Below are 477,897 nucleotides of genomic sequence, written 5' to 3'. Positions count from 1 at the left end.
GTCCCTCCTTTTCTCCCCCCTCCCGCTGGCTCCGTTAAAAAAAAAAAAAAAATTTAAACGTTCAAAAAGGACATACATTTGCAGCTGCTCACTGGAACAAGTTGTCGCTGCTCGGAGCAAGAAGCAAGTAATTTTTACCTTTTACTAGCGAGCAGGGGGTTCCCCGAACAGTCTCCACTTGGCTATGGCTGCAGACGGCAAGGGCGCGAAAAGACGCTCCCCGGAACGCGGTCGCGCGGGGAACTGGGGGGATCGAAGGTAGAGTCGCCCATTTTCCCGCCTTAGGCGCCCACTCCCCGCTGGCCGTCCTCCTGGCCGTGACCGGCCACGCGGCTCGGTCGGCTCCTTCTTGGGCCGCCCTCGAGATGGGAAACGTTAACAGCTTGGTCGCCCTTGAATCGGGCGACAGAAGTCGGCGAAATTAAAACGTCCTTCGTCCCTCGCGGCTCCTCAGTTTCGCGCCAGACGCCATTTGGACACAACACGCCTCTCCCCCGCTACTGGGAGCGCAGATGGAGGGCGCCTCTAGGGCCGCGGCACAGGCTGCAGAAATGCACAGACTGGGGGGGGTTTCTCCCCTGAGTTCATTTTGCTGCTGCATCAGGCCTTTCTTATGCAGAACACTGCCCCTGCCCACCTCTCTGATCAGGGTGATGAGGCCTCTATGCTTAAGCGCCCTCGGATGAATCTTCCACCCTCGGGGGACTCGGTCTCCTCTGATGTGGATGACGGCAGCGTGTCTGAGTTCTCCCAGAGATCCTTAGCGGAATCGATGGAAGAGACTGATCCCCGCTCGGATGGAGCGGACGACCCCTCTGCAGCGCGGCTTTTTCGCTCAGAGGATTTGCCCAACCTGCTTGTGCAGGCCATGAGCATTTTGAAGATTGCCTTTCCGGAGGAAGGCTCTCTCTCAGCTTCTACTGGCTCCGCCATTATGCTGGGAACGAAGCGCCCGCCTAGAACCTTCCACGTGCATGAAGCCATGCAGATCTTAATTTCATCGCAATGCGATGCCCCTGAGGCGAGCCTGAAAGTAGCCAGGGCTATGTCCCGCCTGTACCCCTTTCCTGAGGGGGAGCGGGAAGCCTTTGTCTGGCCCACGGTAGAGTCCTTAATCACTGCCGTGACTAAGAAAACGGCGCTGCCGGTGGAAGGTGGCACTGCCCTGAAGGACGCCCAAGACAGGAGAATGGAGGTGGCCTTAAAGTCGTCCTTTGAGGCGGCCGCTCTGAGTTTGCAAGCCTCGGTTTGCGGCTCCTACGTGGCTAGGGTGTGCCTGACTGTTTTGCAGCGGGCTTCCCCCTCAGACCTTTCCTGGAGGGCGGAATGGCCGACCCTGGAGTCGGGTCTGGCCTACTTGGCAGACTTGCTGTATGATGTTTTGAGAGCCTTGGCCAAGGGCAAGGCTCAGACAGTCTCTGCGCGGCGGTGGCTCTGGCTGAAGCACTGGTCTGCTGACCATGCCTCTAAATCTCGCCTAGCCAAGTTGCCTTTTAAAGGCAAGCTGCTCTTTGGGGACGAGCTGGACAAGATTGGGACGGAGCTCGGCACGTCCAAGGGCAAGAGGTTGCCGGAGGTCAGGACTCGGACCGGTAGTGCCCGTCCTGGTCCCTCTAAGGGCCGATTCCAGGAAGCCCGTCTGTATCGCCCGGGCAAGTCGGCCTCCTCTGCCTCCGCTTCCTTTAAACGGAACTTCTCCCCCAAGCAGCATTCCTTTCGTAGGGACTGCCGTCCCTGAGGTTCGTCCTCTGGCGCGCCCCCAGGGTCGCGTACCCAATGACGGGGATCTGGTCCATGGCCCAGTGCAGATAGGAAGAAGGTTGTCCTCGTTTCTGGGCGAGTGGACCAGGGTAACTTCAGACGCTTGGGTTCTGGAAGTCATCAGAGACGACTACAAGCTAGAGTTCTACTGACCCCTAAGAGACGGGTTTGTAAACTCTCCTTGCAAGTCTCAGGTCAAAGCAGCTGCCGTGCAGCAGACTTTGAGCAACCTGATACGCCTGGGAGCGGTGGTCCCGGTGCCAGTAGATCAGCTTGGCAAGGGGCGCTACTCCATTTACTTTGTGGTACCAAATAAAGAAGGGTCTGCTCGGCCTATTCTCAACCTCAAGGGAGTCAATCAGGCCTTCAGTTCGGCACTTCTGGATGGAGACCCTCCGCTCCGTAATAGCTGCGGTGAAAAAGGGAGAATTTCTGGCCTCCCTGGACATCAAGGAAGCTTACCTACATATTCCCATCTGGCCGCCTCATCAGCGCTTTCTGCGCTTTGCAGTGCTGGGCCGACACTTCCAGTTCAGAGCCCTCCCGTTCGGGTTGGCTACGGCTCCGCGGACCTTCTCCAAAGTAATGGTGTGCAAGTCCATCCCTATCTGGATGACTGGCTGATCCGAGCCCCTTCCTATGCGGAGTGTGGGAGACCTACAGACAGGGTCATTGCTCTTCTGGGCTCCCTGGGATGGATCATCAACTGGGAGAAAAGCCAGCTGCGCCCGACTCAGTCCCTGGAGTACCTGGGAGTTCAATTCGACACCCAAGTGGGCAGAGTGTTCCTGCTGGACAACCGGAGCGTCAAGCTTCGGACCCAGGTGGGCCAGTTCCTAGTCTCTACTCTTCGAGCTTGGGACTATGTGCAGCTGTTGGGCTCCATGACGGCCACGATGGAGGTAGTGCCCTGGGCCAGGGCTCATATGAGACCACTGCAGCACTCTCTTCTGCGGCGGTGGACTGTAGTCTCGAAGGATTACGCCGTACACCTTCCTTTGGATCCAGCGGTGTGAAAGACACTGAGCTGGTGGCTGAGGCCAGGCAAGCTGTCCACAGGAATGCCTCTTACGACCCCGGAGTGGGTTGTCGTCACGACGGACGCCTGCTTGACGGGCTGGGGAGCCCACTGCCTGGGACGAACAGCGCAGAGGCTCTGGTCTCCTGCAGAGACGAAATGGTCCATCAACCTCCTGGAGCTCCGAGCCATTCGGTTGGCGCTTCTAGAGTTCCTCCCGGTACTGGTGCTGAGGCCTGTATGGGTCCTGTCGGACAATGCCACGGCTGTGGCCTATGTCAATCGCCAGGGAGGCACCAGGAGCGCTCCTCTAGCCAAGGAGGCCATGAAGCTATGCCTGTGGGCGGAAGCGAATCTGGAACAGCTGTCGGCGGCCCACATTGCGGGAGTCATGAATGTCAAGGCGGACTTTCTCAGTCGCCATACCTTGGATCCCGGAGAGTGGCAACTGTCTGCTCGGGCGTTCTTGGACATCACGAATCACTGGGGCCGGCCGAGCCTAGATCTGATGGCGTCCTCGGCCAAGTGCCGCGCTTTTTCAGCAGAGGACGGGACCCTCGATCTCTGGGAGTTGATGCCCTTCTCCAGCAGTGGCCGGCACAGGAGATTCTCTACGTGTTCCCACCCTGGCCCATGATGGGCAGGGTGCTAGGCCGGGTGGCAAAGCATCCGGGCCAGGTGATCCCGGTGAGTCCGGATTGGCCCAGACGTCCCTGGTATGCGGACTTAGACTCTCGGTGGACGGCCCTCTGCGGCTGCCAGCGGGGTCCCGTGGTGATGGAGGATCCCTCCCCCTTTGGTCTTACGGCCTGGCTCTTGAGCGGAAGCGGCTGAGGAAGAAGGGCTTCTCAGACAAGGTCATAGCCACTATGCTGAGAGCGAGGAAGCGCTCTACTTCCACCACTTACGCCAGGGTTTGGCGTACCTTTGTATCGTGGTGCGAGGCAGGCTCTGTATCACCCTTCACTGCTCCAACATCTTCAGTGTTGGCGTTCCTGCAAGAGGGGCTGGAGAAAGGCCTGTCGCTCAGTTCGCTGAAAGTCCAGGTGGCGGCTCTAGCTTGCTTCAGGGGTCATCTGAACGGGGCTTTCCTGGCTTCACAGCCGGATGTGGTACGCTTTCTCAAAGGAGTTAATCACCTGCGCCCCCCTCTGCACTCGATAGTGCCTACCCTTCAAGCCCTTGCCAAGGGCATCGCTGAAGGACCTGACGTTGAAAGCAGTCTTCCTGGTGGCTATCACATCAGCCAGAAGAGTTTCCGAGCTCCAGGCGCTCTCGTGTAGAGAACCATTCCTGCGATTCACTGAAGCAGGAGTATCGATTTGCCCAGTGCCTTCCTTCCTGCCCAAGATTGTTTCTCGATTCCATGTGAATCAGCAGCTTTACCTACCCTCCTTTCGTAGGGAGGACTACCCAGAGGAGTACCCTGCGCTCAAATACCTGGATGTTAGACGGGTCATCATCAGATACTGGGAAGTGACCAATGATTTCCGGAAGTCGGATCATCTGTTCGTGCTGTTTGCAGGCCTTCGTAAGGGGCTGCAGGCATCTAAGCCTACGGTGGCACGTTAGGTCAAGAAGACGATCGCGGCAGCTTATATGGCGGCAGGGAAGATTCCGCCTATTCAGCTGAAGGCACACTCTACTAGAGCACAAGCAGCCTCGATGGTGGAATCCAGATCTGTCTCCTTGGAAGAGATTTGCAGAGCGGCTACTTGGTCGACGGCTCATACCTTCTCACGACATTACCGCTTGGATGTGGCTGCTTGGACCGAGGCCCAGTTTGGGGCTTCAGTGTTGCGTTCAGGGATTTCCATGTCCCGCCCTGGGTGAGTACTGCTTCGGTACATCCCACCAGTCTATGGACTGATCGGCTTGATGATAGGGAAGGTAAAATTATGTAACATACCTGATAATTTTCTTTCCCTTAATCATAGCCGATCAATCCATAGCCCCTCCCAGATAGCTGTATTGTTTGTGTTCTGGTTATATTTCAGGTTCAAGTTCAGTCTTAATTTCCTGTTCACGAGGACTTCATGTTCAAGTTCTTCCAATTGAAGTCTCTTCGAGTTGAGACGATTTTGTGTTACAGTGAGCTGCTGCTTCCTCTTCCCCCCCCCCCCCCCCCCCCCCCCCCCGTTTCGGCGGTGGCTGGATTGATAATCAAATTATGCCGGTGCTCCCTCCCACTTCGGCGGTGTTAGGGTAAGCCAGCTCCTCCCGCAGTTGTGGTAGCAGGATAAGCCAGTTTCCCCCCGCGTCGGCGGGTGTGGTTTCCCGCCCACCGCCCCGGCAGTGGTGGGCTGGAATATTTTCCCTCCCCCGCTTCGGCGGTGGTGAGCTGGGCAGAGTGTCCCTTTGTGGGTGTAATTCTCTAAGTGCTGAGTCCTGCGGATGGAGCTTTGATATCGACATACTGAGGAATTTCTGGTAGCACATGACCACATATAGGGAGGCAAAAGATTGCTCTCTATCTCCACCTGCTGGTAGATGGACACAACCCACCAGTCTATGGATTGATCGGCTATGATTAAGGGAAAGAAAATTATCAGGTGTGATACATAATTTTACCTTCGGTATTCCACCACATCAGGGCAGTGGAAGTTTTCTGTCAATACAGACTCCTGATGCAGGCATAGTGGCCAAAACACAACGTTCATGTCAAGTCATTTTTCCAATAAACATTTTTTATTTCCAAGTACATTGTTCCAGTCTTTGGTATCTGTGGTCAACCTCCCAACCTTTTTCTTCATATCTTTGTGGGTTTTTGTGGGATGTTCAAGTTCTCTGTTTTGGTGGATTCTCCAGTATTAATTCCTAACCAAGAAATTATTTATTATCTCATTTGTACCCCGCATTTCCCTAACATCGTCAGGCTCAAAGTGGCTTACAGCGCACCACAACGGCAGACGCCAATGCAGTAAGATTAAGCTAATACAACAGAAAACCTACATAAGTAATAATGGGAAGGGATAGAAGGAGCAGGAAAACCAGGAGAGAGGAGGAAAGGGAGGATGTGTCCAAAATTGTCACTAGATTGATGTGTATCTGCATAAATATCCAAATCTTTTGATTTTGAAAGGAGGCATCCATAATTCAGACATTTTATAAGTTGACATTTGAACCCCCAAATATTTAAATTATGAATCAAGATTGAAACCCAATATATGTAGAGTTTGGAGCAGATGATTAGCAGCATCATTACATATTTATCAATGATTTTGAAAAACTTACAGTATATCGTGACATTGAACCAAACTCTTCAATCAACCACATTATGGAGGGAAGAGATTTACTAAAATATGTAAGAAAAACTTAAAAGTATCATCTGCATTTGGAAACTGTTCATTTTTTATCACAGTATCCCGTGAGTAAACACTGCCTTACTGCAATAGCAGTTGTGAAGAGGAGAGGTGACAATGGGCACCCTTGTCTCATGCCACGATACAAGCAAATTTGCGGAGTGCCATCCATTTACCCTAACTAGAGCGTTAGGAGATGTGTGTGTTTATATAGCCCTAATCCATTGCAAAAAAAAAAAAAAATCCCCAAGGCCACTAATAAAAAAACAAAAACATTGAAGACCTTTTCAGCATGTAAAGATATCACCACCACAGGAGTATCTAATTTGTACATAATGCATTGTCAATCTTATGACATTGTCAGCGCCATATCTACATCTTATGAAACTAGTTTGATCAGGATGTATAAGAAGGGGAATATAATTTTCTATATGCAGACACAAGACTTTTGTAAATATTTTATCACATCAATAGATCTCTAGCACATAAAAGAGAATTGCTTCCCTCTTTTGATATGTTATAGCTGTTTCATAAAAATATTGAGGCAGAAGCCATTTTACTAAAATATTGTTACTCTCATACTAATATGGGAACGATTTGAGAAGACATTCCTGATATAAAACTGCTGGAAGAGGGTCTGGGTCAGTGGCCTTATTTCACTTTAGAATTTTGTATTTCTAGAAGAGCAAAGTGTCAATTCTTTTCCTGACACAGAGCGATTGCAGCTTTAAAAAAGAGCTCCGTCAGGAGAGGTAGAAGTGCTGAAACCCTTTCATTTTGAATTTCCGAGGGGAAAAACAGAGCCATAACGAAGTGGCACGATGCCCCTGAAGAAGGGGCTCGGAAAAATATAAGTTTTCGGTGTCCTCCAGCGGGAAGATGGCGGTGATCTCGGCGGGGCTCCAACAAAATGGCAGCTGTGCTGTCGGGAGCACAGTGAGACGAACTCTCGGGAGAGGCGGCTTTGGAGATGAGCCTAGCCAGGATCGAGGAAGCCCCTGAGGTGGCACTAGGTGGACAAGTGGAGGAGCAAGGTCCAGGATGCTGTGCAGGCAAGTCCATTTCGCCCCCAACTTGGAGGGGAGCGTCGGGTGGTTCAGAGGGCCAGTGGAAAGGAGAAGTCAGCGGGGCAGCCTAGAGAACATGGGGACCTGGAATGCAGTGAGAGACATACACACTGAGCTAAGGGACTTGGGGTCTCGAATTGGTTAGGTAGAAGAGGAGATAGAGACCCTCAAGAAAGAAGTGGGCTTGGTGCAACAAGCGCTTACGGAGAGACAGGAGGATCTCCAATGTATTAAGGCGCAGTTGGAAGACCTGGAAAATAGGTCCAGAAGAAATAATTTGTGTTTTAAGGGAATCCCAGAGTCTGATCTGTTTGTCAATTGTTCGGCAGTGATTCAGGATTTATGTGAGTTTATTCTATATCCTGAAGGAAGGAGGGACAGGTCTGTGTTGCAAATCCAGAGATCTCATAGGATGCCAGGGCCACAGCGGGACTTTCCTCCGAGGGATATTGTGGTGTGTTTTGCAGATTTCCCTATAAAGGAGAAGATTTTGGCTAAGGCGAGGCAACAAGGAGAAATCTAATGGAAGAACTGCAGAATTGGGGTGTATCAGGACTTGGCCTGGAGTAAGTTGCAGAAGCGCAAATCATTTAGAGAAGTGACTACTTTTATGAGGGCTAAGGGGATACGATATAGGTGGTTGTTTCCCTTTGCCATTTGGCTAACAGTGGAGGGCAAATCCCGCAAGATCAAGACCCCGCAGGAGACGTGGTCCGCTTTACAGGCTTTGGGGTGCAAGGGACTTCCAAATCATCTGGAGATGACTGTGAGGGTTAAAGACTCTGGTCCGGTTAAAGATTTGGCAGTCGGAGGTGGCGCGAGGGAAGACAACTGTGAAGCCCACTGCTTGAAGAGTGGAGAGGCATTTCCTAAGATTGGCAATCAGCAAAGTGGACTGGGGTAGTGTAAAAGGAATGGTGGGTGGGTTATGGGGGAGGGATTTGAAGGGAGGATAGAGCTGAAGGAATAGCCTGAGGGGGTGGGGGTGGAGGAGAGGGGGAGCGGGGGAATAGTTAGGACTTGGGTTATTAATTGGGGAGTTTTAGGCCCTGGCTCTGTGTGTCATTTCCTTGTTGATGGCTGGTCTGCAGGTTGGCAGGTTAGGCAATGGTGGGGGGCGGGAGGGTGGCGATGGGAGGGGGAAGGGGTGGTGGGGGTTGGGGGAGGTAAGGGGAAGATAGCAGCTTTGGTGGTAGGTACATGGAATGTGAATGGATTAAATAATCCTGGGAAGCGTAGTAGAGTGTTTATAGAACTGGGGAGATTGAACTAGGAGATTACATTTTTGCAAGAAATCCATCTGAGGCCACGGGATGCCCAATGTGGGCTTACCTTACACCAATTTGGAGCTACCACCAGCCCATCATGGACGCCGGCAGTAGTTCCAGCGTGCGCCATTTCCCGCTCTGGAGAAAATAGGGCTCAATTTTTTTCTTGCAGTGGTTACCCAGCAGTAATCGGGCAGCAGTGCGTGCTACCCAGTTATCACCAGGTTAGCATGGGAGCCCATGCTGCCCCCCCCCCCCCACCCCCCGCATGGTCACATGGTAAGAGCAGTCTTATCACATGGCTGTGTAATTTTTGCAGCCTTTTTACCTGCTACAGCAAAAAGGGCTTCAGTGTGAGGCAAAAACAGCTGCTACCACAGGGCCATTTTTACCACAGTTTGGTAAAAGGGCCCTTCAAAGAGTTGGCAAATTAAGGCAATCTAATCAATGAGAAATTACATCAATTGGTACATCAACTTTAGATGACTATAATGAATAGAAACTGGCAAATTGTTCAGCCATTTGTTTAGAATTATACGAGAAGTCTCCATTATTGTCAAATTGACAACTCTTCATTTCATCCTGGTTTTATTCAGCTGCCACATTGTTTAGTGGGTTTATTCTCAGAGCATACTGGCGCCTTATTTGGGCAAAAATGTGTCTTAATTTTCACTTCCCTGTGTCTACAGCGATCTCTTATGAGGTTGTGATTCTGCGAGCCTCTTGTCCTAATATCTCTCTTCTAGAGTCAGATAAGAAGTTGTTCAATATACTGTTGGCAGTTGCTTTGCACTTAATTGTTTCAAATTGGAAAAATAATGTGCATCTAAATTATAATGAATGGTGGAGTTACGTTTGTGTGATAAGAAAATATGAAACAATTCTGGCCCATAGACTTCGTAGAGTTAAGTCTGTCTTAAGGACTTGGGCTCGTTTAGACCTCTTTTGTCAGGAACCGCATAGCACTACTTGACCTTGTGTATCCAGGATATTTGTCTAAAGGTATTGTCATGGAACGATGATAATGTTGTTCTAATCTTTATTTACCATGGAGTGTTGTTTTTGTTTGCTTTTGTGTTTACTTTTCTGTCTTACGTTTTGAAAAACCTTTAATAAAAATATGGGGGGGAAAAAGAAGTTTATCTTGTGTACATTTATGGAATTCTTAATTTTTTTAAGTTGTGCCACATGTTCTAATTTCTCTTCCCTGTTCTTTTTAAATATTATTGAAGACTAGTAAAAAAGCCCCATTTCTGATGCAAATGAAACGGGGGCTAGCAAGGTTTTCTTCTGTGTGCATGTGGGAGTGTGTATGTCCCTGCCCTCTGCCCTCTCTCCCTTCCCCTGTGCTGTCTGTCCTCTCTGTCCCCTCCCCCCTCGGAGTCGAGTCCTTCAGTGTTAAGTTTCCTGCTGTGCTGTGTTTGTGTTACAGAGATAGTGAGGGCTTCTGCCTCTCTCTCCCCTCCCCCCTCTGAGTCCTTCACTGTTACAGAGAGAGCGATTTGATTTCGTGCTTTGCTGTGTTTTCCTTCACTGTTTGTGTTAGAGAGAGCGAGGGCGGGGCAGACACTCATGGGGAAACCGGATATCTCTCCCCCTTCACACTTCCGGCTGGAGGCTTCATTTAGAACGTTGGTGGTGCCTTTTATATATAGAGATAAGGTAATCTGGCCCCTGAGAACCACTTTAGCTGCCTCCCACAAAGTAAATTTCCATATCAGGATTACAGTTGAATCTCAAATACTCCTCCCATACCAATGTAAGTTTTCTACAAAGTTTGGGTCAGTAAAAAGTTGTCTACTCAGACCACTTTTTGGGAAATTTAAAATTTATTGAGCATGAACTGAAATAAAAATGGGTCCCACTTTAGATATAGTTTCCTTACAAGTCAGCAGAAACAGTCAATTCTTGAATAGGTGCCATATATTGAGAAAATAGGTATAGCCACATATATCCCTTGAGTTTTAAGAACATAAGAATAGCCATACTGGGTCAGACCGTCCATCTAACCCAGTATCTTGCTTCCAGCAGTGGCCAATCCAGGTCACATACCTGGCAGAAACCCAATTAGCAACATTCCTTGCTACCAATCCAGGCAAGCAGTGGCTTCCCCATGTCCATCTCAGTAACAGACTATGGACTCCAGGAACTTGTCCAAACCTTTTTTTTTAGTAATATTTCTTATTAGGGTTCAACTTGTTCTAACTGGTATGGCTTATAAAATTGCATTCGCTAATTCATACCAGTTGGTGAATACTTAAACCATTACTATGAACAATATTTAATAACTTTCAAATGCTTAATTTAATTTTTTTTTTTTTAGTTCTTAGTGTGTATTGAAATGCACAAACCAACCATTTATAACGGTTCCAGCTTATAGCACAATTGTTATATCATCATTGCACTGAAACCTACCTGTCCTTCCTACCAAAGCAACTGGATGCAACTTCAAATTATTGCCATTCTCTGTTTGTTATCTTGTAGTAGGTCCATATGTAGGGTCCAGTGTCCTGGCTCTTGGTACTTGCTGGCATACAATATATCCACCTGTGACGTGTGTGTTCAAAATAACTTCTCTAAATCCTCGTTCTCTCTCATAAAAGCATTGATGATTTCAATGTGAGATCATGTTTCACCTTGACAGTGTCTTCAGGAGAATGTATGAAAGCCTATTCGGTCATCTCGGGCTAGAAATTTCTCTCCCGTCCCAGTCCCATCCAATCTCAACTAATATATTTAGGAATCTTCAGGCTATTGACCCTTCTACTCTATCCTCCAGTGTTTCAAATCTCTTCTCAAACAATATGTTATCCAAGTCTGTCAATGAGGCTGTCTCTTCTTATAATACTACTTTCTCCTCTGCTCTGAATACTCTCGCTCCTCCCATTCCCCAGCCTTGATTGACCTCTAGAATCCGTTACCTTCGTTCCTGTGCTGACTTTATACATTTCAAATTCTTGCTACCTCCTTTCAGTCTGCTCTTTTACTTGCCAAACAGGACTACTACATCCAGTTGACAAATTCTCTTGGCTAAAACCCTCATCTCTTTGTAACACTGAACTCTCTTACCTCCAACTCCACCTTCACTTTCTCCCCAGACTCTGGCTGAGTACTTTCATGATAAGGTTCACAAGATTAAACTTGAATTCTCAACCAAATCACCTCCACATCTCAGTCCCTTAGTCCATTTTCTCAGCTCTCCTTCAACCCCTGCCTCCTTTTCTGAAATCATTGAAGACTAAACTGCACATTTTCTTTCCTCCTTGAAACTAACTACCTGTTCCTCTGGTCCTATTCCCACCCATCTACTTAGCACTATCTTTTCTACTGTCATCCCTTTTATCTATCATATCCTCAATCTTTCACTTTCTACTGCGACTGCTCCTGATGCTTTCAAACATGCCATAGTCACACCACTCCTTAAAAAACCTTCATTGTACCCTACCTGTCCTTCCAACTATCGCTCCATCTCCCTCCTCCCTTTTCTAGCCAAGATACTTGAATGTGCTGTTCACCGCCGTTGTCTTGACTTTCTTTCATCTCAAGCTATTCTTGATCCACTTCAATCTGGCTTTTGCCCTCTTCATTCAACTGAAACAGTGCTTGCTAAAGTCTCCAATGACCTGTTCCTGGCCAGATCCAAAGGTCTCTATTCTATCATCCTTCTCGATCTACCTGCTGCTTTTGACACTGTTGATCACCGCCTACTCCTTGATACGCTGTCATCTGTTCTTTCCTGGTTTTCTTCTTATCTCTTCCATTGTACTTTTAGTGTATACTCTGGTGGATCCTCCTCCACTTCTATTCCACTATCAGTTGGTGTACCTCAGGGATCTGTCCTGGGACCTCTTCTTTTCTCCATCTATATTTCTTCCCTTGGTACTCTAATCTCATCCCATGGTTTTCAGTATCGCCTGTAGCTGATGACTCCCAGATCTACCTCTCCACACCAGAAAACTCAGCAGGAATTCAGGCCAAGATAGCAAACTGCCTGTCTGACATTGCTGCCTGGACCTGGATGTCTCACCGCCATCTGAAACTAAACATGACCAAGACTGAGCTTCTTATCTTTCCCTCTAAACCAACCTCTCCTCTTCACCCATTCTCTGTCTCTGTGGATAACACACTCATCCTCCATCTCATCAGCTCATAACCTTGGGGTCATCTTCGACTCCTTTCTCTCCTCTGCACAAATTCAACAGACTGCTAAAACCTGTCTTTTTTTTCTCTATATCACCAAAATTTGCTGTTTCCTTTCTGAGCACACTACCAGAACCCTTATCCATACTCTTAACACCTCTCGCTTAAACTATTGCAACTTGCTTCTCACAGGTCTCCCACTTAACCATCTCTCTCCTCTTCAATCTGTTCAAAATTCTGCTGCACAACTTATATTCTGCCAGTGTTGCTATGCTCATATTGGCCCTCTCCTCAAGCCAGTTCATTGGCTCCCTATCTGATTCCACATACAGTTCAAACTCTTATTGACTTACAAGTGCATTCACACTTCAGCTCCTCAGTACCTCTCCACTCTCATCTCTCCCAACACTCCTCCCCAGGAACTCCATTCACTGGGTACATAAGTATTGCCACACTGGGACAGAACAAAGGTCCATCAAGCCCAGCAATCTGTTTCCAACAGTGGCCAATACAGGTCACGAATACCTGGCAAGATCCCCAAAAAGCTCCATACATTTTATGCTGTGTATCCCAGAAATAAGCAGTGGATTTTCCCCAAGTCCATTTTAATAATGGTCTATGGACTTTTCCTTTAGGAAACCATCCAAATGTTTTCTAACCCCCCGCTAAGCTAACTGCCTTTACCACATTCTCTGGCAACAACTTCCAGTGTTTAATTATACATTGAGTGAAGAAACATTTTCTCCAATTCATTTTAAATTTACTACTTTGTAGCTTCATTGCATACCCCCTAGTCCTAGTATTTTTGGAATGAGTAAACAAACGATTCACGTCTACCAGTTCCACTCCACTCATTATTTTATAGACCTCTATCATATCTCCCCCTCAGCCATCTTTCCTCCAAGCTGAAGAGCCCTAGCCGCTTCAGCCTTTCCTCATAGGGAAGTTGTCCCATCCCCTTTATCATTTTCATCACCCTTCTCTGTACCTATTCTAATTGCACTATATCTTTTTTGAGATGCGGCGACCAGAATTGAACACAATATTTGAGGTGCGGTTGCACCATGGAGCGATACAAAGGCATTATAGCATCCTCATTTTTGTTTTCCATTCCTTTTCTAACACCACCTAACATTCTATTTGCTTTCTTAGCCACCGCAGTACTCTGAACAGAGGGTTTCAACCTAACATCTAGATCCCTTTGTGACTCCTAATGTGGAACCTTGCATTACGTAGCTATAATTCGGGTTCCTCTTTCCCACATACATCACTTTGCACTTGCTCACTTTATAAATTATATTTTTATTAAAGGTTTTGTCATACAGAGAATGCAAAAGTAAACACAAAATCAACCAACCCCCCCCCCCCCCCTAAAAAAAATCAAAGTTCCATGGCAATACCCGGAGACAAATTGCAGGGTTACACAAGTTCAAGGAGTGCTATGTGGCTCCTGACAAAAAAGGTCTAAACGAGCCCAGGTCCTCAAAACAGACCTAGTGCTCACTTTAAACGTCATCTGCCATTTAGACACCCATTCTCCCAGTCTCATAAGGTCCTCTTGTAATTTCTCACAAACCTCTTGCGATTTAACAACTTTGAATAACTTTGTTTTGTCAGCAGATTTAATTACCTCACTAGTTACTCCCAGCTCTAGGTCATTTATAAATATCTTTAAAAAGCAGTGGTCCCAGCACAGACCCCTTGGGGAACCCCACTGTCTACCCTTCTCCATTGAGAAAACTAACCATTTAACCCTACTTGCTGTTTTCTATATTTTAACCAGTTTTTAATCCACAATAGGACACTACCTCCTATCCTGTCAATTTCCTCTGAAGTCTTTCATGAGGTACTTTGTCAAACGCCTTTTTGAAAATCCAGATACACAATATCAACCAGTTCACCTTTATCCACATTTGTTCACCCCTTCAATGAAATGTAATAGATTGGTGATGCAAGATCTCCTTTCACTAAACCCTTTTTTGTTAAATCTTCCTTATCTGCCCCCTTCTCCTCCATCACTAACTCCAGACTCCGTTCCTTTTATTTTGCTGCACCATATGCTAGAATAGACTTCCTAAGCCAGTATGTCAAGTTCCATCTCTGGCCGTCTTCCAATCTAGGCTAAAAAGCCTACCTTTTTGATGCTGATTTTAACTCCTAACCCTTACTCGCTTATTCATTACCCATGTTTTATCATTCCCACCTTAGTAATTCCCCTATCTCTTGTTTGTCCTAATTAGATTGTAAGCTCTATCGAGTAGGGACTGTTTCTTTATATCTAGTGTACAACGCTGCGTATGTCTAGTAGCTCTATAGCAATGATAAGCAATAGTAGTAGTAGTATGATTAGAAGGAGAAGTTTGCCTTTTTGCAGATGTCATGAAGATAGCTTATAGAGTGGATACCCTGGAGGGAGTAGAAACCATGAGAAGGGATATCTAAGCATTAGAAAAATGATCAAGGGTCTGGCAGTTAAAATTTAATTAGCTAACCTAATTCCTGGGCTACCTATTCCTTCTGGTTTCTTCTGTACTGTTATACTTATTCTAACAGAAAGTGTTTTTTTCTTTGCTGTGAAATTCACTCTTATGTGATTAAACATATCACATTTAAATATAATTTTTTAAAATATAATAACAGTGCTCAGTACTTGCATATTACTCTAGATGAAATTGCTCTTAGTAACATGTCTTTCCCAACATCACTGCACTGTAGCCCTCCCTACCTACCATCTCATTGGCGCCTATACACTTTTTCAGTTCTTAAATCCACTCTTCTTACTTTTGTTATATATGCCATTATGTGAAGTAATGTACTTATCTTAGGGTGAAGAGTTATGCTAGCCCTTGCTCTCAGTAATACAGGCCAATGGCTCATAATAAGAGCTAGGCTTCTTAAAATCAGAATCATCTCTGATACAAAAGAGAGCTAGCTTTTAAAAATCAGAGACCACCTTTGACACAGTTACATTTCACTGTGGCAAGTACTGAGATGAGGTAATTGAGAGCTGGCAAGGGTGGGGGCAATCTACTCTATAAAGAGTCCTGAGACTGGCACCTGCAAGACGTCATAAGCAAGAGTTGCTATGGTTATGTAGAGATAGTACTGGGTCAGCTGCACCCCGGGTGAGAACATCCAAAGGGGGGGCTAGGGAAAGTTTGGGGAAAATGCAAAGTCATCTAATAAGATGCGCTCTGAGCATATCTTGTTTATACTTAGAGCTTGATAGTATGTGAAGTCATTCTGATCAACTGATAAGAACCAAGAGCCCTGTTGAGAAAGACTGGGGTCCATTGAAATTAATAGGGCCAAAATTGTATATAAGCAGCAGTTTGAGGAGTATTAGAGGAGACAAGAGGAGAAGAAGACCAGAAGGCTAGAGAGAGGACGTGCCATGTAATGCTGTTCCACCATGTGACTGTCTGAATTGCTTGTACTACCATTGGTAAGATTGTAATAAACTATCTTATTATATCTACTACATACTGGGTTCCTTTCTAATTACAAGGGTCCATACTGCCTGACGGTGTAAGCCTGTCATGAGCAGATTTAAGGTTGGGGTAATTAAGTATCTAGAGGGGATTTGCAGTTCTCTCTAGGATAGTACAGAGAAACCATGGCTTCCGCTGCGCGAATGGGTGAGGCAGATCCTAATTATATACAAGGGTGGGGCTTCTTCCTTGTTGGTTGTGATGTGGTTTCCTTCCAGAGTAACAATGATATTAGTATGTTTATGACTCCTCTAAATCTTCACATTCATTCTTCATTTTTCAATCATCCTCTCTTAGTTCTCAACACTAGCTGTGTTTTGCAGTTTTCTCTTGTACTCAGGAGAACTATTTCATCTGGTGTGGAGTCATACTCCTACTCAAGTGCTTCAGCCAAATCTTTAATGCCAAGAAGTGCAGAGTGATGCAGTTGGGGTGAAGAAACCCACAAGAGATACCAAATAAGAGAGGAGAGATTGGTAAGCTCAAGTCAGGAGCGGTGATGATGGCCGAAGATCTGAAGGTGAAGAAACAATTTGACAAGGCGGTGGCTGTAGCCAGAAGGATGCTAGGCTGCATACAGAGGGGTATAACCAGCAGAAGAAAGAAGGTGTTGATACCCCTCTACAAGTTGTGAGTGAGGCCCCACTTGGAGTATTGTATTCAGTTTTGGAGTCTGTATCTTGCAAAATATAAGAAAACCATTGAGCCGAAAAAAGCTCTTGGATGGAGTCATGCAAAGGAATGGCTCGAGCAGGCTTTTTGGTACAAGCCATCCTAGGATTCACAGAGGAGGCTGTGCCACTGGCAGGGTCCTCAATAGAGAGCCTGCCGGGCATCAGAAATAAGCGCTGGCAGCTCATCACGGTGGAAATCCTCACCGCGGAGGGATCGTCCAGATCCTGAGTCACTTCTGCACCAGACTCTGGCTCCTCAGACCATGGTGGCCTGCCACTGTCCTCCGAATCCTCACAGCCAGACCACGGGGGGGGGGGGGGGGGAAGGAGGTGCAGCACTCTCTGAAAGGGAATGAGCCCTTCTGCGCTTCATATTCTGCCAATTATCAGGGAATAACGCCTCAGAGGGCATACCCAGGCTAGAATCCACCGGGGGGGGGGGGGGGGGGGCATTAGAAGAGGCCCATGACTTATGGTCACATTTTCAATGTTGTAACACTAGGGCCCAGCTCGCGGGCGGGGCACCCTCAGGAGCAGACGGACCTGATTCTGAAGCTTGCACCGCCTTTGCTCGGGTAGGTACATATGCCCCGAGGCTGTGTTGAACCTGGCCCCCAAATATTCTAGAGACTGCGAGGGGGTCAGGTGACTTTTGGGCCAAATTGACGACCCAGCCCAGAGATTGAAGTACTGAGACCACTCTGGCTGTTACATGCTGACTCTCTGCAGCAGAGTTTGCTCGAATAAGCCAGTCGTCCAGATACGGGTGAACCCGAATACCCTCTCGCCTTAGAAAGGCAGCTACTACCACCATAACCTTCGAAAAGGTGTGGGGAGCTGTGGCGAGGCCGAAAGGCAAGGCCCGGAACTGGAAATGCTTTCCCATTACCGCAAACCTCAGAAACTTCTGGTGCGGGGGCCAAATTGGAATGTGCAAGTAAGCTTCTTTCAGGTCCAGAGACGTGAGAAACTCTCCTGGCTATACCGCCGCAATGACGGAGCGCAGGGTTTCCATGAAAATGCCGCACTCTCAGGAAATTGTTTAATTCTTTTAAGTCCAGAAGAGGGCGAAAAGACCCTCCTTTTCGCGGCACCACAAAGTAGATGGAGTAGCAGCCGCAGCAGTGTTCAGCAGGAGGTACTGGGGACACGGCCCCTATCTGAATCAGACCTTGTAAAGTCTCCTCTACCGCCACCCGTTTGGCGGCAGAACCGCATCGGGACGCCACAAACACGTCTCTTACAGGGGCGTTGAATTCTATTCTGTAACCGTCTCTGATCAGGTCCAAGACCCACTGATCTGAGGAAATGTTGGCCCACTCCTCGGCAAAGATGGAAAGACGTCCTTCGATGACAGGAGAGGGTCGCCCCTGAACTCCAGGCCTTCAGCCAGTGGCTGTGGAACGTTTGTCCGAGCGAAAGGAGTTCCTCTGCTGAAAACGGGCACGAGAAGTGAACCCAGCAGAACGCCCCGGGCGGTACCTTCGAGCTTCACGGAAGCGAGGTCTGTAAGAGGAGTGGACCGCCGCACCCTTAGAGGAAGGCCGAGGCCTATCTTCGGGCACATTTTCAATGTTGTAACACTAGGGCCCAGCTAGGAACAGGTTATTTTGCGTTAGTCTTCATTGGACCAAACTTGCTTTCATTGTGCCATCACCATCCAGCTGGATAAGCAGTGTCTTAAAAGATGGAAGATATTGGATTTTTTTTTACATTTATATCCCACATTATCCCAAGCAAATTTGCATTCAATGTGGCTTACATTTGAAAATATAGTGAGACAGAATAATAGAATTCAGTTATATCATGGGAGCAAATAGACGGATATGTTTGAAACATTTAACAAAGTTGAGATTAGCATATCTACCCAACTGGGCATTTAAAAGTCTATCTTTTAAGGCTGCCACATGTTCAGAAATCATAGCCATAAGTATAGACATTTATTCAAATATATCATATGCTTACAGCAGAACAGGCATCCATACACACATTGCAAAAGTAAGCAACAACTTATACAACAGAGTATATCCAAAATTTAATTTTTATTTTCTCATTTCCATCTTCCACAATTCCAGATAGAAGATGTAATCAGCAGGACCCAAAGCAGTCCAAAACAAACAACACAGTTTATACCAATCGTTCAACCACTCTTAGAATTCACCTTTGGGTTTAAAAAGTAAAACTATGTGCATGTAAGGCTGAATAAACAAATTAAAACAAACTTTACAGCAAATGCCCTTAATATGTAATACTTGGTATCAATAATGAAATAGCAATGGAATATTCATGTAGCAAGCTGCCTGAGCCAACAGATTTATTTTCCATTGAACATAATAAACTTTGTATGAACTTGGTGGCAAATAGTACGCTGAACTGAACACTGTTGGCACATTTAGACTGCCTCTGGACAGAACATCTGCATGAAGGAAGCCCCTACCTCATTATTTCAATACATGTAAGTGAAATAGTAGTAAAAGAACAAAAAAAAGCAAATGCATTTTTATAATATACCACTGCATTCCACAAAACAAAAAGGAGCAAGTTCCCACATGCTATCTTTTTCTTTTGATGTAGGCACAGGAAAAAAAGATGTTAAATGCTCCCAATTTCAACCTAATTATTTTTATTAATTGTACTTATAGTAAGTCTGATTGTTAACTACCTGATTCTCATACCATGATGTCTGTTGTGGTGGACCTTTACTAGGTGAAAACATCTCTTCACAAATACAGGGAGTGCCAACAGCCAGCTAGTCCCCCACCACCACCACCACCAAATGACATCATTTAAAATGTAGAACAATTTAAACCAATAACTTCCTCTGTGTACACTTGTATGCTGCACACTCCAGCATGTTTGAAAATACAAGTTAAATAAAAATGCTACTAACAAATAACGACAATGAGGATGCAGTAGCTCATAGGTTTGCTTGCTTTGTTTTGAGTGTATTAGATGATGGCTGTGCACAGAAGAGGAAACAAAGGATCTCCTAAGTGGCTTCAACCTCTTTGGTAGCTGCCATCTTGGGGAAAGGGATGTGGCTATGGCATCACTTCCTGTCATATCACCAAAATGGGCAGGGCTTGGGATGGGGTTATGCCAACATGGGGGCAGGGCTTAGGGTGGGACTATACAAGTAAGGTGTGGTTAGGGGTGGAGTTATGTAAAAGAGGTATGGTTTGGGTAGGGCTACAAAGTCACACCCAGTGAGGTCATCAAGGGGCATGGGTGTGTTCAATTCTGATTGGCTGCTGGGACTAGAAGTGAGCATGACCACCTGTCAAAATATGCAAATTAGTTTTGGCAAAAGAAGGTGAGGTACACTACTACCCTGAATTCAGAAGTTATCCTACATAGGAAGTCTATTATATGCAGTATGCATTTTCTTCTCTAAATATTTTTGATGCTCAATTGTAAACATTCTGGACTATTCTTAAAAGGTGGCTGTAAGTTTGGGGGTTTTTTTTTTTCTTTAAATAAAGAAATTAATGTGATAGTATGTGAGCTGTATTCATGGAGGGTGTGTGTTTTGTATTTGGTTTAGGTCATTTAAAAAGCATATACAGTACATACAACAAAATAAAACCTCATAATAGCCATGATTGCTTGCTCAAGTTTAATTGCAACATTTAAAAAAATACTTTCCTGACAATTTTTGATTTCATTACTGAATCATGCTGAAGGTTAATTGCAAAATTTTAAAAATACTTTCCTGGAAATTTCTGATTTCATTACTAAATCATGCTGTCTAAAAGTCTTTAGATTACAGAATTTTGTTTTCAAAGTGCCTGCCTTAAAACCTCTATTACTTCCTTACAAAATCCACTGCAGGCTATTTTTATTCTCTAACCTCCAGCTAAAGCAAGAGAAATAGCACTGTCAGAAGATAGGTAGCCAAAGAAGAACCAGAAAATTAAATGTATTTGTTCAGCCACATAATCATGTCCCTTCTTGCTTCCTCAATATAAGGTTTATCCTCAGGATTAACATCTTCTCTCTTGCGATGAACAAATCCATGAGTTTGTCCAGGATAAACTTTAACTTCAAATTTGGTCTTGCAGTGCGCCTTCAGTTTCTGTTCCAGTTCAGTGACCTGAAACACAAAGCATCCTGTTACTCTCATTCAGGTTCAGCTACAGCTTTTGCTTAGAGTGCATCTCATTTAAAAGACAACACAGAAAGCTTGAGTTGAAGCTGTACGCCAATGGAGTAAATGAATTATTGTATTTTTACACATATAACACGCCCAAGTATATAATGTGCACACCTGTAACATGGGCATATTGCAAGTCTATGCAAAAATAAACTGATATAATGCATCCACGAATATAGGGTTAAGATTCTATATAGTGCCTGAAAATTCTGCATGGGAAAAAAAATACCTTGAAGCGTATTCTCTAAAATACACCTATATATTATAAAATAGGCTTAAATTTCCATGCAGTACATAGCACCTCTCCACTTGACCGAATTTAGTCGCAGCCATTAACGTCATGTTTTACTTGGTGTAAATCAGGATGCCTAAATTAGGCACAGAGTAGATGTATTCTATAGTAATGCACATAGATTTTAGAAATGCCCATGCACCGCCCATGGTCACACTCCCTTTTCAACTATGCTTAGCAAGTTGTGTGTGTAAATCTTAATAAATGCCAATTATAGCTAATAAATGCTTAACATCCAATTAAGTTACACACATTATTATAGAATATGCTTCAATTTCCATATGGAAATTAAGGCGCAATATATAGAATCCCAGGGATAACGAACACTATACCAATTTATTTTTCTAAGACGTGCTAATTGCCAAACTAATACATTTGTTTTTAAGGGCTTTTCTTTTTAAGTGCTTGCAGGCATTATTACTGAACAAAACCCGCAAAAACCTAAAAAGAAAAGGAAAAGGCCTTAAAAACAAATGTGTTTGGCAATTCGCGTGTCTTAGTAAAAATATACTGTTATAGCACACTCATGCATATAGCGTGCAGAGATGTGTACTGTTTGTACAACATGCATGTTATATGTATGAAAATATAGTATATGCTAATAGAATCTGTGCTAAACTTGTGCAAAGATGTGTGTTCTCACTGATTAGCATTCTATTCTGTGCATAAAATTTTTGCAATGCTATTTATACACAGATTAGCACTCTGACGAGAAAGAGCCATTTTGGATCTGGTCCTTGGTGATATGCAGGGCACAATACAAGAGGTTGCAGTGTTGGGTCCCCTGGGAAACAGCAATCATAACATGATCAAGTTTGAGCTACTATCTGGGATGAACCCGCAAAGGAAATCTACTATAACTGCATTTAATTATCATAGGGCGAGTATAATAAAATGAGGAAAATGGTTAAAAAGAAAATAAAAGGTTCAGCTGCTAAGGTTAGGACACTAAATCAGGTGTGGATGTTATTAGAACATAATGAGTAGCCATACTGGGTCAGACCAATGGGCCATCTAGCCCAGTATCCTGTTTTCTAAACAGTAGCCAAGCCATGTCACAAGTACCTGGCAGAAACCCAAATCGTGGCAAAACTCCATACTACAAATCCCAGGGCAAGCAGCTGCTTCTCATGTCTGTCTCAACAGTAGGCTATGGACTTTTCCTCCAGGAATTTGTCCAAACCTTTTTTTAAACCCAGATACGCTAACCACTGTTACCATAGCCTTTGGCAAAGAGTTCCAGAGCTTAACTATTCGTTGAGTGAAAAAATACTTCCTCCTATTTGTTTCCACTATTTTGCCCAGCACCAATGTCAGGCTTACCGGTCTCTAATTTCACGGATCACATTGGAACCCTTTTTAAAAATCAGCATCACATTGGCCACCCTCCAATCTTCAGGTACTATGAACAATTTTAATGACAGGTTACAGCATATTACTAACAGCAAATCAGCAATTTCCTGCTCGAGTTCTTCGAGTACCCTTGGATATACGCCATCCAGTCCAGGTGATTTACTACTCTTTAATTTGTCGATTTAGCTCAGCACCCATCTTCCAGGTTCACAGAGATTTCTTTTAGTTCCTCCGCATCATCACCCTTGTAAACCTTTCTTCTGTAAAGACCAAAGCAAAGAATTCATTGAGTTTCTCCACTACGACCTTGTTCTCCGAGTGCCCCTTTTGCTCCTTGGTGATCTAACAGTCCCACGGATTCCCTCAAAGGCTTTCTGCTCCTGGTGTACTTTAAATAGTTGTTACTGTGAATTTTAGCCTTTGCGGCAAGTTTCTCTTCATATTCTCTTTTAGCCTTCTTTACTAATACTTTGCATCTGACTTGCCAGTGCTTATGTTGCTTCTTATTTTCTTCATTTGGGTCCATTCTTTGAAAGACATTCTTTTGGCTGTAATAGCCTCTTTCACTTCACCTTTTAATCATGCTGGCTGTCATTTTCTCTTCTTTCCACCTTTGCAAATATGTGGAACACATCTGGTCTGGTCTTCCAAGATGGTATTTTTGAATAATGTCCACGCTGGATTTAGTGTCCTAACCTTTGCAGCCGATCCTTTTAGCTTCTTTTTAAGCTTTTTCCTCATTTTATTATAGTCACCCTTCAAAAATTAAATGCAGCTACTGTAGAATTCGTCTGTGGGGTCATCCCAGATAGTAGCTCAAACTTTATCATGTTATGATCACTGTTTCCCAGGGGACCCAACACCGCCACCTCTCACACTATAAAAGGGATGGTGTGAAGCCCCACCCAGCACATCCCAGGATGCATGGGGCAGGGAGGGACACTGCCATTTTCCAGGCACTGCCGATGGGAGAGGAAGGAGGCCACCTCCCTCCTCCAACTGAAGATAAGGGGGGTGGGGAAGGGCCGCTAGACCACCAGGTTGGGGAGGGGAGTTGACTGGGCCACCAGGGACATTGGCTGATGCTGGACCTCCAGCCCCGTCACTGCCGTCACTGGGGGGCGGGTTAAGTCAGGGTTCCTGCAGGGGGCTGCTGCATTGGGGGGATTGGGGGCCCTGCTAGCATGCAAATGCATGCTGAACAAGGCTCACATTCCTACCAAATGGTCTGCAAACCCTAACACCAGTAGCGTAGGGTTTGCTGCAGCCAGCGAGCCAATCTTTGGCATTCTGGTTGCTGATCATTGGAAATGAATAGGTTTAACCCTGTTTTGCATGCATTTGCATGCTAGTTGCATTCAGAGCCCACGAGCGTGTTGTTTCACACACTCTGGAGCTCTGATCATGGGGCAGTAGCAAATGCAGGCACTAGTATGGCGCTAATAGCCTTTAGCGCCTGCTTCTGCTTATTCTTGCTAAGAAACTAGTTTCTGCTTTACTGCTAATTTTGTAAGAATAAACAGTTGCTAACATGATAAGATTGTTTTGTTTGTAATCTTTTTGTGGATGCCCAGGCTGGTGTCCAAGAATATTACAGTTGAGGGTATTTGGTTTGGGTAGGGGCTTGGGTTCTGGTTCTGTGATCCAGCCAGCCCCGAAGACCCAAACACAGCACAACCCCCCCCCCCCCCCCCCCCCCCAAAAAAAAAAAAATTTTGATCCTATCATCTTAATATAATAAAACGCACCGTGAACGTTCTGAAGACAACGTTCTGAAGCCACTCAAACACTCCCTGTAGGGTTCGTGGATTCGTGGTGTGAAGCCAGCCAGCCGTCTCTGCCCCGCCCTCGCGTAAAACGTCATGACGTCGAGGGCAGAAAAAAAACCAAACAATTCCGGCAGCGCAGCGTCAGGGAAGGAGGCGGCGCTCCCGACGTCTCTAGCCTTCCCTTCGATGTGTTCCGCCTTCTTCTGATGTCAAGGATGACGTCAGAAGAAGGCGGAACACAGCGAAGGGAAGGCTAGACATCGGGAGCGCCGCCTCCTTCCCTGACGCTGCGCTGCCGGAACCGCCACGGAGGTAAATTTAAAAAGAAAAAAGAAAAAAAGGGATGTTGGGGGGAGAGAAGAGGGTGGGCAGTAAAGTTGAACAATGGGAGCGGGAGGGCAGGGGAGAAATGACAGCATGGATGCGAAGGGGGAGGGGGGGGCAGAAGAGGGCGGGCCAGGCTGGGACATGGGAGAGAGAGGAGCATGGATGCGAGGGGGGGTCATGGAAGGGAGAGAGGGGAATTGCTGGAAAGGGATGAATGGAGGGGGCAGGGGACAGAGGAGCATGGATGGGCATGGATTGGGAGGGCAGGGCTCAGGGAGAGAGGGGAATTGCTGGAAAGGGATGAATGGAGGGGGCAGGGGACAGAGGAGCATGGATGGGCATGGATTGGGAGGGCAGGGCTCAGGGAGAGGGGAATTGCTGGATAGGGATGAATGGAGGGGACAGCTGGGCATGGTTGGATATGGATTGCAGGGCAGGGCTCAGGGAGAGAGGGGAATTGCTGGATAGGGATGAATGGAGGGGGCAGGTGACAGAGGAGCATGGATGGGCATGGATTGGGAGGGCAGGGCTCAGGGAGAGAGGGGTATTGCTGGAAAAGGATGAATGGAGGGGGCAGGGGACAGATGGGCATGGATTGGGAGGGCAGGGCTCACACTCTCTCTCTCATATACAATGTCTTTCTGACTCTCACTCTCACACACTCTGTCTCACACTGTATCACATTCACTCTCTATGTGCCACACAGTCACTCACACACTCGCTTGGTCTCATACACTCACTCTCACAGAGAATCTGTGTCTCACACACACTCTCTCTCTCGCCCACACACACACACTCTCTCTCACACTGTGTCTCACATACACACTTGCACACACTCTCATTCTCACACACACACTCTCTCACAAACACATTCACACCCAGACTCACTCTCTCTCTCACACACACACACACTCACACTTTCACTCTGACTCTCAAACAGTCACTCTCACATACACTCTCCCAAACATACACACTCCGAGGAAAACCTTGCTAGCGCCCGTTTCATTTGTGTCAGAAACGGGCCTTTTTTACTAGTAATGATATAATTAGTACCCTGTTAACACAGTGTCTCATTGATAATCAAAAATGCCCCTGCACCTCATACAGCCCATCAAATAACAGATATTTATAGTTCGCTGCACTCTTTTTGTAGAAATTAGTCACTTGAAAACTGCAACTTACTTGTTCCAGAGGAATGACAGGATCTTTTTCACCAAAAATAAAGAACGTGGGGTTGAGCAAATTGTATCGGTCTTCAGTTTCTTTGATTATTCCTGAAAAAAGGTGTACCATTTTATTTATTTAAAAGTTTTATATGCCACTTTCCCAGCCTTAGAAAGATTGTCCAATGCAATTTGCACCATCTAAAACAAGCCTGCCATGAGTGGGAAAGTGCAGGTACAAATGTAACAAAAAAAAAAAAAAAAAACAACCACAATCAAAGAAATAAAATTGTTACATTAAATTAACACAATCTCATTCCCAGCCTTCCTCCTATCCACCCTGTCCAAAAAAAAAAAACAGACATACAACCAGAAAACTTCCAATAAACACAAGAATTGGCCTCAAAACCAATCACCCTTTTTTTCTGCATGTGTACCAAATGATATTGTGACATGGTGAAATAATAAGAGGAAGGATATCAGCAACCCAGTAGATTAGGTTCTCTACTAGTTCAGCTAGAGCAGGGGTAGGCAACTCTGGTCCTCGAGAGCCGCAGGCAGGTCAGGTTTTCATCCACAATGAATATGCAGGAGATAGATTTGCAAGCACTGCCTCCATGGTATGCAAACCTATCTCCTGCATATTCATTGTGGATATCCTGAAAACCTGACCTGCCTGCAGCTCTCGAGGACTGGAGTTGCCTACCCCTGAGCTAGAGCAATGTTCCTTTAGCTCCACAGTAAAAACCCTTGTTTGAAGCCAGAAGGCTGAAAACACAAATTCTGAGATCCTCGACTGAAAAAAAAACAAAACTAGGTCATGGTCATGCAGAGCAAACAGTAAGTGTGGAACCTGCGTAAATATCGATAAAGTGCAGATATATTTGAGTAGGTGGATCTACAGCTTACCATACACTGATACTCCAGCCTTTATCTCTGGGTACTTCAGCATCAGGTGATGGGTAACAACTCCACCCCAACAAAAGCCAACCATCCCAAACTTCTTTGCATTGCACTGTTCCTTCAGGTACTTCAAGGTAACTTCAGCCTCCCTAAACCATACAAACAAACAAAAAAAAAAAGATTAAAAGAAGTTTTGAGTGGTAAGGTACTAAGAATGAAAAGTGTCCCTCCTCTACAATTACAAAAAAAAGCCATCATTTTGATCTCAAAAGTGTGAGGCCTCATCACAGAGTCTAAATGTTACATTTTCTTCCACATTCAACTAGTTGAACCTGGGGCACTCTCTCAGTTCGCAAACACTTCCAGAAGCTCTCCCTTGCATCTTGGTCTTTGCTGGAAGGAGCTCCCATTCTGACAGAGGATGATACTCTTGGGAAATGGATAGAATAAATCTAAAAGCTAAGGGCCTCTTTTACCAAACCGCGCTAGCGATTCCCACGCAGCATTGCCGATGAAACCCATTCAAAGTGAATGGGCTTTGTCGCCATTACCACACACTGAATCGCTAGCGCGGTTTCGTAAAAAAGGCCCCAGGTATTTCACAGATCCCACCATCCAAAATCCTACCAGCTCTCAAATCTTTTCTTCAAGTTCTGTCTTTCTACAGAAAGTGGCATCATCTGTAGATGAGACTTCAGAAATTATGTTAAATTGTTTCTGCTTTTTTTCTCTCTCTCTCTCTGCTACATGGTTTCTTCAGTTTCTTTAAATTTATTGTTGTGTATTGTTTCTCTTAAGCTATTAACAGTTTTTGCCTGAGCACCAATTCTGTCATCCCTGTAGGTAAGCGATTAAGATAATGTGCCAAGTTTGCAAGAGAGCTTAACACACCAGGCCCCTGAAAATATTTAGGAATTAGTGAGGCTAATTCCAAGCAGCCCATCAAAGCCAGAGAGGGGTTTTGGTTGCTTTTTAAACTTCTCAGGTTATCAGCTCAGCTAGCAGATTTTTGTACTGCTGATTTACATCTATACCAAATTACTTTGCTGCTTGAAGGCTCTTTCCCAGGGGGTGGCAATGACAGCCTTCTAAAGCTTAATCCAGTGGGAGCTCCATACAACAACTAGCTGTGTTTTATGCTGGTCCCTGAAACAGCGACGGACTAGTCTGTACGAACACAATATCAGCTGCTTCAGAAGAGACTACTGGACATTTCATTGTTCAGTTTAAGAGAACTTAAGAACGAAGCTATGCTGTTTAAGATTTTTTTATGGGGAAAAAAATCCCCTTTATTCTGGTACTAACAATCAATTTGTTTTTTTATTCATTTATTTTAATACTGATTATATAAAAGCTGATCTATGCGGTTCACATGAATAAGGTAAAAACAAATACTGCTTTGATTGTAATTTCAAATACATTGAGCTAGGGTTGTTGACTTATGAAATTTTAACCATTGGTTGAGTTTAACATCAACTATTTCCCACTTTCGGGTCTTTTAATGCAAAATATCACATTTATAAATAAGTATAAACATTTCTGTACACAAAATCCAGCACAGCAATGTTCCCAATAGGTTAATGTGCTCCATACTGTGTGCTGGTGCAGCCCGTCATCTTCTTCTCCAGCCTTTAAGTGCTCCCCCCACCCCACCCCCCAAAAAAAGCTATTACATTATCATTCATAATTATGACCACTTGATTCATGGCTGTCGTAGTCGCACAGTTGGTTGCATTGTATGCCTGTGTTATCTTATGGCAACAGAAATGTAGGCCAGTGGTCATCAGGGACTACCTGGCTAGTCAGGTTTTCAGGATACCCACAATGAATAGGCATGAAAGACATCTGCATGCAATGTAGGTGTGCATGCTAATACATCGCATGCATATTTATTGTGGATATCCTGAAAACCCAACTGGCCAGATGGTCCCTGAAGACTGGGTTGAAAACTACCAAGCTGCCTGCTATTGTCTAACCCAGTAGTTCCCAAACCTGGTCCTAGAGGCACCCCAGCCAATCAGGTTATCCACAATGAATATTCACAAGAGAGATTTGCATGCACTGCCTCCACTGCATGCAAATCTCTCTCATGAATATTCATTGTGGATATCCTGAAAACCTGACTAGCTGGGGTGCCTCCAGGACCAGGTTTGGGAACCACTGGTCTAATTAAAGGTATTTGCCTATTGAAAGGCATAAGATAACCTATAGCATGGAGGGGAAACTAAGCTAGTCTTAACATGTATCTTCCCATAGCTGATGCTATAGACAATATATTTATATAGAGATGTGTCGTTAATAAAAGACAAACTCTGAAAGAAAAGTGGGCTGGCCAGTCGGTATAGATTTAGTAAATATTACCCAGCTGAATTGCATCTTTAGATAAAATGTTAATTCTCTTTTCAAATAAAATCTTTGGTAGTAGATGATGTAAGAAAACTGTTTTCGTCATTATCAGTTGATGTCCCTCTCATCAGTTCAAGACATCAATTAACATGGGGAAAACGCCTCCTATCATTCCTGCAACTTTTTGTGAAAAATGGTTTTAATAAGATCACATGCCACAGTGTACATGAAATGCAGTAAATGTACAGATTACTTGTCTGTTTTTCTTGCTGGTCGGGTTTTCAGCCATTCCTGAAAGGTGGCCCAATCAGCACTTGGGCTCCAAGCTTCTTTCCCAACAAAAAGGTCTGGGCAGATGGCTCTGTATGAGAAAAACAAAATTTTAAAGAAAAACCTCCTAAACACATTCTAATGTATATTTATTGCTAGTTCATTCTAAAATGGCCATTTAAAAAAATACTGCCATCTATTTTGGGATTTGATAATAGAATGCCAATGCGTGAAGTACAAAAAAAAAAAAGACATGTTTTAAAAAGAAAGGCAACCTAGGTGCCTACATGCCTTTATAAATACAGGCTTCCAGATTCAGCCCTAATAGAGCACAAATGTTAATGCATAAACTTACACCCACTCTGAATAAGCTGTTAATGTGTGTGTATTTTATGCAGATGTATCCTTACAAATTGGAATATAATCTGTCAGTAGGTACATCTTAGAAGGATTTGTACATCGTTCAATGATTTCTAACGAGAAGCCTGAATTTCGATGACATGATTTGAAGAGAGGGGGCATCTGGGTAAAGCTTTAAGACAAGCATATTTAAGAGCATGCTTTGCTCAGAATGTTATTACAATATAAAATACAAGTGGAACAAGATCACTTAATATGTGTTCTGCCCTTTTCTTCTCATGTATACCTAATTATTCAATCTTTAAGAGCACATTGGCATTTATTACAACTATATTCTGGTTTTGACGAATTCCCAATTACTGCCTACAAACGAGGGAAGACTATTGGAGAATTGTCGACACCACAAAGATATTTCCAGTATTCTAATCGTGAAGTCTCAGGGTCCCATGAGGCATGTGGGCATTTCCAAAGTAAGCACCCTCACATATACTGGATCAGTGTGGATAGCTCCTAACACTGGGCACAAGCTAGAATCTAGTCAAAACACTATTTGTAATAACAATAATGTAGTTTACATCACTGAATGTTCGTGCAAGTTGGTCTATGTTGGCAGAAGCACTCGTCTGATTAAACAGATTTAATGAACAGAAATCCAGGATCATTACAGAGACATTACAAGTCCTGCTGCTTGCTCATTGGCAGCAACTGAATCACCATTGGGAAGATCGGGAATAATAGATTCAGTCATGATGGGTTGAGAGAGTGGCCATTTGGAAAAATTATTAAGTTTTTGAGAGCAATTTTGGATTTATACCTTACGAACTGTCAGCCCTATGGGCCTGAATGCTGAATTAGAATGGCCCACCCTAATTTTGGTCCAAGCTCCTGATAGGTGGAATTCAGGATCAGCTGTTCTTTAAAATTTCAATTCAAATGCGTAGCCGCTATCTTGATGACACTAGAGCTTTGTTGTCAGCATTTATGGCAGGCATCTAAACTTGGTGAGAAATAATCTTATAAGTTACCTTTACTCTAAATGATTTGTAAACTCTAATACAGTGTATTCATTTTCATCTAGGCAGGTCATCCTTGAAACAGCCGCCAGTTGGCGAAACATGTTACATGTCGAATAGAAGAACCCTTCATAGCCAACTTCATTCATTAAAAGCTAAGTGGCTTACCCACAGCATAAGATAGTATCTATTGTTTAAACACATAAGATTTGAGATGATAGTTTATTTTCACTATTGAGCATTACTAACAAGAATATAAGAATATTAAGACCAAATATTTAGAGACCGGTGGTGAATCTGGGGTGGTCAAACGAGGCACTGAAGTTTGTTAACCGCTTGATCCCCACACTGAGGTCCATTAAACTTTCATAAAACATTTGAAGTGTTTATATGCAAGCTTGGATTGTCCATTATCAGTGATATACAGAATTCAGCTTATGAAGTATATTTTCATTCCACTTCATATTGTGACTAATATTTTATAAAATATGTATATACAACCCTGCCTTCATACTACATCCCTGAGAATACCTATGCAGAGTTTTCATTAAACTAGGCACCCTTTGTCTATGCTTTTCTGTGCAAAGAATAAAAGCACCAAGAGCCTTCACAAATGGAACAAGTCTTTAATTCACAACATAGATCAGTCTTATCAATTGACCCAACATGGGCTGTGTTTCAGCTCACAGCGCCTGTGTCAGTGATCTATATAAAATATGACAATAAAAGAAAAAAAATACATTAATAGAAAAATTACAAAAATATAACAATAAAAGAAGAAAAAATTAATTATAAAAAATTGAAAACATAAAATATAGCAAAATACGGGGGGCCCTTTTACAAAGTGTCGGTAAGCCCAACACTGGCTGACCGCACACTAACCCAGAACTACCGCTGGCCAACGCGGCCACCAGCGGTGGTTCCGCCTCGAGTGCACGCCATTTCCAGTGTGCCGGAAAACATTTTTTATTTTATAGTGCGGCACTAACCCAGAGGTAATCAGGCAACACTGCACACTGCATGGTTACCACCAGGTTATTGTGGGAGCCCTTACCGCCACTTCAATGGGTGGTGGTAAGTGCTCCCTCCCACATGGCCACACGGTAAGAGTAATCTTATTGCATGGCCATTTTTTTTAGAGGCTTTTTACCTTCTGCGGTAAAAAGGGCCCTGACGCACAGGAAAAACAGCCTCTGCAGCTACCGCAGGGTCATTTTTCCTGCAGCTTAGTAAAAGGACCCCACAATACCTCAAGTAATGAATCCAGGAGATGGATACTATAACATAAAAGCATATACCAATATAAAAACAGGAACCAATAAAGACAGATATACATAAAAAATAGTGTAATCTAGAGTATGATTTTCTGTGGTTATGCAATTATACAAAAGCCTTTTTCTGTGTTAAAAAAGGCTTTATGGTTTTTTTTCTATAAAGGGGAAGGTGCAAAAATTACAATATTCTAGCAATTTGTGCAATAACCCCCTCATTCTATAAAGTCACCAAAATTACTAGCATTTACATGTGATATGAAAAAGGGGGTGCAGAAATGGGAGGGTCATGGATATAACGGGACTACCACGGCCCAACAAGGCCCTTGGCGGTAGTCTCACCCCGAGCACGTGCCATTTCCGGGGAAAAGGAAAACCCCCAGAAATGGCTTGCGCGGCAATAACCCAGCAGTAATCGGGCATCGCCGCGTGCTGCCTGGTTACCGCTGCGTTAACGCAGGAGCCCTTATCGTCACCTCAAAGGGCTCCACATCACATGGGCATGTAGTAAGAGTTCTCTTACCACATGACCATGTGTGCCTGGGGTCTTTTTACCTGCTGCGGTAAAAAGGGCCCTGGCATGCGGGAAAAATGGCCCCTGCCACCAGCGCAGGGCCCTTTTTCCCACAGCTTGGTAAAAGGGCCCCTCAGACGTGTATGTCTGCACCGTGTTTCAGTTGGTGCAAATGGCATATTCCCAGGCATAAGTGAAGGTGTCAGCTGTGCTGGATGTCTGTACATTTTGTTTTTGAACAAAGTACCCTGGGTAGTTTTATCTATTCACATCTGTTTGAACATCATTGTGACCCCTGAGGCAGGTGTTTTATCACGCCGAAACATGACCGTGTTGGGTCCTGCTGTACAAGCATAGAATAAAGTATCTATTAGGTGCTGGATTCCTGTTTTGGAGAGTCCATTGTCCATCCTGTACTCCTTTTTTATTGGACTTTCTATGTGAGGTTTCTCCTGTTTGCTCGTGGCTCCATATAAGAGAGTGCACCAAGGCAGTTTTGTGAAAGGGCCCCAAATGGCATGCTCACCTCTAATAAACACGGTGTTGCAGACTGTTCCTCTGCATGGAATTTGAAAACAGCAAAAAAAATAATAATAATAATCTGAAAATACTCCTTTCCTTTCTCAGTTATATTTTAAAACAAAATGAGGGGGGAAAAAAAGACCAAAAAAGTAATGTAGGAGAAATAGGAGCTATAGTCCTTCATGGGGGCATAGGCCTGGGGAATGTGGGGTAGATCAGCCACTCTACAAAATCTCACTAATAGCAAATGTCAGAGGATATTCAGGTCAACTGAGCAGACAACTAGAGTGCAGTCAGGGGAAGTCACTCTAAGTTGCCAAATAGCAGAATCGAGAACAGACATACTAAGGAAATTAAAAAAAAAAAAATCCTTTGTGTGCACTGACCACTTTTTTAATGTATCAAATAAGATTTCTGTGAGTGTCACTTACATGTATCCGTTAGCTGCGAGCATATCAACCATGTATCTCGTGTTTGGAAGGTCCCAGCCAAATATATCTTGTACTACAATGACTGCTTTATCAGAGCTGTACTGTGGTTTGCAAAGATAAGCCTTGATATGCTCAACTTGCACCTCTTCGCCAAGCCCCCCATATTCAAACTTGTCACCAATGTCACATGGGCAAGGACATGCTTCATTCGCCATTATGAAAACATCTACAGGAAAGCTGCAAGAAGAGAAGACAGAAATTAATCACCTTCCAGCAAGTGAAATACAAAAGGGAGTATAAAAGTTTTAAAAATATAAAGAAATATAGCTCAAGACTGCAACTTGTCATTTCTAGCATAACTGGAAATTATATATATTTGTAAACATATGCTTTAATCCTCCTGCTTTGGAAAATGATTATAATAAAGTCATGCCTTCAGTGAAGGAGGGATGAAGTGATCAGGTTAGGTTGCAGCGGGGCAGGATAGTTCCCAACTGAGATGGAGGGAGGTACACAATGGCAGCCTGACCACATGCACCATGTGAGCCACTCCTTCCCCAAAATGCCCTTTTCCTCCCCCTCCCCCCTCATTTTTATTATGACCTGTGGACAAAGGGGAAGAGGAAGAAGTGACTCAGAAGCCCTCCTTCCGAGGCTCCTGCGCTTTTGAGAGGGTCGATGGGTTTTTGTTCGGTGTCAATGCATTGTCTTGGAGGAGCTAGAGATGTCTGTGGAGGAAGTGAGTTTAGGAGGAACTGCAGATTAAGCCACCACTCTCTACCCCCACGTGGTGGGGGTACATCCATCTTTCCTACAGGACCCTTGGAAGATCTTGTCACTTCCCAAGTTGTATGGCCTATGATGCCAGACAGGAGAAGGAGCTCTTTTGTGATAACTATACATGAAACATTCACACGGATACCTAAGGTTGCTGGAGTGTCAACTGGATCAGTACTAGCTGGCAGTTCCAGAGTGAGCCTAGAACTGGGTCTGAGTTTAAGCTGTTCAGTGTCTACAGGGGAGTCTTGGAGTACAGTTATCCTGAGACAGAAATATAATCCAGATAGTTCTCCAAACCTCACCAAGGCAGTTCTGCATGGACACTAATATTTTGAAAGCATTAGAAGATTGTATTCAACAGCTCATGAAAATAAGTGGGTCAATTCTCAAGAGCATTTATCCAGAAAACAACACTTGCTATCTAGATAAATTATGCTGACCAGGATGATCCTCACTCTTTCCTGCATGCTGCCACTGATCCATCTCACTTCCGCCTCTTATTTAAAATGGCTGCTGAGACTACAAATGGTGGCCTCGCAAGATTCCCGCTGTCCCCACTCCCGTGTAGTTCTCCACACCCAAGTCTCCTATCAGGAGCATAACAACTTACCCTCTCACTATACAAACATATGGGACTCAACTTGATAATAGAAGAGGGCCTTGACAAAATCCTGAGAGGCCTCTGACCAACCACCTGCTCCCTTGACCCCCTGAAGTATACAAGAAGGAGCCTCGTAGGAGGCCTCAAAAATCATGAACTCCTCTCTTTCTATTGGGCACCTACGGCATTAAAAAAAGGAAGTGCTGTGTCCTCTGCTAAAAAAAAAAAAAAACCTTGACCAGGATAAACATAATAATTACCAGCCAGTATCCAACATTCCATTTCTAGGAGAACTTAATGTCAAACAGTCTGAACTCAGTTCAATGATTGGCTAGAAGAGAGAAAGTGACTAGATCTGTGCCTATCTGGACTCAGTCCTGGTTGTGGAACAAGTCCTTGTATCCATACTAGATCTTCACAGAAAGTCAGGAGATTTCCCTCATTGTTAGTACTGCTGGATTTCTCACTAGACCACAATATCATGGTAGCACAACTGGCAGAAACAGGTGTCAGTGACAGTACTTATCCGATAGCAAGGATTTGAAACAAGCAACAGTACATCATACTGCTCAGCAGCACCTCATTGCCATCATGGGTGCTGACCTTTTTGTCGACTATTTTGTTGAATATTCACCTCAAGCTTCTAGCCGAGCAAATTTGGTCGATGGATATTTAGTTCTACAGTAATGCAGATGATGCACAGCTACTCATACCCATTGAGCCAGACTTAACTACAGTCCTGAATAAACTGACTGTTCAACAGCAATTCAAGAATGGGCTAAAAACAACAAACTTTGCCTGCTGAACGCAAGTAAAACTGAGCTCTTGCTTGTCCCGAACACAAACTGTTACATACCTGAAAGAAAATCTCTTTTAGGAATTATGAACTCCCCCTTAAATCAGATGTCAGAAATCTTGGGGTACACTTAGACTCAACACTAGTCCCCCAAATCCAAACAACCTCCATACACTGAGAAAGGGAAGTCTGATCATAGTGGTTCATGCCATGATAACATCAAGGCTAGATTACTGTAATGCTCTCTATATTGTTATGACTATGTTCTGCTCCGACAGTCTTGTACTGTTTTTATATTATAGCTCTAAAATTAGTTTTCACTTCTTAGGATTTTTAATGCTGCAGTTACTTCCTGTCGTAGTATGTGAGCAATGCATTGTATGTAATGTGGTCCCATATGTACTGCGGCCACACAATTTTTTTTGTGTGTGTTTCATTCTCTGAATGAGCGTCATATGGTTGCATGGACTTAGGTAGTTAGCTCTTTCTTATCCATAAATTGGTGTTTCTTTTCCTTTTTTTTTTTTTTTTTTACTAGATTTTTATTGTAAACTACTTTAATTTGAATGCAACATAGGCGGTATAACAATTTAAGAAGCAACAAACGATAGTGGAAATGGAGCTGAAGGAAAAGAATTGCTGTAGATAAAGGATGATTGATGTCCCTTATTACTGCGCTATGTGAAGCTGAAATTGGCTATGCGAGGGCTAGAAACACAAGGGAAAGGCAACATAATTAAATAAAAAGGAAAAATGTAATTTGGACTCAGGGTTAGCTCAAGGGATAGTGGTGCCCTCCTCCCAATTGCATCACTTGCAGCACCCCCACCCCCACCAGGGTTCAGCATTTCTACCTCCTTTGGACTGGTATCTCTCCCCCCCCCCCCCCGGGTCCAGTCTCTTTCTCCCTCTCCACAGGTCAGCCACTATTTCCTCACCTCTCTCACTCCCCCGCAGTCCTGTCAAGTTTACGTTGGTCGCCAGCGGCAGCATAACAGGCTCCGTTCGACCAGCCCCCTCTGCCTCAGCCTACCCAAAGGAAACTGCATCAAAGGAAGCAAGATGCAGTACAGGGCTGGCCAAAGGAAGCCTGTCATGATGCTGCCGCCACCACTGGCGACCAACGTAAACTTTACAGGATAGCAGGCAAGTGAAAGGTGAAGAAGCCGAACTCGTTGGTTGGGGGGGGGGAGAAAAGGCTTAACTTGTAGACCAGGTGAGGTCAGAGGCTGGGTATTTTGATGCTCTTAATAGCTGGTGCTCTGGGCTAAAGACTCACCTAGTCCAACGGTTAAGCTGACCCTGTTTGCTCTTCTGCTACAGCTCAGTAGAAGATCAATGTTATATTGAAGGCATTTTTATCAAATGTTCCATAACTCTTGGCATTTGTACTTTAAACGGTCCTACAATCTTCTCCCACGTTTACTAAGATAGACCTAGAACCCTACCCCATGACAAAACATCATTATCTGATATGTTGTAATAGAGGTGTACAAAATAAACAAAAACACAGAACACCGGACCTCTGCTGTACCATGTAGAAAAAAGGCGGAAACAGCCTAAAGGAGATACGGATGTCACAGGAGCCACACTATTGGAACCAGTTTATAGATATGACCCCACAGCAGTGGCATAGCCATGGGGGCCTGGGCCCCCCCCCCCCAATTTGAATTTAGGGACCCTGGTTTGGCTGGCAGGGATTCCTAAGCCTTCCTCCAGCACTGTTCTCCACCGCACTGCATGCTCTGCTTCCCCTCACATCGTGCATGCTCAGTTTTAGTGAAACTAAGCATGTGTAACACTTTGCATTAGGCGGGAGGGGGGTCCAGAGCCCAAAGTGGGGGGGGCACATTTTAGGCCGCCTCCACCAGCCGCCACCCCTCCCTCGCCGCTTCCAAGGTACCTTTGCTGGTGGGGGTCCCCAACCCCGCCAGCTGAAGCGTTTATCTGTCCCACACTGGTCTCGCACTTGCTTCCTCTCCTGTTTTCAGTGCGCCATGAACTGCACGCTCATTTTACGCTCAGTTCCATTAAAATGAGAGCATGCACAGCGCAACTGGAAACAGGAGAGGAGGCGAGACCAGCATGGGACAGGTAAACGCTTCAGCTGGCGGGGGTTGGGGACCCCTGCCAGCCAAACCGGGGGCCCTTGCCTCCGTGGCCCCCCATAGCTATGCCACTGCTTTGCATATGCTCAATTTCATTAAAACAGAGCACATGCAATGTGAGGGGAAGCAGGGCAGGCAACGGGAGCGAACAGTGCTGGAGGAAGGCTTCTGTTGGTGAGGCTTGGTGTCCCCTGCCAGCCAAGGTATGTGGGGTTGCAGCGGGGAGGCGGGGCAAAATGTGCCCACCCACACACTTTGGGCTCCAGCCCCCCCCCCCCCCCCCATCTTGAATGATGTTATAGCTATTCTTGGGACCACATTATCTCTACTTCTCTTTGAACAGCATTGGCTCTTGGTTAGTTCTAGGATTTGGTACAAGATACTACTTTTGACATGAATCGCTTGTTTACCCTTTCCAAAAATACCAGGACTAGGGGGCACGCAAAGAAGCTACTAAGTAGTACATTTTAAAATGAACTGGATTTAAAACAAATCGGAGAAAATAGTTCACTCAATGAGTAATTAAATTCTGAAATTCACTGCCAGAGATCGTGGTAAAAGCAGTTAGCTAAGCGGGGTTTAAAAAAAAGATTTGGTAATTTTATTTATTTATTTAGGTACATTTATACCCCACATTATCCCACAAGAGCGGGCTCTATGTGGCTTACAAAATAACAGATGGTTACAATTCAGGGAGAGTACAGATTCAATAAAGTCAAAGGGAGGGGTCAAAGTATATGTGGGTAAGAGAGGGGATAAGGAAGACTAGGTTTTAGAATTGTCAGAGGGATAAGCAATCTTGAATAAAAATTTCTTTAAGGATGTCTTGAAGAGCTGGTGGTCAACAGTCTCTTTCAGCTGCCGTGGTAGAACATTCCAATATTTCGGGCTGACGTATGAGAAGGTTGATGCAAAAAGCTATTTATATTTAACATGCTTGCAACTTGGGTAGTGTAAATTGAAGTAGGATCGAGCAGCCACAGAAGCATTTCTAGAAGGTAGATGTATCAAATCAAGCATGTAGGCAGGGGCTTCCCCATAAATAATCTTGTGGGACAACAAACAGTTTTTGAAAGTAATACAGTCTTTAATGGGAAGCCAGTGTAGAATAAAACGAAGAGGGGAAGCATGGGCGAAGCGTGACTTGCCCAATATTAGCCTTGCAGCAGTGTTTAGAACTGTCTGGAGTTTCTTGAGGATGAAATCACGGCAACCTGCATAGATTCCACTACAATAATCAATATGTGATAGGACCAACCAAATGAATAAGGGTTCGAAAGAGCTCTTTTGTGAGGAACTGCCTGATACGCTTCAACCTCCACATTGAGTGGAACATTCTTTTTGTGATGAGTTTGGCTTGGTTGTCCAGTAACAAGTGATTATCCAACAAGACGCCAAGGACTTTCAGACAGAGAGATTTGTAGTGTGTGATCCTTAGTCCATAAGAAAAGAAAAGTCCATAAGACATTATTAAGATAGACTTGGGGGAAATCCACTGCATATTAGCATAAAAATCGGTTTTACTGTTTTAGGATCTTGCCAAGTACTTGTGACCTTTATTGGCCACTGTCTGAAACAAGATACTGGGCTTGATGGATAGCATTGTCCTTTGTGTCCTTTAGTTAAGGATTAACACAGGAAATATAGGAGAATGATCCCCTCCCACATTCCTGTCTTCCAGGCTGCTTCTATGCTTTTTGATTTGTTTGTTTGATTTTTTTGCTGGGTCATGATTGAAAGGTGGAGGGAAAAGCTCTTTCACAACCAACACCAATTAGTCCTATCACAGTAGTTCTTATCAGTTAACCATTATTTAAATTTTGCAGGCAATGAGTGAAAACTGGCTTCAGACTGTATTTTTTCACAGCAAAACAAACTCCCTTCCTTCTTCACAGAATGAAGTCAAACCCCCTTTTTTTTTGTAGGTTTCATTTGCTATATAATTTACTGACAATAAAGATATTTAAAAATATATATATATCTGAAAGCAAGGCAGGATTTACTATAAAGTAGACAAGCTACAGCTTAGCGCATGGCTTCCTGTTTCTCTAGCATGGAAAACTATTCACAATTTACTTCCTACTTACATCAAGGGGGGCTCTGAAAAGTTGCAGCTTAGGGGGTCACAATATGCATAAATCCAGCCCTATCTAAAAGGCCCATACACTGTACATTTGTATATGACTAATAAAAGCCTGGGGCTACTGAACAAATGTGTTAAAAGTGTTTTGTGGTAGTTTGCCTGTTACTGCGTATTAAAACGAGTACGATTGATTGTAAGAATTTTTCCCTGAGAGGGCATGGGCCAGCTAGGGGGTCTTTTACTAAAGATTAGCTTAAGTTATCTACAGCAGGGCCCATAGGAATAAAATGGGCCCTGCTGCAGATAACTCGAGCTAATTTTTAGTAAAAGACCTCCCTCCCTAATGCATTATAATTATCACACGCTAACTGGCTAATGCAGGGTTAATGCAGGAGCATTTACTACCTCTCACATAGGAGGTAGTAAGTGCTCCTATATTAAATACTCAGAAGGTAACATGCACTAATGGGAACATTAGCACATGGCCTGTGAAAAGAATGGGAAAGCCCTCATCAATCAAGTACCACATAAAATTTGGGCAGCCAGCTTTGGAATGCTCTACCAAGACCTATACGATTAATTAACGACTACTTGCCCTTTAGAAAAATGTTGAAAGCTCACCTCTTTAAGCAAGCCTACTCTAATGTCCCAACCTAATCTTACCAACCTCCATTCCCAATTCTGTTCTGACTTAGATACCGACCTCATCATTGGTTTTACTTACCCCTCCTCCCCATTCCCCCTCTACGCATCCCATCCTTCTCTTCTCCATCTCCCCTTTATTATAACCTTCCTTACCCCTTTCCCCCCAACTTATACTATCCTGTCTACCCTATTTTATCCTAATCATACATTATCAAACATTATTCAAGCTCAACTTCATAATGTTTCACTACCGTTTTGAAATTTCTGTTATAAGACTTTGTATTTCGAATTACTATGTAAGCCGCATTGAGCCTGCATTGTGTGGGAAAGCGCGGGGTACAAATGTAATAAATAAATGAATAAGTTATCACAGATAAACTCCCACATTAAAATGCATGAACTGCAAAGTTTAGCACACTATAGTTACAAAGCCATTTAGTCAATCAAACATATAAATGGCAAGAGGCTTGCTCACTCGCAAATGCGCAGTAGAGACCCTCTCTGTCTCGCCCCCGCATCAATACGTGATGACGGGGGCGTGACAGAGAGGGAACCTGCGCACCTGCGAGTGAGGGAACCGCCGTTGCCACCGCTCCCCCCCCCCCCAGGGTTGCCGCTATCACTCCCCCACCCACCCGGAGTCGCCGCTGCCACCCACCCTCCACCCGGGCCGGGTACCTGGCTTCACTATTCAAACCGCCGGAACGCAGCACACAGCTCATCTGAGCTGCCGTTGGCCTTCCTTACCTGCCTGTGTCCCGCCCTCGCTGACGTTACGTCACACGAGGGTGGAACACACGCAGAGAAGAAGGAAGGCCGACGGCAGCTCAGATGAGCTGTGTGCTGCGTTCCAGCGGTTTGAATAGTGAAGCCAGGTACCCGGCCCGGGTGGAGGGGAGGCAGAGGGGACTCCAGGGGGAGGGGCAGCGGCGGCAACCTATCAGGGGGGGGCCTTTCAAACCCCCCCTTCCTTTACTAGCCCGTTTTTACGGGCTCATCGGCTAGTCAGGGCTAGATTCTATATACGGCACTGGTTAACAAAAAAAAAAAAAGAACACACATCTAGGTGTATTTTATAATGCCTAACTTAGGCGCAGTTTATAGAATACGCCTAGGCCCGTCCACGAGACTAAATCTAGTCGCGTGAATTTACGCAAAGTAAATATTGGTGTAAATGCCGGTGACTAAATTAGGCGCAGAGCAGCTGTATTCTATAACAGAGCGCATAATTTTTAGTAACACCCACAATCCACCCAATCCATGCCCCCTTTTTGGCAGTGCAAATTAGAACTTACATGCATCACTTTATAGAATATGCTTAGCAAGTTGTGTGTGTAAATTTTAATTAAAGTCAATTAGTGTTAAGATAATTAAGTTGCATGCACAATACAGAATACGACCTAAATTGCATGTGCAGTTCAAGTTGAACTATATAGAATCTGGGGGTTAGGAGCCCTTTTCTAACTTTAGATTTATTAGAATTTCACATTATAATCACAAGCAAAAAAAAAAAAATCACACTTGCTACAGTAAAGAGCTTAGGGGGAAAAAAATACGCATAAATAAATAAATAAAGAGATAAATAAAGAGAATGAAGAATGAGGAAAAAACTCCTACATCTTCACTGGACCACAAAAAAATGGGGAAAACTAAGTCATAAAACAAAAGCAATAAGTAGTGAAGAAACTGACATGAGATCTAAATAAGTAGCAGATCCAGTAACTGCATTTGAACATTCCACCTAAATGACTAGCCAGTTGCAGCTGGAGCGACCACTACTTTAGAAGTAAAGGCAGTTAGCTGTTGCTGTTCATAAAAAAACATAGCATGCGCCCTTACATTTAACTAAGCATTTATGCAAAAAAAAAAAAAAGAGCTCCCAACTTCAACACAGAAGGTTTCAATAACAAAAACTGTTGCCCCCTTTCTGCATGTCCTTCCACACATCAGGAAAGAGCCGGACTTTCGCATTCATAGAAGTTGTATCTTTATTTATAAGGATTTATTAACCGCCTTTATGAAGAGATTCACCCAGGCGGTATACAGCAGGTACCGTTTAACATAAAACTTAATATTTGTAAACAGTATAATAGTGAAAATGACCAAATATAAACAAATACAATGGATGAGATAAGCTTAAGGACAACAAATATATATATAAATTTTTTGTAACAGCGCTGAAATTCAAATAACAGATATAATACAATGTCAGCATAATACTAAATGAGGCATCTAATAACACAAATTAGAACATTTAAATAACAATGTTTGGGGGGTTTTTTTTGGTACGGAAGAACATCTGGAGTAGCCAGTCTCTATCAAGGCTTAAAACACAAGCCACTAATAATGTAGCAACTACAGGGTCAGAGTCAGATCTCTGCAAAAAAATCAGTTAGGTCCAAACTGTCCATCTCTAAAGAAAGGACTCAACTCTCCCTCCTTCCTCTTCGCCTGCGGTAAATAATAGGCTCTAAAAACAGATGGAACAGAGTCCACAGGAACTTTCAAAACACTTATAACAAACTTTTTGTACATCTCTAAAGCTGATATTGCAGGTACACGTGGAAAGTTTATAAGTATCGGATTTTTTTCTCCTATTTGCATTATCTAATGCATCCAACATGCGATGCATCCATGCCAGATATGTCTTTAATAACAGAAACTTCTGAAAGAGAATTCTGTTAAAGTTCTGTATAGATGATACCTTAGTCCTGTACATCTTCATCATATGTTTCCAGTTGTCTCCCCCTCTGAGTTGGAGGGATTGTAGGAAGCCTGGTACCATGGTCCATCTTTGGTGGTCTTGTGTGAAGGCTCGGGCCTACTGGAAAGCTACTCAGCATGGCTCAGCCAAGTCAGTGGTCTCTAGTTTTAGTTTTATTTTCTTGGAAGCCTCCCGGCCTTGCTAAGTCTCAGGCTCTATTGGTGCACCATGCTATGTGTGCAGCATGTGCGACCTTGGAAGCCTATTGGAAACATCCTACTGTTTACTCCTGCTGGAATTCTGCACAACTGCAGACCGCAGAATTTGCTCAAAATTCAGCAGCCATGCAGAGTTCCACATTTCTGCACAGAATCTGCACTTCTGGCCTCCCAGCCCGCGGTAAAGATTTGCTGGCAGTGCCAACGCCGCCATCCGCCCAAGCCTTGGTCCTGGCACTGCACCCCCCCCCCCACAAGCCTTGATCCTACTGCCCACTCCCTGACCCCCTTGGCCTGAGTAAACCCTGGTGGTCTAAATGCCTTGTCAGGGGCAGGAAAGAACCCCACTTTTTCCTGCTCACTACCACTCCTCTGGACTGGTGCTGCTGATTTTCAAAATGGCCACAGAGACTTCAAGTGGTAATATTGTGGGACTGCCACAGGAAGTCTCAGCGGCCATTTGGAAAAAGCAGTGGCACCAGCCTAGCGCAGCAGCAGTGGGCAAGAAAGAGTAGGGTTCCTTCCTGCCCCAAAGAAGTACTCGCATGCTGCTCCTGCCTCATGAGTGAGTGCAGAGTCGGCTGAAAAAAATATGGATGTGGGTGCAGGGAGGGAGAGAGGCAGAGAGCAGTAAACTAAATTAACAAATTTTAAAAAAGGGAATGCTATATGTGTGGTGGGGGCTGTAAAAAAAACAAAAAAGGGGGATGCTATGTGTGGGTGGGTAGGAGGGGCAGTAAAAGGATCTCCACTCTCCCCGACCCTCTTCAACCTAATGATGACACCACTTGCCAAGTTATTATCCAATCAAGGCCTCAACTCATATATATATGCAGATGATGTGACGATCTACATTCCGTTCAAAGACAACCTAATGGAAATCATGGACGATATCAACCAAAGCTTCCAAATTATGTATTCTAATTAAAACTTTATGCTGAAACAACACAATGCCTTGTACTTACTTCACAACATAATACAAGCAAATTCACCTCCATAACCACACCAAACTTTTCCCTTCCTGTCTCAGACACCTTGAAGATCCTTGGAGTCACAATAGATAAAAATCTTACACTTGAAAATCATGTGAGGAATACAACCAAGAAAATGTTTCAGTCTATGTGGAAACTTAGAAGATTAAAACCTTTCTTCCCAAGAGACATTTTTCGCAACATGGTACAATCTATGGTGCTGAGTCATCTGGACTATTGCAATGCGTTGTATGCCAGCTGTAAAGAGTATATCATCAAGAAACTTCAGACAGCCCAGAACACTGCAGCTAGACTCATATTTGGCAAGACCAAATATGAAAGTGCAAAACCCCTTAGAGAAAAGCTTAATTGGCTTCCAGTTAAGGAATGCACTATGTTCAAAATTTGCACTCTGATTCATAAAGTCATCCATGGAAATGCTCCGGCCTATATATCAGACCTCATTGATTTGCCACCCAGGAACGCTAAAAGATCAGCTCACACACTCCTGGGACTTCATTTCCCTAGTTGTAAAGGTCTAAAATATAAACTAGTACACGTGTCCTGCTTTTCCTACATTGGCACTCAGTTGTGGAATGCATTACCACTTGATCTGAAAACTATTTATGACTTAACCAACTTTCAAAAAACACTAAAAACTTGTCTTTAATAAGGCTTACCATAATTAATCAATTATAAGAACTGTAAAACTTTACTACTTGCTTGATAGTTTGACTGTTTTCTGATTAGATTATATCCTTCTATGTTACATTTATTTCTTTATATGTAATTCATTTGTTTACTTACACTTGATTGACGCCTGTCATGTTGTAATATTGTGAGCCACATTGAGACTGCAAATAGGTGGGGAAATGTAGGTAATTTGGAAGGACCCATTTTTTCCAGTATTGCTCTTGGACTTGTCTGGATCACTCTGTTTACTTGAGGAGGGTGGGTGTCAGGTGGGTTGGTTTTGAGGATGGGGGCATCCTAAGTTTGAAAATATAAAATTGTCAGAAGTTTTAGTTTTCTTTTCTTTTGTTTTTTTGCTGGGACCACAGTATAGCTTTTATTGGTTTCTGGGTTTTGTTTTGTTTTTTGCATTTGCTGTTTATACTGTGTCCTTTTGTGAATGAATATAGTTTGTTTGCACTGTTGGTGTGGCTTAAAGTATTCAATAAAGTTCTCAAAATAAAAAAAAAAAAGTAATAGAAACTTCTGTTTGGTGGACCTATGGAGGCTATTCTCATATCAGAGACATTGTTTTAAACCACTTATATCTGCCTGAACAGTGCTCTGTTGCAAAACAAGTATCAAGGGCCCTTTTTATTAAACCTTAGCACATTCTAACAGATATGAACATGTACTAAGTACCACATGGCTTACAGGAATAAAATAGGCCATGCATTCATCCTTCAGGGTTATCTGAATTGAATAGCAAATACCTTCATTACCTTATGCATATCCAGGGCCACACAAGGACTCACAGTACAACTGAACGTTGTACTTTGTTTTGCAGGTACATGAAGAGACTGATGGTTCTTCGTGTGGCTATCTGGAGAGTTAAAGTCGTGCTCAAAACGCATTTTTAAGCTAAAGCCCAATTAAATTGTGGGCAAAGTTTAAGGCAGTTTATTACACCAGCTCACCTCCCCTCCTTTCCATGTTTTCATAACCATGGTTAAAAAAAAACCTATATTAAAATTTGCCAAGAAGCATTGACAGATTTGTTGTATTACTGCCAGCAAACAGTTTCTTTAGCAGACAAAAGTTCCTTTCTTCAAAACCAAAAGCCTCAGTCTGGTAATATCCATGAATGTGCGGGTTAACGCCCACAACGGAAATTTTATGAATGCATGACAATTTTGCAGATTTTATTTTGTGGTGGTTGTTACACATCGACTTCCATCAAAGAAAGGGCAGTGCAGTTTATGAACCTCTCGTATACTGAGCTGCTTATAGGGCCTGGTATGTCACGAATTCATGCGTGTAGCGTTTCCACAAACAGAAATAAGCACACATCCAGTATTTCTATTACACCACACAAACATTACTTGCCAGTGCAGTGTTTAAACCCCTTTCTCGTACCTAGAAGGTAAAAATCATGTCAGCTCTGATGAGAAAAGAAACAAACAAACATTAAAAAAAAAACACGGCAGTGTGTTAAAATAAGATGAAGAAACTGATCTGACAGCACAAACGTCAATGGAATCTTTCGATCGCCGTAAAACGTGTAACTCCAGCATTTACCTTCTCTCTTCCAGGTCCGGATTAGTTGGGTCAGATTCTTGCGAATAAATAATCTCTGCTGCTTTAAAACGCTAGAGAGCGTAACTTCCGGATATTATTGACGTTCACTTGTCCTAGAGAACGTGTTTATGCAGACTTCCAGCTCTGAGTCTGCAATCTCACGGTCAGGCACTTTTAGGTACAAAGTAGACTAGCTCATTCTATGACCTGGTCAGATTTTTGTTAATGATTTCGTATAGTGAGCTCTGCCTGGTCATATTGTGTAACCGTTTGCCAGAGCATTTCAGAAAAGTAAACCACAGAAGAGAATATTTAAACAAAAAAAAAATCTGTTTTATCATTCTGTTCAGTCCTCTCTGAAAAGAACTGCTTGTGCATAGCTTGGGGCCCATGCACTAAGCCATGCATTATAACTGTTCTAAACTTGAGGGCACAGTGTTCCAACCCATCTGCAGAAAAAGCAATGTTGCTCAGCTATAAAAAGTGTTTTCTGTGGCTAGCAGGACTGATAAATTGCACAAGAGCTTGGATCTACGCACACCCTTTCCCATGTGCAGGATGGCTTCAGCAACTCAAGTCGCTTCCAAAGCTCAACACATCTAAAAACAGAGGGAGCTGAAAGGAATTATGTGCTACACCTGTTACTGGTGGACATTTTTTTTTTGTTTTGTCTAGCGGCAGGATTGAGGACCCAATGCACAAAAATCACGTTAAACACTGTGCACATTTCTAGCCGCCGGTTAATTTATAATAGAGCATGAGAAACTTTGGGTGGGAAGTTACTTTCATGCTCCTGCAGTCCGGAAAAAAAGCAGGGGTAATTGTTCTTATTCATAGTAGCACACAGGTGGGTTACACATAAGGTTCATTCAGACCCAGCAGTCTGATATGTGGTGGCAGTGGTGTTGTAACGGGTCCGAAAATCAGGAGGCGAAAGACAAATTGGTTCCAAAACAAAACAACTTTTTATTGCTAGCAATTCACACAGCACCGAGTACAATCTCAGAATACTGTGTGTCGAGCGTCATCTGACACTCGTTCTTATACAGATTACTAGTCATGCGCATAAAACGCATCATACGTCACACACACACATGCGCAGTACAGGCACATGCGCAATACATTAGTAGTTCTGTAGTTCTCACAGAGAAAAGATACGTCAGTTTCATAGCTTTCATAGAAATTGTTACTTTGCAAGAAATGTAACTTATTGCAGTGTTCCAGCACATTTACACAATACAGCCTCTATGCATGGATCACGAGACTGGGCTGGCAGAGCCAGCTGCCTTCTATTACAACCCTAACTGCTGACTACTACAATTTGTTATCTAGCTGCTGGTTAGCAAATACATACTACTAGTAAAAGTCTAAACTGCACAGGTTTTGGTCTTAGTCTAGGCTCATTATATGTAAAGCACAAAAGGTCCAGTGCATTAATAAAGTATGGCTAAAAGGCCAAAAGCAGAGGTAGAGTTCATAAGTATAAGTCCATCAGTAGGCACAAAACATGAGGTTGTTCTGGTGGTCAGTAGTATTCATAGTATTCAAGTAGTATCCGGCGTTCCACCCCTTCATTCCCCCCTTTTGATACTTGAACATCCATCTGGGTGGAGAGTATCATCTCCAGAAGCCCTGAAAGGGAAGAGAGAGAGACAAGAAGCATTAGCAGGGAGGCAAAAAGCGAGCCCTAAGCCCTTGCGCAGCCGTTGGTTGCTTCGCCGGGGTTGAGACGGAGGGCCCCTAGTGGAATCCCCCCCCCCTTTGTATCCGGTCTTTGCTGACACAAGGGTACTGGCCCATTAAGTGACTCAGGAGGTGAAAGGTGCACGTCAGCCACAAGGTGCTTCATCGTCAGCTTCATTAGACTGGGGAATGGGGGAGTACATCTGGAGAGCCATAAGTTGGGCAGCAGCACGGCGGTCAGCGATGCTTTCCATGGTGGAGCGGAGACACCTGAAAACTAAAGGGAGAGACAAAGGTATTAATAGGCAGGACAGCAAAAACAGGCCCCCCATGACGAGGAGACCCTTTAGGCTCCCGGAGGTCGGCAACCAGCTAGTTAGGGAGGAGGTCCAATCCCAAGCACTGTTCCAGGTTTGGACGGGGACGTGGGCCAATTTGACCATCCGGTTAGTTATCTCGCTGATGACTTGGCTTTGGTCATCTATCTGTAGGCAGCAATTACTGAGGTTAAACTTGCCACACACCCCACCTTCCTGGGCCAGGAGGTAGTCAAGAGCCAAGCGATTTTGGTAAACTGCGGTAATAAGCTTAGTGTTCTGTCGGGCTAAAATGTTGAGGGCAAAGGCCGAATCATTGGTAAGGATCTCAAGCACCGCCTGCAAGCGGATGATGCGATTCAGCATGTAGATAGGAGTACGGTACCCATATGTACCATCTTCAGCCCATGTGGCCGGTCCATAGTAATGAATGATACGTTCTGGCGGCCACTCGTTGTCCTTCCAATCTCCTATCTGGACTTTGGGTTTGGTACTTGGGAGGGACCGTTTACGTCTGCCAATGTTTTCAGGCCCTGTTTCCATGTAAAGGGGGATACCCAATGTCTCGCCGACTCGCAGGGGCAGAAGGAAGAAACTAGGTCGGACGGTGCCCAAGAGACAGGTACCGTACCAGCGGGCCGGGAGCTGTTCATAAGCCCTGCGCCCGCAAATATAGTAGTAGCCCTCCGGGGCTACCCACTTAAGGGAGGCATTTCCCCCGTGTGTCCATGTTGCGTTCAAGGTGGGTTCAGTCCAGATGGGTTCCGGGACAGGCAGGCGGTCCGTCTGCCACCAGGTATGTCGACTGCCGTTAAACTGAAGGACCCCCGTGCAAGCGGAATCTCCCACGGGTACAGAATAACGCTGCGATGGCGCTCGACTAGCGCAGAGGGTACCTATGATATTGGTTCTCAGGGCCCACTCGTACGGCTTCGGGTGCTGGGGAAAGGTAATGTTTGTGGTGTTGAGCGCATCCCATGTCTGTTGTCGGATCTCCCTCGCTTCCCAAGGCCATTGCTCACCCATATCGGTGCCTCCACAGACGAAACAGTTGGTAATCCCCAGGGAGAAGGCAATGTTTTCGGCCAGGTTAAGGAACATATTCCGCGCTTCTGGGGAGATGGGGAACTTAGTCGCTGCTTCTTCAGCGCGAACGATTTCATCGAATACCTCTTGGTACCCAACGACAGTAGTCTGGTAGTGCGTGGGAGGCTTTGTTTCGAGGCTTTGATATATGGTAATATACGTCAGCGGATCCATTCCTCCTCCGTCAATGCCAAGGCCCCACGTTCCTCTCCATGGCATGTCGTGGCCTCGGATGGGCCAGTCTAGGGACACATAGTTACCAGAACCTCGACGAAATTCGCCCAGGCCGGGGCATCCGGTATATCCTCCTCCCGTGTAAGCGCATACTCGTTCCCAGCCCGAGGCTCGAGTGTCGCCGGCACACGGGAGCCAAACCCAAGGGGAGCAGCATCTCATGTCTGGACTGAAAGGGCAGACATACTTGTGGTCGTTCACATATGCCTCACGCCAACTTTGGCTTCCACACTTACGGGACCAAGGGTGTTTGTCCATGGCGGCGCAAACGTCGAAGGTGAGTGTAGCCACAGTTTGGGTACCGCCAGCAAGGATGCGAGTGGAATTAACGTAATACAGAATGCCATCCCCTTCAACCCCCGGGGACCCAGCCACATACGCAGGGAGTCCTACACTGAGGGTGACATTGTAGTATCTTGGCTGGGTGGGGCTATGGCAGACGGTGAGGTTGCCTTGGAGGCACCTGTGGAACTGTTGGAGGCCAGCCGTGGTGATGATGGCGCAAGTCGGAAGGAGCCGACAACCGCTGTCCGGGGGCTGCGACTGGTGGATGAGGGTGGTGACTAGGTGGTACCCCCCTTCTATACGATGGCGCACCAGGCGCAAACATTCAGTACAGTTCTGGCTCAGGGGGTGATAGCTCGGGACTGAGCAAAGGAGGAGGAGTAGACTCAGCATCATCACATATATGGTGGGAGGTATCCGAGCCTTTGCAGCAAAAAGATGATAAGGCCCACGATTATGGCTACAATAAACGCAGAGCCAAAGACACAGTGGGTCCAAAGCTGGGGTCCTGTTGCTGGGCAGGCATGAATCTACCGGTTCACGTCTTTCTGAGGGTCAGCCGTAGTGGAGCGTTAGGATGTTGATGCGCCGTCCAATGTTTCGGGGTGCTGCTAGTAGGAGCGGCAGGCTTCAGTCGGGTCCAATGTATCCACACTGGGCTTCCTGCAATTTTAACAGCGGTTGGAGTCGTTAGGAGAACAAGGGAGGGCCCTTTCCACTTGGGTTTCAGACAGTCCGATTCATCCCACTCCTTTACCCAAACCTCATCCCCCACCCTAAACTGGTGTGTAGGACTGGTGAGGACTAAGGGACCTACACTCTCAGTGTATTGTTGGATGTCCTGCACTACCTCGCGTAAGGCTTTCATCTGTCTCACTAAGGAATTCTCGCCCTGTATCTGCAAGGAGTCGGGAAAAGAGGGTAGTGGTGGTGGTCTAGCATACATCATCTCATAAGGAGTAAGGCCTGTGGCCTTGGGGGTGCACCTCATATGTAGCAAGGCCAGTGGGAGCAGGTCGGGCCATTTGGCCTTTGCCTCTTGGCACAGCTTGGCTAGCTGATTCTTCAGGGAACGGTTAGCTCTCTCCACTATACCGCTGCTCTGGGGCCTCCAGGCACAATGCAACTTCCAGTCGAGGCCCAGTCTCGTACTGAGCTGTTGTGTAACTTCGCTGGCGAATGCAGGGCCGTTGTCGGAGTTTATTTGCTTGGGGAGGCCGTATCTCGGCAGAATGTGCTGGATCAATAAGGAGGTGACTTCCTTCGCCATTTCCGTTCTGGTGGGCTGAGCTTCAATCCATCCAGTGTAGGTACACACAGCGACGAGGATGGCTTTATATCCCCGTGCTGGGGGCATATGCGTGAAATCAATCTGACAAACGTGGAATGGGCTAGTGCCCCGGAGAACATGGCTTGGCGTCGGCCCGGGTCCCGTCCTTGGATTGTTCCGAGCACAGGTTAAGCATTGACTGGAAGCATTTTTGGTCCACAGAGATAATTTGTTAATGTAATAGGTCTTCTCGAGCAGGCGTCCCAGAGCGTTCTTGCCTAGGTGGGTTCGTTCGTGGGCCTCCTTGGCCACGGTCCACGCCAGGGCTTCAGGTATCCATATGCGTCCGTCTTGTAGCATCCACCAGCCATTGCGTGCCTCCAGGCCCTCTTGCCGGGCCCATTCCGTTTCTTGCGGGGCATAGATAGGGATCTCGGTGGGGAGGTGAACAACGAGTACAGGGTCAGAGGAACAAGAGAGGTAAGGGAGTTGACTTGCTCTTTTTGCAGCGTCGTCTGCCCGCTGATTTCCCCGGGCGATAGGGTCCGTTCTCCCGGTGTGGGCCCTGCAGTGCATCACAGCCACCTTCTTCGGTTTCCATACTGACTCGAGTAACTGGCAGATCTCAGCGGCATTTGCAAGTCCTTTCCCCTCAGCTGTCAGAAATCCCCTCTCCTTGTACAAGGCTCCGTGCACCTGGAGGGTGAGGAAAGCGTATTTGGAGTCGGTGTAAATGTTAACAACTTTTCCTTCAGCCCACTGGAGGGCTTTGGTGAGGGCGATCAGCTCCGCTTTCTGTGCTGACGTTCCGGGCGGCAGGGCCATAGCCTCGATCACATGGTCCTCAGACACGACAGCATAGCCTGCTCTTCGAGTTCCTTCTATCACCTGGCTGCTTCCATCAGTAAAAAGGGTGATGCCCCCTTGCCAGGGTTGGTCCTTCAGGTCAGGTCTGCTCGAGTGCACAGTGGCCATTACCTCTTCACAGTCGTGGAGTGGTGGTTCAGGGGCCGGAAGGAGAGTAGCGGGATTAAGGTTAGTTGTGTCCAGGATCCGTACCTCCGGATTTTCGCACAGGAGGGCTTGGTATTTGACCAATCGGGAGTTGGTCATCCATCTGGGTCCGTGGCTCTCGAGTAGGCCGCGGATGGTGTGGGGCGTAGTTACAAAGAGCGTCTGGCCGAAGGTGAGCTTATTGGCCTCGTGTATCAGCAGACAGGCCGCCGCAATGCTTCGGAGGCAGCCCGGCCATCCTCGTGCCACGTTGTCCATGCCCTTGGAGAGGTATGCTACAGGGCGTTGCCAGGTGCCGACCAGTTGGGTGAGGACTCCAAGTGCCAATCCCTTCTTTTCGTCGATGAACAAGTGGAACGGCTTAGTCACATCTGGCAGTCCGAGCGCTGGTGGGGCCACAAGGGCATCCTTAAGGTCCTGAAGGGCTTTCAGTTCGCTTTTCTCCCACCAGAGATTTTGGCCCTCGAGTTCAGGTCCTTTCAGTTTGGCGTACAAACTGTGGGTCAGGATGGCAAAGTTGATGATCCAAATGCGGCAATATCCAGCAGCTCCGAGGAGTGCCCGTAGTTCCTTCTTATTTGCAGGAGTGGGTTGGTTGCGGATAGCTTGGGTTCGGGGGGTACCGAGCCTTCGGGTTCCTTCTCGGAGGCGGAAACCCAGGTATTCGACTTCGATCTCGCATATCTGGGCCTTTTTGCGACTGGCCCGGTACCCCTGGGCTTCCAGGGTTTTCAAGAGGTAAAGGGTAGCTTCTGCACAGTCCGTGTACGTTTCACGGGCCACCAACAAGTCGTCCACGTATTGGACGACCGGCCCATACTCGTCCTGATACGTCTTCAGGTCCTGAGCGAGTTGGTCGCCGAAGAGGGTGGGGGAGTTCTTGAATCCCTGGGGGAGTCGTGTCCAGGTAAACTGCTGCTTATTACCAGTCTGTAAGTCTTCCCACGTGAAGGCAAACAATTTCTGGCTGTCGGCGGCAAGGGGGATGGAGAAGAAGGCGTCCTTCAGATCAATGACACTATACCACTTGCTCTGGGCTGGCACTTGGGCTAAAATGGAGTAAGGGTTCGGTACGAGAGCAACTATGTCGGCTACCTGGTTGTTGACCTTTCTCAAGTCTTGGACGGGCCTATACTCCGACGTTCCTGGCTTCTTCACGGGCAATAATGGGGTGTTCCAATCAGATCTGACAGGTCTCAGGACCCCGTGCTGAAGGAGTTTCTGCAGGTGTGTTTGCATGCTATGCCGGGCTGCATAAGGGATGTGATATTGTCCTTGGTTGACAACTTGGGCATTTGGTTTGAGTTCGATCCAAAGGGGGATGGCGTTGACGGCTAGTCCACCAGGGTTCACCTCCGCCCATACGTTGGGCACCTCTTCCATTAGGTCCCTTCTCTGTTTTTTTATTTTTTATTTTTTTATTTACGTCAATTTATATACCGTATCTTATTGCTACTGCAAGGCAGAACGGTTTACAATTTAAAAAAAAAAAAAAAAAAAAAGCAATACAATAAGTACAAATTAGACAAACATTTGAACTCCAATCATTACAGGAAAGCACAGCAAACCCAGAAACTAGCTACATAAGATGAAAACAATATAACTCATGAATAATACACAGGAGAACACTGTAAATACAAAATTAAATACATAATATAATCTACACAGACTTAGTATATATTACAGATGCCCATATCTAACCCTTCTTCCATTATTCTAAATTCTGATCGACATACTCGATAAAGTAGAAGGTTTTCAAAAGTTTCCGAAAATGAAAGTAAGATTTCTCAAGTCTGATCTCTTTTGGAAGGCCATTCCAAAGAGAGGGAGACAAATAGAAAAAAGCCGAATTCCGTGTAGATTCCCATCTAGCCCTAGCAAGAGGAGGAATCACTAACCTGTTATCTGTCAGGGATCTAAGGGTTCGTGTGGCAGTGTAAGGAATAGTTAGATTTGACAGATAGTCAGGATTTAGTGTATAAAAAGCCTTATGGGTCAAAACTAAGGCTTTAAACTTAACTCTTGCTTCAACCGGAAGCCAATGCAGTTGATGTAGCAAAGGTGTTACTCTGTCATCCCTCCGGGCCCTACAAATCATACGTGCTGCAGTATTCTGTATTCTTTGTAGTCGCTTCAAGCTAGCTTGAGTGATCCCTGAATATATGATGTTACAATAGTCTAAACGTGAGGTAATATAAGCAGATGTCAACGTTTTAAGGGAGTCCTTACTAATTGAATTCCTAACTGACCGAAGTCTCCTAAGATGGAAAAAAGATTTCTTCACTACGTCAGATATTTGTTCCTCGAAAGTTAGAGCAGAATCAATTATAACCCCAAGGTATCTAAAAGATTTAACTGTAGGGATGTTCTTGCCAAATAGCATAGGTACCACTGCTGGACATATGCCCTGTCCTACTATCCAGGATGTTATAGTCTTATCTGGATTTAATACTAATTGATATGTTGTGAGCCAATCTGCCACTTTATCCAAACAGATTTGTAGCGGTGTAAGATCCATATTAGATGGTTTAACATAATGAATAAGAAGAAAATCGTCCGCATAAGAATAAAAACTAATACCCATTGTTTGAATGAGAAGTGCCAAGGGACTGACATATAGATTAAACAGTAATGGGGACAGGACCGATCCCTGTGGAACCCCACATGGTAGATTGTATTCTGTAGAGGACGATTGCTGTTGAACTACTTTAAATGAACGTTCGGTAAGAAAAGATATAAACCATTTCATAATTGTCCCTGACAGACCAATCTCACCTAATCTATCAAGAAGTAGTTTATGGTTAATTAAATCAAAAGCTGCAGATAGATCCAGTGAAACGACCAAGGCAATATAGCCTTGTTCTAGTTTTGCATGAATCTCACTTAACATTGAAGTCAGGATAGTCTCTGTGCTATGGCCTTTCCTAAAGCCCGATTGTCTAGGATGTAGCAAATTTTTAGAATCTACATAAGTTTGCAATTGTCTAAACACTATTGTCTCTATCACTTTGGATAGGAACGGAAGATTAGAAACTGGTCTGTAGTTATTGGGTGTTATAGGATCTAATGAGGGCTTCTTCAGAATAGGCTTTACTAGCGCCTTTTTTAGTGTAGCAGGAACTATCCCTTCAGAAAGACTCCGTACGATAATTAAATACATAAACTGTTGAATTTCTAGCGTGTGGTTTTTCAACCATGCTGATGGTATGGGATCCAAGGAACTATAAGTGGGTGAAAGACCTGCAACTAAAGTGTGCAGTGATTCCACAGATGGGAGTTCAAAGTTTTGCCAGGGTACAGTTAGTTGTGAATTTAAGGAATTGTCAATATGACTGTTCCCTGGTGTCCTTGAGAATTGGGCTCTTAGATTCTCAATTTTAGTGCTGAAAAATTTTGCCAAAGTTTCGGAATCAAGAGCAGGAGATTCTCTATTTTCACTAGTCATAGTTGTCAAGCGTTTCATAATGTGGAATAACTTTTTCTGTGAACTAACAGCTTCCTTTATTTCTTTGGAAAAATAGATAGTTTTAGCAGCTTTTAGTTGAGTTAAATAATATTTTTGGCACTGCTTACATTTCTGTTTAAATTCTATAGTTCTATGCTTCCGCCATTGGCGTTCAGCTCTACGTATCTGTTGCTTACATAGTTTTAATCCTGAATGGTACCATGGTTGAAACCGTTTTGTACCTTTAGTAATTATTCTTTCTGGTGCAATATCTTCAAGAGCTACAGATAGAACTTGATTCCATGTTCCAATTTGATCCTCTATAGGAAGTGTATCAAAGTTCGAAGGGAACTTATCCGCTAGGGAAGGTAAAGATGACGTGTCAATTTTTTGTAGACTCCTTGTTTTAATATAGGTAGAATCGGTATTGTATAACAGCTGTGGTACAGATAAATAAAACTGAAGAAGGTAGTGGTCAGACCATGATACCGGAGTTAATACAATTTTTGAACATCTAATTTCATCCAGTTTATGTGTTATTATCAAATCTAATGTATGTCCAGCAGTATGGGTTGAACCATCCACATGTTGTATAAGATTGATATCTCGTAAAAAATTTAAGAATTTTACTGAACGTGGATTAGATTGATCATCTATATGCACATTAAAATCGCCTAGAATTATAAGATTTGAAAACCTAATCGTGGCATCTGCAAGAGATTGATATATATGGTCCCACCCCGATGCTGTAGTGGAAGGAGCACAGTAGTACAAGAGTACATGAAAAGTGTAACTAGCTGTACAAAATTTTAGCAGTAGAAGTTCAGGGTGTGAGAGTCTATGGTCATTGATTTCCAGAACCTTAAAATCAGACTTAAATATTATAGCCAGTCCACCACCCTTTCTCCCTGTACGAGACGAGTAGCTAACAGAATACCCTGGTGGTAGACATTGAAAAAGATAAGATTCTTCCCCTGATAAAAGCCATGTCTCAGTAATGGCAAATAAATCAAGCTGATGCAATTTACAGAGATCTAAAATATAGGAGAACTTACTCTTGAGAGATCTACAATTAATTAAAGCTGTAGACAGCGAGGAAAAAGGAAGGGTGATATCAGGGACTCTGTTATTAGATAGTGCAACAGATGTTAAATAGCGTGGGCTATTAAATCTACTAGAATAAGCAGGTCTCTGATTAGTATGCCAACTCCAGTGTACTGGAATATATGCTAAGTCCTGCATGCCTTTAGATGTTATCAGAGAAGGCGAGTTGGAGTTCCAGAGAATCAACAGAATAAAAATAAAGAACATCATTCGTTCATTATGAACCAAGGCCTTGGCCTCTAAATACCTTAACTTTCCTAATTTACCTAATTTAACTCCTGGAGCTCAGAAAGAATGAATATTATTCCACAAAACAGCTATATATCCCAGCGTCGCACACCCCAAGGAGCACGTGCGAAAGGGGTGTCCTGGTAATAGCGGCCGTCGTCAGGGCCTGCAATAAGGGGGGCATATAGTCTCCATTCCTCCCGCACCGGGCAGAGGAGTGTCACTGGTTGGTCTTCGAAATGGGCTTCCACTTCGCCCGTTGGTTTGAACTTCAGGGTGGCTTGGAGGTTGCACAGTAGGTCGCGGCCAATCAGGGGGACGGGGCACTCGGGGATATGGATGAACTGGTGAGACACCATCGTCCCACCGATCTGGACTTGGCGTTCCCTGAGGAGGGGGGCTGTGAGCGATTTTCCAGAAGCCCCGATAATTGGTATGGTTTCTTTTGTGGCCGGGGCGATGGCTGTGGTGATGACGGAACGTTGGGCCCCCGTATCTAGGAGGGCCTTCATCAATTGCGTCCCCACGCGGATCTCCACCAGAGGGTCAGTGGGGACTCTGCCCTCCCGGTCCCTTCATGCCGTATGGTCCCGGGTGGCGTCCAGAGCCATCTGCCATTCCTGCTGTTCGGCCCGTTCCCGGCCGCGGCCCCGTCCTCGTTGTCCTTGTCTGGGGGCCTTTGGGCGGTCGGTGTCTTCCCCCCCTCTCTTCTGGTCACGCGGTTTCTCCGGACAGTCCGCCCACCAGTGCCCTTCCTCCCGACAGTTTGCGCATTGGTTGCGTCCTAAGGGGGACCGTGTTCCTCTTCCCCCTCGGCCTCTACCTCTGCCCCGTGGTCTGGACCCTAAGCGTTCTTCCAGCACTGTGACTAACACATCCGCATTCTCGCGCATCCGCCTGGTGGACTCCTTCCGGGCTTCGGCCTTCTCTTCTTGGTCGCGGTATCCGAACACGCGATCAGCTATGGCCTTCAGTTGGCTGATGCCCATCCCTTCAAATCCTTCGGTTCTCTGGAGTTTCCTCCGTATGTCGGGTGCTGACTGGCTAACAAAACTCATGACCACTGTGGAGACGTTTTTAGGGTCCTCGGGGTTTATTGGACTATGTCTCCTGAATGCATCCATAAGGCGCTCGAGGAAGTCCCCCGGACTTTCATTCTTCTGTTGAACTATATTGTGAATTTTTCCCATATTTGTAATTTTCTGTTTTCCCTTCTTAAGGGCCGCCAGGTATGCCTGTTGGTACCGGCGAATGACGGCCTGTCCTTCCTCGGTCCGGTAGTCCCATGCAGGGACCGCGGTAGGGGCTTCTGTATCTAGGATGGCCTGTACGTTAGCATTTCCCGGGTTGGCGTCTCGGATCGCTTGTTCCATATTTTGCTGTAGGAGGCGGCGTTCTTCAGTGGTCAGGATGTGGGCGCTCAACTGCCTGAGGTCGGCCCATGTGGGATTATAACTGTAAATAATGCCTTCTACCAGTTCTATCAGTTGTTCGGGTTTCTGATCATAAGATGGTCCGTGCAACTTCCAGTTATATAGGTCAGCGCTGGAGAAGGGGACGTGGCTGTAGACGGTCGACTGAATGGGCTGGGCATCGGCCACTGGGTTAGGGGTGTAGGTCGTAGACAGCCGGACCGGGTATAGGTTAGTCACTTCTGTCCTCCGGGAAGCCGGAAGTGTACTCCTCGGACTCGACTGGGGGTATCGGGTAACGGCTTTCACTACTCTGTGACTCTTCCTGTTAGTGGTGGGGTCCGGGATTATAGCGTCTCCAGTGTCCGACTCGGACTCGGAGGCCTCAGCGTCATCCGGGCCATCCGACAAGTCCGCGAGGTCGGGGTATAGGGGAACGTATGGAGGAGGCGCCACATCATCTTCGTAGGCTTCCATGGTAACAAGAACTGGGGCCTTAGGGGGCACCTTTTCGGGCGGGCCCTGAGCTTTCCCTTGGCCTTTCATGGGTGGTCTAGGTTTGGGAAGCGCACTGGTAGCACGGGGCGTGGCCTTATTGTTCTTGGCGGTAGTACGGGGTGTGGCCTCTGGGGCTCTGACGGAAGGGGCGGTGGGCGTTATAGGGGCGGTTCCCCTGGCCTTCGGACCGGCAGCGACTGCCGGAGTTTGGAGAGCGAAGGCCGGGGTTCGTTTAGCTCCCCGTCCCTTCCTCTGTTTTATCACCATAAGGGCGGCCTTCTCTACCTTATGTTGGGCCCAGTCGGGCGGGTCTCGGACAACGCTTAACCACGCCTCAATGTAGGGGATGTCCTCTGGGCACCCGGGGTTTCCCCCAACTATAACAATATTCATGACCGCCGCCACCTTTTCGTACTCAAATGACCCTTCCGGGGGCCATTCGGCAATTCCTAACCCGGGCCACATAAATTGACATCACTGTATCATCCCGGCCCTACTGCATTTATCTTGGTCGAACACTTCACTAAAGTGTTCCGTCATTAAGTCTAGCGGTGTGGAACCACCCCCGCCCATCCTAACCTGAGTGCCAAAGGATAGGAGACAGACGAAGGGGAGAGGGATGGTGGAGGAGTAAGGGGTCTCGTTCCACCGGACACAGAAGGGTCAACACTCGGCCTGACCAGGACGTGGTCGCCCAGCCTGGAACTGCAGGCCCAATCACACAACTTTCGCACACAACAAGAAACCCTCCCGTACGGTTTCTTCGCCCAAGCCTAGTGAGGTTCCGGGACCTAGTCCGTATTAGTCACTGGCTAAGAGAGTGATCAATCCTCTTCTTCGGCCCTTTACCGAGCCGGTCACTACGTTGAGTATACTCGCCTGTCCGTCGTCCCAGCAGGCCGCGCCGTCGTACGCGTCTCTCCGGAGAGGAAAAAGAAAAATGAGAAAGCTGTTTTGTCGGAGCCACACAGTCCCACTTTCAGCCGGCCGGAATTGATCGGCCCTCCCGCCGTGAAGTGGACGCTGAAGTCAGCGGTGGCCACTAACCACTTTCCCGGCCGGGGGAGTCGGTGAACCGATCCGCCTGCAGTGGGAAGGGGAAAGAATATAATCCGATTTCCCTTTCTACTCCTGTCCCATCTGGGTCGCCAATGTAACGGGTCCGAAAATCAGGAGGCGAAAGACAAATTGGTTCCAAAACAAAACAACTTTTTATTGCTAGCAATTCACACAGCACCGAGTACAATCTCAGAATACTGTGTGTCGAGCGTCATCTGACACTCGTTCTTATACAGATTACTAGTCATGCGCATAAAACGCATCATACGTCACACACACACATGCGCAGTACAGGCACATGCGCAATACATTAGTAGTTCTGTAGTTCTCACAGAGAAAAGATACGTCAGTTTCATAGCTTTCATAGAAATTGTTACTTTGCAAGAAATGTAACTTATTGCAGTGTTCCAGCACATTTACACAATACAGCCTCTATGCATGGATCACGAGACTGGGCTGGCAGAGCCAGCTGCCTTCTATTACAACCCTAACTGCTGACTACTACAATTTGTTATCTAGCTGCTGGTTAGCAAATACATACTACTAGTAAAAGTCTAAACTGCACAGGTTTTGGTCTTAGTCTAGGCTCATTATATGTAAAGCACAAAAGGTCCAGTGCATTAATAAAGTATGGCTAAAAGGCCAAAAGCAGAGGTAGAGTTCATAAGTATAAGTCCATCAGTAGGCACAAAACATGAGGTTGTTCTGGTGGTCAGTAGTATTCATAGTATTCAAGTAGTATCCGGCGTTCCACCCCTTCAGTGTCATTGGACCAGGTGAAACATGGTTTATGTAATGTCTATGCACCTAGCATTTATGACAAGTCCTTTTATACTTCTTTAATGAAACTATTGCACAATTGTGCTGATTTACCGGTTATTGTGGGTGGTGATTTCAATGAGGCCCAAGATCCTTTTGTGGATCGATCTCATATGGCCAAGGCCTCAACACGTTTGGCCCCAGGGATATTTCAAGGCTTTGTGAAGCTCTGAAGCTGGTGGATGTGTGGAGAATCTTGCATCCATTGGAACATGATTACACTCACATATCAAGGGCACACTCCACCATGTCCAGACTTGATTATATATTTCTCTCTAGGTCTCAGCATCGGGCCCATTGAGATTTCAGATCATGCTTGGGTGAGTCTGTCGCTCACTTAGTGGACCTGACACGGATACCCCATTGGCAATTTACCCTTAAACTGTAGAGGGATGCCCAGTTTTGGGATTATCTCCAGATAAATGGCGCCTTGATAAGCAAAGTAATCAAGCTCATTTAACTGAGCCAATTATATACTGGGAAGCAGCGAAAGTGGTTTTACAGCCGGACATTCTCACTTATTCAAGCTATCCAAAGAAAGTCAGGGACCGTGAGTTATTGCAATTAGAGAGAAGAGTCATCCAATTACATAAGCTGTACGTGCACCATCGCTCCATAAAGTATAAACAATTGCTATTGGAGGTGCAACAGGTGTTAAATTCCTTATTACATCAATCAGCCCAACAAACCTTTCAATACTGTAAGTACCATTTGTATAAACATGCAAATAAAAATAGTCGTCTTAGTAAGGGCTCCTGTCCAGGACAGTAGGAGGCCACCAAGTCAATAGAGGATGTGAAAGCAGGTAGGCCTGGACCAAGATGGGGGTTCGGAAAGCCATCCGAAGCCCAGAGAATCCTGCTGACAACAGCCATGGACGGCTAACCTGCCTAATCCATAACTGGAAGGCAAGGGGGAGGGGGTAAAAAGGGAGGGAGGGGGAAGGGGGAGAGGGGGTGGGGAGAAAACATGAAAAACTTGTTGATGGTAGTTTTTACTCAGTCTACACCAATGTTTGTTGAAAGCATTGAAACATTGTATTTGAAGTTTTATGGGTGTAAACACCTGGTTGATCCTTCAATAAATTCATTAATTCACCTCACCAACCCACTCAGTTATGAAGATCCACCTACATAACTCCCGATCACTCGCTCCCTTCTTCTCTCTCCCCTACTCAATCTCTGCACAATACTAACTGTATATGATATCTTGTAATGACATTGTTAACAACATTATGTAAGCCACATTGAGCCTGCAAATAGGTGGGAAAATGTGGGATACAAATGCAATAAATAAATAAAAAATGTTGAAACATAAAATGGTCGTCTTTTGACTCAGTTGGTGAAATGTTCCAGGGGTCCTATTAAAATAATACCATTGCAAAATAGCCATGGGGGGGGGTTTGCTTCATACGGATCAGGGCATTAACAACCTTTTTCAATCTTGTTTACAAAACTATATTCAGCAGAATTGATGCATTTGGACAGCGAGGTCTATTTGTCTAGATTGGATCTACCGCAGGTTACGGCTGCTGATTTGGAAATCCTTAACGCCCGGATTCAACCAGAGGAGGTGGAATGGGTTATCCGTCAGAGTACCCTGAATAAGACGCCAGGCCCAGATGGATTTGAGGAGGAGTTTTACAAACTGCTTAAGGATGCCATAGTGCCTGTTCTTATTTCTGTATTCAATGCTATTCTTGATGCAAATTCCTTGCCTGATTCTCTACTTATGGCTCACATTATAGTTTTATTAAAACCGGGGAGGGATCCTGAATGACCTGAATCTTATTGTCCCATTCTGCTTCTAAATTTTGAGGCAAAATTGTTTGCAAAAATTTTGACCAATAGGCTAGCCAGAGTGTTGCCCTCACTGGTGGATGAATTGCAGGTGGGCTTTATTAGTGAGAGACGGGTATCCAAAAATATTAGGAAAATCATAGCAGCTTTGGAAAGGGTGAAGAATGATGGGACCGCCTCATTATTTGATAGTTTCAACGCCAAAAAAGCATTTGATAGGGTGGTGTGGGGGTTTCTTCATTGGACACTGGCAGCCTATGAGAGTCAAGGTCTTTTCGCAGAAGCTTTTTTGACATTATATAATCTGCCCCAGCCTCAAGTCTGGGTAAATGATCTTCTTTTCAGGACTTTTAAGGTTCAGTAGGGTACTAGACAGGGTTGCCCTTTGTCCCCTCTACTGTTTGTTTTAACTCTTGACCCATTGATCAGAGAGATTAAGATTAACCAGGAGATTGTGGGTTCATAATTGGGGGCTGTGAGTTTTAAAATAGCAGCTTTTAGCATCTTCTCAATGAGGAAGGTGATTTCTATTCTTTTTTTAAGATTTACAGCAGAGACTCTCCTTAATTCACAAAGATTACTTTGCTTGTAGGCAGCTATACCATTGTTATACTAGCTTAGATCAAGAACTACTACTACTACTTAACATTTCTATAGCGCTACAAGGCATAGACAGCGCTGTACACCATACAGCTGTGCATACAAGGCTGGGTCAGTAGAGGAGTGTGGTAGCCGTGTTAGTCCACTCTTAAGGTTATCAATAGACTTACCCAGAGTCACAAGGAGCTGCCTGTGCTTGAAGGGGGAATTGAACTCAGTTTCTCAGGACCAAAGTCCACCACCCTAACCAGTAGGCCACTCCATTTGGGATTGTTATGTGCAAAATATATCACATAAAGCAAGAAGTGCTGTATTGAATAGGTTCCAGAGTGTATCATAAGTTGGTTATTGTTACATAAGGGGCTGTCCTAGGATTCTCTGCCTGGGTGGGGGAGGGGTGATTCGGACTAATTGACATTTCAAAGATGACCTGGGGTCATAAGAGTCTAGACAATGGGTCATCACAGTTGTAGTTTCAAGGTAATGGGTTAGGGGTATGTGGAAAAAGGAGGGGGGCGGTTCATAAATTTGGGATCATAAGTTTTTTGGTTCCATTTTGTAAGGCATGTTAATCACTATTTTTTCCTTTTTTTTTTTCTGCTTATTATTATGTCACAGATTGCTGTAATTTGCCTGGACTTGTTGTTCAGTTGTTTGATATATAGTTATTTTGATCCTGAATAAAAGCCATTAAACCTTAAAATAGTGACTTTTGCCGATGATCTCCTGGTTTACTTGCAGGAACCCCAGAGATAATTAGCAATTTTGTTAGAGAGTTTTCGCGAATATGGGATCTTTGCAGGTTTGCATTTAAATTTGGAAAAATCAGAAGCCTTAGCTGGGAAGGAGAAATTGCGAAAGGAGTAGGGGGATTCTTTCCCACTTAATTGGGTGCAGGGCTCTTTTCGATACTTGGGAACCTGCATGGCTATGGCCCCTGTGCAGTATTATCGACTGAATGTAGATAAGCTTCTTTCAGATACTAAATGGCATTTGAATCTTTGGGCTCATTTGCCTCTTTCGTTGATGGTGAGGATACAGTTATATCGAATGATTTTATTCCCTCGATGGTTGTATGTTATGCAAACCTTGCTACTGCATTTACTCCAACGTGATATCAAGGCTTTACAGCAGTTGCTCAGTGTGTTTTTTTTTTATCAGGGAGCAAGCCGAAGCTGAAGTGGCACTATATGATTGGCAATTGGAGCCAGGGAGGCCTAGGGATCCCTGATCTCAGTCTTTACAATCAAGTGTGTTTGCTTCGTCATTTGTGAAACTGGATTTTGGAATAATCTCGGTATACGGATCTTTCTTATGAACTAGCTTATTTTTTATCCCTGGCAGCTTATTGCTCTCCTACATTCTTGCTCGACTGATATTCCATCTGGACTGTGAAATAGTCTACTTCTGCGGCCCATTTGGCACTTGTGGAGAGAGATACACTCTAACCTGGAATCTGGATCCCCCTAGTAGTGTGTTACTGCCTTTGATGGGTAATGGTGCATTCCAACCTAGCTTGGATAGTGCGTCATTTTGTCGATGGAGGTCTCAGGGTATCATCTTTCTGGAGCATTTAATGCATGCTGATGGTTCAATCTTGTCTCATGAAGAGTTCCAGCAGAGGTTCTCTATTACACCATCAGACCAGTTTGCATGTACACAGTTTGCTCATTTTTTTCATAGTTTACCATCTGTCACGTTGGTGAGGAAAAGTGAGCCCTTGGGCCACTGCCGAGGAGCAGCAGCGGCAGGCAAATCACCCAAACAGGAGGCAATGCAGACCACAGACAGACAGGCGCAGGCCGGACTGGAGCAGCTGGACTGGAACAGAAGCACTAAGCAGCAGCAGGAGAATAGTCCATGAATCAAGCAGAGTCTTACCGGCAGGCAGCAAAGCAGCAGGGAAACCAGGAACCACACAGTCTGTAGGCTGGCAGCAATCAAAAGTAAACCAGGGATCAAGCAGAGTCTTGGGCCGGCAGCAGACAGTAGAACAAACCAGGAAACAATCAGAGTCTTGGGCAGGCAGCAGACAGAAGAATAAACCAGGAAACCAGCAGAGTCTTGGGCAGGCAGCAGACAGTAGAATAAACCAGGAAACCAGCGGAGTCAAAGGCAGGCAGCAATCAGTAGAATAATCCAGGAACACAAGCAGGGTCAAAAACAGGCAAAGCAAGCATTCAGGGCAGGAACCGCAACAGCCCAACAAGGACAAGAACACAACTGAAGACCTCTGTTGCCAAGGCAAAGTCTGAAAGTTCCCAGGTGCTTAATAAAGGCAACATACAAGGGAGTTCACCAGGTAAGGGTGCTGCTAAGTTCCAAAAATCCGAAGACAGTCTGGAAGGCTGGAAGATCCCTAGGTCAGGGTCTAGGAAGTTTACAGTCAATGCTGAGATTTGCTATTATATTTAAAATCACCCCCAACAATCAAGCGTTAGTCTGGGTATCTGACTAATTGGGCAATCAAGGAGGAGAAAAATGTATGATTATATACATTCGGTGCATAAACATTACATAGCATCAACCATACTCCCCATACTTCTCCCATTACTATAATAAACCTACCCTCTTTATCTTGTATTTGTTTATGTTCATGAAATGGAAGTTGCTTATGCATCAAGATCGCCACTCCCCTCTGGCGCTCTTGAAATACAGAGAAATAGACTTTTCTCATCCAGTCCCTCTTAAGTTTTGCAGATTCAGCACCAGGTAAGTGGGTCTCCAGCAGGAATGCTATGTCTGCCTTTAATTTTTTCAGACTTTGGAGCACTCTAGTTTGCTTAACAGGAGAATTAATACCATCAGCATTTAGTGTAACTACTGTGAGGTCAGCCTTAGTCCCAAGAAAACTTATGATAGTCAGCTAAAAGGTCCTGAAATAAGTACCACCCCCAAGCCTCCCAGCTAGGCTCAGTGGTACACAACTGGCACTTCCAATACTTTTGAAGACTCTGAGATCCTGAAAAGGATCTCCCCTGATTCCCTAACCATAACTCCCATTCACAAGCATTCTCAATCACACAACCCACTATCGCAACGAATCCCCCACCATATATTCCCCTTCCCTCCCAAAACCTCCCAATCCTCTACCAAACACATTAGTACCCCCACCTCTGGTGCTCATCCCTATGCAGCTCCCTCCACCCCATCCCAGAAGCCCCATAGGAACCCTCATGCCATATGATTTAAACTTAATCCCCTGCTATCTTTTCTGATGCCTCAGAGCAAACACAGAAACAATCCTCAACCCCCCTCCCCCCATGGCTCTGGCCTCACTAACATATAAGAGCTAATAACTCACTAACTCATCTCCCCTCTATCGCTCTAGAAAAAAGGGTGATGAACGCCACATCATTCTCTCAGTTTGCAATTGTCCATTTGAAGGTGTCCAGGATAGTCATGAGAACTCATCACTATTCTTGCTATAGGTTGTTGGCCCACACATGACAAAATTACCCAGCACCCAATTGCTCCCTCATAGCAACTGAGAGATTCCCTGTGGTTAGCATCCATCCATGGCCAGATAGATCATTCATAACGGATCTATTGTCATGTCCCCTACCTCAATGCAAACAGTGTCCTCGGGCTGTGTGGGGTCCTGTTGACACACACACTTGACTGGCAGTGCCCTGAGCCATGTGTGTGTAGTTCTTCTATGGGTTTGTTCAGAGAGCGGTGGTTGCAGGCTCCTTAATTGCTTTGCCTCCATGCACCTGTTTCTGCTCTCTCTCTGCCTGGCTTCCAGGCTCTTTGATTGCTTTGCTTCCATCCACCTGGGACTGCTCTCCTTCTGCCTGGCTTCCCTTGCTTCTCTCCTATTGGTGTTCCGCTTCCTCCTTTCCCTGCTCTTGTCCTATGGCTGTGCTCCTTCTCCGTGCTGGTTCCTGCTGATGTCAGATGCTAGCACTTTATCAGCTGAGCTCTTCCTGGACTCCATGCTTCGGCTTTTACTTTGGTAGGTGTTACTTGTTCAGTAGTTTGCTTCTTATCTACTTGTCCCTTGTTGCTGACTTTGCCTGTACCTGGGTCACGCTCTTGCCTGCTGCCTGCCTATTGACTTTGCCTGCCTTTACCTAGATTACTCTCTTGCCTGCTGCCTGCCTATTGACTTTACCTGTGCCTGGATTACTCTCTTGCCTGCTGCCTGCCTACTGACCTTGCCTGTACCTGGATTACTCTCTTCACCTGCTGCCTGCCTACTGACTTTGCCTATACCTGGATTACTCTCTTGACCTGCTGCCTGCCTACTGACTTTGCCTGTACCTGGATTACCCTCTTGACCAGCTGGCTACCTGCCTACTGACTTTACTTGTGCCTGGATTACTCTCTTGCCTATTGCCATTGCCTGTACCTGGATTATGCCCCTGCCTGCTGCTTGCCTGTTGACATTGCCTGTTCCTGGATTACTCCCCTGCCTGCTGCCTGCCTATTGACTTTGCTTGTACCTGGATCACTCTCTTGCCTGCTGCCTGCCTGGCCGATATGTTCACCACCCCGCTTCCAGCTCCGTCTCGTAAGTCCTGCAGGCCGCCCGCACCTAGGGGCTCAACCTCTGGGAAACGGCAGTCAGCGCAGGTGAAACCCGGGGTTGTCCGGCCACCAAGCAGAACCTGGTCCGAGTACCGGGCTCAGCAACATTCTACTTGGTACAAGAACTCACTAGTCTGACATCTATGCCCCATCTCAAAATAATTGCAACAGTCCATTCAAAAAGAATAAAGAAACAAATCCTGTAGCAGATTAAAGCCATATCCAAAAGCAAGGTTTTTCTGTCTGGAGATCGAATTACCCACTCTGTTACTCCGAGTCTGGTCTGGTTTTCCAAGATGGTGTTTTTGAATAACATCTATGCCTGATTTAGTGTCCTAACTGTAGCAGCCGATCCTTTTAGCTTCTTTTTAACCATTTTCCTCATTTTATTATAATCATGCTTTCAAAAATTAAATGCAGCTACAGTAGATTTTATTTGCGGGTTCATCCCAGATAGTAGCTCAAACTTGGTCATGTTATGATCACTGTTTCCCAGGGGATGCAACACCACCACCTCTCGCACTATGCCCTGCACGCCACAAATGACCAGATCCAAAATGGCTTCCCCACTCGTCACTTCCTGGACAACCAGCTTAACCCTCGTTTTCTCATCTTCAGCCCAATGTATTCTGCAGGACAAAAATCACCAAGCCGCACTGGTGACTCATCTTGTTAATGAAAGCAGCATAAACATAGAAAAGAAGTATAAATAGACATGATGCCATCTGGTGCAGTTGGCAATACTGATACAGACATATTGTACAGTATCAATTTTGGAAATAACTATCAAATCACTTTTGTGGGACAGACTTTCATATAGATGATATGTACTTTGTCACAAAATGTGGTGGATGCACTGTACAAGGCAAAAAAACAGTAGAGGAAACAAAAACAAACAACCTCTCGCAGATGGTGTCCAAATTCTCTTTATTTAAATAAACTTCAAAGTGGTTCTATAACAAGGGAGACCTGACACAACTCATGTTTCGGCCCCACTGGCCTGCATCAGGGGTCTAAAAACTTGTCACTGGCTCCTGCCTGAAAGATACACACAGATAAGAATTGCTCTGCCTTAATTCTGGCTTAATTCTGCATTTATATCTTAATTCTGGCTTAATTCTGCATTTATATCTTTATATCTTTCCTGTTTTGTTACATACTCTGCTAAAATAGTGATTTGCATGTCCCAATCCTTAGAGCTGTACACCTGCAAATTTCTTCTGGTGAATTTAAGTGCAGCTCTTCAGATAGGTTACAGAGGAGACATTCCTACATTACTCCATTACAGCACTGTGATGTTCTTGAAAACAGAACGGAAGCCAAAGAAAAAATAATAAAAGTGGAACAAAAAGATATGAAGGTACCCAAAGAGAAAAGAAACCCCCAAATCACTAATGTTGAAATGCATACCAGGAAATGTAAATGGAAAGCGATGACCACAAATGCTCGCAGTCTAAGCAATAAAGTTCATGACCTTCAGGCCCTGATGTTGGAGGCAGACTTGGATGTTGTTGCAATCACAGAGACGTGGCTAAATGGTTCCCATGAATGGGATGCAAACATACCAGGCTATAATCTATTTAGGAAGGATAGAGAGGGTCGTAAAGGTGGTTGGAGTAGCTCTGTATGTGAGGAATGATATCACTGCAACTGAAATGACAGGGACCTGGGGAATGGAAGAAGCGATATGGATCACCTTAAAAAGAGATGATAGAACCTCTGTCCATGTGGGTGTTGTCTACAGACCTCCGACACAATTGGAGGAATTAGATAAAGACCTGATCGCAGATATTCAAAAGTTGGGAAGCAAGAGAGAGGTGCTGTTGCTGGGAGATTTCAATCTGCCGGATGTAGATTGGAAGGTTCCGTCTGTGGAATCGGAAAGAAGTAGAGGGATCGTGGATGCTTTCCAAAGTGTTTTGCTCAGACAAATGGTGATGGAACCCACGAGGGAGGTCGCGACACTGGATCTGGTGCTCACAAATGGGGATAGCGTGTCAAATATCCGAGTGGGTGCCCACCTGGGCAGCAGTGACCATCAAACGGTTTGGTTTGATATAACAGCTAAAGTGGAGAGCGGCCACTCAAAACTCAAAGTCCTGGATTTCAAGCGTGCTGACTTTAGTAAAATGGGGGACTACCTGAGGAAGGAGATGATGGGCTGGGAGGAAATACGAGAAGTGGAAGGACAGTGGTCCAGGCTGAAAGAAGCTATAAATAGGGCCACGAACCTTTATGTAAGGAAAGTAAATAAAAGCAAGAGAAAAAGGAAACCGATATGGTTCTCCAAGCAAGTGGTTGAGAAAATAAAGGCTAAAGAGTTGGCGTTCCAGAAATACAGAAAAACTCAAGAAAAGGAACACATGGAGGATTACCGGATGAAAATGAAAGAAGCCAAGAGAGAGATACGACTGGCAAAAGCGCAAGCGGAAGAACAAATGGCTAGAAATGTAAGGAGGGGTGACAAAAATTTCTTCAGGTATATTAGTGAAAGGAGAATGACTAAAAAGGGAATTGTGAGACTAAAAGATACTGTGAACCGCTATGTGGAAAATGATGAAGAAAAAGCAAATTTGCTAAATAGATACTTTTGTTCTGTTTTCACAGAGGAAAATCCTGGAGAAGGACCGCGATGGACTGGAAATAATACAATTGAGAATGAAGTGGATAGAGCACCGTTCACGGAAGAAAGTATGTATCAACAACTTGAAAAGCTAAAGGTGGACAAAGCCATGGGACCAGACGGGATCCACCCCAGGATATTGAGGGAGCTCAAAGAGGTTTTGGCGGGTCCTCTTAAAGATTTGTTTAATAGATCCTTGCAGACGGGAAAGGTTCCGAGGGATTGGAGAACGGCGGAGGTGGTCCCTCTTCACAAAAGTGGTGATAGGGAAGAAACTGGAAACTACAGGCCGGTAAGCCTCACTTCGGTTATTGGAAAAGTAATGGAAGCGTTGCTGAAGGAAAGGATAGTGAATTTTCTGGAAGCCAATAAGTTGCAAGATCCGAGACAACATGGTTTTACCAAAGGGAAATCATGCCAAACGAATCTCATTGAGTTCTTTGATTGGGTGACAGGAGAACTGAATCAGGGACGAGCTATGGACGTAATCTACTTAGATTTCAGCAAAGCTTTTGACACGGTTCCCCAAAGGAGGCTTTTAAATAAACTGGAGGGGCTGAAGATAGGACCTGAAGTGGTGAACTGGATTAGGAACTGGTTGACGGACAGACGCCAGAGGGTGGTGGTGAATGGAATTCGCTCGGAGGAAGGAAAGGTGAGTAGTGGAGTGCCTCAGGGATCGGTGCTGGGGCCGATTCTGTTCAATATATTTGTGAGTGACATTGCCGAAGGGTTAGAAGGTAAAGTTTGCCTATTTGCGGATGATACTAAGATCTGTAACAGAGTGGACCCCCGGGAGGGAGTGGAAAACATGAAAAAGGATCTGAGGAAGCTAGAAGAATGGTCTAAGGTTTGGCAATTAAAATTCAATGCGAAGAAATGCAAAGTGATGCACTTAGGGAATAGAAATCCACGGGAGACGTATGTGCTAGGCGGGGAGAGTCTGATAGGTACGGGCGGAGAGAGGGATCTTGGGGTGATAGTATCTGAGGATTTGAAGGCGACAAAACAGTGTGACAAGGCGGTGGCCGTAGCTAGAAGGTTGTTAGGCTGTATAGAGAGAGGTGTGACCAGCAGAAGAAAGGGGGTGTTGATGCCCCTGTACAAGTCGTTGGTGAGGCCCCACCTGGAGTATTGTGTTCAGTTTTGGAGGCCGTATCTTGTTAAGGATGTAAAAAGAATTGAAGTGGTGCAAAGAAAAGCTACGAGAATGGTATGGGATTTGCGTTACAAGACGTATGAGGAGAGACTTGCTGAACTAAACATGTATACTCTGGAGGAAAGGAGAAACAGGGGTGATATGATACAGATGTTCAAATATTTGAAAGGTATTAATCCGCAAACGAACCTTTTCCGGAGATGGGAAGGTGGTAGAACGAGAGGACATGAAATGCATTTTTTTGAGGGGGTAAGCAAACATGTGGACAATGGGGAGCCGGTTGATATTGTATATCTGGATTTTCAGAAGGCGTTTGACAAAGTGCCGCACGAAAGACTCCTGAAGAAATTGCAGAGTCATGGAATCGGAGGTAGGGTACTATTATGGATTAAGAACTGGTTGAAAGATAGGAAGCAGAGAGTAGGATTGCGTGGCCAGTATTCTCAGTGGAGGAGGGTAGTTAGTGGGGTCCCGCAGGGGTCTGTGCTGGGTCCGTTGCTTTTTAATGTATTTATAAATGACCTAGAGATGGGAATAACTAGTGAGGTAATTAAATTCGCCGATGACACAAAATTATTCAGGGTCGTCAAGTCGCAGGAGGAATGTGAACGATTACAGGAGGACCTTGCGAGACTGGGAGAATGGGCGTGCAAGTGGCAGATGAAGTTCAATGTTGACAAGTGCAAAGTGATGCATGTGGGTAAGAGGAACCCGAATTATAGCTACGTCTTACAAGGTTCCACGTTAGGAGTTACGGATCAAGAAAGGGATCTGGGTGTCGTCGTCGATGATACGCTGAAACCTTCTGCTCAGTGTGCTGCTGCGGCTAGGAAAGCGAATAGAATGTTGGGTGTTATTAGGAAGGGTATGGAGTCCAGGTGTGCGGATGTTATAATGCCGTTGTATCGCTCCATGGTGCGACCGCACCTGGAGTATTGTGTTCAGTACTGGTCTCCGTATCTCAAAAAAGATATAGTAGAATTGGAAAAGGTACAGCGAAGGGCGACGAAAATGATAGTGGGGATGGGACGACTTTCCTATGAAGAGAGGCTGAGAAGGCTAGGGCTTTTCAGCTTGGAGAAGAGACGGCTGAGGGGAGATATGATAGAAGTGTATAAAATAATGAGTGGAATGGATCGGGTGGATGTGAAGCGACTGTTCACGCTATCCAAAAATACTAGGACTAGAGGGCATGAGTTGAAGCTACAGTGTGGTAAATTTAAAACGAATCGGAGAAAATTTTTCTTCACCCAACGTGTAATTAGACTCTGGAATTCGTTGCCGGAGAACGTGGTACGGGCGGTTAGCTTGACGGAGTTTAAAAAGGGGTTAGATAGATTCCTAAAGGACAAGTCCATAGACCGCTATTAAATGGACTTGGAAAAATTCCGCATTTTTAGGTATAACTTGTCTGGAATGTTTTTACGTTTAGGGAGTGTGCCAGGTGCCCTTGACCTGGATTGGCCACTGTCGGTGACAGGATGCTGGGCTAGATGGACCTTTGGTCTTTCCCAGTATGGCACTACTTATGTACTTATGTACTTATGTACTTATGTAAGGGGGGCAGACTCAAGAAAAATGTCAGGAAGTATTTTTTCACGGAGAGAGTAGTGGATGCTTGGAATGCCCTCCCGCGGGAGGTGATGGAAATGAAAACGGTAACGGAATTCAAACATGCGTGGGATAAGCATAAAGGAATCCTGTGCCGAAGGAATGGATCCTCAGGAGCTTAGTCAAGATCGGGAGGTGGGGCTGGTGGTTGGGATGTGGGGATAGTGCTGGGCAGACTTGTACGGTCTGTGCCAGAGCCGGTGGTTGGGAGGCAGGGCTGGTGGTTGGGAGGTGAGGATAGGGCTGGGCAGACTTATATGGTCTGTGCCAGAGCCGGTGGTTGGGAGGAGGGGCTGGTGGTTGGGAGGCGGGGATAGTGCTGGGCAGACTTATACGGTCTGTGCCCTGAAGAGCACAGGTACAGATCAAAGTAGGGTATACACAAAAAGTAGCACATATGAGTTATCTTGTTGGGCAGACTGGATGGACCATGACGTCATCTACTATGTTACTATGTTACTATTCATATTCCCAGATAAATCCACAAAACAGTCAATCAGTTGGTAGCTTCTATCCAAAGAAAGACACTTTGCTGACAAATTGCTGGCTAAACGCCACTCTATGTAAACAAAGAAAAGCACAGTACTCATAGACCCAAAAGAACCACATATTGAAATTTGCCCATGTAGTTTTATTTTACTATAAATGAATGTTTTACTTTGCTGTTCCCAACCATACTTCAATTAAACAGTCCGCCAGCACTCCTGAATAGAGGAGGGCTGTGATAATGCAGCCTGACTACATGGTGTTTCCTTTGAATTCCCATTCAACTGAATTGTTTTATTCCAATCCTAGTGAAGATTCTGAAAAATTTGCCAGTAGGATGAGCCCTGAACTATTAATGCTGTGCATTTTTTAAAATATAAAAACGTATGATTTTTGAGGGTCCTTTACTTGGCTCTAATTACAAAGCAGCCTTAACAGAACAGTTGAGAATAAGCCAAAAAGGCAGCTTATATAACCTGCTCTGTTAAGAGCCTTTATTTTATATTATGACTTTGACAAGCGTAATAACTTCAGCCCAGTAAAAAAAAAAATGAACACAAAAATATAACGTTTCAAGGTGGAGAGCAGCTGGGGAATAAAACTATTGAAAATAAAGCTTCCTCCTGCACCCTATATATAGGGGTGGGGGCGGAAGAAAACCAAGTAAAAGACAAAAAGAAAGTAGGAGAAGAAAAAAAAAAATCCAAGGCACCGCTGGGATTCGAACCCAGGATCTCCTGTTTACTAGACAGGCGCTTTAACCAACTAAGCCACGGCGCCGCACTGCACAGAGCCTGCCTGTAGAACTTCTCACAATCTCTCACCGCCCCGTGTTCTTGCATCGTATTAAAAAATAAGTCAAAAGTTTAGGAAAATGGCAATCGCTGTTTCGCACCGCATAGAAAGAATATCTGTGCTTAACCAGCCTCGTGTCAGCTAATAAACAAAACTTTATTTGCTAACACGATGTAAGTAGATCTGGATTTTTAACTTTTGCTCCTACTGTAGTTACAGCTTTTGAGCACTTGAGGACAGGATCTTTTACATATCACACGCTTTTATGTGGCCGTAAGTAAAAGACAAATAAAATACTGAAAATCTTGAACTTTCCATTAAAAAAACAAATGCAAACCCTATCCTTTGCCGTGTAACTTGCTAATTCGCTAATAAAAATGATTTGAAATACGTAGAAAGAATGGAATAATTTTGAATGGAGCTAGACGAAATGGAAGGAAAGCAAAGTCAAAGGTTGCTCAGGACGCTTACTGCACAAGCAGGGTAAGAAGCGTTATAGTACTCTGAGGACTCTCCGGGAAATGTGTTAGCTTCTAGTGGAATCAGCCTCACTGCTGTGAGTACAGGTTAAATCAGCTTTACTCCACCAGATTCTTATTGGTTTCAGATATTCCAAGCCGAAGTTTATAATGTCAAGGAGTAAGGCAAAGACATTATTAAAAGCACTCAACTCACTGCTGTGGTGGTGGTGGATGGGTAAGATCAAGAGGGAGGGGTTGGGGACGTACTTAGATCCCGAGGATCCCGCAGATCTGGCTTTTACACCGTCCCGGAGGGGTTGTTACGATATGTTGTTTACCTGTTGAGTATTTATTGTTTGATTCACGCTGTCGATTGCAGTCTGGAATCCTTTTCTCCGCTTAAACTCTCATGGGCGAAGGAAGTGTTTGGGTCTAGTTGATGGTGTATTAAGTTTTGATAAATTATGAAGTTCCATGGGCACACTCGTATTATGCTGCACTGGGTTTCTTGTGTAGGTGATTTTGCTTGTTGTAAATTAACCCGTTTGCTGAATTAAAAATATCGAAACATAAAAGCACTCCATTGTGGAAAATAACATTTTGGGAGATAATGAGAAATGAACCTAGAATGTTATTTAAGTGAGAGACCTACTAATGCTGTTGTTTTGCCTATTTGCACATGTGCATTTCTTGTGCAGACACAGACAGGCATCCACAGCAATAATCTTACATGTGGCAGCAAGGCAATGCAAAATAATAAATTCAAATACGGAGGAGATATATGAAAAACAACATCAGCTTAATTTTCTGACCAAAAAATACAATAGATTGATTAAGGGAGATGTTGCCTCAAGAAGCCCCCGGCTCTATTATATATGGAGCTCATGAAGGCTGGACTGCTTCATCATCGGCAACACCCACACATATATAAAGCAGTCTATACCCAACATATGTTTTTATTCTTTTTTTCTTATTAAATTTTTAGCTTATGATGGGCATTCGTAAAGTTAATACGTAACAGCTACTTAGCTTTTACAAGGTCCAATCCTTCTTTTAGTTAGTTAATTAGTTACATGCTGGACGCGACCAAGACCAACAATGGCCAGCGTTTCGTCGCCTGCGTCAGGGTCAGATGGTCTGCGTCTAACTAAAAAAGAAAAACACAGATGTTAAAGTATTGGAACCTCCATACAGCGCTGCGTTACTTATTTCTCTCAATATTCTTTACTCAACCACCTCCGCTGAAGGATCTAACATTTCCAACGGACCAACTCAGAGTAAAGATGGCTTCGCTCAAGATCTCAAGATGGGGCAGCCTAGATGTGGCTGAAAGCAACTATTAGGCATGTTGTCTAGGCATTTGCCAAGAGCAGCAGTTTCTTAGGGGGAGGCAAAAGAGCAGCTGCAGTCAAACCAAAACAACAGATCCTGACAGTCATACAAACTCGAAGAATCATCAGCACATACTGTAACCTGGCTTTTGTTGAGTTTGTCAAAATCTTGGGGAGCTGCAGGCTAGGAGCCTGATAGCTATAGGCAGAGACCCATGGATAAGCAGCCAGTGTCCAGAGTGGCCTGGAGTTCTCTACCAACAGTGTTGACCTGGCTGGTAACATGTTAGCAGATGTGACTAAATAAAGCTGTGAGCAGATGATAAAAGGGGAAAGAGATGGGAAGAGAATGGGTAGGAGGGGAAAACAGGAGGAAAGTTTAGCTGGTGTACCTAGGGTTACCATATGTCCAGATTCCCCCGGACATGTCCTCCTCTTCAGGGGACTGTCAGAGGTCCAGGTGGCTTTTACCAGCCTGCCCGTTTGGGTTTCTGGGATGGCTGGCCTTATCTGTCCCCTCCCCCACCCCCATTCCACCCCACCCCACCCCACCCCACAAACCCACCCGCCCTGGTGGTCTAGTGATCTCTTTGGAGCAGGAAAGAATCCCACTCTTTCCTGCCTGCTGCCGAGACTTCATGCACTGGCCTCACAAGACTGTGCAGCAGGGTACAGTAGGGCCATGGCGGCATCTTATTTTTTTTGTGTCTTTTTTTGTCTCCACAAATATGGTAACCCTAGGTGTAGCCCACTCAACACAAGCACACTCCCACCCAAACACACATCCCCACACACACACTCCTACCTTCTTCACTCACACTCCATGCCCCCATACACCTTTCAGACACACATACACAGACACCTTCTTCATACCCATCGAGCACCCTACCCCCAGACCCACTTGTGCACCCATGCTGTCACCCCACAAGTACCATCATAACCTTCCCTGTACCCCTAGCACACACACAACACCTCCTCAAACCCCTATTCATATATCTTCACACCCCTCTACTCTCTCACACTCTCCTCAGTCATAGCCGTGGGTGGGCCCAGCCCACTCACTTTGGGCTCGAGCCATTCAGCCGAGGTGCATCCTTGCTGCAGTGGGCAGGGATCCCCAAGCCTTACCAGCTGAAGACCTCCTCAAAGACGCTGTGAACTCCCCCAGCACAGCTTGTCAGTCAGCAGCATCTTTAGTGAACAGCCCAATGCTATTACCTTATGCATACTCAGTTTGCACACATGAACCTGAACATGTACCAGGTGGCCTACCTGGCTGTTGCAGTTCACACATATATGGTGGAAGCAGGGGCGTAGCCAGACCTCATCGGGAGAGGGGTCCAGAGCCCAAGGTGAGGGAGCACATTTTAGCCACCCCCCCACACTTTTGACCCCCCCCCCCCTCCCACCGCCGCCAGGTACCCTAGCTGGCGGGGTCCCCAACCCCCGCCAGCCATAGTCCTCTTCAGCGCCAGTCTCCGGCGCGTTCGCTGATCTGTTTCTGTGCAGGACGTCAAGACTCACAGAAACAGATCAGCGGATGCGCCGGAAACCGGGGCTGAAGAGGACCTTGGCTGGCGGGGGTTGGGGACCCCCGCCAGCAAAGGTACCTGGCAGTGGCGGCAGGAGGGGGGGTCAAAAGTGGCAGAGGAGGGTCGGCGGCGGGGGGTCGAAAGTAGAGGGGGCCAGGGCTAAATCTGTGGGTGCCCATGCCCCCGTGGCCCCTCCTACCTATGCCCCTGGGTGGAAGTATGTGCGGTCAGACATTACTGCTTCCCTCTGGGCCTCCTTAACTTAGCTGTGCCCTGAACTTTTATACTTCCTGGGCCATGCCCTTCTGGCTCTGGACCTTCCATGTCTCTTCCCTCCTGGGCAGGACTGTGAGTTTTAAGGTGGTTCTACCACTATGAGGGAGTGCCATGAAGTAAGAGTGGTAGTGTCCTATAGACTCCCTCACAGTCATTTTCTGATAGAATAGTGCCAGTATCAAATGACTGTTATGGTCTAGAGATACAGTTTCTTTGTTTTGCTGTTAAACAGATGCTTTCGGATTACATTTGCTTTAGCTAACAGCTTGTAACACTAGGGGGCGCTGTGCTTATGACAACACAAAAGCCACCAGACACAATATGCGGTATATCGCTTTTATTGGTGATACATATGTGAACACATACACGAAGATACTTACAGCACCCGCAATTCAGTCAGCATTTGGGAAGACCACCAGGGAAGCACTGGCTCTCCTCAGAGATTGCAGGGAAATACCCTTCACTGAACAAGGTGTCCCTATGTCCAGGCAAGCTTCTAAAGAAAGTCCCGTGCTCCCCCCTCTTTTATAGTGTGAAACAAACAACAGTGCGTGTGAAGATGAGCTAGCTCATAACTCCCCCAGACCTGCATAGGCTGAAGGTGCCTTTCCCAGACTTGCACAAGCTGGCATCCCTTAAATAACCAGCCTGTTTCCCATAACAGAGAATAACTCCCCCAGACCTGCATAGGCTGAAGGTGCCTTTCCCATACGTGCTGGCATCCCTTAAACAACTAGCCTGTTTCCCATAATAGAGAATATCAACACATAATTACAGCCAAAACATTCCACTCATTCCATCCCCAGCTGATCCTCAATCCCATGTATTACATTCCACCCCTTGATATTCTCTGCTTATGAGGAGACAGAAGTATATATAGTATTATGGACCACCGTAGGTCGTTTCCAAATTTTACAAGTCAAAATACAATTCCAAATCACTAGCAGGATGCTAACTAATAGTACTACAAGTAAAGGATGAGTGATCCATTTTAGGAAAGCATCTGCACTAGGAGAATGTCCCAATAATGGATCCCACCAATTATGATGTAATTTACTTCGAATATTTTCTGCCACTATACGAACAGTGTGATTGTCAAATTGAGCATCTACTTGCATGACTCTTAAGGTGTGATTCACACCTTGAATATACTCATTAATAAGAGAGGATATATGCAACATGTGGGTCAACTTACTATAATTTACAGCTAAAATTGGCTCCGTAAGAAGGTATAATTGTACTGTATGAAAGCAGAATTAAATAAATCCGGATATAATACATACTTTTGTCCTTTCCACCAAAATACTGATATGCTAAGTAAAACAGGAACTGACTCCTGACAGATCGGTCAGGAAGGTGTTATTTGACAAAGTTGTGAAATTAGCAGTGGAAATACATAATGTCCGCGGACTAATTTCTACAAAGAACTCATAGTTGGCAGGGAAAACAGTAAATGTGCATTCCCTAAAACGTGGGGATAAGCAAGGTTCAAATTGTGGTGGCTGGAAAGGACAAATCATGCGATTTCCCTGCTCATTACACCTATCCAATTTATATGTCTCATTATATACAATTATATACTCCCCATTCATATGCGGGGCCCAAAAGGTTACGATACCAGAAACATTCACTAATACTGGAGATATATAATACTTACATACTATATGAGTATGGAAAATCTTATATGAAGATAAAACCCCTGTACAGAATCGATCAGTACAGACCAGGGGCGTATCTGGAATCCGGCGGTAGGGGGGGCCACAGCCAGAGAGGGGGGGCACATTTTTGCCTCCCTCCCCCCCCCCCCGCCGCCGCCGCCGCCGCCGCCGCCTCTCTCCACCCCCTCCCCGCCGTCAACCCTCCCCCGCTGCTTACTTTTGCTGGCGCCGAGGTCCGACCCGCAATCTCCGTTTTTCGTCTTCCTCCGTGGCCATGCTTCCAGGAAGTAATGCTGCAGTGCTGATTCGTTGAATCCAGTTCGGCGTCTGACGTCAGACGTCGAACTGGATTCAACGAATCAGCACTGCAGCATTACTTCCTGGAAGCATGGCCACGGAGGAAGACGAAAAACGGAGATTGCGGGTCGGACCTCGGCGCCAGCAAAAGTAAGCAGCGGGGGAGGGTTGACGGCGGGGAGGGGGGCCAGGGCGAAATCTGCGGGGGCCCAGGCCCCTGTGGCCCCACGCAGATACGCCCCTGGTACAGACTGTACTCTCTGAATGTGGGAACAACCACTCATCAACCGGAGTATATCCAGCGAAAAGGGTCTACAACTGGGTATGCATCCCCAATTGTAGAGCCATCTGGACTCTGTCCCGCTGATGCAAAGCGTACAACGTCTGTAATGAACACCAAGTATAATTCAATGCTTTTGTCAAAGTAGTGTCAGTATAATTTTAAAACTTAAAAGTTTGGGCTAATAAATGATTAATGTCTGCTATCGCAGGCACCATTAATTGGCCTGTTCCTGGAATGGCAGGTAACCAATTGGCTAAAATATTCAGTTCAGTATGCAAGTCCTTACCTAGACAGTGTAGTTTACTAAACAGAGTATCTGTATCTACAGTATTCAGAATTCCCAGTCCAGTTCCCGCACCCCCCAAAATAGTATCATACCATGCTCGCCGTACCCTAGTACAGCGAGGCAAGTGTGGAAATGTAACATTGTAAGTTAATACAGTCTTTCTATACTGCATAGACATGTTTTTGCATGTAGTGGGAATTCGTGACAGTGGAGCAGGATTAGTCATATTACTAACAGCAAGCAACATATGCAAGAAGTCCATCCAGGGTGCAAAACGGTTTGCAATTGGTGTAGCATTAGTGAAAATCCATTCAGCAGTTCGATTCAAAGTAATATTTACTATAGAGCTGTTACAAGTTTGGAGGAACTGCATTTTGCGTGTCCGATTCCATAGTCTTCATATCTGGTCCTGGAATCCCATAGGCTGGATGCACATAACCCAGGACGTAGCATTATGGATAGTCACATTCACAAAACTGGATGAAACAACTACAAAGCGCTGTTCAGTTTTATGAAACACAGCTTGGGAAGCAGTTACGTTCAATACCGGACATGCAGTATGACATGTATAATTATCTTGCTGTAAGGTCGAGTTATTTTTGTTGCTCCACCAATAGTGGACACGTGAGGTCACTCCCAGCACCCGCTCGCCGGGAGTACGGGCATCGAGTTCCCAACCCAAACAGAGAAACAGTATGCCCTGAAACAAAAGAAATAGAGAAACACATATAAATCCTATTCCCTTAAATAACAATGATCAGCAGGAACATTCGTCCAACTCTGTTGTCCTGGCTGAACTACTGTAATAGTATTGTCCTCCCCTCAGGCTATAATTTCAGCAGGTTGAGAAGGACCTGGGTGTGCAGGGTCCTGATGCCATACCCGACCACCCACACCCCTCCCAGTAGACCCAAACCCCTGTGTACCTCGCTCAGTGACTCCCACAAAATCAGAAATTTGAGTAAAAGAGGAGGAATTGACAGGAATTATCAACAATTGTGCTATCCTATCCCCAGCCTGCACCATTACATCCTCCTCAGTGTGATTAATCAGAAGGACTATGACCTCCCCCCAGTGGTGTCACGAGGGCAGCTGACACCCGGGGCGGGTCGCCGCTGCGCACCCCCCCCCCCCCCGGGTGCAGCGCGACGCACCCTCCCCCCTCCGTAGCGCAACACCCCCCCCCCGCCCACCGCCCACGAGAACATACCTGGAAGGCGGTAGAGGGGTGGGCGGGCGGGCCAATCCGCCGACAGCACGCCGCTGGGAGGGTGTCGGCGCCTCGCTGGTTCCTTGCTCTCTCTGCCCGGAACAGGAAGTAACCTGTTCTGGGGCACAGAGAGCAAGGAACCAGCGAGGCGCCGACACCCTCCCAGCGGCGTGCACCCGGGGCAGACCGCCCCACCGCCCCCCCCCCCTTCGTACGCCACTGCCTCCCCCTGATAATCTCTGTCAATTACACCTCCCACAGGAAGTAAGCCACGAAGAGCCCAACTGGAACGGGCCGCAATCTGAGCATAATGGCCAGCTGGGAGAGATAAAGCAAACCCGGCTGGAAATTTTGTCACCACTCGGGACGCACAAAGAGTGTCAAAGAGGGCTACAAGATCAAAACCAGCAGCGTCAACCGTATGACAGAGCGGTATAACAGCTTTCGGATGTAAGAGCTTAACTCCCAGGGTGACATGTGTACTGGGCAAGACTTGAAGATGGGGAGTCAACATACGCATCAATGGTGTTTCACTCTCCCCTATTGGACGATTATTGAGGATAGTAACTGCTGGGTACAAATATTTGCGCCATTGCGCAAGAGTGTGAGTAGGAGTTAATTTCCGGATCTGTGTTTTCAACAGACCATTCATACGTTCCACAAGACCAGCAGCTTGTGGATAATAGGGAATATGGAAAACCCATTCAATGTTAAATTGGGCGCAAAAGGCAGTAACAGGATGATTTTTGAAATGAGAGCCATTATCACTTTGAATTTGCAGTGGAACGCCATAATGTCTACATATGGATTCCAAAAGAACTATAGTCTGCTGAGCTGTAGCTCTACGACAAGGGTGGACTAGCAAAAATCCGGAATAAGTATCCACGGCAACACAGACATATTGACATCCCTGCGAAATTGGTAAAGGGCCAATATAATCTAGTTGCCAAATTTGGCCAGGTAACTTACCTCGAGCAAGTGTACCTTTGACTGGGTGTGGTATAGGGCGTTTAGTCAAATGTTGACAAACAGGACAGTGAGCAATAACATTTTTAATGGTAGAAAGAGACAATGCTAACCCACGCTGCCGCGCCCAGTGATAGGTGGCTTGCTCTCTGTGATGTCCACATTTTTGATGTGCCCAGCTTGCAATACCGGTCTCTTCTTCACCCCGATGAATAGTAGAATCATCTGTTCCAGTGATGACATTCGTGTGAATAGTAGCTAAGGAATCTGCTGTCTGATTAAAAATATGATCAGAGGTTATAGGGGAAACATGTGCATCAACATGATAGACATAGGCAGAAGTAGATTGCAAAAATTCACTAATTTCTTGCCATAACTGTGATCCCCAAACCAGTTTAGTATGAATATACCAATCATTCTGTTTCCATGTAGGTAACCAGGTTGTTAATCCATTTGCCACAGCCCATGAATCAGTATATATGTATGCCTCTGGCGCATTTTGTTTAAGTACCAGATAGACTTCAGTGCAGCCTCTGTAGCTCCATTTTGTATCCATATGAACACATGGATACAAGCTTTCTGTATGTTCCCTGCATTGCAGATAGTTGATGTGGATTGCTACAACAGGTAGGTGTTTACAGTCCGTGCTTCCTTTTCAGCCAGACAACTCAGTAGTGTTGTAAGGACTGGGCATAGTTTTCTGATGTAACTAAGTATGACAGTACTGTAGTTTTGTGAGCATCTCTTAAATGGCTTTAGGACTGGTCTGGTGTGATCAGTACTGTATAGAAATGTCCTGCAGACAGCATTGCCACAGGCTTCCTAAAAACTACTATGTAGATATCAGAGATGGCCTCACTGTTAGCTGAGACATCATGGATCATGTTTTGGGGTAGTCTAAAAATAAATTTGGAACATATCAAGTGACATAAAATTCGAACATATCATCACCATGGAAAGCAGACTGTGGAGTACCTCAAGGATCACCACTATCACCACTCCTTTTCAACCTAATGATGACCCCACTAGCAAAGTCCTTATCCAGTCAAGGCCTCAACCCTTTCATATATGCAGATGATGTCACAATATACATCCCATGCAAACATGACCTTAGAGCAGGGGCGTATCTGCGTGGGGCCTCAGGGGCCTGGGCCCCCGCAGATTTTGCCCTGGACCCCCCTACCGCCATCAACCCTCCCCCGCTGCCGTTCTTACTTTTGCTGGCGGGGGACCCCAACCCCCGCCAGCCGAGGTCTGCTTCCACCTGCCGCTGCCGTAAAAACTTCTTCTTCAGCCGGCGGGGGACCCCAAACCCCCGCCAGCCGCCCCGCGGTGTTTAAAATTCATCTTCGGCCTCCGTGGCCGTGCTGCTGTGATAGGCGCTGTTGAAATCCACTTCGGAGTCTGACGTCACAGCACGTACAACGTACAACGACGTCAGACTCCGAAGTGGATTTCAACACTGCCTATCACAGCAGCACGGCCACGGAGGCCGAAGATGAATTTTAAACACCGCGGGGCGGCTGGCGGGGGTTTGGGGTCCCCCGCCGGCTGAAGAAGAAGTTTTTACGGCAGCGGCAGGTGGAAGCAGACCTCGGCTGGCGGGGGTTGGGGTCCCCCGCCAGCAAAAGTAAGAACGGCAGCGGGGGAGGGTTGGCGGCGGGAGGGGGGTGGAGAGAGTCATTGGTGGCGGTGGGGGCTCGGCGGTGGGGGCTCGGCGGTGGGGGCTCGGCGGCGGCGGCGGGGGCGGGGGGGGCTAAAATGTGCCCCCTCCCTCTGGCTCTGGCCCCCCCTACCGCCGGAGTCCAGATACGCCCCTGCCTTAGAGAAATCACCAAAGAAATCAAACTCAGCCTGAACATCATGAACTCATGGGCAAATGCATTTCAACTAAAACGTAACACAGAAAAAAACACACAGTCTCATCCTCTCATCCCAATATAACACGAACAAACCCACCAACATAACCACCTCAGACTACATCCTCCCTATCTCAGACAGCCTGAAAATTCTCGGAGTCACAATCGACCGAAACCTCACACTAGAGAGCCAAGTGAAAACTACAACAAAGAAAATGTTCCACTCAATGTGGAAGCTCAAACGAGTGAAATCTTTTTTCTAATTGTTTATTTATTAATTTCAATTTAAATATCAAGCAACACTTGTACAGAAAAGTAGTTAAATACAATATTACTTCTATAAAGAAGAATAACGAAGAAAATGAAAAAATCACACTATTAAAGATCTTATACATATTCAACATACTCAAGTCCACAATTAAGATTCAACCATTTGAATAGTGGAAACAAGGTGTAACTTAAACAAAATTGAAATAAACCTGTGTAGTTAGGAAAGAATATACTATTTCAGGGTTTTTAGTTCTCACTTTCAACTCTCTTGGTTACCAGAAATTCAGTGAGCTGTGTAGGTTCAAAGAAAACATATTTTGTTGAATGAAATCTAACTATGCATTTACACGGGTAATGAAGAAAGAAAGAAGCTCCCATCTACAATACTCCAGGTCTACTTAGAAGAAATAGACGTCTACGCTTTTGGGTCTCTTTTGTCACATCTGGAAAGAGTCTTATTTTTAGTCCAAGAAATTCTTTATTCCTGTTTTTAAAGAAAAGTCTCATCATCCATGCCTTATCCGGTGCTAAAACGACGGTCACCATTAATGTAGAGGAAATAACCATTTCTGTATCCGAGGAGTCCAGAATAGTAGATACATCTAAAAGAGAGTCTGAAGTCTCTTGGCTTCTTGTCGGTTTAACTGGTAAATAATATATCTGCGAAAAAGGAGGTATTGATTCTTCAAGAATCTGAAGCACCTCTTTTATATACCTTTTTAACATTTCTTTAGGTGATATTGTTTTAACTTTAGGAAAATTAATAAAACTTAAGTTATTATTTCTCTGATTATTTTCCAAGGCTTCAATTTTCCTGCGCATATTCGTTAAGTCTTTAATCATTACAACTTGTGTTCCTTGCATTTTTTGTTCTTTTTGATCTTGATTTTGTATTTTTTTCATTCAGTTTTAAAACATCATCAGTAACCTTCACCAGGTTCTCTGATAATGTTTGAGTTTGTAATTCCAATTGTTGACTCTGTGGACATAAGACCTTACCAAGATTGGCAATTAAGGCCCATAAAGAGTCTAATGTAACTTCAGATGTTTTTTCTAAGAAGGAAAAAGTTTGCATAGATTGATTTTTTTGAGAGGAGTTACTTATCTCACTGCCCGTATTCAAGAGATCTCCTGCAGGCTAAGTTGTTTGTCTCACAGCACCGTCAGTATCCAAAATCTTGGAACTCCTCAAATCATCTCCTAGTTGTTTCTGTGCCTCGTATCCACCCAATTCCGCTATGGGTGAAACTGCCAATGGAGTGCTCGCTTTCTGTGGTTGTGGGGGGGGGGGGGGGAGGGGAACCCTTTGGTCTGGGCTCAAAGTAACTTCCAGCACTGGTGTCAGCCCTGGGCCTCCACTCGCTCCGGCGGACGCAAGCGTGCCGCTCACAGACCCACTTCTTTCCTGTGAGTTCTGCACAAACATGTCCATGGATCCGATCACCGGGACGGCAGGTCGACCCGAGGCCACTACGGAGGTCGATTTGCCCCTTCGCTTTGGCATTGCGAGGCCTAGAACACAAAAGCAGAAACCTCAGCTACCTCAGGTTTAGTCCAATCTGCCATCTTGAATCCCATTTGGAAATCGTGAAACCTTTTTTCCCGAGGGAAATATTTTGCAACTTGGTACAATCTATGGTACTAAGCCATCTAGACTACTGCAACAAAATCTATGCGGGATGCAAAGAATAAATCATAAAGAAACTCCAAACTGCTCAAAACACAGCAGCCAGACTTATATTTGGAAAAATTAAATTCGAAAGCGCCAAACCCCTACGAGAAAAACTGTACTGGCTCCCAATCAAGGAACATATCGCGTTCAAAATCTGCACCCGGGTTCACAAAATCATCTACGGAAAAGTCCCGGGATACATGACAGACCTCATAGACCTACCAACCAGAAACACATCAAGATCAACACGAACATACCTAAATCTCCATCACCCAAGCTGCAAAGGACTCAAATACAAATCAACCTATGCATCCAGCTTCTCCTATATAAGCACACAACAATGGAACGCAATACCAAAAGCCGTGAAAACAACATACGACCACCTGAACTTCCGGAAATAACAAAAAACTAACTTGTTCAAAAAGGCATACCCTAACGATCCAACTTAAATGCCTTAACCCAGCAACACAACAAAACCAAAGCTCATACTGGACATAACTTAACTCTTCTTTCTTACGATTCCCCAATGTGTCTGTCACATATGAACTTTACCACAACCTCACTTTGTATTTGTTAAAACTGGTATTGGCGATCGCCTCTACGGTACTATGTAAGCCACACTGAGCCTGCAAATAGGTGGGAAAATGTGGGATACAAATGTAACAAATAATAATAATAATAATACTGGGTTCAATTCCCTCTGCATCCCCTTGTCACTCAGGCCGAATCACCTTATCCCACATAACTACATGTTTATAGTAGCTATTTTTATTTTGGATTAGGAAAGAGGGTAGAGAAATTGTGCAGCCTCTGACTGTTCCCAGGTGTGCAGCCCTCTCTTCTGTTAAGAGGTTTGTGGACCTTACTTATTTGGCCCAATACACTCTAATCTTGTTTTATGTGTCTTCCAATATCCTTAATGGATAGTGTTCTGTCTCTAGTGCTCATGCTATAATGAGAATCACATGAATCCCAAAAGACTGTGGGCAGCTGGTCAGTAGAGAGAGTATGTGTATCTAAACCCCTCCCCCTGGTGTTTGGACATAGGAGTGTATTGAGTTCTGTCTGGCTCAGGGATGTTTGATGGGATTTCCATCCTCATGCAGAGATGCCCAGTTCACTAATCCCAGGCTGGAGAGGTTGGGCCATTCCAGAACTTCTAACTACCTCATCCTGGAGCATTATGGAACTTTCTGCACTGATTTCAAAGGCCAGGATCAGCCATTACAAATCCTACACTGCTTTAGAATGTAAGTTCCAAATGAGGACAGGACCCAATCAGTGCTGCAAGATCCATTATGCACCAGGATAGGGCAGTTAGAAACTAAGGAGTGGCCCCAAATGGGTAGCCTGGAACTGGCTAACTTGGCATCTTTCTGTAGTGCTTATCTGGGAAAGAACAGAGACTGGCCTGGATCATTGAACCAGGGTATGAACTGTGCACCCTGAACATCAAAGATGTATGTTATGGAGTTTAAAACAAGGAGGTTTAACTACAGGACATGGCGTCATACCCCCAGTGGCACATGGGGCATACACACTTTGAACAAAGAGCTTTCACATTTCCATCAATGCAGCCACTGCTATGAGTGAATTAGAGAGCTGCACAGGAACTGGGCTAGCAAGATTCCTGCGGATACCATGGGAATCCCACGGGATCCCTTCCAGGACTGTGGGGATCCCATGGGGATGGGCCAAGGTCCACAGGGATCCCACGGGGATGGACCTGGGTCCTGCGGGGTTCCCGCAGAACTGAACGGAGTGAAGGGGAAACAGATACTACCCTGTCTTCAACTCCCTCCTTCCCATTCACCTCTCAAGCCCTGGATGGCCTCCCTACACATACCTCGCATCACCCTGGTGGTCTAGTGGCTTGCTTCAAGGCAGGAAAGGTCCCCACGCTTTCCTGCCTGCTACCGCTGATCCTTTTGCTGGTGCCGCCGCTTGTTTAAGATGGCTGCTGAGATTTCAAGCGGCAGTCTTGTGAGGCTGCCATTTGAACTCTCAGTGGCCATTTTAAACAAGCGGCCGCAGCGAGAGGATCAGCGGCAGCGGGCAGATAATGTTGGTAGCATTTTTATTTAATCACACATATTTTCAAACATACTGACTTGTGTAGCATACGGATGTACACAGAGGAAGTATAATAACGGAATAATTTTTCATAGGTACAATAGTAATTTGTTTATAAATTATGATCAGTGTGTAATTTGGAGTTGTTTAAAGAGACACCCTAACACTGTTACATTCATGCAGTGATTTTTTTCTCTCTTGGCAATGGAGAGATATCATGTTATGAGAACCAGGTGCTCAATATTCAGACTATCTATTTATTTATTATGTTTATATCCCATATTAAACATGAATTAGGTTGAAACCAGGGAGCATTTACATTTTTTTTCCTGTGTCTACATTAAAAGAAAAAGATAGCATGTGGGAATTTGCTCCTTTTGTTTTGTGGATTGCAGTGGTATATTATACTATGGTAAATCTTATATGCTGAGCGTTTGCCTAAAGAATAAAAATTCTAACAACACAATTGCAAACTTCTGTGCCTCATACAGCTTGTAGAATTAAGAGGTAAGAGACTTCAGATTCCCGGTGCTATTTCCCTTGACTTGGAAAAGCACTGCTCTGCTGCGCCAAGGGAAATAGCACCGGGAATCTGAAGTCTCTTACCTCTTAATTCTACAAGCTACATGAGGCACAGAAGTTTGCAATTGTGTTGTTAGAAGTAGTATATTATAAAAATGTGCTTGCCTTTTTTATTACTACTATTTCACAGAGAGGTATTGAATGAGGGAAGGGTTTCCTTCATGTAGATGTTCTGTCCAACGTCAGTCTAAATGTGCCAACATTGTCCAGTTCATCACTTTATTAGCTGCCAAGATTATACAAAGTTAATTATGTTCAGTGGAAAATAAATCTGTTGCCTCAGGCTGCTTGCTTTGTGAATATTCTATCACGGTTTCATTATTTATTTATTTTATTTGTTTGTTACATTTGTACCCCACATTTTCCCACCTATTTGCAGGCTCAGTGTGGCTTACATAGTACCGTAAAGGCGTTTGCCAATTCGGTTGATAACAAATTCAAGGTTATATTGTGGTCAAATGAGGTAGATGTGAATCAGGCGTCATGAGGGTCGAAGGGAATGAAGATTGTAAATTACCCAGTACGATCACTGGTTATGCTGTGTTGCTGGGTGTGAGGATTTACGTTGGATCGGTGGGATAGGCCTTTTTGAAGAGGTGGGTTTTTAGTGATTTCCTGAAGTTTAGGTGGTCATGGATTGTTTTCACAGCTTTTGGGAGTCCATTCCATAGTTGTGCACTTATGTAGGAGAAGCTGGATGCGTAAGTTGTTTTGTATTGAAGTCCTTTGCAATTTGGGTAATGTAGGTTTAGGTATGATCGTGATGATCCGATTCCATTTCTGGTTGGTAGATCTATGAGGTCTGTCGTGTATCCTGGGACTACGCAGTAGATAATTTTGTGGACCAAAGTGCAGATTTTGAAGATGATCCGTTCTTTGATTGGGAGCCAGTGCAGCTTTTCTTGAAAGGGTTTAGCACTTTTGAATTGTGTTTTACCATATATCATTCTGGCTGCTGTGTTTTTGGCGGGCTGGGTTTTTTTGTGAGTTGTTCTTTACATCCCGCATAAATTCCGTTGCAGTAATCTGCATGGCTTAGGACCATTGATTGTACAAAAAGAAAATGTGGTGCTTTGTGAAGCTTTGTTTGACAGGAACACCCTTGCTAAGGTAAAGTTTCCTCCAGCTCTTTGTGGGAAGAACTGTAGAGGCAGCTGCTTAACAAAAAAAAAAAATCCAGGCTTTTTGTCCGCGATTTACAGCACTGCTGTTTTTGGTTGGATTTAGGCAAGCAGGGCAGCTTCTCTAGTGTTTGTTTTTAAAGGTCGTTTTTACTTTCGCTTTGGCATTTGTTTTGCTCATCAGCTGTTCCGATGTCAGAGAAGCTTCAGCTGTGCTCCGTGTGTCAACGTCGGGCCCTTGGGATGAGCGGGGTCTGTAAATTCTGCACCGCGGCAGAAATTTTTGAGGAGCAGGGTGCAGGACTGGCTAAGTCGTTGGCATCGGTGGTGCCGGAGGCGGGGGGGGGGGGGCCGATTCGGGTGTCTGTAATGCGGTCATGTCTCCCACTCCCTCGATGCTGGTTTTGGCGGGAACTTCCGCCATTTTAGATGTTTCCTTGTCAGACGCCCCCCGGGCCTCTCTGCCTTCTCTGTCTGCGGCTCCAGCTCCTGTTTTGCCTCAGGGGGAAGCTGGTTTCCCTCCTGAGTTTGTGGTACAGATGAACCAAGCCTTCTTGTTACACAAAACGTCTCCTGCTGAACCTCCAGCAAAGAGATCTCTGGAGTGTTCTTCTGTGCCTTTAAAGAGGGTCAGGCAATCTGTGGAGGCAGAGCAGGATGATTCCTTTGGTCCTGAGCAGGAGCTGCCTTCTTTGGCAGAGGAGGTATGGTTTCCTGAAGAGGTTTTTCCTGAGGATTTTGATCAGGCAGTAGATAGAGAAGAATCTCTTCCTGTGGGGGAGGATCCTTCAGTGGTAAGAAGTTTTCATAAAGATGACCTTCAGGAGCTTATTTCTCAAGTTTCGTCTACTCTCCATTTTGACAACCAGGATAGCCCTGTGGCCGAGCCTAGAAAGGTGGATTTGCTGGTCAAGGGTATTCGCAGGGCTGGTAGGTCTTTTCCCATGCATCAGGATATTAGAGATATTATTCAGGCTCAGTGGAAGCGTCCGGATTCTGTTTTTCGGCTTGCTAGGGCCATGGGCAGGCTTTATCCAGTTCCTGATTTAGATAAAGATCTCTTACGCTCTCCTGTAGTGGATGCGGTGGTTTCCACGGTTACTAAGCATAATACGGTTCCGGTAGATGGTGGCACGGCTCTGCGGGACCCCCAGGATCGCCAGATTGAATCCTTGTTGAAGAATGTTTTTGATGTTTCAGCCCTGGCAGTGCAGGCTGCCATTTGTGGTTCCTTGGTCGCGAGAGCTTGTTTCTGTTGGTCTGAGAAGGTGTTAGACCGTTCTTCAGATGATCTTTCGGCTATTGATAATGAAGTGGCCAAGCTGGAAATGGGTTCAGCTTTTTTGGCAGATGCTCTTTATGATTTACTTTAGCCTTCTTCCAAGTCTATGGCTTTTTCTGTTGCGGCTCGGTATAAGCTTTGGCTGCGTGGGTGGTCAGCGGACGCGGCCTCTAAGTCTAAACTTAGTAGATTTCCCTTTAAGGGTTCTTTTTTTGTTTGGTGAAGAATTGGACAAGCTCGTGCATAGCCTGGGTGAAGCTAAGGTTCCGAGGTTGCTGGAGGATCGTCCTAGAGGTTCTGGTTGTGGTCATTTTTCAGCTCGTGGCAGAGGCCGTGATTTTCGTCGTTTTCGGCCAACCAGAGTTTTTCAGGGGCAACGCTCCAGATTCTTCCAAAGGACTCAGACCTTTCGAGGAGGTCGTAGGGGAGGTCCAGAGGCAGGGGGTTCCCTTTCCTCCTCTTCCCACTCTCAACAATGAAGGTGTGCGGGCCCAGCCTCTAATCCAAGTGGGCGCTCAGTTGGCGCAATTTCAAGAGAGGTGGGCCCAGATTACTTCAGATCAGTGGGTAATAGAGGTTATTCGAGATGGGTATGCATTAGTTTGCTCACCCTTTGTCAGATGCTTTCCTTCAATCCCCTTGTCGTTCTCACATCAAGGCCAGAGCTGTCTGAGTTACTCTCCGCAGGCCTCTGGATCTTTGAGCGATTTGTCCAGTGCCTTTGGCGGAGAGGGGTCAAGGCCGTTACTCCATTTACTTTCTGGTGCCCAAGAAAGAGGGTTCTTTTCGTCTGATTTTAGATCTCAAAGTGGTCAATCGAGCCCTCAAAGTGCCCTCCTTCTGGATGGAGACTCTACGGTCCGTCATTGTGCAGTCCCGGGAGTTTCTGACTTCTCTTGATCTTACAGAAGCCTATTTCCACATTCCTATTCATCCTGCACATCAACGTTTTCTTCGTTTTGCAGTGCTAGGCCACCATTTTGAGTTTCGGGCTTGCGACTGCTCCCCGTACGTTTACCAAGGTCATGGTAGTTGTAGGTGCGGCTGTCAGTACAGAAGGCATTTTAGTCCATCCTTACTTAGACGATTGGTTGATTTGGGCAAAGTCTTTCCACAAGAGTGTTCAGGTGACGGCTCGGGTGGTTGAATTCTTGCAGTCCCTAGGTTGGGTAGTCAATGTCCAGAAGAGCCGTCTTCAGCCTTCTCAGTCCTTAGAGTATCTGGGAGTCCTCTTTGAACACAGCTGGGTCGTGTATTTCTTCCGCCGGCTCGGGTCCTCAAGCTGCAGACTCAGATTTGACTCTTCTTGCAGACTTCCAGTCCTTCGGCAAGAGACTATCTTCAGGTTCTGGGTTCAATGGCAGCAGCAACCGAGATGGTGCCCTGGGCCAGAGCTCACATGAGGCCTTTGCAGAGGTCGCTTCTGTCGAGATGGTCGTCCCAGACCGGTTCGCTTCATCACAGATTGCCACTTTCATTGCAGGTGAGGACCAGTCTGCGATGGTGGCTTCGAGAGGCCAGTCTGACCAAGGGTATGCCTCTAGATCAGCCCATTTGGACTGTGGTGACGACAGATGTCAGTCTCCTCGGCTGGGGTGCGCACTGTCAGGGGCAGGTTGCTCAGGGTCTCTGGTCTCATCAGGAGACGCTGTGTTCAATCAACCTGTTGGAGACAGGGCCATCCGTCTGGCGCTTCAGAGGTTTCTTCATCTTTTGAGAGGCTGAGCAGTGCGAGTAATGTCAGACAATGCCACAGCGGTCGCATATATCAATCGGCAAGGAGGGATGAGGAGCCTGCCGTTTAAGCGAGAGGCGTCGCTGCTTCTGCAATGGGCGGAAGTCAACCTGGTGGCTCTGTCTGCGTCTCACAGAGCAGGGGTCCTAAACATTCAGGCAGATTTTCTCAGTTGTCACATGCTCGATCCCGGAGAGTGGTCGCTAAGTGAAGTGGCGTTTCGTCTGTTGGTCGATCGTTGGGGTTCTCCCAAGATGGATGTTTGCGTCCACAAGCAATGCAAAGCTTTCTCTTGTTTTTCAGTCATCACAAGGATCCCAAAGCGCAGGGAGTGGACGCTCTTCTTCAATCCTGGCCGGACGGGCTAATGTATGCTTTTCCTCCTTGGCCTCTGATAGGGCGTCTTCTTCAGAAGGTAGAAAATTACAAGGGTCATCTGATTTTGGTGGCACCAGTCTGGCCTCGAAGGCCGTGGTATGTTGACCTTCGACGTCTTCTGGGGAATCTTCCTTTCAGGCTTCCAGTCACGCAAGATATCATTGCAGGGTCCGGTTGTTCATCCGGATCCAGATCAATTCTGTCTTACAGCCTGGCTCTTGAGAGGGCAGTTGACTAAAAAAGGTTACTTTGCTCCAGTGGCGTACCAAGGGGGGGGCGGTGGGGGCGGTTCGCCCCGGGTGCCAGTGGGTGGGGGGTGCTCCGCTCCCGCCGCCTCCCGTGGCCGTTCCCACGGCGCCGCACATTTAAAAAACCGGCGAAGCAGCGTCGCAGGCAGCGCCTCGTGCCCTGCTTGTAAAAAAAAAAATCAAATCTCCTTCCCCTCCTTCTCCTCCTCGTCTTGACGTCTTGACGTCGACTCGGGCCTTCCAATCAAATTGATTGGAAGGCCCGAGTCCACGTCAAGATGAGGAGAAGGAGGGGAAGGAGATTTGATTTTTTTTTTTACAAGCAGGGCACGAGGCGCTGCCTGCGACGCTGCTTCGCCGGTTTTAACGGGACTGAGGTGGGGAAGGAGAGGGGCGAAAGGGACTCGGGTGGGGGTGTTCAGAGGGGAGAAGGGGACTGGGGTGGGGGTCTCAGACAGAGGAGGGGAGAAGGGGACTGGTGTGGGGATCTCAGAGGGGAGAAGGGGAGGGGAGAAGGGGACTGGGGTGGGGGTGTTCAGAGGGGAGAAGGGGACTGGGGTGGGGGTCTCAGAGGGGAGAAGGGGGTGGGGTGGGGATCTCAGAGGGGAGAAGGGAAGGGGAGGGGAGAAGGGGACTGGGATGGGGTGTTCAGAGGAGAGAAGGGGACTGGGGTGGGGGTCTCAGACGGGAGGGGAAAAGGGGACTGGGGTGGGGGTGTTCAGAGGGGAGAAGGGGGCTGGAACTGGGGGCTGAAAAAAGGGGCAGAGAGAGAGAGGGGACAGATCCTAGATGGAAGGGGGAGCGAGAGGGAGGGCAGACCCTGGATGGATGGGAGAGGGAGGGCAAATGGTGGATTGAAGGGGCAGAGAGAAAGGGCAGGCAGTGGATGGAAGGGACGGCAGAGAGGGCAGACACTGGATGGCAGAGAGAGAGAGAGAGTGAAGACAGATGCTGGATGGAAGGAAGATGAGGAAAGCAGAAACCAGAGACAACAAACTGTAAATAAAATATATTTTTTTTATTTTTTTTTTGCTTTAGGATAAAGTATTGTAGATGTGTTAAATGTTTATAATAGAACATGTAAACAAGGTAATCTTTTTATTGGACTAATTTTAATACATTTTGACTAACTTTCGGAGAACAAAACCCCCTTCCTCAGGTCAGGATAGGATACTGTAACAGCACTATACTGTACTGACCCGAGGACGGAGGTTTTGGCCTCTGAACGCTAAATGTATTAGTCCAATAAAATGGTATTATTTTACTTTCTATATTTGTTTTATTTCTATTTGTTAATTTGTAAAGTGGTGATTGGTACTTGTTAGGTTTTTTTTTCAAATTTACATCTGCTGTCTTTATATTTTGCACAGTACTAGGGGACAGTTTCTGTTTCTGTGGTGTTGCATTGTATGCAGAGTCTGGTATTGGGGGTTCAGTTTAATTTTTGTCTAAATAGAAAGTTTATGATTACTTATTCTATAGTGGATTAGGTGTATCTGTGTTTGTGAAAAAGACATGGCTTTCAGTTGGCATTGACTGTGCAGGATCTACGATCTGTACTATTCTGTCTGGTTTCGTTTTACAATAGGTGAATTGATGTTCTAGTGCTCACTGTAGTGTTTAAGATGCTTTCCTTAAAAGACATGGACACGAGCGCAGGAGAAGAATTGCAACTGGTGTGGTCACCTTTTTGGAACACCATGACTCCCGCAGCCAGAAGTCACTTATTGAACCTATAAAATCACCCGAACTGATGGACTACAAGGACATTGAGGGAGGGGATTAAGGGAGAAGGGGGGGGGGGGGGAAGAGTAGAGGGAAGGGGGGAGGGTCGAGGGAGGGCAACGGGAAGGGAAAGGTGACCTGTTGATGGAACAATTAGCAGTTGACAAATGTTAAGTTGTAGTATGTGTTTATTATTACAATTGAAGCATGTAGATGCCTGTCTTACAGCAATGCTCATTAATAAATAATTTGAACCATAAGGAAAGGAGGGTGGGGGGGGGGGGGTACTATTCGGGAGAAAAGAGAAAAGAATTTAGACAATCTGACAAAGAATTGACAATAATTTGTTGTATTGGTTGAAGTGCTATGAATGTACATTTTGCATTAATAAAGAGATTTAAACATAAGATGCTTTCCTTTTCCTTGTGTGACTCGTAGAAATGACTGCTTATGGTATGGTAGAATTGCTCTATAGGTCCTGAGTGTTTTGTATTCTCGGCATGCCTAGTACTGGATTTGGGGGGGGGGGGGGGGGAGTGTTAAAAAATGACCGGCCCCGGGTGTCAACTACCCTAGGTACGCCACTGCTCTGCTCATGTCATTGCTACTATGCTGTGTTCTGGTCGGCGTTCTACTTCTTTGAATTATGTGCGCGCTTGGAGGATATTTGAGGATTGGTGTAGGTAATTTAGTCTATCTCCTTTTAGGGCTTCAGTTCTGCAAATTTTGGATTTTTTGCAGCGGGGTTTTGACAAAGGTTTGGCTTTGTCTTATCTTAAGGTACAGGTTGCGGCTTTGATGTGTTTTCGTGGTCGTATCCAAGGGAAGTCGCTGGCTAGTCATCCGGATGTAGTGCGTTTCCTCAGAAGGGTTAATCTTCTTCATCCTCCCTCTCAATGTTCGTTTCCTCGATGGGATCTGAATTTGGTGCTTTCGGTTCTTACTATGCCTCCCTTTGAGTCTTTGTCCTCCTGTACTTTAAAGGATTTAACTCTGAAGACAGTGTTTTTGGTGGCCGTTGCTTTGGCTAGGTGAGTTTCGGAGTTCCACGCGTTGTCGTGTAGATCACCTTTTTTGGAGTTCTGTTCCGATCGCGTAGTTTTGCGGCCAGTTCCGTCTTTTCTTCCCAAAGTGGTATCTCGGTTTCATGTTTCTCAGCTGGTTGTATTGCCTGTGTTAGGTTCTTTCTCAGGCTCGGAGGAGCAGCAGAATTTGAAGTGCTTGGATGTCAAACGAGTGTTGAAGCACTATATTAAGTCTACGGATGACATTCGGCAATCTGATTGTTTCTTCTGACTGGAGGTGCGTGTAAGGGGTTCATGGCCTCTAAGCCCACTATTTCATGATGGCTTAAAGAAATGATTGCTTCAGCCTATCTTCTTTCTGGGAAAACTGTTCCAGAGCATGTTAAGGCTCACTCTACGAGAGCTCAGGCAGCTTCTTGGGTGGAGCGTTGTCTGGCTCCTCCAGAAGACATTTGTAGGGCGGTGACCTGGTCGTCTTTGCAATCTTTTTCTAAGGACTACAGTTTAGACGTCCTCAGTCGTCGACAGGTTGCTTTTGGGGCGCAAGTTTTGTCGGCGGGGCTGCTAGGGTCCCTCCCATAATTTCACTGCTTTGTTACTTCCCATCAGTCACATTCTGGGCCGGTCCGGAGGGACGCTAAGGAAGGGTAAATTAGGCCTTACCTGCTAATTTTCTTTACTTTAGTCCCTCCGGACCGGCCCAGATCCCTCCCTTCAGATATCTGTGTTTTCAGAGGTTCAAAATTATTTATTGGAGCTGTGTTGCTAGTTTATTTCTCTATTTAAAAAAAAAAAAAAAAAAAACAAGGAAAATGTTTTCTGGCTGTCTAATGTACTGTTTATAGGACCTTGATATGTTTGGAGGCACTCACCCTTTGTTGGCAATGTGCCGGTGGCTGCTCAGGTTTTTTGGATGCACAGGTTATGTATTTCTTTTCTGGCTTTTCTTCTGCTTTGGTACTTTATTACTGGATCTTTCTCTGGCTGGCAAGGGCTCTTATTGGCTCGCTAGAGACAGTTTTTTTCTCAGTCTCCACCTGCTGGAAGGTGTGCATAACCCATCAGTCACATTCTGGGCCAATCCGGAGGGACTATAGGAAAGAAAATTAGCAGGTAAGGCCTAATTTACCCTTTCTTCTCCTCATGAGCTAGAAAAGCAGGACTGTGGGAAACCCGTCACTACTAATTTCAAACAGTACTTATGTGGACTAGGATGCCCCACTTGCCATAATGCGAGTGAAAGATGACCACTCACCTTATTAGGTGTGAGACTCTCCCTTCTCACCTGCTTTTCCTCAATGTTAATCATTTACACCACCCCCCACTTGCAAAAACCTCAGGTTCAGGAGTGGCACACAGCTTAATGCTCACATAATGCCATTATGGCCTAAGGCCATGTGGTTACCCTTTAGCACTGTACTGATAAAGGTGTTGCAGAAACTTTTAATGCTGAGGCATCGATCCAATGTAGGGGTATTTCCATTTAGCAGTAAAGTGGTTTAGTGGTGTGTGTTTTAATCAAATGTCTCACCTATGTCCATTTGATCAAGTCACTCACTTTCCTTCAAGTCAGATCTATATCTGACTTGAAGGAAAGTGAGTGGCTTGATGAAGAATTACTAGCATCTGGATGAACATAGAAAAGATGTACTACAGGTCCTTGCCTGCCCCCTGCAGCACTTGTTAAGTAATTGGCAATGTTACTGTTAATTGGACCCCTCTCCCCACCACCTGTTCAGTCATTGCCAATGGAACTGTTAATTGGAGTGCTTAGCATCTGTTAAGAGTTGTCATGTGTTGGTGATGTCTTCCACTCTTTACTTTGGTTCCTAGCAGAGGTGTGGAATAAAGGTTAAATTGAACTGTGTATAACATGCATGATTTGCTTTCTGGACCAAGGCCCTTTTTCACCCCATCTGAGAAATCCTCACTTTGTGCTTTAAAGCACCATTGAATGATATATCTGAGAACACCAGTGACACAAGCCTAGTCTAGTGGGATGAGCTAATGATTACAGAAGCTGCCTACTAGTGTATTATGTCAGGAACTTACATTTAAGTTAATGTTAGTGTGGTGTAAGTACTAGCAGGTCCATCCTAGAGACTTGCATGGGAACGGGGTTCCTGCAGGGACAGAAGCAGTTCTGCAGTGTTCCTGTGGGGATGGAAACAATTCCGGCAGGACTTGTGTCAGCCTCTCACTTACCGAGTACCAAGTTCTTTGAGTGCTGTCATCTCCTCCTCCCTGCTTTAACAGCACAGATGCAGAAAGTCTCCATTAAGGAGGTGGTAGAGACACAAATGGTGACGGAATTAAAAAAGGCATGGGATGAACAGAGAGGATCTCTAATTAGAAAATGGAAGTTATAGAAAACCTAAACTTAAATGACTGCATGTGTGTGGATGTGTTGAATGACTCTTAGATGGTGACTCCAGCTGTGATGAACTAGGGTAGACTTGTAGGATTTTTGTCTCATATATGGCAATCTGATTTAGGATGGGCTGTAAAGGGTTAGACAGCAACTTTAGTGGCTGGAACATGAGGACAGTGATGGACAGACTTTTATGGTCCGTTTCACGCAAATGAAAAGACAAATAGGCTGGAGTGGGCTTAGACGACAACTCCAGCAATTGGAACATGATAAGGCCGGGCAGACTTCTATGGTCTATGTCACTGAAACATCAAAGAAAGACCATAATCAAGTATATAATATCAAGTTCATTGCTGATTTAATTATGAATTGATAATGAGCATGACTATTGGGCAGACTGGACCATTCAAGGTTTTTATCTGCTGTCACTTACTATGTTACTATTAATCCTCTCTGCTCCCGGGATGATGCGCAGACCTCAGCTCTGACACAGGTACAAGATTCAGATGTCACCTGACCTACTGGCACATAAATGTGGCAACCTCTCAGCACACAGTAAGAGGAAAACAAAGACTGGCAAAATAATGAGCTAAATGGTATAACATACTACCTTAGTGTCCATCTTTCCAGGGAGAACATGAGTGTTCACTACACGTAGGGGAACATACTTAAAGGCCCCTTTTAACCCAATAACAGAGGAGGGCCTTGACAAAATCCTAAGAGACCTCTGACCAACTCCATGCTCCCTCAACCCCTGCTCATCAAAGATAGTGAAGCTGGGGCCTCACAGAAGGCACCACAAAAATCATGAACTCCTGCCATTTTAATGGGCACCTATCAAAAGCATTAAAAAAGGCAGTGGTGCGACCTTTGCTAAAGAAGAACAACCTTAGTTACCGGCCAGTATCTAACATCCTATTTCTAGGAAAACTTATAGAACAGTCTGTGATCAACTCAATGATTGGCTAGAAGAGATAAACTGTTTAGATCCATGTCAATCTGGATTCAGACCTGGTTATGGAACAGAAACAGTCCTTGTATCCCTACTAGATGATCTTCACAGAAACTGAGATGGGAGCCTTGGTTTTAGTACTGCTAGAACATAAGTGTTGCAATCTTGCGACTGAAGGCCCATCAAGCCCAGTATCCTGTTTCCAACAGTGGCCAATTGAGTTTATAAGTACCTGACAGGATCCAAAACAGTACAATATATTTGATGATGCTTACCCTAGAAATAAGCAATGAATTTTCCCCAAGTCCATTTTAAAAATGGCTTATGGACTTTTCTTTTAGGAAGTTATCCAATTTTTTTTTAAACCCCACTAACTGCTTTTACCACATTCTCTGGCAACAAATTCCAGAGTTTAATTTCATGTTGAACGAAGAAATATTTTCTCCAAGCTGAAGATCCCTAGCCGCTTCAGCCTTTCCTCATAGGGAAGTCATCCAATCCACTTTATCATTTTCATCGCCCTTCTCTGTGCCTTTTTTCTAAATTCCACTATATCTTTTTGAGACGTGGTGACCAGAATTGCACACACTATTCAAGGTGCAGTCACATCATGCAACGATACAAAGACATTATAACATCCTCATTTTTGTTTTCCATTCCTTTACTAATAATACATAACACTCTATTTGCGTTCCTTGCTGCCGCTGCAAACTGAATAGAGGGTTTCAAAGTATCATGAATGATGACACCTAGATTCTCTTCCTGGTTGGCGACTCCTACTGTGGAGCCTTGCATCACGTAGCTATAGTTCGGGTTCCTCTTTCCCAAATGCATCACTTTGCACTTGTTCACATTAAACGTCATCTGCCATTTGGATGCCCAGCCTCCCAATCTCATAAGGTAAGGTCCTTTTGCAATTTTTCACAATCTTCTTGTGATTTAACAACTTTGAATAACTTTGTCATCAGCAAATTTAATTACCTCACTAGTTATTCCCATATCTAGATAATTTATAAATATGTTAAAAAGCAGCAGTCCCAGCACAGACCCTTGCAGAACTCCACTATCTACCCTTCTCCATCGAGAATACTTACCACAACCCTACTTTACGTTTTCTAACTTTTAACCAGTTTTTAACCCACAATAGAACACTACCTCCTATCCCATGACTCCAATTTCCTCTGGAGTCTTTCATGAGGTAGATTTCTCAGCAGTTTTTGACACTGTGGATCACAATATCATGCTTGCACATCTGGCATAGAAACAGGTATCAGTGGAATAGTACTTGCCTGGTTCAGATCCTATCTATCAGACAGGCAACAGTCCCAACTGTTCAGAAGCACCTCATTACCATCATGGGTACTGATTTGTGGGGTATCACAAGGATCAATACTGTCACCTATTCTGTTCAATATCTACCTCAAACTACTAGTCAAGCTGATTCAGTTGATGGCCACTCAGTTCTACATCTATGCGGTTGATGTGCAGCTACTCATACCCACTGAACCAGACTTACCCACAGCCCTGAATAAACTGACTACCTAATATCAATTTAAGAATGAGCTAAAAACAGCAAACTTTGCCTGAACCCAAGTAAAACTGAGCTTTTATGGGTCCCTAACATAAGTGGGCACATACCTGACATCAAAATCTCTTTTGGGAAATATGAACTCCCCCTCAAATCACAAGTTGGAATACAGCTAGATTCAACACTTATTCTGTGATCTCCCAAATCCAAGTAACCTTCAAGAGCAGTTTCTATCACTTGCGACAACTACACTGCCCATTTCCTTACATTGAGAAGGCAAGTCTTGTCTCAGTTCTGCATGCCATGAGAACACCCAGACTGGATTACTGTATTGCACTCTACACTGGTCTGACTATAAAGGGTCTGCACCATCTCCAATTCATTCAGAATGCCGCAGCAAAACTAACAGGTTATAAGCGACATGACCACATCACACCATTTTTACAAAAACTCCACTGGCTACCAGTACAACACAGGGCCAGATTTAAAACGTTGTTTAATCTTCAAGGCCCTTAAAGGAAATGGCCCAGAGTATTTGAAGAACAGGATCTCCCTCTACACACATCCAAGGTCACTAAGGTCCTCCCAAGGAGTATCCCAAAACACAGCCTCACCAAAGGACATAACACGATGTGATACCTGCAAGCGAGTCTTCTCTGGAGTAGCCCCCTCACTCTGGAATGCACTCTCTGAAAGGCTTCATGTAACACAAGACTATCTCTACTTCAGGAAACAGGTGAAAGCTTGGCACAAAAAGGAATGACACCGGCTGCATATACTACAGCAGGATATATTTATCCACTTCTATGCTAAGATAATATTCAAACATCTTTTCAACCTCATTTGCAACTTTCTTTAAATTGGTAAATTCTGGGTGAGTGGTAAGATGGCAACCTGAAGTTCGTATGCCCAACGGCCCAGCTGCCCTCTGAAGTTTCATCTTCTTTACGTAAATTTCCTCTCTGCAATTGCAGTTACCTTAACTGAGAGGAAGGGGACAACCGGCGGTCAGCCGCCGATGGCCAGCGTTTTGTCCCATGAGCAGCAAGTGCAGGACCGCTGCACAAACTGCCCACAGATGAAAGGGTTGGCGAGTCCTTTGATTAGCGCTGGCGAAGGAGCGTCAATGCTCTTGGACCTGGAAAAAACAACTCCATCGCTCCCGAATTATTCGACCACCATGTCCAAAGGACTGGAGGAGTGAGTTAGAGGCATATGCTGAAACGGAGGATGTTTATAGCAGAACCCGAATAGGTGGAACCACTCCTAAACACCTAAGAGAAAAATCAACTTGGCATTTTTGGCTCCTGTGGAGGTTACATTGAATACCATCTGGAAGGTGCTTTGGGACCTAATGGTGGCAGTAAATAATTTTGTTTCAGAACGATCTATGAATTGACCAATTTACATAAACTATTGAAAACCTATCTCTTCGACAAAATATATCACAAAGATCAACACGTGTAACTGTATAATCTCTAAAATATCCAGAAATGTCTTATAATGTCTTTGCTTTAACACTATCATGTATTTCACCACCATGTAACACAAAACCCTCTGTAAACCAAATGTATATTCTCTTCTATTTCCAGTATCCATGATAAATTGTAAGCCACATTGAGCCTGCAAAGAGGTGGGATAATGTGGGATACAAATGCAATAAATAAATAAATATAATTTTATTAGAAAGTTACATGGACAATTTAACTGAACCCTTTGAGTGTGAAAAATTGATATAACAAATGATTCTACATGAGCAAGAAGTGGTTATGATTTTGAAAATGATAATAGACCAGAAACTTTGAATAATAAAATGAATATTATTATAGATGGCTAATATCAAGATTACTGTTTTTCCCAGAGTTCCGGTATGACTGCTAAAGTTTCCTCAGAAATATTTCAATTATTACTTTAAAAGGAGTGAAGCCTGTGAAAACTGGGATTACTTTAATCAGTGGGGTTTGAATTGGAGACTTAAGTATATGTATTGTTAAATGGCTTCTGGTTTTTGAAAGAGAAAGAATGTAATCAGATGTATTATTTCTAACTAATATTGGACAATAAGTATGTTTTCAATGAAATGATTTGACTTTACACATTATTGGCCTTGAAGAAGCCAACCAGATGATCAATGTGGAATAATGAATTAGACGAGTAATATCTGGGGATAATCAGGTTAATACCACGTTTTTTTTTTTCTGTTTATTGTTTAATTGATCTCCTTATCTTGTTTCACTCGGCGCCTAACCGCTTGAGAAATATAGAATGCCCCAATCTATCCACCCTATTAGATTAACTGTTCACTTGTCCTCTAGATTGTACACTTGTCTTTTAGATTGTAAGCTCTTTGAGCAGGGACTGTCCTTCTATGTTTAAATTGTACAGCGCTGCGTAACCCTAGTAGCGCTTTAGAAATGTTAGTAGTAGTAGTAGAATTACCTGACTGAAATAATTCCTATATATTACTTTCTCTGTATTTCCAACAAGTTGTTTTATCGCTTGTAAAAATTTAAATGGCTATAAATAAAAAATTTAAATTGGTAACTTTTTTTAAAATTCCTGTTACTCTGTCTTATCTATATGTTCCATCTTTGCTTACACTCTATGCTATTAAAATGTTTTATTGCATACTAGTAAAAGAGGCCTGTTTCAGAGCAAATGAAACGGGCGCTAGCAAGGTTTTCGTCGCCAACACCACCCTCCCTCCCTCCCTGGCCAACCCCTTCGTTGTTCTGCCATTGCTCCGCCCCCAACGTCATGACGTTTGACGCGAGGGCGGGGCCCGGAGCGATTTCCCCCCGCCTCCCTGCCTGCCAACCCCTTCGTTGTTCTGCCATTGCTCCGCCCTCGAGGGCGGGGCCCGGAGCGATTTTAGCGGCTTCACCACCACGAACCTTCGAACCTTTTTGAAGGAAGTCAGGGCTTGGCTTCACTGACGTCAGTGTCCTCAGAACGTTGAGGGTGAGTTTTATTATAGTAGATTGTGTTGACATTGTAATGTAGCATACTATGCCATACTTTGTACTCAGGGAACTGAAGCCAGTCTGATTTTCAAAATATAGACAATGAATATGGATGAGAAATTTGCCTGGTATACAAATCTCTCTCATACATATTTATTGTGATAGCCTGAAAATCTGACCAGCAGTGTGGTGGTGGTGAAGCTCAATTATATGACCTTTCCATGGCATTCGATACAATTGACCATGTTCTTCTTATTGATTGATTACATGCCATAGGTCTTCGGGACACTGCTGTACGCTGGTTTGTCTTTCCTGACAGATCTAACAAGATCTATCAACTTAACTAATGTTCTCATCCCTATGTCTCCCCCTAAGGAGTACCACAGGGCTTGGTGCAGCCTCACTACTTTTTAATACATTCCTGGTCCCTCTTGATTTTTGTAGAATCATTAGGCCTGCATGTTTTTGCCTATGCAGATGATATCCAGGTACTTGCCTGTACTGAACCTACTGATACCCTTGCCATCCAATCTCTAAATGTCAAGTTTGACCAAACTGCACTTTGGCAATACTCACATAAGCTTACACTTAACTATGGGAAGAGTACTGGGCTCCTATTTTCACGCTCCAATCAGTCTCCTGTAGCACATCCCATCACCATAGCCTGCAATCTGCTGGCCATGGTTTTGACGGTTTTTAGGTGTTATCCTTTTGCCCTTATATCTCCAAGACTGCCAGTCTCATACTGGATCTCTTACAAGTTACTTTTCTTGGTTCATAAAATTCACCATTCTGGCCAGCCATCCTATTTATCAAATTTCTCACACCTTATTGTACCACCTGTTCCTCTGATCCCATTCCCACCCACCTTCTTAATGCCATCTCTCCTACTCTTATTCCTTTTATCTGTCACATTCTCAACCTCTCACTTTCCACTGCAACTGTCCCTGCTGCCTTTAAACATGCTGTGGTCACACCTCTCCTTAAGAAGCCTTCACTTGACCCTACTTGTCCCTCTAATTACCGACCCATCTCCCTCCTTCCTTTTCTCTCCAAATTACTTGAGCGTGCTGTTCACCGCCGCTGCCTTGATTTTCTCTCCTCACATGCTATTCTTGACCCATTACAATCTGGTTTTCGCCCTCTCCACTCAACCGAAACTGCGCTTACTAAAGTCTCCAATGACCTATTACTGGCTAAATCCAGAGGTCAATATTTCATCCTCATTCTTCTTGATCTTTCCGCTGCTTTTGACACTGTCGATCACAGCATACTTCTCGATACCCTGTCCTCACTTGGATTCCAGGGCTCTGTCCTTTCCTGGTTCTCTTCCTACCTCTCCCTCCGCACCTTTAGTGTTCACTCTGGTGGATCCTCTTCTACTTCTATCCCTCTGCCTGTCGGCGTACCTCAGGGTTCTGTTCTTGGTCCCCTCCTCTTTTCTATCTACACTTCTTCCCTTGGTTCATTAATCTCATCCCATGGCTTTTCCTACCATCTCTATGCTGATGACTCCCAAATCTACCTTTCTACCCCTGATATCTCACCTTGCATCCAAACCAAAGTTTCAGCGTGCTTGTCTGACATTGCTGTCTGGATGTCTCAACGCCACCTGAAATTAAATATGACCAAAACCGAGCTTCTCATTTTCCCCCCCAAACCCACTTCCCCGCTCCCCCCGTTTTCTATTTCTGTTGATGGCTCTCTCATTCTCCCTGTCTCCTCAGCTCGAAACCTTGGGGTCATCTTTGACTCTTCTCTCTCCTTCTCTGCTCATATCCAGCAGACCGCCAAGACCTGTCGTTTCTTTCTTTACAACATCCGTAAAATCCGCCCCTTTCTTTCCGAGCACTCTACCAAAACCCTCATCCACACCCTTGTCACCTCTCGTTTAGACTACTGCAATCTGCTTCTTGCTGGCCTCCCACTTAGTCACCTCTCCCCTCTCTAGTCGGTTCAAAACTCTGCTGCCCGTCTCATCTTCCGCCAGGGTCGCTTTACTCATACTACCCCTCTCCTCAAGACCCTTCACTGGCTCCCTATCCGTTTTCGCATCCTGTTCAAACTTCTTCTACTAACCTATAAATGTATTCACTCTGCTGCTCCCCAGTATCTCTCCACACTCGTCCTTCCCTACACCCCTTCCCGTGCACTCCGCTCCATGGATAAATCCTTCTTATCTGTTCCCTTCTCCACTACTGCCAACTCCAGACTTTGCGCCTTCTGTCTCGCTGCACCCTACGCCTGGAATAAGCTTCCTGAGCCCCTACGTCTTGCCCCATCCTTGGCCACCTTTAAATCTAGACTGAAAGCCCACCTCTTTAACATTGCTTTTGACTCGTAACCACTTGTAACCACTCGCCTCCACCTACCCTCCTCTCTTCCTTCCCGTTCACATTAATTGATTTGATTTGCTTACTTTATTTATTTTTTGTCTATTAGGTTGTAAGCTCCTTGAGCAGGGACTGTCTTTCTTCTATGTTTGTGCAGCGCTGCGTATGCCTTGTAGCGCTATAGAAATGCTAAATAGTAGTAGTAGTAGTAGTCCCCAGCCCTCACACTCTTGGTTCTTCTCGGGCCAGTTTGTGCTAGATCCCTTCCCTTTGCAGTGTTTGCCTCTCTTCCATACATAAAAACCTATTAATATCATGGATTCACAGCTCTGGAATACTGCCCACCTAGCCTTACCACAAGAGACTTCCTTGCCTATTTTTAAGGCACCATTTGTTTGTGGTCTTCGGTTCATGTTGCACGTCGCTGACCCCACTGCTACCACCAGATGATGTTGCTGTCTGTTATGCATGTCACTCTTGTTGATGATTTACTGGTATTTCACTTTTCCATGTTTTTCTTCTTAATCTATCCCTATGTCTTTCCTCTATTACATGGAGTTCTAGGCTTAAACCGCTCTGATGGTTTGTTCCCTGAGTGGTACATCAAGCGATTAATAAACTTGAAACTAAATTGCATATGATTACTGCGTTCAGATTCAGACTGTGAAAACAGTACTGGAACGATCATTTGTACACGTGATGCTAAATAAAAGTAGATATGGGAGGGGGGAAGGAAGGACATAAAACTGCGAAGCACAAAAAAAATGACAACAACAAACACAATTACAGCATTCTGATGAGTCTATCGCAACCCAATTAACAATTAGACGATCCAGTCCCGGTTTTCACTATGCGACCTCTTCACCACTCGAAGTTCCTCCCATAGATTGGAATTTGCAATGCTGTACGGCTCGGAGTTCCGCGAGTCATTAAACCTCCTCGGTCTAAGCTCTTCGTTTCTCGGGGAGCAAAAATGGACACCATCAAAAATCCTTGCAGCTGCAGCAGTTGGCCTTCTTACGTCAAGGCGCGCGGCCGCACAACAACGTCGCCGACACGCCTTTTTTCACACGCTTTGCTTGTGTATTCACTCCGAGGAGGTTTAAAACACCTTTCTTGATCCTCCACACACAGCGACGAAGTGTGGCGGAGGGAGGGTGAGTGAGCGAATCTAGCCGCTTGGCGCGCGTGCGCACTCCCTCCCTTTTCTCGCCGCCTTTCACTGTAGATGTCGCTGGCCGTGTCAGTGCTGCGTGCGTAAGGGAGGGGCGAGGGTGGGTGACGTAGATCGGCTGTTTGTGCTCGTGCTCGCCCGCGAGACAAGAGAGTGAGTTTACGGAGTAGACAGAGGGATTCAGGGAGAGAGAACCTGCTGAGAGTCTGCGTCACCGGAGCGAGGCAAGATGGAAACCGCCGAGGAAGGTAAGCAGCTCTGTCACCCGCAGCCCCGAGAGAACAGGGGCCGCAGAGACCCAGAGTGCGCCAGGGTTCTGCACGGTGGGTGATGTGGCCTTCTCCCCACACCCTTTTACTTCTTCGGTGTGGCTTGTGTTGTTGTGTTCAGGTTGTCGCAGCGCCAGTGTGCGGCGCGTAGCGGGGTCATTCTGAGGGCGGGGGGAGGGCTGTCAGGCCTTGCCCGGCTCTTAGCTGAATGTTTGCAGCGTTCTTATTTTTTTTTGCCCGAACTGCTGCTTCTGCTGAGAGTTTGTGCGCGGCCCGTCAGACCAGACGAGGCAGTCCGAAAGAGCACACAGGTTGATTTCTTAGTTTATGGAGGGATTGGGATCTGTGCTAAGAAGTTCGGGAAGCAGCGTATACGTTCCAAGGCTGACCATCTTGCTGAACGTAATGGGTATGTGTATGGAATACATCTGTATTATTGTTACATCCATGATTGGAGATATTTTAGATATACACAATGTAAAGAAGGCAGTGTGTTTTGTCGTCTTAAGCCCCTTCTCACCATATTTCTTTAAATGTGCAGCGAGATTCAGAGGCTCATTTTCAAAGCACTTAGCCTCCCAAAGTTCCATAGAAACCTATGGAACTTAGCCTCCCAAAGTGCTTTGAAAATATGCCTCTAAGGGGCACACTTTTACTTTTTTATTTTCTGTTCTTCCACATAACTACGTTCTTTGCTGTAAACGTGCCTGTAGACAGGTTAAGAGGGTGATTTAAAAGTGTAATTTATAGGTTTATACATGAGGGGTGACTTGATAGGTCTTATACGTGTTTTCTTGAAAGAAAAATGTAGTGTATATGGAGGGGAATCATTTTCATATATATTTTGAACTTCGAAGAGGTCTTTGTAGTACAGAAAACTTAATACTGGTATTATTTCTACTGCCCTACATTGATGCAGGACTGTACACAAACATAAGAGAGACAGTCTCCTGCATGGCAGAGTTTATAATCTAGACAAGACACACACAAAAGCTTTTCTTTAGGGAGTCACATTTATTATAGAAATGATTAAAACAACATGGATATTGAATATAAGAAAATAGTATTGAGTAACTTTTTATAAAATTGTTTTTAGTTCTCTTGTCTATAACATGCTGTACATGAATAGGGAAATACCCAGTGTACCTGAACATAACTCACTTCGAGTTACTACTGAAAAAGGTGTGAGCAAAATATAAAAACAATTTTTTGTAATCTTGCTCAACTTGACATTAGTTTTGTTGCTAACAAAAACAGTGCAGGTGGCCCCAAGAACTTGTGTGAAGGAACAGAATTTATTGGATGACCTGTCATCAAGATGCTTGAGGCTCAGCTTAGTAAATAGTTCTGATCTATTAAAGATCAGTGAATCCAACATTTGAACAGTGAGCGCTGCAGGCTTACCCCCTTTAGTTATAATCCAAAAAGCTAAAGTTGAGCATAACAGAGTTTGAATAAGAAGTTTATTTTAGAAAAGAAACATTTCCTTAGTGTTCCTCTGTACTAGCGCAGCTGAACTATTGGGTTGTGCACGCCTTCCAGCAGGTGAGAACTGAGAACAATGTATCTTGAGAGAGCCAATTAGAGCCCAACCCTCCCCTCTCAATTCCCAGTATTCTCAGTCTTCAGCAGGTGGAAGACGTGGTGAGCCCTTCAGCCTCACATTTTAACTTTTTCATGCTAAATATATAAATACACTGTGGCAATTTGGGTTTTAACAATTTGTATGAGCTACTAGCAATAGATAAAGTAACAGCAATTAATTTTTTTAAAACAACCCTTCACTTTAACACTACCTTTATATTTCATAGCAAATTGTTTTTTGCCAAGATTGTTTTCCTACTAATGATCCTATTATTTTTTTTGGTATAAACTTGTAAGTGTAATGGTATTTTGTGGATTGAAAACTTGTCAACAATCCACAGTTGATGTATAATATAGTTGTATTAGAAGCTCAAGTGTAACTTGCCCCAACCCAGCTCTTTCTGTATGAGGATCGGGCATATGAAATTTGGGCACCATAGGCCTTCGTGCCTGACTGCCAGGTAGTTAGGTCCCACTCTCTTAATTCCATAGCTCAGTCAGTACAGCAAACGTGCTTCGTAGGGGGCCCATGTACATTGGTTCCTTTTGGAACCAGGACTAGAAAAATATTAGAAAAGCCTAGGGATCAGTAGGATCTATGAAACATCCTTGATTGCTGCAAAGAAGTATAGTTTTCAACCCAGCCAAATTGTGCAAATAGTGAAGTGTATGTGTACACATTTGAAAACCAACCTTGTAAGCAGAACTTGGGGACTGCAGTTTGAACCAGGGATACACAGATTGACCTTTTTCTCTTCCCTCTGTGAGATTTTAAATCTCATTTCCATCCCTCAAAGGTGAGAAGGCCTGGAAGAAAACATTTTTCTGGTGCTAGAAATGAAAACATTTAAAAATCTTGAAAAATGTGAAGACATCCTTCCTCCCGTATTTCCCCTATGTTTTCCATGCATTCTTGTTTATCTTCATATATACCTTGTTTTACCTGCCTCTTCCCTTCCAGACTCGTCCTTTCTTACTATTGACTTCTTCTTTACAATAAAGTCTAAGAGAAGTACAAGATGCTAGCAGCAGGAGAGGTGATTTTAAGATGGTGTGGTCTTGAGTTTTGTGGAAGTGGAGGAAGGAGAAGCATTTATGGTATTCTACTGTGCTTTTATGCTGCCAGTTTAATTTTTGTAGTAGACTGGTTGGGTTAGGAAAGGGTTCCATTGCATTGGTAAAGCTTTTCTTTGGTGACTGACAAACATGAATTACTAGACACCACTTACTCCAAGTGTAGTAATCATTCTGGTGTCTGGAATATTTCTAGCCTGGTTTGGAACCTAGTGTGGCTACACCAAGGGTGTAACAACATAATAAATAATGGCAGATAAAGATGATACTATGACTAAAAAATAAGTACATTTGTTTCTTATAATTTGAGAAAACCCACTCTTTAGTTTTGATAGTTTTTGTTCCAACTGCTCATCCACCCGACCCCCCAACATGCAGCCCCCTGCAGATTTTCTTACCCTTTCCGACAAAGCCTATGTTAAAATTGGTTTCTAATATTGCTTCCAACAGCAATGCTGAGATACAAGCAAAGGCAGGAGCACTAGTTCTCTCTTGACTCTGCTTTCATCTCAACAGCAGCTGTGGCAAAAGTGAAAGCACAGATAGCAGGCTGAGGTGCTGATGATCAAAAGTAAACGTGGGTACTAGAGGCCATTAGTTCCATACTAGTGCCTGCGCCATACTAGTTCTCACGTTTACCAGTGCAGAATGATCAGAGGGGTCTAGTGCAGCAAACAACGAGCATCCAGGCCTTAGCGCAGATAGCATGCAAATGTAGTCAGACTCATTTAAATGAGGTAATTTTGTATTCATTCCCATTGATCAGAAAAGAGTGCCTGAAAAAAAGGTGCCTTACAGCTATAAAAAATAACTTCAGGGCCAATCAGGAGTTAGGGTGTTGGAAGAGAGGATTCCCATGATTCTCGTTCTTCTCTTGTGATTCCTTCTGCAATATTTATGGTTTTGTTTGCTTTTGGAAGCAGAAGGAAGCCCATGCAAGGCCCTTAAGTGCAGATTGTGAGAAACAGCAGACCTGAATGTGAAGCACACATTGATGTCCTTGTCCTGCATCTAAATTGAAAGCAACCATGCATTAAAACAAAACAAAAAAAAAAACCCCAGAGTACACATTGACATCTGTTACTTGCATCTAAATATAAGCATCCAGAAAAAAAAAGTTTCAAAAGCTTATATTTATGCTGCAGAAAAGACACTCTGTGCTTCACGTTTGGGTTTTACAAGGTGCATGCGCACAGGAGTTGAGCTTACCGCTGAACTCTTCTGCACGTGCGCCAAAGTACAATCCTCCTGCCGAACTCCCTAATGCAAATATAAGCACGCAGATAGATTTGAGCATTAGGGCGTTGTTCATCTGCGCTATTTTTATGGATCTATTCAGAATAGCACTGAAGTTTTGATCTGCCCCTGAGTTTGGCATATGGGCCATAGTTTGCCCTTCACATGATACATTTTGAGCACAAACAGTAGGCAGAGTTTTGAAAATTAATTGGTTTGTTTATATTGAATGAATTTTTGTAGCTGGTTGGTTATCTCAAAACTTGATTAGCACTGTGGTAGGAGTGGGAGAAGGTGGCATCTTGGCTAGATTGAAACTTGGAATGAAGCTTTGGGTGGTGGTGGTTGGGGGGGTTTATAAGAATAGAGGACAGAGGCTTCCAGTCTTGGCAGCCATTTTGAAAACACAGTGGCGCAGAAGAGCAAAGCTATTGAAAGGTCACGAGACGTAAGGGTTACCCGGAAGCAGTCATTAGGACGATGTTGCAGGCTCGAAAGCGTTCTACGTCCACCGCGTATGCCAGAGACTGGAGAACGTTTGTGTCATGGTGTTCCGGGGTGGGTCTTTCTCCCCAAGCCGCTTCTCTGAGGTCTTTTTTTTAACCTTTTTACAACAGGGTATGGATAAGTAGTTGTCGTTGAGCACGTTAAAAGTGGCGGTTTTGGCCTGTTTCAGAGGCCGGTTGGGGAAACAGTCCTTGGCCTCTCACCCAGATATTGTTCGTTTTCTCCATGGGGTAGGACATGTGAGACCTCCTCGGAATCCGGTGGTACCAGCTTGGAATTTGAATGTAGTGTTTAGTGTGAGTTTATATTTATACGTTCTATTTCATAGCAGCTCGGAGAATTCACCCAAGTTTTGCTGCTCTTGTAGAGGCAGGAGTCTAGTTTATGGTTTAATTTCCTACTGCTTTGGTATCGTATACTGAAGTTAGAATGGCTGCACATGCTCTGTTGAGGCAAACTTTCTAACCTGCTAGAGGAGGGGCATAACCTGAAAATAGAATAATCCATTTGTACCAAAGAGAAGAAACTTCATGTGCCCCAATGAAAGGCGAGTTTAATTTTACTTCCAACCTTTATAACACCAGATTTCCCAAGGCAGATTACAGCAACAGTTAAGATGAACCTATCAGGAAACAGGGTATCTTCACTGAAATTTGACCATGTATTACTGTATTGTATAGAACAGCGTAGAAAAAGGAGCACAAAACATAGCCTTTATTAGTTCTGTTTCCACCAGCTACAATAATCTTTTAAGCAGTTTTAGTGCTATTCAATTTTATTTCATGATATTTATATCTACATATGGGAAACTTTCAAATTTAAAAAGCTGTTGAGTAAAAAAAAACAAAAAAAAACCCCTTTTGTTTTTTCACCGTTTTAAGGTGGTGGGGTGATAGAAGGGGAGAGGGAGAAAAAAGAGAGGAGATGCTGGATTGAGGGGGGGGGGGGGGGTGCCAGAGGCACTGGCCCTGTACATAAGTGTTGCCATACTGGGACAGACTGAAGGTCCATCAAGTTCAGCATCCTGTTTCCAACAGTGGTCAATCCAGGTCACAAGTACCTGGTAAGTTCTTAACAATACATTTTATGCAGCTAATTCTAGAAATCAGCAGTGGATTTTCCCCAAGTCCATTTTAATAATGGTCTATGGACTTTTCTTTTAGGAAGCCATCTAAACCTTTTTTAAACCCCGCTAAGCTAACAGATTTTACTACATTCTCTGGCAACGAATTCCAGAATTTAATTACATGTTGAGTGAAGAAATACTTTCTTTGATTTGTTTTAAATTTACTACTTTCTAGCGTCATTGTGTGCCCCCTAGTCCTAGTATTTTTTTTGGAAAGAGTAAACAAATGATTCACATCTATCCATTGCACTCCATGCTTTATTTTATAGATCTCTATCATATCTCCCCCTCAGCCATCTTTTCTCCAAGGTGAAGGGCCTAGCTGCTTTAACTTTTCCTCATAGGGAAGTCGTCCCATCCCCTTTATCATTTTCAACACCCTTCTGTGTACCTTTTCTAATTCCACTATACCTTTTTTGAGATTGGTGACCAGAATTGCACACAGTATTTGAGGTGCAGTCGCACCATGGAGAGATACAAAGGCATTACAATGGCCTCATTTTTGTCTTCCATTCCTTTCCTAATAATACCTAACATTCTATTTGCTTTCTTAGCTGCTGCTGCTGCTGCACACTAAGCAGACGGTTTCAACCGAAGTACCATCAGTGATGACACCTAGATCCCTTTCCTGATCGGTGACTCCTAATGTTGAACCTTGCATACTTAACTGTCCAAGGATCTGAAGGTGAAGAAACAATGTGACAATGCCATGGCCAGAAGGATGCTAGGCTGCATGGAGAGGGGTATAACCAGCATAAGAAAGGAGGTGTTGATGCCCCTCCTACAAGTCGTTGGTGAGGCCCCACATGGAGTATTGTGTTCAGTTTTGGAGGCTGTAACTTGCTAAAGATGTAATAAGACTGGAAGCTGGCCAAAGAAAAGCTACAAAAATGGTATGGGATTTGCGTTGCAAACCGTACGAGGAGAGACTTGCCGACCTGAACATGTATACCTTGTAGGAAAGGAGAAACTGGTGGCATGATACAGATGTTCAAATATTTGAAAGATATTATTCCGCAAACGAACCTTTTCCAGAGACAGGAAGGCGGTAGAATTAGAGGACATGAATTGAGGTTGAAGGGGGGCAAACTCAGGATTAATGTCGGGAAGTATTTTTTCACGGAAAGGGTGGTAGATACGTGGAATGCCCTCCCGCGAGAGGTGGTGGAGATGAAAATGGTAACAGAATTCAAAACTGCGTGGGATAAAGACAAAGGAATCCTGTTTAGAAGGAATGGATCTACGGAATCTTAGTGGAGATTGGGTGGCAACGCTGGTAATTGGAGGAGAGTAAAACCGGTGCTGGGCGGACTTACGGTCTTTGCCCTGATTGTGGCTGAATAGATATGGGCTGGAGTGTAAATTTTAAAGGGGCTTCGATGTTAGCTTCAGAACGTTTAGTACAGGAATAGTTCTCGGCAGACACTTATGGTCTGTTCTCTGAGAGAGGCAGGGACAAATCAAATTTGGGTATACATATAAAGTATCGTATACCATGTAAATGAGTTTTATCTTGTTGGGCAGAGTTTATCTGCTGTCATTTACTATGTTACTATAGTTCGGGTTCCTCTTTGCCACATGCATCACTTGCACTTGCTCACATGAAACGTCATCTGCCATTTGGGTGCCCAGTCTCGTAAAGTCCTCTTGTAATTTTTCACAATCCTCTTATGATTTAACAACTTGGAATAGCTTTGTGTCATCAGCACACTAATTACTCTCATGTTTAGATCATTTTATAAATATGTCGAATTCTACCTCTGGACAGGCAGGACTTTCTAACAGTGTCTGTTCTACGTACACAATTGATGCACCTTTTCCCGCACCCAGATTTATCTGCTTTAACTGTGGTGCAGGGATTTACAACGGTCCTCTATTCCCCTCCCTCTTACCTTCTTAATTATGCGCATCCCAAGGATTACTGTCAATGTGGAGTATGTGGAATGTTGGGTTCTGTACAGGGCCTATATGACCAGAGCACAGCTCTTTAAAATGGGAAAAGGTAGACTCGCCTACTTGCTCAGAATGCGGATACAGGTGTTCTGGAAATCCATTGTCTCTTACTTGGTCTTCTTTTTTTCTCCGGTCCCTCTGTCTCCACTAGGGTTTCTTCTGGATTACTTTGCAGTCTTTGCACTGCAGGGCAAAGGTGGCTGCCATCTGCTATGTAAGGTGGGGATTGTTGGTGAAAAAATTATATTAGGAATCTGGACCAAGGCTGACACACCCTCTTATTGGGCATGGTGCAGCAAACTACACTCTGTTATTGGAAAAACATGTGGCTACAAGGTTCCCCCTCCCGATACAGGAAGGATTTCCTTTTAGCCTGGGAAACCTATCCCCTCGAGCTTACAGTGAATTATTGAATACTTTGAGTTATTGTTGGGATCTTAGTGTGTTCTCATCTCCCTTTTTTCTTGTTGTTTTTTTTTTTTTTTTAATATACTGTTTCACTATTTGGGGGTCATAAGAAGCAGGCCCTCGGATTGCTCGTTCTGTTTATTGTGGGGTGGGCTGGTTGGTTGTTTATTGTAAACGATGACCTTGTTGACAGTTTTGGTAACCTGTACTGCCTGTTCTTGTTTGTCATCAATAAAAATGATTTAAACAAGTATGTTAAAAAGCAGTAGTTCCAGCACAGACCCTTGAGGAACCCAATTATCTACCCTTCTCCATTGAGAATTATTGATTATTTAACCCTACTCTCTGTTTTCTATCTTTTAACCAGTTTGTAATCCACAGTACCCTTCACTACCTTTCTACCCTCATCTCCCCTTACATTCCCGCCCGTAACCTCCGTTCACAGGACAAATCCCTCCTCTCTGTACCCTTCTCCACCACCGCCAACTCCAGGCTCCACTCATTCTGCCTTGCCTCACCCTATGCTTGGAACAACCTTCCTGAGCCCTTACGCCAAGCCCCCTCCCTGCCCATCTTCGCTTAAAACCCACCTCTTCAATGCTGCATTCGGCACCTAACTCTTACCGTTCAGTAAATCCAGACTGCCCCAATTTGACCGCCCCTATCGGACTGACCGTTCACTTGTCTCTTAGATTGTAAGCTCTTTGAGCAGGGACTGTCCCTCTGTTAATTTGTACAGCGCTGCGTAACCCTAGTAGCGCTTTAGAAATGTTTAGTAGTAGTAGAGCATTACCTCCTATCCCCTGACTCTTCGATTTTTTCTGGAGTCTTTTCATGAGGTACTTTGTCAAATGCCTTTTGAAAATCCAGATACACAATATCAACCTGCTCACCTTTATCCACATGTTTGTTCATCTCTTCAAAGAAATGTAGTAGATTGGTGAGGCAAGATTTCCCTTCACTAAATCCATATTGGCTTTGTCTCTGTGAAAGGTGCAATATCCACTCCATTCCCAGATATACTTTTGGCAGCCGAGTGCGGTCTTCTCCATGATTTTCCTCTGTGAACACCAAAGAGAAGTATTTGTTTAGCACATTTGCTTTATCTTCATCACTCTCCACATAGCTGTTCTCGACATCTCACTTTTTTTTTTCTTTTTTTGGAGCATAGGTGTTTTTGTGTAGTGCAAGGGGATGATACATCATTTGAAGCCATTATTGATAGGTGTTCTGCAAGGATCATACTTATCCGCTGTTCTTTTCCAAATCTGATTCCTCTTTGTCCATTTACTAAATTGTTTTGATATACAATTCAGACTGTATGTAGATGACATAAAATTTTTGATAAGTTTGGAAGATGGAATACAAGAAACATTTGCAAAATTGAAATTGATTCTGTGGTCAATTATTTGTTGGATGTCTGCGAACAGTCTGAAATTAAATATTAATAAGACAGATTTTGCTATTGACAACTTATAGATCAGATGACACTACACAGTGTTTCAATTTGATAATGAGTCTATTCCTGTTCAAGATTTCAAAGCTTTAGGTATGATGCTTGATGAAAGTTTGAGTGAAAGTACATGTGTGTAAGATTAAGACATGGATAAAAAGCAGTACAAATAGTCCAAAATTAAGTGGCTAGGGTTTTGTCAGGGATCAGTTGCTTTGAACATATTACTCCTGTATTTTATTTAAAAATGTCTATTCTGCTCACAACTAGGCGGATTATAAATCAACATTGAAAATCTAACATGGGTTACCTATTGAGAATAGAATTCACTTTAAAATTCTCTGTTTAGGTTTCAGGGTATTAGCAAAACAGGTTTCAAAGACTTTGGCATCTAAGCTCCATATTTATCAGCCAAGTTATGATCAGGTACTCAACAATTACTTGCTGTTCCATCTCTTCATTTTGTTAGGTCTGAGAAATATAGAAATGAGATTTTATATTGCAGGACCAGCATCTTGAAACAAGCTCCCTCTTAGAATCAGGAACATTCAGGGTTTTAAAGAGTTTAAAAAAGAGCTCAAAATATTGTTGTTTATGCAAACTTTCAGCTCAGGTGAGGAGTGAAACTCCAGTAATAATTTTTGGATGGATTGAGCTTATTTGTATGTATAATTATTGTAAGCTTGGATTGTGTTAATATTTTGTGATCCGCTAAGAACTATGGATTAAGTGGAATAGACATTTTTTACATAAAAATTCCATTTCTTTTTTCCTCAATATATCTGAAAAAGGTTTTGTCACATCTCTCTACAGTATTCTTCCTCCTGTGCCTTTGCTAGCTGTATTTCCCTCTTTTTAGTTTAATCCAGTAATTTTTTCCGTGATTCTCTTGTTGCATTCTATATTTCTTGATTGCTGCCGCTTCTTTGGAGAATCATATTGGCTTCCTGTTTCTCTTGTTTTGTTTACTTTCCTTATATAAAATCTGTTGCCATATTTATAGCCAAGATAAACCCCAGCGCCCTGATTACTTTTGTCAAAATTCATAATGACTACGGAACCTTCAGCAGCAATTCCTTTCACGTAGGCAACCCACCTGTGTGTTGCTCAGTTTGTCATTGGTTCTGTAATATTAGCAGGTTGAATTTCTCTATATAGAAATTTTAATCTTATATGATTTTTTAATTTGATTTTACTTTTTTATAAAAGTCTCTATCTGGTATTCACATTATATAAATTTAAATGATTAAAAGCAGGAGATTATGAACAAACAGGCACAATTCAGGATCTAACCCTGAGGCAGAGTTCGAAACATTGCCTTCATTGGCAGTTGGTCCAGTTGAAAAACATAAGTGTGAGATTTAAATTTTTATAATGTGAATACCAGATATGGAGATTTTAATGAAAAAGTACAATTCAATTAAATATTTATCATGTAAGATTTATTAAGTTGTATATTAAAAATTCAAGCTGCTAATGTTACAGAACTGATGACAAACTGAGCAAGACATAGGTCGAATGCCTATTTGAAACAAGTCGCCAATAAAAGTTCTATAGCGGTTATGAGTTTTGACAAATTGTAATTAGGGTGCTGGGCGTTTTTTTGACTAATTATTTACCCCCCCCCCCCCCCACACACACACACAGAAGAAATAGGGCAAAATTAATTTGATTAATTGGCCATATTTATAGTAGCTTTCAGCTTGGGCCACTGCCCTTCCTCTTCTCCTATACCTACCCATGTCAGCTCCTTCAGATGTCCCCCCCCCCCCCTCATTTTACTGAAATCAGCATGTCTGAGCTGGTTAATGTGAAGGGGCATTTTCGATATGACATCTTAAGTCTGAGTTTGGACGTTTGCTCAAAATTATCCAGAATCGAAGTGTAGAATATAGTGATTTTCAAAACAGCAAAACATTTTATCTTTACATTCTTTTTAAATTTTTTTTTTTTTTTAAATGGCCACTTCCTTAGCGTCCCTCCGGACTGGCTCAGATTGAGACTGATGTGTTGTGCACGCCTTCCAGCAGGTGGAGACTGAGAACTGTGACTTTAGCGAGAGCCAGTAAGAGCCCCTGCCTAACATAGAATGCTGCTGCTACTACTTACTACTACTTATCATTTCTAAAGCGCTACTAGACATACGCAGAATGCTCCACTAATCTCAGTCTCCAGCAGGTTGGAACGTGGTGAGCCCTTTAGCCTCTCAGTATTTCTGGTATTTCTTTTTTCGCTGTTTTCTCCCTCTGTGCATCTGGTTGTATCCTAATTCTATGAGGACAAGCAGGCTGCTTGTTCTCAGTGATGGGTGACGTCCACGGCAGCCCCCAATGACCGGAAAATGTTCCTAGCAACAGACGTTTGCTAGAGCCTTCGAGCACACGCAGGTTTGCGGCCATCCGCTTCCCGCCCGTTGTGCGAGAGTCACGTTAATTTTTTCTCTTTCTGCAGTAGCGAGCGGTTGTTTTTCTCCGTCTCTCTCTGTGCCCCTGAGAAAGAGCCTTCGTTTTCTTCGTGCTTCTTCCTTCGTTTTCGTTCTTCTTTGCTCTGTTGAGCTCTTATTTAAAAAAAAAAAAAAGTTCCTTTAAGTTTATAGTTGGGCCCTCTTTGTTTCCTTTCGCTGCCGTTGCGGCCCCTTTTGGGCTGCGCGTTTGTGTTTCTCCCTTTTGTGCCCTTTTTCTTGGCACCATCGAGAATTTTGACCTCGCTGCCGCTATTTTTCAGTCCATGACATCGAGGATTCCCAGCGGCTTCAAGAAGCGCGATCAGTGCAGCCGGGCAATCTCAGGTACCGATTCCCATTCGTGGTGTATCCAGTGCCTTGGGCCCGACCATCGCCCAGACACATGTAAGTTGTGTCTCCGCCTTAAAAAGCGGACACAGGTGTCGAGGACAGCTCAGTGGGAACATCTGTTTAGAGCTTTGCCCGGCACTTCGACATCGGGAGAGCCACATGCTGGGAGCAGTGAGCCATCGAGTGGGTCTCCACCTGTCTCGAAGGCTCCTGCTGTGCAGGGCAATCGGGACCGAACACTTTCGGACCCGACCCCGAGGAGGCGTGTGGATTCCACGTCCTCGTCGGTACTGAGGAGTACCGATCCCGTGCATCGAGCGAAGGCTAAGAAGAATCGCCATTGATCTCTTTCCACACACGGTACCGGGAGCTCCGGGGCGTCGAGGGGTTCAGCACCTGAGAAGCGTCGACGCCGGGAGGACCGCTCACCCTCCATCCAAGAGGTGTCGGTCTTCGGACAGTCTGGTACCGCCTCCCTGCTCTGCACACCCCACAGCCTTTCCCGGCAGACACTCTGGACGAGCTCCGCCGAGCTATTCTTCCAGGTGTCCTGGAGGCGCTGCTGCGTCATTCTGTTCCGGTACCTCTAATCCAACCTCTCATTAGCTCGTAACCTTGGGGTCCTCTTCTTCTCCTTTCTCTCCTTCTCTGCACATATTCAGCAAACTGCTAAAACCTGTCGTTTCTTTCTCTCTAATTTCAGCAAAATTCACTTTCCTTTCTGAGCATACTGCCAGAACCCTTATCCACACTCTAATCACCTGTCGCCTAGACTATTGCAACTTGCTTCTCCCAGGTCTCCCACTTAGCAATCTCTCTCCTTTTCAGTCTGTTCAAAATTCTGCTGCACGACTTATATACCGCCAGTGTTGCTATGCTCATATTAGCCCTCTCCTCAAGTCACTTCACTGGCTCCCTGTCTGTTTCTGCATACAGTTCAAACTCCTCTTATTGACTTACAAGTGCATTTACTGCAGCTCCTCAGTACCTCTCCACTCTCATCTCTCTCTACACTCCTCCCCAGGAACTCCGTTCTCTGGGTAAATCTCTATTATCTGCACCCTTCTCCTCCACTGCGAACTCCAGACTCTGTTCCTTTTATCTTGCTGCACCATATGCCTGGAATAGACTTCCTGAACCGGTACGTCAAGCTCAATCTCTTACCGTCTTCAAATCTAGGCTAAAAGCCCACATTTTTAGTTGCTGCTTTTAACTCCTAACCCTTACTTGTTCAGTATCCATTCCCACCTTAGTAATTCCTTTATCTCTTATTTGTCCTGTTTGTCTGTCCATCCTAATTAGATTGTAAACTCTTTCAAGCAGGGACTGTCTCTTCATGTTCAAATGTACAGCGCTGCGTATATCTTGTAGCGCTATAGAAATGATAAATAGTAGTAGTAGTAGTAGTAGCAGCAGATGAATCCAGGATCCCGCCCTCTGTCAGCCGTGATTGTTTTGCTTGTCTGTTCTTGTCCTGGTCTTTAGTTTCCAAAAAAAAGAGAAAACAGAAACCACTGAAGAGGAGTCCATCGCATTTGTGGTTTCTCTTAGTCGGACTGACAAGTTTCAGTTGTGTATGGTTGGTGAGGAAGGCTTCCTGGTTTCTTGTCCGATTCTGCTTGGTGATGAGACATATACTGAAGTGAAGGAGGAGCTTTGTAATCTCTATCTCCACCTGCTGGTAGATGGACAATAACCTACCAGTTCCTGGATTCATTAACCTCTACTAAAGGAAAGAAAATTATCAGCAGGGTAAGGTATAATTGTACCATCTTACCTGATGATTGTCTTTCCTTTAGTCCTACCTGACCAATCCAGAAACCCTCCCTGATTGATTTTTATTTCACCCTATGGAGTGACTTTTCTATTTTTCTGTCTTATTGCAGATTTCATGTCTCTTGTTTTTCTTTTTTTTTTTTTTTTTTTAAATTATTTTATTTATCATTTTACTTAATTACATTCACATTTATCACATAAATTTAAGGAAATACAGAAATTAATATAAAAAGAAAAACATTTTCTCTCAACAATATATATTTACATAATTGTCCACAATTGGAAGATCCAAGATCAGGAAAACAATCTTAAAGAAAATAAGAAAAATTCAAAATGGTTAATCTTACACTTCACATTTTCTGAGGGAGGAAGGTTAATCGGTTATTGCAGCCGGTACAGTGGTAACTGAAGGAAGTTGCTGCAGAGGAGTCTTCATTTGTTTCCAGAAACTCTATAATTTCTTAGGTTCAAACAAATAAGTAATAAGGAAAATAAAACACTTAAAAGGGAATCATGCTAGGAAGGTCCCACCTGGGGCAATGATTCCTTCACACCTCCCAGTCTGCGATTCCCTTGATGTGTCAGGAAATATTCATCTTTGAACCCAAAAAACTATCAACCATATATCGGAAATACAATTTCAAAACGTTGTTCCTATCTAATCAAAGACGAAAGTCACTAATAATATAACTCTAACTTCTGAATTTTCCAAAATGTCAATTAAACACATCTCTTTTCTCTGAAAGAAGATTTTAAAGGAAATATAATTTTAGTCACCAAAAGGTGGCTATCAGAAGGTATTAGCAAAGTATCAGAGAAATATTTCTTCAAGAATTCAGTAGCTAATATATAGGATATTATAGGTAAATTTATCATTCTCAAGTTATTTTCCCTTAATTGGTTCTCAAGAAATTCCAATTTTTACAAGAAAAATAACTATTCTTCATTACCAAATTATCTAATTTTCATAGAGAAGCCATTTCCGTAATCAAAGTCTCTTTTATATCTTGGACTTCCACTTTGTTAGATAAGTATTAATATAAATTCTTTAACTCACATAGTGAAAAATTTTAAACATCTGAAGAAGACAGTTATTCATATTCTGCTGCAGTTCCTATAGTATGTCCTTTATGACATTATTGGCTTCACCAAGTCCAATTTCTCCACAGAAACCGCTCCAGATATCTTCGGGGGGAAGAGCTCACTCTCCAATCCCCCAGTTGGTTTATTATCCGGAGTCGATGCTGCGCCAGGACCTCCTCGGGTCACATGAAAATCCTAACCCACTTCGGGCATTTCCATTATTGACCTCCATAGCGAAGCATTACTATTTCCGGGTCTTGGAGGGGTCGTGCCAACAGGGGGACTCAAAGTCACGCCCTCCACTGAGATTCTGCAATAAAGCCTTGCTGTTTCCTGAAGCAGGAACCGATATCCCCGACGTTATGACCCCGAATCTCTCCAAAATAGACTGAGAAGTGGTAGGAACCCCAGCCATGTTCGAGGAGGACAACACCATGGCTTTGCCTTTTCTCTTCCCCATTCTCTGGGGAGCGCGCCTTCTTCAGGCATTCTGGTGTAAAACGGGAACTCAACTAGCGTACGTCCTCCCTCAACGCCATCTTGGATCCTCCAGGTTGGGACACTCTTTGTCTGGTTTCTCCTCAGAGGCCTGTCTGATATGGGTAACCCTACAGCATAGCCCTCTGAGTCATTGAAACAAGGAAGCCCCTCCACCACTTACAAGGTGGTGTCCCTTCGGAGGGGTCTCTTGTTTTTCAACATTCTTCAGTGTGCACAATTCTACATATCTCCTGACTCAGTGACGTATTTGTCAGAGTATATGTCTCAATATTTACTGTACATATGCATTATTGCCTGGTCCATTTTGACCTGCAGTTCATTGCTTGGCTATTCAAAATATTGAACATTCTATGGCTGCATGATATCCTTAAGCAGCGAGTCACAAATAATTGCTTTCTCTGGCTACTTCTGCTGGTTGATGGACACAATCCACTGGTTCTAGAATGATCTGGTAGGACTAAAGGAAAGAAAATTATCAGGTAAGACGTTTTCCTTTTTACTCACCTTCCCCCATGCTAGTCATAGTTGGGCCATTTTCGGTGGGGGAAGGGTGCATGAACAAGACTATTCCAGGTGCTTCCTGCTGTCCATAGGCAGGCTCTCTTAAATGGTGGGGGTGCCTAGGGCATCTTCCTTTCTTTGCAAAAGCTATGTTCATCAGTCCTGGTTCACGGAAACTCTGGCAGCTTTCTCTTGGATTGGTGATGCCTCTCAGGGGATTCCCTCTCATTCGTAATGCAGGCCAATACATCACCACAGGGTTCTGCTCGCAATGAAAGCCCTAAGTCTCTTTGCACTGGGGTCCCCATACTTAATGGCTCTCTTTTCAGGTAGTTCCCTCCAAAGGATCCTACAGATATTCCCAGGTCAGTATTCTGTAGCTCTTTTTGGCAGCTTCAAGTTGTCTCCACTTGGACTACCGGTGCTTGGTTAGTCAGGGGTTGTAAGTTCTGGGATTTAGCGGGTGTAGAACCCCTGCACTGAAGTATGCCTGGAACATAGGGAAGTTATTAGCTCCACAGTCTTTTATGGACTGGGAGTCTGGGACAGGGGTTTCAGACCTCATGCTTAGTGCCGAGCATACCTGTTTCCATAGCCTTCCAGTGATTGGCCTTGCTTCTAGGTTTTCAAGCAAGGTGCCTGTGGGTTGGATCTGGGACACAGCTCTTCATATCTGTCTCTTAGCTCAGACTCTAGCAAGAGTGGTCATAATTGGTCTGCTGTTTCTTGATTATCTTTCTTTCAAGGCTGCCCAAGAAAATGGCCTGCTGGTTGTCCATCAGGAAAGGGTTCTGCTTGGTCCACAGAGTTGGCCTGGACCCAGCTGTAAAGTGTACTTGAGGTCTGTGGGGCCTCCTTGGATTGGGAGGTCCACCTCTTGGTTATTTTGCACCATAAAGGTGAGCCAGGTAGGAGAGCAGTGTTTTTGGCACTGCTGAAGAGGTGGCAATATTTGTAGGGCAGATTCATCGGGTCCCAGTGTAGGCTGAGAGCCAGTGTTCAAAGTTGCCCTCACTACCTTTGGGAGGAGGAAGTGGGGCAGACAAGGTGCTTTTTTTTTCTTTTTTTGCTTCATAGTACCACAACCAAAGGAAGATCATTGACCTCAGATTCCCTGGTAAATGGTGGGGTGTGGGTTGGGGTGAGGTTTCCCAGTACCCATCCCTAGAATCATTGTCTATGGGGTCCTTTGAGCCGCCTCCTATTGGAAGACACTATTGGAGCTGGAACAAGTGATGGTGGCTCTCTAGGGGTCAGAAAGGACTCCTGTACAAGGGGGCTTCATCTTGGATGTTGCACAGCTTTGTGCATCGACGAGCCATGGGCGGGATTTATGGCAGTTGCATAGCTTGGTAGAACCAGATCAGACATGGAGGGGCATAATCAAAAGGGACACCCAAGTTTTGCTGAGGACATCCTCGCAAAACATCCTGGCAAAGGGGTGGGGAAACCCGTATTATCGAAACAAGATGGGCGTCTATTTTTCATTTCAATAATACGGTCGGGGGCGCCCAAATCTTGACATTTAGGGTCGTCCTTAGAGATGGGCGTCCGTAAACTTGGTTGTTTCTGATTTTCGGAGATAATGGAAACCAAGGACGCCGATCTCAGAAATGACCCAATCCAAGTCCTTTGGTCGTGGGAGGAGCCAACATTTGTAGTGCACTGGTCCCCCTCACATGCCAGGACACCAACCGGGCACCCTAGGGGGCACTGCAGTGGACTTCAGAAATTGCTTCCAGGTACATAGCTCCCTTACCTTGTGTGCTGCGCCCCCCAACCCCCCCCCCAAAGGAAACCCACTACCCACAACTGTACATGGGGGGCACCTAGATGTGGGTACAGTGGGTTTGTGGTGGGTTTTGGAGGGCTCAGATTTACCACCACAAGTGTAACAGGTAGGGTGGGGTGGGCCTGGGTCCACCTGCCTGAAGTGCACTACACCCACTAAAACTGCTCCAGGGACTTGCATACTGCTGCGATGGACCTGAGTATGACATTTGAGGCTGGCACAAAATATTTTTAAAGCTGTTTTTTGAGGGTGGGAGGGGGTTAGTGACCACTGGGGGGAGTAAGGGGAGGTCATACCCGATTCCCTCCGGTGGTCATCTGGTCAGTTCGGGCACCTTTTTGTGCCTTGGCCGTAAGAAAAACAGGACCAGGTAAAGTCATCCAAATGCTCATCAGGGACGCCCTTTTTTTTCCCATTATGGGTTGAGGACGCCCAAGTCCCGCCTTCGCTACGCCTCCAACATGCCCCCGTGAACTTTTGTTGTCCCCGCGACGGAAAGCAGTTGGGGATGCCCAAAATCGACTTTCGATTTTGCCGATTTGGGCGACTCTTTGAGAAGGATGCCCATCTTCCCGATTTGTGTCGAAAGATGGGCATCCTTCTCTTTCGAAAATAAGCCTGATAGTTTCCCATACAGATTCCTGCTGGGAGTTTGAGGGCTGATGCAGAAATCCTCCTGCGTGGTTACTGAGGGTTTTACTGTGAAGATAGCAACACAGAAAGGCTTTCAACATAGGTGTTAACTTGCGTGGAAACCTGACCACACATCACATTAAAATGAATGCAGATGTAGTTCATTTGCTATCCTGCTGCTTGACTACCACAAGAAAAATTATGCCAGGGTTGAGTGCATATGTCTACCAGTGCACACCCCCTCCATTTGACCACCCTGCCCTGAATATCTGCATTGGCCCCTATGGTGGTGTAGTGGACCCAACCCGATCCAACTCCCCCACAACCTGCAGATCTAGTGGTCCCCCCCCCCTCTTTCCCTCCCCTCCGACCTTATCCCCTTCTTCTTCAAGTTAAAAGTTAAATTAAATCCCTGGTGTAGCAGGCTTGTTACATAACACACTTAATCGAACTTTGCTGGAGTGTAAAACACTTTGATCTGTTTAATACATTGCACGTGGCCAGAAATATGACTGAGAGTGGTTTTCTTTGTTGATATTCTCTTAGTGAAACTTTGTTTAGTGGTGGCTATTGCTTGTTATCATTGGGTTTTGCTTTCAGACATATTTACTGTGTAAAAGGGAGGCAAGGGCTTGAGGTCTTGGAGCAGCTGCACATTATAATGCAGGAGTCACACTGTGTATGGTTACTTTATTTCTAGAGAAAGTGGGTGTATTGTGGCAAAAAGTTCATCCGATTTATTTTTTGACCCACAGACATATGCAGGGTGTGCCGGTCTGAAGGAACCCCAGAGAAGCCGCTCTATCATCCATGTGTGTGCACTGGCAGTATTAAATTTATTCATCAAGAGTGGTAAGTTAAGAACAAAACAGGCATAATGTAGCCTTGGTCTTAATGTATTGTAGTTATATATGTTGTGTGTGTATATAGTGCCTTGTAAGTCTTCACATCTTTCCACATTTTTCACATTCTGCTGTTTAATTTATTTTCTATTGTGTTGTTTAAAGTAGGAGTTTTTCACAGATTTATGCAACATACTCTTAAGATTTCATTATGAAAGAAAAATGATTCTTAAATGCTTTTTGAATATTTCTTTAAAAATCAGTCTTGTGTCTTCACACCCTGTGACTCTGTACTTGGTGAAAGCACCTTTTGAGTTGTTGAGGATAGGTGTCTACCATCTTTACATAGTAGGCTGGTGTGGTTTTTGCCCATTCTTGGCAGAATAGCTCAAGCTCTTAAGCTGGCAAGGGGATCATCTATGAACTGCAGTCCTCAAGTTTTGCCATGGCTTTTCTGTTGGATTCCAGTTTTAGCTTTTACTGGATCACTCAAGACGTTCACTTTTTTTCATTATCAGCCCTGCCATACCAATCCAAACAGTTGGATAGTGTCCCTTTCCTGCCAGCAGATGAAGGTAGAGATACTGAACTTTTCCAGTGACATCACAAGTATATGGGTTGGTGCCTCCTGGAATTCTCCAGTGTACTTCTGCCTCCAGCAGATGGTGAGTTTGTTTGGGCTGTTGCAGGGCTGAGGCCCAGCTAAGACCTACATTTTGAGGTTGAGCTTAATGGCCTTACTCTTGGGATTCCGTCCATAGACCTTATCCCAGTAGAGTGCAGTGTTGGACTTCATAGCCACAAGTCAGCACTTACAAGAGCTAACTTGATGTGACCCCCAAGGTCCCCCTGGGACTCCCTTTGGCCTGTTCGCCTATTTTAATTTTATTCCCCTGAGGAACTGCTATCAGGTTCCAGGGTTTTGGCATGGTTTAGGGACCTGCTCATCTGTTTTAGCAGTGCTGACTGGTTGCCCAGCAAACAGTTTTGGCTGAAGTAGCTTTGAGGACCATCACCCAAAATTTAAAAATAAATAAAACATTGTGTTGCCACAGTGCAGATGGTCTCTGTATCATGATCCTTTATGGACTGGGACTGCACCTTACTATCCCTATCCAGAGTGTCCTAGTGCCCGGGGGCCTGGCCTGGGAATTTGTGTCCCTATTGTCCACAGGTCCTGTGTCTCATTTTATGACTAGGTTATGGGAGAGAGCATAACCAAGTTTCTGTTTTTTTCCCCCAGAGTAGGAGGTCTGGACGGAGTTTTTCTTCACAGATTTGGCAGTTGGGTTCTGCCCTCGGAGCTTTTGGCCAACTTACGTCTCCTTGGCTCTCTTCTTGCCTTTTTGGTAGGTGTTTTTTCTGAGCTGACAGCCTGGGACCAGGCTGTATCCCTTGGGTCCCTGGATGGAAGGTAGTCAGTGGATAAGAATTAAGATGGGACTGGGAAACGTGAAGATCAGTTATAGTGAAATAAGGTGTGAACCAAGCGAAGACCGTACCAGAAATACCTAAAGAATGAAGCCTGGAGAGGAGTATATCATGATCTATGAAATCAAAGGCTACAGCAAGATCAAGTGGAACTAAGAGAACAATGTTACCAGAGTCGATGGATTTCTTATGGATACAGTGGAAGCTCGAGCTTTCCTGCCCCCTATTGAGAGCAGATGCCTTGATAGTACTTGCCTTGTAATTCTGAATGAGGAAGGAGGTCATAGCTCAGCGAATTTTGAGGTTGCTAGGCCACATGACTTCCACTGTGTCACTCCCATGGCTCGCCTCCATTTGAGAGATGTCCAATGGATAGCTTCCTAGAAGTCTCAGGTGGCTGGGAGCCCAGCGGATGCCATCCAGGTTCCTCCAGAAATGGTTCATTTCCTCCTCCAGTGGACAATTTGGCCAAACTTGACTGGTACTCCCATTTCAAATTCTACCTTCTGAGAAATTGTTGCCAACGGATGCATCCAACTTGAGTTGCGGAGCTCATGTACATGGACTTCACACTCAAGGTATGTGGTTTGCTCAGGAGACAGATCTCCTTATTAACTTCCTGGAGCTAAGTGCTATTTGGAATGCTCTAAAGGCTTTCAGAGATCGGCTACAGAACCATTTTTTTTTCATTAAAACCAACAGGGTGCGGTATACTATGTGAACAAGCAGAGGGGTATGCAGGTATGCAATCCTATCACTTGTCAGGAAGCTTTTTGGATGTGGCAATGGACCCTTCTTCACGGGATGGTACTGCAAGCCACATGCCTAGCTGGGAAGAACAGCCTGGCATACAGACTGTGCAAGATAATGCAACCACACAAGTTGTCTCTCAATATGGGCATAGTCTGCAAGATCTTTCAAGAGTGGGGCACCCCTTCGGTGGATCTTTTTGCCACGCATCTCAACCACAAAGTTACAAATTTCCTCTGTTCTGCTCCAGGCAGGCAGCAGACTAGCGTCAAATGCCTTTGTTTTCCATTGAGGGTGGGGTGGAAGAAGGTCTTCTCTATATCCAAGGGTATGCATATTGATGACTTTGCTGAAACTCAAGCAAGATCTGGGATGATGATCCAAATTGCTCCTTACATGACGAGACAGATCTGGTTCCCGCTTCTTCTGGAGTTGTCCTCGGAAGAACCATGGAGTTTGGAGTGTGTTCCGACCCTCATAATGCAGAACACGGGGTCCCTTCTGCATCCCAACCTGCAGTCCCAGGCTCTCATGGCTTGGATATCGAGAGAGTAGAGTTTCAATTCTCAAATGTGCCTGAGGGTGTCTCCAAAATCTTAATTGCTTCCAGTAAAGATTCCACTTAGAGGTGGTATTCTTTTAAATGGAGAAGTTTTGTTGTCTGGTGTGAGGGCTAGTCGCTAGATCCTCTTTCTTGCCCTACACAAAAACTGCTTGAAAACCTCCTGCACCTCTGTCTGGTTTTAAAACCAACTCTGTAAGGGTACATCTCAGTGCAATTGGTGCTTACCATCTCCTTGTGGGTGGTAATCCTATCTCTCTAGTTGATCATTTCATGAGAGGCTTGATGTTGAAAGAGGCACCCCTCCCATCCGGTCAAACCTCCCACTGTGTTATGGAATCTCAACATTGTCCTCACTCATCTCCTTCTGAGCCGCTTGACTCCTGTCACCTAGTATCTGACCTGGAAAGTTGTATTTTTGGTGGCGGTCAATTGTAGCTGTTCCATCTTTTATGAAATTTTATCACAACAGAGTAGTTCTTTGCACGCACCCTAAGTTCCTTCGTAAGGTAGTGTTGGAGTTATGTCTTAACCGGTGAATTGTTCTGTCAACATTTTTCCCCAAACCATATGCCTATCCTTGTGAAAGTGTGCTGCATACCTTAGACTGCAAGCGAGCCTTTGCCTTCTCTCTGGAGCAGCCCATAGACAGTCCTCAGTTTTTTTGGTTTTTTTTTTTTTTGACCCAAACAGGATGGGGATAGCTATTGGCAAATAAGCTATTTTCAGTTAACCTGCAGATTGCTTCTCTTTCACTTATGGCCAGGCTGACTCTAGAGGATAATGTGAAGGCTTGTAATGTCAGAGCTATGGCTGTCGGTAGCCCACTTGAGATCATCCTCCATCAAGGAGATTTGCAAGGCTGCGATGTGGTCTTCAGTCCACACATTCGCATCTCATTACAGCCTTGAACAGGATACCTGACGTGATAGCTGGCATCCTGCTCAACTTGTTTGATGTCTCAAATCCAGCTCCACCCTCCTTGGCCCAGGCTGCACCTTCAGAACTAGATGTATATAATTTAAGATTAATTAACTTTAAAGGCCTCCACGTTTCGAGTCCCTGTTGTCCTAGCATTGTTGTTTTCAGTGAGTCTGGTATCTAGGGATTACCAGATTTGAGAATACCAATGGTCTGCTTGTCCTTGGAGAAAGTATTCTCATGTACCTTCCCACCTCTCCTAGGGGTTATGTTCCTTCGCTATATTATCCTACTGAGAAACCTGTGCTCATGCTTTGGGCAGGATGGCACCCACACTTCTGGTGGGATGCTGCTAGGATTTTCTAATAACTGTATACGCTAGGCAGCATCCACACCGGACATTGTTGGATGACATCACATAGAAGTGAGAATACTTGGCCTACTGTCCTCTGAGAACACCTGGTAAAAATGAGTAACTGCTTTTCCCAATGCTGACTTGTTCTGCTTTTCTCTATTTTTCCTGTGCAACATGTCTCCTCTGTGTCACTTGACCTATCTTCCCATGCCAAGCATCTCTCGTCTATGCTCTGTCCCTATTGTCTTTTCCCTTCCTACCATACCCCTTACCCCAGTTTCAGTATCTCTCCCACACTCTCTGCTTTCCCGCCTCAAGGTCTGTCGTGTTTCTCTCTCTCTCTCTCTCTGTGCTTCTCTCTCTCTCTCTCTCTCTGTGCTTCTCTCTCTCTGTTTCTCTCTCTCTCTTTCTCTCTTTTTCTCTCTCTGTGTTTCTCTCTCTCTTTCTCTGTGTTTCTCTCTCTCTGTTTCTCTCTCTTTTTTTCTGTTTCTCTCTCTTTCTCTGTGTTTCTCTCTCCCTGTGTTTCTCTCTCTTTCTCTGTGTTTCTCTCTCTCTGTTTCTCTCTCTCTCTCTCTCTGTGTCGGCCCACTGTATATCCTCTGTTCCATTCCCTGATACAGCACATCTCCCTCTCTTCACCTCCTGAGTACAGTGTCTCTCTCTCGGTCCCTCCTTCCTCACCCCTCCCCTGAATGAGTCGTGCCCCATCTCCTCTGAGGTAACTTCCTGCTTCTGCAGAGGGAAGGTCCCAACGCTGGCTGGAACAGGCTTCCTTTGTCAGTGTTTGCCTCCAGAGTCCATTTCTCAGTCCCTCCTCCCTCATCAGAGATGGAGAAAGGAAGGAAGCGAGAGAGAATAATTTAATTTAGTGATTTTTTTTTTTGTGTGTGCATTTTTTTTTTAAACTTTTCTCCAAGGATTCCAACATTTTAGTGCAAGTTTCCAAGTCCTGCGTGCAATCTTGTGCTGCCAGAAATTGAGGCAAGATGTTCCAGATAGTTCTGTATTCCGTTGGTAATTTCCGATTGAGTATATGTGAGATCCTTTAAAGTTTGGATTTCTTTCATCATGGTATCATTGCATGTAGGGCTGTCCCGAGGGTTTTTTTTTTTTTTTGGGGGGGGGGGGGGGGGGGGGGGTGGTGTTTTTGAGCCATAGGTAAAGCAAATGGAGGATCATTCTTGTTAGATTTGTTATCTGATTAAGAAATGAAAATGAGCAAATAATTAGTTTTCCAAGCTTCAGGGTGAAAGGAAATCTGTATTGTAACTTCTTGATAGCAAAGAGAACTCACCCTATGTGATTGATCATTTTGAGAAATGGCTGCGCCTTCACAGAAAATAGCGTAAACTTTCTTCCTTTTTGGTTGTAAGCTATCTTGAGAGCTCTTGTAGAGGCAGTTGATAAATATAAATTAAAAAAATATGAAGTAGGTAGTTGGTAAAGGTGTAACCCCGTAAGGCATTGTGCCACTCTGAGCGCACTGTGAAAGTGACAGCAGAAAGTATCCTGATTATTGCTCAATGACAGTCAAATGAATGTTTTTAATTGTCTTGGCTATCACTATTTATCATTTTTGTAGCACTGATATAAGAGTTCCTGCTCCATGGAACTTACATTCTAATGGATAAACAAGACAAATCTTAAAGCAGATATTTGGGTTACTCAACAGGTCAAGCATTTCCTAAATATATTCTGTGTGACTGTATTACATGTATGGTAAGATGTGCTTTTCTTTTTTGCAGTTTAGTTCAGTGGCTTAAACACAGCAGAAAAGAATACTGTGAATTATGCAAGCACAGATTTGCTTTCACACCAAGTAAGTATATGTTACTGTGACCATTTTTAGTTGTGTGTTTTTTTTTGTTTTTTTTTTTTAATTATTGCACAAAAGTTTCATAAAGTATTTTGACCATGTATTGCATCTCCAGGCAGAGCTCTTTGTAGTTCATACATAATGGGTAAGGTTCTTTAAGTTCTATAACAAAATCTATCGCAAAAGAGACCGTGGTGATTTTATAAGCCTTTTCTGCATGCAAAATATTTACATGCAAAAAATTGCTCAGATACAAGTACATGCTGCCAATGCATGACATGTTTTGTGTAGTATGTACTACCATTCTGCCCAGCCCTGATGTCAGGCTTGCTAGTTTTATCAGGCCTTTCTGCACTTTTCTGCTGTAGAACACATTTCTTGCTATGTTGGGAGGTAGTCCTTTTCAAATTGAAACATCTATCTTTAACTATTGATTGTGACCTTTTCAGAGACATTTATCATGAAAGCCTGGAACAAGTGAAGAAGTTTAGGTAAAGCATTATAGGGCTTCTTATCTTGCCTAGCTTTAATAATTATCTTCTTTCTGTTGCTTCCCACTATTCCAGAACCTGTGGGATAGTTGTGTCCATCAACCAGCAGTGGAGATAAACTGAAAACTGAGCTGAGACATATCTCTCTCTTGGCATTCAATCCAGCTCCTCAGTATTTTCTATCTCCAGGTGGATGGACAAAGATTTCTGGTTCTGAGTGGTTTGCTCCTGGTCCAGTTGGTCAGCTGTCCCCAGTTGATTTTTGCAGGTAGCTTGAGTCTGCAGAGCCATATCTGGAGATCTTCAGATCCCTGTCTCTGGTGCCCTACAAATTTACTTCTTCCCTCCCTTCACCTGTAGAGCTCTCCTTTTCTAGCACAACCACCTATTAAAAAAAAAGGAAGGAAAGAGGTTTGCTGGAGAGCATGGGACAGAATATCAGTCATGAGCCTTTCTCATCATAAGACTTGTGGATACTGTGGCTGTAGGGGACCAGCCAGCAGTGGTAAGTGACTAACGTTTGATTCAGAACCACTTGGAGGGCTGTAAGTTCTACTTTATGCAGGGGAGGATCCTGACTCCATGGCTTGGGACACGTGCGCTTGGGACACTTGGGTTGAGTGGCGACTCCCGTTGAGGCAGTTAAGCAGTGGTTCCCACTGTGGGACCTGTTGGCCGGCGTTGGGGCATTGCAGTGTGTGTAAGCCGGGAATTCCTCAGGATGCAGAGGAAACTGTTGGCAGCACATCTTCAGATTTGTCACAGCATCCGTTTATACAAGGGTCTTCAGGCTCTCTGGCATGGAGGGAGATGATCTGAAAGTACTGAGGTGGTTACATAAAGTGGAACTCAGTACTCTTATTTGTGAGGCACTGGCAGTGCTTTCAGTTGAGGAGCCTTTTGTTTCTGCATTAGGAGTTCCATTTTCGTCAACTATGAAGGGGCTTGGAGGTCCTTCCAAGATCTTCCCGATGCATCTAAACATTCAGAATGGGTCTCACCGGATGTGGGGCTGAAAGTGGGAAGAGCCATGGCTTGCCTCTACCCGTTAGTTCTGGAGGAGAAAAAGAAATTTTAGCTTCTCAGGGTGAATTCCCTGGTTGTGGTGACTAAGAAGACCACCTTGCCAGTGAAAGGGGGCATTGCCATGAAAGACCTACAGGACAGGAAGCTAGAAGGCTTGCTCAAATAAACCTTTGAAGTGGTCTCTTTGGGTCTTCAAACAGCATTGTGCAAGCTCGTTCGTGGCAAGAGCATGCCTGAAGTGGCATCAACAGTTGGCAACACAAGATGGGCACCATAATGCCTAGCTGGAAGCAGGTTGGCCTATTTGGTGGATTTGGTTGTGACATGTTACGGGTATGGCCTAGAGTATGTCTTTGGCTGTATAGGCACGTTGGCAACTCTTTTGGGGCAGGTGGCTTTTGAAGAGGATGTCAGCAGCTTTGTGAAAAAACTGGGAGAAACTAAGCCACAGCAGTTACCGGAGGATAAGCTGTAAGCCTCTGGTCATCCATCTCAGGGGACTCTTGATCTCTATTTTGAGACAGCAGACGGTACTGGCCTGGTCATCATTATGGTCAGAAGTCCCACTTTCAGGCACACTAATTTTTCATGTGGACAGGAAGGCTTCCTCTGTCACTAGAGCTGCCCAATGCTTCCAAAGCTTTGTATTGCAAGTTTTGTCCACTCTCTTCTCTTCCTCCAGTGGGAGGACATCTTCAGGAGTTTTGGGAGGAGTGGGCCAAAATCACTTCAGAACAAATCTTTGGAAGCATTGGGCGCTCCAGGTGACTCAGATCAGTGGGTTCTGGATATTCTTACAGAAGGTTACAAGTTGGAGTTCTTTTGCCCAGCTGCTCCTCTCCTCTTGCAGTCTTCTTGTTGAAAAGGAAGCAAGGCGATCAAGGTTCAGGCCAGTGTAGATGCCTTGCTGGTGCTTTGGGCCATTGTTCCAGTTCCCTGGGCTGAACAGGGACAAGTTATTTTATTTTTTGTTACATTTGTACCCCGCGCTTTCCCACTCATGGCAGGCTCAATGCGGCTTACATGGGGCAATGGAGGGTTACGTGACTTGCCCAGAGTCACAAGGAGCTGCCTGTGCCTGAAGTGGGAATCGAACTCAGTTCCTCAGTTCCCCAGGACCAAAGTCCACCACCCTAACCACTAGGCCACTCCTGCACTCTGTCTACTTCATTGTCCCAAGGAAGGAAGGAAGGCAGGCACCTTTTGTCCAGTCTTAGATCTAGATCTCAAAATTCTAAACTGCTGCCTCCTAGTGTCCCACTTTCACACGGTAGCCTCGGTCAGGTGGGAGAATTTCTCTCTGCCCTCGATCTCAAGGAGGCATACTTGCATATACCCCCATATGACTGCCACATCAGAGATTTCAATGTTTTGCAGTGTTGGGCTGTCACTTCCAGTTCATATCTTTGTCCTTTGGTCTCGCCACAGTTCCAAGAACGTGTACCAAGGTTATGGTGGTGGTGGTGTTGGTGGGGGTATCCTTCTTCTTCGTTCCAAGGAATCAGAGTTCACCCATATCTTGACTGACTGACTTATTCTTATGACATCCTATTTGGATAGCATGTCAGTGATGGAAAAAGTTGGGTTGGGTGATCAATGTAGAGAAGAGCAGACGCTGGAGTGTCAGGGCATTCTATAAGGGACAACACTGGAGAGAATCTTCCTTGTGGATCGCAGGTGGTCGAAGCTGGTTCAATAGATTTGTCTTCTCAGTCAAGGTAGCCCCAGGGTCTGGGACTACATCCAGGTTCTGGGATAGTGACTGTGGCGATGGAAGTGGTGTCATTGGCAAGAGCTCATACGTAACCGATGTAGGATCTCTTCTCAGCTGCTGGTCTCCAGTGTCGCAGAAGCACGATCTTCATCTTCCTTGGATGCTGGTTGCCAGATGGTGTATGCAGTGGTGGTTGTCACCCAGGAATTTGACCATCGGAGCTCCCTTTCTAATAACACAATGGGAAGTGGTGACAACAGATACCACAGAAAAAATCCGGACAAAATTTCAGCAAATCTATACTGTATTGTCAAAAAATGAGCTGAACTCTATTGAACAGTCTATAGATGTTCATAACCTATAGGATGTGATATCTCTCTTTTATCTCTTTTTTTTATTAAATATTACAATCTTTCTTGCTTTTTTCTTCTTTATTTCTTTTTAATCAAAATGGAGAAAAAGACCTCATCAGTCCTTGCATGATGTTATTCTTATTCAATACATATAATCGTCTGCTTTCTTAGGACTCCATTATAATCCTTGGTCTTAAAAAAACTCCACTTTTTATATCTGTTATAATAAAAAATATCTTACTTGATTGTACTGTTTCAAACGTGATATTTTCCAAAGAACAGTTTTAACTTAATGCAAGAAAGATTGTAATATTTAATAAAAAAGATGAGAGATATCACATCCTATAGGTTATGAACATGTATAGATTGTTCAATAGAGTTCAGCTCATTTTTTGACAACAGATACCAGCCAGTCGGGTTGGACAGCTCATTACAAATTCATCTGGCACAGGGCACCTGGATGGTACTGGTGTCTCCGTGGTTCAAAAATCGCTTGGCGCTCAGGGCAGTGCAGAATGCCTTACATGGCTTTGCTCCTTTTCTGACAGGGGCCTCGGTCCATGTTTTCTCCAACAGTGCAATGGTAGTGACATATCAACAAGGAAGATGGGACTTTCAATCATCTGATGGTGGTGGAGGTGGCCTCCCTCATGAGTTGGGCAGAGAAAAATCTGTGCTTGTCAGCTCACATTGCGGGGTCCTTGAATGTGGAGACAAACTTTCTTAGCAGGCACTCCTTGAACCCAGGAGAATGGGAACTATCTAGCCATGGGTTTCAGCTGATAGTGGACCGATGGGGTTTTCTGCATCTGGACTTGATGGCAAAGAACAGGAATGCCAAAATGCCTTAAGTTCTTCAGCCATCAGAAAGAACTGGGCTTGATGGGGATCGATGCCCTACTGCAGCCCTGGCAGGAGATACATCTACTGTATGCCTTCTCTCCTTGGCCCATGGGAGGCTGTGTGTTGAAAGGATTGCATTTGCACTGGGGTCAAACAATACGCATAGCCCTGGATTGGCCACAGAAGCCATAGTACATGGACTTTATTCAACTGCTGGATAGGGGTCCTCTGTCTTCTCTAAGTATACGTTCTACTGAAACAAGGTCTGGTACTCATGGAGAATCTGTGCCCCATGGGTCTTATGGCTTGGGCATTGAAAGGGCTCAGTTAAGACCAAAAGGTTGTTCTGATTTGGTCTTTACAACCTTGCTTCAGGCTCGGAAACGCTCTACATCCATGGCATCTGCGAGGGCATGGAGGATGTTCGAGGGCTTGTGTTCTGAGCATAGACTATCTCCATGCTCTGCTCAGATCGCACACGTAACGTTTTTTTTCAAGCAGTTTTTCAGAAAAGATTGGCATTGGGTTCATTAAAACTTCAGATTGCAGCTTTGGACTGTTTCAGGGGCTGACTACAGAAGATGTCTCTTGCAGCTCCAGTGGGTATCATTCGATTCTTGCTTGGAGTTTGCTGCTTGCGGCCTCCCTTTTGTATGCTGTGTCCAGAGTGGAATCTTAACTTAGTCTTTCGGGCTGTTCAGAATAGAGAGTTGCATGGGGACAGAAATCCAACCTTTCCCTGCCCGTCCCCATTGGAATCTACTCCATCCCTGCCAGAATCTAAGCTGGCCCCGCCCGTTCCCATGAGTGATCTCCTCTATCCCTACCCGTCCCCATAAAAAAAAAAGAGAAGTATCTACTTCTGAAGGGTAATTTGTTTTTATTGAGTTGTAATGACAATACAAAATGCAAACATCCTCCAAGTAACAGGACAATAACCAGTTAGGAATATTGGGCAGTTATTTCTTTAGTCCGTTCAGAAACAGAAGTCCATCTACAGTATGTGTTCCTAGCTGTGATCGTCTATCCTCGAGAACATGCCCAGCCGATGAACATGACTGTTCTGATGATGTGCTGGCAGCAGGCACTCCAAGGACACGTCTGGCAACTCCAGAAAGATTTTTCCACTTAGTTGATTTTGACAAGATGTCATCAGTAACTTAGTCAGTGGTAGTCATGTATGCATCCACCTGAGAAAAAGCAGATGATATTGTTTTGAATGTGAATGAAGGAATATTTTGTAAGTAGCATTGTAATTACAAATAGATATAACATATTGTAATAGCAAAAGAAAATATATACGTACCTCAGATATGTTAAAAGATGAAGAGGAGGAGTAAAGAAAATTTTCTCTAGTTTCCTCTTATTGGGTTGCTGCAAGACAGATGAGTCATCCGGAATGTCTGCTGCTGGCAGTCTATCCACCATCTCTTTCAAGCTGGTCAGTGCCTGTGCTACCGTGGATCCAGCAAAGCGGTGGTACAATGGAACTGATGAATTGTGAAGTATTTATTCAACTTTCAACATGTTAAGTAGATGGTTTTTTTAGTTGTAAGGTGATACTACTGTCAGCCTTTTCAGTGAAGTGTTTTTGCAGCTTTATTTTGGTAGGTAATACCAGATGCAGTGAAGTGCTTTTGTCAGTAGAGAGGCATTTTGTGGCCACATCAACTGGTTCCAAAACTTGAATGACATCAGCCAACAAGTCTTCATTGATATGAGCCAACCGACGAAAAAATTTCTATTAAAACCCTGGCTCAGCACTTAGTGTATGGAGATCTGAAAAATATGTTGCAACTGATTTTAGTATTAACAGCACACTGTTCCATTGTGTTACTACACATTGTTTAAGTGTTGTTACCAGCTGATTGTTTAATTTTTGTTCTTTTTGACAATGTCATTAGTTCTTTTGAGGTGTCAATAAGTTGGGCTACCCCAGGAGGCAAACCAGTGCCACACAAAGTTGTCTTCTGAAGTCTGTGTGACCAAACAAGATGTAGATTATGACATGTGCAAAACCAAAGCCAAAGCTCGTTAAGGACATTACCTAACCCTTCCTCTCTTCGATCCCAATCGTGCCTGTAACACACGAACCTTACTCGACCACACTATCACATTGTACCTGCTTCTCAACCGGCCTTGGCGTATGCCACCGGTACCATGTAAGCCACATTGAGCCTGCAAATAGGTGGGAAAATGTGGGGTACAAATGCAATAAATAAAATCCACGTGTTTTTTTCGAAAAGCAGCCTTCATATTACTGGCATTGTCTATAGTGAACACATTGTCTTGACAATGTACACAAAACTTGTCCAGAATTGACTTCACTGTCAGTTTTATATTTTCTGAGGTATGATTTTCATTGAGTAGTCGAGTAGCCAAGATACACAATTCAGTTTGCCAGTTACCAATATACTGTACAGTCACAGTTATATAACTATGGCTGCTTTGTGTGTCCAGAGGTCAGTTGTCACTCTGAATTGTAGCACTAAAGACAGCTTGTCGATGAGTGCGATCTTCTTTCTCCAGAACACCATCAAGATGACGAGAGACAGTTGACCCACAGGGCATGACTTTGTCGAGGTCAACGTTCCCATATTTAGCACCAATGGAGATGAGCTTCAATGCTAAGTTCCTGAATCCATCCCCTTCAACAATAGAAAAAGGCCTCACATCTGTTGCATACATGGCAACCACAATGTCTACCACTTCAGATTTGATGTTTGCAGGTAATTTGTTGGTATTATTAAATAGAGAAAAGCTTGGTATAGCTGTTATCTTTGCTGGCATACGGTTTGCACAGTAGTCCTTGTGAACCTATAAGCCATTTGTCCCATCATGTGATCTCAAAGAGAGAATTGTTTTGCAGCTTGAGCAAAGCAGAAAAGGCACTTCTTTGGCATCGACCAATACCGATTTAAAGAAATTCCATACTTCACTCTTACCTTATTTTTCATATATGAAACATGGTTGCTATTTGAATCAATAAGTTTATGAATATCTGCTTTCTTTTCCATTGCCATAACAAAAATACACAGGACTGAAGTACCAAATCAGTCTCTGTAAAACAATATAACACAGGAGAAATAAAATGTATTTCCAAATTCCTACTGTACTGAGAAAAATTCCACTAAAATTAAAAACTATTTGAACTGTTTGATTTCTCTTTGGTTTACAATTCTTAGTGGTTTTAGGAAGTGTTTTTGGTGCAGCAAGGTCATGTCTGTCATTGACTCTCACAATTGTTGTTTGCCGTGCCTTGGACCAGACTCTTAATACCTCTAAAACTCAGTTTTACAGTGCAGAAAAGGCCACTAAAGAGTTGAGAAGTCACATGTAAGAGACTTTATGGTTCATCTAAGTTTGGTCCATTGACATTGGAGGCATTAACATAGTAACATAGTAAATGACGGCAGAAAAAGACCTGCACGGTCCATCCAGTCTGCCCTACAAGATAAACTCATATGTGCTACTTTTTGTGTATACCTTACCTTGATTTGTACATGTCCTTTTCAGGGCACAGACCGTGTAAGTCTGCCCAGCACTATCCCCGCCTCCCAACCACCGGCTCTGGCACAGACCGTACAAGTCTGCCCAGCACTATCCCCGCCTCCGGCTCTGCCACCCAATCTCAGCTAAGCTCCTTAGGATCCATTCCTTCTGAACAGGATTCCTTTGTTTATCCCACGCATGTTTGAATTCTGTTACCGTTTTCATTTCCACCACCTCCCACGGGAGGGCATTCGAAGCATCCACTACTCTCTCCGTGAAAAAATACTTCCTGACATTTTTCTTGAGTCTGCCCCCCTTCAATCTCATTTCATGTCCTCTCGTTCTAACGCCTTCGCACCTCCGGAAAAGGTTCGTTTGCGGATTAATGCTTTTCAAATATTTGAACGTCTGTATCATATCACCCCTGTTTCTCCTTTCTTCCAGAGTATACATGTTCAGGTCATCAAGTCTCTGCTCATACGTCTTGTAGCGCAAATCCCTTACCATTCTCGTAGCTTTTCTGTGCACCGCTTCAATTCTTTTTACATCCTTCGCGAGGTACGGCCTCCAAAACTGAACACAATACTCTAGGTGGGGCCTCACGAACGACTTATACAGGGGCATCAACACCTCCTTTCTTCTGCTGGTCACACCTCTCTCTATACAGCCTAACAACCTTCTAGCTACGGCCACCGCCTTGTCACACTGTTTGGTCGCCTTCAGATCCTCAGATACTTTCACCCCAAGATCCCTCTCCCCGTCCGTACCTATCAGATTCTCCCCACCTAACACATACGTCTCCCGAGGATTTCTATTCCCTAAGTGCATCACTTTGCATTTCTTCGCATTGAATTTTAATTGCCAAACATTTGACCATTCTTCTAGCTTCCTCAGATCCTTTTTCATGTTTTCCACTCCCTCCCGGGTGTCCACTCTGTTACAGATCTTAGTATCATCCGCAAATAGGCAAACATTACCTTCTAACCCTTTGGCAATGTCACTCACAAATATATTGAACAGAATCGGACCGAACACCGATCCTTGAGGCACTCCACTACTCACCTTTCCCTCCTCCGAGCGAATTCCATTCACCACCACCCTCTGGCTTCTGTCCGTCAATCAGTTCCTAATCCATTTCACCACTTTGGGTCCTATCTTCAGCCCATCTAGTTTATTTAAGAGCCTCCTGTGGGGAACTGTATCAAAAGCTTTGCTGAAATCTAAGTAGATTACATCTATAGCTCGTCCCTGATTCAATTCTCCTGTCACCCAATCAAAGAACTCAATGAGATTCGTTTAGTGCTTAGATGGTGCCTATCAATGGTCAGTATTAAATATTAAATAAACCTGGAAGCTTAGAATACTAGCACTTGTGTGTGAGTTTACATGTGCATGTAAGTGGTAGCTGAGTGCTCAGAGCTGCTCTATAATTTGTATAGAGCTGTGTGGTTTTTCAAATCAGTCAGCTTTGTATAACATTCCTTTTTCTTATTTAGTAGGGCAATTAGCTTGCTTGTGTCTTGGTTTTCTCACGGACTATAGACAGGCTTGCTTAACCCTCGTAATGGGCTATAAACTTTAAAAAGTGTCTGTGTCAAACAGGTTTATAATAAAGGGACATTTTCAGTGAAGGACCATAAAGAGTGATAGGTAGAGGGCAAAGGGCAAATGATGAATATTTGAGAAAAATACTAAAGAAACAGAATTATGTGAAGGTGACTTTAGAGGTCAGAGTTGAAGAATACCAGATAAGTAAGAGAGAAAATATAAGGCATTAAGTGATTGGACAGCTTCCGAAGGGAAAACAGAGAGAGAGAGTGATTTTATTTTCCTTATACTGAAATTTGGACTGATATAAATAAGAATTCAATTTTCTGTAATACTGGGATAAACATTTTTATTGTAACCAATTATTTACTCAAATTTTAGCATTATAAAAGACAAACTGAACTCGTGTTTTCCCTTTGCCAGAAAGGCTTGCATTTTTCTAGTCTTTTCTGTTCAGCTTCCTTTTAGAGGCAAGAAGGGAGAGATATATATATACAGTGCTTTTTTTGTAGAAAAAAAGGTGCCGGTACTCATTATGGGCGGGGTCACCACATATGGCTCCACCCCTATGATAGCCACACCCACATTAACCACACCCCCTATACCAGCCATGGCGCATATAAACAGACATCATTGAAAATATTATAGTACTATAGGAGAAAAAAATAACGTGATTTTTTTTCATTATAAATAATCTCTGTAAGCTCTTACAGCTCCAGTATACCCAGTGCAAAATAAGACAGCCAATGTAAATTCTCAAATTGGACATAATTACAAGCACTAAAATGAAAATAAAATGATTTTTTTCTACCTTTGTTGTCTGGTGACTGTTTTTCTTTCCATATTGGTCCCAGTTTGTGATTCTGCTTTCTTTTCTTTGCGCTTAACTCTTCTGTGCCATTTGTCATTTTTGTCTCCTTTTTCTTTGCTTTCTTCAATATTTTTCAGGCTCTCTCTCTGTCCAGATTTAATTCATTCTTACTATCCATTCTTTAATTTCCTTCATCTACCTGTGGCTTTTCATCTTTTCCTCACCCTTGTTCTCCCCATGCCCCTTCCTCTTATTCTCCAGTCTTTCTCTATTCCCCTTTTCCATCCAGCAGCTCTGCTTTCTCTCCCCATCCTTCCAGTGTCTCCCCTATTTCTTTCTGCATTCTTCCATCCAGCGTCTTCCCTCTTTCTCTCCCCATCCTTCCGTTTTCCCTCTCTCTCCCCATCCTTCTATCTGTTTTCCCCCCCCTCTCTCCCCATCCTTCCATCTGTTTTTCCCCCTCTCTCTCCCCATCCTTCCATCTGTTTTTCCCTCTCTCCCCAATCCTTCCATCTGTTTTTCCCTCTCTCCCCAATCCTTCCATCTGTGTTTCCCTCTCTCTCCCCATCCTTCCATCTGTTTTTCCCTCTCTCCCCAATCCTTCCATCTGTGTTTTCCCTCTCTCTCCCCATCCTTCCATCTGTTTTTTCCCCTCTCTCCCCATCCTTCCATGTTTTCCCCTCTCCCCAATCCTTCCATCTGTTTTTCCCCTCTCTCCCCAATCCTTCCATGTTTTTCCCTCTCTCTCCCCATCCTTCCCTCTGTTTCCCTCTCTCTCCAATCCTTCCCTCTGTTGGTTTCCCTCTCTCCCAATCCTTCCATGTTTTTCCCTCTCTCTCCCCAATCCTTCCCTCTGTTGGTTTCCCTCTCTCCCCAATCCTTCCCTCTGTTGGTTTCCCTCTTTCTCTCTCTCCCCAATCCTTCCCTCTGTTGATCTCCCTCTCTCTCTCCCCAATCCTTCCCTCTGTTGTTTTCCCTCTCTCTCCCCCCCCAATCCTTCCCTCTGTTGGATTCCCTCTTTCTCTCTCTCCCCAATCCTTCCCTCTGTTGGTTTCCCTCTTCCTCTCTCTCCCCAATCCTTCCCTCTCTCTCCCCAATCCTTCCCTCTGTTGGTTTCCCTCTTTCTCTCTCTCCCCAATCCTCCCTCTGTTGTTTTCCCTCTTTCTCTCTCTCCCCAATCCTTCCTCTGTTGGTTTCCCTCTTTCTCTCTCTCCCCAATCCTTCCCTCTGTTGGTTTCCCTCTTTCTCTCTCTCCCCAATCCTTCCCTCTGTTGGTTTCCCTCTTTCTCTCTCTCCCCAATCCTTCCCTCTGTTGGATTCCCTCTCCCTGCCAAGTTTGGCGCGAACGGCGCGAACACGCGACGCACGCGGCACCAGCCCCTATTTCCGGCCGCTGCTGCTTCTCCTGTTGAGCAGCAGTGGCCGCTACACAAAGAAAAAGAAGATTTTAAAAAGAAAATTGAAAACCTGGCTGAAACGCGACACCCCGGCACTGTAGACAGCCATTAGGCATTGGCTGTTGCCCCGCAGCCGCTCCTCCTCTTGCCTCTACGTCACTACCCCTGGAGGAAGACCCCGGAGGAGCGCAGTGACGTAGAGGCAAGAGGAGGAGCGGCTGCGGGGCAACAGCCAATGCCTAATGGCTGTCTACAGTGCCGGGGTGCCGCGTTTCAGCCAGGTTTGAAGTTTTTTAAAAATCTTTTTCTTTGTGTAGCGACAGGAGAAGCAGCAGCGGCTGGAAATGGGGGCTGGCACTGCGTGCGGGACATGGACTCACGGGGCGGGGGGAGCAAAAAAAAAAAGGTGCCGGTACGCCGTACCGTTGCGTACCGGCACAAAAAAAGCACTGTATATATATAAAATGATTTATAATTTTTATTGAATTTTTATATATTTATACAGATATTGTAATACTGCAAAGTGAAATACAGCTGTAAAGTAATAATACTTACAATAGGAAACTAAATACATATTCTCTTCCTCCTATAATAAACAAAACATGGCTTCATTAGACCTCAATATAAAAAGAAAAGGGGGGTTAGGAATTAGTGAAGTTAACACAACTTACTGATTATTGAACAGGAAAATATGGGTCCGTGGATCCCTACTACTTAAATCTGCCATTATTTACTGTCTAGGAAGGTCTGAAGTTGATCAGGCAAATAATAAACATATTTTATCTGATTTAACCTAATAACACATTTACAAGGATAAGCCAGGAGGAAGGAACCCCCTAATTCCAAAACTTTTGGCCTCAGAAATTTTTTCCGTTTTTCCTGAGTGAACTTAGTCACGTCCGGATAAAGCCAGATTTTCTGGCCAGCAAACATACGGTTAGTTGATTTAAAGTAAAGACGCATTATAGCGTTCAAATCCTGCTGAAAAACAAATGATACAATCAAGGTCCCTCTTTCAGGTGCTTCTTCAATTGTTTGTTCCAAAATGGCTGTGACATTTTGTAAATCTATTGAATTCTCTGTCCCTACTTTTTTCATTGTACTTGGTATGTAATAAATCTTGTTCAGCGGGGGAAACACTTCCTGAGGAAATTGCAAATTCTCTTTCAAATATCTACAGAACATGTCCATTGGGGATATCCCCATCAATCTAGGAAAATTCAGTATACGGAGATTTAATCTCCTGTTATAATTCTCCACTTGTTCTATCTTCCTTCTTATTTCCGTATTGTCCTTTATCACAGCCATTTTAAATTCACCAGTATGCTTAGATTCTCTCTGCAAGACTTCAATTTTCAAGGAAAGATCTTGTTTCACCATATCTAGTGAGTTCTTCACCTCCTGCACGTTTAAATTCAAAGTTTTTACCTCTTCAGAAGATTGTCTGTTTTCTCCATTTCTAAGAGCTTCAGCCAGATCTTACCCAGAGTCACCTCCGTCTCTCCTGCAGCCTTAGATGTCCTCGTGGGCTCGAACTCCCCTCTGGGCTCTTCGGAAAAACCCTTTCCGGGTTTGGTAGTAAACCCCGTTCGAGTCGCAAGTGTTGCAGGGCAAGGAGGCATCGCAAATATTGGCGGGGAGAGAGATGTTTCTATTTCCAGCGGGGGAACCGCTTCACCCGTTCCACCCGCTATGGACTCCGCTCCGCTTCTCTGGGAAATCGCGGGGAAGAAGCGCTCCAGTCCTACGGTTACCCCCCGGATCGTTCCCTTACGTTTTGTGTGAGGCATAATTCAAAGAATAGGTAAAGTAGTAAAATTCGGCATCGGGGGCAGGAGCTTGCTTCTAACACTACCGCTCACGGAGCCATCTTGACACCCCCCTTATATATATATATATATATATATATATATATATATATATATATATATATATATATATATATATATATATATATATATATATATATACACACACACACACACACAAGTCAGTGGGTAAATGTAAAGGAGACATACACATGGTTGGGGCATTCATGAGGGCTACTATGTATGTTCGTAACTTACAGAATACTGTTAAGTTGCATGTCAAAGCTCAGCTTTTAGGCATGCACACTTACACCTGCTTATTGACATGGCACAAGTGAGCTCGCCTAATTATAGGAACGTAGGTGCTGACTTATACTAGAATTCTATAACAGAATCTTGATATCCAGATGTCATAATGGAAATAGTGCTCAATTGCCTCTAGGTACCTTACTTCTGGTGCCTTGTTATAGAATAATTCCCAATACAAATTCTTATTGGCTGAGTAGAAAGGAAGAACAAAAATAGAGCAGATGGTGTTAAAGCTTTAATAAGGCTGCAGAAAGAAAAAAAAAAATCATACGTGAGCATGCAGCCTTCTGTGAGAGATCATGGACATTTTTTGCTACTTTTCTGTTTCTCATGTTTCAAGCATTTGCACAGAGCTTTTTATAATTTATATGTATATATTTTTTTTTCTCTTCAGTTTATTCTCCAGATATGCCGTCACGGCTCCCAATCCAAGATATTTGTGCTGGACTGGTTACGAGTATTGGGACAGCAATACGATACTGGTTTCACTATACACTTGTGGCCTTTGCCTGGTTAGGAGTTGTACCTCTAACAGCATGTGAGTATTTATTTCTTATGCTAATTGACTTTATTGTGCATAATAAACAGCATTCACAATATTCACAAGTTATTTAAGCATGGCATAAGAAATTAACAGCCATAAATATTATGTATTGCATGTACTTTTAATCTCTGACTCTGTGCCAGAATCAATGAATCTTTCAATTTAACATCTTTAAGGTTTTTGGCAATTGTTTCAGTAACTGGTTGGTTGCTGTACTGAATAAAACAGTGCACCAAATTTCCCATGAAAGACTCCAGAGGAAATTGGAGAGTCATGGGATAGGAGGTAGTGTTCTCTTGTGGATTAAAAACTTGTTAAAAGATAGAAAACAGAGAGTAGGGTTAAATGGGTCAGTATTCTCAATGGAGAAGGGTAGTAAGTGGGGTTCCCCAGGGGTCTGTGCTGGAACCACTGCTTTTTAACTTATTTATAAATGACCTAGAGATGGGAGTAACTAGTGAGGTAATTAAATTTGCTGATGACACAAAGTTATTCAGTCATTAAATCATGGGAGGATTGTGAAAAATTACAAGAGGACCTTACGAGACTGGGAGACTGGGCGTCTAAATGGAAGATGACGCTTAATGTGAGTAAGTGCAAAGTGATGCATGTGGGAAAGAGGAACCCGAATTATAGCTACTTAATGCAAGGGTCCACGTTAGGAGTCGCAGACTAAGAAAGGGATCTAGATGTCGTCGTTGATAACATTGAAACCTTCTGCTCAGTGTGCTGCTGCGGCTAAGAAAGCAAATAGAGTGTTAGGTATTATTAGGAAAGGAATGGAAAACAAAAATGAGGATGTTATAATGCCTTTGTATTGCTCCATGGTGCGACCGCACCTCAAATATTGTGTTCAATTCTGGTCGCCGCATCTCAAAAAAGATATAGTGGAATTAGAAAAGGTACAGAGAAGAAGGGCAACAAAAATGATAAAGGGGATGGGACGACTTCCCTATGAGGAAAGGCTAAAGCAGTTAGGGGTCTTCAACTTAGAGAAAAGGCGGCTGAGAGGAGATATGATAGAGGTCTATAAAATAAGGAGTGGAGTTGAACGAGTAGATGTAAAGTGTGTGTTCACGCTTTCCAAAAATACTAGGACTAGGAGGCCTGCGATGAAGCTACAAAGTAGTAAATTTATAATGAATTGGAGAAAAAGTTTTTTCACTCAACTTGTAATTAAACACTGGAATTCGTTGCCAGAGAATGTGGTAAAAACGGTTAGCTTAGCGGAGTTTAAAAAAGGTTTGGACTGCTTCCTAAAGGAAACCTCCATAGACCATTATTAAATTGACTTGGGGAAAATCCACTATTTCTGGGATAAGCAGTATAGAATGCTTAGTACTTTTTTGGGATCTTGCCAGGTATTTGTGACCTGGATTGGCCACTGTTGGAAACAGGATGCTGGGCTTGATGGACCTTTGGTCTTTCCCAGTATGGCAATACTTATATACTTATGTACAAATTAAGAGACAAATCGGCAATAAAAAAGCTAAACAAAATAGCCAACATTGTCGATGTGTACTACCAGGTATGGTTTAATCAGGTTGGGTTAATGTTCAATAGCAGATAATTATGATGCTTTCAGAGCAACTATAGTGAACAAAACAGATTTGACAGCTTTAATCCTCACTAAATGCATGATTTGGAAGACTGCTGCTCAGAAACATGCATATAAACTAATGGGGGCACTGCTGAACCACACCAAGTGATCACAATAAAGGGAGTGTGAGCTGGCTGAATTGTGGTGCAGAGCATAACCATTTCCTCTTTCCTAGCAAATTTTTCCTTTATATTCAAGAAACTGCAAGGAGAAACAAATAAAGAATGCATGCAGTGCATGGCTCTGAACTCTTTATTTTATTTATTTATTTATTTATTTAATATTTGCAATAGAATCAATGCAGTGAACTTCAAATTATTTCCCCTCTAGATCCCCCCCTCCCCTAACCACCCCCCTCTTCCTCAAGGTCATGGTAGAACAACACAATAAGGATGGAAAGAAACAATGAGCAACAAGTGCCGCAAACCGTTAGGGCACAAGTTTAAAAAAAAAAAAGCAGCTAATCAGGTGGTAAACTCTGCTAAGTCCTATAGTGCTGCCATACCCTCAGCAAAGAGCCCATGCTATTTTTCTTCAAGGCAGTCACTTACTTATCAAATAAATGCAGTCAGTTTCAGCTTGGAGCTTCTCTCTAGAGGGCAAGTCCAGGTACTTCCAATAAGACTCCAAGCTCACTTGCCACAGTGACTCTATGGCCACCAGCCTCTGAGAGATCTCATTCAACCCTGAAGGAGCTCCATTTATCAAAAAATATATCTAAAAAGGCAAAATGTGACATGTCACCCAGGAGCTGTGAAACAGTATACCAGTATGTGCCTTAATACATTCCCACCAAATATGAAAAGAGGTGCCATGTTGACCACATAGTCTCTAGCAGGTCCCTTCACCTGATCCGTACATCTGCTGATGTCGAGTTTGAGTGTAATACCATTGAAATAAAATCTTACAGTCATGCTATTTAATACATTTATTAATGATCTGGAAATGGGAACAACGACTGAGCTGATTAAATTTGAAAACAAAACTATTTAAAGCTGTTGAAATGCATGTGGATTGTGAAAATTTCTTAGGGAAGTTGGAAGACTGGGCATCCAAATGGCAGATGAGATTTAATGTGGACAAGTGCAAAGTGATGTACATTGGGAAGAATAATCCTTATCATAGTTATTTAATGCTAGGTTCCACCCTAGGAGTCAGCACCCAAGAAAAGGATCTAAGTGTCATTGTGGACAATAGGCTGAAATCTTCTGCCTAGTGTGTGGCAGTGTTCAAAAATATTAAACAAAGCTAGAAATTAATAGAAAATAAGACAAAGAATATTATAATGCCTCTATTGCTCCATGGTGAGACCACACCTTGAGTACTGTGTGCTGTTCTGGTTTGCTGTTTCTTAAAAGATGTAGCAGAATTAGAAAAGGTTCAAAGAAGAGTGACCAAAATGATAAAGGGAATGGAACTTCTCTCATATGAGGAAAGGCTACCAAGAGAAGAACTGATCTCATTCACAGTTCCAGCCTGAGAGAGAGAGCAGGGAAATGGAGTAGTGTTTTTGGCTCCTCCCCCTGCGGTGACATAAATATTGCCTGGAAACCATATAAAAGTGCAACAGTACTTTGAGGCATGTGCTGAAGGGGCTTGCCAAAGAGGTATGTACCCTTTGCCATATTTTCCTTTGTGGGTAATACATATTAATATTATGCTCTATGATTCTGGCTCTTCCAGGGTAGGCAGTTGAATTTATTACTGGCTTTAATTGTTCTTAACAGCAATTTTTAGGATTGACATAGCAATGTTCAATATGATTAGGATAATTTGGTCATGTTTTCTATAAATATGTGGTAGGCTTTTGCCCGGTTTACAAACTTACTGTCAGGGGTACATATTTTCAACTTTTCATATTAGTCACTCCCAAGGTCTAGGGACCAGGGATTTCCCAAATCCCTTAACTGGTAAAAAATAATATTTATCCTATTGAAGTTATAGTGAATAATAATTGTAGTAGATAGAATAAATGGTTTTATAAGGGAAGGTCTGGATCTAATACTAGGCTAAAGTCTAACCTTAAATCATTACAATATTCTAATGCTGGTACTCCTCATATTGTGTTATTCCATGTTACTATCTTATTACCTTCTTTGTATGTAACAAAACCTTCTTAATCAGAGATGTGATTATTGATAATCATACGGGTTGTTTCTTTTTTGGCGGAAACATGGCTTGTCTGAGTAAATCCACATATAAATGAATTTTGTGCAGCAGGTTACAAAGTGTTTTCCCTGTCACGAAATAGAAAGAAAGTTGCTGGTATCGTTTTGATATTACAATATATTCTTTAACGCTTCCTTAATAGAATCAACAATTACAGGGCTGCGTATGTCTAGTAGCACTATAGAAATAAGTAGTAGTAGACATTGAGATTCTTGCATGCCAACTTAGGGATCCACTTTAAGTGATTCCATAACTTGTATTCTTTGTTACTGTCAGTCTGGGAAATGGTCTAAGACTCGAACTATATGATTTTGTTCTTAGGAATTCTATTCTTATACTTGATTTTGGGAGAAATAAATGTACATTTGGAGGATGATACTAACTTAGGGACATGTGACCTTCTTTCTTTTGTTCTTTAAACTATTCCACCTCCTACTCCCACTCATGTTAAGGAACATCAACTAGACTTCATTTCCTTTTGTGGTACTACTGTTGATACTTCAAATATCAGCTTAGCTGGTTATAATTGGGAACAAACTCTTTGGTCAGATCTTTTTCGTTCTTCTTTCACATTGCAGTGGAAGCAAGCTAGGGACCCTATCATTCATCAACCTACTTGGTGTTCCACCAGAAGTAAAATTAATTCAGTTAATTTTTGGGATGCTTGTATCTTTCGGTGGTCAAACACTAAATGCAGCAGAGTTTGTTAATAACTGGCAGCGGCTAAGCTCCACTATCATTGATGAGATTGTTCCACTTCAATTGAAAGTTAAATATCCTAGACAAAGTACTTAATGCTGAATTTGAAGCAAATATGTAGGAAACTTGAGTGAAAGTGGACAGAGAACAAATCTGGTCAATCTAGATGTGAATCACCTTCCTCCAATTCAGACTTTAAAAAAGCTCTTAAGCTGACTATAAAAAGCTGTTTTTTTTAAACTAATAGGTGTTGACCAACCTAATACTAAATATTTGTTTGATTCTTAATTCTTCCTGATACTTCTTTGTCTCAGGATTTTCAATTCACTCCTACTGCAGATCAACTAGCAGATTTTCAGAGTAAAATAAGTAAGCTTAGAATCTTGTTTTCTGATTCAATATCTGAGCTTTTTACTACCTCTAATAAAGACGATATCCCAGTTGACTGAATTTGGTCAAATTTCTCTACTCCTCTTTGGAATGATTTTGTTTGCTTTTATAAAAAGTATAGTGTTTCCTATTGTGTGTTGCATTCATGCCCCCCCCCCCCCCCCCCCCCCAATGTCTCATGCAGTTGGCACCAGCAACTTTTTATGTTTATCGTTTACCATATTTTACTATACCATCAATTCTTGCCAAAGCAAATCAAAACTGATCCAATCTCAGCTTGTTGAGGAAATGTTTCCAGTAGATGGTGGAGAAATAATAATTACTCCGATAGTAAAGGACCCTAAACAATCTGTAACCTTATCTTCTAATTATAGACCAACATCTTCTATACCTTTTATTGTTAAGCTCACAGAAGATTTGGTTACCATACAAGTGGTACAATACTTTGTGAACCATGCAGAATATTATAATTACCAATCTGGTTTTTACACAATATATAGTACAGAAACGGTAATCAGTTCATTATTAGATCACTAGTGGAACCATGCCCGTTTCCTCAACAATGAAACGGGGCCTAGGAAGGCTGTCATGTAAGCTTCTTTTTTCTTTCTCTCCTGCCCTTCCCTCCATGTCCAGCGATTGTTCCCTCCCCTCCTTTCCATGTCCAGTGATTCTCCTGTTCCCTCCCCTCCTTTCCATGTCCAGCGATTCTCCTGTTCCCTGCCCTCCCTTCCGTGTCCAGCGATTCTCCTGTTCCCTGCCCTCCCATCCATGTCCATCAATTCTCCTCTGCCCTGCCCTTCCTTCCCTCCCCTCGATGTCCCACGATTCTCTCCTCCCCTCGATTTCTACCTGAACGTTCTCTGGCTGGCTGACGCTGGCTTCTGTTCCGTTTGTAACATCCCTCCTGACGTCAGCTCGCCTCCAGCGTTCCCTTCCCTCTCAGTGTTCCGCTGTCTGATGTCATTACGTTTTGACGCAAGAGCGGGACAGTGAGGGAAATGGAACGCTGGAGGCTGGCTGACGTCATGAGATGTTACGAACCCAGGCAGCCAGACATGGAACATTGGAGGTGCAAATGATTATATAGGGTATTAGAGTCCTATTAAGCGAAGGGAAATGTGCTTTGGTACTCCAGTTTATCTTTCAGCAGCATTTGACCGGGTTGATTATGCTATTCTATTACAAATTTTAGTAGATATTGGTATAACAGGAAATGTTTTATACTGGATTCAAAGTTTTGTAACCAAGAAGTCTTATAGGGTGAAAGTTAAAGATTCTTTTTCATCAACCTTGTTGAACCCTTGTGGTGTTCCCCAAGATTCTTCTCTCTCCTATTTTATTTAACATTTTCTTATGATTATTGGGGTTTTTGCTGGCAAACAGTGATTTCACAGTTTACAGCTATGTGGATGATATTTCTGTTATCCCATGTAATTCCATTTCTGAAATTTATTTATTTATTGCATTTGTATCCCACATTTTCCTACCTCTTTGCAGGTTCAATCATGAATAATGGAAATGTATAAGAAAATAGACATTTAGTATTGCATAAGGATCTTGGGTAGCATGATAATGATAAAGCATGATAGTGTAACAGGTAAATATCGTAAGGCAATTCTGGATATATGTGTAGGAGTTCACATTTGTTGATCTTTGTGGTATGCCTTGTTAAAGAGATGGGTCTTCAGTAGGTTGCGGAAGTTAGTTAGTTCATAGATCGCTTTCAGGTTGCGCGGCAGCGTGTTCCAGAATTGTGTGCTCAAGTAGGAAAAGGTTGATGCATGCATTAGTTTGTATTTTAGACCTTTACAGTTGGGGAAGTGAAGATTGGAATGTGCGGGATGATTTTTTAGCGTTCCTGGGTGGTAAGTCTATCAGGTCTGACATGTAGGCTGGGGCATCTCCGTGAATGATTGTGAACTAGGGTACATATTTTGAACGTGATGCGTTCTTTGAGTGGGAGCCAGTGTAGCTTTTCTCATAGGGGTTTAGCACTTTCATATTTTGTTTTACCGAATATGAGTCTAGCTGCAGTGTTCTGTGCTGTCTGAAGTTTCTTGATTATTTGCTCTTTGCAGCCAGCATAGAGTGCGTTGCAATAGTCTAGATGGCTGAGTACCATTGATTGTACCAAGTTACGGAAGAAGGTCCTTGGGAAGAAAGGTCTTACTCTTAATTTCCACATTGAGTGGAACATCTTCTTAGTTTTGTTTTTCGCGTGACTCTCAAGGTTAGGTGTCGATCAATGGTAACTTAAGAATTTTTAGGGTGTCCGAAATTGGAAGATTCAGTTTTGGAGTGTTAATGGTGGTGAATTTGTTCGTGTTATGTTGAGAAGTGAGTATTAGGCATTGGGTTTTTTCTGCGTTGTTTCAGCTGGAATGCATCCGCCCATGAATGCATGATATGTAGACTCTGGTTGATGTCATTGGAAATTTCCTTTAAATCTTATTTAAATGGGATGTAGATCGTTACATCGTCTGCGTATATGTATGGGTTGAGGTTTTGGTTTGATAGTAGTTTGGCCAAGGGTATCATCATTAAGTTGAATAAGGTCGGTGAGAGGGGGGATCCTTGTAGAACTCCGCATTCAGGTATCCATGTGGCTGATGTAGTCGAATTAGATGTCACTTGGTATGATCGTGTGGTTAGGACACTTTAAGAGTTCAACATTGCATGACTAGAGAATGACATGGGGACCAAGTATGTCCCCGCTCTGTCCCCGTGGGTTCTGTCTCCGCTCTGTCCTCATCTGCAGAAGCCTTGAACACTTATGAATTTATATTTAAATCTTGTTATTAAAATATAAAAAGGAACAATATGCTGTTCAACTGTTGTGTATAAATTACAATTATTATTATTACATTTGTACCCCACGCTTTCCCACACAATGCAGACTCAATGCGGCTTACGTAGTAATTTGAAATACAAAGTTAATAGAATTTTAATAAAACAGTAGTAAAACAATGTAAAGTTGGGCTTAGTAGTGTATGATAAGTTGAGCTAGATAATATATGACTAGGATAAAAGAGGGTAGACAGGATAGGATAGTGTAATTTGGGAGAAAGAGTAAGGAGGGATAAAATTAAGGAGAGATGGAAATAGAGAATAATAATAACAATGAGCGGCTATAATAACCCTCCTTCCCACCACCACCCTCTACCCTTCCAAACCCAACAATAGGTGATTTACACCCAGGTGGCTGGGTCCATCCCCCATCTGGCTCCTTTTGGGAGAATCATGTGCTTTGGCTCCAGTACTGTCCGCTGGAACCTTGAGTGCCTTTTTCTTGTCAGCTGCTGGCACCGGTTAAAAAAAAAAAAAAAGGTATTTGGATCCGAGTCTTTCCATGTTTCTGATCCTGACAGTGTTGGAGTGCAGTGGACTGGCTGGCTGTTCGGTCCTCCAAACTTTGAACTTTGTGAGGGAGCAGCTTCTCTTTAGGTTTTCAAGTTCTCGACTTGGTACAGGCATGAGTTCGGGGAAGCTCTGTTGGTGTAAGGCTTGTGGCCACAAGGAAGTTGAGGAGTCTGGAGCGAACTGTAACTTAGCAACAAGAGAGAGTTGGAAATGGATGATGGCTCTTCAAAGAACAGACCATGGAACGAGCAAACACTGGACAAACACTTATTTATTGGTAGTTGACAAAGACTCGACACTGCACCGTGTTTCGGCTAAACATGCCTGCTTCATGAGTCTGGGAAAAAATGCATACATACACAATTACATGTCATGAAATAGCAATATTAATATGACACAGTGAGTAAAATAGGATAGTCTTAAATGCAACTAAGATGTCTTCAAATTAAAATAATAAAGAAGTGGGGGTGGGGGGGGGGGGAGGGGGAAGGAGACCCCGAGCAGCTCAAGCTAAACACAGCCTGCCTTGGTCACAGCATGATGTGACATCCTTCAGTTGGTCTTTTTTTATAGAGGGCGGGGGAAGGGAGGAAGGGACCCAGACTTTCATGAAATCATTGTACTCTAGTAAGTAAATTAACTTTTCAAAGGGCATTTGTCCTACATTATCCAACCAGTCAGTAGAATGCTGTTGGTGCACTAACATTTCCATCTTTGAGCAATTGCAACCCTGGTCACTAGTAGCAGCTTACCAGAGGAATTTTCTGGGTGACCCTAGTATCCAGGTAGTATGACTAAATATATAATTGAACAGTCAACAGAGCAGGGTTTTATCTACATAACTTTTTATTTTGTAAGTGTATGACAGAGAATATTTATCTATTTGCATATGAATTTCTTTCCTATGTCTGGTCCAATAGACCATTCATGTTAAATCTCATCATCAGTGTTTTTCAACTTGTATACTGCAGCATATTGATATGCCACGGCTGCTCTCAGGTGTGCCGCAGGAGTTTTCTGTCACTCCTGTCCCAGCCAGTGACCTGGCATAAGATTTTTTCTGTAGCAGTGGGCAGCAATTCAGACAGCCTGTTTGTCCCATCTCCCAAATCTTCTCTCTGATGTGTCTTCCCACTTTTGCATAGGTGGGTAGCGTCAGCAACAGGGCTTGGGTTGGCACGAGCAGGCTTTTTGAATTGTTGCTGCTGACCATTACAGGAAAAAAGATGAAGGGAAAACAGAGAAGCTAAATTCCCCAGTGTACCCAGATACCATGGAACCTTCCTACTAAATCTATTTTAACTTGGCCATACATCACTGGCTCAGTTACAGTGAGTGCTTGGGTTTGGTGTGTGTTTTTGTGGCAGTTTGCTAGATCTCGTAACAAATTTTAACCACATTATTACATAGTGAAAATTATGCGACAATTCAGATTGTGTCCATTTGGTATGATCTCATTACTGTTTGTTATGGGGATAGTTCTATAAATGTGTGCCTGGTGGGAGTCTATTATAAAGGAATTTAGGCCTACAGATCTACAAATAGGATGCAGTGAAGGAATGTGATCACCACCAACACTGTGGTGTTGTGGGAATGGGGGTATTCACTTTAAAAATTGTTGCATGTTTGTGGCTAATCTCGTTTTATTTGAAATGTATTATTGCCCTTTTGCTAACTTGTCTTCGATAAAAAGTATTCAACTATAAAGAAAAGATAATACAAGAATTTAAAATTTAATTATTGAATTTTAAACACAATCTTAATACAGTAGGACACCAATTTATCTGAACTCCAATTATCCTGATGTCCAATTAACCGGATTGCTGCTTCTCCTTATCTTTTTCATTTTTTAATCATAATCTCTGTATCATAGTTATCACATGCCTGATATACAGTAAAAAAATATTATAACATCACAAATAGCTTGATATTTTTTCCCATTTATAACTGAAAGCAAAAAAAAAAATGCTTAATATGTAACGCTCCAAGTATATTCTCTTTACAAACAAGAATGTCCAATTATCCGGATTTGTGATTATCCGAACCACCCTCCGTAGAGGATAGTCCCACTGTACTTATTTTTTTACATGATAAAATATATATCCTTAAAAAAACTGATGGTGTTCCTTGACAATTTTTGTGCCTTGTCAATGTGCTGTGAGATGAAAAAGGTTGAAAATCATTTCTTTACATAGAGTGGAATACTGTTATACCAACCACTTAGTAAAGTTTTGTAATTGAGAGAGACAAGGCCCTTTTCTGAAAAGGTTTTTTAAAAAGTCTCTTCTAAAGGATAATAAGCTCTTAAGATATTTTCAATTAAAGTGTTTTCAAAGTAAGATTGAAATTAAGGTTTTTGGCTAATTGGGTAGTGTACCATTAAACAACTGGGTCAGCTTCACAATGCAACCATACTTACATTTATTGAAAAAGTATGTTCTAGAAAATTAACTGACAAAATCTAAGGATTCCTCAATAAGTTGGAGCTTTTTTTCGAAAACCCTAACTTCTGATTTAGGGCGTTCTCATAGGTTCATGTTGCTGACAGTCCAGTCCTGTTATGCTGTCATACTAACTAGAAAATTGTAGATTTCTTTGTAATATGTTTTTAAGTGCTGAGCACCGTTAGTAGTAATCTGTATTTTTCTTTAATTATGTTAACCATAATAATGATGTCCAATTTTTTTTTGTGTAGGTCGTATCTACAAGTGCTTGTTTACTGGCTCTGTGAGCTCACTACTGACACTGCCACTAGATATGCTATCAACGTAAGTGCTGACCTACTTGGTTACAATAATAATCCACATAAACATCAAAGAAACAATTTACCCATCAATCCAGTTTACCTTTGTGCACTGCAGCTCTTTTATTCCAGCTTATACCATGTTATTTGTTTCTCATAAGTTTTCTTCCAGCTATAGAAGAAGCCAACCATTTCGTGTCACAGCTGCTGCTAATGCTGTTGTACATGGATAGTGTTAGAGGCATTAAACAGATATTCATTTTGATGGGTGGTATATCAAATAAAGATAAACCTATAACAGTGTCTTTTCCTGTATTGGGACTATTTTCTCTTCTCAGAAATGTAGGTTCGTTCACATGTCCGTTAACTAGATTCTTTAGCTACTTCTGTCCTCTGTCCAGTAGAAATCAGGTCATTCGTAGAAGCTCATGGTAATTTTGGTTGAATTGAAAAGGAAAATAATTGGTGTAAAAATAAGTGACATTTATCAGGAATTATTCCAGAATTTGTGTTTCTGAGATCAAGCAAGCTGCCAACCAGAAAACACAACAAGATCAGCTCGAACAAACTTAATCTCCACTGCCCAAACAACAAAGGACTCAAATACAAATCAAAATATGCATCCAGATTCTCCTATTTAAGCGCACAACTATGGAATGCACTGCCAAAAGTAGTAAAAACGTGTGGCCACCTAAAATTCCGGAAAAAAAAAACAAGACTGTTCTAAAAGGCATACCCCACCGACCCAGCATAAGACTAGAGTACCTAGTACACAACAACACCAAGAACATAATGGACTCACCCCAACTCTCCCTCTTCCTACCTACCGTATTTTTCGGACTATAAGACGCACCGGACCATAAGACGCACCTAGGTTTTAGAGGAGGGAAATAGGAAAAATTTTTTTTTCCTTTTTCCCTCCTCTAAAACCTAGGTGCTCCGGTGCGTCTTGTCCGAGTTTTGGACCTCCGTCCCGTACTTACACGATTCCATGTTCCCTGGTGGTCTAGTGACGTCGGGGCAGGAAAGAGCCCCCTCTTTCCTGCCCATCGCGCTGCTCTCCGTGCTCCTCAATGCTTTCTGACGGTCTCGGCGAGATTCAAAATGGCCGCCGAGATTCTCGGCGGCCATTTTGAATATCACCGAGACCGTCAGAAAGCATTGAGGAGCACGGAGAGCAGCGCGATGGGCAGGAAAGAGGGGGCTCTTTCCTGCCCCGACGTCACTAGACCACCAGGGAACATGGAATCGTGTAAGTACGGGATGGAGGTCCAAAAACGCTACCTTCGGACTATAAGATGCACCCCCCATTTTCCTCCCAAATTTTGGGGGAAAAAAGTGCGTCTTATAGTCCGAAAAATATGGTAATGTTCTCCAATGTATCTATCATATATGGACCCTATTCTACCACAACCACACCACCTTGTATTTGTGCACACTTTGTATTTGTTCAGACCGTAACCGGCGAATGCCGCTACGGTACTATGTAAGCCACATTTGAGCCCGCAAATAGGTGGGAAAATGTGGGATACAAATGTAACAAAAAAAAAAAAAAAAAATCAAAGGTCTGTATGTCCTTAGCCAATTTCTGCCCTTAACCTCCAAAAAGCTAATTAGAACATTTTTAGAGCCCAGCATTTAAAAACTGTCAATTTTTATTTTTGAAAAAAATACTGTCTTGGAGTTTTGCTGTAAAGTCACACAGTTTTATATTGATTAGATGTAAACTGAAGAGATCGGCTGACAGGATTTTGTGTTTTTCTTCTGTTACAGGGAAAATCTGTTGGCAGACTGCTTGCAGGGTTGTTTTGTTGTGACTTGCACACTTTGTGCCTTCATTAGCCTTGTGTGGTTGCGTGAACAGATAGTCCATGGAGGAGCTCCACAGTGGTTGGAACAAAACCAACCACAACCACTCAATGGTGCAGTGCAACAGAATGAGGTAAAAAAAAAAAAGTTTTTTTTTTAAATGACAAATAGTATTAAAACTAAATTGATCTAGTAAATATGTTGCGGGTTTCTTTTATCTAATAAACTTCTTTATACATGGGTACTTTTCTAAATAACCCAAAATGTCCTACTGCAGCAGAAACTACTGCCTGAAATTTGAGACATTTTTCTGAGTACTTTATTTTTCAACAGGATGGAGCTCCATCACATTGAGTTCACAAAACAGTTCAGCTCTTAATGAAACCCCAGAATTCATTGAGCCAGCAGCTCAGTGGTGTCGGAGACACTTTGAGCACAAATTATGAATTAACTAAGAAAAACAAAACCATTATGCTAATGTATCTTCAAAGGTCATACTAAATGTTTAAACAATTGCAAAGTATTTGGGGTCCTGTTTTTTCCGTGTAGAATGCTGATTATCAGTTCTTTTGTGGTCTCTAATATATGTAAATGTATCATAAACTTATCCTGTAACAAACTCAAACTAAATGCTTGTACATTTAGTGTGTAAGTACAGGCCATTCTCACTATTTGCGGCGGTATGGTTCTTAGAAAAGTTTGCAAACTTCAAATTTGTAAATAATGAACATATGAGGAAATGGGGGTTAGGTTCCAGCTGTACCTATATTTCAGCGAAACCGTGGAACATAAACAATTCTATGAGAAATGCAGAGTTAGTTTCCTGAATGGGACAACACTCAAACACATGCACAATTAACTTGTTAATAACACCAAAAATGCAAAGTGAAAGGAAAAAAAGGCTGTTTTTTAAATTCGCATATTTGCGAATATGCAAACAGCAGCGCAAATGGTGAATTGAGTTGTATATTTGCACCTTTACGGATGTGTGAAACAGCGAATACCAAACATTTGAATAGCGAGAACACACTGTAGAAATGTTCTTGTCTAAGCTGGCACTGTGCTCCACATGTGGGTGTTATTCTCTGCTACCAGCAGATGGAAGTAGAGAAAAAGGTAGGCTTTTCCAGTGAACTCACCAGTATAAACTGCTAGTGCAATGAGAGTGTTCAGGTATTTTTCTTTACCTCTAGTAGATGGTAGATTGTTCCGGCTGGTGATCCTGGCCCCTGGCCTAGCAGCCCTGTTCTGCTGAATCAGACCTGGTTGAATACAGAGCCTTGTGGCCAGTGGAGGGGGCCCCAATCCAGGGGCCAGTTGTCATAGAGGGGACCCAGGTGGTGTCGGAGGTCCTGAGCACCCCTGCTGTTTTCCCAGAGACTCAGGTAGAGTTCTTGGGCACCCAGTCTCCCTCAGACTGTGACTTAAAGGAGGATCCTCCCCCCAAGGAGGAGGACTAGGAGTGTTCTCATGTGATTCGTCCCTTCAGGTGTGAGGATCTTTCCTGCTTTATTGACAAGATGGAGTGGAGGAGTGGGCCTAATGGTTAGTGTAGTGGGTTGGTGAACTGGGTTTGATTCCCACTGCTGCCTGATGGTTGGCAGTGGGTTGAGATCCTGGGGAACCAGGTTCAATTCTTTCTACAGCTCCATGTGACCCTGAGCAAGTCACTTGATCCTCCATTGCCCCAGTACAGCAGTAGTACAATGGACAAATTACTGTGAGACCACTAGGGACAGACCCGGTACCTGTAAAATGAAACTGTAAACTGCTTAGTTGAATATTTAAATGAATGAATGAAGGTTATTAAAGGTCTGGGGATGCTCAGGGTTCCCTCTGAGGGGGATCTTTGGAGGATCTTGCGGGACCCCTGAAGCGTTTTCCTCTTCACAATGCCCTTACCCACATGATCCTGATGGAATGGGACTCACCTGATGGGGCTCTCAAGGGGACCAGAGCCCATGAGTGTTTTTACACCTTTGCACCCAAGGAGATGGAGAGATACTGGGTGTAACCTAAGGTGGACCCGCTGGTTACAGCAGTCACCAAGAAGGCAGTGGCCCCATTCAGAGAGGCTTAGCTCTCTGCAAGCTGCATGAAAATCAAATGGAGCAGCAATGTTGTCTCACCTTTTCTTTTGGTACCTCGAAGGTTCTGACCACCATTTGTGGCAGTTACGTGGCTAGGGCCATTCTTCGTTGGTTACAGCAGTTGTTGGGGTCTCCTGAAATTTTTCATCTGGAGTCTGGGGTGGCCTTCCTGATAACATTCTTTATGGCTTGGTCCTCTTCTCCTCTTGGTCCATGGCTGCCTATGTGGTGGGGCTGAGCTGGCTGTGGCTCCATCATTGGGTTGTGGGTTTCTTTATTTAAACAGTCTTTCTATACCGCCTAATATAACAGGCAGACTGTTTGCCATTGCATGCAGCACTTTCGCATGGAGACCCTCCAGTTGGTGATTGCCTTGGTTCCTGGGAAGGTTTTGATGTTCCTGGAACTCCCGGAGGCCTATCTGCACATTCCCATTGTGGAGTATCACAAGCAGTATTTCTGCTTTTGCGTGCTTGGCAGCCATTTCTAGTTTTGGGCTTTGCCTTTTTGAGCTGGCCATCGCTCTCCACATCTTTGCTGAGGTGATGATGGTGGTAATGGCGTATTTGAGGCGCCAGGCTATCAGGGTACATCCCTACGTGAACGATTGATCTGGGCTGATTCAGAGGCGGCTTTCTTGGAGGCCACTTCTTAGGTTATTGCTCTCCTGGAGAAGCAGAGTTAGGTGGTAATACATCTGAAGGTACCTATGCCCAATCCAGGCCCTTGAATGTTTGAGAGTTTGGTTTGACAAGCTTGGGGGATGGTTTCCCTCCTCGAAGAGTGAGCTACGAAGCTTCAGGCTCAGAAATGTAGACTCTGTAAGCTTACGACTACTAAGGTTTGGGACCACCTGCAACTTTTGGGTTCTGTGGTGGCTGTCTTGGAGCACTCGGGCAGCCCTGTTATTCAGGTGGACTCCAATTTCACAAGACTTTGAGCACCCGTTGCCTTTCTCTGCCAGGGCATAGGCCATTCTGGTGGGTCTGTCCAGGGAACCTCATTTAAAGGGGTCCTCAGTGGGTGGTGGTTATCACATATATGAGTTTCCTCAGCTGGGGTTAGGAGTGCACTATCTGGTCTGGGTGGTTCACTAACTGCCTGGAGATGCAGGCAGTGTGGCTGGCCTTGTAGTGCCGCAGTAGTGGCTTTCATAAATAAACAAGGCAGCACTTGGAGCCAAGCGTTGGCGTTGGAAGCTGAGAGTCTCTGCTGTTGGGTAGAGGCACACCTATAGGCCTGTCATCAGTACATATAGCAGGCAAGGACAGTATCTGGGTAGACTTCCTCACACTCCCAGTTGGATCCAGGGGAAGTGGAAGCTGGAGCTTGGTGGCTTATTGGCTCAATCAGGATTGTTGGGGGCCACTGATGTTCAACTTGATGGCCACAAGCTTTATGCCAAGGGGGAGTGATTCTTCAGTCGCTGAAAGGAAGCATCCTCATAGGGGATAGATGCCCTGGTACAGCCATGGCTGGTAGAGGAGCCTCTGTAGGTCTTCTCTGCATGGCCTCTGATAGGCTAGCTTATGCACAGAATCGTGTGTCATCCTCATCTTGTTCTTCTGGTGGGTCCGGATTGGCCCCTCTGTCTTGATATGTGGACCTAATTCGCCTGCTGGTGGACAACCACTTCCTATGCCCAGGGGCTGCAGGCTCCTGTGGCAGGGACCAGTGGATATGGAGGATCTGGATCCCTTCTGGCTTGCAGTTGATAGTGATTTCCACCTTGCTTAAGTCCCAGAAATCTTTTACGTCTTTGGCTTATGTTCTGGTCTGGAAGGTTAGGGACCTGTTCATTTTATTTATTTTTTTCTCCAGAAGACTGTGTCAAACTATACGGTTCCTTTTCTGCCCAAGGTGGTCTCAGCATTTCATTTGAACCAGGTCTGTATGCCCTCCTGCCTAGGAGGGTCCGATACCCCTGCTAGGAATTTAAAACGAATTAGATGTTCAGAGTTCATTGCTTGGTGGAAACCCATATTTCCAGTACTCTGTTTATTTTCCAGAGTTGTATCTCCTGAGTTGAAAGCTCACTCTATGATGGCTCAGGTGACTTCTAGAGTGGAGGAGATTTGTTAGGCAGTGATATGGTTGTTGCTGTGTTCCTTTGTCAAGCATTACACGTTGGATATGCAAGCCAGAGCTTGTTCACAGTTTGGCAGACCTACCCTCAAGGGGGGGGGGGGGGGGGGGGAGCTTTGTCTTCCTTCCCCTGCCCAATAGTTCTGCTTGAATATATCATACATGTTCAGGATGATGCAGCCTTAGAGACCAAGGCAGGTGAAATTGTCTTACCTGATAATTTCCTTTCCTTTAGTTGGCTGCACTGTTATGAAGCCTGCTCTCAGGGTGCACTGCTCTTTTCCTTTCAGTTAAAAAAAACAAACATCAAAAACAAACAAACATGATGATGATTGGGAGTAGTGAGGAGGTAATCCTTGGAGATGTAGAGTAGCGAGTGCCACTCTGTGGGGTTGTTTGCTTGCATTATTTTTTGCAGCTGCTTTGGTTGATGGGGCATGGGTGTGCATTGCAAAGCGACCTTCTGCTTTGACAGAGGCATACTGTAACTCTGTCAGTGCACCAACAGGTTATACCAGTGAGTTCACTGAAAAAGCCTAGCTTTTTCTCTGCCTCCATCTGCTGGTAAGAGGGAATAACACCTCACATGTTCAGAACAGTGCAGTTGACTAAAGGAAAAGAAATAAGGTAAGACATAATTCATCTTTTTTTTTTTTCTTTTGTCCATGCTAGACCAGTCCAGACAAATGGATTATGGCTCCCTGCCGGCAGATGGGGAGAAAAGAGAACTCAGAGCTGACTTTACTCCCCTTATAGTGAGCTATTACTGCCTTCAGCTCCTCAATACATATCTCTCTTCAGCAGATTATGCAGACATGTGACTTGCTTCTAAGAAGGCTTTGTAGACCCAGATTCCTGGTAGAATATAGATTGAACCTGAGGGATGCTGCAGGCAATAGTACTTTTGGGGCTGATTTCCCTCTCTCCCTTGAATCTGTTCCAGTACCAGTGGGTCCAGTGTAAAATGATGCCCAGTGACTTATTTGGAGGAGTAGCCTAGTGGTTAGCGCATGGACTGATCCTAGGGAACTGGGTTCAATTCCCACTGCAGCTCCTTGTGATTCTGGGCAAGTCACTTAACCCTCCATTGCCCCAGGTACAAATAAGTACCTGTATATTCTATTTAAACCGCTTTGAATGTAGTTGCAAAAACCACAGAAAGACGGTACATCAAGTCCCCTTTCCCTTCCCTTATCACTCTTGGTTGGTCCAACAGCGGGAGCTACTGACAGTATACACTCCTTATATCCTTGGCGAGCAACAGGGAGGTAGTAAAAGTCCCCTCTTTTCCTTCCCCCCCCCCCCCCCTAAAAAAAAAAAAAGAATGGCTCTGCAGCCTTTTCTGAGATGCCTCTTTATCTTGGATTTTGTAGATTGCTTGCCCATCTGTTTTCTGGGACCTTCAGAGGAGGTAATGCCTCGGTGAAGAGGTTATTCAGAAGAGAGGATCTAGTGATCCTTATTTTGTAGGGGATGTCATCCTGGTACCTCCCTCTAACTGGCAGGTCATCTGGGATGGATACGTTTATGTTGGCTTGCTCCAGTCAAAAGCTCGCCCCCTGGTTAGACTGGGGAGCTGGCTGGGGCGTTTCAGCTTGTTGCTGCGGAGGACGGAGCATGGAGCCTAGGTCTGCTGAAGAGGGTGGGCCAAGGGGGGTAAACAGATGCCTTTGAGAGTAATAGGTACTCTATTTCCCACCCAAAAACCTCCAAGACGTGAAGTCCCAGAAGAAGAGGGCTGAGACAAGAACTTGATGGCATCAGTTCTCTTCTTTATGATATCCGCTATCTCTTCCACCTTGTCCCCAAAACGATAGTCTCCTTAGCAAGGGACATCTGTCAACTTTTTCTGAACTGCTGGCTCGAAGTCTGAGCCACAGCAATGAGAGTCTGCACATTCCAACACATATGGCAAAAAGCCTGGATGACACACTAAAAGCATCAAATGATGCCCAAGAAATGAGCTTCTTAAACTCCTGCTTATTTGCAAGATGGCGAAGATCTGCGACCTGCTCCAGTGGGAGACTGTCCACAAACTCGAGCACTCTGCGCACCAAGTTCTTCAAGTTGATGCTTGTGTAGAGCTGGTAGGACCGGATGCAGGCAATAAATATTGAGCCCTGAAACACCTTTCTCCCAAAAGGCTCCAGATTGCGAGCATACCTGACTGGGAAGCCAAGGCATGGATCCTCAAACTTCTGGCTCTTTTGAAAGCAGATTCAATCACGATGGAATGGTGCAGAAGATAAGACTTCTCGAATTTGGGAGCCTTCCGGACCCTATACATGGCATCCACCTTCCTTGGGACAACCTGCATAGAGATGGGTATCCCAATTCTTTACTTGTGCAGTCTTAAGGATGTTGTGAATGGGCACTGTCACAGCTTCCTTGGGAAAGGAGTCATACTCAGGGGTGTCCATCTCAGCCCTGGGCTCGTCCTTAATCGCCAACTTAAACGGAATGTCTTCTGCCATTTCCTTCAACAACTGGACAAAGGAGAGCTCCTCTGGAGGACACTTTCTCCTTTCTTATATTGTACCGTTCCCTCGGATTCTTGTGACCCTGCATTTTTTATAATTAAGTCTTAGTTGCTAGGTCCTTCCTCATATCATCCACACCCTGTTGCCGAGTTTGGTATCATCAGCAAAGAGACAAACATTATCAGACAGCCCTTCCGCAATATCGCTCACAAAAACGTTAAAAAGAGCCAGCTCAAGAACTGATCCCTGCAGTACTCCACTGACAACATCCCTTTCTTCAGAGCAAGCTCCATTTACCACTACCCTCTGTCTGTTTCCATTCAACCAATTTTTAACCCAATCAGTTACTCTAGGTCCCATAACAAGGGCACACTATTTATCAGTCACCTGTGCAGAACCGTGTCAGAGGCTAAGTTTTTTTCCAAGAAAGGTGTGTGCCCCCTTATAACATCAGATTGCAGGGTAATTGAAATAATCTGGAGGGGAAAGGATTACTCACTTCATTGATGAGAACTTCCTCACCAAGAGCTTCAAAATTCAGCTCTCAGTATCAGGAAGTGCTCGCAGAAGAACTCTTCCCTAGGCCCATGCAGTTGAACCCATTCTACCAGGGGAAGAAGGGAAAGGAGTCTATTCTAAGTACTTCCTCATGCCCAAAAAGGTAGGAGGATTTTGTCCTATCCTAGACCTAAGAGTCCTGACAAATGTCTGGTGAAAGCAAAGCTCATGATGTTCATGTGCACCATTCTTCCTGTGATTCAGGAAAAAATTTGGCTGTGCTCTCTGGACTTAAAGGATGTTTATATTCACATCCAGATATGTCCCAATCACAGGAGGTATCTCAGATTTTGAGTATGGAAACACCATTGCTGTGTTCTGTCATTTGGCCTTGTGTCCATTCCCAGGGTGTTTACAAAGTGTCCTTCAGTGGTCACAGCATTGCTACTAGACTGGGAGTGCACGTGTTTCCCTATCTGGACAATTGGCTGGTAAAGAGCACATCAAAGAGGTATTAAAGAATCAGTGTGGAGAACTATTGGGGTCCTGGGACTTTTGAGTAGTTGATTATGAACCCTAGTAGCTCTACCTGTTTCCAGTACAACAACTGGGAGTACATTGGAGCCCTGTTAGACATGGTTCAGAATCAAGTCTACCTTCCTCAAGTGAGAGCAGATGCATGCATTTGCATTTCTCATCAGGTCGCAGTATCCAACAGGTCTTAGCTTGGCAGATGTTGAGGTTATTAGGCCACAGTGCATGTCACACCTTAATGTGCAAGATGCCCAGTGGAATTTAGCTTCCCAATGGTGTCAGTCCACGGGGAACCTAAAGGATGCCACCTCAGAGCTGAGATCAGCCCTCCTCTGCTGGACAATTTGAACCAATTCAACTCGAGGACTTTTCATTCCTTCTCCCCAACAAGTTCTGAACACAAATGCATCCAACCTTGGGTGGGATGCTCATGTAGATGGGCTTCACACCCAGGATCACTGGTCCACTCAGGGGACTCAGGTTTACATCAATCTCCTAAAAGTTTGGGCAATATGGAATGCTCTAAAGGCTTTCAGAGATTGGCTGTCAAGCCACATTGTTCTAATCTAAACAATCAAGTTCTCATGTACTGAACTAAACAGACAAGTTTTCATGTACTATTTCACAAAGCAGGGCATGCAGGATCATACCGCTTGTTTCAGGAGGCAGTTGGGATGTGACAATGAACCATGGTGCTCAACTCAGAGCCACATATCTGGAGGAAAAAAACAAGAGTCTACCGGACAGACCGAGCAGGATGATGCAACCTTGTGAGTGGTGTCTCAGGAGGGCCATAGCCCACAAGATCATCTGAGAATGGGGCATCCCCTTACCCCCTTGGTGGATCTCTTTGTTAAAGTCCCTCAGTTACGCTCCAGATTCAGATCACATTGCTGAGATCTGCAGATGAGCATTGAATGCTTGCTGCCTTCATTGAGAGGGCCTTCTGTATATTCTCCAAACTCACTGATAGGGAAGAGACTATTGAAACTCAAGCAGGACTAGGGAACCATAATCCCCATCACACCTTATTGACCATGACAGACTTGGTTCCCTCTTCTTGTGGTGGTGTCCTCCAAAGAGCCTTGGAGATTGGAGTGTTTTCCGACCCTTATCACAAAAATGAGGGGTGTCTCCTGCATCCCAGTCCTTCGCCTTCACAACTTGGATGTTGAGAATGTGGAATTTGCATCCCTTCAATTGCCTGAGGTTCTCGCCAAGATCCAGCTGGCTTCCAAGTAAGATTCCACTAAGAGGTTTGCAGTGTGGCATGAGGGCAAAGTCCTAGGTCCTTTCACTTGCCCTACACAAAAACTGCTTGAGTACCTTCTAGTTTAATATCTTTTATTGGATTTCAACATAATACAATAGAAGCAAGAGCTCACCACAGTTCAACAAGCAACAGTTACAAACATGGCAAAACTGGAGCTCACATTTAAGAAACAACTATCCACAACTAGAATCACATTAAGAAAAAGGGGGAATAAAGAGGAGGTGGAGGAAAACAAAAAGGGGGGGGGATGCTGGAGGATACAAATCCAGACATGGAGCATGCATAGGCCACAAAATACATCAACCTCAGTGCTTATCTCTGTACCGAAGCAAAATAGGACACCAGTGGTAGTCATTTTTCCCTATAGGAAGCGAAGCGAGAAGATTTCTTCGCCAGATGTAATTCGAATTTGTACATTTGGAGCAATGAGTTCCACCATTCCTGATAAGTGGCCTGATGTAAGGACTTCCAGTGAGAGAAGATCACCTTCAATGCCAAAGAGACCATGGCACTAACAAGAGCCCCCTCACTAGGAGTTAACTGACCCCTGAAGGACTGTTCCCGAAGAATCACAAATTGATAAGAGATGGTGCCAGGAAGGGGAAAAATGGCTACCAGCTGGGACCAGACTTCTGACCAGTACTTGTGAAGGCACACACATTCAAATATAAGATGCCTGAGAGTACCCGTTTGGGAATGGCAAGACCAACAAGACAGCTGGACTAGACGGATTAATAACATGCAACTTATACGGCGTCCAGAGGGATCTATGCAGAAAGAAATACATAGACTGCGTGGTGGTAGAAGAGTTAGAGCACCTGAAAAGGGACTTCCACAGCTTGCCAGAAATAGGTTGCTGCAAGTCTTCCTCCCAGCACCTTCGCAAACCAGTACATTTAGTGCTGGATTTACAAAGAAGTAAAATCTGAATCTGAAGCGTAAAGGGCCTTGTAGAAGGTTTCAAAAGCCTTCAGAATTTGAGAAGAGGAGGTTAGTGGGAGCCCTGCAGGAGAATTAACCATTGCAATTCTCTGACTTGTCCTTCTGCCCTTCAAGTAAGTGGCAAGTAGTTTACCAGCTTTATTTGCGTCCGAGTAGTACACAGCGCTCTGTTTTAAAAATACCACGTTAGATATGTCGGCCAGCAGGGTGTTGTACCTTCTATACCTCTGAGTCAGGGTTGAAAACCATAAGGTTTCACCTCAGTGCAGTTAGCCCTTGCCATTATTGTGTAGAAGTTAAGCCCATCTTTGTAGAACCTGTAGTTGCTTGTTTTATGTGAAGTTTGCATTTGTTAGAGACCCTATAAAACCTGCAACAGTGTCATGGGACCTCAATATCATCTTCACAGTAGATGAAAGCTCCTTTTGAGCACTTGATTCCTGTCATTTAAAATACCTGATAGGGAAGGTCTTCTTTTTGGTGGTGGTTACTTCACCTTGCAGAATCGGTGAGCTGCAGGCCCTACTAGCTGATCCACCTTACACAAAGTTTCATTATAACAGAGTAGTTATTTACATGCATGCTTCTGTGTCTTGAGTTCCATCTTAACCAGTTGTCCTGCAAACATTTTTCCCAAACCCTCATGCCCATCCTGGTAAAAGTGCATTGCACATCTTGGACAGCAAGTAATCCTTAGCCTTCTATGTGGCATGGACTAAAGGTCATAGACGGTCCACCCAGCTTTTTATTTCTTTTGATCCAAATAGGATGAGGGCAGCCATCGGTAAACACACTTTAGCCAGTTGGCTATCATACTGCATCTTTTTTACTTATGCCCAGGCTGGGCTGACTGTTGAGGTCATGTCATACCCACGATGTCAGGGCCAAGGCTTCATCAGTAGCCCACTTGAGGTTGGTCTCCATTGAAGGGATTTGCAAAGCTGCAACATAGTCTTCTATCCACACATTCACATCTCGCTACTACCTTGAACAGAATACCCGACACGACAGCCAGTTTGGTCAGTCAGTTCTGTAAAAATTGTTTGGAGTCTAGATTTCAACCTGCTGGATGAGATTTGGAAAATTCCACCTGTGGAATCAAAGTAGTAAAGAGATTATGGATGCCTTTCAAAGTACTCTGCTCAATCAAATGGTGATGGAACCTATGAAGGAAGGAGCAATGCTGGATCTGTTGCTCACAAATGGGGGAAGTGTCGAATATCCAAGTGGGTGTCCACCTGGGCAGTAGCGATCATCAAGTGGTTTGGTTTGATACAACAGCTAAAGTGGAGGGAAGCTACTCAAAGTCCTGGATTTCAAACATGCTGACTTTCATAAAATGTGGGAGTACATGAAGAAAGAGCTGATGGGTTGGGAGGACATACAAGAAGTGGAAAGACAGGCTGAAAGGAGCTATAAATAAGGCTGCTTACCTTTATATGAGGAGAGTAAATAAAAGCAAGAGAAAAAGGAAACCTATATGGTTCTCCAAACAAGTGACTGAGGAAATAAAGACTAAAGAGTTGGCATTCATGAAATACAGAAAAACTCAAGAAGAGGAACACAGAGGAATACCGGATGAAACTGAAAGAAGCCAAGAGAGAGATACGTCTGGTGAGAGTGGAAAAATAAATGCCTAGGAATGTAAGGAGGAGAGACGAGAATTTTTTCACATATATTAGTGAAAGGAGTAAGGCTAAAAAAGGAATTGTGAAACTGAAAGATACTGTGAACCTCTATATAGAGAATGATGAGGAAAAAGCAAATGTGCTATGCAAATACTTCTGTGTTCACAGAAGAAAATCTATGGGAATGACCACAATTGGCTGGCAAAGGTACATATGAACATGGGTGGATATTGCACCATTCTCGGAAGAGGGTGTTTATGAACAACTTGAAAATTTGAAGGTGGACATTGCCATGGGACCAGACTGGATCCATCCCAGGATACTGAGGGAGCTCAGAGAGTTTCTGGCGGGTCCTTATGGGGAGGGTGATTGCCTAGAATACCCTCCTGAGGAAGGTGATGGAGAGAAAAACTGGAATGGAATTCAAAAAGGTGTAGGATGAACACAGAGACCCTCAATTGGAATCTGTAATTAGAAAATGAATGGTATAAAAAAAAAAACCCAAAACTTTAAATGGTTGCATGTGTGTGTGCATGTTGAGTGGCGCTTTAGTTGACTCTGGCTGTGAAGAACTAAGGCTGGTGCTGGGTCCCGTATATTGGCAAACGGGTTTAGGATGGGCTGGCTTCAACAAACTCCAGTAATTTGGAACTTGAGGACAGTCCTGGGTAGACTTCTACAGTCTGTATCCTGCAGTTGACAAGATGGATTTGGTTAGACTGAAGTGGGCTTTGATGGCAACATCAGTAGTTGGAAACTAAGGACAAGATCAGGTTGACTTCAACGGTCTGTGTCCCAGTAATGCCAAAGAAAGACAACGATCAAGTATTTTATATCACATTCATTCATTGGTTTAATCATGACTTGATATTAAGTGTGATTGTTGGGCAGATTGGATTGACTGTTCAGGGTATTGACTAGGTTTTTATCAGCCATCATTTGCTATGTTGCTATGCAACTCCATCCCCTAGGGCTATTCTTTTCTGTTCCAGGCTGCACCTTCACAACAGGACTATTTTTTTTTGTTATTTATTGGTTTTCATTGGCCTTCTTGTTACAAGCCCTTATTGACCATTGGTGGTTGTTTTTGGTGAGTGGTAACTAGGGATTCCCGCATATAAGAACTATAGTCCTGCTTTTCTTCAAGAAGGCAAAGTTACTCACCTGTAGCAGGTGCTCTCTGTGCAAACATAAGTTCTCACATACCCTTCTGTCTCCCCTGGGAGTTGTATTCTTTATGCTTTTTAATGCAGTTGAGGGTCTTACATGAGTTGGGTGTGATGGCACATGCGTGGTTGGGCCTGCCAGAGGCTTCCAGAAACTGAAGGAATGCTGGGCAGTGTCGTCCTGCTTGTGAGAACTTGTGTCCTATTGTCCTTGGAGAACATTTACTGCAGGTGAGTAACTTTGCTTTCTCTCTTCTCTCCAAGAATATGCTGTATGACTGGCCAATGCAGAAAAGCTATCATGAGTAGCAGCACACTTTTACCAGGAGGTGTATGTGGGTCTATGATGCAGGAATGGGTCTGGCATGTTAGCTAGCACATTTAAATCACGATATTAGCTATTCTGCTCTGATGCAGAGAAGTTTGAAGGGAGCAGAGTGTCAGCACAACAGGACAAAATTACCACCAGGCGACATAAATAAGGGTTGGCTCCACCTCAAATCAGGACAGAAAACTAATATCACTGACACCCCTGCCCTTGATTTATATCTTAAGAGCAGGAGTGATGCCCACTCTTGCCTGTAGTACCACCGTCTTGAAAAATATCAGTACCTGACTCTACGTGATACATCCTGGAATGTATTGGGTGGGGGTCTCTCTCCCAAATAAGGAATTTTACCTTTATTTGGTAGTCTCTGCTGAAACTTCATCCAGGATAGAAAGAAGCCACAAAAATTCACAAGACTTCTACATATAAATTGCAGTCCCTGTAGACCTGACCTGCAGATCTTGGCAGTGGCATTCCTAGGGGGGCTGACACCCGGGGTGGATTTCCGATGCACCCCCTCCCCCGGGTGCACGCCACGGGGGGGGGGGGGGGGGGGGGGGGTGCTGCGCGTGCCGGTCAGCTTCGTTTATTTCCATGCTCCCTCTGCCCCGGAACAGGAAGTAATCTGTTCCGGGGCAGAGGGAGCATGGAAACGACCGAAGTTGACCGGCGCGCGGCACTCCCCCAGTGGCGTGCACCCGGGCAGACCACCCCCCCCTTGGTACGCCACTGGATCTTGGCGAAGGAGTGCCTAACTACTGCTATCACATTGTGTTTATTAGGAACTCTACTCCTACCCTGGACAAAGCCCACATGATGAGTTATCAAAAGGGTAAATTAGTCTGTATTTGATTGATTGACATTTTTGCATAAGTTTTAATATCTGTGTTTAGTAAAAATGTTGATCTGTAAGATATTACTTGTGGATTCTACCTGGTGATGGAATAGTGATAATTAAGGTTTCATTAAGTCTATAGAGGAACTCTCTCTCCTATTCTGAGTTCATACACTGCTAGCAAAGTAGGTGTGATGGCCTAGAAATGTACAATATTCTATTTGTAAGCCGTCCACTTTCGGTGTTATCTGAGGAGCGAATGTTCTTATGGCCATCATATCCTTCTTTCCACTGAAAAGGCTCATTTAATCTAGGTGCTGCATCAGTTAAAGTTGGGAGTTTTGTTTGTATTTTAATAAGTAACTAATTTTTTTTTTCTGTTTAAATCATTAAGAGTTGGCCTAATGGAGAGCAGTTGTATTAGTTTTCAATGTGTTTTAAAAAGCTGTAAAATTAGGGGTACAGCATGCCTCAGAATTATATTTGTCAAAAGATCTTATTCAGGGACATTAGAATACCTTTTTGTTTGTAGGTGCCCAAGTTCCATCCCCAACCCTGTTCCCAGATCTGCCCCAAGCCCAAGGTAATACCACCAATTTTAATGTTCATTCTTCTAGTCAGGCCTCTTCATATGTGCTGTTTCAGGCCTCGACAAACCTTCACTGAATCTAGGAACCAGCCCCAAAATCTTAGAATTGGTGGCTTAAACTTTTCTTTCTCCTCCATCCCACCAGTGTTGAAGTTCAGTTTGAGGGGGGGTGGGGAGATGTCCTTTTTTGAGATTTGCACAGGTCTTTTAGAAACTGATTTACTTATGCCCGTAGACAATTAAAGTTTAGCAAATTGGCCCTTAAGGTACCACCGCACATCGCTTCCAGAAAGCAGCAATCTCCCATCCAGAAACATGGTATTAGCTGTATGACATCACCCACTTGATAGGTGAATTGCCTCTTTTGTTTCACATACCACCATAGCATTGGTGATCACCTTTCCCTACCCCCACCCTTCACCCAGTTTTTTTTTCTCTGAGCCTGCCACCCATCACCTGGCTGACTTCACCTGCAGAAGAAATGGCATGTTTTCGGCTTTGCTACTGCAGCTTGGCTCTCTATAAGACTTGAAACCATGAGATGACCACAAACTTTGTGCACTGCATGGCTCAAATTTATAGAAAACTGAATCACAGAGAAGTAGGAAGCATGCTATTTTCTGAAGCAATGCAACCAAAACACTACTTGAGGGCAAGAAATCCTGAGCACCTGAGGTTTGTCAAGCCCTTTAACACATAATGCCAAACACCAGGCTGTATCTAGAACACCAAAACAGGAGCCTCATACCTTTCCGCACTGACCTACTACATGTGCAAAATGAAGAACACACATTCAACAGAGGTTAAATTCACTCAAAAATGAAAATCTATTTGTATTGTGTATCAATTAAAAAACTAAAGAGAGAAGTTCCCATGATAACACATCTCCAGCCTATAACCCCCCCCCCACCCAACTGTTCTCTCTGCTGCCTGTAGACCTCCCCACCCTACCACCATATTCTCTTGTCTTCTCCAGCTTCCAGGCCTTGGCACCACCAACACACACTCTTCTGCCTTCTCCAGCCTTTCCCGCCTCCTGCAGTGTTCTATCCTGGCTTTTCTAGCCCCTCCTGCTCCTCCAGGTCTTCACTGATCTGTTGGCTGCATGCTGCATTGGAACCTGGATGGGGGGAGGGGGAGTCTTGGTAGGTGGTGATTCAGTGCTGTCAGGGCTCCAGCAGCAGCATTAAATTCAGTGGCAGCAGAGCGAGCAGACAGTCCACCTGTTAATCAGCAAGTGATCAAAGTTGTATGTTTTATAACTTCTGTCTGCTGATTGATGCTGGGTGAAAGAGGTGAAGCAATGACAGCAGTAAGAAATTTTTGGGGATGCCATTAACCTGTGACTCCCCCTGTTCCAATACCTGTGTTATTTGAAACATCTTTCTTCAAACAGCATCCGTGTCAAGCAGTGTGCAGTAAGAAGAAATTTAAAAGGAAATTTCCAGCGTTGAGTACTGTGCATTCCTTGAAAAGTATATGTGCCTACCAGATTTGTCTTCCCCCTATTCTCTACCATTTCCTTCTCCAAAAAAAGAAATTTCTATGGATCTGTAAGGGAAAATGCAAATTGATTTTTACTGTTAGGATGTTCTTCTATTTTTATCAGCTGTGATTATTCTGAAACTCATCCTTGTAGGCTCAGGGTGTGGTACATGGTGTAGCTGAAAATGTTGCTGTTGAGCAACCTGCCAACCGACCTGCAGAAAATGCAGTTGTGGGTGAAAACGCAGAGGTGGCAGAAGAGCCAGCTGATGAGGAGGAGGAAGACAATGAAGATGAGGAGGATGCAGTGGTTGAGGATGCAGCAGATGCAAATAATGGTGCTCAAGGTAATAACTTTATCACCCTTCAGTTTGACTTTTGTTTAAAATTTATAATCTGCAAATCAAAATCTTCTTGGCAGGTGAAAAAGCAACATTTGAAATCATAATAAAAAATGATAGGACCAACATATATACAATAAATCTGCAGTTCTCCCAAAAGCAATATCAAACACTTGAGCCTCCTAAATTGAAGAATGCCTGTTTCAAGTTGTAGTTCGAGAGAGGAAAAATTTTTATTGTAAGAAAACTTTGAACACCTAAGTGAATTTTTTGTAAAATATATCGGCGGCAATTCACTTTTTGTTTGTATAGTTGAAATAAGATGAAGGTATGAGATTGAAGTCTTACAGATTGAAGTGAAATTCAATGTTGATGAGTCGGAGAAACTGAAACAGAACTCTGTAAACCTGGAAGATGTAATGGGGCAATTTGACAAATTGAAGAGTAGCTAATCACCTGGACTGGATAGTATACATCGCAGAGTACTGATAGAATTGAAAATGAACTTGCAGAGCTATTGTTAGTAACAGAGGCCGACCAAAACTGTTTTTTTTTTTCCTTTTGTATTGGCGAAGCAGAAACTGTCTAACCACTTTCGGCTGAAACCGAAACTGCAGTTGACACTTACCTGGTTTCAACCGAAACCAAAAACTAAAGTTCAGTTGTGTGAATATGAACCAATGAGGCTCACTGGAGATTGTCAGCGCTTGTAGTTGGCAGCCCACTGCTAAACCTACAGGAGTTTATTACCCTCCCAGTCCCAGGAACTGCAAGCACAGACTGACAACTGGGAGAGCAATTTTAACAAGGACTTCTCAATAAGTCTGGTCCATTTAGTTTCCCAAATCAATGCAGATGTAGTTAAATGTTTTCTGAGTCAGAACCTTAGTGAGAAGGTTTTTTCAAAAATCTAGTAAACATGATTTTTTTTTTTTTTTACTTACATAAACAGTGCACAAGTAAAGTAGCATTGAGATGTTTCCCATTTGTGTATTAATTAAAGGATAAGCATGATATAGATTCTTAACTAAAATAGAGTAAAGGAGTCCAGACACAGTCTACAGTGCAGACATTTATCAGCCTGATGCACAATCCAGAATAAAAAAGCACACTGTTACTGAATGTGTGAGGACTGTATGCTCTGAAAAATTACAATCAAGAGTAATACACTTCTCAAATGATTTTCTAATATATAAACTTGAGTTCATTGTAATATCATTTCCCTACTACACTATAAGCTGACCAGTACATGTACTTCAAGATAATCATTGTAGGTTCTTTTCTCATAGAATCTAGTTTATGCATGCCATAATTTTGTTTAAAATGCTGCATCTTCATCATACCCAGCAGAACCTGGAAATCCTTTAGAATCACCCAAATCATATCCAAGCCAGAATATATATAATTTAAATAATGAAGGACCATATTTTACCTCAAAGCAAAATAACCTCCACACACATGGACCTCAGCTATGAAACCTGAAACTAAAAGCCACAGTTCTTTTACAGTGGCTGACTTTGTGTCACATTTGGAGTGACAGCTGATGTCATATCTCCACAGATAGACTAATTGCTAAGGAGCATGTCTTCCCAAATTTACAGACTTAAATTCCTGCTAAATTTTGGTATCACAAGCATTTATTTGGAGCACTCTATTTACCTTGTAAACTAGTGTACAAGATCATAACTGCATTACTTGAAATCACATTACAGAAAAAAAAAGACTGCAAAGATTAGCTCCCCCTCACCCCTCCCCCCCAGACTACCTTACAATCTCTTGTGGTCTAGTGGTGTAGTCAGGGCAGGAATGAGCCCCAGTCGCTCTTGTCCTTGTCGGGTCTACTCTCAGAATAGCTGCAGTGACCTATTGTGGCAGCCTTGTGAGATTGCCACTAGAGGTCATGGCAGCCATTATGAGACCAGAGCCAGCATGGACAGGAATGGCTGCTTATCACTCTTTTCCAAACTACACCCCTAGACTGTCGGGGATTGTAAGGTAGACCCAAGGGGAGCACCTACAGGAGTTGGGGGGGGGGGGGGGGGGGGGGGAAACTCCTGTTCGGAGGGGAGGGAGGGAGACAAACAGGTCAAAGCACAAATTTTTAGTTTTTTACCGAAACTGGGCAGAAAAAGAATTTTGGGACAGTTTTGGCACCATAACCAAAACTGAACTTTGATTGGTCTCTAGTTAGTAATATATAATTTATCTTTAAAATCAATCATGGAACTTGTTGACGAAGGATGTGGTAACAGTGTATCTGGATTTAAAAAAGATTTTGACAAATTCCTGGAGGAAAAGTTCATAGTCTGTCATTCAGATTGACCTGGGGGAAGCCGCTGCTTGCCTGGGATTGGTAGCATGGAATGTTGCTGCTATTCGGGTTTCTGCCAGGTATTTATGACCTGGATTGACCATTATTGGAAGCAGGATAGGTTAGATGGACCTTTGGTCTGACCCAGAATATTTGTTATTTTCTTATATAATAACAGCTTTTAACATGGATTCCAAAGGTGATCTGGGAAATTATAGAACTGTGAGCCTGATGTCGGCGCTGTGCAAAATGATAGAGACTATTGTAAAGAACAAAATTACAGAGCATATACATAAGCATGGCTAAATGAGACAAAGCCAATGTGGATTTAGTCAAGGGAAATGTTGCTTCACTAATCTACTACATTTCTTTGAAGGGGTGAATAAACGTGGGTAACAGTGAACAGGTAGATATTGTGTATCTGCATTTTCAAAAGGCATTTGACAAAGTACCTTCTGAAAGACTTCTGAGGAAATTAGAAAGTCGTGGGATAGGGGGTAATGTCCTATTGTGGATTAAAAACTGGTTAAAAGAGAGTAGGTTTAAATGGTCAATAGCCTCAATGGAGAATGGTAGCTAGTGGGGTTCTTCAGGGGTGTCTGCTGTGACCGCTGCTTTTTAATATATTTATAAATGATCTAGAGATGGGAATAACTAATGAGGTAAGTAAATTTGCTGATGGCACAAAGTTATTCAAAGTTGTTAAGTCGCAAGAGGATTGTGAAAAATTGCAAGACAACCTTATGAGACTGGGAGACTGTGCATCCAAATGGCAGATTACATTTAATGTTAGTAAGTGCAAAATGATGCTTCCTTGTCATCAAGCAGATGAAGCCATTACGTATGGGTTATGTCCATCAACCAGCAGGGGAGATAGAGAGCACTCAAACTTTCACAGTGCCCTCTTGGCCAGCTAGCTCCACTGCCTCTTCAGTATTCTCTATGTCCCCTAGCAGGGTGGCTGCAGCTTGTTCGAGCTCCAGAAAAATCTGCCGGGAGGTGGTTCCTGGCTTGCCAGTTGTTAACCGGGGTGTTGGAGGCTATAGCAGCCTCACTTTAAAGGCACATAGGTTAGCCCTTTCCCTGCCTTACCCATACCTCCTGTGGATGTGGACATATTGCCTTGCTTTCCCTGTCCTTACCCACCAACAGTGGATGCAGGCATATAGGTTCACCCTTTCTCTGCCTTTCCCACTCATCTGAGCCTCCAGAGTCTTCAATACCTCTGCTTTCCTCACAGCTTAAAAAAAAAAAAAAAAAAAGTTGCGTTGCGTTTTTAAACGCAGAGACACTGGAACAGAGGTTTTTGACCTGATTTTCAGCAGGATCGTAGTTGTACACTAGATCCTTTGAGGTAAGAGTGTTTTCCAACTCCTCAGGAGGCCGGTCCCCCAATGGAGGAGAGAGGCATCCGACGCCAGTCTGTCGTATGCCTGTAGTCTGGAACAGGACAGAGGCAGCTTGTGGTTGGTCTGAGAGGCGAAAAGGTCCACCGAGGGAGTGCCCCACTCTTGGAAGATCTTGCGTACCACTCTGGAATGGAGCGACCACTCGTGCGGTTGCATGACTCTGCTCAGTCTGTCGGCCAGACTGTTGTTTACGCCTGCCAGGTATGTGGCTTGGAGAAGCATGCCGAACTGGCAAGCCCAACGCCATATCCCGACGGCTTCCTGACACAGGGGGCGAGATCCGGTGCCCCCCTGCTTGTTGATGTAATACATTGCAACCTGATTGTCTGTCCGAATTTGGATGATTTGGTAGGATAGCCGATCTCTGAAGGCCTTCAGTGCGTTCCAGACCGCTCGGAGCTCCAGGAGGTTGATCTGAAGATCCTGTTCCTGGAGGGACCACAGACCCTAGGTGTGGAATCCATCGACATGAGCTCCCCACCCCAGGCGAGATGCATCCGTCGTCAGCACTTTCGTGGGCTGCGGAATTTGGAATGGACGTCCCAGGGTCAAATTGGTCCGAATGGTCCACCAGTGCAGCGAATTGCGGCAACTGATAGACAGACGGATGACATCCTCTAGATTCCCGGTAGCTTGACACCACTGGGAAGCTAGGGTCCATTGAGCAGGTCTCATGTGAAGGCGAGCCATGGGAGTCACATGAACCGTGGAGGCCATATGACCCAGGAGTCTCAACATCTGCAGAGCTGTGATCTGCTGAGACGCTCTGGCCTGAGAGGCAAGGGATAGAAGTAAATTGGTCAGGCAAGATTTCCCCACACAAAAGCCGTGCTGACCAGTATCAGTAATCCATGTCCTCTGATGTGCTCTGTATTTTTGTTTTTAATAATAGCCTCTACCATTTTCCCCAGCACTGACGTCAGACTCACCGGTCTATAATTTCCCGGATCTCCCCTGGAGCCTTTTTTAAAAATGGGCGTTACATTGGCCACCCTCCAATCTTCCGGTACCACGCTCGATTTTAAGGATAAGTTGCATATCACTAGCAGTAGCTCCGCAAGCTCATTTTTCAGTTCTATCAGTACTCTAGGATGAATACCATCTAGTCCAGGAGATTTGCTACTCTTCAGTTTGCTGAACTGCCCCATTACGTCCTCCAGGTTTACTGTGAAGTCAGTAAGTTTCTCCGACTCGTCCGCTTGAATTACCATTTCCGACACCGGTATCCCACCCAAATCTTCCTCGGTGAAGACCGAAGCAAAGAATTCATTGTCTCTCCGCTACGTCTTTGTCTTCCTTGATCGCCCCTTTTACCCCTCGGTCATCCAGCGGCCCAACCGATTCTTTTGCCTGCTTCCTGCTTTTAATATACCAAAAAATTTTTTTACTATGTTTTTTTGCCTCTAATGCTATCATTTTTTCGTAATCCCTCTTGTCCTTCTTTATCTGCGCCTTGCATTTGCTTTGACAACTCCTTATGCTGCTTCTTGTTATTTTCAGACGGTTCCTGCTTCCATTTTCTGAAGTCGTTTCTTTTAGCCCTAATAGCTTCCTTCACCTCACTTTTTAACCAGGCCGGCTGTCTTTTGGACTTCCGTCTTTCTTTTCTAATTTGTGGAATATGTATGGCCTGGGCCTCCAGGATGGTATATTTGAACAGTGTCCACGCCTGTTGTACAGTTTTTACTGTCTCAGCTGCCCAGTTTTTTTTTTTTAACCGTTCTTCTCATTTTATCATAGTCTCCTTTTTTAAAGTTAACGTATTTGACTTTCTGTGTACAGTTACTTCAAGGTCGATATCAAAACTGATAATATTATGATCACTGTTATCAAGCGGCCCCAGTACCATAACGTCCCTCACCAGATCATGCGCTCCACTAAGGACCAAGTCTAGAATTTTTCCTTCTCTCGTCGGCTCCTGCACCAGCTGCTCCATAAACCTGTCCTTGATTTCATCAAGGAACTGTACCTCTGTAGCGTGTCCCGATGTTACATTTACCCAGTCTATATTTGGATAATTGAAGTCACCCATTATTATCACATTGCCCATTTTGTTCGCGTCTCTGATTTCTTTTATCATTTCTGCGTCTACCTGCTCATCCTAGTACACACCTATCACCGTTTTTTCCCCTTTTATACATGGAATTTCAACCCACAATGATTCAAAGGTGTGATTTGTGTCCTGCTGAATTTGTAATCTATATACAATGCTACCCCTCCACCAGTCCGGTCCACCCTATCACTACGATATACTTTGTACCCCGGTATGACAGTGTCCCACTGGTTATCCTCCTTCCAACAGGTCTCAGTAATGCCTAATATATCCAATTTTTCATTTAGTGCAATATATTCCAACTCTCCCATCTTATTTCTTAGACTCCTAGCATTTGCATACAGACATTTCAGAGTATGTTTGTTGTTCCTATTTGCATGATGCTTAGTACCTGACACTATTGATTTGACATCTTTTGTCTGATCTTTAGTTGTATTTAAGGGCACCTGGCCTACCACGCTCTGTTGTGCACCTCACTATCCAGAAACCCTATCTTCCCTGTTTGTGAGGTATCTTTGCAAGATACCTTTTCCCGAACCATGTGCTTTTGAGCGACTGTCGGCCTTCCCCCCCATTTCTAGTTTAAAAGCTGCTCTATCTCCTTTTTAAATGCCGACGCCAGCAGCAAGATAGAATTAACCCTTATGTGTTTTGGATTCTGCTAATCTTTGGTCCTTTGTTTCTGAAATCTATTAAATTGAAGTCAGTTGAACCAAGACTTGACTGTACTTGTTTTTGTTTGTGAGTGGTTTTGGCATTAGCATACTGACAAGTTCCAGGCTACACTACTCTATACTGGTGATGTTGTAGATGAATTTCCACTTCTCTGCCTCTGTTTGCTGGTTAGGGGTACGTTGCTCATTTTGGACTGGTCTTAACAGGAATCAGAGGAATTTATCAGGTAAGACTAAACGTTAACATTTCTTAGATCACATTTATGTTAACATATCAAGAATATTCATAGTAGAGATCCTGAAGCCCAGACTTGTTTGAGTCCCTTGAAGACCAAACTGATACAAAACCAATTTGACAGTCTATTTTCAGTTCCAAGTTAATCGGCCACTGGTTCTCAAGATGGTCCTTGGGTTTTCGTACTGTGAGTATCTGTATAGCATGTAAATGTATCTTATGCATATTTATTGAGGATGTCTTGAAAACCCAACTGGCTACTAGGTACTTAAGGATTGACTTAAGGTACACTTTATAGCTCATGATTTAATGTTTAATCTCTCCCTAGATGATATGAATTGGAATGCCTTAGAATGGGACCGAGCTGCAGAAGAACTTACTTGGGAGAGAGTGAGTAAAATAACTTTTCCATGAATAGTATAGCTTTATAATTGTGTATGTTACAAAAGTAGATGTTTTTTTTGGGAGGGAGGGGGTTGGCCTTAGCCCTGGTGATGTCCTTGTTGGGCATGTGGCACCTTCTTTGCTCTTAAGCTCTCTTTTGTTGGCAATGGTTAGCATGGCATCTATATTGAGTCTATAGCAACAGAAGTGAAAGTGTGGGGCCTGTGAGCTGGCTTGTGCTCACAAGCCTTGCAGTATCCCTACTCTTATCCCTACTCTTCCTCTCACATGGGTTGTTAACCAAGGAAATTGTAAGAGATGACTGGTGCAAGACATATGAGGGTGCACCGAGTCACAAGCCTAGTAGTGTTGCTAATTTTTCTTGCTGCGTCTTGAAAGAATTGCATAGCGCTACATCCTTCAGTTTTGATTTTAGCATTCTTAGTTGTGCTGATGCCCTTTACTAGGCTGCACTTGCACATCCCATGGGCTAACCCTGAAGTGGATAATGAACTAAACAGTGTGAAGCTCTGTAGGGGTGTCACATTCATGTGGCCAAGTAGTTCACATTTACTTGGCAAAAACCAGAAAAAAAATCTAGTTTTATTGTAAAATATTAAGGCACTTCTGTATAGGATGTGGGATACAAGTGCGGCAAATAAATAAATACATAATTCTGCTCTAGCATAGGAGAGGGTGATGCATTTAAGACATGCTTTTAACTCTGCCCTACTGCCACTATAGAAATCACCAAGGTGAAAGTTTAATGGTGATAAAAAAGAATAGTAACAGTTGACATAATTCAATGCATCAATAAAATTGTATTAAAATATAAATTCTCAACACAATGGCACAACATATGACTAATAAGAAAACATAAAGATACACAGAAATAACCCAACCATGCCTGTTAAAGCGGTAAATAGTACTAGAGTTTTAAACTCTGCCACAACAACCTTCCTCCTAACCTCCCTCCCTTCCCTTTTGTGAAATCTTGTCTATCCTGGGAACACACTGTTCCTTCAAGGTTCGATCAAACCAGTCAGTTCTCCAGTCCCCCCCCCCCCCCCCCCCCCCAAAAAAAAAAAAAAAATACTGTTCAGATAGGTCCATTATGTTGACGATGTGGTAAAGTGAGAGGCACTTTTTATAATATTTGGTAGACTTGTGATAAGATACATAACTTTTGGGGAGAGGTGCTTTAGCACCCCCTCAAGATTTAAAAACATAGATAGGATTCCTTCCCTCCCGCCCCCAATTCATTTCAGTCAATGCTATAGTTGTACACAGGTTCCTAACTGCATATCTCTCGGCCTTAGAAATCACACCTGATAGTCTAGTACTAGGTCTGGTAGAGCTGGAGCCAATCTTGAGGTCACAACTTTAGTTAGTAACTTAATATCAAGGAGGTTGGCCTTGTCTTTAGGATTCTGGTTTAATAGGGTCTTTGCCACTTTTAAAATTCACTATAATAAAAACTCTGACTAGAATCATCATATCCCAACTCTTCTGTACCAAAGAACTTTCATACTTAGTTTAAAGGTTCCAGAATTTTCTTATGTAAAATCTGATAGAATTAATTCTCCGAGCTCATCTGAAGCAATGTCAACAAGTCTGGTCCATCAACTTTGGCATTGGAGACATTGGTCTTGGTTGCTCCGGGAACTGCATCGAACATTGTGGATGCATCAACATCAAGGTCTCTGCCTGCATTGGCTTTGAGCATCAGTAGTGCCTCCGTTCCCATCCTGAGATCAAAGAAATATTCATCTTGATCCTCGTTTACGCCAAGGGACACCGACGCTGTGTGTAGAATGGAGGCCAAGAAGCATCGGCATAAATCTCCTTTTAACGTACAGTGTCATGAGGACTTGAGGAGCACTGAAATCTTAATAGCCTCAAAGCGCCCCTGACGTGAGCACAGCTCACCCTCCCGAGAACTGAATGGGATATGACAGCTTTTCACCAAGCCAAGTCACCAGTTTGGCTTCAATGACTTCCCTAGTCATAACCGCACTGGTTGAGTCCCAGCCTTTACTGGTGGTGGCCTTCGAGGAGTAGATCTGGGCCATGAGTTTGTCCTGTCCTGTTTTGCTGCTCTGTGTACTGTTATTTCTCCCCGGACTAATTGTTGGGAGCCTCTTTGCGGTACCATCTGCTAGGTCGGGTCTGGGTTAGTTGCTAGCTCTGCCCCTTGAATGAGGTCACTTGCAGGCATGGAGTGAAGAGGCCCTTACCCATATTAGAGAGGAATTTGTCCTGTCTTGCTTTGCTTTGCTGCTGCTGTGTGCTGCTAGTTCTTCCTGGACTAACTTGTTGGGAGCCTCTTTGCGGTACCATCTGCTGGGTCGAGTCTGAACAGTGCTAGCTCCACCCCTTCAGTGAGGTCACTCGCTGGCTTGTCCAAACCCATGCTTGGAGGTGCAAGGCACAGGGCAGTGGGTGCCTCCATTATGCTGATAAAGGAGCGCAATTAAGGAGTTGGTTACTGTTTTTGGTGGAGTTTGGCTGAGTGTGGGTGGGAGAATGTGGGAGGGGTATTGCTGTGATGGCTGTGATACCAGTGGTTATGTTTAATGGGAGGTATGGCTCAGTGTCTGTCAGTTGTTGTAAGAAGAAGGTGCCTGGTGTAACCTCTTTTTTTTTTTTTTTTTTTGAGGCGGATAAAATTATTGTGTCAGCAAGAGATTTGAGAGTTACATAACGTATAAGAACATGGGCCAGACCAATAGTCCATCTAACCCAGTATCCTGTTTTCCAAACGGTGGCCAAGCCAGGTCATAATTACCTTGCAGAAACCCAAATCGTGGCAACACTCCATACTACAAATCCCAGGGCAAGCAGTTGCTTCCTATGTCTGTCTCAATAGAATACGATGGAGAGTTCCATAGCTTAACTATTCGTTGAGTGAAAACATATTTCCTCCTATTTGTTTTAAAAGTATTTCCATGTAACTTCCTCGCGTGTCCCCTAGTCTTTGTACTTTTGGAACGAGTAAAAAATCAATTTACTTCTACTCTTCTACACCACTCAGGATTTTGTAGACCTCAATTATATCTCCCCTCATCTGTCTCTTTTCCAAGCTGAAGAGCCCTATCCTCTTTAGCCTTTCCTCATACGAGAGGAGTTCCATTCCCTTTATCAATTTAGTAGCTCATCTTTGAACCTTTTCTAATTCTGCTATATATTTTTTGAGATATGGTGACCAGAACTGAATGCAGTATTCAAGGTGCGGACGCACCATGGAGCGATACAAGGGCATTATGGTATTTTCGGTATTATTAACCATCCCTTTCCTAATAATTCCTAGTGTCCTGTTTGCTTTTTTAGCCGGTGCTGCACACTAAGCAGAAGTTTTGGCATATTATCTACAACAACACCCTGATCTTTTTCTTCAGTGCTGACCCCCCCCCCCCCCCCCCCCCAAGGTGGGCACTAGTATCAGGTAACTATCATTCAGATTATTCTTTCTAGTGTGCATCACCTTGCATTTGTCCACATTAAATTTTATCTGCCATTTGCACTCCGTCTTCTAATTTCCTAAGGTCTTCCTGCAATATTTCACAGTCCACATGTATTTTAACAACCTTGAATAGTTTTGTATCATCTGCAAATTTGATCACCTCACTTGTTCTGATTTCCATGTTAAATAGTATTGGTCCCAGTATAAATTCCTGTGGCACTCCACTGTTCACTCTGCTCCATTGAGATAAAAGACCATTTAACCCTACCCTCTGTTTTCTGTCCAATAACCAATTCCTAAACCACACTAGAACCATGCCTCCTATTCCATGATTCTTTATTTTTCTCAGGAGTCTCTCATGAGGAACTTTTATCAAAAGCTTTCTGAAAATCTAGATACACTACATCAACTGGCTCACCTTTATCCACATGTTTATTTGAAGCAAGTTGATGAGGCAAGACTTCCTTCAGTTGAACCCATGCTGACTCAGTCCCATTAAACCATGTTTGTCTACGCGTTCTATAATTGTATTCTTTATAATTGTTTCCACTATTTTGCCTGGCACCGACATCAGATTTACCGGCCTATAATTTCCTCGATAACCCCTAGAACCCTTTTTAAAATCGGCGTCACGTTGGTCACCCTCCAATCTTCAGGTGCTAGGGACAATTTTATCGACAGGTTACATATTACTAACAGCAGATCAGCAATTTCATTCTTTTCTTTGAGTACCCTTGGATGTATGCCATCTGGTCCAGGTGATTTACTACTCTTTAAATTGTCAGTTTGGTTAGTGAGGGGGGACTTCGGATAAAGTTAAAACTGATGACTAGTAACCATATATGAGATGTAATGTGGTACTTGCTGGATAATATATGTCCTATGGTATGTTATGCCTTGTTATAGTACATGTGTCATCAATAAACATTATTTAAAAAAAAATTGTCAGTTGGCTCAGTACATCTTCCAGGTTCACCGATATTTCTTTCAGTTCCTCCACATCATCACTCTTGAAAACCATTTCCAGTACAGGCAGAGTTAAGATGAAATGTGCATATATTAATGCTCAATCAGTACGGAATTAGTTACCAGTTATTTATGATTTGTTGAATGTGGATCGCTGTGTTGTATGTTTCTGAATCCCGTTGCTTAAAATGAATGTAGTTGGAACTAGGCAGTGTTGCCCTGCTGGTTATAAGTGGGAATGGGCCTGTTGCTGTAGGGGGGGGTAGTGGGTTGGGTTTTTTATTATTTTTTTTTAAAGGATTTCTTTGCTATGTTAGCGTGTGGGATGTATTGTCAATGAGTTTGGTGAGTGGTGTTTCAGAATGCTCAGATAGTATTGTGTGTTGTGTACTTACCTCCAGATGTGACTGCTGAGCATGGTTTTCCATTTGTTGAGTTTTTGAATGGTTTGGGAATTGATTTTGGTAAAGTGTGTTTGGTGGGTGATTTTAATGTGCCTTTAGGGGCTGAGGATGTTCGTTTTCAAAAACAGGATCATCTTTTGTTTTATTCACTTTCTGCTTTTTCATTAGTACAGATTGTTGAGGTTGCCACTCATCAGGCAGGTCCTGTATTGGACTTGGATTTTTGTAGCACCAGGTCTAATACAGGCTGTGGGTAGTGTTGTGGAGGTCCGACCGGTTGAGTGGTCTGATCATTTCTTGATATAATTTTCTCTGGTATTTTTTTTTTTTGATAATGGCAGGACGGGAGTCAGGAAGCAGAATGAAAGTGCGTCCGCAGTTTGAGATTCGAGTGCTGTGTGATGCATGGGTGCTGCTGAGTTGTGCAATTCTCCCAGTTTGGCTCTTGATGCGGTGGCTCCTATGAAAGAGATTGAAATAAGGCAGAATTATAAACAGTGTCCTTAGATGACTGGACCAGTTTTGCAGGTGCGATGTGAATTGCTGTAGTCTGAGAGGAGTTGGAGATGATTGGGAGATAGTGAAGGTTATGAGAGTTTTCGTATTCATTGACTGAGTATTTGTCTTTGTGATGAGGAGTGGAATAAATATTTTAGGCAACGGGTAAGGAGAGCATTGAATAAACCATAGGAATTTACTGTGTGATACTTGCTGGAAGGATGTAAAGATCATAGTGGTAGTTGTGGGCCAGATGCTAGTTTGTATGCTGATTTCCTATTGCATAAAGAATATTGAGAGATGACATAGGGGAGATGGTGGGACGATGGGATCGATACAGTAGCTGGAAGTTGGGTATAGAATATGTTCAGTGAGGATTCGGAACATTAGATTGCTTTTGTCATTCAGGGAAAAACATCTATGTTCTCCTTGTGGGGACCCATGCACTTCTGGTGTTGTGAAGCAGTTAGTGCATGATCTGAAACCTGTGGTAACAAGAATAAGTTAATCAGTTATTACAAGAAGGGATTTTCCCACAGAACTGTAAACAAGCAACTGTTAAATCTCTGAAGAGGAAAGGGTTAGATCCAGTTAATTTGAGTCATCACCCAATTTCAGTGGTACCATTTTTGGGAAAGGTTTTTGAGAAGGTTGTGTTAAAGCAATTGGAACAGTTTGTGGAGAAAGTTGAGTGTGTCCATCCTTTTCAAGTTGGGTTTTGACATGCCCATGGGGTAGAGACATTGTTGGTCTCCACAGTTGAGGGAAATGGCTATTGGTAGGAGTTTTTATGTGATGTATCTAGTGCCTTTAACTCTGTTAATTTGTAGTTTTTGTTGTTGAGATTGAAACAGTTGGGAATGTGGATGTATACATCGATGGCTTTTGTCCTGTCTTCTGGGACGTACTTTATATGTGAAAAGTGGGGAGACAGTGTCTCGAGTAGTTCATGTGGATAGAGGGGGTGCCACAGGGTTCAGCCCTGTCTGTGCTCTTATTTAATATCTACATGGCTCCGTTAATGAAGGTGTCACATATAGAATGTGCCATATATGTATGCAGATAACGCTTAGTTTTTTTCCTCCTATTGATGCCTGGGGGGCTGCGTTGACTGCTTGGTTGAAATTGTGTACTGGTAGTGTACAACACCTGTGTTGAAGCGGCTGCATTGGCTCCAGTGTTTTTTCGTATTTGCTTTAAGACACTGGTTTTGATTCATCGAGCCTTGTATGCCGTTTCTCCACTTTATTTTACTCAAAACTGTTTATGCATATTGCCTGTGACGATCATTGCATTCTGAAAGCGCAATGCGCTTATCTTTGGACACAGTAGTAAAAGTTTATGTTGTTACGAACTTATCGGCCTTCTGTATTGCTGGAGTTCATTTATGGATGCCCTCCTTGGACAACTTCATTTATGTTTAAGAAATTAAAACAATGCAGTTGTTTGTTGAAACTTTTATGTAGGAGCAACGTGTTAATATTATTGATGAAGGGTAGTACGTGCAGTTTGATTGGTTTTATGATATGTGGTATGTTGTGATTTTTGTTTTGTTATTTTATTATGTATGTTTGATTTTTAAGCCATCTAGGTTATAGGCATTATATAAATTTTTAAAATAAATGAATGAATGATGCAGGAAGAGATGGGGGCATCTTCTGGCTTGGCACAATGCCATGACATTGAAGACATCAACATTGGCTCCTTGAGAGCTCCAGCCCATCCTTGAGTCTCATACCCTGCCTGTTGCATGCATTGGAGCCAGTATGCACAGAGGCCATTTTCGATCTCCAGTCCCTTGGGAAAAGAAACTTTGTCAGGGCATTGCAGGTCACTGGTTCCTCGCCACCTTTGCCCAGGGCCTGACTGGATTTTCAGTATAATGAAGCAGTTTCAGACTCGAACACCCTTGGAGGAGTATTTTTATGAGTTATTCAAACTACTCCTGAGTGTCTGAGGAGAGGTCCTCTTGGAGGAGGGGGGGGACCCTTGGTTTTCATTCAGTCCTCTCCTCTCCATGTGAAAAATTTCGTCCAGAGGAACTCTTCTTTTTTTTTTTTTTTATTTTGTCAAGGAAATGACTAAGTCTGTCCCAGATGAGTTGAAGACTGAAGATGAGCCCAGGTCCAAGTTGTTGGGCATCCTTCAGTTTGATGCCTCCCCCTTCCACCCATGGAGCTGTCAGTGCCCATGCACAGATGAAATAGTAGGAGACCCTCTCTGTTCATCCAGTTAATAAGGTCAACTCTATATATGAGTTCAGACAGCTCCAGTGTTTGAGAAGCTTCATCATCATTTCGGGGTGGTCGAATCTACTTTCAAAAGAGGAAGGCTTGGACATTGGAATCTTCAGGGAAGTTTTATCAAATAATTACGCTTTGGCTTTCAAGGGTGACAATGCAGAGGAACTGAAAGATTCTCAGTGAAACTGGAAGATGCACTGAGCCAGGTGAACAAATTAGAGTTGTAATTCACCTGGGTCAGATGGTATACAACCCAGGTTACTGAATTACTCACAAGTAAAATTACAGAGCTGTTACTGATCTCTAAACTGTTAAAATTATCTGTAGTACCTGAAGATAGGCATTACACTGGCACTCTCCAATTTTTAAAAAGGGATCAGGGGTGATCTGGGAAATTACAGACCAGTAAGCCTGAAGTCAGTGCTGAGCAAGAGTGGGAACTGTTATAAAGAATAAAATCATTGAACACATAGACAAACACGGTTTAATGGAACAGAGTCCAAATGGATTCACCCAAGGGAAGTCTTGCCTTACCAATTTGCTTCATTTCTTTGAATGCGTGAATAAATGTAGATATTCAGTCTGATTTTCAGGATAGTACGTCTGATTTTCATGTCTTCACGGTACTATAGGGCTTCTCCACTGCTACAGACACTGCATTGGCTCCCTGTAAAAGCCAGAATTATCTTCAAGATTATAACCCTTCACAATTCTTCAAGGCTTGTTTGAAAATATAAGTGAGATTAAATAGACATGCTACCAACAATAAAGAACAACAACGTGGATGCAGCAGCTCATGGGTTTGTTTGCTTTGGGGGAGAGGAAACAGAGACTAACCTAATTGGCTTTTTGATGTCATCCCATCTCCTGTTTTTATCCAACTTTCTTGATCATAATACTGAAAACCCTAGGCAGGCATTCCATGTTGCCACAAATTGGGAGGAGGACACATCCCAGTGTCTCATAAGGTCTTTCCACAACTTCCAAATAGGAATTAATAAAAGACTATCATGCAACCTAAGATAGATAATGCCATTGTGTAAATAGCTCCCATTCTACTTGCATGAGGATATACTCTTCTGTGTCCAAAATCCAATCTCCCAGATGGCAAACTAAACAAGCTAAGTTATATTTATATAAAGCTAGGACTTCTAAGCCCCCCCACATCTTCATATCAGTTGTATATGGATTTTTTTTTTTCCCAACAAAAATGGAAAGGATGTCTATGAAAAGTATGAATGTCCTTTTTCAAAAGTTTAAAGGGAAGCATTTGCAAAGTATGTAACCAGTTATTAAGCAAAGTGAAGATCCTCAGCAGCCTCAGAGAAAAAGTGGATCTTACCCCATATGGTGAAACGGGAGCTTAATGGGGTACAATAAGAAGGAGAGTACCTTTTTCAAGTGCAAAATTGTGTACGCCTGAACGAAAGCCTTCCAATGATTTTCCCACCACAGCAGAGAAATTCTGTACACAGAGTACTTTATTGTTAGCATAGGTTAATGAGCCCATCGAGCGTATAGCCCGGAGTATCTTCTCTTGATGAACATAATTCAAAACTTTCAAAATAACCGTGTGGGGATGCTTGTCCAGTGGTTTAACCATGCCTCGACAGTGTGCTCGTTCAATCCTTAAAGGGCCTGCCTCAGACATTTTGATCTCCTGTGGTAACCATGTCTGAAGAAATCCCTGTAATTCAGAGGCCTTAACAGATTCAGAGATTGCAATCAGCTGAAGATTACACCACTTGGGAGCAATTTTCTAAATCATCCACCTTTTCCTCCAGTTTGTCCAGTTTAGATTGCAAATTGTTATAAAGTTTCCTGCTGCTGAAGTCTGTCTTCAGCATTGGACAGTTGCTGTTGATATTGAGCAAAATCCATATGCAGGTGTCTGCCCATCGACAGAACTGAGCTTTGCGGAGATCTCCCGAAGCTGAGATTCAAGAGGAGAAGGCAGAACCGCCTTTATCTCTGCCGCTATTTTGACGACCCATGAGGATCTAATAGAAACAGGCCTCTTCCTGCACCATCTTGGCATTGCTGGTCCACGTTCGATCCCAGTCTTTATGTGGCATTTTGGGAGCCATCAACACTGGGAAAGCCACAGGATTACCCCCAGAGGACCAGGCACCTTCCCCAGGTGATGGAAATGCTTTGGGTGGATAAATGTCGATGGCGGTAGATGTTACCCATGGGGCCTAGGAGCAGGTCTCACAGACACCTGCTTTCTAGCTCAGCATCAAGTGACCTCCCTTAATAATGCTTTTATTTATTTATTTATTTATTTATTTATTTATTATATTTGTATCCCGCACTTTCCCACTAAAAGCAGGCTCAATGTGGCTTACATAGTAAGAGGTAACACAGAATTTTAAAGGGAAGAGGACGATCACCTAAGGGGAAAGGACATGTTTTGTATGAGAGCATGGTAAAAAGATACATATTTTGTTTCATTTAAGAAAAGAAGATTGACCTTAAGTCGTAAGGATACCTGAGATAGACAAGTGTTGAGTTGAGTGATTGAGGTGTAGCTGGAAATTCTGCAGACAACGTGAGTGTCATCTGCATAACAGAAAGGAGTGCTCCCATGATCTTGAATAATTGTTGTTGGTGAAAGAAAGATATTAAAAAGGGCCAGAGAAAGAATGGAACTTTGGGGAACACCAAAGGAGAGAGGGAATGAAGCTGTGGAAGTACGGTCGAAGGAAAGTTGGGAGGTACAATTGGAGAGAGAGCTATTAAACTATGTAAGATCGGTCCCAGAAATCTCTATTGAGGCAAGGTGATGAAGCAGAAGTGTTTGATCAAATTGAAAGTGTATGACAGGTCAAGAAGGTAGTATGATAACTGAGCAATGATGTTTTGAGAGGTACGGATGAAATCCTGTAGTGCTACTAACAAGATCTCGGTACTGGGGTGGTGACAGAAGCCAGATTGAAATGGATGCAAGATATTACTATTCTCAATGTGTTGCACTAATTGATGTGAACTAGGTTTCCTGTAACATTTGCCAGGAATGTAAGATTAGAGATCGGATGAAAGCTGGTAGGGGATGCAAGATATAAGTGAGGTTTCAAGAAGCGGACAGACCAATGTAGATTTCTAAACAGAAGGAACAGAACAGTAGCTAATGATGATGACATAAACTATTCCAACTGGTGCACAAACTACTTGACACTTCACCAGTTACCTCAAACTACACAGACACCCCATCAGCAGATAATCTGGCAATTTACTTCAACAAGAAAATTATAAAACTACGATCTACGTTACCACTTAACACCACCGACCATGAAAAATTCATTGACTGTATGGACCCAACCACCGATGAATATTCAGCTGACCGAACCTGGACAAACTTTGACCTACTGTCTGACGAAACCATCACCCAAGCGATCAACAGGTTTGCCAAGTCCCATTGCAAACTGGATATATGTCCCAACAACCTAATAAAATCCGCCCCTCAACGCGTCATAACAGATCTCAATTCTTACTTAAAACTTCATGCTACAACATGGACTCTTCCCTAAGGATAAAGGAACTATATTATTCACCCCAATACCCAAAGATCTAAAGAAAAAATAAAATGATATAACCAATTATCGCCCGGTGGCATCCATTCCTCTGGTAATAAAACTAATGGAAAGTATGGTAACCAAACAACTGACCGACTACTTAACCAAATTTTCAATACTACATGAATCACAATCAGGATTTCGATCCAACCACAGCACCGAAACAGTATTAATCACTCTCCTAACCAAATTTAAACAAACAATTGCAACTAGCAGCAGTGTTCTCCTTTCACAATTTGATATGTCCAGCGCGTTCGACATGGTTAGCCATAAAATATTATGGCTCAAGCCTAACAATATTTAATGTGAGTAGTTTATGACCTATACATATTTATTATAGACATATTCATACACTGGTGATAAAGATCTACTTCAGCTCAGCTGTATGTACATAAATATTAGGAGGCGGAACATCGTATGTGCAATGATGGTTCCATTGTGACACCACCACATATTCCTCTTGGGGATATAATGGGTGTAAACGGTATGGTCTGAGCACATTTAAAACACTTTATAATATTTATAGCATTTTAAAGTGCTTATATAAAAAAAGATAAATTATTTTGAACCCAAGTTTAGTGAGTTTATGGTTTAACTTGGTTTGTTCTTCCTGATTTTTTTGTAATTTATAAAATATTATTGACCATCCTAGAATACTTAGGGATTGGAGGAAACATATTGGGATGGATCAATGGCTTCCTAACCGCAAGAACATACCAACTGACATCAAATTCGAATGCATCACCATGGAAACCTGAATGTGGAGTACCCCAGGGATCGCCACTATCACCAACATTTTTCAACCTAATGATGACACCACTGGCCAAATCACTATCCAACCAAGGCCTCAATCCATACATCTATGCAGACGATGTCATGATCTACATCCCGTTCAAACATGACCTAAGAGAAATTACTAATGAAATCAAACACAGCTTCCAAATAATGAATTCATGGGCGGATGCATTCCAACTAAAGCTCAACGCAGAAAAAACAGTCTTATCCTCTCATCACAATATAACACAATGAAACAAACCACTATAAACACCCCAGACTATACCCTTCCTGTCTTGGACAGCCTGAAACCTTTGGGAGTTACAATTGACCGAAATCTCACACTAGAAAGCCACGTGAAAAATATAATAAAGAAAATGTTCCATGCAATGTGGAAACTCAAGAGTTAAACCTTTCTTCCCAAGGGAAATTTTCCGCAGTCTGGTACAATCAATGGTGTTAAGCCTCTTGGATTACTGTAATGCCATCTACGCTGGATGCAAAGAACAGATCATTAAGAAACTCTAAACTGCCCAAAACACTGCAGTCAGACTCATATTTGGAAAAGCAAAATACAAAAGCGCCAAACCCCTAAGAGAAAAACTTCACTTGCTCCCACTGAAAGAACAAATGAATTGCGTTCAAAATCTGTGCCTTGGTTCATAAAATCATTCATGGTGAGGCCCCAGTATATATGTCAGACCTCATAGACTTACCAACCAGGAACACAAAAAGATCAGCATGCACATTCTTGAACCTCCACTACCCCAGTTGCAAAGGACTTAAATATAAATCAATATATGCATCCAGCTTCTCCTACATCAGCACGCAACTGTGGCATGCATTACCAAAGGCCTTAAAAACAATGCACGATTTAACAGCCTTCCGGAAGTTACTAAAGACTAACCTGCTCAAGAAGACATACAATAATGAACCATCATAAATGACCTAATCATCAAAACTCTATCAGAACCAGATAAAACCGAATTCTCTACACCTGATGGCTTCAATCAATTTGTCACTAATGAACATTAACGCATTACCTTTTTATCTCTTATGCCTGAAATGAACTGTTTATCCAACTTACTTTATAATTTACTTTAACATTTATGATCTTTAATACTTATCCATTAACCCCATTAATATTATGTTTACCACAAATTGTATATTCTTCTTATGACTTGTAATTTTTTATATTGTTACTATGTAAGCCGCATTGAGCCTGCCATGTGTGGGAAAGCGCGGGCACAAATTTAATAAATAAATATAACACTACTTTGTATTTCTCATTCCAGAAATGGCGATCGCCATTATGGCATAATGTAAGCCACATTGAGCCTGCAAAAAGGTGGGAAAATGTGGGATACAAATGAAATAAATAAATGAGAAGGACATAAGGGGACTTGCTTGGGAAAGACGCTTCATCAACGAAGCCAGCCATGGATCCAGGGATGATGATGATGGACAAAGGGAAGCAAAAATTTTAGTAAGCAATATTGCTGTAGGTAAATTAAAAGAAGACCAAACTGGTTGAGCAGATCGGGGAAGGGATAGGAACTGGGGAGGGAGAAGTAACTAAGGTGGAGGAGATAGATAAAGGATTAAGAATTGTGCAAAGGGAGACTGTTCAAAGAAAAGAAAAATGCTGCCAGCTAGTTCTGTCTGTTCACCAAGTCTTGCCTGTTGCATGCCACTTTTTTTTCCTTTTTTGTTAAATTTCAGACAGCTTGGTAACCAAGAAATCCTATTAGAATAGAATATCTCCATCCTGCTTATTCTCACAACTGTTGCAGATGTACTCCAAGGACAGCAGTATGAATATTCTTACACCACTCCCACCTCCCTTTGGAGTTGTATTTTATCAACTGTTTTATTAGATTGGCCTGGTCCCACATGATGATGGTGGGCAGGAAGGATACGTGCATTGAGGCATTTCTAAAAGCTTCTAGAAAAGAACGCTGGGGAGTGTCTCCATACCAGGGCTCTATTGGTGACATCATACATTAGTAAGAATATTCATCCTGCTGTTCTTGGACAACATTTGCTACAGGTGAGTAACTTCACTTTCTCTCTGTAAAGATAAATAACCTTAAACCATTTGGTCTGCCATATGTTCCAGCTTATTAAAGAGAAGTTGTTGCAACAAATCTTAATTGCTTTGCTAGAATCTTGGAGTCTTGTGTGTTTAACAAATAGTCCCCCCTTCACTGTGTTTATAATCAGTAAAGTACCTTGTAGAGCTCTAAAAAACATAAAATATCTCATACCCCCTTTAGAAATGTTAAGGAAACATTTCCTCGAAATACTGAAAATTCCTACAGAAGCTCTGCCTCCAATTACAAAAGCTTACTATATCACTGGAGCTAAAACAAAATTTGTGGAGGCTCCAGAATTAAATATTACACAATTTCTTGAATCATCTTTAGAGAACATTACCGAACTTACAACTCTTCTTGCATCCTTTGCCTTCGAAACCGATAGAAATAACATTTTTAGACTATACTTCAGATGTATTGCTGCTCAGTTCTATGGATCAAAGATACAAGTCTTTCCAGACATTTCTAAATCAACGCAGAAAAAGAGGAGAGAATTTCTGGGACTAAGACCTCGGATTCTCTCACTGGGAGGCACCTTTAAACTGAAATTTGCATGTAGATGTCTTATTTCCTTAAGTGAAGCTCACTATGTATTTTTTGATCCAGAAAAATTGAGGCAATTTATTATTGCTAAAGAAACAGGTGGTGAAATAACTTTGAGAGCACCATAGGGGAGTAGAAACCGCTTGTAGGGTCTGGATCCTTATCCTCTCATTCTTTTAGAGAATATTTTTTCTCTTATTTTTCTTTTTACAAATACTTTGTATCTTGTTCATTACTTCTGGACTAAGTAACAATGACATTTCCATAAACCTTGATTTTCATGATTAAGGATTTTTTTTTTGTTAAATTTCTTGATTTCCCTATGTTTATATTTTATGTAAGTGGATATTTTGAAATTTGGAATAAAGAAATAATAAAAAAAATAAAAATAAAAAACATAAATATCTTTCCTGAGTTCACCAATCTTCCATCACTTGTTTTTCATTGTCATTAGGGGTTTACTGCTCTAAATCCCTGTTTGCTTATTTCCTAGACCAGTCCAGATGAGTGGCTAACCAGCAGATGGAGGCAGAGAGCAATGAACTTCGGTGGCATCAGTTTAAGGGGTTGTGCGACCCTAGAACTGGCCAGTATTTCTTTTCCTCCATCAGATGGTACAGATTGGACTGTGCAGCAAGTTTCTGTGTGTAGCCTGACTTCCCTGGGTGCAGGCTATAGCCTGTGATCCAGAGGTAGTCTCTTGGCTAGTCCACAGACTTCTTTCTCATTTGAGTTTGGAGGGGCTCCCCCCCCAATCCTGACTGAGCTTAGCCTATGGGCTTTTGCTTATTGTGGTTTGGATGACCTGGTACCAGGACTCTAACCTTCAGGTCAGACTCTTTCCTGTGTTCAGTTATGACAGGAAGGTCCCATGGGGCTTTTTGCTAGGGATGATAAGGTCCCTAGGGACCGGCTGCTTTTTTCTCCCCCTTGTTTCATTGTACTTCCCTCTCCTTCCTTGCCGGTAGAGTGGCCCCTTAGGGCCTTGGTTTGGGTTTGGGCACCGAGGGGGTGGTATGGGTTTTCGGAACCCTTTTTGTTCCACACCCCACTCCTATTGTCACTTATCCTTCCTGAAAGTTAGCTTGGTGCCTCAGGACAGGAACTTGGAACCTGGTTTTAAAAAGGGAGGGGGGAGTCTAACTTTGAAACAGTTAGTTGATAGCCAGGGTTCAAGCTCTCTTCATGCACTGCCTTGTTGGAGAGGGATAGAGAGAAGAGGCAGTGGGAGATGAGAGCATTGTTGTTGGGGGAGCCTGAGTGCTTGGGAGTCCTCTGTCAGCCCATAGGAGCAGATGGGATTTCCGGTGGTACTTTGGGGATATTTATTGGAGGGGGGAGATTGTATAGCTACGTCTTGGTTGGTCTGCACTTGGTTTTGGGAGGCCCTCGCATTCAATAGCTACATTGCTTTTAGTACACCTGTTGTGAGAGTGGGTGGGTTGAAGCAGCTCATCTGTGTTGAGAAATGATTGCTTGGCCGCATTTCCTATGGTGGTGGTGGGATCTTTATGCCAGCAGGATTGGCAGCCATATTTTGTCTGGTGTATGTTTGTTCTGCCAGGTAAGCTATCAGGAACTATTTTAGGAATGCTGATTTGGTGGTGAGGGATGAAGCTGACAGGAGTCTTGCCAAAAGGACCTCTCTTGTACTGTATAGTTAAGAGAAAAGAAAAGAAAAATCAAAAAGGGAAAAACCTGATCCTACCTTGGAGAGCCCTATGAGCTTGGGCTTTCTAATGCTTGTCCTAGGTACCCCCTTTTTTCTTGATGGTGATGGGTTAGAGCAATGGACTTGGAGCCGAGGAAACCTAGTTCAATTCCATTCTTACTACCCCCTTGTGACCCTTAATGGGGCACTTGACTGTTTTAATCCATCGCATACAAACTTAGAGAAAGCCCTCTGGGTAGTTTTGCTGATAGAAAGCTGATATGCATATATAATAGCAAGAACAAATTAGAAATATATTTTAAAGTGTTTTCATAATAGAGAAAATGGCGCCAGTAGGTCACCGATCTGTACAATTTTAATCATTGTATCAAATATATTTTTGAAAGAAGTGTCCAAAAGAATAGCCAAAAAATTACTTGAAAACAAAACCCCTCAAAAATCAAGAACAGATTTATAGTAAAGCAACTTGTATAAAGCACCTATCTTAATGGGCAATATCATTTAAAAAAAGAAAAAAAACAAACCTCCCCATTCCAGACATGAACCATGTTTCACAAAGCTGCTTCAGGAACACCATCAGCTGAAAACTGGAAAGTGCTGAACCTCTAAGCTTCTTCAGATGGGACAACTTCACACTGCTTCAGGCACTCAATTTCAAGTTTAAGCTAAAACTTCTCAGATCTGACTTTCCTGAAGAGGGGCCTAGTGATGAGATCATTGGACCTACATGATTCCTCCCTTTGATCTTTCTCATCTCTGTCCTATCCAAACAGTGGAATTCCATTGCATTCCCTTTCCTTTCCTTCTTGCTCTTTATTCTTATTGAAACATACTGTTTTAACATGTTGTAAACCACTCTGACAGATTCAGTCATGGGCAATATATTGAGCTTGTAATAAACTTGAAACTAAATGAATTGTTTGCATGATTTTTCACCTAAAGTTATTTGTTTGTTCTTTTGTTGAATGAATAAATCAAAGTTTATCCTTGTCTGGGGAGTTGATTTCAGTGCCGGTTTTATTTTTTCTCTTCTCTCTCATTAGGTATTGGGATCTAATCATGTTTTCAGTATAGATTGTGCTAAAATACAAACCATTTAAGGGTGGTTCACAAACTACTTTGCAGCACTGTATTTAATGTTCCATATTGCATTCTATGACTTTCATAAAATTAATTTTTATAATAGTTCTAATTTGCTAAGCTAATATATAGCACAGTAATGTTGAACATTTTCAGTTCTGATTTGTATTTTTATATTTTCTTTTGTTTTAGATGCTTGGTTTAGACGGATCATTGGTTTTCCTGGTGAGTGAAATCAAACTTTGTTTAAAAGTAACCTTCCCTTATTAGCGGATAATGCATTTGTTGCACACAGTACATATTAACTAAATACATCTGGGCTATGTAGAATTTTGCAGTTTTGTTTTGTGAATCTTTTAGTGGATATTTGGTTATGAATTTTGTTTTGACAAATTCACACTGCTGAGTCTGTTGTAGTGAGCTTTTGCTTCCAAATCTTTGATAGGTTTCTGGATCTGTTTATGAAAATAATCACTAAAACAAATGTGTAAAGTAATCAGAATATGGCTCATGGACTTTTCCAACACATCTTTAGCTTTCCTTATGAGATGCGTTCCATCCCCTTAATCATTTTGGTCGCCCTTCTTTGAACCTTTTGCTGATTCTGTTGTATCACTTTTTTGAGATACAGCGACCAGAATTGAACGCAATACTCTGTGAGGTTGCACCTTGGAGTGATACAAAGGCATTATAATATTCATCTTATTGTCCATCCTTTTCCTAATAATTTCTAGTATACTGTTTGCTTTTTTTGACTGCCACCACACAGTGGGCAGAAGATTTCAGTGTATTGTCCATGATGATACCTACCAGTAGATCTTTTTCTTTGGTACTGACTACTAAGGTGGATCCTAACATCAAGTAAATATGATTTGTATTATTCTTGCATTTGTCCCCACTAAATTTCATCTGCTATTTGGATGCACATTCTTCCCATTTTATATGGTCTTCCTGCAATTTTTCACAATCTGCTTGTGTTTTAACAACTTTGAATAATTTTGTCATCTGCAGATTTAATCACCTCACTTATTCTAATTTCCAGATTATTTATAAATATGTTAAATAGCACCAATCCCAGTGTGGATCCTGAACATTGCCTCCTATCCCATGGCTTTGTAATTTTCTCAGGAGTCTCTCATGAAGGACTTGTCAAAAGCTTTCTAAAAATCTAGATACACTACATCAACTAGCTCTCCTTTATCCCTATATTTATTCTGGCCTTTAAAGAAATGAAGCCAAATTTGTGAGGCAAGACTTCCCTTGTTTGAATCCATGCTAACTGTCCCACCATTAAACCATGTTTGTCTGTGTTCAGTAATTTTATTCGTTGTAACAGTTTCCACCATTTTTCCTGGCACTGAAATCAGACTTGCTGGTCTGTAATTTAATTTAATTTCCTGTATCACTCTTGAAAGCCTTTTTAAACATCAACGTTACATTGGCCACCTTCAGGTGCTATGGACAGTTTTAGAGACAGGTTACAGATCACTAACAGGAGATCAGTAATTTCAAATGTGAGTTGCTTCAGTACCTAGGGGTGCATACCATCTGGTCCAGGGGATTTACTACTATTTAATTTGTCAATTTGGGTCGGTACATCTTCCAGGTTCACTGAGATTTTTTCAGTTCCTCCGCATTGTCACCCTTGAAAACCATTTCTGGTACAGGTAGATTTCTTATATCATCTTCAGTAAAGACCAAAGCAAAGAATTCATTGTCTCTCCGCTATGGCCTTGTCTTCCCTGAGTGCCTCTTTTGCTCCTTCGTGATCTAATGATCCCACAGATTCCCTCAGTTTTTCTCCTGCTGATATACCTGAAAAAGTTATTACTATTTTATTTATTTGTAACACTTGTATCCCACATTTTCCCACCTATTTGCAGGCTCAGTGTGGCTTACATAGTACCGTTGAGGCGATCGCAAATATTGGTATGAACAAATACAAAGTGAGGTTGTGGTAGAGTAAAGTTTGTGCGTGACAGTCATATTTAAGAATCATAAGGAGGAAGAGGCAATTTATGTCCAAACAAGTTTTGGCTTTATTGTGTTGCAGAGTTGAGGCATTTAAGTTGGGTTGTTCGGATATGCCTTTTTGAACAGGTAAGTTTTTAGTAGTTTCCGGAAGTTTAAGTGGTCATATGTTGTTTTTACGGCGTTTGGTAGTGCGTTCCATAGTTGTGTGCTTATATAGGAGAAGCCGGATGCGTAGGTTGATTTGTATTTGAGTCCTTTGCAGCTTGGGTAGTGGAGATTTAGGTAAGTTCTTGTTGATCTTGATGCGTTTCTGATTGGGAGGTCTATGAGGTCTGACATGTATCCCAGGGCTTCAGCATTGATGATTTTGTGAATGAAGGTGCAGATTTTGAACTTAATACGTTCTTTGATTTGGAGCCAGTGTAGTTTTTCTTGTAGGGGTTTTGCGCTTTCGAATCTTTTCAATATATGAGTCTGGCATCTGTATTTTGGGCAGTTTGGAATTTCTTTATGATTTGTTTCCTTGCATCCCGCATAAATTCCATTGCAGTAGTCTTGGTGGCTTAATACCATTGATTGTACCAGTTTGCGAAATATTTCCCTCGGGAAGAATGGTTTCACTCGTTTTGAGTTTCCACATAGAGTGGAACATTTTCTTTGTTGTAGCTTTCGCTTGGCTTTCAAGTGTGAGATTTCGATCGGTTGTAACTCTGAGTATTTTCAGGCTATCTGAGATAGGGAGGGTGTAGTCTGGGGTGGTTATGTTGGAGGGTTTATTCGTGTTATATTGGATGAGAGGATTAGACAATGTGTTTTTTCGGTGATTTTAGTTGAATTGCATTTGCCCAAGAGTTCATGATGTTCAAGCTGAGTGTGATTTCTGTTAGGTTATGTCTGCAAGGGATGTATAATGTGACATCGTCTGCATATTTGAAAGGGTTAAGACCTTGATTGGATAAGGATTTGGCTAGTGGGATCATCTTTAGGTTGAAAAGGAGCAGAGAGAGTGGTGATCCTTGAGGTACTCCACAACCTGTTCTCCATGGTGATGATATATTCGAGTTTGATTTTACTTGATATGTTCTAGTTGTTAGGAAACCCTTGATCCAGCTAAGTACTCTTCCACCAATCCCGAAGTAGTCTAGGATGCTTAGTAATATATTGTGGTTTACCATGTCAAATGCACTAGACATGTCGAATTGTAGAAGTATGCTTTTGCCTGTTGCTATTTGTTGTTTGAATTTGGCTAGTAGAGTGATTAGTACTGTTTCGGTACTGTGGTTGGAGCAGAATCCTGATTGTGATTCGTGTAGTATTGTGAATTTGTTTGTGAGGTCAGTAAGTTGTTTGATTACTATGCTTTCCATTAGTTTGACTACTAGTGGAATTGATGCTACTGGTTGGTAGTTGGTGATATCGTCTGTTTATTTTTCTTTGTATCTTTTGGTATTGGGGTAAGTAGGATGTTGCCGTTTTCCTTTGGGAAGAGACCATGTTGAAGCCTGTAGTTTAAGTGGGATGTGAGGTCTACTATGAAGCGTTAGGGAGTGGATTTTAATAGGTAACTGGGGCAGGCATCCAGTTTACAGTGAGTCTTGGAGAACCTATTAATCACTTGATTGACTTTCAGTGGTGAGCGGAGCGAAGGTTGTCCAGAGTCTGTCTGCTGGGTATTCACTGGGGATTGGGTCCATACACTCGAAGAAGTTATCGATGTCGGTGGTGTTCTGAGGTAGCGTGTTGCGTAGATTTACAATTTTTTCGTTGAAATATTTGGCAAGTGCGTCTGCAGATGGGGTGTTTGTGTTAGTTGTGGTGACCACGGTGGTGTCTAGTAATTTGTTCACGAGTTGGTATAGTTTTTTCATGTCATTGTAGTCGGGCCCTATTTTGGTTTTGTAATATGACCTTTTGGCTTCTCTTGTTGCATATTTGTATTTTCTTTGAATTTGTTTTCATGTGTTGAGTGATTGTTCATCTTTTAATTTTTTCCATGCTCGTTCAAGCTTCCTGGATTGTGTTTTTAGTTTTTTTAGTTCTTCATTGTACCATGGTATTGAATTTTGCCTACGTGATGTTCTTATTTGTAAGGGTGCTATTTCGTCTAGTATGTTTTTGCATCTTTTGTCCCAATCTGAGAGGTAGTATGTAGAGTCCGTTTGTGCTGTCCATTCATTATTGTACATTTGGTGCCAGAATGTTTCCGGGTCTATTTGGCTTCTTGTGTTGTGTGTTCATGTATGTGGTGTGACCATGGTGTGTTTGTCCATTTGATATCTGATATAATTAGGTTTTGGTCTGTGGACAGTTTGTGTGAGATAAGGTCGAGTGTGTGCCCCTTGATATGGGTTGCTTGGATGTGTGGCAATTTAAGGTCCTATAGTTGGAGGAATTCCTTGCATTCGTGTGCATTGGTAGAGTTTAGGTCTTCTAGGTGCAGGTTGATGTCTCCCAGTATTAGTATGTTGGGATTAGATACACAGGTGTTAGATATGAAGTCCATAAAGTGCGATTGGCATTGGTTCCAGTTTCCTGGAGGTCTATAAAACAGGATGCAGTTTAGATGGTCAAGTAGGGTGGTGTGGTGTATTCTAATTGATGCTATTTCGAGTTGGGAAGTTATGGACTCGGCAACGGTGAAGTCGGTGAAGTGTGATTGATGGATGAATACTATGCCTCCGCCTCTCTTTTCCTTTCTGGTCCAGTGCTTGATTTTGTATCCTGGGGGGCAAAGGTCTAGGATTATCGGGTCTTTTTGTTCATGGATCCAAGTTTCATTGATGAAAAGCAGGTTGAGGTTTTCTGATGTGATCCAGTCTGTTGTTGTTGTAGCTTTATTTAGTACAGATCTGGCATTAATGTATGTTATGTGGATTTTTGTCAGTTGTCGTTTCTTTATTGGTATGGATTTGTTTTGACCTTTCATTCCCTTGTGTTGGGGTTGTCCGTATATTGGTGTTCTTCCTTTGTTTTGATGGTTGTCAGTTTGGTAAGGTGTGGTGCGTCTGAACAGGCTTTGATAGTTATAAAGTGTGGGTAAGGTGTTTTTATCAACGAGTGGGATGGTTAATGTTAGGTGGATCGAGGATAAGGAGTAGATTGTTAGGATCAGTTTGTCTGTGTACATTATAGGTTTGATTCGTTAGGGCTGCTAGTGGTTTGTGTCAGGTGGATACTCACAGTTAGATGTTCAGAAGGATTACCCTGGATTGCAGAGGCTCCCTAGTTGCGTCGTTGGTTTGGGGAAGGAATCTGGAGACCTTTCCAGGCACCGCGTGGGGATTAATTGGTCAAATATATTATTCTGGTGTTGTAGATCCGGTAGGTCCTGGGACAGTGGTATGGCCTGGTCGCATGGGTTATGAGGCCCTGGAGCTTTGTTGGTGGTTGGGTTGAGATCAGAGGGTAGGCGATCAGCTCAGTCTCCTCCGATGTCCGGGACTGGATCTCTCGGGGCCGTTCTCCTGCAGGCCAGTTGGCTGCAGTATGCAATTCGCGCTGCTCTTGCTGCCTCGTTCGCTTCCCGTAACGATTCGCCACCTGGATCGCCCCTGCATCTCCCTCACTTACTGTCTCTGTTGTTCCTGTGGCGACCCTCTTACACGTGGTCGGGGCTACCGAGCGGCTTGGTCCTCTGGGCTCCCATGCCTCTTGGGTGGTCTAGTCTGTCATGGGCTCTTTTTCTTTTCTTTTGATGTCGGCGGCTGACGGGTGGGGGTCCAAGTCAGGAGCTGCTGGGATGATCTAGGCGATCCCTGCCTGGCGGGCCCCTTGCAGTGTGGAGATTCCATCGGCTTCCCGAGCAAGGGCAGGTGTCAGACAGTCTGGTCGGCCGGGCTGGCGGTCCTAACCTATCTGGGTCCATGTGGTAGCCCCAACTGTGGCTCCACTGGCCTTTCCACGGTGGGCAGAGGGCTAGCGCTGAACAGGCCATGAGTTTTTGTTTCTGTGGCAAGCTTCTCTTTTAGCCTTCTTTATCAGTGCTTTGCATCTAACATGCCAGTGTTTATGTTGCTTCTTTTTTTTCTTCATTTGGATCCTTTTTACATTTTTTTAAAGATCTTTTGGCTATAATAACCTCTTTAACTTCACCTTTTAACCTGTCTTGTATGGGAATTCTGTGAGCCCTTGGGTCCTGCTGGAGGCGGAGGTAAAGGTAACCGCTGGCCTCCAAAGGACAGCCGAACAACCCCTAGACTTCACCCGCGGCGACCGCCGTTCACCAGGAGTTGAGCTCCCAGCTGCAGGCGGCCAACGGGACTTCTGGATCCGCAGGGTTGGCGGACTGGCCAGACGAGAGAGGCAGGAGCAAGTGAGGATAGTCAGGAACAAGCAGTGGTCAGGGCTGGCAGCAAGCAAGGATAGTCAGGAACAAGCAGTGGTCAGGGCTGGCAGCAAGCGAGGATTATCAGGAACAAGCAGTGGTCAAAATTAGGCGAAGGTCCAAAATCAGGAAACATACAAAAGGTCCAAGTGCTCTGCAACTACCCAGGAACGGAATAGAAGCCAAAGCACAGAAGGACTGACGGCAAGGCTTTAAATAGGGAGGCAATCAGTCAACCATTCTCAGCTGAATCCAACATGGCTGCCCCCACAGGAGATCTCTAAGGACCAAATATGGGCTTCCTTCCTGTCCTCATTACTCCAAGATGGCTGGACCCCCTGAGCTAACCAAGATGGCCGCTGCCATTGATCCAACCCAGATGACGGCTGCCAGAACTAGGAAACCGAAACAGACCTTCCTAAGCCTGATCCTTGTCCCTTTCCGATGGAACTGCAGAAGGACCTAGTCGGGAGGAGCGTCGAACAGGTGAGGGACGTGACAGTACCATGCAGGCTGTCATTCACTATTCTTAACATATGGTCTGGGTTTCCATATCCATGCCTGTTTTAAAATCCTAACCTTTGCGCCTGACCCTCTTCAAACATTTCCCTCATTTTATCATGGTTGCCCTTTTAGAAATTAAATGCTGGTACAGTAGATTTCCTTTATGACTTCACTCCAGTTAGTAGCTCAAATTTGACCATGTTCTGATCACTGTTTCCCAGCAGACCCCAACACTGTTACTCTCGTACTAGGCCCTGCATTCCACTAAGGACTAGATCTAAAACAGCTTCCCTTCTTTTCGGTTGCTGGACCACTTACTCTAAGAAGCAGTTATTTATTACATCTAGAAATTTTACCTCCCTAGCACTACCTGATCTAGTCAATATTGGGGTATTTGAAATCTCTCCTTTTTAAATGTTACCCACGTGTTATGGATCAATAGTCACTGAAGAGCAACACGGGTCAACACAACTGCCCAAACCCGCAAAAAGAATGGAAAAAAAGTGGAGAAAAATGACCTCAGTCAAAAAAAAACGCATGGCCTTCAAAACTCGAATTAGCCAGCTCTATATTCATTGTTAAAAAAAAAAAAACTCCACTTAAATATCTCCTTCATTTCAAAATGTCCCAAACAGTGACTACAGTTGCATATGTGTTTGCATGTCAAATGGTGCTTAGATGATGACTCTGGCTTTAAAAAGTAAGGCCGGTGCCGGGCGGGCTTGTATAGTCTGGGTCCCGCATATGGCAGTCCAGTTTAAGATGGGCTGGAGAGGGCTTCGATAGAAACTCCAGTAATTTGGAATGTGAGGACAGTGCCAGGTAGACTTTTACAGTCTGTGTCTTGCAAATGACAAGACAGATTTGGTTAGACTTGAGTGGGCTTTGACAGCAACTCCAGTAGTTGGCGCATAAGGACTGAGCCGGGCAGACTTCTACAGTGTATGTCCCAAAAACACCAAAGATAGACCATGGTCAAGTATATAATATCACATTCATTGTTGATTTTAATCATAAATTGATAATGATTATGAACGTTGGGCAGACTGGACGGACTGTTCAGGTTTTTATCTGCCGTCACTTATTGTGTTATACTATTATAATAAGTGCAGGTCTGTCTTTAGTGCTTTCTGAAAATTTAGGTGGTCAATCGTGGTTTTTACTGCTTTTGATACTGCGTTCCATAGTTGTGCACTTACGTAGGAAAAGCTGGATGCATAGGTGGATTTGTATTTGAGTCCTTTGCTGCTTGGGTAGAAACAGAGAAAAAATGTAGGCAGATAAAGGCCATGTGACCTATCCAGTCTGCCCATCTAATTTATTTATTTTATTTTGACATTTCTACCTTGCATTTTCCCAAGAAAGCTCAGGTTCAATGTGGCTTACATAACAAATTAAGAAGCATTACAAGACAATATTAATAAAAGAATACAACTATTAAAGTATTTTCATATTAGCTAAGTACAGATCTAAAGAAGTGGGCTTGAAGTAAACTTCTGAATGGCATATAATCAGCTGAGTGTCTGATATACTTGAGTAATGAGTTCCAGCATTTGGCACTTTGGTACAAAAAATTAGCATTATGGATAGTTTTGTAGGTTAAGTTTTTATAACTTGGGAAATGTAATATGAGATATTCTCTAGATGATGAGGTGGCATTTAATGGTGGTAACTTAATGAGATCTATCATAAGATGGTAAGATACCATAAAGAATCTGATGAAGAACACAGAGCTTAAATGAAATTATTTCATTAATAGGTAACTAATGTAGATCTTTAAGAAGAGGAGATGCGTTAACGTAACGTGGTGATCTGTATATAAGGCGAGCAACTGTGTTTTGTGCAGTTTGTAGTTTTCTTATGAGACTCCTCTTAATGCCTGCATAAATGGAATTGCAGTAGTCAAATTTAATTAAGAGTAACGCTAAGCAAAAGTGCAAAAGACATCTTGAAAAGATTAGTCTTAATTATTTATTATTATTACATTTGTATCCCAAATTTTCCCACCTTTTTGCAGGCTCAATGTGGCTTACATATCACCCACCGTTAACGGCGTTAGCCGATTCCGATCTGAACAAATACATAATATGAATGAATACAAAGTGATATTGTGGTAGAATGAGGTACATGTATGGTAGGTACAAATGGGGGGAAACTTAGGGAGGGAAAGGGGGAAGAAGGGTCAGGTAATGTCCGTTATGGTCTTTGGTTACATTGTGTCGCAAGTGTCCAGGTATTTTTATGTTGGGTCGGTGGGGTATGCTTTTCTGAACAGGTCTGTCTTTAGTGCTTTCCGAAAATGTAGGTGGTCAATCGTGGTTTTTACTGCTTTTGATAATGCGTTCCATAATTCTGCGCGCTTAGGTAGGAAAAACTGGATGCATAGGTGGATTTGTATTTGCTGCTTGGGTAGTGGAGTTTTAGGTATGATCGTGCAGATTTTGTGGTGTTTCTGCTTGGCAGGACGATACGGTCTGTCATGTATCCCGGTGCCTCGCCGAAGATAATTTTATGGACAGTTGTGCAGACTTTGAAAGTGATATGTTCTTTGATTGGTAGCCAATGCAGTTTTTCTCAGAAAATTCTTTCGTTTCCACCATGAATTAGACGTTCAAGAGTACTTTGGAAATTTGGCAATCAAAAGAAAGAAACTGATCAATTAAGATCCCCAAAACTTTAATTGTTGAATCCAAAGAATAAGTAACATTATCATTCTTAAAATTTGAGATGATTATTGGGTGGTAAGGGCTAGTTGCTATCATATATTTCATTTTATCAGTATTAAGTTTCAATTTGAAATTAAGAGCCCAGGTTTCTATTAAATCGATACGATACCTGCTTTGATTTTGTTTTGAAATCTCATGTAATTCTTTGATGAATGGTATATAAATTGTAATATCAGCATATATGAATGCTGAAAACCCGTTTGATTCTAGCAAATGACCTAAAGGGATCATCATGATGTTAAACAAAATAGGTGACAGAGGAGAGGGATCATCATGATGTTAAAATAGGTGACAGAGGAGAACTCTGTAGCACTCCACTACAAGAAACCCATGACGACGAGATAGTACCCTGTTGCTTAACTTGGTAAGACCTGGATTTTAAAAATTCAGAGAACCATTTTAAGACTGTTCCACAGATTCCATAATAGTCAAATATGTTTAAAAGGATGTCATGATGTACTGTATCAAATGCACTAGACATGTTGAATTGGAGAATTAAAACTTTGTTGCCTAATTCTCATCTAAGATTGGCTACTAATGTAGTAAGAACAGTTTCAGTACTATACAAGGGCCTGAAACCCAACTGATTTTTATGTAGAATTGAATGATGCTGAAGATATTCCATTACCTGATGAGTGATTAGCCCATTTAAAACTGTGACTAATAGAGGTATTGAGGCCACTGGTCTGTAGTTAAAAACAATGCTAATGCAAAGTTGACTATTTTTTGGGATCAGCGTTAAGATTCTCCAAGGACAAGCAGGCTTCTATCTTCACAAGTGGGTGATGCCGATCCATGTCGTCCTGTCCAGCATTTTACCAAAGCTAAAAAGAGAGCATTGTGGAGCACAAGCCACTGCGCATGCATAGGTACCTTCCCGTCTTTCATGCAAATGCAGTCTCAGTTCTCCTTTTTCCATGTGAGGAGAAGGTGCTGTTTTTTTGTCCTCTCTTCACTTGCCCGTTTTTTTGAGAGCTATTTGTGCCTTTCAGCTATTTTACATAGTAACATAGTAAATGACGTCAGAAAAAGACCTGCATGGTCCATCCAGTCTGCCCAACAAGATATACTCATATGTGTATACCTTACCTTGATTTCTACCTGCCTTTTTCTGGGCACAGACCGTACAAGTCTGCCCAGCAGTATTTCCCGCCTCCCAACCACCAGTCCCGCCTCCCATCACCGGCTCTGGCACAGACCTTATAAGTCTGCCCTCCACTATCCTCTCCTCCCAACCCCTCTTCCCCCACCTGCTCTCTTTGGCTCCTTTTATTTGACCTTTTTACCCTTCCTTTAATTTCTTTATATTAATTTTGCCCGGTTTTTAGTTTTATTTTTTTCTGTCATCAGGCCACTTTTTTATTCCCTGACTTTGGTTGGGTCTCTCCCTTTGGTTTTTCTCTATGCTTTGACCCTTTTTTGGGCACCGTTGAGCAGTTTAATTTAGCTGACTATGAGGCATATTTTCAAAGCACTTAGCCTTCCAAAGTTCCATAGGTTTCTATGGAACTTTGGAAGGCTAAGTGCTTTGAAAATATGCCTCAAAGTTTTTTCTGTCCATGTCCACGAAGATTTCCAGTGGCTACAAGAGCTGTACCTGGTGCAATTGGGATTTCTCGGGAAAAGACACCTATTCTTTTCTGTCTGCAGTGTCTTGGGCCTGACCATAGCCCTGCTAACAGTGTTCTGTCTGTGCATGAAGAAGAGAACCCAGGCTTCCTGAGAGGCTCAACGAGAGAGGATTTTTGTAGCCAAGTTTGGTTCCTTGGCGTTGGCATCGACATAGAGTATCGTATCAGTATCGGGAGTGTCAGTAAGCATGGCTGCTTCTAGATTAGACACTGGGAGCAGTGAGGCATCGAGTGGGTCTCCCCCTGTTTCGAGGCTTTCTGCTGTGCCGACCCCCCAGGACAGTCCATCATTGGACCTAACCCAAGGAGACATGAGGATTCAATGTCATCCTTGTTAGCACTGAGGAGCCTTAGTGACACACTTTGGGCGAAGGCCAAGAAGCGTCGTCATCGGTCACCTACTATGCATGGTGCCGGGAGCTCTGGAGCATTGAAGGATTCGGCACCCGAGAAGCATAGGCGCCAGCTGAGATTCGCTCCCATGTCGACCAGTGGTTCTGCAACCTGCGCTTCAGCTGGTACCCCAACTTCTCCTAGTGTCTGCCCTCAATGAGCGCTTCTGGGCCTTGGTTCCTGAGCTGCTGAATGGCCTTATGCAACGGTATGCATCAGTATCAGGGGTGTTTGCACTTACCTTACTTCCTGTTGCAGCACCACCTGGCCTTCAGCCTGCGGTGTGGCTTCTGGCGCTGATTGCGGCCTCGGTGTTGACTGTCACCAAAGCCAGCACACCCTCGATGTTGGTGGAGGAAGCTTCGTCGGACTTGAGACGGGAGTTGACAAAAGTTGGCCTCTTGTAACTTCCAACCAGTGGGTTCTTCAAATAGTCCATCTCTGATACACCCTCAATTGGCATCTCAATCCTCCAAATTGCCCACCGAGCGCTCATTCATTCAGCTCTCAGCACAGGCAGCTACATGCAGAGGAACTCTCCATTCTCCTTAAGGCCCATTTGGTTGAACCCATTCCACCAGGGGAAGAAGGGCAGGGATTCTATTCCAGGTACTTCCTTGTGCAGGGCAAGACAGGGGGGATGCGTCCCATCCTAGACTTAAGGGCCCTGAACAAATTTCTAGTCCGAGAAAAGTTCAGGATGGTTTCCCTGGCCACCCTTCTCCCAATGATTCAGAAAAATGATTGTCTATGCTCTCTGGAGTTAAAGGATGAATATACTCGCATCCGATAATTCCAGCCCACCGGAAGTATCTTCGATTTCAGTTGGGAGTGTATCGCTTGTTGCCTTTTGGCCTTGCATCAGCTCCCAGGGTCTTCACCGAGTGTCTAGCGGTAGGTGCAGCTTTGCTACACAAACTGGGAGTCCATGTGTTCCCATATCTCGACGATTGGTTGGTGAAGAGGAACTCAGAAGATGGTGCTCAGGAGTCCATGCAGATTATTCGGGTGCGTGAGCTACTAGGGTTTCTTTTAAACTACCCCACGTCCCATCACCCTGCTCGACAACAGAGGATTCGAGCCTACCTCCCTGAGACGACAGTTTGGTCTCTCTGGCATCCAAGGTCGCATCTCAGCAGGTCACAGCTCTGCAGATATTGAGATTGTTGGGGCACATGGCTTCCACAGTGTATGTTACACCCATGACATGTTTTCACATAACAGCTCAATGGACCCTGGCTTCTCAATGGTATCAAACCACAAAGAGTCCAGAAGGTGTCCCCAGAGCTTGTACACTCTCTTCAGTGATAGACAATTCAATTCAATTTGACTCAGACTTCATTCCAAATTCCTCAGCCACAATAGGTGCTGACAATGAATGCATCTCTCCTGGGATGGGGAGCTCATGTAGATGGGCTTCACACTCAAGGTGCTTGGTCCGCCCAGGAGTGTTGGGCGATCTGGAACATTCTAAAGGCTTTCAGAGGTTGGCTATCTCACCAAATTGTTTTCATCCAGACAATCAGATTTCAATGTATTACACCAATAAGCGGGAACACCAGATCACACCATCTGTGTCAGGAGGCTGTACGAATGTGGCATTGGGCTCACCAATACAGCATGTTCCTTCAAGTCACTTATCTGGTGTGCGCAGACAATACCCTGGCTGACAGGCTGAACTGGATAATGCAACTGCACGAGTGGTCTCTCAATATGTGCATAGCCCGCAAGATCTTCCAAGCGTGTGGCACCCCCTCAGTGGATTACTTTGCCACTCAGATCAACCATAAGTTTCCTTCGTCCTGTTCCAGGCTTCAGGCCCACGACAGACTAGCATTGGATGCCTTCCTTATCAACTGGGGGACAGGTCTTCTTTATATATATCCTCCAATACCTCTAGTGGGAAAATCTTTGTTGAAATTCAAGCAAGACAGCGGGACCATGATTCTGATCGTGCCATACTGGCTGCGGTAGATATGGTAGAACTGTGGAACTTGGAGTGTTTTCCGACCCTCATTACTCAGAACGAGGGGTCACTTCTATATCCCACTCTCCAGTCTCTGACTTTCACAGCTTGGATGTTGAGAGCCTAGAATTTGCTTCCTTAGGTCTCTCAGAGGGTGTCTCCCGTGTCTTGCTGGCTTCCAGGATAGATTTCACTAAGAGGTGTTACTCTTTTAAATGGAGGTGGTTGGCCGTCTGGTGTCAGACCAAGGTCTTAGATCCCCTTGCTTGCCCTACACACACACCTATAAGAGTGTGGTCTCAAGACCAACTCCGTAAGGGTTCACCTTAGTGCAATTAGTGCTTATCAATGTGTAGAAGGTAAGCCCATCTCTGAACAGCCTCTAGTTTGCTTCATGAGAGGTTTGCTTTTGTCAGAACCCCCTGTCAAACCTCCACCAGTGTCATGGGATCTCGTCGTTCTCACCCAGCTGATGAACCACTGAAATCCTGCCAACCGAAGTTCTTGACCTGGAAGGTTGTTTCTTGGTGGCTGTTACTTTAGCTCGTAGGGTTAGTGAGCTTCAGGCCTTAGTAGTGGATGCACCTTATACTAAGTTTCATCACATCAGTGTAGTCCTCCGCACGTACCCTAAGTTCCTGCCGAAGGTGGTGTCAGATTTCCATCTGAACCAGTCGATTGTCTTGCCAGCATTCTTTCCCTGACCTCATGCCCATCCTGGCAAAAGCAGCTTGCACACTTTGGATTGCAAGAGAGCATTGGCCTACTACATGGAGCGGACAGGGCCACAGAGACATTCCGCCCAAATTTTGTTTCTTTTGATCCGAATAGGATGGGGGTCGCTGTTGGGAAACGCACCATTTCAGTTTGGCTGGCAGATTACATTTCTTTCAGTTATGCTCAGGCTGGGCTGATCTTGGAGGGTCATGTCACGGCTCATAATGTCAGAGCCGTGACTGCGTCATAGCCTACTTGAGATCAGCCTCCATTTGCAAAGCTGCGATGTGGTCTTATTTATTTATTTATTGCATTTGTATCCCACATTTTCCCACCTATTTGCAGGCTCAGTGTGGCTTAAATTATTCCGTAATGGCGATCGCCATTTCCGGCATGAGGAAATACAAATTGGTATTGCATTAAATGTTCATAAGTGAACAAGTAGATTAGTAGTCAAGTATAGAGAATTCATTATCGGGATAAGAAATAGAGTAGTGTAGCATTAAAGTTCATTCGTGACAAGTTGATGAGGCAATCAGGTATAGAGAGTTTGGTTATGTCCAGTTCTGGTATAAGTTTCGTTGACTGGCATTTAGGATGGGTCGTTGTGCTATGCCCTGTTGAACAGGTTGGTTTTTAGTAATTTTCGGAAGTTTAAGTCAAGTCTCCCCTTCCCCTCATTCCCTTTCCTCCTTTCCTGAAGTTACTATTGAGGAAACGACACTTCTCCTTTCTTCCTCAAAATGTACCACCTGTTCCTCTGATCCCATTCCCACCCACCTTCTTAATGCCATCTCTCCTACTCTTATTCCTTTTATCTTTCACATTCTCAACCTCTCACTTTCCACTGCGACTGTCCCTGCTGCCTTTAAACATGCTGTGGTCACACCTCTCCTTAAGAAGCCTTCACTTGACCCTACTTGTCCCTCTAATTACCGACCCATCTCCCTCCTTCCTTTTCTCTCCAAATTACTTGAGCGTGCTGTTCACCGCCGCTGCCTTGATTTTCTCTCCTCACATGCTATTCTTGACCCACTACAATCTGGTTTTCGCCCTCTCCACTCAACTGAAACTGCGCTTACTAAAGTCTCCAATGACCTATTACTGGCTAAATCCAGAGGTCAATATTCCATCCTCATTCTTCTTGATCTTTCTGCTGCTTTTGACACTGTCGATCACAGCATACTTCTCGATACCCTGTCCTCACTTGGATTCCAGGGCTCTGTCCTTTCCTGGTTCTCTTCCTACCTCTCCCTCCACACCTTTAGTGTTCACTCTGGTGGATCCTCTTCTACTTCTATCCCTCTGCCTGTTGGCGTACCTCAGGGTTCTGTTCTTGGTCCCCTCCATCTACACTTCTTCCCTTGGTTCATTAATCTCATCCCATGGCTTTTCCTACCATCTCTATGCTGATGACTCCCAAATCTACCTTTCTACCCCTGATATCTCACCTTGCATCCAAACCAAAGTTTCAGCGTGCTTGTCTGACATTGCTGCCTGGATGTCTCAACGCCACCTGAAATTAAATATGACCAAAACCGAGCTTCTCATTTTCCCCCCCAAACCCAACTCCCCGCTCCCCCCGTTTTCTATTTCTGTTGATGGCTCTCTCATTCTCCCTGTCTCCTCAGCTTGAAACCTTGGGGTCATCTTTGACTCTTCTCTCTCCTTCTCTGCTCATATCCAGCAGACCGCCCCTTTCTTTCCGAGCACTCTACCAAAACCCTCATCCACACCCTTGTCACCTCTCGTTTAGACTACTGCAATCTGCTTCTTGCTGGCCTGTCACCTCTCTCCTCTCCAGTCGGTTCAAAACTCTGCTGCCCGTCTCATCTTCCGCCAGGGTCGCTTTACTCATACTACCCCTCTCCTCAAGACCTTTCACTGGCTCCCTATCCGTTTTCGCATCCTGTTCAAACTTCTTCTACTAACCTATAAATGTACTCACTCTGCTGCTCCCCAGTATCTCTCCACACTCGTCCTTCCCTACACCCCTTCCCGTGCACTCCGCTCCATGGATAAATCCTTCTTATCTGTTCCCTTCTCCACTACTGCCAACTCCAGACTTCGCGCCTTCTGTCTCGCTGCACCCTACGCCTGGAATAAACTTCCTGAGCCCCTACGTCTTGCCCCATCCTTGGCCACCTTTAAATCTAGACTGAAAGCCCACCTCTTTAACATTGCTTTTGACTCGTAACCACTTGTAACCACTCGCCTCCACCTAACCTCCTCTCTTCCTTCCCGTTCACATTAATTGATTTGATTTGCTTACTTTATTTTTTGTCGATTAGATTGTAAGCTCTTTGAGCAGGGACTGTCTTTTTTCTATGTTTGTGCAGCGCTGCGTATGCCTTGTAGCGCTATAGAAATGCTAAATAGTAGTAGTAGTAGTAATATGGTAGCGCATTCCATAGTTGCGTACTTAATGTAGGAGAAGCTGAACGCATATGTTGATTTATATTTTAGTTCATTGCAGTTGGGGTAATGGAGATTCAAGAATGTGAGTGACTTTTTGTATTCCTGGGTGGTAAGTCTATGAGGTCTGACATGTAGACCGGGGCCTCGCCGTGAATGATTTTATGAACTAGAGTATGGACCTTGAACGCAATACGTTCCCTGAGTGGGAGCCAGTGCAATTTCTCTGTTAGGGGCCTGGCACTTTCGAATTTCATTTTTCCAAATGAGTCTGGCTGCTGTGTTTTGGGCAGTCTGGAGTTTCTTGATGATTTGTTCTTTGCATCCGGCATAAATTGTGTTGCAGTAATTGTACCAAGTTGCGGAATACTTCCCTTGGGAAGAAAGGTTTTATTCTTTTGAGTTTCCGCATTGAATGGAACATTTTCTTTGTTGTATTTTTCACATGGCTTTCTACTGTAAGATTTCGGTCAATTGTTACTCCGAGAATTTTCAGGTTGTCTGAAACAGGAAGAGAGTTGTCTAAGGTGTTTATAGTGGTGGGTTTGTTCGTGTTATATTGTGATGAGAGGATGAGACATGGAGGGGCATAATCGAACTCGAACACCCATCTCCATGGGCATCTATGTCCGAGAACGGGTACATGAAGGGGCAGGACAGACCGTATTTTCGAAAAAAAAAAAAGGACGCCTGCCTTTTTTCTTCGATAATACGGTTTGTGCCGGGCAAATGCATCGGATGTGTGCAGATTTGAGCTGGGCGGTTTCGTTTTTCAGCGATAATGGAAACCGAAGACGCCCAGCTCAAAAACGAACAAATTCAAGGCATTTGGTCGTGGGAGGGGCCAGGATTCGTAGTGCACTGGTCCCCCTCACATGCCAGGACACCAACTGGGCACCCTAGGGGGCACTTGTAACAAAAACAAAAAAAAATACCTCCCTAGTCCATAGCTCCCTTCCTTTGGGTGCTGAACCCCTCAGATCCCCCCCAAAACCCACTACCAAAACCCATACACCATTACCATAGCCCTTATGGCTGAAGGGGGCACCTAGATGTGGGTACAGTGGGTTTTGGGGGCGGTTTGGAGGACTCCCATTAACCACCACAAGTGTAACAGGTGGGGGGGGGGGGGGGGGCCTGGGTCCACCTGGGTGAAGTCCACTGCACCCACTAACAACGGCTCCAGGGACCTGCATGCTGCTGTGATGGAGCTGGGTATGACATTTGAGGCTGGCATACAGGCTGGAAAAAAAAGTTATTAAAGTTATTTTTTTTTTTGGTAGGAGGGGGTTAGTGGCCACTGGGGGAGTCAGGGGAGGTCATCCCCGATTCCCTCCGGTGGTCATCTGGACAGTTGGGGCACTTTTTGGGGACTTGTTCGTGAGAAAAAAGTGTCCAGAAAAAGTGACCCAACTTCTCGCTAAAAACGCTTTTCTTTTTTCCATTATTGGCCGAGGGTGCCCATCTCTGCTCGGTCGATAAACACGCCCCAGTCCCACCTTCACCACACCTCCGACACGCCCCCGTCAACTTTGTTCGTTCCTGCGACAGATTGCAGTTGGAGGCGCCCAAAATCAGCTTTTGATTGTACCGATTTGGGCGCCCACCGGATTTGGGTCTCAATATGGGCGTTTTTCTCTTTCAAAAATAAGCTGGATTGTGTTTTTTTTCTGCGTTGTTTTAATTGAAATGCATCCGCCCATGAATTCATGATTTGGAAGCTGGGATTGATTTATTGTGATTTCTGTTAGATCATGTTTGATCGGGATGTAGATCATAACATCATCTGCATAGATGTAAGGATTGAGGCCTTGGTTGGATGGCGAACTGGCTAGAGGTGTCATCATTAGGTTGAAAAGGGTTGGTGAGAGTGGTGATCCTTGGGGTGCTCTGCATTCTGGTTTCCATGGTGATGTGTTCGAATTGGATATTACTTGGTATGGTCTTGCGGTCAGGAAGCCTTTGAACCAATTAAGTACGCTTCCTCCAATCCCGAAGTATTCTATGATGTTTAATAGTATTTTATGGTTTACCATGTCGAATGCGCTCGACATGTCGAATTGTAGGAGGAGTACACTGTTGCCAGTTGCAATTGCTTGTTTGAATTTGGTTAGGAGAGTGATTAGTACTGTTTCAGTACTGTGATTGGAACAGAATCCTGATTGTGATTCATGTAATATTGAGAATTTGTTTAAGTAGTCGGTGAGTTGCTTGGTTACCATACTTTCCATTAGTTTGGTTGCTAGGGGAATAGATGCTACCGGGCGGTAGTTGGTTATGTCATTTGCTTTTTTTCTTTGAATCTCTAGGTATTGGGGTGAGTAGTATGTTTCCTTTATCTTTAGGGAAGAGTCCGTGTTGTAACATATGGTTTAGGTGCAGCGTGAAGTCTGTTATGAAGCTTGGGGGGGCGGATTTTATTAGGGTGTTAGGGCATATGTCCAGTTTGCAGTGGGATTTGGTGGGTGATGGTTTCATCGGTGAGTAGATCGAAGTTTGTCCAGATTCGGTCTACTGGATATTCATCGGGGATTGGGTCCAAATGATCAATTAATTTTTCGTGGTTGGTGGTATTGTTTAATAGGGTGGTTAGCAGCTTTATAATTTTTTCGTTGAAATATTTAGCAAGGTTTTCTGCTGATGGGGTGTCTGTGTTGGTTGTGGTGACTGGTGTGGTATCAAGTAGTTTGTTCATGAGTTGGAAAAGTTTATGCGTGTCTTTGTAGTCTGGCCCTATTTTGGTTTTGTAGTATGATCAGTCCACACATTCACATCATACTACTGCCTTGAGCTGGATACCCGATGCGACAGTCGGTTTGGAAAGTCAGTCTTGCTGAATCTGTTTGGGGTCTAGAATCCAACTTCACCCTCATAGGCCCATTTTATTCTGTTCCAGGCTGCACTCTCATTCAGATTGTATATAGTTTCAGGTTAATCTGTAGTATGTCCTCGCCATTGCGAGGCCCAATTGACCATTGTTTGTTGTTTTTGTTGAGCCTGGATGCTAGGGATTCCCCACTTGTGAGAAGATAGAAGCCTGCTTGTCCTCAGAGAAAGCGAAGATACTTACCTGTCGTCAGGTGTTCTCTGAGGACAGCAGGTTTCATATTCTCACTATCCTTCCCACCTCCCCTTGGAGTTGTCTCCTTGGTTATTTTTATTTTATTTTTTGTTTTATTGTTAAACTGAGGACACAATGTTCATGCAATGGGCAGGAAGGCACTCATGCATGTGCAGTGGAGTGCGGCTCTCGTTCCACAAATCTCTCTTTAGCTTTGGCAAAATGCCGGACCGGGTGACGTGGATTGGCATCACCCACTTGTGAGAATATGAAGCCTGCTGTCTTTGGAGAATATCTACTACAGGTAAGTATCTTCACTTTATGCTTCTATTTAGATAACATTAAAGTTATACTTACATGTAGGTGATCAATTAACACCTTAGGTACTGTTTTCAAGAGATAATTAGGACAGGAGTCGAGTAAGCATTGTAAGTCAAGCATTGTGATTTGGTGTATTTGCGAAGGAAATGATTGATTTGGTTCGATATGATAGGGTGAAATGTCGACCTAGTTCTATTCATAGTTGAGTAAAAGAGTGATTTTATAAATTAAGGAATTGCTCTGAGATGAAGGTTTTTCAGTTCATTTATTTTAGTTATTTTCTGTTCAAAATAGGCCAATTGGTCTTCTGAAGGGACAGATTCATTTATGAAAGTTATGTGTGAGTATTCAGCAATGAATGAACTAAAGCATATAGTTTTCTAAGGTTAATTGTTTTGTCTATGAATTTAGAATAAGTAATTTTAGCTTTGGAAATCATATGTTTGTATTCTCTTAGGAGCTGTTTCCAATTTAACCAGTTATCATTAGTTTTAGTTTTGGACCAAATTCTTTCATTTCTTCTGCATTTTCTTTTAATTTCTATGAGATCTACATTGTACCAGGGAGATAATCTTGGATTAGGTCTGGATTTGGTTTTGATCGGTGCTATCTTGTCTAGAACTATGCTACAGGTGTCATTCCATTTTTGAATAAAGTTAATAGATGGAGGAGAGGGAAATAGTTGACTAAATTGTTCATTTTACTGTTTAGGGTCAATTTTACCTCTGGTTTGAAAGATGTGAGAATCGTTTCTTGTTTTAAGATTAAATGTAGCTTCCAGTACCTCATGAAAGACTCCAGAGGAAATTGGAGAGTCATGGGATTGGAGGTAGTGTTATACTGTGGATTAAAAACTGGTTAAAAGATAGAAAACAGAGAGTAGAGTAAAATGGTCAGTATTCTCAATGGAGAAGGGTAGATAATGGGGTTCCTCAGGGATCTGTGCTGAGATGGGAGTAACTAGTGAGGCAATTGAATAACTTTGTGTTGTCAGCAAATTTAAAGTTGTTAAATTGCAAGAAGACTGGGCATCTAAATGACAGATGACGTTTAATGTGAGCAAGTGCAAAGTGATGCACATGGGAAAGAGGAACCCAAACTATAGCTATATAATGCAAGGTTCCACATTAAGAGTCACCAACTGGCCCAAGAACCGAACCTTGTTGCACACCACTGGTAACGCCCTTTTCCTCATAATGAGCTCCATTTACTGCTACCCTTTGTTGCCTTCCATTCAGCTGGTTCCTAACCCAGTCACTTTAGGGCCCATACCGAGGGCACTCAGTTTATTAGTCATACATATGGAATTGTGTCAAAGGTTTTGCTAACATTTAAATACACCACATTTAGCGCTCTCCCTCGATCCAACTCTCTGGTCACCCAGTCAAAGACATTAATTAGGTTTGTCTGACAAGACCTGCTTCTAGTGAAACCATGTCGCCTTTGGTCCTGTAATCTATTGGATTCAAAAAACTTTTCTATTCTCTGTTCTAAGTGTTTCCATTAAGTTACTTACCACAGAAGTCAGACTTACTGTCCTGTAGTTCCCAGCCTCTTTCTTCTGCTTTTGTAGAGAGAGACCACATCTGCTCTTCAGTCCTCCGGGACCACTCCGACTCTAGAGAGTCATTGAAAAGGTCAGCCAGCGGAGCCGCTAGAACTTCCCTATGTTCTTTCAGTACCCCCGGATGTATGCCATCCAGCCCTATCGCTTTGCCCACCTTTAATTTAACAAGCTGTTCACGAACTCAGTCCTCTGAAAATCATTTAGTGACTATCACCTCTCCATTCCTATTTGTTTGTCTTCTCCAATCCTGCTCCCAGCCCTTCAGCTGTGAACACAGAACAGAAATATTTAAGTAATTCTGCCTTATGTTTATCAGCTTCAACATATTCCTCCCTTTCACCTTTGTGTCTCTCAATGCCACGTTTGGACTTCCTTCTATCTAACAGATCTAAAGAATATCTTGTCCTCCCCTTTACTGTATTATCTATTTTTTTTCTTCCATTTACATCTTTGCTTTCGTGACTAATTCTACCAGCTTCTCTTAGCTTTTCCAGATATTGTTGCCTGTCTTCCTCTTTCTGCAATCTCTTGTAGTTTATAAAAGCTAACCTCTTTTTCCTTACCTTTTCAGCTACTACAAGTAAATGTATTGCATTGTCATAGTGCTGTATGTCAACACAAGTAATTCTTGTTATAATCAAATTAACTGATGCGTATTTGTAATATATACATTTTAATACAGTAACTGTTGAATTTAGGTTTGTTAATGTTTGAGGGTAAGATTGCTAGGTCAAAACAACATAAGTTGAATGCTGATAGCAGAAGGCTAATCTGTCCTAAGAGAGCTGTAGATTTTGTCTTCATTATGTATTCATTTGTATTTTTTTTTCCTCCAGGAACATGTCTTCTGGGTTGTGTCGCTGAACACTCTTTTTATACTTGTCTTTGGTAGGTGCTGTTATTGAAGTTCATATTAACTTGCATTTCTGTAGATTAACTTTTAGAATAACATTTTTTGCTCAGATAAGTCTATGCACAGTGTTAAGCTCCAAGTCTTGAAAATACTAATGCTGCTTTTATTATACTGTCAAATTTACTTCTTATTTGACCACTGTCTATTTTAGTTGCTGTTCTCTGGACTGACTTGCCTGTTAATGTCTTTTTGAAGATGTGGTCCTCAGAACTGTACACAGCACTGTAAATGAAGTCTCTGTTTTGGCACCGATGTAGAGATAGAATGCTTCAAGTATTGGTACGGCTCAACTGGAACCATTCTGTGGTGCAGTATTCTGTCAGTTTGGTCACATCCTCATTCAGGGTCTGATCCAGAGAGTGAAAAGGTGAAACGAGCAGCACAGCAAATAGCATAAATGAGCTTGCCAGATTTCGTTGTTAGATCATTTGTATAGTGGACCAGGAGTTATAAGATCGGCACAGATGCTGATCACATAAGTCATGTTTTTTTTTTTTTTTAACTTGGACCCTAGATACCTGTTATAGATTTTGAGTTGGATATTCAGAGCTTTCCAGTTTATTCTGGTACAGATATGTTCTCCTTAAGACAGTTGTACTATGACTTAATTTTCCTTTCACTTTTCTATTTTAAATTATATATATATATAATATGGATCAACAGTGTTTTGTAAAAAGTTACGACTCGAGAGGTGAAAACAGTTAAGCGTAAGTTGTCGTTGTTAAACCACTGGTAAATCTGCTTAAAACCTTGCCTCACAGTTCTCTATTCCTGTCTTGCTATTCTCATTCAAAGTGTTAAAATATTGTGGTGTCCTTAGAGAAAAAGAATAAAAAAAAGTTACTGTATACACTCCTCAAAACAGCTTTCGTCAATTGTATCCATTTACCAGCAGCGTCTCGGCAATTCCTATAAACGGTTGGATATAAACCCCTTTCTTAGTTCAAAGGTCACTAAAAATTAGCTCACAACAGGTCTCAAGTGTTCCAAAAGTAATCTAAAATATACTTACTCAAGATCAAATTATGTTTTAAGCTGCACCAACCACAATTCTTAGTTTTATTTCTATCGGTAACGTTTATTCCAATCACCAAATTTTACAACGGGGAAAACGTCATAACATGATGCTGATGGTAGAAATTGACATAAAGAGACTGAGATGTATGCGTTTCATTTTTGCATTCCAAGTACTAATTGACATCATTGTGTTGTGCCACTCAGTAAAAATGATGTAGTCACATTAGAATATATGCATTCTACTGAACAAGACATATTATTTCTGCAGTGCATTACAACGTAATTAGTCTTAATCCTTAGTTTTTTAAAACCTCAGTCATATTAGTGTATGTACAAAAAAGGGAAACATCATAACATAATACCGCCTGTGAATAGAGATGTGGAATTACCAAGGCATATGTGATTTACTCAGTAAACCTTTTAACATATCGAGCTCAAGTGTCTGTATGAATGACGTGTTTCTGTTGTGTTGCTAATTAGCAATGACAAGTAAATAGCAAGGTGTGTTCATTCTCATTAAATGATCCTGTGCATATTAAAAAGTCATCAAAATGACTTAAAAAATGTCGAATCGGTGTCATTCATAAATTATTTTTAAAAAAAACATGAACAAAAATAATATAAAAAAAACCCACAAACAAATATATAAAAAAACTTTGCAACTGGATCTAAAATGAATGACATAGAAATGACTAGTTATAATCAAGCAAAGTGAGAATTATGATGCTGCATTTTATCAAAACATTTCATAAAAAAAGAATAATCACTTTCCTGATTTAAGGTTTTAAACTTTAAAAATATATCTCTATTCAGCCTTTAATAGTAATCTATTAACATCTCCCCCTCTCCAGTGTGACTAAATTTTCAATAATGCTATGAACCTTAACTCCTTGAAGTTATGTTTGAGTTCACACATGTGTTCCACTAACGGTTTATCCAATGCTTTCCTTTTTTATAGCACTTTTATGCTCTATAATACGTTTGAGTGCTAGTATTGTTTTGCCAATGTGTATAAGTCCACACAGACATAATATTGCATAAATTACTTGTGAAGTTTTACAATTTGAGTATTGTTTCAACACAAATTTCTCTCCTGTTTTTGGATGTTCAAAAGATTTTGCTTTCAAATTCACAGAACTGAACAATGTAAACATGGGTAGTGTCCCCATATTAGATTCTTCTTAATGAGTTTTGGAATTTCTGATGGTGCTAAAGAATCTTTCAGGTTCCTACTCCTTTTAAAGGCTATCAGTAATTTCCTATTCAAAAAATATGGTATGTTTTAAACAAATGGACAATATTTCATTAATATTGTAATAATAGATAAATGATCATAATACAGAATACAAATAACTATCATTTTTATCCTTACTATTCTGCAGAAGGTTTTTCCTTCGCTTTTGTTCAGCTCTTAATATGTCTTCTTTAATATAGTTTTACGATATAATATGGTTGAAAACTTTCCAAACTTAGTGAATCTTAATATCTTAATCCATTTAAAGAAAATATTTTAATATGGTGAAGATTCATTGATGACATATTAATAATATGGGTAGGTAATGAATCTTTGTTAATGAACTTTTATGCCTGGCTAAATTCAAAGAAAGTGAATCTAATATTCCAAATTAATTTTAGTAGAAAAGTTACCCTTTTTAGATATTAAGATTTACTTTAGGTTTGGAAAGTTCACAACCATATTATATCGTAACAAAATTTTACACTATAAAAGCAGTCACAGTCAAGTGCTTAAACATAATCTTCCTTTTAGTCAGATCCTTAGAGTTAAGAAGTTATGTTCAGGTGATCGTGACTATAAGGAACAGATAGAATAAATGTCCAAGAGATTCACACAGATGATATCCTACTGAATACTTGTTCTGCTTTTCTTTCACTTGTATCTGAGCAGATCAATTTGCGCCTCTTGTTCTTGTTTTAGGGCATTTCATCAAGGCACTCCTTTTTATCTATCATCATTAACTATTCTATACTCTTCCCCACGTGTGTTATGATCACTCAGTGACCATTGTATGGTTCCACATTTGTGGAACTCCATGCCGTTACAGTTATGGGGTGAATCTATTATCTGTAGGTTCAAGGCAGGGCTGAAAACATGGTTATTCCAACAGGTCTATGCTTATGTTGATGAATAGTAAGGCAGGGGGGATGTAGTACTTCCTGGGAGAGGATGTGAATGAGTCTGTGATTGAATGTCTATTCTATTATCTTTTTGGTTGACTGTATGTCTTTCCTATTTTATATTGTAGTTCCTTTCCTACTTTGATTACATTTTAGTTTAGTATTTGTTAACCGCTTTGTTCTGTTCATCAGTTAAGGCAGCATATTGGATCATAAATAAAATTGAGAACCTTTGTGCTGTACTAAAATAGTATTATTGCCTTTCATAGAGCGCACTGCATGCTGTGCCTCATTATGCAAAGTGCTGTCTGAGAGCTGGTGTATTTCAGTAAATTCTGTTCTGGTGCTGACATTTTATTCAGGGACTTGAAATGTTCTTGGTGCTCTAACTTCTGTTCCTTCCAGAATGGTATTTCTCAGTAGCCTGGATCCTTGTTCATCTGAGTTGTGGCTTCTTGGGGTTACCAGTTCTATTTTTGTTTTCATATTTCTATTTCTAATTTGCAACCTGTATTTGGTGAGGGTCTGAATTTAATTCCCACTGATCCTTTTTCTTTTTTTTTTTTAAGATTTCTTTTTTAAAAGATAAGAGGGTAGTGGATGGGTGGGGGGATTCACTTTAAAATTGTTTTTGAATTCATGTTATTTAGGACTATAATGATAAGTGTTTAAAATGTTAATTATTAGGGATTATGTGGTACGATGCTGGAGAGTAGACGCTGAAACATGAAGCTCCTGCACTCCGTACCATTAATCTAATCATTACAGTTGCAATATCTTACTGATTTGATCTTAGAAGGAGAGATCCTTCTGTTCTCGCTGAGCCTTCCTTGGAGTGGTATTCCATCCCATAGATCCTTTGGGATGGCAGCTAAATCTCACACAGGATGACAGAGCAGAGTAAAGTGCCTGAAGGAAAGATGGCGGATATTCAGGTCCCACTTAGTTCCTCAGTCAGTTCCACATGGACAGCTAAAATCACTGTGGAGGTATCATCAGCAGTGGAAGCCACTCTCAATAAAAAGTTGCAGGCTCTTTATGATAGAGCGGATTCTGCCCATGAAAGATTGGATAGCTTTCATTTTGATCTGAATCACCTGCAACAGTGTGTGAGTGATATGGAAGACAATATAGCAACGGGAGCGGGTCCGACAGAGACAATGTGTAAAAGGTTGGTGGAGCTGGAAGCTAAAGTTGATGATTTGGAGATCCGCTCCCGCTGGAATAATCTGCATCCTATTGCCAGATACTTTGATTTATAACTGGTAAGCTTCCTGGAACGTTGGATCCTGTAGTCGGTACAATTAGGCCAACATCTAGGGCCTTTGCAGGTGATTTGGCATGAGTAGGTCATTACCACCTGGATTTTTTACTGCTAGGTCAATGGCTTGCGGTAAGGTCTCAGACCCAAAATGGACACGCCGTAATTTTCATTTTGCTGCACATCCGTTTTCAGCAAAAAAAAAAAAAAGGCATTTTTTGTAGGTGCACTGAAAAATAATTCTGTGCGCGCCCAATACACGTGTCTACGATGGCCTAATAATAGATCTCATGTGCCATTCTAAATACTATTCGTTCCAGTCAATCATGGACCTATGAAGGAAAGACTGTATTGTGTTTCCAGGACTATTCAACACATGTATCCATGGCTAGGAAAGCCTTTGCTCCTATTTGTGTAAGTCTTTATAACAAGAAAATGAGGTTTTCCTTATTATATCCAGCCAAATTGTGTGTACATCATGAAGGGGGTGATAAGTTTTTTTTTTTTTTTTTTTGAAGATGTGAGTCTGGCTAAGGATTTTATTGCTTCATTAAATTTGGACTTTACAGGCTCAACTCCCTGGTTCTTGAACTGTCTCTGGAATCATTAGGGTTGCCTTGGCATCTATTTCATCCAGGTGAAAAAGATTATACTCATCATTCACGGGCCCATGATACGTAATCTCATATTAATTACTTGTTAGAGTCTACTGTACGTACTGAGTTGGCTTCTTGTATTCATCAGGCTATGATTGGGATATAACAAAAGAGAGGGAACGAAGTACAAACTAAAGTCCAAACAAAAAAAACAGCACCCCGGGCCTTTAAAAATGGAACACAGTTCTTTAATGAATGAGCCTTGACAAAAAGACCCGACACGGGCCGTGTTTTGGTGACTAGCACCTGCGACAGGGGTCACAGTGATGAAATGGAAAACTTGGGGAATAACTCAAATATATTCCTCTACAATATATTATTCCTTACCCCACGTCTCATATAGTAAAAGCTACAAAGCGCCAAGGCACTTTGACTTTCTGTATCCAAACGGAAAGTGAAAGTGCCTTGGTGCTTTGTAGCTTTTACTATATGAGACGTGGGGTAAGGAATAATATATTGTAGAGTAATATATTTGAGTTATTCCCCAAGTTTTCCACGTCATCACTATGACCTCTGATGCAGGTGCTAGTCACCGAAACACGGCCCGTTTCGGATCTTTTTGTCAAGGCTCATTCATTAAAGAACTGTGTTCCATTTTTAAAGGCCCGGGGTGCTGTTTTTTTTGTTCAGGCTATGATTGGGCCATTTCAAGTTTTATATCATGATTTAATCTGGATTGAGTTGGAGTGGAGCCCGAGGGGCTTGAGAGATTCTCGTTGGCGGTTCCCTAGAAATTTGTATTATGACACTAAATTCCATTATTTTTTACAGAGTAAATGGCGAGATTATGTGGATCATAATAAAGAATATTTTTCTTCTAAACCTGTTCTCTTTTGTGAGGCTGTGAAAGTAGTTTTACGTGGGGAAATCTCATACATGGCCCATAAGAAAAGAGTAGGTGAGGCTGATTTACTCCATTTGCAGACAAGAGTTCAACAATTGTTTGGTACCAACCCTCGTGTTTCCACTAAGGCTTGTTTTCTGGCATCCCAGACTGTGTTAAATCAGCTGATCCATTCTAGAACCCAGAGGGCTTTATCTTACTACCGTTATCAATTTTTGAAGCATGCTGTTAAGCAGGGGAGTCTGTTGGCTCATTTGGTGATAGACTGGAAGCCTGTGTTGGTGGTTCAGTTATTGGATGGGGCAAACCAATATGTTAGATCTGAGGAGGATACATGTACACTGTTTCAGGACTTTTACACGCGTCTTTCCTCCCCCCCAGAGAATGTGGGTTTAGAAGGATGTCTCTTAACTTGCTGGACAGTCTTTACCCCACCTGACAGACTCCCAATGTGCCTTACTCTGTGTACCTATCTTGGAGGATGAAGTGAATTTGGAGTTACAGGCTAGCCCTCTTCATAAAGCTCCTGGAATGGATGGCTTGCCCTCTGAACTTTTCAAAATCCTAACCCCAGCAGTGGTCCCTTGTTTGGCTACAGTTTTTAATTCTTATGTTAGTAGTGGCACTCTGCCTAACACTTTACAAGTAGCTCAAATTGTGGTACTTTTGAAATCTGGTAAAGATTCTCATTACATAGATTCATACTGCCCTATCTCCCTGTATCTTTTGAAGCTGTTATTTGCTTAGGTCTTGGCAAGTCATCTAGCCCAAGTTTAGCCACTTAGTGGCAGTCCCTCAGGTGGGCTTTCTGAAATCCCAATTGGTAGCAAAAAATATGCAACAGATTTTGACATCTTTGGAGATGGTGCATCTCCGCTCGTTGCATTATCTGCTTATCAGTTTTGAATCAAAAAAGGCCTTTGATAGGGTTCATTGATCTTTTCTGTTTGAGGTTTTATGGTTTTCGGGGTTATTTTTTAGCAGCGGTTCAGGCTCTTTATTAGAACTCTAGGGCAGAGATTAAGGCGAACGGGGTGTCATCTGCTTCCTTCCTCATAGCTTGTGGGATGCGGCAGGGGTGCCCACTTTCCTTGCTTCTTTTTTTTCTTCTTTTTCTAGACCCCTTAATTTGGGGCATCTTGGGGGCTAGAGATATTTGGGGGTGGGGTTGTATTGGCACTGCTACCTTTAAAATCTCTGCTTTTGCAGATGATCTTAGCGAACCCAAGTCCTCTTTGCCAGCCTTGTTGGACATTCTTGCAGAATTGGGAGTCGTCTCTGGGTTTTGTATCAGTTTTACAAAGTCTGAGGTTCTCATGATCAATATAAATGAAGCAGATTCAGCTGTGAGTGGACCCTCTGCAATTATGTACTATTTGTCCCAATTTTCTTTTACTAAACACACGTTGCAGCAGTGGTCTGGCCTACCTTTATCACTGAATGGGGCGCATTAGTCTCTTCACCATGGTCATTTTTTCCTAAATGGTTGTTGTCATGAAATGCCTAGCCACCCGCCTGGGGCTAACCCTGTGGCCATTTAGAGGGTCTATCCCTAGCACAGCTCAGGTCCACCTGCACCTGCCGCTTGTGCTCTGCACTCGCTCCCTCTTCCCACCGACTGAGTCACAACCGCCTCTGGGCAAGTGTCCCATTCTCAAATTATCCCCAGTGATTTCTAGGTTACTGGAGGCCACACTCCCAGTGGTCCCACAGTTCCCAGAAAACACTCACAGGCCCAACACACAAACAGCCAGGATGCTTTATCAGTCCAGACAAGCAGAGTCAACAAACTAATAGTGTTCATTGTTGCAAAACTTGGAAACAGAAAAAGTGCAATCAGCAGAACAATAACAGGTAACTGAAATATGGATCAATTATAACACTATCTAAACATTTGTATACTATCTAAATAGTAACAGGGAAGATCAGGACATAAAACTGTTCAGAGCCTCAGCAAAGTGATCCTACTCTCATTTCTTCCTGGCTAAGACTGGAGCAGAAGCCAGTAACTCCTGGTTAACTTCAAACTCCAGGCCAATCAGAGCTCAGAATAACAACATTTGAAAATAGCTGGCTATATCACTGCAGGCACTTCCTCTTTTTCTGTGTTAACTAAAACGGAAAGGTCTGTTCTCTGTAACAGCTTTAAGCATAAACATGCACCACCTGCTGGCCAAACTAGAGAAATACATTGCAGGAAAATATCAATATAATTATCACAGGCTTAAAACGCACTGTTCTGTCACAGTTGTATTATTTGCAAACCCTACCTTTGTTTCTGACCTCCAGGATTTGTAAACTTTGTCTAGTTTGGTTTCTCGCTGTTGCTGGGGGGAAGGGGGGAGAGACAAGAAACAGAAGATTAAATACCAATTTCTAGTGGGTAATTTGTATTGCGGGGGGGGGGGGGGGGGGGGGGGAGAGGTTAAACTTCCAGATGTTAAGTTACATATTATAACCTGCATGTTGCAGCATCTCATGGGGACGTCTATATGCCACTGGACATGGAATTTACCTTTTGTTTTCCCCTACATCATCATTGTGTTGCACGTTCAATCCTCTGTTTTACAGTTTCATTTGCATAAGAGTGTGTTAATTAAACTTGTTCGGGCGGTCTGGAGGGATATTGCTCAGTTATAGAAGTTTAACCCCCATTGTAGTTGTTTGTTTCCTTTATTGAGGGAACTTGGACTTCCCTCCAGGTGCAGGTAACCCTCGGTTATTGACTTGGGTTGAAGAGTGTCTTAGTCATTGTGTCATTTTCTTTCACCCACGAGGGAGGGAGAGACGCTGGATCTGGTGCTCACAAATGCGGATAGCGTGTCAAAGGTCCGAGTGGGTGCCCACCTGGGCGGCAGTGACCATCAAAAAGTTTGGTTTGATATGACGGCTGAAGAGGAGGGTGGCCACTCAAAACTCAAAGTCCTGGATTTCAAGCATGCTGACTTTAGTAAAATGGGGGAATACCTAAGGAAGGAGCTGATGGGCTGGGAGGACGTACGAGAAGTGGAAGGACAGTGGTCCAGGCTGAAAGAAGCTATAAATAGGGCCACAAACCTTTATGTAAGGAAAGTAAATAAAAGCAAGAGAAAAAGGAAACCGCTATGGTTCTCCAAGCAAGTGGCTGAGAAAATAAAGGCTAAAGAGTTCGCATTCCAGAAATAAAAAAAAAAACTCAAGACGAGGAACACGGGGAGGAATACCAGAGGAAACTGAAAGAAGCCAAGAGAGAGGTACGTCTGGCGAAAGCGCAAGCGGAAGAACAAATGGCTAGAAAAGTAAGGAGGGGTGACAAAAATTTCTTCAGGTATATTAGTGAAAGGAGAATGACTAAAAAGGGAATTGTGAGACTAAAAGATACTGCAATCCGCTATGTAGATAATGATGAAGAAAAGGCAAATTTGCTAAATAGATACTTTTGTTTTGTTTTTACTGAAGAAGATCCTGGAGAAGGACCACGATGGACTGGCAAAAGTTCATTTGAGAATGGAGTGGATATAGCACCATTCAAGGAAGAGAGTGTGTATCAACAACTAGAAAAACTAAAGGTAGACAAAGCCATGGGACCGGATGGGATCCACCCCAGGATATTGAGGGAGCTTAGAGAGGTTCTGGCGGGTCCTCTTAAAGATTTGTTTAATAAATCCTTAGAAATGGGAGAGGTTCCGAGGGATTGGAGAACGGCGGAGGTGGTCCCTCTTCACAAAAGTGGTGATAGGGAAGAAGCTGGAAACTACAGGCCGGTAAGCCTCACTTCGATTATTGGAAAAGTAATGGAAGCAATGCTGAAGGAAAGGATAGTGAATTTCCTGGAAGAAAATGAGTTGCAAGATCCGAGACAACATGGTTTTACCAAAGGGAAATCGTGCCAAACGAATCTCATTGAATTCTTTGATTGGGTGACCGGAGAATTGAACCGTGGACTTGCTATAGACGTAATCTACTTAGATTTCAGCAAAGCTTTTGACACGGTTCCCCACAGGAGGCTCTTAAATAAACTGGATGGGCTGAAGATAGGACCCAAAATGGTAAACTGGATGGGCTGAAGATAGGACCCAAAGTGGTGAACTGGATTAGGAACTGGTTGATGGACAGGCGCCAGAGGGTGGTGGTGAATGGAGTTCGCTTGGAGGAGGGAAAGGTGAGTAGTGGAGTGCCTCAGGGATCGGTGCTGGGGCCAATTCTGTTCAATATATTTGTGAGTGACATTGCCAAAGGGTTAGACGGTAAAGTTTGCCTCTTTGCGGATGATACTAAGATTTGTAACACAGTGGACACCCCGGAGGGAGTGGAAAACATGACAAAAGGATCTGAAAAAGCTAGAAGAATGGTCTAATGTTTGGCAATTAAAATTCAATGCAAAGAAATGCAAAGTGATGCACTTAGGGAGTAGAAATCCAAGAGAGGCGTACGTGTTAGGCGGTGAAAGTCTGCTAGGTACGGATGGGGAGAGGGATCTTGGGGTGATAGTATCTGAGGATCTGAAGGCGATGAAACAGTGTGACAAGGCGGTGGCCGCAGCTAGAAGGTTACTAGGCTGTATAGAGAGAGAGGTGTGACCAGCAGAAGAAAAGAGGTGTTGATGCCCCTGTACAAGTCGTTGCTGAGGCCCCACCTGGAGTATTGTGTTCAGTTTTGGAGGCCGTATCTTGCTAAGGATGTAAAAAGAATTGAAGCGGTGCAAAGAAAAGCTACAAGGATGGTATGGGATTTGCGTTACAAGACGTATGAGGAGAGACTTGCGGACCTGAACATGTATACCCTGGAGGAAAGAAGAAACGGGTGATATGATACAGACGTTCAAATATTTGAAAGGTATTAATCCGCAAACGAACCTTTTCCGGAGATACGAAGACGGTAGAACGAGAGGACATGAAATGAGATTGAAGGGGGGCAGACTCAAGAAAAATGTCAGGAAGTATTTTTTCACGGAGAGAGTGGTGGATGCGTGGAATGCCCTCCCGCGGGAGGTGGTGGAGATGAAAACGGTAACGGGATTCAAACATGCGTGGGATAAACATAAAGGAATCCTGTTCAGACAAAATGGATCCTCAGGAGCTTAGCCGAGATTGGATAACAGAGCCGCGGAGCTGGTGGTTGGGAGGCGGGGATAGTGCCGGGCAGACTTGTACGGTCTGTGCCCTGAAAAAGACAAGTACAAATCAAGGTAAGATATACACAAAAAAGTGGCACATTTCTTGGGCAGACTGGATGGACCGTGCAGGTCTTTTTCTGCTGTCATCTACTATGTTACTATGTAGATGGCTTCATGCGAATATCGATTGCTTTATTTTCAGATGGGTTGGATTTTGCTGCTCAATATGCATTTCAGTAACTTGCTCATTATATTTCCTCTTTAGATCCGCGGACCTCAGCATTGATCTGGATTCTAGACTGCAGGACTTTTTGATGTACTGTTGGGAGACCTTGTTTCTATTTGTTACATAAATGATTGCTTGTTATTTCCCCTCTGCAAGATCTTGGGGATTTAGCACATCATTGGTTGGAAGACTTGCATCTTCCAATTTGTTCCCAGGACCTCCTTCGTTATATCTGCCATATTCCATTGTGGGTATATAGTGCAGAACTTAAGAAATGCCAATATCGTATGATACTCAGGGCTTATGTTTCAGAATCTAGATTACATATCATGGGCTATATTGACACATCTGTTTGCCATAAATGTGGGGAGCTTCCTAATACTTTTTATCATGCTTTTTGGGAATGCAAATTAAGTCCTTTTGGAGGTCCTTGACATGTTATCTGGAGCGAATTTTACACCACACTCTTTCATTTCTTCAAGGAGATATCCTGTTGGGCCAGGTCTCCTCCATAGGTATCAGTGCTAAACATCAGGCAACTTGGGTAATGAAGGCTTGCATAGTGGGGAAGAAATGTATTTTGCAGAATTTGACTAAGCCTGAGGCTCCGCAGTATCAGCATTGGGGGAATAGACTTCATAGGCTGCTTTTGATGGAGCTTAGAGCCACACAGTTAACTTTTAAATCTCAACTTCAGTTTTATTCTGTTTGGTGGCTGTATGTGCAGTCTTTGGCTCCTCATGCCCATAGTCATATGTTAAATCAATTGAGTTCTCTTTCAGATGCCACAAGGTAGTATTCCCCCCCCCCTTTTTTTTCCCCCCTTCAGGGACAGTTGAGGGTGCTTCTTGTCTTCCTGATACTCTACATTTCTTCTAGTGGGGATTATAAGAATCCAGACCCTCCATGATGGGTGTTTTGGTTATATATGAGTATTATGGGACTATGTGGGATTGCAGTTTTTCTGGCATCTGGTTGGGTCTTGCTTTTGGGTATTTTTTTTTTTGTTCTATTCTAAGCTAGTCTTATAATAGCTGGTAGGATTTGGGGGAGGGTGGGGATTTTTCAAACTTAATGAAAAAGGATTAATGACGAGATGCTTTATGTTGCTGTTCTCAGATATGCGTAATTTTATGCATTTCTGCTTATTGCTGTTATTGTGTCAATGTCTTGTTATTCGCATTGCCATCAATAAAAATTGTTAAATGTTAAATTACTGAACTTTAAACACAATCAATACTTGTTTGTTAAATAACATATATATCTTTAAACTGATAGTGTGCCCTGACAATTTTTGTGCCTTGTAAATGTGTCACAAGATGAAAAAGTTGAAAATCACAGGTCTACAGTGCTGTTCCTATAAGAGCTACTAAGAGCATGTTTTCTTGATTATTCACAAGGTTCTGCTCTAAGAACAGAGCATTGCTATGTTCTTCCTCAGTGATTGTGATTGCTGTGTAGTCAGCATGCTGATCATTAGTCGGAGCAACATATAAAATACTGAGTTGTCCATTCAGCCCTATTAAACTAAATCAGTGTTTTTATGCAGTGCAGATGTATTTTACTATTATGAGAGGCATGTGAATGCCAAGTGGAAAGCTGACAAGATGTTTTGAAAGCCTGTAATTATTTTTAATAAAATTAAACTCAGCCTTGGGCAAGTCACTTAACTCTCCATTGCTCCAGATAAAAAAAACTTAGATTGTAAGCCCACTAAGGATAGAGAAAATAACTCCTGTACGTAAGTATTGCCATACTGGGACAGACTGAAGGACCATCAAGCCCAGCATCCTGTTTCCAACAGTGGCCAATCCAGGTCACAAGTACCTGACAAGATCCCAAGAAAGTACAATACATTATATGCTGCTTATCCTAGAAATAAGCAATGGATTTTCCCCGAGTCCTTTTTAATAATGGACTATAGACTTTTCCTTTAGGAAGACATCGAAACCTTTTTTTAAACCCCACTAAGCTAACTGCTTTTACTACATTCTCTGGCAATGAATTCCAGAGTTTAATTACACGTTGAGTGAAGAAAACTTTCTCCGATTCATTTTAAATTTACTACTTTGTTTCTTCATTGCGTGCCCCCTAGTCCTAGTATTTTTGGAAAGAGTAAACAAGCAATTCACTTCTACCTGTTCCACTCCTCACTATTTTATAGACCTCCATCATATCTCCCCTCAGACATCTTTTCTCCAAGCTGAAGAGCCCTAGCCGCTGTAGCTTTTCCTCATAGGGAAGTCATCCCATCCCCTTCATCATTTTCATCGTCCTTCTCTGTACCTTTTCTAATTCCACCGTATCTTTTCGCGGTCACACCATGGAATGATACAAAGATATTATAATGACCTCACTTTTGTTTTCCATTCCTTTCCTAATAATACCTAACATTCTATTTGCTTTTTTTAGCTGCTGCCGCACACTGAGCAGAAGGTTTCAATGTATCTCAATAACGACGCCTAGATCCCTTTCCTGGTCGGTGACTCCTAATGTGGAACCTTGCATTGCGTAGCTATAATTCGGGTTTCTCTTTCCCACTTGCATCACAACTTTGATGTTGTCAGCAAATTTAATTACCTCACTAGTTACTCCCATCTCCAGATCATTTATAAATATGTTAAAAAGCAACAGTCCCAGCACAGACCCCTGGGGAACCCTACCATCTACCCTTCTCCATTGAGAATACTGACCATTTAACCCTACTCTCTGTTTTCTGTCTATTAACCAGTTTTTAATCCACAGTACCTCTTATCCAATGACTCCCCAATTTCCTGTGGAGTCTTTCATGAGGTACTTTGTCCAAACAACTTTTGAAAATCTAGACACAATATTGACTGGCTCACCTTTATCCACTTTTGTTCACCCCTTCAAAGAAATGTGATTGATTGGTGAGGCAAGGTTTCCCTTCTTTAAATCCATGTTGTCTTTGTCTCATTAATCCTTGCTTTTGAATGTGCTCTGTAATTTTGTTCTTTATAATACTCTACCATTTTGCCCAGCACTGACCTCAGGCTAACCGGTCTATAATTTCCTGAATCTCCTCTGGAACCTTTTTTAAAAATCGGCGTTACATTGGCCACCCTCCAATCTTCTGATACCATGCTTGATTTTAAAGATAAACTATATATTACTAACAGTAGTTCTGCAAGTTCATTTTTCAATTCTATCAGTACGCTGGGATGAATACCATCCGGTCCAGGAGATTTGCTACTCTTAATTTGTGAAATTGCCTCATTACATCCTCCAGGTTTGTAGAGATTTCATTCAGTTTGTTCGACTCGTCAGCTTTGAATACCATTTCTGGCACCGGTATCTCTCCCAAATCATCTTCAGTGAAGACTGAAACAAAGAATTGATTTAATCTCTCCGCTATGGCTTTGTCTTCCCTGATTGCCCCTTTTACCCCTTGGTCATCTAGCAGTCCAACTGATTCTTTTGCCAGCTTATTGCTTTTAACAGTGGCGTACCTAGAGTAGTTGACACCCGGGGCCGGTCATTTTTTAACACCCCCCCCCCCCCCCCCCCCCCAAATCCAGTACTAGGCATGCCGAGAATACAAAACACTCAGGACCTATAGAGCAATTCTACCATACCATAAGCAGTCATTTCTACGAGTCACACAAGGAAAAGGAAAGCATCTTAAACACTACAGTGAGCACTAGAACATCAATTCACCTATTGTAAAACGAAACCAGACAGAATAGTACAGATCGTAGATCCTGCACAGTCAATGCCAACTGAAAGCCATGTCTTTTTCACAAACACAGATACACACTAATCCACTATAGAATAAGTAATCATAAACTTTCTATTTAGACAAAAATTAAACTGAACCCCCAATGCCAGACTCTGCATACAATGCAACACCACACCACAGAAACAGAAACTGTCCCCTAGTACTGTGCAAAATATAAAGACAGCAGATGTAAATTTGAAAAAAACTAACAAGTACCAATCACCACTTTACAAATTAACAAATAGAAATAAAACAAATATAGAAAGTAAAATAATACCATTTTATTGGACTAATACATTTAGCTTTCAGAGACCAAAACCTCCGTCCTCGGGTCAGTACAGTATAGTGCTGTTACAGTATCCTATCCTGACCTGAGGAAGGGGGTTTTGTTCTCCGAAAGTTAGTCAACATGTATTAAAATTAGTCCAATAAAAAGATTACCTTATTTACATGTTCTATTATAAACATTTAACACATCTACAATACTTTATCCTATAGCAAAAAAAAAAAAAAAATATATATATTTTATTTACAGTTGTCTCTGGTTTCTGCTTTCCTCATCTTCTTTTCACCGTCTTCCTTCCATCCAGCATCTGTCTTCACTCTCTCTCTCTGTCTGCCATCCAGTGTCTGCCCTCTCTTCCATCCACTGCCTGCCCTTTCTCTCTGCCCCTTCAATCCACCATTTGCCCTCCCTCTCCCATCCATCCAGGGTCTGCCCTCCCTCTCGCTCCCCCTTCCATCTAGGATCTGTCCCCTCTCTCTCTGCCTTTTTTCAGCCCCCAGTTCCAGCCCCCTTCTCCTCTCTGAACACCCCCACCCCAGTCCCCTTCTCCCCCCCCCTTCTCCCCCCCCCTTCTCCTGTCTGAGACCCCCACCACAGTCCCCTTCTCCCCTCCCCTGTCTGAGACCCCCACCCCAGTCCCCTTCTCTCCTCTGAACAACCCCACCCCAGTCCCCTTCTCCCTTCCCTTCTCCCCTCTGAGACCCCCACACCAGTCCCCTTCTCCCCTCTGAGATCCCCACCCCAGTCCCCTTCTCCCCGCTGAGATCCCCACCCCAGTCCCCTTCTCCCCTCTGAGATCCCCACCCCAGTCCCCTTCTCCCCTCCCCTGTCTGAGACCCCCACCCCAGTCCCCTTCTCCCCTCTGAACACCCCCACCCGAGTCCCTTTCGCCCCTCTCCTTCCCCACCTCAGTCCCGTTAAAACCGGCGAAGCAGCGTCGCAGGCAGCGCCTCGTGCACTGCTTGTAAAAAAAAAAAAAAAAATCAAATCTCCTTCCTTCTCCTCGTCTTGACGTCAACTCGGGCCTTCCAATCAAATTGATTGGAAGGCCCGAGTCGACGTCAAGACGAGGAGGAGAAGGAAGGAGATTTGATTTTTTTTTTTTTTTTTTTTTACAAGCAGGGCACGAGGCGCTGCCTGCGACGCTGCTTCGCCGTTTTTTTTAATGTGCGGCGCCGCGGGAACGGCCACGGGAGGCGGCGGGAGCGGAGCACCCCCCACCCACTGGCACCCGGGGCGGACCGCCCCCACCGCCCCCCCCCCCCTTGGTACGCCACTGGCTTTTAATATAACTAACAAAAATGTTTACTAGTGTTTTTGCCTCCAAAGCAGTCTTTATTTCAGAGTCCCTCTTTGCCTTCCTTATCAGTGCTTTGCATTTGACTTGACCTTCCTTATGCTCTTTCTTATTATTCTTAGTCTGTTCCTTCTTCCATTTTCTGAAGGATTTTCTTTTAGCTCTAATAGCTTCCTTCACCTCACTTTTTAACTACTCCTATACCTGTATATAATATGTAAACTGCTTTGGTGCTATCATAGAAAGGCAGTATATCAAGAATCTCGATAAAGAGAAACACAAGCAAAAACCTTAGACATCTCTATTTTCTATTTTTGTATGTATCGTTTTGTTTAACTGGTGAGGAGAGAAGTACTCTTGTAGTGGAGAAATAAAGGCCATATAATTTAAATTCATGTATATATAAGTACCTGCTACACAGTTAAGTGCCAGTGACTGAAGCCATCTGTTGATTTTCATTGGTACCACTGAAAACCATTAGACAATCCTGGCTCTATCCAGGTAGTGCTGGGGCAGTTCAGGGATACAGTAAAGGCAGAGCTGGAAGGTAACAGATTAGCAGCAATATTCAGTTTGCTACCTGGATGACTATCTGGATGAAGGTTGGACAGCAAGAAACTATAATCAACTTACGTATCCAGATAGGCTCAATATATCATTGCTCTCCAGAGTGGCAGTAGTCACTCAGAAGTTAAGCAGTGTTTTATGATGCGGAAGTGCAATGTATTTGATAGAAACTTTTAACAGCTTTTTTTCTACACTTATAGTGATTTGTGGATTTTTTTCCCCCCTCTTCAGCGTTTTGTCCGTATCACATTGGTCACATCACTGTTGTTGGACTTGGTTTTGAGAATTATGTAAGTATGATCCCTTTTCAACATTTATTTCAAAATTAAATTTTGTTCTTAAATTGCATTGTATTTAATGCTCAAACTATGACAGATAAAGAGCATCTTGACCTATCCAGTTGTCCTTTCTGGTAGCAAAGCTCCACGGTGCTGAGAAAAGGTTTGTGAGCTCTCTAGAATGGTCTGTTGCTTAGCACCTTTATACTCAAAACATGATTAAATCTAATCAGACCATGAGAGAGCTTAACTCCATTAGATATTCAAAGGATTTATTTCTTTATTTTAACATGAAGATTCAATAATTGGATAAGGGACTTACTTTCCTTCCCCCCCCCCCCCCCCCACCTTTCACCAAATGAAACATTTGTTGTGACTGTAAAATTAATTTTTTGACTCATTTGCCCAGAGAATGTTACTCCAGAAGTGTTTTTGGATCATTCACATGTTCTTTGGTGAACAGTATTATTTGGAGAGCAGTGGTTTCTTGTAAGCTCTCCAATCATGAATTCCGTTCCCATGCATATTTTTTTCCCCTTTTAAGTTGACCCTGTCCTGTCAGGAATAATGGTAGTGTTGCATCAGGACCTGGCGGGAATAATGTTTTGTTTAATAAGATGAATCAAAAAATTGAACTTTAGTCAGTAACAAAACAGTAGACTGCCTCCCAAAGTTAGATTTCATTCAATATTCAAGTCTGGTAGTAGTGTCATGATGTGGGGTTGCTTTTGTGGATCAGAACTTGGATGGTTTGCCTTCACTGATGGAACCTGAATTCTCTGAGGATAAGCAGGCCAGATGTATTCTCACATGTGGGTGATTATATGCAGTGGAACCCAATGCAAAAGTTTTAGCAACATCCCACCGTGCGGGTGCCTTCCCGCCTGACGCATGAGGTGAGACCATCAGTCTTTTTTCTGTAGAGCTAGGAGAACGCATCTTTGTGTTCTCCTCTCAACGTGTTTTTTCCTTGAATTTTCAAATACCTTCTCGTGCGGGTTTTACCCTTTTTTGTTTATTTTTTCACAATATTTTCTTTTTAGTACCTTTCCCTGTTAAATCTTAGTTATTTTCAGTTCTTCAAGTTTTCTTTCTTTTTCTCATTGCTCTTTAGGCCTGCTGAGGCTTGAGCACCATCCTCAATTTGAGTGTAGCCCCTTTTTCTCCGAGGACAAGCAGGCTGCTTGTTCTCACTGATGGGTGACGTCCACGGCAGCCCCTCCAATCGGAATCTTCACTAGCAAAGTCCTTTGCTAGCCTTCGCGCGCCCGCGCGGCCGTCTTCCCGCCCGAAACCGGCTCGAGCCGGCCAGTCTTCTTTTGTCCGCACTCGGTACGGTTGTGTTTTCGCCGTGTCGAGCCCCGGAAAGTCGACCTCGCGCGTCCTTTTTTCTTTGACGTGTTTTTTCTTCGGAAAATCTTTAGAAATTGGTTCGGGAAGTGCTCCGGAAGCCCCTCCGGTTTCGTTGCCCCTTCCCGTATTTTCAGACTTTGCCCCGGTAAGTTTTCTTTCGTCGTCGGGGTAGGCCTCTTTTCGGCCTCGGTCGAGATTTTTCTCCCTCAAAGTTTTGGTGCTCGTTTTCGTCATTTCGAATTTTGATTTCGCTGGCGTGATTTTTCCGCCCATGACATCGAAGCCTTCCAGCGGCTTCAAGAAGTGCACCCAGTGCGCCCGGGTAATCTCGCTCAATGACAGGCACGCGTCGTGTCTTCAGTGTCTGGGGGCCGAGCACCGCCCTCAGGCCTGTAGTCTGTGTTCCCTTTTGCAAAGGCGGACTCAGGTAGCGAGATTGGCCCAGTGGAACGTTTTGTTCTCGGGCTCTTCATCGGCACCGGGGGTATCGTGTGCATCGACGTCTTCAGTGTCCAGAGCTTCATCCTCGGCCGCCAGTGCATCGAGTGCATCGAGGCATCGGCCCTCTGCATCGGCGCCGAGACATCGGATAGCTGCATCGATGTCGGTGGTACCGGGACCTCGTCTGCTGATGTCGTCGGACGGTGGTGCATCGTCGGGAGTGCAGGTGAGGGCTGTCCATTCCCCTGCTGGTGGCGGTGAGCCTTCGGGTGGGTCTCCCCCTACCCTGAGGGCTCCTGCGGTACAGCCCCCCCCGAGACCGACCCCCTTCGGCCTCGGCCCCGAGGAAGCGACGGCTGGATTCTACGTCCTCCTCGTCGGTACCGGGAAGCTCCGGTGACATGCTTCGTTCCAAGAAGTCGAAGAAGCATCGTCACTGGTCCCCTTCCCGTGTCGGTACCGAGAGCTCTGGGTCGCCGAGGGAGTCGGCACCCAGCAGGCATCGGCACCGAGAGGACCGCTCACCCTCTGTTCAGGAGGTGTCGATGCGCTCCACTCTGGACAGCCCGGAACAGCCTCCTCGCCCGGAACAGGTTTTGACGTCGATGCCTGCATCGACTTCCATGCCTTTCTCTGCAGCCGCTCTGAACGAGAGCCTCAGGCCGTTCTCCCAGAGATTCTGGGAGAGCTGTTGCGCCCTACCCCTCCGGTACCGGCGGTGCTTGCGCCACCGGTACCGTCGAGCGTGGCGCCGGCTGGCCCATCGCCCGAGGTGAGGTCTCCGGCGTCGGTACCGCGTGCGGTGCCGGCTGCCGTCGCCTCCCAGGAAGGCTCCCCGACTACGTCGGCGGAGGGAGTTTCGCCGATGCGGGCGAGGGAGTCTACCTCTCGACGCCCCCATCGTGGACGTGGCTCCACGGAGTCGAGTCGGGCACGGTTGCAGACACAGGTCCGTGAACTTGTGTCTGACACCGAGGGTGAGGCCTCGTGGGAAGAGGAAGAAGACCCCAGATATTTCTCCGACGAGGAGTCTGAGGGTCTTCCTTCCGATCCCACTCCCTCTCCTGAAAGACAGCTGTCTCCTCCTGAGAGTCTGTCTTTCGCTTCCTTTGTCCGGGAGATGTCTACGGCCATCCCCTTCCCGGTGGTTGTGGAGGACGAGCCCAGGGCTGAAATGTTTGAGCTCCTGGACTATCTTTCTCCACCTAAGGAAGCGTCCACTGTTCCCTTGCACCATGTCCTAAAAAAGACATTGCTTGCGAACTGGACAAAACCCTTAACTAATCCCCACATCTCCAAGAAGATCGAGTCCCAGTACCGGATCCATGGGGACCCAGATCTGATGCGCACCCAGTTGCCTCATGATTCTGGAGTTGTGGATCTGGCCCTAAAGAAGGCTAAGAGTTCTAGGGAGCATGCTTCGGCGCCCCCGGGCAAGGACTCTAGAACCTTAGACTCCTTTGGGAGGAAGGCCTACCATTCTTCTATGCTCGTGGCCAAAATTCAGTCTTACCAGCTCTACACGAGCATACACATGCGGAACAATGTGCGGCAGTTGGCGGGCTTGGTTGATGCTCTCCCACCTGAGCAAGCCAAGCCTTTTCAGGAGGTGGTCAGGCAGCTGAAGGCGTGCAGAAAATTCCTGGCCAGAGGGGTGTATGACACCTTTGATGTTGCGTCCAGGGCCGCTGCTCAAGGTGTGGTGATGCGCAGGCTCTCATGGCTGCGTGCCTCCGACCTGGAGAATAGAATCCAGCAGTGGATTGCGGACTTGCCTTGCCGTGCGGATAATATTTTTGGAGAGAAAGTCGAACAGGTGGTAGAGCAGCTCCACCAGCGGGACACCGCATTCGACAAGTTCTCCCGCCGGCAGCCTTCAGCTTCTACCTCTACAGGTAGACGATTTTTCGGGGGAAGGAAGACTGTTCCCTACTCTTCTGGCAAGCGTAGGTACAATCCTCCTTCTCGACAGCCTGCGGCCCAGGCTAAGCCCCAGCGCGCTCGCTCTCATCAGCAGCGTGCGACTCAGCAAGGCCCCTCGGCTCCCCAGCAAAAGCAAGGGACGAGCTTTTGACTGGCTCCAGCAGAGCATAGCCGACATCCAAGTGTCAGTGCCGGGCGACCTGCCAGTCGGAGGGAGGTTGAAAGCTTTTCACCAAAGGTGGCCTCTCATAACCTCCGATCAGTGGGTTCTCCAAATAGTCCGGCAAGGATACACCCTCAATTTGGCCTCAAAACCTCCAAATTGTCCACCGGGAGCTCAGTCTTACAGCTTCCAGCACAAGCAGGTACTTGCAGAGGAACTCTCCGCCCTTCTCAGCGCCAATGCGGTCGAGCCCGTGCCATCCGGGCAAGAAGGGCTGGGATTCTATTCCAGGTACTTCCTTGTGGAAAAGAAAACAGGGGGGATGCGTCCCATCCTAGACCTAAGGGCCCTGAACAAATATCTGGTCAAAGAAAAGTTCAGGATGCTTTCCCTGGGCACCCTACTTCCCATGATTCAGGAAAACGATTGGCTATGCTCTCTGGACTTGAAGGATGCCTACACACACATCCCGATACTGCCAGCTCACAGACAGTATCTGCGATTTCAGCTGGGCACACGTCACTTCCAGTACTGTGTGCTACCCTTTGGGCTCGCCTCTGCGCCCAGGGTGTTCACAAAGTGCTTGGCTGTAGTAGCAGCAGCACTTCGCAGGCTGGGGGTGCATGTGTTCCCATATCTCGACGATTGGCTGGTGAAGAACACGTCCGAGGCAGGAGCCCTGCAGTCCATGCAGATGACTATTCGCCTCCTGGAGCTACTGGGGTTTGTGATAAATTACCCAAAGTCCCATCTTCTCCCAGCACAGAGACTCGAATTCATAGGAGCTCTGCTGGATTCTCGGACGGCTCGCGCCTATCTCCCAGAGGCGAGAGCCAACAACTTGTTGTCCCTCGTCTCGCGGGTGCGAGCGTCCCAGCAGATCACAGCTCGGCAGATGTTGAGATTGCTGGGCCACATGGCCTCCACAGTTCATGTGACTCCCATGGCCCGCCTTCACATGAGATCTGCTCAATGGACCCTAGCTTCCCAGTGGTTTCAGGCTGCTGGGGATCTAGAAGACGTGATCCACCTGTCCACGAGTTTTCTTGAATCCCTGTATTGGTGGACGATTTGGTCCAATTTGACTCTGGGACGTCCTTTCCAAATTCCTCAGCCACAAAAAGTGCTGACCACGGATGCGTCTCTCCTGGGATGGGGAGCTCATGTCGATGGGCTTCACACCCAAGGAAGCTGGTCCCTCCAGGAACGCGATCTACAGATCAATCTCCTGGAGTTGCGAGCGATCTGGAACGCTCTGAAGGCTTTCAGAGATCGGCTGTCCCACCAAATTATCCAAATTCAGACAGACAACCAGGTTGCCATGTACTACGTCAACAAGCAGGGAGGCACCGGATCTCGCCCCCTGTGTCAGGAAGCCGTCAGCATGTGGCTCTGGGCTCGCCGTCACGGCATGGTGCTCCAAGCCACATATCTGGCAGGCGTAAACAACAGTCTGGCCGACAGACTGAGCAGGATTATGCAACCTCACGAGTGGTCTCTCAACTCCCGAGTGGTGCGCCAGATCTTCCAAGCGTGGGGCACCCCCTTGGTGGATCTCTTCGCATCTCGAGCAAACCACAAAGTCCCTCAGTTCTGTTCCAGGCTTCAGGCCCACGGCAGACTGGCATCGGATGCCTTCCTCCTGGATTGGGGGGAGGGCCTGCTGTATGCTTATCCTCCCATTCCTCTGGTGGGAAAGACTTTGTTGAAACTCAAGCAAGACCGAGGCACCATGATTCTGATTGCTCCTTTTTGGCCGCGTCAGATCTGGTTCCCTCTTCTTCTGGAGTTATCCTCCGAAGAACCGTGGAGATTGGAGTGTTTTCCGACCCTCATCACGCAGGACGAAGGGGCTCTTCTGCATCCCAGCCTCCGGTCCCTGGCTCTCACGGCCTGGATGTTGAGAGCGTAGACTTTGCCTCTTTGGGTCTGTCAGAGGGTGTCTCCCGCATCTTGCTTGCTTCCAGGAGAGATTCCACTAAGAGGAGTTACTTCTTTCTATGGAGGAGGTTTGCCGTCTGGTGTGACAGCAAGGCCCTAGATCCTCGCTCTTGTCCTACACAGACCCTGCTTGAATACCTTCTGCACTTGTCTGAGTCTGGTCTCAAGACCAACTCTGTAAGGGTTCACCTTAGTGCAATCAGTGCATACCATTACCATGTGGAAGGTAAGCCGATCTCAGGACAGCCTTTAGTTATTCGCTTCATGAGAGGCTTGCTTTTGTCAAAGCCCCCTGTCAAGCCTCCTACAGTGTCATGGGATCTCAATGTCGTTCTCACCCAGCTGATGAAACCTCCTTTTGAGCCACTGAACTCCTGCCATCTGAAGTACTTGACCTGGAAGGTCATTTTCTTGGTGGCAGTTACTTCAGCTCGTAGAGTCAGTGAGCTTCAGGCCCTGGTAGCCCAGGCCCCTTACACCAAATTTCATCATAACAGAGTAGTCCTCCGCACTCACCCTAAGTTCTTGCCAAAGGTCGTGTCGGAGTTCCATCTGAACCAGTCAATTGTCTTGCCAACATTCTTTCCCCGTCCTCATTCCTGCCCTGCTGAACGTCAGCTGCACACATTGGACTGCAAGAGAGCATTGGCCTTCTACCTGGAGCGGACACAGCCCAACAGACAGTCCGCCCAATTGTTTGTTTCTTTTGATCCCAATAGGAGGGGAGTGGCTGTGGGGAAACGCACCATATCCAATTGGCTAGCAGATTGCATTTCCTTCACTTACGCCCAGGCGGGGCTGGCTCTTGAGGGTCATGTCACGGCTCATAATGTTAGAGCCATGGCTGCGTCGGTAGCCCACTTGAAGTCAGCCTCTATTGAAGAAATTTGCAAAGCTGCGACATGGTCATCTGTCCACACATTCACATCTCATTACTGCCTGCAGCAGGATACCCGACGCGACAGTCGGTTCGGGCAGTCAGTTCTTCAGAACCTGTTTGGGCTTTAGGATCCAACTCCACCCCCCGAGGGCCCTGTTTTGTTCTGTTCCAGGCTGCACTCTCAGTTAGTTGGTAAATTTTTTAGGTCAATCTCAGTTATGTCCTCGCCGTTGCGAGGCCCAATTGACCATGGTTGTTGTTTTGAGTGAGCCTGGGGGCTAGGGATACCCCATCAGTGAGAACAAGCAGCCTGCTTGTCCTCGGAGAAAGCGAATGCTACATACCTGTAGAAGGTATTCTCCGAGGACAGCAGGCTGATTGTTCTCACAAACCCGCCCGCCTCCCCTTTGGAGTTGTGTCTTCCCTTCTCTTGTCTTGCTACATATGAGACTGGCCGGCTCGAGCCGGTTTCGGGCGGGAAGACGGCCGCGCATGCGCGGTGCGCGCGAGGGCTAGCAAAGGACTTTGCTAGTGAAGATTCCGATTGGAGGGGCTGCCGTGGACGTCACCCATCAGTGAGAACAATCAGCCTGCTGTCCTCGGAGAATACCTTCTACAGGTATGTAGCATTCGCTTTATTCTCAAAATTGAGTTTAATTTGGCTGCAATAATTTTCTTGATGTCTGACTACCCCAGTGGCTTCATCAGGTGAACCAAATGTAATCAGATGATCTGTCTCAGACCTGCACATTTGATGCATCGGGTGCCTAGGGTCTAACTACAAGGCTGATTCTTGTTCTCTCTTGTTGAAAATGCAGTTAAGGACACAGCGTGTCAGGTCCAGCAGGAGAAACATTTGGATTCCTTGAAGGCTACTCCATTGACATCAGCACCATAAGCTGCTCAAACTGTTTCTACCACTGGGAGTGCACCATTATCAAGGATGTCTCCATTTCTCTCTACATTGTGCGCTGATAGTAGGCCCCAGGATTGGTCAACAACAGACTTGACACTGAGGATGCATACAGGTTTGTCCTCTTAGGCACAGAAGGGAACCTAAGAAGCATCAGTCCTCTTGGAACACCAAGGCACTGGCATTGCCAGTACCCAAAAAGCATCAGCACTAAGAGGACCACTCTCCCTTTTTAGTGCGCCAGTCTCTGGACTGCTGGGATCCCACTTCTGGTTCAACACTAACTCTTCCTCGGGCTGTCTCTGAACTGACTTCCCAGCCTTTGCTAATGCTGTTCTCGAACGGTACTGGGCCATGCTTATGGAGGAGTTGGCGCTGATGTTCCAGTTGCACTCCACTCAGACATTGAAGACGCTTGTGCCAGCTGCAGCACACCCTCAACTTCTTTCTGAGGCCCAGACTCTGCCTGTGGAGTGGTCTTGGATGCCAGTGCTTCGTTGGGCATCGACTTTTCATATAGACCCATGCAGTACCACTCTCAACATTGGATGAGGAAACTTCCCCGGAATTTGAGGGTAGGGCTGTACCTCGGCACCTTCCTGAGTGTAGGCACAGTCCCACTGAGCTGGGGCAAGCACAGACTCAGTCCATCCAGAGTACGAGAAGTCTAATCTGGACCATTCATGGGAGATGAAGGAGGAGTCCTATCATACCTCCCCTGCATTGGCATCAAGGGCCACCAGCTTACCTAGCAAGAGCATCATTTATCAGCTCTCAGCACAAGCAGGTACTTGTAGAGGAAATCTTCACTTTTCTACAGGCAACTGTAGTTGAACCCGCGTCACTGGGGGAAGAAGGGAAGGGATTGTATTCCAGGCACTTCCTTGTGCTCAGAATAGTCGGGGGGGGGGGGGGGGGGGGGTGTTTGTCCCATCCTAGACCAAGGGCCCTGAACAAATCCCTAGTTAAAAGTTCAGGATGATTTCACTGGGCATCTTTCTCCCCATGGTTCAGGAAAAGACTGGTTATACTCTCTAGACATAAAGGATGCCTATACCCGTATTTTGGTGCTTCCCAGTCACAAGAAGTATCGCAGTAAGGAAATGTCATTACCAGTACCATGTTCTGCCTTTTGGCCTCATGTCAGCTCCTAGGATCTTTACCAAGTGCCTAGCAGTATTTGCAGGATTGCTCTGCAAACTTGGGAGTATATGTGTTTCCCTACCTGGATGATTGGCTGGTCAAGAGCATGTCACAGGAGGGAACGCAGAACTCCATGCAGAGAACTATTCAGGAGCTAGAGCTACTAGGGTTTGTTATAAACTACCTCAAATCCCACCTCTACCTAGTACAGCAATTGGAGTACATAGGAGCCCTACTAGATACAGTCCAAGCTTGGACTTTCCTGCCACAAGCAATGGCAGGTGCCTTGGTTATGCTCACTTCACAGATCTGTAGCAGCAAGCAGGTCACAGCTCAGCAGATGTTGAGATTGCTAAGCTACATGGCCTCCACAGTGCATGTTACTCCCAGGGTAAACCTCCAATTGAGGGCAACCCAGTGGACCCTAGCTTCCCAATGGTCTCAGGCCATAGGGAACTGGGCAGATGTCGTCTGAGTCCCTCCAGAGCTAGTTCACTCCCTACTGTGGTGGAAGATTCTGCCGAATTTGATCATGAGATTAGCATTCCAAATCCCACCTCTCAGAAGTTGTTGGCAACAGATGCATCCAATATCGGTTAGGGAGCTCATGTAGATGGGCTTCATGCCCAGGGGACATGGTCTGCTCAGCATACAGATCTTCACATCAACCTCCTGGAGCTAAGTTCTAATGCTCTAATAGTTTTCAGAGATGGATGCTGATAAATTATTCTCATTCAAACCAACAACCAGGTTGCAATGTACTATGTGAAGAATCAGGGGAGTATGGGATCCTGCTCCTCGTGTCAGGAAGTGGTGGGGATGTGGCAGTGGGCCATCCCTAATGGGATGGTTCTGCGGGCCACGTATCTGGTTGGCAGGGAGAACAGCCTGGCGGACAGATGGAACAGAGTGATGCAACCTCACAAATGGTCTCTCAGTATGGGCCTAGCTCAGAAGATCTGACAAGCATGGGGCATCCCCTCTGTGGATCTTTTTGCCACTCGTCTAAACAGCAAAGTCCGTAAGTGCTGTTCAGGTTCAAATCACATGGCAGACTAGCATTGGATGCCTTTCTCTTTCATTGGGGGAAGGTTCTTCTGGATGCATATCCTTCCATATCTCTCATAGCGAAGGCTTTGCTGGAACTCAAAATCGGGGAACTATGATATCCCGTACTGGCCAAGACAGATCTGGTTCCCACTTCTTCTGGAGTTGTCCTCTGTAGAACTGTGGAGATGTTTTCTGACCTTCATTTTGCAGAGCAATAGGTCTCTAGCGCACCCCAATGTCCAGTCCCTGGCCCTCATGGCCTGAATGCTGAGAGCGTAAAATTTCAGACCTTGAAATCTGCCCGAGGGTATCTCCAGAATCTGTCTTCTAGGAAAGATTCCACTAAGAGGAGATGATCTTTGAAATGGGTGAGGTTTGCCATCTGGTGTGAGGGCAAGACCCTAGATCCTCTTACTTGCCCTACACAAAAACTGCTCGAATACCTCCTACACATCTTGAGTTTGGTCTGAAAACTAACTCTGTGAAGGGGTATGCCTCAGTGCAATCAGTGCTTACCCTCTTAGTGTAGGGGGTAAGCCCATCTCTGTACAGCCTGTAGCTCAATTCATGAGAGGCTTACTATTGAAAAGCCCCCTGTCAAACCACCTACTGTGTCATGGGATCTCAACATTGTTCTTACCCAGCTAATGAAAGCTCCTTTTCAGCCACTCGACTCCTGTCATCTGAAATATCTGACCTGGAAAGTTGTATTTTTGATGGCAGTCACTTCAGCTTGCAGAATCTAAACAGGCTCTAGTAACTGATCAACTTTACACAGTTTCATCACAACAGAGTAGTTCTTTGCACATAGCCTAAGGTGGTGTCTGATTTCCATCTTAACCAGTCTGTTTTTCTGCCAACATTTTTCCCCAAAACTCATGCCCATCCTGATGAAAGTGCACTTCATAACTTAGGCTACAAGTGAGTCTTCACCCCACCTATCTGGTGCAGACTAAAGCCCATGGCCAGTCCACCCAGCTTTTTGTTTCTTTTGATCCAAACAGGATGACGGTAGCCCTCAGCAAGTGCACACTTTCCAATTGACTAGCAGATTGCATCTCCTTCTTTTGTGCTTGGGCTGGGCTGACTCTTGAGGGTTATGTCACAGCTCATAATGTCAGAGCCATGGTTATGCTGGTAACTCATTTAAGATTAGCCTTCATCAAGGAGATTTACAAAGTTGCGATGTGGTCTTCAGTCCACTCATTCAGATCACACTACTGCCTTGAGCAGAATATCCGATGTGACAGAGAAGTAAACGGTAGCTAAATTCAAGAATGCATGGGACAAAAACAAAGGAATCCTGTTGAGATGGAATGGATCCAAAGAAGCGTAGAGGAGATTAGATAGGAAAGTTGGTGGTGGGCAGACACAGTCTGTGCCCTGATCGAGGCTGAATAGATTTGGATGGGCTGGAATGCAACTATTCAGGGACTTCGAATACAACTTCAGAAATTTTAGAACAAGTCCAGTGCCGAGTAAAATTGTACGGTCTATGCCCTAAAAATGGCAAGAATAAATGAAGATCAGGTATACATATGATGTATCACATCATACGATTTGTAATTAGTTTGTCTTGTTGGGCAGTCTGGATGGACTGTACAGGTCTTTATCTGCTATATTACTATGTGAAAATGCTATGCTTGGCCTGCTGTCCTCGGTGAACACCTGCTATAGGTGAGTAACTTTGCCTTCTTTCTTTACATTGGAACAATCTAGAAGAGAAGGTCAAGTCGTGCATTCATGAGCTGAACTAGGCTTGAAGTAGGTCATGTAATGGCCATGTGAAAGTCCTGGCATAAACCATATTGAAATATTATTGCAAGACCTGAAGCAACATGTTCATGCAAGGAACCCCTCGTGTCAGATCTGAAAAAGTTCTGTGTAGAAGAATGGGCTATAATTCTTCAAGGGCAATGTTATAAGACTGGCAAATAGTTACAGTTAATGAAGGGTTCACTTACTGTTTCATATTTAAATAAATACTGGGGATCTGCATAGGCCAATTATTTTTCAGTTCATTTGGCTTTCTTCCCTAATTTTCAGATGCTTCTTGGTTGTTTCATACTTTTGTTCTAATAAGCACTTTTAATAAGAAAATATTGATGTGCACAAATCAACTTTACGTTCAAATCATGGTTAAATACTAAACTCGATAAAATACAGGTCATCATAGGGGTTTCACAAACCTTCTCAATACTATAAACTTCATGGCCAGTGCTACCAGAGCTTTTACATTCTTGCCAAAGCTGTGTATGTGTCCTTCTCCAGAAGAAATGAATATGATGGAGCAGAGACGGTGATAAAAAAAAAATGGAGACTTTATTAATGAAGAAATCAATTTAAAAGTGGGCCCGACATGCCTGTGTTTCGCCCAGCAAAGGCAAACCTTCAGGGGCAAAACATACCTTTATGGTGTGAGCATTTCACCTCACCATAGACATTGCAGGACCTTCAGCCTCCAGGGGGGGTCACAGCACAGGTTTTCTTATAGAAGGATGGCAGTCTTCTCTGTTCTGTTTCTCCTCTGATTTGTTGGTTGCTTGAGGAATGGAAGCCTAATGCCAGTTTGAAAATCTACAATCTGCCATGAACCAGGGTATAATAAGGAGAGAGCAAATGAGAGAACAAACACTCCAGAATTCTATCTACTGCTATAAAAATATTTTTAGAATAAATGGAGAAATCTCAGAGTAAAAACTCACCCAAACGGGACTACACCAAGTGATTTATGCCTCATAGGGTGGATAAGCTTCTCGATCATAGAATATCTCCACAGTATTTTCTTTTTATTTCTTATGAGCAATAACCCTCATGTGCTCCAATATAACCCATGTACCTTGCCGTGCTTAAAATATCTGGATATGTTCTCTCATTCGCTCTATCCGGTGTCTTGCACCTAAACGAGCGCTACTTCTCTCATGTGAAAAATATTGTTCTTGCATATTGTTTTGTCAGCCACTATAATATGCTATCAGTCACTGTCACATACTACATATCCATAGCACTGTATAATGAGACAATACTTAGCTTGTGAGTCAATGGTCTGCCTCTATTTCACTTTACAACTTGCAATTACTACTACTACTACTACTACTTGACATTTCTAAAGTGCTACTAGGGTTACGCAGCGCTGTACAATTTAACATAGGACAGTCCCTGCTCAAAGGAGCTTACAATCTAAAGGACAAATGTACAGTCAGTCAAATAGGGGCAGTCTAGATTTCCTGAAAGGTATAAAGGTTAGGTGCCAAAAGCAACATTGAAGAGGTGGGCTTTGAGCAAGGATTTGAAGATGGGTAGGGAGGGGGCTTGGTGTAAGGGCTCAGGAAGTTTATTCCAAGCATAGGGTGAGGCGAGGCAGAATGAGCGGAGCCTGGAGTTGGCGGTGGTGGAGAAGGGTACTGAGAGGAGAGATGTGTCCTATGAGCGGAGGTTACAGGCGGGAACGTAAAGGGAAATGAGGGTAGAGAGGTAATGAGGGGCTGCAGACTGAGTGCATTTGTAGGTAAGAAGGAGAAGCTTGAACTGTATGCGGTATCTGATTGGAAGCCAGTGAAGTGCATGGTCTGCAGTATTCCAACGCCGCTTGTTCTGTTCCCAAACAGCGACGTACTCTCTGTGCAAGCTGTCCAATTCTCATTAGGTGTTCCCACGCTCTTATATAATATCCTTTTAATTTTCTGTTTCCATATCATCAAGCTGATCAATCCATAGACTGGTGGGTTGTGTCCATCTACCAGCAGGTGGAGATAGAGAGCAAACTTTTGCCTCCCTATATGTGGTCATGTGCTGCCGGAAACTCCTCAGTATGTTCTCTATCTCAGCAGGTGGTGGTCACACACAGCAGCAGCTCTGGCTAGGCCTCCAAGCCTAATCCTTAGGTTTTGTTGAGGCCTGGGGTTGAGGGCTCTTTTGAGCAAGTGCAAACCTGGTGGTGCCAGGTCCCTCCTTTTCTCCCCCCTCCCGCTGGCTCCGTTTAAAAAAAAAAAAAAAAAAAAAAAAAATATTTTTAAACGTCTTTAAAGGCGTTTAATTCGACGTTTCTTTAAACGTTCATTGCAGCTACTCACTGGGACACCAGTTCGTTACAGCTCGGAGCGGCAAGCAGGTAATTTTACCTTTTTATAGCGGGCAGGGGGTTCCCCGATTCTTCTCCTCGTGGCAATGGCGTCGGAGGGCGAGGGCGCAAAGGGTCGCTCCCCGGATCGCTGGAGCGCTTCTAGAGGGGATGCGGGGGTTTTACAACCTGATTCGCCCTTGATGGGTGATAGTTTAGTGACCGATGAATGTCCCGGTCGTTCCTCCGGCGTGGCGGTTTTTTCCCGCCATAAACGCCCATCCCCCGCTCCTCGCCTCCGCCATCTTGGCCGGCCACGCGGCTCGGACGGCTTCTTCGGGGCCGCCCTTGAGGTTGGAGACATTAATGCCATGAACGCCCTTAATTTGGGCGACGGCACAAAAGCGGCTAAAGTTAAGCGCCGTTCTTCCCGCGCGGCTCCTTCACGGAGTTTCGCGCCGGACGCCATTTTGGATGCGCAGCATGTCTCTCCCCCGCTATTGCGAGCGCCGGTTGAGAGTGCGTCTAGGGCTGTTGCCCAGGCTGCGGAAGTGCACAGTCTGGGGGGTTTCTCCCCCGAGTTTGTTTTGCTGCTGCATCAGGCTTTCCTCATGCAAACGCTGCCCCTGCTCCCTCTTCTGATAAAGAGGTTGAGGTTCCCAGAGGTAAACGCCCTCGGGTTGATTTCCAGGCCTTGGAGGACTTTTGTCTCCTCCGATGTAGATGAGGGCAGCGTGTCTGAGGTCTCCCAACGATCCTTTGCGGATTCCTTGGAGGAGATAGATCCCCGCTCGGATGGAGCGGATGACCCCTCTGCAGCGCGGCTTTTTAGCCCAGAGGATTTGCCCAACCTGTTGTTACAGGCCATGGGCACTTTGAAGATTTCCTCTCCGGAGGACGTCTCTCCCTCAGCCCCTGTTGGCTCTGCCATTATGCTGGGGACGAAGCGCCCGCCTAGAACCTTCCACGTGCATGATGCCATGCACACCTTAATTGCGGCTCAATGGGATGTCCCGGAAACGAGCCTTAAAGTGGCTAGGGCTATGTCCCGCCTCTATCCTTTGGCTGTGAGTGAACGTGAGGCCTATCTGTGGCCTACCGTGAATTCTTTAATCACTGCGGTGACTAAGAAAACGGCGTTGCCGGTGGAAGGTGGCACGGCCCTAAAGGACGCCCAAGACAGAAGATTGGAGGCGGCCTTAAGGTCGTCCTTGGAGGCAGCTGCTTTAAGTTTGCAGGCCTCAGTTTGCGGCTCCTATGTGGCCAGGGCGTGCCGGACTATGGTGCAGCGGGCTTCCCCCTCGGATCATTCCTTGAGGGCTGATTGGCCGGCCCTGGAATCGGGCTTAGCCTATTTGGCAGACTTGCTGTATGATGTCTGGAGAGCCTCAGCTAAAGGCATGGCTCAGACAGTCTCTGCGCGGCGGTGGCTTTGGCTGAAACATTGGTCTGCTGACCACGCCTCTAAATCCCGCCTGGCTAGATTGCCTTTTAAAGGCAAGCTGCTCTTTGGGGTCGAGCTGGACAAAATCGTGACCGATCTCGGCACGTCTAAGGGCAAGAAATTACCAGAGGTCAGGGCTCGGGTTAGTACTCGTCCCGATACCTCCATACCGCCCGGGCAAGTCGGGTTCCTCTGCCCCCTCTTCCTTCAAGAGGAATTTCTCCCCCAAGCAGCATTCCTTTCGCAGAGACCGCCGTCCCGGAGGTGCTCCCTCCGGTCCTCCCCCAGGGTCTCGTACCCAATGACGGGGCCTTGGTCCACGCCCCAGTGCAGATTGGAGGACGGCTGTCCTCGTTTCTGGGCGAGTGGACCACTATAACTTCAGACGCGTGGGTGCTGGAAGTCATCAGAGACGGCTACAAGCTAGAGTTCTGCCAACCCTTAAGAGACGGGTTTGTACTCTCTCCCTGCAAGTCTCCGGTCAAGCTGTGGTAGTGCAGCAGACCTTGGACAACCTGATCCCCTGGGTGCGGTCGTTCCGGTGCCAAAAAAATCAGATTGGCAAGGGACGTTACTCCATTTACTTTGTGGTTCCAAAGAAAGGAGGTTCTGTCCGGCCTATCCTCGACCTCAAGGGGTCAATCGGGCCTGGAAAGTGAGGCACTTTCGCATGGAGACTCTCCGCTCTGTTATAGCGGCAGTGAAGGCAGGAGAGTTCTTGGCTTCCTTGGACATCAAGGAAGCGTACCTGCATATTCCCATCTGGCCTCCTCTCCAACGCTTTCTGCGTTTTACAGTCCTGAGACGACACTTCCAGTTCAGAGCCCTCCCTTTCGGGTTGGCTACTGCTCCGCGGACCTTTTCCAAAGTAATGGGGGTCATAGCGGCCTTCCTGCTAAAGGAAGGAGTACAAGTCCATCCTTATCTGGACGACTGGTTGATCCGAGCCCCCTCTTGTGCAGAGTGCGGCAAAGCTATGGACCGGGTAGTTGCTCTTTTGAGCTCCCTGGGATGGATCATCAACTGGAAGAAGAGCCAGCTGCGCCCGACTCAGTCCCTGGTGTATCTGGGAGTTCGATTCGACACCCAAGTGGGCAGAGTGTTCCTGCCAGACAATCGGATTGTCAAGCTTCAGGCTCAGGTGGACTAGTTCCTAGTAGCCTCTCCTATTCGGGCTTGGGACTACGTGCAGCTGTTGGGCTCTATGACGGCCACGATGGAAGTAGTGCCCTGGGCCAGGGCTCATATGAGACCACTACAGCTATCTCTGCTGCTGCGCTGGACTCCGATGTCGGAGGATTATGCTGTGCGCCTTCCCGTGGACCCAGCAGTGCGCAAGGCGCTGAGCTGGTGGACGCAGACAGACAAGTTGTCTGCAGGATTGCCTCTGGTGACCCCGGAGTGGATTGTCGTCACGACAGACGCCTCTTTGATGGGCTGGGGAGCCCACTACTTGGGAAGGACAGCGCAGGGGCTCTAGTCTCCTGCAGAGGCAAGTGGTCTATCAACCTCCTGGAACTCAGAGCCATTCGCTTGGTGTTATTGGAGTTCATCCCGGTACTCGTGTTGAAGCCTGTACGGGTCCTGTCGGACAATGCCACGGCTGTGGCCTATATCAACCGCCAGGGAGGTACCAGAGCGCCCCTCTAGCCAAGGAGGCTATGAGTCTTTGCCAGTGGGCGGAAGCGAACCTGGAGCAGCTTTCAGCGGCCCACATTGCCGGAGTCATGAATGTCAAGGCGGACTTTCTCAGTCGCCATACCTTGGAGCCCGGAGCGTGGCAACTATCTGCTCAGGCGTTCTTGGACATCACGAAGCGCTGGGGCCAGCCGAGCCTAGATCTGATGGCGTCATCGGCCAATGGCCAAGTGCCGCGCTTTTTCAGCAGAGGACGGGACCCTCGATCCCTGGGAGTAGATGCTCTTCTCCAACAGTGGCCGACACAAGAGCTCCTCTATGTGTTCCCGCCCTGGCCCATGTTGGGCAGGGTGCTAGACCGGGTGGCAAAGCATCCCGGCAGGGTAATCCTGGTGGGTCCGGATTGGCCCAGACGTCCCTGGTATGCGGACTTGTTCAGGCTCTCAGTCGACGATCCTCTGCGGCTGTCAGTGGAGCAGGGCCTGTTACATCAGGGTCCCGTGGTGATGGAGGATCCCTCTCCCTTTGGTCTTACGGCCTGGCTATTGAGCGGCAGCGTCTGAGGAAGAAGGGCTTCTCAGACAAGGTCATCGCCACTATGCTGAGAGCGAGGAAGCGCTCTACATCTACTGCTTACGCCAGGGTTTGGCGTATCTTTGCAGCATGGTGTGAAGCAGGCTCACTTTCTCCCTTCACTGCTCCAATTTCTTCAGTGTTGGCGTTCCTGCAAGAAGGTCTGGAGAAAGGCCTGTCGCTCAGTTCCCTTAAAGTCCAGGTAGCGGCTCTGGCTTGCTTCAGGGGCCGCCTGAAGGGTGCTTCCCTGGCTTCGCAGCCAGATGTGGTGCGCTTTCTCAAGGGAGTTATTCACCTGCGCCCTCCTCTGCACTCAGTGGTGCCTGCGTGGAATCTCAACCTGGTGCTAAGAGCATTGCAGAAGCCGCCTTTGGAACCCTTGTCGAGGGCATCTCTGAAAGACCTGACGTTGAAAGCAGTCTTTTTGGTGGCTATCACTTCAGACAGAAGAGTTTCCGAGCTCCAGGCACTCTCATGTCGAGAGCCTTTTCTGCAGTGCACTGAGGCAGGAGTGACTATTCGCACAGTGCCTTCCTTCCTGCCCAAGATTGGTTCTCGCTTCCATGTGAATCAGCAGCTCTGTCTCCCTTCCTTTCGTAGGGAGGACTACCCAGAGGAGTACTCCGCTCTTGAATATCTGGATGTGAGACGAGTCATCATCAGATACTTGGAAGTGACCAATGATTTCCGGAAATCGGATCATCTGTTTGTCCTGTTTGCAGGTCCTCGTAAGGGTCTGCAGGCTGCTAAGCCTACAGTGGCAAGATGGGTCCAGGAAGCCATTGCAGCGGCTTATGTGGCCGCGGGGAAGGTGCCGCCTATCCAGCTGAAGGCTCACTCCACGAGAGCTCAGGCGGCCTCGATGGCAGAGGCCGGATCCGTCTCCTTGGAAGAGATATGCAAGGCGGCAACGTGGGCTTCGGCTCATACATTCTCCAAGCATTACCGTTTGACTGTGGCTGCACGGGCGGAGGCCCGGTTTGGAGCTTCAGTGGTGAGGTCAGGGATTTCTATGTCCCGCCCTGGGTGAGTACTGCTTCGGTACATCCCACCAGTCTATGGATTGATCAGCTTGATGATATGGAAGGTAAAATTATGTATAATCATACCTGATAATTTTCTTTCCATTAATCATAGCTGATCAATCCATAGCCCCTCCCAGATATCTGTACTGTTTATATTCTGGTTGAATTTTAGGTTCAAGTTTAGCCTTCAGTTACTTCAGGAGGACTTCGTGTTCAAGTTCTTCTTTCACTTGGATTCTTCAAGAGTTGAGACGACTTTGTGTTACAGTGAGCTGCTGCATTCCTCTCCCCTCCGTTTTACGGGGCTGGATTGAGACATAAATTCTGCCGGCACTCCCTCCCGCTTCGTGCGGCTGTAGGGCAGTTTTGTACCCCTCCCGCTTCGGCGGTGTTAGGGTCAGTCAGCTCCTCCCGCGGTTGCGGTTGCAGGATAAGCCAGATCCCCCCGCATCGGCGGGTGTGGTGTCCCTCCCCCGCTCCGCGGGGATGAGCTGGACGGATTCCCCTCCCCCACTTGTGTGGGGATGAGCTGGGTTAATTCCCCTCCCCCGTTTCGGCGGTGGTGAGCTGGGCAGAGTGTCCCTTCGTGGGTGTAATTCTCTAAGTGCTGAGTCCTGCGGATGGAGCTTTGATATCGACATACTGAGGAGTTTCCGGCAGCACATGACCACATATAGGGAGGCAAAAGTTTGCTCTCTATCTCCACCTGCTGGTAGATGGACACAACCCACCAGTCTATGGATTGATCAGCTATGATTAATGGAAAGAAAATTATCAGGTATGATTATACATAATTTTACCTTGTAACTGGTGCACCAGTCTGAAGGAGACATTTTTTTTCAGCTGTTTAAAAATATTACCTTTGAAGTTCCTGATGAAGTGAAAACGAAACTCTGCAGCGATGAACTTGAGGAGGTTGATGGCGGCAAAAGTTACAAACATATTTTGGGATTCATTTTTTAAGATTTAGTTTGAAAATCTAAGCATACGCAACTGAAACTTAAAGTTCTGTTAATATTTTCATTGAAGCATTTTTTTTTCACTGGTTTGCAAAGCACTAGATGCCTGGAATTTTTTAGGGTTTATTGGATTTAATTTTTATGAAATACCTAATTTTTCATTTTTTTTATTTTTTAGGTGCGAGCTTCTCATTTTGAAGGTTTGATCACAACCATTGTAGGTTATGTACTGTTGGCAGTCACCTTAATTGTTTGCCATGTATCCTTTTTAAGGAGAGATATAGTTCATTCATTTAATACATGTATAAAACTGTGGGAAGAGGGTTGTCTAGGTTTTTTGGCTTACCAGAGCTTTACCTATAAGCCTTTAGATTATCACACATTTTAATGATCTCACATTTGATTATAATCAAAAATAATTAGTGGACTTATTCTACACCTGTTGAGCAATGCTCATGTTTTGGCTATAACTAAGAACTATTTTATGATTTTGGTATGTTTGTGTGAAGAATCCTAAATTCTGTTAGAGAGCAAAACAATTAGCGCGAGGCTAAAAATTATTATTTTTATTTTACTAGTGTTCTGAATGCTTTTTTTGTCCTGTAGCTTAGTCTGTTTGACATAATTATTTGCAGTATTTAGTGCTATTAGTCTACATAGCTTTGTCAAGTTGGCATCAGTAGTGTAAGCACATAGCTGGCAGTGTAATATTGTAGTTAGAGCCCAGGCACATGATATTGCAAGTGCTCAGACATAAGTTGCAAGTGATAGTGAATTATTTTTAGAACACTGTATGGTGACAGTTTATAAAAATGGAGCATGTATGTACACAGTATGTATTTTTGCATAACTTCAATTTGTCATTGTCATTCTGCCAAAGAGAAGAGAAACAAGATGTATTTTGGGACTGGTGGGGGGATAAAAAAATAGGGAGAGAGGAAAGAGAATGAGTAGGTACAGATCAGTGGAAGAGGGGGATTGTAGAGGAGAGAGCATTGTACCTGAGCCAGGGAGGGAAGAGTGAGATGGCTACCTGAATTGGGGATTGTGTTGGTGAGAAAGAGGGCAGGGTGGAGTGGGGGAAGAAGTACACTAACCATGTACTCCCCCCCCCCCAATTAAAGAAAACACAGGGGTTGGGGTAACATATAAGAAATTTGAGCCCACCCATTTAAACAGCATTAATAAAAGTTAATTTGAGCTGGACAAACTCTTTTGTCATCAACAAATGAGGATTGTTTGTAATCCACTTGGGCAAAGTGGACAGCTAAGAGTTCTGCTTCTAAAAAAAAAAAAGCCTGATCAGGATTTTTTAAATGTAAAAATAGCTTTCTGAAATATTTTCAGATCTAAGTTTAGAAGTGAGAACAGTCTGTATTCTCATATGACAATAAGATAGCCGAATAAGAATTGACTATGCAGTGTAGTATGAAAAATCGATCATCTGAAGTTGTGGTATGATCTCAATGTTAGGTTGTATCTTATTTCCCAGATCCATAAAGCTGCTATGTAAATGTCTTTTTAAACATGAAACTTTTTAATGCTGTTGTTAAATATGTGAAATCCCACTGTTCATAGGGGCTGAATATGGAAAATATGAATGCCCTAGCCTGGGAATCCTATTTCCCTGGTATTTTAAAAAAGGCTCTGCCACGTATGCGAACAATTTTGCTGGCATGTACAACAGGAACATCAGTTTTAGGAAAATAAATGCACAAAGAATACCATCACACAGCAACCTCCTTGTATACAAGTCCTGGCTCTTAACAGTTGGTCAATTAAAAAAAAAAATTTAAGCTTCTCTTGTTACTGGGCACTGTTTTATACATATAAATGGTGGCCCCACTCCTCTGGCCCTGTTATTGTTGTACCTGTATAGGTAGCAGCCACATGACCACTGGCATAGAGGACATGCATTGTTGATGTGATGCCTAGTGCACCCCCCAAAACGTTTTTACCTTTTTTTCTTTTGCAGATGAAAAACCAAAAAATTGTTCCTTGAACAGGGCAGTGGCTTAATACCAGTGGCAACTATTAAAATAATGGTTGTAACCACTACCCTGATGTTTTTAGCTATGAATATTGGTTGTTGTATCCTGATTAACTTATTATACCACCATTCCTGAAGGCTTCAAAGCGGTATACAGTATGAAACTATTTGCTTTTATGGACTGCATCTCCTAATCTGCTCTATGCAGTGTACACAGCCTTTTATGTTTAAATCTGTTTATTACAAACAAAAAAACAGCACCACGGGCCTTTAAAATGGAACAAAGTTCTTTAATGAATGAGCCTTGACCCGACACGGGCCGTGTTTCGGTGACTAGCACCTGCGTCAGGGGTCACAGTGATGACGTGGAAAACTTGGGGAATAACTCGAATATTTTCATCTACAATATTCCTTACCCCACGTCTCACGTAGCAAAAGTTATAAAGCACCAAGGCACCTTCACTTTCTGTATCCCCAAGTTTTCCACGTCATCACTGTGACCCCTGACGCAGGTGCTAGTCACCGAAACACGGCCCGTGTCGGGTCAAGGCTCATTCATTAAAGAACTTTGTTCCATTTTAAAGGCCCGTGGTGCTGTTTTTTTGTTTGGACTTTAGTTTGTACTTTGTTCCCTCTCTTTTGTTATACCTAAATCTGTTTATTAAACATGAAAGTTATACAGAGGAAGTACATAATAGACAAGTAATATAATACTAATAATTACAGAATAACATTCTAAGTACATTTTTTGATAAAAAAAAAACCTTCGCTGCCACCCCTCAAATAAAACTACAACTGCATCTATAACCTCCAGTAGCGCCATGTCATAATTTTCCTTGTGCTGCTGTAATAATAAGGCAACAAATGCACACTAGATATCTACCAACAAGTAGAAGCAATTAACAGCAAAACAGGAATGGATGACATGAAGAGCTATGTTTATACTCCCCTGTTGACTTGGCCATTGGCTCATATATCTCTTAATACCCAAACTACTCCCTTCCCTTCCAGCATCAAAACTAAAATCATACCCCCTCCCCCAAAAGAGGAAAAAAAAAACCCCAGTCCTCTAGTACTAATGTGATGGCAGCATGGGAGTCCCCCTCGCCAAACAAAGGTTTTATGTCTAAAGAGAATTGACAGACCTCATAGACTTGCCACCCAGAAATACTAAAAGATCAGTATGCACATAGTAGTAGTAGACATCAGCTATTGTTGGGGTTGGAAGGGTAGAGGGTGGTGGTGAGGAGGGTTATTATAGCTATTCACTGTTTATTGTTTTCTATTTGTAATTTTGCTGTGCAACTATTATGTATAAATTACAAATAGAAAACAATAATAACAACAATAGCTGATTTCTACTACTACTACTACTTATCATTTCTATAGCGCTACAAGGCATATGCAGCACTGTACACCATACACAGAAAGACAGTCCCTGCTCAAAGAGCTTACAATCTACTACCCCAAGGTATTCTAATCTACCATGTTAAAATGTCCAGGGGTACAAAATACAACCCGTTCTCTATGCCCTAGAGGGGAGACATATGCCCTATGTAACACTGGATGAATAAGAAGTCATCAGCAATCTCAGGGTTCAGTCTAACTCTTCTGTCTTCCATGGTCCTTCCTGCAATAGAAGATGCCTTCTTAGAAGATGTGCTGGTAGCAGGATGTAAAAGGATCCTCATGCAAATTTTGCTAGTTGAGGCCAACATGTTTGCTTGTTTTTCCCAAAAAAATCAAAATATTGTTGTCTGTATCACTCAAGCATAAATAACAATCCAGTTCATTAACAGGCTTCAGAGTAGAAAACATCCTCTTGGGCTTTGTCCCCATTCCCACCCCTATCCCTGCAGTTACTGCGGGTCCCCGTGTTATTCTGTAGTCTAAATGCCTTGAACTTATCCAGGAGCAGCCATGCTGACAAGAGAGGAATGGACTGACTCAACAATTTTTCTGTATATCGCAGTATAGCATTCCAAAAACCTTTTCTTTGGGCAAATCCAAAAGGTATGACAAAAGGAGTTGGTTTTCTGGGTACATTTTAAACATAGAAGTGTCTGTCCATCCTGACTTATAGGGCCTGTTTTTGAGTGAAATAAGCCCTATGGAGAATTCAAAACTGGCATTATTTTAATTCAGCACTTACTGAAATTTCTGAAATTCTTTTGGTTAACTGACCCAAGTCTATGGTCTCCGAAGGGAGTCCCATATCCACATACCATCACGTCAGCAATGCATCACAATTTCTAGTCGAAGATAACTGCTATAACTCATGATGGAGTGCAGACACACACAGATTTGTTAAACATTTTTCAGATGTTCTCCCATATGAAACCCCAACCCCCCCGTCCCCCCCCCCCCCCTTCCTGGGTCCAGGGACCTAACATAGTGATACAGCTGTGAAATCTGTCCATGAATTCATGGAAGCATTATCAAGTAGAACATGCTTTAGCAACGTTATCCCATTCTGTGCCCAATGACCAAAACTATTCTCTCTACCTAGAGAAAATTGGGGGAGGGGTGCCCTGTATGGGTAACTGATCTGACACACCTGGATTACCTCCTCAAAGTCTTACCAGATCTATCCAAGTGTCCTACATGGGGTGAATCAAAATGTTTTTTCATAAGTAAGGAGGAAAGGAGCATGTAACAAGGAATTGAAATGCCAGTGCTTAAAAAAATGCTGCTTTATAATCCTTTGGTGTAAAAATTTGCCTAAGAACGAATCCTCATAGTGTCAGATGAATCAAGCATGGTCATATTTATGAGTATCAGGAAGGCCCAGGTGATGTCTTTAGTGTTTTACCATTCCAGCAAAATTTGGCTATCAATTTATTTAATTTGGAAATAATGCGGGGGGGAGGTTCCCCAAGATTCTCAATGATAACTGTAGAGTATATAGTCATCAAGGGAACAGGACAATACTAAACAAGTTTACTCTGCCATGAAGAGAGATAGGAAGAACTGACCATTTAGTAAAACTTTCTTTTTGTCTACTGCATGAGTACTGAAAGATTTTTTTTCTATATAACGCTGGGGTGGTGTTAGTTAATTGTATCCCCAGGTAATGGAAAGATGGGGTTGCCCATTTCAAAGAAAGGAAGCCCTCCACACACTATTCACTTTCTCTGTAGCAGCCAAGGCTAGAGATTTTTTTAAGATTGTTTAAAACCTGACAAATCGCCATATTCCTCAAATCTTTCCATTAAGGCTGAAAGGGGAAGTCTGAGGATCCATGATATAAACTAAAAGATCATCAGCTAAAGCTGATAATTTAAATTCCTGTTGGCTGAGGCGTACTCCTTTAATTTCAGGATTATTCATAATTAGTAAAAAAAAGGCCCGTTTCGGTATGAAAGAAAACTGGCGCTAGCAAAGTTTTTCTCCCCCCGCCTCGCTCTCTCCCTCTGTCCCCTCCAAGTCCCATGGCCCCCTTTCCTCCCCTCCGATTTCCATGGTTTCCTCTCTCTCTCTGTCACTCTCCTTCACTCTGTTCTCCCTCCGAGTTGCAGTCCCCCTCCCTCCCTCTGTCATTCTCCTTCGCTCTGTCCTCCCTCCGAGTGCCAATCCCCCCTCTCTTACCGGGGTCCCGTCGGCAGCATTGAAGAGCGAGCAGGATCAGTGAGTCTACTGCCTTTCCTTCTCTTCGCTCTGACTCTGGTCCCGCCCTTGTGGAAACAGGAAATGAGGGCGGGGACAGAGCTCAGAGCGAAGAGAAGGGGAAGCAGCAGACTGGAAGGGGGATGTATGACATCAGTGTTATCTACTGCAGGTAGCAGACCACATCCGAGTGAGCCATGGTCCCAGGCAGTGTCAGAACATTGGAGGTGAGAATTATTATATAGGATTCCTCTAATAAGAGGATCTAATATTAAAACAAAAGTGGGTACAGTGAACACCCCTAACACGTACCCCTCTGTATAAAGAATGGCTGAGAGCATGCACCATTCAACCAAAGCCTAGCTTGAGGAGCAGAATGCCACCTCCCGAAAAGAAAAGAAACCACCTATACCATATTTCAACACAGTTGAAGGCCTTCTCTGTGTCAAAACTGACAAGCAGAGAAGATGCCTCGCACTGTTCCATATTCTTGGGAGGTGAACAATTAGAAAATTGCTCAAGGCCTATTTTTTTTCTCAGGCTGATGGGTGATGTTAGCTGATAGGGGGAGCTGTAAGTTTTGTTTTAGTTCTTTATTGAAGAAATTGATTTTGTATGAGTTTAGTGTGGATGTTGTTTTTGTAAACCGCCTAGAATATTAGATAAAGCAGTCTATAAACTGTTATAAAATGGCCCTCCTGTTTAGTTGCCGTACAACCTCTGATAAAATATAACATTTGACTTGTATCCTGCTCCTACCTTAAAGTTCTAAGAGGATCACAGAAAACTAAGAGGCCAGAACAATCCTCTGGGAATAACATACACCATATACCAAATGGTAAAGAAGAATTAAGTATCACTCTCATAATACAAATGTCTTAAACAGAAATATCTTAACCTTCCTACTAAGAAGGCGAGAAAATTCCAACAAAATTCTTTAATAATCTACCATGATATACTTTAAACAAAAAAGAACCCTAATCTCTATCGGTAGCCAATGAAGCTTAACATAAAATGATGAAACACTATCATAGTTTCATAATCTAAAAATTATTCATATAGCCATGTTTTGCATGGCCTGAAGTTTCTTCAACAGCCCATATACACCAAATTGCAGTATTCAAGATAGGTTAGGAAAAGCGTGTATGTTAAGCTCTCAGACTGGCGCAATTTCCTCATTAAAAAGAAGCATTTCTTGACTAGTGTGTTGACCTGTGCTTACATAGAAATTGAACTGTCAAGCTAAATACCTGAGATCTTAACTGTAGAAAATTGTAATCAACTTGGTCAATATTAATAGGAATTGCTACCAAGGAAGGCAGGACTTGCACCAGTCTATTAGCTAAGAATTTTGCAAACAGCATCGCCTACACATTTAACAATGAGATGAGATAAGATGTTGGCTGCATCAGATCCTTCCTGGGTTTAAATAAAACTACAATCTGGGCCATTTGGAGCGAGGCTGGCATTTCACCTTCCTCCACAGAGTGATTAAACAATATTAAAATGGGAGCATTCTCGGACTGTAAAATCTTACAGAATTCAGCCCTAAACCTATCCGGACCTGGTTCCTTAAAGAGAGCACTGTGCTGGATGGCAAGGGTCACTTCATCCATAGAAGTAGGGCATTAAGCAAACATTTAGTTTCTTCAGAAATTTTCAGAAGGGACGTATTGTCCAAGTATGTCTCACTATCTAGGAAGGCCTCAGGGGGTTTAGTATAATGTATATAACCGTTAAAGGTATTTATAGCCCACCCTGGGAGAAGGGTGGTGGTCGGACACAAGGAGGCTTAATAAGACAGGAAATGGCAGGAGTGTTCTTGGCCCATTATCTGGGCTGAAGCCAGTAGGCGGAGCTTGCCGCCATATTGAGTTAACCAAAACAATAGCAAACTTGTGAGATCTGCTAGAAGATGGAATGGGGGGATGTAAGAGGAGTTGGTATTTTTTGAGGGAGAGGGTTATATATGCAATGCTGTATTTTAGATTCCAGTGCTGCGCTATATGCCTTTATTTTTGCTTCTGATGCCAAAGATATATCTACATAAATACAGTATAACCACTTATGACTGCTTATGTGTGGTACATCTGTAAAAAGTCTAAAGCTGCTCCAGTTGGATAGGCAGTGCTTTAAAAGGTGGAGATTAAAGACTTTTTTTTTTAATTTCTTTGACAGCTTTTTTTATTTGAAAGCTTCCCATATATGAATACATATCATGAAATAAAATTGAAAATCACTAAAACAGCATAAATTATTGTAGCTGGTAGAAACAACAGTAATAAACTCTGTATTTTGTGCTTATGTTTCTACACTGTTCATGGCCAGATTTCAATGAGGATATCCTGTTTCCTGATGGGTTCATCTTAACTGTTCTTATCTTCCTTGGGAAGCCTGGTGGTATAAAGATGGGAATACATTGTAATTAAATGAAAGTAAAATTAAACTCTCTCCTTTCATTGGGGCACATGGAATCACACATTCACTTCATTTTTTTTATAGTTTTCATTTTACATACACAAATAGATTATTGTGTTTTGAGCATGTCAGAGACAAATGGTTTTATAAGTCTAATAAAAATAAACATTTTGTTTCATGCAGATCTATCATTTGTTTAAACATAACTAAATGAGCTATAAGCCCTCATGCAAGCCATTGGTTTTCTTTTTTTGTTCTTCTGACGACTTATACAGTGCCATAACTGAAAACTGTTCTCTTCTTTCTGGCCTATAATAAAAGGAGCTCATTGTGAACACTATCCACTTTAAAAGGTTGTTTTGCGGCTGTACACGAGGAATTGTGATACTGCATAAAGTGTGTGTTTTTGTTCCTAGTCATGCATCCAAAGCTCATGTAATCTTTTCATGAAAGCCAATTAGTCGTTTAACTGGCATGATATGTTTGCATTTTCAATATGGTAATACTAGAGCCCAGCTAAGGAACAGGTTATTTTGAGTTGGTCTTCACTGAATCAAATGTGCTTTCTTTGTGCCATCACCATCCAGTTGTACAGGCAGTGCCTTAAAAGGTGAGGGATAAAGGATTTTTCTCCAAGGACAAATAGGCCTTCATATTCTCACTTCTGGGTGATGTTATCCAGTGGAGCCCGGTGTGGACGCTGACTAACAAATAATATAGAAGCTTTTAGCAGCATCCCATCGCACAAGCAGGAATGCCTTCTCACCCGATGTGTGAACGTGGATACCCCAGTCTTCGTTTTTCCATGAACCTGAGAGGTCGTGTTCTGTTCTCCCCTCATAGTAATGTTGCACCTAAGAAGGTGAATACACAATATCATATCCAAAAGGCTCCCGGATTTAAGAGGGTGCAATTGCTGCACCACTCCATGGTGTTCAAATCCACTCTCAAACGGGCCAAGAGTTCTTGGGCTCATGCCTCGACGCCTTCAGGACGAGAGGCCAGGACCTTGTCTTTGTTTGGGAGAAAGACTTTTCAGACTTCGATGCTCGCCTGCATTTAGTCCTACCATCTGTACATGAGCCTATATTTGGAGTCTGGTAAACAGTACACTCAGTCTGGCGGATTCTCTCCCACTGGAGCAGGCTGCAGAGCTTTGCCAGTTGGCCAACATGCAGATGGAGTGTAGGCATTATTTGGCCGGGACGCCTATGACTCTCTTGATGTTGCATCCAAGATTTTCTGGCATGGGTGTGGGTCTGTGCAGACTCTCATTGCTGTGGTTCAAAAGAGGTTAGCACCTGTGCTTGAGGGCCATGTCACAGCTCATAATGTCAGTCGTGGCTGCATCAATAGCTTGAGATCAGCCTCCATAGAGGAGATTCACAAGGCTACCACGTGGTCTTCAGTCCATACATTTACATCCCACTACTGTCTGGATCAAGATACCAGACGTGATAGTTCGGGCAGGCAGTCATGCAGAATTTGTTTGGTGTCTAGAATTCAACTCCACCTTCCTAGGCCATGTTTTATTCTGTTCCAGTCTGTACCTGTACAGCTAGTATGTATACAGTTTCAGGTTGATTGGAGTTTGTCTCAACATTTAGAGACTTGATTATCCTAGCTTTATTTTCAGTGAGCCTGGTAGCTAGGGAGTCACAAATGTGAGAATATGAAGTCCTGCTTGTTCTCAGAGAAAGCAAAGATACTTATGTAGCAGGTGTTGTCAGAGGACAGCAGGCTGATTTATTCACATACCCTCCAACCTCCCCTTTCCCCCTAGGAGTTGAACTTTTTGCTTTTTCACCTGACTGGGGTACTTGTGCGTTGGGTTAGAAGGCACGGTGGGATGCTGCTGGAAGCTTCTACGTTACTTGCTAGTTGGCGTCCGCACTGGACTCAGTTGGATGGCGTCACCCAAAGGTGAGAATAATTGGCCTGCTGTCCTCGGCAAACACCTGCTACAGGTAAGTGTCTCTAGTTTTTTTTTTTTTTTTACATATCCCAAATTATCCCAAGCAAACTCAAATTCCATGTGGCTTACATTCGAAAATATAGTGAGACAGAGTAATAGAATTCAATAACATCATGGGAGCAAGTCGATGGATATGTCGGAAACATTTAACAAAGTTGAGATTACCATATATACCTAACTGATCATTTAAAAATCTGTTCTTTATTGATGCCGCATATTTAGAAATCATACCTATAAGTATAGACAGCTATTAAAAAATCACATGCACAAACCAGAACATTCATACACACATTGCAAAAGTAAACAACAACTTCTACAGAGTTCATCCAAAACTTAATTTTTATTTCCTCATTTCTAATCTGATGTAATCCAGACAGATTCTAAGCGGTTTACAAGTTTTAAAACTTCTAAACTTCTAGACAGCAGATGTACAGATCAGTAGGACCCAAAGAAGTCCAAAACAAGTAAAATCAGAAATAACAGTTTATATGTAATTGTTCAATCTTAAGCAAAGAGCATGCGACAATTACCAAATTGTGTACTGATGATATTGTATGAATGGGTTAGCCTAACAACTATCAGAGGCAGACATGTTCGTATAATTGACATTATAATTGTGTTCAGATTTGGGTAATTACTGAGTAAATGCTGTTATCCAATTCATATTTATCTCATGCATATTCATTGTGCATATTCTGAAAGCTCACTGGTTTTAGTTTACTTGAGGGCCCAGTTGAAACTGTTGGGCTGGCTGACCTCTTGAGGTCCCACACAGCCCTGTATAAGTCAGTGATAACGTTGCATCTTTTCTTTGGCTGAAGTCGTTAAGCAATTGTGTGCATTGTATAAAATTATAGTGCATTTTTCTAATATACCTCTACGTTCCACAAAAGGGGCATGTTCCCACATATTTAAATTTAGGAAAACAGTTAAAGCACTCTCAACCATTAAAGGAGCAGGATTTTAAGCTCCTAAGGTTTATGTACTGAAGATATTTTGGTTTAACTGTTCTGCCCAACGCTGAGAGGGAAGGATATTTTTTTGGAATTGGCTCAGCGGAACTAAGTTCACATTGGGAACCAATTGACATGGGGCTGTATCTCCTATTTCTGCTTTGTGAAGGCAGAGAGTATATCTGAAGGGCAGAATTTATTTAACACATAGTACAAAGCCATCACTACACACGTTCAATAAATTGTGTATCCTGGTTAGTCTTTTCCTAATGTTCATCTGAGATCCCTGTATACATACCTATGTAAATGATTATTTGAAAATTGCTTATCTTCCTGCAATCAAAAGTGCACACCGAGTGTTCTTTCAGTTATTGTGCCTGTCTGGACATTATTTTGCTTGTATTTCAGCTGGTGTTACTCATCCCACAAGTCTCTGCCCTGAGCAGCTGCCCAGTTTCCATAATGGTTAAGCAGGCCCTGCTTATCCCTATGGCAGCTTATTTTAAACTGTTAAATGGAAATCTAAATGGTAGGATTTTGTTTACCCATGGTTTAATATTTTATATCCCTAATGTGAAGATCTTGTTCTGCCCATTTTGTGGACAGCTATTTGTATGCATGTTTTCAACAGTGACAGTTTGCAGACACACTTGAAAAGATCTTGGATGTGTTTTGTCCTTTTGCTTTAGCAGTTCACATTGGCGTGCAATTTTGAGTGGGAAAGGAGAAAGGTTCCAGTTCTAGGCTGGAGAAAGATGTTTGTGACTTGGTATTGCTTAAAAGTAACATTAATTTATCCAATAATTCAGCTGTGCTTTCCTTGACCAGGTTACATAGGGCTTGGCAGCTCTTGTAAAGTTCCAGCGATCACGACGCTTGATAGGTGTTTGCTATATTGTTGTCAAGGTAACACCAGTGTTATAAAATCTGAAAAAGTTTTAGTAGAGCAGCATTTGACAATATATTTAACACTGTGTGGGTGGGCAAGAAGCTGGGACAACTTTACTGCTCTAATCCCTGCTCTAATCCCAAACCTATCTTCTTACAACTGTGACATGTACTGGGGGACTTGGTTCTTGAGGGAATATTGCTCCTTGCCAGCCACCTGCAAGATATCACCGTCATCCTTAGATTGGATCAAAGGGGGAATAAAATGGAGAATGAAAGCTCATGGCAACTAAGCCCAGCTAGAGCTGATTGAAATTAAGCTTGAAATTCAACGCAGCAGGAAGTTGAAAAAGAAAATTGATGTTTTAACACAATTAATGCATTTTCTTTTTTTTCTCTCTCTCTCTCTCTCCCACTTAAGGTGTCTTTGTTAGTGGTGGTCGAAATTGGTGTGTTTCCCCTTATATGTGGCTGGTGGCTGGATATATGTTCACTGGTAAGAATGTACCTCTGAGTTAGAAATACTAAGTTCTGTTCCGAGAACAGAATATTTCTTAATCTTGGGACAGAACTGTGATAAACTTTATATAAGCACACTGTGAGAGTGTGCGCTTAATATTATTTTCTTTTTTGCTGGTGGGGGTTGAGTCCTTCTGGCACTCTCCTCCTTTCACTGTCATGGCTTGTCTTTTCGTTTGCAGCAGGCAGGGTTGGGTGTCCTCCATCACTCCACTGTCTTTCAGTGCCAAGGCTGCATTTGCTTCGGGAGCCACTGGGGCCTGGATCCCCATCAGTACCCCATTTGCTTCCTTCCTGCAGCTGTGATTTGATGTCACACCACCCATACTTCCTACCCTTGACATTTAGTTATGTACTTTTTATTTATTTCTCAATATATCTTATATACAAAACAATGTAGAAAGGAGTAAACATGTCAAATCCACATCATTACCTCTCGCCTCGACTACTGCAGCGTACTCCTCACTGGCCTCCCACTTTGCCACCTATCCCCCCTTCAGTCCGTTCAGAACTCTGCTGCAAGTCTTATCTTCCGCCTGGACCGATATACTCACAACTCCCCTCTCCTCAAATCACTTCACTGGCTTCCGATCAGGTAACGCATACAGTTCAAGCGTCTCCTCCTAACCTACAAATGCACTTGATCTGCAGCCCCTCCCTACCTCTACCCTCATCTCCCCTTACGTTCCTACCCGTAACCTCCGCTCTCAAGGCAAATCCCTCCTTTCAGTACCCTTCTCCACCACCGCCAACTCCAGGCTCCGCCCTTTCTGCCTCGCCTCACCCCATGCTTGGAATAATCTCCCTGAGCCCATACGCCAGGCCCCTTCCCTGCCCATCTTCAAATCCCTGCTAAAAGCCCATCTCTTCAATGTCGCCTTCGGCACCTAACCACTATTCAAGAAATCCAGACTACCCCAACTTGTCATTTCGTCCTTTAGATTGTAAGCGCCTTTGAGCAGGGACTGCCCCCCCCTTTTTTGTTAAATTGTACAGCGCTGCGTAACCCTAGTAGCGCTATAGAAATGTCAAGTAGTAGTAGTATTTTGTTCAGTAGTAGCTGCTAGCTGTATATCATTTTTAGGTGATATATTCTCTCCCCCCCCCCCCCCAACAAATTAATTGGCCTCATTCAGTATTCCACTATTCACTGTCCTACATTAAAAGAATTAGCCACTTTCACCCTACTCCATTTTCTTTCTTTTAACTAGTTCCCAATTCACAGCAGATTGCCATGGCTTTTATTCTTAGGAGTCTTGTATAAGGGACTTGTCAAAAACGTTCTGAAAATCTACATTCACTATATCAACTAGCTCTTCTACCTACATGTTTGTTTGTGACTTTAAAAAAAGATGTAGCAAGTTAGTAAGCAAGATTTCCCATGGCTGAATCCATGTTGACTATGCCTCAGTAAACCACGTTTGTCTGTGCTCAATAATTTTATTCTTTATAATAGTTTCAACAGTTTTGCCTGGCACTGACATCAAGCTTACCTGTTTGTAATTTCCCAGATCACCCCAGAGCCCTTTTAAAAAATACATTACATTAACCATCTTCAGGTACCATGAATGATTTTAATGACAGATTATTAATAGTAGATCTTCAGTTTCATTTTTTAGTTATTTCAGTACAATGGAGCATATATACAGTCAGATCCAGGTGATTTACTGCTCTTTAACTTGTCAATTTAGCTTATATTTGTTTCATTTCCTCTGCATTGTAACCCCTAAATACCATTTCTGGCAAAGGTAGATCTCTTGCATCCTCCTAAGTAAATACCAAAGCAAAGAATTCATGTAGTTGCACGCTATGCCTTGATGTTGTAAAGGTCCTACTGACTCTGTCGGACTTTCTGCTTCTCATATACCTGAAAAAGTTTTTACTGTGAGTTTTTGCCTTTACAGCAAGCTTCTTTTCAATTCTCTTTTAGCCTTCTTTATTAATGCTTTGAATCTAACTTGCCAGTGCTTCCTATTTTTTTTATTCATTTCCTTTTTCCATTTTTTGAAAGATGTTTTTGATTCTAATGACCTTTTTCACCTCTTTCACATCTGCTCAGTTGTTGGCTCTGCTGTTTGGCTGACCTTCATCTTTAATGCAAACTCAACACTGGCGTAGCTCCTTGGAGGTTCTCAAGCCTGAAATGTTTTCAGTCATCATCCTTAGGCTTGAGGCATCCCCACACTTTGACACTCAGTACACAGTGTGAGACTAGTGCTATTAACGTCCTCATTGCACCAGAGTACAACTTGAGTCCTTGCTATTGCATGAACTGGACAGTCTGAGTTGTGTTGCATCTTTGGCACTGCTCCTTCTCTGAACAAATAACTACATTGAAGAGTGGCCATTGCAGTTTGTGTCTTACACTAGAGTATCTTCCTTTATATACAAACAGCACAGCATGGAGCTCTGCTCCTTGACCCCGTGTTTATAGATCTGTTTCATAGAGAGGTTCCTTTTGCAGATTTTATGCAGATCATTCCTACTATTGCTTTTTGTCCTACAGTTCTGCTGATTCTGACCTGTGCTTTCTACATCAGATATAATAGCCTAGGAACTATTGGTCCTACAACTGGAAGCCATCCATCTGGTTCCCTCCACTTGTTATAAAACGTGATAGAACACTTTGGAAAAGATGGACATAAATTACAAATATTATATCTCTTGGATGCACCCTTTTAAGCTAGGCATACCTTTTTGAATAAATTAATTATTTTCTCCATTAGTAATGAAAGAAAATATTGCAATACTTTTGCCTAGCGTTTTTCAACTAGTGTGCCTCAGCACCCTTCCCCCTTGCTGTGCCATGGTTGAGAGGGGATCCCACGAGGATCTCCTCTGGCCTGCTCTTCCATGGCTCTGCAGCTGTGTGCGTTCTCAAGAAGCTGCAGCCGGCTGTGTGTTGATTTGGCCCGGGTTTAGAAGAACTTTCCGCTCCACCTCCCATGGGAGTTTACAAGCCTCTCGGTGACCACCTACATGCCCAGGGTCCTCCAAGACATCCAAATACTGCTGCCTCCTCCTCCTTCCTCCAATATTCAGTGCAGCTGCACTTGCTTTTTGCCTGGGCTGATGCAGAAAGTCTCACACTGACACATGTATGGGCCAGCAGCGTCAGAGGTCACCTGAACTACTGGCACATGTGTGTGGCGAACTCCACATGCAGCTGGCCCATGCATATGTGTCAGTGTGAGCCTTTCTGCATCAACCTGGGCAGAGAGCAAGTGCACTGCTGAATTACTAAACGGAGGACTCGGGACTTGCACAGTGGCAGTTAACCATGGTTTGTCACCAGACAGCAGTAAGTGTTTGTTATGACACTCTCTCTTTGTGTCCATCTGGAAATGTCTGGGAAGATTTGAATCTGTCCACCAAGGAAATTTACTCGAGAAAACCAAGGCCTCAAAATGGCCTTTTTATCTTGAAGAAATATAAATGACACAAAAAGTGTGAATCTTATTTTAACTTCTTCACCTGACTGCTATCCAAGCTATCTGTTGAGACTTCTAACTAAGATTGTTCATTCAAAGCTTGGGGGGGTTTCAATATTGTTGGACCATACAGGTCGTTATCTGCAGTCATCTACTATGTTACTATAATAGGCTTTAGGAGGCCATCCGTTTTCTGGGTATTTAACTCTCAGAAATCTATAGAACATATCTTTTGGAGAAATCAACTTAGAACTTGGAAAATTCATTATTCTAAGATATATATTTTTGACAGAATTTTCTAGATTTTCAGTCTTATAGAATTAATCTGCCTTTAGAAGTCTGAGCCTTAGTTGTGTCTGGGCAACAGTAGTCTCCAACTGCAAAGTTTTAATAGAACAAATCTCAAGTTGCTTCTTTAAGTCTGTCTCTTGGGTAGCATTATTTAGTGAAACTATAATAAAGAAAGCACAAACCTTATGCAGAGCCTCCAAGTCTGTCCACATAAACTCCACTGTTTATCACTGTTGGTCCAGTGGTGTAGCCACAGGTGGGCCTGGGTGGGCCAGGGCCCACCCACTTAAGGCTCAGGCCCACCCAACAGTAGCATACGTTTAAGAGTAGCTGGTGGGGATCCTAAATTCGGTCAGCTGAAGACTTCCCCCTGATGGTAACGAAAACACTACTCTCCACGATACCGACACCTGCACATGCTCAGTTTTCAGCACATGCCTGCTGCAGACTGCCAGGGTGGAAAGAAGCATTTTCCTTCCAGCTGAGATATTTTTTGGGTGGTGGTTGGAGGGGAGGGGAAGAATACTTGGTGCCCACACGCTTCTTGCCTAGGCCGACCCAAAATCTGTTGTCTGGCTACGCCCCTGTGTTGGTCTAAGCAAGGGCTGTACATAGGGAAACTTGAGGATTCAGATCTTTGAAAGGCTTAGACATCCTCTCAACAAGAGCAGCTTCTGCTCCAGCAGGAGAACGTTGAATATTTTCCAGAGCTAGCATCAGGGAAACACCTAGTGCAGAGGTCTCTTTCCTCGTGGGTACTAGTGAGAGCTCTCTGTTCTCTACAGGCTCTCCTAAGGGCAGTACCATTTCCTGAGCTGTACAGGTAGTGGGTTTGGAGGAGAGAGAAGGGCTGAGCGATGTTTCATACTCCAACCCGGGGCGCTCTTCCTAGCCCTAAGTAATGCCGATACACCCAGTTTGGGGGAGAGCTTCGTGTATGTCTTGATGGTAGTCTTCCTCAATGAAGGGATACCAGGCTTCTTGTAGAGAAGTCCTTTCAGCTTACTTTTATGTTTTGGCATGCTCTGGTGGACAAGGACAACAAACAAAAAGGTAATTCAAAGAGAAAGTGAGGCATTTTTAAGACACATGCCCTAATCAAGTGTTATCTTGGGTACAACACTGAAATTACTTTAGAGTCAACAAGCTTGCTAGTGTATAAATTTAAGCAAGACTGATTCTGTACCTTAACTTTGTTAGGTGTTTTCTGTGTGTGTGTGTGTGTGTGTGTGTGTGTGTGTATGTATATATATATATATATGTGTGTGTGTGTGTGTATGTATGTGTAGGATTGTGAAGCTTCTTTGACAACATATGCAGCTGCTAAGGGTCAAAAGATACCTTGATGGTAAAAATGCCCTAAAGGCTACCAGCTTGATGAGGTTTGTACACTACAAGCCCCCTCCATGGTCTGCTCTGTTGTTACTATTGCAGAGTTTGGGAAAAGTCCCATGGCAGTATGACAGATCTTGTGCCCCCTTCCCCTCAACAAAAAACATCTGTGAATCCATGAATAAAAACTTTGTGAACAACAGTTACTGGAGGGCTAAAGGGATTAGGTTTGGAGAGAAACGATTAGGCCATACAAGAGGTTATTGTTCCTTTCTTAGTGGTTCCAGTTTAACAATTTTAGTTGGAGGTTATTTTGGGGGGAGGGAGGGGGAATATCTATACAGGTATCTGCGCTTGTGGCAGTGGTATTGTGTAAAAAACTAACTTTGGTTTGTACTATTATTTGGAAATTTTATATAGTATCCGAAACCAAAATATATTGGTACAAATTACATACAAGTACAGTGGAATGAGCCCTAACCCTCACAAAGCTTAAAATCTAAAAAAAAAAAAAAAAGTGTTTGAGGCACTGGAATATAAAACTTCATCTAATTCTCAAGGTATAGCAATGGCAGAATCATAATTTGAACCCTCATTTATTTATGGATGACTGTTTTTATCTTTAGCAGAAATCTTTTTTAGTAAAAGGAAAATACTGAAATGCTTGCTATTTGGTTAATGTACATAAATATGCATTCATGTGCAAACTCTTAAACCTATTTTAATTTGTTTGTAGGAAATGTTTGATGCTACCTTGAAGGACAGAGAACTAAGCTTTCAGTCTGCCCCTGGAACCACAATGTTTCTGCATTGGCTAGTGGGGATGGTTTATGTTTTTTACTTTGCATCCTTCATTCTTTTATTACGAGAGGTGAGTGTTAATACAGAAACTGTGTGGTACTATAGAGTGAAGTTGTCAGAGTAATATAGGGATTCTTCACAAAGGTGCAGTACCAAAAAAAGTGTACCGTGATGTGGGTCTATCCCATGTGCTAAGGCCATTTTTACCTGTCGTACAATGGCCTTTTATATTTTCTTAAATTACCACTGACACCACCACCCATTTTGTAGGTCATAATGGCTCAAGCAATAAAACAGCGCATGTCCCCTCAAATAGAAGCATTTTTTACTGCATGGTTAACATGCACACCCAAGCACATCCCACAGTACTCCATTTTTACCTGCAATAGGCATGCATTATCACCTTAACATAGCTTAGTAAAAGGAGCCCATAATTCCTGTATTCCATTTAGATATGTTGAAATAAAGATTAACAAATAATTTGTAGGAGATAACTTGCTAATTGATGGACTTAAATATATTTGTGTCTAGATTTTGAGACTTGTACTACCTATATCAGGTCATTTAGGGGTCCTTTACTAAGGTGCACTAACAGATTTAGCATGTGCTAAATGATAAGATGCCCATAGGAATGTAATGAGCACCTTAACGTTTAGTGTGCGCTAAATCCTTTAGCATGACTTATTAAAAAGACCCTTTAAGTATAACTTTCAAAAGCTAGTCACTAGAAGGTCAAGTCTCTAACCTAGACACCCACATTTATATGTATTATATGTGTAGAATGCTAGTATTGTGCCTAAGTAGTGTTCTAGAAATACCTGCTTAACTTCCATAATGCATATTTGCAAAATGGTGTACACAGAGACAGAGCATGAGTAGGGCATAAGCAGGCCTCCCACTTATATGCTTAACTTATAGAAGACTGTAAGTTACACACATCCCTGCCACTCTTAAGAGGCATGTGCACTTTCACCAGCTCAGTGCTTGTTTTAAGTGTGAGCTACATGTAGGCGCCTAGGTTCCTTTGTAGAATAGGCTCCTCATTCACCTTCAGGCAGCTAACTGAAAGGCACTTAGTTATAGAATTGGTTGCTAAGAGGTATGAGAGGTTGCCAGCGTGAAGGCCAAGTAAATGCCTATTTTCTATTCAATAGTTTATAGCAATAGTTTATAGTTTATTCATTTTGATATACTGCACTTCTTGACAATCATAAGAGTGATGTACACAGATAATAAAACAATGGAAAGGAACACCATCATAAATATAGGACAGATAAAGAAATAGACCTATCTACTTGGTACCCTATCATCCAATCAGCCAGTGTCCCATATGTCTTTTCAAAAAGATGTGTTTTCAAATCAGAGCAGAATTTCAAAAAAAGATTTTTCCGTCCATAATTCCACAGAAAGTGAATTCCAAAGGAGTGGAGTGGCACAAAAGAATGCCCCAGTGTGGGTTGACTCTAGGTGTACTCGACAAGGGGAGGGCATGATGTAAGGAGCATAGACCTCTAGGAAGTGTGTGGTGCTATGACACACAAGGCAGCTCAGGAGCAAGTGTAAATGTATGCATATAAAGTATGTGCATATTAGTAAACTAGACATTTAAATCGCTACACCACCTAAACAAGTTCTTTTATTAATTTTATATATAACAGAAAAAACTAGTCCATACAGCAATCTCACAACATAAAGGCAAGCATCACTGTGTTTACTGAAATATAAATTGAAATTCGGGGGCCAAAAATGAGGTCCATTTATATTCAAATCTCTTGTCCCTCCTCCCCCCCCCCCCCCCCCCCCACACACACACACTCCCCGCAGTTACTGGCATTTCTTGCTCCACCCCAGTCCCCTGCAGTTACTGGATTTTACTTGCAGGTCCTACCTCCTTTGGCTGCTACTGACAGAGTTGTGTGTTGGGCCAGTGCAGATGGGCAAGGGCCTACACTGACCCAGCATATAGTTTTTGTCTGCGGTAGCCAAAGGAGGTAGGACCTGCATAGGGGAAACCTTTTGAAAACAAGTAAATAACAGTTGACTTAATGAACCACTGTTCCACCTTTCAAAATTTTCCTCAGCCATGGTGGAGCAATCTTTCTCCGAGGACAAGCAGGCTTGCTTATTCTTACAAGTGGGTAGAAGCCTATCCGCGTCACCAGGCCTAGGAAATTTGCTATGGAAAAAACTAGAGCTTTAAGGAGCGTGAGCGGCGTCCCGCCTGCCATAGTTTTGCTTTTGCTTTTTCTTTTTTTTTTTTACTTTAGATATATGATGGAACAGTCAAACCATTCAGTATACAGCAGCTTATGTTTCCATCTCATTGCATTGTTTCAACATACTGACTTTCCAACTAACTGGTATTACAGAACATCAGCACAACCTGTTAATTTAAAACTGTTCCCTTTAAACAATTCCCTCCAACCATGTTCCCCCCTGTGTTATCCCCAGGGACTGGAAAGGCACTTAACCTATGGCGCACAGGCGCCATTTTCTTTGAAAATCTGTTTAGGGGAGCGACTGCTCCCCCCGCGCCCCACCTAGCTACGCCACTGCTGACCACTAATCTACTCCTCAGACTTGCTTTCTACTTTGTTCAGAATGCCCATAATTCCTGATGCTATCATAAGGCTTGATATTCCTTTTGGTTTCACTTTCATGGGAGGGAGAGGGAGACAGCAACCACTGGGGGATTCATGAGGGTCATGCCTTCATCACTCCAGTGGTTAGCTCCTCAGAGAACCACTTCGTACCCTGGATGTGTCTGAAACAGGTCTGAATAAAAATGTCCTTTTCTGAACTGGATGTTTCTCCGAGGACAAGCAGGCTGCTTATTCTCACACGTGGGTCGATGTCCGCATCGGCCCTGGAACTGGCATTTTGCCACAGCAAAAAACAAAAAAGTTTTGCTGGAGTCTTCTAGCACGAGAGCGCGGACTGAGTTCCTGGCCGCCGCTCGAGCACGTACCTCAGTTTTTTCATGTTTCGCAACGAGGTGCGGTAGGTTTTTTCCTCTGCTGCTCCTTGTTTGATCCGGGAAAGAGTCTCGTGTTTTTCGCTTTACGCGTCTGTTTTCTTTGTTTTAAAAAAAAAAAAAGTATTTCCTTTTCCCTTATACTACATTTACTTTCCTTAATCTTAAGTTAAAGTTTTCTTTCTTTTCGTTGTGGCTAGTTTTAGGCAGCGCGGTCGAGTTTCTCCCCTTTTTTGTGCCCCTTTTATTTTGGCACAATCAAGTCTTTTAATTTCGCTGAGGCCATTTTTCCTTCCATATCATCGAGGACACCCAGCGATTTCAAACGTTGTACTCTGTGCAACTGCTCTATCTCAGGTACCGAAACCCATTCCTGGTGTATCCAATGCCTTGGGCTTGACCACAGCCCAGCTGCTTGCAATCTGTGTCTTCGTATCAAGAAACAGACCCAAGTAGCTCAAGAAGCCCAATGAGAGAAACCTTTTGGGGCTCAGTTCGTTCCTTCGACATCTGCATCGACATCAGTACTGAGGATGGGGCCTTGACATTGAGGGACGCGTCAGGGGCAGAGGTAATGGCTGCTGAGAGACTAAGTCGCGCTGGGAGCAGTGAGGCATCGAGTGGGTCTCCACCTTCCTCGAGGGCTTCTGCTATGCAGACCCTCTGGGACCAACCATCGTCGGATCCAACCCTGAGGATTCCGCGTCAGCCATGTCAGTACCGAGGAGTCTCGATGACGGGCATCAAGCGAAGGCAAAGAAGCACCGTCATCGATCTCCTCCGACACACGGAGCTGCAGAATCTGTTTGGGGTTTAGAATCCAACTCCACCCCCTAGGCCCATTTTATTCTGTTTCAGGCTGTACTCTCAGCTAGCTGTATATAGTTTCAGGTTAACCTACATTATATCCTCGCCGTTGCAAGGCCCAATTGACAAATGTTGATTGTTTTAAGTGTGCCTGGATGCTAGGTATATACCCCATGTGTGAGAATAAGCAGCCTGTTTGTCCTCGGAGAAAGCGAAGATACTTACCTGTAGCAGGTATTCTCTGAGGACAGCAGGCTGGTTATGCTCACAATCCCTCCCACCTCCCCATTTGGAGTTGTTATTTGTTCTGCTTTTTGATTTAACTGAGGTACGCGCTCATGCAGCAGGTGGGAAATCAGTCCGTGCATGCATTATGCGTGCTGCACATTCGCTAGAAGACTCCCAGCAAATTTATTATTGTTTTTTTGCTGTGGCAAAATGCCTGTTCCAAGGCTGACGTGGACATCGACTCACGTGTGAGAATAATCAGCCTGCTGTCCTCGGAGAATACCTGCTACAGGTAAGTATCTTCGCTTTTTTCCTGTTCGATTATTGCTGTTGGACATCCTAATTTTGGTCCTCTCTAGTCCTACCCACAACACACCCCCTTTCTATTTGGATGAACTGTAGTATAGAACATACAAATTCAGCCATTCCAAAATCATAATTTAGATGTTTTTGGCAGATGTCCTTTTTTTTGGCCTTTTTGAGATATCTGTGTTTTTTTGAAAATGCACCCCAGAGGATACTAATAAAGTGGTTCTGGATGTAACTTCCTCCATAGAACTCTCAAGAAGCTGTCAAGTTCAAACTATCAGAAGATGCATCAGCTGCTGATCTCTATTGATTCAAATGTCTTCTGAGCTGTAGTAGGAAGATAATAAATTTTATGTAAAGGTGGAAAACAAGACTGGGTATTTAAGATTCCTTTAAAAATCTTTAAATCAAGTGTAGCTGTAAATAACTGAGGAAAGAACAGTGGTTTCAAATTCAACTGTTGAATGCAGTAGCGCTATAGAAATGATAAGTAGTAGTAGTAGTTATCAAAATACTCCTATCTTACGGTCAAGAATCATCTTATCTTGAAGAACAAAAGTCTACTTAACTTGCTGAATTTGAATGGTCAATTCATCTATTTTAGTAGTCTGCTGTACCAATACCACCCTCCAACTTCTGCATTCTAGTAGTATTTGGATAGTAAAAGGAGCCAGACCAGTGTTCAGCTGGCTTTTTATCAGAGGAGGCAAAGACATTTCCAGCCTCAACTACAGCTTGCTTTCATGCGCATCTGGGAGCAGTGGCATCTTTAAGGGCACTGTCGACACAGATTCTCCCATGAGCACCAGCAGCTGTCACCTGACCCTTAGTCACATTCAGCAACATAGTCTCCATAGCTTTGCGCAGATGCACAGGCACTGAGTGTCGCAGTATCAGAGGCATATCCAAGCCTTTGGTGCTAACTGGTCTAACTCTCAAGGTTTTCCTCTTGCCTGGATTAGCTGGAGTGCCTCCAGAAAAGGCTTGTATAGAGATAGTGATCTCAACCTGCTAAAAGGAGGGAGTTTGTGACACACGGCAGAAATATGCTGCTTTCCTTTCCCCTTCAGCATCAGGAAACAGGTAATTTCATGCCAGAAAATAGTGAAGAAATAGAAACTCAAAGAAGAAAGTTTCACAGCTCCCCTACTGAGATGCCATCTTTAATCCACACCCCGAGTCTAATATAGAGCTTATGTATGAGCTTCCTAGGGAGGTGAGTGGATATGTGTATATCTGATTTATCCTTCTATCCACCGAGAATTCTCATCACAGGTAAGCAATTATATGTCATTCATCAACAAACCTGATGAATCAGCCAAACAAATGAGAGAATCCAAAGTGGTAGGGAGTCTTATTTAAGTTTTGTTGTTTAACATACTGGGCAACTTGAACATAGATGTAGAAGGATGGGGAATGGATTATTAGTTTAAAAGACATTGTTTAACTGTTTCTCCAAATCTACTGTGCTTTCTTGCTATGTTGTCCAAAACAGTAACAAGCTGGAAAGGTATGTACGAAAGGCCATGTAGCAGCTCTACATACAGAGGGTAATTTTATAAAGCATTTTTGTGCTTTATATGCATAAATATGCTCATAATTTTGCACCACCTGCTAAATAGGACTACATAATGGTAATTTTTTATTTTATTTTTGTTACATTTGTACCCCGCGCTTTCCCACTCATGGCCAGGCTCAATGCGGCAGGCAATGCAGGGTTAAGTGACTTGCCCAGAGTCACAAGGAGCTGCCTGTGCCGGGAATCGAACTCAGTTCCTCAGTTCCCCAGGACCAAAGTCCACCACCCTAACCACTTGGCCACTCCTCCACTCAAGCTAACTCCTCCAATCAAGCTAACTCAGTACTTCTGCTTGTAACACAGTTCAAAAATCCTGTATTTGCAGGAAAGAAAGAAGTTGATGAATCAGCTATAGTTTCCTATATGCCCTTCATGAGAATGCAACCTCCTTGGGTTCCATTGTTATGGAAGAAACTATTAGCCTCACTTACTATAGAAATACCCCTTCCAGAACTAAATATTTATAGTTAGGTTATTTAAAAATTGAGGAAGTTGATAGAATGATGGGGGATATTGAAAGTTCAGTTTAAATTGTTTACTAATAAATAGTTAACTGAACATGTGCAATTCACAAAACAACTTGGCTAGTTCTTTGTAGTGGGCATGAAGAAAATGCATGCAGACTTCTAAATAATTTGCTGTGCTGCCTCTGAAGTTCATTTTTCAACTGGTGTTGTTATAGGTTCTAAGACCTGGTGTCCTGTGGTTTCTGAGAAATTTGAATGATCCTGATTTTAATCCGGTGCAAGAAATGATTCATCTGCCCATTTATAGGCATCTCAGGAGATTTATTTTATCGGTGGTATGTAACCTTTTCTGGATTGTTATGCCATTGAAACCTGCTGCTTTCCTCAGGATAGCATTGAAATCTGTGATGTGCCTGGGTATAGGTCCTAGGGTAGTGCAAATATAGTATGTTTATTATTTGTTACGGGGAAGCCACAGAAGCGAAAGACTGTGGTTCACTACATAAAAAAGGTCCACCCGAAAAGAGTAGTGTGACCAGCAAGACTCTTCCAAAAACAACAGGAGGACGGAATATAAGGTGAAAATACTTTATCTAATAGTACCCGACACGGCACTGTGTTTTGACAAAGTGCCTGCCTTAGGTGTCTACAATAAATAATAAAATAATGTAAAAATATATATACACATAAAGTACACACATGTAAATCGGAGTAAATAACTCCTACAAAAGGTCTATATACAACAACATGGGGACCAAATGTATATTTCACTGATGTGATGTATATATTGTGTTAAATAAAGATACCAACATACCAGAAAAAGAAATCAGGAGTGATCATACTTTGAAAAAGTAAAAAAAAAAAAAAAAAAAAAAAAAGGTATTTATATAGGAAAGATATTTTAAAAAAATGAAGAAACGCACCTTGATGCTGATTGTCAACGTTTATAGGCTTGGAAATTTAAAACACTCGCTGTCTGTGATAGAAAAAAAGATTGTATGAGAAGGGATATCAACAAGGAACACCTACACCAAGTAATGTTTATATGTGTACAAGTATGTCCACACCTGCATATGAAGAAAAAAGGGGGAAGAAAATTGAAACTACAGAAATATAATGTGTGCACAGGCTAGTGGTTAGAGTCAAGATGTGCTAGAGAGGGAAGTGGAAAATGGAACACATATACTGTGGACAAAATAAAACTGGTGGGGAGAGCGATGTGCAAAAGCAAGATAAAAGGGGAAGGTATAAAAAATCCCAATGAGAATAGACACAAAACAGTGAATGTATCGATCAACATGCCCCAAAATAGAAGAAATCCAAGATAGAAAGGAGCATGGGAGATACTGGAAACAAAAAAAGACGTACAGTAAGTAAAAGAAAGGCGTTTGGGCTTCAGTCACAGAACCAGATGAGTCGAGGTAGATTATTAAATGGAGGTAGCAGCATACGTACATTGTCATCTGTGGCATCCTGTTTTATTTAACTAATTTAACTTGTGAACCTCTGAGAAGCCAGAATTACAAAACGTGCTTCAAGATGGGTCTTCACACTGTCACTTATTTAAGGAATGCAAAATGGCATTTAATTTCTTAAACCTTTTTTTTTTTCAGTGTGCTTTGGTCATTGTTTAGATGCTATGCTGCAGCAAAAGGAAAAATTAGTTAATTACCTGATAATTTTCTTTCCTTTAGCCCAAAGGATCAGTCCAAACAAATAGGTTATGACCATCTACCAGCAGGTGGAGATAGCTCCTGCACTTAGCAACCAAGCGAGCATTCGATAACAAAGCAGTGAAAGAGAGTGACTTCCAGAGAAAAAATTCCAGCCTCTAGATAGAAAAAGAGCTATGAATTGTACCGAAAGTACTTAGGTTATTGTATCCACCATGGGATGGGCTGGGAGGGAGAGAACTAAAAAAAACTTAAAATTTGAAAAAATCTGAAGTTTTGTACTGTTTTTGAAGAAAAGGCGAAACTGTTGAGTGCTATATGGACAGGAGGATTCCTTGAAGATCAGTTTCAGTAGTGGAACATTGCTTCTTGTTTGACAATTTTGTGTATCATTTTTTTTTACTGACTTTTGCTAGTTGTGATTGTACAGTTTCGTTGCACAATAAAGACTTCTTGCAAATAAAAAAAGAAAAAGATCTATGAAATAAAGGGGAAAAACTCGTACATTAGAAATAACGGAACCAGAACAATACAACTATCTCAAATTATGTAGAACTCAGAAAAACTGAAATATCACAAAAAGGTGGGCTCTGGACTGATCCTTTGAGACTAAAGGAAAAGAAATTATCAGATAACTAATTTTTCCTTCCATTACGTCCCGAGGATCAGTCCAGACAAATGGGAGATAAAAAAGCAATTCTTAAGAGGGAAGGAACTGACATCCCTGCAGCAACAACCGTGGACACGAAGGAAGCATCTGCTGTAGCAGACACATCCAAATGGTAATGCTTAAAGGAATGAGAAGACCATGTTGCTGACCATCAGATCTGTGCCAACAAAATTGCCCTAGACTCTGCCAAAGAAGTCGCCAAGGACCTAGTAGAATGACCCTTGACGTGCATTGGAGCAGATCAACCCCTCAGAATGTAAGCCGAAGAAATAGCCTCTTTAAGCCACCAAGCCATTGTCACTTTGGAGACCAGCAAACCCTTCCGGGTTCCGTAAAGAGGACACGATGCAGCAAATCTTTCCGGGTTCCATAAAGAGGACACAAAGATGATCAGGTAGCTTGAGATTGTTGCTAGCGGTAAGAGCGCATAAGGATGCGCTTCACATCCAACAGTTGCAGGGAAGCGTATTCTGCAGAATAGACCTCTTTGGAAAAAGAAGGAAGAAACTGTCTAATTGACATGAAAAGGCGATGCAATCTTCTGCAAAAAGGACGAAACTGTCCGTATGGAAATTCCTGAGTCAAAAAAACGGAGAAAAGGATACCTGCAAGAGAGAGCTTGAAGCTGTGAAACTCTCCTTGCCGACGAAATGGCAATTAGATATACTGCCTTTAAAGTAAAATCTTTGGTAGTTGCCGAATGAAGGGGCTCAAAGGGGGTAGACTGAAGAGCCTTAAGAACCACTTGGACTCTGAGCACAAATATTGTGGAGAGGGGGAAACAGATGAGTGACTCCCTTGAGGAATCACGCTATACCGGGGAGAGGGGTCAATGAGGCCCTTTTTCCCATAGTTTTAAATTTTGAATTTTATGCTACAGCATTAACAGATAGTCTCTAGAAGGCACAATAGGGCCCAGTTCAGAAAAAAATGAGAGAAAAGCAAGCATTATTAACTACTTTCCATAGTGTACAACCCTTTTCCCTATAGTTTTAAACTGAAGCTTTCTCTAGAGGTAGAAAATTAACAACCAAGAGAATAAAAAGGATAGTAGCAAGGCTCAAACTGTCCTAAAAGAAAGTTATTTTCTGTTCATGCCTGCTGGAGAGGTAGCACTTCTACTAACTGAATTTTGTGTTAAGGTGTGAGGAAGTAGAATATTTGCTAAGGTTTGTAAGGGCAATCTGATTACTGGGCTAACTTTAAAGGTTTTGTTTGAAACAGTCTCATTTGAATCCAAACTATATAGAGAGGAAAGGTCCCACTTAACTTTCTTTCTGAGAAGTTCTGAGAGAAGAGGACATCTCTGTGGGTAAGTGGCATTTTATTCTGTGCTTGGTAACTTTAAAAGAGGAATCGTAGGATATTGATAAACAGAATTTAATTTACAAAAAAAGGAGCAAACTTTATTAGCTAGTCTCCATACCCTTTTCCCCATAGTTTTAAAACTTGAATTTTCTGCCACAGCATTGTCTCTAGAAGGTACAGTAGGGCCTAGCTCAACTCTTAATTCCCACCCCCTGGCTCAACTCTTGATTTATAGTCAATTATTCTAATTAGGACAACAAGAGGGGAGTTTTCATTAGTTTTATTTACATTTAATTAGTTTCTAAGAAGCAAACCCTAAATAAATTACAAATTACACTGATCTTAAGGCTCTTTATATTAATCTGATATCCTTGGTACCTTAAGACGTTTTAATTAAACAACTCTATAATACTAAGATGCAGACAGTAGTCCAGCAGCAAGAAGTGTGCTATCCAGTCTTTTGCATCGAGTGTCACATGTATGATTATCTCCCAGTTGGTGAGATGTCATATGTGTGTGCTCAATGCAAAGAGCTCCTAGCTCTCAGAGAATGAGACCGTTCTCTTGAGGCTAGAGTAGCAGACTTGGATGAGCTGAGGGAGACAGAGAAGTACATAGAGGAGACCTACAGGGACATTGTAGAGAAGTCCCACCTCCAGTCTGGCAGCCCCTATGCTGTCTTGGAGGAGGGAGACCTTCTAAAAGGAGAGCATCACCCTGGTACAGCTGGAAGGAATCCTGTAGACAGGACCAACACACCAGAGGATGTAATATCCTCTCGCACTGAGGATGCGTCTCCAGGAGCTACTGCCCAGCAGGGAAGGGTTAGGACAACTATTGTAGTTGGTGATTCGATTATTAGGCATGTAGGTGGCTGGTGGACGTGAGGATTGCCTGATGACTTGCCTGCCTGTTGTGAAGTTGGTGGACCTCACACGTCACCTAGATAGTATTTTAGATAGTGCTGGGGAGGAGCCGGCTGTCTTGGTACATATGGGTACCAATGACATAAGAAAATGTGGGAGAGAGAGGTTCTGGAAGCCAAATTTAAGCTCTTAGGTAGAAAGCTCAAATTCAGAATCTCTAGGGTAGCATTTTCCAAACTGCTCCCCATTCCTTGCACAGGGCCCAAGAGACCGGCAGAGCTCCAGAGTGTCAATGGGTGCATGTGGCGATGGTGTAGGGAGAGTGTTTTAGATTTGTAAGGAACTGGGCAATATTCTGGGGAAGAAGGAGCTTATTCCGGAGGGATGGGCTCCACCTTAACCAGGGTGGGACTAGGCTGCTGGCATCGGCATTTAAAAAGGACATAGAGCAGCTTTTAAACTTGAACCTGGGGGAAGGCCGACAGTCATTCAAAAAGCTCAGTTCATAATAAGGTATCTTTCAAAGATATCACCAAAACAGGGAAGATAGGGTATCCCGATAGTGAGGTTGCAAAAGAGGCCATAGTAGATCAGGTGTCCTTAAATAAAAATCAGACAAAAGATTACAAACTAACACTGTCAACTACTGAGCAAGGTATCAATAGGAACAACAAATGTAGTTTCAAATGTCTATATGTGAATGCCAGAATCCTAGGAAATAAGATGGGAGAGTTAGAATATATTGCACTAAATGAAAAATTAGATATAATAGGCATCTGTGAGACCTGGTGGAAGGAGGATAACTACCAGTGGGACACTGTCATACCAGGGTACAAATTATATCATAGTGATTGGGTGGATCGAATTGGTGGAGGGGTAGCATTGTATGTTAAGGAAGGCCTTGAATCAAATAGATTGAAAATTCTGCAGGAAAGTCCGGGTCTTGAATGAGAGAGAACACCAAGTACAACTGCCATATTCCTGGCGTTTAGCACATATCAGCATATATTGAAACCGGGGAAAAATCCGATGCAATGTGGATCCTATCGTCCTATATCACTGTTAGATACAGATTACAAAATATTCACGAAAATATTGGCTAAACGATTACAGAGACTCATGCCGGGCATAATACAGGATGATCAGACGGGATTCATAGAGGGCAGACAAGCATTTGATGATATTAGGAGGGCACTTCATTTGATACATAAAGCCAATAGCACACAACACTCAACAATATTGCTCTCCCTTGATGCCGAGAAAGGGTTCGACAGAGTGCATTGGCCCTATATGTTTGGAGTTCTAAATAAGATGGGTATGACGGGAAGCTACATAACGTGGCTGCAGCGCTTATATGATAAACCATTAGCAGCGTTAACTGTAAATGGAGAGTGCTCAGACACATTCATATTGGAAAGGGGAACGCGTCAAGGGTGTGCATTGTCTCCCATACTTTTTACCCTGACAATGGAACCATTAGCCCAGGTAATTAGATCAAATGAGGAGATCCAAGGGATTCGCATAGGACAAAAAAAAAAACATAAAATCATGCTATTTGCTGATGACATCTTATTGACACTAACAGAACCTCATAGATCGCTACATGCCATTGAACACAACTTGAGGCAGTTTGGACAAATAGCAGGCTTCAAAATAAATATGACAAAATCAGAGATAATGGGAGTAAATGTGAATACAGATGATAGGCGTAACCTACAAGAACACTACCCTTTTAGATGGACAGACCGTTTTCTTCGGTATCTAGGAGTCAATTTGACACCTGATCTAAAAGATGTTTTTGGGGCAAACTTTCCCAGTAAAATACGGGAAATACTACAAGACCTTGACAGATGGGAAGGGATGGAGTTGTTATGGATAGGTCGGGTACAAGCAATAAAAATGATGGTATTACCTAAAATCCTATACCTCTTCTTAGCATTACCAATATCGATCCCCAAAAAATTCTTCCGACAGTTAAAGCGTAAAACATTTGCATTCATATGGAAACACAAGCCACCGAGGGTGCGAGCAGAAGTGCTTTACCAATCCAAAAAAAAAAAAAGGGGGAATGGGAGTACCGGATTTCTTTCGGTATTTTCAAGCAGCCCACTTGAGATCATTGGCAGCATGGGTCAATGAAGAAGACAAACTGTGGTTCCAAATAGAAAAACACTGGATAGGACTTAATCATTCAGCCACATTGCTCTGGCTCCCTCATCGACGAATCAGAGCAATTGCAGCCTTGTTACCTGCTGCGGTTGCCCACCCCCTGATAACATGGAGTACACTAAGAAGACAATTTTGCCCACAAAGAACGTATTTTCGCAAGATGCATATACAAGGGGCACCAGGATTTGTGTGGGAGGAGGGAGATAAGGTATATAAACAATGGGGGCAGAGGGGGTTACGGCAATTGGGTCAAATATGGGAGGAGGGGGCAGTACGCCCATTCACTGAGCTGCAAGAAGAATTTGGTCTCCAATCACAACATATGTTTCACTACACCAGAGTCAGAGACTATATCCTTCGGAATGCTAAAGGAGAATTACAAGTCGAAGAAACAGAATTAGAACGGGCAATAGGTGGAAGTAGTCGCGAAAGGTGTGTCTCAAGAATATATGCAGCACTGCTCTCATATAGGAACCCAATTATGGTATACACACAGAAATGGGAACAAGATTCGGGGGCCACACATGACACACAGAGCTGGGAACGAGCAATGGGTTTTTTGCTAAAGGGGTCGGTGAATAGCTCAATGATAGAGAATGGATATAAGATTCTTTATCGCTGGTATTTCACACCACAAAGAATAGCGAAAATGTTCCCAGGGTCCTCGAATAATTGTTGGAGGGGATGCCAAGATATAGGAGATATGATACACATATGGTGGTTCTGCCCAAAAATACAGAATTACTGGCAGGAGCTACTTAAGTTACTTCAACAGATATTGGGCAGAGAATATCCGAAATCAGTAAACAATTGTGTGTTGCACTTTCGCCCTCCAGGACTATCACGGCCACTACACTGCCTGGCCTCAGTGTTTTTAGGGGCCGCTAAGATCACAGTAGCATCTGCCTGGAAGAAACAAATGGCTGCTCCAATTGTCAAAGTCCTGCATAAAATGGACTATACGTATCAAATGGCAAAGCAACGGCGATGAAGAATGGACAGATGATCCAGTTTCATAAGATATGGGACAAGTACAAGATATGGAGATCCCAGGTGGGGATTGACTTAGATGCTCCATAACTGGTGGTACCGATGATGTGAAAAACGTTTAATATTCTGGGACTGTTCCCGACAAGAAGTATTAATCACAAAGACAATGTACTCAGGAGACCTTTAGGAGAACGTAGGGACTTGGAGGGGAGGGGTGGAGAGGGATGGGGGGGTGGATAAATATAAAATGTAAAATGTGTTACTGATGTTTTATATATAACATGTTTTTACATTAAAAATAAAGTTTCAAAAAAAAAAAAAAAAGAAAATTCTGCAGGAAACAAAACACATCTTGGAATCCATATGGATTGAAATTCCATGTGTAAAGTGGAAAAGGATAGTGATAGGGAGTGTACTACCGTCCACCTGGCCAGGATGAACAGACAGATGTAGAAATGTTATCAGAAATTAGGGAGGCTCACAAACTGGGCAACACAATAATAATGGGTGATTTTAATTACCCCAATATTGACTGGGTAAATGTAACATCAGAGCATGCTAGGGAAGTAAAATTCCTATACAAAATCAAGGACTACTTTATGGAGCAGCTGGTCGAGGAACCAACAAGAGAAGGAAAAATTCTAGACCTACTCCTTAGTGAAACACATGATCTGGGTAGGTATATTAAAAGCAAGAAGCTGGCAAAAGACTAGGGTGGACCACTAGATGACAGAGGGGCAATTAGGGAAGACGAAGCCATAGCGGAGACATTAAATGAATTCTTTGCTTCGGTCTTCACCAAGGAAGATTTGGGAGAGATACCGGTGCCAGAAATGGTATTCAGAGCTGACAAGTCGGAGAAACTGAATGAAATTTCTATAAACCTGGAGGATATAATGGGGCAATCTGACAGATTGAAGAGCAGCAAATCTGGACTGGATGGTATTCATCCCTGAGTACTGATAGAATTAAAAAATGAGCTTTCGGAGCTATTGTTAGTAATATGTAATTTATCTCTTAAATCGAGCATAGTAACAGAAGATTGCAGGGTGGCCAATGTAACGCCGATTTTTTTAAAAAAGGTTCCAGAGGTGATATGGGAAATTATAGACCGGTGAGCCTGACGTCACCAGTGTAGTATATTTCTTTGAAGAGGTAAATAAATACGTGGATAAAGCTGAGCCGGTCGATATTGTGTATCTGGATTTTCAAAAGGCATTTGACACAGTACCTCATGAAAGACTCCAGAAGAAATTGGAAAGTCATGGGATATGAGGTAGTGTCCTATTGTGGATTAAAAACTGGTTAAAAGATAGAAAACAGAGAGTAGGGTTAAGTGATCACAGTATTCTCAATGGAGAAGAGTAGATAGTGGGGTTCCCCAGGGGTCTATAAATGATCTAGATATGGGAATAACTAGTGAGGTAATTAAATTTGCCGACACAGTTATTCAAAGTTGTTAAATCGCAAGAGGATTGTGAAAAACTACAAGAGGATCTTATGAGACTGAGACTGGGCATCTAAATGGCAGATGAATTTTAATGTGAGCAAGTGCAAAGTGATGCATGTGGGAAAGAGGAACCTGGATTATAGCTACGTATTGCAAGGTTCCACGTTAGGAGTTACTGACCAGGAAAGGGATCTAGGCGTCGTCGTTGATGATATGTTGAAACCCTCTACTCTGTGTGCAGCAGTTGCTAAGAAAGCAAATAGAATGTTAGGTATTATTTGGAAAAGAATGGAAAAACAAAAATGAGGACTTCATAATGCCCTTGTATCGATGCATGGCGCAACCGTACCTTGAATATTGTGTTTAATTTTGGTCGCCGCATCTTAAAGATACAGTGGAATAGAAAAGGTACAGAGAAGGGCAACGAAAATAATAAAGGGGATGGGATGACTTCCCTTTGAGGAAAGGCTGAAGTGGCTAGGGCTCTTCAGCTTGGAGAAAAGATGGCTGAGACGAGATATGATAGAGGTGTATAAAATAGTGAGTGGAGTGGAACGGGTAGATGTGAATCGCTTGTTTACTCTTTCCAAAAATACTAGGACTAGGGGACAGGCAATGAAGCTACAAAATAATAAATTTAAAACGAATCGGAGAAAAGTTTCTAAACTCAACGTGTAATTAAACTCTGGAATTCGTTGCCAGAGAATGTAGTAAAAGCAGTTAGCATAGCAGGTTTTAAAAAGGTTTGGATGGCTTCCTAAAGGAAAAGTCCATAGACCATTATTAAAATGGACTAGTGGAAAATCCACTGCTTATTTCTGGGATAAGCAGCATAGAATGTATTGTACTTTTTTGGGGATCTTGCCAGGTACTTGTGACCTGGATTGGCCACTGTTGGAAACAGGATTCTGGGCTTGATGGACCTTCAGTCTGTCCCAGTATGATAATGCTTATGTACTTATGAAAGGAAGACTGAGTCTGAGGAAAGCGAGGTTTTTGAGTAGAAACACTAGCCTTCCCTGGTCTGTACCTCCGTGCTTTTCAAAAATGAGACTTAGCTTCACGGAGATGAGGATTAGGCTTGTCTTTAGGCAGCCGCTGGACCTTGGAATCTCCCAGATCTTTAACAATCTACTTCAAATCCACACCAAAGAGTAGTTTTCTCCCGAAAGGGCAACTTCACCAGACAAGATCTGGATGCCACATCAGTAGTCCAGTGCCTCAACCTTAGCCAGTGTTGCACCAAAGTGGTGTTTTAATTTCCCCCTCTTGGACCTCTTTCTGACTCCAGATCACACGGGGGACTAAAGATACCTATTTCACATAACAGGTTCTGTATAGTTTCTCTAACCTCCATTGTCACCCAATTACAAGAGGGTGGCATTAGGAGCTGTAATTGAAAACTAATTCCCATAACTACTGCTTTCTGTCCAAAACTGAGTGTCACTTGTATGTTATCTACCTTGTAGGCTAAATGTTAGGTAAAGAAAAGATAGAATCAATAAACATAGAGACAGAGATAGGTTTAGATAGATAAGTACATTTTATTTCTTACCCAAAGACAAGTCTTTAAGTTGATACAAATACAGACATCAGATTCTGGTTTCAACCGCACAGGGCTTCGCCGTCTGAGATAAGCGTTGGGGAGGAGTCCAAAGCTATGGCAAATTGTCCCCTCTTTTATACACAAACCTCTCCATAGAAGTCAATGGTGAGATACCTAGCTCTCAATTTCTGAGATGATACTTTCCCACGCAGTCTTATCAGCATGTTTTGGGAAGCGTTGAGATAACAGTTCCACATCTCTCTGTGTCGCAATACTTTTCACACCCTCTTAAGAACTCTGTATAACCTCTGTAGCCTTCTATACAAAACTAATAGACTCCATTTTGTTCATCTGATTTAAAGTGACAGTTGTACCAGTTTGTGTCAGGACTCATTGTTCAGACCTGTTTTTTACAGATTCTGAAATATTAAATCATGTACTTATTTGGCCTAGTCAGTACTTCTTCAGTTATTTTAGCTGTTAAAGGTATGTAAATTGACCCATCACTATTCCAGTGGATGGATCCCAAGCGGGGACACATATTAACTTACAGGAAAAGCAAGTCCTTGCGCAGCCAGTCATAGATTTTTAAACCTAGCTGGTATTTTTACAGCCTGAGTCCTAAAATCTGGCCTTCCCACCCTTCCGGTGGGCATCCAGTGAGGGTCTCTTGCTGTACTATAATTATACAGTGGCCATTGCCATACCCTTCGCTGACGCTCGGAGAATATCATAAAGAGCGTCTGACAAATAGAACAACTCCACCTTCTAGGGTAGGAAGAAAGTCTGGAGGTGAGTCCAATGTGGAGTATTGTTGAATCCACGATAAAGTAGCTGGCTACAAAAGAAGAAATTGCTGCCTGAAAACTTAATGCAGCTAGTTGAAAGACAAGCTTCAAGGAAGCCTCGAGCCTACGGTCATGCTTATCCTTTATTGCAGTGCCACCTTCAACAGGGATAGTGGTACGTTTAGTAACCACTATAATAAGGGCATCCACCTTAGAGCAAAATGCTCTAAATCCAACAGCAGAAGGGGATATAATTTGGACATATCTTGAGCCACTTGGAGGTTAGAATAAGGGGTCTCTCACTGAACTGCAGTAAGCTCCTGCATAACCTCATAAATATGTAAATATACAGGAGGTCTCTTAGTACCTGCCATAATATATGTAGCCAGACCAAAGGACTGAGAAGGGGAAAAATGTTTAACGCCTCCATATATTTTGTGATCAACAGAGGCAACCGCTGTCAAAAACAGCCTAGGTACAGTAGGATCATCACCCCCGTCTTCCTCTGCAGTGTCCAAGTCAGGGTCATCAGCAGAACTAGGACAGTCAGACTATACAGATAAAACCTTCTCCGAGATCTGAGAAGGAACATTCTCTGAATTCTGCGAAACGGAAAGTTTTCATTTCTAAGGAAGCTGCTCTTCAAAAGCATGGTGAGGGGAAGAAGGAGAGGCAGCTTGAACTGATTTTAATAAAAAGACCTGATGTAATGAAAGAATAAATTCAGGTGAAAACAGCAGGACAGAGACTTCGATCCCTGTAAAGCCAACATCCTAGGACACTGTGGCAGGCAAGGAACCCGCTGACAAAATGGCTGCTGAAGCTTCGTGGAGTGCAAGAGCTGTTGGCGCTGAGCCTGCCAAAACCGCCATTGGAACGGGGCTGGATTGAATTTCTGGAGACGAGTACTGAAGGCAAAAGCGGCATGTCCACAGAAGTAAAGCAAAGCTTGCAGGAACCGGTAGCCAAGATGCGCACAAGTCTTAATGGGCTTACACATAGAGAATAATAAATATACTCACAGAAAACAGCCAATCTCATGCCCTCCAAGGCACTGAAGCCCCACAATCTTCCCACAGCACAAGCACTCTCAAAAAGAACAACATTGGCTGCTTTTTAGATAGAGGCAGGAGAAAAAGAAAAGTTGAGATAGAGATAGCAAGTGGCAACAGGGAAGCAACCTAGTCCACCTCAAACTCAAGCTTACCTGCAAACAGGATAGGAGTCAACACAGAAGTCACCACAGCGCACATCCCTCTGGAGATAGAGAACTCTTGAGTTGTCTCATAAAATCCTGTGCTTAGCAGCCAAGCCAGTATTCTCTATCTTCACCTGATGGAGGATGATCACAACCCATTTGTCTGGACTGATCCTTGGGACATAATGGATGGACTTTTGTGGTTCTTTTTTTCTTTACTAGAACTACAAGTTCTAGAGCAAGGGTTCTTAACTAGTGGTGCCTGCAGAAGAGGTCAAACAGGGTGTGGAGAAGAGTCTTGCCATCTGAGGCAATTTATTGAACTTTCTAGACAATAGTGAAGGCAGTTATTAGGACTGTTATTGGTAATATTACTATTGTAATTTTAGCAACATGTTAACTAGCACTGTTAGTGGCTAACAATGACACATGAATCTGTCAGTAGTCACTAGTGGACTTGTGGTTTAGGAAGAGGTTGCAGGGGTTTCATCAGTTAAAAGGGTGCAGGAACAAAAAAAGATTAAACACCTCAGTTCTAGAATATATCAGATACAATTTTAAAAGCCTAAGCCAAACCCCTCAGAAGTATCATTAATAGTTAATGTTTTTCCCCGTGTTTTATAAATGACCCTGGTTTTAGTTTTAAATGTGGCAAATATTTATAGACCTACTTATAAGTGTATATAAATCAACAGTTAAAGTCTGCTGTTAGAAATCATTATAACTTTAGAGCCAACAGTGCAAAATGATTTGGTGGTGCTAAACTCAAAACTTAACCCCTCCCTGGACACAGAGAAGGGGTTATTCCAAATTGGAGGTGCTCCAGAGCTGGCACCTATTGCATAGGTGTTATTGCATAGTTACTGCACAGTCCACACTTCGTTGAATTAGGCTACATGTGTGGAAAAAAATCTGCAGGCATTCTCTTTAGTATCATACCGTGTTTCCCCGAAAATAAGACACTGTCTTATATTAATTTTTGCCCCCCAAAGTGCACTAGGTCTTATTTTCAGGGGCTGTCTTATTTTTCGGGGAAACATCGGGGTTGGCCCGCCCGCCCTCCGTCGCTCCCGGAACTAACCTTAAACGCCTCCTTTCACCTTCGCAGCAAGCAGCAGCAGGGCAGGCCACTCCTTCCTTCCGTGTTGTCCCGCCCTCGCATGATGTAACGTCCGCGAGGGCGGGGCACGGAAGGAAGGAGGGGTCTGCCCTGCTGCTGCTTGCTGCGAAGGTTAAAGGAGGCGTTTAAGTTTAGTTCCGGGAGCGAGGGGGGTGGGGGGGCCCGGCAACCTCGGGTGGGGGGGCGGCCCGGGGGCGGCCTTGTCCGGCTCTCGGCGGCCCTGCTAGGTTTGCTAGGTCTTACTTTCGGGGGAGGCCTTATATCTACCAATTCAGGAAAGCCTCTACTAGGTCTTATTTTCGAGGGATGTCTTACTTTCGGGGAAACAGGGTAGTACTTAATCTTGCCTTTTGATCCCAAGACCAGATCCTTCATATTGCAGAACTTGCGTTTCAGGTAAAACAAGAAATCATTTCCAAAAGTTTCACCTTACATATAAAATGTGAGAAAACTGTTTGGATCTTGTAGGCTTTGTCCTTTTTAATATAGGACATATAAGAAATCATTACCCATTTAAAATTATGGTGTCATTTTATTTTTATCTTTGCAGATTGTCTTTGGATCAATTGTCCTTCTCATGCTTTGGCTTCCTATTCGTATTATTAAGCTGTTGCTGCCTGCTTTCTTACCATATAACGTGATGCTGTACAGGTAATTGTTTTGTTTCATGTTGCCAAAGATATCTCAACTCTTTCCCATGCGGGTCTCGTGAGAAAGTCATCTTGTATAACATCAAACATTTTCTGCCAAGGCTTTCATGCTATTTCTTTGCTAAGTGTTACAACAGAAAATCTCTAAAGCGTTTTTGTGCTATACATATTTGGATTTTAAATTTGACTACTCTTCACAAATTCCAGCCCAAAGCAAGCTACCTACAGGTACAGTAAGTATACCCATGCTCAAGAGGGTTTGCATAATCTTTTATTTAAAAAAAAAAACATTTCTAGGGCTATCCAGAATAGTTAGTAATAAAACAATATAATGAATACCTAGCCCATGTAGCCACAAAACTGAGCTTGCATACTTCCATCCACTGTTAACCCAGTGCCACCCAACGGACACAGATCCCTGGAGATTAAGCCCATAAACTGTTAAGGTATATCTGGGGAAAACCACTGCTTATGCTGGAGGTCAAGTAGCATAGAATCTTGCTACTTTTTGAGATTCTGCAAGATTTTTGTGACCTGGATGTGCCATTATTTGAGACAGGATACTGAGCTAGATGGACTCGGTATGACAATTCTTAATACAGGATATTGAGCTAGATGGACTTGGTATGACAATTCTTAATATTCTAGTCCTTATGTGTTTTTTTTCAGTGATGCTCCAGTCAGTGAACTTTCTTTGGAGCTACTTTTGCTACAAGTGGTATTACCAGCTTTGCTGGAGCAAGGGCACACAAGACAGTGGTTGAAGGGCCTTGTAAGAGCTTGGACTGTTACAGCAGGATACTTACTGTAAGTATTGAAAAGTTTTTTTTGCATTGCTTCTTACACGGTAGGATTTTACTGTCAAACATTTTCTTTGATTATTTTTATTTTCGTAACATTACTGATTTGCTTTTCCGTGTTACTAATGTGGCAACAGGTGTCTTGGTAGGATCAAGAGTGGCTAATACTATCCTAAAGATTGAGACTCTCGGCAAGGTTATGGTTTTAAACGTAATAAGGAAAAAATAAAATTACTCTGGTTGAGTCATTCTGATAAAATTATTCTGGATAAGATTGACCTTTGATGGTTTTTCCTTGCCTATGGAATGATCTTTCAAGATTTTGGGTTTCCTGGTAGATACCCTATCTTTGAACCACAAATAAACTATATTGTCAGAACTGTCTTCTTAAAACTGTGTTCACATCACAGAATTAGTCCTTTATTTATTTATTTTTATATTTCTCTTAATTTTTAACAATCATAATAAGTCTTATGAGTGTTTACACAAATAGGTAATACAATAAAGAATAAAAGATAAATTCAAATCTAAGGTTTCATTTTTATCGTCCACAATACTATTAAGGAAACGATCCAAGAAAGAGAAATTAAACAGAGGCAAAACTAATTAAAGAAAACATCTTGTCCCAAGTGGTCACTCTAAGCTGTCATACAGTATTACATGTGTGACTATATTACCACATTAACCTCCTCTCTACTTATCAGGAAATCCTCCAACTGATTGGGTTCAAAGAACTGGTAAGATTTAGACTGGTGCAATACTCTACATATACAGGGAAATCTTAACAGGAAATTAGCACCTATTGCAAGCACCCTAGGGCGCAAGGTTAAAAATATCTTGCGTCTCTTTTGTGTATCCCTAGATAAATCCGGGTACACTTGTATCTTTGAACCCAAAAATAAAGAATCTAGATGTCTAAGAGAGAGTCTGAGCACTGCGTCTCTTATCTAATTCCAGTGCAAAGGTAGTTAACAAGGTTGTTCTTTGAGTTATCACCTGAAGTGACGATTCAAGAAAAGTAGTGAGATTCATTGCCTCCTCCTTCTGGGCTTGCGAATTTTCCCTTACATCTTTAGTGTTTGTTTGCAAATAAAAAGCCCGAGTTATTGGAGGCAATGAATTCTCAGACATACCTAATATCTCAATCAAGTATTTCCTAACCATTTGCAATGGAGTAACAAGCGGTGATTTAGGAAAATTTATGAAACGCAAGTTCAATCTTTTAGAGTGATTTTCTAAGTACTCCAATCGCCTTGAAGTAAAGTTCTTATCCTTTAAAAAAGCTTGACCCATAAGCTCAACTTTCTCAGTTCTTTCAGTCAGAGCTTTAACTTCAATGGTATGGAGATCGTTAGTTTGCAATTGTGCCAACGCAGTCTCAGCTAAAGTCTTAATTGTCTCAGTATTTTTTTTAACCAAAGTTTGTAGTGAGGAGTGCATGTTGGAAGTTAAGTCCCACAGTGACTCTAAGGTCACTACGGCTGGTTTTTCCGTTTGTCCCGTTAAAAAATCCGGGAGGGGAGCTTTAACAACCTGGTCCAGAGTACTCACTGTTTTAGATCTTACTACAGGGCTGGAATTAAAAACTGGTTCACCCAGGTTGCTAGCGTCCAGTTTTCCTTCTGTCTCCAGCAAGTTCCCTCTCCGTTCACTCCGTTCTCCTCCTGGGAGTAGCGTGGCAGGACTTGATGGAGTACTTCCTCGTCCGGGTTGCGGGGGAGCCGCACGTTCGACGTTCTGAAGCCGAGAAAGTGAAGCCTTCAAGCCTTGAAGCATTCCTGTAACGTTCCGGAACTATGTGTCGTCAATTGAGGAGATGGAGCCTTAGAGCGCATGAATGTTTCAAGGCTTGAAGGCTTCACTTTCTCACACACACACACACACTCGCTGTCTCTCACATACACTCTCTCTCTCTTTCTCACACAGACTCACACACACACTCTGTCTCTCACACACTGTCTCTCTCTCTCTGACACAAACACACACACACTGTCTCTCTCTCTCTCTCTCTCTCTCTCTCTCTCATACACACTCCATCTCTCACCCACACACTCTGTCTCAAACATACACACTCCGAGGAAAGGGGGGCATGGAACACGATGGGGAGGAGAGGGAGGGGGTATGGAACTCGGAGGAGAGGGAGGGGGGCCTGGAACTCGGAGGAGAGGGAGGGAAGGAGGGGGTCATGGAACTCGGAGCCCCCACCACACACACACTCACTCTCTCACACATACACTCTCACTCTCTCTCTCACACACACACACTCTCTCTCTCTCTCTCTCTCTCTCACTCTCTCACACACACATTCTCTCTCTCTCTCTCTCTCTCTCTCACACACACACATACACTCTTCGAGGAAAACCTTGCTAGCGCCCGTTTCATTTGTGTCAGAAACGGGCTGTTTTACTAGTTACATTATAAAGCTTATCTCAATAATTTCTCTTTGCCACAGGGATCTTCATTCATACTTGCTGGGAGACCAGGAGGAAAATGAAAACAATGCAAATCAGCAAGCCAATAATAACCAGCATGCCCGTAACAACAATGCCATTCCAGTTGTAGGAGAAGGCCTTCACGCGGCTCACCAAGCAATCCTTCAACAAGGCGGACCTGTTGGCTTTCAGCCTTATCGGAGGCCTATCAAATTCCCACTCAGGGTAAATACATATAATTGTATACAGTATATACTCACCTAAATGTTTCCCTCATGTATTTGTAGCTTCCCTACTTTGCCCTATATTTTGTCTTTCCATAGGTCCAGCCTTTTTTCCCTGTCTATCCATAGGTTCACACTTTCCCTTCCCTACCCCAGGGTCTCCCTGTTCCCACCAGAAGCAGCTTCAAGCATAGTGTGTCCCTCTTTTATTGACATTTGCTATTCCACTTTTGCTAACTTGCAGATTAAAGTGGTTAACAATCTAAAAATGGACATAAAAAATAGAAAGGGGGGAAAAAGGAACTAAAAATTGGACAGGAAAGAACAGTCAAACATCCAGAGCAGCAAAAACTAAAATACTGTAAAACAACTAATAAAAACTAAAGGTGGTGTAGGAGGAGGAGAGAATAAGGGTAAGGGAGAACAGGAAAGGGTAATATAAACATAAATCCAGTGATTGTTTAGATTACCATCCACCTAAGTTACATACAAAGCAGAACGAAAAAGCTAAATTTTCAAAACATTTGAATTTTTTTCAGAGAGTGTACCACTTGGATAGTTAAGGCATGGAATTCCAGAGGAAAGGGGCAGCAAAATAGAAAGCACAATGCCGGTTGATTCCAGGTGGGCTTGTTTAGGACTAGGTAGAACAAGGTGATGATCATTGATAGAATGGAGAAGAGCGTACTGGAGAGTATATGATTGTAATTGAGGATAGATAAAAATAGGTAAGCCTGTTTATGGCCCTCCAAAGCTGTTCCAGTGTTGCAAGATAAAAATAGGTAAGCCTGTTTATGGCCCTCCAAAGCTGTTCCAGTGTTGCATGGTGAGGGAGAAGTTGATGATCACTTTTAGATAATATGGCATTGTATAATGTGGTATTCAAAAATTTTTGATCTGATTAATACTGCATTTTAGGAGCAATTGGATTTTTTTTTCTGTTTTTATTTATCCTTTACAAAATGATTTTTTTAAAAACTGCATTCCTTTTTCCAAGGTTGATTATACAGACAAAATAAATCAGATGACCTTACCTATTGTGTGCAAATACCCAGGTCTGCAGATGAGAAAGTTTTATAAATGGTGATAAATTGGTTTGCTTAGATGTTTTGGGGGCCTACAGTTTTTCCTTTTTGGGCTTTCTAGCACAGTAAGAACTAGGCTTGAGATCTGGTACCACAACCCTTCATTCACAGTGATATGTTTTCTCCAATATTAGGTCCTTTTTCAACTCACCCTGGCCTGGTTATTGCATAGAGTCCTTTGTTGTGAGCCACGCACCATTGCTCCTTCTGGAGCTACTGACATGAGCATTATCAGTCCCAGTGAATGCTGTCTCAGTAGTAGCTCCCAGCCCTGGCTAGCTGAAGAAATAGACTCGATCTGGAAATTAAACCTATGTCCTTTTCATAGCAGAGTGCTCATTACCACAGAGCCACCAGATTTGTCATTGCAGATAAATACTGGAGTGTGGTAGCCGTGTTAGTCCACTCTTAAGGTTATCAATAGAAATCAAACAAAATAAAACATGGAAAAGAAAATAAGATGATACCTTTTTTATTGGACATAACTTAATACATTTCTTGATTAGCTTTCGAAGGTTGCCCTTCTTCGTCAGATAAATACTGAAAATTCCACTTGTAATTGGCTTGTGATGGTTATGTTTGAGCAGCAGCTGTATGGCATAGGAGAGTTATGATATCTGACATGACCTGTGGCTGTTAGAACATAACACAAGGTTTGAAACAGGTCTATCAAAGCACCAAAAATGACCTCAAATCCTTGACTGGATTGATATTTTAAATTTCCTGTAATACAGTTTGGAGATAACATATTTCCATCACTGTACATCTGTCTTTTCTTTCCTTGTACCTATCTCAGATCTGTTATGACACAGATCATGCTTACCTTTAAGTGCAAAAATGTCAGCGCTTGCTCATAATTACCCTTTGCATTTCATTAGGGATGGAAGGTGGCATCATAATTATTTATTTGGATTTTGCTCACACTTTTTTCAATAGTAGCTTAAGGTGACTTACATTCAGGTACACTGGGTATTTCCCAGTCCCAGGAGGTCACACTCTAAGTTTGTACCCGAGGCAATGGAGGGTTAAGTGACTTGCCCACGATCACAAGGAGCAGCAGTAGGGTTTCAACCGGCCACCACTGGATGTCAAAACTGGTGCTGTAACCACCAGGCCACTCTTCTACTCTAAGCTAAATAACTGCAGTGGTATGTCTAGCATGGATAAATTGTTAGCAAGGAATTTGTCAGTGGTAAACGTATCACTATCTTTCCAGTATGTATGTATATTGCCTGCATAACAGGGTGGCAATGTAGGATACCAAAAGGTATGGTGTAATAACCTTAAGTTCCATCTGTCTACAATATATGGAATTTGAATGTGCCTCCTGCCAGCCTTTGTAATTGGATGCATCTGAGCTGGGATCATTTCCATCTTTGAATTTAATCTTTTATTTTTTTTTCTGGAAAATAAGTTGCTGTGAAATGTGATGTTTAAAAAAAAAAAAAAATGGCCCCACAAAACACCTCCTTGAAGGTGCTCCCTTTCCCTAATGTATAGTATGTTACACAGTTGTTTCTGTATAATCGTTAAACTTTCCCTTTTGTGTTTCATATTTTCAGATACTTCTCTTAACTGTTTTTATGTGCATAACTTTACTGATTGCCAGTCTTATCTGCCTTACATTGCCAGGTAAGTATTTTTCTGTCATTTTCAAAATTGTGCAACTTAACGTTATGTATTGGCATTTGACCTTACAGATTGTTTATATGATATTTGGTTTTATAAGAGTCATAGCTGGTTGAGGAGAAAAGTATTACAGGCTTTTCCTTTAGGATGGAGATCTGTTATGATTGGGGTCAGAACCCCTCTCAAACTTACCTCTTTCCTGGGGGTCAGCTTCTTAGCTGGCTTCTGTTTCTTTTGTCTGTCCTGTCTGAGCTGGCTCTGTCTCTCTGTGCTGGCAGCTTCCAGTAGCATGGCTCTAATTGTTTCACTATACTGCACCTGTGTGTGTGTTGCCTGAGTTGCTCTACCTCTCTTTGAGGGTACTGGCTTCAAGTGCTTCACGGTTTTGCATTGGTGTGGGTTGGGCCTCTCTGGGTCAGTGTGCTGTTGCCTGGGGCTAGGGAGTGTGACATCATCAGGGAGGGCCTTGATAAGGAAGTGGTGTGGTTTCCTTCAGAGCCTTTGCAACTGTGGTGTTTGCTTTAGGTAGGGTGGTGCAGTGTGCACTTCTGACTTTGTCTAGTTTCCCTGCTTGCTTTTGCTAAGGGCCAGGTTAGTGTTAGTGCAGTGTGCACTGGTGACTGTGTGTTTAGCTTTCCTGCTTTTCCCTTTTGGTTCCCCTGCTGTTCCCTCTTGGTTTTGGAAGCATTGCTGTGTGTAGGGCTTTGGAAGCTCTGTTGCTGATAGAAGTACTTCAGGGTTTGGTGTTGTTAGGAACACTGCAGAGTTTGCTGTTAGAAATACTTCTGGTGTTTGTGCTATAGGAGCATTGCAGTCTTTGCTGTTGGTGTTTGGTGATTTAGAATCACTTTTGGCTTATGTGTTAGCTTCCCTGCTTTTCCTTGTGCCTCCCCTGTCTTCCCTTTTAGTGCTAGGAGCTCTTCTGGTTGCTTGCCAGAGTAGTGCTTAGGAAGCACCTTGTTAGTGGTATCTAGCTTGCTAGAGCAATGCTTAGGTAGCTGGTTAGTTTTGTGTTTAGCTTATTAGTGTAAAGCTCTGCTTGTAGCTTGGTGCTTAGTAGCACCTGTGTTAGCTTTGTGTTTAGTTCCCTGCTCTGTTAGTTTAGGGCTTAGGAAGTCCCTTTCTTGAGCAGGGCTTAGGGGCTCCTGTTTAGTATAGGGCTTAGGAAGTCCTTTTGTCAGTTTACTGTTAGGAACACTCCTGCTGGTTTAGGACTTGGGAACACGTAGATCAGTTTAGGTTTAGGAGCACTTCTGTTTCCAGTCCTGGTTCCTGTGTCATCCGGTATCCAGTAAGTCCTGCCGGCTACTCGAACCCAGGAGCTCAACTTCTGGGGGCTTAGTAGCTAAGCGCAGGTGAAGCTGTGTGGACCAGTCCAGTGTGTTCCGGTCCGGTGTGTGTTCCAGTCCTGTGTCCTCCAGTCCGGGGGATTGCAGTCCAGTGTTCCAGTCCTGTGTCCTCCAGTCCGGGGGATTGCAGTCCAGTGTTCCAGTCCTGTGTCCTCCAGTCCGGGGAATTCCAGTCCATGTGTTCCGGTTCGCTGGGCAGTGCCTGCAGTCCCTGCCGGTGTGCTTACCCAGTGTTGGTTGGTGGGTTTTGCCTGCTGCTGCCGCTCCTCGGCAGCAGCCCAAGGGCTCACGTTTGCTCCAGAGCCCGGCCCCGCGGGCTCTGAACCTGAGAACCTGACAAGATCCAGAAGGTTTAATTTGAATCTTTTCAGTAAGGGATTTAGAAATCTCAACAAGCCATTGTTAAGCTGAACCCCTGGAGCAGCCAAGTGTTGGAACAGTATACAAATTAACTCATGTGCAATAAAATCTGTTTCATGTAGAGTTCTGATCACATGACACTACCACTGTGTAAATCAATGAATATGCTACTCATAGAAATAACATGTAAGCCATTACCCTGACATGCAGTGTAAGGCCATTTTTGACAGTTACTAATATTGAACCAATTGATTTCTTGGGGGGGGGGGGGGGGGGGGCAGTTTCTCTAAATGGTTAGTTTTGCACATAGCTTGACTGTGATACATTTCACTCCTAAGCGAGAGTATGTTGACTGATACCAGTCTCTCAAAGTTACTGCTAGTGTCTAAGCGCATAACACTGAATAAAGTAATAAAGTGCTGGATGTTTTTATGTGAGCTGCTTAGGTGTAAGCAGGTTATAAATTTTATAAATAAATTATGTGACACTTTTAATGACTATTTGCTATTGTTAGAATTTTGGGAAGATGTCAAAAGAACATTAGTAATTACCATTTATTTAATTTTATTTAATATATAATTAATTTTATATAATAGGGGTGGGCAATTAAAGCATTAATAATGCTATTAATGTGTTAATTTTTAATGCAGATGGTTCTTTTTAACCAACCAACCAATTTTTTTTTTTTTTTTTTTTAACACAGTCCTACCCCCCTCGTTTACCTGTAAAGCTGGGCTTGGGCTCCAGATTTTTTCTACTTCCTCGCTACCTCAGTCATTTTCTTCTGCATGGCCGGGCTGTGCTGATAGTGAGCCGTGCCGTGCAGGAAGTTGGGGAAGTCTCACGGGACTTGAAACCGCAAGACTTCCCCAACTTCCTGCACAGTGCGGCTCAAATATCAGTATAGCCTGGCCTTACAAGGGAAGTCAAGAACTTAAGGCATTGAGGAAGGAGAAAAAAATCCAGAACCTGAGCCTTTATGTAAAGGTAAACGAGGGAGGAGGGAGCATGAGAGAAACCGGGTTGTCTTTTTTTGGGTGCTGACACGGAGGGAGGATGTCAACTGGTGCCATGTATACATGTATTTCTAAAAATTGGGCACCTATATGTATACAATAGATATTTACCTGGGTTGGAAGAAAGTAAATCATTAAAATATATATAGAGGTTGAAAAATCACCATTTCCACATGTACTATGGTGCCTGCACTTGTAAATAGAAGCTGTAAAGTGGTGGTGCTGGGGGGGGGGGGGGGGGGGTTTCGTTTTTTTTTTTTTTTTTCTACATTTATTTTTCTAAAATTGATGCTCCTATTATATGTTCTAGAAAATGTATGTGGCATACTCCTACATATTTTATAGAAGGCTCCATCCTGACCTGGACACTCCAGTTTCTCCCTTAACATGCTGTACCAAATGGGGCTTTCCACGAGTATTTGGGTGAAGTAGCCTGATAGTCAGTGGTACACACAGAGAAACGAAATGCCTGAAAGATGGTGACACTTTGGGCAAGGAGAACGTTCCATTCAAAGCAAAACTTAGATTTTCACACTACAAAAAAAGCATTGCAGTCCTAAGCAAAAGAGGTCTCTTCCCGATCACAGGCTGACAGCTACAGTATTTTTTAAGCCATTATATAAGAATATAAGAGGCAGGCCAGTTAGCCGAAACACGGCCATGTCGAGCCCTGTAGATTTGCATGAGTTATGTTGACCTACTAATAAATTGGAATTCATTCTGCATCATCTTAGGACTATTTCTTTGTGTCATCTTCGCTGTGTTCTTTGTGGCTTTAAGTTTGCGAAGATTTTGTTCTATGTCCACATCGACTAATTATGATGGAATCATATTGTTGGGCCCTACCATAAAGAATTAAATAGGCCAAACGACATAATTTGAAGATAGAATGAGCTTCCATTAGTAACCAATGGAGGACACACAGCAGTGGTGTAGCACTCTCGAGCCTAGAAGTTCTACAAATTAACTTTTCTGCAGCATTTGCAATGTCTGAAGTCTGCGATAAATAATTGTTACAACCAGCATAAATGACATTGCAATAGTCTAAATGGCCCATCAGCAGCGTCTGGGCAATCAGCTGAAAAGCCTTCAAGTCAAAGCAAGATCTTGTACATCTTAATTTCCATAATAGACCAAATACCTTAGTCGACACTATTTGTACATGAGACTCAAAAGGTAGTGTAGCAGGACCATGTCCCTCAGGGACACTAATTGGGGCCTGTCTGTAGTCCTTCTAGTAAGCTCTGTTCACGGATATGAGTATTGGAGGTCATGAAAAACAGTGTGAATGTATTTTTGGTACAGAGAAGTCCGGTCCGTTGACTTTTGCTTTGAGGCAGTGGGCCCAGTGGCTCAAAGAGCTGCATTGTACACTTGAGGGTACATCGACATTGAGGTCTCTGCCTGCCTTGACGTTGAGCATTGGTAGTGACCAGCAGGATTGGACATCCTCCAATCCCACCCACGGGGCAAGAAATGATTTGTCTTCATCCTCATCAACATTGAAGGACTAAAATGCCATCTGTCAAGAAACTAAGGCATTGGCACTGGCTTTGAGGTATGGCATTGAGAGCACTAGGACATAGAGGCCATAAATACCTGAGAAGCACCCCCACTGTGAGGAGTACTCACCCTCCAAGGACTCAAGATCAGTGACACGAGGCCATCGATTCAGTCCCATGTTTTCAAAAGATGTGACTATACCGGTTGAGCCCCAGCCTTTATCAGTGGCTCCTCTCGAGGTGCGGAGCTGGTCCATACTGTGAGGAGACGGGGTATCTCCTAGCTCAATGTGATGTCGAGCATCAAGGGCTTTGACGTAGGCTGTATTGGAGTTTCAGCCCTTTCTGGAGTTCTAGGCCCTGGTGTCGCACTTACATTGATATCGGGCTATCACAAGGCATCGGAGCCAGTGCACATTGAGACAATGTTGGTGTCCAGTCCCTTGGGGGAGAAACCTTCCTTGGGGCACCAGAAATCATGTGTCCCTTGGTGCCCCTGTCCAAGGCATGGTCAACCTGTCAGACCGAGACAGGCACAGACTCACACATCCATGGTGGGTTATTTCTACAAGTCTGATTTGGACTGCTCCTAGGAGTCTGAAGAAGCACTAGAGGTCATCTCAGAGGAAGGTTCCCTTAGTATCCCTTCAATCCTCTCCTGAAGAGCTCTCCTTCTCTGATTTTATTAGGGAGATGGCTAGGTCCCACCCATTTAATTTGGACATTGAGGATGAACCCAGAGTTGTTATTGGATGTCTTTGAGTTTGATACTCCTCCAAAGGAAGCTGTGACTGTGCCTGTACACAGAGTTCTTTGGAATGTATAGATGATGCAGTGAGAGACCCCTCTCTGTACATCCTCTAGAGTCCAGAAGACTCCTGGATTTGAGAAGTTTCAGCTTCCTTGGCATTCAGTGGAGGTTGAATCCGCTCTCAAAAGAGCCAAGAGCTCCAAGACTCAATCCTCTGTACTTCTGGGGAGGGAGGCTTGGACTTTAGAATCTTTTGAGAAGAAAATTTTCAGAGTGCTATGCTTGCCTCCCACATACATTCTTACCCAGCTCTTAATGAGCATGCACTAGTGGAACTTAGTGCACAGTGTTGTGGAGTTTGCAGTCTCTCTGCCCCTAAAGAAGGCTGCAGAGCGCCTCCAGCTAGTAGCCTAGCAGTAAGAGTGTAGAAAGCACATGGTCTGGGCAACCTATGATGCTTTCGATATGGCTTCCAGGGCCTCTGCTTATGGGTATTGGGTTGTGCAGACTCACCTGGTTGTGTACGTCGGACCTTGAACCAGCGGTTCAGGAAAAGCTGGTGGACATTCTGTGTCAGGGTGATAATCTTTTGGTGACAAGGTGGAGGAGATCACTGACCTCAAGAAGCATTCTGAGACCTTCAAGTTGCTGTCCCAGCCTATTCCTGGCTCAGCTGCCTCATCGAGGAAATAACCTGACGGAGGGCAACAGGTATTCTCAAAGGCATAGGTTTTTTTCTCTCCTCTAACCCTCACCACCCCCCCCATCCCAGAAAGAGCTCCTGCACACAGCAGCAGAGGGATCAGAAGTCCCAGCCAGCTCCTGGCTCAAAACAAGGGATAAGCTCTTGATTGGTTCCAGGAGAACATAGCCACAATAAAAGTAGTTATTCCAGATGATCTACTGGTAGAGGTAGACTGAGTTTTTGCAAGCAAGGTGACCCCTTGTAACCTCAGACCAGTGGGTTCTCATTGTTGTAAAATTAGCCTGCATATCATAAATCCTATGTGGATAACAACATTTACATACATATTCATGCAATAAACATAGACAAAATATAACTGATATAATCAGTAAAATAACATAATCAAATTTAAACATCTTTAATATCTCTTTTGTGATCTGAATCACAGGACATCAATTAAAGTACAAGACCAAAAGCTTGCTGAAATAAAGTTGTCTTTAACATCTTCTTAAACTGAGAAATAGACTGCAAAGAATGAATTTGATAGGGTGACTCATTCACATTTTTGGTGCAACTACATAAAAAAATCCTAGCTCTGTTTTCTTCAAGTCTAATAGATCAAAAAGAAGGTACATCATATAATGCAGTTAAGGATTCCGAGGTCCGTACCAGTTGATGCAGATACAAAGTTGCCACAATAGTCTGAGAGAGCATTAATTAAAAGTTTATCATAACCAATACACAAATTTCAAAAATAAAATAAAAATAAATTAAAAGTTTAAAGATTAGCAATAAAATTTTGTAAGAAATTCTAAATTCAACTGGCAACTAATGTAGTTGCATCAAAACTGGTGAAGTATGATCAATTCTGTTTATTCCATACAGTACCTGAGCTACAGAGTTCTGCATGAGTTGCAGAAATCTCAGACTTTTCTTCATCAGTCCTAAGAGCAAGCTGTTAAAATAGTCATTATTGTACTTTGAACTACAGTCCGAAAATTTTGAGCAGATACTCCTTCAACCATCATACCACTCTAAGCTTAAAGAAAATACTAATCATTTTCCTTATATGCTCACACATAGACAAGGCAGGATCAAGAATGACTCCTAAGGAACGCATTTTATTCACCAGAGAAATGTGCAAATTGTTTATATTAAAAGACAATAGAATATCAGGGCTTGGAAGACTGGATAACAACATAATGAGTCTTAGCCATTGTCAGCTTTAGCCTGTTTGCTCTCATCCATTGATTAACTACATTTAAGTAACTCCAAGAATTTTTAAGGTGTAATTGGAAGATTCAGTTTTGGTGTGTTAATGGTGGTGAATTTGTTCGTGTTATGTTGAGAGGTGAGTATTAGGCATTGGGTTTTTTCTGCATTGAGTTTCAGCTGAAATGCATCCGCCCGTGAATGCATGATATGTAGACTCTGGTTGATCATTGGAAATTGCTTCCATAAAGACTGAAGCAAAGAATTTATTCAGTTTCTCCGCTATAGCCTTGTCCTCCCTGAGTGCCCCTTTTGCTCCTTCATGATCTAACAGTCCCACGGATTCCCTCGCAGGCTTTCTGCTTCTGATATACCTGAAAAAGTTGTTGCTGTTAGTGTTAGCATCTGCGGGAAGTTTCTCTTCATATTCTCTTTTAGCCTTCTTTACCAGTGCTTTGCATCTAACTTGCCAGTGCCTATGTTCTTATTTTCTTCATTTGGGTCCTTTTTCCATTCTTTGAAGGACATTCTTTTGGCTGTAATAGTCTTTCACTTCACCTTTTATCCATGCTGGCTATCGCTTTCTCTTATTTCCAGTTTTGCAAATAGTAGAATGCATCTGGTCTGGGCTTCCAATATAGTATTTTTGATTAGGTTCTTTTTAACCATTTTCCTCATGTTGTTATAGTCACCCTTTTGAAAATTAAATGCAGCTACAGTAGATTTCCTTTGTGGCTTCATTCCAGATGGCTTAAAATTGATCATGATATGATCCCTGTTTCCAAGGGGACCCAACACCATTACCTCTCGTACTATGCCCTGCACGCCACCAAGGACTTTGATCTAAAATGACTCCCCCCTCCCCCTCCCTCTTGTTGGTTCCTGGACCAGTTGCTCCCAGGAGCAGTCATTTATTAGGTCTAGAAATTTTATCTCCTTGGCACTCCCTAATGTAGCATTTATCCAGTCTATATTGGAGTAATTGAAATCACCCATTCTCCGAGGACAAGCAGGCTGCTTGTTCTCACTGATGGGTGACGTCCACGGCAGCCCCTCCAATCGGAAACTTCACTAGCAAAGTCCTTTGCTAGCCCTCGCGCGCCCGCGCGCACCGCGCATGCGCGGCCGTCTTCCCGCCCGAAACCGGCTCGAGCCGGCCAGTCTTCTTTTGTCCGCACTCGGTACGGTCGTGTTTTCGCCGTGTCGAGCCCCGGAAAGTCGACCTCGCGCGTCCAATTTGTTTTGAACGTGTTTTTTTCCTTCGGGAAAGCTTTGTCCTAGTCGGGAAGTGCTCCGGAAACCCCTCGCCGGGTTTCGTGTAAATCCTCCCCGTACTTCCAGCTTTTTTGCCCCGGTAAGTTTTCTTTCGTCGTCGGGGTAGGCCTCTTTTCGGCCTCGGTCGAGATTTTTTTCTCCCTCTAAATTTTGGTGCTCCAAATTTCGCCATTTCGGCTTTTGATTTCGCCGGCGTGATTTTTCCGCCCATGACATCGAAGCCTTCCAGCGGCTTCAAGAAGTGCACCCAGTGCGCCCGGGTTATCTCGCTCACTGATCGACACTCGTCGTGTCTTCAGTGTCTGGGGGCCGAGCACCGCCCTCAGAACTGTAGTCTGTGTTCCCTGCTTCAAAGGCGGACTCAGGTAGCGAGACTAGCCCAGTGGAACGTGTTGTTCTCGGGCTCTTCGTCGGCATCGGCACCGGGATCTTCGAGTGCATCGACGTCGTCAGCGTCCAGACCATCTTCCTCGGCCGCCCCTGCATCGAGTGCATCGAGGCATCGGGCCTCTGCATCGGCGCCGAGACATCGGATAGCTGCATCGACGTCGGTGGTACCAGGACCTCGTCTGCTGATGTCGTCGGACGGTGGTGCATCGGGTGGAGTGCAGGTGAGGGCTGTCCATTCCCCTGCTGGTGGCGGTGAGCCCTCGGGTGGGTCTCCTCCTACCCTGAGGGCTCCTGCGGTACAGCCCCCCCGAGATCGACCTTCTTCAGTCTCGGCCCCGAGGAAGCGACGGATGGATTCGACGTCCTCCTCGTCGGTGCCGGGGAGCTCCGGTGACATGCTTCGGAAGAAATCGAAGAAGCATCGACACCGGTCTCCTCCCCGTGTCGGCACCGAGAGCTCTGGGTCGCCGAGGGATTCGGCACCCAGCAGGCATCGGCACCGAGAGGACCGCTCACCCTCTGTTCAGGAGGTGTCGATGCGCTCCGCTCTGGACAGCCCGGAACAGCCTCCACGCCCGGAACAGGTTCTGACGTCGACGCCTGCATCGACCTCTCAGCCTTTCTCTGCAGCCACTCTAAACGAGAGCCTCCGGGCCGTCCTCCCAGAGATTCTGGGAGAGCTGTTGCGCCCTACCCCTCCGGTACCGGCGGTGCTTGCGCCTCCGGTACCGTCGAGCGTGGCGCCGGCTGGCCCATCGCCCAGGTTGAGGTCCCCGACGTCGGTACCGGCGTGCGGTGCCGACCGCGGCCACCTCCCAGGAAGGCTCCCCGACTACGTCGGCGGAGGGAGCTTCGCCGATGCGGGCCAGGGAGTCTACCTCTCGACGCCCCCATCGTGGACGTGGCTCCACAGAGTCGAGCAGGGCGAGGTTGCAGACACAGGTCCGTGAACTTGTGTCTGACACCGAGGGTGAGGCCTCGTGGGAGGAAGAGGAAGATCCCAGATATTTCTCTGACGAGGAGTCTGAGGGTCTTCCGTCTGATCCCACTCCCTCTCCTGAGAGACAGCTTTCTCCTCCCGAGAGTCTGTCTTTTGCCTCCTTTGTCCGGGAGATGTCTACGGCCATCCCCTTCCCGGTGGTTGTGGAGGACGAGCCCAGGGCTGAAATGTTTGAGCTCCTGGACTATCCTTCTCCACCTAAGGAAGCGTCCACTGTTCCCTTGCACCATGTCCTAAAGAAGACATTGCTTGCGAACTGGACAAAACCATTAACTAACCCCCACATCCCCAAGAAGATCGAGTCCCAGTACCGGATCCATGGGGACCCAGAGCTGATGCGCACGCAGTTGCCTCATGATTCTGGAGTTGTGGATCTGGCCCTAAAGAAGGCTAAGAGTTCTAGGGAACATGCTTCGGCGCCCCCGGGCAAAGACGCTAGAACCTTAGACTCCTTTGGGAGGAAGGCCTACCATTCCTCTATGCTCGTGTCCAAGATCCAGTCTTACCAGCTCTACACGAGCATCCACATGCGGAACAATGTGCGGCAGTTGGCGGGCTTGGTTGATGCTCTTCCCCCCGAGCAAGCCAAGCCTTTTCAGGAGGTGGTCAGGCAGCTGAAGGCGTGCAGAAAATTCCTGGCCAGAGGAGTTTATGACACTTTTGATGTTGCGTCCAGGGCCGCTGCTCAAGGTGTGGTGATGCGCAGGCTCTCATGGCTGCGTGCCGCCGACATGGAGAATAGACTCCAGCAGCGGATTGCGGACGTCGCCTTGCCGTGCGGACAACATTTTTGGCGAAAAAGTCGAACAGGTGGTAGAGTCTCTCCACCAGCGGGACACCGCATTCGACAAGTTCGCCCGCCGGCAGCCTTCAGCTTCTACCTCTACAGGTAGAACGATTTTTCGGGGGAAGGAAGACTGTTCCCTATACTTCTGGCAAGCGTAGGTACAATCCTCCTTCCCGACAGCCTGTGGCCCAGGCTAAGCCCCAGCGCGCTCGCTCTCGTCAGCAGCGTGCGCCTCAGCAAGGCCCCGCGGCTCCCCAGCAAAAGCAAGGGGCGAGCTTTTGACTGGCTCCAGCAGAGCATAGCCGACATCCAAGTGTCCGTGCCGGGCGACCTGCCAGTCGGGGGGAGGTTGAAAGCTTTTCACCAAAGGTGGCCTCTCATAACCTCCGATCAGTGGGTTCTGCAAATAGTCCGGCAGGGATACACCCTCAATTTGGCCTCAAAACCTCCAAATTGTCCACCGGGAGCTCAGTCTTACAGCTTCCAGCACAAGAAGGTACTTGCAGAGGAACTCTCCGCCCTTCTCAGCGCCAATGCGGTCGAGCCCGTGCCATCCGGGCAAGAAGGGCTGGGATTCTATTCCAGGTACTTCCTTGTGGAAAAGAAAACAGGGGGGATGCGTCCCATCCTAGACCTAAGGGCCCTGAACAAATATCTCGTAAAAGAAAAGTTCAGGATGCTTTCCCTGGGCACCCTTCTCCCCATGATTCAGCAAAACGATTGGCTATGCTCTCTGGACTTGAAGGATGCCTACACACACATCCCGATACTGCCAGCTCACAGACAGTATCTGCGATTTCAGCTGGGCACACGCCACTTCCAGTACTGTGTGCTACCCTTTGGGCTCGCCTCTGCGCCCAGGGTGTTCACAAAGTGCCTAGCTGTGGTAGCAGCGGCGCTTCGCAGGCTGGGGTGCACGTGTTCCCATATCTCGACGATTGGCTGGTGAAGAACACATCCGAGGCAGGAGCCCTGCAGTCCATGCAGATGACTATTCGCCTCCTGGAGCTACTGGGGTTTGTGATAAATTACCCAAAGTCCCATCTTCTCCCAGTGCAGAAACTCGAATTCATCGGAGCCCTGCTGGATTCTCGGACGGCTCGCGCCTATCTCCCAGAGGCGAGAGCCAACAACTTGTTGTCCCTCGTCTCGCGGGTGCGAGCGTCCCAGCAGATCACAGCTCGGCAGATGTTGAGATTGTTGGGCCACATGGCCTCCACAGTTCATGTGACTCCCATGGCCCGCCTTCACATGAGATCTGCTCAATGGACCCTAGCCTCCCAGTGGTATCAGGCCGCTGGGGGTCTAGAGGACGTGATCCACCTGTCCACGAGTTTTCTCGAATCCCTGTATTGGTGGACGATTTGCTCCAATTTGACTCTGGGACGTCCCTTCCAAATTCCTCAGCCACAAAAAGTGCTGACCACGGATGCGTCTCTCCTGGGATGGGGAGCTCATGTCGATGGGCTTCACACCCAAGGAAGGTGGTCCCTCCAAGAAAGCGATCTACAGATCAATCTTCTGGAGTTGCGAGCGATCTGGAACGCTCTGAAGGCTTTCAGAGATCGGCTGTCCCACCAAATTATCCAAATTCAGACAGACAATCAGGTTGCCATGTACTATGTCAACAAGCAGGGGGGCACCGGATCTCGCCCCCTGTGTCAGGAAGCCGTCAGCATGTGGCTCTGGGCTCGCCGGCAAGGCATGGTGCTCCAAGCCACATATCTGGCAGGCGTAAACAACAGTCTGGCCGACAGGTTGAGCAGGATTATGCAACCTCACGAGTGGTCGCTCAATTCCCGTGTGGTGCGACAGATCTTCCAGGCGTGGGGCACCCCCCTGGTGGATCTCTTCGCATCTCAAGTGAACCACAAGGTCCCTCAGTTCTGTTCCAGGCTTCAGGCCCACGGCAGACTGGCGTCGGATGCCTTCCTCCTGGATTGGGGGGAAGGTCTGCTGTATGCTTATCCTCCCATTCCTCTGGTGGGGAAGACTTTGTTGAAACTCAAGCAAGACCGAGGCACCATGATCCTGATTGCTCCCTTTTGGCCGCGTCAGATCTGGTTCCCTCTTCTTCTGGAGTTATCCTCCGAAGAACCGTGGAGATTGGAGTGTTTTCCGACCCTCATCACGCAGGACGAAGGGGCTCTTCTGCATCCCAACCTCCAGTCCCTGGCTCTCACGGCCTGGATGTTGAGGGCGTAGACTTTGCCTCTTTGGGTCTGCCAGAGGGTGTCTCCCGCATCTTGCTTGCTTCCAGGAAAGACTCCACTAAGAGAAGTTACTTCTTTCATTGGAGGAGGTTTGCCGTCTGGTGTGACAGCAAGGCCCTAGATCCTCGCTCTTGTCCTACACAGACCCTGCTTGAATACCTTCTCCACTTGTCTGAGTCTGGTCTGAAGACCAACTCCGTAAGGGTTCACCTTAGTGCAATCAGTGCATACCATTACCAAGTGGAAGGTAAGCCGATCTCAGGACAGCCTTTAGTTGTTCGCTTCATGAGAGGTTTGCTTTTGTCAAAGCCCCCTGTCAAGCCTCCTACAGTGTCATGGGATCTCAATGTCGTTCTCACCCAGCTGATGAAACCTCCTTTTGAGCCACTGAATTCCTGCCATCCGAAGTACTTGACCTGGAAGGTCATTTTCTTGGTGGCAGTTACTTCGGCTCGTAGAGTCAGTGAGCTTCAGGCCCTGGTAGCCCAGGCCCCTTACACCAAATTTCATCACAACAGAGTAGTCCTCCGCACTCACCCTAAGTTTCTGCCAAAGGTCGTGTCGGAGTTCCATCTGAACCAGTCAATTGTCTTGCCAACATTCTTTCCCCGTCCTCATTCCTGCCCTGCTGAACGTCAGCTGCACACATTGGACTGCAAGAGAGCATTGGCCTTCTACCTGGAGCGGACACAGCCCACCAGACAGTCCGCCCAATTGTTTGTTTCTTTTGACCCCAATAGGAGGGGAGTGGCTGTAGGGAAACGCACCATATCCAATTGGCTAGCAGATTGCATTTCCTTCACTTACGCCCAGGCGGGGCTGGCTCTTGAGGGTCATGTCACGGCTCATAATGTTAGAGCCATGGCTGCGTCGGTAGCCCACTTGAAGTCAGCCTCCATTGAAGAAATTTGCAAAGCTGCGACGTGGTCATCTGTCCACACATTCACATCTCATTACTGCCTGCAGCAGGATACCCGACGCGACAGTCGGTTCGGGCAGTCAGTTCTTCAGAACCTGTTTGGGCTTTAGGATCCAACTCCACCCCCCGAGGGCCCTGTTTGTTCTGTTCCAGGCTACACTCTCAGTTAGTTGGTAAATTTTTTAGGTCAATCTCAGTTATGTCCTCGCCGTTGCGAGGCCCAATTGACCAATGTTGTTGTTTTGAGTGAGCCTGGGGGCTAGGGATACCCCATCAGTGAGAACAAGCAGCCTGCTTGTCCTCGGAGAAAGCGAATGCTACATACCTGTAGAAGGTATTCTCCGAGGACAGCAGGCTGATTGTTCTCACCAACCCGCCCGCCTCCCCTTTGGAGTTGTGTCTTCCCTTGAAGTGTATTGTCTTGCTACATACTGGACTGGCCGGCTCGAGCCGGTTTCGGGCGGGAAGACGGCCGCGCATGCGCGCGAGGGCTAGCAAAGGACTTTGCTAGTGAAGTTTCCGATTGGAGGGGCTGCCGTGGACGTCACCCATCAGTGAGAACAATCAGCCTGCTGTCCTCGGAGAATACCTTCTACAGGTATGTAGCATTCGCTTTATTGTACTTTGCCCAATTTACTAACTTTTCTAATGATTCCACGCTGCTACCTGTTTCATGTGGAATGTTTATTTTGTTTGACTCAATTCCCTTTTTAACATACAGTGCAACCCCTTCTCCAATTTGATATTCTGTATCATTGTGATGCAATTTATACCCTGTTAGCACAGTGTCCAGTTGGTTGTGATTGTCCTCTTTCCACCAGGTTTCTGAGATGCCTGTTATATCTATCTCATCATTTAGTGCTTTATACTCTACGTTAATGCATATCAGTTCAGTTGGAAGTAGCAGATAAGTGGAACTAGATTTTTGGAATAATGGTTCTCATCCCACTATTAGTGTATATGATATATTTATATACACTTTTGATAGTTTGTACCCCTGATGCAGCCTGAGGGCAAAACATGGCCATGTCGGGTATTCCAATAAATGCATTTGATTCCACTGCTTTGTTGTTTTTTTATATACTGTTTTGTAAGCAGTTGTGTGCCTGTTTGTATTTTTGTTCTGCTTCAATAGTATCCTTCAAGTATACTCCACCCCCCCCCATGTGGACCATGTGCTCCTGGGCGACTGTGTGCTTCCCCCCACCCCATTCTAGTTTAAAACCTGCTCTTTCTCCTTTTTAAAAGTTAGCGCCAGCAGCCTTATTCTCGGGAGAGCACCAGATCAACTTCTGTATCCTATGGAACATTCTAAAAGCTTTCAGAGATCAGCTACTGAATCAAATTGTCCTCATTCAAACAGATAATCAGGTTGCGATGTACTAAGTGGAAGAGTAGCTTAATGGTTGGTGCAGTGGGCTTGGAAATGGATTCAATTCCCATGGCAACTCCTTGTGACCCTGGGCAAGTTATTTAACTCTCCATTGCCCCAGGTACAAAAACTTGGTTGTGAGACCATTAGGGATAGAGAAAGTACTTGCAAATAATAAAATGTAAACTGCTTTGGTTATACCACAGAAAGGTGGTATATCAAATCCATGACCCTTTACTCTTTAAATCAACATGCAGGGAAGCATGGGTTTATACCTCCTATTTCATGAAGCAATTAGAATGTGGCACTGGGCCACCTCCCAGACATAGTTCTCAGAGCCACTTATCTGGTAGAGAAGAACAGTTGTCTGGCAGGCTGAGTCGGGTCATACAAACACATGTGATCACTGAATGTAGGCATAGCCTGGGAGATCATCAGGGAGTGGAGCACCCCCTTGGTGCACCTCTTCATCACTTACCTGAATCACAAGGTCCCCAGTACTGTTCCAGACTAGGATCACACAGCAAACTAGCCTTGGATGCTTTTGTCCTTAATTGGGGGAAGGTCCTTCTGTAGGCTTATCCTCCAGCACTTCTCTTAGCAAAAACTCTCCTGAAATTCAAATAAGACAAGGCAACAATGACCTCATCACCCCATACTGGCCAACGCAAGTACGGTTCCACATGCTTCTGGAGCTAGCTTGCCAGGATGAGTGGAGACTGGAATGCCTTCCAAACAATATGACTTAGAACAAGGGATCTCTCTTGCATCCCAGTCTTCAGTCCCTAGCCCTAATGGCTTGGATTGAGAGGCTAGAGGTCAATTCCTTACATCTGCCTGAGGGTGTCTCTAGGGGTTTGCTTGCTTCCAGGGGCGAATCCACTAGAAGGTGATGTGGATTGAAGGTTTGCTATCTGGTGTAAGAGCAAGGCCATAGATTCTTTCTCCAGTCCCACACGAAAACTTCTAGAATAACTTTTACACCTCCCCAAGTTTGGTCTAAAGATCCAGCACTGTAAAGTGTCCACCTCAGTGTAGTCAGTTTATCACCATTTAAAGGGTAATTAAACCCATATCTGCATAATCTTTAGTTGTCAGCTTCATGAGATGCTTACTGTTAACTCAAACCTCCTGTCAAGCCCCCCCCCCCCCCCCAAATCATGGGATCTCAATGTTCTCACCTTGCTGACGAAAGCTCACTTTGAGCTACTTGACATGGAAGGTTCTGTTTTTCGTGTCAGTCACTTAAAGCTTGCAGAGTAAGTGAGCTCCAGGCCCCTCCAGGCAATTCAAGGGGATGGGTTTGTTGCATGTTCTGAATTTGGCCAAAATATGTTTCGAACAGACAATGAAAGGTTCGTTTTCCATTGGCGGGGCCTATGATTTGAAATCGGTTACTACTGTTTTTGAGGCAGATGACTGACGCGATAATATTTAAGAAGCAAACAATTCTCATGAATGGAGTAGGATGAGTGACAGTTGTGTGATGTATATAGTACTGTGTGGTAATTTGTGGGGAGGTTGAAGGGGAAATTTTTGTGAATCATTTCTGTACATCTGTGGGTGTTATGTTTTCATTATGTATGTTTTTATTGAATAGAGGCAGAAAAGAGCCTTGGTTAGAGGCCCTGTCAAAATGTTATGTATTGTGTTGGCATTGTATGTAGTATGCTATAAAATCAAAAATATGTACTGGAGAGCAAAAATCACCTGAAACATATCAACTAATTTGCTCTAAATCTTGACTTTAACCCAGACTATTATAATATGAATCTTATGAAAAGGAAACCTCAACAGCCTGGAGTGCCTTCAGAGATGGTCTTCCCCTATTTTAGTGGCTACTATCATGGGTTTCAATAATCCTCTGAAACCAACTGCAAAGGAAAAGAATTCCCTAATGGAGAAAAAATCTTTGCAGGCAAAAAAACAGAGAAAAATATTTAAATAACTAGTAAAAAAGGCCCGTTTCCGAAACCAATGAAACGGGCACTAGCATGTGGTATTTTGTGTGTGTGAGGGTGGGGTGTGTGTTTTTCTTTATTTGTTTTTTGGGTGGGGGGTTGGGGGATGTGCTGTGCTGGCAAAGTGGGATGGATTGGTGTGTGGCTTTGAGGGTGTGTTTCTGTTGTATTGTGTGTGTGTGTGGTTTTGTTTGTCAAGGAGGTTTGTGGAGGGGGGTCTTTCTGTTGGTGAAATGTAAATGTGGTTGTAGGGGGGTCAGCCTTTGCTGAGTGGTGGATTGTTTTTTCCGGGTTTTTTTTTGTGTTGTGCTGAGGCAGCAGTGTTGTTTTAGATGGGCGGAAGGTAGAGGAGCACGTTCTTGGTCTGTCGGTATTTTTTGGCCGTTTCAGGGCTGCTGTAGGGGAATGCTGGAAGTGAAATGTGCTGTGGGAAGCAGCGCCGTCTTTTTCCGTTGAGCTGGGGTTCTGGGCATCCTGGAGGTGGGAGACGGCTTGCCTGAGGACGGGGATGGTTGTTTTAAGTTGGCGGAAGGGAGAGGAGCACGGTCTCGGGCCGTCGGGGGGTGATCCGGTATGTTCGGTCCATTTCAGGCCTGCTGGAGGGGAATGCTGGAACATTTATGCGCTGCGGGAAGCAGCGCAGTCTTTTCCCGGGTTCTTGGGGAATCCCCGAGGTGGGAGACAGCTTGCCTGAGGCTGGGGATGGTTGGGCACGTCCTTGGCAGCTTCGGCAAAAGGGGAAGAGGAAGGGGTAGGGAGTTACCTGCAGCCGCGCGAGAAACCGGGTATTCTTTGTTTGTTTTGTATTATTAGTTTGCATTTCTGTTGTAGAAAGAGTGGATGCCTTTCGAATGATGGAGGTGGTGCGTTGGTGTGCGGTTGTTTCGTTAGTTTGGCAGCCAGTCTCCAGCGATTCCTAGGCAGGGAAGGAGTAGGGAAACACGCAGAGCGTGTTTCCCTACTCCTCCCCCTTCCTTGGTCGCTGTTTGCTGCTGGCTGGGTCGCGGGTAATCCTTCCAGCTGGGCCACAGCTTGTCCTGTTCGCCCACGTCCCATATGGTGAGGGGCACACTGTTCTCCGGCTCCACGTCAAGCGAACCCAAATATAGTCTGTGCTATAGGCCATAGGCCCTCCGGCACTCTTCAGTACTGGCATTAGGCATTTAAAAATTTCTTCTCCCCCCCCCCCCCCCCCCCCCCCGGTCTATTTTTGCACATACCCACAGCAGGAATATTGGTTCTGAGCTCTCCGTGCTGCACAGATAATGAGCCGTTCTGCTGGTGAATGCTCCTCCCTTATTGCCACGTAGTTTCCTCTGATAGGTCTGTCTTACGTTGCCTAGCGTTGCCTGGGAACGGTTTTGTGATGGTCCTTTGTGTTTCAGAACGTTGAGTGTGTTTTTTCTGATTGGTCCGTCATGCGAGGGCAGGGCTGAGAGACATGGTCAGTGTTGTGGCTTCACCACCATGAACTGACAAACCCTTCAGGGAGTGACTGAGTGACTTCAGAACGTTGTCTTCAGAATGTTGAGGGTGAGTTTTATTATAGTAGATAATGTGTCGAGTTAATGTCAACACAATACTGAAAAAGATTAAATAAGTACAAGAGATTTACTACATGTGCACAGAACAAATCTTTCACTTAGCTTCTCCATCCAGGTGGTGACAGCAGCAAACGGCTTCCGCAAGATCTCCAATCGGGACGAGCTCCAATCAAATCCACTGCAGCTTCTGGTTGGAGATCTTGCGGAAGCCGTTTGCTGCTGTCACCACCCGGATGGAGAAGCTAAGTGAAAGATTTTTTCTGTGCACATATAGTAAGTCACTTGTACTTATTTATTTTATTTATGTATTTATTTAGAACATTTATATCCCACATATTCCCAACATAGCAGGCTCTATGTGGCTAACAGCAGTTAGAGAAATTACATCATTCTAATTCCAGGCCGGAACAGGGAATAAGGACCAACATGGGGGGGGAAATCAACAGGGGAAACAAGTGAGGGACAGCAGGTAGTTAAGTAACAGCGGAGTAAGCTTTGTCACAGAGATGAGGACTTTCTTGAACAGGATGTGGTCATTAGTCTCTTTTAATGAGGATGGTAGAGCATTCCAGTAGCGATTCTCTATTTCCCTCATTCTCTATTTCTGTCGACAACACGCTCATGCTTCCTGTCTCGTCTGCTCGCAACTTTGGGGTCATCTTTGACTCCTCCCTCTCCTTCTCTGCTCATATTCAACAGATTGCTAAAACCTGTCGTTTCTTCCTTTATAACATAGCCAGAATTCGCCCTTTCCTTTCTGAACACGCTATCAGAACCCTCATCCACACTCTCATCACCTCTCGCTTAGACTACTGCAACTTGCTTCTCTCAGGTCTTCCACTCAGCCATCTCTCTCCTCTTCAGTCTGTTCAAAACTCTGCCACACAACTAATATTTCGCCAAAGTCATTATGCCCATATCAGCCCTCTCCTGAAATCACTTCACTGGCTCCCTATCCGTTTCCGTATACAAGTCAAGCTCCTCTTGTTGACCTATAAGTGCATTCACTCTGCAGCCCCTCACTACCTCTCCACCCTCATCTCTCCCTACACTCCTTCCCTAGAACTCCGTTCACTAGGCAAATCTCTCCTAATTGCACCCTTCTCCTCCATCGCTAACTCCAGACTCCGCTCCTTCTATCTCGCCGTACCTTGTGCCTGGAATAGGCTTCCTGAGCCATTACATCTAGCTCCATCCCTGGCTGCGTTCAAATCCGGGCTAAAGACCTACCTGTTTGATGCTGCTTTCGACTCCTGACTTTTATTTTTATCTTATCCTTATGTGTCCTTCTGTATGTCCTTCCCTTATCCTTTTTGGTCCTGTCTGTTTGTCCTGATTTAGATTGTAAGCTCTTTTGAGCAGGGTCTGTTTTCTTCATGTTCAATTGTAAAGCGCTGCATACGACTGGTAGCGCTATAGAAGTGATTTATAGTAGTAGTAGTAGTAGATAAGTCTTGAGGACTTTCTTGAACAGGGTGTAGTTGTTAGTTTCTTTTAATGAGGATGGTAGAGCATTCCAGTAGCGAAGAGCAATTTGTATCTGAGATTCCTACAGTTAGGATAGTGGAGATTAAGATAAGTGCAAGACGGCTTTATGGAATTTCTAGGAGGGAGGTCAATCAGGCTGAACATATAAAGTGGAGGAGTGGCCTAGTGGTTAGGGTGGTGGACTTTGGTCCTGGGGAACTGAGTTCAATTCCCACTTCAGGCACAGGCAGCTCCTTGTGACTCTGGGCAAGTCACTTAACCCTCCATTGCCCCAGGTACAAATAAGTACCTGTAGACAATATGTAAGCCGCATTGAGCCTGCCATGAGTGGGAAAGCGCGGGGTACAAATGTAACAAAAATAAAATAAAAAAACTGGAGCATCCCTGGGTGAGAGCACAGATTTTGAATTAAATACGCTCTTTTATCGGGAGCCAGTGGAGCTTCTCTCTTAGAGGTTTTGCTGCCTCAAACCGAGATTTACCAAATAGTAGTCTTGCCGCCGTGTTTTGTGCCGTCTGGAGTTTCTTAAGGGTGTGTTCTTTGCATCCAGTGTAAATCTCAGTGCAGTAGTCAAAATGGCTCAACACAAGAGAGTGGATTAGAGTCCGGAAAAGGTCAAATGGAAGGAACTGCTTGATATGTTTGAGCAAGCGCATGGAGAGGAGCATTCTCTTCGTAATAGCTGATAGCTGAAGGTCGAGGGACAGGTGGGAATCCAGAATGACACCAAGGAGCTTCAGTTTATCTGCGATAGGGGATGGAGGAGCCCAGATTAAATTTAATCTTTTAACCTTCCAATGTGGTATATATCATTCAGTGTAAAAAATGCAACGAAGGCTGCTGCATTGGAGAAACAAGTCAGATGCTAAAGAAGAGATTTAACTTGCATAGACACCATATGAAAAATGCTAGTACCAATAAGGATGTCACGCCTGTGGGGCAGCACTTTACAAAACCAGAACACTGTACCAGTGATTTCATGGTAAGAATCCTGAAAGGGAACTTTAAAACAATACAGGAATGTAAGACCTTTGAAGTCAGAATGATTAAATATTTTGACACCCACCAGACAGAACTTAACAAAGATCTGGGTTTTCTAGCCCATTATAGACCATAAAATTGTACTTTTGTCACCCTCCTGTCTCCATGCACATCTCCCTGTCCCTCATTCATCCGACTCTTCCTGTCTCTCACCTATCCACCCCTATCCTGTTAGACTGTCACTGGAATGCTTTGATGTTTCACTTATATATACTTCATATAACTCAAGAAAACCAGTTAAGGTAAGCAAAAAAACAATTAGTTCTGAGGAGGAAAACGCCTCGAGAAGCACCTTTTCTGCTCACTTGCAAAAGGAGGGCTAGGCCGCCTTCATAATCGGCTAAAAACCTCCTAGTCTCTATGACTTGTTTAGATTCTTCTACTCAACTTTTCCTTCTCGAATTTACATTAGCTTTATGTAAATGTACTTAGCTTAAAGACGTGTGTTGTCCTTCTGTCTTTCACTGTTGCTATGACCGTGGTCAACATTGGCCCCCATTTCGCTTCTGCTTCTTCAGACCCTCTGGTCACATTTTCTGTCAGAAAGAAGAGAGAGCACTAAAATTGTGCACCTAATGCTCAACTCATAAGTAACGCAAACAAAAGCTTACATTCCATTCACTCTGCTGACAGATGCATGAAGGGCAACAACAAACAAAACATGGCTGCTTTTTCTACTTCCTATGACGTCAGACGCTGTCATTTGGACCCAATCAGAACTCTTCTAGATCGGCACTGAGGAATGGGAAAGAAAAGATCAGAAAAAAATGAATCCATTCAATCGTCCCATTGAGCCCCTTAGGAACTAAAGTATTCAAACAAAAGATCCACTGTTGTTCTTTTCTCAAGAGTGCCCGTTGGGCATCTTCATCCTGCAGACCGGTCCCAATCTGTTGCAATGTCACACATTTAAGCGAATCAAAATCATGTGTGTGTTCAGTGCAATGAACCGCTAGTGACGAGGTCATTTTCTTAGTAGAGATTACACTTTTATGTTCAATAAGCCTCACGTATAGTTGACGGGAGGTCTGCCCAACATAGAGCTTACCACATGGGCAGATGTTACAATAAATCACTCCCTTAGATCTACACGTCGTGTTAGTATACAGAGCAAACTTGCATCCTGTAGACGGATCTGTAATTTCATTAGATTCCAACATAATTGGACACATGCGACGTCTGCAGCACTTATGTCCTGCATAAGTTAGGGTGTTATCTAGTGGAGGTCTAAAAGTTGCAGGGCACAATAGCTCCTTTCGATTTCTCCCTCTACTATAGGCTGTTCTCACAGAGGACTCAGCAAACTGTGGCAGTGTCTGTATGATGATCCAATGTCTCCAGATAATCTTTGACACATATCCTGCTTGTGTGGTGTACCTCAACACATATGTGTATGTGGAAGAATCTTCATCATCCATTTTCCTATTCGGTTGTAACAACAACTCCCTGTTGGTGTATTTAGCCCTGTTGTATGCAGTTTTCAACACCGTGTTCGGTAACCCCTCACTGACAGCTGCTCACGTAACCCTCTTGCTTGGTGTCGGACATTTCTATCATCTGAACAGATTCTTCGGTAGCGTAAAAATTGAGCAAAAGGTAAATTATCTTTTAATATTTTGGGATGGCAACTGGCATAGTGTAGTAACATATTTCAATCTGTCGTTTTTTTATACACTGATGTTTCAAAATGACTCGTCTTATTCTGTACTCTTACATCCAAAAACGTCAGTTCTTGCCGATCAGCAGTCATAGTGAATTTTATGTTAGGGTGACAGGCATTCAAATAAGTGAAAATGGTCCAACGTCTCTTGGTCTCCATGTCAGACCATGAACACGTCATCTATGTAATGTATCCATAATTTAATCTTATCACCATAGCGACAAGGATACACAAAAAGATCTTCAAAATTCCTCATAAAAAGATTAGCAATTGAGGGGGCCATAGTTGCTCCCATCGCTACACCTGATATCTGTTGAAAAATCCTCCCATTGAACTTAAAATAATTCTTTTCCATCGCAAGAGAGGCAAGTTCAAGTACAAAAGACCTCAGGTGTTCTTTCAGCTGTGATTGTTGTTGAATGAATCTCTTTATAATACACAAAGCTTCTGTTTGAGGAATCACGGTGTATAGAGAGACTACATCCAGGGTCACTAGTAGAAGTCCATCTAACGATCCAGACCACCCAGCAAGTAAATTCATAAACTGCGTGGAATCTTTAATGTACGATCTCCCTTCTGCCACCAGTGGTCTAAGAAAAGTATCAACATATACTGACAGAGGTTCTAGTATTGATCCCTACTTGAGACGATGGGGCGACCTGGGGGTTCTACTAAAGTCTTATGTGCCTTCGGCAAGGTATAAAAGACAGGGACCTTCCGCGTCTTGGCGTTAAGAAATTTAAATTCTTTCTGTGTGATGAGGCTTAATGCAGAAGCTTCTCAAGTGATGTCAAAAATCTGCACCTTCAGCCCATCTGTCGGATCTTCCGTAAGTTCTCTGTAGTCCGTCTCTTTATTCAGTTGCCTCCATACTTCTGTATCATAGGTCATTCGGTCTTGGATTACCACCGCTGCCCCTTTATCAGCCCTTCTGATGATAATCTGGGGATTTTGTTGTAATACTTTGTGCCCTGCGTTCGCTCACCGGCAGATTAATAGGGGGAGTGAACGATCGTTTTTCCATGGCTTCTAAATTCCTCAGTACTACCTGTTTAAAAATTGCCAGGGTAGGGTCAAGTGGACCCGGAGGGAGCCATGTAGACTGAAGCTTAACTCTAGAACTATCTCCTGTCGTGCCAGTAGATTTAACAAAAAACAGTCTGATATCGAGCTTCCTTTAAAAACTTCTCCAGCTCTACCCTACTTTGAAACTTATCATGTTTCTGAGAGGGCACAAGAGACAATCCTTTCGATAAAACAGACAATTCAGACTCTGTTAGTTGACAGGAAGATAGATTAATCACATTTGTCTTAGTTAAGTGTGTGACCTCGTGACTTGTTTAGATTCTTCTACTCAACTGTTCCTTCTCGAATTTACATTAGCTTTATGTAAATGTACTTAGCTTAAAGACGTGTGTTGTCCTTCCGTCTTTCACTGTTGCTATGACTGCAGTCAACTTTTGGGAATGGACCATGCTTTTCTCTTTTTCTGAGAACTTTCTATTTGAGATAGAACTGCACACTAATAGCGATTAACACGTTAATCGTGATTAATAATTAACCACGTTCGCGGTTGGTCTGGCATCTCACTCCCCTCCCAGACCCCAGGGACTCTGTCCTCTCCCCTCCTGTTCTACCTTTTTATTTTCAGTATGCCTTCGCCCTGCAGCTGCAGCAGTATTGAAACGTTGCCTCGGTCTACACCGGGCCTTTCTCTCTGACTCTCTGGCTTCTGATGCAACTTCCTGCTTTCAGGATGGGATGGGTCACGATGGAAAGGCCAAGTGCAGGCCAAGGCTGCGTTTTTCAATACGGCTGCCGCTGCAGGGTGCGAAGGCTTACTGAAAATGAAAAGTTAAACCGGGAGGGGAGGGAGACGCCAGACCAACCGGGTGAGGGAGGAAAGGCACAGGGAGGCATATATATGAGAGGTTGGGTGAAGGCACGGGGGGGGGAATACATATGAGAGAGAATGGTTGACGGCACAGGGGGCGCACGTATGAGAGAGAGAGAATGGTTGACGGCACAGGGGGCACACGTATGAGAGAGAGAGAATGGTTGATGGCACAGGGGGTGCACGTATGAGAGAGAGAGAATGGTTGACGGCACAGGGGGCGCATGTATATGAGAGAGAATGGGTGAAGACACCAATCTTTAGGGCCATGGTTAAGGAGCAGGGCTTGGCAACTCGAGAACTCCCACTTTCTTATGGTCTCAACGGGTAATTTTTTGCAATAAGAAACAGATGCCAAACCGCTTCTTGACAGAACTGCCATCTTGCTCTACCCCCCCCCCCCCCCAATGCATTTAACTCTTTTATCTATGGGGGGAGGGGGTCATTTTTTGTTACATTTGCATCCCACATTTTCCCACCTATTTGCAGGCTCCATGTGGCTTACGTAGTACCGTAAAGGCATTCGCCAATTTCGGTATGAACAAATAGAAAGTGATGTTGTGGTAGAATAAGGTTCATGTGTGACAAACGCGTTAGGGAATCGTAGTGAGGAAGAGTTATTTTTTGTCCATTTTGAGCTTTGGTTTTGTTGTGTTGCAGGGTTCAGGCATTTAAGTTGGGTCGCTAGGGTATGCCTTTTAGAACAGGTTAGTTTTTAGTGATTTCTGGACGTTTAGGTGGTCATACGTTGTTTTCATGGCTGTTACTAATGCGTTCCATAGTTGTGTGCTTATGTAGAAAAAGCTGGATGCATAAGTTGATTTGTATTTGAGTCCTTTGCTGCTTGGGTAGTGGAGATTTAGGTATGTTCATGTTGACCCTGTTGTGTTTCTGGTTGGTAGGTCTGTGAGGTCTGTCATGTATCCCGGGGCTTCACCATCGACTATTTTATGAACTAGGGTGCAGATTTTGAAAGCAGTGCGTTCTTTGATTGGGAGCCAGTGCAGTTTTTCTCGGAGGGGTTTGGTACTTTCAAATCGCATTTTTCCAAATATAAGTCTGACTGCTGTGTTTTGAGCGGTTTGAAGTTTCTTTATGATTTGTTCTTTGCATCCCGCATAAATTCCATTGCAGTAATCTGCGTGGCTTAGTACCATTGATTGTATCGGGTTGCGAAATGTTTCCCTCGGGAAGAATGATTTCAGGCGTTTGAGCTTCCACATTGAGTGGAACATTTTCTTTGTTGTAGATTTCACTTGGTTCTCCAGTGAGAGGTTATAATCGATTGTAACGCCAAGAATTTTCAGGCTGTCTGTGATTGGAAGGGTGAGACCTGGGGTGTTTATGTTTGTGGGTTTGTATGTATTGTATTGGGATGAGATGATGAGACAGTGTGTTTTTTCTGTGTTGAGTTTTAGTTGGAATGCATTTGCCCATGAGTCCATGATGTTCAAGCTGAGCTTTATTTCGTTGGTGATTTCTGCCAGATCATGTTTGTAAGGGATGTATATTGTGATATCATCTACATAGATGAAAGGGTTAAGGCCTTGGTTGGATAGGGACTTGGCTAGTGGGGTCATCATTAGGTTGAAAAGGGTCAGTGATAGTGGTGATCCTTGAGGTACTCCGCAATCTGCTTTCCATGGTGATGATATGTTTGAAGTTGATTTCACTTGATATGTTCTGGTGGTTAGGAAGCCCTTGATCCATTTAAGTATGTTTCCGTCAATCCCGAAATAATCTGGGAGTCTTAGGTAGTATTTTGTGGTTTACCATGTCAAACGCACTGGACATGTTGAATTGGAGAAGAAGTATGCTTTGTTTAGTATGTATTGTGAATGCATTTCCTAACCTGACCCAGGACAACCACTAACAACATTTCAAATAAAAGATAGCATTTTTATTAGAATGTATTTATTTCATATTTTCAAACTTTTTAATGTCACTTTTCCTTTTCTTAGTGGTCAAATTGATGCTGTAACAGATTAAGACTGGTAGGGGTTGAAGCAAACAAATATATTTCTTTTTTTTTTTCTTCATTTTTTAGTTTTTATTTAATAGAAAGAGACAGCAAAAAACAGGTGATAAAGTAAGACAAATACAACATCATAATCAAATGTAACAGCAGTAATTCTCTTTAAAATACCCAAGAATACCATAAAGTAACTTCATTATTTTATCATAAATTTTGAGTACAGAAGCCCAACCAATTCCCTTGGGGTAGGAAAAAAAAACTCCTCCTTTCCTAATCCATACCCATAGCTTAAAACGAACAATGATCTACAAAAGGCGCCCAAATAGCCTCCCATTTAGACAAAGTATGATGTCGCTTAGCCCACAATCTCTCCATCTCACAAATATACCATAACTTGTTTAGCCATGGAATCAAAGAAGGAACTTTTTGAGACTTCCAATGTGCAGCTAGAGTAGCAGCAGACATAGCATGGTGAACCAATATACCCTGTGATGTGGTTAGTCCAGGAGGTATACCAGGAAATATGAAAAATTCCGGTGACCACTTAATGGATTTAGCAAGCCACTTCTGGAGTCTATATTGAATCGCTTTCCAAAATGACCGTATCTTATTACAATTCCACCAGATATGCCCCATAGTACCCCTCTGGCCACAACCTCTCCAGCATAAAGGTGAGACTGCTGGAAACATGTGATGCAGTTGAACAGGAGTCAAATACCATCGGTGTAAAACTTTGACTGCGTTTTCTTTAAAAGGGACAGAAACAAACGTTCGTAATAACGCATGTTCCATATTGGTCCAAACATCATCACCTAAAGTCAAGCCCAACTCCCGCTGCCAATGCATACGATGGCCAACCGGTGGTCGCGCTAAACCACGCAAATAGGCATATAAACCGGAGATTAAACCCCTCGTAAATCTCAAGTCTTCACAAAGACTCTCTAAGAAGGAAGCCTCCCTTATCAACAGAGGCTTGATCACACTAGAGGTTAGAAAGTGCTTCACTTGCACATAAGCGTAAATATCAGTCGGTAAAATGGAGTAAGTGTCAACCAGGTATTGAAAAGATACAAAGTTCTCCTCATCAAAAAATTGACCCCAAGTCTCTAAGCCCGCTGAAAACCAACGCGAATACAGCCCCGAACCAAGACCTGGGGAAAACGTTGGATTATATAACAAGGGCGTAAATCCAGAAAGAACCATATTCGGCGTCTCAAATAAACCATCCCAGTAATATAATGTGGTCTTGATAGAAGGACACATCACTCTAGGCAGAGAACGATAACGACGCGGGAGCCATATCAAGAAACGTAATGGACACAAGCCCACTGAAACCTGCTCCAGTTCTACCCACCGTTTCTGAGAAGAAGCATGGAACCATTCAAAAGCAGCCACAGCTTGAGCCACTTTATAATACCAGAAAAGATTAGGTACACCTAACCCACCACGTTTTGGATCACCATACAACAGGGAACGGGAAAGGCGTGGCCGTTTATTGAACCATATAAATTTAAGTAAACGATTCTGCAAACCCGAAAGAAACTCGTGAGATAAACAGAGAGGCAAAACCTGGAAGAGATACAGCAAGCGAGGAAGCACGTTCATTTTCACAGTACTTATCCGTCCAAACCAGGACAGCTCAATAGAGTCCCAAGAATCCAAGTCTCTGTAAATATCCCGTAAAAGTGGAGGATAATTAATCGAAAACAGGTCCGAAAAATCCTGTGAAAGAAGAACCCCCCAAATACTTAATTCCCCGAGTTACCCATTTAAAAGGAAAATGAGCTTGCAATGACAGCAAAACAGGTTCAGGAAGATTAGCAGCCATTGCCTCTGATGTAGACATATTCAGCTTAACACCCGAAGCAGAGGAATAGGCACCCATAAGCCCGAGTAAATTAGGCATGGAGAGGAGAGGTTTGGTCAAGGAAAGTAAAATATCGTCAGCAAATAGTGCTAATTATACTCCTGATCCCCCATAGTAATCCCTGAAATATCCGGATGGGCCCGCACAGCACAAGCAAGAGGCTCCATTACCAAGGCGAACAGCATAGGTGAAAGGGGGCACCCCTGCCATGTGCCCTGCGATAATGGAAACGCAAGGGAACTCCCACCATTGATGCACACACAAGCCGTAGGCGACCGGTATAGAGCCTGAATCCAACTTCTGAATCCATCCCCAAACCCCATACGCTCTAAAACACTGAACAGGAAAGGCCAATGCACACGATCAAATGCCTTTTCTGCATCCAACCCCAACAAACATAAGGGAAGGTCTGTCTGCTTAGCAACATGTAACAAATTGACCATGCGCCAAACATTATCTTTTGCTGCCGATGCTGGACAAAGCCCACCTGATCAGGATGAATAAGATCTGGCACCCTAGCTAAGCGGTTAGCCAAAACTTTAGCTATAATATTAACATCTGAGTTCAGAATTGAAATAGGGCGATAAGCACAATTAACTTTATCAGAACCAGGCTTCAAAATGACAGCTATCCAAGCCTCCATCATGGAAGGCGGCAAAGCATCACCGGCCCGCACTCCATTCAAAATTTCCACCAAAAGTGGGGCAAGTTCCCCACGAAAGGCTTTATAAAATTCGTGTGGCAACCCATCCAGCCCAGGAGCCTTCCCAGCCTTAATCACCTTACCTACCTCGTCCACCTGGATGAGACCATCCAACCTATCCCTTTGCTCCTCAGTCAGAGAGGGAAGCCCGTGGGATGCCAAAAAGATGTTTATGGCCCCAGGCTGCAACGCAGGGTCAGCCGAATACAGAGTTTGGTAGAAGGTTTGAAACCGTTGTCAAATCAAGGAAGAGGTTGTGAGCACCCCGCCCTTATCGGCAATTTGCAAAATAGTACGGTCAAACCTACGCTGCCGCAGCTTAAGAGCCAATAATCGACCAGGTTTGTTACAAAACATATAACGCTGTTGCTGCTGTTGACCCCGAATAAAGGCCAGCTCTTCCAAATACACAGCATCAAGTCGTAATCGCAACGAGTGGATTTGCCGCAAAACAGAAGGAGAGTGGGAAACCTTGTGGATCTCCTCTAAACGAGACAATTGAGAAACACATTCTGCAACTTCCAGTCTCCTAGCCTTTGCCCGGGAACTGGCCAGTTTCAGGAAAACCCCCCTCATAACCGCCTTCAAACAATCCCATACAATCCCCAAATTCGGACCCGAGTCCAAGTTGAGCTCAAGATAGTCTTTCAAAAGTGAACGGTAGTCAGCTAGTATTTTATCCTCTTTCAGTAAAGAAACATTCATGGTCCATCTACTATCCCGAATTGCTTCACCCAAGGACCGCTTTTCTACAGTTTTTTGCAACCACATCCAAAGCGATTTACCTGGGGCAACGGAGGGTTAAGTGACTTTACCCAGAGTCACAAGGAGCTGCAGTGGGAATCGATCCCAGTTCCCCAGGACCAAAGTCCACTGCACTAACCACTAGGCTACTCCTCGCTCCGGACGGAAGCTGTACCCAAATCGGCGAATGATCAGAAATAGTGATAGGTCCAATTTCAGAAGAACATCCCGCCTGTATTAAGGAGACATCAAACAACAAGTGATCAATACGGGAATAAGAACCATGAGGATGAGAGTAAAAGGAATAGTCCCGATCTGCAGGATGATGCAATCGCCACACATCCACCACAGCCAAAGATTGAGCCAGAGACACAAGAGCGGAAGAAACCTTAGCATCCGCGCTGGACCCCCCCAGCCGGACCTGTTCAATGCTGGATCAAAACACGCGTTAAAATCACCCCCTATAACCAATTTACCGACTGGATCAGCTTGGACAATTTTCACCAGCCGAGCAAAGAACGCCCCCTGAGAATCATTAGGAGCATAAACAGCTACCAGGGTGAGAGCAACGTTAGTTAACAATACCTGCAAAATCAAATATCTACCCGCAACGTCACTCCTAACTTTCAATATTTGTACCTGCAGAGAGCCATGAATCAATATCGCAACCCCCCGTTTCCTGGATGAATCAGCAGCGGAAGCCCAATCAACGTATGGGTAATGATGATGAGTCAAGTACTTTTCATGTTCCCTTTTTAAATGAGTCTCCTGCAGAAAAATCACTTGGGGCTTGTGGAGCAGAAGTTCCTGGAAAAGCTTATACCGCTTTTGAGGAGAGTTCAGACCTTTTACATTGTAAGACAAAAACTTAAGGTCTGCACTCATTTAGAGGCTGATTTGGAAAGCACCAGCGGAGTAGCTTACTGAGATATCTAGCAAGGGGGCAGGCTAACTGCATTGCAACATGGGGCATCGCAACAGGAGGATAGGTAGAAGGTAGAGGAGCCCCCCCCCCCCCCACACACACAACCCCCCACTAAAGACCGCCCACTAAACAACCCAAACAACCCACCAGAGAAGAGAGACCCAACCCAACCAAGCATACCCCCTCCCCTGGGTTACCCCAGCTGCTCACAAGCATAACCCCACCAACCATACCCGCAATACACCGCAAGGTAGGAGAAAACAAATTTAACACCACCCTATGTGGGAGAGTAGAGAAACCAACCCCAACACCCCCGACAGCCCGACCCAACCAACCCCCACCCACACACACTGCACACCCAACCCACACACACTCTTAACAAGTTCAATTCCAATAGCATTATACCCACATGATTCTCTCCAAAGAAGAGAAACAGGGCCATACCAAACCCCACAACCCCAAGCCCGATGTCAATTTAGAAAAGCAGGAGAGTAAACAAGAACACGTTTTGATGACTGACATGGGCCAAGCAAATCTGCTGCAAGCGTGTTAAGGCTTCTTAGAAGCACTTGGCACCCTCTGCCATTTCCAGAGTTTGGCCAGAGTTTCAGGAGCTACAGCAGGATGAGGAGCTGGTGACGGTGTTAGCCCCGCCAGATGTAGCACCCTCTATGCGTCGGCGAGCATTTGAACACGATGGCTCCGTCCATGACACGTGAAATTCAAAGCAAAAGGAAAACTCCAGCGATAGCGGATCCTTTCCTTGTTCAAAAGCTGCAAAGCTGGTTTCATCTCTATACGTCGCTGCAGAGTTAGCTGGGAAAGATCTTGGTACACTGTCACCCGGGCATTATTGTAAGTCAGGTCTTGAGACTGTCGAGCCCGTGATAGGATCTGCTCCTTTGCCGCGTAGCTTCCAAACAGCACTGCAAAATCCCTCGGTGAACCTCCTGGTCTCAGCGCCCCTGCACAGTGAGCCCACTCAAGCGCAATTAGAGACACACAGAGGTCTGCCCCAGCAGAGCCTTACACAGCGATTGAACGATGGCCGGCACGTCCTCAGTTGCCCCGCATTCTGGCACACCTCGAAAACGGAGATTTTGACGACGACCCCGGTTGTCCAGATCTTCTACTGCAAGAGGACAGCAGCATATTGAGAGCCTATCGCTTTAAACTTAGTCTCGTGAGACGCGAGGAGTCAGAGTGATCGTCCATCTTGTGCTCCAGATCTTCAACCCAACCACCCAGGTCTCAGAGATCCGCACTCAGCGTCTCAATCCTGTCAAGGATCTCTAATTTGGAGGCCTTGATGTCCACCTGTATAGCCGAAAGGAGTTTTTGAAGCTCAGCAGAGACCCCCCGCTTCGACTTAGGGATTTTGGAGTCAGCGGAAAATGCCGAGTCATAGTTGGAGTGGGATAATCGAGATGGCGACGGTGATGCGCGACCTGCCTGGGCCTTGCGTGCCGTTAAACGGGCACTCTCTCCCCCCCCCCCCTCCCTCCCTCCCGCTGCCAACTTGCTCATCGCAGCTGCTGCCACTGTACCCCGAACTCCGAGTAAGTACAGGAAGGTATGCCGGAGCTGAGTGTGGTGCTAAAGCTAAGCCCTAAATTATGTGAGTGAGTGAGGAGCGCAAGATCTAGGCTCCATTAGGGACGATGACGTCACTTCCTCCCCCAAATATATTTCTTTTTAATATTAAGTTTGCAAAATGTTTCAAGTGTCAAGCTGATTAATTGTGTTGATTTTTTTAAAGACTGACAAGATTGGAAGCACGGACATTTTTCTTTTGTTTTTGATGTTAAATTGTAGCAAATGCTTTTCCCTTAATGCACAGATTAATGAATTGACTGTATCTATATTCCTTTTCAGTGTTTGCTGGTCGTTGGTTAATGTCATTTTGGACGGGAACTGCTAAAATCCATGAACTATATACTGCTGCTTGTGGATTGTATGTATGTTGGTTAACCATTCGTGCAGTAACGGTGCTGGTGGCTTGGATGCCACAAGGTCGTACAGTGATTTTTCTGAAGGTTAAAGAGTGGTCCCTCATGGTAAGTTCTGAACAAAATGCCTATTGTATAGCTGAAAATAGTACTGTATAATGATGGTAAATGTTCTGTAATCTGGTTTGTACTCCATATTCCTTCAGCTTTCTTTTCTCTCCATTTTCTCCCTTATTAAGCTTCTCTAAATTGTACTGAGGAAACTTGACATCATGCATTATTTTTTTGAATTATGGACCACAATAAATTGAAGACGTACAACTTTGTTTCTCTTCATGGAAACTGCTCAAATTCTTAGCAGTTTATAATGATACTTTTCCATTTTCTGTATTAGGTTTCTTTCATCTAAAATACAGATTGCAGTTATTTTTGTTTACCTTCCTGGTAAATGAAACTCTAGCTTAGAATGAAAATACTGGTTTCCGTAGCATTCTCAGCAGTCCAGTCCAGAACCTTTGAGTTGTGCCCATCGACCAGCAGATAGAGAAAAAATAGGTCCTTCATGCTTTGCCCTATAATAGCACAGTGCAGCCTTTGATGCTCAGTGTTTCTCTGTCTCTAGTGGAGACGGTTGCATTGTGCAGCTCCTGGACTGATTACTGAAGCAGCTCCGTACCTAGTTTGAAAACTAGGTGTCAGTTGAGCAAAGGGATACCTTACTTAAGTTTTTAAGTAAAAAAAAAAAATGAAGAAGAGATTATATAGCAAACTTCATTCAATCTGTAGCAGGGACAATACTCAAGAGCCCAAGTTTCCCTCTGCCCTTGTTCACCACTGTGTTCTTCCTTCCCCTGAAAGGGGTTTAAATAATTAGATGAGAAGTTGCTTCCTTACCTCAAGGCATCAGAAGAACTTTGCAGCGTTTGTTACAAGCTATACTAGTGATCAGCAGAAACGGGTAAGAGTATGCACCCATATCTCAGAGAGATGATTTTTTTTTTTTTTTTTAGGTAGTTCTGAGGGAGCTTGGGTTAGAGGCCGATTGTTTAGACCAGCAGCACTGCTGCTTCCAGAGCGGTAGGCCAAAGCATCAGTCCTTCCTACTGGCTTGGACTATATGCTCAAGGTCATTTTCAGGGTGCACTTAAGGATGCAGGCCTTGACAGAAGGGGATAACTCAGGAGTCTGATCCTTCCCCCGCCCTCCCCCACCAATGCATGCACACTCACGCACACTGATTTCTTTTCCCTTAGCCAGAGTTTCTATTTAAATCTAAAATCAAGATGAGCCTTGAGAAAATCTGTATTTTTGGTGTGCAGTTACAGAGCACCATGAGTAGTTGGGGGGGGGGGGGGAGTGCCTTTTCATACAGCTGGCTCAGGGGAGCTCAGGTTGCTGCCATCTTCCTTTGCTGACAGGAGCAGCATCTTAAATGGTGTTTAGGTCATGGGTGCAGGCATACGGCCCACATGCCTGACGAAATCCTTGGGGCACATTTCAGAGGGAACCCCTGACAGGCAATGCTTATTGCAATCAGTGGATCTTTTGGTCCCAGTGACCTCTAAATGCTGACCATGAAACAAGCCAGTACCCAACTTAACAGCTATCTCTCAGCCACAAAAAAAAAAAAGACATTTATTGTGCCTTAACATGTGAGTTGTGGAAGAGTGGCCATCTTGAGCATCCTTCTGAAGTAACTCTGGTCTCTGACCTCCTGACTTTGTTGCTAATTCTTTGAGTGGTCCTTTTCAGTTAAAAGGGTTTTCTCATGGTTTGTTAGTAGTCTGACGGGAATACCTGGGAGCAGGGATTTCATTCTCCTTGGAATTTGGCAGGACTTTCTAAGTATTTTATTTTAGTGCTCTGAGGGAGCTCAGAGTAATAGAGCTCACTTTATACCTCTATATTACCCAGTGACATAGCAAGCGGAGGTCCTGAGCTCTATTGGATGTTTCTTGATTAAAAAGCAAGACAAAAAGAGTGGGAGGTTGAGCACGGATGCCAAAGACTGGAAAGATATGTACTTGAGATCAAATGTTTATTGAGTAAAAAGACTCGACACAAACGTGTTTCAGCCGCTAGGGCATCAGGAGTCTACAAAAAAATATACATACATAATGAAAAGATTTACACACAAAATATTCAAATATATAGCAAAATGCAAAGAAACGTGTAATAAAGGAATGATAAAATCATACATAAAGACAACGTACTCAGTCACAACATATGGGTACGATAATGAAGATGGTCTGAAAAAAAGATAAACATTTATTTATGGCATTTCTATCCCACATTAGCCCAAGTGGAACTTAGGTTCAATGTGGCTTACAATACAAACATAAAAAAAAGAAATGAATAGAGTTACATAATAATCTTCAATTTTTTTTACAATAAATGTTATGAGCTCCATTGTGTATATATCCCATAACAATTGGAACTAAAAGCTTCTGGAGAGAGCTGAAGATAATCTCTAGTGCTAGTCTTCATTACAGCTGGTGGCAACCAAAATCCAAGTGACTAATATAATACCACCTCTCATTGTGGGCAATCCTCCAACAAAAGGCAGACCAGAACTGCAGTAGGGTGTAAAGAAATTGGTGTGTAACGTTGCTTGGTGTAATATGCATTAAAGGATAGGCGGGAAGGGGAGAAAAGGGAATGGTTAATAAGGGCAAGAAGAATGTGATAACGTGAAATATTGTCAAAACAAATGAGTACTATGATTATCATGCTGTAATGGGGATGGTATGGTAACAATAATGCACATGCTTATATTTGGACAAATAAAACACGAGCTGAAAAAACATTTCACCATATGTTGATATATAAGGACATGTATATAACCCAAAAGATATGAAGGTAAGAAGTCCATGGAGTCTCTAGCATCTAGAGATGAATCCCTACCAGAGGAGCATGTACCAATGTACATAAAGATTGGTCCTTCTCTAGTCTCTAGAACTTCCTTTTGGTTAATTCCTATACTCTGTAGTCCTTGAGCATGGTGACTTTTTTTTTCCCCCTCCCTGGTGAGAGAACTCACCACAGGGAACTCACTCTTGGAGATCTGAGAGCCTGCAAGACCTTCTCTTTTTATCAAACCATTCAGGCTCTGATTTAAATGCAGTGAGCTTCTCCGCAAACAAGCCTGCACTCTATTTTGGTACCCGAGTAAGTGGGGAGCAGCTGAACTAACTGAGGAGGAGGATTAAATTCCAACGGTTTTCATAGATACCACCATTCCAGGTAAAAGGGATCTTTGTCCTAGTAGATAGTATTCCTAGCTGGAATCCTTCTGGAAGCAGACTTTTTATCTCACCTCTAATTCTTATGTGATAGAGTGCAGTGTCTGTGCTAACACTTGTGGGTGCTGAATCCAGCAGGCTCCAGGAACAGTACTCTTGGATAATTTGAGTAATCGGCAGATTCTGAGCATCAAGGGAATGCCACCCTCAGCCCCTTGCTCAGTGTCAGCCCAGGGCTTAACCTGGGCCTGCTATTCCACCACAAAACACAATTGGGCCACTTGATAGTATTTCCTAATATTTGGCACAGCTAAACCCTCTTCTACGTTGCTAAGAAACAAAATTGCCCTTACCAACCTTGGTCGGCGATGAAACCAAATGAATCGCTGTAGCTGACAATACCCTGTCCTCCAAGCATTTAGGCAAGGAGTGGAAAAGGTACAACAGTTTGGGAAGTAGTATAATTTTAACAGTTTCAGTATGCCCAACCCAGGAGAGAGAATATTTATCCTACTGCTCTAAATCCCTCTTAACATGCCATATCAGCTGTCTATAATTTAAATAATAAAAGAGTAATACATGGGCCCCCTATATAGATGCCTAAATAGCAAAGAGAAGATTTCACCCATTGATACGGAAGCAGAGTCTGAACCTCGGCCAGCTGTTCAGGAGATAAATTGATGTTAAGCACTTCAGATTTATGCATGTTTACTTGAAAACCAGACACATCTCCTTAACTCTGCAAGTCCTGCATAACTGCTGCTAAGGACTTAAGATTAGTCAAAGTAAACAAGAGGTCATTAGCAGACAAACTCAATTTATGACCCACATCATGAATAATTCCCGTGATAGAAACTCTTTCCTGTACCCTTTGAGCCAAAGGTTCAATTGCCAATTGAATGAGTAGGAGAGAGAGCAGGCAACCCTGTCTTTCCTCTCCCCAATTCAAAAGTCTTATTGATCTTAATACAGGCCAGCGGGACAGTGTACAGCACACAAATCCACTCCCCAATCCTACCCGTTCCAAGATCTTAAACATAGAGACCCAGTCAAAGGCTGCCTCTGCATCTGTAGAGCGCAAGACCATGCTTCGGTTAAGCCGCTTTGCATTGGCATTCAAATTCAGAACCCTTTGCAGGTTGTCTCCAGTGTGCCAACACTGGACAAATCCAGAGTAATCCGGATGGACCAGCTTCTGGAGCCAGTTCCTTAACCTGTTGGCTAACACTCTGGCAAAAATTTTTGTTTCAATACCCAGGAGAGATTGGGCAATAGGAATCACAGAAAGTGGCATCCTTTTCCCTTTTTATGGAGTACCATAACCCCCACCAGATGCATAAAATATTGAAGCGTACTACCCTCGCTTAATGAATTAAACAGACCCACCATAGGCTGGATGAGCAAATCCTAAAACATTTTATAGAACTTGATTAAAAATCTATCCAATTCTGGGTTCTTCCCTGGCCTCATAGTTCAAAGGGGCCTGTCTAACTTCCACACCTGAAATGGGCATGTCCAAATGGTCTACATCCTGGGGATCCACCTTTTACAAGTTAAAAAAAGAAGTCAAATATCTAGTAGCAACCTCCCCCACCTCCTCCTTGAGGGTATATCAAGTTTTATAAAACTCCACAAAGCATTCACATATTAACCCAGACAACACTCTCATCTGCTCTCTTGACTCGCAAAATATTGTTTTGAGTTCTACTGATTTTTAGTCTATGAGCCAGTAAACTACTGATCTTGTTAAATTCAAAAGTTTTTTGTTTTAGTAACTGAAGATGATACTTCAGATCCTCCATGTCCCTATCCTTAACTTAAGCCACCTTTAGCCTAACCCTCAAGTTCTTCCTCTCTGGCTAATGCTTATGCACAGTCTCTAAATGTTGAACCATGGCAGTCTATTTAAGTCCTCCACCCTCCTCTTTAACAAAAGTGGCAGTAGAAATCAAGTGACCCCCACATGGTTGCCTTTAAGCCCTCCCACAACCCCTCTGTGATGCATCTGCCCTATCATTAAAAGCAAGGTAGTCCTCCAAATGTCGATGAACACATGCCAAAATAGCGGGATTATCTAACAAACTATCATTCATCCTCCAGTAGAGCAAGCTCTGATCCTTAAAGCTATCCTGCAACCACACCCATACTAAAGTGTGATCTGACCAGTAGGCTGGCTCAATTATAGACCCCTAAAGCGTGAACAACAAGCTTTTATCAATAAAGAAAAATCATTACAGGAGTATGATCAATGGACATGTGAGTAAAATATAAAATCCTTGTCCACTGGTGGCATCCACAGCCACCCATCTACCAAATTGAGTTGTCAAAAACTTCAATTCTCTCTCACTCAACAACTGTCACCTAATCCCTTCCATCCCTCACCAAAATTCCTGTGGGACCATTCAGCCACCTCCACAGCATAACAAGGAAGTAACCCCGTAAGCAGCCCAATTTTAGCTGTAGTAAAGCTTATAACCCATTTAATACCCTCTCCACACAGGAGTTTGTTTTGTTTTAATTGTATTTATCCTTTTATCAAAACAATCAAGTATATATTATTCATAAACCTGAAAAGATTAGAAATTTATTTATACAAAAGTCAAAACATAATACCCACAATACTATTTTATTTATTTTTATTTTTGTTACATTTGTACCCCGCGCTTTCACACTCATGGCAGGCTCAATGCGGTTTACATGGGGCAATGGATATTTGGTCCACAGGTTTTAGGGGCAAAAATAATAAAGAAAAAACTAAATTTATGTTTCAACAATTTTTTATTTTTAGTATACAATTCCATCTCAGTCAATATAAATTGTATAACAGCGAAGTCTAGTACACATTACTAAACCTGAAACGTCCATCATCAATGTTTTCCAAACTTTTCTCCCCTATCCCTTCCTCCTTGTCTTCTTCTATATTTATAATGTGTACATGTATAGTTACTGTGCAGTTGCATAACTATTACAATAAACTTTTATATGAAACTCCAATAACTCGTGTTTTACTCAGTGTATTATCTCAACAGTATTTACTGGCGGGTCCTCTTGATGTGCTCCTTCTCCTATCTAATAATACACATGTCCCTCTATTATGCATTGAACATTACCCTTCCCATTCCTATACCCCCCTCCCCCCCCAGGAAAAACTAAATTTAAAGAAAATGACTACATATCAAAGAAGCAGAAGCAAACTACAATAGTCCACAACCGGATGCATCATTCCCCACGGTTTACCTCAGGGCTAACCACAACTCCAATTTCTTCTCTGTCCACAATAAATTAGCTGTTTTGGCTCAAAAAAACAGGAAATTTTTGTTTTGATAAGAAGTACAACATTTCACAGGAGATTTCAAAATAAAGTTGTTTGTTTGACAATTGTAGCCCAATTTTCCATGAGGGTTGAGTCCTTTTTTGGCCTTATCCAGTATCTCTGTGATGCTGTTGTTGAAAGGTATGTGGATGGTGACATTGCATATATGAATGGGTTTAAACCAGTTTTTTTTCCAGTTCCTTCCAAGTGGAGCTATCAGGACATTCCTTAGCATCCCTCCGGACTGGCCCAAGATTGGACTGATGGGTTGTGCACGCCTTCCAGCAGGTTGGAAGGCCGGTCCGGAGGGATTAAAGAAAAGCAAATTAGCAGGTAAGGTCTAATTTCTCCTTGAATAATATTAGTGATATCAGGAGAAACCTGGTGGACCCCACATTTAGGGATCCAGGAGGCTGAAAATTCATTGCACATCTTAACAAGGTAGGATCTAGTTCTTAGAAAACCGTTGAACCAGGCTACTACTGCTCCAGTTATTCCTATGTTGTCGAGCAGGATCATTAGTATTGTGTAATCTACTAGATCAAAGGTGCTTGACATATTGAATTGTAGTAGTAGTATTGACTGGCCTTGGCTTATTATTCTTCTGAATTTTGTGATCAGGATGGTTATGACTGTTTCAGTGCTATAGCACACTAGCTCAATCCTTAGGGTTTACCTTATACGTCTACGTGGACGACATTCAAATTCTTGCAACTGTAGATCACCCAACTCCTACCAGTATTAAAAATCTCAGTGACGACCTTTGCAAAATAACAAATTGGATACAAGAAAACTGCCTTATTATAATTCCTGAAAAATCTAAAGTTCTCTTATTTCACCAACCATTCTTCCAGTACTCTCCAAATGCCTATTACTCTTTAATCACCCAGTCCCTCAGCATTCGGTCACCCCCGCTGTGAGGGGGCTAAGCATTGCAGGGAGAAACCAGGTGGCATCTCAGGCTCTGTATGGCTCGGAGTAGCATCTGAAGGGACTCTTCAACCGCTAGTTCCTCTCAGATTTGGATTCTGAGCAGTCCCGTGTGATCTATCTTTTTAGATGGGAGGAGCTCTCGCATCTAATTGGTACTGTTTCAGAGTCCATTTGGCTCTCCAGAACTGCCGCCTGCTGACTCCTCTGAAGAAAACCCTCTTTTGAAGGGACTGATGTGGCCCCTGAAGCATTTCCCACTTACAAGGCACTCTCGTGCATTATGTTGGCATAGTGGAAGTCCCCAGATTGGGCTCTCAGGGGGACCATGGGCCTGGATCGCCTGTATCTATTTGCCCCTGAGGAGATGGAAGGGTACTGGAAGTGCCCCAAAGGCGATGCGCACTAGTCATAGCAGTCGCTAAAAAGACCTCTGTACTGGTGCTAGAGGTTTGTTCCTCAGGGAGCTCCATGAGAATGGAGTGGAGCAGCAACTTAGGCTAAGGTTTGCCTTTAGAGCATCTAGCTTGCAGGCCGCCTTCCATTGGGGACACCTGGCCCTGTGGGAGATACCTGGTTTAGGGCTATGCTGCATTGGTTGCAGCAGTTGCCAGAGTTCCCAAAGGTGACTCATCTGGAGTTGGGTGTGGCCTTCCTGACTGGCATCCTTTACAATCTGGTGCGTCTTTCTTCCTGGTCGCTAGCCTCCTCTGTATTAGGTCACACTTTGGTTATGCAATTGGACCTTGGACGTAGCTTCCATGTAGCTGCGCAGTCAACTGCCCTTTTGGGCCATCCCCCTGCTCACCTAGGGTTGCTTTCTGCCCTTAATACTCAGTTATATGCCCTTAACAAGACAATAAAGCTAAACTAGGCACACCCAATTAGTTTTGCTGCCTGGGAGCTATAGGGTAGGCCGGGGGGAAACACCCAAACACCTGGAGAGGTAAGTGAAGGATATAAGCAAGGCTTGGCCTCTCAAGCTTCTTGAACTTTGGCAGAAAGGTTTTCAGTGGTCCCTAGCAACTAGAAGTTCCTCCAGGAAGTGGACCAGTTTCAGGTGGGTCAGCACTTGACCCAGGCTTTATGTTGGGTTCCTTTCATGGTCTGAAAAGGTGTTAGAGATTCGGGTACCTCTGGTGGTGTGCCAGGCCCCTCAGTGGTCCCAGTAAGAGGCAAGTTGTCTTTCTTTCACCATGAGTGGGCCCACATCACCTTGGACCACTGTTCTGGAAATGATCAAAAAGGGTTATGCCCTGGAGATGGTCTGCAGCATCCCTGATGCCTTCATGGTGTCTTCCTGTGGCTCAGAGCTAAAGCGGTGTGCTGTTGCTCTTACTCTCCAGCATTCTTGTCAGTGGAGGAGGCTGAATAGTGGAGTGCCGCAGGAATCTGTACTAGGACTGGTTCTATTTAACATATTTATAAATGTTCTGGAAATGGAATGACAAATGAGGTGATTAAATTTGTAGATGACACAAAACTATTCAAAGTTGTCAAAACACAGATTGTGAAAAATTGCAGGAAGACCTTGGGCATCTCTATGGCAGATGAAATTTAATGTGGACAAATGCAAAGTGATAACATTGGGAAGAATAATCCAAATCATAATTACTTGATGCGAGGGTCCACCTTAGGAGTCAGCATTCAAGAAAAAAAAATCTAGGTGTCATCGTACATAAAATTCTGAAATTTGCCCAGTGTGAGGCGGCAACCAAAAATGCAAATGGATGTTAGGAATTATTTTGAAAGGGATGTAAAATAAGACTGAGAATATTATGATGCCTCTATATTGCTCCATGGTGCGACCTCACCTTGAGTATTTTGTTTAGTTCTTGTCGCCGTGTATCAAAAAAGATATAGTAGAAGTAGAAAAAGGTTCAAAAGAGTGACCAAAATGATAAAGGGGATGGAACTGCTTTCACACGAGGAAAGGCTAAAGAGGTTAGAGCTTTTCAGCCTGGAAAAGATAGCTGGGGGGAGGGGGGGGGGGGATATGATTGAGGTCTATAAAATCCTGAGTGGTGTAGAACGGGTAGAAGTAAATCGATTTTTCACTCTTTCAAAAAGTGCAAAGACCAGGGGACACTCAAATGACCTTTCTGAGCTCATTTGCAACTACCTTTAAATTAGTCCCTTATTTTTGTAACTCTGTTATCTATCTATACATTCCATTTTTGCTTACACCCTGTGCTGTCTATTAAAATGTTTTATTAATCTGGGGACACTTTTGGAATACCTTAACCCACAGAGCTTGTAATAGAGTACTTAATCTTACTGTTTGAATAGTTCCTGGCGGGACACATGGACAGAATCACTTTTGTAGTGTGGTTTGTTGTTTTTTTTGGTGGGGGGGCCTGTGGGTTGCTCGGGGGAGGGTTTCTTTTTAGTTCCTTTGTTTTGGCTTTACAGTTCACCGTGTTGAAAATATTTGTACCTTGGTTGGTTGTTTTGTTTTATTTTCTATTTTAATAAAAAGGATTTAAGCATAAAATGTCTTATTGTATACTAGTAAAAAAGGTCCGTTTCTGACACAAATGAAACGGGCGCTAGCAAAGTTTTCCTCGGAGTGTGTATGTTTGGGAGAGTATGTGAGAGTGACTGTGTGAGAGACAGAGTGAAAGTGTGTGTGTGTGAGAGAGAGAGTGAGTCTGGGTGTGTGTGTCTGTGAGAGTGTGTGTGTGAGAATGAGAGTGTGTGCAAGTGCGTATGTGAGACAGTGTGAGAGAGAGAGAGTGTGTGTGAGACATAGATTCTCTGTGAGAGTGAGTGTATGAGACCAAGCGAGTGTGTGAGTGACTGTGTGACACATAGAGAGTGAATGTGATACAATGTGAGACAGAGTGTGTGAGAGTGAGAGTCAGAAAGACATTGTATGTGAGAGAGAGAGTGTGTGTGTGACAGAGATACCTCCCTTCCTGTGTCTGTCTGGTGTCAGGCCCCCCCCCCCTCTGTCTCTGGTGTCTGAGATTCCCGCCACTGCACCCAAGCAATTGGTGTGCTGGAGGAGGGGGAGGGGGATGTTTTTTTTGGGGGGGGGGGTCAGGTTGGAAGAAGAGGGGTGCGGGGGGTTCAGGAAGCGCTACCAGATGCAAGTGAGAGAGTGAGTGTGTGGGGGGGGGGGGGGGTCAGGAAGCAATGTCAGATGACAGAGTGAGTGTGTGGGGGGGAGGAGGGCAGGGGGTTCAGGAAGCGCTGGCAGATGAGAGAGAAAGTGAGTGTGTGTGTATGGGGTTTCAGAAAGCGTTGCGAGATGAGAGAGGGGTTCAGGAAGCGCTGCCAGATGAGAGAAAGTGAGTGTGTGTGTGTGTACGGGGTTTCAGGAAGCGCTGGCAGATGAGAGTGAGTGTGTGTGGGGGGGGAGGGGGGTTCAGGAAGCGCTGGTAGATGAGAGATTGTGTGTGTGTGTTGGAGGGGTGTGTGTGGGGGTGTGTGTGTTGGGGGTTTCAGCTTGGAAGAAGAGAGGTGTGTGGGGGGGTCTGAAAGTGCTGCGAGATGAGTGAGTGAGTGTGGGGGGGCGGTTTATCAAGTGTTTGCACATGAATGTGTGTGTGGGGTGGGGGCTTCAGGAAGCGCTGCCAGATGAGCGAGTGTGTGTGTGTGGGGGGGGGGGGGTTCAGGAAGCGGTGCGATCTGAGAGACTGAGTGTGTGTGTGTGTGGTGGTGGGGGGGTTGCTACATGAGTGAGTGAGTGTGTGTGAGGGGGGCAGGGATTTCAGGAAGCGCTGCCAAATGAGAGAGAGAGTGTGTCTGTTGGGGGGGGCATTGAGGAAGTGTGGCCAAATGAGAGTGAGTGTGTGTGGGGGGGGGGGGGGGTCAGGGGTTTCAGGAAGCGCTGGCAGATGAGTGTGTGTGTTGGGGGGGCGTTGAGGAAGTGTGGCCAAATGAGAGTGAGTGAGTAAGTGTGGGGGGGGGGGGGTGAGGAAGCGCTGCCAGATGAGTGTGTGTGTTGTATGATTCAGTTTTTTTTTTTTTGGGGGGGGGGGAGAGGGAGGAGGGAGGAGGGAGGATGGAGGATGCTTTTAAGAAGGAATGAAGCGCCTCCTCCGTGCGATGCCCCCCGCCGCCATTCCACCCACGGCGATGCACCCGGCCGCCGCCGCCATCGCACCCACCGTCGCGTAGTTTTGCTGGAGGGGGACCCAAAATCCCGCCAGCAGAAGTCCTGTGTTGTGTGTGCTGAGTGAGTCTGAGTCCTCCAGCGATCTTCGGCGTTGCTAGCCTGTGCAGGGCGGGGTTCTGTGCGTCTGACGTCCTGCACGTGCAGGACGTCAGACGCACAGAAGCCCTGCCTGCACAGGCTAGCAACGCCGAAGATGACACCGTAGTCAGCAGACAGTACTTGTGCTGGTGGGGTTTCGGGTCCCCCGCTGGCAAAGCAACGTGAAGGTGGGTGGCTTAGGAGAGGGTTGTTGTGGGGGGGGGGGGGTGTTGGACCTCCTTCTTTTGACCTGCAACTTTGGGGGGGGGGCGGATCTACCAATCTGTGGGCGGGGCTTATACTTTTAGAGGTTTGGCGGGGGGGTGTTGGATGTCGGAACAGTGGTCTCCGGAGTCATGTGGACTCCGGAGCTTTGGAAGTGGTTTCCCTTTCCGCGGGTGGGTCGGCAGGGGGAGGAGTAGGGAAACACGCTCCGTGTGTTTCCCTACTGCTCCTCCCCCTGCATGGGTGCGATCCGTTTGTTTAGTTAAATTTTTTTTTCCGCCCTCGACGTCATGACGTTTGATGCGAGGGTGGGGCACGGGTCAGTGGGATGGCTTCACCACCATGAATCCACGAACCGTTCTGGGAGTCTGAGTGACTTCAGTGACGTCAGTGTCCTCAGAATGTTGAGGGTGCGTTTTATTATAGTAGATTGTGTTGACATTGTAGTATAGAATAGTATGCCATACTTTGTACTGTTTGAATTGTGTATAGCATATGTTTGAGTTGTTCTTGCTGTATACGGCCTTAATAAATTCCTTCAAAAAGACAGTAAATAAATCCTAATAAAATTACATGTAAACACTTTCAAAACAAATAGGAGCGTATCTGGATTTTAAAAGGTTTGGAGAAGTTCCTGGAGGAAAAGTCCATAGTCTGCTGTTGAAATAGACATGGGGAAGCCACTGTTTGCCCCAGGGTTGGTAACATGGAATGTTGCTACTAATTGGTTTCTGCCAGGTACTTGTGACCTGTCTTGGCCACTGTTGTAAGCTGGATACTGGGCTGCATGGACCATTCTTATGTTCTTATTGTCTCTAACTGGGGGCAGTGGAGCCCATCCCATTATCAGAACGGGGCCTTGGGCCTGTGAAATTTCAGTTTGGAATATATCCTGATACATATGGTATGGGGGAGTTGGATAATTGGGCATGAATTAGGGCCTCACATAGTTCAAAATGGGGAGCCTGGTCAAGCCTCAGCCTAATTTGAGCATGCCAAACTAAAGAGAAGATAATTAGTGGTGTTTCTATTTTCTTTTACATTTTCTTTGTGTGAAAGATTTTTAAGATATTTTTGGGGCGCTATTGTGAGTGGGTTTTTTGGGGGGAGGGGTTGGTAGGAGGTAGGGACATTTAGTTTGCTCATAGTATTTGTTGATCATAGACCGATGATGTAATAAGGTACCTATAGTGTAACATTATTAGCCCTATGGTGGTGCAGCAGCACACACTAGGGTTGCTTGAAGTGTTCTGATAGCCAGTGTGTTTAAACTGACAGTCTTCCATCTTCTCATCACTTATCCTTATTATAACATATTTTGAACTGAGCAACTGTAATTAGTGTGTGTAGATTTTTGGTGGCACTGTTTAGGATTTGTTTTATGCATGCATCATAGTTTTCTTTTGGGAGCTATGTATATTTGCTGGATTGCTTCTCAGAAATTTATATAGAAACCTTTTTGTTTTTAATTAGATAATAAAGACGCTCGTAGTAGCTCTCCTTCTGGCTGGAGTTGTGCCACTTCTGCTTGGGCTGCTGTTTGAACTGGTGATTGTTGCTCCACTGAGGGTACCGTTGGATCAGACACCTTTATTTTACCCTTGGCAGGTAAGTTAATGACTCCTGCGTATTGGGATGTTAGAACTCACCACTCAAAATGCAATATGTGATGTGATATTTTTTTCTTCAGATATGAGCATCTTTAATTGTCATACTTTTGGAGGCATGTAACAGGTTTCATATTTCAACATAGAAGTATCTTCCAGGTACTAGAGTTTTCTTTGGTTTCCAGCAAATAGTATCAACTTTTGGAACCAGCTGTCTTAGTTCTTTTTGCCCTAGGATTGGTAGCATGGAATGGTGCTACTTGTGTTTCTGCCAGGTACTTGTGTCCTGGATTGGCCACTGCTGGAAGCAGGATACTGGGCTGTGTGGACCATTGATCTGACCCAGTATGGCTGTTCTTGTGTTCTAAGTTCTTTTACACAAATACTTCCCTTTGGCACTGATAAAATAATACATTCATTTTTATTTTTGCTAATTGTGAACTGACAATTTTTCTAGTTCAAAGTTTCACATTGCTGCTTCCATTTGTTTGTTCTGTTTGCCAACCAAAATATTTTTTTAACAGTGCTTTTTTTGGGGATATGAGAATTTACGTTTCAGTATGTATGTAAAAGCTACACTCCTGGGAGAATTCTATGCAGCGCAGAATTCTGCATTTGCCTTGCTGTCAACGAAGGCAACAGAGGAACCAGAAACCCCAACCTGCTCTTCAACTAAAACCTAGGACAGAGTTTTGACTGCCTCCATTTATTCATTCATTCTTATATCCAGCATTATCCAAAACAAGCTTCAGTTCAATGTTTCTTATAGATAACAATATAACAAATTACATACATAGACTGTAGTGTTTAGTTAACAATTAATTGAGAAACATTCTTTGAACAAATGAGTTTTTAGTGCTTTCCTGAATTGAAGATTAGGTACTTATGCTTCTAATTTCTTTTGGAATTAGATTCTACCATTTAGAGCCTTGATAACTGAAACCAGTTGTATGAACAATCTTATAAATAACATTTTTACAGCTAGGTAAATGTAGAAGCAAATATTCTCTTGATGTTGGTTTTGCATTCCTAGCCGACAATACAGTTAGGTCCATCATGTAGTCTGGTGGCATAGAATTATAGCTGCCTACATAGATTGTATTGCAATAGTTCATTTTTCAAAGGGTCAGAGTTTGGATATGCAATCTGGAGGGATTCTTGTAAAATCAGCTTTAACCCTTTTTAGTTTCCACAATGTCTTAAATTTTCACAATGTCTTAAGTATCTTTGCTATGGCTTCATGTGCTTGGTTTTCAAAAGATGTTTGTCAAAAATGACTCCCAAGATTTTTAGTTGTGTATTTATTGGGTATATAGTTTGATCTATTATAAAATTTGGATAAGAGGTGTGACAGTATGGACTTGATAGAACCAGGAATTTTGTTTTTTCTCTATTATAGATTTTGAGTTTGAAAGTCATTGCCTACTGTTCCATTAAGTCTGTCCTTTCCTTATAATGTACAGTATCTCCGAGATATCATTAATAAAAGGAACATAAATCATAAAGTCTTCTGTATAGATGAAAGGGTTGAAACCCATATTTGTTAACTTCTTTTATAGAGGAGCCAGCCTGACCTTGAACAGGATTGGGGAAATAGATCCCTCTGGTACTCCACATTCTGAAATCCATAGAGTTGATATAATAGCATTCATTTTTACTTGGTATAATCTGTACTTTAGGAATCCCCTAAACCATTAATACACCGCACCACAAATTCCAGTATTATCCAGTAGTCTTATCAGTACTGTATGCTACACAACATTAAAAGCGCTAGGCATGTCAAATTGCAGTAATAGAATTTTCTGCCCCTTACTGATTATTTTCCTGAATCTTGTTGTTAATGTAGCTAGCACTGCTTCAGTACTATATTGTGACCTGAATCCAGACTCATGCAATATTGAGTAATTGGTTAGATATTCCATTAATTGTTGGGCTTCCAGTCCCTCTATAGTTTTTGAGGCGACTGGTCTATAATTTGTGACCTTGTTTCTTTTGAAATCGGTGTAAGTATAATGTTAACTTTATTTCCTGGGAAATGACCATTAGAGAATATGAAATTTATTTATTTATTGGGATTTATTAACCTTCTTTATGATGAGATTCATCCCAGGTGGTGAATCTCTTCATAAATGAAAATATAACCAGGATTCTGTCCATGCCAGATAACCTTCCAGTAGGAGGGAGGTTGACTTAAGTAAGCTGTTTGCCCTTTACAATCTGTCCCATCGAGTTCTAAAAATCCATGCACCACAGATGCAGAATTCACCCGTTAGCACCAGATTTCCCAACAAGGGTAGTTTATGGTTTATTAAATTTAAAAGTACAGTACAAGTTCAAAAATCCGGACTGCTCGGGGATCGGGTTGGTCCAGATGTTTGGATTTTTTGGATTCTCACGCCATACTTTTAAAATTCAAATTTAAGGAAAGATAAAGAGCTGAACAGGCAAATTTTTTTTTTGTTTTTTTGTTCCTGTCTACTGTATCTGTAGGGCTGCCAAGAGGGAGATTTTAGTACACACCCTCTAGACTGTTCCTCGTACAGCACAGCACCTCCAGTTTCCTTCCCCCTCTTACTTCCCACACCTGGCCCTGCCCACGACTCTGTAATTCTGAAGTCTTCAATGCTGTTGTGCTAGCGACAGCCTTACTTACAGGCTGCCTCTGGCATTCACTGGCCTTTCCCCTCTGACCTGTCCCACTCTTTCTGATGCAACTTCCTGTTGTTCGAAGGGCAGGACTGGTCAGAGTGAAAGGCATAGTGCATGCTAGAGGCAATCTATGAGTAAGGCTGCTGGTGCAGCAGCACCAAAGACTTCAGAACAGGTGAGAGTAAGACAGAACTGCAGGCAGGGCCACGTGTGGCGAGAAAGACGCCGCCGGACCAAAGGCTTCAGAACAGGTGAAAGAGAGATTGAGAGCAAGTGGGCAGGGCCAGGAATGGAGGAACAAGGAGAAGGAGAATGTGCAGTCTGGATTCTCAGGTAGTCCAGAAACTGCAATAAAGACATTAAAAAAAAAAAAAAGAGGGCTGGAGAGGAGAGAGAGGATTGTATGAGGTGGTACTGGGAATAGAGGAGGATGATTACCAATATAATAAACACAGCATGTGTGTTGTCTGAGGACAATCGCTGCCAAAATATACAAAAAATGCTAGTGTTGTGATGCTACTAAAGTCATATTTGAAGAACGTAGGAAAAATGCCAGTTAAAAACAAACCACAAATATTTGGGGAAATTGTAGAGCTGCGTCCATAGGGAGAACTACCATTGCAGCAGGCTGTGACCTGAACAGACCTAGGACGGACCCCTCTGATGTCAAAGAAAACCGTCTTTGAGATAAAAAGCAGTGGCAGTCACAGGTTTACAGAGTCGTGGGAAGAAAGAGGGGGAAGGAAACTGGAGGCGCTGTGCTGTACGGGGAACAGTCTAGAGGGTGTGTACTAAAATCTCCCTCTTGGCAGCCCTACAGATACAGTAGACGGCCAAAAAAAAATCAACAAAATTTGCCTGTTCAGCTCTTTATCCTTCCTTAAATTTGAATTTTAAAAGTATGGCGTGAGAATCTAAACATCTGGACCAACCTGATCCCCGAGCAGTCCAGATATTTGAACTTGTACTGTACTTTTAAATTTAATAAACTATAAACTACCCTTGTTGGGATATCTGGTGCTAAAGGGTGAATTCTGCATCTGTGGTGCATGGATTTTTAGACCTCGATGGACAGAGATTGTAAAGGGCAAACAGCTTACTTAACCTTCTAGTAGGAGGGTGGTTGACTTATCTGGCATGGACAGAATCTTGGTTATATTTTCATTTATGAAGAGATTCACTGCCTTGTACATTTGCCACTTTTCTCTTCATGTCCACCATCTGTCTGCTGTCCCAGGTTCAGCACCTCTTTACCTCTCCGTGCCCTCTCCCTTCCTTATTCCCCCCCCCCCCCAATTAATCTCTTTCTTCCTAACCAGCACCTCTCTTCCTCATTGCTCTCCCCAATGCAGTACCACTCTCTCTCCCTTCCTGATGCAGCACCTCTGTCCCTCCTTGCCCCCACCCCTAATACAGCACCTCTGTCCCTCCCTACCCCTCCTGATACAGCACCTCTCTCCCTCCTTGCCCTCCCATTCAGTATGTCTCCCTCGTGTTGGTACCCACTGCCCCAATGCATCACTTCTCTCCTTCATTGATCTCCATCATGCAGTTCCTCTCTCCCACCTTGCCACCCCATGCAGTACCTCTCTCCCTCCCTCCCTTGCCCCCCCCATGCAGCACCACTTTTCCGCCATGCCTCTCTTGATGCAGCACATCTGTCCCTCCTTCCCCCCCCCCATGCAGTACCTGACTGTGGTCCCTTGTTGCCCCCCACCACCACTACAATGCAGTATTTGCCTACCTCATTCCCCCACCCGAACCAGAATCTCTCTGCTTTCTCCCTCTTTGTCTCCCCCCCCACACACACATGCGCCTCCAAGCACCAGCTGGCGTAGGGTTTGCAGCAGGAAGGGTGCCCTTGTTTGGCGCACAGCCTGCTGATCATAAGGGAGGAATGCAGGAGACCCTCATTTGCACGCAATTAGCGGTCAGAGCCAGCGTGTTCATTTCATACGCTTGCCGGCTCTGATCCTGGGGCACAGGCAAACGGATGCTATTCCAGTGCTAATGGCCTCTAGCCGCCCGTGTTTGCTTCTGATCACCTGCCCATGAGGGTGATTTTCTGCTTTCAGAAATACTGGTACCTTTATCTAGGGCAATTATATCTAGAATACCCTTTAAGGGACCCATTACGCAATATGACAGCAACTTCCACATGTAAAGATGAAAAGTTTTTCAAAAGTAGAACCCACTTTTTACCCACAAAACTTGGTCTAACAATCTTCTTACCACAGTAGTAGGAACCTGATTGTAATGTTTGTTTTGGTGCATACTTTAAAGCTAATACATTAATGATCAGATCACCCCATAGGGGTTATAGTGGAATTAATATTAAAGCCAACATCAAATTCATCTAGAAAATAAATAAGTCAAGCATATGTCCAACCAAATGCCTAGTTCCTTGTACTATTTTTCAAAGATCTAAAGCAGAAAGAGCATTAGACATGATTATGTTCTAGAAATGACTGAGATGGAGGATCAACAGGAATGCTAGTCTCCCAATATACATAACCTTGTCATGTCAACAAAGAGAAATGCAGTTGTATCCATTAGAGTTGAATGATCTGTCCTAAGAAATCCAGTAGGAAAATAAATGCATAAAGCACTGTGTGAATTATCTATCAAGATCTATCTACTGGGCTATCATTTAGCGCCTTATGTTTAACAAATCCCATCTCTGATCGAGAAATTATTTATTCTTCTGTATTAGCATGAAAAGTAAACATATATGATTTTCCTATAACAGGACTGGGCTCTTGGAGTACTACATGCTAAAATAATTGCTGCTATAACTCTCATGGGACCTCAGTGGTGGTTGAAAGCAGTGATCGAACAGGTAAGAAAAGAAAACATTACCTTTCATTTGTTAACAGTGCTTCTGAGATACGCATGTCAAAAATTTCAAAATATTTTTTCTTAACTTTTGAATATTTCTATATAATTGTTCTTTGCATAGGATAGATCACTGAAACTCATACTTCAATGCATTTTGAATTCTGTATGTTAGACAACAATATGAAAATGTACAATGATGTGAAGATTTTTACAAAGCATTGTATCTAAGTTAACTAGCATGGTATTCAAACTACTACATTCACAGAAATAACCAGGGTTAGAAAACCACTTGTTGCTAGGTTGATCAGGTGCCCAAGAGTCTGTGCCAGCTGCAGGCGTCAAAGAAGGAAGAACAATGACTGTTGAGCTGGAAAGAACAGCAAAAGATCTGGGCCATGTGATCTCTATAGAATTCTGTGTCTGGGCTGAAAGAAAGGGGCTGGGACTAAGAGGCGAGTCACAGGAGGGCTTGGTTTCTGGTAGAATAGCCTGGAATGCAGTTTTGCCACTTCTTTTCAGATTCCAGAGCAGTATGGATATTCTGTTCCAGGCCCTCTCTCCCATGCAGCCTGCAGGAGGGAAGGAGTTGATCCTGGAGCAGAACAGAGAAGTCATTCTGTTCTCTAATCCGTTGGTTCTCTAATCTGTCAGGGACCACCAGCCAGTTGGGGTTTCAGGATATCCCTAATAAAAATGATTATATTAAAGAAACCACCTACATAACACTAAAACATGATTATAGTAACTTTATTAAATAGGTTATAAAATCATCCAACAAATGTTTCCCATCCAGTTGGTTGGTATCGCTCCAGGAGAGAGATCATCCAGCTAGCATAATCCACCCTGAAGTGATCCGTATCTTTAACAAACTGTGTATCAGTCTAGACTCCTGATGATGCCAGTTTAGGCAAAACACGGTGCTGTGTAGAGTCCAGACCAATGTTGGGTTTCAGTTATAAATCTGAGTGTTTGCCAACCCTTGGAACTTCAAATATCTTTTAGATGACGCATGGATTAAATAAATACTGTGGAATAAGATACACTAATGTTGGATCAATAGCAACATCATAGAGAATTTGTGGTGATGTACTCAGCAGTGGCAATAACACCAGTGTTTTGTAAATAGTTTTTTAGTTGAACTCGACCAGCTATTCATTTTCTTGGATTATTTGAGAACTTTACAACTGATTATGTGATCAGTAGAGACTTAGTCTATGTTTTGCTTCAATTTGGTTATAGGTAAGAAAAGATAGATATTACCACTTTACTAGTAAATTGTGAACTTGGTTCTTATTGATTTAATTATAATGAATATGCATTAGACAGATTTGCATATAATGGAGGTGACAGACGTGCAAATCTGACATATGCATATTCACTAGGGATATTTGTAAAATCTTGACTGGCTGGTGGTTCCCTAGAACAGCTTTGAGAACCACACAGTATCGCCAAGTAGTACTTGTACAAAAACAAGTGTTTTGCTGAAAAAGTAAGTCTAAAACAAGGGATATCAGTTTTAAAAAAAACAAAATAAGCCCAATTTTTAAAAAATGATGTGAAGTTTAATCATACACTAAAACACACTTTAAAACATTAAACATATTGATGTGTACATCAATTGCATGTTCTCAGCCCCTCTTCGGTTATTGGAAAAGTAATGGAAGCGATGCTGAAGGAAAGGATAGTGAATTTCCTAGAAGCAAATAAGTTGCAAGATCAGAGACAACATGGTTCTACCAAAGGTAACTCGTGCCAAATGAATCTCATTGAATTCTTTGACTGGGTGACCGGAGAATTGCATCATGGACGTACTATAGACATATTCTTCTTAGATTTCAGCAAAGCTTTTGACACGGTTTCCACAGAAGGCTCTTGAATAAACTTGACTGGCTGAAGATAGGACCCGACATGGTGAACTGGATTAGGAACTGGTTGACGGACAGCCGCCAGAGGGTGGTGGTTAATGGAATTCGCTCGGATGAGGGAAAGGTGAGTAGTGCAGTGCCTCAGGGATCGGTGCTGGGGCCGATTCTGTTCAATATATTTGTGAGTGACATTGCCGAAGGGTTAGAAGGTAAAGTTTGCCTTTTTGCGGGCGATACTAAGATTTGTAACAGAGTGGGCACCCGGGAGAGAGTGGAAAACATGAAAAAGGATCTGCGGAAGCTAGAAGAATGGTCTAAGGTTTGGCAATTAAAATTCAATGTGAAGAAATGCAAAGTGATGCACTTAGGGAGTAGAAATCCACGAGAGACGTATGTGTTAGGTGGGGAGAGTCTGATATGTACGGACGGGGAGAGGGATCTTGGGGTGATAGAATCTGAGGATCTGAAGGTGACGAAACAGTGTGACAAGGCGGTGGCCGTAGCTAGAAAGTTGCTAGGCTGTATAGAGAGAGGTGTGACCAGCAGAAGAAAGGAGGTGTTGATGCCCCTGTATAAGTCTTTGGTGAGGCCCCACCTGGAGTATTGTGTTCAGTTTTGGAGGCCGTATCTTGCTAAGGATGTAAAAAGAATTGAAGCGGTTCAAAGAAAAGCTATGAGAATGGTATGGGATTTGCGTTACAAGACGTATGAGGAGAGACTTGCTGACCTGAACATGTATACCCTGGAGGAAAGGAGAAGCAGGAGTGATATGATACAGACGTTCAAACATTTGAAAGGTATTAATCCACAAACGAACCTTTTCCATAGATGGGAAGGCGGTAATGAGAGGACATGAAATGAGATTGAAGGGGGACAGACTCAAGAAAAATGTCAGGAAGTATTTTTTCACTGAGAGAGTGGTGGATACTTGGAATGCTCTCCCGCGGGAGGTGGTGGAGATGAAAACGGTAACGGAATTCAAAAATGCGTGGGATAAACATAAAGGAATCCTGTTCAGAAGGAATGGATCCTCAGAAGCTTAGCGGAGATTGGGTGGCAGAGCCGGTGGTGGGAGGCGGGGCTAGTGCTGGGCAGACTTCTACGGTCTGTGCCCTGAAAATGGCAGATACAAATCAAGGTCAGGTATACACAAAAAGTAGCACATACGAGTTTATCCTGTTGAGCAGACTGGATGGATCTGCAGGTCTTTCTCTTCCGTCATCTACTATGTTTATCTATGTCAGTCAATCAAAATATCAGTATTGTCTGCATTGTTGCAATAAATCTCAATGGAGCCAACTCAAACACTGGCTACAATGAAAGACTTACAAGCATGCTTCTCCCTTTGCTCCCCATCTGCGGTCTATCATATTTCCCTCCACTCCACTTCCCTGCCCGCTGTCCGGCCTCTGCTCTATCCTTTATTCTCACACTGCCTCTCTCCTAAATCCAGCCACTAGGTGTCACTGTTTCATAACTACTGGTATTCCTTCTTTCTCCTGATTTTTTTTTTTCCCAGAGACACAACATGGAGAGTCACAATACAAAATAAAACGTATGTAATTTAACTGTAGAAGCCAAACCCCAACAGATGGATGGATGAATGTTCTCAGAAGAACTATAGACATTCATAGATGATTAAAGGTCCCTTGAAAACTCGGTGAAAAAAAATCACCAGTTCTGCATACGCATCCTAAATTCCTATGAAATGTATTCACTCTTTTTCAACTCGGTGAGGAAAATCATGCTTCCTATTTTTTACCTTCATTATGTGCCCTTTCCAGAGCTTCCTTTCAGTTGAAAGAGATTTGTCCCCTGTGTATTTCTGCCACTCAGGTATTTAAATGTATCATCACCCCTCCCACCTTTCTTCCAGCGTATACATATTGAGATACTTAAGTCTCTCCCCATACACCTTATGCTGAAGACCACTGGTCCATTTTAGTAGTCACTATCTGGACCGACTCCATCCTGTTTATATATTTTTAAAGGTGCAGACTCTAGAACTGTACATAGTATTGTAGACCCCTCATTCTATAATAGGTTGCCTAAATTTAAATGCCTTTTCCATGCTTAAACTTATAGAATAGTGCTTTCCATGCAGGTAACTGTACTCTGCTTGTAAATGGCAGTAGCACACCTAAGTTCTATTCTGTAGTTATGCTGTAAAATGTCATAGATCATAATTTGTTAGTAGGGTGTTCACAGGGTAGGGACATAGGCAGGGCCACCATTTATGCAGACTATTAATAGAATACTATAGGTTGATCCTTTATTTTATTTTAACATTTTTTTTTTTATTGATGACTCAGCAGCAATACAGTACAGTAGCCTTCAAAGCTACAGCAAATATTACAACCAATAAATGAACAACTTGCAATATTACATGAACAGCAGTCATCACATTTTATTTTAACTCCTATCTTATCTAATATCTACCCCCCCTTTAACCAAACCCTCTGTATTCCCCATTACTGCCCACCCACCTCTCCCCCCCACCTCCCCTTCCCCCTCCCCCTTAACCCCCCCCCCCCCCCCCCCCCCCCCCCCCCCCCATTCCAGGCTGCTCTCAGCTCTTGTAATGAAATTGGAATCACCATTCCGTTAACCAAGTCCCTTAGCTAACTTTGCTGGGTTTAAGCTCAAGCGGTTCAAAATGGAACTGCGGGCCTTAGGAGCCAGGGTATTAATGTATGGCTCCCATATTTGGTAAAATCTACGTTGCGATTTAGGCTTGTAGTAAGAAGCTCTCAGCTCCATCAATAGCAGCGCTTGCCATCTGTTGCGGCATTGCCAATATGACGGTGCTTCCAATTGTACCCAGTTTACTAGGATGCATTTCTTCCCCACTACACATGCTTTGTAAATTAATAAGTTATGACAGACCCCTCAGCAAGTCAACCCCCAAAATGGCTGTCTCTGGTGTTAATGTCACGTTTCGACCCAAAATGCCCCCTAAAAATGTCTCTATCTGCGACCAATATTCATGGATCGCTTCACAGGCCCACATTGCATGATAGTAAGTGTGATAGGAATCTCCACATCTGCCACAAGTGGCTGAATCTGCTCTGCCCATTTTAAACAGTCTCGACAGTGAGGTATACGCCCTATATATACTTCTTCCTTGGCATTCCCACAGTTCAGCACTGCTAATCCTGTTATTTGTCTCATGCTACACAACAGTGATCCTGTAGTGATCTGTTTCTGTATGTCTGCCGTCCATCTCTCCGCCAATTTTCCCAGATTCTTTATTGGCCAACTTTGTAGCAATCTTTTGTGCAGCACCGAGATGGAGGCCGGATCTGTCGTTGGCATTTCATAGAGTTCTTTAATTTTGGAGGGCACATCAACTTCCAATAACTGTGAAGGCAAAGTGGCAATATAGTGAGAAAGTTGTTTGAAAGCATATATATCTGCCCACTCAATAGAGGTCAGATTCAAGGACTCCAGTGGCTTAAGGCGCCCTGCCTGGTCTACAAAATCATCTACCATAGTAAATCCCTTTTCACACCAGCTTCGCATACGCGTGTTCTCTATTCCTGGTTTAAAAACTCCATTACCCCTAATGGGTAAGAGCCTGCTAATGTGTGCATCAAAGGACCAGAGTTTTGCTAGTTCTCCCCAAATCGTTCGCAGCGGTTTCACTAGATTACTCCTACAAATATGTACAGGCAGATCTAAGGCTGCCGCCTGTAATATATAGTTTAAATGTAGGGGACACATTCAATCTTCTTCCATCTGCAGTGGGGTATAACGAGATGACCCCTGCAGCCAGTCTCCCAAATGTCGTAATAAACAGGTTCTATTGTATCTCCAGAAGTTCAGTATACCTAGCCCTCCTCTGTTCCACCCCTCCATCATTCCTGTCATACTAATCTGTGGCTTTCTTATTCCAGATAAATTTTGATAGCAAGCCAAGCAATTTATTCCAGTCCCTTTTAGTGAGGCACAACGGCAAAGTCTGAAAACAATAAAGCCACTTAGGAAATATAATCATGTTAAACAGTGATATTCTACCCAATAGTGACACTGGCAGCTCTGCCCATCTTTCCATCCATAACTTAGTGCTAGAGAGAGAGCAGCTTGTCAGTATTCAGTTTATACAGCCTTTTCGGATCTCCTGGTAGTTGTATACCTAAGTACTTAAATGTATCTCTCGTTACTTTTAATGGGCAATTGATCTGAGACCACTCTACATCTGAGATATGCAGGGGCTGAACTTCAGATTTATCTAAATTATTACGGAAGCCCGAGTAGTCCTCAAATTCTGTAAATATCTCCAGAAGCGCTGCCAAGGAGATCCGAGGCTCCTGCAGTATCACCAATAAATCATCCGCAAAGGCTGCTATTTTAAAGTGCTCGCTTTCCTGCCTCTACCCTCTTCACCTCTTCCATACTCAGGATATCTCTAATTAGGGGATCCATCACCAAAACAAACAAAATAGGGGAGAGGGGACAGCCTTGTCTCGTGCCTCTTGCTATGGGAAAGGAGTCCAAAACTATTCCATTAACAGCTACCTCCGCTACTGGCTATATCCTCTAATTCCATATGCCTCCAGTGTTGCATACATGAAGTCCCAATTAACACGGTCAAACGCTTTTTCAGCGTCAAAGCTTACTCGGAGCGAGGGCTTACAGATCCTGTGTATTTCCTCCAGTGTTAATAATATCTTTCTCAAACTGTGTGCTACTGATCGCTTTCGAACAAATTCTATTTGCGGCTCCGCTATCAATGACTGTAATACTCAGCCAGCCTGTTCGCCATGATTTTGGCAAGCAACTTTGCTTCATACGGTAGCAGGGAAATAGGTCAGTATGAACCCGCTCTATCCGGGTCTCTGCCTGGTTTTAACAGCACAATTATCTGAGCTTTCCGCAGTGTATCCGGCAATTTCCCTGCCACCACTATGGCATTAAACACCACCGTCAGACAGGAGGCTATATCATTTATCATCAGTTTGTAAAATTCAGACGTATAGCCATCTGTCCCCAGTGCTTTACACAGTGGGCTAGCTCTGATACACCACCTCACTTCTTCCTCAGTAATCTCAGCATTAAGCATAGCTTGCTGCGCTTCCTTTATCTGAGGGAGCTCCTGGCCTGCTAAATAAGAAGTCGCATCAAGCCCTTCACCTGCCAAAGGTGAATATAGATTAGCATAAAAAATTTTAAACACCTTGTTAATATCCACATTTGTATGAGAATAAGAGCCCTGCTCATTTGGAACCCTAGTTACATACCTACTCCCCCCTACTTGATTTACCAAGCGTGCCAACAGTCTGCCCTGTTTATTAGCATGTTGATAAAGCTGGAAACAAAAATATGTTATTGACTTTTATGTTCTCACCTGAATCATTTGATTTAGTTCCACTTGTGATGCCAGGAGTTTAGTCTTATTCCCTACCGTCGGTGTACGCCCATATATCTGCTTTTCCCTTCCTACCCGGAGCTCTAACCGCACCAGCTCTGCATCTTTCGCCCTCTTTTGATACACTGAATACGAGATAATGTGCCCCCTCAAGACCACTTTTGCTGCTTCCCAAAAAAGGATCGGGTCCCTATTATAACTTTCTTGATTGCATGCTACGTATTCTCCCCATTTCTCCTGCATAAACAAGAGGAACTGAGGATCATAATATAGTGTTTTGGGAAATTTCCATCGAAATCCTATCTTCTCCTCTTTGCTCCAATCCAACATCACCTAAATCATCGCATGATCCGACACTGCAGTAATATCAATCTCTGCTTACGTTAACCTAGACGAAATGTTCCCTGATATTAATAGGTAGTCAATACGCGATTGCATACCGTGAGCTCTAGATAAGTGAGTAAAATCACGGGTACTAGGATGCAACAGGTGCCACGAGTCCACGAATTCCAGGGCAGAGCAGATCCAGGGTATTCCTCTGACAAGGTTCACAGGAGCCGCCCTTATGGGACCCGTACTGTCCATCATAGGGTCGGACACCAAGTTAAAGTCCCCTCCTATTATGATTGGGGTCTGATCAAAAGTATGCATCTGTTTAATAATTCTCTGAAAAAACTTTGTCGTATTGATTTAGCGCATACAGGTTTACCAACAGTAACGGCTTATTCAAAATGATATGCTGAATTATGTATCTACCCTTGGGGTCTATAACACTATTATTCAAAACATATTGTGTCCCTTTCCTGAACAGAATAGCTTCACCTGCTCTTTTATTTTGGGCGGGACTATCCACCATCTCCTTCACCCACCACCTGCATAGCTTCTGATGTTCAGTTCCACTTAAATGGCTTTCTTGCAACATAACGATATTCGCTTTTTGTCTATTTAAGGCCTGCAACAGCTTAGCCCGCTTAACTGGTGATGAGATACCACCTACATTCCATGGAATTATTTTGACCATCTGGTCAGGCCTCCGTATGTACATTATAGTACAGTCACTGTTGTTCCCTGCCCCCCCCCCCCCCCAATCGTCACCTGCCAGAATATCCATGTAGCGTCCCAATTTCTCTCATTACCATGTATCAGGCTGCCTGGAATGACGCCCTCCCCCCCGCCCTCTCAAGACTATCCCATCCCTACCCCATCCCGCAAACCCATTTGAACTCCTAGACGAGTTCATCACGTTTAGGCACCTCATACCTCCTCCCCTTCACGAAACCGAAGGGCCCACACCTAACACAACAAAATACTCCATCCCCGTATTCCCCGCTCCTCTATGCCTCAACACCTATCTCTAACACACTGTTATTCTGATTTATTCCAGCTCATCGCTGATTAAAACGTAAGCTCTTGTGATACCCTGGTCTTTACCAAAGAAATCCCCCAGTTATAACAAAATATGGGGATTACTTCTCAAGGAGGCGGGGTTCCTATATATTAAATACATGCCTCTCGAATGAGACCTAACACTGAACATTTTAACAGTAACATAGCAATATCCCTCCCCATGTCAAGAACCATTGTTAGAAACTCCCTCCCGTATTGTAAAACACAACTGGTTGAATATGAAAACCTGCAGTCCAGGGTTATAAGCTGTACCCGTGTACTCCCTTGTTGCATATGCAGTGACAGCTATTCTTTGCTATTGGAACACAGTCTTCTGGGCCACTTCACTAGGTTGTTATCCAGCAAAATGCAAGAGCCATCCGTCCTCTAATATTCCTCAGGTCCTTATCAAACTAGTAGTTCGCTGTCAGGGAAAACACTCCTTCAGAGTATCTTATAATGAAAAGTTAAGATCGAAACTTATTTCCAGCCTCGGGCTCAAACTTCAAACCCGATCAGCGACGTATCAGTTTTTTCTCACCCTCTCTGGCTGTAGTCAGCCTCCTGCCATTCCCGCCAGTTTTTCACTCTGTTACAGTAGGTGTTAGGGCCTTAATGAAGTCTTTAGCTGCCTGTACCGTCTCCAAAGTTTTTTCAGTCCCATCTTGAAAGATCTTTAGTTTGGCTGGGTTTATTAAAGGAAATTTGATCTTTCGATTATAAAGCTCTGTACACATCGGCGCAAAGGCTCTTCTGGCAGTCGCTACCTTTGTGGAATAATCTTGAAAACATAAAATATGCTTGCCTTCATGCTGCAGCTGCTGTCCCAATCTGAGCGCTTTCACAATCGCTTGCTTATGTCCGTACTGCAAGATTCGCAGTATCACCACTCTCGGTCTATCCCCTGCCGCTCTCCTCGGTCCCACCCGATGGGCCGTCTCGATTCAGAGCGGTTCCTTTAAGTTGTTGAGCTGCAGTTCTTTGGGGAGCCAGCACTCCAAATAGTCCACGAGTTCAGGGTCCTTAAGTTGTTCCGGGAGACTCGATCTATTTTCTAAATCTTCTAATTTTTGTTCCAGATCGTTCACTTTAGAGCGCAGGGCCTCCGTTGGTTCCGCTGCCTCCGTCATACGATCCTCGATGTCACTAATCTGCTGCTGCATGTGGTCTAGATCTAAATGAAATCCGTCCAGCCGTTCATGTGCAGCTTCAGCTCTGTCAAACAGCGCCTGTAGTTTTTTATCCAGGGCAGCTTCCAAGACCGCTGTGATGTTATTTCAGCCATCCACGCTGAACTCACCGAGGTAGGAAGTTGGCCTGGTGCCTCCGCCATTTTAGATTTGGCCCCTTTGATCTCTTTCTCTTTTTTTTTCTGCGCTTTCGAGGTCATCTCAGCGCATTCGGGAGTTGTACTCTGTCTCTCCTTCACTTCTGATTATTCCACCACTCTGACCCGGTGTCAGCCCTTTGGTTTAGCTGATTATAGCAAGATTTTAGGGAGGAAGTGTGGGAGCTCCGCTTTCCAGCGTCTTCACTCCACCATGGCACCACGTGACCTCCCTAGGTTGATCCTTTATTGTAAACTGCCATGTTGCCTGTGCTGAGGCTAACCTGCGGTACATAACTATTGCCATACTGGGACAGACCAAAGGTCCATCAAGCCCAGCATCCTGTGTCCAACAGTGGCCAATCCAAGTCACAAATACCTGGCAAGATCCCAGAAAAGTACGAAACATTTTATACTGCTTATCCAATTTAAGTCTATGGACTTTTCCTTTAGGAAGCCGTCCAAACCTTTTTTAAACTCTTCTAAGCTAACTGCCTTTACCACATTCTCTGGCAACTAATTCCAGAGTTTAATTACACGTTGAGTGAAAACTTTTCTCAGATTCATTTTAAATTTACTACTTTGTAGCTTCATCGCATGCCCCCTAGTCCTAGTATTTTTGGAAAGCGTAAACAGATGCTTCACGTCTACCCGTTCAACTCCACTCATTATTTTATAGACCTCTATCATATCTCCCCTCAGCTGCTATTTCTCCAAGCTGAGGAGCCCTAGCCACTTTAGTCTTTCCTCATAGGGGAGTCATCCCATCCCCTTTATCATTTTCATCGCCCTTCTCTTCAACTTTTCTAATTCCACTATATCTTCTTTGAGATGCGGCGACTAGAATTGAACACAATATTTGAGGTGCGTTCGCACCATGGAGCAATACAAAGGCATTATAACGTCCTCATTTTTGTTTTCCATTCCTTTCCTAATAATACCTAACATTCTATTTGCTTTTGTTAGTCACAGCAGCACACTGGTTTCAACGTATCATCAATGACGACACCTAGATCCCTTTCTTGGTCTGTTACTCCTAACGTGGAACGTTGCATGACGTAGCTATAATTCAGGTTCCTCTTTCCTATATGCATCACATTAAACTTGCTCACATTAAACATCATCTGCCATTTAGACTCCCAGTCTTGTAAGGTCCTCTTGTAATTTTTCACAATCCTCCCGCAATTTAACGACTTTGAATAACTTTGTGTTGTCAGCAAATTTAATTACCTCACTAGTTACTCCCATTTCTAGGTCATTTATAAATATGTTAAAAAGCAGCGGTCCCAGCACAGAGCGCTGGGGAACCCCACTAACTACCCTTCTCCATTGAGAATACTGACCATTTAACCCTACTCTCTGTTTTCTATCTTTTAGCTAGTGTTTAATCCACAATAGAACACTATCTCCTATCCCATGACTCTCCAATTTCCTCTGGAGTCTTTTTATTTATTTATTTATTTATTTATTTATTTATTTTTGTTTGTTCGTTGCATTTGTATCCCACATTTTCCCACCTCTTTGCAGGCTCAATGTGGCTTACATAGTACCGTAAACGGTGTTAACCGATTCCGGTGTAAACAAATACAAGGTGTGAACAATATCAAGGTGATATGGTAGAGTGAGGTACATGTATGGTAAAGACAATTGGGGAGAACTTAGGGAGGGAGAGGAAGAGTTTAGGGTATGTCCATTAGGGTCTTTGGTTACGTTGTGTCACAAATGTCCAGGTTTTTTATGTTGGGTCGGTGGGGTATGCTCTTGTGAAGAGGTCTTCTTTTTTTTTTGTGCTTTCCGGAAGTTTGAGTGGTCAAGTTTGGTTTTTACTGCTTTTGGTAGTGTGTTCCACAGTTGTGCGCTCAAGTAGGAAAAGCTGGATGCATAAGTGGATTTGTATTTAAGTTCTTTGCTGCTTGGGTAGTGGAGGTTTAGGTATGAACGTGCTGATTTTATGGTGTTTCTAAGTGGCAGGTCAATGAGGTCTGTCATGTATCCCGGTGCATCGCCGTAAATGATTTTATGAACGGTCGTGCAGATTTTGAAAGTGATACATTTCTTAACTGGAAGCCAGTGCAGTTTTTCTCAGAGTGGTTTGGCGCTGTCAAAATGCGTTTTTCCGAATATAAGCCTTGCTGCTGTGTTTTGGGCGGTCTGCATTTTCTTTATAATTTGTTCTTTACATCCCGCATAGATTCCATTACAGTAGTCTGTGTGGCTTAGTACCATTGACTGTACCAGGTTGCGAAATATTTCCCTCGGGAAGAATGATTTCACTTGTTCTAGTTTCTACATTGAGAGAAACATTTTTTTTATGGTTGAGTTGACTCAGTTTTGATGCCTGGTCGGACTGATTGATTCCCAGTGATGGTGTGCTATAGATAATATTTTTAGCTGTGAGTAACAGCTCCTGAGGACGCCTATTGAGCGAAACACATGATTGGTACGCCAATTGAGCGAAACAGATTGTTTGTGTCGAGCTGAAAATAAGCTGAAGCTGAGCTGAAAATGAGCTGAAGCTACACGATCAATAAGAAGGATTTTGAGCTGGACAAGGAGTTGAAACTATTGGATGTGAAGAGCCTTGTTGGATTGGTTACTAGATTTCAGACTGTTGGAGGTCAGTTTTATTCCGTGGTGAAATTAATGCCCTGCAGTGGGACAACATCGGATGTTGAATGCTGTTGAAACATTAAAGGTTTGGACACTAGGATGTTCTCCCACGGGATGATCTGACAGACTGATGCCTTTTTGGCTTTTTGATCTTTTGGTTCTTTGGTTTTTATGGGTAATGAATGTATGAATGAATGATGAATGGTCATGATATATTTTTATATATGAGATTTTGAGATGTGTATTTATAGAATAATTTGAGTGAGTAATCATTGTTTATATTCAATATTAATAAAGATGATATGTTAACTATATATAAAATATTTACGTTTTCCTAATTTGTAGTTGTTAGGTTTTCACTATACCAACAATGAATATGCATGGAGAGATTTACATGCAGTAAAGGCAGTGCATACAAATTTCTCATGCATATTCGTTGTGGTTATCTTGAAAACCAGACTGACTTAGATTGTCACAAGGACTGAGCTGAAAACCCCTGATGTAGATGTTATGGTGTTCTATCTCCTCCATACTAAAAGAAATAACTCTGTTATGTGGTTGTCTTGTAGGTTTATGCAAATGGTATTCGTAACATCGACCTATATTACATAATTAGAAAACTGGCAGCACCAGTCATCTCTGTGCTTTTGCTTTCCCTTTGTGTCCCCTACATCATAGCCGCTGGTATTGTTCCATTGCTAGGTATGTATGTATCTTCCAGGTAAATGGACAAATCATGGTCCGTACAATTAGGAGTCAGTGTTGCCTTGAACTGCTACTGAAAAATGCATGAGCTAAATATATCTGCTATATTTTGTATTATAAGCATGCCACCAATGTTACTTTGAGCTTAGTTCCAAAACTAAAATATTTCAGGATAAGGATATGCCGAGCCACCCTGGAGGTAATGGAATATGGATGTAATTCAGTACAGGTAGCCTAAAGTTAGGTACTAGGATACTGCGTATTAAGTGTGAGTTCTGTGTCAGCAATTACTCATGAGTTGCCTTGTAGAATTCTAGCAAAAGTCAGCAGATAAGTGCCTACATTTAGGCGTGGCAGCTTGCATTGTTATTGACTAGTGTGAATGTCCATGCCTAAATGTTACAATATGTGCATAATTGTTGATTATTCCATTACCTTAGTGTGTAAGTGCTAGGCATTCCCCAACCCCTCCCATTTCCATCCCTATTGCAATTGTGTGCAATAGAATTTGTTTACAAAATTATAGAACACCAAATAAGTGCAGTTAGTGCATAACTTCAAATTAGTGCCAATTAACTGTTATCACTGATAATTGGTTTAGTGCCAATTAGAAGTTAATTTATCATTTAGGCCAGCAGTTTCCAAATGGTGCACCTTGGCACCCCAGGACACAGCAGCAAACTTATAGGGTTGCTGCGGCATATTTTTCCACCTCCCTTCCACTGCCACCCAATTGACTGCAGTGGCAAAACAAGTTGCAGCCATTGAGGGCCACTGAGAGACTGAGCCGTGCCCGGGGCAGGGCCACCCCTCCACCCCCCCAGATCACTGTTGCCTCCCACCCGCCGCAAATACCTTGGCTGGTGGCGATCCCAAAGCCCCGCCAGCAGAATTGTCTTCCTTCACCACTGCTCTTCTTCACTTTGCTGCATGGCCTGCCCCTGTGGCTGCTTTTCTCTCACATCGCTCATGCTCAGTGTCAAAACCGAGCATGGTGCGGCCTGAGGGGAAAAGCAGCCACAGGGGCAGGCCACGCGGCAGAGTGAAGAGCAGTGCTGGATGAACATCTCTTCTGCTTGTGGGGTCTGGGGGGAGGACCCCCGCCAGCCTGCTTTATCTGTTCCTTTGGGTCCTCCCCATCCTCCAAGGGGGGCCCGGCACCGGAGTTTTCTCTCTCCTGCTCATGTCAGGATGCGATCACCCGGGTCCTGTCAGGATCAAGAGAGAGACAGACCCTAGTGCTGGGCCAACCTTGCAGCCATTGTGGGGCCGGACTCTCCATATGTACAGCTGATGGTCCTGCCCCTTTGGAAATCACTTCCTGTTCTGGGTCATCACCAGCAGCATCATGAATGAAGAGTCCTGCCACACGGTGGCTGTAGTTTTCTTTGCCGCCTCTGCTGCAGGTTTACAGAAGCGGCAGAGGTTGTGTTTGGGGGGGGGGGGGGGGGGGACACAAAGGAGGTAGATGCTGGATTGGAGGGGCTTAGGCTGAATGGAAGAGGGGAGAGAAAGAGAGCAGAAGCTGAGTGGAAGGGAGAGAGTGGGTAGAAGCTGGATGGAAGGGGGAAGAGAAGGTGGACAGAAGCTAGATGGAAGGGGGAAGAGAAGGTGGGCAGAGGCTGGATGGAAGAGGGCATTGTCAGTGGCTGAAGCATGCTACTGATTTGCTCGCTGCGCAGGCAGCATGGAGCTTAGGCTTCAGGCAGTGGACCTTTTCATTTGGCGGGTCTTTGGCATTCCTACCTGCAAAGGTGGGACTCAATACCTTCAGTGTGTTGGTGGGGGGGGAGGGAAGAGACCAGAGAGGAATATGTAGCTGTGACCCAAGAAAGTTTGGGAACTACTAAATTAAGCACATAACTATAGATATTTTATAACCTGCATGTGTATTTTGTGCACTAAGCATAAACTTGTATGCACGAAATTATAGAATGAGGAAGCATGTATGTTTAAAGCAGGAAGATCTCATTTTCCATTTTGTTCTTGTTGCAACATTGTTTAAACTTTCTGAAGCCTCGCTGACACATGATATGTAAATATAAAAGAAATAACCATGGAAAAAACAATTCCCAAGAGGTGCTCAAAAGAGAGAAAATGGCACACATCCCTGCAATATTCCAAACTGCAAAGTGTGCCAGCACATATATATCACAGGACCCCCTCAGTTACTTACCTGGGAAAACATTAAGGGGAATCCTACTCATGCTCTTCAGATGTAGTATATATCATTTGATTCAAAGAATGTGGAGAACAGCAGAACAATAGGAGGCAGGAATCTGCGAATGCACAGGCAGTGCAGATATAGAGCAGACCTTACAAACCAGATGGTAAGGTAGTAGGCTGTTAGAATAAAAAAACAGTGCCCAATGTGACCACGTTTCACTTGTGTAAGGCTCCACCAGGCCTATAACTGCTCAACGATGTCTCCAGACATACCACAATTCAAATCAGGAAATGCAGTGCAAACATCTCTCCAAATGAAATCTTCAAAGACTTTGGTGGTAACTTGTTTCACATAGGAACACAGTCCTACAACTCACCCCCATCCTCATTGATTTTTCACAAATTTTTATTGTCTTATTTTTACTTATAAACTATTTTTGAGAATTTTAATATAATAAAAATATCTTAACTTATACAGAAAGACCCACAACCAACATAAATCATGTTTTGCCAGTTGGGCTGCATTAGGGTTAGTCATCTGTCTCTGAACTATAACTACGTGATGCAAAGTTCCATGTTAGGAGTCACTGACCAAGAAAGGGATTTTGGCGTCGTTGTTGATACATTAAAACCCTCTGCTCAGTGTGCTGCGGCGGCTAAGAAAGCAAATAGAATGTTAGGTATTATTAGGAAAGGAATGGAAAACAAAAGTGAAGACATTGTAATGCCTTTGTATCTGTCCATGGTACGACCACACCTCGAATATTGTGTTTAATTCTGGTCACCGCATCTCAACAAAAAATAGACCATTGTTAAATTGACTTGGGGAAAATCCACTGCTATTTCTGGGATAAGCAGCATAAAATATATTAAACTTTTTTGGGATCTTGCCAGGTATTTATGACCTGGATTGGCACTGTTGGAAATAGGATGCTGGGCTTGATGGACCTTTGGTCTGTCCCAGTGTGTCAATACTTATGTACTTATGTAATAAAGTTCTTCTGTATGAATCAAAATAACATCATCTTCTAGCTTACCTTCAATCTCTGGGAATCTCTAGTAGTGTTCTCTGGTAGTTCTCGTCATTTCTTTCTGATTGGTATTTCTGTGTTTCTACCATCTCTTCTGTTCATCTGCTAGATCACTAAACTTCAGCTCTCTCTCAACTATTTAACATTTTCTTAAGTCCTTTAGCTCTTCTCATTCAGAATTGCAACATTAAATTCTTTATATATACGTCAATGACATTTATCTCCACTCCCAATTTTTCCAGTATCTCCACTTACTCCTGATTTAGCTCTGTTACAGTCATGTCTCCACTCACTTGTGGATTGGCTTGTACAGCACAAGATGGTAGTCAATTCTTCAAAGACTAAAACCTGTTGGATTACAGGTTTCCTTTCCCTTCCGTCTATCCCAATTAATCTCTTCATTATTCATATTATTCCCATTTCGTCCTTCCGTTACCTAGGGGTAATCTTTGATTTCTAAACTGGCATTTAATCACCAGGTTTCCCAAGTCATCAAAAAGGGTTTCTCTTGGCTTCGCAAAATTTGATTTGTTAAGCGATTTCTTGATTTCTATGCACTTCACACTCTTATTCATACTTCTGTCATTACCTGCATCGACTACTGTAATTCCATTTACTGTGGCATTTAGAACTACCTCCTCCATCGTCTACAAATCCTTCAAAACTCTGCTGTCCATTGCGTATGTAATGGCTAATGATATGATCGTGCTAATACTCGCACTGGATACCGGTATGTTTTAGATGTTAGTTTAAGGTCCTCTGTCTAATGTACAAGGTAACAGTTCCTCTGTTAACCATTCTGTACACTCATTTGTTCTTCAATCTCACTATGAATCTACTCATGCTTCAGCCTACTGTTTTCCTTCCTCCTCCCTTTGGAATGGTTTGCCCCCACCTCACCTCAGGTCAGAATTGTCATTTTGCACATTTAACAGATGAGGAACACCAGAAACTTCAACAACAATGGATGGGGGAGATATTTTATGCTTCTTCCAGGGGAAGACGTGGTGTTGCAGTTCTGTTTTGAAAAAACCTTGGCCTATAAGTCTGCTTTGGTTTTTCATTACCCTACAGGTAGATACTTTAAAAGTTTGGCTAAAGGGGAAATAATTTTATTTACTAGTAGTTTATGGCCCCTCTCCCTATGAAACTAACTTTTATCCTTATCTTCTAACTAAATTACTGCCATATCATAAATGTGGGCATCTGATAACGGGCAATATGAATTTAATAATGGACCCTGCTCTGGATCATTTGATGGGCACCAGTGTTCCTTGTCATGGGTTTGTGGGACGTAGAGTGCTTCATAATTTTGTTTTGGCGCTTGACTTTGTTGATCCTTGGTGCTTGCTCCATCCCACTGAAAAAGACTTCATGCACGTGTCTCGGGCCCATGGCATGCTTGCGCATCTGGATTATGTCTTGGTCTCAACTGATACGTTTTCTCAATATGGTCGACAGCAGTAGGTCCAAGTGAGATCTCCGATCACTCCCTGGTCTGGGTGGATATTGGAGTCTCCTCTGTGTCTAGTAATGGGTTGCATTTTCCCAGCTTCCTGGCACATACAGTGGTGGAAATAAGTATTTGATCCCTTGCTGATTTTGTAAGTTTGCCCACTGACAAAGACATGAGCAGCCCATAATTGAAGGGTAGGTTATTGGTAACAGTGAGAGATAGCACATCACAAATTAAATCCGGAAAATCACATTGTGGAAAGTATATGAATTTATTTGCATTATGCAGAGGGAAATAAGTATTTGATCCCCCACCAACCAGTAAGAGATCTGGCCCCTACAGACCAGGTAGATGCTCCAAATCAACTCGTTACCTGCATGACAGACAGCTGTCAGCAATGGTCACCTGTATGAAAGACACCTGTCCACAGACTCAGTGAATCAGTCAGACTCTAACCTCTACAAAATGGCCAAGAGCAAGGAGCTGTCTAAGGATGTCAGGGACAAGATCATACACCTGCACAAGGCTGGAATGGGCTACAAAACCATCAGTAAGACGCTGGGCGAGAAGGAGACAACTGTTGGTGCCATAGTAAGAAAATGGAAGAAGTACAAAATGACTGTCAATCGACAAAGATCTGGGGCTCCACGCAAAATCTCACCTCGTGGGGTATCCTTGATCATGAGGAAGGTTAGAAATCAGCCTACAACTACAAGGGGGGAACTTGTCAATGATCTCAAGGCAGCTGGGACCACTGTCACCACGAAAACCATTGGTAACACATTACGACATAACGGATTGCAATCCTGCAGTGCCCGCAAGGTCCCCCTGCTCCGGAAGGCACATGTGACGGCCCGTCTGAAGTTTGCCAGTGAACACCTGGATGATGCCGAGAGTGATTGGGAGAAGGTGCTGTGGTCAGATGAGACAAAAATTGAGCTCTTTGGCATGAACTCAACTCGCCGTGTTTGGAGGAAGAGAAATGCTGCCTATGACCCAAAGAACACCATCCCCACTGTCAAGCATGGAGGTGGAAATGTTATGTTTTGGGGGTGTTTCTCTGCTAAGGGCACAGGACTACTTCACCGCATCAATGGGAGAATGGATGGGGCCATGTACCGTACAATTCTGAGTGACAACCTCCTTCCCTCCACCAGGGCCTTAAAAATGGGTCGTGGCTGGGTCTTCCAGCACGACAATGACCCAAAACATACAGCCAAGGCAACAAAGGAGTGGCTCAGGAAGAAGCACATTAGGGTCATGGAGTGGCCTAGCCAGTCACCAGACCTTAATCCCATTGAAAACTTATGGAGGGAGCTGAAGCTGCGAGTTGCCAAGCGACAGCCCAGAACTCTTAATGATTTAGAGATGATCTGCAAAGAGGAGTGGACCAAAATTCCTCCTGACATGTGTGCAAACCTCATCATCAACTACAGAAGACGTCTGACCGCTGTGCTTGCCAACAAGGGTTTTGCCACCAAGTATTAGGTCTTGTTTGCCAGAGGGATTAAATACTTATTTCCCTCTGCAGAATGCAAATAAATTCATATACTTTCCACAATGTGATTTTCCGGATTTAATTTGTGATGTGCTATCTCTCACTGTTACCAATAACCTACCCTTCAATTATGGGCTGCTCATGTCTTTGTCAGTGGGCAAACTTACAAAATCAGCAAGGGATCAAATACTTATTTCCACCACTGTATCTCTGAGTTTTTTTCACTAATTATCAAATGGAATGTTTTTGTGACTAATAATGTGCAGCATGAATCTCAACTCTTGGAGCACAGCCAAGGAAGTGCTTCGGGGAGATAGCATTGCTTTTGTTAGTCGCAGGAACAAGGTTATAGCCTCTAGCATAGTTCAGATGGAGAAGGAGATGCAGTGGGCGAAGCATCAATATGTTAACATCCCTAAGGCTCAGAAAAGGAGCTTTTGGTTCTTCTACAGGCGTCCCTAAATATGTTGATCCATGAACAATACTAACTGCAGTCTTCTCTATAGAAAATAATTTTATAGATATGGCAATAAAACTGGGAGACTGTTAGCTCATGTTGTAAAGGCCTGAGGGGGCTCTCGAGCGATTTCAATGTTGACTCGAGGCGGTTCATACCCCACACACACACAGATCAGATTGCGTAGATTCTGCTCGCTCATTTTTTTATCTTTTATGTGAGGCTCCTCCATCACCTACCACATCTGCCTCCCACACCTTTTTAGATAGGGCTCATCTCCCTTCTTTATCCCTGGATGCTCTCTGAGACTTGAATAAGCCTGTTTTAGCAAAGGATCTGCAGAAGGCCATAAAATCTTTGAAGTCTTGTACTGCTCCTGGGAAAGATGGCTATTCTGGAGAATTTTACAAGATGCTTCACCTACGCCTTTTGAAGCAATTGTTGAGTTATACTGAGGTGGTGTCTACTGGAGCCTTTCCTTGTTATGAAACGCAGCTTTGATTACATTGATTCCTAAACCAGGCAAGCCTGCTGATTTGGCACATTCTTATCCCATCTCATTAATTAATGTTGACGTCAAACTTTTATCAAAGATCCTTTCCAATCATTTGGCAGTTCATTTGCCTCAATTGTTTTGTGGTGCCCAAGTAGGGTTTGCTTGAGATCGTCAATCTGTGGTCAATGTTAGAAAAATTATATTAGCTATTTGTCATTGTCCAGCCTGTGAACTTCTTGCCTTGGCTCTCAGCTTAGATGCTGAGAGAGCCTTTTGATAAGGTGTATTGGGCCCATTTGTTTAGTGTATTAGGGTGGGACTTGGTGGATGTTTTTTTGCAGGCTTTGCGCACTTTATATCATGAACCAATGGCAAAACATTTGGGTAACGGAGAACACTCTCTTCCTTTTCCCATCTTTCGGGGTATGCGTCAGGGTTGTCCCCTAACACCCTTGCTCTTTGTTTTATTCTTGGAACCCTTAATCCAGGTTATTGAGAAGATTGGGGCTATCCCTGGTGTCTCCCTTTTGGATCAACAAATTCAAACTTTGGTTTTTGCTGATGATTTGATGTTTTTATTAACCCAGCTTGCAGAGGCTGTGCCCTCCTTGTTGAAAGTTATTTCTGAATTTGGTGCCATTTCTGGATTCTCCTTAAATTTTCACAAATCGGTGGCTCTTCCCCTGCTGCCGTCTGTGCGGACGGGGTGGAGAGGTCCCTTTCCATTTACGTGGGCAACTGAGTTTAAATATCTTGGGGTTTATCTTCCAGCTAAAATGTCCACTTTATATATACTATTAATGTATAATGTATGTATTAGGTGACACTTCAGGGAAACTGCATTTTTGGGAGGCCTTTCCTTTATCTTTCTGGGGATGTATTCATCTTTTCAATTTGTTACTTGCACCCAAATGGTTGTATTTGTTTCAGTGTTGCCTGTATTTCTTTACAGGAAGGATGAGGGGGTGCTCCACTGGGCTCTTCAGATCTACCGGTGCAGGGTAAGCGGTCGCAGTTGCCACTTCATGTTCCACAGACCCCATTACCTGAATGCGGTCAGTGGCATGCGTCACATTAATGACTGTTTTTGCAGCACTTCCACATTCTTTATTCCATCTTTGGAGACTTGAATTTTGCCACACGTTCACTTCTGCATGTGCTTCATACCAGTAGTTACTTGCCACATGGGATTTTAAAGGCTTTTCCTTTTCTGAAGACTTGTCAGCAAGTGTGGCAGTGACTCTGCCGAAGACATCACTTCTCTTCGACGACGACTCCTTTTCTCTTCCTTTGTGACAGTCGTGCTTTTCCTCCAGGGCATGGATGGAGTGTATTTGTTTCTTGGGCACACAGTGGAGTGGTGTACCTTTTGCAAGTCCTCATGTAGAAGGGAAAGTTAACGACGTTTGTGGATCTTCAGAGAGAACTTTCCTTACCACCACAGGATTACTTTGCTTATCTTCAGCTCAAACATAATGTGCACTCCCTCACTTGGACAGACCTCACAGAGGATGTGCAGGAGACCTTAGCTGATGCTTTATCTTTGGGCACACAGTTGAAAGTCCCTTAATGTTTCATCACAAGTTTTTGCAGGACACGACTGAGGAACTAGGTTATGCTCATGTAGCTGCACAGTGGACAGCAGATTTATGAGAATCACTTTCAGCTTAGCTACTGAGGGACTTTATTTTGGGAATCAGCAAATATACAATTAATGTTTCTCATCAGGAAACTCTTTGTAAATTTACACTTCGTCTATATATTTTTCCATGTAGCGCTCACTGTACAGGTTTGACCCTGGGGGGTTTCTGCCCTAAATGCCAAGCTGGTGGTGCTAAGTTGGATCGTGTCCGGTGGTGATGAGGTTTTAGTCTCATCTTTTAACGTGCCTACATCATTTTTGGAATTGTGTACTTCCACAAAGCCCCTTGTGGTTATTTGGAGTTCACTTTCAGTGTTCTGCCTTCCTAAAAGATTTACAAATTTTTTAGGTAAGCCGGTTTTGCTTGCCTTAAAAACAATTCTCCCCTTCTGGTTGGAGGTTTGAGATAGTGCATGCTGCTGGTAAAACTTTCCAAACCACCTGGGAGCCTTTCTGAGGGACTTGGCACCTTACTAAACATTTACTAGATATGTTGTTCCCTTCTCTCTTTATTGTATGCACAGGCAAATTAGCTTACTACCTTACCATCTGGTTTATGTGGTCTGCGCTATATCTGCACTACTATGTGGGAGAAACAGGCCAGATGCTTAAGGCAATGGTTCCCAAACCAAAGCCTCCACTGTATGCAAATCTCTTCCATGAATATTCATTGATTTCTGACCCAAAGAAGAAGGTATTGCTTTCAAAAGCTTCTCAAAAATGTATTGCTAGTCCAATTTGGGGGGGGGGGAAAAGTATCATTTTGTCTTTTTTTTTTTGTTTGTTTGTTTTTATTTCTGTTTGCTACCTTTAAAAACAGGTTGAAAGCACCCTGGGCAATACAGCCTATAAAATAGAAGAGATATCTTGAGCAGTTTATTGAATATTGCAGTTCTACACTGGTTGTGGTTTTACAAATGCATTTGCTTATTTTGCAGGTGTTACATCTGAAATGCAGAACTTGGTACAGCGTCGCATTTATCCATTTTTACTCATGGTGGTAATTTTGATGGGAATCCTGTCCTTCCAGATTCGCCAGTTCAAGCGCCTTTATGAGCATATTAAAAATGACAAGTGAGTGACTGTTTAGAGCAGCAGCAAATATAGGGCTCCTTTTACAAAGCTGCCCTAATGACTCCAGCACAACAAATGCAGTTCAGCCCATAGGAATTGAATGGGCTTTGTCGCATTTGCCACACCGGAATCGCCAGTGCAGTTTTGTAAAAGGTGCCCATATTTTGTTTATCTTGATCACTGACAAGAGTTACAACCTTAATCACTAGAACATATGGCAGATGTTTAATGTGAGCAAGTGCAAAGTGATGCATGTAGGAAAAAGGAACCTGGATTATAGCTACGTCATGCAAGGTTCCACGTTAGGAGTCACCGACCAAGGAAAGGGATCTAGGTATCGTTGTTGATGATATGTTGAAACCTTCTGCTCAGTGTGCTGCGGCGGCTAAGAAAGCAAATAGAATGTTAGGTATTATTAGGAAAGGAATGGAAAACAAAAATGAGGACGTTGTAATGCCTTTGTATTGCTCCATGGTGCGACCGCACCTTGAATATTGTGTTCAATTCTGGTCACCGCATCTCAGAAAATATATGGTGGAATTAGAAAAGTTACAGAGAAGGGCGATGAAAATGATAAAGGGGATGGGATGACTTCCTTATGAGGAAAGGCTAAAGTGGCTAGGCCTCTTCAGCTTGGAGAAAAGACGGCTGAGAGGAGATATGATAGAGCTCTATAAAATAATGAGTGGAGAGTGGAACAGGTAGATGTGAAGCGTCTGTTTACACTTTCCAAAAATACTAGGACTAGGGGGCATGCGATGAAGCTACAAAGTTTAAATTTAAAATGAATCGGAGAAAAGTTTTCTTCACTCAACATATAATTCAACTCTGGACCTCGTTGCCAGAAAATGTGGTAAAGGTGGTTAGCTTAGCAGAGTTTTAAAAAGGTTTGGACAGCTTCCTAAAGGAAAAGTCCATAGATCATTATTAAATTGGACCTGGGGAAAATCCACTATTTCTGGGATAAGCAGCGTAAAATGTTTTGTACTTTTTTGGGGATCTTGCCAGGTATTTGTGACCTGCATTGGCCACTGTTGGAAACAGGATGCTGGGCTTGATGGATCTTTGGTCTGTCCCAGTATGGCAATACTTATGCACTTAACTCTGCTCTCATTCTGTGTCTGTGGGGAATATAAGGACATAAGAAAATTCATGCTGAGTCTGACCAAGGTCCATTTTATTTATGACATTTATATCCCGCATCATCCCAAACAAGTTCAGGTTCAGTTAGGCTAACAACAAACATTTGCAAAAAGTAAAATACAATTAGCATATGTAGTAATATAATACACAAATTTCACTACTATCTATCTATATAATATAATAATTTGCTCCTCCAACATTCCAATGTGTGTCACTGGGATTGTAACCACCTGCTGACGTCACTCCTCCAACGTTCTCTGTCCCCCCTCCCTCCCAGTTCCATGGGACCCTGGAACTGGGAGGGAGGGGGACACTGGAACTCAGAGGGGGGGGGAGGGGGGGACACTGGAACTCGGAGGGAGGTGGAGGAGGCAGGGGAGAGATGCTGCACATGGATGGATGGAGGGGGCAGGGCACAGAGGACGTTGCCTGCATATGGATGAATGCAGGGAGAGAGCATAATGCAGGGGAGGGAGGGGACCCTGAAACTCGGAGGGAGGCAGGGAGGGGACGACCCTGGAACTCGGAGGGAGAGAGGGGACGACCCTGGAACTCGGAGGGAGGGTGGATGGATGGAGGGGGCAGGGCACAGAGGACGTTGCCTGCATATGGATGAATGCAGGGGAGAGAGCATAATGCAGGGGAGGGAGGGGACCCTGAAACTCGGAGGGAGGCAGGGAGGGGACGACCCTGGAACTCGGAGGGAGAGAGGGGACGACCCTGGAACTTGGAGGGAGGGTGGATGGATGGAGGGGGCAGGGCACAGAGGATGTTGCCTGCATATGGATGAATGCAGGGGAGAGAGCATAATTCAGGGGAGGGAGGGGGACCCTGAAACTCAGAGGGAGGCAGGGAGGGGACGACCCTGGAACTCAGAGGCAGGGAGGGGACGACCCTGGAACTCGGAGGGAGGGAGACAACGACCCTGGAACTTGGAGGGGGGGGCCCTGGCACACACACTCTTGCTCACACACTCGCACCCAGTCTCACTCTCTCTCTGTCACATACACTCGCACATTCACACTCTCTCTCACACAGTCACTCTCACACACACTCTCTCAAACATACACACTCCGAGGAAAACCTTGCTAGCGCCCATTTCATTTGTGTCAGAAACGGGCCTTTTTTACTAGTTGAATAATAAAAACAGGGTTCTAAGCATGCGTGAGAGAGAACAATTACAAGTGTGAGTAAGGGATTTAGTAAATAAAAGCACTTTGAACAGGTTACAAAATAAGAGGTAATCGGTAACGCATCTTAATGAATTAGGCAGAGAATTCCATATCTTCATACTTGATAGGTAAAGCCTGCATTATGAATAGATTTATAATGAAGCTTCTTACAACTTGGGTAATGAAGGATGAGATAGTCCCTAGTTGTAAGAAAAGCATTTCGTAAAGGCAGTTCTATAAAGTTTTGCATGTAGCAAGGTAATAAACCATACAAAATTTGATAAACAAGTACACAAAGTTTAAAGGTAATCTGAGAATTTATTGGAAACCAATATATTTTTTTTAATTTTTATTACATTTGTACCCCGCGCTTTCCCACTCATGGCAGGCTCAATGCGGCTTACATGGGGCAATGGAGGGTTAAGTGACTTGCCCAAAGTCACAAGGAGCTGCCTGTGCCTGAAGTGGGAATCGAACACAGTTCCCCAGGACCAAAGTCCACCACCCTAACCACTAGGCCACTCCTCCACTCCAATATAATTTAGCCAGGAGAGGAGTTGCCTTGGTATAACGAAGAACTCTACAAAATACTGGTAGCAGCGTTTTATGCAGATTGAAGTTTCTTGACTAAGAGTACTTAAAATATGAGTAAATGGCATTACAATAAATAGTCAAACTTAGAGTACTAGTGTTTGGACCAAAAACTGGAAGATTGAACTCAGAAAGAAAGATCTCAATCGCTTCAGGATCCACAGTGTATTAAAGACACTGGATATCAAGCCCAGTACAGGTCAGAAGTACCCTACAGATCCCAAAGAATAGACGTTTAATGTAATCTGAGGCGTATTTTCAAAGCACTTAGATGTACAAAATTACAAAGTAACCTGTGGAACTTTGTAAGTCTGAGTGCTTTGAAAATGAGCCCCTCTATATAGCACCACCTAATTTAATATGAAAGCGGTTTACAATACTAGTGAACCATCTAAATTAACTTTACAGTAAGAAAATACTTTAAAACAGCTTCAAATAATGACAGTCAAAAGCTATACACAGAGCATAATATAAAGAAAACTACAAATTTCAACAAATTCCAGACTTTGTTATAACACTTTTTGTCAAAAAGGCCCACTTCAGGGCAGAACCACTGCATATGATAAAAATTGCCTGATTTCCCACACCCCCTCCAACATAGGTCAGATATAGCATCAATATAGAATAGAGAAAAGCAATAAGTTCAATTCAACAGTCTAAACATAAGTTCCACCTGAGGCAGCATATGGAGACGGACATAAGCCTATATAATTTCCCAGCCTGAGGTATCCAAAATTTCATGACGGTCTATTCCATTGTGCAACAATATGCTGGAGCATCTCATGAGCCATTGCAGCACACAAGAAAAAGTATATCCAAGGTACTCATTTCCTTTCCAAACCAGGAACACACAGAATCAGCTTCATTGGCTTGAGCCTCTAATATTGCCAACCCCCATTCACGAAGACACTGCAAAGCATCCCAAATTTGTGAGTGCAAAGCTTCAATGCAGCCTCTAGCTGAAACTCTTATTGCAATAATCCAGGTTCCTTAAGCTGCTCTTCCTGCCACCGGCTTTGATTTCTTTTTTTCTTTTCATACTCCCAGGTCTTCCAGAAGGAAAAGTCCATTAAAAAGATTATTAGGAGCTTCTCCAAGCTTCTTTTTAGTCATATTGACTACATAGTCCGACAAGAGATTCCACAGCTTGACTGTGTATTGTATAAAAAAAACATTTCATACAACCCTCTCATGATTAGAACATATCATTGGTTTAAAGTACTGACTTTGGCTCATTTGGCTTTTTATACAGGACTTCCTAGTTATCTTTCTAATTTGTTGGTTTCCTAATTGCCGCTATGGGTGCTATGTTCACAGTTTCAGAATAAGTTATCAGTCTCCTCTCCTGCTAAAGTTGGATAGTACGTTTGAAGCAGAATTGTTAAGCGAGGGGGGGAGGCGCTCCTGTTTTATATAATTCCTTGACCTGTTACCTCTGATAGGAACCCAATCTTGAGAAATTTAAGGCAGGGCTGAAGATCTATTCCTTGGGGAGCTTTGACTGGTTAGATGTACTTAAAGCTGTGGTACACATGTGACAATAGTTTTGACTTTCCTTTTCTATTGGTACATTGTGTTTCTTTTCCGTTTTTCGATCTAAATGTTTTAGATATTGTAAACTCCTTTGGTTTTAGATAGAGCAGTATAGCAAATTTTCTAATAAACTTCTGTCATATTCCTTCTGTTGTCTTCTCCAAGCTGAAGAGCCCTAACCTGTTTAGCTGCCGTATTTATTTATTTTTCATAAAGGGAGTGTTCTACCCCCTTTCATTTTTGTTGCTCTTCTCTAAGCTAGTTCTGCTACATCCTTTTTCAGCTGTGGAACCAGAACTGCACGTTGTACTCATTGAAGGAACAAAATCTAGAGTGAGAGACGCCACGTCTTCTATCTACGTAGACAGCTTGCACTAATGTCCTGGTGAACTGTGAATGGCAATGGCTCTAATATTAAATAATGGCAACAAAGGGCAACCTTGCCTATTGTCAGGGTGTAGATGTGAGAACATCCCATTTACAAAGATTATAGTACGAGTTAAAATATATTAGCTATATCATATCCAGTACAACTGTGTATTTTGTACATGCAGCTCAGATTTCTTTGCTGATTTCTTGGCCATATACTGTCTAGAGTTTCTTCGCCTAATGATAGCTCCTTCAACTGCAAAAGTTTATTCACTAAAGTTTGTAGTGTCACCTCTGTGCCTTGGGCTGCTGCCATCTTGCCCGGTGAGGGAGGCTCACATTTAGAACATTTTATTGCCAGGTTTTCAGTGCTAGTGAAATCTAATTTAGCTGGTTTGGACATAACTATGTTCCACCACCTTTTTAGATTTTCTGTATTACAAAGAGTATGATTCCTGGCTTTTAAAGATGCTTTATACAAAGTCTTTTGCAGAGCACTCACCTCAAGCAGCCACACTCTTGAGTCATTCGGGTTTTTAAGATATCTACTACTACTACTATTTAACATTTCTAAAGCGCTACTAGGGTTACGCAGCGCTGTACAATTTAACATAGAAGGACAGTCCCTGCTCAAAGAGCTTACAATCTAAAGGACAAATGTACAGTCAGTCAAGTAGGGGCAGTCAAATTGGGGCAGTCTAGATTTCCTGATAGGTATAAAGGTTAGGTGCTGAAAGCAACGTTGAAGAGGTGGGCTTTGAGCAGGGATTTGAAGATGGGTAGGGAGGGGGCTTGGCGTACGGGCTCAGGAAGTTTACCAAGCATAGGGTGAGGCGAGGCAGAATGGGCGGAGCCTGGAGTTGGCAGTGGTGGAGAAGGGTACTGAGAGGAGGGGATTTGTCCTGTGAGCGGAGGTTTCGGGCGGGAACGTAAGGGGAGATGAGAGTAGAGAGGTAATGAGGGGCTGCAGACTGAGTGCATTTGTAGGTAAGAAGGAGAAGCTTGAACTGAATGCGATATCTGACAGGAAGCCAGTGAAGTGACCTGAGGAGAGGGGTGATATGAGTATAACGGTTCAGTTGGAATATAAGACGTGCAGCAGAGTTCTGAACGGATTGAAGGGGGGATAGATGGTTAAGTGGGAGGCCAGTAAAAGGAGTAGGTTGCAGTATCCAGAATGAATGTACATGAGAGATTTTGCATTTAAGTGAGAGTGAATGCAGATCTGTCTAATGCATATTCATTATGGACATCCTGAAAACCCAGCTGTCTAGTTGTGTCCTGAGGTCTGGATTGAGATCACCTGCCTAAAACAGAAGCTGCAGCATCAGCATAAATAAAGGCTTAGACAAAGGGATAGGGGAAAACCTAAGGAACAGCTGATGTCCTAAACATTATGAGCTTTCTGAATTGAGAAAGCATAGCCAGTTCCCATATTTTCTAACAGGTGGAAGGGTTTAGTTTTTCACTTATATCTGGCTCCTGATGACAGGCAACAGATGGGTTCTGAAGTTACTTATTTGTAACAGGTGTTCTCCGAGGACAGAAGGGGTATATTCTTGCATGTGAGTGACGTCATCCACGGAGCCCAGTGCAGACAGTTCCAAGTGCACTGTCACTTTAAATCTTTGAGGAAATACGCCCACTTCACATGCGTAGGTGCCTTCCCACCTGACGCTTGAGTGCAGGACCAGCAGTACAGTACTAAAGCTAAGAAAAAAACTCCCAACGGAAAGCATGAGGGATGTGAGAATATATGCCTGCTGTCCTCGTAGAACACCTGCTACAAGTAAGTAGCTTTATCCAAGGACAAGCAGGCATGATATTCTCACATGTAGGACTCACTAGCTTACATTATAATAGTAACCTGGCAGCTGGAGAGAATATCAGCCTGGCTGAAAAGAAGGGCCAGAGGGTGGAGTTGACTTAATAAAAAGATTTTGCAGGACTGTTTGTCCAAACCAGCTATCTCACCTAGAATGCTGCTTCATACAGCAGTGAGTAGTAAAGGTGTGGATAGAAAACCACATAGCCACCTTGCAAATGTCTTCAGTGGAGGCAGAGCGGAAATGGGCTACTGAAGGCCACCATGGCTCTCGCATTGTGAGCAGTGACCCAGTCATGAAGGGTCAGCCCAGCCTGAGAATACATGTAGGATAAAGTCAGCCAACCAGGTAGATATAGTACATTTGGTGATGGGAATCCTTAATCTGTTAGGGTCAAAGGATACAAAAAGCTGGAAAGATTTCCTATGAGGTTTTGTATGATGAAGATAATAGGCTACACGCTTTTATTTTAAGGTATGCAGTATTGCTTCTCCAGGATGAGTGTATGGCTTAGGAAAGAAGACAAAGCTGAGGTGAAACTTCGATACCACTTTATGGAGGAATTTGGGGTGGGTTCAGAGGACAACCCTGTCATGGTAGAACCTGCTTGTAAGGTGGGTCTGCCACTAGGGTTTGAAGTTCACTTACTGTTCTGGCAGAAGTAAGAGCTGTTAAGAACACTACCTTATATGTGAGGAATTTTAAGGAACAGGAATGAAGTGGTTCAGAAGGAGGTTTCATGAGAAGTGTGAGGATGATATTGAAATCCCAAACCATAGGGGTTGGTTTGGTATGAAATAACCTTTTCATGAATCATGAAGGAACGTAAATCTATGTTGTGAAGAACCAAGCCGTCAGGTAAAGAGTGTGAGGGTCTGGATGGAGGAGAGATCCCTAGTTCTGTGTTATTAGGGTTGGATCTAACCTCCGTGGTTCGTTGGACAACAACTCTGGGAGAAGAGGGAACCAGATTTGATGTAGCAAATAAGGAAGAATCAGAATCATGGCCCTTGGTCTCAACACGGTTTGAGAAGCGTTTTCCCTATGAGAGGTAGTGAAGGAATGGTGCAGAGAAGATCTGTTCCCCAGTGGAAAGAAGGCATCTGGGGCTGTACGGTTCGGAGCATATATCCTGGAATAAAAGGGAGGAAGCTTGTTCTGAGAAGAGGTCTATCACTGGGATCCCACACTGCTGGAATATTCGAACTACAGAGATGCTGAGAGACCGTTTGCTCAATTTGTCTGCTACAACAGTGTTTCTCAAGTCCAGCCCTGGAATACCCCTTGCCAGTCAGGTTTTCAGGATAACAGTGAATATGCATGAACTTGATTTGGATACACTGCCTCCATTATATGCATATCAAAACCTGACTGGCAAGGGTACTCCAGGACTGGACTTGGAAAACACTGCGCTACAACATTCTGTTTGCTGGCTAGATAAACAGCTCTTATACAGTTGTTTCAAGAAGCTACCCAAGTTGATATTTGGATTGCTTGCTGACAGGTGGTTAAGATCTCTCCTAGTTTGTTCAAGTGTAATACATTGCAACTTGGTTGTCTACACGAACTAGTATCTGATTGAGAATACGGTCTTCAAAGGTTTTGAGGGCATTCCAGACTGCTTGTAATTCCAGGAGGTTTTTTCTTTTCTCCTGTGGGGACCAAGAATCCTGTGTGTGTAGGGTTACCATACGTCCGGATTTACCCAGACATGTCCTCTTTTTGAGGACATGTCCGGACGGGTTTTGCCAGTCCGCCCATTTGTCTGGATTTCTGGACAAGCAGGCAGCGGGCCTATCCTAGCTTCCCCTTACTTACTATCTACTGCCCTGGTGGTCTAGTGACCTCTTCGGGGCAGGAAAGAGCCCCATCTTTCCTTCCCGGAGTGCTGCCTTGCCCTGCATTCTGCTGCTGTGATGGTCTCTGGATTCAAAATGGCCGCCGAGAGTTGAAGCACCTTCGCGAGACTTCAACTCTCGGCGGCCATTTTGAATCCCAAGACCATCACAGCAACAGGATGCAGGGCAAGGATAGAGCTCCGGGCAGGAAAGAGGGGGCTATAAGGGGTATTGTCTGTGCTAAGGATAAATGGGACACATATTCCCTCTTTCCTTACTGGGAAAGAATTCTTTAAGCTGCGTGAGAGAGTGAGAGAAATTTAAAGTGGCAATGATGTGGGAATTCACATGTATGCTCAGAAAAAAACATAAATTTGGTACTAAAAAGGGGGGGGAGGGTTTCAAGAAAATGATTTGTAATTGTGTCAATAAAAGGCACTCTTAACCTGTGAGATACTCAGAATTGATAAGTGATGTCCCCAGTCATAGTGTGCTGTAAGAATCACCGTATTTGCCTTGTAAGAGCTGCGTTTATAGAAAATGGCCACAGTGCACCAAAATAGGCCTTTCTGTGGGGTGCACTCAGGTGTCCCATGGTAATTTTGTGATAAGTGCGTGGGAACATGCTAAAAAATAGATTTTATTTTTTAGTGCTGGGGGCAGAGAATAGTGTTCTGTTCCAGTCAGTTAGAGCCGCAATATTGCCGTGCACTAACAGATTAGCACGTGAGCCCTTACTGTACAAAATAGGTGGCAGGAACGGCTAATGCACTAATGGGAAAATTATCACATGCCCATTAATTGAAAAAAATAGAAAAGGCCATTTCACCTATGTAGTAAAAATGTCCTTATTGCGTGGGAATGACCTGCGTAAGGACGCGCTAAGACCACTTTGTACTGTAGTTTGGTAAATGGGCCCCTTAATGTGAATTAAGGACAGAATGTACAATCCAGCAATAAGACTCAGCATGATGGTGTATGTCACAGGGTGACATGCTTTAGACATAGTGAGTGGAGGAGTAGCCTTATGGTTAATGCAGTGGGCTGAGAACCTGAGGAACTGGGTTCAATTCCCACTGCAGCTCCTTATGACCTTGGGCATTGCCTCAGGTGCAAAACTTAGATTGTGAGCCCACAGGGAGACATCAGAACCTACTGAAGTCGTTTGCAGACTTCCATCATTCTAGTCCCTATTGTGACATCAGTGGGAGGTCCTGCCTTAAGCACTGCTGTGGAATGCAGGTGCATGCCCAAAGGACAGGTCCTGCCCCTTTGGAACAACTGAGGAGTGGGAATCCTTGCTTGTCTTTTTCTATGGAGAAGCGTAAGACTGGAAGGAACAAGACTGTACAGACAACTGGTATGAAGGGACCTATGGATCAACATGTAAAATTAATTTTGGACCCAGTGTCATTGAGCACATTAAGGGAGATGGGATGAACAGACTCCTGGAATTATTACTCCAGTGGAGGTGTTGTCTTCCAATTCTGACTCTAAGGTGCAGATCTTTTCAAGACCCTTGGTTAAATTACCTACACCTGTTCTGTGCTCATCAATGGCAACTGATGTTTCTTCTCGCACAAAAGGATCTTTGGTCAGTTGTAACAGAATTGATTATTACCTGAAGGATAATTTAAAGCTTTTAAGCAGATTTACAGAAGAGTCTTCAGCTAAGATTGCAGAGCATGATGATACTTTCTAAAGTGGGATAGATAAAGTTCTAGCATATACTATATGTAAACCACTTTGGTTGCATCCACAAGAAAGGCAGTATATAAAATCCATGACCCTTTACATGAGGTGGTCTTGTTTTATGTATTCAAGGAGAAAAGGCTAGGACTACAAAGAAGCTTCTGTATCTGTTTCTTTCTTTTCCATGTCGTTCTATGCTTGCTTCCCCAGTACCATAGGGAAATAAAATATTAGCCACAATAAATAGTTTATTCCATGATTCTGTATCTGCAACATCTTCCATAGTGATACAGTTAAACAGCAGGAGTTTTTTTTCATTATTTCAATTTATGACTAACCAGCTGTAACATAGCAGTATAAAACAGGACATGTAACTCAGTGTGCAAGGAATGCAAAATGATACATCGCAAAGCACAAAATGAAATTGCACAGTTTCCCAGACCACATCAACTGAGATCCACAAGTACTCATGATTCACAGCAAAATTCAGGCACAAGTAAAGATTGTAAAAGAAAGCAATGAATTTTGAGTTTCTTTTGAAAAAGTGCAAGTCTCCTATAAAGCGGTCTATTTTTGAGGAATGGTTTTTCAAAAACCAAGCCTAGTCATTAAATATATACAAGGCAGTATTCAGCCCGTGGCGGGCAACATTATTTCTTTTAACACTGCTCTTCAGGAACTTGTCCAAATGTTGTCTTCAGTGCAGCTATACCATTTGAGTAATTCACATCCTCTGCCAACAAATTACATAGGTTATGCATAGGCTGGAAAAAAAATTATAAAGTTTGCTTTAAATCTGCTTCTAGTTAGTTTCACAATTGTTCCTTTGCCCCGGTATTATTGGAAATGCTTAATAATTATTCCCTATTGATTAGCTCCATACGAAGCTTATGATAAGCTGATGGATGAGGACCCCCAGAAAATCAGACAGTCTTAAGTTTCTATCTGTGAATGTGTTTAACTGTTATGAGTTGTACCCTTAAACAGCCAGTCTTTTGTTTCATTTTGTAATTTGCATTTTAAATTTATGTAGGTAGAGACTTAACCTTTAACTATGCACAAATTTTTTAAACTTCTATCCTTTAACTTTAGGTACCTCGTTGGACAGCGACTTGTGAACTATGAGCGAAAGTCTGGTAAATCAGGCACATCAGTAGCACCTCCTTCAACCTCACAGGAATAAAACAGTTGCTTCAGTCCTGATGGCATTCGTCTTGCCCTTTTTCTTTGGCCTTCACTTAAAAGTCTCTTCCAGTGGTGGTCCTGGCAGTGTTGTTTCCCCAAATGGTCTCAGCATTCAGATAGATATTTTAAAGCCCTCCAGCTGCATTTTCTCAACGTTATCCATGCTGTTTGAGATCTGTAAATGTGTAAATAGAAGTATCCAGACACCTTTAAAACTTTGAATTTAAAAAGAGAAGGAAAAAAGTTCATTTTACATCTTTAAAAAAATGTATATTAATTTATTAAATCTAGTTGTCACTTTATTTTGGACTGTTCGGTTAACAAGAGACTAAGCAATAGCACAAAGAGGCGAGACATTTTGTACTGCTGGAGCTGACTCTACGGCATTTAACACTTTTGAAATAAATTGGCTTTTTTCTCTGAGGAACAGAAGGGGGGTTAATTGACCAAAACTTCTGAAATCAAACCTTACTGAACAATAGCTAACCAGCATTGTGGGGTCAGTGATAAGAAAACATGAACTCTGCCTTCAAGACTTCTGTTTTAACTTTGTGTAACACCAAAGCTGTTGTACATTTTTATTGTCTGATATATTTTTTTCACACGTCTTGATTTATAATGTTGTACAGTAACCTGTAGAAATTGTAGAAAGGGTTTTGGAAAAAAATTTCCCATTTTTAAGATTTTAGGAAAGATCTTTGGGGCTCTTGATGTTAATTCCTTGACGCTGGGAGTCAGGATTCTGCACTAATCCCTACAGGAAGACACATGGGTGCTGGGCTGTGAAGCACTTGATACCAAGGGGTTAAATACATTTTTCCTATCTTCTGACTCTAATTAAGGGTGCAGAAACTGGTTTCAGAACCACTATTCTGCTCACCTTCTACAGTCACAAATACTAAATAGTCTGGTAAGGTTCACATAATGCGCATCTGGTAAGTTCCACATGACCTGCATTGCCATAAATAATGTGATATGTGTTAGTAGGGGGAGAGGTGTGTTATATTGGAGAAAGGAACAAAATTTGGCTGACCAGATTTTATAAATAGTTTAATAAAAAGTTTGTTGAAGCGGCTGCTTTTTTGCTAGTGGAGGAAAGAGTTCATAGAAACCTAGCTTTTCTCTTCTTTGTAACTGCACATTAGGAACATCTTCTGTTTACAGAGCTAGGTATGGTTTCATGGCATATCCATTGGCTGTTGTACAGCATTTCTTTGTTAAGCCACTGCCGTGGTCAAACAAAAAGGCAGCAAAGTAAAAGCTCTTTCTCTCTGTTAGAATTATATTTACACACCCATTTCCTCAGTTGCTGGAATGGATTCAGTACTGAGGCTATGGGGGGGGGGGGGGGGGGGGGGGTGGAAATAAGGGTAGACAAAGACAGCACCATCCTGCATCAATTCATTAAGAATGCTATCAGTCAAGTGAAAACACAATCCTTTTTCATATTAAGACAAAACCCATCATTGCATGCAGATCTGTGGTGATGTGTGAAAGACAATGCCATGAAGCTCATATTGTAATTCATACCATTTCTCTTCTGCTATGCAAGTATAATCTTCCTTCATAGTTATCCCTGGGACACTTTTTGATTAATTTGATGATAAAATTATTCTAGTTGTGGTGCAGAACCCATGTAGAAAGTGAAATCTATTTTCTATTTTTCTACTTGGTTTGCACCCTTTGGCTGTATTATTAAAATGAATTATATATTTATAATTCTCGTATTATCAGATAAGGGTGCAGGCTTACTTAGATCAATCATGCCAATCTGAGTTGGATAAATTAATGCTCTTAGAAATGCTGAATTGTAGTACTTTAAGAAACTGAAGTTCAGATAAGTTGTCTAAAGATTTAACATTAGTCATCTGAGTTTAAAAATAGAAGTTATGTCTGTAACACTGGTTTTGCACAATAAAACATTAAGACCTTCAGAGAACAGCCACTCCTTATTCTCTCAAAGAAATATTAAAAGCATATATGAAGACAGGAAAAATGTGCTTTTTGTCTTACTACATATTGTTCTTGAATCTTTATGGAGTTATGTGCATTGCGGACCCAGACATTTCATCCAAGAGTATTGTTAAATGCAAGGTGTGTATTTGTGATGGCTGCTTTTCCTAGTGAAAATTGGAATTGCCTTTTGAACAATTAAACTCTGTTGTTTGTCAGAGCATGCATTACTATGCAGAAAAATAAATATTATTGGCAATGCCAAGTTTGCCAGTGTAGTTTGCATTGGAAACTTCCAGAAATGTGTTCTTATATTTTCTTCTTAGATCTGTCTAGAGAGACAGGAATTTGGTGGAGATTGAGAAAATTTTGTTGGTGATATGCATTGTCAGATACAAATGTAAAATTTTTATTTTAACATTTAATACAACTATCAAATAACATCTTTGAATTGTCTTGTGGGTTCTTTGGTCTTCCTTTTTTAAAAGATGGTGGTTTGTGTGACATCACTGTGGTACGGTGTTTTTATGAATCAAAATTATGCTCCTTATCAATGAAAATTTGTAATACACTTGGTAAAATTAGGGCCCATTCTTTCCTAGGCTCTATTTTAAGTTTTCAAGCGGTGACACTGAATACTTTTAAATGCCAGTTTACAAGAAGATAGCAGGATCCTTGCTGCTGTGTAATAGACCATAAAGGAAACTTTCCATGATTTCTATAAATGTTAATTTCATTTTCAATCTTGGAGTATGTTCAACTGTACCACCAAAATTCTAACTCTTAAAGAAGGTCACATTGCTTCATATGTTGGCATCTTTGAAAATCTGTGCTAGAAAACAAACTTTGGTTAGTTATGGGATTCATTATTTTATGGTAACAAATTTTCATCTTTACATACATGTGTATGTGTGTATCCTAGATTTACAGAGGGAACCAGCAGAGGAAGACAGAACACTGAGCATTCAGTGATGTCATGATTAGTATAAGGGGTAGTGGAAACCTGGAACTCAATAGTGTATTATTGAAAAAGCAGAACTGAAAGAAAAATATATTGCTATCTAATAGCCTGCAATATTCTCAGGTGGTCTCCCCCCCCCCCCCCCCCCCCCCCCACACCCCAGGGAATGCTGAGAGCCCAACTGATCTGCTGGAGGAAACTAAAAGAGAATTTTAATCCCTCAGGTCCTGCAGTGGTCTAGCAGGACTTAAGGAAAATAAATTAACAGGTAAGAAATTTTTACATCCTGCGTAGAGAAGTCCAGATGCGTAAGACATAACCAAAGCTTGAAAGACCTCATATGGGAGGAAAACGAACTCCTTCACACATTTCTATGCAGGGTGTCAATCCTTTCCCCCCAGGCATCTCCATCATAATGTTCCAGTATGGGAACAGTGACGCATAAGAAGACTGGCAGGATAGCATTTTCAGAACAACTCCCCATTTACATTCAGCAGAGTTAGAGGCAAGCAGAGCTCTGGAGTCTCAATGAGTGTATGAGACAATGATGCAGCTAAGAGGATGACATTTTTTGGTGGTGTGGTAGGGGAGCCTGTTTTGAATGGGTTGTACCTTAATCTTCATGTAATCTGGCTGCTGGTATTAATGTTTAAAAAGGTAAAAGAACAGCTTTAAACTAAATCTTGGGTGAGAGGTTACAGTTGCTCAAAAGCTGATGATTTAGAGGAGTGCTAGAGGCGTAGCTAGATGGGTCACCAGGGGAGCGTCTGCTCCCCCGAACAGACTTGCGATGGCGCCTATTTTTTCACTGATCTGTCATTTTAAATATGTGCCATCGGCAGTCCACTCTCCGCTTCCCCCCCCCCCCCCCCCCCCATGCCCTCAACCTGGCTATGCTACTGAGTAGTTTATCCATAAAAGATGTTGGTAGAATATCCATATAAAGAGGTTGTAATAAAGTAGCTAGGTACATTTAAAGAACAGACAAATGGTTCCAAATTATACCCATCAACTGCAACCAGTTTGTGAATACATTTTTTAAATTTCTTTAAATTGTATGCAAATACCAGAAGTAAAAAAAAAAGTTAGAAAGTATGGCACTAAATGAAGTAGACATAATAGAAATCTGAGATCCAATTGAAAGACACAACATAATAAAACACTGAATCCAGAGTACAAATTACATTGAAATAATAGGGTGGATCAAATTAAGAAGTGGTGCTGTGATAAGGTCAAACAGGATAAAGGTTTTCAGGAAACAAAATGCAATGTGCAGTCTTTATGGATAGAAGTTTGAAGAGACTAGTGAAATACTAACAAATTAGGAAGGCTAACAAATTTGGTAACAATAATGGGAGATTTCAATTACCTCAATATTTATTGAATAAATTTCTCAATGGGATGTTTCTAGTGAGGCAAGCTTTCTGGAAACTGTAAGTGACTGCTTCATGGAGCAGCTAATTGTGGAACAGAGAGAAAATACTGTGTAACTAGTCCTTTACAGGAATATAAAACCTGGTTTGAGAGATAACAGTAATTGCAGTAGTTGGGCTGCTTGGCAGTAGTGATCATGATATGATCATTTGTCATAATTGCCAGAAAGGAGGTCACTAAAGAATATTGCTTTTGTAGCATTTCATTTTAAAAAGGGAGACTATGATAAAATGAAACTATAAAATGTCTAATTGGAGTGGTTGCCTGGGTCAAAAGTTACATGAGAGTAAACAGTTAATGAAAAAAGTGGAGTCAATCAGTGAAAATAGGAACCCAGATGATACTCAGCGACTGATAACAAGGGAAAAACCCCACACATCTATGTTTTGGCATGACGTGCCTGCTTCAGGGGTTTAAACTCTAAAAACAAATATAAGAACAAACAATAAAAAAAATGTATTACAAAAAAATATGTAATCAAAGGAAAAGTTAAAACATGATAAACACTAATAACACAAACCAATAAATGACAGATATGAATAATATCTATGATGTACATATTAATAATATAACACTGGTGCAATAGTATAGTGTACTGGAAATATATACATATATAAGTGCTTTGAAGAAAATAGAGCAATCTTCTAAGCAAAAGGCAATCTTCCTTTTTGCCAATTTTTAAGACTGAAGAGACTGTGTTCTAGTTTTGATTATTTTGAATCAAAAGTATCAGAGATGGCTTTAATATTTAAAAACAGGGGCTATTCTGATAACTATCAAAAGAGGTCCTAACAGAGTTAGAGCTGCTAATCACGAAAGCTTGTTGAAAGCAAAAAAGATCAAAAAGACACCTAGCATAGTTTGTACTTTGGCATTCATATCTTTCTAATGATATTAAAACATTGGCATACACTTGAAAAATATGAGTGGAGGAGTGGCCTAGTGGTTAGGGTGGTGGACTTTGGTCCTGAGGAACTGAGTTCAATTCCCAGCACAGGCAGCTCCTTGTGACTCTGGGCAAGTCACTTAACCCTCCATTGCCCGCCACATTGAGCCTGCCATGAGTGGGAAAGTGCGGGGTACAAATGTAACAAACAAAATAACAAAACAATTTTTGCTTTTTCTAGAAGCAAAAATCTTAGAGAATCTTGTACCTTCTATGTTGCCTTCAGTAATACTTTGACACACACTACAATGACCACAGCTGAAATGTCTCTGAGGACTTGTGTTTAAATGTTCATTGCAAATTACCACTTTCATTGATCCCTTAGTTTTAACCTGCAATACACAATTGTAATACTATTCAAGTTGTCTATGTTATCCTGTGTTCTTGTAATTTTATATATATATATATATATATATATATATATAGGCAAGACTAAGCATATGATTAAAACTCAGATCATTGGGCATAAGACAACATCAGAATGCTCCATTAGTGCAACACTGGATGAAAGAAGGCCATTTAGTTTGACTTGAGATTTTTTTTGTATTGCAAGTCTTTCATTCCTGAACAAGAGGTGGGCAATATAGATCAGTTACTATTACAAAACGAATAACAGTTTATTTTTTTATCTTAATACTGTTCAACCTTATGGACTCAACAAAGCAATAGAATATAAACAATTTTTTGTGATATTCTTCTAGCCAGTTTTATTTATTTATTGCATTTGTATCCCACATTTTCCCACCTATTTGCAGGCTCAATATGGCTTAGAAAGAACTGATATGGCGTCAAAATACCAGGGTAAAGAATACAATTGGTGTTACAAAGAAATCAAGGAGAACAAGAGGGATTGGTCAGGCAATTATAGAAAGATATAAACTAATAAACGTGGATAGATGGGTTTTGCATAGTTTAATGCTTTATACCTATTAGGACATCATAGATGTTATTCATATCTTTGTCATGTATTGATGTCTGGTGTTCTAGTTTTTATCCTGTTTTAATTTTTCCATTTGATTTTATTGCATATTTTTTATACTACATTTTTATTTATTTTGTTCTTTTTTTTTTTTTTTTTTTAGAGTTTACACCCCCTGAAGCAGGCACATGTTGTGCCAAAACCTAGCTGTGTCAGGTTTTCCCTTGTTTGCAGTTGCTGAGTATCAGCTGGGTTCCTGTTTTCATTGACTTTTGGTTTGCTCCTTTCAAGGAGGTTTTCCCCCTTCTCTTCTTTTTTGCAGTAAACATTAGTTAACATAGAAAACAATGATAATCTGTGAAGCCTAACCACTGTGTCTGTCCTTCCATACTAACTACTAAGCTCTCTAATCCTTTCCTTTTCCTTATATCCTGAATCTCCCTTATATTTCATAATTGGTAGAAGGGAGGTCATTAAAAAAAATTGCTGTTGTAGCATTTCATTTTAAAAAGAGAGACTATGATAAAATTAAACTATAAAATGTCTAAAGGGAGTGATTGCCTGGGTCAAAAGTTACACAAGGGTAAACATTAACATAGAAAACATAGAAAATGATGGTAAAGTCCATGAAGCCTAACCAGTGTGTCCATCCATACTAACCACTAAGCTGTGCAATCCTTTCCCTTATATTCCCGAATCTGTATTGCCTCTAGTGTGAGGACCTCCATGTGACCGAAGCCGCACCTCTACCGACTCCACCACCTCCTATGAGAAGGTTCAACTAAAGACTGATGTATTCCAACTGTTACCACCACCCCATGCAAGAGGACTTCCCAGAGCTGGCATCATATCCACACCATCTCCACAACTTCCAGCATGAGGGTACAACCTCTGCATGATACCGCATTGTATGCCAGAGGACGCTGCTGCCACCAGCAATCACCTGAGGTGCAAACTGTTCCTGTCTACAGCCTCCTGTTGGAGCCCCATTGCATGTAAAGGAACATAAACACAGAACAACCCAGAATCATGCATATGCACACACAATATCATCCCTCAAAAATGGACTTCCTACCTAGCTAACCTGCATTGCCTGGGAACACTCAGTGTAAGTAATTAGAAAAAGTTAATATTATCAACTCGTGTCAATCTCAAGCCGAATAACCACTGCTATCGCCCCAAGAGCATCTCAGTCTATTTCAAAATGGCCAATATAAAGATAGACAAGTTTATAATATGGATAACTGGACTACTAGCTACCTCACAAAACAAAAGGAACAAAATCCCTGTACTTATCTCTGACAGATGCACCCAATACCAATTGGAAGAACCAAATCACCAATCCCAAAAAACACCAGAGACCAAACTGGTAACCAATTACAAAAAGATGAGATCACATAATAACCAACAGGACCAAAAATTTAAGAAAATCAGAATGCACAGACCATTACAAACCATCAAGCACACCAACATTAAATACAATAAATTTGTTCCCATCCCAATAGGCTATATAAATGCAAGGTCCACAGTAAACAAATTGGCGATAAGCAGAGACTGGATTGAATCTGAACAATTAGGGCTATTGTTTATAACAGAAACATGGGTAAAACTTAGAAGACCCATCACTACTCGACCTATTCCCACCAGGTTATAAAATAACATATCAACAGAACCAAAAAGAAAGGAGGCAGGGTTGCCTTAATATTCAAAACCTCCTTTATAGTAGAGCTTGTAGCCAAACGCATCACCTGAAATTGAAATCCCATATGCAAAATCACAGACACATCACTAGCTGGACAACTATGCTGCATCCTAATTTACTGCCCCCCCAGGAAGGTGGTCCAATGCCTTAGATGGCTTCATGGACTTTACATCAAACATCTGCACCAACTTCTCGAATGTCCTTGTACTAGGAGACATCAACCTATACCTAGAAAACCATCTTGACACCAATACCAGGTTTTTAGCAAACTTCCTGAACCAATGGAACCTTAAAACAGCACCAACTGCTTCATGCCATGCAAAAGGTCACCAACTAGACATACTAGTCTACAGGTTCTTAGCCAATAATAACCATATACTAGGAAATCGCAACTGGGAAGAGGTGCCATGGTCAGATCACAGCAAACTCACCACACTCCAATGAAAAGAGAACTGAAGACACTTCATACTATCCTAACTAGAGGAAAACTGGATAGTAATAATTTCTGGTCAACAGCAATAAACAACCAAACGAAAATAACACCCAACAACATCCATTTCATGAGCAACTGGGATGAACTAAGCAAAAACACCTTGAATGAAATAGCACCACTCAAAAAGAAAAGAGAGAAAAAGTCAACCATGTCCATGATGAACTACTAAAGACGGAAAAACTTTGTAGAAAATTGGAAAGAAAATGGTCCAAAAACAAATCAGATATGAACAAAACTATATGAAGGAAAACTCTAAGCAAGTACAACCACAGTATAAAAAGAACTAAAGTGGACTACTACAACACACAGATATGCCCAGAAGACAGAGAGACTAAAAAAAATATATATAAACTTATGAATAATTTATTAAACACACAAGCTCTGCTAACATCAAATAAAAACACCAACAGCAGGTGAGCTCACACAATATTTTATGGACAAAATAACAAAAATAAGATCAAACCTAGCTGCAACACAAACATCCCTCACAGATTTCCTACACAAATGTGAAACCAACAGGGCCGTGCCGATGCGGTAAGCGGGGTAAGCGCCGCAGGGGAGCGCCATCCTCTGGGGGGGGCGCCGCAGCTGCGTGCTTACCTTGCCCCTCCCACTCCCATGTATGAACTGCCCGCCCTCTTCTCCCCCCCCCCAAGATCCCTTTCCTTTTTTTTTTCTTTTAAATTTACCTTCCTCCAGCAGCGCAGCGTCAGTGAAGGAGGTGGTGCTCCCAGTCCCGACGTCTCTAGCCTTCCATTGGTTCGCTCAGTGTCCCGCCTTCTTCTGACGTCATCCTTGACGTCAATGCTGCATAGGTAGGGTGAAAAGAAAACACACTAAAATCAATGCAGACTGTCCAGAACACGGCAGCGAGATTGATATTCAAAAAATCAAAATACAAAAGAGCAACCCCACTACTTAAAATGCTATACTGGCTCCCAGTCAAGGCCAGATTAATATTCAAAACATGCACAATTATTTTCAAAACACTGTTTGACATGTCTCCAAAATACATGTTAGACCTGATCACACTGTCACCAATAAATGCAAACCCAGGAACCAGGGGAAACCTACTACTCCACCTGTTAAACTGCACAAACATAATCTACAAATCCATCTACATGGCACATTTCAGCTACCAGGGCTCTAAATGGTGAAACTCAATCCCCAAGGTCAGAAGAAGCATCATAATCTACCTTCAATTAAAAAAAGAGCTAAAAACCTACCTTTTCAAGAAATTCTATGACTAACCAAATGCAAACAATTAATAACCCGATATCGTTCTGCAAGAACACTGTCCTATACAACTTAAATCTATATCCCATATGTCTTAGCAACCACTATGCATCAATGTAATCTCCACAGCTGCTAACTGTAAGCCACATTGAACCGAACCTTGTTTTTGGATAATTGTGGGATACAAGCATGAATAAATAAATAAATATTTGTACTTGTGCCATTATTATTATTATTATTACATTTGTATCCCACATTATCCCACCTTTTTGCAGGCTCAATGTGGCTTACAATTCATCGTGGATACTGGAAATAGAAAAGAATGTACATTTGGTTTTACAGCAAGTTTTGGGTACATGATGGTGAAATACATGATAGTGTTGAAGCCATAGACATTAGGTGCATGATAGTGTGAAAGCAAAAGACATTAAAGAACATTCCTGAATATCTTAAAGAATGTAGAGTTACGCGTGTTGTTCTTTATGATATACTAGTAAAAAAGCCCCGTTTCTGATGCAAATGAAACGGGGGCTAGCAATGTTTTCTTCTGTGTGCATGTGGGAGTGTGTGTGTCCCTGCCCTCTGGCCTCTCTCCCCTCCCCCCTCTGAGTCCTTCACTGTTACAGAGCCAGCGATTTGATTTCGTGCTCTGCTGTTTTCCTTCACTGACTGTGTTACAGAGAGGGTGGGGCAGACACTCATAGGGAAACCGGATATCTCGCCCCCTTCACACTTCCGGCTGGAGGCTTCATAGAACGTTGGTGTTGCTTTTTATATAGAGAGATTTTGTCGAAGAGAGAAGTTTTCAGGAGTTTGCGGAAATTGGTCATTTCGTAGACCGTTTTCAGGTTACGTGGCAGTGTGTTCCAGAGCTGTGTGCTTGTATATGAAAAGGTTAATGCATGCATTGATTTGTATTTCAAGCCTTTACATTTGGGAGGATGAAGATTAAGGAATGTGCGGGAGGATTTTTTTGCATTTCTGGGTGGTAGTTCTATTAGGTCTGACATGTAGGCTGGGGCGTCACCATGGATGATTTTATGGACCAAGGTACAGAGTTTGAACATGATGCGTTCTTTGAGTGGGAGCCAGTGTAGTTTTTTGCAAAGGGGTGTTGCACTTTCATATTTTGGTTTGCCGAATATAAGTCTGGCTGCCGTGTTCTGGGCTGTCTGGAGTTTTTTGAGTATTTGCTCTTTGCAGCCGGCGTAGAGTGAATTGCAATAGTCCAGATGACTAAGTACCAGTGATTGTACCAGGTAGAGGTACAATCTTTAATTCAAATACAATTCTTGTCTCCACTAACTCTGTTAGGAGAGTGTTCCATCATGAACCATCTTTTCCATAAATAAATGTTTTATTTAGTTTATCCTAAGTCTGTCTCCTTTCGTTTTCATATTATACCTATTCATTTCAGAGCTTCCTTTCAATGGAAAAATGGCTCTGAAATTGTATTTATGCTACCATAGTATTTAAATTTCTCTCTTACCGCCACTTTTCTGCCTTTCTTCCAAAGTGAGTATATTGAGATCTTTAAGTTTGTCCCCTTATGATTTATGATGGCCACTGACCATTTTAGTAGCCAGCCCCTAGACTAACTCCATCCTGTTTATATATTTTTGAAGGTGCAGTCTCCAAAATAGTATACAGTAAAATGAGGTCTAAAGATTTCCACAGGGCTTACCCAGAGGTAATCGGGCATCACATGCTGTCTGGTTAATTTGAGAGTCCTTGGCACCACATCAATGGGTGGCAGTTAATGCTCCCTGAAATGGCCGCACAGCAAGCGTGAACTTACCATCTGGCTGTTTCATTTTTGGCTATTTTCATCCACTGTGGTAAAAGGGGCCCTGGCACTCAATAAAAACGGCTAGCGCAGGACCCCTTTTACTGCAGCTTAGTGAAAAGGTCCCTGAGTTCCTTGTCGTCTGCTCCAGACCATTCCCAGCATGTGGGTATGTGCCCTTCTACCAGCAGATTGGAGACTGAGACTTTACTGAGGGATCACTTTATATAGCTATGTGCAACCCTGAGCCCCCTCCAGCATTTCTCAGTCTGCTCAGAAGATGGTAGGTAGGTGCCTGTGCAGACTCAGTCTCACCTTTGGCCTAAATTTTCCTATTTTTCCAAATTAAAAATAAAAAAAAACATGGGTTGTAGCTTTGACTGCTTTGGGAACAACAGTCTGTGGATGCTGCATGAAAGCCCTTTTTGGGGTCCTTTTTTGTGCTGTTGCAGTGTTGATTAAAAAAACTGTAAAAAAAAAAAAAAAAAGGTTACTGAGGGGGTTTCCAACTTAAAGGCAAGCAGCACAGATTAGTGCTTAATTCCTACCTTAGCTGCCTGTTGAACAGCCCGATTTGCTTGCTGTTACTCGGGTGAGCCCTGGGGGCACATACTCCGTGCTGCAGGTCCCTCCCCTTATCCCCTCTTCTCAGCCAGTGTAGGCAGTGTGCCTTGGCCCCTCTCCTACTTTCCACAGAGGGGCCTTTCAGGCTTCCATGGGTGAGAACAAAGCAAACGCTAGCAAAAAAAAAAGTGCTCAGGACCTTACTTTGGGCAAGTTCAAGCAGTTTGGTCTGCACACTGTCTTGCCAGCAGTGAGTTATTTTTCAGATCCTTCTGGGCTCTGGTTTGCGGCTCAGGGTGCCTAGCCAAGTTCAGGTTGAGGGAGGTTCACACAGTTGTTTCCTGTGCTTTTCTTCACATGGCTGCTCCCGCTGCTACAGCGTGCCACTATGCAGCTTGTCAAGCCTGGCGTGTGTTGGACCGTGTCTCCAATGAGACATCTGCAGAGGCTGAGTCACCCAGAGAGGGTTCATCTGGGGCATCTGCACCACCATTGGGGAGACCAGAGGAGGGGTCCATGGCTGTTCAAGGAGACTCTGAGGCCATTCTTCTCTTTGGTGGTGGGGAGCTGCAAAGATGTGATGGTGTTGAGCCAGCCCTCGGCAGAGGGCCCACCTGTACTATGTCACCAGGATGCCTTGGGGCCTCCTGGGTTCTCCCCGGAATTTGTCATCTTCATTAGGCTTTGTTGTCTGAAGCATCTGTGCTCCAAGGAGGCATATTTTCAAAGCACTTAGACTTATAAAGTTACATAACAACCTATGGAACTTTGTAAGTCTAAGTGAGTGGAGGAGTGGACTTTGGTCCTGGGGAACTGGGTTCGATTCCCACTGCAGGCACAGGCAGTTCCTTGTGACTCTGGGCAAGTCACTTAACCCTCCATTGCCCCAGGTACAAATAAGTACCTGTATATAATATGTAAGCCGCATTGAGCCTGCCATGAGTGGGAAAGCGCGGGGTACAAATGTAATAAAATAAAACAAAGGTAAAATTATGTATAATCATACCTGATAATTTTCTTTCCATTAATCATAGCTGATCAATCCATAGACTGGTGGGTTGTGTCCATCTACCAGCAGGTGGAGATAGAGAGCAAACTTTTGCCTCCCTATATGTGGTCATGTGCTGCCGGAAACTCCTCAGTATGTCGATATCAAAGCTCCATCCGCAGGACTCAGCACTTAGAGAATTACACCCACGAAGGGACACTCTGCCCAGCTCACCACCGCCGAAACGGGGGAGGGGAATTAACCCAGCTCATCCCCACACAAGTGGGGGAGGGGAATCCGTCCAGCTCAGCCCCGCGGAGCGGGGGAGGGACACCACACCCGCCGATGCGGGGGGATCTGGCTTATCCTGCAACCGCAACCGCGGGAGGAGCTGACTGACCCGAACACCGCCGAAGCGGGAGGGGTACCAAACTGCCCTACAGCCGCACGAAGCGGGAGGGAGTGCCGGCAGAATTATAAGTCTCAATCCAGCCCCGTAAAACGGAGGGGAGAGGAATGCAGCAGCTCACTGTAACACAAACTCGTCTTAACTCTTGAAGAATCCAAGTGAAAAAACTTGAACACGAAGTCTTTCTGAAGTAACTGAAGACTAAACTTGAACCTGAAATGCAACCAGAATAAAACAATACAGATATCTGGGAGGGGCTATGGATTGATCAGCTATGATTAATGGAAAGAAAATTATCAGGTATGATTATACATAATTTTACCTTCCATATCATCAAGCTGATCAATCCATAGACTGGTGGGATGTACCGAAGCAGTACTCACCCAGGGCGGGACATAGAAATCCCTGACCGCAACACTGAAGCTCCAAACCGGGCCTCCGCCCGAGCAGCCACAGTCAAGCGGTAATGCTTGGAGAATGTATGGGCCGAAGCCCAAGTTGCCGCCTTGCATATCTCTTCCAAGGAGACGGAATCGGCCTCTGCCATCGAGGCCGCCTGAGCTCTTGTGGAGTGAGCCTTCAGCTGGATAGGCGGCACCTTCCCCGCGGCCACATAAGCCGCTGCAATGGCTTCCTTGACCCATCTTGCCACTGTAGGCTTAGCAGCCTGCAGACCCCTACGAGGACCTGCAAACAGGACAAACAGATGATCCGATTTCCGGAAATCATTGGTCACTTCCAAGTATCTGATGATGACTCGTCTCACATCCAGATATTTAAGAGCAGAGTACTCCTCTGGGTAGTCCTCCCTACGAAAGGAAGGGAGACAGAGCTGCTGATTCACATGGAAGCGAGAAACAATCTTGGGCAGAAAGGAAGGCACTGTGCGAATAGTCACTCCTGCCTCAGTGAACTGCAGAAAAGGCTCTCGACATGAGAGCGCCTGGAGCTCGGAAACTCTTCTGGCTGAAGTGATAGCCACCAAAAAGACTGCTTTCAACGTCAGGTCTTTCAGAGATGCCCTCGACAAGGGTTCAAACGGCGGCTTCTGCAATGCTCTTAGCACCAGGTTGAGATTCCACGCAGGCACCACTGAGTGCAGAGGAGGGCGCAGGTGATTAACTCCCTTGAGAAAGCGCACCACATCTGGCTGGGAAGCCAGGGAAGCACCCTTCAGGCGGCCCCTGAAGCAAGCCAGAGCCGCTACCTGGACCTTAAGGGAACTGAGCGACAGGCCTTTGTCCAGACCTTCTTGCAGGAACGCCAACACTGAAGAAATTGGAGCAGTGAAGGGAGAAAGTGAGCCTGCTTCACACCACGCTGCAAAGATACGCCAAACCCTGGCGTAAGCAGTAGAAGTAGAGCGTTTCCTCGCTCTCAGCATAGTGGCGATGACCTTGTCTGAGAAGCCCTTCTTCCTCAGACGCTGCCGCTCAATAGCCAGGCCGTAAGACCAAAGGGGGAGGGATCCTCCATCACCACGGGACCCTGATGTAACAGGCCCTGCTCCACTGGCAGCCGCAGAGGATCGTCGACTGAGAGCCTGATCAAGTCCGCATACCAGGGACGTCTGGGCCAATCCGGACCCACCAGGATTATCCTGCCGGGATGCTTTGCCACCCGGTCTAGCACCCTGCCCAACATGGGCCAGGGCGGGAACACATAGAGAAGCTCTTGTGTCGGCCATTGTTGGAGAAGAGCATCTACTCCCAGGGATCGAGGGTCCCGTCCTCTGCTGAAGAAGCGCGGCACTTGGCAATTGGCCGATGACGCCATCAGATCCAGGCTCGGCTGGCCCCAGCGCTTCGTGATGTCCAAGAACGCCTGAGCAGATAGCTGCCACTCTCCGGGCTCCAAGGTATGGCGACTGAGAAAGTCCGCCTTGACATTCATGACTCCGGCAATGTGGGCCGCTGACAGCTGTTCCAGGTTCGCTTCCGCCCACTGGCATAGACTCATAGCCTCCTTGGCTAGAGGGGCGCTCTTGGTACCTCCCTGGCGGTTGACATAGGCCACAGCCGTGGCATTGTCCGACAGTACCCGTACAGGCTTCAGCACCAGTACCGGGATGAACTCCAAAAGCGCCAACCGAATGGCTCTGAGTTCCAGGAGGTTGATAGACCACTTCGCCTCTGCAGGAGACCAGAGCCCCTGCGCTGTCCTTCCCAAGCAGTGGGCTCCCCAGCCCGACAATGAGGCGTCCGTCGTGACGACAATCCACTCTGGGGTCACCAGAGGCATTCCCGCAGACAACTTGTCTGTCTGCATCCACCAGCTCAGCGCCTTGCGCACTGCTGGATCCAAGGGAAGACGCACCGCATAATCCTCCGACATCGGAGTCCAGCGCTGCAGCAGAGAGTGTTGTAGTGGTCTCATATGAGCCCTGGCCCAGGGCACTACTTCCATCGTGGCCGTCATAGAGCCCAACAGCTGCACATAGTCCCAAGCCCGAAGAGGAGAGGCTACCAGGAACTGGTCCACCTGAGCCTGAAGCTTGACAATCCGATTGTCTGGCAGGAACACTCTGCCCACTTGGGTGTCGAATCGAACTCCCAGATACTCCAGGGACTGAGTCGGGCGCAGCTGGCTCTTCTCCCAGTTGATGATCCATCCCAGGGAGCTCAAAAGAGCAACTACCCGGTCCACAGCTTTGCCGCACTCTGCATAAGAGGGGGCTCGGATCAACCAGTCGTCCAGATAAGGATGGACTTGTACTCCTTCCTTTCGCAGGAAGGCCGCTATGACCACCATTACTTTGGAAAAGGTCCGCGGAGCAGTAGCCAACCCGAACGGGAGGGCTCTGAACTGGAAGTGTCGTCCCAGGACTGCAAAACGCAGAAAGCGTTGATGAGGCCAGATGGGAATATGCAGGTACGCTTCCTTGATGTCCAAGGATGCCAGGTACTCCCCTGCCTTCACTGCCGCTATAACAGAGCGGAGAGTCTCCATGCGAAAGTGCCGCACTTTCAAGGCCCGATTGACCCCTTTGAGGTCGAGGATAGGCCGGACAGAACCTCCTTTCTTTGGTACCACAAAGTAAATGGAGTAACGCCCCTTGCCAAGCTGACTTTCTGGCACCGGAACGACCGCACCCAGGCGGATCAGATTGTCCAAAGTCTGTTGCACTGCCACAGCTTTGACCGGAGACTTGCAGGGAGAGAGTACAAACCCGTCTCTTAAGGGTCGGCAGAACTCTAGCTTGTAGCCGTCTCTGATGACTTCCAGCACCCAAGCGTCTGAAGTTATTGTGGTCCACTCGCCCAGAAACGAGGACAGCCGTCCTCCAATCTGCACTGGGGCGTGGACCAATACCCCGTCATTGGGTACGAGACCCTGGGGGAGGACCGGAGGGAGCACCTCCGGGACGGCGGTCTCTGCGAAAGGAATGCTGCTTGGGGGAGAAATTCCTCTTAAAGGAAGAGGGGGCAGAAGAACCCGACCTGCCCGGGCGGTACCGACGGGCTTCCTGAAACCGTCCTCTGGAGGTACCGGGACGAGCACTAGCCCGAGCCCTGACCTCCGGTAACTTCTTGCCCTTAGACGTGCCGAGATCGGTCACGATTTTGTCCAGCTCGACCCCAAAGAGCAGCTTGCCTTTAAAAGGCAATTTAGCCAGGCGGGATTTAGAGGCGTGGTCAGCAGACCAATGTTTCAGCCAAAGCCACCGCCGCGCAGAGACTGTCTGAGCCATGCCTTTAGCTGAGGCTCTCAAGACATCATACAGCAAGTCTGCCAAATAGGCTAAGCCCGATTCCAGGGCTGGCCAATCAGCCCTCAAGGAATGGTCCGAGGGGGAAGCCCGCTGCACCATAGTCAGGCACGCCCTGGCCACGTAAGAGCCGCAAACTGAGGCCTGCAAACTTAAAGCAGCCGCCTCAAAGGACGACCTTAAGGCCGCCTCCAATCTCCTGTCTTGGGCGTCCTTCAAGGCCGTGCCACCTTCCACCGGCAAAGCCGTTTTCTTAGTCACCGCAGTGATTAAAGAATCCACGGTAGGCCACAGATAGGCCTCACGTTCACTCACAGCCAAAGGATAGAGGCGGGACATAGCCCTAGCCACTTTAAGGCTCGCTTCTGGGACATCCCATTGAGCCGAAATTAAGGTGTGCATGGCATCATGCACGTGGAAGGTTCTAGGCGGGCGCTTCGTCCCCAGCATAATGGCAGAGCCAACAGGGGCTGAGGGAGAGACGTCCTCCGGAGAGGATATCTTCAAAGTGTCCATGGCCTGTAACAACAGGTTGGGCAAATCCTCTGGGCGAAAAAGCCGCTCTGCAGAGGGGTCATCCGCTCCATCCGAGCGGGGATCCGTCTCCTCCAAGGAATCCGCAAAGGACCGTTGGGAGACCTCAGACACGCTGCCCTCATCTACATCGGAGGAGACAAATTCCTCCAAGGCCTGAGAATCAACCCGAGGGTGTTTACCTCTGGGAACCTCAACCTCCTTACCAGACGAGGGAGCGGGGGCAGCGTTGTGCATGAGGAAGGCCTGATGCAACAGCAAAACAAACTCGGGGGAGAAACCCCCCAGACTGTGCACTTCCGCAGCCTGGGCAACCGCCCTAGGCGCGCTCTCAACCGGCGCTCGCAACAGCGGGGGAGAGACATGCTGCGCATCCAAAATGGCGTCCGGCGCGAAACTCCGCGAAGGAGCCGCGCGGGAAGAACGGCTCTTAATTTTAGCCGCTTCTGTGCCGTCGCCCAAATTAAGGGCGTTCATGGCATTAATGTCTCCAACCTCAAGGGCGGCCCAAGAAGAAGCCGGCCGAGCCGCGTGGCCGGCCAAGATGGCGGAGGCGAGGAGCGGGGGATGGGCGTTTATGGCGGGAAAAACCGCCACGCCGGAGGAAAGACCGGGACATTCATCGGTCACGAAACTGTCACCCAACAAGGGCGAATCAGGCTTTAAGACCCCCGCATCCCCTCTAGAAGCGCTCAAGCGACCCGGGGAGCGACCCTTTGCGCCCTCGCCCTCCGACGCCATGTGCCACGAGGAGAAGAATCGGGGAACCCCCGCCCGCTATAAAAAGGTAAAATTACCTGCTGTCCGCTCCGAGTTGTAACGACCTGGTGTCTCAGTGAGTAGCTGCAATAGACGCTTAAATAAACGTCGAAATAAACGCCTTTAAGGCCGTTCAAAATTTTTTTTTTTTTTTTTTTTTTTTAACGGAGCCAGCGGGAGGGGGGAGAAAAGGAGGGACCTGGCACCACCAGGTTTGCACTTGCTCAAAAGAGCCCTCAACCCCAGGCACTCAACAAAACCTAAAAATTAGGCTTGGAGGCCTAGCCAGAGCTGCTGCTGTGTGTGACCACCACCTGCTGAGATAGAGAACATACAGGAGGAGTTTCCGGCAGCACATGACCACATATAGGGAGGCAAAAGTTTGCTCTCTATCTCCACCTGCTGGTAGATGGACACAACCCACCAGTCTATGGATTGATCAGCTTGATGATATGGAATAAATGCTTTGAAAATGAGCCCCCCGTTACTCCAAGATTTCAGGGAAGCTTCTGATCTTCCTGTGGCCCCCAAACACCCGAGGGTGTCTTTGCCAGGAGCTCCAGTTCTCATGGGAGTTTCCTCTCCTCTTTTGGAGGAGAAGGTCCCAGAAGAGGAGGACCAGGAGACTGAGTTTGAGCCTTGGTCTGGCTCTTCCATCGCCAGGAGTTGCCCTGGTTGACCACTCAGGTCTGTCACAAACAGAAGGAAGAAGCCTCCATGGATAGAATGCACCAGGCATAAAACAGAGGAACAAAAAAAAGAAAAAACTCTCACAGATGGTGTCCAAAAGCTTCTTTATTTCAGTAAACGTCAAGAACAATAAAGGAGACCTAACACAACTCGTGTTTCAGCCCTACTGGCCTGCATCAGGGGTCTAGGAATTTGTCATATCATACATATTCCCAGAAAGATAATCAAAAAAGTCTCCACTTGGTAATCTCTGAAAAGAAGGCACTTGGACAACAAAATGCCAGTGGAGACTTTTTTTTAATGATCTTTCTGGGAATACATATGATATGACAAATTCCTAGACCCCTGATGCAGGCCAGAAGGGCCAAAACAAGAGTCATGTCAGGTCTCCTTTATTGTTCTTGGAAGTTTACTGAAATAAAGAAGCTTTTGGACACCATCTGTGAGAGGCTTTGCTTTTTTGTTCCTCTACTATTTTATGCTTGACCACTCAGGTCCTTCACAGTTTGGGTCTCGAGGAAGACCGACCAGTAGCTCCTTGGAAGGAGGGCCCCCTCTTGAAAGGGTTGCGTAAGCTGCCATGAGTTTCCCCCCTCAATGAGGATCAAGGAACTGGTGGACAGTCAGTGGCAGCACCTGAACGCTCCGCTGCATACAGCAAGAGGCATGAACTGCCTGTATCAGCTCCCTGCTGTGGACATGGAGCATTTCTGGTTGCCTAGGGTGGACACCTTGGTCATGGCCATGACTTAAAGGCTAGAGTACTGGTTGAGGCAAAATTATCCCAACCACGTGTATAAAATGCTGGGTTCTGAGTTAGGAGTCATAATCCATGAAAAAGTCAGGGCTCTTCAGTTTGCAAAAGAAAGTGAAAGGGAATATGACTGACATTTATGAAATCATGAATGGGGTAGGATGATTAAATGTGGAACTGTTTTGGGATTTTTTTTATGAGGACACCCCATGAAACTAACAACCAGTAGCAGAGGGGGGAAATATCACAGAATGCTCTTTTGTTTGTTTTTAAACACTACAAATTAAGCTTTGGAAACTTACTGAAGGATGTGGTTAAGGTGACTGACATAGGTCAATTCAAAAGAGGTTTGCACAAGATCCTGAAGATAAAGTCCATAAAAAATTATTAGCTGGCTAAGACTTTAGAAAGCCATCACTTAAGCCTTGAAATGCACTATAAGAAAATGGATCTACTTTTTGGGATATGCCAGCTACTGGCAACCCAGAATGACTGCTGCTGGAGTCAGGATGCTGAGTTCAATGGACCTTGATCTGACTCATCATGACTTTTCTTAAGTTCTTATTCAAGATTCCTTTGTTATGTTTTTCTCATTACCTAATGCTGGTCCAGATTATCTTAAGAAAAGGTTAATTTCTTATGTGCCTCTCAGATGTTTGTGCTCTGATGAATATTATTGGATAGTTTCGGCATTAAGGGGCATTTTCCCAAGTGGCTGCTTTCCTGTTAAATTCTCTATATAATGTCTGTTTTCACTTCATCCCTGGTGATCTCAGCAAGGCTATACAGCCAGAAGAAAGGAGGAGGAGGAGAAAGTCACCTGAGACAGTGGAAGAACTTGATACAATGTTCTAGCCCCAAAATGTGCAGTGTGTGACAGCTGTAGAGCCCTTTTCTCTTTTGCCTGAACAGCATCTTTGTGTTGGCCTCGGTATTTGAAAGATAAGAACATAAGAGTAGCCATACTAGGTCAGATCAATGGTCTATCTAGCCCAGTATCCTGTTTTCCAAACAGTGGCCAAGCAAGGTCACAAGTACCTGGCAGAAACCCAAATTATGGCAACACTCCATACTACAAATCCTAGGGCAAGCAGTTGCTTCCCATGTCTTTCTCTATAGCAGACTATGGACTTTTCCACCAGGAATTTGTCCAAATCTTTTTAAAACCCAGATACGCTAACCACTGTTACTATATCCTCCGGCAACGAGGTCCAGAGCTTAACTATTCATTGAGTGAAAAAAATATTTCCATGTAACTTCCTTAAGTGTCCCCTAGTCTTTGTACTTTTGGAATGAGTAAAAAATTTATTTACTTCTACTTGTTTTACACCACTCAGGATTTTGTAGACCTCAATCATATCTCCCCTCATCCATCTCTTTTCCAAGCTGAAGAGCCCTAACCTCTTTAGCTTTTCCTCATGCAAGAGGAGTTCCATCACCTTTATCATTTTGGTTGCTCTTCTTTGAACTTTTTCTAATTTCGCTATATCTTTTTTGAGATACAGCGACCAGAACTAACACAATACTCAAGATGCGAATCCATCAAGGAGCGATACAAAGGCATTATAATATTTTCAATCTTATTCACCATCCCTTTCCTAATAATTCCTAGCATCCTGTTTGCTTTTTTGGCCCCCGCCGCACACTAAGCAGAAGATTTCAGCATATTACCTACAAAGACACCCAGATCTTTTTCTTGAGCGCTGACCCCCCAAGGTGGACCCTAGCATCAGGTAACTATGATTCAGATTATTTTTTCCAATGTGCAACACCTTCATTTGTCCACATTAAATTTCATCTGCCACTTGGATGCCTAGTTTTCCAATTTCCTAAAGTCTTCCTGCAATATTCCACAGTCTGCACGTATTTTAACAACCTTGAATAGTTTTGTAACATCTGCAAATTTGATCACCTCACTCATTGTTCGGATTTCCATATCATCTAAAAATATGTTAAATAGCACCAGTCCCACTACAGATCCCTGCGGCATTCCACTTTTCACCCTCCTCCATTGAAAGAGAGATAAAATTTCTAGAAGTATTAAATGACTGCTTCTTGGAGCAGCTGGTCCAGGAACCGACGGAAAGGGGAGTCATTTAGGATCTGGTCCTTGGTGGTGTATAGGGCATAGTGTGAGCGGTGGCGGTATTGGGTCCCCTGGGAAAAAGTGATCATAATATGAACAAGTGTGAGCTACTATCTGGGATGAACCCATAAAGGAAATCAACTGTAGCTGCATTTAATTTTCGAAAGGGTGACTATAATAAAATTAGGAAAATGGTTTAAAAGAAATTAAAAGCATTGGCTGCAAAGGTTAGGACACTAACAGGTGTGGACGTTATTCAAAAATACCATCTTGGAAGCCCAGACCAGATACATTCCATTTACAAAGGTGGAAAGAAGAGAAAACATCAGTCAGCATGGTTAAAAGGTGAAGTAAAATAGGCCATCACAGCCAAAAGATTGTCCTTCAAAGAATGGAAAAAGGACCCAAATTAAGAAAATAATAAACAACATAAGCACTGGCAAGTCAGATGCAAAGCATTAATAAAGAAGGCTAAAAGAGAATATAAAGAGAAACTTACCACAGAGGCTAAAACTCAAAGTAACCACTTTTCAGGTACATCAGAAGCAAAAAGCCTGTGAGGGAATCCATGGGACCATTAGATCACGAAGGAGCAAAAGAGGCATGAAGGAGAGGACAAGGCCATAGCGGAGAAACGGAATGAATTCTTTGTTTCTATCTTTACAGAAGAAGATGTAAGAGATCTGCCTATACCAGAAATAGTTTTCAAGGGTGATGATGTGGAGGAACTGAAAGAAATCTCAGTGAACCTGGAAGATGTACTCAGCCAAATTGGCAAATTAAAGAGTAGTAAATTGCCTGGACTGGATAGCATACATCCAAGGGTACTCAAAGAGCTGATTAGCTGTTAGTAATATGTAAGCTGTCGTTAAAATCGTCCGTACTACCTGCAAATTAGAGGGTGGCCAATGTGACAACAATTTTTAAAAAGAGTACCAGGAGTGATCCAGGAAATTATAGACCGGTAAGCCTGATATCAGTGCCAGGCAAAATAGTGGAACTATTATCTATATATATAAATAAAAATGTAAATGTTCGTTTGTTCAAAATCTTAAATCTACGAAAGTTCTTCACCGATTGCTTTCAAATTTGGACACAACGTTGCATTCGAATACGCGCATGTTTTTATATACCTACTACTATATAGATGTCACAGCTGTCGTACTCGCAGAGCAGAAGCAGTGCGACGAGTAATTGCAAATCAAACTGAGGAAGAACGGCCATCACCGAACGAGCGAAACGGACAAAGAATGGCTCAAATATGTGCCGAGGAAGCAGCAGAGCGACGTGCAGCCAGACTTGACAATGCACGGTTGCGAGCACGGTGATCGCGTTCTGCAGCTTCAGATCGGTTTCGTTCTCAACAGAATCAACGAGACAGGCTGAGTGGCTTAAATCTCCGAAAGTTCTTCAGCGATTGCTTTGAAATTACGCGCATGTTTTTATATACCTACTATTATATAGATGTCACAGCTGTCGTACTCGCGGAGCGGAAGCACTGCGACGAGTAATTGCAAATCAAACTGAGGAAGAACGGCCATCACCGAATGAGTGAAACAGACAAAGAATGGCTCAAATACGTGCCGAGGAAGCAGCAGAGCGACGTGCAGCCAGACTTGATGATGCACGGTTGCAAGCACGGCGATCGCGTTCTGTAGAAAATAAGTTTAATTAATATATGACAGCTGTCAATGGCGATCGCGTTCTGCAGCTTCAGATCTGCGTCGTTCTCAACAGAATCAACATGACAGGCTGAGAGTGGCTTAAATCTCCGAAAGTTCTTCACCGATTGCTTTGAAATTACACGCATGTTTTTATATACCTACTATTATATAGATGTCACAGCTGTCGTACTTGCGGAGCGGAAGCACTGCGATGAGTAATTGCAAAATCAAACTGAGGAAGAACGGCCATCAGCGAACAAGCGAAACACACAAAGAATGGCTCAAATACATGCCGAGGAAGCAGTAGAGCGACGTGCAGCCAGACTTGACGATGCACGGTTGCGAGTACGGCGATCGCGTTCTGCAGGAAATAAGTTTAATTAATATATGACAGCTGTCAACACACTGCAAGTGCTTGCAATGAAGTTTAAAAAATGGATGACAGCTGTCAACAATGCATGTACCTTCAAGGAAGTTCAAAAAGAAAGGGATGACAGCTCTCAACCTACTGCATGTTCCTGCAAAGAAGTTTAATAAATGGATGACAGCTGTCACCACATTGCATATTCCTGCAAAGAAGTTTATCACACGAATGACAGCTGTCAATTTATTGAATGTGCCTGAAAGAAGGTGAAAAAGGGATGACAGCTGTCAACACATTGCATGTTCATGCAAATAAGTTTAATTAATGGATGACATCTGTCATCACATTGCATGTGCCTGCAAAAACGTTTTATAAATGGATGACAGCTGTCAACCTCTTGCATGTTCCTGCAAATAAGTTTAATTAATGAATGACAGCTGTAACCACATTGCATGTGTTTGGAAAGAAGTTTAAAAACTGGATGACAGCTCTCAACACATTGCATGTGCCTGCAAAGAAGTTCATAAAGAAAGGGATGACAGCTGTCAACATATTACATGTTCTTGCAAATAAGTTTAATGCATGACAGCTGTCAACACGTTGCATGTGGCTGCAAAAAAATTTAATGGGTGACAGCTGTCAACCTATTGCATGTTTCTGTAAATAAGTTTAAGTAATATATGACAGCTGTCAACACATTGCATATACCTGCAAATAAGTTTCATTAATGTATGACAGCTGTCAACACATTGCATGTGCTTACAAAGAAGTTTAAAAACTGGATGACAGCTGTCAACACATTGCTTGTGCCTGCAAATAAGTTTAAAAACTGGATGACAGCTGTCAACCTATTGCATGTTCCTGCAAATAAGTTTAATATATGACAGTTGTCTACACATTGCATGTACCTGCAAATAAGTTTAATTAATGTATAACAGCTGTCAAAAAATTGCATGTGCCTGCAAAGAAGTTAAAAAAAAATGGATGACAGCTGTCAATACATTGCATGTGGTTGCAAAGAAGTTTAATTAAGGTATGACAGCTGTCTACAAATTGCATGTACCTGAGATGACAGCTCTCAACACATTCCATGTTCCAGCAAAGAAGTTTAAAATACAAATGACAGCTTCAATTTATTGAATGTGCCTGCAAGGTGAAAAAAGGAATGACAGTTATCAACACAGCTGTCACCCATTTTTTAAAACTTATTTGCAGTTACATGCAATGTGTTCACAGCTGTCATACATTAATTAAACTTACTTGCAGAAACATGCAATAAGTTGACAGCTGTCATACATTAAACTCATTTGCAGGAACATGCAATAGGTTGACAGCTGTCATACATTAATTAAACTTATTTGCAGTTACCTGCAATCTGTTCACAGTTGTCAAACATTAATTAATCTTATTTGCAGGAACATGCAATAGGTTGACAGCTGTCATCCATTTATTAAACTTCTTTGTAAGCATTTGCAATTTGTTGACAGCTGTCATCCATTTTTTAAACTTCTTTGCAGGGACATTAAAGTAGTTGACAGTTGTCATTTGTATTCTAAACTCTGTTGCTGGAACACAGAATGTGTTGACAGCTGTCATCCAGTTTTTAAAATTATCTGCAAGGAATATGCAATAGGTTGACAGCTGTCATCCATTTTTAAACTTCCTTGCAGGCACATGCAATGTGTTGACAGCTGTCATACATTAATTAAATTTTTTTGCAGGTACATGCAATGTGTTGACAGCTATCATCCATTTATTAAACTTCTTTGCAGGCACATGCAATAGGTTGACAGCTGTCATCCATTTATTAATCTTCTTTGCAACCACATGCAATGTGTTAAGAGCTATCATCCATTTATTAAACTTCTTTGCAGGCCCATGCAATGTGTTGACAGCTGTCATCCATTAATTAAGCTTATTTGCAGGTACATGCAATGTGTTGACAGCTGTCATACATTAATCAAACTTGTTTGCAGGAATATGCAATAGGTTGACAGCTGTCATCCATTTATTAAACTTATTTGCAGTTACCTGCAATGTGTTCACAGTTGTCAAACATTAATTAATCTTATTTGCAGGAACATGCAATAGGTTGACAGCTGTCATCCATTTATTAAACTTCTTTGTAAGCATTTGCAATTTGTTGACAGCTGTCATCCATTTTTTAAACTTCTTTGCAGGGACATTAAAGTAGTTGACAGTTGTCATTTGTATTCTAAACTCTGTTGCTGGAACACAGAATGTGTTGACAGCTGTCATCCAGTTTTTAAAATTATCTGCAAGGAATATGCAATAGGTTGACAGCTGTCATCCATTTTTAAACTTCCTTGCAGGCACATGCAATGTGTTGACAGCTGTCATACATTAATTAAATTTTTTTGCAGGTACATGCAATGTGTTGACAGCTATCATCCATTTATTAAACTTCTTTGCAGGCACATGCAATAGGTTGACAGCTGTCATCCATTTATTAATCTTCTTTGCAACCACATGCAATGTGTTAAGAGCTATCATCCATTTATTAAACTTCTTTGCAGGCCCATGCAATGTGTTGACAGCTGTCATCCATTAATTAAGCTTATTTGCAGGTACATGCAATGTGTTGACAGCTGTCATACATTAATCAAACTTGTTTGCAGGAATATGCAATAGGTTGACAGCTGTCATCCATTTATTAAACTTCCTTGCAAGCACATGCAATGTGTTGAGCTGTCATCTATTTTTTAAATTTCTTTGCAGGCACATGCAATGTTTTGACATCTGTCATACACTAATTAAACTTATTTGCAGGTAGATACAATGTGTTGATAGCTGTGATCCATTTATTAAACTTATTTGCAGGTACATGCAATGTGTTGACAGCTGTCATCCATTAATTAAACTTATTTATATGAATATTTATTTATTACATTTGTACCCCACACTTTCCCACACATGGCAGGCTCAATGCGGCTTACATAGTAACTATATAAAAAATTACAAGTCATAAGAAGAATATACAATTTGTAGTAAACATAATATTAATGGGGTTAATGGGTAAGTATTAAAGATCATAAATGTTAAAGTAAATTATAAAGTAAGTTGGATAAACAGTTCATTTCAGGCACAAGAGATAAAGGGGTAATGCGTTAATGTTCATTAATGACAAATTGATTGAAGCCATCAGGTGTAGAGAATTCGGTTTTATCTGGTTCTGATAGAGTTTTGATGATTAGGTCATTTATGATGGTTCATTATTGTATGTCTTCTTGAGCAGGTTAGTCTTTAGTAACTTCCGGAAGGCTGTTAAATCGTGCATTGTTTTTAAGGCCTTTGGTAATGCATGCCACAGTTGCGTGCTGATGTAGGAGAAGCTGGATGCATATATTGATTTATATTTAAGTCCTTTGCAACTGGGGTAGTGGAGGTTCAAGAATGTGCATGCTGATCTTTTTGTGTTCCTGGTTGGTAAGTCTATGAGGTCTGACATATATACTGGGGCCTCACCATGAATGATTTTATGAACCAAGGCACAGATTTTGAACGCAATTCATTTGTTCTTTCAGTGGGAGCAAGTGAAGTTTTTCTCTTAGGGGTTTGGCGCTTTCGTATTTTGCTTTTCCAAATATGAGTCTGACTGCAGTGTTTTGGGCAGTTTAGAGTTTCTTAATGATCTGTTCTTTGCATCCAGCGTAGATGGCATTACAGTAATCCAAGATGCTTAACACCATTGATTGTACCAGACTGCGGAAAATTTCCACCTTCCCCCTCCGATCCACCTCACCCCCCACCACATATACCACCAGGCAGTAATAACTTAGTACCACTGACTGGGAACAATGGAGGAAGAACCCCACCGTAACCAGAACACCACCCAATCCCCCCTCCCATGGCCGCCCCCCCACAAAAACCTACTCACCCCCCCATCTCCCCTGCTCCTCCAATCACACACCCCCTTGTTCCTAATCCCAACCCGTTATCTAACAACAACAATACATTACAGGAACATAGCCTATAAGAATCAGGGTAACACTAACAGAGCCTAAGCTTAAGAAAAAGAATACAGCCAGTCCAAACAAGTAAATCAGGTATCTTCCTGAGCGTTCTTATTGTGGCGGGAAACTCACTTCCATTTTTGAAGCTTGACCCTGGCAGTGGAAACCACGTCAGCTGGTAGAATATCCTTGGTCGTCAATCCAGCACCATGCAATATCTTCCAAACATCAGGTAGCAAACAAATTCGATGCAACTTGCCCTCCACAGTAAAACAAAGGGGAATGCCCAGCAATATGAGATTTTGTTCTTAACCAGCACTTCCAGCGCAGGCTTCTTCATAGCACGTCTCTGAGACAGAGTAAACCGAGACAAGTCCTGAAAGACCATAACTTTGGCTTCATTATATTCCACAAAAGGCACCTGCTGCGCCCATTGCAACACTTGCTCTTTAACCAGAAAGGAGGCAAAGCAAAGAATAATATCACGGGGATGGTTGTCCGCTGGTCTCCCGAGGGCCCTATGCACCCTTTCGATCGCCATGTCCTCCGACCCAAGCAATTTTCCACACACCACTCACACAATGGTAGCTACATCCTCTTTGTCTCCCGATTCAGGGAACCCACGGAGGCGGAGATTGTTCCGACGCCCACGATTTTCTAAATCGTCTATTTTATGTTGCAAATCCTCATAAGAAGCCAGGAGCTTTGTTAAGCGAGCATTGGCCCCATTCAGCTGTGATGATTTATATTGTGCCAAAACTGAAACCTCTTCTTTCCGGTGGATAATAAAAGGAGCTCATTGTGAACACTATCCACCCTAAAAGGTTGTTTTGTGGCTGTACATGAGGAATAGTGATATTGAATAAATAAGTGCATGTTTGTGTCCCTAGTCATGCATCCAAAGATGATATAATCCTTTCAAGAAAGCCAGTTAATTGTTTAACTTATTAGTGGAACATAACCACAGAGGCATGGAATGGTCGCATTTTCAATGTGGTAATACTAGGGCCCTGCTAACGAACAGGTTATTGTCAGTTAGTCTTCACTGGATCAAATTTACTTTCCTTGTGCCATCACTATCCAGTTGGATAGGCAGTGTCTTAAAAAGTGGAGGGTTTTTTTTTACATGTATATCCCACATTATCCCATGCAAACTCGGGTTCAATGTGGCTTACATTTGAAAATACAATGAGACAGAATAATAGAATTCAGCAACATCATGAGAGCAAGTAGATGGATATGTCTGAAACATTTAACAAAGTTGAGATTTGCATATATACTCAACTGGGCATTTAAAAGTCAGTTATTTAAACATTATCACATGCACACACATATTGCAAAAGTAAATAACTTCAACAGAGTACATCTAATTGTTTTTTCATTTCCTTTTTTCCATCTTCCAAAATTCCAGACAGCAAATCTACACATCAGTACAAAGCAGTCCAAGTCAGAAACAATACAGTTTATACTTTATTTGTTCAACCACCCTCAGGTTTCGTCTTTGGGTTGCATGTAAGGTCTAGAGTGGAGTGGAGGAGTGGCCTAGTGGTTAGGGTGGTGGACTTTGGTCCTGAGGAACTGAGTTCAATTCCCGGCACAGGCAGCTCCTTGTGACTCTGGGCAAGTCACTTAACCCTCCATTGCCCACCGCATTGAGCCTGCCATGAGTGGGAAAGCGCGGGGTACAAATGTAACAAAAAAAAAAAATAGATAAACAAATTAAACCCATCAAAGTTTTAAGCAAATGCCCCAAATATGTAATACTTAGCAATGATGGAATAGTCACATAGCAGGCAGCCAACAGATTTATTTTCCACTAAAAATAATTAACTTTGTATGAACTTAGTGGCTAAACGTATGCTGTTTGCATTTACATCCAAACAGACTTTAAGTAGAAATAAATATATATAACAGAATTGGCACATTTAGACTGATTCCGGACTTCTGCGTGAAGGTAGCTCATCTCTCATTATTCAATACCTCTCTTAAGTAGTAATAAAAATATCAAGTGCATATTTAAAATATACCACTGCATTCCACAAAAAAGGAGCATATTCCCACATACTATTTTTCTCTTCTGATCTACGCACAGGGAAAAAAGATTTTAAATGCTCCCAGGTTTCAACCTCAGTAAGGTTTAAAAAAAAACCAAAAACCTTTGTAGTTTAAAATAAAAACTGAATGTTGAGCACCTGATTCTTTTAACATGATAATCTGTTTTGGTGGCCTTTTACTACATAAAAACATCTCTGCATGAATACAATGCCTGCTAGGGTGTCCCTATAACCAGCCCCTCGAAATGACACACCGATTATGATTTAAAAGTAATTATTACTCTAACCAATGAAAGGTTATTGTGTTCTGACAGTTCCTGTGTACATCCATATGCTTCACAAGCCAGCATATTTCTGTAACCGAGATGAAATAAAAATACTACGAATAAGCATGCAGCAGCGGATAGTTTGTTTTGGTGTCACCAATAATAGTGACTGCATGGGGGGGGGGGGGGGGCAGCTTCAACTTTTGACATCATACCATCTCCTGTTTTCATTAAACCTCCTTGACGCCAAACAGTGAGATTTTTCAAATGGTGCTGCTAGGCCTAAATATGTTTCATGTTTTTTTTGCAAATGAAAAACCCCCCAATATATAATATTTGATTTCTTTTTGTGCCTCTGAAATTAAGACAATTCTCAAATGAATGTGCTACGGTAACTAAGCTCTCCAGGCTAAGAATGACCCTCTGTTCAGTGGCTAAAATTATGTACATCATAGAAGCCAATTTTTCAAAATGATGGGGGATGCTAAACCCTAGAAATTACTCCTCTCTGGATACAGTCAAGGAGTGTGCTTAATATTGGAAGTGCTTAAAGCACCAACAGGGCAGACTCATATGATGCACATAGATTTCACTGCTATACTTGTAGGTGCAGGGAAATTAAAGAGTTAGGTGGAGGCAAAATACTTCAACCACTTGTTTTTTTCTTCTGGTAGGCTTGCCTTTCATGAAAGCAGTGATCAGGTTCAGTACATTGGGGCTCCCCTGTGCAGCGTGCAAGAGAAAGGGCTCAAAGAGAATAGGACTAAGCCTTAAAATGCGTCCTAATAAAGAGATTTGGCCGTTCTGTTAGGCTGCCAAGTAAGTCCAAGCACCAGTGCCCGACAACATCTCTGCAGCTTCATGCTTGCAGCCAGGACCAAACCTGTGTACTTTCAAACAGTGGCCACGCCTTCACCTCCTCCTTTATCTCTCTCGCCCTAGCCCAACACGTCGACCACCTCTCCTTCTGCTAGGACTAGTGTTTTTAAAATGCAAAGGTTTTAGCGATATTAAATTGTACAATCCGCAGTGTAACTGTACAATCTATAGCTCCAAGCACGAGTTGGCCTTTGCCCTCAACACGGGGTCACTAAGTCATCCTAGGTGAGGCGTCACTGTTGAATCCAAGCTCCTCACCTCCATTCATGCATAAGTGTGTGTGTCTGTGCATGAACCGGAAACAGAAGGCACTTCCTCCCGGGGCTGGAGTGCTGGAATCCAGGCCGGGCTTTGTAAGCGGCTGAGCTTGCTCTAGGGAGGAGGAGGAGGAAGGCCCCCCCCTCGGCATGCACTTGATTGAAGAGCCGTGCATGTCAGGAGCTGCTGTGGGAGGAATGTGTTGAGTTGGCCTTTGTTTGGGCAGGAAGGGGGGGGGACCCAGCAGCGATCTTGTAAGAAAAGCAGCGAAAGGCAGTGGTGGGGGCGCCCCGTGCCGCTGCTGCTCCTCCTCCTCCTCCTCTTCCTCGCCGGTGCCCGGGAGCCTGGGCGCGCGCGCTCTTGCCTTTGTCCGAGCTCCTGTCTTCCGCTGCTGTGTAGCAGCCGGGAGCCTGCCCGAGTCCCCCGGCCCCATGCACCAGAGCCCGGTAGGATCCGTTCAGATTTGTGCTGTGCTCGGGATCCAAGTGGACACTTTGAACTAGTGCTAATCTCCCCCTTCCCTCCCCCCCTCTTAACTGTTTTTAAGTTCGGTGTAGAGTGATTTTAATTGTCTATTATCAGTTGTGCATGCTACAGGGTATATAGCAGGCATGAGGCAAAGGCTGGAGGACCATCACTGAGATGTGGACGGATTTTACGAGTTCAGGTTTTGTTTGATTGGTTTTAATTGTGCAATCAACAGTGTATACTCTGCAACCTATAACTGTTACTAGGTAAGGGCTAAGGAAAACGTGCTGCGATGCAAGGACTACTTTTGCAAAGCATCTCTGGCCGAGGGACCTCCAGAGACACCTCAAGAATGCGAGCATGCTCCACAAAGAGCTAGTTGTGAACGTGCCAGATTCTAGAACTGAATTAGTTCTGTAATTTAACATTTTAGCGCTAGTATTAAATTTGTTGGGAAATATTGGGCTAGCAACAAGTTTCAAAGAGCTAGATGCCATGGCTAGCGCATCACCACTTAGAAGGTTTTAATACCTCTGCAGTATTTTATGTGTGTTTTTTGCACTGAATTTCATATTTACTAATTTTTTATGGTCATTACATTAATTCACAGTAATTTGTATTGCTTTATTTTCACCCTTTATCTTTTAACTATCACCCACCCCAAATGATGTGCTGTAATGGTTCAAAGGAACTCTTGCTGGCCCCAGTGCTTTGTTGTCCAAGTTGCACCCTCACTGCAGCCTTTGGCAGAGGTTGCTAGTTTGCCCCAAATATCTTTCTCCCTGGGCCTGAGCACACCCCCTTTCCCCTTGATTGGCAATAGATTTGAATTCAGTTCTGTAATGCTAACCCTGTAAATGTTTTATATAAATTCAGTCCTCTTCATTTGCAGGATACAAGAACAGTGTGTGGGTAAGGGTTCTGCTGAATAAGGAATTTTCCTATAAGAAAAAACGTGATTAAATGTGTGTAGTGTGTGAAAAGCACCCTAGTTTGGGGATACTCAGGTACTATCAAACCCAGTCATGTAGCATTAATAGTTTGTGAGTACAGGAATGAATGCAACTTTATTCATTTTCAGTAGGTGGCTGTATTTCAAGATTGCCATCTAGGATACTTGAGTCACAAGTTCACTAATTATGTCCATGAATATAAACATACTAGTACTTAGAAACTTAGGTGCATTTTTAAAGCAAGGCTTAGATTTCATTTGTGTAACTTAACACAGTGATAACAGAAAAATTGTGTGTGTTTCTACTATGAAAAATTACTAAGGAGGGGAGTGCATGAAGATCAGGGCTCAAGGAATTTTCTGTTTTGTTTTTGGGTGCATCTTAGAGGGGAGGATTGTTTTGAATAAAGCGGTAACTGCACATTATGTACAGCTTCTTTTCAGCATTCTGTTGGGTTGGAAAGAATACAAATTGGTGTTGCAAGTTAATCACAGTTAACGCTGCAATTAATGCATTATGGGACCCTTTTACTACCCAGCGGTAGGGCTATTGCCAGGTTTGCACACAGGAAATTGGCCCTACTGTCGGGATTGCTCAGGAGCCTGGCAGTAGTTCAACGCTAGGAATGAGTTTCTTTTATTTTCTAGCATCAGGGGCGTGCCTGGCGATAATCAGGCAGTACCGGAGCCCTCGCTGCCTCCTATAGGCTCCCCCAGCAAATGGCTACATGCCAATCTGTTTTGTTGGTGCACAGCCATTTACTGACCTTTTACCCACAGTAGTAAAAGTTGGCCTTGGTGCACGGCAGTCCTACACACTGAAGCCACCACAGGCCACCTTTTACCATCATTTGGTAATAGGACCTTTAAGTTATTAATCATGGTTAAAATAATCAGTCATGTTGCAGTGTCTCCTCCAAACACCTCTTTTGCTCTTTTCCACTCCCAACCCCTGTCCTCAACATAATCTGGCATGTTTTCTCCCCACCCGCGATTCAACATTACCCCCTCCCTCCGCACTGGTTTACCTTAAAGGTGGTCTTCTGTTGGTCCCTGGCAATGACCTCATTGTACATACGCTGCCTGCAGCTTGGACCGAAGCTTTCCCTTTGACCTGTCCTGGGGATCAACAGAAGATCACCTTTAAGTTAGACTGGTGGGGAAGGGGGATAGATGGTGGAGGGAGGGAAGCGAGCTACAGACCTGCAAGCAGGACTGGAGAGGCCACTAGTGGAAGCTATGGCTGAAGTGGTGAGCTCCAGTAGCCATGAAAAGAGCTTGGTGCTGCTCATCACCAAGTTTGTGTTGCTACTGAAGGAGGTGGAGGGGAGGAAGGGATGATGAGAGAGAATGGACCCCTAGGGAAGAGAAGAGGGAGGAAAGGGACAGATGGTGATTTGAGGGTGAGAGGGAGGGATTATCAGTCCTTTAAGGAAGTGAAGGGGGTTAGGATTAGATAGATCACCTTTCTGTGGTTACAATACAAATGGTTTACATATGATATACAGGCACTTATTTTGTACCAGGGGCAATGGAGGGTTAAGTAAACTTACCTAGAGTCACAAGGAGCTGCAGTGGGAAATAAATAAAATATGTTTAATTGTGTGATTAACCCCGATTAAAAAATTGAGAGCGCTTTTCCAAAACTCAGTCTATTTTTTGTAAGTTTTGAGCTATGCGATTAATTTTATTTAAAATGACTTTTGACGCAGGAATAAGATTCAGTAAATGAATCTTGCCTTGATGAATGAAATTAATCGCATAGCTCAAAACTTACAAAAAAATGGACTGAGTGAGTTTTTGAAAAGTGCTCTTCAATTTTAATTGAAACGCAGCCCTGAAAAGAATAAATGATTAATAATTTGAAAGCATGATTCCAACGCGCTTTTCCATAAATCTTTGAGTTAAAAAAACAAAAGCTTGCTCACATTTAGCAAGGCAGTGGAGTTGCCGTTGGTAAATATCAGGGCTGTACATTGCGTTAATAAATGCAATCAACACGTAAAATGTTTATCGCATGTTACAATTTTTAATGCAAGTTAACGCCTCTCTCTCCCTCACCTGTAAACATCCAGCGTTGCTCTGGCTGCACTTCTTTCTTCTCTCCTCTGCAGCAGCTTCTCCATGCTTCTCATGGCCACTGCACTCAATTCACACTGCGTGTCACCCGACTCCAAGCCTCTCTCTGAAACAGGAACTTCCTGTTACAGAGAGGCTTTGGCACCGGCGACACAGCAGTATGCTTTCACTACAGCGGCTATGAGGAGCAGGGAGATGGAGTTGCAGAGGAGTGGGGGCTGCTGGAGAGTTCGCACTGCCAGCAGAGAAAAAGGGAGAAAGATACGGACTGCACTGGGAGGGAGTGGGCGGAGGCAGCAGAAAGAGAAGAGCCAGAGATGCGGGGAGGAAGGGGCAACGGCGGGAGAAAGAGATGAAGAGCGAGCGATATGGGGGAGGGGTGGCAGCGGCAGCAGGAAGAGGTGACAGCGGGAGAAAGGAGAAGAGCCAGAGATGCAGAGGAGGAGGGGGCAATAGCGGGAGAAAGAGAAGAGCCAGGGATGCGGGGGAGGAGTGGCAGCGGCAGCAGAAAGAGGTTCGAGGAAGAGGTGACAGCGGGAGAAAGGAGAAGAGCCAGAGATGCAGAGGAGGAGGGTCCACAGCAGGAGAAAGAGAAGAGCCAGAGATGCAGGCTAATGGGGTGCTAGAGAGATGTGCCAGAGAAGAAAGAAGAGGTGCCAGGAGAAAAAAAAAAGGAAGAGAGAGAAAGATGCTAGAAATAGGGATGGAAGAATCAAAGAAGGGAGATGATGCCCATAGAAGAGAGGAGAGAAAAAAAAAAAGCAAAAAAAAAAATGGTAATCATGGATGGAGGGAAGGGAGGACATAGTGCCAGGTGAGAGAAGGCAAGGGAGGAGAGGGAGATAGGAGGAGATGGAATCAAAGTTCTTGGATGAATGTTTAGGATCAAGTGATCAACCCCACGATTAAAAGTTTTAATCGATGGACAGCCCTAGTAAATATGTGCTCCAACTTAAGCTTCAAAATAAAAACTTATAACATTATAATACATTTGCCATATATCATTTTATTCTCTCTCTCTCTCTCTCTCTCTATCTATCTATCTACATACATACACACATTTTGTTCTGAGTTTAAAGCCTAATATCAGACAGTAGAAAAATAGAGGAGTCATAGGTTTGGTGTACCAACTCCACAGCCCTCCATTCTAGATAGTTTTACGTTTTTTTCTTTTTTTTTTCTCTGCACTGTGTGATTTTCTTTTAATGGCCAATGGAATCCAATCACCTCAAGAATTTCCAACCCAATGAAATGTTGGAAAGAAATTAGACATTTTTTTCCAATCCCTTATGTCTGTCTGCCTAAGTGCAAAATAACTGAGAATTTATTGAAATGAGACCCGATTTGGCATGGAGGAAAATAGCAGTGAAAAGACACATCAGGTTTAAAAATGGACCAGACTGGAATGGAAGTTTTGGAGAAATTAAGCCATCCTAAAAAATGACCCAGTGCATTTTTATGAGAGAAGTAATTCCAGCAGTTGCAGCATACTGACTCTGAGAGGTTAAGAAATTGCACCATTTCCAGCTGCTCATTCCTCCCCTCTCATCTCCTGGTCACTGACACACAGATAGCCATCACAAATATATACAAAAATGTGCACTCATAAACAGGGGCATAGCCAGACCTCACGGTGGGATGGGGCCAGAGTCCGAGGTTGGGGGCACATTTTGAGTGCTGCCCTACCGCCCCCCACCACCTAGCCTTGCCTCCTCGTCCCCTCTCACTGCTTCGCCTCGCTTCCCTTACAAACAAATACCATTGCTGAGCAGGGAGCAGGCAGCGAATGCGGCCGGCGCTGAAGAAGGCTTCGGCTGGCAGGGGTTGGAGACTCCCGCTAGCCAAACCAGGGGCCCAGACAAAATTTGCGGGGGACCAGGCCCCCCGTGGCCCCCCGTAAATACGCCCCTGCTTATAAACACAGCCACACACACGTACATATATAGGGGTTGGAAATAATTCAGTGAGGGATGCTTCACATGCTTTTCCTACCAGGTGAAAAGAAATGACTTTTCCTCACTTAGGGGCCATTTTACAAAGTCGCATAAGGGTCTATGCGCGTGCAGCACATGTCAAAGCAGCATTACTGCCCGGCTAGCGCTTGCGCCTGGCGGTGATTCAGAGTTTGGCGCACGCCGAAAACCTGTTAGAAAATAATTTTCTACTGCGGGGGCGTTCCCAGTGGTAATCAGCAGTTGGCATGTGCTGGGCGGTTACCACTCAGGTAATGCGTGAGCCCTTACCGGTAAGTCAGTGGGTCCTTACCGCTAAGTCAGTGGGTGTTGTTAAGGGCTCAGGCCGTAAATAGATGCACACTGGTTTTCATTTTGCTGCACTTCCATTTCCCGGCCCAAAAAGAAAACCCCTTTTTTCCAGATGCGGTGGAGAAATGGCCCAGTGTGCGTCCAATACACAGGCCCACACTAGCACGGACCACTTTTTGGTGCGCCTTTGTAAAAGGGCCCCTTAGAGAGAGTGCATCCTCTGCCTTTAAACAGCTTTTTGGTTTATTTAGGACTTTAGTGCCAATTACCTTATCAGATGTTGATGAAGAATGTTTTCCCTTTTCTTGTTTGGCTATCTATTTTCAGGATAAATTATTAGGAATTTAGTTCCATCTGATTTACAATCTGTAGTTGATCGCAGAGCCGTAGCCAGACCTCGAGGTGGGGGGGGGCACATTTTGGTCTCCACTGCCTTGCTGCCCCCCCCTCTACCGCCGCCTGACAGAGGAAGAGAGAGCGAGAGAGCAAGGCAGGCAATGCGGTGGTGCTGCTGCAGACCAGCACTGGACGAAGTCTTCAACTGGTGGGGGTTGGGGATCCCCACCAACCAACCAGAGTAAATTTTTTTTGGGGGGAAGGCCTCTGTGGTCCCACCTAGCTACGCCACTGGTTGATCATTCCATCTAGGCTTTGGAAACTTCTCTAGCTATTCCTGCTGACCGGCACTGGAATGCCTTTTTTTGGGTTAGTGCTATGGAAGCTAAGGGTTTATTATCCAACCTCTGTTTCTTCTTGTCTATAAGAGAGTTGCCCTTCATATCTTATCTTATGAAATCGCCACCATCCATAATTATTAATTGACTTACATCTTTTGTTAACTCTTTATTACAACAGGGCCTCTATCCAATTGAATTCGGCGGAATTATTCTTACTCCTGTTCTTAAGAAGTCTAATTTTGGTCCCTGTGCTTCCAGCTAATTTTAGATCGGTGGCCAGCATTCCATTATTGGCTAAACATTTAGAGTCTATTGCAGCTTCTCAATTAACTTCTTATTTGGATAGACATAGCTGTTTAAGTCCATTACAATTTAGATTTCGATCTTTCCATAGTACAAAGTTGGTCTTGCTTGCTCTCTCGTTTCAGATGCCAGATCTTTTTTAGCTTAGAGGTATTCTACTTATTTTACTTCAGTTTGATAGTTGATTATGATATTCTTCTTTTTAAGCTTAATTCCATTGCCATTACTGATAATGTTTTACATTGATTTAAAGAATTTTTAATAGATCTTACAGGGTCAAAATGAAAGATATTATCTCAGAATCTTGGCATCAACCATGTGGAGTCCCAGAGGGTTCCCCATTGTCACCCATTCTGTTTAATGTTTATATGACCCAGATGGATTTTGATTTTTCTTGTCTAGGTGTAAAATGCTACTCTGACAATATGTTTTTGCTAATTCCAGTTGAGAATGGATGGAGTGACATTTCATCAATGGTTATGTCTTGTATCGCTAAACTTAATCATTCCAGTCTTATCCGTGGATTTAAATTGAACACCAATAAGACTAAACTACTCTGGTTGGATAGAAATATTGATTCTGTTCCTGATTCTATAACAATTTCTGATAGCCTTTCTTTAAAGGTCTTTCTGTCAAAGATCTTTGGTGTCATTTTGGGCACCACTCTTTCTTTTGAACCTCAAGTAAATCACATTACACAAGTTGTATTTTTCAAACTTTGTCAGCTACGTTGAATTCATCATTTCTTTCATGCTTATCATTTTGCTACCTTGGTGCAGGCTACTGTATTATCTAATTTTGACTATTATAATATTTTATATCTATCCATTATTTATTTATTGCATTTGTATCCCACATTTTCCCACCTATTTGCAGGCTCAATGTGGCTTACATAATAACTGTTGTGACGATCGCCATTTCCAGTATAGCAGATACAGAGTGACAATGTTGAGGTTCGTGTAGGATAAACACATCAAGGAATAAGGAGGAAGGGTTGAGTTGTGATCAATTTGAGTCTTAGTTTCAGTGAGTTTTGAGATCGAGTCATTTAAGTTGGGTTATCAGGGTATGCCTTTTTGAATAAGTAAGTTTTTAGTGATTTCTGAAAGTTTGATAGTCGTGAGTTGTTTTCAAGGTGTATGGTAGTGCGTTCCATAGTTGCGTGCTTGTAAAGGAGAAGCTGGATGCATAGGTTGATTTCTAGTTAATTCTTTTGCAGCTTGGGTAGTGTAGGTTTAGGTATGTGCTTGTTGATCTTGTGGTGTTTCTGGCTGGAAGGTCAATGAGGTCTATCATGTATCCTGGGGTCTCACCATAGATGATTTTATGCACTAGAGTACAGATTTTGAAGGTAATCCATTCTTTGATCGGGAGCCAATGTAGTTTTTCATGTAGGGGTTATATTAAACTTCATTCAAAATCACAGATCTTACAAAGTATAGCAGCAAAATTGATATTGAGACTTAAAAGATTGGATAGTGCTTCTTGAGCTCTTACTTCCGTCCATTGGCTCCCATTCCAAGTTCGTGTTATATTTAAATTGTCCTGTATAATATTAAAAATGTTTGATGGTTTGGTTCCTGTTTATATTCTAGATTTTTTTTTTTCATTTCCTACAGTTAACAGTTTTGTTGGAACTAGGGATCCATTTCGCTTGTTTCTGCCTTCTTTCTTAGCAGTCGGATACAAGCGTTACCTTGAGGCTTCTTTCATTTATCAAGCTCCTCATTTTTGGTAACTCTTCCATTAGAACTACGCTCTTTGGGTTCTTATTATTCTTTTTGGAAAAATCTGAAAACTTTATTGTTTAAGACATATTTGGGTTAATTTTGTTATATCATTTTAAAAATTGTTACCTGCTTTGAACCACGTTCTATGGGAGTTAGCGGGATACAAGAGCTATATTACATTACAGGCTCTACCTCCATTCTGCTGTACTGCCCTGTCCCTGTTTGGCTGCTCTTAGTGATTCCAAAGTGTATTTCATTTTTGTTGTAGATTCTACCATGAAATTGGTGACTGAACTGGATAGCATCCTTAATAGTTGATATGTGTGTTGGCACCTAGTAACTGAGCTGTGCACTTTACTCTTGAACAAGAAAACCTAAAAATTCCACAAAAAGGGCCCTGTTTACTAAGCTGTGCTATAGGCACGCTAGTGTTTTTTGCACACGCTAATGCTAGATACATCCATAGGAATGTGGGTGTCTCTAGCATTAGCATGTGCTAATTTTTAGTGCATGCTAAAAATGCTATCTCACCTTAGTAAAAAGGGTGCTTAATATTTTAGAATTTTGCAGGCTTTATTTGCCCTCTTTTTGAGTAATAAATGATGAAGTTGCAATATAGAAATCTTTATTATCAAAGATGCAGAACATTTTAAAGTTTTGTGCAGAATTTCCCCATCATAAATCCTTACCTTGTTTCACTGCCTCCATCACACCATCTCTTTCCTTCCCTTGGCTTGATCAACCCCCCCCCCCCCCCCCCAAAAAAAAAAAAAAAAAAAAAACAACCACACACACACAGCATGCATGCACACACAGGTTTTCTCTATCACTTATCCCCCTCCAGACTCAACAGCCCATTTCCCTGTTCTGTCTCTGCCAATCCTCTCCGTGGAAGACCATCAGATTTTATTCTCCTGTTCTTGCTGTCCCCCCACCCACTCCATTCCCTCTCCCAGTTACCAGCTTATTTTTCAGACTGTTCTCAAGATTCAGTAGGTGAACAGCTGCATCTCATTTTTAAGTGGCCACAGAAGACTGAATCATCCTGCTCCACCTTAAAGCCAAGAGGAAGCATGCCCACTATTAGGCTTTAGTGGAGCACACTGCTTCTTTCTCCTGCTAGCTCTTTAACACCAAAATTATCTCTCACTGATAATGGAACCCTGGGAACAGAAAAACGGGGGAAATAGAGACAGGCTGTGCAACCACATGTGTTCTCTGAGTTTATCTCACAGGTACAATAGTCTCCTTGTTTTGCAGCTCGTTCACCTGACGTTGCTACTCTTTTTTTGCCTTTTGAATTTGTGAAATGCTGCTGCATCTCTGCAGCACTGATGTTGCTTTATAGTTCATGTGCTGAATTCTGCTCAGCAATTGCAAAATTTCCTCAGGAGTGTAGTTTGCAGCAGGTTGCTATGTGTACAGCTGTTTAGTGGTGGAGAAGCACAACGGTGGCATCTTGTGGCAAAATTGCAAAACTCATCCTTTGAAATTTGTTGCCAGTGACATCTAGTGGTTAGATATATTATCACACTTGGTTTTATTCTTTTCAAATCAATGGAATGTGTGGGTAGTGCTCCATTCAAACAGCCCTGGCCCCCTCTCCTCTAAGTTAGAGAGACACTGAGGCAACATATAAACATGCACACATGAAGGAGCTGGAAAAAATTCCATGTTCTGTAGAGAGCTGACCTGAGGACTGCATTTGTTTTGTGTGTGTGTTTGGGGGGGTGGGGGAGGTGGTCTTTGCAAAATGTAACACTTGACAACAATGTTAATGCATACTAAGTTTTACTAAAAGATCCCTTAGGTCATATATATAGGATCCCTTCTTATGAGAGATGGTCATATGTATTTCAGAAGCAATCCTATAAAGAAAAAAGTTACTTTTTTCTTTATAGGATTGCTTCTATAAAAATGTTTGGTGTATTTTTGTCATAAATGCACAGTGCTATAATATCGTACTGAAATTTATATTGATCCCATAGCATTTCAAGTGACTTGGCTTTTTAGTCTCTATGTAGTAATATTTTTTGCACTCTTGTATCTGCCTGTTTTGCTTCTTTCATTAACAGTGTGTTCCCTCTCAGCCTTAGTTTAGTTTAACAGATTATATTGGCTGGTTAGAGAAAGGTGTAACCACTTGATGAAGGGAGGTGTTGATGCCCCTGTACAAGTAATTGGTGAGGCCCACCTGGAGTATTTTCAGTTTTGGAGGCTGTATCTTGCTAAGGATGTAAAAAGACTTGAAGTGGTGCAAAGAAAAGCTACAAAAATAGTATGGGATTTATGTTACAAGACGTACAAGGAGAGACTTACTGACCTGAACATGTATACCCTGGAGGAAAGGAGAAACAGGGGTGATATTATATAGACGTTCAAATATGTGAAAGGTATTAATTCACAAACAAACCTTTTCTGGAGACGGGAAGGCGGTAGAACTAGAGGACATGACTTGAGCTGAAGGGGGGCAGACTCAGGGAAAATGTCAGGAAGTACCTTTTCATACAGAGGGTGGTGGATACTTGGAATGCCTTCTCATGGGAGGTGGTGGAGATGAAAACGGTAACAGAATTCAAAAATGTGTGGGATAAACACACAGGAATCCTGTTCAGAAGGAATGGCCTAGTGGTTAGGGTGGTGGACTTTGGTCCTGGGGAACTGAGGAACTGAGTTCGATTCCCGGCACAGGCAGCTCCTTGTGACTCTGGGCAAGTCACTTAACCCTCCATTGCCTGCCACATTGAGCCTGCCATGAGTGAGAAAGCGTGGGGTACAAATGTAAAAAAAAAAAAAGTTTAGCAGAGATTGGGTGGCAACACCGGTAATTGGTAAGCAAAGCTAGTGCTGGGCAGACTTCTACAGTCTGTGCCCTGAAAATGGCAAGGACAAATCAAGGTCAGGTATACATATAAAGTAGCTCATACAATGAGTTTATCTTGATGGGTAGACTGGATGAACCGTACAGGTTTTTATCTGCCATCATCTACTATGTTACTATGAGGGGCATTTTTGAAAGAAACGTCCGTTGGGATTTGGACGTCTTTGTAAAATGTCCAAATCCGGAGGCGGGGATAAGCGTATTTTCGAAAAAAGATGGACGTCCATCTTTCGATTTGAAAATACCAAGGACGTCCCTAGACTTGGACATCTTTGACTTTTGGCGATTTTTAGAACCAAAAACATCCATGTCTAAAACGACCAAGCCATTTGGACTTGGGAGGGGCCAGCATTTGTAGTGCATTGGGCCCCCTGACATGCCAGGACACCAACCGGGCACCCTTGGGGGCACTGCAGTGGACTTCATAAACTGCTCCCAGGTACACAGCTCCCTTACCTTGTGTGCTGAACCCCCCAAACCCTCCCCAAACCCACTACTCCCAACTGTACACCACTACCATAGCCCTTACGGGTGAAAGGGAGCACCTATATGTGGGTACAGTGGGTTTGCGGTGGGTTTTGGAGGGCTTGCTGTTTCTTCCACAAATGTAACAGGTGGGGGGGGGGGGAAGGGCCTGGGTCTGCCTGTCTGAAATGCACTGCACGCACTAAAACTGCTCCAGGGACTTGCATGTGCTATCGTGGACCTGAGTATGACATCTGAGGCTGGCACGTAATATTTTTAAAGATGTTTTTTGAGGGTGGGAGGGGGTTAGTGACTACTGGGGGAGTAACGGGAGGTCATCCCCGATTCCCTCCAGTGGTCATCTGGTCATTTCGGGCACCTTTTGTGCCTTATTCGTAATAAAAACACGTCTGGGTAAAAATGTCCAAGTGTTAGACATGGACATTTCTGCCTTTTTCCATTATAGCTCAAAGACGTGCAAGTCTTAGGCACGCCCAAGTCCCGCCTTCACCATGTCTCTGATACACCCCCCTGAGATTTAAACGGACTTCAGTTGGGGACATCCAAAATCGGGTTTCCATTATACTGATTTGGATATTTCTGAGAGATGGACGTCCAAGTTTCGATTTATGTCGAAAGATGGATGTCCATCTCTTTCGAAAATGTGCCTATATGTAATGTCCCTGAATATTTAAGGGTTTATATTCTCATTAAATAATGAACAGCGTATTCTAGATTTCAGAGTTCCTGAACATCTTCCAGCAAATGTTCCTGCGTTTTGTATGTATATAGCAAGATTTGTTGCACAATAAATTTCATACTTATAATTCTTTTAAAAATTTGCATTAATTTGGGACTGGAAGTAGGTATTGCTTTTATGAGTTGTTGTGGCTTTGGGATAATAGATATTAAACTGCATGAATATAGCTAAATAGAATTAGGATTAACAGCTGTGATTTTGCACTGATGATATGGATACTCATTAGGATACTCACCAAAGATAAAACAGGTTAAGACAAGAGTCAACAAAATAGTTTGGTAGGGTTGTTCCAAGCCTGTTCAAGGGCAGGGGTGACTTCTTCAGGAAGAGAGCATGGGAATGGTGAGACATCGTTATGATGAAAAGTTGATACCATTCAGTACCTTTTGGTGATTTCTGAGGATGGTTTGTGTGATGTGCATGTCTGTACATTTCTGATAGGCAAATGAAGAATTGCTAATGAGCTGTAATCTCTGCATGCAGATCCCATCTGAAGTTGCTGTTTTATAGCAGAAGAAAACTAAATATGTGTCTGACTGTAACATGACTAGCTGCCAGTTGCCACTTGGGTGTTAATGAGGTGATAACTTTATTTACTGGTGCAGACTGGGTTGGGGACTGAATTGTATTGAAGCTTAGGAATTAAAAGAAGAAGCAAAACAAGAATATGACAGTGCATTTGCACTAAGTTCATGTGAGCTGACTGTTTGAATCCTTGGAACGGTAAACAAAATTACAGTACTAAAGGAAGTTAATGTATATATTCTCAGGTTCATTTAAAAAGCATCCAAAGAAGGAACTTGTCTGGTCTGAATCTCATTGATGTCGTTGTTAGATAATATTTACAGAGCCAGACAAACATAAGAATTAAAAATTCTTGCCAAGAATCCCGTTCAGGACCCTGACTTGCGGGTTACATATGAGTGTTGTATTTGTGATTCTGTGGTGCAGGATAACTTTTTTTTGTAATGATTGACCGAAGACTTTGTACAGATACATTGAGCACAGTTTTACCAGGCTTTTTCTTCTGCAGTAGAGCTGTTGTTGTGACAGGGACATTTAGAGGCATATTTTCAAAGCACTTAGACTTACACAGTTATGTAGGTCACTATCCTGCTTATAATCGAACGAGAAAAATGCCCAAGTTCCGACCTAAATCGGGAGATGGACGTTTATCTCACAAAAACGAATAACGCGGTATAATCGAAAGCCAAACTTGGACGTTTTCAACTGCACTCCATCGCAGAAGCGTACAAAGTTGACGGGGGCGTGTCGGAGGTGTGGTGAAGGCGGGACTGGGGCATGGTTATCACCCAAACAGAGATGGGCGCCTTTCGCCGATAATGGAAAAAAAGTACGCGTATGTAGCTAGAATTTAGGGCACTTTTCCTGGACCCTGTTTTTTCACGAATAAGGCCCCCAAAAGTGCCCTAAATGACCAGATTACCACCAGAGGGAATCGGGGGTGACCTCCCCTGACTCCCCAGTGGTCACTAACCCCCTCCCACCACAAAAAATGATGTTTCACAACTTTTTATTTTCACCCTCAAATGTCATACCCACCTCCCTGGCAGCAGTATGCAGGTCCCTGGAGCAGTTGTTAGGGGGTGCAGTGGACTTCAGGCAGGTGGACCCAGGCCCATCCCCCCCCCCCCCACCTGTTACAATTGTGCTGCTTAATGCTTAGTCGTCCCTCCCCCCCAAACCCACTGTACCCACATGTAGGTGCCCCCCTTCACCCCTTAGGGCTATAGTAATGACTTGTGGGCAGTGGGTTTTGAGGGGGATTTGGGGGGCTCAACACACAAGGGAAGGGTGCTATGCACCTGGGAGCACTTTTACCTTTTTTTTTGTTTTTGTAAAAGTGCCCCCTAGGGTGCCCGGTTGGTGTCCTGGCATGTGAGGGGGACCAGTGCACTACGAATCCTGGCCCCTCCCATGAACAAATGCCTTGGATTTATTCGTTTTTGAGCTGGGCGCTTTCATTTTCCATTATCGCTGAAAAACAAAAACGCCCAGCTCACAAATTGTCGAATAAAACATGGACGTCTATTTTTTTCGAAAATACGGTTTGGTCCGCCCTTTCACGGACTCGTTCTCGGAGATAAACGCCCATGGAGATAGACGTTTTCGTTCGATTATGCCCTCCACGTGACTCTGTAAGTCTAAGTGCTTTGAAAATGAGCCCCTTGGTGCCGTCTAAAAAATTTTTGCATCAATGTACATTTTTCACATTCTGCTGCCTAAAAAATACAGGTAAAAATGTATTAAAGTAGGAGTTTAAGTCTTCACAGCCTTTGACTTCATACCTGGTGTAAGCATCTTTGGCAGCAGTAATAACTGAAGTAATTTAGAATAGGTATCTACCATCTTTGTGCAGTGGGATGATGAAGTTTTTGCCCATTCTTCTTGTCAGAATACTGAAGTTCTTTTAGGTTGCCAAGGGATGGTCTTTACACTGCACTCTTCAAATCATGTCATCGATTTTCTTTTGAATTGAGGTATGGGCTTTGATTGGGCCACTCAAGGACATTTGCTTTCTTCTTGCTGAGTCCCACTCCATTGTTGCTGTTGCTATATGTTTTGTACCATCGTCCTGCTGAAAAGGAAATCTTCTCATTCTCAGGTCTGTGGCAGGCTGGAGCAGGTTTTCTGCCTGAATCTGTCTGTACTTTGCACTATCAATCTTTTCTTTGCTCATCAGAAGCCTCCCTGTTCCTACAGCTGCAAAAAATCCCCACAGCATAATGCTGCCATCACCATGCTTTACTATAGACACAGTGTTAGCTTACCACAGCCTTGAAAAAGGGCCCCTTTGTGATCTTGCAAGTCAGGTACATTTTAGATAGTAACTCGTGCACCTGAATGGAACTGGCCTTGAGCTTAGATTTGGAAAAGGTTTATAATCTAAAATCTAAAACCTGTACGTTTAGAACATTTTGCATATATTAGAGATGTTTATAGCAAAATTCTGATTTTTATTTTTGGATTTTTCAGAATTTTTCCTGATATTTGGGTGTGTTTTCATTTTGTTTTACACACTTGTTTTAACTTAAAAAATGATTAACGCATTAACATACAAACATACATAATATCATGTGCTAAACACTAGAGATGCCCATAGGAATATAGGCAAAAATGTTACCACAGCTTAGTAAAACGCCCTATAAAATGTTTAAGGTATGCAAATGAATGAAATTCGCACTAAGGAACACATCCATTTTTTTTTTTTTCAGTTGTGGTTTTAGTGTACAACGGGGGTGATATGTACATTGACTTCTTGCCATAGATGACTGGGTAATACTAAGGGGGTCTTTTACTAATAATTAGCCCGTCATATGCAGGAGGGCCCATAGGAGAAAAAAATGAGCCCTGTGGCAGATAACGTGCAATAATCATTAGTAAAAGTTCCCCTAAATATCAGTTTTTTTGTAATAATGCTGTGGATTTTGTGCATGCAGTATTTTATAAGATTTCTACAGTACAGGAATTGGTCCATTATCCTGTTGAGAAACTCTCTCCTCTGATTTTGATCAAGGCAAATTTTTTTTTTGTTTTTCCACTGAACATTTTTCATTGGTCCTCATTCACATGAGAAACCCATTTACTTTATACAATATGTATATAGTCCTGCATCTACTGGGTTTACTATAATAAATAACTGGGAGCCCTTTTACTAAAGCTTAGCGTACATTCATGTCAAGTAGTGTGTGCTAAGTGCCAAATGGCCCATAGGTATAATATAGGATGTGCAGCATTTAGTGCACACTAATTCTGTTAGTACATGCTAAGCTTTTGTAAAAGGACCCTTTAAATATTAATCTACTCGTCAAATATCTGATAAAGCCCCCAACTTTAATTTCACCTCCAACTGAAAACAAATTCAGTGCTATCATAGTATGATACATTCTGGTTTTGGAGCACCTAGAGAGTCATCAGTGGTTCCGAATTTTTAACCCTTCAGTTAACAAAAGTAGTTACAAATTTCACCTCAGATAATGATGTTAATAGGACACTTTTACCTCCGTCTATGTGGCTTTTTAATATAGATAGGAGTACTTGCCTGTTGCATTATCCTCTATAAATGAAAAGAAAGGAACACAGATTTCATGAACCTTTTTGTCATTGGCTGCTTTCTTGTATGTCATTTTCTCCAAACCACACTTCCATTCCTTAAGGTAGATGGGTGTGGAAGACCACACTCCATTCTAGAGATAAAAACATTTACAGTGGTGGAAATAAGTATTTGATCCCTTGCTGATTTTGTAAGTTTGCCCACTGACAAAGACATGAGCAGCCCATAATTGAAGGGTAGGTTATTGGTAACAGTGAGAGATAGCACATCACAAATTAAATCCGGAAAATCACATTGTGGAAAGTATATGAATTTATTTGCATTCTGCAGAGGGAAATAAGTATTTGATCCCCCACCAACCAGTAAGAGATCTGGCCCCTACAGACCAGGTAGATGCTCCAAATCAACTCGTTACCTGCATGACAGACAGCTGTCGGCAATGGTCACCTGTATGAAAGACACCTGTCCACAGACTCAGTGAATCAGTCAGACTCTAACCTCTACAAAATGGCCAAGAGCAAGGAGCTGTCTAAGGATGTCAGGGACAAGATCATACACCTGCACAAGGCTGGAATGGGCTACAAAACCATCAGTAAGACGCTGGGCGAGAAGGAGACAACTGTTGGTGCCATAGTAAGAAAATGGAAGAAGTACAAAATGACTGTCAATCGACAAAGATCTGGGGCTCCACGCAAAATCTCACCTCGTGGGGTATCCTTGATCATGAGGAAGGTTAGAAATCAGCCTACAACTACAAGGGGGGAACTTGTCAATGATCTCAAGGCAGCTGGGACCACTGTCACCACGAAAACCATTGGTAACACATTACGACATAACGGATTGCAATCCTGCAGTGCCCGCAAGGTCCCCCTGCTCCGGAAGGCACATGTGACGGCCCGTCTGAAGTTTGCCAGTGAACACCTGGATGATGCCGAGAGTGATTGGGAGAAGGTGCTGTGGTCAGATGAGACAAAAATTGAGCTCTTTGGCATGAACTCAACTCGCCGTGTTTGGAGGAAGAGAAATGCTGCCTATGACCCAAAGAACACCGTCCCCACTGTCAAGCATGGAGGTGGAAATGTTATGTTTTGGGGGTGTTTCTCTGCTAAGGGCACAGGACTACTTCACCGCATCAATGGGAGAATGGATGGGGCCATGTACCGTACAATTCTGAGTGACAACCTCCTTCCCTCCGCCAGGGCCTTAAAAATGGGTCGTGGCTGGGTCTTCCAGCACGACAATGACCCAAAACATACAGCCAAGGCAACAAAGGAGTGGCTCAGGAAGAAGCACATTAGGGTCATGGAGTGGCCTAGCCAGTCACCAGACCTTAATCCCATTGAAAACTTATGGAGGGAGCTGAAGCTGCGAGTTGCCAAGCGACAGCCCAGAACTCTTAATGATTTAGAGATGATCTGCAAAGAGGAGTGGACCAAAATTCCTCCTGACATGTGTGCAAACCTCATCATCAACTACAGAAGACGTCTGACCGCTGTGCTTGCCAACAAGGGTTTTGCCACCAAGTATTAGGTCTTGTTTGCCAGAGGGATTAAATACTTATTTCCCTCTGCAGAATGCAAATAAATTCATATACTTTCCACAATGTGATTTTCCGGATTTAATTTGTGATGTGCTATCTCTCACTGTTACCAATAACCTACCCTTCAATTATGGGCTGCTCATGTCTTTGTCAGTGGGCAAACTTACAAAATCAGCAAGGGATCAAATACTTATTTCCACCACTGTACAATGGATTTGAGAAATAGAGTGGGACTGGACAGGTGAAGACTTTGGATCCAGTTTGTAAAGGAGTTTTCCATAGTGTCCCTCAGATCAGTCCAGAAACTTGTGGGATTATGTCCGTCTACCAGCAGGTGGAGATACAGAGAATACCAGAACTCTGCTATATAGGACCCTGGCAGCAGCCTCACTTTCAGTATTCTCTCCATCTAGCAGGTGGACAGACATATCCTGGCAGCTGTGAACTGATGCAAGCCCCTGACCTTCGTGACAGCGCAGTTGACCAGTGGAGTTGGGTGTGTCCGTGTGGGCTTGGGGATACACCTGGTGGGGCCAGGTCCCCTCCCCTTCTTCCTCCTTCTCCCTTCTGTGGCACTACCCGGTATAAATAGAGCTACGATCTCTTGCCTCTTATAAAAAAGAAGAGATTTTTTGTTTAAAGTAGCAAAGGCTTTGGGGAGGGGGGCGTGTAAACGGACTGTTGGAGGCTGACTGTTGTCCGGTCAGAAAGTGCTGCTCTGCCTTTGTCTCGATCCACCTCGAGTAGTGAGTACCTAGGTTACTCGGGGCTCTTGGAGCATGTTTGTGCCAGATGAATCTGTAAAACGCTGCTCTCAGTGTGAAGTCCAGAGAGCAGCATTGGGGGTGTGTGTGTGACCTGTTCTTGTGCTTCTCCCTTGCCTCCTTCCCAAGCTGCCATCTCTTCTCCCCCACGTTCCAGTGTGTTGGACGCCTCTTCTGGAGCAGTTTTGGCGGGCTCCGGACTCAGCAGTTTTGCAGCTGCTATTTTGGAAGTGCCAATGCGCGTCCGTTTCCTGACTTCAGGGCAGTTGATCTCGTGGGGAGATGGGGTGTCCCCCCTGATGTCCGGGCAGATGGGGAGCCTTGCCACAGTGGGAGCCTTCTGAGGTTCCGTTTCCCCCCAAGATTGTGCTATTGATGGAGGCTCCTTCAGAGGGACCCATGGTTCCAGGTCTAAAGCGGGCATGCATGGAACTCTCCAGGGTCCTGGATGAGGTCTCTCTGTTGTCAGTCATCAGGGCACTCCATGGGGGATCCCTTAGAGGAGGGGGAATTGTCCCCGGACAAAGGAGATGATCCCACAGTGGCATGGATATTCCACAGAGAGGAGTTGATCTTTCTTATTTCTAAAACACTTGAGGTTCTTAAGATCTCTGTGCTGGATCCGCCCGTTTCAGAGACGATGGCTCACCCTATGATGTCCAGGGTCAAGAAGCCCCTGAGAATGCTGCATATTCATCCTGCCATGCAGGTCCTGATTTTGGACCAGTGGGACGCCCTGGAGGCAAGTCTGCAGGTGGTGAGGGCGATGGCCAAGCTATACCCTTTGACTCCTATGGAGTTAGAGTATCTCTGCTTGCTGCTTGTAAATTTTCTTATTACTATGGTCACTAAGAAGACTATGTCGCTGGTGAAGGGTGGCACAGCTCTCAAGGACATCCAGGACACGAGGTTGGAGTCCTCTCTTAAGCTGTCCTTTGAGGTAGCTGTGCTTTCTTTGCAGGCCATGGTCTGCAGCTTCTACGTGGCTCGCACCTGTTTAAGTTGGGTGTAGGCGGCCGCTGAGGGGGAGGACTTTATTCAATCTCTGGAAGTGGGTCTTGCCTATTTGGAGGACCTTCTTTATGACCTTCGGGTATCTGTGAAGGAGACGTCCTTGGCTTTTACTGCTTGGTAGTGGCTTTGGCTACCACATTGGTCCGCAGATTTGGCTTTCAAGATGCAGTTTGCAAAGCTTCCCTTCTTAGGCAACTCCTATTTGAGGACAATTTGGCTAAGATCGTCAACGATTTGGGGGATTCCAAGGGTCAGCAGCTACCAGAAGATGAGGCAAAGCCACCTTCTGGCACTTCCCTGTCCCGTTCCCAGTTTCGGGAGGTGCAGCAATTCCGGCCCTTGAAGTCCAGTTCGTTTCAGCAGCAGCCCTTTTGAGGGGTTCAACATCTGGCAGGCTCTTCTGCTTCCAAAGTGGTGCAAGCTCCCGCTTTTCCCAATGTTGAGGTCTCGATCCATTCCACCAAGCTAGCCGTTGGGCGTTTGGCACTCTTTCTGGAGGAGTGGACTAAGATCACCTCAGACTAGTGGGTCTTGGAGGTCATTTGGGATGGTTACAAGCTGGAGTTTGCTCGAGCACTTCAAGATTTCTTTCTGGAATCCCCATGCAAGGTGGCTGCGAAAGTGTTGGCAGTCTGGAACACCCTCGACGGGCTGCTTCTGGTCGGGGCAGTGACAGCAGTTCTACCTGAGGAACTAGGCCAGGGCACTTATTCCACTTATTTTGTGGTGCCCTAGAAGGGCAGCTCCTGGTGTCCTGTCTTCGACCTCAAGCAGATCAACAGAGCCCTGTAAGTGAGGAATTTCCGCATGGAGACACTTCGGTCAGCGATAGTGGCAGTTCAGCCTGGGGAGTTCTTGACGTCTCTGGACCTCAAGGAGGTGTATTTGCATATCCCCATTTGGCTGCTGCATCTGCATTATCTTCACTTTTTGTGATTTCTTGGAAGACACTATCAGTTCCAAGCCATGCCCTTTGGGCTGGCAATGGCACCTCGGACCTTCTCCATGATCATGGTGGTTGTAGTGGCATTTCTGCGGAAAGAGGGCATCTGAGTACATCCCTATTTGGATTCAAGAGTCCTCAATGGAGGAAAGTGCATGGGGATGCGCCAGGTGGTCAGCCTGCTGCGAGAGCTAAGTTGGGTGATCAACCTTGAAAAGAGCAAATTACAGCCCTCACAGACCCTCGAATATCTTGGGGTATTTTCTGATATGCAGGTGGGGAATGTTTTTCTTCTGGAGGCCCACAAGCAGAAGCTGCCTTCTCAGGTGTTCCGCCTCCTCCAGTTGCAAGTAATCCCCAGGCATTTAGAGCCTTCAAGTGTTGGGCTTCATGGCTGCTAACTTGGAGGTACTTCTGTGGGCTTGGCTGCACGAGGGACCTCCAGCTGTTGCACAGGTGGTCTCCTCTGGTCAACAACTATTGCCTCTGCTTTCCCTGGACAGTGCAGGCCAGGATCGGTATACATTGGTGGCTGTGACTAGCCAACCTGTGGCAGGGAGTGTCAGCCACTCCTGACTGGGTCGTCGTGATTACGGATGTCAGCCTTTTGGGCTGGGGGGGGGGGGGGGGGTCATTGCCTGGACAGAATGGCGCAGGGGCTCTGGAATGCAGGGTATAGTATGAGAGGTATCTGTGTTGGATCTGTTGGGAAACAGTGATCATAATGTGATCAAGCCTGAGCTACTCTGGAGTGAAGCCACAAAGGGAAATCTACTGTAGCAGCATTTAATTTTCAAAAGGGCGACTATGGTAAAATGAGAATGGTTAAAAAGAAGCCAAAAGGATCGGCTGCTAAACTTAGGACATTAAATGAGGCATGGGCATAATTTAAAAATAACATCTTGGAAGCCCAGACCAGATGCATTCCATGCATTTAAAAAGGTGGAAAGAAGAGCAAACAATAGCCAGCATAGATAAAAGATGAAGTGAAAGAGGTATTAGAGCCAAAATAACAACCTTCAAAGAATGGAAAAAGGACCCAAATGACGAAAATAAAAAGCAACATAAGTGCTGGCAAGTCAGATACAAAGCATTGATAAAGAAGACTAAAAGAGAATATGAAGAGAAACTTGCCACAGAGACAAAAACTGACAGTAACAACCTTTTCAGGTACATTGGAAGCAGAAAGTCTGCAAGGGAATTCGTGGGACCGTTAGATCATGAAGGAGCAAAAGAGGCACTCGGGGAGGACAAGGCCATAGCGGAGAGACTGAATGAATTCTTTGCTTCAGTATTTACGGAAGATGATGCAAGAGATTATGCCTGTGAAAAACCTAAAAAAAGTGAACCTGCTGTGTGGACTGTTTATGCTCAGGTTGATGATGGGATAGAATTTCTTCATGTCTTCAAGTCCTTGGGTCCTGATGATGGGGATGTCATCAGAGTTTTTCAGGTTGGCTTGCAGTCTGTCTTCATGGGGCTAGGGGACATGGTATAAGGGGATTCAGAATCCATGGTTGCCATGATGGGGTTCTGTGGGAGGGAGTCAACAGAATGGAGTTTCTTCCAGAAGTTAATGGTGTCACATAGGTAGCTGGAAGTGCTGGTAGCATAGGGTCTGAGGATGGAGTCCATGTAGCCAGACACTCCTACCGTGGTGGTGGTGGTAATGCTAGAGCCAATAGGGTGTCCAGGGTTCCCTGCTTTGTATATTTTGAGTAATAGGTAGAAAATAACTGATCAAGGCTCCTGGGCTGTGTCCAGGTTATTTTTTTTGTGCATATCAGTGGGAAATCATTTCAGGAGACTGGGTAGTTTATTCTGATATTCCTCCATGGAATCTGAAGGCAAGGACTTATAAAATGCGTTAGAGAGTTGTCTGTTTGCTTCTCTTGTGTAGCTCATGATAACTGTGGCTTGCTTCTTTGATAATGATGTTAGGATTGTTTCTTGAGGCTGTGGATGGCTTCCAGTTCTGTTTTATTAATTATTTCAAATGGGGCATGGCATTGAAAGCATTCTATGTAAATATCAAGGGGACAGCAGCATTTATAAAAAGTGTGGGTTGGGCGGGAAGTAAATAGTTATGTAACCTTGATTTGGTGTAAGCAAGGAGAGTCCTAATGCCAATAGCCTGCCACTGTACTCCTTTAGTACTGGACCCAAGCGGTGATTACTGCATGACTCAAATCACAAAGACTGGGCACCGTTTGAACATGGGCAAGAGCAGGGATTTCAGAAGGTAGAGTAGATTTGTCTACAGGATAAAACAAAATGAGGAGGTTTTGTGTGTATCTGGGCAAACTGGGCCCTTTTTTTCTTTCATAGCAATGTCATTTCTGCTTCTCTTGTGTCCTCTTCAGTCTCCATATTTTGTTCTTGGTTGTTTACCAGTTTATCTTTTCTCCCTCCCCACAACTCTCACTTAAGTGTACACATTGCATAGTCAAACTGAAAATACTGTTCATGGCTTTTGAGATGCAAATTTTGGTTTTACACAGTAAATATCTCTGCTGAGGAGTGTACACCAGTGGCATAGGCAGGATTGATGTTTGGAGGAGCCTGAAATTAACATGGAGGGTACTGGGCAATGTGGATGTTGCCACCACCTTCAGTTCTCTTCTCATTGGCTTGTGCTACATGCTGCTGATTTGGTGGGCCTGACTCCAAATTGGCGACACCATGATACAAAAGAACAACAAAAAGAGTCCAAAATCTCCCGCAAAAAGACAAAATCACAACGAAAATGAGCGGAAGCTATCCAGAAGGACCAGACTGAAGCCACAATAATGAGAACCAAAATAATTTATTCCGACCCAACACGGTCCGTGTTTCGGCCAAAAGCTGTGGCTGTGCCCCTGGTGTGCACAATCTTCTACTATGAGGGATATTTTCGATATGACATCTAAATCCAACTTTGGACGTTTTGCTAAAAATGTCCAAAAATCAAGTGGTGAACGTGGCCATTTTCGAACCTGAAAAAAACATTTGTCTTTTTGTTTCGAAAATGGCCATTTCCTAGAAGTTTTGTGCTCAGTGCGTTTTTTTTCTTTTGTGGCCATTTTTGGAAAACAAAAATGTGCAAAGGAAAAACGCACAAAAACAAGCCATTGGGATGTATGGGGGGGGGGGGGGGCAACATTCACATCCAAGCAGAGCAGTGAGGCACCCTAGGGGGCGCTGCAGTGGATGTCACATAAAAGGTCCCCCGTTGCCCCTTTATATTGTATGGGGAGCCCTCCAAAACCCACCAAACTTCTGTACCCAACTGTACACCACTGCAATAGCCCTTATGACTGCAGGTGTCATCTATATTGTGGGTATGATAGGTTTTTGGTGGGTTTTGGATGACTCACACTTTCCACCATAAGTGTACCAATTACAGTGGGATATGGGCTTGGGTCCCCTTCTCTACAATCCACTGCACCGACCACTACTCCAGGGACCTGCTTGCTGTTTTAATAGGACTGGCCATAGCATCTGACGCTGTCATAGAGGCTGGTATGTACTGTTTCTTTCACATCTTTGGGGGGGTGGGAGAGGGTCAGTGACCACTGGGGGAGTAAGGGGGGTCATGCCTTAATCTCTCCAGTGGTGATCTGGTCATTTAGGGGCACCTCCTTATTACTTAGTCGCAATTGAAACAAGTCCAGACTAAAACATCCAACTTTTAGCTCTGGAAATTTTTGCTTTGTTCCATTATGGCAGAAAAACGTCCAAGTTGTAGGAACGCCCATATCCCGCTCCCAACGAGCCTCCTTGTGATGTGGATGCATTGCAGATGAACTGCATAGAAAAACGTCATACAAATGTCTTAGCGATTTGGACGTTTTTGCATGAAAAACATCCATCTGGCACTTTATGCCACTTTTTGGATGTTTTTCTGTTTCAAAAATGATTCCCTATATGAACTGAGCCCCAGATCTGAAAGGCTTTAATGTTAAGATGTGCACATTTCTTTTCTTTTTCAGGAATTTTATCTTGCTGGCAAAACGTAGTGGAAAATGCAAAATAACGAAATACTCAAGCCTGCCAAATACTTCTCAGAACTAGAGAAGAGTGTGCTGCTTGCATTAGTCGAGAAGTACAAATATGTTCTTGAGTGTAAAAAGAGTGATGCGAGAACCATTGCACTGAAACAGCGCACCTGGCAGGCACTTGCCTATGAATATAATTCGCAGCCTAGTGTATCATTGAGAGATTTCAAGCAGCTGAAAAAATGCTGGGAGAATATCAAAGCACGGACCAAAAAAATTATGGCACACGAGAGAAGGGAAAAGGTCAAGTGGAGTGTTGGCCCAGCTATGAACAGTCATGAGTCGCTGAAAGAGAGAGTTGCCAGCATGATTCCGGAGCAGATTTACTTTTTACAGAATCCCCCGGATGAAGATTCTGAGTTCAAGCAGGAAACTTCTAACCAAGGTATAAACGCAGCTGCACATGTGTGTGTGCACAGGTGGGAGTCAGCTCTTGGGTTTCCAATGGCAGAGGTAATGCCAAAAGAGGTTTTATCACTCTTCAGAATTTGTTATGTTTATGACAGATTTGCATAGGGAAAGGGAAAGTGAGATACTTCTTTTATTGTTTGATATTAAATTGAGCAGTACATTAATCAGCACTAATTTAAAAAAATTTGTTAGTGTAAGGGAGAGAGGAATATAGTCTATGAATCAATAATAGTGTATGTGTTTTGTTGGGGGGGGGGGGGGGTTGAGAGGGGTTGGCTCAGCATGTTTTCCTCGAGCTACTTTTGGGTTTCCAGCTCAGCCAGTATTGACCTCTGTTCAGGATTGGCATGACCTTTCATTTGCAACTGCCCATGGTTTATTCCCCTATTTCTTTGATGCCCCTCCCACCTCAGCCCAGACATCACTGTAACAGCCATCAGCCAGGGACCACAAAGTAGACTAGATGTACTAAAGGCTGCTACTGCGTTAGTGCCATTAACATGCACTATAAATATGCTGTAGGTCCCACTGCAATAAATGTTCATGTGTGTTAATGCATGTTAGCGTGCCATAAGTCTGTAGCACCTTTAAGTAAATCTAGCCTTGTGGTACCCTCCAGGACTCGGCAAAACTGGCCTTTTCAGTCTGGCCCCTAGCTGTAGCTGTTAAACAATGGCTGAAGCTCCTTCTTTCACAGTAACCTCAGCCAGGCTGCAAATCAAACCCAGATTCTCTGCATGGCAGCACACAGCACTTGTCACTTAGCTATTGGGGTGGCTCTTGAATCAATAGTTCTGATGAATTCTAGATATATTTTTAAGGTCTGGCACATAATGCAAAGACTTGCAAATTGGAAAGGTAAATTTTAGAAACATTTGAATCGGGATGAGGGAGGGGAGGAACTTTGCCATCCAGATAGAATATAGAGTTAAAATGAAGATGAAAAGTTAAGTGACTGGCAAACCATGCTGCCTATAATGATTGGTGGTGAAAGCCTGTGCAGTACATTGTGGATTTTATGCCATCAACACATCTGATGAAGCATTAGGATGTACAAAGAATGGAGTTTTCCCTAGCATCAATTCCGTTATCAACACGCTGCATTCAGTAGATAACATAGCAATATTGTAAGATTTAGTACAATCTATGCCTAATTAGCAGTCTAAGATTTTAAGTGGTTATATAGCAATAAGATGTTTTAGGACATAGGCTTGGTTTTCTAAGTGTTGTTATGGAACGACAGTGATTTGAAAACATTTTTGCCCATCCTCCTGATTTCCCCTATTATTGCATACAATATGTCACACTGAATGGTTTCTGATCTTGAAACAAAATGTATATTATACAAAGAGGACCTGAGTAAAGACATTAGCACAGTTTTTATTTATTTAAGGAACACAATTATCTAGCACTCGTATCACCCATTTGAAAATAACTGCTCCTTAGCTACCCAGTTGACCAAATTTAGAGTCCAGTGCACTGCCCACTAGGCTACCCCTCATACTTCAATTGACCTCATTTAATTTATAATTAGATTCATTTGATTGAACACAGCCAGGTTTGATTTCAGCCAGCCACGTTGAATCATTCTAAACCTGACTTTATATTGAACCTTACCATGAGTGACGTAGTCACCACAAAGTTTCAACAAGACTGCTATGCCAAGGTTAAAGGAAACTTTAGAAGAGATGAGAAAAATGTTGTAGGAATAAATTGATCTATTAAAATGGTTACAGAGTCATTTCTAATATTCTGGAATGTCACCAAACCATAGTAAGAGCCTTTATCTCTAAATGGAAAAGATTTGGAACAGTGGTGAAATGGCATGCCAAACTTACTCCAAGGGTGCAGTGTCAACTCATCGAGGAAGTCACAAATCATCCCAAAATGTGATCCAAAGAACTGCTGGTGTCTCTAGCTTCAGCTAAGGCCAGTGTTCATGAAGCCAGAATAAGAGAGATGCAGGACAAAAATGGGATTCATAGAGTAGCAAGGTGGAAACCACTGGTATGCAAGAGTACTACTACTATTACTATTTAGCATTTCTATAGCGCTACAAGGCGTACGCAGCGCTGCACAAACATAGAAGAAAGACAGTCCCTGCTCAAAGAGCTTACAATCTAATAGACAAAAAATAAAGTAAGCAAATCAAATCAATTAATGTGTACAGGAAGGAGGAGAGGAGGGTAGGTGGAGGCGAGTGGTTACGAGTCAAAAGCAATGTTAAAGAGGTGGGCTTTCAGTCTAGATTTAAAGGTGGCCAAGAATGGGACAAGACGTAGGGGCTCAGGAAGTTTATTCCAGGCGTAGGGTGCAGCGAGACAGAAGGCGCGAAGTCTGGAGTTGGCAGTAGCGGAGAAGGGAACAGATAAGAAGAGTGCATGGGAAGGGGTGTAGGGAAGGACGAGTGTGGAGAGATACTGGGGAGCAGCAGAGCGAGTACATTTATAGGTTAGTAGAAGAAGTTTGAACAGGATGCGAAAACGGATAGGGAGCCAGTGAAGCGACTTGAGGAGAGGGGTAGTATGAGTAAAGCGACCCTGGCGGAAGACAAGACGGGCAGCAGAGTTTTGAACCGATTGGAGAGGGGAGAGGTGACTAAGTCGGAGGCCAGCAAGAAGCAGATTGCAGTAGTCTAAACGAGAGGTGACAAGAGTGTGGATGACGGTTTTGGAAGTGTGCTCGGAAAGAAAGGGGAGGATTTTACGGATGTTGTAAAGAAAGAAACGACAGGTCTTGGTGATCTGCTGGATATGAGCAGAGAAGGAGAGAGAAGAGTCAAAGTTGACCCCAAGGTTTTGAGCTGAGGAGACAGGGAGAATGAGAGAGCCATCAACAGAAATAGAAAACTGGGGTAGTGGGGAGGTGGGTTTGGGGGGAAAAATGAGAAGCTTGGTTTTGGTCATGTTTAATTTCAGGTGGTGTTGAGACATCCAGACAGCAATGTCAGACAAGCACGCTGAAACTTTGGTTTGGATGCAAGGTGAGATATCAGGGGTAGAAAGGTAGATTTGGGAGTCATCAGCATAGAGATGGTAGGAAAAGCCATGGGATGAGATTAATGAACCAAGGGAAGAAGTGTAGATAGAAAAGAGGAGGGGACCAAGAACAGAACCCTGAGGTACGCCGACAGGCAGAGGGATAGAAATAGAAGAGGCTCCACCAGAGTGAACACTAAAGGTGCGGAGGGAGAGGTAGGAAGAGAACCAGGAAAGGACAGAGCCCTGGAATCCAAGTGAGGACAGGGTATCGAGAAGTATGCTGTGATCAACCGTGTCAAAAGCAGCGGAAAGATCAAGAAGAATGAGGATGGAATATTGACCTCTGGATTTAGCCAGTAATAGGTCATTGGAGACTTTAGTAAGCACAGTTTTGGTTGAGTGGAGAGGGCGAAAACCAGATTGTAGTGGGTCAAGAATAGCATGTGAGGAGAGAAAATCAAGGCAGCGGTGGTGAACAGCACGCTTAAGTAATTTGGAGAGAAAAGGGAGGAGGGAGATGGGTCGGTAATTAGAGGGACAAGTAGGGTCGAGTGAAGACTTCTTAAGGAGAGGTGTGACCACAGCATGTTTAAAGGCAGTAGGGACAGTTGCAGTGGAAAGTGAGAGGTTGAGAATGTGACAGATAAAAGGAATAAGAGCAGGTGAGATGGCATTAAGAAGGTGGGTGGGAATGGGATCAGAGGAACAGGTGGTACATTTTGAGGAAGAAAGGTGAAGTGTAGTTTCCTCTATAGTAACTTCAGGAAAGGAGGAAAAGTAATGAGGGGAAGGAGAGAGAGGGGAACGGACTAGTGGAGGGAGATGTGGCGAGGTAGAGAATTCAAGGTTTATCTTTTGAACCTTGTGAAAGAATTCAGCAAGGGTCTGAGGAGATAATGAAGGGGGGGGGTTGGGGGAGGGGGCACCTTGAGGAGAGAGTTCAATGTGGTGCAGAGAAGTCAAGGGTTAGAGCCAAGAGAGTTGGTCAGTTGGATATAATAATCCTGTTTGGCGCGTAAAAGAGCAGATTGGAAGGAGGTCAGCAGAGTAACATTAATGCTTGTCTCGCATTTGCAAAAACACACCTGGATGATCACCAAACTTTTTGGGATAATTTTCTAAGAACCAATGAATCAAAAGTGGAACTCTTTGGACAACACAGGTTCCATTATATCTGGTGTAAAGCAAATAAAGCATTCTACAGTAAGGTCATCATACCAACAGGCAAACATAGTGGTGGTAATGTGATGGTGTGGGGAAGGCTTTACTGCCTCACTACCTGCAAAAACTGCCATAATTGAAAGAGCCATGAATTCTGCACTGTACCAGAAACTTCTTAAGGAGAATGTCTGGTTGTCTATCTGTGAGCTGGAGCTGAAGTAGTAATTGGGTTATGCAGCAATATAGTGATCCATAATTAAAAAGCAAGTGTACATCTGAATGGTTGAGAGGAAACAAAATTGAAAGTTGTTTGGATTGGCCTAGTCAAAAGTCCTCACTTGAGCCCAATAGAGTTGCTGGATTGCAGGTCCTAAAATGAGCAGTTCATGCCCAAAAACGTATCAGTGTGTCTGAATTAAAGAAGTTACGTGAAGAAGAGTGGGCTAAGATTAATCAACAGTGATGTAAAAGATGGATATAATAATAATACAAAAAAAATAATAACTATACTTGTATACTGCAGTGGTTCCCAAACCTAGTCCTGGAGGTTCCCCCAGCCAGTCAGATTTTTCAGGATATCCACAATGAATATTCATGAGAGAGATTTGCATGCACTGCCGCCATTGCATTCAAATCTCTCCACTGGTATACCGCTGCTACCATAGAGTTCTAAGCAATTTGCATAATTAAAGAAGAATAACCAAGACCATCACTTGGGAATTACATTACAGAGTATAGAAAGCATATTTAAAGCTTTAATAGATTTAAAAATTTAAAAAAACAATTATTATCCTAAAGAAGATACTAAATTACACAATTAACATAAATATTTCCTAAACAGCAAAGTTTTTAAACTATTTTTTCTAAAAACCAAATAAGAGTGTGGTTGATCAGAACATCTACAAACTTCATTCTATATCTTAGGGGCTTGATAGGCTAAAAGCATTTCAAATATCTTAGGCCTTTTTGTATGTTTCGCAGAGGGAAAAGCAAAAGGAATTTTCTTCTATTTCTACTGATGTTAACAAATGAGGAAGCATGTAGGCAGGGCAGTCTCCATTAAGAACTTTATGTAAAATACAAGCACATTTGAATAAAATCCTAACTTCGATAGGAAGTCAACGAAGCCTAACATAAACTCCCTGAAATATTATCTTTTTTATTCAGTGAGTCCTCTGCAGTTTTTGTATCAACTGTTTATGAAGACTAATATAGCTAAAATTTCAATAATCTAGCTTAGAAAGTAGTAGAGACCAAATTAGAAGTCTAAATTGTTCTCAACTAAAATATTTTCTCGTCTTGGCTTTCTCATCAGAAAAAAAGAACTTTTGACTAAAGCAATAACTTGAGCAGTGAAAGAAAGTTTGATCAAGTCATACACCTAGGGTCTTAATTATCGGCAAGAGCACATATCTAGTCTGATCAATAAGGATGTGGTTAATTAAAGGATCTGGTTTATTGTCAAATGGCAAAAAATTTATTTTCTCTGTGTTCAATTTTAATTTATATTTCATTTTGAGGAAGTGGATAATAAAGAGCACTCCCTCACTGTTAATACAGTTTGGCCACCTGGCAGTAGGTGGCACTAGTCTGCAGAGGCTGAGCCTGAGGGGTGAGGCTCAGGCCAGGAGGGCGTTTAATTCCCTGAGCCCGAACGGTTCAGGGAGGCCCTGATACAGAGGCCCATGGGTTAAAGAGACCCCGATACAGAGGCCCTGGGAGGAGAGAAGCCCTGGAATGAGGGTCTCCACAGCTTGTAGGTAAGCTACTTGACCTGATACAAGATAGGGTAAACTTTAAGCCTCGTAAGTATGCTGTTCCTGGGGTCTTGCTGGAAGCAGACCTGTGTGTGATACTGTATATAAACTTTGAGAGTGAAAAGCCTGTGAAGGAATAAGCCTGTTATTTCCTTTTTTTTTTATACAGAATAAGTCCTTTGCCTTTTTGACATTACACTGCCTCCGCCTGTATTTTATGAGGATTCCATGCCTTGCCATGGTTCACATTATTTCTGTGTATCTCCAGGGCTGGGGTCTCAGTTCAGTTTTGGGGGACAATTTATACAAAAGGCCTTAGAGAGAGGGAAATAAAAGAGTATTAAGTACTGGATAAGTGTAAAATATATTAAATAATGTTGGAGATAAAGGGGATCCTTGTGGAACACCACATGAGTTTTGCTAATTATCAGAGAGATCATTATTCAGTTTTATAGGACTTGGTGGATAAAAAAACCCTTGAACTAAATCAAGACATTATGAGAAATCCCAGTTCTCTCAAGCTCAGCTAACAAGATTTCATGGATCAAACTGCAGGATAAGGACTGCCACCACAGACAGAAAAGAGCCCGCAGAACCCCTTTGTGCATCGTCCACTGAATACCGTTCTCGCTAAACCGGCTGGAGCCGGTCAAAAATGCACGGTGCTGGCCTGGTAAATTTTGTGCATCAGGCCCTTAGTAAAGATCTAGCTGTATCTAATAATGATTCTACAACTTTCTTAGTACTATAACACATCCTGAATCCAGATTAAGATGAGTGTAAGATGTTGTGACAAAACAAACAATCATTGAGCTGAACACAAACCAATCCTTCATTTAGTTTTCCAAAACAAGGTATTGATGCAACTGACCTTCAATTGGAGACAAGGTGGATTGGTTCCAGTGGTCTGCTGGAACCAGCCAGATTTCTTAATATTTTAAGAATTTTGGGATCTGAAAGCCATATTTACCTAATGCACCAGGCTACTCTGCGGGTCCAGTATTTCTGCAGTTGCACTCTCCCTCTGACCCCTCCTTGGCTTCTCTTAGTCCAACATCTCTCCCTCCTTGAACCCATTTCCCCTGAGTCCAGCACCTTTTTCCTTTTTTTTTTTTTTTTAAATCTCGCCCCCCCCCTTGAGTCCAGCACCTCTCCTCCCTCCAAGTCAGCATCTTTCTCTCTCCATGCCCTCCCCTCCCCCCCCCCCCCCCCCATTGCAGTCTAGCACCTCTCCTTTTCCCTTCCCTTCACTGCTTCCTGCATACCTGCTCCTTCTTGATTAATGTTTAGGTCCCTTGGCCTCCTTCCATCTCTCTTCCCCCAACAATCATGATCACCCCAACACCACCCTTCCCAGAATAATCTGGGTAAATGAACTATTTGAAAACTGCCCCCTTTCCCTGTTGGTGAAAATCCACCCCCCTCACCCTTCCCAATTGTTTCTTTTGAGTTTGTGTGGTCAGGACCTATATAGGTTTGCTTTGTAGCTGCTTTTTTTTTTGTGTGCACTGTAGACGCTGCTGCCCTAGGCAACTGCCTAGTCTTGCCCATGGGCTGAAACCATTTATTACTCTACTTTATTAACAGTTCCAGGCTAGATAGAATATCAGTTCCCCTCCCTGCTTTCACAGCTTCCCCAACCAAGCCAGGAAAAAAAATTAGCTTTTAATATGAAAACTTAACTTTTGTCTCTCTTACTGCATGTTCTCCTATCTTAGCTAAAGAACATGTCTCCATATTCTCCAGCATAGTTTAAAGCTGCCTTGGGATATACTGTCTAGAAATCCAAGGATTTCAATCCATGGACTCTTCAAGCTGTGTGTCTGATTATGAAGCCTGCTCAGAGTCCGTGATTTAACTAACTACTTGAGATAATGTGGATAACGTGTTCTTTGGCTCTGGGTTTCTGCAGCATATGATCATAGAAACCACTGTATAAAGTTGAATGAGTTGCTGAAAACTTTCTTTACATTTTAGATCTGTAAGCTAAATTCACTGTGCTCTATAGTTCACATCACTTGCTTTAAATATACCTTAGAATTATAATACAGGTTGTAATGCCCTAGTCTACTAAAACTATGTATATATATATATAAGAGAGAGAGAGTATATACACACACACACACACACACATTTATTTGCATTGATTGGGGATTTAGACCACCATTTGAGTAACACCCATGTACCTTAGCTAACAAACGTTATGTCCTTTTCTGTCCTATATAATCTCAAAAATATCTCTCACGTGCTGGCACAAAATGTGTATGTATGTGTATATATATATATATATATATATATATATATATTCTGTGAAGTGCATTTAGAAAACTTCTTTTGAAAAAAAGGTAGGGAAAAAGCCTCAGCAATAAGCCCAACCATCCACCCAGAGAAACATTACAAACAACTTGGGTGCAGAAAACTCAACAGGCGGTTGTATCTTCAGGGGCTCCAAAAAACCCCCTCCTATTTCAAAGTGTAAAAAATGTAAAAATGCTGACTTCACAGAACTGACTTAAAGTGGATCCCCAAAATAATAGAAGTGCATTTAGAACATTTCTTTTGGAAAAAAAAAGGGAGGAAAAAAGCTGCAGCAATAAGCCCAACCATCCACACTTTGTGCCAGCATGTGAGAGATATTTTTGAGGTTATATAGTATCTACACTCTCCAAAATCCTTTTTTTGTGATGGATACTTTTCTGTCCTATCACATTTTTCATAGCAGAGTCAAATATTATCTAGTGTGCTCTCAACAATTTCATTCTTACAAGTGTTGAAGCAAAACAGCCATGTGTTAAGTCATGCAAATACAGTTAAAGAATTAGAAGGAAAAGTATGCCTTTTTGCAGATGACACATATTAGCAACAGAGTTGATACTTGGAAGGGAATGGAAATCATGAGAAGTGATCTACAAAAATTAAAAGCATCAACTAATGCTTGGCAGTTAAGCTTTAATGTGAAGAAACATAGCGTGATGCATTTGGGTGCAGAAATCCAAAGGAAATGTATGGGATAGGAAGCGAGCGTATGTTATGCGTGGACCAGGAAAAAGATCTCAGGGTGATGGTACTGAGAATATAAAGGTGGGGAAATGGTGGCAGTGGCCAAGGCCAGAAGGATGCTGAGCTGCATAAAGAAGGGTTTAACCAACAGACAGGAAGTGGTGATAATGTCCCTGTACAAGTTACTGTGTTCCATTTTGGAGAGCGTATTTTGCCAAGGACATAAAGACTCGAAGTTGTTCAGAGGAAAGTGACCAAAATGGTATGAGGTCTGTACCAGAAGATGTAAGAGAAGAAACTTGAAGACCTAAATATGTATATGCTGGAGGAGAGGAGTGACAGGGGAGATATGATGGCTGTTATAAAATTTCAGATTTATTTGATATACTGTCTTACAAATGAAATATCAAGGCAGTTTACAGTATAACAGTATAAGGCAGAACAGAAAAAAATAGGAACTACAGTTATGATAGGAAAAAGAATTAAAACAAAGATCACGTGCCCCCAAACCCCATAAAGCCCACCACTGCCTTCTTGTAGTATTTAAAAGTCAAGGTAGTGTAGCAGAAATTAATGGTTGGTCAAATACCTTTTGAAACAGATGTACCTTTCCCTGATGAAGGGATAAAGGGAGACCTGTTCCAAAGGGTTAGGGCTTGTAATACTAAACAGTATTTCTGGAGGTATCTTAAAAAATAAAAAGTGACGGAATGAAGGAACAACCAAAAAATGTTGGTAAGAAGAATGGAGAGTACATGAGGATGAATACAGGATTAAGTAACGGTAAACAAAGGATGGTAATCCTGAACAGTACATTTTGTGTTGAAGGATAAGTATTTTATAAACTATTTTGGTTTCAATAGGCAGCCAGTGTTCTGCTTTCAAGAGAGCTGTAACATAGTTGAATTTTTTTCAACTGTAAGCGTCTGATAATCAAGCATATAAAGACCCTTAAATAAGGCATTATAGTAATTTAAGTGTGTAATTACTAAAGAATGTATACGAATTTGTAGTGCTTTAGCCGCAGGTATGTTGCAAACAGAGCAAATTTGAAAATTTTTTTTTAACCCATTGGCTGATGGCTTATGAGATACGTGAGCAAAAAGTCAGCTGGGAGTCAAGAATAACTCTTGGAATATCGGTAGTCTTGCTAATAGAAATCTGTGTGTCTTCGAGAATAAGAGATTCCAATAAGGTATGCCTCTGACCTTTGGACAATAATAGTGCCTTTGTTTTATTTAGATTTAATTGCATTCTATTCTCTTTCAGTCATTGAGAAACATAGAAACAGAGAAAAATGTAGGTTGATAAAGATTATATGGCCTATCCAGTCTGCCTGTCCATGCCATCTACAGTAAGTTTTGTATTAAATGCCGAAAGTTCTTGTATACCACATGACTCAAAAGTTGGTAAATTTAGTATGTTGTCTACATAAAGGGAATTAATTCTAGTGTCTGTATTTGTGTAGCAGTGAGAATATAAAGATGGTTTTAAATAGAATAGGAGCTAGGAGGGGAGCCTTTCGGTACTTCACATGTGAGAGCGAAAGATTACTGTAGTATCATTATGCCAGAATACATTGTAAGTTCTATCAGAGAGGTAAGAGTTAAACCATTGCCAGTAGTGGAAGTTGTATTGATGTCTGTCTTGTATTCTGTGTAGGAGAATATGATGATCCACAGGGTTGAATGCAGTTGAAAGATCAGGAGATAATAGAATTACAACCTTGTCTTAATCAAGGCAGCTTGAATAGATGTGATTCATACCTATAAGGGTTGTTACGATATCATGGTTTGCACAGAAACTGGTTTGATCCAAGTGTAAAATATTTGTGTGCTTGATAAAAGTAATAAGTGATCTCGTATAATACATTCTCCTGTTTTTGAAACGAAAGGGAGGTTTGCTATTGGACGGTAATTGGAAGATAGATCCTTATCTAGATTGGAATCTTTTTTGCTGGGACTCACAATAGCCGATTTCCAAACATGGGAGACAATACCATGACTGAGACTCCTAAGACCATAGATTAAATAAATGGAAGAAAAAAGTCATCAAATCTTTTAACCAGTTGTGATGGGAATGGCTCATGTGGGTGAGTTGTCAGTTTTATGGTCCTTAATGCTTGTGTAACTGTAAGAATTGACGGTGGGGGATTTTAATGTATGTATGAGCCCAAACATTGATAGTTTGTTGTATCTTCTGGAGAAGATTTTAAATTGGCTAAAGCATTGCATTGGCTGGTTGAAGCAGTAGGATTAGTGGACGTTTTGAGAGATGGACATGCAGGTCAGCGTGACTCTACATTTTATTTCCACTTTCACAGGACTTATTCCTGCTTTGATTGCATATTTTGGGGATAAACTCCTAGCTCATGGGGATAGTCCTGCACATTTAGGTAATACCACCTTTTCAGACCATGCCCCATGCTGGGTCATTCTGTCTGACCTTCAGGAGGAGAGAGCTACAGCCTGGTCCTTAAACAGTACTTTATTGCAGGATGGAGAGATAAGAGGCCTTTGTTAAGTTGCTAAAGGTGTACTTGGGAGGTCAGTAAGCACTCTGGCTCCTCTATAGGGATGGTGAAGGATACATTAAAATCTATTGCTAGGGGGTTCTTCATACAGAAGACATCACACTCGAGTGTAAGAGGGAGCAGGATGCCTTGCACTGGAGGGCCCAGATTAAAATCTTGGAGGAGAGGCATCAATGCACTGGATCCATCAAGGGGGTGGCATGAGTTACAAATTCCACGGCTTTATTTGGATAGCCTGCCTTTTGTTAATGCTAGACTATGTTTGACACAATATAAGAAGCATAATAAGATTAGTTCTCAATTGGTGTACAAGCTGTGTAAATTAAAATCAGACTGATGCATATTAAAAACAAGGTACAAGGATGGATCCTCTTTAAATAGTTTCTTTTTGATTCGGGAACGGTTTAAAAACTTTTACTCATTTTTATCAGGAAAAACCCGGGCATAAACGACAGTCGGGTTGATCAGTACTTGGAAGGCATGGAGTTGCTAATACTGATGGTAGAGCAACAAGCTATGCTAGATGGTGCTATTACCACAAAGGAAGTATTGCAGGCCATCAAGGCCTTGTCTTTGGGCAAAGCACCTGGACTGGATGGCTTCACTGGGGAATTTTTTTATAAAGCATCTACAGACCTCCAACACAGATGGAGATTCTGGACAAAGATCTGGTTGTATATATCCAAAGGCTGGGAATGAACGAAGAGGTGCTGTTGCTGCGAGATTTCAACTTGCCGGATATAGATTGGAATGTTCCATCTGTAGAATCGGAAAGAAGTAGAGAGATCATGGATAACTTTCAAAGTGCTCTGCGTAAACAAATGATGATGCAGTCCACAAGAGAAGGGCAACACCGGATCCTTCTCATGAATGGGGAAAATGTGTCTTATGTCCAAGTGGGTGCTCCCCTCCCCCTCCTGGGCTGTAGTAATCACACTGTATGGTTTGATTTAAGAGCTAAAGTATAGACACAAAAACCTCTAGTCAAGGATTTCAAACATTCAAACTAATAAAATGAGAGGAGTACCTGAACGAAGAGCTGGTAAAATGGGAGGATATAAGAGAAGTTGAGTGTCAGAGGTCTAATCTGAAAGAAGCTATAAAAATGGTAACAGATATCTATGTAAAGAAAGTAAGCAAAAGCAAGAGGAAAAGGCAAACAGGAGGTGTTTATGAAATATAAAAGAATACAAAAAAGAACACAGAAAAGAATACTACTTAAAACTCAAAGAAGTGAAGAGCAATATATGGCTGGCAAAAGCCCAGGTGGAAAAAAAATAGCTAAAGATTTTTAAAAGAGGGGACAAGAATTTTTTAAGGTATATTGGAGTTAGGAAGAAGCTAGAAATGGAATTGTGATTCTGAAAGTGTCGGAGGACTGATATGTGGAGAGTGATGAAGAAAAAGCAGGCATTGTAAACAAATACTTCTGTGTTCACAGAAGAAAATCCTGGAGGAGGGCCTCTTGTCAGCTGACAAAGGCATACATGGGAGTGGGAAAGGGAAATGGGACTTGATATACTGCCTTTCTGAGGTTTTTGCAACTACATTCAAAGCGGTTTACATATATTCAGGTACTTATTTTGTACCAGGGGCAATGGAGGATTAAGTGACTTGCCCAGAGTCACAAGGAGCTGCAGTGGGAATCAAACTCAGTTCCCCAGGATCAAAGTGGAGTAGGTATTGTACTGTTCACAAAGAAAGTGTTTTTTCTGAACAACTGGAAAGACTGAAAATGGACAAAGCTGTGGAGCCGGATGAGATACACCCAAGAGGTTCTGGTAGGGCCCTCTTCTAGATTTGTTTAATAGATTTTTGGGAGGTTCCATGAGATTGGAGAAGAACAGATGTGATCCCTCTGCATAAAAATGATAGCAAAGAAGTGGGAAACTATAAGCTCGTAAGCTTCATTTCAGTGGTTGGAAAAATAATTAAGGAGCTGCTGAAGGAAAGGATAATTAAACTACCTGGAATCCAATGGGTTACAAGATCCAATGCAACATGGCTTTACTAAAAGGAATCATGGCAAACAAATATGATTGATTGATTTCTTTGACTGAGTGACCAGAGAACTGAAATGAGGGCATATGCTAAATGTGGTCTATTCGGATTTCAGAAAAAAAAACTTTGACATGGTTCCTTATAGGAGGCTCATGAACAAATTGAACTGTCTGAAGTTAGAACCCAAAGTGGTGAACTAGATTAGAAACTGATTGATGAGCATGGAAGTGCTCTTCTGCTCCAGATTTGTCCGTGATTTTGCTTAAATTGGATTATCTCTGTTTGATGTTGGAACTGACCACTATTAGGAGGAGACAATTCACCAAATTTCATAACATCTGGGTTGTTTATTGCACTTGGCTGTATACTCCAGCAAATCAGATGTGACTGGAACCTTTCCATTCAGTGGTGGTTATTCTTATTTATTATTTATTTATTGCATTTTTACCCCACATTATCCCACCTATTTGCAGGCTCAATGTGGCTTACAGAGAGTTGTTATGACATCATCATGACAGGATCTAGATACAATCAATATTAAGCAGAAGATGGAAGAGGGATAAGAGAAGGAAGGGTTATGTAGGGTGGTGTAGGGTATGTTTTAATTCTTAAGTGGGTTGGGTGGTGATAGTGTCATTAAGGGTTCATTTTGTAGGCTTTGTTGAAGAGATATGTCTTCAAGGATTTGCGACAGTTGGTTAGATTGTCCATGGTTTTCAGGGCTGTGGGCAGTGCGTTCCATAGCTGTGTACTCCTGTACGAGAAGGTAGTGGCGTATGCCTGCTTATATTTAATTCCTTTACAGCTGGGGAAGTTCAAATTGAGGAATTTGCGGGCTGATCTTTTGGCGTTTCTGGGTGGTAGGTCCACTAGGTTTAACATGTAGAGTGGGGCATCTGCGTGAATGATTTTATGTACGGTCGTGCAGATCTTAAACTCAATGTGTTCCTTAAGAGGGAGCCAGTGCAGTTTTTCTCTTAAGGGTCTCGTACTTTCGTATTTTGTTTTTCCAAATATGAGTCTGGCTGCGATATTCTGGGCTGTTTGGAGTTTCTTAATAGTCTGCTCTTTGCAGCCAGCATACAGTGTGTTGCAATAGTCCAGATGGCTTATTACCATTGACTGTACTAGGGTACGGAAAATGTTTCTCGGGATGTAAGGTTTCACTCTTTTGAGTTTCCACATCGAGTAGAACAGCTTTTTCTTCGTGTTCTTCACGTGGGTATCGAGTGTGAGGTTTCGATCGATGGCGACTCCAAGGATCTTCAGATTTTCTGATATAGGAAGAGTGCAGTATGGTGTGGTTATAGTGGAGTATTTGTTTGTGTTGTATTGGGAAGTGAGTACTAGGCATTGAGTTTTTTCTGCATTGAGTTTTAGCTGGAAGGAATCTGCCCAGGAGTGCATGATTCGGAGGCTTTGGTTGATCTCATTGGTGATTTCATTTAGATCATGTTTGAACGGGATGTAGATTGTGACATCGTCTGCATATATGTACGGGTTAAGATTTTGATTAGCTAAGAGTTTGGCTAATGGTTTCATCATTAGGTTGAAAAGAGTTGGTGAGAGGGGGGATCCTTGAGGAACTCCGCATTCCGGTATCCATGGTGGTGATCTTTCATCATTTGTTGTTACTTGGTAAGATCTGGTGGTGAGGAATCCCTCGAACCATTTGAGAACTGGGCCTCCGATTCCGAAGTATTCTAGTATATGAAGTAATATTCCATGGTCAACCATGTTGAAGGCGCTAGACATGTCAAATTGTAGTAGGAGTATGTTCTTACCAGTTGCAATTGTTTTTTTTGAATGTGTTCATTGCAGACACTAGTACTGTTTCGGTGCTATGATTTGTTCGAAATCCTGATTGGGACTCGTGTAGGATTGAGTGTTTAGTTAGGTACTCAGTAAGTTGTTTCGTCACTATGCCCTGCATGAGTTTGGTAATGAGCGGAATGGATGCAACTGGGCGGTAATTGGTTAGGTCCATTGTGTTTTTCTTAGCATCTTTTGGCAGTGGAGTGAGCAGGATGTTTCCTCTATCCGAGGGGAATAGACCATTTTGGAGTCTGTGGTTTACTTGATTCGTGATGTCTTTTTTGAATTGTTTGGGGCGGCTCTTATTAGGCTAGTAGGGCACGTGTCTAATTTGCATTGAGACTTGGCGTATTTTCTAAGCCATTGTGAGAGATCATCTACTGAGATCTTGTTGAAGTTGATCCATGATCGGTCTGCTGGGTGTTCACCAGGTTTTGGATCTAGGGATTCAAGGATGGTTGTGTATTCGATGGTTTTGGTGGGTATCATGCGTTGGAGCTTTATAATTTTTTCGTCAAAGAATTTCACTAAGTTGGTTGCAGATGGGGTGTCTGTGTTATTAGAGGTAACCGGTGTAGTATTTAGGAGTTTGTTTACGAGTGAGAAGAGTTTGTGTGTATCCTTGTAGTTTGGTCCTATTATGGTTTTATAGTACGTTCTTTTGGTTTGTCTGATGTATTTGTATTTTCTTTATAATTGTTTCCAGTCTTTGAGGGTCTGTTCATCTTTTTTTCTTGCTCCATGCTCTTTCTAGTCTTCTCCATGTCCTTCTATCATATAGTTCCTTGGGGAGGGAATCTCAGGGATGGGATGGGGGTATGAATGAGGGGCAGCCTATTGGAAGTTTGGGTTTTTTTTGTATACCTTCTATCTGGTTTCTGTATCTGTTTTGAAGATTTTCAATAAAATAAAAAAAAAAAAACCCAAAAAAAACCTGGCTGACCACATAGAAGGGTGGTGAATGGAATTGACTTGGAGGAACGAAAGGTGAGGCATATTGGCATTGGGGCCAATTCTATTCAGTATATTTGGGAATGAATTTGCTTTAGGGTTAGAAGGTCAAGTTTGCCATGTTGCAGATAACACAAAGATTTGGAGTGGACACCCCGGAGGAAGTAGACAACATAAGAATTGATCTAAAAAAAATTGGAAGAATGGTCTAATGTTTGGCAGGTAAAATTTAATGCGAAGGTGTGCACATGATACACATGGGTGTAGAAAACTATAAGAAAGCAAATAGAATGTTAGGAATTATTAGGAATGGAAAACAAAAATGAGAATGCTATAATGCCTATGTGTTGCTCCTTTGTGCAACTGCACCTCGACTATTGTATGCAGTTCTGGTCACCACATCTCAAAAAATATATAGCGGAATTAGAAAAGGTACAGAGAAGGGTGACAAAAATTATAAAGGGGATGGCATGACTCTTATAAGGAAAGGCTAAAGCAGCTAGGGCTCTTCAGCTTGGAGAAAATGGACGACTGAGGGGAGATAAGATGTTTACCCTTTTCAAAAATACCAGTACCAGGGGGCATGCAATGAAACTACTTAGTAGTAAATTTAAAATAAACCAGAGAAAATATTTCTTCACTCAGGGGTCTTTTACTAAGCCGCAATAGGTTTTCTAGCTCGCGGTAGAAATCAGCTGGCAGTAAACGCCGAGACACCCATAGGAATGTTATTATTATTATTTGTTACATTTGTATCCCACATTTTCCCACCGTTTTGCAGGTTCAATGTGGCTTACATAATACCGTAAGGCGTAAGCCTAGGCCGGTAGAGAAACCAGTACAAAGTTATATTGTGGTGGAATAAGTTACGATTGATCCAGGCATAATGGGGTCAAAGAGCGGAAGGTTAAAAGTGCCCAGTACTATAATGGGCATCTTGGCATTTACCGCAAGCTAAAAATATTACTGTGACTTAGTAAAAGACCCCCTCAATATATAATTACTCCGGAATGTGTTGCCAGAAAATGTGGTAGAAGCAGTTAGCTAGCAGGGCTTAAAAAAGGTTTGGATAATTTCCTAAAATAAACGTCCATAAGCCATTATTAAGATGGGAAAATCCAATGCTTACATTGATCGTAACCGGGCTGATGATTATAACCGGGAATTACATATGCATTTTACTCTCATGTATTGCGTTTTGCCTAATTACTGATCTGTGAATTGTCCATGGTGTCATTCTGTTTACACTGCAGTGCTGGTAAGGTTATCCGTTTTTTTTTGTTTATTTTTACTTTGGTACCATGATTTTATTTGCCCTAGAACATAGCTTGGTTTTATAGCCCTTTTATGACCTTTGTATGAGTATTTGATTTTTGTGCCGTTTTCATTTTTTTTATAATGATAATCGGTCACAGCGTCTTAACCTGTTTTTTATGTTAAGTGGCTTAACCAGTTATTTAATACATTTATAACCGTCTATCATGTTTTAAATGCACCGCTAGCCATTGTTCTTACCTTGTTTTACCTGTTTTCTTTTAATTTAGATTCATTTATCCCCCACACTCATGTATTGCTGTTACTTTCCCTCTGATGTTATTTTTTTTTTTTTTAAATATCACTATGTATATCTTCTATAGTGGAGACGGCTTCTTCATTGGCTTTTGCTACCTCACCAGGCATTACTCTCAGTTGTCTCAGAGATTTCAGGTACTCCGATTATTTATGCACTAGTTTAGTTATGCTATCTTGAATAGTGTCTGAACACTTGGGGCCCTGTTTACTAAGGTGCACTAGTGTTTTTAGTGCGTGCTAACAGTGTAAACGCCCATAGGACTATTATGGGCATCTACATGGTTGGCGCACGCTCTAAAAATGGTAGCGGGCCTACATGGCTTAGTAAACAGGGCACTTAATGTGTGCTCATCTCCTTTACCATTATGTCGTTTATCTCTGCCAGCAAGTCACTGTAACAATTATTTAAATCATATCCTACAGTGGTGGAAATAAGTATTTGATCCCTTGCTGATTTTGTAAGTGTGCCCACTGACAAAGACATGAGCAGCCCATAATTGAAGGGTAGGTTATTGGTAACAGTGAGAGATAGCACATCACAAATTAAATCCGGAAAATCACATTGTGGAAAGTATATGAATTTATTTGCATTCTGCAGAGGGAAATAAGTATTTAATCCCTCTGGCAAACAAGACCTAATACTTGGTGGCAAAACCCTTGTTGGCAAGCACAGCGGTCAGACGTCTTCTGTAGTTGATGATGAGGTTTGCACACATGTCAGGAGGAATTTTGGTCCACTCCTCTTTGCAGATCATCTCTAAATCATTAAGAGTTCTGGGCTGTCGCTTGGCAACTCGCAGCTTCAGCTCCCTCCATAAGTTTTCAATGGGATTAAGGTCTGGTGACTGGCTAGGCCACTCCATGACCCTAATGTGCTTCTTCCTGAGCCACTCCTTTGTTGCCTTGGCTGTATGTTTTGGGTCATTGTCGTGCTGGAAGACCCAGCCACGACCCATTTTTAAGGCCCTGGCGGAGGGAAGGAGGTTGTCACTCAGAATTGTACGGTACATGGCCCCATCCATTCTCCCATTGATGTGATGAAGTAGCCCTGTGCCCTTAGCAGAGAAACACCCCCAAAACATAACATTTCCACCTCCATGCTTGACAGTGGGGACGGTGTTCTTTGGGTCATAGGCAGCATTTCTCTTCCTCCAAACACGGCGAGTTGAGTTCATGCCAAAGAGCTCAATTTTTGTCTCATCTGACCACAGCACCTTCTCCCAATCACTCTCGGCATCATCCAGGTGTTCACTGGCAAACTTCAGACGGGCCGTCACATGTGCCTTCCGGAGCAGGGGGACCTTGCGGGCACTGCAGGATTGCAATCCGTTATGTCGTAATGTGTTACCAATGGTTTTCGTGGTGACAGTGGTCCCAGCTGCCTTGAGATCATTGACAAGTTCCCCCCTTGTAGTTGTAGGCTGATTTCTAACCTTCCTCATGATCAAGGATACCCCACGAGGTGAGATTTTGCGTGGAGCCCCAGATCTTTGTCGATTGACAGTCATTTTGTACTTCTTCCATTTTCTTACTATGGCACCAACAGTTGTCTCCTTCTCGCCCAGCGTCTTACTGATGGTTTTGTAGCCCATTCCAGCCTTGTGCAGGTGTATGATCTTGTCCCTGACATCCTTAGACAGCTCCTTGCTCTTGGCCATTTTGTAGAGGTTAGAGTCTGACTGATTCACTGAGTCTGTGGACAGGTGTCTTTCATACAGGTGACCATTGCCGACAGCTGTCTGTCATGCAGGTAACGAGTTGATTTGGAGCATCTACCTGGTCTGTAGGGGCCAGATCTCTTACTGGTTGGTGGGGGATCAAATACTTATTTCCCTCTGCAGAATGCAAATAAATTCATATACTTTCCACAATGTGATTTTCCGGATTTAATTTGTGATGTGCTATCTCTCACTGTTACCAATAACCTACCCTTCAATTATGGGCTGCTCATGTCTTTGTCAGTGGGCACACTTACAAAATCAGCAAGGGATCAAATACTTATTTCCACCACTGTATCTAATAAAACGCACCTCCAACGTTTTGAAGCTGACTGCGTGGCTGTCTGGCTGAGGCATTCGTGCCTCTCTGCTGTAAGGCTACTGAACGTCACGTAGTTCCGGGAACGTCAGCCGCAGCACTGACCAACCGCACGAGGCCCCGCCCCTGCCGCCCTCGCCGCAACGCCACACCCCCCACAGGTCGCCGCCACCAGGCGTGCAGGCTCGGCCCTTCTCTCTCTGTTAGCTCTGGTCCCGCCCTCATTTCCTCTTTCCGCAATGAGGGCGGGACCAGAGCTAACACAGAGAGAAGGACCGAGGCTGCATGCCTTTAAACGCTGCTTTCCTGTGAAGATGATTTTTAAAACTTGGAGCGAGTGCGGATGGAACTGGGAGGGAGGGAGGGAGGGACGACGACCCTAGAACTGGGAGGGAGGGGGACCCTGAAACTAGGAGGGAGGGGGGGAGGGGCAGGGTGACACTGGAACACGACGGAGGGAGGGGGGGGCGACCCTGGAACTCGGAGGGAGGGACGACCCTGGAACTCGGAGGGAGGGAAGGGGGGTGACCCTGGAACTCGGAGGGAGGGGGGCCACCCTGGAACTCGGAGGGAGGGGGATGACCCTGAAACTCGGAGGGAAGGGAGGGGGACGACCCTGGAACGCGGAAGGAGGGAGGGGACGACCCTGGAACTCGGAGGGAGGGGGGCCCATGGCACACACTCTCATTCTCACACACACACTCTCTCATAGACACACTTGCACCCAGTCTCACTCTCTCTCTCTGTCACACACACACACACTCGCACATTCACTCTCTCTCTCTCTCTCTCACAGTTAGTCTCACACACATTCTCTCAAACGTACACACTCCAAGAACAACCTTGCTAGCGCCCGTTTCATTTGTGTCAGAAATGGGCCTGTTTTACTAGTTTCTTAATAAATCTTTCTATATGCTTTTACTACATTGTGACAATATATACTGTTGCAGTCCACTTTTGTTTATTTACATTCATTTTATATTTTATTTATGCTCTTTGAGATACTAATTCATCTCTTATACTTGATCATGGATGTTGATTTTTCTTTTTGCATGCAGTTGAAAATAGTGATCGCGGCTGTGTCCGCTGAAACACGGCCCATATTGGGTCTTTTAGTTTTGGTGCTCTAATAAAGCTGCTTTCAATTTGATCTCCCTGGTGGATTGTCGTTGTGTCATCCTGTACTGCTTTGCTTCATTTCAAGCCACCAGTCATTGGAAAGAGTTTGTTGGGACATTTCAGTTATCTTATTCTTATCTGTCATTTAGGAAGAATATAAAGACTCTGCTCTTTCGGAAATTGTACTACAAAAATATTTTTATTCATAATTTTGTCACACTTTTTTTTTGTTTTTGTTTTTTTTTTACTGTCCTCCCAGAGGATTGTTCTGGCTCTTTATGTTACTGTTACCCACTTCGAACAGGTGTAAGCAGGATATATGACCAGATGTTATGTTATTAACACAAGTTGTCTATAATTGGTGTTAATTGGTACTAATTAGCAGGCGCATAGCAAAGTGCAAGGGGGCATGGGTGTGTTAGGGGCGTGCAAGCACTTGTACACACCAAGCTACAGAGTGCACAAGCATATGCACCAACCATTGAGCTAGCATAAGTGCTCATACCTACAGTCAGGTGCGTAACTATGGACTTGCACTAGTCTACTGGCAGTTGTGCGCACCATTGTTGATACAGAATTCGCATCCCAGTGCCTAACCTTAGGTAATCGATCGATAATTACCGGTACACCCTATATAAGTAATTTATTTTCATTAAGAACAGTTTAACAAGTTCATACGGTGCTGTTTAATGCTTTTGATTTCATAATTATTTTTATTTTTTAACTTTAGATCCCGACTGCAAGAAAAATGTCTTGGATCTGGAGCTATTTATCGATGAAAAAGGCAAGATCCAAACCAAATCATTTAGGAGATCACCTGCATCCAACTCGGTGTTATTTGATGGAAACTCACCTCCAAGATCTTTAATTAAAGGTATCTCAAGTGAACAATGTTCTCGACAAAGGGTGCAGAGCAGTGGGATACACCGTAGGAAAATATTGGGCAATGGTAGTGGGACAGGAAAAGCATATAGGAATGAAAGAGTTCAAAAAGCTAAACTAAGCTTAAAATTAGGATGTGCAGTATTTGTGATGAAATTTAACAGAGAGCTCTGAGAGGTACTGAAATGCAATTCATTTGTACTCTTTTTCCAGACCCATGGATGTCTGCCTTCTGTCTGTGGGTAAATGCAGGGGGCATGTTCTGCATTTACTGTACAGGGCAGATGGCACAGGGACATGGCCAGATCAATTTAGCACAGGCCCCCCCCCCATGCTATGGGCCCAGGCATATAATGCAGTCGGCTTGGGCGATGCAGGTGGTTTGCAATCCCCCCCCCCCCCCCCTTTCACAAACCCTGCATCCTGTGATAAAGCCCTGCTGCCCCCTCTCCATTAAAAAGCCGCCTCCGACAGCAAACCTATCCCCTGGCAGTACTGCAAGACTACTGCTAGAGGTCATTGGTGCCATTTTGGAATGAGGTGCCAACCAGGACTACAGTGGAGGAGGATCGCTGCTGTTTGGCCCCACTGCACTACCAATTCTGATCCCTGGGGGGTAATCGGGAGAGGCCCAGGTTTGCTGTCATAGGGTGGATCTTCTCGTGTGGGGCAAGGCTCTTGATTTGGGAGGTTTGGTACTTGAATCCGGAGGTTAGGCCAGGGTTGTATCGGAGGATGCAAGGTTTGTATGTGTGTTTGGGAGAGGGGGATCAGAGTCTGTGCCACCACAACACTTTCACACACACTGTAAATTTTATTATTTTTTAATTGTTTTCCTAAGGTACTTTTATTTATCTGATGATTAGAATAAACATAGTGGTGATGTAATAAAATGTTAAAAAACCACTTTGGAGGTTATACTTTACAAAACGTTTGTGTGTTTTTACAGTAGTGGCCTGTTAACAGTGAATTTCCTGAAATGAAACAAGATTTGAAATGAATGATAAATCCAGTGCTAGGATCTTAAAGCATCTTCAGAGAACTGATGTGTTCTCATCAAGGTGGAGAATGATTTGCCAAGAAATAACAATTTTTATACCATGTCTTCTGGGTAGAGGGCCCTATTTGGGTGTAAATTTGTATTGTAGCATGTATTCTTTCTAAGGCCCTGCAACTGCTAATGTAAAAACTAGAAATATGGAGGGTTTGCACTTCGCCATGGTCTCTGTGATATACACCAATCAACCATTTTAGATATCTGTTTACTCAAGTGAACTAAGGTTTTGCAATTGCCATGTAGCAATTAACACATGATAACTGCATGCTATCTTTGTGACGAAAGGCGATCAGTTAAATGTAAATAGATAAAAGGAGATAGAACAGCATTTAAACTATAAATTGGGGGAAAAGCTGACAGTTGCTCAAAAGCATATGGTTTGGATAATGGTATCTTTAAAAATATCACCAAAACAGGGAAGATAGGGCAGCTCGATAGCGAGGCTGCAATAGAGACCATAGTAGACTAAGAGGCATATTTTCAAAGCACTTAGCCTTCCAAAATTGCATAGGTTTCTATGGAACTTTGGAAGGCTAAGTGCTTTGAAAATATGCCTCCAGGTGTCTTTAAATATGGAACAGATAGATTTTAAAGATTGTAAATTATCACTGTCAGCTGCTGAGCAAGTTGTAAATAGGAACAAACATTGTTTGAAATGTATGTGTGCAAATGCCAAAAAAATAAGGTGGGAGAGTTAGACTATATTGCTCATGCATTGCTCATGCAACTATCATAATTCTGGGTGATTTTAATCTCCATCTGGATAACCCACAATCGTTGGATGCGAACCATTTCCTGGACCTTCTCCGTCTTTGGGACCTAATTTGCCCTAGCATTTGTCCATCTCACTCAAAAGGTCACTCGCTAGATCTCATCTCATCTATAGATTCCTGGCCGAAGTGAATTTCCAGCTAGATGGCTACACCTTGGTCCGACCATCTCAAACTGCAATTCACCTTGCACTGGTTAAAATCGGGCATGCCTCAGCCAAGCGAACCCTCTGCATATTACTCAAGAGGAATAGTCGATCCTCAGTTATGTTGGTGGTCAATATACAGTGATAGCTGGATAGCACAATCAGCCTCAGAATACTATCAAACTGCCTGGGAGAATAGATGCAGATGTGTCCTAGATGATATAGAGGCATATTTTCAAAGCACTTAGCCTTCCAAAGTTCCATAGAAACCTATGGAACTTTGGAAGGCTAAGTGCTTTGAAAGTATGCCTCATAGCGCCCTTCCAACGTAAAACCTCATACAATCGCAATTCTACACCTTGGTTTACAAAGGAGCTCAATAAAGACACAAACTAGAAAACTTGAAAGAGCGTGGCGTAAAGTGAGAGCTGAACATACACTAAACGTGTGGAAATCCAGTCATAGGAACTACAAATATGCTATCAAACAAGCAAACCGTTCATACTTTTCAACAAAGCTAGCCGTCTGCAGACAATGACGCTAAAAAGCTTCATGAACTCTTCGTTCCTTGATACAAGCAAGATAGTGTCCACGCAAACAGACCGTCCCTCTGCTGACAAACTAGCTACATATTTCAATGAGAAAATCCAATTGTTACGACAACCACTATTTAGTAGTACTACTGTTGTCGAGGACTTTCTCATGACACTGGACTCACCCCCAGAACGATGCCCAGCTGACCGTAGCTGGACCACCTTTAGCAGTTTAACAGTAGATAATGTGGCAAGAGCACTATCCAAGTTTTCAAAGAAACATTGTGGTCTTGATATTTGCCCTAGTCATCTGTTAAAATCAGCTCCAGATTGCTTCCTTGTTGACTTAACCTCCTACTTAAACCTCATGCTCAAAAATGGGCTTTTTCCTTATGAGCATGGAAGCATTCTTCTCACACCAATTCCCAAGAACCCAAAAATAAAAGCTGATGTTATTTCTAATTATCGGCCAGTAGCATCTATCCCATTACTCATTAAAACCATGGAAAGTATGGTCAATATTCAGCTAAATGACTACATGAAGAACTTCGATATTCTCTCGCACATACCAAGTAAAAGCTAATTCCATCATTTCCGCACCTTCGAAAGCCTATTGTGGGGTACCTCAAGGCTCACCACTTTCTCCGTCCCTTTTCAATGTTTTGCTGATTCCACTAGCTAAAGCATTATCAAAGCACGGCCTTAACCCATTCATTTATGCGGACAATGTGACCATCTACATCCCTTTCAAGTCAACACTAGTCGAAATCTCCGATAAAATAGACGCAAGTTTTTCCATCATGGATTCCTGGGCAAAGGCGTTTTTGTTCAAACTTAAGACAAAACACAATGTTTCATCCTTTGGACTACAATAAAGTAGTCCAAAATACACTCATCATTAAGGACTTCAAACGTTCGATCTCAAATAGCCTGAGAATCCTTGGAGTAGAGTTGGATACCCACTTACAACTGGACAATCAAGTGAAAATCATCACAAAAAGAATGTTCCATGCAATGTGGAGGCTGAAGCATATCAGGCATTTCATAACGAGAGAGCTATTCCGTACCCTCGTTCATTGGCTGGTCCTATCCCACATAGACTACTGTAGCGGGATCTATGCTGGTTGCCGGGACTATATTCTGAAAAGGCTTCAGACAGCTCAAAACATGGCTGCGAGGCTAATACTGGGCAAATTGCACTTCGATCATGCTCAACCACTACGTTTTCAACTACACTGGCTCCCTGTAAAAGACTGTATTACATTTAAAATCTGCTCACTAACACACAAGATAATATATGGAGAAGCCCCTGAATACATGCTTAATCTAATTGGCCTACTATCTAGAAATGACCTAATATCTGCCTCAATCTACATTATCCCAACTGCAGGAATGTTAAATACAAGACCCTTTTTGCTGCGTCCTTCCCCTACATCAGTCCTAAATCCTGGAATGTTCTGCCAAAACAACTAAAAGAGCTAGTCAACCACCACCTGTTCAAGAAGTCCTTAAAAACTTCTTATTCGACAAGGCTTATTCCACTGGCAACTCCACAGTTTAACCTCTCTCTCTTGTTGACTGTACAGGTTATTTGCCGGTTGCTTCGCCCCTGACATTCATCCTGTGTTATCCCATGTTCCTTCCCCTCCTGTCTCATTCCGTATCTGTGCCTTCTATGTATTGTATTGTATCCTCTTGAATTAATGTAAGCCACATTGTGCCTGCTCTTGTGGGAAAATGTGGGGTAAAAATGCACCAAAATAAATAACATCACCAAAATTCATTCTTTCAGAACACACTACCAAAACCCTTATCCACACTATCACCTCCTGTGTAGACTACAACTTGCTTCTTACAGTTCTCCTATTAAACCATCTCTTTCCCCTTAAATCTGTTCAAAATTCTGCTACATTACTTATCGTCTGCCATTATCACTACACTCACATGACCCTTCTCCTCAAGTCACTTCATTGGCTCCCTGATTATTTCTGTATATAGTTCAAACTGCCCTTACTGATTTAGAAGTGTATTAATTCTACAGCTCTTCGGTATCTCTTATCTTACCTCTCCCTACACTCCTCCCCTGGAAACTCATTATCAAGTAAGTCACTCATTGCTACCCTTCTCCTCCAGCTCCAGACTCTTCTGTCCATCTTGCTGCCCTGTATGCCTGGAATAGACTTCCTGAATCCGGTACACCATGCTCCCTCTCTGGCCCTATTCAAATCCAGGGTAAAAGCCCATTTTTGCAACTGCTTTTAAATCAACAGCTTATTCGCCTGTCTAATAAAGGAAAAGGCAGTCCCCTGTGTGCAATTTCCAAGTTGTGAATGACTGACAGGGCCATCACTTGTATGAGATTTTCTTGGAGACTATTAGCAGGGTAGCTGGATACTCATTTACTGACTGAAAATAGACAGGTGGCTGAGTTGGCCAGAAGCCAGCTACCTGACAAAAAGCCCAGTGTATATGATTACATCAATTATCATTTCTATTAACATTAACATCAGAACTTATTTCCCGCTACCAGTTTAAAAATAATTCTGGCCTCAACTGGAAGCCAGTAAAGTCTAACATAATAGTTTGAAATGCTATCGTATTTAGAAAGGCCAAAAATTAACCTTATCACCATGTTTTGCACAGTCTGGAGTTTTCTCAAAACCCCCTTTGTGCAGCCTATGTAGACAGAATTGCAGTAGTCCAAGTAAGACAGCAATATGGCATGCACTCAATGTTCAAATTGTTCACTCTCAAAATAATTTTGGATAACACACAGCTTTCTAATTAAAAAGAAACTTTTTTTTTTTTTTTTACTAATAAATACCTAATATCTTCACAGCAGAGGAGATCTTATATTCAGATTGCTTGATGATGATAGACTTAAGGATATGTTCAGATTTATTATTAAAAATAGAAATTTAGGGCCCTGTTTACTAAGCCATGCTGTAGGCACGCTAGTGTTTTTAGCACGCGTTAAAAATTAGCACACGCTAACTCTAGAGGCCCTTATTTTTCTTGGTATTGAGTTTTAGTTTTTGAGCAAACGTCTGTTTATCTAACAGATCAGTACAACATTGAATTCTGGTACAATCAGTGTTAAAAATTGATTGTAGTGGAATCAACACTGAGATGTCATCGGCATAAATATAATGAAGAAAACCATATCTGTCCAACAGAGAGCCCTAATATGTTAGCTACCATACTTTGAGTTTTACATGTCATATGTTTATATATTTGGCTTATTTTTTTTATATACATTTGTTTGTTCATATGTAGATTGCATGAACTCCTGAAGTGAGCATTCTTATGCCGAAACATGGCTCCATGTCGAGCCTTTTGGTACTTCAATAAACTTTTGAGTCCTTTACAGTTGGTGTGTCGATAAATACATTTATATTTACTTCTGTGAGCCTCATCTTGGATCACATTGGAAGGCTATTTGTCCATCCCTACTTTCCTTTGGTTCCCCTTTGTAAATCTAACATACAGGTCTCAATAGTTTGTGTTCAGGTAAAAAAATGACTGAATTGTTCTGGAAACACATTTATCTCTCTGTGTAGAGAGAGATGAAGGAATGAGACGCAGGTTATGTATTTATATATATTTTTAACTTAACTGTCTTTCTGGGATTGCTTTTAGAGTCACTTGTGTCAGACAGAGAGCTGTGTGATGAAGATAAAGAGATTACAAACTTGCCAGTTTGTGAAGGCACCTCCCAGCCTGAGCCCTCATGTTCGGCTGCTAGAACAACAGGTAACAAAAACTACAGAAGTAAAGCTGCCCAGGAGGCTGTTGTAAAAAAGATGCACGAAGAAGAGCATCAGCAGCAGATGTCCATTTTACAGCTGCAGCTGATACAGATGAACGAAGTGCACGTAGCCAAGATGCAGCAAATAGAGAGAGAGTGTGAGATGGCAGAAGAACAACACCGGATAAAAATGGAAGTTCTAAATAAAAAGAAAATGTACTGGGAGAGAAAACTGCAGACTATAACAAAAGAGTGGCCTGTGTCCTCATTTAATAGGCCCTTTCCCAGCTCTCCTTAGTGTGGTACTGCTGGGAGGAAAGAGTGAAAACAAGCAGTCCCTATGGTGCTTTGGCATGAGGCCTCGTTAAATGGGCCTTATGAGCACATGCGTGGTCAGTCAGTGCAAACAGATATTCACTGAACAACTTCGAGGAAAATAGGTGCAAATGAGTCAAATAAAAAAGGTATTCCTCCATGACTTGGACTGAGGGAGTCATCCAACAGGTTGCTAAGTATGTGTTATATTGTATTATGGTTTGAACCTTTGTTTAGCAAAAGAAGTGGTCCCCTGCTCTCTGAATACGTCTTGAGGAAGTGTAGAAAATATATGGAATTACTTTATGTAAGATCTGGAAAGGTAGTTTTTACCTTTATTAACAGAGCGAAAGAAATAAAGCTTGCTGCATTCTTATTAAAGTAAGTCACTTCATATGAAGTGAAGTGCACATTTTTTTGAGCAAATGACTTTGGATGTAGGATTTTGACTCTTATGGACTTTACGGTACATCACATGGTGAAAGGAATACACAGAACCCAGTTTTTGTTATGTTGGAGTGAATTGTGCCAAACATATGTCAACCTTAGGCTGCTATATTAATTCTAGTGCAGAAAACACTGGTCCAAGTGGAGGGAATTGTGATTGATAGATTTATATTCCTGAAAAACTTAGGATTGTACTTCTTGTGAAGATCAGTTTCCCATGTTATAAGGCTAATATATTTTTTATCATTGAATGATTGTGACTATTTCTTTTAGTTTTCTGTTCTAACATATAGAAAGAAAGAGTGATTAACGGGTGGAATTATTCCAGGTGCATACAATTTGGGACTAAGCCCTAGCCAAGGAAATCTGTCTTGGTAG

At 43.5% G+C, this 477,897-nt stretch overlaps 3 protein-coding genes and 1 non-coding gene across 6 annotated transcripts; 2 read left to right on the top strand and 2 right to left on the bottom strand.

The window, feature by feature from the left end:
* Positions 1 to 20,227: 20,227 nt before the first annotated feature.
* LOC115471583 (carboxymethylenebutenolidase homolog) lies at positions 20,228 to 46,726 on the bottom strand. Of its 3 annotated transcripts, none has more exons than XM_030205264.1 (6): positions 46,565 to 46,726; positions 33,409 to 33,645; positions 29,281 to 29,388; positions 26,688 to 26,830; positions 25,798 to 25,889; positions 20,228 to 20,814 (listed from the first exon to the last, which is right to left on the bottom strand). In XM_030205264.1, the coding sequence occupies exons 2-6, from the start codon at positions 33,621 to 33,623 to the stop codon at positions 20,635 to 20,637; spliced, it is 738 nt and encodes a 245-aa protein (XP_030061124.1). In that variant the 5' UTR covers positions 33,624 to 33,645; positions 46,565 to 46,726; the 3' UTR covers positions 20,228 to 20,634. The 3 variants fall into 3 exon arrangements, with proteins under 3 accessions (XP_030061124.1, XP_030061140.1, XP_030061133.1); XM_030205280.1 differs by lacking the exon at positions 46,565 to 46,726 and adding an exon at positions 46,403 to 46,426; XM_030205273.1 differs by lacking the exon at positions 46,565 to 46,726 and adding an exon at positions 46,373 to 46,416.
* Positions 46,727 to 74,535: 27,809 nt separating this feature from the next.
* On the bottom strand, positions 74,536 to 74,609 carry TRNAT-AGU. Its single transcript has one exon. It is a non-coding gene; the product is annotated as a tRNA-Thr (tRNA).
* Positions 74,610 to 108,350: 33,741 nt separating this feature from the next.
* Positions 108,351 to 393,300, top strand: LOC115471567 (E3 ubiquitin-protein ligase MARCH6-like). Its single transcript, XM_030205205.1, has 26 exons — positions 108,351 to 108,463; positions 127,661 to 127,757; positions 133,512 to 133,585; positions 147,769 to 147,912; positions 158,835 to 158,907; positions 160,656 to 160,824; positions 176,779 to 176,971; positions 183,976 to 184,037; positions 201,538 to 201,570; positions 223,781 to 223,832; positions 241,213 to 241,271; positions 260,944 to 261,024; positions 272,545 to 272,613; positions 273,017 to 273,091; positions 278,905 to 279,039; positions 285,549 to 285,668; positions 299,662 to 299,762; positions 300,431 to 300,568; positions 303,014 to 303,218; positions 305,865 to 305,934; positions 338,441 to 338,622; positions 351,899 to 352,033; positions 357,431 to 357,520; positions 370,645 to 370,777; positions 380,465 to 380,600; positions 391,857 to 393,300. The coding sequence occupies exons 1-26, from the start codon at positions 108,445 to 108,447 to the stop codon at positions 391,945 to 391,947; spliced, it is 2,736 nt and encodes a 911-aa protein (XP_030061065.1). The 5' UTR covers positions 108,351 to 108,444; the 3' UTR covers positions 391,948 to 393,300.
* A 30,401-nt stretch (positions 393,301 to 423,701) lies between these two features.
* On the top strand, positions 423,702 to 477,362 carry LOC115471576 (myb/SANT-like DNA-binding domain-containing protein 3). The gene is made up of 4 exons (XM_030205251.1): positions 423,702 to 423,777; positions 448,218 to 448,668; positions 470,352 to 470,495; positions 476,649 to 477,362. The coding sequence occupies exons 2-4, from the start codon at positions 448,251 to 448,253 to the stop codon at positions 477,053 to 477,055; spliced, it is 969 nt and encodes a 322-aa protein (XP_030061111.1). The 5' UTR covers positions 423,702 to 423,777; positions 448,218 to 448,250; the 3' UTR covers positions 477,056 to 477,362.
* Positions 477,363 to 477,897: the final 535 nt, after the last annotated feature.

This window comes from Microcaecilia unicolor, chromosome 1 (assembly GCF_901765095.1).
Source record: "Microcaecilia unicolor chromosome 1, aMicUni1.1, whole genome shotgun sequence".
Classification (NCBI taxonomy): Eukaryota; Metazoa; Chordata; class Amphibia; order Gymnophiona; family Siphonopidae; genus Microcaecilia; species Microcaecilia unicolor.
The sequence above is the reverse complement of the archived record's forward strand: the minus strand, read 5'-3'. Positions and strand labels throughout refer to the sequence as shown.

Coding starts and splice junctions, on each gene's coding strand:
- LOC115471583 (XM_030205264.1), bottom strand. CDS start 33,623: ATGGCGAATGAAGCATGTCCTTGCCCATGTGACATTGGTGACAAGTTT. Junction 29,389..33,408: donor CTCGCAGCTAACGGATACAT/GTAAGTGACACT, acceptor TTTCTCATACAG/AGCCATCTGCCCAGACCTTT. Junction 20,815..25,797: donor CTGTCATTCCTCTGGAACAA/GTAAGTTGCAGT, acceptor TTTGTGTTTCAG/GTCACTGAACTGGAACAGAA.
- LOC115471576 (XM_030205251.1), top strand. CDS start 448,251: ATGCAAAATAACGAAATACTCAAGCCTGCCAAATACTTCTCAGAACTA. Junction 448,669..470,351: donor GCAGGAAACTTCTAACCAAG/GTATAAACGCAG, acceptor TTTTAACTTTAG/ATCCCGACTGCAAGAAAAAT. Junction 470,496..476,648: donor TCCAAGATCTTTAATTAAAG/GTATCTCAAGTG, acceptor GATTGCTTTTAG/AGTCACTTGTGTCAGACAGA.
- LOC115471567 (XM_030205205.1), top strand. Junction 241,272..260,943: donor GACTTGGTTTTGAGAATTAT/GTAAGTATGATC, acceptor TTTATTTTTTAG/GTGCGAGCTTCTCATTTTGA. Junction 299,763..300,430: donor TATAACGTGATGCTGTACAG/GTAATTGTTTTG, acceptor GTTTTTTTTCAG/TGATGCTCCAGTCAGTGAAC.